The sequence below is a fragment of the Anser anser genome, assembly GCF_964211835.1.
Source record: "Anser anser genome assembly, chromosome: 16".
Classification (NCBI taxonomy): domain Eukaryota; kingdom Metazoa; phylum Chordata; class Aves; order Anseriformes; family Anatidae; genus Anser; species Anser anser.
In genome coordinates, this window is record NC_139737.1 from 8,390,376 (window position 1) to 8,946,725 (window position 556,350).

The 556,350-nt window shown below is 44.8% G+C and overlaps 14 protein-coding genes and 2 long non-coding RNA genes across 55 annotated transcripts in view; 9 read left to right on the forward strand and 7 right to left on the reverse strand.

The window, feature by feature from the left end:
• ADNP (activity dependent neuroprotector homeobox) overlaps positions 1-12,250 on the forward strand; it is a 31,486-nt gene extending 19,236 nt beyond the window's left edge. For 11 of the 12 annotated variants that reach the window (XM_083801395.1, XM_083801396.1, XM_083801386.1 and 8 more), the window contains 3 exons: positions 4,509-4,621; positions 6,044-6,136; positions 8,044-12,250. In XM_083801395.1, the coding sequence (XP_083657521.1) occupies positions 4,509-4,621; positions 6,044-6,136; positions 8,044-11,178 (3,341 nt within the window). In that variant the 3' untranslated portion in view covers positions 11,179-12,250. Of the gene's footprint in view, positions 3,281-4,508; positions 4,622-6,043; positions 6,137-8,043 lie in introns of all 12 variants that reach the window. The other variant, XM_083801389.1, reaches the window with a different exon arrangement.
• Positions 12,251-41,390: 29,140 nt separating this feature from the next.
• LOC310882534 lies at positions 41,391-49,274 on the reverse strand. The gene is made up of 4 exons (XR_014573005.1): positions 49,218-49,274; positions 43,776-43,832; positions 41,983-42,038; positions 41,391-41,525 (listed from the first exon to the last, which is right to left on the reverse strand). It is a non-coding gene; the product is annotated as an uncharacterized lncRNA (long non-coding RNA).
• A 3,431-nt stretch (positions 49,275-52,705) lies between these two features.
• PARD6B (par-6 family cell polarity regulator beta) lies at positions 52,706-80,717 on the reverse strand. 3 transcript variants are annotated; one of them, XM_083801416.1, is made up of 5 exons: positions 80,450-80,717; positions 76,131-76,353; positions 56,625-68,117; positions 56,106-56,167; positions 52,706-53,657 (listed from the first exon to the last, which is right to left on the reverse strand). In XM_083801416.1, exons 1-3 carry the CDS (start codon positions 80,513-80,515, stop codon positions 67,291-67,293), a joined length of 1,116 nt encoding a protein of 371 aa, XP_083657542.1. In that variant the 5' UTR covers positions 80,516-80,717; the 3' UTR covers positions 52,706-53,657; positions 56,106-56,167; positions 56,625-67,290. The 3 variants fall into 3 exon arrangements, with proteins under 3 accessions (XP_083657542.1, XP_083657543.1, XP_083657544.1); XM_083801417.1 differs by having other exon boundaries at positions 55,958-56,167; XM_083801418.1 differs by lacking the exon at positions 56,106-56,167.
• A 103-nt stretch (positions 80,718-80,820) lies between these two features.
• RIPOR3 (RIPOR family member 3) lies at positions 80,821-139,439 on the forward strand. 6 transcript variants are annotated; one of them, XM_083801401.1, is made up of 24 exons: positions 80,821-80,911; positions 87,491-87,590; positions 88,342-88,421; positions 109,972-110,100; positions 114,459-114,605; positions 117,474-117,552; positions 118,294-118,317; positions 118,458-118,511; positions 119,284-119,433; positions 120,046-120,109; positions 120,504-120,547; positions 121,218-121,343; positions 123,516-123,661; positions 130,446-130,575; positions 131,223-131,804; positions 132,419-132,558; positions 132,761-132,893; positions 133,587-133,695; positions 134,286-134,447; positions 134,605-134,763; positions 135,889-136,091; positions 136,355-136,438; positions 137,364-137,454; positions 138,419-139,439. In XM_083801401.1, exons 4-24 carry the CDS (start codon positions 110,000-110,002, stop codon positions 138,517-138,519), a joined length of 2,829 nt encoding a protein of 942 aa, XP_083657527.1. In that variant the 5' UTR covers positions 80,821-80,911; positions 87,491-87,590; positions 88,342-88,421; positions 109,972-109,999; the 3' UTR covers positions 138,520-139,439. The 6 variants fall into 6 exon arrangements, with proteins under 6 accessions (XP_083657527.1, XP_083657526.1, XP_083657528.1 ...); XM_083801400.1 differs by having other exon boundaries at positions 80,878-81,370; XM_083801402.1 differs by lacking the exons at positions 80,821-80,911; positions 87,491-87,590 and adding an exon at positions 88,084-88,128.
• Positions 139,440-140,079: 640 nt separating this feature from the next.
• On the reverse strand, positions 140,080-185,054 carry PTPN1 (protein tyrosine phosphatase non-receptor type 1). 2 transcript variants are annotated; one of them, XM_083801412.1, is made up of 9 exons: positions 184,794-185,054; positions 156,451-156,541; positions 154,595-154,695; positions 152,514-152,612; positions 149,655-149,792; positions 148,136-148,345; positions 147,286-147,447; positions 146,421-146,656; positions 140,080-143,623 (listed from the first exon to the last, which is right to left on the reverse strand). In XM_083801412.1, exons 1-9 carry the CDS (start codon positions 184,854-184,856, stop codon positions 143,416-143,418), a joined length of 1,308 nt encoding a protein of 435 aa, XP_083657538.1. In that variant the 5' UTR covers positions 184,857-185,054; the 3' UTR covers positions 140,080-143,415. The 2 variants fall into 2 exon arrangements, with proteins under 2 accessions (XP_083657538.1, XP_083657539.1); XM_083801413.1 differs by lacking the exon at positions 184,794-185,054 and adding an exon at positions 166,539-168,400.
• On the forward strand, positions 185,042-357,551 carry LOC310882529 (uncharacterized protein; the record flags this gene model as incomplete). Of its 13 annotated transcripts, XM_083801423.1 has the most annotated exons (11): positions 185,042-185,270; positions 185,531-185,686; positions 193,392-193,450; positions 247,728-247,844; positions 287,731-287,796; positions 295,850-295,919; positions 328,641-328,851; positions 333,273-333,443; positions 355,030-355,077; positions 355,591-355,723; positions 356,639-357,547. In XM_083801423.1, exons 3-7 carry the CDS (start codon positions 193,447-193,449, stop codon positions 328,732-328,734), a joined length of 351 nt encoding a protein of 116 aa, XP_083657549.1. In that variant the 5' UTR covers positions 185,042-185,270; positions 185,531-185,686; positions 193,392-193,446. The 13 variants fall into 13 exon arrangements, 12 of the variants coding, with proteins under 12 accessions (XP_083657549.1, XP_083657550.1, XP_083657548.1 ...); XM_083801424.1 differs by lacking the exon at positions 287,731-287,796; XM_083801422.1 differs by lacking the exons at positions 247,728-247,844; positions 287,731-287,796; positions 295,850-295,919 and having other exon boundaries at positions 356,753-357,546.
• CEBPB (CCAAT enhancer binding protein beta) lies at positions 342,258-348,632 on the reverse strand. Its single transcript, XM_083801419.1, has 2 exons — positions 346,414-348,632; positions 342,258-346,311 (listed from the first exon to the last, which is right to left on the reverse strand). Exon 1 carries the CDS (start codon positions 348,340-348,342, stop codon positions 347,359-347,361), a length of 984 nt encoding a protein of 327 aa, XP_083657545.1. The 5' UTR covers positions 348,343-348,632; the 3' UTR covers positions 342,258-346,311; positions 346,414-347,358.
• Positions 357,552-357,828: 277 nt separating the features above from the next.
• LOC310882525 (plasmanylethanolamine desaturase 1-like) lies at positions 357,829-378,679 on the forward strand. Its single transcript, XM_083801415.1, has 6 exons — positions 357,829-358,063; positions 361,067-361,186; positions 372,227-372,318; positions 373,453-373,597; positions 374,231-374,443; positions 377,524-378,679. Exons 1-6 carry the CDS (start codon positions 357,844-357,846, stop codon positions 377,643-377,645), a joined length of 912 nt encoding a protein of 303 aa, XP_083657541.1. The 5' UTR covers positions 357,829-357,843; the 3' UTR covers positions 377,646-378,679.
• A 4,458-nt stretch (positions 378,680-383,137) lies between these two features.
• On the forward strand, positions 383,138-398,931 carry LOC310882531 (ubiquitin-conjugating enzyme E2 variant 1). 2 transcript variants are annotated; one of them, XM_083801434.1, is made up of 5 exons: positions 383,211-383,289; positions 385,871-385,979; positions 393,295-393,443; positions 396,625-396,750; positions 397,132-398,931. In XM_083801434.1, the coding sequence occupies exons 2-5, from the start codon at positions 385,973-385,975 to the stop codon at positions 397,276-397,278; spliced, it is 429 nt and encodes a 142-aa protein (XP_083657560.1). In that variant the 5' UTR covers positions 383,211-383,289; positions 385,871-385,972; the 3' UTR covers positions 397,279-398,931. The 2 variants fall into 2 exon arrangements, with proteins under 2 accessions (XP_083657559.1, XP_083657560.1); XM_083801433.1 differs by lacking the exon at positions 385,871-385,979 and having other exon boundaries at positions 383,138-383,289.
• A 25,453-nt stretch (positions 398,932-424,384) lies between these two features.
• On the forward strand, positions 424,385-428,274 carry LOC310882528 (uncharacterized protein; the record flags this gene model as incomplete). The annotated part of the gene is made up of 2 exons (XM_083801420.1): positions 424,385-425,283; positions 428,189-428,274. 2 exons carry the CDS (start codon positions 424,385-424,387, stop codon positions 428,262-428,264), a joined length of 975 nt encoding a protein of 324 aa, XP_083657546.1. The 3' UTR covers positions 428,265-428,274.
• Positions 428,275-451,866: 23,592 nt separating this feature from the next.
• On the reverse strand, positions 451,867-455,462 carry SNAI1 (snail family transcriptional repressor 1). The gene is made up of 3 exons (XM_083801166.1): positions 455,304-455,462; positions 454,184-454,693; positions 451,867-453,076 (listed from the first exon to the last, which is right to left on the reverse strand). The coding sequence occupies exons 1-3, from the start codon at positions 455,380-455,382 to the stop codon at positions 452,895-452,897; spliced, it is 771 nt and encodes a 256-aa protein (XP_083657292.1). The 5' UTR covers positions 455,383-455,462; the 3' UTR covers positions 451,867-452,894.
• Positions 455,463-458,303: 2,841 nt separating this feature from the next.
• RNF114 (ring finger protein 114) lies at positions 458,304-464,227 on the reverse strand. The gene is made up of 6 exons (XM_083801167.1): positions 464,039-464,227; positions 463,480-463,630; positions 462,320-462,426; positions 461,451-461,565; positions 460,469-460,576; positions 458,304-460,258 (listed from the first exon to the last, which is right to left on the reverse strand). The coding sequence occupies exons 1-6, from the start codon at positions 464,185-464,187 to the stop codon at positions 460,193-460,195; spliced, it is 696 nt and encodes a 231-aa protein (XP_083657293.1). The 5' UTR covers positions 464,188-464,227; the 3' UTR covers positions 458,304-460,192.
• Positions 464,228-464,378: 151 nt separating this feature from the next.
• SPATA2 (spermatogenesis associated 2) lies at positions 464,379-472,733 on the forward strand. 7 transcript variants are annotated; one of them, XM_083801165.1, is made up of 4 exons: positions 464,379-464,677; positions 466,851-466,993; positions 467,120-467,276; positions 469,016-472,733. In XM_083801165.1, exons 2-4 carry the CDS (start codon positions 466,959-466,961, stop codon positions 470,267-470,269), a joined length of 1,446 nt encoding a protein of 481 aa, XP_083657291.1. In that variant the 5' UTR covers positions 464,379-464,677; positions 466,851-466,958; the 3' UTR covers positions 470,270-472,733. The 7 variants fall into 7 exon arrangements, with proteins under 7 accessions (XP_083657291.1, XP_083657288.1, XP_083657286.1 ...); XM_083801162.1 differs by adding an exon at positions 466,634-466,692 and having other exon boundaries at positions 464,381-464,677; positions 466,851-467,276; XM_083801163.1 differs by lacking the exon at positions 464,379-464,677 and adding exons at positions 464,855-464,871; positions 466,634-466,692 and having other exon boundaries at positions 466,851-467,276.
• Positions 472,734-489,822: 17,089 nt separating this feature from the next.
• On the forward strand, positions 489,823-507,328 carry LOC310882641 (opsin-5-like). Its single transcript, XM_083801645.1, has 6 exons — positions 489,823-490,432; positions 497,610-497,697; positions 499,718-499,880; positions 500,220-500,347; positions 502,053-502,381; positions 503,623-507,328. Exons 1-6 carry the CDS (start codon positions 490,376-490,378, stop codon positions 504,193-504,195), a joined length of 1,338 nt encoding a protein of 445 aa, XP_083657771.1. The 5' UTR covers positions 489,823-490,375; the 3' UTR covers positions 504,196-507,328.
• A 4,656-nt stretch (positions 507,329-511,984) lies between these two features.
• SLC9A8 (solute carrier family 9 member A8) lies at positions 511,985-539,946 on the reverse strand. Its single transcript, XM_083801168.1, has 16 exons — positions 539,795-539,946; positions 539,086-539,264; positions 535,044-535,124; positions 530,228-530,286; positions 528,643-528,726; positions 527,582-527,683; positions 526,827-526,861; positions 525,630-525,773; positions 524,215-524,353; positions 522,240-522,345; positions 520,196-520,312; positions 518,547-518,629; positions 516,673-516,784; positions 516,030-516,250; positions 514,816-514,962; positions 511,985-513,534 (listed from the first exon to the last, which is right to left on the reverse strand). The coding sequence occupies exons 1-16, from the start codon at positions 539,920-539,922 to the stop codon at positions 513,427-513,429; spliced, it is 1,845 nt and encodes a 614-aa protein (XP_083657294.1). The 5' UTR covers positions 539,923-539,946; the 3' UTR covers positions 511,985-513,426.
• Positions 530,293-539,264, forward strand: LOC310882425. 2 transcript variants are annotated; one of them, XR_014572955.1, is made up of 3 exons: positions 530,293-530,569; positions 531,133-531,189; positions 537,389-539,264. It is a non-coding gene; the product is annotated as an uncharacterized lncRNA (long non-coding RNA). The 2 variants fall into 2 exon arrangements; XR_014572954.1 differs by having other exon boundaries at positions 530,293-531,189.
• Positions 539,947-556,350: the final 16,404 nt, after the last annotated feature.

Consider the following 556,350-nt stretch of genomic DNA (forward strand, 5'->3'; position numbering starts at 1 on the left):
TTTTTCAAGAATAGTATTTATGCCTAAACAATGACTTGGGAGACTTAATCCCAGCTCTTTAAAGTCTACATTCAGGGATATGCCAGTACCGTGTTGTGTATATTGCAGCTACAACTTGAGGTACTGGTTTGACGAGAATGAATGGAGATGCTAAAAGCTCTTTTTGTAGTCACAAACCATAATCAGGCTGTACCTGGCTCTCCACTAATTATGATTAAATGGTCAAGAAACTTCCTAAATTAAATGAACTACATTAACTTAAGGATGAGGTTACTTCTTTTGTTAAGATTAGGTGAGCTGTATTCAGCTATCAGGCAGAATTTGCAAAGTAAGGTTGTTCTTCAGTTTTCAGATGTGAAGATCTAATTATAACCTGTATTATGATGTGATAGAAAGATTTCGATAATTTCTTGTCCTTAAGACTTGGCTGTGAGGCAGGCGGAAGGCAGAGGCAAGAAGATAGTGCAGATATAACCGAGATTGTTTCTAGGCAGTCCTAAATAATTTGCTTTCTTTATCACTTGGGTTTATATATATCATGGTATGTTTGACATGTCCAGGTGTATTGGGCACAGTAGTTAGGAGAAAACAGTTGTTTGTTTTGGGGAAAAAGTTGTTAGTGGCACGCTCTATTGAAATAAGAGGCTGCTGCTTAATAAACGTTATTTTGAGAATTGTAGCTGACTTTCAAATTTAAAAGTTGTTATTGCCTAAAGACGAACTCTACTGACTCTTGCTTTGTCTCAAGTTAAAAAAAAAGTCAATGAGCAAAATGAGCAGATTTCTTAATGTTTGCACTAATCTTTCTACAGTAGGCATTAAGAACTGGAGATATCCTGGAATAAAATTACTAGGACATTATTTCCAAAAGAATTTCAAATCCAAGGAAATGTTCATTCAAGTCCTGACCGTACCTGGCTATGCTGTTTCATACATTTTTTTGATGAAAACGTTCAGCGTTTGGTTATTTACAAAGAAGCTACTGAAAGCATACTGAAACAGAACAGTCAGAGCAATGCAGATTGGGTTGCCTTTAGAGAAAAATTAATGCAGCCGTGATTAATTTCTTGGCTGCATTCATAGTTTTTCACTCTTGCTCTGTGAACTGCAGCAAGAAGAGCTCTTAATAAATGGATGTTATTGAGTTTAAAAAAATAATAAATGGTTATGCTGTGCTTTGGAAGTGAACCTGTGCTAACTTTATTGTAATTTAATGTTCAGAGCCATGTTTCCCAATTCTGTTTGGGGAGGAAAGTGAATAGAGTATTAAATACCATCTTCTTTCCATCAAGCAGTTGTGTTCAAGGATAATGCATCCAATCTGTGCACTATCTGTTCAGATATGGTGGTGTCATAATGGCATGCCTACCCATACCTTGTTAATACGTGTTATTCTTGGCTTGCTATTAATGTAGCTCTAGTATCACAAAAGTCAGATTTCTTCTCAAGACATGAAAGAAGTGACAGTGGGCTTAGTACTGGAAGGTATTTCATAGTGACTGTCCTAGGAAAAGAAACTGCAGGTTGGAGTTGCAAGTATTACAAATTTGTTTGCAAGGTGAATATCCATTGCTCAAATGGATATGCTCATATTCTCAAATGCTTTTTCACCATTTATGCATTTATTCTTTGTCATAAATGGTATTATTTTACATCATCCAAAAGCAAGCTAAGTGTAGTACCAATAAGAGGATACAGCCTCTGCCCAGAGGTGCTTACGCAGTAAAGCTGATACCACAGCATGGGCAAGGATGGGTAGAAAAGCAGAATAGGACTTTGCATGTTCTGTAATTATTTGTCAAAGCCTAATACACAGTACAGAGGTAGAAAATTTTATGTATGCTAAGCGATTTTCTGTTTGTTTTTTTCTTTAAAAAAAAAAGGCTTTAGTTTGTGCCTCTAAAATGGCTCTTAATGAGAGAGAACAAAGAGGAAAGAGAGACTCAGAATTTGCTCAGAAAATCTGGTAAAAGAGCTGTGAGCTTGAATGCAGATTTGGATAAAATAACTGGTTTGCCTGAGTCAGCTTTCAAAATAACAAGCAGTTGGGAACTCAGATTCAAACCTCATTTCCTAGTCCCTTATGAGGATTAAAAAACTCCCTAGCCAGGAGTGAGTAGCATTCTGAAAGGATGACAGGAATCAGTCTAATTATTTAAATGATCATATTCACCCTTGTAGGAGAATGTCTGAGGCCTCGATATTTTTATAATTGCATATGAGATACTTGATTATAAAGGAGTACAGCTGAGAATGGATACAGCATGAAAAACACCAGTTCGTGATTTTCCATACAGTGTTTTAAAGGCAGTAACTGGGAGCAGCGCGTAGTTTACTGCTGTGACCCATTTAATTCCTGCCTTTTCGGAGATGCCAAGGGTACCTGTAGTAGTGCTCTCCATAGTTTTGTTAGGTTGGTAAATGAATTATCAGGCTTGTGAGTGACTCTACCTATGAAGTGTTTCACCTGAATGATAATTCTTCATATTTGTAGAGTGGTTTGAGTTTCCCTCGAATGGAAGGTGTCAGATAACATACAGAAAGCAGCTACTTTTCATAGAAACTTGAATCTATTTTTTTTTCTAATTCTAGTCTTTTTAATTGAGACTAGAGAGGAGTGCTAGCTGAAACACCTTTGCAGTCACAGAAATTAAGTGTACTTGCATTTAGAGTTGTTGAGGTCAACAAAACAAGCTGTGGCTATACTGAATTCTTTTAACAAATCTCACTTGGAGGAAGTTAATACAGAACATCAAAATATTTGTTTCCCGGCCCATGGTGTTTTTTGTTTTTTTAATTACATACTTGGAGGACTTTGTGTGACAGTGCATGTCGAAGAGTTCTGTCTGATCAGAGACACTTGGTTATTGTAGTCACAACCCATATCCTTTGTACTCTGAGAAAATTTCGTAGTAAGTTCCTTGTAACTTAGGGATTGCCCTTCACCTCATGGCAAAATGGGAGATTTTTTTTTCTAACTAAAATGTTTAATGATTATAAATTTCTACTAATACTGAATTCTAGGCTTCTGCTTGAAAGTGTTTAAAAACAAAACACAAAACGAAAACTTTCAAGCTTCTGTTCAAAAAGCCCATTTTTAGTTCATGTAGGTAGTCTTTGGCCCATATAGTGGATTATTTAGTTAATAAGAATTTGTTGTTCCATCAGACCAACATCTGAACTGGCTCACAGAAATATTAATGATAAAAATGCAGCTTTGTCCTCTGGGGTGACGTTCTTTATGCAACAGGCATTGGAGCATTAAAGCCCAGTGAACGAGGTAACTGACACTTCCTTGCTGTTTAAGAAGCTTCCTCCCTTTCTCTTTGAGGAAAACCCTGCCTCTTTCTTTATTACTGGCTCCACACCTCACCCCCCTACCCACCTTCCAGAAGAACTGTACACGTACAGTGCTCACTGTAAGGGTAGCAACATGCAGACTGAGAACTCCCATAGGTGCAAAATAGAGCTAGTTGTTAGCACTGGGAAGAAATCTTAGTGCTAATGGTTGGATCTGGGAGTCTGTGTATCTTAAAAATTTAGACTTTCTTTTAGTTGGACAGCCTCGGGCAATAACAGACAGTAATAGCAGTTTAATTGGAATTAGCTACCTGTATAAGGAGAACTAAAAGGGAGGGTTGTCTCATAGGCTGAAAATACCCGGCTGCATTCTGAAAGGTGCTAAGCCATCTCTTGTATTTTTTTTTTTCTCCAGTGACTTCTACCTCTGAAGGGCTCTAACCAAGCTTTCAGGTCCCATTTTATTAAGAGCAATGTACAATGAACAGGTTGTCAACCAGCCATTCAGACATTTAAAGCTATAAATACAGGAAATGGAGGAAACTGTTATATTTTTGCCTACCTCAACTTTCCTCAATTCAAGGCATTCTTAAGTAACAGTCCTGCTTTAGCATTCTAAAGGTTTTCCTGTCAAAGTTTGCTCACAGAATATGTTGTTGTGGTATTCGTGGATTCCTAAAATAAAAACCTAGGAAAGCTCTGACTTATTTCATAGGCCAATGTAGAGTACTAAGAATTCATGTGTGACTGCAGTTGAATGCAAGAAGCATCGTGCTCACTGAAGAGATACTCCTACATTCATTACAAGACTGACACAAATCTTAAAGCTCAACTTAGCAGTTTTCAAGTCAGTTCGAACGTATATGCCTAAAAGATAAATTGTGGTTTAAGTACCTCAGCATAGGAGGTAGATTTCATCTAGACACAGACACTTTATAGAAAGTTATTTCCAGATGCAGCTGATTACTCCTATAATAGTTGTTACATCTATTTTTTTTACGTGCTTTTTTAAGTTTGTCAGTATTTAGCTTTATGGCCAGCGTCATTTAAGAACAAACCAGACAAAGTGCGGTAGTTTCCTTAGTTAATGGTACAGCTCTGATGCTGAATTATGGGTAAAATGAGAGAGAAAATAATTAAAAGTGCAACTCTTCATCAAACAGAACGCATTTGACTTAAACCTTTTCTCTTACTTTCTTTTTCAATAGAAACTATGTTCCAACTTCCTGTCAACAACCTTGGCAGTTTAAGAAAGGCCCGGAAAACTGTGAAAAAAATACTTAGTGACATTGGTTTGGAATACTGTAAAGAACATATAGAAGTAAGTATGATACCTCCCTCCCAAGTGCTTTAGAGCTAGAATGCTCAAACACCAGTGGGACTGTGAGGTCTGTGTGTGACTTCTTTGGTTTTGGGCCTGTTTCATGAAATGTTAATTTTTTACTGTAAATTTTGAAGAGTGTTTCTAGAATCCCCTGTATCAGATTCCCATACCTTAATCCTGTGTTTTCATCAGCTTCTGAGAATGGTCCTAGGATTCCTTTTGAGCCTTGTTGGTCAGGCATTGCTACCTCTGTACTACCTTTTTAAAACCTGTACAAAGTGGGATTTAATTAAACTTGAGCTAACACATACTTGTAAACACTTAGTTTAGCAAAGACAAGATACAATTCAGGCTATACATGATTGACTTGATATATCTTCTAGATAGGTTGTCCTTTGTTTATCTTGGATTCCTAAAAATATTTACTAACTGAACACTTAGGAATAAAGCAAGAACTAGGTGTGGTAGAGGATGTTCTTGTTGGACAGAAGATGGTTCTGAGGTTTTCATGGAATGCTTGTTGGTGCTGAACCATAGGTAATCAATTTAAAGAATCACTTGTGTACGTGTTAGTTTCTAGAAAGGAAAGGTATTTGTGCTACTCTGCTGGACAAACTTTGTTCTCTCAAAAAGGCAGCTCTCTCCTGAGCATGACCTTCAGAGTATGGTCAATTCATACACTTGTTTAGAGTACCCAACGAACTGTGACTTGTTTGCTTGTCTTTTCTATTAGCATCTCTTTAAAGAGCATTCAAGTGAGATCCTTTAAGAGAAAGAAATACCTGACTTTCCTATTTGGGAAATTTTGGTGGAGCAAATACGGTTTTTGAGGATATAATTGTGAATAGGGACAATGTTACTTTTAAGCATTAATATTATTGGAAATAATATTTTTAAATCCTTACGTGCTGCTGACTTTTATATGCCAAAGATGAAACATATTTAGATTTCTTTTTTTCTTTTAACAGGAATTGGGCTACTAAAACATCATACACGTAGTCAAACTTTTATCTGAACTCCTGTGTGAAATAAATTTAAACAACAAAACCAACAAAATCACAAATTTTGTGTTACAGGACCTATATGATCTTAAACGCATAGCGTTAGCCAGCTATTACTATCTCAGTGACCGCTTTTGAAAATAGGGCGGGTATGTAATGACAGCCTTGGGCTAATTAGGAGAATGTGTGAGGGAAAAAAATTAGTTCTTCATATGTTTTATATTATTGAGACTATTTACAACTATTTACCTCCAAATAATGCATTTAAATATACAGATTTCCTTGAATTAATGTTCTCTACTATTTGCCAGCAGCACTTGAGAGAGGACTGCATGGATGCTTACAAGAGTTGCTTAAGGGAGCATTTGGTCTTGGGTTTTGATTATCTGTGCTCTCTTCCCATCTTCCCCTTCTCCAGGATTTTAAGCAGTTTGAACCTAATGACTTTTATTTGAAAAACACTACATGGGAAGATGTAGGATTGTGGGACCCATCGCTTACAAAAAATCAGGTTGGTAATGGTTTATGTTGACAAATCCAGTTCTGAAGATGGTTCATATTAAAGGGCATTTTGCAATTATGCCAAGAGTTTTTCCTGTGGTTTTACCCATTGGTCAGTTGCCTTCACTTTAAGGGACAGCAAAACCCTTTTTTTTCTTTTTAGTTTTTTTTAGAAGCAATGATCTCAGTCTTTATTTTAGTAAGTATTGATAGCCAAATATTGAAGAAATGATTGGTGAAGAAATCTTATCCTTTGACAACTGGATGCTAATAGGCCATCTGTGTTCAAGCTTAGTACAAATTCACCTTCCTTCCAGTCAAAAGATCAACAATCTTGTATTTTCTGTTTAATTTTGTTACCTTTTTCTTAAATCTGTTTTCATCATTTCAGAAAAACTTTAAATGAACCTATCTAACAGCATCTCTCTCCACTATTGTTGTAGCTGTTTGCCACATCTGAGGATTCTCATAATCTGACTGAGGTTTGGTTTAGACATACGCAGTTCTACACAGTGAATGAAATGACACTAGAAGTCTTAGTTTTTAGATGCTTGAGTCAGTAATAAAGGAGATCTGAATTGAGCTGGAAGTAGGAGGGAATGATACTATTACAGTTATTTGATTTTCCTGGTTTAACACATAGTGTATTAAGGTATGGATTGCAATAGCCTCTACCAATGGTGCAATATAGAGTAATGCCAGCATTTACAGAACAGTGAGAAGGTGAGAAATCTCTCTAAAATAAGCCCTTTCTTCAGCATCTTGAAGACCGGGTATTGTTTGTTACAGGAAATGGGAAACCATATTATGATGGATTTCTAGTGGTGGTGTTGGTCTAAAAATAGCCATTTATTACTGTGTTCCATAAAATACACTGATGTTGTGCTTTTTTCTACTTAATTCCAGAATAAGAACCTTAATATAAAAGGAGACAGTGTTTTAGTTTTTGTATCTCGTCTCCAGCCTACCAGATGTGAGGCTTCAGAAGGTGGACAGAAGCATATATTCCTACTTACACAAAGGAAGCCTACAGCTCTAGCTACTTTAAATCATCTGTGTGTAACATGTTTGACACACATGACGAATGTTTGTAACTGTGAATTTCATATCTTAACTCATCTGAAATGTCAGATTGCTTGTGGCTATCTCTGAGGCCAGTGCAGTTTTAGTTCCTGTTACAACAGATGACAAGAACTGCATCAGCAACGTGTTAAATATAACAAAGATTGAGGGAGCAGGGAAAGTAGGCAAGTATGGAACTTTCAAATATCCCTTTTTTTCCTTCCCCCCCATCCAAGATTGTTTTAGAGTTCAGGATTGTGCTTTGATCAGAAGGAAAAGGTATGGTTGCTGTAAGGGCTTGTGTGGCCTTAGTACATAACTTAGCTTAACTCTATTTGTACACCAAAAATAAGTTTTGAAGAGAGTGTTTCATCTTACAGTTTGTAATAGATAAAGACACTGAACTAGCTAATGTTTTATATCTCTTACATCTATGAATGTTTAGCAGATTTTGATGGGAAGTAACTCAGGTCTTCTTGATACTGTCTCATTCTACTCCAATAATTGTGCTTTCCTTTTCCCCCCAAAAACCGAGATCGTGGTGAACTTGTTCATGCTCAGCTGCAGGGAATGCAGCTTCTGTTGACTGGAGGAGAAAGATGTTTATCATCTAGCCTTGCATGCTGAGTTTATGGTTAAACTCTTGAGGAACTTTTAAACTGGCACTTACCACCTCATGTATGTTCAGATGATGAACTTGGCCTCATCTCTAGGCCCAAAATTGCAGGGAATAAATCTAAATGTTTGAGGCGATTGCAGTAGGTTGTGAGACTATAGTTGTTTAGAGAAATTCACAGAAATTCTGTTTCTAAAAACTGCTTTTCCATATTCAGTTTCTGCTTTGTTTGTTTTAAGGACTATCGGACAAAGCCCTTTTGCTGCAGTGCATGTCCATTTTCCTCGAAGTTCTTTTCAGCATACAAAAGCCACTTCCGGAATGTTCATAGTGAAGACTTTGAAAATCGGATTCTCCTTAATTGTCCTTACTGTACTTTCAATGCGGACAAAAAGACTTTGGAAACGCACATTAAAATATTTCATGCTCCAAATGCCAATACACCGAGTGGAGGCATCAGCACTTTTAAAGATAAAAACAAACATGATAGCCTTAAACCTAAGCAGGCTGACAGTGTAGAACAAGCTGTTTATTACTGTAAGAAGTGCACTTACCGAGATCCTCTGTATGAAATAGTTAGAAAGCACATTTACAGGGAACATTTTCAGCACGTAGCTGCTCCTTACGTAGCAAAGGGAGGTGAAAAGTCGCTCAATGGTGCAGTTCCATTAAGTTCCAGTACCCGGGAGGAGGGTAGTATTCACTGCAAACGATGCCTTTTTATGCCGAAATCATACGAAGCTTTAGTACAGCACGTTATCGAAGACCACGAACGTATAGGATATCAGGTAACTGCAATGATAGGTCACACTAACGTAGTGGTTCCAAGATCGAAACCTTTGATGCTAATAGCTCCAAAACCACAGGATAAAAAGCCTATGGGACTCCCTCAGAGGATGGGTCCCCTTTCCCCTGGAAGTGTTCGATCTCTGTCATCCCAACAGATGATGAACAGACTCACTATACCAAAGCCTACGTTAAATTCTGCAGGAGTGAATATGATGTCAAATGTTCACCTACAGCAAAACAATTACGGAGTCAAATCAGTACCGCCAAGTTACGTTGGTCAGCCAGGGGGGAGGCTAAACTTAAGTGGTAATGCACCAGTTTCTCTTTCACAGCAGTCTCAAACAATGAAACAGTTTTCAAGTGGCAATGGAAGGCCTTACACTCTTGGAGGGGAACAGAGATCACAGGCCTCAGCAAGATACTCTCTTCAGTCTGCCAATTCATCCTCCCTTTCTTCAGCTCAGTTGAAACAAACATCATTATCTCAGTCACAGGCAGCTTCAAGAGTATTAGGTCAGTCTGGCTCAAAATCTCCTGTAGCTGCTACAGGTCCTTCTACTGTCAATACATCATCCACACAAAAGTGGAAAATCTGTACAATCTGTAATGAGCTGTTTCCTGAAAACGTGTATAGTGTCCACTTTGAAAAGGAGCACAAGGCTGAAAAGGTGCCTGCAGTAGCTAACTATATAATGAAAATACACAATTTCACTAGCAAATGTCTATACTGTAATCGCTATTTACCCACTGATACATTGCTTAATCATATGCTAATACATGGTCTGTCTTGTCCGTATTGCCGGTCGACCTTCAATGATGTTGAAAAGATGGCTGCTCATATGCGAATGGTTCATGTTGATGAAGAAATGGGACCTAAGACTGATTCCACTCTGACATTTGATTTGACACTGCAGCAGGGCAGTCACACAAACATACATCTACTTGTAACCACCTACAACTTGAGAGATGCTCCTGCTGAATCTGTAGCTTACCATGCTCAGAATACTCCCCCTGTTCCTCCCAAACCACAGCCGAAAATCCAGGAGAAGTCTGACATACCTGTAAAAAGTTCCCCACAAGCAGCAGTTCCCTACAAAAAAGATGTAGGGAAAACTCTCTGTCCTCTGTGCTTTTCAATCCTAAAAGGACCCATCTCTGATGCACTTGCACATCATTTACGAGAGAGGCATCAAGTTATTCAGACAGTTCATCCAGTTGAGAAAAAGCTAACCTACAAATGCATCCATTGCCTTGGTGTATATACCAGTAACATGACTGCCTCAACTATAACGCTGCACCTTGTTCACTGCAGAGGTGTTGGGAAGACTCAGAATGGCCAGGACAAAGGTACTTCGTCATCTCGGCTAAGCCAGTCTCCAGCTGTAGCACCTGTAAAACGTACTTACGAACACATGGAATTCTCCCTAATGAAGAGAAGGAAAATGGATGATGACGACTCCCCCTCTGCCTTTGAGGAGAAGCCTGAAGAACCTGTAGTTCTAGCATTGGACCCCAAGGGTCATGAAGATGATTCCTACGAAGCCAGGAAAACATTTCTCACAAAGTATTTTAATAAGCAACCATATCCCACTAGGAGAGAGATTGAAAAGCTGGCTGCCAGTTTGTGGCTCTGGAAGTCTGATATCGCGTCTCACTTTAGCAACAAAAGGAAGAAATGTGTTAGAGATTGTGAAAAATATAAACCTGGTGTGTTGCTTGGTTTCAACATGAAAGAACTAAACAAAGTTAAACATGAAATGGATTTTGATGCTGAATGGCTGTTTGAAAATCACGATGAAAAGAATTCCAGAGTCAATGTTAGTAAGACTGTTGACAAAAAAATAAACATAGAAAAAGACAATGAAAGTTCCTCAGACAGCTATGAGAATATAGAAGAGGAATACAATGAAAGCGGCAGTCCATTTGGTCCGCATATTTCTGACATTGGTGGGAAAGCCTCTTCTGATAGCACAGTGGAGAACCCAGACGACAGCATATCCAAGGAAATCATTGACGAAAATACTTTACAGTCTCCAGAGAAGTCTGATCAAAAACAAGAGGAAAGCTCTAAATACGAAGAAATTTCTGCTGAAGAGCCAACAAAACTGGTGGGTGATGTTTCAGATAGTGAAGGTGATCAGGATGAGCAAGATGATGCTGTTGAATGGAAAGATGGAGCTTCGCAGTCTGAAAGTGGGCCTGGTTCTCAGCAGGTTTCAGATTTTGAAGATAATACATCAGAAGTAAAACCAGAAGCGTGGACAGATGAATCCTCCCAAAGCGAAGACGCTGGTAGCAGTAAACCGACTGTTGAGACAAAAGAGGGTGGCTCTGAAAGTGATGAAGAACAGTCAAAGTGGAAGAATCGTTCCTATGGAAAAGTAGAAGAGTTTTGGTCTAAGGACCAGTCGCAATGGAAAAACGCATCAGAGATTGAGGAGAGCTTGTCAAATCAGCAGATGGAATGGCAGAATAGCACAATTGACAGTGAGGATGGAGATCAGTTTGACAGCGTGACTGACGGGGTAGCAGAACCGATTCACAGCAGCTTAACTGGTGTGGAGCTGAGTAGCCAGCAAGCATAAGCTGCTTGATGCAGAAGTGTCAGTAATAGCCACTCTACAACTGTCTAAACACTTTCATTTCAGTATGACTGCTAAGCGTAAATTCTAACTGGTACTGCCTTTCAAGTGCTAGGTCATGGTGTGTGGTGTTTGAGGCCGCTGTTACTCCAGTGGTTATGTAAGGATGTTGTTGGCTAATCTTGCTTGAGAATACCTGCTGGGACGAGCACAGTAACTTAATGTGAAAACAGATAAGCTGGTGGCTCCAGAATGCACACAGAGAAAAGCAGAGGTTTGTTTTACCTGCATTTTCAACATTTATTTCACTCTTGTACATGTTCAGTTGTATGTCTTTTTAAACATTACCCTTTTTCACATGGTAGTGTAGGGCCAACATACAAACTACCAGTTCAACGTGTATAGTAGACTATGGGGAAATTGATTTTTTTCATGTATCATTCTGAATAGTTGAAATGTATATTTGTACAGTCTTTTAGACCTATTCAAGTGAAGCTTATGAAATTGTTCTTGTGTACCCATCATAGATTTGTTTCTCTTTTTTAGTGTTGCCCTGCTGTGTAATAAATGCTGTATCTAGTTTACCTAGCAAAAGCTTGAAACTGCTATAGTATGAATTTTGACAAACTTAGTTTTTGCACATAACCTTGTACAATCTCAAAAACAGAGGCCAGCAACGTAAAATATATCTGGACTCTATTGTATTATAGAATTTTCTTGTTCTGAATATCCTTGACATTACAACTGATGATAAACGTATTTCAGAGCCATTTTCTGAAATCTTTTAAGCTAAAAAAGAAAAATCACATGCAAGAAACAAGTTTGCAGCTACTAATTTTGACACCTTTTAGATCTGTATAAAAGTGTATTGTGTTGAAGCAGCACACTGAAACAAAAGTGCTGTGTTTTGGATATTTAGTTTTATCTTTAGTTAACACCAACAAGGTGTTGTATTCATTTATACCATCTAATATATGACACACTGTTGTAGTATGTATAATTTTGTGATCTTTATTTCCCTTTGTATTCTTCATTTAAGCATCTAAATAAATTGCTGTATTGTGCTTAATGTAAATATTTGCTTTATTACATGCAAGTGCCACATGCCTGTTTGGTAAATCCCACAGTGCTGCTTTTTTTTTTCCCTCGTCCAAAAAGTGCTCCACAGCTCTGCAGGAGCATGTATGTATAGTATTTTCTTACTGGATAGACTGATCTCTTCAAGGACATTGAAAAATCCCACAAAACTAACTTTGTCTGAATTTGTCTTTAGCATTCTAGAACACTACTTTATAAATAAAGTTGTAGTGGTTGTAATTCTGCATCCTTGAGAAACAGTCTATGAATTACTTGCATTTTTCATCCCTTCATATACTAATGAAGATCACTTTCACATATTAAAAAGTTACCTAGAACCATGTCTCCCTCTGAAGCACTGTGCATTCAGGGTACATGATAGGGAAGGTATTTGAATCCTTACTATTTAAACACAAAGGAACATGCCTTGCAAGCTACAGCCTTTTTTTGTTTGGATTTGAAGAAAAAGTAATTTGAATACTTAAAAACATAAAAATCAGTTAAAGATTTATTATTGGTTTGGTCATTTTGGCATTCTGGCAAGTGTGCAATACAAAACAGCTACATACCCCAAAACTTTACTGAGATAATCAGTTACAGAAGGGAATTTAATTGTGTTGAGAACAAAGCTATTGTTAAGCAGCGCAATGAGCCTGATTTAGGCATATGTCTAATAAAATAACAAAATACTTTCTTAACAATAATTAAGTTTACCTGTGAAATTTTCATGAATGTTATAAAGGTGGAAATAGTTTTGTTCAGCATTTTAAATAGTACAGCTGTTTCACAGAGATTTTTAGAAATGTATACATTCCTATAGCAATTTTGGGTAAGTATAAACTGTACTTTCCACTACTATAACAAACAAGCCACTGTATAAGCCAAATACCAAAATATTTGTATGTTCTCCCGTTCTGCAACTAACTTGTGCTGCTGACATTCTTTGGAAAGAGTATTCCTTTTTTGTTGTTTATGTCTGAAAACAGTTACCTTTAGGTGAAGATGATTTAGCTTTGCTTTTGGATCTTTCTTACCCCTTCACAGAAGGCTTTCATACTGCTTTTTTAACTGAGAGGTGTGGATGTTGGACTGGGTCCTACTGATACACTAAAGTGTTAAGATAAGTTTTAGGAACAATACAGGAAAAATGTTTTTGATGTTTACATCAGCAGATGAGCTCCTGGAGCTTCTCTGCCTTAAGAGAAAACAAGAGCCTCAACTCTCGTTTTGTTAGCAGGCTTTATAATCTATTTTATTGAAAATAACTTTTCAGTAAGTCAAATGAGACTTTACTATTTAACATCTATTCTTTATAGATGTCAGTTAGGTGGTATTTCTTTTCCAGCAACACCACCTCTTTGAAGTCCCAGAAAAGGCTGTTCCCTGATAAGAATACTTGTTTGTGTTCCTGTTTCACAAGGGACTGTCTGAATACATGACATTTCAGAATTTGTTGTGTGTCATTTCACCTAGGCTTTAAGAGGTTAAATAAAACTAAAGAAAACAAACACACAAAAACTCTTAAATGGTAGTACAGCAACCTTTATCTGTTAAGTAAAAATCACTTTATGACTCTGCATCATATTTGTCTCAGTATCCGTCAAAGTTACTTCATATTGGTGAAGTTTACAGTTAAGGCCAAATTTCCAAAGTCTGAGCTCCTGGTTGTAGCCAGTGAATAGTGAGACTGAAATATGAAGTCATTAGAAGTGTTTTATTTGTCAGAAAATGCCATTGATAAGAAATACAATTTTATGTAGTGATGGAAGATCTTGCATAAAAATGGTACTTAGCAGAAGTGTTAAGGATAGGGGTTGTTTCAGTTTTAGATTAGACTTAGAGTATTTCAAACAAGTTACTTTAAAAATCTTAGTATTGGTCTAGGCAAGAATTCCTTTCTAGATTTGAGGCAAACCACACATTTTATTTTTGAGGAAGTCAAAAAGCAGAAGAGGAACAGCCCAATAAAACTAGAGAAACCTTAAATCCAGTTTGTGTAATTTCACATTATGGCACTATTATAGTTGTGTGAGGTGGAAGTTACCCAATGTTTACATACCTTACTAAAGTTCCTTAGCAGAACTCCAGCAACATGCCAGCTGTGCGTGCAGAGTAGCCAGCTCAAGCTGACCCGTTAAGTCTGCTGTCTTCAGCAGAAGACCTTGAAAGCACTAGTCTCTGTCCAGGCTTTGGCCAGCACAATACAGCAGAAAGATCATTAACTTGAGAATTTGCTAAATAATTTGCATCAGCCAGTTTACCTGAATTGAAGCAAAGTTAACTTTGTTTCCATCCTAAACATGTTATCTGAAATCTGAAGGTTTAACTGTGTGAGGAAGCAGGAGGACATTACCATACACATTGTTTCTAGACACAAGACAGCTTTGCACAACAAAATCTCTAAGTGTGGCCTGGTAATTTGACTTTTGACAAATGCCTGAGACAGGTGAGGACAGTCTGAGATCGTTAGGGGTAGCTGCATTTTTATATGACACAATCTATTTCTATGGGTTTGTAATAACAGTAATTCTGGACCATCATTTACTGCACTGACCTGCAGCCGACACGTACTGCTTCAACAAGGACACTTTTCCCAGTTCTTTACTACACTCCTCTGCTTCCATCCCTTCCCCCTACCTCCTTGAAGCATGGTTACAGAACACAAGCTTTCATCCAACCTAAACAGTTATTTTCCAGCAGTGACAGAGAGACAGCTTTGGCTAAACTAGTTTTTCTACCAGCAGCACCATACACTAATGTCACACATGATCTCAGCATTTTCCTTCAGGTACTGTGAATTAACACTTTATCTACACTAGCATTTGTATTCAGTCAAAATCTTTTACATGATGTTCCAGAAATATGTGCATTGAAGTTGTACTTCACAAGCTCTTAATCGTACTGAACAAGTGACATTTAACACTGCCATCCTCTGTCCGGCTGAAACATTTCTGCAAGAACTTGCCAATTAATGCTTGACCCTTTGACAAGACAGAAACCTGAATATTTACCCAGTATTTTTATGCTAACTTTCTATCATTATCACCAAGAAATTAATAATTTCAAATATCCACTAATACAGCAATCCATTTTGTAGTACATGTATTACAAACACTACTAAGATAAAATAAGTTTATTTCAATTTTTCATCAGAACCAAAAAAAAATGTCAGGAGTAAGCTGTCTGTACTGTCTCTTCACTTCTGATAATAAAGCTGCTGCTATTTGGATAAATGGGTTGGTATAATTAGAGTATTTATTTTGTTACCTTCATAATTAATTTTCCTCTCTGTAATACCAGTTCATTTGTAATAATCCATTTCAATAACCTGCATTGCAGGGGCAGAGACATTGACTAGGTCTGTCTATTGCTTTATATTTTAATTCAACTTTATCTTTCATCATCAGTTCCACTAATAAATATGAAAAGGTTGAGTTCATTTATTTCCGCATCAGAAAAGCATTGGTCTCCATGGTTACTCAAAGCCATGTAGCTTTACTTTCACCATAAGGTTTTTTTTTCCCCTTTTTTTTTCCTCTCCTTTTCCAGTATTTACATTGGATCCTCCATTAAAGAGCATTTATTCCTATTTCTCCAAGTTGTACTATATGCAAAGCCAATCATCTAGAATTGTTTATTTTCCAGAAGCAACCTACCATCTCAGCCAATACCCCCTTATTGTTGCCATAGTGAGATTTTCTGTGTATAAGGAAGACGAGTATCTTCTAAACTAAGTATATAACCATCTCTAGTGTTTTCTATTCAGACAAGTGAGTGGGGTATTTTTGGTTGCCCTAGACGTATTTTGCAGTCAAAAAAAAAAAAAAGCTACGGGTGGGATGTTGAACTATTCTCCTTCTGGTGCTGGTTAAATAGAATCTTCATTACAAAATGGCACATCCAAAGGTCCATAATAACTTTGCAGAAAGTTTATTCATACCATTCAACTTACGTTACACAACAGCTTTTAAAACCCTATCCCTCATTTGAAGAAGAGTGGTGGAAGCTCTAGCCATGTGTGATTTATTGAATTTTTAAATTCTGATATTGATTTTATGCTTTCTTGTAAAACCCGAACATTTGTGAAGCTGGCAGTATTAACAAATTGTATTGATACTTTTAGCATGCTATACTAGCACACTCTTCAACCTTCTGATCATTTTAGTTATAAAAATGTGAGGGTAAACAAAGTAAGTTTTTGTGTATTTTCTTTGCTGATTTAGTAAGCTTATAGTGCAAACTACTGTGACCAAATCTTAGAATAAGTGGCTGTATGGCCACAGTACGATTGGAAAGCTTTAACTTCCCATAGAAATACTAAACAAAGATCTGACATGTAATGGTTACTTTGTCATTAGAAAGAAGCATGAGCCATAAGAACAAACCCAGCCTTTCCTAAAAAGCTGTTGGGAGACACAAATTAGTGGTTTGGGTATTTGGTACCTACATAGTTCATAGGAAAATAGTCTTCAGTTCTGTAGAGTTTTGGCAGATCATAGGAGTGTGCCACTGATGGAGGACAACTCTGAAACAAGAACAGGACAGAAATTAATCTTATTGTTAAATAACAGGAAATAATACCTTGAGGGATTCTTCAGAGTAAGTATATGCACTGGAGCTGCATTCTGTGCACCAAATGAAGGAGAAGATGTGGATGATGAAGTGGCTTGATTAAACCTTTAGTAGCTTGCATGAATGTCAATCAAAAGAATGGAGAGCAGGTACCCTGCTGTCAACCGTTACCTCACTGTACAGGTAGGTACAGGTTTTGAAATTGCTTGAATACAAAAATACTACTTAGTGTGCTCTGGCAAAAGACAGGGTAGGCTCCAAATGGAAAATGACTTCATGATGAACCATGTTTGCAATCTCGCAACATCCTTGTCCTTTAGTGTTAAAGCTAATTGTTTAAAGCTGCAATTCAAAAACAAACAAAAAGCCTTCTACTCTGTATTTTGCTTTATTTCACGAAGGATACTATAATTCCCACCATTAGAAAGTTGTGGTTTTGTCTGTTTTTAAAATGAGTTCTCTACTTGCTCTGGCACAAGAATATGCTGGTGATTACTTTGATTTTGCACCCAGCATCCTAGAATGCATATTTAACCACAGACTGTTGTAACTACAATACTTAAATAGTACATTGAAATTTTAGCACTGGGGGAAGTTAAATTCCTCGGAAAGCTAGCTTTATTGTGTTTGTTCCTTTATGCCAAATACTTTTTTGGTTTTTTTTGGGGTGGGGGGGGGGGGGGGGGGGCGGGAAGGAGCAGCTTTCTTTCAAAACATGTTACTCTAAAACAGGTAAGAGCATCAGGAACTGGAATGGTAAAGTTACAAATGTTTTTGTTCATTTTTTGTTCATTTAGTCTCCTGCTTTTGCAATACATATCTTGGGAATCCATAACGCTATGAAAAGATGAGGGACCTCTAGCTAGTAACTTCAAACCAGGTGCATTCCATATGAACAATGGTGAAAATGAATCTTACTCCTAAATACAGGTGACGATATATATATATATATGTGTGTGTGTGTGTGGCTTCTTGATCACCTATATTTGCATGTGTGTTCTTGATCTCTCTTGTACAAGAGAGATGGGGGAAAAAAAAAAAAACCTGCAGCATCTCATAATTAAAGTTATTTTCCAATACAAGAAAACTGGATCTGTAAACAATTCTGAAAATGTAAAGTTGTTTGCTTTCACACCTGATTCTATCGACTTAGCTTAGCAATCACCTTAGCTGGATTAATATTGAACAGTTAAAAATAGAGTAGAACACAGGGGAAATCAGTTTTAAAGCACAGAAAATGCAAATTAGTTAGTAACACTGGAAAAGACTGACTAAAGAAATATAGAGAGGGATTTAGTTTTGCTTGTGGGGTTTTGAAGAATTCAAATAATTGATTAATCCTGTACTGAGGAGGATCAAATAATATTTCTACAGTGCAACTATTCAAACCTCTAGCTAAAATCACAGTCTCAATGGAAAATTAAGAACCTAACCTTCCATAAAGCTAAAGGTCTTCAGGCTCTAAATGTAATGTATACTTCCACAAAACAGTTTACTAGGTAGATGTAATCTTCACATTTATCTGTAATTTTCAGTTATGTGTTCCAAGCTGTTTCAATTCTGTTTACATAAATTTCTTGATATTCCACTGTTAATTCATAGGAACAGATGCTGTCTCTCCACATACATCTAGGCATGATTTAAGAAGGAAATACTCATTTATATAATGACCTAGGAGCCAGGTACCTAAGCTGCATTGCTCTGCTGTCATTTGTCAAAGCAGTCAGGATGACTAGGGTTCTGCTGACAAACTCTCCGTTAACACATCTAGTAGAACACGACCACGTTCTTGGAGGACACTTGCCAGATATTAGAATATAAAAACCTTGCTATGGGAGAGAAACACAGTGCAAACCATCAACAGACGCATGTAGTTTTGCGGTTTTTATGTGGAGACCCAAGCAGAAGGAGATAGGCTCCTTTTAATGGGTAGAATTCTAGAATCTTGAATGTAGAAGGCAATTTTTTTTCCACCTAAGATTTAAAATCAGCAGCCAGTCAAAACCACTGAGTAAGAGAAGATAAAGAATCTGAATCGATCATGTAGTACTACTAGTTACTAGGTTCATGTCTGCAAAACAGAAAGGAGAGGAAAAAACAAGCTGTAACAATCTGCGTTCACAGTGCAGTACTAAGATGCTTTGGACTCTCAATAGTAAATGAGAGGCAAAGATACCAATCCCTACAACCTGACAACACTTTACAAGGAACGGCTCTGAGAAAAGCTTTCCTTCACGATGGTACAAATGCCATACAGGGTTAAAAGACAAGGGCACAGGGAATCTGCGCTGCACATATCACACAGACTGAAGATGAAATAATTCCTTTGTGGTCAGGCTGCTTTGAAGCTTAAAGAAAAAGCAATACAGTTGCTAGCTAAGGAGGGGGAAAGAAAAACGGGAGGAGAGGGGGTGACTTGAAATTCCAAAGCCTATTCAAGTCACAAAAAAATAAAGGCTTAAGTGGCAACAAATGGCTTTTCACCTCCAGATCATTTGATTCGTGTCTGTCACAATCTAATATAGGCCAGATTACGGTTCTTAGAAAGTCGGTGCTCTCATTAGGATGGCATCCATACCATAAAATAAAACCGCTGGTGGCAGTGCCTACAACAGCAGTTTGCTGGAGGCCAGGTGGCCATAAACTGTGTTTATGTCTAATCCAGGCTATAAAGGCCTCAGGACAAGGTGCTGTCATCTCACTGGCCTCTGAACGCCTAAGGCACCTACTGCGTGCTGATACACAAATCCTTGTTTCTCCTCTAACTTGTCTCGGGTCAGGTGTGAGACAGCTGAGCACAACAGTCCAGCAGCTTTGCGCTGCACGTGAATTCCAGCAGCAGTACTGACAGAGAGCTGTAAGCCTTACACCTGTCACTAGCAGTAAGCTCGCTCAACGTTTCAAAACTGAACATTTACAACATCAGGTATTTCAAGCCAATACATGTTTTAGCATCACAGAATGGTATCCAGCACTACTGAACCCCAATGAAGTCCCCTTAGAAAACACAGCCTATAACAACACGAAATACAAAGCACGCATATCTATCTAAATCTAGGCATCATTGCAGCCCAATCTGCAACTGCCTTGGAGTTTCTAACAAGGAAAAGGAAGCTGAGAAGTAGGAAAGTCAGTGAAACACGAGCGGGAAACAGAGCTCTGTTGGGATGCCTCATACCACTGCAAGTTTTCTCCCAAACGTGGAAGCCGTTAACTTAAAGATCCAACAATGAGTGAATAAACTGAGGAAATAAGGAATAAAGAAATTACAGAGGAATTTAGCATTTGGAAGGAAGAATAACAGGTTTAGATGAAGCTAGGTGAAATAGTAGAAATGAAAAGATTAGAGCACTTGAGAGTGCTTTTGAAAAATAAAGTGCACGCAGTAATTCTGCACTTGCAGGCAACTAACTGAAATGGCATGTACAATCATGCCTGAAAGATTAAAACTTCTGGTGGCAGCTCCAGAGACTTCAGCGCGTTACTCTTCGACAGGCAGCTCAGTCATCCAGGGAGACAAGTTGTGTGACATACTATCTAAGGCACTAAAAGCACCCCTTGAGAAAATCAGTTTGAAGCCCCTAAAAGGCAAGCCCCCAGCTGGGAGAGCAAAAGACATGAGAGCAGTATGAAAATGACCCATTTAAGAGCTTTGTGGTTACTCTGACAACTGCAACCTAGCATCAGAACAGCAAAGTTGGGTCAAAAGGTGATCACTTACAGATTATATCACCTCCGGGAAACAGTTTAATTCACAGGCAGATTCCACATTCTGTTGAAGAAAAAATACAAATGCTAGGCTGAATGTGTCGGCTCACTTCGCTTCATTTTCATAGGCAGCCTTCAGTCAGCCTGCCTCAGCTCCTGCACAGCAACCTTACACTGAAGGCAAGAGCTGCAAGAATCCTGATGTGGACACAGAAAATTGTTGCCTTTCCATTTAAGTATCTAAAAGATGTTCCAGTAATCCACTTTGGTAGCGCTTTTCTAAGGCAGATGTAGGGCATCCACCCCTGAGGGGCTGCGAGCCCAGCCCAGCAAGGCAATTCATCCATCTGTCCCTGGCTCTTTCCCTCTGTACCTCCAGACAGAGCAGGAACGGAGCCCATAGTCTGGGAGCCCCTCACCTGGGAGCCCATCACAGAAGCAGTCGGGCAAGCACAGGACGCGGGGTCTTCTTGGGGTGCAGGGGCACTGCCACAGCCAGCAAGGGCACCAGCAGAAAGCTGCGGCATCACTGTGAAGATTTCTGACCCTATTCCAAACAGTATGTTTATCCGGGCTATTGCAGTGTGCCTGATCATTATCAGCTAAAACACTGAGCTATTTTCACAGACAGAAAGTAGCAGATTACCTGAGAAAATGAGGAGGGATATTACTTCCCACAGAAAAAAAGAAGTTAACCTTTCACATGCTGCATTTCTGGAAACTTAGCCAGTAACTTGAACTTCCATTCTTACTTTGAGCTGAGCTCCTGGTCAGTTCTGCCTCTTCAAAGCTATGAAAATAAAATATTATGTCCACACTGCTGGGCCGTGATGCTGACTTTGCCTACAGTGCTATTCATGTCTCCGCAGCTCCTGAAGCCATTTATCGTACACCTGCTGCCCACCACCTGAAGCAGCACTAACACCTTTCCCTTGACACCAATAAACATATTTGCTGCTGTTAGCTTCCAGTGAAGGACCTCTAAAGCTTCCTAGAGCGCAGCTCAAGGAGCACTTCTCTACAGAAACCTGCAGCAGCAATTTAAACTCTGCTATCAAAGATAAGAGTTGATTCTTGCCTGTCTGGCAAAAATTATTTTCCAGATTTGGTCATTCTCAGGGGTATTAAGATCATTATGTAGACTGTAGGAATGATCAAAACCAGGCAAAAACTGAAAGCTGTTTTTTGGTGGCTCCAAAATCAGGCAAACATCCTCATTTTAACTAAAAGGCCAAAATTTTCCAGCAAAATTTCAAAAGTGTTGATTCGGGTCCCTATCAATCTTAAATTTTTGTACAATTTTATAAAACAATGGTAAAATATTTTCAATTTCAACTAAAATAGATTTAAAGTTCAACATCAAAAAATACTTAAGAATAAAAAGCTAGCAATTTTGACTCTCCTAAACAGTCTTGTTTCGATTACTGCCAGTCCGTCTAGTACAGAGGTAGTGGCCCCTTGTGAGATACTTTTGGGAAAATTATGAAATAGTCACAATATTTTTCACACATCAGCTCTGATGCTGAGCACAACAAATGCTCACCTGCACGTTCTTCTCAGAAGGAATCACTCTGAATCGGGGGACTGAGGACGGAACAGTCTGTGAAAGTGGGTCAGAGTTTGAAAAGGCCTCGCATTGCCCAGCCGAACTGTCTGCACCCATCGGAAAGGGCTGTTACCAGCCAGTTATGTAAATGCACTGACATTTGACCTACTATACATCTGATTTTTTCTGAACTAGAAAGTCATTTCATTGCCCAACATTTCCACTGCATTAATCACTTATAGTTTGCTATAATATTGTCCAGATATCTCATACTGCCTGAAAGAAGTTTTCTCTCCTGCAGCTCCTCTTAACAAAAAAGTAAGTCAAGCCACCATCAAAATTGCTTAATGTCTTTGGACTTCTTTTGAACCTTACATCCATACATATTTAAACATGAAATAATCTACAGTTCCGTTCTCAGGCATACTATCATCCGTTAAACACTCGCTATGTACCAAGAAAATAATTTAATAAGGACATTTTTAACAGAGGAGAGGGGGTCTGACGTGCACTGCTGCCACATCAGAGACCTCTTTTGTTTTGGATGGCTTCCATGGTAATTCTTATCTCCCGTTTGTGGGGCTAGTAATCCCACTGTGCCAAGACAAATGAGCTCAGTTCTTCTATAGCGCGTGCTGAGTAAAACGCTCCAGTGAAAATACAACGTCACACGTCATCTACACGAATGTGAAGAAACAAGCAGTGTAAAAACAGTGCTAAGGGTTATCCTTAGCCAACTAACAAAGCTTCTCAGAAGCTTCTTAAAGCTTCTCAAAGTTGCTTAACCAGTGTCAAGGAATCACCTTTTAATTAGCGACTTCAAAATAGATCGAAGATTAATCCTAACAATAGCCTTACAAACTAGTCAAACACTGTTACACCTTGGGAAACCAAGACAGAAAGGCTGGATGACAGACAGACAGCAAGTCATGGCAGAGCCCGGATTTAAATCAGGACTGACAGAGGAATTCTGGCAGATCCTGCAGCACTGGTTTAAAACTTCACTGCCTACAGATGTCCTCCCCATTCCTCTCCCAGAGGTTATTTTTCTCTCAGGCTCAGCAGAAGGAAGTATGTCGCCACACCGCACCCATCCTAGTTCAGTCTGGCACGCTACCTGGAGTCACAGAAGATAGGTGGGTTTGTGATAAGGTGCCAAAACTATTAATTGCAAAAGCTAGATTATGGGTGTAAATTCCCATCTTCTCTTCAAGAGAGCAGCTTCTGAAAGGGAGGCCAACAGCAATGTCAAACCACTCCAATTTTCAGAACACAAGCCTCAGAGCCCACTTTATGCTTATCTCCCCAATTTATACTTATATTCTTTACCCTGTATGACTTGCAAGAATTGGACTTCATTCTCAACTTGACGTGCCCAGCTTCTTTTACTATGTCGGCAAGGTTAGGAAATTTATCTATGATTCTTTAAGCCGAGAACACACCGTGGCTAGGAACATAAATTGCAGAATGCTCTTCCTGAGAAAATACAGAAGTCTATTCTGACTCTGGGACCTGCGCCTGTCGTGAGCTGAAGGCAGCAGAGCTGGACATCTGACCTCACCACAGCACCCACAAAACTTTCCAGTACTGACCTCAGTAAATTCATGCTACAGGATTCTGTTTGAAAGCAATCTTACTTTCTCCTTTTTCCTTCAAGTCCACGGGATTACTGTGAAGGCTTTAAAGCTTTATTAGCTGTCTAAAAAAACAGGACGCAGAGGCTTTTGCTAAGAGAGCGTGAGACAGAGGAGAGATGCAACAGTTCTGAAGAACCTCACAGCAAGTTGTGTTCGAACTGTACAGTCTGAGATCTTGTGCTTAGGCATGTTATCCACCAGTCTTTCTTCCCTTCAGTGATGAATCTAGTCTCTCACTAATATAATCATTTTCCCTATATACTGTTGGCAGAAGGAGCATGTCCTTTAAAAAAAAAAGGAAGTCTGGATTTGTTTTGTTGTTGCGATTTGTGATTGGTCTGACAGTCTGCATCTATAAGACAGTTTGCTCTGGTTTCAGCACTCTCACTCTCTCAATTTATTTCTCAACAAGAAGCGGGGATACATTTGGGGCTGCTCCTCATGTATTAATCTTCAGGAAAGCCAAAAGGGAGCAGGACTGAAAGAAAGAATGAGGCAAACTAAGATAAATAGTAACAATAATACCAAGCATTTCTATCTGCAGGAGCACAAAAGGCAGAAACTGGACATCTGATCTTCACAATGTCCTTCTAACACAAGTACGCTCATTTTACTAATGAGATAACTCAATACATTCTTTGTCGTGGGATTTCATGCCAGGTTTGCCCCCAGAATTCCCAAGTCCCTCTCTAGAGGTACAGTCTAAGGAGGTGTGTAAGACAGGGCAGATCCAAATAGAGACTCTTACATCAAACTGGTAAAAACAACAAGCAAGTGAAAAACCCACAGGTGTACTGGACGAAACAGATGCATTTGAGGATGTGTAAGTTGCTTGTTCACATCACTGTAAGGCTGCTGTCTGTTATCTTAAAGGTCAGGGCAATCAGAGAAGGTTCTTGATGACTGGAAAAAAGCCAAATGCCATCCTCATCTTCAAGAAGGTCAAGGAGGAAGATATGGGTAACTACAGGATGCTTAGCTGTACCTCATTCCCCAAGAAAATATGGAGCAAATCCTTTGGGACTCCACACCCAACACTTCAAACAAAAAGTGATTGAAGAGAGACAGCATAGATCTAATTAGGTCAAATAATTGATACCTAACCCAGTTAACAGCTGGCTAGAAAGCAGCTTTGGAGAAAAAAGTACAGGAGCCCTCACAGGCAACAAGCTGAACCAGAATCAACGGGGTGTTTCGGCAGTGATGAGAACTAATGGCATACTGGTGTCAGTAAAAGCACAACCAACAGACTTAGGGAAGCAATCACTCCGAACTATCTAGTACCTGCGAGACTGAATACAGAGTACTGTGTCTGGTTTTGGACTCCCCAATTCATAAAGGATTTACTGCACTGACATACTTGGACCAAGTCCAGCAGAGGACGATCAAGATGCTTGGGGGCTGGAGCACATATATTTTGATGAGAGGTTAAGACAGCCTGTTTCCTCAGCCTGAGGAAGAGAAGTGCAATACAGCTGATGTCTTCAACTACCTAATAGATGAAGACAGAGTTACTTAAAGAGAAAACAGAGCTGGACTTGACTCAGAAGAACACAGCAAAAAAACTACACACAATTCATATGAGTTGCAGAAAGAGAAATACCAATCAGACATATGCAAAAGATTACTGTTGATGAAGTACTCAAAGACTGGAACAGGTGCCCAGAGAGGTCGTAAAATCTCCATCCTCAGAGATGCTCAAAACTTGACTGGTCAAGACCCTGGCAAGCCTAATCTAACTCCAAAGATGACCTTGCTTTCAGTAGGGAACCAGACCTGATGACCTCTGAAAGTTGTTTCTAACTTCTATTATTCAGTAATTGTAACAGAAGCAATAAATTACTTGAACTCTGTCTGTGGTCTTAATCGTGTTAACCTTGGGCTTTAAACTCAGCATTTCCAGGCTATTTATTCCATTCCCTAACTGCTGAGGAATCCCCATGTGGTATTAGGGTTATATAGGTTTTGGTTAAGTAGGTTTTCTGCCTTCTTGCACAAGTTAAATTATAAATTAAAAGAAAAAAAAAAAAAGCAGAGCTGTACTCATACTATCCAGTGGCACTTCAAACAAAACGTGCAAAGTCCAACAGTACTATCTATGTCTGTTACTCATGTCCAATACTCAACATTAATTTATTCATTACTCACTAATGTATCACTTGCCAACTGTTTCATTCCAGTTCCTAGGGGACTGAAAGTTACATCCACAGATGTTAGATAGCTTTTTCCCCCACAAGTGCTAAAGTAGAGGGCTAGGGATTCTCAAATAAAGTTCCAATCCCATCTCTCAGCCTTTCTGCAGCAGTGGGTTAAGGCATAAACAGCAGACTCCAAAGCTGTCAGTCTGAGACTTATATGAGCACTTTTTTCTTTATTAATACGGTGTCTGAGTCGAGCACATACAATACTAGAATAGTAATAACCTCAAATTATAGGTCCCTTTGCAATCAATTCTAACCAACATAGAAATCATCTAAGACATTTAAACATTTGGAGCCTCTTGCACATGGAACAGCAGCTGAAGTCCCCAAGGAAAAACTCAAATTGCTTTCACTTTCTGGAGTAATATCATAGACAAAAGCAAACAAAAACAATACCATCTATCTGAAGCATGAGGTAGCATTATATCCAGAAGGGAGTCTGTAATTATAATGAGAATCAGATAAAGCTAATAAAAAAATAGATTGACCAAAGAGAGACAACAAAACACAAGGAGTTCACCCTCCTTTCCTTGGTGAATGATTCACTCTGAGTCTGTCGCAGTAGCCAAGTCAAGGAAAGAGCCTGCTTCCCAAGCTGGCTCTCTGTTTCAATATTGCCATAATACAAAATAACCTTTTGACTCCTTGTCTAAGATGATAAAAAAGCAATCAGACATTATGAATGTGCAACATGACTGAGCTCAAGCTCATTCTAGAAAGGCATCTGGATGTAGTCTACATGACTAAATAAGAGCCTTTACTGTTACTGTACTTCTCTTCTATTATCTGTAAAATGGGGGCAACTAATCAGTATGAAACTTTGTATGTAAACTCACCCATTTTATTACAGTAGTTCCAGCAGCATCGAACAAGTTGTCAGAACCCCCCGGTGCAATTTATGACCACTGTCTCCTCTTCACCTGCTATGCACCTCACCAAAGAACTTAGCTTCATCTTCTTAGTAACTTCTTATGCACTGGAAGGCTGCTATTAGGTCCCAGTAAGGTTTCTCTTCTTCAGGCTGAATAAAGTCAGCTGTCTTAGATTCTTTTCACTGACTGGGTGCTCCAGCCTCAGTATCTTTGTGGCCCTCTCCAGAGCTCAGTCAAGTTTATCAACATCTTTCTTATACTGAGGCTTCCAAAACTAAACTTGGTATTCGAGGTGCATTTTAAGAAATGCCAAATAAAGAGAACAATCACTTCCCTCAATCTACTGGTCATGTTCATGTTGATATTGCCCAATAAAGCTGGTTGGCGGTAAACTGCTAACTCATGCTTAGCCTACTGTCTGAAAAGATCCCTGGGTCTTTTTCAGCAAAGCTGCTCTACACCCAGTCAGTCCCTATCTTGTACCACAGCAGGGTGTCAGTCCATCCCAAGTACAGGATATAGTGCTTATCCTTTTTGAATTTCAGGAGATTCAAGCAAAAAAAAAAAATATAAAAGGAGAAGTATTAAAACAGATAGGTCTTGGTCCTACATTTCCTGTGTTTCCATTTAAGGCAATGGGAAATGAAAGCACACAGCACCTTGGGCAATCCAGCAGATACCAAAAACATGGCAAGCATACAGTAGCATTAAATTTAGCCTGACAAAATATACGGTATTCTAATGCTCAATGAGAAGGCATTCAGACAGTGAAACTGATCCACCCACAAGTCATAGCAGATGGAAAATTACACTCAGTTTCCAAGAGTAATACAGAAGGAAACAAAGATCAATGAGGTTTGGCTTGTATGTCAACCTCTAGTCAGCAGCTATGATGCTGTTCTACAGTAGTATAAGAAATCTGTCCACAGACACAGGAATAGCCAGCATGCATACACTGTCAAATCAAAGCTCAGTAACTCATCTCCAGCTGAGACCAACAACTGATGCTTAGGGTATAAAAACAGGGCAAGTATGCTGCATTGCTGCTCTGAATACTCTCCTAACCTACAGGAATTTGCAGCATAGAGGATCTCAGAAACAGAAAGGTAACTTTGCTAAGTGACTTTGTCTGATCAACTTCAACATACGTAAATCTCTCATATACAACAACAACATTGAGTTCCAAACTTCAGCGATATATTACATGAAAAAAAAATAGTTTTCTTGATAATAATTTCTACTTGCTGCCTCATGCAATTTTAGATTTTAAAAAACTCTAATGAATCTTTATGAGCTCTATTATGAACTCTAATGAGTCTTTAGTGTGGAAAAGACTAAAATCCTAGTCTGCTTAGCTGCTTCTCAAAGACAGGTGGTTCCAAACTCCAGTTCCAGGTGCCTTTGCTAGTTTTGCTGCAACAGGACCAGAACTTCAGTCAGTACTGAAGATGAAGCCATAGATTTCCAGTGGTACAAGGTTTTTATTTTCTTTCTTTGCACTTCTCTTAATAATTCCTAACATGCAATTTTCTTTCCCGCTTGCTGCTGACCTGTGACCTGAAGGCTTTCATGAGTCTGTGATGCTTGTTCAGAGACCAACACCATGCAGGGCTCACTCACGTCACCCCCATTTGCATCACCTTGTATTATTGACATTTCGTTTTGGCTACAAGTTTTTCCACCCAGTCTCTCAATGTTGCAGTCTGTCTACACTCTCTGCAGTTGGCGTTCACTTCTGTGATCTCAAAATAACTGTGTCAACAAGCTTTCTCATCTCATTGTATGCCTCATTTTCTAAATCATTTGTGAACAGCATGCTAGAGATACAGCTAGCATCTGAAAAGCTTCTTCAAAATCTTTTTGATCAGGAGCAGATAAATTCTTTGGGATTCCAACAGGATGAAGGAGTCAGCACCGCACACATACACTTTACAGGCCTGTCGTGGAACATATGTGAATAGAGATTTTAGCTTGACATGAGCACAGCCACTGTGCCTAACTGGGAAATGAATCAGCCCAAACTAAAAAAAAAAAAAAACCAAAAAAACCAGTATAGTCCCACCACTGAGGTCCCATTTCTTTTTATATAAAAGAATAGGGTTTTCTAGAAGCTACAACTATTACCAAAAATAATTTCAAGACTGTAAGAATGATCATAGTATTTTGGTTTTACAGTCGCATATGGTCCCAATGCAGGGGGCACTCTGGAAATGCAAGAGTTAAGCAGGAACAGTACAGCGGCTGGAATGGACTAACCAGACTTTTCTGGAAGAGACACAATCAGGAAAGAGCCCTCCATCAATACGGTCAAGTTGTGACAGCTGAAAGTCTGTGTGGGACCAAGCAAAGGCAAAGCGCCCACCAGGGCTGGGCGCGAGGGGGCCTGGGCTGAGCCGTGAGGGTGACGGCAGTGCTGCGGAGCTGAGCCCGGCTGCCAGGGTGGCTCTGCACGTGCTCGATTTCTGCAGATTGTCTTGCATTTTTGTTCTTGGCAAGCCAGAGCAGCTTGGGAAGTATTTGCAGGTCTGGCTGCTTAAGCAGGAGCAGCAACGCGAGGAGCACAGAACAATTGCCCAAGATGGGCTTGCAGCATTACTGCTGCTGGAGGAAGAAAATCGTTTCCACAATAACTGCTTTCCAGCATCCCAGCTACGCTTTCTACAGCATTTCACCACCCAGCTGCATTACAAAAAAAACTAAGAGCTAGCATGTTATTTTCATACCTTTTCTTTTATAAGCCATATTGACACATGGACTCTGCGACAAAATGAATGCTACTGAAGGCCCGAAATATCTGCACTGAATATAAATATATTATGAAATAGCTTTTAAACTCAGCCCTGAAGCACCTCCTGATTGGCTGCCAATGATGTCACACGCCCATAAAGCCCAATAAAAGGCAGGGGTTAACAAGTCTCCCGTCTGTGAATGAACCCCATGCAGCGGGAGAGCAGCTCGCGGGCAGGCAGGGATTAACGACACCATCTCGCAGGTAGCTAAAATCCCGCGACCTCAGGCCTCAGGGTCGAGCAAGCTGCACGCTGCCTGCCAGAAGCGTGCTCCTGCACCGGTCTCAGCAGTGCTTAACTAAGCATTGTTTACTCGAGAGAAAAGCCTTCCTAAAGGACACCGTAAATCACTGTCAGCTTTAAGGTTTTAAAGATGCACTCGTGCATATTCAGAGCAATTACTTTGGTCTTATCTAGTAGTTCGGATCTTCCATTTCACGTCAGAGCTGAAGCAACTATGGTCCCCTTTTCAAACAGGAACTTGGCCTTCCGTCCTATTTGAATAGACTACTATTAGTAGAGGGAGGACCATATTTTTACAAAAGCGTCAACAAAATTAAAATCTAAACTCAAAAACTAATGGCAGGAATATCAACTATGCCTTTAAAACATACTATTTTGGCACTGGTTGCTCAAAACCTGTTAACTCTTGCCATGCACTCATGCTTACAGGTTGCCAGACGGGGAATGCTCATTCGCAGGTTGATGTAGTTTTGACAAACTAAGCAATCCATGCAGAGAGGAATTTGCTGTATATGATCCCATGTGCGCATGATTCTCAATTACCAGCAACCACTATTTGTTTTGTTTCTTACCATGAATACAATTCCTGGACCTGGCCTAGTTTCAAATGTTATTAGGTAGATAGCATGCCGTATTGTAGGAAGGAGTCTTACGCGTGAACTGAAAATATACTGAATTTGATCATCCTATTCTAGGCAGTTTTGCTGCCAACGTGGGCTATATATAGCATATATATAAATATATATATGTATATGTAATAGTTTGCATTCATACTTTGAAAGCAAGAATGCAAGCAGATCATATAGAAATATCAAAGTGTTGTCTGATTTGCTATATAAAACTTTGTTTTTCATATTCTTGCCTGAGATGTAGGACTATTCAATAGAAATAAAATTGCAAGCTACACGATTCAGATATGGAGCTGCTCTAAGGTACTGTATCACTGCACTGCTCAGAGCACCATCACCAATGTAAGAGAAAATGCTGTATGCTGTTGTCTACTATTGCTCCTTCTGCCTCTTTTCAGTTTCCTATTAATGGCAAAAATGCTAAAACCCACAAGCTCAGTGTCTAGAAACCTCATGCTTTCCTCGATTACTCCTAAAGGATCCCTTTACTGCTGAACCTCAGCACATACCATCAAATATTTCAAGTGGAACAAATTCATTAACTTGTAAACACTACTTAACTAACTGAACGCCAGTGACAGAAACCTAGAGCGCTGTTAAATCAACTTCAAGCAGGCACCGCATTTCATGTGTTAATACTTGCCATCTGCTCATGTTGCATTTTTTACCACAAGAAAAAAATGTGACTGCTGAGTAAAGACACTTCAAAAAAAAAAAAAAGAAAGAAAGAAACAGGAGAAACCTGGCCTCACTTAGCCATAAACTATGGGTTCATTTGTTTTTTTATGCACGTATGCACTAAGAACAGAAAAAAAATAAGTAAAATAATCCTTTTAGTTACTGCTGCTTATAATAGCTACACTAGAAAAATTTAAAGATAAAGAAAAAAAGAAAGTGCCTGTGCATGTTTGGTACTCCAGACAGCAAGAAATTTGCCTCGGGGAGAAACAGTTTGTAAAAGAGCTGGGGGAAGGGAAATATGCTTGGAGACAGTGTGCAGAAGGGAACCACCGTATGAGTGTGCGCGCGTGCACATTTGTGTTGAAGGCCCTGGAAAAAAATGCTAGTCACTACGGCTCCTAGAGGCTCCAGCACAGCAAAGCACCTTTCCTGCAACGCATCCATTATGCAGACAGAAGTGCCCGCCAACCACAGAAAATAGCCCAGCCAGAAGGGATGGAAACCTGCAGATGGAAGGTTTCCCCACTTTGTGAAACATGTAATTTTTTCAGCGAGGATTAGAAATCAACTTAAACAAACAAACCTCCTAACTTCTTACCCCCTTGAAAACTAAAGGTGATCAACATTTTACCGTAGAAGTCAGGCCTATGACTTAGAGGATGCTAAGACATGATGGTAAGCTTCGTTTTAGTTTTATAGTACTTCATGTGACACTCAGTGTGTTTCTAGTAATATTCCTAAAGTGCAATCAAGCCTTTCAGTAATGCGAGTGAAAAGAAATTTGCTATGGCACAAGGTCACCAAGGAATAAATATTTCTGAAGCCATGAAGTTCTGATTATCTATCGCCAAGAAAAACAAACAAACAAAAACAAACAACAACAAACAGATGTGCATTTGTGCCTTTTTAAAACTGTCATGCTTTGAATGGGTGCTTATCATGCAAGCAACTGATGGCTACTTTGGGGCATGGCACCTGCCATTAGTATGCCAGATCCACTGAGGAGCAGCAGCAGCAGGGCAGCGGCTGTTGTCCTGATCTAGATGGGTAAATTCCAAAGCAAGTTTCCCTACAGAACCATGTGTGGTGATGGCAATTGAGGTAGAAACTTATTGACTGGAAAAATGAACAAAACCTTTTCACAAAAGTCACTGTGCAGTAACCATGCACGAACACTGGCTCCAATATATGCTCCTAGTTGCAATGATAAAGTTAGTCAGCGCATTAAACTTGAAACTGTGACTTCTGGCTCAGGATCCATCTCATCCGTTCCCTATTACCAGTGCCTAGAACTATTTTACCTTCACAAAACTACAGACTCTTTGGATGTCTCCTTTCTTTGGGTGTATTCCTAACTTTACCTGCCATGATTTGATATTAGCAGAACTTTATTTGGCTGTTGGGCTCCTATTCCTGATGACTGCAAATGATCAAAAAAACAAACAACTTTGGTCATAACCAAAGCAAACAACTATTGGCCTACGTTGCACATGACTGAAAAAGGACGCTAGCAGGATATAATCATGTCACAAATACGTGAACACAAGACATTCTTAATAGTGCAAAAAAACCTATCTGGCCCCAGATCCTTTGTATTTAAAGCTCAAGCCTCTTTACTTCCACACCAGATCAATCTTTCCTCTCCACAAAGGAGACCAGGTGTTTCTTAAATTCACTTAGCATTTCAATCATTCTCACATTAATGAAACCCATATGTGTAAGTATTACCATCTTTAGTTCCTTACTGCCCTTTTCCTGAAATTTGAATTAATTGAGTAGCTTTCTCTGTACTAAAAAAAAAAAAGTTGCACAGATTTTATTAACAGCTTGCATAATTTTAAGACCGCTGCAAAAATGTGTATTTACCTAGGACAGTTTTGATGCTTGAAAACAAGATACGCATCTCCCCTGTAACAACATACAAATTCTCGTTTTCTAAAGTATGTTGGAACAAGATCATCCCTTTTACTGCTACTTCAAGACCGCATATATTAAACTGAAGGCTCAAAGAGAGAAGAGCTTGCACTAAGACAGCAGTAGTGATTTTCAACCCCAGTTGACTTCTGTCTCTTCTCTAGTGTCCCTCCACACTGCATAAGCAGCTGCTAAACTGCCCCAGTTAATAGCCCAGCATATGAAAGAAAAACAAACATTGGTTTCCCTTTACTTCTGCATACCAACAAAAGATCCAGCCGAGTTGTCATGTTCATCAGAAAAACTTGACAGCCACTACACTTACTTGAGTTCAAGTTATTCCAGTCTCACTATTGCCATGTAATACAGGTATTTATTCTAGATGCATTTAACATCTACCCATGCTCCTAGATGACATGCAACTTTTTAAAAATGAAGGTCCCAGCCAAAACTGATGTGAAAGACATACAACCACCAAGAGAATAGCAATCATTCAGGAAAATGAGTCACAGAGGCAGCCGGCAGAATGCAGAAGGAGGCTTCCATATGCAACTGTCTCTTATACAGAAAAAAGAGAGGCACTGAAAACAAGTTGATAAAATATTTTCAGAAGGTGGTGGGCGTCCCAGTTAGAACCGTCTAAGTGGCAGCAAAAGCAGGGGGGGAGAGTTAATTGGACATCTGTGTGAAAGTGAGGGAGGGCAGACAGGAAGGCAATAATAAACTCCATAAGCAGACCACGACACGGGGCGAGAGTAAGACTCACACTGCTCAGAGCAAGGAAGTAGAACCCACGTTTGTCAGACTATGCCTGTGTAAAAATTATAATTTCTTCAAACTGACCTTGCTTACCCAAGACATTTTGGAGAACAGGCAACTTTGTAACAGCACTGTGGTCTTACACTGCATTCGTTAAAACGAAGAAGGAAAAAAAATTGCCAGAGCCTCACTAACTTCACTCCTCACTTCATACACAAATCGTATCAGGTATTTTGGTGAATGCTAAAGTTCAGACTGATTTCACAAACAACAGCATTTTGTGGATCATTTTGCATGTGAGTAGATATCTACACACATACTTATGATTAATTTGATTTGAAAGTATTTATGCAGGATCAAGATTTTCATTTCTCAGATCACCTTCATATTTCATTCACCTTAATCTATAAGTGCACTTCCAGAAAAAAACAGTCATAAAAATAACTTGATTTACAGTGAAGGTCACAGCTGAGTATCACATCAGGATACTGTGAAAATCCACAAGCTACGTGTTCTGCATTATAAAAGACACATCAGAATAGAAATTCCTTTCCAATATTTTCTTGTGCCAACTGCATCCAGATTTTAACATAGAAATTACTCTGTGTGGAATATCTGGAGTGAGGATTTTTCTGCATAAACCCTTTACTACCTCACAGTATCTTCTTGGGTCTTGTACCAGTTTATCCGGTTATAAAATTGATTGTTCATTCACTTCTGAAAAATCATGTATTTCCCTTAATCCTTTAAAAAAAGGACTCGAAGTGGAAAGCTGAAGTGTTATCATAGTTCAGCAAACAAGTTTCTTGGAGACAGTCTTCTACTTAATGTTCTGTGGACACTTCAATATAGTGCCAGGCTGTACTGTAGATTTATAGTACAACTATAGTAAAGTCATTTTTATTTCTGTATGCCTCTAATTCCCATCAGTATGATGGCACACACGTTTCCTTTTGCCCACCGTTTGTCTGGTGTCTTTACACAGCAAGCGGTTTGCGCCTGGAACTACTGTCAGTCGTGTGCTTCAAGATTCACATCCTGATCTCAATTAAGCCATACAGACCCTACCATAAGTTATGAATTGAACTTTTTTTTTTGGTGCAGAAGAATTAAGAATAGGAACAAAATAAAGACAGAAAATTTTGTTTTTGTCACACTGAGACCACAATTTCTACAGACATTCTTCCGATGAGACGCTATTACAAAAGTATATATTACATGGTTACAGAAATAAATGGAGGAGCATACCATGCTGTGGAGACAATAATCCACAGAAATATGGTAAAACAAAGTTCCCAACAAGCTCACCACAACTATGGCTGGCAAGAACATACTTTCTCAGTGGATTACAATACATTTGAGATGTTTAACCCTAACATCGTGTAATCTGCAGTATGTTTCTGCATCTCAGCTAGAGATTAAACTGTAGCTGGTAGAGCATAAACCGAGGAAAACAGTATAACCCATGAAACACAGAAACAGGGAAAATAGTCATCGTTTGTTTAGTAGAAGAGAATATTTTTAATATATTGCAAAACATGGTTAATTTCTCTTAACACTAGAGAGATAAATGGCACACCTGTAACAAAGAAACTGAGATGTGCGAAAAATGCAGGGAAGTAATTCTGCTAAGATATTGACTCAACCACACCTTTCACAACATGCTGCTCGGATGGCCTGAGGGCATTCATGTTAGAGACACAGCGGCCAAGTTTTAGCTTTTCTTGTTTTATTGCTTTTGTTTTTTAAAAGAATCTATAGCAGCACAGCACACGTTTATGAATAGAAAGCCCGAACCACCGGAATCGTGAGCTGTGTATTTTACATGCATTGTTTTGTAACAATGACTGCACACAGTCCTGTTTAACAATGGATATGATGGCACAGAGCCTCACATGGAAGACAGAAATGACAGCACAAACAGAGAATCTGATACAACCCAAGACATCCTGTATTGCCCCAAGAAAACAGGCTGGTGCAGAGCTGCAATGTATAACATGCAAATGCTTAAATCAATAGTGTGAGCAGGAGCCACTGCTTGCTGCATTCCTTACAGTAGCCGCCAAAAGAATGTGAAAAAAAGGGCAGGGTGGAGAGATGTTTACCGCTTATTTCTCTGGCACCAGCTAATATCTTTTCTGTAACTAATTCATTTTAACTCTGCACATGGCACTGTTATGTAAAATGTTTCTGAAGTAAGATTTTTTCCTGCCTTCCAAGAGCAAGCATCAAAGCCTAGTAAACCATGTACTGCAGAATATATTTAAAGCTCAACAACACGAACCAATAGAGCCACAGAAACTGACCTCTGGAGGAGGAGCTCTTTACACGCAGAGGTTGGGTTTCTATTTTCTGGCACAGATCAACCCAGCTTACAGAAAAGCAATATTTTACAAATCTTTACATATGTAGCCAGAAGCTTTTGTCAGTGAGATGCAATTATAGTTTAAAAGCAATTTCGATGACAGAAATGAGATGAGAGCACTAATGTAGGTGGCTTTCTGACAAATCAAGTTTTTCCTGTTTTTTTCATTCATTTGATCTCTACTGGAATTTTGCAACAGGAATTGGCTCAGTCTCTTTCAAAACATGAAGGGCCTAATCCCTTCCCACTGGAGAACAGGAAGTCAGAAGCCATTCTTAGCACTGATTAAAAAGATTCTAGATTGTTATTTTAATTCCATTGTTGAATGTTAGAGATTTTTTTTTGCTAACATTTCAACGTGATGGCTCGATTAAAAGCTGATTTCCTCCATGCGACACCTGTTTAGTACAAGAGACCCTTTACACCAGTCATTCTCTGTAAAGCAGCAATCACACTACAACTTCTCCCCATTGCTGTGTATGTAGCTCAGAACATGAGCTACCCAAGTCCTTATTTACGCACCACTGTACTCTCTTGCTTTGGACAGCTTCTAGTGCAAAGACTTTTCACACCTGCTGTAAGTGCATTCAAACAAAATCATTCAGTTGGGAACACGCAGCATTTCGTATTTTGACTTCCATTCACACACACTTGGAAACTACCTACTGTTGTGCACATGCCTGCTGGGTCCTACAGCCCACGCTCCCCACTTCTCCCGCCCAGCCTCCCCTGATGTGAAGGTCTGTATTTCTACTCCTGTGCGCTGTGTTCAAGCCCCAAGCGCCCTCACCTCCTGTTCCTTCACACCAGTGGCACTGCTCGCTTGCTGTCCAAGCATAGTGTTGCAGCTTCTCTCAAGCTGTCCTAGCACACGCCAGACTCAAACTGTAAAGCAGCTCAGACTCCACTTCAAGAACTGTGCAAGCTCCCTCAGAGAAGCAGGTGAATGAGGGCTAAAGCTGCGGGTAGCTGAAATCTTGACCTCTGGGCCTGCTACATCCCCTCACTTGTATCTTCCTATTTTGAAGCGTTGCCTTTCTCAACACACAACCGTTGCCACCTCTCTGGGGCTCCCAAAGCGGCTAGCGGATCAGTCCGAATCAGAATAGGACAGGATCAACCTCAAGCATAGCTGCAGGTAAAGTAAACTGACAGTACTTCATATCCCATTACCAAGTTCCCAGTTCAATTTGCCAAAATCTAGGTGTCAGGGAAAAAAACCAAACCAAACCAAACCATTAGCGAGCACCTTAGTCCAGACAAAACAGCAAAACCCTCCTCAGATGACCAGCTGCTGTTCTAGAGATTACATTAGTAGAACATTGGGATTGAAAACAAGAAAACAAATAATCTCTTCCCAAGTTCAATAAGAAATTCTGAAAATTCCTAAGATTATCATCAATAATTGACAACAATCTCATAACAATTAAAATTAACATGCCTTTAATATTAAACTTAAAAACTGTTATTGGAAAGAAATACAAAGAGCATTAAGTTATGCTCCAAATAAAAACATGCACTCATTGCTTGGCAGCACAAACCAAAACACTAAGGACACTTTGTGAGTACAATGGAAAGTAAGAAAATTAAAATGGAAACACAACTTTTTATAATCTTAAAAGACATTTTATGTGCTTTCAATATGCCAGGCAATTGCAGGTACAAAACCCACTACCACTACAGTATTAAGGGCTTATGAATAATAATGTAAAAAGATCTACTTACAGTGAATTTCTGACTATCTGCTTCTTTACACTATGCAGCAAAATTCCAGAATGATTTTTCAAATACACCTACCATCCCTTTCTTTTCTGTATGCTTATCAGACTTGGTTTTGAGTATCAGTCCAGTCACTCTCATTATGTTTGAAAAGAACATGAAACAAAAATATCTTGGTTTTCTTATTCGTAAAGTTTCCCAGTTTGGATCACAATCACCTTTGAGGACAGTTATGAACCAATTTTTGCTGGTTTAGATTATGTAAAGAACAGTTTTACAGAATTAAAACTCATTAATTTATGTTTGTCCTTAGTAAGTTATGACTTTTTCTGAGCACTTAATAGCTAATTGTGAATGCCAAGGATCTTTTCCACTTGCATATTTTCTCAGAACCGTGTCTGATCCATCATATATCAACCCCAGTTTTGGCTTGAAGAGGAAAAGGGCAACATTTTGTGAAATATCCCTCACGGTTGTACCATGGTTTAGAATTCATGCAACACTGCGTTGGCAGCCCAGTAACTAATGGAATCACTTGGAGGAGAACATTTGCAGCATTGCCAATCAATGCTATTCGTGAACTATGCTGTTGGTTTGACAATAAAAAGTCTCTGAAAAATCTAAGGAGTACATTTTCTTCATAGCACTGATATGAGATTTTTTGAAGTTATAATTTTACAAGCCTTTCCCTGCAACTATACAAGGGTTAAAAATTATTCTAAAAATAAATCTCTGTTAAGAGTATTATCTAATGACACTGGAAGACATTTTTCGGTTTTAAGAAATGCCAGTTATCACAAAATGCATGAAAAAATGGAAGAATTACTGATGTTCGGTTTTGGTCCATTGGAAAAGATACTAGTGATTTTTTTTTTTTTTTTAAACTCCCCATGCTAAAGTTTTCTAAAATAGGTTTCCTGTCCTTTCTCTACGATTGCTGAACCCCATTCAGCCAGGGCACAGATAAAATCTTTGGACAAAAGATTTGAATTCACAGTTTCTCCCATACAGAGTTCAATCTTTACAGGAGAAAAGCTTTTCTGCTACAGAGCTGCAAACTTCACAGGAGAAAGTTATTTCCTCTGTTCCATTCCCCCAGGAGGTGTTATATTCTTATAACCTGTCAGACTTACACAGTCATATTTGTAATTTATATTTAGTATAAGGTCGTTTCTTTTCAAACCACCTCTGGATATTCCTAACACAAAGCGCGAATTCTGATTATTCAATTTTCTCCCACAGGTTTGACACCTCTCCCAGTGTTACCATGCATTGGAATTCTATATGAAACAACTTGAATGCCCAAACACTGAGTCAAAGATTAAAAAAAAAAAAAAAAAAAGACTGCACCTTGCAATATAATGGCAAAACAATGTGAATGAGATTTTCCTTGCACTTAAATTAGCAAGCGTGTTTTATCAGACAAGGAAAACACTTAGCTGAAATACACATATGTGCACACACTCTTTCTGCTCAAAGATGGCAACTCTCAAATTTTTATACCCAGTCTGATCAAGAAGGCTACAGAGAGAAGATATACAAGTTTGGTACCATCATTTCAGACCAAGTTAAACTCACCTACAAAAATGGTCAGGACTGTCCTAATTTTCAAATGGCAAAGGATGCCTAAGGGGCATCTGTGCCATGATATCCTACAGAACAGAGGAAAGAGGATGGACAACTACAAAGAAACAGATTTGGAGACAGTACAGAAATTTCATTAGTTGGTGGAGATCTTATTAGGTTTCAAGCAACAGCCAAACCAAAAGGAAAGTAGCTGTAGAAAATTCAAACTCCGTTTATATCCTTAAACAATTCAGTGCTTCCTGCACACTGGCATTAGAAATTAGTAATTCCTTACCAACACAGAGCATTGCCAATCAGAAGCAGAATTTACAGTGAGAACCACAGTATAAAAGTCATTAACAAGTAGCTGTACTGCATTATTCAAAGGTCCAGGATAGACCAGATGAAGGGATTGCCTAAAGAAAGGTTTAAAGGGCGAAAATACCAGCTTACTTCCCAGTGTCCAAGAATTCATGGCTGAAGGACTGGTATATGTATATTTAAAATATCAATTTTTGGATTACTTTACATGAATTTGTCTGACCACTTATGGAATACATAACATCCTGTGAACGTGTCATTGCATATCAATACATCATGTAAAGTAAGCACCTCCCTTTTTTTTGCATGAACCCGCTGCTGATAATTTCTTTGGATTACCATAGTTCTTGAATTATGCCAGGGAGTGAATAATCATTCTCTATTCACCTGCTCCACATACAGAATGACTTCACAAATCTCTATCCAGTCCAGTCCTCCCTCAGGCTAAATCTTCTGTTTAGAAATTCCTGTGAAAGAACTTTTCTTATCTGTGCTCATCCTAGTTAGCTCTCTCACCATGCTTTCTAGTTGTACTATATTTGGGGAAAAAGATGAAAGGAAGGGCACAAGATCAATACAGTAGAAAGTTACACCATTCCCTATTTGTTTTTCTCTTTTGTTCACTAATACTATCATTCCAAGATGCTTGCAAGAATGAATACACAATATTTGAGATTTTTCTTTATAAGGACAAAAAAAAATATTAAAAACATTGTACTATCTTTGAGCCCAACTCAAGCCAGCATCTGAGTAACTAGTCTGGCCTTCTCCGTTCTTCTTGGCATCCTGGTTATACAACATTATTTGTATAGGCAGACCAACCTTGCAAAAAAATCCAGCATTGATACTTTTCCCAGACTGGGTATCTGCTGCAGGCTTAACATGTTTGGAAAGTTTTAGGGAACAAAAATAAGCCAATTTAGATAACAAAATTAAGGAAAAGTATGTGTCGTTTAGCCCTTTTGAAAAGCTCCATTGCCTTCATAAGCTACAGCAGAAATTTTAAATTGGCAGAAAACTGCCCTCATATCAGGGACATCTTTTCCCATTGCTATGAAAATATTACCAAATTTGGCCAAGTTACACTTTTTACTGGGGTTTTCTAAAGATTCACTAGAGTTTGACAGCTAAATTATCCAAAGACCAAATCAGCATGCACCATCTTCTTTCCATGCCTCTGCATATTCATTATACTCTTTGAGCAGTTAAGGTTTGTCCTGGACCTGTAGAAATTGAACTTCACTTCTGCAATGGAAGTTTCTAGAGGTTGCTCTGACACCAAACAAAAAATTGAATTGGTTCAGCTGTCCCTACATATTCACTGATACCTGCATATTATTGCCTACCTGGTTTTATGCATATCAGCATAATACTGTACCATCTCTGTGAGGAGAAAAAAAAAGGGGTGGGGGGTGAGGGGGGGATATAGGCACTACTAAATAATTTCATTGAAAGAATCTGTTTAAAAAAAAAAATCCCTTCACAGAAGCAAACCATAGATATCTCTTTTGCACCACTTAAAATTAAAAATCAAATCTCCTGGAAGGCCACATTTGATCTAGAAAAGGTATTTAACATCTTCCCCATCCTCTGAAAGCAACTTTAAAAATACTCACGTTTTTAAAAGATGGGATAGTTGCATACTGAAAAAATTTGCAAACAGCATTAAGAAAAGTGCCATGGCTCTTCTCTGCTTCAAGCACTTGCTCTTCTAGGAAGGAAACATGGTGTGCAACCATTTTAACAAATGCCTATGGAGAGAGGAGAAACACCTTATGAAAATTAAAAGCACCTGATCTGGATTTCAGCATTACCCTAGATAGAGATCAGAAGTCAAAGAAAAAGCTTTAACAAGATATCAAAATGCACTATTGCTAATATAAATATCAAAGGGGCACATGTTCAGAAATAGACTATAGATATTTACAGCCATCAGAAGAACCACTCTTTATGACCTAAGGCTAGTTTTTTTTCTTTTTCTAAGGGCACAGCTTTGCTCCCTCTTCAGCACACAAATTAAGTCTTTCCATAGCGTCTAAAGGGTTGGCAACATTTCAGCAGTGAGGTGAAAAGCTCCTCTGAACCCACAAAGACACTGCAACTTCTGGTGGGAGTGAGAAAGTAGCCACAGTGGTAAGAGGGAGGAGAGAGCAGAGGAAAAGATAATAGCAGGTGCCTTTAGCTAAAAAAAGGTCAGGAATGACTGACCTAAAGCATACATCAGTTCAGTTTCAGCTTAAATTTGAGCCATAAGGGAAAGCCAACTAGAAAAAGAAAAAAAAAAGTATTTGTTAAAATACAAACCTATAAATAATTTTGATACCCACTATTAATGATTAAGCCTTGTTGTTTTTTTTTTTTTTGAGAGAGGTTGAGCACTGCCCATTTTAGGGATAAGGTAAGGTTGAGCAGGTAAATTAATTGCTCCAAACATACCAGTGGCAACATCAAAGTTAAAACCCAGCAGAATTTTATGCTATTTAGCCATTACACAACAGTTCCTCCCTTTTCTACTCTTGGGGGTACAAGTTATTTTCTCCCTTAAAAATCCCAATGGATGCTAAGCTTTAAATTTAAAAGTTCTAATTAAGACATTAACTCCTGCTCAAATTGCCAATTTAATCTTGTGTTCTCAGATTACTGCCATTACAGCTGGTAATGTCAGGGAGAAAAACTGATTTCTAATCAATGAAGGTATTAGCCTAGTCTGATAACACAGAAAGTCTATCAACAAAAGTTTGCTGCATTTTTCAAGGGCAACCTGTAGCCTATCTTGAAGACTGGGGCTGTCTTCATTTTCCAAATTATTATCTTCCTATAGCTGTATTAAGGGAACTGAGTGAGGCGCAGGAAGGGCGTTTTTCCCCTAGCTGTATTGGGGGGAGGAAAAAAAAGGAGCTCTGTTGCTTGCCATGCTTTTGGGACAATTAATTGCTTAGTTTTTATTTTCTTTGTCTGTTCAAAGACCCAGCTTAAGTATACATCCAGGTATAGCCAAATTGTCAAGTGTGCTATTTCTTAGACTAGGGTAACTCAGTTCTGAAAATCAGACAGGTTTCAGTTGACTCCCACTTTTGTTCTAAATTGCCTTGCCTCAGTTCCCTGTGGCAATCTTTCTCCTGGTGCTGTCCATAAAATATGAAGTGTTTTGATAAATCTGTTATCAAATATAGGTGTAAAAAGGCAAACTACAAAAAAAAATTTGCATTTAACCAAACTTGCTGAAAGCAAAGTCAATTGCCCTGTCCCTCCCACAGCTGTATATCTCATCAGAGACTATTACTACTTAGTACAGGGGTAGAGCTTGAAGCTTAAGAACTGTCTATCTGGAATTAATGCCACAAACACTCAGTTTATTTCACTTCTAAGTCAGTTAAAAGTGATTTTAAGCATTACACAATTTATCTCGTCATATTTTAATTATATTCCTCCTAGAGGCAAACTCGCCCTCGGTTGACACAAATTTTAACATACTGCTTACTAAATATGGTGAGGGCATCTTAGTGAGTCATGCTGGCTTCCCTCATTCAAGATACAATAAACACCAAAATACATAGCAGAAGAGGGGGGCTCAAAGATCTCCCCACAACTACATAAAGCTATCATGAACAGCTTGAGTATGTTCAGCACTGGATGCAAGACTTTAATTTTTTTTTAATTTATAAGTGGTTTCACAGACACTCCTTTGAGTCACAAAACAAATTAACATTATTATCATTATCATTAACATCAAAAACATAACTAGTGCTTTTAATCCAGCATTAGGAATTGTAGAATCCACAGCAATAAATTACTCTGTGATGTTCCAAAACCAGAAACAATTGCATGTGCTGAACCACAGGTAAGAATCACATTGATTGAAAAACAAACATGAGTGCTTCATGCAAATACCTAGGCAGTTAACCTATAAAACACACAAAAAGAAGAATGTAAATTTTCCAATGCAATTAACAAACCTCCAATTTATCAATTCTGGCATAGACGTGGTTCATTTCCATCACCTTGTCTTTAATGAGTGGAATGGTCTCTTCCAGGATCTCTGATGTATCGCTTCTAATCTGCATTGAAGAAAAAAATATCACATGAGAATGAGCCTTGAAGATAAACCTTTTTTTTCATGTTAATATTTCAAAGCACTTCTACTCAGAAGCGATATCATAAGGGCCCTTTTGTAAGTATGCTGTTAAGCAGAGATTGGGAGAAAAACATTTTTACAAGTAATCAATGAGACAACAAAACAACCAATAGCAGCTGACAGGGCTCTGGCCTCAAAACCAGCCTTCCTCTTCTCCCCAGATTTCCATGCTACTCCTCCCAAGACACTTCTCACTTTCTATTATGAAATGCTGCAGACATGAGGGGTAATGATGGATTTAAACTGAAAATCAATAGTTTTTGAAAAGGATTTGAGTTAGCCTGTGGCAAATTATCCTCATTCAGGGGTAGCAGGAGGTCACTCTTGGCTATCAACTGGTGCTAAAAGACCATTTACACCTAAATAGTACAATTCAATTTGCAATGCAGTCTGATACTAACACCAAAACAGAGAAAAGGCTTGGTCAGATCTTTGATTACACCACTTGTAGCATCTAGTCTCCAACGGGGGCTCAGGACAGCAGGAATCTTCACGCGAAGTTCTAGTGTAAGCACCTCAGAGAAAGTTTCTGCTCCCCAGCACCTGTCAGTTTCCGCAATTCTAAGTGCCCTAGTGCAGGAATTTTGTTTCTTTGCTAATACAACTAAGGTTGGTTTTGATCTCCATATGACAGCCTGAATTTTATCTGAAATTCTGTTAATTTTTGTGTTAGCAAGAATTACCTGATTCCCTACATAAACAACTGCAAGTGTTTTGTTAGGTGGCCGTAAGATACACCTCCAGTCAGAGGGCTACAGCTAACAGAATTAAAAAAAAAAAAAAAAAAAAAAAAGATAGGCCAAGAGCTGGGCTATGCTTTATAAACTTTAATGAGTACTTAGAAGTTTTATTGATGATACGACTCACTTTTTTTCTTTTTAAAAGAAGTAGTGTTTTTAAAAGCTTAGAATGGATGAAGCTAGATACGTATAAAATGACTCCTAGTAAGATTTTATAGTATTTTTATTACCAGCATGAGTAAATGCAGATCAAGTGCTTAATAGTGCTATAAACATTCTGTGATATGAGATCAAACAGACATATCAAAATAGTAATAGCTTTCTACTGTAAACAAACCAACAGTGTCTCCTGTATTACTGGTCGTAGCACTACATCCACCCGGCAGTGAAACAATGCACACACAGCCACATGCTGTTATCTTTACAGTATGTACTTTATATCCAACAGAAAACAAGCACAGACAGTCAGGCCAGATCCCTGTAAATGGAGTCAAACTGATAATAAAAATACAAAAAGAACAGAAAATGAAGGAGCTAAAGCAGATAAATTCCAGAGCTGTCCTATTGAATTTTGGTGGGGTCAGTAGTAGGTGGGGTCACGCCAACCCCAAATCTTTATAATAAAGCAGAAGTGAAAAACAAATTGGTGATCTGAGGTGAGGTTCACACTCAGGTAAATTACATCAGATTAAAATTTGAGCCTGTAATTCCCAAAGATAAGGTAACAAACTAACAAACTTGTTCACTAATGTTCCTCTCTAAGAACTACAGCAAAGCCACTCTTACAGCTAAATGCTAGATAGCTTCTGTAAATATAATCACAGTTTGGGATACAGCCAGAAAAAGAGAGATGTTGTACAGACCCAGTACAAAAACTATCAACATAACAAGGTCATAGCAGACATGGAACAAATCTAAACCATATTTATTTGAGGGTAAAAGCAAACAACCAATACAAGATAGAGGAGAGTTGTTTTCCAGCAAGCAGCCTGTGATGGAAGGGAATGACATGCAAATATGATTCAAGAAGAGTCATCTTGCAGCAGTCTGCAGAACCACAGTGACAGAGGAGTTCAAGAGGAGCAGCACACGACAAAGGGAAATGATTCTCTTGGTACAGCAACCTCTCACAAGCCAGGGAAAGCAAGGCTGGTCTGAAACCCCACATTATAAAACAAGATTTGTTTCCCCTTGTGCAATTATTTTACTTCATTTACTGAAGACTTAGCTGAGTGCTCAGCACAAGCACTAGAACACAGCAGTCCTTGGGGGAAAACAAGAACAAAACCAAACTCTTCTCCTCTTACTAGATTTTACTATGTTAATTTGAGGAGTGAGTGAAGGGAAGGGAGGTTTGACCGAACTTTGTCTTCTAATAGTTCAAGTCAGCAAGACAAAGCCCAAGGAGGCAGCAAACCAACAGCGCAAAAGTCACTTAGCAGACAGCACAACCAGAGTATGAACAATGAATTAGGACACATACGAGGAACAGCACATTGCATGTAGGGCAGTGAGACCCAATTCCTGCATACACTGTAGTTCAAGCTGTACCAGTTAAACAAGCACGCATCCTTGGTATTTTGTCAAAAAAAAAAAAAAAGTAGCTGGAGCCACAAGTAAAATATAGTGTGCAAATTCTTGTTGTCACAGGGGTTTCTTTGAAAGGCTCTTTATTTTCTTTATATGTTAACACAAAGTAACATCAAAGAACCATCAGCAAAAGTAGCAGTGGTAAACTGAGCAGCCCAGTGGTGAGAAAAGGGAAACCTGAGGTTGGCATGTTCCTAAGAAGTTAGCAAACCCTAGCCACAGCTAACCAAACATAACCTCTTCCCCTCTTTTCCCCAGTGATGAAACCAGGATTCACACCTAGGGTCTCAGGGAGGAGGTTCCCAAACTGTAAGTCCATGAGACAAAGATAAGCAGTTAGCAGCTGGTCTGTGGAACCACAAAAAAGCAAAATTTACATAGGTATCATTTCCCTGGGGTGAGTTCTGCAAGAAGGTTCAATGGTTTGAGAACCACTAACCTGTGGTTTTATAAACTGGTGGGTACACTGGAGAATCAACATATGTATTTAAAAAAAAAAAAAAGCAGAGTATCAAATATAGAGATTTTATATACATCCCCTACATCCTCTTCAAGGATCTGAAGCCAAAGAAATGGAAGTGAATTTGTACCTCAATCAGGTGTGCATCTCTGAATAGCTATCATTTTCAATCATGCTGTAAGATACACAGTCATGCTTTAAGATACACAAAGAGATACAAAAATGACTCTGAAAACAATATGAGAACTGCATGTGTAAGAGTCTGGTTATTACAATGAAGTTTTTTGCCTTTGTGTCACTGGTTCAAACTGTAGCTCAGTTAAAATCACAAGTTGATAATTACACTTAAGGAGCTGTGAAGCCACTTAAAAGACATTGATTAAACTTTGTTGAAGTCCATGCCCTAAGGAAGGCAAAATGTTAAATACCTGGCACTAACATGCTTCTGGCACAATCTTTTCATTGCAAGATGCTCCTTTCATGACAAGTGTGAGGTATAGTGGACTGCATTTACAGTGTCACTGTAACTTACCTACTGTACAGGTGTCCATTTTAAGTGCTGTGCCTAGCCAGGTATAACAGTGTGACTCGAACTAGCACGTTGTCCTCCTAGCACTGAAGATCCCATTTTTCCCCATTCTAATATTCAGACCTATGCATCAAGAGTACTTTTAAATGAAAAGCAGCAGTACATTCAAGGGAGAAAAGCCAAATCCCTTAACGTGAATACTTTACTGAATGCCCAAGTGAAATACGCAAGATTCCCCTTGTCTTTTGTTGGCATAGACAAAAGACCAAATTATTGCTACGCACAGCAGTTGGAATCAATTCAAACACTACATTATATTTATCAGATTCTCAGATACCACTTGATGTGCCGCTGAAAGGAACCTGACATTAGAGGTACTGGATTGAAAGGAACAAAATCAGCACGCTAGCTCTGGTGCTTTGATGTTCCCAGATAAGGTCAATAATCTGCATACTAGATAATTATTCACAGCCTGTAGGTCGTGGAAAAAATGTTTTAATGGGCAAAGCAAAGACAGTGTACTGAAACTAGGTTAGTGTTTTATGTAGAAAAGGTTGGCAAGAGAAGAAGTCTCATACGAGGTTTAAAAGCTCGCTGGATCCATGTCAACAAGCTAACCTTCTCCCATATATTGGAGCCAACAATGTAAGGTGCATGCCTGATTGATGAGAAAAAGCATAAGGTATATCTAAGTCTTAGCCTAAGCTCCCACATGGAAAAAATGAGTGAATGAACTTAATAGTAAATCAGACAGAATACAATCATCAGTGAAGAGCTATTGATTCAAACCTCTTGCTTTGAACAGCTAATGTTACATCACTGAAGTAGTCATCACCTTGCAGAAATGAAGTCAAAAGATTTGGGGCCACTTTCTTGTATTCTACATTCTGCAGAGACTAAATGTGCCACACTAGAGAATCTAAAGCTGACAAATATAAGCCAAGATGTATCAAAAAATAGACTGCATGCTCTGAGGTTCACATGCTCCTTTACAGCTATTTTTGTAAAAGCTGAATGGAAAAAGAAGTGCTTTAAACAGCCACTAATACTCAACCATTCTTTCAAGGCAGCTATTTCTCTTTTTAAGTCTGCTACTAATCATGTGAGACTGATGAGCTAAGCTTTTGTTTCTTTCCACACTATGTCACTTCCTTCTGGAAGCAATGATGCCTCCTTTCCCTAAGCAAAAAACACCATACACCCAATAGAGACGTTGGCTGGTCACTTCTTGCTATTTGAGGTGCATTCAATACTTTATTGCAATTAGCAATTGTTGCAGTTGATGATGACATACAGATACATTATATAAGATGCTTGAAGACAGAGAAGAAAAACATTGTGGTGAGTGATAACACACCTGCATATGGCTTGCATATCAGTGAATTTAGGAGAGAGCCCCTCTAGGTAAACTTGGTCCAAGCTAGCTAAACCAGCATCCTATGAAGCACTCAGGAAGGATTAAAATGCAGCGCCAGTTCCTCCACCTAATTTTATATTTTTTAGCTTACAGAAGAGAAAGAAAAGTTGACTGCAAAAACAACATCCGTTCTTTGCACGTCAACATCAAAACCCGAGCTGCCTTCAGACAGCATCACCTTATGCAGAAAGCCTGACTGAAGCTAAATAGCAAAGCACACCCCTTGCTCTAAAGAGTTTATCACAAGCAATTAGGCACTGCCAATAGCTCACTAAGAGAACTAACTGGTCTGCTGCAAACCTCGCCTCGGCCATCAGCCCCAGCCCCAGCCCCAGCGGCAATGCGGCGGGGAGGGGCGGGGCTTAGGGGAGGGGCGGGGCTCGGCCGGTGGGCGTGGCCTGACAGGAGGGTGGGCGTGGTCTGACGCGAGAGGGGCGTGGCCTGGCGGCCGCGCTTGCCGCAGCGCCACCTGGTGGGCGACAAGATGGCGGCGGCGCTGTCAAGATGGCGGCCCCGCGGGGCCGGCGCCGACATGGCCTCCGGGGAGCGAGGCGCCGCGACACGACACCTACCGCCTCCGTCAGCCCGCAGAAGGCCTCCAGCTGGCCCAGCAGCTCCTCCACGGCCTCCTCCAGCGCTGCCACCTGCGGGGAGAAGAACACAGACGGCCCCGCTCGCGTCAGCAGGGGGGGCCCTGCCAGGGGCCGGCCGCCGGCGGGCTGCCCCGGGGGGTTGCAGCAGGGCTTCGCCACGGGCGTCCCCTGCCCGTTGGGAGGTGGAAAGGTTTATTCTACAGCTCGCATTGGGCGTAAATTTCCAAAGTGATTTATAAAGTCAATGTAAAGTTACGGTCCGACCCCCAGACCGCAGCCCATGTCCAGATACTGTCAAACAAAACGCTGAGGCCCGCCTGTGGCAAGGAGAAGGCAAGGAACCAACCGAGCTGCGCAGGTTCTGCCTAAAGCCAAGGGCCCAAGCATACCCACAGCTGTCGAGGACAAAAGCCAACAGACTTTCTTTCTCTTAGCCAAAAGGGGAACATGCCTTCTATTCTGAGCATACTTCAAAAAACAAGTGAAACTTTCAGAGTTCATGCAAAACGAAATGGAAATCTGGAAAATGAAAATCACTCCAAATCCTGGACTTCCACTGTAATTTAAATCATTTTTAAATATTGAATCTATGCTCTTGTCCTAGTAACATCTCATATTCTACAAAATGAAAATAACCTGAAGAATACTGGATTCAAAACAAAAAGAACACAGGGAAATTATCCCATTTGTTGGAGCTGGTTTGCTTAAGTGGTCATTGTAAAAGTAGAGTGGCAAGAGTTGCCTCAGCAGAGCTCTCTATCATTTCTCTTCTGAGTTGTAATGAATAATCTAGTTCCTAAATAAATTTTATTACCCCTTCATCTGGTAATAAAACTAGGAAACATCAGTGGCCTCTCAGATTGAGATTGCAGTTATCAATCTAACAGTCAAGTGAACTCCCAAGATTTTTTATTGCCACTCCTAGAAATGCCCAAGGACCTTCTAAAATAGGTGAGATCTCCCTTGCATGAAACAATAAGAGAAAGGGAGTTGCTATTGTGTAAAGGCATCAGATAGGAGAAGGGTGTAGGAAAAAGAATAATAAAACAAATGCACTTTGTCAGCAGTGGGTAGAATGGAAAACACCTGACTCCAAATGTATTTTAGTGGTACAGCAACTTGAACTTGATTCAGATGGAAGCAAACGGTAAGACCGATGTATACATAAGATCACCCAAAAGGCTGTGCTTTGCGTAGACTGAAGGTGGTCACTGGCATCCAACTTCTCATTTACCTCATAAAACCCATTCCACATAAATGGAGGAATCGTTCTCTAGAGAGCCTAAGTCATCTTTCCAGCATGAAGGGGGTGTTCTTACGTGTCTGGAGACCTATTTGCAGCCAACTTTTGCAGCAGAAAAGGTTTGAGGGAACAGTTTTGGATGTGAAGGTATCCCAGGAGGTAGTTTCTGCACTGACAGTAAGATGGTGTTAAGGAAGTCAAAAGAGTCTGCAAATCATGCATGCTGGGGCAGGGCTCAACTCCTAAGATCCTTGTGCCTCCAGGAAGGGAGAGCCATGCAATGGTCATAGCCTCAGTAAACAAATGAGATTCCTGATACATTAACTGTGCTCAAATGGGTTTAGCAATAGCCAATTTAATGTAATAAATTCCTGCTTATCTGTGGAATGCCAGTTCATATTTCAGCAGAACAGAAGATAAACATGCAGATGCATAGAGGACTTACAGAATTGAAACAGAATTGAAGTGTGCTGCAAATTTTAAAGTAATTCATGTGAAAGAAGTGAAAATGTAAAACACTCATTGTGATGTATAAAGCAATTTATAACATTCATCATCTTCAATATATATCAAATATTTCTGCCATCATTCTCAGTTTTCTCTACAAAAAGATATTTCCTCATTACCAACTTGAGAATACAGTGACAGTGGGATAGGCTAGAGGCTGGGATGTACACCTCTAGGGTAGCTTTCTTGGTTAGCAGAAGAGAAGATAGCTTGGTTGAAATGCAGGGGCAGTCATATCTATGAACACTGGAGTCACATTCAGGACAGTGATTCAAAAACTAAAAGGACAAATTATGATGTAAAAGGACAAATTATGATGTCACAAAGAGGAAGAGAAAGGTGACAGAAAAGCCTTAAGCACACGGAAAAAAACAGTGCCTGTTTTCATGAGGGCAAACACAGATGTGTATATAAAGGACACGCTGTAGGCTGAGGATATATATCTATTGAGTAGAACACAGGAGCTCTGGCCATGGTCCGAGTAGCAGGAACATGACCCAACTTGGCCCAAAAGCTGTGCAACTATCTTAGACCAGCACTGAGTTAAGCTTGCACGTATCATCTCAGAGAAACTGTTAGAAGCTGTTTTGTGTCCTCTTAGTGACCACACCTGGTGGCCTGTTGAGGTTATTTCCTGAGCTGCCTGTGTCTCACATGAACTCTATGGGAAGTCGCCATGGTGATATAAGCTATCAAATTACATTCACAATGTAATGTCAGTTACACAAGATTTAAAACCTATCCACAAAAGTTTCCCAGCCCTGTTTTGTGTACACATCTGGACAGAAGAAACCTCAAGACACACTACACTCCACAGGTTTATCAGAAGAGATCCATGGATGCTGTAAATCAATGCATAGATTTCAGTAGTGCTAACACGAGTTTACATCTCCCAACAATCTGTTCCATGTCTGTCTGAAGTAAAGATTTCTGTGTGGAAAAGCTGTTTTCCTTCTGCTGCTCCTTTGCATGCTTAAATAAAGGACCAGAATTTCCACATTTAATTTCTCCTCAAAACAGGAAGAGCGCTCTTTCACCCCACTACACACAGGCTAGCTCTGGAAAGATCACTGCTAAACAACAGAAAAATGCATTCTGTTCAAGTAAGAGAGAGTTCTCAGTGACTTTATGTTGCTGAAAGACACAGTTTGTGGAAGAAAATTGGACGCTCTGAGTCTGAAAGTCTGATTTCTTGAAGTCTTCATAAGGCAGAGAAACAAATTGGTAGCTTTTTTAAGTGTATTTTACAGCAGAGCAATCGCAGTGGGTGGTGCGTGTATCAGATGGCCTACAGAACAATTCTATCAAACTCAGACATTTCTTGGCAAGTCTGTGCAGTCAGCTTCACAGGCCTGAAGCCACTCACACAGCCACATGTTCAGGGCTAGCACAAATGGCTTAAAGACATAGTCCAGAGCTGATTCCAGACTTACAGCATTGAAAAGGCTGTCCAATGGTAGCTATCGTGAATTGCATGACTACAAAGCAAGAGGAAATTCCACTAATTTAATAGGGATGCATTAAAGAAACATCCATGTAATGAAGTTGCATTAGCTGTACAGGCTACTGTCCTGCTCTGACTAAACGTGCAGACCCGCTTCAGGTCAGGTAGGTAGCTTGCTGACGTTACTAGCTAAATATGTTACTGCTAAATACCCACCATGAGCACCTTGCGTTCGTAATGTTCATTAAGATTCAAACAGTGGAATAGCATGTGTTTAAGGGCAGAAGCAAAGTTTATTGACACCACCAAGAATAAGATTAAGCTAATTCCAAACAGATTCACAGTCCTTAGTCTTTACTCTAAGAAGTGTTACACAGCCTGAAACATAACAGAAGACAACAATAATACAAAACAATAGAAAATAGATGCAAACAAACCTTAACACTATTTCTTCAAGGCATGCTACTACAAAAGCACAGTAGGCAGGAGTAGGCAGGAAAAAAAAGCCAAAATTATATGTCTAAAAAAAACTTGGCCACAAATAATTAGCAGTTTCTTATCAATTGCAAGAGAGGAAAACAACATTCTTATGGGCTCAGAACATTTACAAAACCTTCAGACATGGTTAAGAGGGACCTGCTGCAAATCACAGCGTAAGCAACACGTTTACAATTGTCTTTAATTAGGTACTTACTAAGCAGACCATACGAGCTCCTTGCAGGTGATTCTAGGAGTTATTGTATATTTATCACTAAGATCTGAAATAAAGCCCATTAAATACATTTCAAAGCTATGATGAAAACATGGGGTGCCAAATCCTCCTTGATTAAGACAGCAATTTCACAATCACTTTAAAATTGTATAAGCTGACATTGAAGATAAAAATAGTCTATCGTCTTCCATCACTCACTTATGCCCCTAAAGTCAACACTTTCCATGCGAGAGGAGAAACGTTCTCAGCAGAATGAATCAGAAACTATTCTGAGTTGAAAATTAACCATTAATTTCTTTGCCAAATCACGTTAGCTCAGATCAGTTTGTCAACTCAATTCATTACACAGCCACACTAAGGCTAGTACTGACAAAGAAAACAGGTAGTGAGGGGAGCAGTGACGTTTGATCTTTCAATAGCAGTGTTAACGTATCCCAAAACCTTAGCCAAAGGCACAACAGCACCACTTCCAGATGGCATTTTAACGTTCCCTTCTATCCACTGTTGATTCTCCTGTTTATTCATGGAAAGAAAACAAAAAATAATTAAAACCATGACTTCTTTTTGTAACTTAGAGGGGAAAAACATGCAGTCTAGCTTTGAGATTAGCTTTTTTTTCAGACTTTCTTTTACGTATTATATACTGTACCCATAGTAAAATCTGTTCCTCACCACTTCCCTTTACACGCCTTTGTTCCTCAACAGCAATCTCTTCCCTCTCTATTCCAAGCCCTAGATAAGATAAACTTACGTAACTCCCCCCACTGCTACTTTCACTTCGCCTCAACCTGAGTATTATGCTCCTGTGCAACCTTGAAACTATTTATTTGCTTTGCCCCTGGATACATGTATTTATTTTTTTATTTCAAGATTGTTCCTTTATGCAAACATTTGGGTCAGGTATTGTGTACCATCAATCCTTCATTCCTGTGATACATGAATATAACATTGTAACTTACTCATTATAGAACATTTAAAAAAAACCAGCATTAAGTCTCTTCTACAAAGTTTTCCAAAAAAGCCTTCCACTTTCAGCAAAAACGTTAAGCTGCCTTTGTCAGAACTTGAAGTGCTCTCCTAGCATGTCATTAAGATGAAAAGGTAGGCACAGAAAACTAAAAATAGCCAAGCCAGAGAATCACACTGCTCTTTATAGCAACAAACTCAACCAGGAAGGTACATTTCACTATTGCTGAAAATTATCAGGTTCTTCAGTACGATGTCCTCCTATGCCAGCTCCAGAATACTGAAAAAACAATCAATGCATAAGAGGAAAACAAGAAGAGCAGAATGGCAAGTGCATTTCAGGAATAAAACTAGAAGTCTTTCATAATAATTTGCAGGATATCTTCATATCAGGCAGGATAATATGCCATGCAGCAGAGTCTTGGAAGCCTTCATTTAGCAAAATCTTCCACTGGACTCCACAAATACCTTATTTTGAATTCCATCATTATCATAGTTTTATTTGCTACAATTGTTACACAAAATTAAAAAATCATAATGAAAATCAGGAATTATATGCTAGAGGTAATTGCTAATTACAAAATAATAATAATAAAAACCTAAACTACGGCAACTCTTTCTGTGAAAAGGAACCGACAGCCTTCATTGTGATTTCAGCAATACTGTTTGTGATACACAACAAAGCTGAGCTAGCAATACAAAGCCCACAGGAAGAGACACTTAAGAACATGCCACGAAAGCTATGATTAATCCCTGCGTAGGAAAATACCTTAATTATATCACTGCTCTGAACAAACTACCAATATGTGCAAGGATCAAGAAAGATCGGCATTAAAACGAGTGCTTAGTAACAGCAGAAAATGCCTGAAGGAAACAGAATGACTTGCAAGTAGCAAAGAGCACAAGTAGTTTCTGTATTCCCTGAACGAACTAACAGGCTTGGCACTCAGTTATAAAAACACACTATCTGCCATACAACCCTATACATGAAGCTTGTTTTTATTAATTGGCAGGTCTTCTTTATTTAACACCAGCTTGAGTGGTACTTGAAAAAAAACCAACAGAATCCAAACAGCTGACATGAACTAATACTTCAGTGAAACTTCTTCCCTACTAAGCAGTTCACTCTGCAATGTCATCTTAACCAAGCTGGGAAATTTGCTTTTGTAATTGTTAATAACATTAGCAGTACTTGTTTCCAGCCTACTATAGATGCCTGGACGACTACTGAAGTGAATCTGAATCCAGATGTAAGACAAAAGCTGTCAGTGGTTTAACCACATGAAAATTATGTGGATATCATAGAGTAAGCATTATATCACCTCCCTGAAAATACTGAACATAAAAAACAGAACAGTGATTCCAAAATTTGTATGTAACTGGTCTGCTTTATTGCAAAGCGCATATAGCCACATTTGGAAAGATGAAACTGATGGAGTGACGATGTAAAGGCAGAGAAATACGGAAAATACTCAGCATAGTGAAACTGAGGAAAAATTTTCCCTTTTTTTTTTTCCTGGAGACGAATATAAAACACACCAACACTTTACTGCCAAAGTGAAGGGAGAAAAAAAGCTGTTTTGAAGACAGTAATTTTAGTGTTTTTTCTCCTTACAAGAGAAAATTGTAAACTAATGTGCCCGAAGAGAATGTTAGTCACCTCACATCATCTCCAGACTCACGTGAGATAGGAGCTACCTGCAGGTCAGAAAGGGAGATACTTGAAAATGCTCTCAATTTTCTGTTTTCATGGATTTCCTCCCTTTTCTAGGGGAACATGACCTACCAAGTGCAATTCAGAACCTCTCTCTTTGCATTCAGGGATCTGAAATGCTCCCTGCCCTTACCAGCACGGTGAGTGCTGTGAGTGATCACCACTGTCACCATCCCGACGGAGCTACGCAGCTAGACTGTGTCCGAGAGGTGACCACACGCAACTAAGCTCCTCAAGCTAAGCATCCTTCCACTCCATCACAGCAGCGCTCTGATCCCGACCTTAGTCGCCAGAGGACTCGGTTTCCACAAAAAACAAACGACAGAGTAGCAGCCACATCCATCTGCATTCAAAAACAAACAAACAAAAAGCATGAAATCACTTATTCTGCTCTTCAGGAGCCCAGCTGCTGCTCAACTTGCCCCAGCACCGCATCCCTGACACAGGAGACCCCTGACGACTAGGCCCTCCTTTAGCAAAGGCTCCCTGTCTCAAAAAAAAACAACAACCAAAACCGCACCAAAACCCTCCAAAGCCCCCAGCCAAACGGAGGAAGGCGCCGGAGCAGCAGCAGCAGCGAGCCGGCAGCCCCTCCGAGGGGAGGTCGGTGCCGATCCCCGCTGCCTGGAGGCGCCGCAGGAGCTCCCTCAGAGGGCAGCTGGGGCCGGACGAGCGGAGGTCGCCGAACCGTGCCCGCGGGGAGCCCCGTGCTGAACCGCCCCGCTCCCCCCTCACCTCAGCCCGGCACCGGGAGCCCCCCCGACCACCACCACCCCCAGCCCCCTCCTCCCCCTTCCTACCTCGCTTTCCTCAGCCCCCGCCTGGGGCTCCGGAGGTGCCCCCGGCCGCAGCATCGCCTCGCCGGGTCCCGGCCGAGCTGCCGGCGGCCCCCGCTCCGCCCCCGGCCGCCGCTCCGCCTCACGGCCCCCGGCGGGGCCTGCCCGCCGCCTCGCCTCCCCTCAGCGGGCCGCGCGCGCCACCCAGCGGCGGCGGGCGGGAGCGCGCAGCGGGGGCGCGCCGAGCGGGCGCGAGACGGGGGGGGGTTGAGCAGCCGCCCACCGCCCCCCCGAGGGCTCTCTGAGGAGAGGGGGCCTCACGGCTGTTTAAAGGGGTTGGTTACAGCCGTGCCGCTTCAGTCACGGAACAGTGCTTCGTCAGACACAGCCATACGGAGCCGCGCAGCTTCCCCCTGCCACGCTTAAAAATCAAGTTTTTTTCTAGTGATTTGCTTCAACAAGCCCGCACTGCAGGCTAGAGGGGAGATCAGATAGTCAGAGATCGGGTGCCAGACTCAGTGCCACGTTTTGACTCACTTGGATATTAAAGGCTGCAGCTAGCAGCGCAGCTTTTAAGTGCTCATAATCGCTCTGTGCCACGCACTTCCCTGCGTGCAAATGAGAATTCAAACAGCCTGCAGCCCAGTTTCTGTGAGGCAGAGCAGAGCCCCGACCCCGACCCCACACCCAAGCTGCCGAAACCTCCTGGCATCCTCCCCACAGACGGAGCTACAGGAGGCGCGCTGTGGAAGCTTCTGCAACCTTCCGGATTTTCCTGCGTTAGGCTCCTTTACAGTCCAATCTTAAACCAAAGCAGCATTTTAGACAAAGACAGATGATCAAGACGGCAGTTCGAACAGAGACAGAAAGGGCCATCTGTTCGTGGTACATTAGCTGTTCTTCCCGCCCTACCTGCTGACTAATGTGCCTCGAGGAGTGGTGCCTGGAGCGGGGAGTCTGCTTGGTCCCAGCTGCAAGGGGTCAGAAACTGCCTGCCCTTGAAAGGTGCTCGGGCCACACAGCCCCTATGGGGCATTTATACTAGGGTCAAGGGGACTCTGTGGCAGCAGCGACAAAGCAGCATGCAGAATTTCACACTGATTGCTTGAGACATCTAATTGGAGTTCCATCTGCAGACAGCCACAGCCCAGGAAGAGGAAAATCTGTTAGACACTGTGGAGAGCAAACCTGAGCAAAGCTAGATAAAACGTCATCCACCTCCCTGAAGAAACTAGAGCACTAACCAGACACCAGAGCATTATTCTCATTGTGAATTACTATTAAAAATACTATATAAATACTAAATACTGTAAGAATACTATATAAAGCTACTTTTTAGTGCTTGCAGAGCCAAGTACTACAACAGGCCTGCACTATCATCCACAGCTTTTCTTGGATTTGGGCAACACCATATTATTGCTGAATAATGGAAGAAATTTAAATTCACTTCAGCATTCATAAAGAAATGCCAAATTTATAGCCTGTGGTTTGCTGTGAAGATCAAAGAAATCAGGCTTAAAGAGGTACAAGAAGAAACAAAAAAGAGCTAACATTGCAGGGTTTCTCCCCAAGATCCTTTTTTTGAGTAGCAACAGCGCTGTTGATCTGAATCTACCCTATGTCATTCCTGACAATAGCACCAGACAGACCCTTTTATGCTTCAGTTGGAACTAAAAAGCGCTTATCTGAAAAATCGTAAGGTATTTGCAAAACCTGATCTTCCACTGACCAGCAGTGCATAGAGAGAAAACACATAGCATCTCTGGGCGTAAGTCTCCAAACACTCTTTGTTTCCTTTGTTTCAGTTGTGAACTCCCCAGGTCTGGGCAGACTTCTTGCTATGTATTTGCACTCCTTAACAACACAGTCCTGTTCTCTGCTCAGCCACTCCTTTACCATTTATGCTGTAGTCCCCAGGGGTCTGTACTGTGTATGTTTGAAAGGTGCACTAGATTAAACTCCAGTGAGATCTGGAAAGCATACTTGGGAAGCTTTAAGAGCAGAATGGAATAGTTCTGACTTCTGTTGTACATCACAGATTAACTGTTACAAAACTAAGTTATCTCAAATAGGAGAAAGCATGTGAAGAGGTATGTTTAGAACCACAGAGTCAGGGGAGTGTCAAGAAAAGACTTAACAAGATCTGCTAGACTAGAAATATTCCCATATTAGAAAAAGCCCACTGCTGCAGTTATGTAATAATACTGAACACGCATTTATAGTAGGAAGCCTTTACAGGTAAAGTTCTGCTATACTGTTAACTGTTTTTACATCAGTTGCTTCCCTTACTGCACTTAGCAGTTCTGGATTTAAGTTTAAACACAGCAAGTCAATATTTATTTTAGATGCTTGGAAAAGCATACCACTAAATTAGATCCCTCCTGATTATTCTGTATAAACTATATCGTCCACATGAGCTTTAGCAGTGTCACTATTTACTGTAGAAGAAACCTCTCAAGAAAACAGTGCTAAAAAGAACAAGATTGACGATGCATTTCGGCTCTTTGACCAAATGGCTTCATGACCTTTGTCTTATCTATAAGATTGGGATAAATATTTTATATTCACTATCCTAACAAGTAATTTATCAGTATAAATACAGTCAAAATACAGGGAAAGACACATGTTGAATTACTGATATTTTTTTCAAGCTACCAACTTTGCATGACAACTCAAAGAATCTTATTTTTTCTACATTATACAGATCCAACTAGTAACCACCTGAAATATTTTTGAAAGACAGTAAATAGCATTTCAATATTTAATAAAATGCCCAGATTGTCGTTTGCAAGTAGTTTTTGCATTTAATTTTATCCCATTTACTTTGAAGTTTGCAAAAAGATACCTACTTTTCTTGTTTTACAGAAAAAGAGTATGAAGGATGTTGTTAGATTTAAGCTCCTATGATTTAAAATTTCTGAACTGAAGTTCCAACTTTTTATGTAACCTCATGTAGCATTCAGAAAGTTACACTAATCTGTTTATATATTCAGTGCTTTCTCCTCAGCATAAAGCTTCCAAATCCTTTGCATCTTCCAACAGAAAGACAGGAACTCCACTTTTTTTTTTTTTTTTAACTGGGTCTGCAATATCCAGAATAATAGCAAAGAAACAAAAGAAAAAATGGAAAAAAATGGAAGTCACTGAAAAATCCAGTGTCTCACAACAGGAATACCCTTCTTGTCCATAGAGGTAATGCTGTTACAGCCATGAGTCTAAAGCAAGAGGCAAGGCTTGCAAGTAAAGATAGTATCTCTTATATTAAGCTGTCAGTCTAATAATAGAAAAAAATTTAGCTATTGCAAAGTTAAGTATTTCTCTCTGCAGTATGTTGGGGCATCTGTATTCTTTATTAGCATCTCTTATTTGCTTTCTGCTGTTTCATCTTCTCTCCATTTTGTCTTGCAGCTGTGAAAAACTAGGCTGCTTATTTTAAGAACTTCTTTAGGCATGCCAGATTATGAGACAGATTCATCTGTTTTAGCCACACCAATAAGATGTTTTTTATTGAAGTACGAATCCCCGGACTGGATGACATCCCTACCCTCGCTAGCTCCTGTCATATCATCTATTCTCATCTGTCCCTCGAACTCTATTCCACATTTCTGAGCACTGCCAACGCATCTGTGACTATAAAAAAAAGGAAAATATTCTTATCAGTAACTGGGTATTACACCAGGTGCTCAAAGAAAGCATTCTGAAAAAACTCATTGCACTACAGAGGAAGAACCATGTTCTCGTCTAGAAAGGAAACGTGGGTGGCAATAAATATGCTCTTAAATACTTTCTTAAATGTAACACAGAGCCCAGCATAAATCTCTCACACTGATGAAATGCAAGGTATTTCCTTATACTTTCAGGTAATAAAGTAGTAGTTCAAGTGGAAAGAAATGTTAATTGGAAGAACAGGAAATTATATCTTATTAGCAACACTTCTAAATGGCTGTAACGAGAAATGCTGGTAAAATAGCAAAGTACTTCCTCAAGTCACTTCATGCTTCATATTTCCAAAGCACTTTTAAAATCAAGAATACTACACTAAGTCCTTGGAGAGGCATTTACCTCCTATTTGACAAGGAAAGTACACAACTGATCTACCATAGCTGCACAAGGAGTCTGAATTCTTAAGTCTTGGCTATGATCTCACCTCTCCAAGAACCAGCTGTAACATTTCTTGCATACTTCTACAGCATCCAAGAACAATACTGTTACCATCCAACGCATATTTTTCTGCATGTTAGTATTGGAAGCTGTTTACGAAGCTACCTTAAAGCTTATGATTCATCTCCAGCATGACCACATACAACAACCACGTTCACCAGAAATAATTCTGTCAAGTCTAAAACTTGAGTTTTAGCCACAGCTAATCTCAAAGTAACAAGAAAACTTCAAAAGGGGTATTATTTAGCACTAATCTCAGTCTTTCTCCTGTATTTATACCATGTGTATCAATTTATTGCTTTTGAAAATCCAAGCAAGTCTATCTGCAACCATACGTTAATTTTGAATTTCATTAAATAACTGAAGTTTTAACACCTCATTAAGAGCTTAACACCTTGAGAAAAGTTAAATGCTGTTGGTATTTAAAGGACAGACTGGGTAGGAAATGATCTTGAGAGTTTAGAACAAAGTATTTCTCCTTTGGCTTGAGAGTTAAGATAAGAACCTCACCTTCTGTATAAGGTAAGAAGATTAACGCCACTTGCAGGTAAAATATTTGCACCAATAAACTCACAAAATAGAGTAAATGTTTGACTGACATAGTGGCTATAACTTGTTTCTTTTACTTTTTGCTTACGTACAACCTGGGTACAAGTGCAGAGATGAAGTCCCAGTTTAAGACCCACTTTGTGACAAATGCTGACACTTTTTCTTGGTTGAATTTTATGGGCGAGTGTGAGGAGACCTGTCTCCAGTTTTGTTTTCTCATATTTAGGGCAGAATGCATTCACATCTCTGATCGTGTACTGAGTGAAGACTTTTTTGGGCAGCTAATGGCTAGATAGACTGACTGCTGTCACGGAAAGCAAACTTGTCATCTTGCAAAGTAGTTTTTCCTCAAATATTGTTCTCACATTTTATTGCATGATATTTTACAGTTACAGTTCTTCCTCAAGGAGGCAGCAGCAGGAAAAGTTAGTCTTCCTTTTACAATTAGTTTATGAAAACAACCTGTAGGGATTGCAGTGATTTGTAGAAATAGCATTGCTCATTTGTACAAGTATACATTTCGTTCTCATTTGTTTTAAGTGTCCCTAATTAGCTTCTGCACTGTGCCTCCCCTACAGATTCAGTCCAGGTCAATATTAACATTAGTCCAGCCTTCTCGTCTAACTTAAAAAGGTCTTATCAAGCTTTATATCCTCATGGATACATACCTCCTATGCATTCCTGCAGACACATCCCTTAGTCTTTGCTGCTGCAATATCCTCATGCCATTGATTCTTGGTGAATTTTACTGAAGACAAATTCTCTCAGACATGGAAGCTTACTGGATGGCACAGAAGCACTAATGGATATTAATGGTCTAGCCATAGAATCTGTACCCTTGCTGGAAAGAGCACTTCCTACCTCTGTAAAAGTAGTACCTGCATTTAACATCAGTTGTGAGCCAAAGAGCATTGTAGGAAGTACATTTGCAGAGAGCGTAAGGCAACACCAGACTTATTCTGTGAAAGCACACCTTATGTTGAGAGTATATGAAACAATTTCATATATTTTTGACCTCTAGGGAGGAAAAAATTCACTATGAATCAAGTAACTCAAAGCTACTAAGATGTGGAAATCGTGTTTCATTGCACTTTTTCAATCTACCTGATGGTATTTTATTTCCTCATACAAAACTATTTACACACAGGTGTATTGCCTTTTGAATTATATCATTTTTCAGGATGACCAGTCCCCTACTACTCAATTCTGTTACACAGAAAGAAAATCCCAAAGTGCAAATACCACACCAGAATTTTCATACAGGATGAATTTTTAAATCTGACACTGTTTCAAGAACATCCTGCTAACTTCAGCATTCCTTTAAGGGGCGAGCTGTCAGGTTCTGTACAAGGAAGTTTCATCCAGACAAAAGGCATTCAAAATCAAATGCACGATAAAGTAACTAGGTTCTTTCAGCAGCATATCACTATTAAGATACAGTAGTATTGTTTGCAGACTCTGTCACCTCCCATGGCTACCTCATAGGCAAGTATGTCCAGTACTCTTCATACAACTGAAGCTACAGTCATGCACGTATAAAGGAAGGTACAGGATAGAAGTCATACGGTTGGGCCTGAGACCAGCAGGCACAAAAGCTTTACACAAAAGGGCTAAAGAAACTCAAGTGTTTTGTCGCTAGGTAAATGTTTACAAGGGCTGCCAATGCATTAGATATGGGAGAAAATATTTGTAAGTGGATTGACTACAAGTTAAAAAACTGTAAAACAGTTATACTTACATTAACAGTGAAAGCCTCCAAATCGCCAGCAGCAAATGGTGAAGGAGGATGAAGAACATTCTCCCAGTTTCACGTCCTAAACGTTACCACAAGCAGTCTTCAGGCAAGTGATACAATGCAAGATCGATTATTTGCAGCTACTGTAGGAATGAGCACATCACAGGTCAGACAACAGGACTGAAGAACAAGTTTCTTGAACTCCTGCATGCTTTCCACATGTACAGATTTGCTTCAGGGGAAGGGAGGAAGGAGCAGAGGAAGCAAACATTTACGACCACTATGAAAACAGAATCCATTTAGCTGCCCAAGAGAAAACTGAAGCCCATCTAGATTCACACTTCAGAATAAGCAAAAGATGCATTCTTCCTCATTTTTACCTGTCTAAAAGTAATTGAGAAAAAAATATTTCATTTCTATATCCGTTTATTATTCCAGTCTGTAAAAATATAAGACTAATATACAACTACTACAGCTAGCTTGATTTCATAAAATCAGTCTTCATTCAGTGAGATACCAATGTACATTATACATTGAAGTTGTAAGAAAAATACTGATATTTGACATTTTAAACAAGTTCATTCATGTAAAAATCACATTGCAAGGAAAATTTAATTAGAAAATACATAATATTCACAAAAATACACATGTTAAAGACAGCTTGTGAGAACATTGTCCTAAATTTAATTCAGCTGTGGTAAAACATATGATTCACAGTTAGGCTCGACTTATCCAGTACCTTAGCAGAACTTCAAAGTAAATGCATCTTAATTCTATGAAGAATTTATTCTTTCCTATTAAGGTGCACTTAAACCTCCCAGTCGCAAGAAAGGAACAACTTCCCCCATGCATGTACACGACATATAACACTACTCAAAGGAATTTTAGTTTTCCACTCCATTTTTGAAATAATTTGGATATTTATAAATTAATTTATAAAATCTGGATTGAAAATACAGTTTACATATATATGATGCAGCAATACACAAAGATTAACATTAATAGCAGCTTAATATTGTCAATCATGCATAGCAACCTCACTATCACTTCTGGATTTCTTTTTTTATATAGCTAAAGATAAAAATCTGTATAAAAACAGTCAAGCCTTTTAGCATTTTCTTCCAAGGAGAAAATTGTAAAGATGTTAAAAATTTAGGAGGTAGTGAATGAAAGGCTAGCGATATCAGCATATTTTCAAAACCCTATACTGAGCCCCAGTACCATTTATATATAAAATTTAGCCATTCATAATCAACCGTTGATCATCCTGAAGTAACAATTTAAAAGTATTTCATCATAGTATATGCATTAGTAAGATATGGAAGAACTTTAGAAGTTTCATGGTCACTGCAGCATTAAGCGATTATATGCTGTGCAGTCTGTCATTGTAACTGTAAATACACTAAAAATTTAAGGTTTAATTTTTAATTTTTTAATCAAGTCCCAAATGCTTAGTTTTACTACATATGTTATAGAATTTCTGTAAAACAGAACATTACTTGTTAAAAAATATATTATCGCATGTATTTAGATCAATCAGTTTGCAGGAAAGGTCCTAAGAGATGAATCCTCATGCAATTCATAGTGGGACCCTAGTTAAATTTCTGCAAGTCCTTAATACTGGCATATATATCCAAAATATTCATGCATCTGTTAAAAGCACAAATTCGGTAACACAAGAGTTTGGTAGCACACTCACTTTGGGTGTTTGTACTTGAGCAATGACTTGCCTTGTAACATTAGCAGTCTCAGACTCAACCCTCCTGTGTAAGCTCACCTTGCACCTAAGCTGCAAAATACTAAAGTACCACAGTAGACCCAGAATATACTTCCACCAAATGAAAACATTACACCTGTATTAAGTGCACTACCAGTTCATCTTCTGTATCTGTGGACCTCATTCATTTCTCATCCACATGCCTTTGTTCCTTCGATAATTCACAATACATTCAAGTAAACAAAAGGCACAGAAGTGCAAACTAGCATAATAAATGAAAGTCACCGTCGGCTGATGATTTCATACAGGAAAGTCTTTTGATAAAGGAAAAAAAGATATCTTAAAGTAAACAATCTTCCTTCAATAAAGGAAGTGTAGAGCAGCACTGACAGAAAATATGCATATATAAAATTTACACATTGCAGAACGATTTATTTTTCTCATTTCACTCTAAGAGGATGTAGTAACTTCATTTTAATAATCAGCAATATAAGTAAAACGCTTAAATTCTTGGTCTTGTGGGAAAACATTCCAGGGCCTCTCCACATGCATACTAAGGAAGCCATAAATCAACCCAACAAAACAACCCTAACCTGCATTTGCAATGCGTGCCATTGTCTGTTATGCCAACTCTCCATAAATCAAAAGAGGCATTAACAAAGCCTTCCTTGACATCTATGAAACTCGAACTCCAATGTTACTGAAGGCTTGAAAATACTTAAGATTATTAATTTAAAATTAAACATCACTAATACCTGTAGCAATTTTGTTTGTATAATTACAAAGAGCTTAAACAAATGGAGTTTTACCCTCTGATGTGCTATGAAGTCTTTTACAGATGCCTTAACATTACTCTCATGTTAGTAGAGTTACCAGAGGTAGATGTTTCCCCAAGATAGACTAGGGAAAAAGAACAGGATTAGTCTCCTTTCCTGCTCATTATGTCTCCCCACAGGGCAGAACATGCTTCCAAAAACCTGAAGTACTGGCTCTGGTAAGCACAGTACAAGAACTGGTCACATCCTACCTCTCTCAGAGGTTGGCCTAGACTGCTGGATCCCTGCTGAGAAGCTCCATGCATCCTTCTCCTCAACCCTATTTGTTCCTATCTCATTTTCCTGTGACAACTTATGTTCCCAACATAGGGTCAGGTAGGGAACAGTGCCAAGTGGTGAAATAGGAGATCCCAAATGGGTAGAAAGTATAATAGAAACCTTTCCTTACAATTGTCCTAGTAAATTTGCAGCTGATTACGTGCATGCTTGCTTGTACATTTGCAGTATCAGGACTTGTCACCAGTATTTTTCTTTACATATAGCAACTTTGTAAGATTCAAAACACCCAATTAGTGGTGCACAGGAAGATCAGTATCTACAGTTAAGTTCATCAGAACAAACAGTTTTCATTACACACAGGTCAAGTTCTATTAAAGCCTCATCCTGACTTCAATCTGCCTTTTTTTTTTTTTAATCCAGGAATTTAAGTCAATTTAAGCTGCTCTGAATCATTTAGGTTTGAAAAAAGTGACTTTTCACATAGATTAGATTCACTACAACAAACTTTTGCTAGTAGAAATCTTTACAGCTTCTACTAGGACTGATTTTTAACATAAATTACATAGTATGTTATTTCCATATGATTTTGTTTACATCTCATTTCTTTAAAACTTACTGGGATTAGCAACTAAATCCAATGATATCCTTAAATATTGCAAACTAAAATGAGAACAGGTCTTTGAGATACAGAAGTATTAAGACTTTCACATTTGAGTTCAAAAATTGTAGTGTCATTAAAAGTAAGTTATCGTGGCCATAAAAGGCAAATTAAGAACAGTAAAGGTGCCTGACTAATGAGCCTGTGGTTGCACATTCACTTACAAAGGGACACAACTTCAGAAGCCCCCACCTCCAAGCCCTGATTGCTGTCAGGGTGCTGACCCCTGTCACCTACCACTATCGCTCAATGAATCAGGGAGTTCGACCAAGCAAGAATCTCTTCCCACCCCACCTCCTGGTTATTTTTCTGTTTCCTTGTACGCAGAGCCACACAAACAGCTCTACCACCGAAACAGCAGACCAGAACAGGAATGAAGTGGCTAAAGCAGCACCACCGTACGTAAGCAGCACTTCAGTTGAACATGAAACCACAGCACATTAGATAATCGACCTCAAACAATAATAGAAGTTTGCTTCTATAGAACCAGTAGTATTTCACATAAAAAAAATAATCAAGTACCTTTAAAAGAAAGCTCACAGCCATCTCTTAGCTATCCTTCATTTTCAGTTTAAATTTTCCTCATCCAATTTCAGTCAGTTATCAACTAACTTTGTGAAGTATTTACATGGAAGTGCAGAATTAACTGAAGTTAGTCAACTTACATCATTTTGAATGTCTCATATTTACTTTTTTTCTCCTTTTAATCTAACTGCAGTGCTCAGTAGATGGAGAGGTATAAAACATATTACATATTAAACCAAATCAAAACATGTATGGCATCCTTGCTAAGTACAAAGTACACCAATGTAATTTCATAGCGTTATTATAGTTCCATCTTCTAATGATTTATGATCTGGATCTTGTACTTCATATTCCATGCTAATGCTGCCTGCTGAATGATTCAAGTTCATCTCGCTGGAAGGAAGGAAGCCGTTTTGTGTTGACTCATGAAGGAGTTCAATTTGCGTCAACGATTCTATGCTTTCGTTAGTAGGCGCAGCTTTTGGAATCTGCTGTGGCTCACCGCTGTCTTCAATAACAATGTCCTCTTCATCGCTTTCTTCTTCTCCTTGCAAGAAATTTGCTAAAATATTTGGTGTGCTACTTGGAAGGCTAGATTCAGTAGACTGACCAGAGCTGCCAGAAGTCCGACTGTTCCTCACAACGTTATTTCTCTGGTTTGCTGGTCTTACTGTAATGATCAAATTACGGCTGTTTGCAATCATCATGTCTGTAACCTGATCAAGGCTTTTTCCTGAAACTTCTATTCCATTCACCTCCAGCACTTCATCATTGACAGCCAGCAAGCCTGTGCTTTGAGCCAGACCTCCAGGGACAAGCCTGGATATGAAAATCCCCGGAACTTTCTCTAATCCATGGGGCGTTACTCTGACACTAGAGCCATCTCGTATATAGAATCCCAGGGGTTTGTCAGTTCCATACTTGTAAAGCCGTACCCTGCGATGGGTTTCTGGAAGAATATCTACGTCTATAATAGAAGACACCGGTCTGAAGTCTTGCGGCATGCTAATGACAATGTGTGGTTTCTTCTTGTGATTATCCGGACGTAACACATTTGATAAGACATTTTTCTTCCTTGTCATAGTATCGGTACCAAAGGCACTGTAGTCTGCATCTTCTGTAAGACATAGCACATGGATGATTAGATCACTTTATATGTGGTCCATATAGCATTGCTATCATGTTTTAGGTTAACAGAATGAAATGCCCAGTCTAGAACGTTTCTGGCGTGCTGCTATAGTAGAAACATCTCTCTATACTTGAAACAAAAGCTTTAACGTTACGGGATTCATCAAGATTTGTAATGGTTTCTGTTTCCTACTACCAAAGGAAAAACAGTACCCAAAAAATTTAAAGCAAGTCAACAGCAGTAGAGACAAAGAATTATATTCTAGCTGCTCGAGGAAGTTTAGAATGGAAAGAATGAGTACATTCCTAGAAACGCTTTAATTTTATTCAGAGTAATTCCACTTGCTAGTTTTTGCTCCTCAAGTTTCAGATCATTGGAAAAGAAAGAATGAAAAAGGGAAAGCAGCCAGTGTGCCTATTATTGCCTAGCTCCTGGAAGCTGGCCAAGTGACCTGGATTCAAACTCCAGAAAGCTTATTCCATTCTGTGCTCCTTTCCCTGCCCCCCTACACAACGTAGGTAAAATGGCTGCGGAGCAGAAACAAAGAGACCTTACACACACGTATTTCAAGCAAGATTGTTCATACAACCAATGCTGCCACGATTTGGTACGCAAGTGTACAAACGGCTTAGATTTTTATTTTTTTAATTTTAAAAACACATGCAAGTCAAATATCTCTAATAGGAAAAAATAGGTTTTGCAGAAATAATTCTGATGTCCAAAATGCCTATGTGCCAAAGGAAGCTTCCATTAAGTATACTCCAAAAATAATGAACTGAACTGCATTCAGATCCAAATTCCCTTGGATCTACACTGGTATTGCTGTGATGTTGCATAGGCTTTTCTGCAGTGGATTAAAATCAAGCAGAAGTAGTTTGCACTAACCCTGGGACTCAGAATGGAAGATTTCTTTGTAACATCACATTATGATGCCATCAGTACAGCCACGGAAATAAAAGAATAGCTTTACATTTTAATCTGTGAATTGAAATAACTATGGGAATGCTATCCTAGTGTGAAATTTCAGGAGAACTGTTCAATTGTTGATGAAGTACAGCACGAGTCTGTAAACCAGAAGACTTTCCCCCCCCCATACTAAGATGAAGATATATGCGCATGTACCAGCTGCACTTGGACTTTCACTTCAGATGGCTTAACCAAAAAAGAACAGAGGAAGTAGTTCCAAAGCAATAATCTAATACTATTCCAACTTGCAATACTAACCCTTTCCTTCCCCCTGACATCAAGGCTACTGAAAATGTTTTTTTTTTTTTTGTTTTGAAAATGTGATTCATCTAAGACAATCGTGGACTTAGAATTCTAAAATACAGAATTCAAAAGAAAAAACAATTTAAGTTATCCCACCAATAAAGTGGTTATAAACTCATTTTGTGTGTACAGAAGAGTAATAGTTCATCAACTGTTTAAAGAATGTCCTGAAGAGGGCCTAAATTATATATATATGAAAATTTTTAGTTTAAGAAACATCTGAATGTTTAGTTTAAGTCACATCTGAATATGCAAAGCTGTCTACTAAAGACTGAACATCTTCTGTATCAAACTAAAGTTTACAGATAAAGTTGTTTAACACAAACAGGAGCAACTGCTGAAGAAGTTTCTGCTCCATTAGTCTCAGGAGTCACTTCTGAGTATATCTCAGCTACTTTCAGATGACACGGATGCCTCACATAGTAATTTTTACTTCTGTTCTTCCTTACATTTGACCATCTTGTCATCCACACCACTGCTTCTGTAAAAAATGCTAAATGAAGAAAGGCAATACTAAGACTGTTCCACATGTTAATTTACTACAGACAGCCCACGATGCTCTTACTTCACACGTACAAGTATATGTTGGCTTCTCTCCCACTTCACACACTCAGCTTCTGTGAAATCTGTTTCCCTGCCTTAGGATCTGCACATGTAATAACAAAGCTAATCAAGAGTCTCACAAGGAAGAATAAGAAGGTAAAAGCAAATAGAAGAATCTACCTGCACCAGCTACACTTGAGCATGTTAAATTAGATGACTGTGAATACAAGAAATAAATTTTAGTTTATTTGGGAACCCAAAAGGTTCTCTCAGGAAAGCATGGAATTACTGCTGTTCTTCAGCAGAATATTTCAGTAGAAAACAAGTATTAAAAAAGACGAAATTAAAATAATAATGGATCTAACACCAAGCAAGAAGACTTTAGGAATAGCTTAAAACTTGTTCTTCATATGCTTGAGAGTGTTAAGTCAGTTTTGTGTTGGAAGAGAGGCTCTGTTTAAAACAACCAAACACACAAAAACAAACTCACAAACCAAAGCATGTAACAGGTGGACTATGTCTGAAGTGTAAAACACTTCTCCAAATGCAAACTTCCCATTTCCTGTGTAAAATGCATTTTGGAAAATCTGACTGAAGGTCAGCCATTAAAAATCCTGCACTCCATAGCTGAAAACTAATACGTTGATTTTCTTCAGACAATGTAGAGCAATTCTTTTAATCTTTGCTTTAAATTTATGATCAAAGTAAGAAGTATGAGTAGAAGCTTTGTCCTTATCTACCGACAACCCATCAAACCAGTTTCAAGTTAGACATCTGCTCATTACATTGTGAGGATTTTTGCAATTCAATGAGTTGCAATAGCTTTACTTTATTTGGAACTACAGCTGCTTACAAAACAAGGGCAATTGTGAAATAACATTAGACAGAAGGGTTTTGCTTTAAAGATCTTTTAGTGTTAAATACAGAGTAATGCACAAGTACAGAAAGGAAGTGATAATACAGGTAAAGATTATCAGACAAACAATAGATAATGGTGACCTGAATATCAGAATTCAGTAACAATGTTAATGAGTGCAAAGGTTAATTTTTAGGTCACGATTTCTCCTTCCCCCACCAGCAGCCTGTATGCATTGTAGTGATTTCAAAAACTATGTAAAAACTTCCGTGCAGTCCATGATTAAGTACTACGATTTTTGATGCTCTAAAGCTCTGGTTTTAATGCTGCACAAGCAGTAGCAAATTCAGCAAGACTAGTGAAAAAATATTCCAAGTACCAGAGAGACATTGCATGGACAAGACACGTTGTTTTGCCTCATTTCAAAAGCTTTGCTTCTTTTTGGTTTGCATTGACACAGATTTCTAAATATCTAGTGCTGCATTACTCCAAAATAACTATTTCTTTTGGAAGTTCTCCATAAAGCCATTGACTAAGTTGGATGCGTTTTGATTGATTAGTTCCATATTGCTCAGACCTTAGGCCATATTTTTTTATTAGAGTAAGCTCATCAAAAAAAGAAAAATTGTACATGCAAAACATTTTGGGTTAGAGCATAAAGTGCTGACGAAAGCAACACTAGTATGTAGGTACCAATTAATAGTGGTACCAGCGAAGCACTAGGTTTCTACTACATCATAGGTATTGATTTTCTTAGAACTCCTCTTCCATATCAAGTCTTGCAACACTAAAAGGTGTTCACTTTCTGTTTTTCCTCCTTCAATTCGAAGTGCACACATTCAGACACTCATCAAAGATTCAAAGTACATGGCGATTTTATACATCAGAAACGGCAGAGCGTGTACCGTATCAAAGTTCCCAGCTTCCCGCAGCGGGCTGGTAAAGCTCCTCCAGCTTCATGGCAGGCCACATACCGTGATCCCCCTCCTGCCGCTGCCAGGCCGACACGGTAGGTTTGGAATGTGCTAGCTGTACAAACACACAGGCATTGCGTGCATCCCAGAAGATTTACTGGCTCTTGCAAGTGATCACAGTCAGTTTCTGTGCTCTACCCAACAGTTAGCTCTAGAACCATTCACACAGCTTTTCACAGCTTCCTTCCCTGGCCAGGACAATTTTGGAGCACATAAAAGTCATCAGCTGGTGTGGCTTTCCATGACTATCAGCTGATAAGGCCTAACATTTTTGTCCAAACCAAGTCTCTCATATTTGAAAATCATGAAGTGTAGCAGCAAAAGGACTAGCTTTGAAAGAAATCTTATGTAAGTATATCTGTAAGAACTAACATCAGAGACTCAAAAGCGCTTTTGAAACTAAGAACAGAAATGTATTTATTGGAAGAGATACGATCTTCTAAAGGCTGTTACGGGACAAACACACTATCAGAAATCTTAACACTGAGCTGGTACTTTTGCTTTGAGACATCCTTCAAGTTAAATGGCACTTTGCTGAAGTGAAATAGCATCCCAAAATTGCAAGCTATGTACATCAAAACATTTAAGAAACTGTAAAGCAGAGGGTTCTTGTTTTTTTTGCATCGCAACTAGACTTAACAGTCTGGTGATTCAAAACTACTACAAACCTTAGGATACACAGTTAAAATTGCATAATTTGGAGGGAGGGCGGGGGGGGGGGGGGGGGGATAGTGAAAGGTTGATGAAGCAAACTCATCTCTCCATATCTCATCCAAACAGCATGACTGTTTAACTTCTCCACTGCTAAACAACTTCTCTAAAGCAATATTCTCAAGTACAAAGGCATCTTTGTTCTGGCACCTAGCTAATCAGTTTAAAGCTGCAGTGAAAACTATTTCGGCATAAAGCCAAAGGACAAGGTGTTAACTACAGATAATGTTAAGAAGAACGTCCACATAGCGTAGGAGTGATTTTTTTGTTAGCTTGAAACTCAAGGTGGCACCAATCTGTATATGCTTACTACATGAAATTTAAAACAACCAGCAAGTGCCAAATCTGGTTTCAATTTAACATAGTTCGAGACATATTTACAGTGTTTTTCTGATCGGCTTGCAAGCCAATGCAAATGTAATTCTTGAGGGGTAACTTTACATAAACCCCAAATCCTTACTACACTGGAGTATGAATGCAGTTTACCATTTTTAAGTAAGGTCTAACAAATCATGTCTGATCTAGTGACAAGTTATAACAAACCAGTATTTTCAGGAAAAGGACACGATACAGCTGGGATCTTCCCCACTGTTCTTTAAAAAGCCAATTTGTCTTTTCACCAAAATAAAGCTTTCTCACAGCAAAAAAGTCTACTTCAAGAAGTAGAAGTGAATTAACTAAAGAACCTACTTTTTACTCTATAAATCAATGTACAGTGAAGAACTGATATTGTAATTTACTATTCTTACAAGTGAGTTTTATGGATGTTAGTGAAATACATAGTCTGAGTTATTGTCTATATTATTTATCTATTCATAATGCAAAATCCCCCAAGTCAAATTGCCCTTTAGTGCCTGTGGGGACTGTCTCCCCTCCATGATTTTATCTCCAGTAAGATTTTTCTCACAGACAGATCGACTCCCATGCATCTGGATTTAATCATGATACATCAGTCTAACATTTAAATTCCAGATGTCAACAGTACCTGTTAATCTCTTAAACTGCTGAATAAAACTCCAGTAGGCAACTATCTTCTGCAAACAGATAGCCATTCTGAACTTGTGCAATATCAAGCTCTAATTTAGACCTAACACTGAAAAATAAGTATTTTACAGGAATATACTTATGGTTAGAAAAACTTGAGAGGGTGAATAATTTCATTAGAGGATCTCCAGGTTTCTTTCCACATTAACTAGCATACACATGCTTAGGACAGACAGCTTTCCAGTTTTCCTAAATTAGGAGTCAGAAGTGATTAGACAAAAGTATGCTTACTCTGACATGACAAAACTTCTAGGTTAGACTTGCATTACCACAATTGTTGCATAGTAGCATTGCAAAAGCACCCTGTTGCTCTCACTTCAACCCCTTAAAGTGTTCTTTGGATGCAGACTAACGCTATTTATCCTGGATTTTATTGTAGTCTGCATGTATCTTACACTAGCTTTCAAAAAATAATGCATTTTTCTAGACCAGTAAAATAATGTAATAAAATTTCGTATCTTAATACAACACAAACTTTCTCCCCCACACTGCTGCCACCTTCCCCAGTGGCTTTTTGCCAAAGACCTTAAATTCCCAACTATTCTTGCTGGGCATACAAAAAGAGGACAGTTTTTCAATAGAAAGCCCATAGGGAACCCTTCAGCTGATTTTATATAGTATATGAAAAACCACGACAAGAAGAAAACAAACTGGAATTGTTTATCGCTGTAGTTTCAGAACAGCACAGATCAGAGCAGCCCCACTAATAGGAAGTGTTTGTTCAAGCATTTGATTCTCAGATTTAGACGTACAGTCAATAAGGAGCCGTGCAGTCAGATGAATTAATCACACCTTAACAGTAAGACTGCTGCACATGTACCTCAAACTCATGCAGTTCAGCATTAGTTACATAACTTATGAGAAATAAAACACTGAACCAAATTATTTCCACATTCTCCATCATATAGACCCCTGTTCTGCAAGACAATGATGTTAAACCTCCATTTAATCAAGAGAAGTGATCAAAGTGGTCACAAATAACTCAGAACAAAGTACAGCGCTGGAAGTACTGGACTCACCAGGTTCTTTATTTCCATAAACTCTACAGCCAGAAGGCTAGTGCCAAAGGGAAGGTGATGACAGCTACTACTTTCTATATAGCTTTTCTTGCCAATCAATTCCTGTCATGATAAACTTATGTGGGTTAATCTTATTTCAAGTTCTGTGCATTATATCAATTCTATTCTCAGTTTCTTGCAGAATTGTAAGAAATAATCCATCATTCTTTAAAGATGCAAAGAATGAAGTGTTAAAGATGCTATCCTAGTAAGAATCGGCATTAAGAGTTTAACACTAGTAACAATTTAAAAACATATGGTGTTAAAATGTAACCTCAATAATCCCAGTCTGACAAAGTAGCTTATCTGTTTTCGTCATATGGCTACTGTAAGAGATTAAATGGAATCATAGACCTCTTCTACATCACCATTCTATTAAAGCAAATAGTTTGTCCCCTTGGCAATTCAGGGATGAAAGCATATAGTCCTTGCTATACTACACTCAACAAGACAAATACATTGTCAGAAACACAGCAGCTGGCAAGCAGCCACACTAGTTTTGAATATTGTTTTTGTGTCAGGCTGCTTGTTGTGGAGCTTGTTCATTTTTTGGAGTGGGAAAGTCAATAAAAGCTTCTGATGGCCTAGTATTTTCCAAGAAAAATAGGTCTGCCAACAAGCAACAGCCAGGAACAGCGCACATCTTTACAGAATAACTAAGGAACAAGTCAGTTGACTTTTATGACAGGAATTGCGCATGCATGTGTTCACATACATACATTTGCACATACATGCATCCACACACACCCCTGTATGCAAGTAGGTACAAAACCAACAAATGCAGAAATTAAGTTTTCTTGGCTTCTCTGGAGTAAAACAATTTCAAGTCGCATCATTAGATTCCCCCCTCTTCTTCAGTTCCTTATACTGGATGTATTCTACTAGACAAGAACAAATACAACTTCAAAATTGATTTCTGCCGCCAGACCAAAATGAAAGCAGACACTGAAAAAGACAAACAGAATTTATACCTAGAAAACATGCTATTTTTAAAAAGCAAGTTGACAAACTAAGTGGCATTTACATTTGTGAAGTTTGCACAATCAATTTGTCATTTTGAAAGCTTCTGATTGTTTTATTCAGAAAGTGTGATAAAAATGGCATATTAAAAGTTAGTCTTTATACTGATACTTAATACTTCATGTAGTAAGACCTTCTAGATTCTTTTCCATGCTGTAATGGCCTCTCCCCTTGTCTGATCAAGGCTGGAATTTTAAATGAAACGCATCCAACATATGGAGCATAAAACCCTAGAAATACTGAGCTGAAAGTTTATTTTCATTTACTTAAATGGAAGCAGAGAGAAGCATTTGCTAGAGATTTAACTTGATTTTATCCAACCAAACTAAATACAAGCAAAAAGCACAAAGCATAAATAGGTTGCCTGAGGAAGAAGCTCTTGCAAGACAGAAGAGTTGTAAATAAATTTCATGATCTATAATTATGGAATTCAACATTGTAGAATAGGGCATTTCCTCCAAACGTCATACTGTTACTGCAGCATGGTACTGCAAACAAATGATTCACCTGCTTCAAGTGTGCTTACCTTTTCTCTGAATGAAAATCCTGAGCAGAGGATTGGCTGTGGAAACTGCTTTATGATAGTTGTCGTCATTATTGATAGGCAGCAGGTCTCCGTGAATGTCTGTATATCCCACTAGGACATCAACATTGGGTATCTTGTGCACGTGCTGCAGTAATCCATAGAACTCCTCAAACTTCCCAGGTTTGGACCTCTCCAGAGAAAACCGTCGAAACTCTGCTCCAAACTACAACAAAATATATCTTTATTCGTACGGAAACCTAACATATACTTGAGCAAAAGTATGTTTTGTAATTAAAAAAGTAAATGAAACTATAACCATTAATTTTGAAGGGGAGTACAAAGGTCCATTAACATTGTTTTTTTCAAAGTTATCATAAGCTGCTTTCACTGCTGTTTATGTGGAAGCATTTGCTAATATGGGAAGTTAGCATTAAGGTGACAAACCAGTGCAAGAATAACAGCAAATTCTCACGTGCTTATGAAACAGCCATGCTCTGGGTAAGGGAGGGAACTGATACCCAGCACTGATGTTTATTGGCGTCTCAAAAACAAGCGTGATTGACTTTCTGTGGTATGTGACTACCTGAAGTTTTTCAAGGAAGTTTCTGAGCACATTAGAATGGCATGCATAGTTTGATATACGGCTCTGGTTAATGCATACAAGGCTTAGTAGTGTTCATATTCCTAGCTGTTCAGACCACAAACAAAAAGCCGCTTTGACCTGACGGATGTAAAGAACGGCTCCTGACTTTCAGCACAAACTATGCGCAGTAAAGCTTTAGTGATATGGTCTTAAGGCAATTCTGCTGTTGCTTGGAAAGAAATCAAGGGGGAATCCAACCACTACCCCCCTTAAAAGCATTCAAAAGATTTGCCTCTGCCATCAAGACTCAAAACTTGATTGCACAGACATTTAAAATGTACCTGTATCCAAGGTTTAAAACAGATGAGGTGCAGACAATACACAAAATCCCACACACTTCATCAGTGGCACTGTACTTTCAGGGGCTGCATGTGCATTTAGTCATTATGACCACCCAACAAAAACACAAACACCCAAAATAACCCAGCTCCCTATTCCACTAAAACTTTACTCCCCTAAGTAAGATATAAGTTTTTAAAAACTAATGCTAACAATGCTTTAAGCTTAATTGTGAACAGAGCACAAGGGCGCATGGAACAAAATACTGACTGAAGTCTGAGCGTCAGCTTCAGGTATGTGCTACCCGCAGCAGATGTGAGGGTGCACAAAGAATACCAGGCCTCCAGACCCAGACCAACCCTACCTCACATTTGATTACAACCTTTAGGAGAATAAAGGCTTAAGAGTTCACACATACAAAGAAATGAAAACAAGGAGATAAAGACCCTGATGTTAGTGGGGTGTTAATGTGCTAACCCCAACACAACACAGCAAAACACCCTGCCCTTCCCAACACCTCACCTTCCTCCAAAAGGTGCAGATAAAGGAATCTATAAGCAGATAAAGGAATCTATTAGCTATAAGCATTCCTCTCCTAGAAACACTCCAATGATAGGAACATTAAGTCAGGAGAATGATTCATGTGTGCTTACCAAAAAGCAAACAGCTGCCTGCAGGAGGCCCTCCCTCCACGTCAGAGGCAGCATGCTCACTTATGACGTCGGTGAAAGAATTTGTCTCATGTTCCTATTTAATCTTGCTTCAGCTATTTGAAGTATGAACACTACAGAAACTCTCCAGGCATTGCACCAAATTCCATTTGCTTGGCTTTGACAAACTATGTAGTTTAAATACAATTAAGTTAAAAAAGCGAACAAACCTCTCAACTTGAAGGAAGTGTTAAGTCCTACTGCAGGAGGCAGACAAAGGACCAGCTTTTCAAACTTGGGATTTTAATTTTCCACGTGATTTTATATGAAGTTGGTGCAAACACTAAGAAACAAATCATCTGGCTATTACTTCCTAACGGGGCTTGCCATATGCTCAACGCTATTAGAAAGCAGGTAAACACAAAAGTAAAACCATGCAATTTCATGGGCAGTTTATTTTATCCCTCTGAATTGTTTTCGTTTCATATCAAATGTTGCACTCAATTCCATTAAAAAAAAAAAAGATGCACTAGCAAAAATTAACAACTTGTAAGAAGTTTAAAGGAGACAAAAGATTCTAAGAGACTAATTTAAGAAAGGAAAGCTTCCTGCTACTGGAGCTGGTTACAAATACCCGCTGTTACGTGGTAACTCATTTGGGAAAACAAGCTATGTCAACTTACTAAAAAGTTACTAGAGGACGTAATAAGAGTAGCTTCTGAGAGGAATCTTTAAGTCCTCTATAACGCAGCATACTGCTGCTATACTATTAGTGGTCTCCAGCAACAGTGACAGAGCAAAACTTAGAGCTACTGTATCCATCTTTGTCTTATCAGTATTAGATTTCATTCTGAAAAAAAGCACTGTTCCAAGTCGTAAGGGGGGGGCAGGACAGGGACCTGAACTTTCTGTCTCAGGATCTAGAAGTTTATCTGGGGGCTTTCATACCATCACCAGAAACTCTAAGAGGGGGTATAAAACTTGTCTATGATTAGAGAAACGGTTAGCCAGAATAAATATACTATGGGGCTTCCCAGGGCTAGCTCAGACCACTTACCCAAACTGAGTAAGCTAGACTACCAAAATAATTTTGCTCATATAACAACAAGTACTGTTGGGCTGTGCTGACATCTGTCAGTAAGGGCACGATTATTGATTTGGAGTACCTAAATAAGGAGCTGTGCATCACAGCCTTCAAAGCCAGGCAGTAATGCTCCCCTCCACCTCCCACAGAACCTTTCTTTTCAGAATTTCTTATTTTCATAGAAGGAAGATGACTACTACACTACATTAAATCAAGGTGATTTTAAATAATGCATTAGCGACAAGTAGTTCGAGGAATGCCTTGAAACCTGCTTTATAATATGCACTTAAGAGACAGTCCCTATTCATTAGAACTTCAGCACTTCTCTATGAATACCAAAGGGTGCATCACAGAGCTGATCGCCAGATACATTTTAAATCAAGCAAAGCACATGATCGGGGGAACATCAAACCTAGTAATTTGGGCTAAGGCAAGAAATATCCCACAGCAACAGCTATATTTAACTAGTATTTGGAAGCGTGGCTGCCAGGTATTCCTGTGTGTTTTGACTTTGTCCACATGAAGGTTAAGTTAACAACACTTTAAAAAAATCATTACCACCAACGCAAGCTAAAGAAGCCAACCACGCATTTTCTAGTAGAAGTTTCAGCGCTTGCCATATTAATCTTAAAAAAAAAAAGAAAAGAAAAAGACACCCAAGTCCTAGCTGCTTCACCCACAGTGCAGCCGCGATACCTGATTTGTAGGAAATGACAGGACACAACACAGGCAAACAGACTGGAGACTAGTTTAGAAAAAAAACAAAGATACAAGAGACGTGTTTTACCAATAGAAGAAAACACATTCCTGTAGAGGTGGGCACAGACAATGGAAAAGGATTTTTAATCTCAAGTTATATATATATTTTTTAATAGCTTGACACCACTTACGATGTCTAGGATCCAATACCTTTACTGCTGTAAATTTTAGTTCACAAGTAACTGCAAAATGATAAATCAAAGAAACATTATCCATACAAACGAGAACAAAGAAAAAATTTTTCAGAACCCTAAAGAAGCCTAAGAACCCCAACAAGACTGTGGCTCAGTAGCACATAAAAGTTAACAATTGGAAGAACGGATGCAGAGATACTGATGAGAGATGATTTACAGAACTGTGCGAAGCTCTGACAGCAAGAAACTGTTGGTATTAGCCGTAAGATAGATATGGGCTCGATAAAGTAACTCCCAGTGTAAAGTCCTCGAGGAGTTTATAAAAGAAGGCAAGTGCTGTGGTAAGGTAACGTAGCCAGGTAGCTACTCTACCGAGTAGGGCGAGCTATAAGAATATGCTCTACTTTAAAAAAAAAACAAAAACAAAAAAAACAACAACAACAACAAAGTATACACATGCAGAATCATTAAGTTAAATAAATAAATAAATAAATAAATATTTCTTTCCTGGTTTGGACGAAGAAGAGGTTTGGGTTTTCCGCCTAAGACCCCTCTTTCCACTCAGACGCCCCCGCATTCTCCCCCTCCACCTCCTTCCCCTCCTGTGCAGCACTGGGGGCCCAACATCCCCCCCGGATCCCCAAGCCCCCTTTTCTCCCCCCGCCGAGGACCACGGACGCCCCCACAGCGCCCCGGGCCCTCAGGGAGCCCTCAGGGAGCCGGATCCAGGTGAGCCCGCAGCGCGCCCGCCCCCCGCCCGCGGCACCCACCTTGCTCTTCACCTCCATCGTGCCCAGGCCCCGGCTGCCCGCGGCCCCGCGGTGAGGCCGGTTCATGCCGCCGGGAGGGGCCGCACCTCAGCCTCGTCCCCTTACTCGGCTCCGGGGGGCCTCCGAGGAGCGCTGGGGAAGGGATCGAGGCGACAAGGGAGGGATCGAGGCGGGGAGCGAGGCCCAAAACCGCCCGCCCCCGGCGCCCTCCGCCCGCCGCCTCCCGCCGCCCTCACAGCGGGGCCGGGGCGGGGCCTGGCGGCCGCCCGCACCTGCCAGCCGCGGGGGGGGCGGGGCCGCGGCGCCGAGCCGCCACTGCGCCTGCGCAGTCGGGCGGGGCCGCGCACCTGCCGCTCGCGGGCATGCGCAGTGAAGGAGGGGGGCGCGGGGGCGCGCACCTGCGGCGGAGCTCGGCGGGATTCCAAGATGGCGGGCGGCGCCCCGCTGAGGGGATGGGGGCAGGTGGGACGCGATAGGGAGGCACGGGAGGGTTTTTTAAAAAAAAAACAAACTCAGGGAGCGGGCGTGGGATGTGACTTGGTAACCTTTGGTCTGGAGGAGCTGGGTCTTGTGTGTAAATACAGGGCTGTGGCGGCTGGAGAGCAGCGCTTCGCCCCCTTCCTCCTCCTCCTCCTCAGCCCCCGTGCTGCGCCCGGCCTGGCCTCAGGCTGTGGAGCGCCCTCTGGAGCAGGAGGTGCCCCTGCCCCTGCTGGGGTATTAATCGTTAATTAATTAATCGCAGAATTTAATGATCTTTAAGGTCCCTTCCAGCCCAAACCACTCTGCGATTCCTTCTGCCTTCTGTGAGGAGCTGCCAGGTCCCGGCCGCCCTGAAGGCAGGGGGCGATGCCTCAGGTGCCCGGCAGCTTGGTGCAGGACGTGCGCCTGAGTTCGAGGATGTGTGCACGGGTTACGTGGAAGGTATTTACAGGTTACATAGAGAGTATCTGGAGGAGTGGGATAGAAGTTTGAACTCTTGCTCTCTGGATGCGTTGAAGTCCATCCTGGCTGCAGGGTTGTTGGAGGAGTTTTTCATTTTAACTACATCTAATATTGTGGGATCTGGTAACATGTCTGAATGGTTGGTTTTGTGGCCTGGTTTATTGGCTTTATACTGTCAGGAAATCATTTTTTTTCATATAAAGGCCTACTTAATTTCCTTGTTAAGGGACTGACAAACCTACATAATGGGGAGACCATTTACGTTTTACAATCTGAAGAAAAAAGATTTTTCATTTACATAATTTTGCGTATACAGGCAGAAAGCATGTAGATTGATCTAGTTATGTCAACAAACCTTTGAAATTATGTTTTTTCCCAGCGCATAAAACTGGTAGAAGGGAATTCAGTGTGAGGCATCCTCTTGTACGCTGTGTGCAGACTGCTTTCAGGAGTTCAAACAGCTCCTTGCGGTTGAGGCAAGGTGTGAGTGTCTAGTCAGTTCTTAAGTCTCAGCTGGTAATCAGTAATATTAAAAAAAATCCAGTACTGAATCACTTTTAAGTCGGTAATGTTTTGTACAGTTGATCTTGTCATGCCAAAGGCAAAGAAATTGCAGCTATCACTCAAGCCAAGTTGTAATTACTACAGAGGATATTGTTAATTCTTAAGTATAGTTTGCTGTCAGACAGTGTCTAGGCTAATTCTGGTCTTCCCATCCTTCATCTAGTATGTTTTGTTTCTACTCTGCAAGATGATGAGAATCTAGCCTGCAAATTTAGATAAAATCTGTGTGTTGTAAACAGAAGGCAATAGATTACAGCTACGTGAGCAGGACTTGGATAAAACCTTCCATTTTGTCACTTTGTAATTACAAAATTGGAAAGAGTTTGGACTACTTTCCATTTCTGTCTTCCACGGTGTGCTTGTCTTAGAGAGTTGTAGGAAAGCACCAAGAACATCTTTTCCAGTTGTGGATTTTTTTTTTTTTAAGCAATTGGTTTGCCATTTTTCTTTGGAGGAAAAGGGGGGAAGAACCTTCTGAAGATGATTTGTGCTTGAAGCCATCATGCAGTTAATTTTATTGCTATAGATTTATGGGGTATCGTCTAAGATAATTTTTTTCTATCTTGCATTCCTCGAATGGTTGGAGTTCCATTCAGTGGGTGTGGTAGCATGCTTAAGGAGTCAGGGCAAATTCATTTCAAGTCACTGAAACCAACCTGGTAAAATGTATTAATCACTGGCTTGCTTTCATCACGAGGAGCTGACGTGTGAGGAAGGAATGCAATAAACAATTTGATTTCAGATAAAGGTAGGGAGAGAGGCATTTTGTGCCAGGAGTAGCACAAGTTTATAGAGCTATTTTAGTCACAATTTCTGTAAAACCTATGACTTGATCACGACTATTCATGGCACCTTTAGTTTCAGCTCCTGTGAAGTTGAAAGACAGGTTGGGTTTCCTAATCTCTGGATAGCTGGGGAAGTTTGTGGGAGGACTCTTTTTTTCCTGTTTGTTTTCATGGGGAAATTAGTTCACTAAGTCCACCGTGGAGTATAATGAGATGCTTCTTTCCCATCTCAGTATTTCCCACTTTTTAATTGGAGTGGCATTCCGTACAGCCCTCCTGGGAGTTGAAAGAATACTTCTAAGAATAAAAAATGTCTACCAGCATATATTGACTGTTATTGATGACCTACCAAATCTTTTACTGTGTAACTCAGAGCTTATGCTCTTTCTACATTTAACTTCAGCTATTTTTTATTTATACAGGACAGTGCTTGCTCATTAGATCAAGCAGGTGGCAATCTGATTAAATACTGGAGTTGATGAGAGGTTTTTTTCTATGGGAAGAGAAGTTTTATTTTAAAATGATAATAAGGTCATATCACAGATTCTACTCCTTTCTTTTCACAAATAGAATTTGTAGGCTTTCTTTTTGATACATTCATCTTGTATAGCAGTTATATTTCCCTGCAAAGAGTGGAGTTCTCAAGAACAGTGTATATGCTTGGATAGCTTTGTTTTCAGAATGCTAGGGATATATGTGACATCAAATTGTTTTTCCTTTTCCCCTGCTAAATACAGGCAAGCCATTCTTGTTGTAGAGGTATCTGATGTTCACAAATGCAAATAATGTTGTAAAGCACTATTTATAGGTACCCACGAAGCCATGGAACATTACGTTCTGTTATTTTCATAATATTCTGTTAACTCTTGTGATCCTGGAGTAGGATCCCTGAATTTACAAATGTTGCATTATATAGAAAGAATTTGTGAAAGGTAGCTTGTTATATTTTATCTCCATGAAATACAATCCGTACCAACAGCACTATACAAACACAAGCACAAAGCTCATCAAGTAAACCCCATTACACAGCAGTTTAGTTAACTTATGAAGAACAGTAATATTTAAATAGTGCATGTGTGACAAGAACTGAGTTCTTATCCTGGAATTGTGACACTTGGTGCCATGTACATTTTAAGGGGGGGAGGGGGGATTTTTGTTTTGCTTTGCTTTTTAGTAACGGATGTATTTGTTTTTTAACTGCATATCTATAAAATGACTTTCAGCACGGAAGTAGTGATATAATAGTATGTAGCTTCTCCTGTATGCAAATCAGCAATACAATACAATCCTACCAACAGTACAGCGGTTGTATAGGTGCAAGTATATAGTTAGAAACCATGCTGCTGCTAGATCTGCGTAGGTCAATAGATAACACTTTGTTTCCTTCCCTAAGGTAGTATATGAACATTAGTTATTTATCTCTCCAGTACTCACTATTTTTGATCTAGAATTTGGAAAAAATATGATGGATCAGAGGAATAATTGCTCAGAATTGTCTTTTAGGCTTCCTGTTGGTAGAGTTTGGAATTTTAGTTTTGTCTTAAAGAGAGAATTAGATAAAAAGCTCCACTTAAACTTTTTGGAGTAAAGACTTTGCTTTTAAGCTTGTCTCGAAAGCATTTCCTGCTACTGGTGGATAAAAATGCCCCCTGCTAGCAGCTGCAGCCTGGAATAAATGCTGCTTTAAGTGCTTTCTGCTGAATAATGCGAACTTAACGCCTTTTACTACAAAGGAATGTTTTTAGACAGAATGGTGTTTGATAGATCTTAAAATTACTTGTGACTACCCATGGTATGCTTAACGGAGCAAATCAGCATGCTTTGCCAGTTAATTACCTATCAAACACGCAGGTAACATTTGAGCTTTAAAGCTGCCAAGCCGCTGTGGGTCCTGACAGTTTCATCTTTTACACATCGGGCTCCTGTTACACAGCTGGGCTGCAGCGTTGTTATACCCCCTCTTCCTGCGGGGTACGAGGTTTAAGCACTCGGCATGGTTTGGCTGCCAGCACTCGGCAGTGTTTGCAAACCTCCCGCGTTTACAGCCGCGGACGTGCTTCCCGAAACGTTGCACTTAGCTCCCGTTTCCTGGGCTCCCGTACTCTGGTCTAGGAGGAGGCTGCTCTCGGAGCTGCCAGAAGCAGATGTCCGGCTGCTTGGCGAGGAGGGGCTGAAGCGGGGCCGGCCGCGTGGCTGCCGGTGACAGCGGTAAGCAGCCGCACGGAGCACAGCGGCACCGCTCGCTGTTCGTTACCGGGCTCCGTGCCGTGGCTCCTCCCGGCTGCTGCTGCGGGCGGCGCGGGGCGGGGCCCGGCACGTGGGCGGGGCTTACAGCAGGCCCCGCCCCCGCCAAGCCCCGCCCCCAACACCAGGCCCCGCCCCCCGGCGGCGCGGCGGGAAGTGCCAGCAGGGGGCGGTGCGGGGCCGCGGGGCCCCGAGCCCCGTTTCGGGGAGCTGGGAGCAAGCGCCGCGTTCGGGCCGTGGAAACGACTGCAGGCTTTTTGTTCGGGGTGTGTTGCGAGCACGCGTGAGCGAGGAGAACCCGGTGCGAAGCTACGGAGTTGAAGCAGGCAGACGTGTATATGCTGACATAATAGGGCTGTCACTGCTTATAACCGAGTAGTACTGATCCACTGGTAGTAAGTGCAAATAGAAAAGGGCAAGCCGGGAAGAGAGGCAAAGCAATTCAGTTTTTCCATGCATGTCACATTTGGAAATACTGCGTCCATGTGAGTTCAGCCACTGTCACAGTCCTGTTCAGCTTTTAGAGCGTATTCTCTGCTTCTGTTGGCCCATCTTCTAGTTTCCCTCCTGAGTTTATAACACCGTGAACTAGAATTTCCAGTGCAGGCAGATGGATGTACAAAGAAGCAAAAACTCAAATGCTTAGAATTCTGGATCCATGTAACTACAGTTTAATCTTATTATAACACGCTCTCAGAAACTCTCGGTAAATATTCTTTATATAGGGATGGTGTGCTTGAACGTCTGAAGTTTGTTGTGTTACAGTAACAAAGGTGCCTAGCCAACGTATTGGTAATCTGTTTCTATGCAGATTACTTCATATTAATTAACATTGAAGTAGCATTTTAAAATGAAAAGAATGCAAAATAAAGAAGGGTGGTATGGAGAGACAAGGAACTGTTAGCATACATATTGCTTGCACCAAGAGCTGCAAGAAGAAGGATTGTTTTCTCCAGGTTAGCCTGGGGTAAAGGACCATATTAAGACTGCTAACTAGGTTATTAGCTGAGCTATTAGCTACTGCTAGTGTAAACAGAGGTATGGCTTACAGGAGCCTTTGTTAAAAGTCAGTTTAGTCTGGATCTTCCTGAGTAGCCTGGTCTACTCAGAGTTTTCTGTCTATAGTTCAGTTGGTTTAGAGACCGAATAAGAATGACTTAAGTCAGTACTTAAACAATAACATTGTTTAAAGTCAATCTGATAATTATTAAAATTGTTTAAAGTGAATCCGATTCTTCCAGAACACTGGTGTGGCTGGAACTGTCAATGTATAATATTTTTTGCAACTGTCCTGAATATTTCATTGCAGAATGATCTGTGTGTATCGTTGGCACGTGACTTGATGGATGTCAAGTGGCTGAATTAATATTTGTGAGGTGCTTTGAGATTACTGGAGAAAACATACTCGCATTTTTAATGGCCCTTTAGGTCTGAAAGACATCAGAATGTGTTTTATTTTTTTCTTCATAAATATTATAATGGTGGCAGCAATTGAGTATTTACTGCTTTTTATATGCGTGAGAATACCAAACATATGTATTTTTAAAGGAAATTCCAGAAGACTGTGAAACTAGCTTGTAACAATAGTTTTTAGGTTTGTGTCCATTGTTTTCAAGAATATGTAAATTGTTACATTATAGAACTCACTTTGAACCCTGCTACATAATTAGCTGCACTAAACATCAGTATTCAATTTGGAAAATCTGTAGCCAAGTGTTTTATTACAATTTCATGGAAAAGGAGAGAATGTGAACAAAACCGTTGAGCAAATAATCTGAAATGCAGTTAAAAATAATGAAAACCAAGCACCAGCCACATAAACACACCAGATGAAGACACAGCAAATGAAGATCATAAAAAATAAACTGGAATAAAAACACATATGACCAATCCTCAGCTGAACTAAATATGGACATCTGCAGAGGGAGCGATGGAACTTCGGTCATTTGCGTTAGCTGAGGGTGTGGTCTGTGCGATTTATTATAAGTCAAGAGGAAATGACAGTAACAGTAAAGGTTTCTTGGTCAACAGCAGTTGTGTAGGGCTCCTGCAGAGATTTGGTGTTCTGACAAACGTCCTCCTGCAAATCCAGTTAAGTTGCTTTAAAATAGCCCCTGCGTGCTCCACCCTGCTGCGTGGCTGGCACACTGAGACACGAGCCCGCGCTGTTATGGCTGCAGTGCACAGCCCAGGTTTTAGCATAGCCCTGTGCTGTGTGAGCTGATCCGATACAGCTCACGCTGCCGGGCCTGAGGAAGGAGCACGCAGCCAGCTCTGCTGACCCCCCTGTAAGACTAGTAACCCCAAGCAGAGGCTGGCCATGTGGCTTGCTCCATTTTAGACTGCTATAGCTGTATTTGCCAGGGGGATGCTTCTTCGAGCAGTGTGATAGATCTTAAAACCCTCAAATACCAGGAAAGGCGAGAGAACAATAAGTAGAGTTACAGTTCTTAGAATATGTAATGTTGTTACATGCACGAGTCCATGTATTTACATCTCCTTGCAGTTTGTCTTGCTAGGAACATCAGTTCTGCAGTTTGTCTTCTCCGTGGTGTATCACTGTTGCCTTTTTCAGCCCTCCAAGCACCTATTGGTTTCAAGATCAGGTATGAAAACCACTTTTACTTGCATTTCAACACTGTTCATTCTAAAGCATATTAAACCGAAAGTGCTTGAGTTATTTGTTCAGCTGACTCCATCAGCCCATCTGTTCTTGTCTCCTATTGCTCTCACCTTCATGTGTGTCTATTCCCTCCTGCATCTTCGTAAAACCATGCTTTTTTCAGTTATGTGAGAGATCTTCCCTTTTCAAGGCTTTCATTTAAGCAACGCCATCAAGTACTGTAAACGAGCAATAACTCTGCCCTGACAGGTTCTTGTGGGGGATCTGTGGTCATCTGGTGCTTTGGGAGCTTTAGCTTGCGTTTTATCCTCCTGAGACAGGATCGTAGGAAAGCCTGCTGTGTGTCCTAGGTCTTGCTGAACGTGGTCAGAAGGGGAGCAAACACGTTTAGTAATAAAGTTATCTTACAAGCACATCCAACTTCCGTACAGTCAGCTCATTTGCTTCGCGGGGAGCGTCGAGCTTCCTGTGCTGTCAGTCAATCAACTTGCTGACTCCACGGGGAAATGGCGAAAAAACAGGTGAAAGTGAAAGAGGGATGAGACACACCGTAATTAATACAAGGTGCTGTGCCCAGGGCAGGAACGCAGTTGTGCGTTGGTGTTTACAAAAGGCCTGGCAAGGCATTGTTCAAAAGAAAAGAGATGCGATTGTGTGGGTTCATATGGTGAGGCAGGGAACCTGGGAGGATCTCGTCCTGCTTTCTACATCACAAATTCACATCTTTTTGCCAGGCTTATGTGGAAGGAGTCCAGAAAACAAGCAGAAGGGAGCTCATTCTGGAGGAGCAGTGCCTGCCTGAGGAAGCAACGAGGTCAGTAGTGGGTGCAGCAGAAAGGGCTTGGGTTAGCAAAGAAGGAAACAGAGCGAACGACACATGTGCGGTAATAGAAAACCTCTGGGAGGACGGGATGGAGAAGGGCAAGAGGCAATAGGAGAAGGAAAGATGCTGCTTAGGGAAAGGCTGATGAGGGCTGTGGGAGGATGGTGAGGAGAGCAGGGGCAGGAGGGATGCCCGGGGGACGGGGGTGGGTGGCCCCGCGTGCGGAGCCCCTTTGCCCCGGCCCTGCGGCGCGGTGGGGCCGGCGCTGAAGCAGCTGGAGCAAGCGAGGGGGCGCTTGGGATGCTCCCTGATTAATAGCAGAGGGTCCGGGCCGTGACCGCAAGCTCGGCATGTGCCGGAGCCTCGCTGCACTTTCCCAGCCCCCCTGCCAGGATGAGGGGGGTCGGAGGGAGGGAGGAAGGGAGGCAGCGAGCGGGACGGGGCGATCGGCAGCCAGCTGCGAGCCAGCAGCGCTCCGGAGCCGCGGCTTCCTGGAAGCGGAGCCCGGCCGGGCGGCAGCCGGCGGCGATAAGCGGCGGCTGGCGGAGCCCTCCCGGCGGCACGGCCTCTGCGAGCCCGCAGGTAAGGCAGCACCTGGCCGCACCACCGGCTCCGCGGGGCTGCGGCTGGCGGCGGGGACAAGCAGGGTCCCGGTGCCTGTCCCGGTCCCGGTGGAGGAACGGGCGGCCGGGAGCCGCGGGGCAACCGGGAGGCACCGGCACCGCAGCGGGGAGAGCTGCGGGAAACCCACAAGGGCTGCCCGGCCCCTCCAGCGGGGGCACCTCCGGAGAGCCGCGAGCCGTGAGCAGGCAGGCGTCGAGCCCTGCTGCGGCAGCGGGGAGGTGCGGTGGTGGTTTAGCCAGGGGTGAGCGCGTTCGTGCCAGGAGACGCCCGGGAACCCCTCGGGAGGTGAATGCCTGGCTGGGGCAGGTGGAAAAGTCAGAGGAGCAGGGTGACGTTTATGCCATCCTGCGGGGGTTGTGTTTTGGAGGTGTCGCTGTACGGGCTGGTAATATTTTTGTAAGCTCTTTTTGACTGTGTAGAGGTTGTATTTTATTTGCTCATAAATATGGATTGAGGTTTTGGATCGTGGCCCGGTTACGTTTTGCTTCAGACAGAGTTTACTTTCCCCTTTCAATAAGTTTTAAATACGTTGGGCCATATGGAAATTGACTTGTTCATCAACCCAAGAAAGCTGAACGAATTTGGAAAATAATGTTACATAATTCTTGAGCGTGCGAGTATCGAACCAGAGTCAGAGCAGCAGTACTCAAAACTCCCGATTCAGTCATTCACTTAGTTGGTAACAAGACTTAATCTGTCTCTACCAGTGTTTTCACAGCTGTAAAATGGGAGCTACACCTTTTAATGAGGGGCATTACATAATCTTTTTGGAAAGACTTTACTGAAAAAGAAAAAGCATAGTAATGATCATTTTAGATTGTGTAAGGGTGGTAAACAACGCAACATACATCTGAGGGAACGTTTTATGTTGAATGGAGAGGTGTCTGAGAAAGATGTGGTGTCTAGTGGAACACGAACATTAGGAACTTCTCTGTAATGTTCATTTCTCATGCAGTTGCTCAGTTACATGCTGCTGCTCTGAATTCTGCAGAGTGGATGACATAAGCACTACACGTAATAGTGCCCAAATGGGAAGGAGGTGTTACCGAGTAGCAGACCAAGCCCACTTCGTGCCCCACGTCTAGAGAGAAACTTATCAGGGATGCAACACGTGCGATATGGTAGTGAACAGCTAGCTTGTTAATTTTTTCTGCCAGTTAGATTCTGAATATTGTTTAGAGGAATGAAAGGGCGTCCGTGAGACAACAGGTTGTGTGTCCTATCCTGTGCTCAATTCTAGAGTCAGTGACTGAAGTGAAGGAGTGGCATTTCTGTTAACAGCACGAAGCCAAGAATGGTGAAATATAGGCCAAACAGTGAGTTATGTAATGCTATTCCCTAAAGGGTAGTATAAAGACGAGATGATTTCCTTATGTCAAGATGAAGAGCAGCAGCAGAGTTGCTCTGCAATTTTCGCTCCAGCCCTGGGTTCCTTAGGATCAATCCAGGCAGGGACCTGAGACCCCGTAAGAGCAGATCAACCAATGTCACTTTATTCCCTTCCACAGCTAATTTCTCTGCAAATACTCCTTTACAATGTGCTTATAAAGAACCTGAGAAGTGGAGTGGGGCCATTATAGCTAAAAAGGAAGTCAGTCTATTGGGAGGGGAAAGTTACAATTGTAATGTGTCTCTCTCGAGGGCTTGAAGAATGATAATGTGGAATTGTAGTGCACCAGGACAAAAGAGAAAGTTATAGAAAGTATAGAAAGTTATGTAAAACAAAGCAAGGGAATGAGACATGTCTCAGACGGGTTGTTAATCATGCCCTTTGGATGAAATAAATAGTGAGGCTACATTGGAAGAGTAAATATTTTATGTAAAATAGTGGGTTTAATATTAGTTTAATATACACACTTGCTCTTAGCCAAAAGACTGAGAAAAAGGGAACAGACAGAGTTGAATTATCCAGGTTGTTATTGACCAGAACTGGATTTTGGAAGGTGACTGGCTGGTGACAATCCAAAATTATACAGACAGCAAGTCTTGCAAAGACCATCAGCAGGCCTTTAATGACTACAGGTGCTCAGGGTCCTGGGTTTAATTCTGATCTTAAGATGACGCCTCCACTAGTCCAAGAGGGACATAAAGGTCTGTTTCTGACTTAACAGTTTTTATCCACTTTCTCCAACTTTTCCGTTTCTGTTGCCAGTTTATTCTCCCTAAGTGCAGATTGCTTTAAACCAATATGTCTTCAAAGACATAGGGCCTGAAACCATAATTTCTATTCAACATTTTAGGAAAAAAAAAAACAAAACTTGGTTTTCAGCCAGTCAGTGCATTTAATCATTACTAATTTAGAGGATCAGAATACCAGACGATCTCGCTTTCTTTGTCACTAATACAGAAAATACTGTAAGTGTAGTTAACAAACCATTTTGTATGTAATTGATCTAGGTTTGAACTTGGCTATTTCTAGTTAAATAATGAAATCTGTTTCATGGGGAACTTAAAATGCGATTATTGCAAAAGTAACTGTGTCAGTGATATTTTCTTATCCATCAGATATGTTCTTTCCATTAATTCATCCCTGATTTGCTTGATGGAGTATCAAAAATCTATTTTCAGTATTATTTTTTTAACTCCTGCTATTTCAGGCTGAAAGTGCAGTAGTCCTTGCAAACTGCTCTGGTTCTTACATCATGGACTGAGATCCACCGTAGTGTTGACATCTTATGGTGTCAATCTCAATTGAACTGTAAAATGCCCCTAATAACTTGCTTTGGAGTATAGTCTTACAGATTATTAGAGATTAAAAAAAAATGTTCATATGCTAATTTACAGCCCCAAGTTCAGTTTGCTAAGTTTTTATTCCTGTTTTTCTTTCCTTTCTCTATAACTAAATTGTTCAGACTACAGATTCTGAGAATGCTGGCAAGCTGAAGCTGGGATCTCTAAAACATAAACAAAGTGTTAATAGGTTCCTATAATTTCAAGTAAGAAAGATCTGTTGGTCCTCAACAGCTTACAGAGCCAAGGACTGCATGCATCAGTATGGGCAACAAGCAGTAGAGGCATTCACATCTAACAGACACTTCAGACATTCTGGCCTTATGTGCTCCTGACGTATCTCATCTGTAAAATGGTGATAGTACAGTAATGTTTACATAGTATTGGAGAGATGATAAGAAATCAATATCAAGCGTTCTGAACGATGTAGGGCAAGTTACGTTTATGATTAAGAATGAACCTTGTTCCTCTTAGCTGAATACTTTCCTCACATTTTTCATGTGGTAGGAGCAGCAGTAACAAAGCACTCATCATTTTATTAAAAAAAAAAAAAAAGCTCATAGAATGTGTGCTCACAACAGTTTTCTCTAACCATTGTAGGAACATTTTAAAACTTGTACTTTTAAGCTATGCATAAGTATTGATAGTTAACAGTATGTGCGCCTATGAAGACGGAAAGGGTTATACGATTACATGTGTTTGCAGATCTCTCTTTGCTTCACATTCTTGCAGACCAGAACAACAACATAACTTTCTTCTTTCAGGATAGTTAATGTTCTGGCCCAGAATTATAGCACCAGATGTGTTGCCACAGAAACAATTTAAAAGGAGAAGGAATCGCAAGCGAGTTGTCTTTCTAATGGAAAATGTAAAAGCAGTATTAATGTTTTAGAGCATGTCATTGGTTTTCTACGTGTGTTATATGTTTGTGCATGAGAGAATAAGGAAGAATTGTACTTTTTTTGTTTTGTCCATCTGTTATTGTTTTAAAAGCTCTATACAGGGTTGAAAATTGAAAAACACTGTATTATGGGCATGTTACATACCTCAGAGACACTTTTTATTAAATCCTGATTCATTTTTAGAAACATTTTCCTTGAAAAGTGTGCAGTGTGCTTGCAGATTTACTTAGCTCCACTTGCGGCATGCTTTGGAAAATATTTCCAGTAACAGTTGTTTCTGTTAAAGTAAGGAAACATATTCAACTATATAAAATTATCCCAGATTTTGATGCTGAGAATTAATAGCACATTCTTACTTACTGTAGTTGACATGCTGATGAAAAGAAAGAATGTATATAGGAAATATTTTGATTTAATCTTGCCTAGGAAGGCTTAAAGCAACCAGAGCCCTGGATTTTAGCTCGCATTTCTTTTACTCTGAATTGTTGCCATAGGGTACTCTATTCAGCATATTGTTTTCTCAACTGTTATGAAAATATTCATCTGGACAAAATGCAACATAAATTGCCTTAATATCTCCTTTTCACTTTGACCACAGAAGGGTATCTTTTTTTCCTACCGTTTTGTACGCTGTTTGGGGGTAGAATAACAAGAAAAACATCCATGAAGGCCAGAACTGCAGCAGAACAGGTTGGCGCCTATAATTGTATTGGAAACTCTGCAGATATGGATACATCTTGTATTTACAAAAGGAGATTTTTCTTGAATTTAGGCTGATTTTATTTAATTTAAGAAAAATGCTGACAGAATTGTATCTGTACTAGGATTTCATTTTACTCAAAGACTTGTCATAAAATACAGTGTCTGTAACTAACATTGGTGGGCATTTCTTTTATGAAAAGACTGAAAAAAAATCTTGTATGACTTTCCCTGAAAAATCAGGGAAAAATTTTTTAAAAAGGCCTTAATCCACACATGGAGACTTGTTTCCACAGTTATTTGTCATATATGCTGTTGGAAATTATTTCTCCTTGCAAATTTTGAAATACAACTGTCTGGGTAGATGAAGAAAACATAATTGCATTTATCTTACCAAAATTCAGGGTGAAGCTCATGTTGTTTTGAAGTGATGGAAAAACATGATTATGTGCATCTTTGTGCATAATGCTAACTGGTGATTTTGGAGGATAATAAGCATAGACTGTTATCCTGAGGAGCCTTTTTTATTATTTATTTATTAATTTATTTATTACTTGCTCTCTGTGAAATACGTATTTTTTAAATCTTATTTTACAGTGTAGCACTGCTTTTTGTATAACCATACTTTTAAATGTGTCTCAGTTTGAAAATACATATCTTATTCCCTTTGTTCCTTATCCTTTATACAACTCTAGCATTTTTACTTTTCCATTGTTGAAAATTACTTATAATAGAAGTATTGGAATATGTCAATGTATACAGGAGTTATGAACAGTTACGTAAGCTTATGAAAAAATGTTCCACCTCTTTATAAGTGTCCTACAGGAGTAATCTTTTGAAACCTATCAGTTTTGGAATTAGAGTGCATACCATGTCACACATTTGAGTTTTGGCAGGTTCACAGGCACGTACATCACCAAACAAGATGTGCCATAAAGATAAGAAATGCATTTCTCTCTTGCATTCCTTTTTCGGGCAGAGCTCCAATTTTGGGTGTGGAAGGAATGCAGAGCTGGGCCTAGCGCTTGTGGCTGCACAGGTTAGGAGTGAACTTTCAGTGTAAAATCTGGATCTGAAAATGCATCCATATTTTGCTAGAAGACCACAGTTATTTAAATCCAGGTTTCTGGTTTGAGTGTTCTTTGGGGCTGAATCAGTCCTTGTTTGCAAGCTGATCCAGACATCCCCGTAATTAGTTCACATCCCTTCTGTTTGATTCCATGAGGAGACAGGTTAGTCTGTCTTTAGGTGGTAGAGATTTCCCAGACAGATATTGTAAACTTGAAATATAGGTACTTGTAATTTTCTTTAAAATGTCCTTTGGGCCTGAAATTTCTTGTGCTTGGTTTCAATCCAGTGTTGAATAAGACTGGAAAGTCTGAATAATGTCAGTTCAGCTGCATTTGAGTTATTCAAGTGCATTTTAAAAATATGTACTTTCCACTTACATTTTTTCCATAATTCTTTGCACTCACGTAACCTCTGTCTTATTATTTAAATTGCCACAGACGTGAAGAGGAAAAAATCATTCTCCAGTACCAGGACTCAACAGATAACCAAATAGGGAGGCAGTTGAAAGACCTCAGTGTACTTTAAAGTCATAATGTTTACTGCTTTATTGTTAGCATGAATAGGTTTACATTTCTAGTAGTGCAGACAAAATACAATATAAATAACTTCCAGTTTTCCTGTGCACTGCATTTCCACAGTGTTTACATTCTGAAACTGAAATTTTGCAAGAAGAGTTTGGGTTTCTCTGGATTGTGAGGAAGGATTTTATTTGATGAGATCCGTAAAGTCAGAGTGGTAGGCCATAGTTTTCCCAAAGATTTGATGCACGTTCCAAATGCATATGTAGCTGATGGAGTGGTTATTACAATGTATTTTCTCATTTGTGTGAAAATGTGGCTAATACTTGATCTATACAGAAAACTCGTAGACTTTTCTCAAGTTGGAAAGATTCATAGCTATTTAGCTGGTACCTGTGTACCTGCTGTGTTTTGTTTGTTTTTATAGTGGAAGATAAAAACATAAATGCAGTTACAATGGATGGATCATGTTCAAAAATGCTTCAGTTTAGTTCCGTCAATAACATAACAGTTTTAACATCACTGTGTTTGTTAACTGAGCATTAGAGTGTGCCTTTTTCATGCTTTTAGTACATTAGTTTATGCATAGACTTCATGAAAATCTGTCCCTATGCTTTTGTTATTCAGCGTCTGAAATGGAAGCCCACAGAGTGATCTTGAAGGTACTGGCACCTTTCAAGGGAGTCCTGTATGTAGAAAGCTGACAGGAAATACTACTTTAATTAACCACAACTCCCACTGAAACAATGGACCTATCCCTTGTGTAACTCTGTTGAAGTCATTGGATCTTATTCCTAATTCCACTGAGGCCGAGTTGTGCCCCTCCCTTTTTCTGAAGTGTTCACATGCCAATGTGTTGTGCAACCAACATAATTTGTTAACAAATGAAGAATTTAAATAACCTTAAAAAATCAGTGCAGGCATCCCAGCAGCCTGTAAACAAACATCAGAAGTACAAAACAAGTAAGTAGTGGTGTGAAGTACCTTAAAATTGTTTGAGCACAGGTTCTTCAAGAACAACACAAGTCTAAGGCATATATGCTCTGAAAGAGAAGGTTTGGAAAAGATCATGTACTGCATCTTCTGGTAAATCCAGACATAGTTTCTGTATCTACACAGCCTAGCTTTTGTCTCCAGAGCTGTAGTAATACATGGTGAATCTTTTCCCACTGTGTGTGTGAATTTACTTGCATCCTAGTTTAATTTAAAGCAATGAGCAAGTATACTATGACCTCTAGTCATAGACCTCTCTCTCAAGTAAACCAAGTCGTATGGAGCAAAACGCCGTTTTGTCTGTTATAACATTGAATGGACTGTGTGTCATTGCTGCTGTAAGCGTGTCTGGATTTAATTCTGGATCTGGATTTGTGTATTGCTGGGATTGCTTGTCAACACGTATATTGTATCTGAATGGCCTTTTCTGAATTTTGAAGAGTACCCAAGTGATTTTCTGCCAGTATGGTCTCCAGGCTGTGCATTCTCAATGATGATTCAGTAGAGGATCACAAATGTGAGTTCGTAAGGTCAATGATCCATGTGCTGATGTTTGGAGGGTCATAGTGCAAGTGTGGGAAAACTGCCAGGGGTTATAAAACATCACAGGGACATACAGTTCTATTGACTGCCTCTTCAGCCAGGCATGGTTCTTCATTAATGGGAAGGCTTATCCCTGTGAAGCTTATAGTGCTGTTCAGCATTCTGGATGCTGCTGCCATCATATCAGGCTCATCTGGCAAGATGTGTGGTATCTGTCTTTCACAAATCATGCCTGTCCGATGCCAGAAAATCAGGTCATTACACACATTGTTTATTATCACTGGAATCATAACAATACTGTTGTATTTAAGTGTTTTGCCTGTGTGCTGTCCTGAACTTTAAAGCTATTTGACAGTGATCTCATCTATCACCAGAACTCCTTAAATTGTCAGTCTAGCAATAGCTACATGAACATCAACTATGCATTTGGCCATCTATTTTTGTGTTAAATCTCTTTGCCCCTCCAACAACTGTAACTGAATACAAACCTGATTGTCATTTTCTTACATACCATGTTTTGAAGGTGACTGTTGTTTGACCTTGTTCTGTTTGGACATTGGAAGCTGATGAATTAAGGATCAGTATGTACAGTGACCCGGTTGACACCTTGCGTCTTTTGCTCATTGGTCTTGGGTGACAGCTCTTCATGCTCTTGAGTCAGTGTGTGCGTTAGCATTCTAATTCACTTCATCCATCTTGAAAGGGAGCTAAGAGAACTTGCTTACAGGGGGATCTGTTTTTTGAAGTGGTGCAATCCTATTCTGCAAGGGTGGTCTGAAGTGTAATTGGCTTGTAGGTAAGTATTAAAGTCTGGGTAACGTAGATGAAGTCAATTTGCATCACAAAAATAGTTACTATTTTATGAGGCATGAAGGATTTACCCACAGATTTTTTTTTATAAACTGAGGATTTTAATTGCTCTATACTTGTCTTGTAGCCATAGTAATCTGTTCTGCGCTTAAATGTAGTACTGCTGTATCTTTGTCTCAGATGAGTTTTTTTAATGGTATAGCCACATGACATTAAAAGCGTTTGCAGCTATATTGATATGGCAGAGTTGTAAGCCAATGCAATTTGTTCCTTTTTCCTGATGTTTTATAGCTGTATATCTGTACTAACAATGTCCTTGCAGCATCTTAAGTGATGCATGTAATAAGCCCTTCTCTCTATCTGTTAAGTCCCTGTCTGTGTTGCAGATTCCTGCCCTCATAGCTAGTTGGGTAAAGATTGTTCGTCAAAGATACCATTTTTCATATGGCTGAATTAGCAAAAGACACAAGTATCGAAGCAGTTATGGTGCACAGTAAACGTGTAGTTCTACTTGTTTTGAGTCTGAAGGATGGTTTTAACTATGCTGCTAGAAAGCACAGCCTTGCTAGATTGCTTCGTTCATTCCAGGAGCACTTCGGTAGTAAATAATACCTATATTCTTGATAGCAGTGAGGTGCTGATAGTGTAAATATAGACAGAAAATGTCCACATTGGAGGATTTTTTTAAATTTACATTATCTTCTACTAATACCTTTCAAAACTATACTAGATGTATTACACACCAAAAGTTTTTTTGTGTAGCTCTATAAAAGATTTGTGCTACAAAGTTTCTGGCATAGCTGTGAGTGCTAAGAGGAATGCTAAAAAATAAAATCCGTGAAGATTTAGCTGTGCGAGCAAAATGCTCACATAAAATACTCCTTTTGCCAGGATTGCCTGTGTCTTTTGGGGACAGAGGTAGATAAAAACTGGCAGAAGAACTCAGTTATCTCTTATGTGGGAATTTGGTTGTTGTACATAGATGCAGAGTAAACCAGTCCAAGGTCTAAGAAAAACTCCTTGTGATGCTGAAAAATATGAAACACTAAACAGATGCGACTGCGTCTGTGAAAGCTTTGAGTCCTAAGGGAACAAAGACTTGGGTTCACAGTCTAAAAAGAAGTTTGAGACAGAGATCCGATAGATTTTTTTTTTTGTGCACAAACCAAACTCATTTTCATGAGTGACTCACTGTCTTTGTTGATGATATTCATAACATTTCAAGGGACCTTAAAATTAGGTTAGCTTTTGGCCTAAGTGTGGTTTGATCTCAACAGATCCTGCTACTGATCAACTATTGCTTAGCACTTCAAGTTATGTCTGCCTTTTTTTTCTAGGGAGTAGCTCTCCTGTGCTTCTGCTAGGTGACTGAGAAGAGCCTGACACTTCCAGGAATTTATTATCTCTAGCAGAAGTCTTGTTAATGTCAGTTATTGATAAGTGAGAAAGTAAACATGTGGCTGATTAGGCACGGCACTTTCAGTGGCTTACCACTAGTCTGTTTTCATTTCTGTTTTTCACAGCACACAGTGGTCCTGCAAAGAAAAGTTCCACTGTTTATTAATTTCTTAAATTATTTTTACTGCATGGCTTTGGTAAACAGTTATCTCCTTTTTGTTCCTTTCTAATGTAAAAGTATTTTTTTCTTGTTTACAGATTTCACTTGCATTAAAGAAGACAATTTCTAGTCTTGCTAGAAATGCTTTCAATTTAAGAAGTGTGTGGCAACTGTATTAACCTCTAATGAATATCAAAAGGGAGCTTTCTCATACCCAAACAGACATTCTCTATTTGCTGACTGTGAAATATTTGTATTAAATAGCAGTAACAAAAACACAGGGCTGAAGAAAGGAAGTTTATGGAGGCCAGGGCAGATGTGAACTCTGCAATCAGTTGTTTTGGTAGAAGGCATCACCACTCTCCTTTAGAGATCTCTTGTCAGAACTGTTTATGTGAGCTCTCCCTACCCAACTTCCAAGAAAATAGATGTTTTAGAATAAACACTTGAAACAGTAGGCTTTGCTAAGCTAACATTTTTAGACTGAAATAGGATTAAAGGGGGTTCCACGGAGTAATGATCATTGTAGATTGTCGTGGTCTTTCGTGGGCAAACTATGTCCAGAAGTCAGTCCATGAGTTTGACTCTCTTGATTTTATGATTTTGAAAATAATATTTTTGTAATTCTGTTTAGGCTTGAAATAATCTAAAGGTATCTTCTAGGCAAAATCAGACTGACAAAGCTTGAATATCTAGTTTAAAATAAATTCAATCTATTTTAGACTGCGTTTTGCTTGACTGCTCATTTTACCATATGTATCCTAATATACATTACTCTTTCAGCTGTCTTCAAAGCCATCTACTTTAGAGTGTTTAATATTTAAGAACCAATTATATCCATTCTGTTTTGTTTGGATAGTTTGCAATTAAGCATTCTTTCAAGTGGGCTTTATTTAGCTAATTCCATCACAAAAATAAGCTCTAGGAGAATGAAGAGAAGTTCAAGCTAGCCAATGTTTATTTTTATTATTAATAATTTATATTATGGTAGTCCCTAGGGGAAGTAGGGCCCCACTAAACCCAGTTTCCTCTGCATGTAATGACAGTGTCTCACATAGCCTTATACAGCAGAAGATTCTTTCTGCTGTGGCTTAGGGATCCGCTTTGTGCTTCAAGGCAGCAGATTGATGAAGAGCATATGAAGACAAATCAAAAATATTTTTTTAAGAAGTTTAAACTAGGAACCAGAGGGAAAACTTGATGCATCTTTTCTATACAAAGCCATCACTAATGCATTTTTCCAGTATGGGAGCCAAATCATGATTACAAAGGTTTGTTCATCCTCTCTCTGAAGTTACGGCAATTCTATCAGTGTCTTTGATGGGAGCAAGACTGGGCAGAGAAGCAATGGTGCTAAAAAAATGTTTCTGAACTAGCAGCATAAGACACTGTATTTCAAGACTATTCTGATAGGAGAAGGTAGTTAAATTTTTTTTGGTTTCATCAAATTTCCATCAGAAGTCAAGGTTTTCACAGCATCTGATCTGGTCTGCTTCCTGTTTTATGGAAGCCTTGAAAAATGTGGTTTAGAGTCATCTTACATTTACTCTATGCAAAAGAGACAGAGGGCCAAATCCTGAACTTCTGTAAATCATAGAATCACTGAGGTTGGAAAAGGCCTTCAAGATTGTCTGGTCCAACCACCCCCTACCACCAATGTCACCCACTAAACCATGTCCCTAAGCACCATGTCCAACCTTTCCTTAAACACCCCCAGGGATGGTGACTCCACCACCTCCCTGGGCAACCTGTCCCAATGCCTGACTGCTCTTTCTGAGAAGAAATGTCTCCTCATTTCCAACCTATAACTCTATTGCTCTCAATAGAGTTACAACAGTTCATATCAACTGAGGATCTGGCCTGCTCTTTATGGGATACTCTCGTGAGCTGAGTGGAGATATTGGGATCAACAAGGCTGTGAAGTGGAAGAGCCCTGAAGTTAGTGCAGCAGTCGAAATTTTCATTGTGCATTTACTGTCCTTCTCCCCTCCCCTTATGTGGAGGCACCAGTCTTTTCTCCGCTGTTTCCATAATTTCAAATTCAAAATCTGACAGAAGTTTTCCCATCCTATCTGTTCCACACTCCTGTCCTCATTAGTTCAGTTTAAAGGGGGTAAAACATCTGTTTCCAAGTACAGCTGTGTGGTTAGTATGTAGGCTTTTTTTCTCCATACAAAATCTCTAAATCTGGCTATTTAAGATTTTATGGGAGCTAGAGTTGGGCTGTGCAAAGTTCACCTCATTAAAAACAAACCCAAACCAAATAAAAGCAGAGAATAACAGCGTAAAAAATGTGGGCCATGAATGTCAGACCATATGTATTAGGAATTGGTAGGAAATGAAGGGGAAAGTACAGATATATAAACATAAATTCAGAGGTTCTTTTTTTTTTTTCCCACCAAGGGAAGCTTGTGGTTATTGAGTGTCTACAGAATGGGAAGATTAGTACAGAGGACAGTGTTGGTGTGGCTATGACAGCTACCCTAATTCATTAGAAAATAAGAGTACAAGCCTGTGTTAGAAGATACTGAGCAAATTCATCCTAGATAAAATGTTCAAATATGCCAAATGATTTTTGAAGATTTTTCTGTTAGCTGGCCAATGAGAGACATTCTCTTTGTCATTGTTTTGTTATCCCCTTCTAAAAAATACACCCTTTTCAATTATCTTAATATACGTACCAAGAGTCAGTAGTGGGAATACTGATTTTGAAAAAAAGTAGGTCTGTGCCTACTCAGCATTAAAGAAAGTGCTTTGCTTTAAAATATAAAACTTTACTCTCTCTCTCCAAATGTCTATTTCCCTGTTATATAACATTTTGTATACTTTTCTAGTGTTCTTTAGGATACTGGTTCTAACTTAGCAACTTCATTATTTTTGTGGTATGAGATTGTCTTGGTAACATTTATGGAAATAAAACATTGTTGCCATAGGAAGTTGACTTAATGGTTTAATTCTTAATAAAGGGACAATCTTCATGATCAGACAGCTACATGACCGATGGTTTCTCCCACTTCTTCCCAGGCGTGCCCCAGGACATGTACCACTATATTGTGATTGACAGACTTCAGTTTTTGAAGATATCAAAAGACATCCCACATACTGTTGAACATCAAATTGCACTGTTACCGGAAGATTGTCATCTGTTTTGGTTAATATACCCTTCCCAGTGTAATAATCAAAACATATCTATCCATCATAAGGGTTTCTATTGAAGCTTAGAACTGGGACTTTACACAACTCTAAGGCTGAGATAAGGAACATTTCTTATTTCATAACTGACCTGGCAGTAGGCTTTTAGGAGGCTCCTGCATTAGCCAGTGGATGAAGACATGATAACTCTGTTAACCCCAGTAACTCTGCATGTATCATATACTAAAACATAGATTGCAGAAAGTGAGGAGAATGAGAAATGTATTACAGAAGAATGTTCCTTGGGGTTTTTAATTAAGGAGGGACCTCTCAAGGACAGAATGTAGGATCCAGTGTCTTGCTGCTAGGCAAATTTTCCTTTGTCAGAAATGGAAGAGCCTGTTCATCACTTGTAAATTGCTCTCTCTCAAAGCCATCTGCTTCTTCTCTTGGTAGGAATTTGTTTTTAAGTATTCATTATAATGTAGCTCACTGCAGACTCAAATTCTGCCAAAGCTGAAAAAGCTGCAAGTCAGGCTAGCGTGTGGAGCCTGCCACATTCCTGAATCTCTGATTCAGACTTGCAAGTTTGTCATCAAGTTTGAAATTGAAACCAGAGGAGCTTACAGCAAGCCCTGTGCTCATAAATCAGCTGATAATGGGTGAATTGTTCTGTGCCTTTCCCTGAAGAGGAAAGCAAAACTCAGTGCAAAAGTACATGCAGCAGCCGAAGAGCTATGATGTCGGCGAACATGGAGAAACTACATGTGGCTATGCGAATATGCTGCGTACTGGCAAAGGAAGTAAACAGGGATTTGGGCTATATGCAACCCCTGATCCTTCTCTTATTACAACATTACAAAACAGTTACAGCGGGATTTACAGCCAACTTTGATTCTGGGTAACAAATTTCCATGAAAGAAACAGACGCAATCCATCAGTGTGCAATCTGTGACAAGGTCTCTATTGTGCCTTATTTGTTTGATATCTGCTGCCACTAGAGGGAGGTACAAAATTGACCACAAAATTTTGCCTTGAAAAATAGTTTCCAGGTCGTTAACTAAATATGGGCCTACTTTGCTGCCGGGATTCTACTGAAAATCTGGAATAAATGACCGATTAATTTCCTCTGGTTGTGCACCAGTGTCACTGAGAATAGAACTTGGATCTGTATACATAGAAGAAAACTAATTAGAAATACAGTAACATATTGAGTTGCAGGCTTGAAAAACAGGTCATCGTGGACCTGAAAGTCGAGTCCTGTATTCAAAGAACTACTCTAGAAACGGTTACATGTGAGTCGCTACCTCCAGCACAGGAGAAGCTGTCTGAGGGGAGTGATTTTGCTATTTAAATTTATTGCTGTATGGCCAACTTGGAGACTCAGAACTTCATTTCCAGAAGCTGGCATAAAGCTGTAGAAGGGACTAATGACTAAAGCAGTAACCTGGATCAAAGCTGTTTATCTGACTTTCTCTTTATGGCTTAAATATGGCTAGGAGGAAAGTATGTCAGATATGTAGCATTTAAATACATACTTAAGAACTGAATCAGCCCAGAAAGAAATAAAAATTTCAAGAGTACCTAAATGAGTAACACACCGAAGCCCCATCTTTCCATATAGTGTGAGTTATTAATGTAATGCTTATTAAAAATCAATGGAACTAGATCCTAAGAGCCTAAATTACTTCTGAGAATGGGATTATATTCCTAAATCATGTAATATTGTGACAGACATAAATTTGGTGCAAAGAAAAGGGACAACCTAACAATCTGATTTAGGCAGATTTAGGCCAGGAAGTTGTGGAATGCATGTGCAGGGATGTAGAGAAACAAACTCTTCCACTTGCAGCAAAATTGCTATGTAATTGCTCACGTTGCTCAGTTTTAAACGTGCAGAAATGTATGGTGAATATGAGTGGAAAAATGACTGCTCATGGATCTTTACAGCTGTAGCTACTGGACTTCACAGCAGTGTAGCTAAACATACCTCTTTGGTAGAAGATGGTTTCCTGCATGGATTGCCTTTTTCAGCAAAGAAGACTGAAGAAATTCATCTGTCTACATTGCTTTATTCTCATCATAGGAACTGGGGGGAGGAAGAGATGACTAGGTGTGAGATGGGAGAGCAGCAAATTGCAAAGGAGAAGCAAAATGTACCTCTTAGTGGTTCAGAGATGGATGATAACAGTAACAAGGGGAAAATATTCAAAAGCTCATCACAGACAGATATTTTTCTTTATTACCATTATCTGTTTTACCATATGAATCTGATAAATAGAATACCAAACATACATTTTCCATTATTTACAATTGCAGTGGCTTTTCCCCTGTATGTGTGGTGGACTATTTAGAGGTTATGTGTATTGGCATGAGACATCAGTTTTAGATAAATGATATCCTGAAATCAGAATTCCTGTGTTACATTGAATTACATATAACCTATTCAGATTGTGCTGTGAATTTCCACGAAAGGATGCATCTGAAGAAAGGATCCCTGTTTATGTGTAATGCTGTGTTAAAATACCTGTATCGAGATGCAGCATCAAGGGCGCTTTCTGTCTCCCTAATTCAACTGTCTGTTAATCTTTAGAAAAATAACCACATTTTTTCTTAGTTCTGCCAATAACAGTATAAATAGAATGTTCATTTAATAATTGAACAAAAATGCTAAAAAGTTAAGGGGCCTTCATCATAAATTTGGAATGTTTATCTAGCAAAGTAGACATTGCTACTGAGGTCAATGGTTTTGCTAAAGAATGCTCGAGAGCAAAGATTAAATATAGTGTGTATTTTCCCAGTGGATTCAACACTGTGCTGTACACAAGATGGTCACTTCATTCTTTGTTCTGTCAGCCTTCATTACATATACCTTTAGAGTAATTAGGGCCGAGTCATGACATTATCACATCTCAGGAGTTTCATTAAATTTAATGGTGTGGATTCTTTAGATCCCCAATGCTGCAAAGTAAGTGCCAAGATCTAGAAATTTCCAGCCTGTTCCAGGCTATATTGAAATCACAGGAAAGTTCAGTGGTTCAGACCAACCAGCCCTAAGACTTTGTTCAGAAAGTCTGACATTATTGTAATACACTGTGGTAATCTGATTTTTTCTTTATCGGTATCATGAGAGACTCAAATGTCATTGTCTGCTGCAAGTGTTTTGAAGTGGATACCACCCATCATAAGCAGCCAGAAATGTTAGCTAAGTACACTGTTTCTGAGTTTTGAAATAAATGATAGGAAGAAAAATAATTATGATTACATCAATATGATGCTAGAAAAAATTTAGATCTTAACTTGGACTTTAAAAATTTTATGATGTTATTATGCCTGGGTTATCTTTTCACTTATTAGGTGCTTGCAGTATGTATTTCCATCAGCTAAAACCCTACTACCAATGCAGTTACAACAGCAAAAAAGATATTGTACTGGAGTTTATAATAAATTCAGGGAAGTGAAATGAGTAACTTACAACATTTGAACAAAGATTTTTTTGAAATATCAGATGATTTGTTGGAATCACAGATCATTCTTAAAGTCCAGAGAATGTCTCTGGAAGAGGATTATGTTGTGGTAATACAAAATGAAATCAACTCTTTGGTTTACACAACTAGAAGATAGAATGGCTCTACCATAATCCCAAGTAAAGCTGATGTAACATTTTCAAATAAAATTATGTATAAAATTTACAAGAATAATCAAGAAGAAAGCATCGAGTGGTATAAGGCAAAATGTCAGGATGCATGATTTGTCCACAATCACAAATGTGATCCTAAAGTCATTTTACTGCCATCGGCATTTAATAGTTTTTGTTTTTTCACTGTGTTTATTTTCTACAGTGACTAATAATTTACTTGATTTCTACCTGGCTTTTATTTTGTGAGCAATATGCAGCTGCTGCTTGCTAAAGCCAGGGAACAGCAGTTACTGACAAACTTGTTGCCCTGGCTATCGACTTGAAGCATGTATCCACAATCAGCTGAAGGAACCAGAAGTCTGGCACAATTTTTGCAGATACACAACTAGGAGCAAGTGTGTGTCTCTTAACCAACAGGTCATTCTCAAATGGGACGCTATAATATTTTAAGAAAGCATGAATATCTTACTCTAGCAATAGTTCATCAAATTCAAGTGAACCTCTTGGAGATATTAAAAGAAAATCATGGCTACTAATTTAAAGTACAAAACACAAGCAGAAATATTTTGCAAGAAGTCAGTGAGTCATATTTTCCTCATAAAATTGTTGAAACCATTGTATCCAGAAACAATTAAGTATGTGACTAGGGTAGGAAAAGTTTAGCCATAAACACAAACAGACACCAACTTCTTGTTTGTAGAAGATGAAGGTCTTTTGGCTCGAGGAATCTCCTGATACTAACAGAGACTAAGTAGAACACGCAGTTTGAGTGTACTTGTTGCTGCAAAAAAATTCAGATGTTTGGTCCTGTATGTCTTTGGTCCTATATGTTATGGATAATTGGTAATTCTGAAGGCTAAATGCTAATAGCTTATTGGTATATGGCAACTCATTGAAATAGAGACAAACAAACATACTCCTTTAATTTGAAAAAAAAATACTCTTTTGATTTATATTAAAAATATATTTTCTAAGACCTGAAATCTCAATCTTATGACACTGCAGGTATTAATGTATTTGAGTATATTAGCATCCAGCAGTTCAGAGGTCTGTTTACGACTCAGAAACATTATGTTTTATTCAAGCTTTTGTTTTTTCCCCAGTAGCTTAGTGTTTCTGTCACCCCTGGCAGTAGACTCCTTCAGTTTGGCCTGATGTTCCTGTGCTCCACACATGCCAGCCCCATGCTAGCTACTGTATCCACAATCTGTGCTTTTTGGGAAGATTAAAAGTGAGGAAGTACCTCTGCTCCCCAGGGTATAATCCTGGCATTTAAGAGATCTGAAGACATTGGCCTACCCAGCAGAGATTACAGGTTGGAAGATAGATTGGAGCTCAGCGTTGCCAGGCTGTGGCGGGGTCCTTATCTGATTTATTTTTAGCTTAAAGGGACAGTTGAAATTGAAGACACGTCCAGATGCTCTTTCTCAGGGCAGTTGTAACATAGCTCAGCACTTTCGTACAGACACTCTGGCTAGCAAACCCTGTGTTTAAACAACTGCATGTATAAATCTTTCTTACTATTAAAATGTTGTCAAGACATCCTTCTTATGGCCTTCTAGTCAGATGTGTGAAACGAGCTGCTAGATTCCTAGGTTACTACCAAAATACATGTGCTGGTGTGTACCATGAGGTATTTGACTTTATCAACATTATTTTAAAATAAGAAAGATAACTCCTTCAACATTGTTTTCCTAACATTATTCAGATTCTCTCATAGGAAGGAACTGTCAAAATGTGCTTGTGAATTGGATGTGAACGTGGCTATACGTTGGAGCTGAACCTGACAGTCAGTGGCCTTGAGGGCTGAGCTTTGTGCAGTTAAAAAACCAAACAACCCATGAGTATTTTTAAATGCTTATGGCAGTGCATAAGTGAGGTCCAATTCATCTCTCATTTCTACTAATTTGCAATATTTTCTTAAAGTCTGAAATTATATTTGATTTATAAATACATATGTGGCAACAGAATCAAGTCTAAGCAGTTTAAGCAATTTATTTCTTTCACCAGCTGAGGTTTGAGGGTCTGTACTTTTTAAACGTAACTCTTCATGCCTAGAGTTCTGTACCACAGACTTTTATTTCAGAAGTCATCTCATCATTTTCCACTTCGCTTTCCCTGTCAAGGGTCTCTCTGTTTTTGTTTTTGTTTGCTTCATATCTATATGCTTGAAAAGCTTCCGTTCTCTTGCTATACAGGCTTTAGGAATCCTATGAAGTCAGAAAAGCTTTTCCTGCATTTCTTTCCTGTCTTTTACTCATGAAATAAGCTTCCTAGGTTAGGGAGCTGAGGAATGGGTCCTGGGAATCTGGCTCAGCCTTCAGGAGGGTTGTGGTCAATAACCGTGAGGCTATTCCTTTTATTTCTTCCTTTAACAGCTTGTTATGCAATGACATTTTTCAGCAAGTTGCATGTTTTTTTTTTAGTCTACTGATCCTTTTGATGGGGTGACTGTTCACAGACATAAGCATCTGAAAGCCAGAGGAAAGAATGGAAAATATTTTGAAACTTCAGCTGTGATGTGGTTCAAGTATGCTTTCTGATTAGGGGTGTTAAGGAGGCATCATTTCAAAGCAACAGAGCATGAGTGCTCTAGAGTATGATTAAAAGGTGATTAAGGTGCACCTAAATTTGTCCATGTAACAGATTTCTGTTGATGCTACTGAAGCTATGGAGTCCTGCGGGCTTCAGTGCACTAGATACAAAACCACTAGCCATACCCAACACTTTTCCTCTATTTAACAGACTAGGTAGCTTGCAAAGCAGGTAGCTATTTGCCTCAAATGTATCATTTTCATATCTTCTTCTAAAATGCTTTGCCTGCTTTTATTTTTTCACAGATGTGTTCATGAGCTTGGCAGATCTTGTAGAAACAGGAGTCTTTTATCTCAGCTCAGGGCACTAACTGAACAGCTTCTAAAGAAACAATCAGTTCTCACTTGCTAACAGGATCTCTGCTTGTGGAAATGCATAACAGCTTTAGTGACTGCCTTGGTAGACAATGATACCTAAAGCATAATCGCTTACAGTAATGACCTGTACTTGTAGACTAGCCCAGAATCAGCAAAATGCTCAAATCTCATCCCTCTTGGGAAGGATAGTTCAATCTTTCAGATCTTTGTATGCAGTCTGGAAGAGCGTTGAGTTAGGTTGCTCTCCAAGTTAGTGGCAGAGCCAGGAAAAGTCTTACCCTGACACTTCATGGCTTCTAGTCTGAGTAATTGCACCCATGCTGGAATAATGTAGGGGGAATAGGGGTTTAGTGCAGATGTTTCTTCCCAGTATCTACACTGATAGATTAGGCAATCTCACTAATCTTCAAAGTGCATTCTATAATGTAGGAAAAATTTCTGCATGGAGCATCTCCATATAGAGGTCTTTGTTCATGTTTGTAAATCTCTATACAAATAGATACCCCAGCTTTTACTTTTAATCAGTTAAAAATTCTCAACAACTTCAAATGGAGTTTTGTGTGAGTCAGGAGTAAGAACTAAGAGAGGAAATTAAGATTTGGCCCTCATTTTGGCCTCATTAAAACAATTAAAGCAAAGCTGCAAGTTGTGGTGTTTATATTAAACCAGCTTTGGGGAAAAGGAAGGGAATGCTGTATATTAATTGTCTGGGTGATTTTCTACAGCTGCTTTGAGAGAGATGTCTGTTACTTATATTGTAACTTGGATTCTATAGACATATGGCAAAGAACACAATTCTCCAGAAAGCAAAAAAGTTTGACTGATGGAAAACAGAAGACAGCAATCCAAAGGAAATCCTGCCAGAGGAGGAGCATGAACCTGAAATTTACTGTTGAAACCAGATTTCTGCCTTGGGCTTAAGTACCACACTCGGCCAATTCTACCATTGACTTCAGTGTGGCTCTGCACAGACGCAAAGAACTATTTTTTTGGACCTGACTAAGTCTGGAGCTTAAGTATTTTTCTGGCATTCAAACTGATTTGGAAATACATGGGCTGGCGTGAACTCCTTAAGCAGTGGGACAATTACAGGGCTTTTTAAAAATCAGAAATGCAGATAGCCTGTGAATAGAGGTTATTCTGGCTTTTACATAGTGAACTTGTAAAATCAATCAGCAATTGCAGAGGGCATGAGGGATTTCATTGCAGACTGTTCAGTACTTTATTAATTGTATTGTGGATGGCAACAGAAGAAACCTGTATAGCAGAGAAGTCTTTTTTTTTCTGTTTAATCTACTGTCTGTTTTTGTTACCTTCCCCTTTCTTGCAGCTCGGCACTTGCAACAGCACAGGTCTAAGCCAGAACTGCCAAGTAGGTTTTGACTCATCTGTTTTTCCTTTTATTTTAGAAGCCAGTAGACTTGCTGATTGGCAGTCATGTCGGTCAAGCTGACATTCGTCTCTGCTGGGGATGGCGGTGGTATCAGCAGGAGTTGTTCCTTCACTGGATTCAGCACTGTGCAAAGCAGAAAATTAGCGTAAGTAGCACCAAAAAAAAGCACCTGATCATCTGGACAATGAATGTTAGGTACTGTGAGTGTATTTTTTAACCAAAGGCATGTATATATAGAAGTTGTTCCTTAATTTTGGTCTTAAAACTATTGAATGTTGTCATGGTTCACTGATAAACAGTTACACTTTACACTATACTATCTTACTGCTATATACACTGTGCTTCAGAGGCAGCTGAACTTCTGCTTTGTGAGAGAGATTATGTATTATCCTCTTAATAGTGTCCATTTCTGTTAGAAAAATGTTGATATGAAAGGTGTTACCTAATACCTATTATAATCACTGACCTCCACTTCTCTCCTGTGTTTCTGCAAGGTGAAAAGCAAATGTGATCACAGAGATGATGGCACTTGCTAGTACTGAAGCTGGTCAGATAGTAAAACCAAAAAGATATGGATAAATAATACCAAAAAAACAGTTTTCTAGTTTCCATAAAGTAATGTTTGGGATCTCAGCATGCTCAAGAATTAGTATTAATGTTCCAGTAGGAGGCATTTTTCCCTAATGTCTGTTCTAGTGACCCTGGTAGTAAAAGATGTGTTCTGACTAATAGCAGCTTTCAGATAAAATGGAAGGCCTTCTGAATAGTTATGGTAATTAAAAATCTCATAGACTTTTAAAAAGATGGTGATATTAATGGTGAATCCTGGCAAAAATGCCATTGATCCCAACTAAAATTCTCCTGGAGTTATTTAAGTGGAGTAGCATTACATGAGAGGAAGGACTGCGTTCTGGCAATGACACAAACTAGAGGAAGGGAGGAAGACCAAGAGGCCAAGAAAGCTACTGCAAATTCACTAGTGTCAGTAACAGGTCAATAGTATAGCCAAGGTTGCAATCCAGCCTTTCAGTTTTCAGTCCAGCATGGTAATTGCTAAACCATCCTGCATCGTTTTTCCCTTTTTGGTTATCACAAATTGTTGTGTAGCCTTGCTTTATGTAGATAACTGTGCAGCTTTTCTGCTATAAGTGTTCTTGTTCTTTTTCTTAATTTAGTTATCCCTGTATAGCGTGGAGTGCTTTCTGAAGATATGATACATAAATAGAAAGTAATATAATCCCTGACAACCAGTGCGTGTTAGAATAATAACAAATCATTTAGAAGTATCATATAGAGATATTGGAAAGTATGCCTCTAAAAGTATTGTATCCCACAAAATCCTATTCTGTATCACTAAAATACTGGAGTCGTTTAATAAAATGTATTTTCAAAGAAGCAAATGATTGTATTATCCTTTTAGGTAAACATAGTGTGGTAAAGTATGAGCAAAAATGAAATTCCAGCATGACTGTGATATGATCAAAAAGTCTTTACATTTGAATAAATTAATTTGTTGTGGAAGCTGGAAAATAACACCACCTAGCAAAGGCTGGGCATCTAAAATCACACCAGTCACCAAGATCTTGAAGAAAACACTGACAATAAATTGTATAAGCAGACTTGAGCTCAAGTGACATAGTGGGAGTTCTAGCAGGGAAAAGATCTACCAGGAAAGGGGCTGAACAGCTGTTTCTCCAACAAAGACACAGTCCAGCGGGGTAAGAATGCTCAAAACAGAAAAGTTTCTGTATCCCTTAAGATTATTCTCTTACTTTTAGCTGCAAAGGTTTTCTAGCCAAATGCCTCTCTTTATGCATTTTTATGATGTTGCTTTTTGTTATTTAAATGTTTAGACAGACAGTTTTGTTCAGGAATCATGACATTAAGAAAGATTTTTGTACTACTCAGTAACAACCTGGTAAACACCCAAGAGCCTTTTCCAGCATAGCGAAGAAATTTTCTAATCACCCTCTCCTAACTTCTGTCTCTCTCAGGCACTGTTGCAAAACACAGCAGGAGATTGCGGGGCCCTGTGCAAGGTCTATCCAAAGGATGACACACAAATCAGGTCCACATGGAGATTCTTAAGCAGATGCTAAATATACTTTTGCATTTGTTTAGCAACTTTCTTTTGAGGCTCTCAGTCAGACACACTATTTCATTTTTCCTCACAATGGAAGTAAATATTAGTAGTGATACCTATAAAATAGGAAATCAGATACCAAAATTACTAGGTTCACAAGGGAAAACGACATAGCATCTAACATTAGGTACTGTCCCTGAGGTTCCAAGTTAGCCCTTCGACTTTTCTATGCAATGCATGGGATTCTAAACATCAGTGCACTGAGTACCTATGGGCTGCATCACTCACTGGCAGATACTGAGGAAAAGGGTGAGTTTTGGCTGCCCATCCCTATGTAGTGCTTAGCTGCTGTACATGAAACTGAAGGGAAATGATTTTCTGAATTTAGGATTTGCAGTCTAAAACTCTGAAGGTAAATATCAAAACTCTTTAATTCCCCAAAAATAAACAAACAAAATCCAGGAGTAATTTGGGCTTCTTAATTTCAAAAAGATAGAATTGCCTTATATGTTCTGTATGGTATCTTGCCATTTGGAGTACTCATCTAAAACATGAAAATGGATACTAATCGTTTCTTTGCGTGAAAGAATTTTAAGTCGTGATCCTTATAAGAGACTCTTTCAGCTGTTGTTATTGGCTGGACTGTTACTTCCAGTGTTATTCCTGTTGAAACCCTCTCATTTTGCATGGAATACTTAAAGATTCATTATCTTAGGGAAACAATCGTGATACAAGTTTCTAATTTAACATTTGTGTTCCTTGTTAGAGGTAACCTGAGTTCCAAATGGTTTGGTTGATTAACACTTTACATTAAGCCATCATAAAAAAATAAGATAATCATTGTGGTGAAGAAACTAAATATCTAGAACTGTTTGGCAACAGAATAGATGTTAAAAAATGAAGTTAAGTGGAAATTTAGCACCAGGATAGCTAAAGTAGTTACTTAAAGGTTTCTAGAGTAGGACTGGGAACAGCTCTCAGGTTTGCTGGGCCTAGAATTTAATCACCAAGCTCAATAATCTCCTTAGGCATTGAGTCACATGCCTAGACCTTAAGGCAGCCAGTGGATAATTATTAAGCCTGTTGGAGTTCATCATTTCCCCAGGTGAGCTGAATTTAGGATGAGGATTATAGAGAAGGTGGAAAGCTCCTTGGAGTGCAACCAGTTGGCTCAGTCTCATGGAACAGGAAACTTCTTTAGCTAATGTTATTTTAGAGCCTTGACTAACAGGGAGTATTAACAAAACTAGATAAAAATAATTAAGACTTAAAAGACTATATTAGCTAGAAGCCAAGCAGGAACCTGACAATCTGAAAGAATCATTTGCAGAGAGTTCATCTTCTGCTTTAAATGTGGTAGATACATAACTAATGGTTAGGGATGTTGTAATTCATCAGGTTAGCACAAGCAACCCTGTATGTGGGACTTCTGTTAGAAACAGTATTTGGTTTTGCAGTTGCTTTTAAAAGTAAGTGAAGTGTTAGTTGCTGAAAAAACACTGTAATAATTATATCTTGTATGTAATCTGGGCTTGGTGGTAGGCTTTTCTAAAATGTGGTAGGGCTTTAAGTGCTACCTTTAGTGAGTACAGGCAAAAAGATAGCTGTTATTAAAGGTTTTCTGTGTTAGCTCTGTCAATCAGAAAGATAATAGCTTATCCAGTCTCTTGGTAATGTTTTAAAGCTAATTGTGTGTGTTTGTCATAGTCTGTGTGCTTCTTGTGTCCAAGCTAGTGCTTAGAAGTGTAAATGGTTTAGCTTATCTCTGGAGATTACTGGTAGCTGGGGAGCAAAAGTCTCTTGAATTCTACTTCCAGTTCACAGTTGTTAGGCCTTGAGCAGATCAAAAACTTGTTGCCTTGTTTTCCTGAATTGCAGGTGAGAGTCAGAATGGCAATGTCCGTGTCTTGCAGCATGACTAGATCTATAGTTGACTCAGCAGCTGATGTGAATGTGTACATAGCATTAGGGCCTCAGCTAGTGGTCCAACAAGTCTGTTAAGACAAATACTAACAGTATGATCCTTTACCTGTTCCAGAAACTAGCTTTTCTTTTCCTTGCTTAATGTCCCCTACTTCCTGAAGAAATGGGGACCTGCACAATTCTTCTGCCTTTAAAAGGAGGCAAAAGAGAACCACTAGGCTTCCTTGAGTCTGCTTCCATCTTGGAGAAGGAACCATTTCTTATTTTTGTTGGAGTCAAAAAAAAAAAAAATGTAGCTTTTCTTCATTGGGTATGTGAGGCTGGGCCTTAACGTTCTAATGTTATCCATTAAAGTGTTTTCAGTGTGTCCAAGAGCTTTACCCCTTTTGGTAAAAATATATGGGATTTGGAAACTGGAAACTCTCTGGGTTAGGCATCTCTCTTCTCCCAGGTGATGTGTTTTGCATCTTTCCCGTATTTCTCTTCTCTTTCTACAGAAAGTCTCTCAACAGAAGTTCAGTGAGATCAAGAATGTCACTGAAGTCCCCCAAGGCATATTCTTCACTGCAGAAAGGGACAGTCGTCTGGGATCCAAAACCACTGCAGGTGAAGAAAATTTTTGAAGCTTTGAAGAAAGGACTTAAGTAAGGACTCTTTTTAAATATTGTAATTTACTGTACCTAGTCATGCTGCTTAACTCTGTGTATGACATTGTTCTCTGTTTCCATTGGCCATTCTTTAAATAGCATGCTACTCTGGAGTTTAAAGATCTTCTTTCATCACTGGGTGGCTTGTTGTAAGAGAAGGGTCTAAGCAGATCCCCCTGAAAAATTTAATTGACTTGAAGTGATGAAACAGATCTGTAGTACAACTCCATCTTTTTATGGCAGTGTAAATAACATTACTAAATGTGTTATTTCTTTTTTCTTGCTTTAAAAGTAGCACTATTTCAGAGTCTTTATTACAGTTGACTGCTGTTGTCTATGGTTGTAGACCGTGTTAAGTTAGTAAAGACTTGACTAAAAAGGCTAAAGGCCCAATTTGTTCATTTTCTCCATCTGGCAGATGTGGGGTGTATGTAGCAGACATAACAGATCAAAGAATGGGCTGGCAACCTGAATTTGGGGTGTTCTGGCTTTGAGGAAGCTGTCAATTACATCACTGAAGCACTTATATTGTTCAATGCTGAAATGCTAGATAAAACATAGATGAGCTTGCTTTCTTGGTGTTATAGACCAGAAGTTGAGAAGTGGTGGTAAATGCTGTTTGTACTTCACATCTTTCTCTCCATTAGTGAGAGGAAACTGATGAAGCTTTAACTGAGTCCTGAAACCTTACTATATAAAATATGAATCATTAGAGTTGATGTTGATGGATGTGGTCTAATATTGCAGGAACTTCATTTACACCCTGAGGCAACTGTTGGAAGATAAAATATCGTCCCTTGGATTTGTAAAACCAGTTACTTTCCTTTTACTGCCGCCATCCCACTAACAGTTGATTCATGTATGTTTTTGCTGGCATCCCACTAATGAAGTTAATTCCTATATATTTCTGCTTTCCTCAGAATTTTGCTACTGTATTATGATAGTTTTTTTTCAAGGAAAGAATATAAAAAGCACTGTAATAACTTATTGCACACTCACATTTTTATTCCGATAAAGGACTATTAAGTTCTAGCCCTAAAAAAGAAGAGGGGGGGAAAAAAAAAACAACGAAACAACAACAACAAAAAACAGTAAATGTCTTATTAGGATTTAGATTTAAAACAAATAATGAAATTAAGTGTTTTTGCAGAGTTTAGAATTTATCAGAGCTTAAAGAGAGAAACCATAAAGTGAATTAGAGTGTTCCCAGTTCTACAGGGAATGCCATATGATCTGAATCATGCCAAAACTGAGTAGCTAACTAATTGACTAAAGTAACCTACAGAAAACAACTGTATCAAATAGCGATAGGAAGTCCAAATTTTAAGTAGATACAGATTAAGTCCATTTGGTGCAGGAGCGACTTGAGTTTTTAGAACAGAATATGTTTTATGTGCCTCCTTCTTTATAGCTATAGCAAATAACTCTTTTCTGTTAACCATCTGGATACCATTCCATGAAGCTCTAACATGCTTAAATCTAAAAGTGACAAAGCTCTCCTAAAAGGAAAGCGAAGTCTTTCTTGCAACCAGCCCTGGCTACTCCTGTACTGAGCAGTTAACAGGCAAAGGTAAAGAGTAGGCTGATGAATGCTGCAGCCATTGAGCATCTTGAAGGATCTGTTTTTGTTAACAGTAAGAAAAATGAAGTGCATCAAAGCAAATGTGAGAAGTACAACTGTCTGACATGAGGTTCTTTTGGCTGCTCAGTGACTGTGTCTTATGTTGTATTTACCAGGTGACTTTTTCTTTCCTTTTTCAACATAAGAGGAAAAAGTTACCTAAGTCTGATCTGTATTAAAAGCAAAATTGGAAGGAGATGTTGTCAGCAGAAATAGTTCAAGGCATTGTGAGAACTCCAAAGGGATAACCCATGCATGTAAGCAACTCTATGGGAGCCAGCTGGCACCAAGTGCTTCACACCTTGCAAAATAGTTCCTGTTCTGGAAAAAGTAACAGTTATGTTAAGAAATTGTCTAGTATGCTAAAAGGTGGTATTCACTTCTGTTTGCTAATACACCGAATGACATCTGCCCTATCTTAAGAGTATTTCTACGAGCTTTGTTCTGTAGCCCAAGTGTTTCATGTTGCAGTTCTTTGACTTTGTAAGATGGAGTTGGTTGAAGACTTACTCCTCGGTGACTGTAAGATAAGACTTGCTGAACAAATGAACTGTTTTTCTACCTAACAGAAAACGTTCCAGAAGGCCAAACAAAAAATAGAGAAAATTTAAAAGGAACTTTGTGTGTTGGGCTGTGTTTTAAAACTTGCTGTTCTCCTCCTACATCCCTCCTTTCTTCTTGCCTTCAGTAATTGTTCCAGCTCTGCTGCTTTTTACCTCACATTTCCAGAATAAAGCTTATCTTTCACTTTAAACTATTTTAAATGAAGGAAAACAACAAAAAAAAAGTCTGAATTCAGTGTGCGTGTGCACTTGTATCTACATTATGCGCCAATGTTAACTTTCTTGAATTGCAGTGTAGCATCCTCCTCCTGGAGCAGTGACAAGGATTCGGGAGATTCTTAATGTACATCATCTTTGAATGTTGGGTAGCAATATTGAACATCTGCAGGCACTCACTTTATACTTAAGTTCCTCTTCTTACAGGTGCTCTTGTACATCTGTCTCCTGATCCTCTATGAGTGTCCTATTATAGGACAAATATTTACCTATGGAAACAATCCTTTCTCATCTGTTGACCCACGTCCATCTATATGGCCATTTGAATCTCTAGAGAGTAAAGCAAGAGAAGTCTCCTCTAGAGATGGAAGTTGCTTTTTAACATGCTACTGAAAAAGTCTTTGAGAATGTGTTATAATAAATGTACCAGAAGAATATAACACTTGAGGTTTTCTTTCTCTCCAGTGAATACTTGGAAGCACATCAGGCTGAGTTGGATTATCTCTCTGGTCGGCACAAAGATACAAAAAGGAACTCCAGATTGGTATGTTGCTCTTAATACCTAAATGACTTTTAAAAGGCTGGCACAAAACTAGATGGTATCTCTCTCACTTCCGGGACTCCCAGGGGTTTTACAGTTAAAACACTGAGGTAAGATCCAGCAAAGCAGCACACTCTAGAATTTACCAAGCAAGTTAGGTCTAGATGTGAGAAATGAAGTTAGAATTTCCCCTTTTCAACATCTGACTATGATGTTTAGATCGTGTTTCTTTTCTTACTCAGGTAGTATCTCCTTGTGTCTGTTCAGTGATCAGTGTTCGTACCTGAGTCTGTATGGTGAGAAGCAGAAAGACCAGGCTTTGTTTCAGTAGTTGGTGAATGTGTCCTAGGAACTTAAATTCTGCAGTGTTCATAATTCCCTAGAACTGTCAGCAACAGTGCTAATGAAAAGACAACTCTCAAATCCAACTTTGCCTTTCATTTGGAAAGTAATAGCTAGACAAAAAAAGTCCCATGCACCATGACCAATGAACATCCAAGTCCTTATTATAGCTGATGATGAAAGAATTTGTCTCATTTCAAGCATCCATTGAGGTGTTGGAAATGCTAAACCAGCCACGTACAGAAAAAGAGACTAATTCTAAAGTTTTTTTTGTATGTCTGCTTGTAGTAAACAATACATCTTAATTTAGTGTCACTAAACGCATAGTGGGTTTTGCAATAAATGTCAAAATATTGTTATTATACATGCTCTCCTGTTCAGCCTGTGCTTTTTTTCTTTCAGGCCTTCTACTATGACCTGGATAAGGTAAGATTTGTGAAGATGAGATGAAATGTTGTAGGTGAAGGGGAAAAAAAAATGTGGTGCTTACTGTGTTACTTAAAGGCATGTTTAGGAAATACTGAAATAACTAACCAAGTCCCCCTTCTCTCTCCCCTCTTCAAAAGCAAATTCGCTCTGTGGAGAGATACATTAGAAAATTGGAGTTCCACATAAGCAAGGTAAGGGGAGTTTATAAGTTGTATATGTAAGGCTTACATTGCTATGTAAGCAAACTCTCTGAATAGAAAATACTTTAACTATAATTTGTCTGAAGGGGAGTAATACTGGGCACTTTCTGAAAGCTGTAACCACTCTGTTACTGAAGGAGGGGATTTTTATTTATTTATTTTCTTGAATGGTTCTATTCAGGCTGAGTGTTTGGCACAGCCCAACCTGAGCTTCCCTGTGAAACCAATTTGCGTACTCTGCCAGTTTGTTTGGAAAATAAATAAATAACTCTGCTTTCGGAAGTTTTACGCATTATCCCCTGCCCCCTTTCCCACAAGGGGCCTAGATGGGCTGTTCTTTATCGTGTGTGTCTGCTATCTGCTTCCAAAGGAAATAAATCTCTCCTCTGATATGGGTAAAGGTGTAGGTGTGTTAATGTATATTGAGGGAATTAGCTTCCTGCTCCCTGAGTAATTTTTCCCCAAACAGAGTGTTACTCTACTCCCTGTCTTCCAATCTAATAATCACAGAGTGAGTTATTTATCGATATCCCCTCCTTCTTTTGCAGAAATATCTACAAACTGTGGCACTCTGATCAGTCTGTAAAATGCAGGAGTTGCACTGTGGTGCAATACCAAGATAATTGGTTTTGATTGTGGGTCGTTTGAGTGTGGTTTTTTTTCTCCACCTCCATTAAAGACTGACAATGTTCCTTCCCAGAACTTATTAAATTATGTCAGGGTAATTCTTGTTAATTCTTTTCCTCACCTCAAAATCTTAAAGGTGGAAGAACTCTATGAAGCTTACTGTATCCAGTGCAGACTACGTGATGGGGCCACTAACATGAAACATGCCTTTGCCTTGTCTCCTTCCACCAAAGCCTCCAGGGAGAGCCTAGTGGAGCTCTACAAGAACTTTCAGGGATGCACAGAGGTAGGGAATACTGCTCATGTGTAGTGATGACCTGACTGTTTCTTAGCAAAAAATGTACCAGAACTTGCTGTTGGCTTTTTATTTTTGGTGGGGGGTTAAAAACAAAACTGAAATACAGGTACATAATGCAAATTGAAGCTTGTGAGATAAATACCTTACAGGTAAAGCTCTTGAGTTCTGCGTGTTTCATTCTTTTTTTTTTTGTCCCCTACTTAACTTGGCTTCTTGCATTTGTGAAGACAACTGAAAAATTCATTTAATTTCTGCTTTAATACTGGAGTGAATTATGGCTTCCACTGCAAGTAATGTGATGAGAATTAAATACACCAAAGTAAGCCATGCTATTTTTGTAGAACAAGCAGTGGAAGGTAACTGAAGGTGAATTGCTTAAGCAGTTCCATTCTACTGTGGAGAGGCATCACAATTTTCTAGCTTAAAAGTGGTATGAATGGTCTTTCCATTGGCCTCTGCTAGTGTAAGTGTTGTAGTCTATCAATTAAAGTATATAAAAAACAGCCAAAGTTCTTTAAAGATAAGAAAATGGTATGTATGGGAAGGGTAGCTATTCTTTGCTGCTTTTCAGTCCTAGTCACTGTTCAGTCTTCCTTCTAGGACATGTGCTTTATAGAAGGGGCATTGGAGGTCCATTTAGGAGAGTTTCACTTGAAGATGAAAGGTATGTTCTTCATATGTTTTCTTCGAGATTTATCAGATGAATAAATAGGTTCTCAATAAATCAGATTTCTACATAGGAAACCCAAAATTAATGTTGGCTGCTTCCACTGTTTTTCTGGATCAGACCCTGAACAGAATTCTGGCAAACTTGTTTGCTTCAGTGCTGTAAAGTAGATCTGCAATGGTATTTTATACTCTAGTACAAAAACTGACAGGTTTTCTTTCTTTGTCTCAATTGAAGTTTTTCTAAAGAGGTTTGGGCTATAAGGATAGCTTCTGCATGGAGCTGAGCACAAAGGGGTGTTTACCAGATCATCTCTTGTTTGTTGTAAGCTGAAGCTTTGTGGGACATTGTAAAACTGTTCAAATACTAGGAGTTTTTCTTTTCTTTTCAGGCTTGGTGGGCTTCGCACGGCTCTGCCCAGGGGACCAATATGAGGTGCAGTATACAGTGATTCATTTTGCCCTTTATTTTACTGCTATGAGTTTGCAGTAGAGGAACCAGAGTGCAAGGGTGCAACATGTAGAAGGCGAACGGGTAAACAGGCTATGATAAAACCAAGCACTGCTCTGATGAGGACAGTGCTCTGGCATGTTCACTGGTTGCTCTGGCCTCTGAGACTTAAGAGAGAAAGATTTAAGTGTTAGGAGAGGTTTTAAAAGATGGCAGTGATTGTCTATAAAAACCAACCTAGCAGGTCTTTATCTTCAAAGTTGCCCTAGAATCAAGTAACAGTTGCTGCCTGTTTCTTGGAAGACTGCCCTTGGCATGATTTGAATGCATCTCAGTATATTATAGGTTTGCTCCCCTACTTGTAGTGATTCCAAATCAATTCCAATGAGCCTTGTATTTCAGTACCTCTGCACCAGATAGACATAGTTTTACAAGTCTTCTGGAATGGATGGGACGTGTAGTTAGATGTTGATTTAAGGTGTTAAATCTGACAGCCTGAACCTTGCCTCTAGCCTTCTACTTTATCCAAGTTCCTAAATGCATAGTGATCAAAGGAACAGCTTTGCTTCCGCAGTACTGGAGCAGAGTGAGGCTTGTGGGCCAAAGAGTGTTCTGGGTTATGTTGACCCACTATCCTTCTCGTTGTGGTTTCCAGGTTTTTGTGCGACTGGGACGCCAAAAATGGCGGTTGAAAGGCAAGATTGAGACTGATGACAGCCAAACATGGGACGAAGAAGAAAAGATTTTTATACCTAATCTCCACGAGCAGTTTGAAATCAAGGTGTGGTGTATAATGGTTGGATTGGAATCAGTGTGTTAACAGGTCTTCTGTCATATTGCTTACTTGTTAGCCTACCATGCATTTGTCAAAACTCTTATGTAGCTTTATTTTCCTAGGCATGTAAAAATAGCAGTTAATCAACGTGCTGTGTATTGAACAGAATTCTACTTCTGTTCTTCCTTACCAGGGCTAGGAGCACGGTGTACTGTAGTGGTGCATTTGCTTTCTGATGTTCTGGAGTCTGGTCTATGTGTTTTTAAAAAAAAAATAAAATAAAATAAAAAATAAATCAATATCCAGGATACTGTAGGGTAAAGTTTAGATGTGGAGATACAAAGATATGTATGTACGTATTACTTGTATTACCCATGTGGAATACTAAGTTCCTGGGGTTCTGCTGTCTATTGAAAAAGAAAAATGGGCATATGGAAAATATATCACTGCACAAATGCATTTTGAATGTGTAGTTCAAACATCCCCATATGTGGGTGTGCTACAGATTCTTCTGTCGTGTTTGCATTAAGTGGTGCTCCATGTCTCCAATAAGCTAATGGCATTTATTTATATGTCAGTACGAAGTGTACTTTAAGTAGTAGTATTGGGTTCCTAAAGACAGATAAAGTACCTCAAAAGAGGCCATATATTTAACAGTAAGGGACCAGTGGTAGTGGTCTGTGATACAAAGGTGATATTATGTGGGTATTCCTTGGAGGAAGCTTGTATTTGTGGACTCTTATGCAGCTGGCACTGGTTCTGGTACGTACCTAGCAGGTGGAGTTAATCCTTAAATAGCAATTCCAGTGTAGTCTGGCATCTTTCATGGGCTGGACTCTGCACTGTGACTCCTGTCAACCTAAAAGGAGCTGAGATCGAAGTCTGTGCTGGACCCTATTCTATTAGGAAACTGTGCCAGTGCATGGTTTTGAGTTCTGGCAGTGATCTTAAAGCAGTCATTGCAATATTCCCCTCCTATCTGGCAGCAAGAAGTGGGTTACATAGGTGGGACTTCTTGGCATCTTGCCAGCACAGCCTTTAGAAATGTGCTTATAACATGTTTTTGGGTGCCACTGTACAATAAAGATCAGGTGAGAGGCTAATTGAGAGGCCTTTTTCCTGTAATAGTTGTAAAAATGTGTATTAATTTCTGTGACAATGAATCACTTTGTTTCATAAGAGCTAATGCAAAGTTTTACTTTTTCTGTCAGCTTATGAAAGTCTACTGACTAATGTTCTCCACACCATTCTTTTTCTAATTTGTACTTAATCTTTACACAGAACAAATTCATAGTAGGTTTAAAAAAATAAAAACTTGAAAAGTGCCAAAGAACTTTCTGAGAGGAGCCTAGGAGCACAGCTTTTGCTAACATTTAAAGGAGATGCAGGCATGGAACTAATTCCTGAAATGGACTTTTGGTACTTGTGCCGGAATTCTGTATTGCCTGATGCTTTATGTACTTGTTTTGGAACAACTTGATGCAGAATAGATGTATGTTTTCAATAGCAAAGATTTATAGCAAATGTATAATTTAGTTTGTTTTATTTAAGTACCTGAATAAACCAAGTGCCAAGCTGAAAAAACTGCAGGCCTGCATCTGCATTGATAATGAACTCGGAGCTGCCTGCAGAGCTAGAAGGAAGAACTGATGCTTATGTTCAGATCTTGCTCCACAGCTTAGCTCAGAACAGTTAGAAGGGTCACAGCAGATGGCGACAGCTGCACTTCTAGATTCTTCCCGCAGCTTAGACCTGAAATATTCCAGTGTAGGTAGCCTAATATACTTGCTTGTGTTATTCAGATATATTTTATGACAGTGTTCTTGTAATAAGATGCCCGCTAGACTCTGTACTATCAATGACTACTAGAGCTAGAATTTCCAAATTTCAGACTAAGTTCATTCTTAATCACAGTCCTTCAAACTGTGTTATTAGAAGTGCTGTACAGCTCTGTCTCTTTCCACCACTCAGGAATCTCCTCTTCTGTGTTAGCAGTCCATGGCATATTCCTTGTGGGATTATTGGCTCACAGCAGTTTAGGATCCAAGACTTGAGTACTGGGGTTTTGAATTTGTTGTGGTCCTCTGAGCAGATCTGAGCCTGGAACATTTGCCTTTCCATATACATGACTCTTAGGATTGTCTGCTAAGATAAAAATGGATATATTTGTCTCCACAGGTGACAGAACTGCGAGGACTGGCCACTATTCTAGTTGGAGTCGTGACATGTGACAGCATAAACTTCTTTACAACCAAGCCTCAGGCAATCATTGTGGATATAACTGAGCTGGGCACTATCAAGTTGCAACTGGAGGTCCTCTGGAAGTAAGTACAGCTTAAAATGAAAAAAAAAAGGGGGGGGTGAGCCAGAAAAAGTGAAATAAATTAAAGATTCTTAAGTATGTCACTTAGCAGCATTCAGCATCATAGTCCTCTTTCTATTTGCAGAGCAGGTGCAGGATAGATAGAAGCCTCGCGCTTCCTTACAGCAACTCCAGCTGCTGGGCCTGATCTCTGAATCTGTGGGACCAGCCCTCTGGAATGGGAGCACAGGGTGGAAGGGGCAGAACCTATTTCTGTGACCCTTCAGTTCTTTCTACTGTCGTTACCACAGCCATGGCTAGCCACAAGAGCTGATTGTAAGCTTTTGCTTAGTTTACAGCTTTTCGAAATGAGCATTCAACTCTAGCTCCAGTCAATGTATGTACATAAACAATAATCTTAAAGATTATGAAATGAAATTACAAATAGCAGCTTCTAGGCACAATGGGGAAAAAAAAATACCTGGAATCTAGGACGATTGCTATTACCAGGCCACAAGTCATTAAAAAAATGAAGCTACCCTGAAGACTTAGCACCTTCATATTTGCACTACGATCACAGCTGTTGATATAAGGCCTGTTTGTGCACAGCAGAGAAGCTTGGTTACAGATGCACGTTTAAAACAGTTGGTTATTTTCATGGTGCCTGTGACTTGTTAAATAGTTTTATACTTGTTTGCACTAGTTATTGTAGTTGATTACTGATGTTATTAAAAACAAATTCTCACTTTTGTGGATGCTGCACTGAAACTTCTTCCTCACTCTAGACATACCACTATAGATTTTTCAGGTTGTACTGTTACTTCTGCTTTGTTTTCTTATTTGGGTGTACCACTGCAGTCTTGCTAGGCTTTATCTTCTGTGCTCACTCTAGTTGGTTATGTCTGAGTAGGTGTATGATGAGCCTAAATTAGTCCTTTCCCAACAGCAGTATCTGATATGTATTAATTTGTAGCTCTGTTGTCTACAGATCATGTGATAACTCTCTGAACTTATTAAGATTTTTTAATAGTAAGAAAATGAGTGACCTGCTTTCCTGAGAATCTCTGAAGAAGTGAGGAAAATGATTTTACAGCTCATTAACTACTGCTTTTTCTTGGGTTTGTGAGGGTTTTATGTGTGTGAATACCCTGATATAACCTTGCCTGTAGGATGGTGTTGTGTTTTCTTTTTTTCCTACCTTCCTAACATGGAAAGCAGCTATATAATTCGGTAAACTTAACAACAGATCAGATTGGTACTGGGGAAAGCTTCTCAGCTTCTTGGGAAGCAAAGGCAGCAGCTTAATGCTTGGGACTGTCAGTGCACATTGAGCATCTTGTCTGTAACAAATCAAAACTACTTAGCTTTTTTCCATCACTACTGTGCAGGGATTAAACTTAGTTGTTTTAGTGAAATGCCTAATTAAATAGTGGGGCATCCTCACTTGTACTTCTGTATGTGGCTTACTGTGGTGCTCAGTTCTTCCCAGCCCACCATGTCAAAGGAGCTTTTAAACATGTCATCAAAAATTGGCCTTTCCATAAGGCCCTTATTATGGATCTAGACTCTCTCCAGGAAAAGCAGAAAACAAGCAATGTTTAGATTAGGAAGGGCACCATGTAATGGCTTGCAGGCCAGACTCACTTATGACTCAGCCTTAAACAGCGCTTCTCTGACCTAGGTGGCTTCTCATTTTCTTAATCACCAAAAATTAAAAATAAAAAGTTTGTATGTGTTTAATGTGTGGTCTGCCAAATAGATCTTACCAAAACAGAAACATTTCCGTGCCCTTAGGATAAAATAACCAAATGTATTTTATAGTCAGGCTTGAAAATCAAGTCTTAATACCCTATTTCTACTTTTAATTACCTTTGGAAGCATAGTTTGACTTGAACCTTGACTTAATTGTTGACATAATTAAACCTTGACATAATTTGACTTAGTCTTTTAAGCTACAAACAGAAAAACTGCCACATGAAGGTTTTCTGTTGCAATTCCTATTCGAGTGCTGAGAAACAGTTTTTGGGTTTTCTTTCTGGGAGAGGGGAAAGAAGAGCTTTATTGATCAGCATACTATTTTCTGCATGCCTTTTGTGTATACTGTGGTTCTTGAAAACCTGTTCTGTTGAACTGCAAATACAATTGGGCTGAAACACAAGGCTTAGCAACAGTATCTGAAATTTGTTTTCAAACACACACACTGCTCCAAGTCAATGAGAAACAAACTCACAGAGTTCTATGTGCACCTGTTGTTTATGGCAACTTTTTTCCTCCTGAGATCTAACATTGGGTATCAGTATATGTTTTGGTGAGGTGCTGCAGCTGCTCTGAGGCTTCTGAAGCCTCTGTTACTTATTTGAGAAGCTGAGCCGCTAATTAGTTGGGTAACAAAGCCTTATTCCAGAAGCTTGCTGTGATCATGCATTGTATGTCCTGTGAAGCTTCTTACTCGTGGCAAAGCACATACATAATCTCATTTGAATCTGAAAGCAGACACGTTCATGTTACAATTACTGAAAAGTGTGTGGAGTGAGGATGTTGCAAGCTGCATGATATCTATTTTTTAATGTAGAAACAGGTTTTAAAATTAAAGACCTTCTAAAGACCAGTTAAACTTTTGGGTTTTGACATTTGCATGTTTTAAAATTGGGGAAGGAAGTAGAGAAAGGGGGTATGGGGTCTATATGGGCTCTTAGATACCCCTAGCAAAGTCAGATGCCTTTATTTATTTGTCACTTCTTCCCACTCACCCCACAACACACACATACACCTCCAAAACTCCCACTGGCTTTAATCTGGATGTAAAAATCATCAAAAGCCCTCTACGCAGCTTTAGGGCAGGAGGGACTACAGGCAGAATACTGTTTGCAGAAGTGCATTTCTTATAAGGGAAGTCTTTTCTCCCTATGATTTCAAGCCTAACATCTCTAGAAGTCTCCTTTGTGGAGTAAAGGCGACATGCTTTAATGAACTCTAGGTATAAAATTTGTTTTTGCCCTTATGGAAAGTGCATGTTGAGTGATGGCACACTTTTGTGATGGAGATTGAGTTCACTTCTCTTTTGTGCTAACCCACATAAATGGCACTCTAACAGGTTTACTTCATACTTGCTTTTGCTGAGTTTACTTGCTTGGCTTGTCACTGTCAATAACTGGCATGAATACATGTGTTACAAATTTTTGTCTCCCAAGAGAACTGTATGGGGAAAAGCCCTTCCCATTCTGGGGTATTGTATGGTTTCTCAGATGATAGCCGAAGTCTCCAAAGCTAGTGGTACTTGTGACTGAATTTTCTAGAAGAGTGTAACTTAAATTATGTTGATACTTGCTTGTTGCAGCAGCATGCTGGTCAGACTGCAGCTTTTGATTGGCAAAGATGGACCCTCCTATGGCACTGGGGATAACCATCACCCAGCTTTTAGAGCTGGCAACAGCTGAGCTGGGAGCAGGACTAGCAGTGATGCACTTTTTTGGTAGTTAATCCCCACTTGGAATTTCTCTGTGTATGAGAAGATTTCAACTGCGTATCTCTGCTGTGTTTCAGTTTTGTGAAAGGTGTCGGGATCCTACCAAGCAGAATCTCCAGAGCACTTCTGCACAGAAGGCAGGCTGGCAGACTCTTCCTCTTTGACAGCCTGTTTGTTTACAGGAATGAGAAGTGGCATGGTGATAATTCAGGGTGTTTCTATTTTCAAAGATAAAGCACTCTAAAACAGCTGCTTTTTCTTTAAGAACAACTAAACAAACCTATCAGCCATGCCCAAATGTCCCTGAAAGGCAAGCTTTCACTACGGACCTGCTTTGTGAGAAATCCAAGTGTAGATCACTCTTCCACTTCTAAATGTATATTTTCTTTAACTAGGCCACTAGTCTTCTGGCCTCTAATAAAAGTTCCTTCAGCTCCTTTATAGATTATGCCATGAGGAGCATGAATGAGCTTGGGCCTGTTGCAGAATTGCTTTGCTGGCCGGTTTGGCAGGAGACTTGGTTTCTTTTGCCAACCTAAACAGCAGTCTGAATTCTCTCTCATGAAGGACAAAAATAAAGCCTGTATTCTCTTCTCAAAACTTCAGTTAGCGCCCTGTTCTGGGATCTAAGGGTACCAGCCAGCCACAACCACTCTTGTAATTTCTGCCTGCTTTGAGCATGAGCTGGCCTGGCTCACAAGGGTTCCTGGAGGAGGACAGAAAACCTGAAGGGAGAATAAAAAAAGGAAAGTCTGTGTTTTTTTTTTTTTTCTTCTGGAGGGAGGGAGCACAAGGGGGATACATCCTTGCTGACAGTCCTCCTATAGACAAAAACTTCTATGAATAGATACTTTCTCACACAGGTGTGTTTAGGCAATAGTCCATTGCTATACTGCTGTGCTTTGGATCCAGATGATGTTTCATAGCTTAGTCCAATAACAAGCTGTGCTAACCTTGACGTTGGTGCTCGTTATGCCACAATGAACAGCAGAAACCAAACTCTGATCACCCTGTTAAAGTTGCATCGATGTTTTCGTGTACATTCATTAGAAAAGGAAAAAAAAAAATCTCATGACTTGTTAATAAGTGAGCCTGCTCCAGCTGACCAGAATTTTTGTTGGGATTAACGCGAGTCTGGATCCACAGGCTTAACGAGGGCATTCAGATATGTATATCCACCACGAGTCCTTTGGCCCTATGGCTATTTAATACAGGGCAGGACTGGACAAAAGGAGGCTGGTTAGGGTGCTGTCCTGCCCGTGGGAGAAAGGAGTTCAGAGCCTCTGGAGCTGAAGACAGAATTGAGTTCAGCTCTTCTATGCTCTGCCCCATTACTTATGTTCCTCTGAGGACATAATCCAGGACGTGTCCTCCTTACACACCCAACAGAAAAATGAAGAAGGGTGAGGAATTGGTAGAAATCTCAAGTATTTCACCCCTCCAAAGGGTGGGGGTTTTGATAAAACATTTCACTGGTATCCACACGGTACTGGCAAGGCTGAGGCACCTCTCAGTGTGTCAAAGTGCACAGCTTCTGATGTCATGGGAGGTTCAATCTAGGAAACACGAGCTCTGATGAGTTGTAAACCCCTTCAAGGTCAGGCTGGGGACGTGTTTTGGATGTGAATGCTGAAGTCCTGCAATGGTGCTAAGGCAAGCTAAAGGAGTGTCATACTCTGCATTAGTATCGGCCTTAATGAAGGCACTGTAATGTCATGCATTTCAGTTAATTAGTCATAAGCAAAGGCCAACATGCGTTTGGCAATATAGAAATAGAGGACAACAAAAATGATCAGAGAGATGGTGTCACTTTCATCACAAGGAGAAACTAAATAGGCTAGAATTTTTCACGCTTGAAAAAGTGTTGATGCGTAGGTGTTTGCTGTGCAGAGTGTGAAAAGGAAATGACTAGCCACAGAGGACACCCCAAGTCAAAGTATTTGTTCCGTGTTTCAAAGTTAAATAATCAAACTTCTGCGTCCTTCTGGCCTACGCAGATTTTGTGTCAGTGATCACAAGAAGTGGCTAGACAAACTAAGGACAAGTTTGTCTGCTAGTGACGATTAATGGCAATACTCTGCTTATAAAGTCTGGCGCGTGACACATCTAAGCAATGGATTGCCTGAAATTTGAGTATACGTCTGGGGAAGGCCTGCCACAGTCGACCTGTCTCCTGTGCATTTCCTTCCTGGCTTCTGTCAATGTCAAGACGTTGGGTGAGATGGACTCTTAGATCTGTCCCAGTGTGATGCTTTGTTTGCTGTACAATGTGGAGCAGCATGACAGATCATACCCAAAGAGCTTAAAAGCAAGAGATAATAGATAGTTTTGAGCAGACTTGATTCTTTCCAGTGTTTGTTCACCCTTCTTTTCACTCTCTCTTCTTGCTATCCTGCAGTAACAGCAACTGCCTGCCTGTGCGGAGGGCAGCTCTATAGCTGTGTTTTGCGAGAGGGTACCAGTAATTGTCAAAAGGGCAAGATGATTTACATTGTTATTCCTGTCTGTTCCCTACCAAGTGTCATTTTGCATTACTGTATTGCTATATTACAAGCTACAAATGAAAAACCTGAGGAATGGATCCCCGTGTCTCTGAAGAAGCACCATGGATGGAAGCAATTTGCTTCCATCAGTAAACATAGCAGGCTTTGGCTACGAGGTTCTTGCTGTCAGAAATCTGATTTATTTTCTACGCAGTGAGACAATACAGATGGTTGTTAATGTGACTGCATGGAACTGGCCTGTTTGATGAACCCCAGCTGGGTGACACTGGTTAATTTAGCCAATTAACCTGTATTAGGCGAGCTCCCATAGCGTTACCTCCATGCTGAGGATGACAGTGGTGAGTTGCACTCAAGGATGCTGTCAATGTGCAACATGAGAAGTTAAGAGGAGGAAAATTAATTACGTTTTTCCTTCATTATATGTTTTGTATTTCCTTTCTGTCTGATACGGTGTGTATCTCACTAGCTGTCCAGTGGCTATCAGCAAGCAACCTGTACTATACTTGCCAGCACTGTTGGCCATGTAGGAAACTACAGCGGGACAGGGAACTTGTCAGACTGCTGGCGTGTTGGTCTCTTCTTCCGAAGACTGTGGCACAGGTCTCTTTCTGAAGGGTGTTGTGAATTCTGTGTAAAATATACACAGTTTTTGCCTAATTCCTTCTTTCTCTGCTGCTGCAACCAAAGGTACTGGTCAGAGAGGCAGTCCATCTTTCCTTTTATTCACTCTGATGTTTACTAAATGTCACAATTCAAATCCTAACTAATCCTGTTGCTAGACATAGCTGTACTTGCTGGTTGTACTGACACTTGCATTTTTGTTTCTTTTGCTACAGACCCTTTGACACAGAGAACCTGTTTTTGTCACCTGGAACCACTGCCAAGTTTTCTGTGGGTAGCAGGAAGAACTCTTTATACAACTGGACCCCACCAAATACCCCCAGCTTCAGAGAGAAATACTATCTGGTGAGTATGCTGAGGAAAACAAATGCGAAGTGCAAACCTAGGATGTGATTTGTGGATTGGATTAGGCTATTGAAGAGCACAGTCAGAAATGTGGGAACATGTAACATTCTAGAACCATTGCAGATTATCTGGGGGCTTCTTTGTATTTTATTCTTATTATTTTTATTTTATTTTTAACCTGTATTAATTTGAGTTTCATTTTAGATTTTGTAGAAGAAATGAAATCCCTGCCAAATGTGCCTCTTGGCAGCCAGAACGGTGGGGATCTGGGCACATTTTTAATACTCTGCAGTGGGAATCAAACTAGGATCCAGCCTCAGTGGTCATGGTGCAGAGCAGTATCTTAGAATTGCTATGTAAAACAAGCCTTCTTCCTCAGCTCCCCTTTTTGCCAAGGGTAGCCCAAGGGAACAGAAAAGCTCTCCATGCATTCAAGAGGGTTTTAATCTAGTGGTTGTTTTATATGATCTCTATTTCTGCAATATGTCTCTAATACTGATAACGTTATATATACATTCCCCTAATAACAAGTCTAAGTCAGATTTGGTGTTGCCTCACCATGCCAGGAAACCACGGTTCTCTATCTTAGGCGGTATCTTATGCTTTTCAGTTATATATGTGCTCACGTATGCCTTTGTTTGCTGCAGTCTGTTTTGCAACAAAGACAGAACCAAGGGGATGTAAGTGAAGAAGCTCAGCCTCCCAGCATACTGAGCTATTTGGCTGCCTGTGATTTTGGTGTGCATGAGAGGAGCAAGCCTCACGATCCTGTAGAGACGAGTGAAGCTGACTCATTCAGCTCTGAGGATCTGAAAGGGACAGAGTCTAGAAATGCAACTCCAGCTGCAGACCACAGGACATTGCCATTGGTGATTATTCAAGAGGCTTGTGCAGAAGAGCAACATCCACTTCCAAATCATGCAACTCTGGACATTCTGAAGAAGACTCCGTGTGCGGATGGATTTCCAATTAACCCATCTACTTTTCTGAGTCGTGGCAAAGGCAGCAGAGCTTCTTTCAACCAGGCTAGAAATCGCCATCTGACAGAACAAGAAAACATTAGCCAGAAAAGCTTGAATGCTGCAAATGATGTAAAACTAGATGGATGTACGAAGTCGATTGATAAAACTCTCCAAGAACTGTTAAATTTGCTGAAATTACACAATGTTAGGCAAGCCCAACTGGAGAAATTGGAAGACCAAGTTTTATCTATGAGGGATAAATTAAAGGTATGGTAGTGTTTTACTCTTGGTAGCTTCCACTGCATGTAGTTTCCACTGTTACTCCTGGAACTGTAAGAATTTCATGACCCTGTAGTGGGTGGGCTTGACATTAGGATGTATCAGTGGCATGTTCCCCAAAAATAAGTTTGGCCACCAGAGGTCAGTCAGTACTCAGAAAAGGCAGCCATGAGAGCTGTCTGCGCAGAAGCACTGTGTTGCATCTCTCAGGGACAGCGTTCAAATACTATTCAGAGGTCAATAATCTGGAAAAAAAAATAAGAAACTGCATGCAGTCAAACTGGAATCTAGTCTGGGTTAAACAGAATCTGAAAAGTTCTTGGATACTACACTGACATGCAGCAGCCTGCTCAGATTGCTACTTCTGGATATGAAACAGGGAATATGACACTAATGGCAGGAGATGCAGAGAAAGTCAGCTCTTGTACCAACCTTCACAGGTGTGGAAATCCAAAAAGCAATACAAAAAGACTAAAATATTGAAGCATGCTGTGAAATTAATTAGCAACCATTTTTTGAAATCAGCAATGTACCAAGAGCTAGTTTTCCTGATGGTTTGATGCCTGCAAATAACTGTATTTGTCCCTCCATTCTATCAACAGCTAAAGACACTTCATCACAAACGTTCATCTATGGAAAGTTTAATGGTGGAGACAGTGCTGGAAAGTTTTGACTTTTTAAACGCTGACTGCAGTGCTGATGAGCTTTCGTTATTTGGAAGCATAAGAACAGCCAGTATCAGGTAGGTACCTGCAGCATTTTATTATAGGGGACAAGGAAAAGGGGAAAGCAAGGCTGATCCCAGGGACACTTACTTACTGATAGACTATGCTTGGCTAGGTACGAATTGCACAGAGCTGCTAATGGTATGAATAACCAGGATAGAAACAATTTTTTAAAAATTATTTTTGAATGCTCTGAGGTTCATTTCATTCATTCAACAGCACATACAATGACAGCACGTTTCAGTCCCTGGGCTGTGACATGAAAACAGAAACAAGAGGTATAACTACTGGTGATGACAACTTAGATGTACTTTTGATAACTCATCTGAAACTGTGCAAAGCTCTCTTGCAGGTAAGAAATAGCCTATGGGTTTCCAGGGCAGTGGTTCAGGATGGCAATCGTGTCCCAGCAATGCAGCGTATACATGTATGTGGGCAGATCACATCATACAAAGGTCATACAAAACCACTGCCTTTTTTCAGCCTCTTGGTTTTTATGAAGCTCTAACAAATGCTTCTGTGTGCAAAGCAGGCTGCCAAAGAAGTAGGATAAATTTTGGTTCCATTGTGTGCCAATAACAGGTGATTATTATTATTATTTTTGATGAATGGAAAAACTGCTGCCTCCAGAAAGAACTGGTAGCACATAGGGAAGAAAGAATTCTTATCTCTCCTTGAGACCTCATTCCCCTGTTGATTTCAGTTAGTGCTCAAGCACATTATTGTCCTCAAAGTATCACCTCTGATTTGGGTGGCCTGTAGAAGACAGTATATCTGTTACTATTGATCTGCTACACGGTTGTCAATAGATGGGGCAGAGAAGAATTTCAAATGCTGGACAGTCTTTTCCAGGAGAACGTGATTTATTTATCCTGTTCTGCTGAGCAGCTTTGTACTCAGAAGTGATGGGAAAAGAGGCCTTTTGAGAGAAGCTGGTGTTCTCTCACAGATTTTAGAAGCTTGATTCTATGAAACAAAAACTCATTCATCTTGAGCTTGATACTGCCTTTGTTTCAGCTACTGAGATGAGCATGTTGCATTTCAGAAACTCAGATCACCAAACATAGCCCAGATTGTCCAGGAGAGCGTTTTGGAAGAAGTGTCAGAGCAGACACAAGTCCTGGGGGATGTCTTGGATACGTCTGTTGAAGAAAGTGAGTAACTGCATATTGTCAAGGCATTCCAGAGATGTGAGTTACAGGTTATGCTGTTTGAGCTTTCCCAGATACATCGGAGTTTCATTCTAGATTCCTTACAAGCATTCATATAACTAAAAAAGTTCTTACAGGTAAATTTTAAATTCTTAGAAAAAACACGTCTCGTTCAGAGGTTTGGAGTTTTCCGCTTGTGAAGGTACATAAGAAAGGATCTCTAAAATGCTTGGAAGTGGCATGCCTCTTGCTGGTAGAAGTGGAAATGGTTAAACTCACAGAAAGTTCTTTTGAAACTCGAATCAGATGACAGGAAAAGTGACTAATGAACTGAGGGGCAGTAGAGCTCTGCTAGGCCTCTCATTCAGGTCTCCTAATGACAGGTAGGTACCACAACCAAAGCTTGCTGAAATCAGTACTTGCAGATGTTTAAAATACTGGCAGCAAATCTCCAGCTTTGAACCAAGCCATCTATATAATGCAAATACAATTGATGCTGACACATCCTTCGATACGCCATGCGGTGCATAATTTCTTATGTAAAATCCAAAATCTGCTAGAGCTCACTGTTTTCCTAAAATGTGATTTTTCAGTTATTCAGAAGACTAAGAAGAAGAAGCACTATCTGAAAATCTGGAGTGATCTCGCAGAGTCTGGCAGTATCTTGTTTGCTTCGGCAGAAAGATTCCATAATGCACTGAAATACACATCGGCGCTCAAAATGAAGGAAAAATACCCTGGTCAATTAGAAGCAGGTACCAGTGCGTTCCTTGAACATGAGGCTGCTTTGGTTTCATTTTGTTGCAAGGATGAAAATTGTCCTTGTGCCTTTAAAGAACATATGTTTTAAGCAGCTTACATCTAACCAACTTTTCCTTTTCTCATTTGTTCTTTTCTGTGTTATCATTTCAGTATTGCGGAGGTTTCTAGAGCAGATTGTCACCTGCGATGGATTGCTCCCCTCTCCATACCACCAAACAGAACCAGTTACTTTATTCCAATTTTATAGCTACCTGGAGAAACATCATATTGCCAGCCTGGACAAACACTTGGGAAAACTTGCTAAAGAAGGTAATGGCAGCACTTGGCTTCTTCACTCAAATCGTCAAGCCCAGGAGCTGCTTCTTCCTCCTCAGGTTTCTGGTGAAGATAAACTTCCAGAGCAGAAAACAGTCCTACCATTGCATTGCCAATTTGTTTTGGTTTTAATTCCCCTTATAACCATGCAAGGATAGTTAGAACAGGACAGGCGTGCTTGACTCTCACATCTGACCAGGTAGAAACAAAACAGAGGTGTGAAGGAAACGTTCATCCCAAGTGTTGTAAAAAAAAAAAAAAAAAAAGGATTCTGTGATGTACTGAAGTTAGAGCAGAAACCAATTTGGCAGCAACCTACACCTAGATTCAAGGACTGAGTAGATGTCTGTAGCTTTGTGTGGCTATATCAGCAGCAATGACACAGTTAATAAAATTTCAGAGGTTAGTAGCACGTGCTTTCTAAGAAGTAGCCAGAGTCTTGCTGAAGCTTAGTCCAATAGCACTTTAAAATTTAGCCTGTACCAGAAAAGAATTATTTTTAAAATGGTCCTGATACTGGATGCATCTTTAGTTTTATTTTTTGATGCAGATGATTTATCAGGTAGGGGACTGAGGATTTGTGCATTATTAGTGAGAAAGACCTGGAATACTCTTCAAATTCAAATTGTCAATTCAGCCTCTGATTATTTTTTTTTGAAAAGATGCAAGGTTTTCTTTTCAACCAATACAGCAGGATTTTTCAAAGCTGTTTAAAAATTATTTTTCTTGATCACTTTTTCCCCTTGTTTTAGGACTATTCTGGTTGTCTTAATATCCAAATGTGCAGGAGTTCTCTTGCATCGTGTGTTGTACTTGATGCACCCAGGTCTTATAAGGACCAGGGCTTTGTTGCATCCTGTGCACTAAAATTATGAAATAATAGTCACTGCTCCGTTTGTCTGACAGTCTGGCATAGGAGGAAATGAAACAATGAAAGGGAAAGAAGACAGGATGGTCAAAGGGGCAGTCATCCTGATGTGCTTCCTGCCGTGCCTAGCTTGCTTATTAGCCATGTGAATAGCTTCATAGGCTGAAGGAGACAGAATTAGAGAGGAGTTTGTCTTGTCTTGAAAATGTCTTCATTTGTCATTTATTGAAGTTAAGTCATTTCACTTGCAGTGATGCTAATTGAGGAGCTGCAGTGCCCTGGACGGCTGAAGACTCTTAAAAAATTGAAAGGAAAGCGATTGAACAAGCTCCAACCTCTACCGCAGACTTTACGGCTGCTTGGGATTTTACAGCTGGATGACAACCACCGCGTCAGCAAAGCAGCCACATCCTGCCTCTCCCGTGCAGCAGCAAACAAGAACTTTAGGGAAAAGGTTAAAACTTACAGTACTTATCAGCTTCTCTAATTAGGTGCTGGAATACACGCAACTTGTTTTATCCTAGAATAGTACTGTTGCACTTCATCAATCTATTCTTGAACCTAAACCACAAAGTGCTCAACTGATTTCTCTGTGTCCTTTATTCAATTTCACATAGGTAAAACAGTGCTAATGTCAGTCTGAATTTGAGTGCTCAATTACGCTTAGGTTATAAAACCTTTCTTCTTATGGTTTTTTTTCTTTTTTTTTTCCTTTAGGCTCTCCTTTTTTACACTGATGTTTTAGCTGATTGTGATGCAAGACTTCAGCAAGCTGCGTGTTTGGCCCTTAAAAACCTCAGAGTAAGTATTTATAGCTCTACTTGTTTTTTGCTGTGTCTGGCAAAAACTGCTGGGTGATGAAGTGTTTATTTTTTTTTTAAGCTTGTAGGGTTACTTTTTCAGCTTCCTTTTATTTGATGAATACTTTGGCTGGCACAGTTCTAAAATACTATTGCTGTTATTTAAAAGGCAGCAGGTAGAGGGAACTGCAGTCGGCTTGGAGTGTCTCGATTTGATAGGCACAGCAAAATGGTAGAAAGGATATTTCCTAACTGCTACAGTATTGTCACAGCAGACAGTATCTGACAGGGAGACATCTAGTGTGTATGAAAATGAGCAGTGGAGTCATTTGTATATGGAGTTGGTTCTTACATTGTAACTGTAGAAATTAGAAGTTAAATCAGTTCATCTTGTTTTAATAATAGGCAATTATAGACAGAAAATAAAAGTAATATTTTTATTGCTATTATAAGAAAATGTCAGAATAGCTTTAAAGCTATCAAACAGCTACAAGCCTGTAATAAATTGTTTGCACACAGGCGATTATTGTGAGTACAGTTTCTACAAACACGTAGTCACAAGACAGGCCCCACAAACCAGTCTTGCTCTCAAATAGTCAGATTTGCAAAGCAGCTGTTGCCATTGCACAACCTATCAGTGAAGGTCCTGATTGCTTTATGGTAATTTAACAATACTGCAGCAGTGAACTGCACGCTAGAGTTTTAACACTTTTTCATGCCTTGAAAAGAGAAAGCAGCAGAAGTGAGATCGTGCTTGTAAAAATTAGGTGCAAGCTTATATGTTAGGGGAGAAAAGAAAGATCACAGTCGAAGTCAGATACAAGAAGAGGTGGGAGTTGGTTTGCAATGTGTTTATCTTGCAAAAAAAGTGTTCATCAAAATGCTTGCTGAAGCTACTGTTGCAATTTTACTTTTTTTTCAAACAGGCTATAGAGAGTATAGAGCAGGTCGCCCATCTGTGCCAATCTGAAATAGAGGAAGTTAGGAATGCTGCCCGGGAAACAACACTGTCCTTTGGTAAGTCTTGCGTACAGCTTTCAAATATAGATTCCGAAGAGTAGCATGAAATAGTGCAAAACCAGACAGGCCTGAAGCTTTACCTATGTGGTTGTACAGCATGAACACATCTGGGACAATGGAAATGTTTCGTGAACAGCTCTTTCATATACCGTTAAGTTACTACCAGTAGTAATCTTCCCCTCCTAGCTTTTGTAAAAATGACATTTGAACCTGGCAGAGTACAGTAATGCTGCTTCTAGCTCTGTGAGATTAGCTAAGATGATTTAAAGATCTTTTATAAAGCAAAACAACAACAGAATATTTCAGCCTGGTAGTCTCATGTAGCCACCTACAAACCAACTAGTTACTTCTGATTTTCCTGTTCCTATTCTCCACACTGCTCCATTCTGAATACTGGAGCCATCATAAGTACAGACAAAATTGTTTTTTACCTGTTACTTCACCTGAATTCTGTAGATACACAGTGGGGTTGACCTGGTAATGAAATGTCAATGTTCTCAAGTTACTACTGTCCAGTATGTGTACTTCTAATAAAGGCAAAGGAGAATTGTCTAGGATAAGTTTATTAAATGCTTAGCAGCTGGGGAGGATGTCCACTTATCGAGGAGATGGTTAATTTCTCTGTTCTTGCTAAAAACGATTAAGATCATGCTTAGTTCTGGGGCTCTCCAGACTTACCTCACAGAAATACTAAGATTCGCATGTATCACAAAACAAGTTTTCCAGTTGTGATGCTCCAAATTAACGTGTTTACAGAAGGCCTGATTTCTTTTTTTCCCCATGGTGTCTTCTAGCATTTTTTTAAAAACTTATTCCTTTAGAGATGTTTTTGTTCAGAGCTTAATAAGAACTCTCAGGAGTGACAAAGTCATGACAGAAATATTTCAATGTAGCACTTTTCTCAGGGTGTTTCTAACGGCTTTCTTTTCCTCAGCATGGGATGTATTTTCTTTCTCCATAGGTGAAAAAGGACGGCAAGCCTTTGAGAAAATGGACAGGATTTGCTGTGAATTAAGAGACACTGTGCAGCAAGAGGCTGAAATTGAAATCACAGTATTTTAGTAGTGGAATATGAGGAGCTAAACCATACTGTCCTCACAGCTGAGTACTGAGGATTTAGTTTGTTCAGTGTCTGGTTTACTACACCCTGCTATGTACATGTTGCGTACTGACAGTACAGTTTTGTTTCCAAAGTGGGCACAGTTTGCAATCTAAACTAAATAGACTGGAATCTGTATTTTCTCACTCTCAGCACATGATGAAATCTCAAATCGAGGTGCTGCTTGAGTTAAATCTCCATCTCACTGGAACTGGCTGCCCCTGCACAAACTAAAAGTCAAAGATGATCTATTTTCACTTAAAATATTTTATTAATTTTTGCATTTCTCTAAGAGGAAGTAAATGATCACTCTCCTACAGTCCATCTATAAACTAGCAGATAACAGCTTACTTACGTCAACTTCCATATAAATTAGAAAAATCTAGCAGCCTTAAGTGGCTACCATTTTTTTTTTTATGCAATTTAGTTGCAGAAGAAAAACTTGTTACTTTAAAAGCCATTTTTGGGGTAATCATTGCAACTTAGGCCAGGCTCGAGCAAGGCTTGGAAAGGGTAAGTACTGAGTGTATAGCCTCAGCAGTTTACAAGGGGAAGTTATTTATCATATTAGCCATGTACAGATCAGCCTGCCATATGGACAGATCTAAGTAAGTTTAAAAAAAAAAATACAAAAAGCATTTTATTTCTTTAGTCATAGACCAAGGTTTTGCATAATCACATACCCATTGTCAGGCTCCTTACTCAACACTTATTTAATGTAGTGGAGGGTAGTCACAAAGAGAAGTCTGGCTTCAGGTAAAATACTTGAAAGGGTTTGGCTTGTGTGTATATATTTTATATATATAGTACTTTTTCTATTCAGTATTTATTTGTTGAATTTCATACTTTTTTTCTAAAATTCTAATAAAACTTTTGAGACAAATTCCTGCAAGTCCTTCATGCTGGTGTTTGTCTAGAATAATGGGAACAGGGCTAAGGCAATCAACCCCTGAAGGCAGGTAAGATACTTTCTTGATACACATCCTAGCTCGATACATGGTACGTTATGTACTTCTAGCTGTGGGAAGTTCAGGCTTGCACAGTCGAAACAGGGTGGGCTGTCAGTTTTTCCCTTGAGGAGGTGCAGCTTGCTGAGATACTTCAACTCCATACTCATGAGCGCTGACTAGCAGGACCATGGTGTCAGGTCATGCTATTCCATAGCAAAGTTTGGTTAAACTTAGACGGGGCTGCTTATCCGTGGTCTAACTCTGCTTTTAATTTACAGATTTATTTAAAAGCAGGGGAACGACATTTTCCTACTTTGGTAAGTTTTCTGCTTCCCCCTAGCCTCATTCACCTAATCTGCCCCTTCACTACACTGCCTTCAGAGAACGTTTTGTATATTGTATGTGTACAGTATACCGCTTCAGTAAAAGACAAGTAAATTCTTACAGTAACATTTGAAACATTTTCCAGGAAGAAAAATAACAAACATGAGGTTAGTCCAGAGTTGCAAGTGGTTCAGAATAGAAGCCAACGGCTCTAGCACTGAGAAGACAGGAAGCGATGAGACACATGTACGTTCTTTAAAAAAAGAATTTTATTGTAACAACTAAAATGAGAACTGAAAACTTGGATGGGAAATTGAAAAACTGTACAATTTTACTCTAACCTCTGAGGTCTTTGCAGTGGCTTACACAAAAGACAAGATACCTGAAAATGTATTATACCAAAACATTTAGCTTTTTTGTTTTTTATTTTTTTTAAAAAAGTTTATTCTATGGCAATCTGTAAAAAAGAAAGACCTGATGAGTAAATATTTGCTTAAGGCATATAGCAGAGCAGCTCACTAACTTTCTAACAAGTTTAACATGGATATTTGTCCATTTTCCAAGAATAGGTTAACCAATACACCCACTTTGAAGTGCTACTGTATATACACACCCAAACTACTACATACATATACAAGACATCAAAACAAAAATGTTTACAGTTCAGTATTATAAGCCTTATACACACCTCACTGGTCTTGTGGGCTACTTCACTGTCTACCCCAGGACAGCGTCAATTCTCCTGGATTTGGAGCAGATGAAAGAAATAGCAAAGTACGTTGGCAGAAAAGGAGGGGGGGGGGTGTTCAAAACGTCCTCTGCAGGAAGCGTCTCTTACTAGAATAATTTGCAGAAACAGTGCAGGTGAATTATTCTGGATTCAAAGGAAGACGCTTTATTTTACTGTCAAGCCTAAAATTTAAAGCTTTCCTTCTTGGGAACAGCATAGCTGGGGGGGGGACCATTTCAAGAGCCTCCATTGCTGCAGCTCAAAGCATACTACTGAGATCTTGCAAAAAAGGTTTTCTTCCTCATCCTCCAGCGCAGCTCTGCAGGCAGCACAGCAAGTCATACCTAGCAATCACTTGCCTCAAGTGACCGGAGGTGAGGTGTGGATACGGCTTACTAAACACTCTGGAATGTCTGTACTATACTTACTCAGCTGAAATGAACCATGCTAAACAACCGGGTTACACTGAGTACGCAGAAATTCAAGAGGAAGTCATGCCAAGTATTAGGCGAGTACATGTTATCTGATAAACACCAAATCAATCTATCGCTGAACGAAGAGACTTTCAGCAACACCCTTTGAACCACAGCCACTTAATGATCAGTTCATGCAAATATAATTTGGGCACATCAGTAAGCAGAAATATAAGTTCTTTCACCTTTCAAGCACGTGGTATTTAATCAGGACACTAGAAGACTTTACATGCATTTTAATACAAATGATGTACAAATGTTGCTTTAGAACAATATTCTACCAGATGATGGAGAGAATAGTGGGGACAAAGCAATCACATACTGTATCTTAAATACACAGATGAGCCGTTATATATTACCATTTTTCTATACTCATTTTTCATGATTCCAATAATATAACTAAATATTGACTGATTACAACATTCCTCCTTTCCAGTACTGGTCTGACCAACAGTCTCACAGGTAAAGTATTGACTCCCAGTACTACCTGAGGATTTATTATTGTACTTGTGAAAAGCCCTTGATGCAAGCTTGACAGAACACAAAATAGAAACAACTCCCACCCCCCAGTTTACCACCTTATTCACTGAAGGAGAAGAGCTACACTACAGACAGTTTTGCAAAAATAAATATGGAGTGGAAAGAGACTTACGTAAGATACTCCATAGTGATGTCTGCACTGAGAATGGTGGTTAAGTGCTATAAATCCAGAAAGCATTTAAAGATAAAAAGAACTGATTATTAACACTGTTGCAAACCAGTTGTCATGGATTAGTTTCATTCACTACACCTTTCAGTAGTGAATTGACTCTCGTCTTCTGCCCCATGACATCAGCAAAGAAGTCTTTGCTGCTGTTGTTTAAGCAATAATAATTTGGTACTAATGCGAGGAACAGCATTGACTAAGACTGTTCAGTGCAACGCAGGCTTCCAGTCACGGTTCCACCAGTGCACCCAAACCCTTATTTACAAGCACTTTACGTTTTCACCAAGCGAAACAATTCAGATGCAGCACGGCACAGGACAAACCCACCCAACTCACGTTAGGACAGTGACAACCCTGTCTGCAGAGGCGCAAGACTTACCCACCAGCACCACCGTGTCCCACAATCACTGAACAGTGCATCTTCGAGCCAAACTAAGCCAGTATTTTAAATCTTTGCTTTAAAGAAGCAGAACACGCAAATGCTTGCATCATAAGCCAGCTGATACATTCTCAGACCAACATGTCTTCTGTTGAGCTTTTTACTTCTTAAGGAAGCTGCCACAGCATTAATTGCTCTGGATTTCTTGAAACGCTTTCCTGTTCATTACCCGCACTGCCTCTGAGCACGTTACCTCTCCAGCCGCTGGAGGAAGCATGCTATTCCTTATGAAGCAGACGTACAGATGTAGAGTGAAACTGCATTTTACATTCCAAATGATGAGGTTTAAGAACTGGTCCTTCTCAATGCCAACTGAACAGCTGCAAAATGCTGGTGGACATGTTTTGGTTGAATTTCGTTTCCCGTTTCTCTCCCTCCCCTCACCTTCTCCTAACCCAGAATATAAAAGTAAAAACAGCTTTACAAAGGATGGTGCAATGTAAATAGACATATGTGCAAGTAGAGTGCAACAAAAGTCAATGAGAAGATACACTTATTTCCAAAAAAAAGAAAAAAAGAAAAAAAGAGCTTGACATGTTGGGATACCCTGAGCAAATGCAGAAGCCTGTTTCTATAAACACATGTAAAACAATAAGCTCTTTAAGAACAGTTATGCCAAGATTAAATATATCAATACCACAGGCACTGCCCACAACTCAGTCTTTAACAGATGAAGCAAGTTACAAAACAAAACTAAAAAAACACCCAACCACAACTGCCCCCCCTCTCCCCCCCCTTCAAAAAGTTTACATTCTTCAGGTATGTGGGTTTATTTTTCTTTTTTTGGGGGAACTCATCAATATAACTCATGTATTTGGTTACAACACTTGGAGAGTACAAGCAAGTTTCACTTGTGCCTAGTTTTTCTGAAACATGAAAGAAAAAGAACTGGCTTTTTAAAAAAGGCTAAAAACAACAATGTGTTGTAATTCTATTATTTAGTTTAAAAAAAAAGAAAAAAAGGAAAACAGACTATTTGGCATTTTCTTTGCTTACTCCTGAATATTTTAAGGCCCTGAGATTAGAATATTATGTTCTTGGGACCACAGGGCTAGATAAAACCCTAGTGCATCAATTCTCTCTTAAGCCCTAACCAAAGTTCCGGCCTTGCAACCTAAGATCTATCTCCACTGAGACAAGGCTCCGATGCCTCAATTAGCTTTCTTTCACAGAAGCTTATTACAAACCGATCAAATCGTTGGTGTTTTCTGCAGGGTCATTCGTGCTGGCATGTCCATCAATGAAAACATACCCTGTAAAAAAGATAAGCCCCTGCTGTGAGGAAGGTGAACATGCATATATTCACTAGAAATGGCTTCCAAGTTGTCATCATGTTCTCGTCATCCTCTTCTAAGTTGTCTGACTTCATCGACTCTTCTTTGTGGGGCGAGAGATGCTGATTTTCACCAACAGTTCTCCTCCGAAGTTCAGTGTCTTGACTAGTGCTTAAGGACAAAGAAATAAATATTCAGTACTGGATTTTGCATTTTGGAGAGAAGCCAGGCAGACTCGACGAGAGCATGGCCTCACCCACTAAACATCACAAAGGTGGAAATCTCTTGCTATCAGGAGCTGCAGCAGATGACACACCAAAGCCTGTCCCTAATGATTACGGTTCAGGCTATTAAATTACAGGTTTAGAAGAGCGTTTGTCATCAAAAGCCACCCAGAAAGAAAGGATAGTAAACATTCAGTCTGTACCAGATGCTCAGATTACTTATGCATTCAATCCCCAGGGAAGCTCTTGCTAGGTAACCATGCTTGGGGAGTATTCTGTGCCCTTTACAGAGCCAGGTGACTTAGCTTTAATCACCACCTACTTCCATTGCTCATCACAGATCTGCCACCTGCACAGCCAGAGACAAGAACCAAACCTGTACAAAGCCACATCCAGCTTAGGGGAACATTACAGTTCTAAACCCACGCACCCGCTCAAAAAGTGAGAAAAAGGTGGAATTGTGAGTTGCTCGTGCAACCGTAACTTATGAAGAGTGGCTACACATGTTGTGATAGCTTTTAGCGATGGAACTGATGATTTCTCCACCTTTTAATGTTATTTCTGGATACTAGGCCTCCATCATGGTGACAGTATCCTGACACCCAAGGAATCTTCTAAACTGAGCAGGAACTTTCAGATCTACAGTACAACTTCTATCTGAATTTAGAAAGCAGAGCACGACCGTGCCGTGACAACCAGCAGGGTGGTAACCAGCAGGGAGATGCTTTGCATGGGGACTTCCTACACATCTGCTGACAGCTCAAGTACAGAAGTCAGCAATCTGCCATCCCAGGCACCATGTACGCGTACCTGGGCAGGAAAAAAAAGCACGCTTAAGACTGCTGCCTCTTCTTTGCTCGCTTCTGCCAGCACGTCTCCATTTCTTCCAGCCTCTCACTGTCTCATCCTTTCACACCAATCTGCCCATTACTCTCTGCTCCTTCCCCCTCCTGCCTGCACATTTCACTTCCCTCACTTCTGAGCTCACTGTCCCAAGCACGAGGACAACAGCAGTCATCAAAAGGAGGCCTCATCTTGCAGCTGCAGCACTAGTGCGGGATGAAAGAGCTCAGGAGCCCTGGCCTTTTCTAACACAAAATAATGTGTACGATAGGATGTAACTTAGCAGGGTAACAGGCAGATGCCCAGTCCAAACCAGCCTCTGCGATTAATGAGGAAGATGAGCAGTTCCAGAGGATGACTCAACTCCAGCCTCAGGCAAGTGTCTGTAATAAAATTAATCTAAGCCTCCGAGCTCTTCAGAACTGGGCATGTCTTGTGTTCATTTAGACTAAGCTGCACCAAGTCTTTCCAGGAAATCATTTATTCGCTGAAAAATCCAGATTTATACAGCAAATGACAAGATAACAGCTTTAAATCCATACTCCCCATTGGGCTCAAAAAGCATTAGCTAACATCTCACATCCCAGCAAATATTCTGGTAACAGCACTGTGTTGTCACTGAGGGAAGAAAGAGGGAGGTGCTTCTATTCTAACGTTTTTGTCTTTTGTAGCTAAGCCTCTATTCGTGCCCTATTCTATTCTATTCTACTCCCAAGTTTTCCTTTCTTTTTAGTAAAGGCGTTTGTAATTTAAGTATTTCACTTCCAGATTCTCCCCTGCTGAATCAAAAAAAATCCTGATCTAAACATTGCATCATGTTAAACGGGGAAAGGAGACACGTCCAATTTATCTCTTTGCCTCCAGCACAATTTGGGGGGAGATAACACGTTCAGCCTCTCTGCTCTGCGGAATTAAGAGGAGGTTTATTTCGAAGGAAGACTACTGGAAACACGTCTCACTAATCTCCCGTTTCCAGAGTCACACACTCCCCCACTGGTCTAGCTAAATAAAATATATCAAGTCTGCCAGCTGCATCTGTTGAAAAGGCCTTAGAGTTCTGTGGAGAATAAAAAAGTTTGATACTTTTATTCCAATATTCCTGTGAGAAGCTGAATGTGTCTTCTTAGGAGACCATCTAGTGGGGGAAAATTAAACTTCCCCTTGATTATCCCTGGTGGGATTTGCCTAGCTGTTTTGTTTTTTAATTATTATTTTTTATATACTTTTAAATGTTTACTCTTTATTCTGTGGGGCATTCAGTTGGTTGTTCTGAATAAAACTAGTTAACATGCAGGATGCCAGCAACACCAAGGCATGCTAACTTCAACCAGCTCCATACCACACCAATAAGGCAGGAGTGACATCTAGTGGTTAAGCTTGTAGGAACCTTGGCTTCTCTGTTGTACATCACAATGACAGGTAGGAAAGTTCTGTGCTCAAGAGCCCCTTCTACTCCTTTCATCAAAAGTAGCTTTGCCTATAATTACTTTCACATTTCTAAGTGCAATGAAACCTAGTCAGCCTTGCTTTCAGCTACATGACTAATACTGCCACTAACTAGTGAATGTGCTCCTCTGTAACTTAACACATACACCGCAAGTAAATTTAGACTAAACCACCCCATTATGCTGTCACTTGTTCATTAACTATAAGCAGGATCCCATAAATAGCCCTAGTTTATGGGTGAAGTTAAAAAGAAAAAGTGTAAGGCCTTCACTGAAAAGGAGCCACCACAGATTTTGTTTCAGAACTGCTATTACACTAACTCAATCAAGGATGTTCTGTTCAGAACCTGCTGTACAAAATGCCATTTACGAGCAAGCTTCTTGTAACTTCTTAAAGCCATAAGGCAACTGGACAGTCTTTTGGGGGCAGTTAAAGTGGGAAACTTAAGGAATTACCTGTCCGTGATCACTGGCACAGACGAACAAGCTCTGCCATCTGGAACCATCTCTTCCACAGTGCTGACTGAGCAACTAATCTCTTCCTCTGCCACTTCATGCTTAGGAAAGAATTCCGCATGTTCATGCATCCTTCCATTGTGCATTTCTGAGGTTCGCTTTGGTGGTCTGGGAGGTGGTGGGGTGTGTTCCGGTGGTGGGTCCAGGTCTTCATTGGAGAGCTCTTTCCACTGTTCCTTCAGGGAAAAAAACGCCATGTGAAGTTTTCCATTATTTCTTTTATGTAAACTACTCTAACAAGGCAGGCTCTTTACAGTCTATTTCATTTATTTTTAGAGTGGCTGTTCATTTGCATCAATAAAAAGGAAAAAAAAAAGACACAAAAAGAACTCCAAACCTAGGCTATATCCAGTACATTGAAGACATCAGCTATGAATGCAAGAAATTTTAATCTATGTCTGGAAACTTTAAATAGCACAAAATAGAACCTAGTTGATGGTTTTGCTTACCATAAAAGAAATATACAAGATTTGATCATAACACTTTTATACTTTTTCTGACATATTAGAAAAGTGTTGTTACCTAAAATGAAAGACAGCTGATGTACCCAGTCTACACCCCAGTAATAGCGCTGAAAAGCATGCACAGGGCTATTACACAACAGGGCTACAGGTAGGTTTTGTTTGTTTGTTTGTTTTTGTTTTTTAGAAGTCAGATAGTAAAGTGTTCTATTAAGAACCCCAGAATATAAAAATTCATTGAAGACAAAGTAAGTTAAAGCTCCTTTCTATTCTGTTCATCCCACTTATCTGCTACAGTTAAAGAGTTGCAGCTCACTACATCTGGCTCTGCAGTCAATACTCACTTGCACTGAAGCATCTCCCATAATGAATTTTGCTCCTTCAATAACAGCTAAGTAGGAGAAACGAAGCTGATCCGCTGTCTGTATAAGTCCCATTCTGTACTTCCTCATTTCTAGGAGAACTTGTTTAACATCCACAGAAGAAGGATCTTTCCGTTTGTCCATCTGAGGGTAAAAAATGGGAAACATGCCTTAATGCTCTGATGAGATTCAATACAATGACTCCTTTTATACTATGGCCATCAGACCATCCTCCATATTACAGAACTAATAAACTAATTAAAAAAACTGGTATCAGCTACTTATTTGGCTTCTGAAAAGAGAGAGATGGGATACCGGTTCCCCAAAATCTTGTTGTATTTTTTCCCTTCTTTTTTTTTTTTCTTTTGTCTTTCTTGTTTTTGAAAATATAATAAATAAAATAATTTTAAAAATGGGTATTCTGACCTAGGCCTGACTTCTGTGTATTAGTTGCTCTCGCACAGTTAAAGAATAAAGCCAAAATCTTCCCCTGCCTCCAGGGTAAGTTGACTCCATTAAAGGAAACACATTAGATGTATTTTACATTGTTTCAGGATAGTTTACAGTATTATTTAGTGAACACCTAGTGTGTTTTTTTTCTTAACCACAAGGGCAAACTCTAGCCTTGCAAATTGTTCTAAGAACTAGAGACTTTTCTTCCCCAGACCCAAAATGGCCAGCATAGTCCAACACAGAATAAGAGTAACATAACGAGAAATAACATGCAAGAATACTCCAGAGAAAACACCACAGCTCTTTGTAGGCTTACAACAAGCCGTTCCTGACTGTGACTCTACTAAATAGCACATGGTCTCGAAGCAGTTATTCTTACCAGCAGAAGACATGTATCAACCAAACAGAAAGTTCCTGATCTTCCGATTCCTGCACTGCAGTGCACCACAACGGGTCCGTACTCAGGGTTAAGTGAGCCAGATTCTCTCACTTTGAAGAGGAAATTGAGGAATGAAGCAGGTGACTCCGGGACTCCAAAGTCAGGCCACGTAGTATAATGAAAGTGCAGAATCTCTCTAGTTTCCTGCGTCTGCAAAAGACAGTACTTTGAAGTCCTTTAGCTGGGACACGCAAGTCAAAGCCATTCAAAGCACAGCTGCCTACAACAATGTTCTAATGAGCAAACAATTCCTCACGTTTATTTTCCTAGCAAATAATCTCTTATATATTTAGACATACAGCTTCAAAATTTTGATGTTTTTATAGCTTCAAATGTCAGCTGTAAGTCAATTTCAGATTTGTGCCTTTGGAAAAATGTTAGCTTCTTCCTTTGGAAGTAACTGGTTTATGTGGCATGGAGCAGTGTGCCAGCTTGACTGTGTGTGAGATTCAGACTACACCGCTACTTCTTGTACAGTGCACCGACACAACAGCTGACAAATTCAAAGTTCCATACTCTGAGGGAGTTTTATAGCTCCATAGCTAATTAACTAATTACAAATAATTATCTCTTGTTGTAAAAGGCCTCTGTTTTGAGCAAATTAAATTGGATAAGTAAATTTACTTACACATAACCTATCTTAGTTTTCTCAGTACAGTTCAAATGCTTGCATCACCACAGGCAGCTGGCACTACCGCAGTCCAATTTCGAATGGCAGAGTACCATTTGAAGAGTTCTCAAAATGAAGTACAACAAACTACAGAAGCCCTTCCCACTTTCTGCAGTCAAAACCCTCACACGATCACAGGCATTCCTTTAAAGCTTCATTCCCCATCTGAAAACGTTCTTCCAGGCCTGCTGTATCACTGCTGTTCACACCCTCTTGGAACACCGAGGTACAACCATCTAAAACACGTCTATGGCAGGTATCATTTTTAATGCACACTGCAAACTACAACAAACAAATCCTTACTCGGGTACAATTTCATTAGTCAAATTAGTATCTGCTTTCTCACTTTTCCCGGCAGAAGGAAGCGTGCAAGATGTGAACAGCTGAGCAAAGGAATATCTGTACCTTCCAGTAGTGAGCAGTATGAGGACTGAACAGAATTCAGGTGAGAATGTCCCAACATACACACCTAGCTCAGCACCATGAGGAACCTCACAGACATTATCTTCACTTTCCTGCATTCAGTGAAAGTTAATGGCATTCCTCCTGAGGCAGTCTCACGCAGGAGCTTTAGCTCAGCTCTCACTGCTCTGCACGATTCTGTTTTTCTCTTCTCTGTTAGAGTAACGCTCTAATACATTGCAATGTTGAAAACAATCTCATGCAGAATCATCAATTCCAGGACAAAACCTGCTATATTACATGACCAGCTTTTTCAAGAGCTTGTTGATGAGGCGAGTCTCATCTCAGAGGTTAAAAAATGTGATTGGTAGTAGTTTAGGTACTTACTGTAAGGTTTTCCAATTCTAGCTGTCGTACTGTGTAATACGATTTTATATCTTCAGATATCAAGGTTAGTTTCAAGTTTGTATCTTCAAAAAACATTTCTTTTTCTTCCTTCCGTGGCCAGTACTGCGCACACTTTACCTAAAAACAATTAGGTGCCATTCATATTTGTGTAAAAGGCAAGAAATAACTATTCTTAAATACACATTTTCTAATGAGACAATTTCTTCATTGCTTCTATTATAAGAAGGACTATTTCCAATGTGAAGAATACCAGTCTCCCTTTATGCTGCAGAACTATGTGTTCAGTAAGTTGTTTTTTTTTTATGAATCAAACTATTTTGACCCTGACTGAACTCACGAAGATACCTAGCGATTGTGTAGGTAAAGCTCTCTTTCTCCTACATGTAAACTGAAAGACTGCTACAGGGCTGCACCACTGTGGAATCTAATCAAGATCACCAAAGTCATTATTTATTTTAGTCTGTGCCAGACCGATCATAAAAACCAAAAAATTTAATAACTTTCTAAATATAAAAGCTGTTGGAACACTCTGCCAAGATCTGAATTTTTGTCTACTTCGCATTTTATGTATTAACCTCATTGAAACATTTCCATTTCAAAAGAAGAGATGTTAACAAGAGCAGAATGTACCATAAAGAAATATTATGAATTCCACAAATAAGCTACATACAGAGAATTGCAACATTACTAATTTGCAAGTATAACATCAGATGAGATTTTGGGTTACTTCATTCATTTACCACAAAAATAAAACCAGCACTGAGATCATTTTAATTTTACATGGCACAATTTAAGAATAAAGGGCCAAACAACTAAAAAAAACACCAGCATTCAACAAACATTCCTATTTCTGACTGAATTTCAATTTCACAGTAAAGTTTTCCTGAGAGCTTAGTTTTGCAAAGACTGCTACATGCTAGAATCTTAAACGAGTCAGTCAAATAGACAAGTAGCACATTTTGTAGTGTGTAGGAAAAAACAGAACCTAAAGAAACTCATCAGTAACAAGAATAAGGAAGTCTGCAACCAAGTTTATGACCATTAAAACTACGGATATTATGCCAGTGAGAACTGGCCTGCTATTTCTGCCATTAAGCACTGCTTCTCTGAAAAGGGATTATGACCACCACTTGTCCATAGCTAAGCTTTCAATGGAAATGGATTGTTGGACATGGTTAATGAATACTTCTTAAGTGCAAATAATAATTTAATGTTGAAGTGCAAAAACACTGATAAGAGAAGAACAGCATTCTCACCCCTAGGACAATTTCTGACAGTATTTTAATGAATAAGAAAACCCTTCAGTATTTTGTTCAGTGGTACACTTAATTCTAGTTTTGCCGAGACAAATTCTAATTTTTATTGAAATTGTATCCTCTGGCTTATCAGTGTATAGAACATGATTAAAATTCTCTGCACTTTTATGGATATTAAAGTTTATGAAACAGCAACTGGCTTTGTGTCTAATTTCTCCACTAAGTGTGTCTGCAAATGATATTTTGTTGTGTTCCACTGTAGGTCTCCCACTGCTGTTTGCTGAGAAGTGTTAGCAGCCTGTCCCAAGGGATCACAGTAATTCGTTTTGTTCAAAACTATTGACACTGCAGAGAATGAGTGGGAATGGCTGGAAAGGAGAGAACTATTGAAAACTATGGTTACTGCATCTCTTGAAGATTAAGTTTCACTTACACTAAAAAAAAAAAAGCAAAACACTTAATATTAAGACTGCATTTCATTAAAACACAACTGATTGCACAAGAATTCTTTCCTGATTATGCAAAACCGTGTACCACCCAGTTATCACTGGTAGATACCCAACATACCCAGCACCCCTACTCTGAAGTGTCTTTATACTGACTGCATTGTGACATTTAACTTCAAATTGTGCATTTCTGTCAGTTTTTAAAACCGCTTCTGTCCCAGATTTGCACAGATACCAAGTCTACTTCAGGACCACAGGATGGCAGCTGTGGAGTTAGCATACGAGCAAAGCTCCGAACCCATGGATGAAAAATTAATTCCATGCTTGATGGTTCCTGTCTTCACCACCACCAGAAGGGCTGAGACATTTCCTCTCAAGACAGCAGCTACTCTGTGCCAGAGGAACCATCCCTTTTTATCTATCAGGTTAATTACTTAAAATAACCCCGATTGTTTGTTCACCTATTGTTCCCCTTCATCATTTGTCTGTCCTGCCTAATGTAAACTTCCTAAAAGGTCTGGACAGACCTAAGCCCTCTGCACTTGTCCTAGCAAGCAAAGCCCTGGCTGAACAACAGGTTCCGTATCTCTGACAACATCACTGCTTAAGACAGACACCAGTACAAGTACTTCTGATTGTAAAACAATGACCCTGGAGGAGAAACAACATACATAGCAGGTATGTTTAGAAATCAGAGCTCTTACTGCGTGAAAGCAGCCTGGAGTCAGAGGCCCTGTAATTACTCTAAAGCTGTTTCATACTGCTTCTGAATGAGCACTTGGTGTAAATAACCTCTGACAGGCACACTGTGTATACAAGGAAGAGTGAGAACTACATTCAGATACCTAGGTTAGCAGTAGAGAGCAAATACTTATTTTTTGTGGAGAATTATGTTGTGTTTGTGTCTTACTTCATCCAAATTCAGAAGAAATTAGGACCTGTAATTACAAACTGAATAGTTTTCTGGATTTATTATTTCACCAAGTACCCAACCCTAAAAACAATTTGTTAGATAAAATTACTTAAAGTCACCTTTTTTCCCCCCTTCTATTACTGTTCTTTGCCTTTTTTTTTTTTAAGTTAATTTAAAACAAAACATGCAATGAACACATAGCTCAAACCAGATAAATACTTACGGATCCCTTTTCCATCACTCTGTTCAACATGACAACACCACGGCTTTTCTGTTCCCAAACCATCTCCCAGAAGTGACCACAAGTATTTGGCAAAGGTCCCTGCAGAGACAGAATCCCCAGAAATAAGTGTTATTCTTTGTTAAAGTCAGAGTAATATTCCTCAGTAAAAGTTACTGCCCTAGGCAATAAATTAAGGCAAGAAGTAGTAACAAGCAACTTCTAATTTCAAACTGTAAAAAAAGAAAAAAGAAAAAAGCAGTGATATAGCTTTAATTTCCAATTTCCCACTATGAATTCACCCATGATTAATCTTCCCCCACACACACTCATAACAGGAAGACAGAAGTAGTGTCATTTGCAAGAAGAGAACTGGGAGTGAAAATTGCTGAGAGAATTTTCTTAGGCAAGTAAGCAAAAGTAATGGGGAAATAAATCCCCATTGACTAAGAGCAGAATTAATGTATAGATTTAACTCTTCTGCAATACATCATTGTTATTCATAACACTTGACAGTTAGTCCACTGAACAGAGAAACATCCGAAAGACAGAAAAATGCCAGATCACTAACAAGTTATATAGTTTTCCAGAATCTTCATGGATGTGCTTTCGGACTGAACAAAATGATAACTCCTGTTAAGTATCTACTTACAAATTAAAATTTCCTTCTAACTTTATGGTTTTGCTTTGTTCCTTTGCTCCTTTGCTCTCCTCTACTCCAAAACCATTGTTCTGAATTCTGGGCAACACAAACAAACCTCTCACATTTGCTGTCCACCACCTTGTCCAAACAGAACTGCAGGACAGTGCCCTCAAAAAGCCAGTCAAATCCATTAAATATTGGATCAGAAAAGGTAACTGCTGCTACTTAGCAGCATATCTGACTATTCCACATACAGGTCTACCTATCAGCCCTATGATCAGCCTTCCCTCTCCTGAATAAGGAAAATAAAAGGTGCACAGAATAATTTTTGTATTGAATACTCCACTGTCTGCTTCTTCATTACAGATTTATCTTTATTCTCTAGAAACAGGAAGGAAGAGCTGCTGAACTTTACTTGAAAATATTAATCCCAGTCTACCTTTATCTAAAATGCGGGAGGAAGGAAAAGAAGAGTCAAGATTAGAAGCCAGGACTATCTCCAGGGAACTGAACACTTAGGACAAACAAGCATTCCGGCACAGTTGCCAGTTCTCAGAATAAGACAACAGTACTTGGGCGTTTTTGAATGTGCTACATAATTAGGTGGGGAAGTCACAGATTCAGTGAAAGACAGCAACTTTCCCCCGGCCATATCCCCATCACTAAAGTCTGCATTCATGGCTTTCCTCTCTCACGTTGTAGATAAAAGCATCAGCACTGCCCAGCTTAGACATTTCCAGGACCATGTCACTAGCAGGTACGCTATTTGTAAATAGCGCACTAACATATTCACACGGACATTTAAGAACAAACAGGCCATAGAGCATACCGCCTATTTTAAAGGGAAGGTCAGGCAGCAGAAAATCCCTAGCATATTTTATGTAACTTCTGCCCCACTCAACCTAACAGATAAATGTGTTATATTTAAGTATGTTTGAACATCTTGAAGTCCATACTTAGAGTTCTTCTGTAAATGCAAAACCCTTCCACTAACTGAAGCTCACTTCTGGTCAGAAAATTTGTCAGACAATTTAAGATTGTAATGGTCTGAAGTCTTTGTGCTGGCCTTCCATGTAGGAGAAATGTGATATATTTCAACCACATCTAAATGTTGCTTCTCATAAGCCAACACATCATAGGCAGATTTCTAGGAGCATGTTGGCTTATGTTCTAGAACAACACCTAGGTGGGTCCAAAGCCAGATATACGAAGGGGTCAAAACGCTCTACAGAAAGTCAGTCAGTGATGACACAAAGGAGGAAAAATATGTAGCATTTCTGTAAAATTGTTCTATGTACACAATATGTTTATATAGACACAGAGATATTTACATACACTTAACTAATTTTAAAATAAAGCAAACAGGCATGAGGCTAAAGAAATCCTACAAGAAACAACCCCAATCACCGTACAATTTTTATGATCCACAGCCAGCAATTACCTGGGTAAGGATGTAGCTCCTTTGGGCCTCTTCCATTTTTATCAAACTAGCATTGATATAGTCATTGTCACCTTGGTTTAGCTTAATTCGACTGTGATCAACTGCAGCATAATTAGAAAAACACTGGTTAATGTATAAGGAACACGGCACAGTCCATGCACAACCTCATCAAATGTTATGATCAAAAAAAGCTGGGTTTTCCTGAATAATCAAAAGAGCTTAATCACAGTGCAGAAATGTTCTCTGGTACTTGTAACTCTAGAAATACAATATAGCTACTACAAGAACAGCACTACACCAGAGCACTGATTGTAAGTCACAGTCCACCTTCTAAGAACACGCTGGAAGAATGAAAGTATTTGCATCTGAAGTGCTCACAATGGCAATGAGCAAAGCAGATCACACTGACCTATTTGTACAGTTATCAAATTACTGTTTTTAAATAAATCTAGTTACACAATTGCTTATCTTTAGAAGCTTAAACATTCAAAATAAGCTTGTTCAAGGCTGTGACAGATTTGCCTAAACATATATTGGACAGAACAGAGACTACTTACTCTTGTAGAGATTTAGCGACTTTTCCTAACCCAACCACACTTTAATATAGAAAGAACGATTAAAAAAAATTACAGTAAATGTAATTTCACTGCTCTTTTGTTAGTTTCAGTTTGCTTTACGTAGAATAAAAAAACCACAAACCCAAGAGTTTCTACATTTTGCAAGAAAGGCAGATTGGAAGCAGTATTATCTAAAGACAAAAAAAAAAAAGAACCATTTGTTACTCACAACCCCAAACATTAGAACTGCTTAGTAAAGCAACCTATGTGCAACCCTATTGTTTCTACACAGTTACCCTGAAGACTTAAGTAACTTTTAACCATTAAGTATAAGAGTTTCCTGGTACACAATGAAACTAGTGTTTTTGAGCAGAATATAGGCATTTGCCCAAATATCCAGGAATTCTATAGGTTGTGTTTAAAACAGGTAGCAGTGCTGCACCCTTGAAGAAGAGGGAATGAGTCCTGGGTGTTGTCGTTTAGCGCAGAGAAGGCAGTTTAGCAAACCAGCTGTGAACTTTCTCTAGTGTCCAAAATATCAAATATTATTCACTGATCATTTGGCTACAGTCCTGTACTCCCCCGCACTCTGTGATTTCATTCCTGCAGTCTCTCTTGCACCTCAGAAGTCAGCATGCCAGGCACAGGCAAGTCTGAACGTTAGTGTCTTTCTACACAGGAACGTGGAAGGAAAGACAGGCTGCGACACTGAACTGAGCTGTCACCAGTGTGCCTGGTACAGAGGACACGTGCTCCAAGATGCACAGCCCACCAGAATTCACCAGAATGCACAATGTGCGGTGATAATCGTTTCAGAAACACGTCTCACACTAATATCACCATCCTTGCAAACTTCCTGTTTTCTCTGTTGCAGATAGCTTAGGATTTATTTCCAGAGGTCATATGCTTTATGCAAGACTTCCCCATCTTCCTATAGCAGCATTTATGCTATATGGACTAGAAGGGTGCTGTAGTAAATATACTGCTATAGAAAGGATACTCGCACTTTTATTAATGCTATTTCAGCCACCATTCTTCCCTAGCATAAGAATTCAACGGTAAAGCAAGTTCCTTTTTTCAGTTTTCTGCTCAAGAACACAGAATTAGTCTGCTGCTACAGTATAATCCTATGGATATAATGGCATCCTGTGACATCCATCTCATAACTAAAAATATTAACAAAATGAATTGACTTGAATGTATACACATCTAACCGAAATCATGTTCTTACATAGTGCGCTTACAAGTCATTAGAGGTCAACTGTCTGTTGCAAACAATGGAAAAGAAAGTGTACTTACAGGGGCTGACATCTCTGTACCTATTTCTGTTTTTGTTTCTGGGATGTTTGGCCACTTTACATGGAAAATCACTGGCTTCATGCCTGATGTCCTGAAACAAAACAAAAAAAGAAGTCTTAGATATGAACCCATCTAATATCATCATACCATTTTAAGCTATTTTCAGACAAACAGGCATTTGACTACACATTTTAACGTGTGAGAGTTTTAGACAGTAAGCACTCCGGGATTCAAGTTAAAAACTGAGTTTAAATTTATCAGGATACAACACTAACATTATTTGTGTGTTAAAATATTATTAACTTCCCCAATAAAGTAGTAAAACATTTACCAGACATTATGCCTTCGCACTCCTGATGGAAAAGGCTCTCTGACCCAAAGCACTTTCACATAAACTGCTCTATGCTATTGTTTCCATTATCAGTGGAACTATCAAGTATTTCTTCTGACTCATCAGGAATTAGAAAATATTTATTATGATACAAAAAAAACACATCAACACACATGGAGTGATGACTTGTCAACAACATGCTACAGTCATGCCTTTCTAGGATCATTTACAACTTGATCTTATCAGCAAGATGTCATAAAGCTGCAAATAGCAAAAATTATTCAATTCACATGCTCAACTAAAACATATGTACCATATAAAGTATATACTTAGGGTTTCTTCTCCCCCCCCCCCCCAATGCATATAATAGCTCAGCTATCTGATACAATTTCAAAAGATATAATTAAAAGAATTCTGCCGTCCTTGGACATTAGTCCCAGTTTTAACACAGACACAACTTCACAGTGTAAATAGATACCGTGGAAGTATGAAATTCTTAAAAATTATAGTACAAGGAGCTTTATAGTGAAGTTGTCAGATTTAATTAAGATTAATGAAAACTGAAGAAGTGGATTTACTGTAGAACTGATATTTTGATAGAATCATTAGGTTTAAGAAATCTTAAGACAGATACATTGTGCGCATACACGGTAAGAAAAAAATAACCTGGCCCAGATACCATTGAAAAATCACCATTAGTAACAAACTACTGAGCTAAATTCACCCCCTTTTGCAGGATGAAATTTACTTTGTAGAACACACTTAACATAAAACTTGGCTTGATTTGGTTAAGTTATCTGTGCAGATACATATGTATTTGAGCATAGTGTTGATCCACACATCTATAACCACTGTGACCAGAACACAGGTTTCAGTGCACATAAATCTAGCACATCTGTAGGGCTGCTTGTGATGTATAGACCACTTGCATAGAAAGGCTGGGCACTCCTCTATTACCAGTTTCACCTTAGCTCGGGCTCCGGTTAAACTGTGGTAGCCTTCCAACATCAGAGCAGGAGGATTTTATACCAGCTCAAAAGCTAATTTCTAAAATGCAGGCCAAACAGGACTGTTTTTCTGATCTTCTCAGTTTTGCATAAAGTATTATTTATAGTGACTCTTTTTTTTTTTTTTTTTTGAGGTGGGCTATCTGTTGCAGCTTATTTCTTGTTCATTTTTCTACCCCATTATTCAGGTATGTACTAATTGATACTTAATTTCACATGTCAAGTAAAGAGCTCTATTTTATATATACCTACTCAAAATTAGTTCAGTATTCTGAAATGGCTCCTCACTGAAATAAGCCCTGACATCAGCTGCTATCTTTTTATAACTTAACACATGGCTGCCAGTATTTCTGCTTATGAAGAATGCAGTCTGGAGAATATGATCTTGACTGCCACAGTCTAATATCTCAAACATGAAGCAGCTAAAATGGCTGTTTTCAGAAATTCGTCTCTGACGTTAGGTTGGTGACTTTGTATTTTGCAGGGGTTTATTTTTCCTATGTACTGACTGAACAGGATTAATAACAGACAAAAATAGGGAACTAAGGAAAAATGGTCTTCTAGATCTCTAACCACATTTCCCACAGAGTCTACATATTTCTTTCTTTAAGTGTAAAACAGCCCCACAAAGTACAAAAAACAACACTTAGGATCCACATTAAATATAGCAAAATGCAAACCAAAACAAAAAAAAACTTCTGTAAATACTGGGTTAAATTAGCAGCAGCACCCATCTACACTGTTTCATTTCATAGCATTAACACATTAGAAAAGAACTGTCTCCTCTGCAAAGAAGGCAACAGATCGAATGCTTCATTACAGAAATGAAACGATGCAAAGGAATTCTAATATAAAATTATTATACCCAGGTATATGCACTCAAACACTACCTCCAGAACACGCTCCCAGCCTCAAAGCTCCCCAGATTCAGATACCAACATCACACATTTAAGGATCTGACATTTTTTTGTTCAAGGAGTAGAGAGTTGGCTATTAACTCACTACCAACTCACTACTAACTCACTACCACTCACTATCAACTACTCACTACTAGTTTGTTTTGGTTTTGTTTTTTAAAAGATGCTACAATGCCTAGAGTTACAGAAAGAATAAAGGAGTTCTACGAGATGCGTAACTCCTGTAGGCCTATAAGAAACAAAAAGAAAGAAGTTACACACGTGCCTTCCAGAAACACAGGCAATTTAAAAAGCATAATATTTTTCTAAAGCATGTTGCAACATATAGAGGAAAAAATGAAAGTGTGGGAGCAAGGGGGAGAAAATGAGGGACCTAGATATGGCACCAGGCAAGCTGCTGTTGTATGAAAATCCAAGTAGCATACAGAAATTCATTCCTGAACGCAATACCAATAAAAACGAAAATCCTAGATGGCATGAATGCCTGGATCTCTGTGGTTAAATCCATGCCTGAAAAGGCTGGGCATACTCTTCTCAGCAACAAGGAATAACAGTGATTTTTTTTCTCTCTTTTTTATTTTGTTTAAAGCTACAGCAGTTGGTACAACATCTACTGGCAAGAAACAAAAGACTGCTTCCAGGACGTTAAGGTGACTTCAGTGGAAATCAGATGGCCTTCAACAGAGTTTACTGGAAGAAACATTCTAGCGACGGGTTCTGTAAAATGGCCACGTTGCAGGCTTTCTTGGATGCTTCTCAGAAGCATCTGTGATTGCGGGAGTCAGCTATCAAATTAGGTAATTACGCAGTGTTCCAGAACACAGCACTAACAGTACCACAGGATCTCCTGCTGGAGAAAGCAGGCTCATTCAAGGCAAGGAAGCACTGTGGTACAAGCAGTCTGAAGCCAGTGACGCTGCAAGAACTCAAGTTAGTTGGGGATGAACACAGGGATTGATAAGGTTACTTATTGCCTTCTTAAATCACAGTCACACTGCAGAGATCCTGCCATTTAAAAAGGAAGCTCGACATTTCATTTAAAAGGTCGTGCAATACAACACTTGATAAAGAGGAAGGGCTAGAACTGAAGTCAGTTTTCCAAAGTCAAATGCCTCTGGTTTTGAGCATGAGTCATTCTCTGCCACTCAGCTCCTGGTTTTAAGTCCCATACTTGGTGCAAATACCCCTAAACATAGCAGGGTGGAAAGAGGAAGCTTGCTGAAGCACTGGTTTTCAAACGGAAAGTTCTCGTTGCTGGTCGTTTGTAGCGGCGACCGGAGCAAGAAGTTCTTCAGTGCTCTTTGGGAGACGGTTGCTCGCAGCTGCACGATGGGTCCCACGAGGCCTGAGAGCATCCCATTGCCTGCCACAAAGCCTGGGCACAACGCGAGGATGGGTGGCCGAGCTGCTCAGACACAAGGGCTCGGTGCGGTGATGGTGTCCTCACGTCCCAGAGACCTTCAGCAGGACGGGGTGGTCGCTTGGCCAGGAGGCCTGCCCCTGCCTCCCTTCCGAAACGTCCTCTTAGGAATCCCCTCCGCAGCCCACAGCCCTCTCTTTCTGTTCCTCCCAACCTTCAAAAAAATTCCCCTTGTTTCAGCCTGTTAACCCCCAACTACCCAGAGTCCCAGGTCTGCCAACTCACACTATTTTCTGCCAGCTTTCTGCTTGTCCTAGCCGCCGCTACTCTGCTGGATTTGCCACATGTAAACTGGAGCACAACTCCACTGCTTGACCATGCTTGTGTCCTCTTGTTCAGACACCAACAGGACGTTATAAAAAGAACAGATCCACCCCAAAATCTTCCAGAAAGCATTAGGTAAGACCCCATGAAGAGGCATTCATGACATCAGTCATTCAAGCACTGCAATTTTGCGCGGATTTGCACGTCGGTATTTCTAGGGGAGCAGCTACGATGCGCAGGCCAAAGGGCCTTTGGATTCAGCGAAAGGCTCCCCAGGAACTCTGCAGCAGGCCTCAGTCCGATGGCACTATTTTATTACCCCATAAATTCTGCAGTAGCTCAGACTAGGCGATAATGATATACTGTCATTTTAACAGTTCTGTTCCTACGGGAAACAGCAATTGCCAAGATCTTATCGTGAGCTACAAAGGCGCCCGGTAATATATCTGCTGAGCCAGTCACACTAAGGAAAGCAATTCACAACAAGTATATAAACACTTAAATAAAAAAGCAATTTTAGCTTAAGAGCTTAAGAAAAAGAAGTTTCCTCTTAAAGCTAGCATTGAAAAAAAATGACTGCTATAAAAGGTAGGAAGGTTTTAAAAAATAAAGTGAAAGCTGCTGTTTTCTGGGATGTCATTAAGGGCTGATTTCAGAATAGAAAACCCCACTACAACTACATGATGTGGCAAAGACCTGTACAGAAGTCCGCAAGGACAACAGGTAATACTGGAGGATCCACAATAAACAGCTACTTTACACAAATGGGAAGACATCTTTACAGTGTAAGGGGGCAAATTTACTCACTGAGAAGCAGGGAACTGAGTCCTTCCTTGCAAAGACATGAAGTGTATGTAGATCAACATTGCATTTAAGTCAGTTTGACAAGTAAAACTGAGCTTCTTATCCCTTTGTATCAGGACAAGATGGGGACAAGAAACAGGGATATAATTTCTAGGTAACACGAAGGTCAACGACATGCATCTAAAGATCAGGTAAAGACCAGACAAGCACATCACGTAACATTTATCTTAACAACGTGGTGCAGAATTTCAGCCAGTTAAGTGAAATAAATGTAGAATTTAATATCCTTTTAAAAAAAATTTTATCTAGTCCCTCAGTTTTGCTTTCAAGAAAAAGATAGTACTATTGATTTGCCTATTAATCTGCCTCAAAAAAAAAAAAAAAAAGCCAGTGGGCTGGTATGCCAAGCTTCTTCCTGAAGCCAAGTAGCATGGAGAGAGAGCGAGAAAGAGACAGGCTTGTTTAAAGTTCAACAACACTATTACGTGAGTTAAAAAATTATATATATATAATCACACACTTGCAACATGGTTTTCCTAGAAAGCCCCTTGCTAATTCAGCACTATGTGGGCAATCTGGAACAGGTTGTAGCAATGCAGCGTAAGCAGGGCTCCTGACACGGCAGTCAGCTACTTGTAGGCACGGAAATAACCCCCCCAGAGAATGTAAACTGGGCATGATCATGTTATTAAATCATATCAACACTTGGGAAAGCGTACTAATTTCTTCTGTGCCCATGTTCACCACAGATTGCTTCTCACCACCGACTAGTTTTGACACGCCTAACTGTAGAAATTTAAGGATCAGGAAAGTAAATCCTGCAGTACTTCACTGCACCCACCTCATCATGGTAGGTAACCAAGCACTAAATGGCCAACTGAACGCTTGAACCCAAACAGTTCCTGAAACTTGGGTACATACTTCCAGAAGCGAGGAAGGACTAACTTGTACAGTTTTCCAACTTTAACAGTACTGTATTTATTTTGTATGTTGTCAGAAGGAAAACATTGCTGTAGAACAAATTGTTGCAATTCTGAAGAACTCAGATGTTGAGATTCTCATACTGCTTCAATGTCGTTATCTGCAATGAGCAAAAACTGATTTTTCAATTGTTTTTTTTTCCTGAAGGTTACAGCACAGATTGGATCACTTGTGCCAAGCATTGTACTAAACTCTAATATTTGGTTAAAGAATTACATGAGGCTTCTCGAATTTCAGTAAGTTCAAAATACAGTTTGTCCTTGAAATTTATGACCCATAACAGAAGAAGTTCAGAGTAGCTGGCAGGAACACTCTACTTCTGCTGTTTTGTAGCCATGTACTCACTGCCAAAACAGGAAACAACTGAACGGAGGGTCAGTATAAAAAAATAACTGAAGTTTCCTTCTTCTCCCTGTCCATCTCTATTTTTCCTCCCAGACATTCAATCTGCTCCAGAAGCGCATCTTAGACATTACTGGAAGGACAGAGACTTTTGAGAAGATGAAATGGCTTTTCTTGACAGCTGTTTTGCAGAAGCAAAGCTTTACTATCTTTATCATCAAACAAAGTTAGTGCCAGGAAATAAACCACAGTCCTATTAAAGTGTCAGGAGGTTCTCAGTCAGTTACTCATCTCCTATAAGAAAAATAAGAGACAAGATCCAAATCTTGACTTACCCAAACACAGAGGTCTCCAGATAACAAATTTTGGTTTAACCTCATCTCAAATAAACCGGTGCATCCAACAGCCTGGACACCTACAGAACTCCTAAAGGAATTTAGTCTGCGTAGCATATCCAGATCTTAGTTTGTTTGCAGTATGGACTCTGTATGAGTTTAAAATGTGTAATTCCAGGTTTCGTAAACTGACAACTGTGGTTATAAACAGAGTCCTCTTTTCCTAGTTACCTAATACTTCATCCCAACATCTCACAAGCCACCTAATGGCATTATAGCTTTTACGGAATACCTACCACAAAAAACAAGGTAAAGACTAAGTGTGTGGACTTTGTAGGCTTCAGGGTGGGTGGAGAGGAAGGAGAGAAAACATAAAAACTGAAAGTACTACAAGCTGAGGAAGGGACGAGAAAAGCTTCTTCTCACACTTTCTTTCTCACACTCTCAACATGCTGCATATTAGACCAGCTGGAAATGACATGTTGCAAACTGGAAACAAACAGAGGCGAGATGCCCTTGGAACCACTGCAGGTAGTTTACAGTTCTCAAAGGGATCTCTGACTTCATGAACTAGGAACTGTGGAATGACTTTATATTTATACTCACTCTGAATCTTCTACAGTCTTTCAGACACTACATACTGTTAACAGCCTCAGTACTAGCTGGGCTAAAAGTATGAAAAAAAGCATGACTTTACTGTGACCCCAAATTCTTGCATCATGTATTATCACCAGCTAATCTTCGAACAAATGAGCTTATTCGATAGAAAAAAATAATGGATAAACAACTTCAAGGTTCTCTTGTTTTTGAGTGTCCCCTTTTCTGCAAGGTATACAAAGAGATGGTGACTTTCAAGACACCTACATCAATATCACTCCTTGCTCACTGCTTGTTCACATTGTTCACTTTTATGGTCATTAGTCATTGATATTTTACTTTTTTTTTTTTTTTTTTAAATCAAGAAACATTTTTTTCCCCTCTATGTCTCCCCCAAAATCATGCAACTATTTTCAAACACTTCCTAGACTTGGAAATACTTAAATTCATATACATGGTTCTCAGAAAGCAGCTCAGATCAATACACCAATTAGAAAAGCTTAATGTATAAATCCAGAAAGCCCAATTCCTTTATAAAGCTCAGTGTTCTGTACAGAAAAAGAAAATGTTGTCTTTTAAAAGGTTTGAGATAGGATAATCTTTTGTTTAAAGCACTTCAAGGATTGTGCTCAAACGAAGATAGAAGACTCAGATGAAAGCCAGATAGTCTGCTTCGCACAGCCAATACCAACGGGAACAGCCAGCATGCAGGTATGGATTTCCAGCATTTTTAAAATTTACCATCTGCCATATAGAAATAATTTTGTGAAATTCTACAATAAAACTAAGATTAAAGCTTCCTAATAGCTATCCAACAGCAGCCAATTGACATTACATCTCTCAGCAACCAGAGTCCTATCTACTACAAGGTAGTGGAAGGCAACACCCTGCTGACATGGTTTAATCTGTTACAGTTTTATCCAAAAGCCCTTTGTTAACAGGATAAACATTTAAGAACTGCAGAATTAAAACTAAGTAAAAAATCAGAAAATGTATTTTCCATTACAAACAGAAAGAACTGAGACAGGAAAAAAAAACATCTTGTTCATATCTAAATTTTAACAGAATAGAGTCAAAAAAGATGGAAGGAATAAACTTAAGTATTATCCTTTAAGTTTTTAACTCTGTTTCAGGAACTATCATCGGGTGGTTCTTTATGTACCATGACTGTGCAGACATATGAATAGATTATTCTTGGAGCCCTGAAAACAGGTCACTCTACCAGGTAGCAGCTAATTTATCTTCAGAAGAACTAGAAAAATTACTGAAATAAAGACAGGAAGGCAGCGAGAATTCTTATTCTCTATAAGCACAAGCCAGTTGTAAACTTCATCACCATTACAGGAATTACCCTGAATCATTCTTATTCAGATTTAAAATTTCACCTTTAGAAAAACTTTAAGAGGAAAAAAAAAAGCTTTATTATTTTAAGTCATTTCAAGTGATATCTAAAATATCGCTCATGCTTTGTTAATATCAGAAGTTTTACTTTGGGCAGAAATCGATATGCAGAAAGTGAATCAGTTCAGCCACACTTCCTGTAAATTGATTTCAGTACACTGAAACAAGTACATTTAAAATTTTGAAGCACGAGAAGGTTCCTGTAAATGAACACAAGCACGTAGTTCCATTTCATAACTTACCGTCCTCGCCCTTTACACAGAACGTGCATGTCATTTGATCTCTATAGGTATATAGCGTGTGCTCTGCTACAGGGACAAAAACTTGCCAGAAATATACTCCCAATTCCTGTCAGCTGTATTGCAACCTTAGTGAGCAATGAAAATCATTACTAGATCCCATCTGAAGATGTCTTTTCCCCACTCCATTCTGACAAACTGCTTCCTCAATTTTGATAAAGACATCAGCAGGTTACCTGTGGGTTTGCGTGCTGCTGGGCTGTTTTTTTTCTAACTGTTTTTAAAGCACGTCTTTCCTAACGAGCCTACAGTTGCTGCCTTCCTCTCATATTTCATACTTACCGTAAGATTTATTCACACATTTAGAAAAATGATATACAGATCCTTAATTGAATTGTCATTTCAGAATTACGCTTGGCCTGGCATCTGAATGACTACAGAGAAATATTTTGGCTCCAACTAGCACACTGCAGGCAGCCCCACTGGAGCACCACCACCACCACCCAAGCGGCAACAGATTCGATGCCTTCTCAGGTAAAAGCTGCACAGGTCTTTCTGATTTTTTTTCCCATATCTCCCCTTTTTGATCCCAATATATGTCTGCTCCAAGACTTTTCATTCTGAACACATCAGAATTGGGCATGTGGGCACACTGCCAACTAAGTAAGTTTTTAGAATATCTGGCATTTTTATTACTACTGTTAACAAGGAATTTGAAAGGCTCCTAGTACAGTACTAGGTATTGTACCAACACAGAAGGACATTACTTCTGCCTAAAGAGAGACCCCAGGCAGTTGTTTAAACTAATATTTGAACTACTGTCACTGTTTAAAACTCCCTAAATCAATTTAAATCTATTAACAAGATCATCTTGTGAACTATAACCAAAGTACTACAATTATTAAAGTACCCAGAGCACCCACACACAGATTGTGCTCTGTGGTCTTGATGAGTAATAGCACACACTTAGCAGGTTGGAAAGCAAGCAGCCCTGCATATCTGAGGAGCTGATGTTTGAGCCTTTCTACTTAGCCTTGTTTAAGTTGTTTTTGTTTTGTTCGGTTTTTGGTTTTGTTGTCATTAAAAAGAGACTTCATTTTATATTAAAACATATTCTTCACGCTCAGTGAATTACAAACGAAACTTGCCTGTGGTATTTGTGTCCTTTCACCTTTTCCTGGAAAGTATGTTGACTAAAAGCCAAACAAACAGCACAGCACTTTAGCAGCTTAATAGACAAACACTGCAGTCATTTTGCTCAGGACAAATATTTTAAAGAAACAGAATGAAATCCCAACTGCTAGATTAAACAAACAAACAAACAAACAAACATGTGCCAACATTTGTGTATTCATCTTATCAGCAGTTTAAACATACACAGTTGCAGAACTACGACGGCACTATTTTTTATCTCTTGGTAGATGACATGAGTTAAACACATCTAGCTTACCAAGCTGTGCTTTAGAAGGTCACATTAACAGAAGACAAGTCAAGTCACGACACGATGGGTTGGAAGGACCTTCAAGGATCACCCAGTCCAACACCCCTGCCATGGGCAGGGACCGTCCCATGCTCCCTCTGCTGCAGCCACATACATTCCTCAGGAACTAACACGACCTTTTAAAACAACAGCTGTCACGGAGAGAAGGACAGGCTATAATTCCCAAGTCATCTTGGGTTTGTCAAAGTCACTTTCAAATTAAGCTATCATATGCGAGATACAAATCTGATCGTGTAGAACACGGCACAGAAGTTGCCAGAGAAAAACAAAGTCAGCATGAGAAGAGCTTTTCAGCAAGCCATCGCTCCGCGTTTGAAAGGACAAGATGCAGTTTCACTGCATGGTGCACTTCAGTAGCATGGCCCATACTGCTGATTTCCTGATGCATTTACAAAATTATCCATGAAAGCATAACGCAAATCAGAACTTCCAAAGCAGTGGGATTTCCCAGACATTTCAACTGGCATGATGCACATCTCATGCTCCCTACCCCAGGGAAAGGCAGCTTTGCTCTGAAACTGAAGTGCAGGAATTGCCAGCATGAAGCACTGGTTTTCCACCAGTGAAAAAGTCTCTTGTGAAAAAAGTCAAGGATTTATACAAGTCTCAAAATACCAACAACAAATAAACTGAACACTGCCTTGCTAACTAATTAGCTTTACCTTTTCTCCTTAATCGAGACTGATCAGGTAGCATCCATGAAGCATGAGGGATTTTAGCTTGCAGCAAGGTGATCAAATGGACTTACGGGACAGATCTACAAAAATCAGGAGACATACAAATGTCTACAAAACAGACAAGATCCTAGCAACACTTGGGATGTGGGTGAGATTGCCATCTACTACTAAGTCGCTACCTCTCAAAGGCATCATTTTGTTTATCCAATAGAAGTAACAAAAAGTATTCACCAAGCTCTTAGGTATTTTATAGTTCTAATCCTGAAGGCAAACCCAACAACCTAGAGAAAGACAACTTGTTTTCTTAAATGGTCTCCTAGTGGGAAAGAGAAGAAATACAGAGCTTTTGCTTTTCAGAGAGTTTGACTTCACATCCATACATTTAGCATTGGAACAATCCCCCTGGATGGAATATGATTCCCTGAATAAGATCACTAGGATTTTTAACCACGGATTCAGTAACTAGAAACATGCTTTTCTGAGTTTTCAGCTCGTTCTGCAGCACTACCTTCTCTTGCAAATGGATGATGAGGTTCAAACAAAAAAAATACACCCTTCTATCTTTTGACTGGTGCCATATCTACATTAAAGTGGTGGTCCAGATACTAGTAATGAAGACCAAAGACATTTTACAAATACTACTTGGAAATAGGAAATAAGATGACTTCAGAAGTTTTGGTGGGTACAAAAATGAATATTAAAAGATAGGTGGAAATAGAGATGGCTACATAAAGATACTTTGATCAAAAGCAAAAATGCACTGTTGTCAGAGAGAAGAAACTAAAGAGCTCTTACAGCACTGGAAGTGCCTGAAAATAGAAAAACTGAGTTTTAAAAAGAGCTCCAGAGTTCTTTTCACATTTACTTATCAACCTCTTTACAAATTCAACAAACTAACTTGGGGCAATAACTCCTAGAAACCATAGTTAATGCCACAAGTAATAGGGACAGCAGGAGACCTCATGTACTCCAACAATCATCACCAATTCATTTTGGTATGCTGTTAGCACAGCGTCGTAATTAGCATGCAAAGGCAAAGTAGGCTGTGTGTAAGAATACACACATGCATAATCCTTTGCAAGTTCATTAAAGACTTAAATCAACAAAATATCCTTTTAGAGTCCTTCTTTTATTTTTACAAAAGAAGGATATCTTACTTTTTTTCACATCACTGCTATTGTTCTTTGGATGCCCTCATGTTGTTTGTTGTTGTTGCTGGCATTGCATTCCAAAAGAAACATTTTTGTCAACTTGGACTGCAAAACATTAAAGGGTTTCAATGAGAAACAGAAAAACCTTTCAGCTAGAGTACTGATTTTGATCCACCTTATCTCTTCCAAATAGCCATTATTGCAGCCACGTCTCCCCTCGGGAACAGTGCAAATAAACCAGTGAAGGAAGTCACCCATTGAAGGCAGCCAGGAGATACTTCTTGGTTGCTATTATGGATGCTGCTTGTGTTCTCCAAGCAGATTAGTTTTCATCTGCAATGCTCTAACTCATTTGGTTTCTAACTTAGGAGTCAATGTTTCTCACTACCATTTTAGGAATCCAGCTACTACACTGTAATGCTCGTCGGTTGACAGCTGTGTTGGAACAACTATATACTTCGCCTTTCAGAAGGGAGGATATTTCTCTGAGCAGTTTTTTTGGCTCTTGTAGGAATGCTTTTGTCTTCCCTGGTCCCGAGAGGCAAGGGAAGAAAGTTTTAGATTAGCTTCCCTCCCCCATCGTTAGCATTGCAGCAACAAATTGTCATTGGAAGTGGACACCATTCAGCGGCATGGGAGCCGGGCCTGGAAATCATGCATTTCCTTCACGTTTTTGGTGAGAAAGTCTTCCGAAATACAAAAGTAGATCTAGGTTGATTGTCAATGGCCTATTTTCCATGATGACACAAAACCAGAAACAAAAGGATTTTTATTTAGGAATCAGAACTATTTTCTGGAGATGCCTAGTTTTTAGTTTCTTGATTTAAGCTGGTCTGGAAGTCTCCTACCATCATGAAAAACAGAAGTGAAAAACATAAAGCTTAGGAAAACAGGATTAATTTGCAACCATCATTTTCTGTATCTAACACTAACTAAACTCAGATCTTATCTGCTATAATTTTGAAGAGATACAGTAGGAAAGCTATTGATGTGAATAGAAGCAAAAAAGAAATAACTTAAAAAAACCTGAATTCTTATCTGAAGTTAAACTAGTTATATATGCCTTCACAAAGTACAGTCAGTTAAAGCAGTTTTAGACACCAGCATGCCATATGTTATATTAAAATTAGACTGACTAAAAAGAAGGATGTAACAAATTTATGCACGAAGTAAGACTATTCACTGTATGTGTATCCTGATGAACGCTTTTGCTTATCTAATAATCTTTGCAGAAAGTTCCAAATAAAGCTTATTAGCAAAAAGACACTGGTTTGCAATCTAATTTTGAAGTTAGTCTTGACACCGTCTCACTGAATGGTAAGCACTTTACACAAAGTAACCTATACCAGTATTGTTTTCCAAACTCTTGGTTTACTGCAGTTTCATAGACTGCAAAAGTATAGTTAGCTGCAGTGGTTTTTAGATCTCTGAATAGAATTTATATATATATATATTTTACAGGATCTATATGTTGATTGTATCTCAAGGATCAAGAGAAAAATATTTTTTAATGCAAAAAATAGCACGCAAGAAATTCTTGTATAATGGAGAAAGGCAACTTTCTCAGAGGGCAAGAAGGGGGGGGGAATAAGTATGCTAGAGAGATTTTATGTAAACAACTTACAGAAAACAACAATTACTTCACTCCAGGGATCATGCCTTTTCCTCTGAGGAAGCTTTCAGTTCAAACTCATGCAAGTCACAGAAAAGATTTCAGTGTACCACAGCCCAGATGCCACCTGAAGTGTTTTCTTTTGTCTGTATATTCACACTGTTTGTCCTGAGCTAAAAAGCAACAGGCTGGTTGCACTATAAATGTTGATTGTACATCATTTAGTGGTGGGATAAATGCACATTAATATGATTTTTAAAGGTAATAACTTGGGTACCATTGAGAACTAGAGACATTATAAACTGGCTAAAAATAGTAATTTGAATTCCAAGCTTAGTCAGCTTGGCAGAAACAGCTGTGTTCACTGTACCCTCTAATTAGTTTGCATATTATAAGAGTTCCAAAGGTTATTTCCCTCTCAGAAACCTACCAAATTAGCCTTCACAGCACAATACTGTTACCATATCAAATGCAACAGCAACGGATTATTCAGACTTCAGAGACTTACCACTACTTTTTCTGTTATGTTTCATTTATATAGGCATATATTCTTATTTAATAAGGTAAAGGCAACCTCTTCTCTATCTGGAACATTCAGAAGAGCCTGTCTTGAAAGGAAAAGGTCCAGTTCATAGCTGCTTGCTTATGAATGTGTACTCCTTGTTTAAAGAGCTCTGAGCTCTAGTTTCAGTAATCAGTGCACTAAAGTGTAGCTCCTAGATCTATTTAGCAGCAATAACATGAAACAGACTTAAACACAGTTCTCAAACAAAGTACACCAGAACTGTCACAAAGTTTTTCTGTGAGCCCTCTGTGTTTTAGAGATAGCGACTGGTATGCTTGTATTTTGGAGCCTTTTTTGTTCAGATGATGGAAGAAATGGTTTAGAAATTAAAGTTATTTTTTAGCCAAACTGTACATGCATTACTGTATCTTAGTGATCCAGCCTCAGTTGCTGCTAGATAATCTTCTGAATACATCGCATCACAAAGGTGAGATTTTCAAAATGCTGAGAGTCCCACCAAAGTCAAAATACCACTGAATTTACTTGGTAAAAGTAGTGGCAGGCCAATGTTGAGCATGCTTCAGATTGTCTAGATGGTTAAATTAATCGCCAGATTGTTAAAGATTTTAAAATTAAAACATAGGTGGCTCTACATGTACAAGATTCTTATTCTGCAGAAATAGGTAGATCACTGATAAAGAATGAGAGATGATGAACAGCATGCAAGTCCAAAATTAGCATTACAAAATAAGCAATATTTAAGCCATCATGTTTGATTTATAGATATTAACTCAGTTATTTTATTAGTACTTTTATAAACAAGAAAGGTAGAAGAATAATAAAATAATTTATATTGGTGAAGGCATATTTTTAAACCTACTCTTTCTAGGGAGAGTTATGAAAAACAATTGTAACAAAAGAAAAGTGTTTAAACTTTAAAAGGACAAACAAAGCAATACCAATAAATGTTTGATATGAAAAAGAAAGGAGTTATTTCTAATTCAAGTAAACCCTGTGCACTGCTTTGAAACACTACATAACTGCAGTCAGAGTTTAAACCAATTTGTTTCCTCTCATGGCCATGAGATGTCACTTTGCATAAATGGTTCCAAAAAAAAAGCACAAGGCAAAAAACTCGAATATAAAAGCTAAGTAACACTTACTAGTATATTTGCAAAAGTTGAGGGAATAAAGTCTCACGATGACTATGATGTGGTAAACATTTAGAGCACAGCAGTATTATTTTTGTGTTTAGGATCCTATGGGACAGGCAATAGCCATATTTCCAACTTTCTAGAAGTTCCATCAAGATTCTCAAAGTTTTGAGCTCGTATGCAGAGGAAGTACTAAAGCACACAAGAAAGGAAGTGGCAGGAATTGTTAAATAGGAAGTTGTGAACTCCACATTACCTATTAAAGATATCTACATCTTATTTAGTGGTAAACTTCACTTCCTTGAAGATGTTTTTATCATACGTTATTTTACTGGCTTTCTTGAGATGCAGTTTTTAAGTTAAAAGTATGAGGGGGATTACTGGATTTATTTAGTATCAAGAAATACTGTTCATTAAAAATGGTGAACCACATGCTATAAAAGGTACTAACTCCATAATCTAAGTGGGTTTCCCTCCTGTATTGTTTCTTCCCTACGAATTAGGGTACAATCCCAGCAAGTTCTACCATATGGCATATGAACACTTCACTGTAAGGGACATCAGTGAGAACACAGCCAATGGAACTATACTCTTTATACTATTAGCAAAAGCTTTGTACCATTTCTAACATACTGAGATTCAAGTTCAAAGAGAATGTACAATTAACAGGATTGCGCAAAGCAAGTTCATGCCTCTGCGTGCAGAGAGAGGCCAAACTCAAGCTTTGCTCCTACAAGAGAACCAGCAAGTAGTCATGCCTTCTAGTACCTAACCTCTTTCAGCATACAATTCCCAAATCTCTTTCTGGGAACTTTAAGTAACTGTAACTGGTTAACGATCATTTGCAGAAAAAAGTTACAAGTATCCCTTTCTTAAATCAATTTCAAGAAAGGCTTTTGAACTGAAATTTGAAGAACTACACTGGATTATAAATCTAGATGAACAGCTTATTTCATTTGAGATCTGCTTAACATTTCTGTTGCTATTATAATCACAGATACCCACTTCACTATACTTATAATATTCAAATTTGGAAAGGAAAATTTCAGTGATGATTAAAAGCCTACTGAAATCACTGAAGGGTGCAACCTACAGGTTGCCAAGCTACTGCAATGCACACAAAAACCTGCTGAGTACAAACAGTACTGCTGAAAACAGATGTTAGATAAAGCAGAATTGGGATACTGCTGTTGTCTCACAAGCTGTCTAATACGTGTTTAGGTAACCCAAAAACAGCTAAACTAGTTTTACTTAGAAAAAAAAAGCTTACAGCTTTCTAAACCTGACACAACTGGTTCACTACCTACAGACTGAATACAATTTTTGGAGTAAGTCGCTGGTGCCATCTCCCCTGCCCAACGAACACAAGTTTACACATTCATTTACCTGACTATAGGGCTGCTGGGTCATGTAAGGGCTGAACATGTCACGTGCCAAATGCACAAGCACGTTGGTTGATGACAGGGACAAACCTGGCTGTGCAGCCTTCACATGGCCCCAGGACAGAATGGCTGGGCACCTCTGTTCTACAGGAAGGTTTAAAAGAAGTTGCACTTAAAGCTCAATGTTTACACAACTATTTTCAGAGTAGTAAACTGTTCTAAGAAAAAAGAAAAATCAATACTTTCTTTTTGAAAGAGAAACTTAACCCTTAAATGCTGACAGCAGAGATGTTAGATTTAGTGAACTCACATTTGGAGAGGATAGTTAGGTCTGAATTAGGTTTCAGAGCACTTTGCTTTACCAGCTGCCCTTCAAACACAAATCAAAACACATATTAAGTCTTCAGTCACGGTGGATATCAATACTGGTTTTTACTTAGAATAAGCATAGCTTCCGATGTGTGTTAGCAATTAATTTGCACGTGGGAAAGGTGAATAAACCCATGTCTCTAGAATAGACAGTATATAAGAAAATCTATGGACAAAAAGCCTGAGAAGTTCCTGTAGAAAGATACAACCCCTCCACTAATCCAATGCAAGCCATACTTTTTATGCTTAAATTCATTCTATACTTTATTATTTCTCCAAGTTACAAAGCAATCCTTTAAGACACCAACAGAACCAATGGTGTTACTAAGGATTGTTTTAACTGTCACTGCAGTGTGAGGGAGCTTTCCCCTTCAGCTGTGCAGGTCAACTTCTCCCCATGTGAAAGCAACTGAGAGCTTAAAAAACAAGAGACTCAGTGTTAAACAGGCACCTCACACAATCAAGAAGAACTTGCACAGACATCCTAATGCAGGAAGGATTAGCACCCCGCACTCCAGTACATGAAAGGCTCTACAAAACTAGACAGGCTAGGCCTTCAAAGCCCTATTTCATCCTCCCCATGCTAATGAAACAGATTTGTCAGTGAAAGTAAGTTGCATGGATCAGACGAGATAAACAACATTTTGCCACTTCATGCATCTACTAATGCTGCGAGTTTAACATAATTCACTGGGAGCACACCAGCTCATTTGGCAAGGCCTAGCACCATCCCCGTGATTAGCGCACCCCCTCAGGAGGCACAGCTCTCCTCACCTCCTGCGCTCCCCCCTCGCTCCCCACACCTCCGGCTCCACCAGGCTCACCGGGCTGCACTTGCTGCAGGCCCCAGCCAGCGACTAGACATGCTGCACCATTTGGTGGTTACCTCAAACCCCCTTTTGCAGTCTTAGCATGCACCTGGAACACTTACAGGAGAGAGGAGGGAAACAAACAAACAAACAAAAAAAGCAGCAACTTCCAAACATCTCAAAAAAAACCATCAACAACTTCACCTCCTCACATCTCTTTCTACCCAAGTCCCAACCAAAAGACTGTTGGACTAAAGTCTTCTGAGCAGTGATCCACAAATAAAGGTTTAGGGTCACACACAAGTGCCTCCAATTACGTAAACAGTGCTGGGGGCACAGCATTTTCACAAGACTCTTGGATTATTTTTCTCTAACCAGTCGAAGACAGACTTTTGTGTGAAGAGATACTTTTATCTGGAAGACATTGTTAGAGAACAGTTTAGTATAAGGAAACCCTAAAGGTCTTTTGCTGGTTTTCTTTCTTCCTTTTCGAGCTCTCATGTATACGTTTATTATTTTCGCATAATAATGTTTGAGTGCTTGCTCCTAACGAGGTAGCACTATTAACTAATTTAGCTACTCTTAAAAAATAAGTACTTAACAGTTTTACCACCCTACAGCTCCATTTCATGTGGTAGAGAACTTATCAGACAAATAATAAGGAATTTCCTGCTGTCAGTCAGTCACAGAGAAGTAGCCTGTACCATAATGCCATCAAGTAGAGCTTAGCATAATGGACTCGGTTCCTAGCTGAGGTTTTGAATGCTAAGCTTTCCACAAATTATGTCTTACTTGTCACTAATTTCTTGTTAGTAAGTTAGTATTTCTTGTTAATAAGTTAGTAATTTCCATAAAATTTTTCTCCTCTGCCTGCTCTTGACAAGCTTTAAAAAGCCTGTTGTAAGATTAGACCTCTCCACCAATGTTCTCGTGTCGGCTAATAAATCCAGTAACTTAGCAGCTGTAAAGATTTTACATATTTTCAACCTCCTGTTCCAATCTTTCATCTCTGCTGAAAACAAGACGAGTTTGAGGGACAGCAAGAACAAGCTCCAGAACCCAGGGGTGCACCCCGAACACCGTCCTGTTGCTGAGCCCGTCCCCAGCGAGGACAAGCGACCGCCCCAGGCCTTGGAACCTCGGCCTGCTCGCAGCCTCACTTCAAACGACTGAGGCAATTGCCCTCTAAAGGGAAATTACTGATGAGCCATCTATGTCATATCACTGACTGGCAAATCAACCACCCCACCCCCCAGCTCAATACGGTATTTCTCAGTACACTACCGATTTAATCACAGCTAATGTAATGCACAAGGATAAAAGGATGGGTTTGTTGGTTCACAACACGTATCGTCCTTCAGATATTTACCAGTTCTGAAACAGTACAAGGGCTGAACTGCTCAGGTCATGGCAAACTTTGGGCCAGTTCTGAGAAGATATCAATACTGGGAATGAAAACATTGTACAAGTTGAAACAAGACTCTCACTCGTCATACTACAGATACTGCTGGGCATTGCACAGTTCCAGGCAGGCAAGTGCAATTTAGTGTGAAAGCACTCCTTCGTCTGAAGTTTAAGAACACAAGCGACAATTGTTGCTTTCCAATTTAATTAAACTGTTACAAATAATACACAAAAATATTTTCTGAAGTTGGGTAGCTGTCCACTCCCTCCTCTCTTGCTGGTTAAAACTCTCAATTTTTCTTTCATTTCTGGAAATATTCAAAAAATTTCTAGAACGTGTGCATATGTATTTTGGCTGTTTAATAAGCCATGTAGTATTTTTCCAGTTCTTGCTCCAATGACCCACCCTCTCCCTCTTTCCAGAAGAAGTTCCTCTTAGTAAATCCTCCTGCTCATGTCAGTTCTGTTTTCCCCAGCAGCCCACATCCCACAATCATTCAGACCTGCACAAAGCAGAACAGGGACGCACAATTTTACACAAGGGGAGCAGAGGTTTAGTCCTACTTCAAGCAGCTGCAGTGACTGTAAAGAAGACATTGGAAAAACAGGCCCTACATAATATAATGGAATCAAGATCTGAACCAGTATGGATTATTTTTCCTGTCAGAAAAAGGAAGTATACTCTTCCTTAGTCAAAGATGCATTTTTTAAATAGATTTCACATTTTACTTCCTGCAATCACACTGAAAGGTCACACTGTTTATGCTACTGTAACCTGTTACTGTGGGATTAGCAATGATATAAACAAGCAATTTGCATTCAGATGTGCACAAGGGAAGAAGGTTATGAGAACATTCCTCTTCATGTGTAGACCACTTGTTCTTGTTCCAAATAAATATAAAGAATCTGAGAAACAGAGTGTCTTTTGTAGAACGGTTCACAGCATCAAGTACTTGATGAATCAAGCACTTCACAGATGAAACATAAAATTCTGGGAACTTGAGATACAAGAAAAAGCACCTGAAAGATCATAAATAGAACAGCTACTTTAAGTTCAAAATACTACTATCTAGTAGCTTTTCCAACAAGCCATTACTTCAGCACAAGAAGTATTGTAAGCTTGCTGAGCAGAGGGCTCAGTTTCCACTCTGCCTCCAGCCAGACCCGCACAGCTCCACACTGTTCACTGGAATAGCAAGGAATTTCTCATGTAATTACATACACAGGCAGAATACAAAATTTGCTTTGTTGTTGCTTTATTTCCTACTTACGTAGAAACTGTTTTAACCTTCTTCTAAGTACAGGAAGAAGGCTGCACCACACAATTCAAATCTGATTAAACAATATCTTAACAGCTGGTGAGAGAAATCAATCTTTCTTGTCATTGATGACTGCTGTCAGTGCTGAAGATGTCTTTATATCCCTTTAACCATGTTACCACAGCATCTGTAACAACCAACGGCTGAGACGATTACAGTTTCAGATGGTGGGACAAGGCACAGACGGTAAAGGCATGCAGCAGACTTCTTGCTGTTCTTTCCATTGGAGTACACTGCAGTGAAAAGAAAAAACTACTACTTCAAGGCCAGGATCCCAACACAGAAGGAAGTAAAATGTCCAACATGCAAAGAAGAAATCCAGTTTCAGACCCTAGGAATGATAAACAGGCCTCCAAAACAGGCTTTTAATGCAGGTATCAAAATGCTACCTAATTAAATCCAAAATGCACCTCCATGAGATTAATGCTGGGTTCAACAAGAAGTTTTTTTAATCTCTCACTTTCTTTCACAAAAGACATGCCCAACTAGAAAGCAGGACTGCCCAAATATTTTTTCACACCAGAGGTTAACAAAACAGAAACTAAGGTACATATTCAGTATCAGTGATACCAAGAAATTCTCCTGCTTAAAAGTACAGTGAGTACACTGTAACTTATCATGCCAACAAAGACAGGCAGGAGACAAGAGAGTGGAAGTTAAAAACAAACGCCACCAGAAAAAAAAAAAAGAAAAAAAGAAAAAAACACTAAACACCATACAATTTGAGAGAAATCACATTTGTCCTAGTATTGATGTTAGTATTTTGAGTTGAAAGATACAGACAGGCTTTAGCTACAATGGTTAAAAAGTCAGACCTCTCAAGTAAGCTGGCTGTACTTATGGTGCTTTTACAAGCAGATGCCCTAGATAACCAGCTCATTACTCTTAACACTACTTATGAATGCAAAAGACAATTACTTATGGAAATAATGTGTTCAACAGTTCATTTTCTAGGACAATGTGTTGGGCAAGGTGAAAGCAGATGGAAATAGAACTAGAACTAGAAATTAGAGAAGAATTTATTTATTTTTTTCAAAAGTCTTATACTATGCTAGCTCAATTTCCTTCCGACCACGGACATCAGATTTTTCATTGCTGTCCCGTGAACTTTTCTCTTAAATGTAGAAAGCACAAACCCAGTTTGAAAGCAGATCAGCTATCACTATTAACAGAATCACATGAATTTCCAAGAATCACTTTTATCACTTTTTCTTGGTACAATATGACAGGCAAGCTGTTGTATCTTTGCTGTGTTTTGCGTGGGTGAGAGAAAAAGCACATCTAAATTCACAAGCCTTGGTAGAAAATGAATTGGCGTTTGTACTACATGATCTACAAAGTGAACACACAAAGGCATTTTGATGCTGTATCATAGTGCCTCTCCCAGCCAAACCAGCAAGGGCATGTCTACTGGCACCAGAAAGATAAACAAAAAATGTTTCTTGTGCAAATCAACATGAGACAAGTTGACCAATGACTAAAAAAAACCATCTCAATGGTTAAATGCCATAAACATCAAAGCTTACAGATTAGATCAAGTTCGTATTATTACTTCTGAATATCGCAGAGAATCTGTTACTACATTTCATTTTCATAAACTTGTTTCTTTTAGGAAAAAATGCACACATTTAGTGCATTAAGGAAGCCCTCCCCTGACAAGTAGTGATGCACCACACACTTTTAGGTGCAGACACAAAAACATAGTCTAATACTTAAAAAAACCAACACAGTTTTAAATTTATATAATTCAGTAAAATGTCTGAACACTGACAACACTTCAAATCAACACTGTGAATATGATATAAAACCATAGGCATGATCCTCTAATGTTAGTCTTAGATCTCAATTTATATTAACCTTTTTCAAAATTGGTATTGCAGAAACTAACAGAATTAAGCAGGGCTTAATATATAAAAATCTACACTCAGGAAAATTCTGATTACCTACTCCTCTGGATAGGTGTGAGTTTTTTTTTTTAAAAAACAAAACAAAAAAAAACTTGTTAGCCTTGTGGCATAATACTCAATTTTCAAATATTTATCCATCTGGTTGCTACTAAGCCTCTGACTGAACTCACATTTTGAAAACTTTACTCTGCAGAGATCGGATCCTTCCCCATGCTGGACAACAGGCCTCTGCTTTCAAAGAGAACACAATTACAAAGGAAGGCTACAGTCATGGGAGAAAATCCACATATGATTCTGAATTGCTGAAGTATTACTGGAGCTTAAGTTGTTGTCACACAGTGCTAACCTAATTTGCAGGTATTGAAAAAAGAAGAAAAAAATACTAGAAAATTACTTCATATATTAACAATAACAGAATGATACTGTATGCACACTTTTGGTTCTTTTCTGTGTAATAAAAGGGATGAAAATATTTTTTTATTAAAAAAAAGCTAACATTTTACTGAATACAGTTCTCATTTTGCATATGGAGAGTCTAAAGTAAAAACTAGTTTATTTGACCATGGTAAAAACAATTCAGTGGCATATCTGGTGACTGATAAAACCTGCCCAATTCTCACATTCATGGCACTACAAACGACAGCAAGACTTCAAACTAACACTGCTATTACAGACTTTTTTCTTTTGCTCAGACTCTCTTTTCTACTCCATTTTCTTTTAATTAAAATATGTCCACTTTGATTCATACATGAATTCTGAATTCTATGGAATCAGTAAGTTTCTCTCACATTTGATGAGGCTAAATTAGCAATCCAAATAGATTATTATGTCATGCTGGTGACAGTGATCTGTTAACAAGAAAGCAGCAGCAATATTTCAGTGTAAACCACAGCCTAGAATGTCCCAGATAAAGAGTGCCCTCGGAGAACATCCATTTGCAAAGCAAGTCTTACGAGAAAAGATTTCATTTTAATGTTTAGTTGCCTATAAAATGAACTGTTAATTGAAACCTACCCAGATTATTTTAAAAGAGTTATTTTAGTTTCAAAAATACTTAGTGTCCCACTCACAAAACACATTTTATTCTCTACTTACAGGGACTATTTCTGTTTGAATTTAACATCACTTGGCACGTGGCAAATACTGCATTCTCCGTAACTGCCAGTTTCCTTCTATGTATATACCCTTACAGCAAACAGAAAGAGGAATAAGTAATGTGGAAGAACACAGTAAAAACACAAAACCCTTTCAGGTATTCAGGAGCAGGTGTAGTACTGTCCACACGTATGACTTCTAGAATTTTGGCAAATGGTAACTGTTTAACAGTAAGCTGTCATAGGGAAATACTGGGCTCCATTTTTAAATACTCTACTTACAGCGATGCTATCAGAGAAGATTTGGATTCAAGTACTTAGATTTTAAACCCTGGAGTCTGAAAAACAAGCAAAACTAAGCTGCTTAGTAGCTCAATTTAATGGGACTTGCACAATCGCATGTTTGCTATCAGTCAACGAAAGAGACTCGACCTGGAAAAGTTACCGGCACAACTAACCAGCGCAGCCGAGTGCCCTGGAACACGCTCAGTGGTACAAAGGATACTAGCACTGGTAATTGAAAGTAAGCTCTGGTTTTCACGGAGAGGATATTGACTTTGCAAGCCGCAGAGACTCAGCTACTTACTCTGTCATCGTTAGTCTCTCCCATGCTTCTATCAAGATTCAGTGGCCGTATAGCACTGAAGACATGGATATCCTTAGCTGTGTTGTAGGAAAATAGAGACTCCCTGCAACTATCAGTTCTAAACTAGCTTTCCATAACCAGAGCCAATTAAATTAAGCCTCGAATGAATCAACATAGCACAAGTTAAGAAGTGGCAAAGCATGCATGCAGAGACCTGCATTTTCAAGTAGCAAGAACTGGCAGAATCGAGCACAAAGATGCATTTGTAATAAGTTGTGCTCATGCTACAGTTTATCTGTTGCAAAGAAGTTTAAAGTTTGTGAGCACCAGAGTAAAAGAGAAACACAAATGCTTGTAGAGTGCAGCAGCATACAGTCTGAACTCTCACTGCAGCTTATAAACCGAAAACGCTGGTAGAACTTCCTGTTCATTTACTTTAAAAATACAACGCAACCACACTATTATAAGTCTACAGGGCCAACCATTTTACAGTTTGTTACCCTCAACTTTAAAATCTATCTACATATTCCATTATAATATTCCACATATTCCATAATATTCCATTAATGTTTTTCGAGAGACAGTGAGCATAAAAAAAAAAAGAGCTTTCCACATCTTTTCTCTTTTAAGAGAGAAATACCCGAAATATACACAACAGCAGTTTTCTGCATCTCCCCCATAATCTGGGTAAAGCTTATTAACTTTCATATCTTGTAGTGTTTTAGTTTAGCTTAAAGAGGTTTTGGGGAAAAAATGTTCACTTTAATACTAGTTTTAAAAGAATTTAAAAGTTAATAAAGAAATTGAGAATAGTTATAATATTCCTCTTCCAGGCCTCAAATCAAACTATAACTATCTATACCTCAGCTTTGCAGAGCGCGCACAGCAGTACAGTTAGTACTGTTTTCAATATTCTCATTTCTGAACATATTTGAAAATCTAGATTATACCCAGTTCTTTCTTATTTTGCAATAGTAACCGTAGAACTCAGAAAACAGTGCAGGATTTTGTATAATTTTGCTACCTTCACATGGAAAACAGCATGAGCTGTCCCCATAGAAGTTTCAGTGAAAGCCAACAGTGTCAAGTCTGCCTCCATCCCCTCTGTATGGGATCCCTAGTTGAATGCTAGATCACTAAATAATTCGCAGGTCTCTTTAATGTTATTAACACATCAAACTTAAAATCATTAACCAACATACTAACATCAACATATCTAGTTTATATAAACACAAGAAGCAACTCTACCTGTATTTGAGGGTTGTGTTTTTAAGATAGTATCTAATTATACCATCATGTGTGAGGAGTTAGAAACCAAAACACCCCCTAAAATTTTGAAAGTCTTCTGAATATAGAATTACCATTAAAATCTGATATTTAATTCACTGGTAGCAAGTGAGGATTCAATATTCCTTTGATATTCTGGTCAAAAATTTCTTCCTGTATCTTGTCTCTCCTCCTCTAACAGAGAGACTAAACTGTACTTTTCTTAGCTTTGGGCTACTGTTTTTTGTTGTGACATCTCCAGAATGAATGCTTTTCATTCCTATTGATACTCCTAAAGGTATTTATGCACTGTGCATATCATTCAACTGCCATTAGGTATTTGTTTTCTAGACTGCACACCTTTACCGCAATACCACATTGCTATCCATTCAAATGAAAGTCCTCTTCCATAAAACACTAAGTTAAAGGAAAATGGTTAGCAGTTTAAATACAAGATTTGCATTCTCACCATTTCTTATGCTTAGATTGGAAGATAATTAATAAAATGAGACCTGAGTGTGCTTCTCTACAACACAAGAGCAGCCCAGTACCAGGCCCTTTTAAAGTACTGGGCCTCTGAACAACCTTTACAAGATCTCATGGCTCACAGTTCTTGTAGTGAGTAAATCTAAATGAAAGTAAAATCTAAATGAAAGTAAAGGAGGATACTGGGTGTTTTTAAAGAAATTCAAAACATTGAGAACTTAATTTGCATTTACCCTGTCTCCCAGAGAACAGTTCCACTAACCGTACAGCGCACAAAGCAGAACTGTCACGAATACCTACAGTAGTTCTTCATTTTGAAATGTTTTTGTCCCCATCTTGTTATAAATTATACCTTTAAAAAAATCTTAAATTTTATTCTTTCAGAACTGTACCATTATCATAGCCAAACATAGCTTCCCCTTGTCCAAAAAAAGAAGCTTGGAAAATTTTAACTCTTCAGTCACGTGGCACCCAGACGTGTCTCCTTGCAGCCATCCTTCCAATTAGCTTCACCTCCCTGTGTATTCGTAATTCCTCCCCTAACTGACAACTGTACCTCTAGATAATAAATTTAGCCAAGAAAGAAGAGGAAGTGACTCCGTTAGTAAACTGTGTTATGCTTCATTCAGAACACTGGTGAACTTCTTTAGATTTTAGGAGTTACAATCGTAACACCTAGGCACTAGAAGCATGTGGTACAATTAACTGTGGTGCAATTAACTTGGAAGACTTTTTAGAAATAGAAGACTGCACCAATGACAAACATTTTTCCACTTACTCCGTTCTTCAGGCAAAGATTGGATTTGTAGGAAAACTGCATTGTTAATGTCAGCCAAGACATCAAAAGCATGGATTACAGTGAAGTACATTGTTCTTCTAGATGTACGTGATCTGCCAAGAAGTCATTTTAAACAGCTGATATTTAAAAGCAGGATGTAGTTAGAAACTGAATTACATGATGTAGATGCACATACTTACTAACCAACCTTAAAATACAAACAGCAAGAAAAAAAAAAAACACAAAAAACCCACCTCTCAGGCTTGTCAACAGTTGGACGCAAATCACTGGAGTCTTTTTTTTTTAGTTAGTCCTCAATCAAACCTCATTCTGCGCCACTGTCTGAGCAGATTGAGTCACATCATTCAAAGAAAGCTGGACAAAAATATCACTGAATGCTACATTGAAAATATGCCACAGGCCCTCATTCTTTATTAATCTTACAGCTCCTTACACATTTCACTTCTGTAACTCAGTTGCACCCGTAGAAGTACACCACCTCCATTACAGAGCTATATTACTCAAAATCATTTCCTGAGCACTGAGCCTGCAAAATACCAAATTGTCAAGAACAGTTTAGCAAAAACATAACGTCATATATGCACATGACTTTCAACTGATAGAGTTAGCAAGTGCTGGAACCCTGCAGGAAATGCAGTCCTCTAACAAAAAATGGACTTTTCTGAAAAACATGCTCAAAATTTCATGCTTATTCTCCAATTGCCAAACAACTGGGATATTCATCCTGCAAGCTACTGCTTTGAAAACTTGCCTACAGTAATTCTGAAACTGAAGCATATTTATTTCATTTTCATAAATCCAGGTTTTTTTTAATGTCTACTGCCAGAGAAATACAGTGAAAGGGATGCAAAGCCCAAGTTTTACATTACAAATATGATCTTAAAACTCATTAGAATATGCAATGTGGAAGCTTAAGCATTCAAATGGATTTTACAGTAATGCTACCCGATCTGACTGAACACATCCACCCAGCCATTAGCGTGCTTCGTCTTCTCTCAGACCTCATTTTGGATAAGTGAGCACAGAACTTGCTAAAGACAAAGGGCCTAACTTCGGATCCTCGTACCTCTGAAGCTGTGCGTGGTTCGCAAATAATCTTACCATCGCAAAAATGTTTGCCACACGGCTTTTTAGGAATGTCACAACCAGGCTAAATAAACAAAGTAATAAAAAGCAGTACCAGATCCCTGCATGAGTATTCCTAACAAGCCATTTTAAGGGATCTCTTCTACTACTAAAGCGACCAAAACCTAGGTGCGTGCAACGCCGCTCACCATCGCGTTTCTGTTTAAAGAAAAAAGCAGACAGTCGGCTTCACTCCCCCGGGGTCAGGAAGCAGCTTTGGAAGGCTGCTGAGCACTTGCGGCCGCGCTCAGCCCACCGAGGAGCCCCCAGGACCGGGCAGTAGCGCCCCGGGGGCTGCCCCGTCCTGCCCGGGGACCCCAGGGGCCGGGGGCCCGGCTCGGCGCGGCTCGGTAAGGCAGAGGGGAGCTTTCCGAGTCGCGCAGCGGAGCCTGCTCTCCTTCTCTTCCCTCAGCGAAAGGGGAAGGAGAGCAGGCATGGGGGAAAGCCGCGAGGGGAGGCGCAGGGCAGAGCCCCCCCGGCCCTCAGCAGCGGATACAGGCAGAGGGACCAGCGCTCCCCCCCAGCACCGCGGGGCAGAGCCGAGCCAGCTGCCCCTCACCTGGTACATGGCGGCCCAGCTGGCGGCCTGGTCGAGCCGGTGGAACTCCTTCTCCATCTCCATGGCGGGGACGCCGCGCACGGCCCGGCCCGGCCCGGCCGCCACCACCCCCCGCGTCCCCACCAGCAGCACCCCGCTGCCTGCCCGGGCTCCGGGCTGCTCCCGAGACCGCCGCCGCCTGGCTCGGCACGCCGCTCCTCCCCGCTCCCCGCCGGAACTACGCCGCCCTCCCCGGCGACGCGATGTCCGGGGCGGCCACAACCGTAGCCGGGGGGCTGGGGGGAGAGAGGGGGCGAGGGTAGACCGGAGCGCCCCGGGGTGGGTCGGGGCGGGCCGCCTCCTCCTTCTCCTCCTCGTTCTTCTCCTCCTCGCCTCAGGGCCACTCTCCCCAGAGCCCCCTTCCTGCCCCCGAGGCGACGAGGAGCCTCTTTGAGGCAAAAAGGGGCGATTTCGGGTGCCTCGGCGCCGCCCCGCCAGGTAGGGCGCTCCCCGCAGGGCTGTGAGGGGAGAGGGCAGCGCCCCGGGGTCGTGTGTGGGAGGGCCTCGGCTGCGGCAGGACGGGCAGGGAGCCCCCCAAAAGTTGTCCCACCCCGGGGAAGGGGCTGTGAGGGGGGCAGCCCCTCCGGGCAGGCGTCCGTGCTGGGGGTGCTGAGCCCCTGTGTGCTCTGACTTCGGGGGTTGGAGGCAGCTCTGAGCGTGTTCAGGAGATGGAGAGGTTATTATTTGCTCTTACACAGGCTGCACGCTGAAACGGGTGCTGTCAGCTGTCCCGTACGCTTTCAGTTGAAGGAATGAGTGCCATGAGAAAATCAGAATGGATTTCGGTCACCTGTCCTCCGTTCTTGTGTTCCTACTCAGAAATGGCCATTACTATCCACATCCTGTCCCAGCAGGTAAACGTTTGCCATCCTACCCCACCCTAAAACACAACATTGAGTAAAGCCTCAGCCTACATGTCTGGTACTAGGGAGCCAACGTGTTCTTCCTGAGGTCAAGACAAGGCGTTCCAAACATATGGACACAGTTATCCCACGCGTAATGCTAGAGCGCGCTTCGTTTCCAAAGTGAGGAATTTTACTTCTCATGTCAGCCAACTTCTGTTTATTAGATTACTATTTCTCAGGCTTTTTGCCCATGTTGCTGCTGAGGGTTGGTGTAGGCTTGGCGTACCTGGTATCTCTGCAGCATCAGCGCTGACCTGAAATGAGATGGTGGGTTTGTGCGATAGGTGTTTCTCAAGTGAATGTGCTTACAAATCCTCTAGGCACAGTATAGATTTAAGACAGTGAGAGTGGCAGGGTTCTCAACAGGCAGGATATATCGATGTCACTGAAGATAGAGGTATTTCGTCCCTTAGCTGCAGCCCTTGCACCACTTGGCTGTACCTTCTAGGGGAAGCTTTTCCGTTGCTTTTCCTAATCATTCGACCAGAGACTTTGGAAGAGGCTGCGTTTCAGTGTTCAGCCCCAAAGTGCCACCCCACTTGAGCCTTGTTTAGTGGGCTACTAAAGGGCAAATGGGTGCTCTCTGGGAAGAGAGGACTAGTCAGAGATGTGAGCTCAGGGGCCCAGAATCTGGGGAGAGGGTTAATGGGAATGCCAACAGTTAAGGCAAGCTGCAGAAAGCAGCCTAATTGGATAAATGGTTTAATCTAGGTAAACAATGAAACATTATTCTCTAATCATGTGCTGAATGTAGTATGGAGGCATTAGCAGGTGGTATTAAGATTTTTTTTTTCCTTTCTTACTGCTTTCTCTTGAACTGATTTTTGGAACTAGACAGATGCAGTGTTAGCCCTGTGAATGAAACTGTTTCCACTTGTTGAAATCAATTTTCCTGGTACTAAAAGCACTGGATAGGGGACTGCATCTTCTCCTAATCTCCTAATCTGGCTGCTGTGAGGCAGTTTCCTTATCTTGAGAATGGATGGTGAATTTTTAACCTGCTGGACCTGGGGACATAAAGACAAATTTAGCAACTTTGCTGCTTTCCCTTTTCCCTGTGATTTCAAGGTTAAGAATTATGAACATATGTGGGGAGTCTTGCTGTGTTTCAGTGACTCCATACAGAAAGATAAGTCTTTATAATGTCACCAGAGAGCAATTCCTGTGGATGGCCATCTTTCATGCAGGCGTAAACCTGATCGTGCCCAGAACAGGTCGGAGCTTGTGATGCTATAGCTACGTGCAACTGAATTACTGCAATGTGTAAACATTTTATAAAGGAAGATAGCACAGAGTCTTTTATGCTTATGTCACCTGAATGGGTGTAATAAATATAAGCAGGGAAGGTTCTTCAGTCAGTCAGCAGTATGTTCTGCTAAATGTGTACTGTTGTCACAGCAGTAATTGCCTTGAATGACAAAAACTCATATATTACCCTGAACAAATTCATATTTTGCTGTAGATTTCACAGAGTAACCCAGAAAAGAAGAGATTATAAAAGTTGGTAGTGTATTTTACATTTTTACATAAATGCTCAGTCTATCACAGTTGCAGTAAGTGTGACCAATAACCCTTTACGATGTGTCAGTCAGGTTCAGTGAATGTTCTTATTACACAACTGGAAATTTTGGAGGGGATAGACCACATAGTCAACATTTGCTTTTCCCTATACATGCCCATACAAAGGAGGTAAAGAACAATTTGTAGCAGTGATATACATTAAGTCATATTTCAGAAAAGCACGGATAACTGGGTCGTATGCCATTGAATTCTTTTGGCTTTATTTTTACGTACAATTGCATGCGATGACATCCACAGCAAACACCCTTACACCCCAAACTGGGACACTTACCGTATACAGTTGGATACTAGTTTATATTAACCAATAAGCTTCAAATCTTTGACATTTTGTACTGCTACAGCAATGTAAAGGGCATATAGGGCCACCTTATGAAAACATCAAGTGCATTCCGTCTGTAGAAGATTCTGGAAGGTTCTAGAATTCCTCCTGGTGAATCGGAGAGACTGCCCTGCCTTTTTTTTTTTTTTAACAGTTGTAGGGATTAATAGTAATTTTTATATGGTCCCTAATATACGCTAGGCACTAGCTACCCACAAAATAATGTGAAGCAGCCTGGGCTTGCGTTTAAAATGAACATTAACAGAACAATGAAACTAACTCTATTATTTTTATTTCATTTGAAGCCCATAAAATGACATACTCAGCTTAATCACGTTAAAGTCTTTAATTTGCATTTCTGTTAACAATATTCAGCATTTTGAGATGGCCTAGTTTAAAATGCCCAATGTCATAAATCCCAATTAAAATGTCTGCAAATATGATACATTTTGTTTCTTCACTGTTTGATTTTTGAATACAGCTTTATAGTTGTATTAAGCCAGTTCTAGCAGGCTGTATCTCCAGTGTACAACTGGGGACTTCTTATTCACATTCAACACGCTTTATGCAGTTGCCTGTACATATTTGTTCCATTATTCTATGTTAACATCTCCTTTTATTTAGCAGAAACATAACCTCATGTTAAACAGAGCTCAGACTTTCATCCTCTAATGCGTCCTTTTGGTATTACATCTTGGGCATTCTTTTTGTTTCCTCTTTTGTTTCAGTTAAGCATTCGGGATTGTTATTGTGGAAAGTTCATTTCTGCATTGATTTTGCTCTCGCTAATATTACAACATCACTCAAGGCTCTAATGATTCACATAATACCCCTTGGTTACTTTGAAGAACCTGCAGGTTCACAAACAAAATCCAGTGCGACGGGACGTTGTCACGTGGTATAGACTGTTTTGCTTCTGATTTTGTTCTGATGTTAGCACCAGCTTTACAGTGATAAAATCATTCTTGATTTACGTAACTGTATGCAAGATCAGGATCAAGTCTGGTATCTTCTATCTCTGTGTGTCTTCTGTGGTAAAAGCTTGCAATTTTTTTAATACTAAGCTTATGTACAGAACTTAATGTTCAGGCTCAGCTACCTTTAAAGCTCCCTGAAGAGGTAAGTGGTTAAGAATTGAACTCAATAAAAATAGTATGGTTAGTGGAGACTCAGGATGAAAGGCTACACTAGGAAGCAGTAGAAACTATTAAATATTCTGTAGTGATGTGCAAAAGCCAGATCACTTTTTCCTGTAGAAAGAGAGAAGTTACAATCAACATGGGTTAAGGAGAAAATTACTTTAGTCCGGGTGTTAGGAAGCTCACCAAAAAGGAGGCTCAGCTTCTAGTCCTGCTGGTTGTGGGTCTTTAATCTGTGCAAAACAATTTAAGATAAGGAAGGAAGGCTAATGGATCTCACCAGACTACAGGAAATCATGGTTAGGACACTGCTGTGAAAGATGCATTTCCCCAGGCAGAGGCAAGAGCTGAATGCAGGTCTGCCACATCCCAGTATTGCAGGAGATCTAACTGCTGAGGGGTTTGTTGAAAGGCGATTCCCATCCGCAGCTCCTGTCTGTGTGTTCTGAATATGCACTGCTGATGCTTTGAGTATGTTTTCAGGACCAGATACCTCAAGGAATGTAAGTAAAAAAAAACTACTTTTGAGTTGAGGGCTTAGACTAAAGAGAAATTCTGCTTTATGTAATTCTGTCAAAAGTTGGGGGATTTTGTGCATGCAAAGAGGTCAGGTAGAGAATTTTATACTCAAGGTTTTAGGCTGATTACTTAAGAGACCTTATAATCTAGCAGAGAATCTGCTGGGGAGAATGCTTGGCATCTTTTTGATGAGTACAGCTTCTTTCTGAAACCCATTAGAAGCAGTGGCATTGCTTCACTGCAGAGCAAGCCCTCCTGTGAGTTCTAATCCATGTGAAGTGGACCACTTGACCTTGCCTCCTAATGAGAACAGATAATACCCTAGAGGCTGGAGTTTGTGCTGAAGAGGAGATAAACAGAAGATAGTGGGAGGACAAGAGTGTGAGCAAGCAAATCACAGCTCATCAGCGTGCAGCAGAAAATTTCATTTGATACACAAATGCCAAAAATCTTTGCTCCAGTGCACTTGAGGACTGTGATCATGGGAGATGGCGTTAAGCCCTAAGTGCTACAGAACCACTGCGTTCCCATTGCAGCGAGGCATCTTTAGGCAACGGAGGCGGTGCTGCAAACTGAAGGTCTTGGTAGAAGGAGAGCTACAGAGCAGAGAGGCACACGGGTTCTACAACCTCCAGGTACCCTGTCCTATGGAGAGAATCAGCTCCTCCGTGAACGACAGGGGAAGGGGTCAGCATGGAAGTGGTGTGTGTTGCTAGACTCGTGGCTGCCTAATCAGCTAGAGAGCGGTTGTGGCTCTCGGGGTTGGCTCCACGTGGGTTTGTGCGTGGACATGGCCTCGGATGGAGCACTACTGGAACGTGGGCACCTTTACACAGCAGCTTGGGCCAAAGGGACCTAGGAGCTGGGTTGGATCAGGAGCAAAGGAAGCCGCAGACTGGAAAACGAGCATGGATAACAGCGGTGAAAAGGAGATATACATGAAAAAAAAAATCTGATGGCAAATTAAAAATCAAAATGATTTAAAAGCAACACGGGTTTTCTGACGCGTGGTTCATGTTCTCATACAGCTCACTGGGTGACAGCACAGCCATGTTAATATTTTGGAAGGTGCCATCCACTGGCTAAAACGCTTTACATGCTCCAGCACAGACCTCTGGTTTCAGAGCTGGGGAAGGTCACCGTGTTTAGATCTCATCTGTCATATGGTGGTGGTAGATTTGTCACCAACGTGTCTGTACATGTGTAACCAGGGATCAGCTGAGCTAATCTTGAGTTTCAGAGGGATGACTTCAAAATGTCGTGATGTGATTCACACATTGACACAGAGCTTGGTGCCCTCCTGCCTTAACCTAACTCGTTGCATGGCTCTTACCAGTTCTCAAACCTTAGTGATTCAACCTGGCCCTAAAATGATTTCTGTTAAAGAGGATTATGAGAGAGAAAAATACTTGTAGCATTAAGAAACACATGTACTAGTCAAAGAAACCGCTTGGTGTCACTCTTTTCCATGGTTAATACTGTATAAAGCTAAGGAAATAGCTAATTGTTCTCTTAGTTGGTGTCTCCTTTTGGAAACATTGCTGTGGACAACTGGGTAGGAGCAGAGCTGGTCGTGTAAGGAAACAAATGTTTTCCTCTTTGAAATGAACTGCTTTCTGTAATGATAATTATATCAATACCCTATATTACTCATTACGATGCCTCTGATTCTAAATTTCAGCCTTGTCCTTGGAGAATCTGAATAGTTGTAGCTTATAAACTGTGGGCAAACAGGAAGGAAGGGAAGATGGGTAGGGTGGAAGGGAAAGAGCAAGATGCAGAGGAGGCTGCAGCACAGCAGCATGTCATAACTGGTCGTTTTTCTGCTCCAAAACAAGTAGTGGAACAATTGTTGTAGTCTTTTGTAAGGTAACTATGGCCATGTTTTTTCATTTTATGAAAAATATGAAACATAGTTCAAAATTATTGTTGCACCAGTGCCGTAGGGTCTCATGCATAGACTGTCCCCTTTTAAATTAGGCTCTGCATGAAAGCAGGATGAAAAGACCACCATTGAGCCATTTTATCAAGTAATAAGTAAAGTTCTGTTTTTGTTTTTTCCCTTTGTTTTAGGGTCTTAAGGCTGTTAGTGTATTCTTTGAAAACTGCTTTAAGAGTTGATGGAAGATTATTAAGAATTGTGTGACTTAACTTTCTACATTGTTCCCTTCCATTCTTCATTGTGAATATGCACTTTTCCTAGTGGCAAAATATTTTGGTCTAAACTGCATCTACATGGAAAATCAACCTTTGCATAACTTGGTTCATTCTGTAGGATTTTTGTCAGTGAATTCTGAATTATTTCCTTCTCAAGAGGAAGCAGTAACTTTTTTTTTCTTTTTTGAAAATATGGCACTATCTAATGATAATTGGGATAGAGTAGAATAGGTAATAGGAATGACTGGTTGGGAGATCTATTGAGAAAGTCTGTTTTCATGACATTTCCAGTTTTAGCTTGCAGTGTAATGAGGATAAATTAATCTCTGGTTTATGGATTTATATTTTCAGTTGAAGCCAAAGGGTACAACATGTATTAACTAATGCTGAATTTGACTCCACAGGCTCCATGCTTTTGGATGCCTTTCTCAGTAGAATCGAAGGTCTTAAATATATTCCAGTCAAGAATATGGGCTGAAAAGGGCCACTTGGATCAGAGATCTGACCCCTACAAATGTGTGCAATCATTTAATAGATATTTAGTCCTCAAATGACACTCTCCACATACATCCACAGCAGCAAAATATTTCCTAACAGCATATATGAAATTTAAGATCCACCTTGCAAAATACTAGAAGTTGCAAAATCTGCAGAGCATTGCAGGAAAATGGCAGGGGAGATAAAAAAAAAAAACAACACATTGCTAGATCCTTGTAATAACGGAGGATTAAGTAACTGAAAATGTTCTGTGATCTCAGGACAGAACTCTTTTTGCACTTTAGAGACGAAGGCCTATTCCCAAAATAATACTTCGCAAAATCCCCAAATAATTCCAACATGTATAGCCTAGGACACATTGCATTCTCACCCCAATATATTTTGCTTCAGATTTTAGCTGGTAAACTGTCCATTAGAACCTGACAGTGGAAAAGAAAAAGAAAGGGTTGGATCTCGCTACTTGCTCTGCTGCAAAAAAAAGGAAGATGCTTGTCCTCAAACATACATCCTTCCTTCGTTCTGCATGGTTCAAAGAAATTTAATGAGTTAAGTAGCAAATATGCAAAATGTGTTATGTGGAGCGTGGCAATATAGGTGATTCCTCACAACTAGCTGCTAGGTTAGCTATCAGGCTTATTCTTTACTATTTGGAAAGAGAAGTCCTGTACGATTGGATAACCTGAATGCTGCCAGCAGGACCAGGATAATAAAAGCTGTGCTCACTGCCTCTATTAAAAGAGAGTGAGAACAACCTTTTCAAAGCACATCAGTTTGCACTAAACTAGCTTTAAGAAATGTGTGTAAAGGAAAGAAGGAATATCTACGTGCTATCTATATATTGAAGTTCCAGCCGTGCACATTTTGCTGCTCCTGATATTTTTCAGCCTTTGTGGGTTTTGCAGAATGTGTTTAGGGCTAATATACTACATGGCAGCAGCGAGTAGAAGTAGAAATTTGTGAGCTTCCAAAGACCATTTTACCACTGGATGGCACTGTAGTCCTTAGTGCTCACAGTAATCACAGCCCTAAATAATTTTTTTACAATTAAGAATTTTAGGTCAAGCAACAGCTAATAGGGAAATAGTTGCTGGAAAGACTTTTTATGGATAATGTGATGTTAATAAAATAAAATTGCATTGCAGAGCTGGCTTTAATTTCATAGCATTAGATACCAGGAAATCTGTGTTCAAATTGTGCCAGGTTGCTTAGTTTTCTAAATAAAAATTTCAAAATGCAATTCATGCTGCTACAGGGTATTCAGGTACTGTGTGCTCTTTACTAGAATGGAAGATGTTATTGTTATGGTTTCTGATTATAGGATATGTTATCCCAAGGCTTTTACTTGCTGTTTTATGCTTTATGCAGTGTTTTATATTAATGAAAGAATAATGTTTTCAGCAAGCTTTCTTTAAATAATCCCTTTTCTTTTTCTTTACAACAGGGATGGCATATCTGAATTTGGAATCACCTTCACCTGAATATCCTAGGGCTACAGAATGGGTGAGTGTTTAAGTCTGGCCTTATTGCGGAGATCTTGCAAGCATGAATATGTTTCAAGTTGAAGACAAGTGTTTAAGGAAGTGTCTGTAGTCATTCAAAGTTGTGGCTGCTCTTTGTACATATGCAAGGAGGCATTAACTTAAATTTGGTTTATTGGTACACCGTTGGTTTAATACTGAGACCATTATGTCACTGTTATCACTACGACCATGGCATGGCATTCAGTGCAAGCAGGCCAGCTGCAAATTTACCTAAGTTTGCCATGGCATTTTGCAGTCTGCTCTGATTTTATTCCTGCCAGTACACGCAGTCCGAAGCTATGAGAATTATATACATGAACTGCGGACTAGACTTGAAGCTGTATACCCAAAAGCCAAGTCTGTGGCAGCAATGTGGACCTAACCTCACCTCCTGTGCCACCTGTTGCTGGTTTCTGTGGCGTACCACCCCCTCAATTGTGCCAGCCCAACTATTTATGCAGCTGCACTTGGAAATGGATCTGGGAACTCATCTACTTGAAAAAAGATCCTAGGTTTTCTTCTGGCTAAGTTTTAAGTCAGAGCAGGCCTCCAGTATAGGGAACCATGTGGCTACACAAAGCATGTTTTCTAGAAAAACAGAGTGCAGTAATGCTGGGGCAGGAAGATTACAGGAGACAAATATCAACACCTCAAGCCACTATTGCCACTAAATTCTTCATCTTGAGACACCACAACTAAATCTATGATTTCAGTGATTCACAGAAAATTGTGATTTAAGTTAAGGTCATATTTTAAATGATTCTCTCTGGACCTACTTCCATATACCATCTCCTGATGGCCATGGATATAGTATAGGCCATGACAAGCATAGATAAACAATTAGAAGCACAGCTCAATGTGGAGCTGAATATTTATTACAAAAAAAAAAAAAAAAAAGCCATAAACAAGATCACTGTAGCAGCAGAAAATGCCTTGTGTGGAAGGAGTGTTTGTAATTCTTTTTATCTAAGAAGAGAATGAGAGCTTCCAGTTTCCTATCAACCTCTATTGGAGGAAAGTAGTGATATGAAAATAAGAGTATGTCCATTTTAACAAGTATTGTGAAGCAAGGGTGGCTGTTTTTGTCCTGTCCTGTCCTCTAAAGACCAATTGTTTCTGGAGGCATATTTTACTTCTTTTATAGTATGTGATTTCTAGCATTCTTAATATATTTCCCATAAAGGAAAAGGAGCTCAGATCAGCTCCTTTTTTACTTAGTCCAAGAAAGACTCAATATAGCTGCTTTAAAAACCAACACCACATTTGGGATGGCAGTAGGTGGATTTACACATTGTATTCCCCCAGCACTGTAGATAAACAAGTATCTTTCAGCTGAAATATTTTTTCCAAGTCAGATGTAATAAAAATTCCAAACGTGGCCTAGTTCGATAAGCAGGCAAGCCAGAAAAATACTGCTGCAAGGGAAAGAAACCTCAGTGCATGGTTGGCCTTGGTCACTACCTGCCAGGAGAAAAGGGACCTATGAAACTTTCTTCTAACGTATTATCTGACTCTTATCTACACAAACACTTCAGAGTTCAGGAAGAGCAGCCAAAGTCAATTTTTGCTTAGTGTGTTTAAAACAAAAAATAAACAGAAGGGAGAAGTGCGTGTGCAGGAGGAGGTGTTGGGGTGGAGAATGGATGGGGTGGTGGGATTGGGGAGGGAATGTTTTAACCTGCATTGACTCTTCTGAAATCTCTTGGAAGTATACACGGTTTTTTGAAATGACAATGACATTGCGCAATGCATAATTGGGGCGGTGGAGAGCTGCTGGCTTGCGTCTAGGGGCCAGTGTTCTGTCTGACCTTAACAGGTAGGTGAGACAATGGTATAAATTAGAGAACAGATTTGTCATTACTGTATGCCAGTTAACTCACTCCACAATGCCTGAAAAATGCCTTCTGAAATGCATAAAACACAAACGGAGTTTTCAGGTATTAGTGTGTTAATATTTTAAAATACTAGAATAATAAAATATTTGCTGATCCTGCAGTACTCCAGAGTGCCTGAAATCTTGTGGGCTCTCACAGTGTGCACTGTCCAGACACAACAAAATCCTTAGAATTTCAGGAACACTTTGTGAACTTACCTGCCTTGCCAGCTGAAAAGAGGCACCTTAATGTTACTTCTGTCTGGATCTGTCTGGTGATTGAGAGATTAGCTATTCTCTCTTCCCACCCTTAACTGAAACGATATTCTCAGACCACCTGTCAAGTCAGCTTAGCACTGTATTTAAATTGATATGGCAATATTTCATCTGTAAAATTCTCCTTCAGTTTACTGACACCTTATTTATTGAATGTAATGGCTTATAAAAACTACAGGGGCTAATGCTCTTGGAATAGCTTGCTGTTTGGTGGCCAATCAGCACTGTTTTTCAGAGTTGCTCTGATCCAAAGGAAGCTCCAAGAATGATTGTGCCTCAAGAGATGTATTTCCTTCCAATTCTGTAATATCGATGCAAAGTATAAATGGTTTGGCATCATCTTTTATGATGCAGCCTTGGCCCTTTTGTTATGTGCAATCTGCTCTGATATTAAGGAAAAAGGGCAAGTTGCAAGTCCCTTGTTTACTACTTCTTCTCGTTGTGTGAATTAAATAGGGTGATGTACAGAAATTCGTTTCCATGAACAGGATTTCATTAGATTGAGTGGGAATTCAAGAAGGAATTCTAATCTGATATTGTTGAAGGTTGCCCATGTTCTGCTTCTTCATGGATTGTATGAAAACTAGGGTTGGGGCAAAACTTGCAGCTTGTGAATTTTCCAATTTGTACCATACACACCAGCTGGAAAAGTTGGTCTTTATATTTAATGAAAGAAAGGAATGATATTAACGTTTGGTTGGAAGAGATCTCAAGAGGTAATATTAGGGATCAGCTAGAAGGATATTTTTTCCAAATGTCTGTCTGTGGATTCCCAAGCAGAGAGCTACAGAATATATTGGGAGTGGAAGGGAGGAGAGTATATTGCCAGAGCTGCTGTGATCAGAGTGCAGGGTATATCAAGGAGTTGGAGGTGAAGATGAGGCTAAGCAAAGCATTTCCATGCTTTTGCCTATTGCCTTCTCTCAGGCGCATCTTCTGTTAGCTCAGCAGCTTGCAGCATTGACCTTCCATGAAAACATCTATGTGGATATCCCTTTCTTATGATTAATGTAAGAAACACTGAGAAATCATCTGAGGAGAGGAATACTAAGAGCACAAAATGTGTTGGAGCAGGGAGGATAAGCGGTCAGATGGACTTGAATGGACAGTAAATGGGTGAAGATTCTCTAATACCCTCAGACATTGTATTCCAGTGCTCCAGTACCATCATTATTAGACATTTTCTTCTTTTTTTTTTCTTCTTTTTTTCCAGTGCTAAAAGAGGGAAAGGATTAGCCTGGATGTCTTGAAGGAGTATATAATTTATGTACCAGTAATGATAAGTGATATTCCAGTAGAATTTTCATGTGCTGATTTTACATATTAAACTGTTTAGAGCAGATATTTTGGGCATCCAAATGCATATGTAAATGTCCATGAGAATGGTTTGCAAACCAATAAGGAAGCTGAATGTGCATGTGGCTGATTACACTGGTAAGCACCTGTAGGAGATGTGGGATGTGAGCACGGTTCTACCAACTGCATGTGTAGTCAGAATAATGAAAAAACAGTTTTATAAGCATTTTGAACTTACATTTGCATGTTTAGCATCTTTAAAAACCAGTTACTTTGTGCCATCAGTCAGCAAGCATACCACATGTGAATCTTTTTTGAGTACTCTGGCTAAAGGATTAAATCATAACCTTTGCTTATTTATCATGAAGGCAGCCCTTCCAGCACGAACGAATGCCTATTTTGTAGCTGATAAATTAGGAGGAAATTTAACCAAACCAATTTATTCTGTTTTCTATGAAAAATCTTGTCTGTGAAAACAGAAAAGCACTTACAAAATGTCAACATTTCGCTCCTATCTGCATGCAGATCGATACGAGTGGGTCACAGCAACCTCTCAGAGAGCAGGTCTGCGTGACAACCAAAACTAATATGTATCTACCGGTCTCCGAAAAACACACACACAGACCACCTTTATGCATGGAGTGTCTGCTCCCTACGAGCTGATTTACATCAGAGAGGTCTGAATGATCTTGTTTCAAGATGGCTTCTTCTAACTTTTCACTGTAGCAGGAATTTCATCAATACAGACAGGCATGTTTAATCTTTAAGCAGGTATTCTGCATTGCTTGGTGTTTCACTTTGCTTCTTTGTCAGATGTCTATCTTATATTTAAACATTTTTAAAAGGCACAAATGTGGGAAAAGTTCTCTAATTGCATGTGTAATGACCACCACAGTATGCAGTAAGCAGCATACGTCTGTGGCTTGGGACAGCATTTGCAAAAGCTATTACCTAAGAAGCTTAAAAGACATTTCTGTGGTACGAATGGTCGAGATGCTAAACTGACACAGGAACATGGTGCACACTGCTGCAGATATATTACTTAGCATTACCCTAAACTGAGGTGTAGCAAAACTCCTTTCTGCCCCACTTCTGGTTGCCTCACATCTCATGATTTAGCAAACCTGTTTCTGATTTGGGTGCTAGTGTTCTGTCATTGTGCATAGATTTGGAAGTGCATGTACACTGTGTGATGTGAAAATACCAGCAATCTGTTTGGAAATTAAAGATTCAGGTACTTCAGTTTTGTAACTGCTTTTGAAAATCACAGAATAACTGTGTACAATGTCCTGTATGGTGTACAGAGTCCGAATTCAGCTGAGAAATAAATGGTAAAACTTTTTTTTTTTTTTTTTAAAAAAAAAAAAACACAACAAAAACACCCTAAAAATAGTGTCTGATCTTGGTGTCATGAAAATAATTCTTCTTACCTAGACGCATAGTCCAGTAATACTGGTCGGATTTAGTGTACACTGTGGTCTGTGTTTAGCACCCCTATAATTTAATAAGGAGCCAGGAAAATGTTGATGGATTGAAGGTAGCTTTAATTTTAAAATCTTCAATGAAACAGCAAAGTCAGAAGATAAATATAAATACTAGGGATTTAAATTTAGCTCCTACTCTTTGGCAAGTTAATTGAAAACTGAAATACAAAGAAGTCAAATATGAAGTACATTGCAAAGACCTGACTTTCTGTTTTTAAGTTGTTTTCTACTAAAGGCTTTTCATTTACTACCGATTTCATATGTGAGGTCAGATTCAGCAAAACATTTTAACTGTATGGTGGACGTTCATACTTAAGAATGTCCCTAAGAGGTCTGCTGAATTAGTCAAAGTTCTGAAAATTAAATTGTCTATTTAAAAGGTAATACAGAATACATATCCAAATTTTCCCTTATCTGTCATGTTCTTCTATTACTTATTAAGATACTGTTAAACATCACATCTAAATATAATATTTAATAAATAAGAAACGAGATGGAAAGATGAATGTGTTCTCCTCTACCCAAAGGACGAAGCAGTTAAAACTATAACCAGATTCCTCTGTGTCTGATCTTTTGGTGATGAACACTAGCTCAGTAAAACCCTGAAGTATGTGGGACAAAAATCTGGCACAAATATAAATCTGAATCATTGTAAGCAGTTCTTGTAAACATTTCTCATCCAACAAACCCCAAATTCCTAAACACTTGATAATGAATCTTTCTTACAGCTCTTTGTAACATCTGTTTTTAGTTCAGGTGCAGCAAAGGCACGCAGCGTAGTGTCACAGTTAAGATGTGGCCACATCACCCAGAGAAGTCAAGAATCACCAGGCCTCATAAATCACTGTCTGTCTGCTGAGCTGTAGTCACTGACCATGAAGTCATTTTTAGCCTGTGCCAATTCTGTAGTAAAATGTGTTAGATTAAATCATCGTGAAGGTTAAAGGTAGGGCCTAGCATTACATTTTGGAGGTTGTATCTAGTCCATTTTAGTTATCGTGATTGCGTTCTTGTAGACTGGAGGAGACTTTAACAGGAAGTTAAATGGCAGGACCCCTTAAGGACCTTACAAAAGGCAATGCAAAGTGGCAGTCCACATGCACTTCTAAACTACTTAGGTTATTTAAGTGAAGGAAGCGAGTGGGAATGGTCATTAATGTGCAGCTAAAAGGGTTATTTTAGTTGCGTTATTTGCAGACCTGACAACTGAGACAGCAACTCCACAGGAACACGGGTTATTGTCTTCTCTTTTGACATTTGAAATGCACATTAGACAATCCAGGATTAACCAAAACTGTGATAGTTTAAAGTCATAAAGGTTTTGGTATGTGTGCACAGGCATCATTTTTGCTACCTACCATCTGGAAATCTCAGTTATTGTTGCAGAGCTACAAGTGTCTGGTTTACATTTTGTGGGGTTTGTGTAGAGTAGAGTATATTTTACAAGATGTTTGTTGGCCAGTTTCAATTCTTTCTCCAAAGCTTTATGCACAGGAAGGGAGGGAGCTGGGAGAACTGATGCTGTTCCGCTTGGTGATGGGGATGGAGATGCAGACTCCTACCTGTGTAGCAGATACCAAGCATCCAGTAGCGTTACTCCTGATTTAAATATGTCATAAAAATTAGGCTATTAAAGAAAACAGCGAGAAAAGAAAAAATCTCTTTTCCCAAAGGAAGAAAATGAAAGGGTGAAGGGGAAACAATGCTTAATTAGGTCCGCTGAATGCGTGCTTTGCTACAGAAATGTGGGCTCATGTGGATTGCATCAAGGAAACAGTCTGCCCATGGGAAGAACCAAATGGTACTGTTGGGTCGTGCTAGCTGGCCACTTGCTGACCAAAATAAAGAACGAAAACCTCCTTTGTCACCTTAGCATTTGACTGACGTAGCACCCATCTCAAGTTGTCCAAGGATGATTTATTGACAGATTGAAAATCAGGTGGTGTAGTGAAGAAATTTTATTATATGAATTGTTTTGATCACTTTGTAGAAATTCATTGGTGCAAGTTTAAATCTGGTGAAGATTTGGCTGTCAGTGTTATATATATATATATGTGCTCTCTGTGTATATATATGCACACATATAATATGTAATTTATATTTTAAATATATTTGCAAATGTATTTATTTTTTCTTGTATAAAAAAATCACAAAAACCAAGAATACCTCATAAAGTAGAGGCCGTGATAATTTCTCAGTACAATGAAAAATTGTTTCTAAAATACAAGTATTCAGTATTAACTCTCTGTGAAGGACTTTGTTCACATGATTGCGTATAAATATTATTTTTATAACAATATTTTTAGTACTTAATAATGAAGGCAAGTAGTTCCTCTATTTTTTTTTATCAGTCTGTGCTTTTACATGACAGAATTGAGTAACATTCATATTCCCTAATTGTAGGCACACTTTAGCTATATACTCAGCTTTTAATTACCTCTACAGTATAGAAAGAGGTGGTGAGTTAGAGCCAGGTGCATTGAATTGCGGTTCAAGGATACTGCTGCTCTGTATTGACAGTGGATTAAGTGAGGACAATGAACTTCCCATTTCGGTATCTAGTTTATTGTGTACAAGTCAGTAGTATGAATTCCATCTCTCTTAATAATAAATTTGAAATTACTGATTCTTTTTCCCCATAATGTACCATTTCTGGCAGTTTGCTGCTGATTTTGATGAAAATGAAACTGAGCTCTTATTGCAGGTCAGGAGACTTTAACAGTTATTTCCATACAACAGTAATTAATTTAATTAAATAAAAGTGGCAAGAAGTCCAGGAGGGAAGCAAACAAACAAAATTCCTTTCGGAAGGTCTTTGTGTGACAGTGCATGGCTTTCAGAGGCAGCAAAATCAGATCAAATACTACTTTTTTAAATAAAATGAGGCACGATTTTACAGTTGGTTTCAGGGCCATTTCAGCTTTTTTCTTTTCTTTTTTCTTTTTCTTTTTTGTAAGGGACTTTTAAAATGGAACAAGGGACTTCACTTTTGTTACAGCAAAGCATTCTCTAGTATTAGAACATCATATTTTATGAGGTGAAGAATCTCGCTTGCCAGAGTGTAGTTTTAAGTGCTGGAAAAGGCAGTGTCTTCACAAAAAAATGGATTATTTTTGAGTGAAGAAACATGTAGATCTACAAAATACATTCCAGCATGCAATATTTCAGTGAATCACAAAAATCTGTGGCTCAAGGTTTTGTATTCCTTACCTGTGTATTTCTATTTAAGATAAGCTTGTAAAATGAATGAGTACTGGTCGAGAGTTTTTTAGGAAAACATTGTTTCTCTAAAAATGCTGCTTGGTTAGAAGAGAAAAAAAGTCTTGTGGACATGTAGTTTTACAGAAAGCTTCTAAGATCCAGAATGGAATTTCTAGTCAAAAGAAAAGAGTACGGAAGAGACTCCAATTTTGGAAAATCAAGAAGCCGTTAGCACTCATAACAGGAACTAACTTTTGTCTCCTCTGTCTCAGAGAAGTGCCTTAAACAAATGGCTCTTTGAAATTTGGCCGCCTGTACATGGGTTATGCACTCGTGTTCTGCTCTTGGAAAAGAAAACAACTGGAAGGTCTTCTGTCTGTTCCAGTGCAGAATGCAGCTAAATGCTGAAACTTTGGTACTTTTCTCAGATATTTTTCCCTGTCCAGCCATAAGTGGTATAAATAGTAGCTTAAACCCAACAGCTTTTAGCCTTTATATTATCTTACCGTGCATCTTCGTTTCACTCTGCCTTCTTTGGGACATGTACGTATCATGTTTGTCTTACATCTGTTACCCAGATGAACAATGCCATGGGATGCGTGACCCACCTAATGGCTTGAAATTCTGGCACCGTGTCATTGGTTACAATAGGTGGGGCTGTGTACACCCAAAACCAAAAATGTGTGTTTGGACAATAAGATGTTTGGGGCTTGTTTGTCTGTGTTTAGGTTTGCACAGTGTGCACATAAGCTATTGATCCCAAGTAAATAATGAAAGAGAGAAGATCCATTAAATAAGTTATTAAAAATACCATAAAACTTGTCAAATAAATAATTTCACAGGCAGTAGAGCAGTTTCTTAGGGATTGGAGAAAATCCAGACTGTTCTCAAGCAAAATCCAGTTGAGGTGAGATCAGAATTTTGCATTGGAACTTCACAGTCCAAGGGATTGTGGAAAATGCTGAACTGAGTAAGTTTTGTGAATTATTATTTTTCACTCCCGTAAAGCCATGTGTGGAAGAAGTACATATATGTAAGACAGTACTATTGCCCAAACAATGGTAGATGCTCAATAGAAAAATCCTGTCAAAAAAAAATGGCCTAATGTCTCCGTAAATACAAGGCGAGGCATGTTCAGTGGTCTCAGATCCCAAAACAGTGATTTGTGCTACCCAGTCAGTAGCATCTCCCTGTTGCTCTGAGCCACCATCCTCTTTTCCCCTTCACATGCCATATCCCATGATTTTCTGAAATAATATCACCTGACCCAACGTCCATTTGCTGTGCATACAGCAGTGCTGTGGCAACAGTGCGGTGCTGCATGAAAGAAGATCCTTGTAGAAACTCCTCCACATCTGGGGAATGGGTTACTTCTTTTGGAGTATTATTCCCCACAGGGCACACTTTCAGAAAGGGATTTTCTCCTCAACCTATGCCTTCAAGGTAGCAAACTCAGTCTTTCACCCCTGTGAAAGCAGTTCTGATAGTCTACCGATGCACATAAATCTATGGTTTGTGAAGCGAAGCTAGCAGGATATCTGGTACAAATTAAGAAATAAATCTGCGGCTACTTTGAAAATAGTCTTTAATGCTCAAACTGAGAGCAGTCAGTAAGAATAATTTACAAAGGAAATGGGAAAGAATGTTACGATTATGGTTTATGTTGGGAGATTAGGAAGATTGTGTTTCACAGCTATAACTTTGTCTTTCTGAGATAATGTAAAATTGATAGAAAACATTTTTTTTCTACGTGAGGCAATGCAAGCTCTGGTAAGTAGGGAGAGAACACGAATGGTGCAGAGCATTGCGATGCTGAGTGCTGCAGTTGAGCAAGTCGAAGAACTGCTGGATGAACCCCTGGGTATCTTCGCCTATGGTCAGAAGAGGCTCAAATCTAGCTCCCATGAGGGACTGCGCTGTGACCGGGCAGGATGGCATTCTAACAGTACTGAATTTTATCGCTGAGAATTGGCACCGTTAAATATGCCTATATTGCTACTGCTAATTAGCAGGCTCCAGTGATGATGAGAAAACTAAGATATATGAGGGATTTATTAGCCACTGGCACTCTGGTTGAAACTCTCCATGGAACAGATAACTGCACTTTGGGCAGGGCATTTTTTCCATGCAGAGTGGGTATGCTATTGTCCATATTTGTCCAATTTCAGCCTAAGTAGTTCCAGATTTCAATAAAACACAATGTTTGTGAACTTTTTCCTCTACATATGTCTCTAATGACTGGGTATATTCAGCCGAACACGGATTTGAATTCTCCACTTACTAATGCTGTGAGTCTGATGGTCATGACCCAGGCCAAAAGAAAATGGTGAAACTGGCTTCTGGAATGTATGTGCAGTGCAATGCGCATGATTCTAGTTTAGCTTCAAACCGCTGAAGGATGTACATAGCTCATTCCCAGGATGTCCATCCTGTTTTGAATTGAACAAGAATATGGTCCTTAAAGAGCCACTGAAATACAGAGAGCTGCCTGGTGGTGTTTGCTGAGCAACCTCAAATTCCACCGCCTTTAATTGAAATTCAGCATTTCTGTGAAGAGCTTGAGAACACCAACAAACAAGAAAGTGATGGAGAAGTTTAGAAGCAGGTTTTGTTTGAGGGATAACTACAGTATTAAATTTCAAAGGAAAACAATCTAGCGCTACAACAAGCACCAACGATAATTGTAGTTCTTGTGCAGAAGTTTTAGCAGTAGTCTTTGAAGTGCTTAGTAAGGGAAATCAGTACCCCTAATCCCATTTTTTAGATATAATCTGAACTGCGGAGGGGTGAAGGGACTTCCCCAGAATCTGAGTGCCTGCCAATGACAATCCAGAAATGGGGTGTAAGTGGTGGGCATCTCACTCCAGTGCACTGCCCATGGGATGAGAGCCTGCCAAAGGAGCCTCGGAAGGGCACGTCGGTCTGTCTGTCCACCTCCAGAGCCAGTTTAGGGCTGACCTCCTCGAGTGCCATGCTTGGGACCCCGTGCTTCTGCCCACTACGTGTGGCTGGGGGCTGTCAGCCTGGCATTCTGAACCCACGTCAGCAACAAGAATTTGAGTTCTCGCTATGCAAATATTTCTTAGTATTTTCTAGATTTTATTATCTTCTTATTTTTGCATGCTTAGCAGTATTTCAGAAACTTGTTGGCCTTATTTTTTTCCCCAGAGCCTTAATTGTGGCTATGAAGAGAGTGGAAAGATTGTTTTTCTGTCCTTAAACTGCTTTTTGGATTTTGATTTTTTAACACTGCAAACTTTTCAGTCTCTACTTGACCTGTTTAATATTTAACTCAAATAAACACAACTGAGGGTTTTTCATACAAAACTAACTATTGCAGGCCAAAAATCTTTGGATTATTTTGTTTCAAACAATTTGAAGTAAGAAACATGAAATAATAGACTTTTTGTCATGCTTCAGCAAGTGCTACAACAACTAGAAGGGAAATTAATAAGTATTTAAAGACACCTTTATCTGTGTGTGCCGTTTCTGTTAGTATGACCTGTTGGGTGCTGTGAAAAAAGGCAAAAGCAAAATATTAGGCCTGTCCATATAATTTTCTGCTGCTTGTTCTCCATCTCCTCCTCTTAACTGGTTCTACTGTGATAAGTTCCTGCTTGTTGCTGCTTTTTTTTTTCTTTTTTTTTTTTTCCATAGTAAAACTTTTGTCCCGGCGCCAGTACATCATGTTCCTGGTTAGAGCGTGACGTCAAATGGTATCTGGCTCCAGGCCAGGGAATGCTGCTGGGAAGCAGTGAATGAATGAATGGATTTTCAATTCACATTGTAGTTGCCTCGTTCCGAGCCAGGAATCTTCATGTAATATTCAGTCAACTGGCTAATGTAAATTTATCGGTGTTCCTTACTAGAAGTAGAAGGAACTTCAGAGAGGATTCAGAACTGGTGACGATCACTATAACCATAATGGAAGAAAGATGTGATTCAATGCATGGTGCCTGCTAAATATAGTAAGAAAAAGAACCCTGTGCCTGCAATAGTTACTATCTAGTGTTCAGAAACCGAAAGGGAGGACAAATTCCAAATTTTAAAAATCTCTGTGAGCTCATGTAGTATGTGTTCCTATCAGAAATAATACATCCTTAACTCTGCATGACCATACACTTCTTTGATCTGTACATTTGCAAAGCTGAGGGATCACAGTTACAATTCAAATTGGAATTTACCCCTGGAAAATTCAGAAATTCCAAAGTGCTGATAAAATTTTGTCCGGCAAGTGGTTCGGGACATTGCGTATGTCAGCATGTGAAAGAGGCACATGAGCAGTAGCAGTGGTTTCCAGCCTCCTCTGAAGGAACCAGCAAGAAACACAGCAAAGCTATTTTGTATATCCTCTTTGATGCTAGTCAGTGAAAAACTGCCAATTTATATGACCTGTGACAAACACAGCTGTGATGTGTGGATACTGTGTGCCCTTAAACAGTGCTTGGGATGTCAGCCGATCAGCAGCCACGTGTCTCCGGACAACTACAGCTACAAGCTCTGAGCTGCTGAGGTCGGGATCCATAGGGGAGACTGCAGCACTTCTGTCTGTTAGGACCTCTTTCATTTTTGGAGAGGTTTGACACTGTAGCCTGAGGCTCTTTTTACAGCTGGTTGTGAGAGGACGGGGATGCAGCGAGCTGGTATCGTGTCGGACCCAGCCTGCACAGATGGACTGCGGAGCAGGGAATGTTCCAGGGGCTCTGTTTGCTGAGATAGCTGGCTTAGAAGCAGTAAGATGAAACTTAGCCTCCGGTGAGAGACCTTCACTGGGATGAAATACTTGTGAGTGGTAGAGCCAAAGGTGCCTCTGGCATGTCTGTAACAGCACGGGCACTTCGTGCTAACGTGGTGCAAGGAAAAGTTGTATAATGTAGCTGTCCTTGGAGAGAAAAACGGCTCACACCAGCAAAGTGCCATTTTCCTGATTTCTCTGTTTCTACCTTATGGGTTTCTCCTAGCACATCTTATGCACCTCTCACCTACGTAGCATGTGCCTCCAGGGGTCTGTAGTGTAGACCTAGCCTGAGGCTTTAAGGCTCCAGTGCTCTTTTTCTTAGAAATTGCAACAGCTCCTTTTTTTCCCACAGAAGTAAAGGGAACAGCAGTGGGTGTGGTAACTTAGTGATGGGTGGACCTCAAAACTTCACATTTTATTTGGGTTAATTCCCCAAAATTTCCATGCTGCTCGCCCAACCAATTCAAACTGTTTTGATCAGCAGAATTAAGCACAGTATAATAGGACTGGCTTATATGGTGGCACTTCTGAATCCAGACAGTGTCACCACACATAAGTACAAAGAGGTAAATAATGACAAGAAATTAACTGGACTTCCTTGAACCTCCCCAGAAATATTCTGTTGTATTCACAGCAAAGGTTCAGAGCGGCTCATGTTTTAATTGAACCACTTCACTCATCCCTAAATGAAAACAGTTGCAAATAGTGTCCAATGTACATAGCCCCAGGCACTGTAAAACAATCAAATGAAAAGACTTTTCTTTGTTTTATTTATTTACTTGAAGCTAAAGAAAAATGCCAAAATTCTGTCCTTGAACAAATCACCACTTTTCACATACTTTACCCCAGGCAGAAGTTCCATTTTTTTCCTAACTTATGAGTTGTTTTTGTTTGTATTTGTGTTTGTATATTCTTGTATATCTTATTTGTTTACTTTTCCTGCTTCTTAAAATTGTCTCTTCTCTTTAGAAGTGGGAGAGAAGGAAAGAAATCGAGGTGAAACCACAATATGTTTTCATTTTCATGTAACAAACATCTTTTTTTCACAAGCTTCTGCAGGCACTAAATACCAAATATGGTTTGAGACAATAAATTATAACGTCCTTTAGAGAATGAGGAGCTGGGAAGAGAACAAATGCAAGTGTTTGCAACATGTGTTAAGAGAGAAAAAGAGAGATAGCTAATTGAGATTTCTTTGTTAACTCTACATTGTCTCATAATTTATATTTGTAAAAGATAATAATGGTAATTATCCTTGTTCTGATCACTTTCAGTTTGTCTTTACACATATGAATAAGTATCATTATTTCTGTTTTTCAAATTTTTGTGGTGTAAAAGTAGCAAAATCCCCATGGCAGTTAAAGCTGACATTTTTGAAAGATTGAGAGTCTTGCATTAGTCTTCATTGGTGGTATCCTGTGTCGAAGTGTGTTACCAAACTGAATCTTAAGTAGAGCAACAGGTAGGCTAACCAGTATTAGAGAAAACACCTGGAGGGAACGAGATAAAACTTCACTTGCCACTGATTTCAAAGACAACTGAATTACCTATAATGATTGTCCAGGAAGATTTCCTTTTATGTGTCAATGCAGGTTAAAGAGAAGCCATTCATTTATATTAGTCCAAGGTAAATTTCTACAGTAATGGAATTATGTAGGGGGGCCATAGTATAGTGGGAACAGAACTCTTGTTTTGTTAGGTTTGATATGTTATTCTGTATGTGCCTTTTTTCAGAATCGTCTCGTTAGGCACCTTCAAGTAAAGGTTAGATATTATTTTGTAGGGTCTCCCAGGGTCACTGGAATTTTAAAGCAGTACGGTCACATGAGCTGGATCCCAGTGACTTCTCCTTTTGCTAGAACCCAGCTAGAGTCCAAGGAGTGCAGCATCAGAAGCAATTTAGTTTCTCTGCCCTGAATTCTGCCACTGTGTCCTTGTTTCACCTTCTCCCACCCAAACGTACTAGAATTCTTTCCTTCCTTGTTCATTCAGCATACTGTTCATGTCTTATCACCAGACGAACCCCACATACTTAAGTGTTCAAACAAACCATACAAAAATTAACGAGGCAGGTCCTGTGAAAAGCTGTAACATTTTATTATCTATGTCCTGCTTTAACCATCTCTACTGAAAAATGTAAATTAGATGGATAATGAGACAATAAATGAGTTAAGGAACAATTCCTACCTTCGAGACCAGTGTGTCTTACATCTGCTGCCGCTGACATTGAGCAGAAGTCAAAGGTAAACTCTGCATTGTAAGACTTGCCCTTAGAAAGCTGAACATTGAAAAAGAAATACGAGATAAATAGGCTTCATCAGGGACTGCCCTGATTCTTTTAAGTAAGGAGGAAAAAAACAGCCTTCTGATTTTGCAACTCTGTGTATATAGGTAAATTATAAGGAATGTTTAGAAAGTCATGTGAGTTCATAGGTTAGCCCTTATATTTTTTGTTTTATAAACAGATATGTGTTTGTAAGTAGCTTTTGGATGCAATTAAGCATGTATTAGTTTAAAAAATTATGCCAGAAAAATGCCCTTTTTGGGTAAAGATTAAGTGCATTTGAAGGAACAGTGAGAATCAGCAAGACTCAAGTGGACGAGGACAATGCCCAATTACATTATAGCAAAAATCTGCCCGTGGCCACTGTCTTTGGAAAAGCCAGGTTTGGTTGAAGGGATAGCTACCAGAAAATCCATAATCTACATAAACATAAATCTTTTGTTTTCAGGACATCATGCGTATCCTCATACTGGAAAAGCATATGCATTTGTTTAATATTTGGGATTTCCCAATCATCTGCACATTTTTAGTAAATAAAAATATTGCTGTAAAATCAGCATAATTTGCTTAGACAGGAGTTTGGGATTTTTTTGTGAAGAAATTGTAGAATCATAAAATGTTTGTGTCTGGGAGGGACCTCTGGAGGTAGTCTAGTCCGAGTCCCCAGCGTACAGCAGGACCAACAAACACAGAGCAAGCTACTCAGGATCACGGCCAGTTTAGTTTTGAATAGTTCCTACAATAGAGGCTCCACAGGCTCCTCTCAGGGCAAGCTGTTCCAGTGTTTGATCACCCTCACAGTAAAAAACCTTTTTCTTATGTTTATGTCTTTCTGTTTCCTGGGTTTCATAATGTGCCCATTTCCTCTTGTCCTGTCACTGAGAGCTACTGACTGTGGTATCTTCTCTCCCATCAGGTATTTATGCACATGGGTAAGGTCACCCTGAGCCTTCTGTACTTGAGGCTAAACAGTCGCAGCCCTCTCAGCACCTCCTTGTGTGTCAGATGCTCGAAGCCTTTACTTGTCTTAGTGGCCCTTTTGTGTTCTGTAGAGCCAAGGATTGGACAGAGCACTTCACAGGTGGTCTCACCAATGCTGAGCAGAGGGAAAATACCCCCTTCCCTGACCTGCTAGCCAGGGTGCTGTTGGCCTTCTGTCCTGCAAGGGTGCATTGCTGGCTCAAGTTTAAGTTGCTCACCAGGGCCCCCAGGCCCTTTTCTGTAAAGGTGTTTTCCAGTGGTAGGTCCCCAGCCTGTGCTGTTTTGTAGGGGTATTCCTCCCCAGCTGCAGGAGTTTGTATTTGCCTCTTGTGAACTTCCCGAGGGTCCTGTCTACCCATTTCTCCAGCCTGTCAGGGTCCCTCTCTATGTCTGGTGCAAATGTCTATACTTCATTCAGATGAAGAGTCAGTAGAGGAAAGGCTTAAGTACAAGGAAGTATTAAGCATGCATTTTAAAAATACACACTCAAGAAAGTTTGAGCTGAATTCCTCAAATCTGGAGCTTTCAACACACAAAGAAACCAAAATCTGCATTCGTGAATTGTCTTAAAAGCCTAAATGACTTATTCTTTCCAGTAAAAATAACACTTAAAATAAATGACAGTTACTAAAAAGTAAAAATTATTGAATTTTGCTATTTCTGCTAACCTTTAATGGAAGACATAGTATACAATTACCTTCAATGCAAATGATATTCAGATCTGTAATATGCTATTTGGATTCCGATTCAGCAAAATGTTTAAACAGTCTACTTGAATAGAATTTTAACCTATCCAATGTCGAGCATGCTGTTGACTAGAACTTTAATTTTCTCATCTATAAAATAAGCTTCTAATACAATAACCCTTACAACATCAGTAGATATATGAGGCTGTTGCAGGTGTTGAAACATAAATCCTTCTATATAAGAGCAGGCATTGATCTCAGATGATGCTGGGTTATACTCTTGTGAACTCTTAGAAATAGTTTTTAGTTTAGCAAAAACCCCAAAGTTCCTGATATGGGAAATATATTTCTGATGTAAAGTCACTTTTATAATGATTTTAGAGTTGCAAATGTGCTTGACTGAAAAGTGACTTGTGTGAACAGGAACTTTGCGTGTTCCAGTGGAGGAAGACCTGAGCCTCAGCTAAGAAGGGCACAAGATTTCCCATGGCCCCAGAAAAAAAAAAAAAGAGAGCATTGTGATGTCAGAGAGAATTATATTTTTCTCTTCTCTCCTTGCCCTGTTGTCTCTGATGATCTATTATTTTATGTCACAGCTTGGTATTTTAACTGTGGAACTAACCTTCTCATAAGCAGAGGAAAAGGTGATGAATGTTATGCTTCTTTTTGAAAGCACTGTTAGTGATCTTTTGGGTTTGTCCTTGTCTGTGTAGTGTAAAATGATGTTTGGATGATAGTGTTTTGCTTGGCTTCTTTCCAGACTTTTTGTACTTGCTTTCCCACTTCTCTGTATGTGAAATATCCGATCGGTGATACTACAAAGAGGTCTGCCACCCTGTCCCAGGAAACAGGTATCGGCAGCTGTAATGTCTTTCCCTCTGTTCATAGGGGAACAAAAGTGGTCTCAATGTGTATGATTTGTGGTTGAGTAAGTTTGTAGAGGTATTGCCTGAAAAAGGATGAGACTTGGAAGCTCAGGCAAACCGTTTCCCCTGGAATACGTAGTGGCATTGCTACCTTTTCAGTTCCAATTTCTGCTGTATTATGAAGGTCTGTCATCTCCAGTGACTGGGCATGGGACGTGGTATGTAGCGTGTACTGAGGACAGCAGTAAGATGTGCCAAGCACATTCTGAAGAGCCCTGTTGGTTACCAGCATCTGCGGAAATCCTGAATCTTACCCAGTCCGTTTGTACGAGAAACAATCTAGTGACGGAGGTTTTCTCAAGATCTTGAGGACTTTCCAAAATTGTCATGGAGCTCGTACATACAGTGGAAATGTTACATGGGTAACAGTATAGATTTAATGGATTATATCTGGGCTTTCTTGTTGAGTCATTTTAGAGTCCTTACTCATATATTTCCCATTGTAAAAATGGAACAGAATTTGATCCATTACATTTAATGAAAAAGATTTCAGAAACTTACCAGCAGAAAGGTCCTTGAAATTCTTCAAGTCTTCATCTTAGTACAACAGATCCCTCCCATCTTGGTATCACGGTTTGAATAAAAGAGGATGTAAACGGAGTACCCAAATTTGCATGGTAATCTGGTACTTTGATGACAGCTTAGGTTTATATCAATATACTATTCTTTCCTTGGCTATAGTACACAGAAGGGTTTAGGTAATAACATTATGATCATAAATTTAAAAATCTCCAAAGACAGGAACTTCAGAATTCAGATTAATATTTAGATTTCTATCTTGAGTAGATATATTTTTTGTCACCAGCGTGTGATATGAAAATTTTCAATTTTATTCCTGACTGCCTTTGAATTCATGAGTGATTTTGGATGAACTGTTTCTGCCTTACATTTCTTTTAACAGCTTTTGGCATATCTTTTCAACATTAATATTAATTACTCCTACCTTCTATATTGAAAGCTTGGGAAAATCAAAGAGAAAAATGGCATCTTGTAGACTTCATGTCTGTTTGACTCTGCCACCCAATGGCGTACTTTATTATTACTCTTTCCATTTCTTAGGACCTGTTCCATTATGATTTTATTTCTTTAAATGCAGACTTGTGTCCAGCGATACCAAGTTCACATCAATGGATTAACATTGTCCAAAGATAGGACTTGTAATAGAAAAATGTCACATGGATTTATTTATTTTTTAAACTAGATTATGATATCTGTGGTGCTGAATACCATACTCAAACTGCTTACATATTGCTTTTGGAAGTTTCCGATTCCTTTGAGGTCAAAGTTTCTTTGATGTAGCACTGCAAAGGCCTAAGACAAAAGAGAGGACAGAAAAGAAGGGATTGCAATTAAACCTGCTACCTTTTCATATCAGTTTTGTCAGAGAAACACAAAATGTCTGCCCCTGAAGTGGTTAAAAATGTGAGATCATAGCATATATAAATGAGAACTTTTAATAGAACTTTAAACCATAAGTCTGAATTGTTGTACAACCTCTCGACCCCTCTGATGACAGGTAGAGCTTTAAGATGAAAAGCTTTGCTCTGTGTTACACCAGAAAATGTGCCAAAGACATCCAAGCAAAGTATGTACGCACTGCAAAAAGCTGAGTGGGGTGTCAGGATTACTGCTAGACCGGTCATTCCTCTCAGGTGCTTGTTAATGGAACATGGAGTTTTTGAGGAAATGTACAAACTCATTCGTCCTTATCAGCACGTGGCCAAAAGAAGTGCCGTCAACTGTCAAACCTGGCAAGCGCTGCACATACTGTACCCTGAGAGTTCGGTCACGATGCTATGGGGTTGTTTACTTTGCTGTTCTATCTTAAGAGTTGTACAGGTGTGTACCTTCTGGGAAGATAAAAAAAGGTGGGGGCTGAGAGGGAGGGAATGTTTAAGAAGTAGGGTGATAAGAAACAGAGTGCTATGTTGGGAAAATCTGGTCGAGCACAGAAAAGGTCTTCAATGCAGGGAAGAACAAATGGACACTTTGAGGTTTGGTGCAAGTGTAAGCTTATCCCACTGACAGTGTTCAAATACCAACATTTATAATGATGGTAATCTGTGTAATATTTACAGGACTTGCAACCCAGCTAGCCTTGAAATAGTAAAAAATGCAGAACCATCTCAAAGCAGATGGGAGCTGGCAATATTATATGCTACGTGGTTTTAGATTGCATTCAGGCTTTACTGAAGGCAGGCTGCATGCCTATTTCCCACCCCATTTTATTTTGGCATACTAACACATGAAGGTTTGGTGTTATTGACATCTGAATATTTGATTTTGTCTTGATTTCAGGATGTCAATCTTGTCTTTATTTAAGAGAATAGCGGAGGTGCTGGTTGGACAGGACCTTTATTGATAAGCTTCTTCGACCTCTTGCTTGAAGCAGGACCAGTGAGTTCAGTGCACTGTGTAAGTCAGAGCTTTAGGATGTCAGAGTACTGCTGAAAATGCTGAGCTGTTTGATAGGGATTGGTGAAAGCAATGGTAGTAGTGATAGATAAACACAATAAAGTGAGTCTTCATAGCTTGAGCTAATCAGAATACTGCCTAAGCTGGGAGGTACTTACAGTTGCTTTGGAGTGCCAAGATTTCAATAGGAAAAGAAGCCTGAACTCCAACACCCATAGCGTTTTGTAATCCTGCTGCAATCGTGGGGCTCACCTCACACCTGGGAAAGCTCTGTGAGGAGTATTTTTATTTTTTGCTGTTGTGGCAAACAGCAGGCACATGGGCTTCACTGCAAAGCCCCAAAGTGGGGTGGCCGGCTGGGTTGGGTGGGCAGCCCGCCAGCATCTAGTGACAGAGATTATGGGGAATGTAGTTCGCTTCTTTCAGCAGCCTCCACAAGGAGCGGCAAGTCACTCATTCCCCAAGGCACTTCAGATAAATCTGCTTTGCTCAGAATATATCAGAGTACTTTGGCTGCCTGCTTTATCATGCACCAACGGACAATTGCAAAGCCAAAGTGTTGTTTGAGGAATACTGAACATACTAATGTACTTTCACCACCATATGTGTTAAAAATATATTTCTCCATCAAATAAAACAGAAGAAGAGCTGGTGTGTTCTAATATTGTATGTTGAACATATGTTTCTAACCCTAAAAGCAAGTGAAGTGGCTTTGTAAAGATACGATTCACGGCTTTCTTTTGAAAACAACACTGGGTTGAAGTGAACAGTCCCACTATTTGGCATGGTAGTGGTAATTTGTGTAACATTTTGGATAACAGCTTTTTTCATAACAGATTATTTTTATAAGATTGTAGAACTGTATTGAGATGTTAACTCTGGTTTCCTAATGTTTGCGTGTTACTGTTACGCTGCATTTATTTAACTAAAAATAATGGCACAAAAAAGTAATGACTGTGTATATGCACTGTGCTGTCAGGGCATAGGATGACTTAGGTAAGTGATAAGTTTATTTATTTCAGTTTGTCGTGCCCGTTAGCTACTCGATGAAAAAAGATTAAATTTCTTGGGGCCTGGAACTAACATTACCTATACCAAGTTTTTTTGCCAGTCAGTACTCTCATTTTCAAGGTATCAGGGACAGTTGTAGTCTCTGTAAATTAGTGAAGGATGAGGAAAATTTATTAGTTTTCCTTCTGTCATGTTAGGACTTCATTGACAGTGCTCAGCAGATCTCTTTGTGTTTTCCTCTACAATTTTCCTTCAGTTGATTTTGTGTTAAGGGCTAAGTCTTATCTGGCCTGAATTTTTTTGAGGAGATGCTCAAATATTCTGTAAAGATATCTCAGGGCTAATAAATTATCTCCTTCCTGTCATCCAAAACTTCTTGTTGTGAACCAAGCTGAGATTTATTTTAAAGGGAAAACCAGCTTCAAAGCCTAGCTCCTCAGAAATATGTATCCTCCCACAGCCTGAAAGCCAGTGATAGTTAGCTACCAGTGCATATGCAAATGTGATTCATTTATTAATGGCTTATGTGCTTTGATGAACCTTACAGGCCTGTACTGTAACTTGGAAGCAGTACTGAGAATTAGTGATTTACAAAATACTGGGTACTAAATTCTCGGGCCTTGTTCGTGGAGCTAGCACTGCGTCTGCATTGTGGGACTGCATCCCTGCATCCAGGCGGTGCTGTGGCTGAAGACCGGGGGTTTTTAGCAAAATGTAATTCAGATGAAGAGCGATTCATAGTGGACTGTTGCCAGATTAAGAGCAAAATATTTCAGGGAAGAGGGGAAGTTTGGCTGCACAAGGGAGATAAGCAGAGTGATGCCTCTTGGAAAACTGCAGCATTCTGTCACCTTTTCTCATGTCCCGCTGGGAGGGCAGATTTCTGCCCTCCTTCTCTGGAAGGATGGTGAGGGAAACTGCCCCAGTACCCCTTTGTATGTATGGACTCAGCTAATCCTAATTTCCCCCGGGCTATTTGTGCCCTGCCTGCATTGATCATCTAAATTCAGGCCAGAGCAGAATCTGATATTTAGTCTCCATTTTCTTCTGTCTTACTTTTCTTCACATTCACAGTCCTTACTGGATGAGTAATCTGTACTGTAGAAGGCATCTGTCCTGAACACACAAGGTAAGGAGCCTATTCAACTTTACAGTCATTTGAAAAAGAAGTTGGCTTATACAGGGCTCTGCAAAACCTCTTCTACTTCACTGTGTAAGAAGATCAACATCTGTTGGATGCCTAATGTACAGTGCGGTGTCTCTTTTAGTGTACATTTTGCTATCTTTCTCAGTGCAATTAAATCGCAGACTTGGGTGGTTTCTGATTCCAGACTCACCAGAGTACAGTTTTAAGCTACACGAACAGCAAAGCCATTCTGACTGATAAAATTCCTTGTAAAAAAGCACCATTTCCGCGTTGCTTTAAGTCATGGTGGAAGTACATTAGTGCTTCTGTTACTTGAGACAAAGGTCTTAGCTTCAAACTATGGATATTAAAAATTCCTCAGTTTACAAGCAGTTAAAAAATGCAAATGCCTACTGTCCATTCACTAATACTGGATATCTACACGTATAGCTTGAATCACTACTTTGAAGCCACCCTAATATAAATGAGAGGAGAAATGGGCCGTTTCATGAAATGTTAAGATTGTTTACGGAAACATTCGACGTCTAAAAGCAGAGCTGATTCTGCAATAAACATCAAAAAAATGAAAGGAAAAATAGTGCTGAAAAGCTGTGAATTCAATTTTACTTTTCAACTAAATTCAAGCAAAATTAACTTTACTTTCCTTGGTCACTACGGCAAATGCATTAGGTATCCTAGTGTGGCGGTAAGTAGGCCATCATGCAATTGAGCACATGTCGAATGATGAAATTCCCATTTGTATTCTATACTGTGGATATTTGCATTTGTGACATAATTTTTGCTGGCGCGGATAAACCAGCATTGAAAACATTATTTTTCAATTCTGGGAGAGTGTTTTTTTTCAGTTCATAAATGCATGCAGTGGAAATAATGTTTCTGAATAAAATCAAAGTGCTTAATGAACTGTTCAGTCATCTGAATGTTTCCATTTGGAATGCTGAATAAAGACTCCTATTTCTAATCCAAGACGGTTTTTATTAGTACTCAGTGCATTTAGCACAAGCACAGACCAGTTCTGAAATCAGCCAGAGTACAGCTTGAATAATTGGGAAACTATTTTCTGCATAAACACTAGATTTATTAAGGCCTATTTTTTCTGTCTCATGAAAGACTAGTTGCAACTTGCTTGAGGAAGCCATCAGAACAATTTATACATTCCCAGGATCTTTAAGCAAAAGAAGGTAGCTTTACTGTACAAACAATGCTGCATTTAGAAACCTATTGCATCTCCTAGAGAATGCCAAAAAGTATTGGTACAGCAGTAACCTGCTCTGTGACTTCTTCAGAATTTATCTGAAACTGGAATCGTACCATACTCAAAGTCCAGGTGAGTAATTCAAATGAAAGATGGACAAATTATCAGCTTTCTAAAATGCGAGTTGTTTTTATTTTACCCTCCACCTTGTCACTTTGTTGGCTCACATTACCGTGTGTTCCACTTCTGCTGCTCATCTTCCAGCTGTACCTTGGTACCTGACAATTTATGTACAGTGCCCAAGAAGGTGCAGTTAATCTGTGGATAGGTACGCACTGGTAAGAACCACCATCTCATAGAAAATAAGTATTGCCAAGAATATATGAAAAACAGCAGCCACAATTCATATTAATTTTTATTTTAACTAATTCTGTTGTGCACATGTGTGCGACTTTCTTCCAAAGTTTCCCTGTCCCCACATGTGGTACGTGATCAGTTGCCTTACTTCCAGGTCCTAGATAGCTGTGTTCTTCATATTGCCTAAATATCCTTTGTGCTGGAAAATTAAAAGGATGCATCTGCATTGGTCTTGGGGGCAAGACGAGGCATCTGCTTTTAAAGCCAGTCTCCCAGCTGATGCCATTAGCCATCAGGCTGGTGTTTTGGTGTGGTCTTACAGTACACAAACAGGGTTTCTTTCAGATGGACTGGAGCCGAAGATGTACTTCAGGAGCACACTGGGCAACTCCTGACTGCAAATAGGAATTTTGTTCATGAGACATGCTAGAGTTAGTGCTGAGTAAACTTCTGCACAAGTGCAATGTGACTGCTGGGTCCTTCATACCAATTGGTTTTGGCTTGGCTGGTTTCCTTTTTGCTATGTCTTGCCAGTATAGACATGGCCAGAGAGAGATGAGTGACCTGTCCAACTCCCATTAATCTTCAGGCTTTTTGGAATCTTTTCTTCTTTAAGTATCTAGCTACCAGAGTAAGTCAATAAATAAATTAGTTCTTGCATAGTTAGACTGTCTTTAATGCAGCAGTGACCAAGTGGTGCTCTGAGTGTTGGTGAATTCCCGTCCTACTTGTGTAACCTGGCACTAACAATCTGCATTGGACCATGCAGTGGAGAGTCTGTGCAGGTGAGTGAGAAAATGATCAAGCCACTCCAATAAAAAACAAATTTTCAGTAGATCTCTCTCCAAGTGCCTGTTCAATATTTCACACAGCAGAGGAAAACTGCAATGTAAGGACCTAGTGCAGTGCCAGTATATATGGTCTTGTGGTTAAGATATAGTTTTGAGAGGGTAAACTCTGCTTTCTCCAGGAGTTTAGGCAGCTTCGTACAGTTGGATGTCTTCATTATGTTTACTTTCATCAAAAGCACTTGAAGTAAAACACAGTTTTCTGCTGTTCTATCAGGAAAACAAAGCAAAACAAAAATCTTATTTAGATTCCAACAATTTTTCTTGACTTTTTATTTGCTGTAGCAAAGCAATAAAATACTTGCATACATTTTTCTCAGCACTTAGGAATCAATTTACTTTGGTCATTTTACGTCTTTTCAGTTGGTCATTTTATGCTAATTCACTGGGGGTTCCTGACACACTTTTCTACAGCATATTACCAGTCCAGATCCATTTTTAAATTGAATATGAAGTTTATTCTCTCAGGGTTAAACTTGCAGGCCACAGTACATGTGTTTAACTTTGTAGGGGTAATCCCACTGACAGCCATTGTTTATGGCATGTCATATATGCTTAAGTCTGGCCAGCTGCTGGATTTTGGAAGAGGAATTCATTTTTTATTGAGTTTTAAATGGCTATGTAGTTTATAAATCTTTGTATACGCAGGCACATCTATATGCCTCTGTGTATGGTCACCAGCAGGGCTTGCATACTAGGGAAAAGCAGGAAAAATTACTTTGCTGTAAATATACCATTAGCTAAATTTCAGTCTTTTTAAAACTATTAAGCTGAAACGGTGCCAGAGTGAGCTGTTGTATTGCTGGAACTAAGTAAATGCATATTGCAAAGTATGAGATGAAAATGTGTAAGGAATGTTGCCTGTTTGCAACTGCATTAATTTAATGCAACTGTAGGCAGTATTCAGTGTCAGGACTGGATGCGAAGAAAAACAAAATCTCGCCTGATGAAAACATCTGGATTCAAGTTTTGGTGCCAGTAAGTTCTTCCCCCACTGGTAAAAAAGATTGTAAAACCACATTCTTTTCGGGTTATGTGATTCATAGGAATGTTCTTCAGTGTGCTCCAGCTCTTCTTCTAAATACAGAGCTCAGGGTCATTGGCTGGCAGCGGCGGCGTTCTGGGACCAAATCACAGGGAGGTCAAGGGGCTGTATCCACACTTCTGCTGAGTTTGCAGCTGGCAGGTAGGGGAGGATTGAGCTCCATTTCAATTCCCTGAAACTGGTGGAGTCCAGACCAGTCCTGGAGGTAACTTGGGAGCTAGCTAGAGAGCTCTGCAGTGACTGTGTTGAATAGCGTTTGCTGCAGGGAACGGCTCCGTGCTTCGGCCTGCCTCTGGCCCTGCTGGTGGTGCTCTGGCACCTTTGGGGATAATCAAGAACTTCGCGATGCAAAGTCAACAGTGCTGCTTGTTGTACAGAGTTCCTTCTGTAATAGTTATGATCTCCAGCTGCTCCTGGAAGGTCATCTCAAGTTGGTTTTTGCTCTCCTATTGGTATGGAGAAACAGTGAACGTGAGCAACATTTTGGTAGCTCCATTAGCTTCAGGTCCTCCACCCCTGTCCCCTTCCCTGGTCACTTGTTCCCAGCCTTCTGATGGCCCCAGCCACTGCTAAAGCCACTTGAGGAGTGGTGCCACCTGCTCGGTAACTGCTTCCTTCTGGGTGATGTTTCTGCCTGTTCAGTCTCTGCTTCCTTCAGAGCTGGGCCAGCACCAGATGGGGCAGCACAAAGGTGGAAACCAGCAGCTGGCAGCAAGCAGCAAGGGGCGGCGGATGCTTAAGCAGCATTGCTGCCAAAGGTCTGACCGTGACCTAGACTAGGGTAGCTGGTGCAAAACCTGAACTTATCCTACATTTTCTGGCTGTGAATATGGTATGGATGTGGTTTCATGAGATGAAGTCTTAGCTAGAAGTTTTGGTTATTTGCCTTCAGCCCGACTCTTCCCCTTGTCCCTGCCCAGTGTAGATCAACATCAGCACCGTCACAGATGCACAAGAAGCAGGGTCTTAGCGTAGAGAAATGAGAAACTCTAAGGATAAAGAAAGGTGCATTTTTTGGCCCTGTGAAAATTATAGAATGTGACACAAAAAGTTAGGAAGTTAGTGCCTCTGTGCTTAACTGGTGCTTTTCATGCTGTATTTTCTTTCTTCCTTTAAACTGGTTTGGCTTTTCTCCTTGGTTATTTGCCAAAAATTCCTGCCCCTCTTCAAACAGGGTATGTATTTGAAGTTTGCTGTCTCCAGACCAAGTTTGAAGAGCGTCCATTCTTCATTGATTGGTGTACAGTCTTAACGTGGAGCATAGCCAAACCCTCATACTCTGCATTTTCTTCTCTACTGGAGGCTGCCACTGTAGAGGGAGAATTGCTTTGCATGTTGCAGGAAAGCTGAACGTGTGCCATGGCTCGTGAAGGCATCGTAAATGACAGAGTTAATGAGCTGTACATGGCAGGACTAGTGAGTGTTCTTCCACTGAATTATGAGCAAAAAGGGAAGGATGTGGTGGTGATGTACTTTTGAAATTTTATTTTGAAAAGGAGAAAATGCATAGTAATCTGGTGCCAAATATATTGCCTGCAGATATTTCTAGGAAAAAAAAAAAAAAGCAGTCAGTTTGTCCGCATTGAGACAGTGGTTCTTATGCAAAGTGAACTCCCACTGTAGCCATTCATCTCTAGCAGTGGTTTGAACCTGCCTGGTTGAAGCCTGCCTACCCTAGTCTGTGCTCAGGCCACATCGCAATTTGCTTTAGCTGTCACTAAGTCCAACATGCTCTGTTCCTGGACCCGAACTGTATAAGCAGGTAGAGTTGTTTCAGGATAAGTGCAGCAATTCAAGCTACGATTTTAGGTCACGTCTACACTAGGTGCGTGGACTTTACTCAGCTATAATGATGACTGAGATCCTATTTCAAACAAGCCCTAAGGGTATGTCTGTGCTAAATCACAGGTATGAATGCAACATGTACAGGCATGGCTAAGCTGCTTTTAAACAATAACAATAATGGAATGGCAGCACAAACTTTACAACAGATTGTCTAAACCCATTGGGAACTCGGTAGATGTATGTAAATAACTAGTTGTATTGAATTTCATGCCTCTACTTTCCCATTGCTATTGCTAACGCATGTTGTAATTGTATTTTCTATTGCAGTGTGTAGAAATTCTATGAAGCTGTTCAGTTGCCTTGTTATAGAAAATAGGGCATTGATTGGAAAAAACAAATAGTGTAAAGGCAACATGTCTTTGAATGTGAAACTCAAAACCACAAGAAGCATTCACATAGTGTTTCCTGTTCAGGAGGGGGGACATAGCTGACGTCCTTTCAAGTCAGAAACTAGGTACAAGCTCTCATAATGACCTCAGTGGAGGAGCTACATATCAGGTGGGTTTTTTTATGTTGCTCTGGTTTGAAATTAGAACAACGGAAGGAAACACTAGATTGCTCTTTCTAGTGAAATGCTTATCTGTCATAAGAGGCATGTGGCTTTACAGTTGTCTCTCCTGTCTGTCTCTGATGCAAAGAGTGTGTCCTGGATTTGAAGTTCAACCATTTTCTTTTTTTAATTAAAGGCAATGTTACGGTCTGCTTGCAGACGTGTCTCTTCCAATTTCAGTTGTTTCAGTTTGTAAGTAAGAATTTTCCAAAGCGAATTTTAGGAAGAAAAAAATCTTCACAGAATAAATGTAAAATGGCTCCTGGAGAGGAGCTGGCTCAGTAATCCTGACAATGGACTAGGCAGCTTTTTTGTATGTAGTTTATAAGTCCTAGTCCAATAGGTAGTCATTAACTAAATAGTTGTCTTTATGGAAGAGCTATTTTGTAGCCTACAGAACTGAAACAGTAGGTCTCAATTCTGTTCCTGGAGGTTAAAGGGATCCTTATTATAAAAGTAACATTCTTATTCTAAGTATAGAAATATAGATTGGAGAAAAAAAAAGAGAGAATTCAGAAAGAGCTAAGACTAGGGTGTCAGAAAACGTAGTTTTTAAGGAGAAATCCAAAGGGCTTTATTTATTTCACATACACCAAACCAGTTCACTATAAGGCATAATAAATAATATGAATCAGTATCTGGATCTGAAGTCAAACAAATTCAGATGAGCAATAAGAAACATTTTAAATGGTTCAAAAAATTACTGAGCATTTTATTAGATTTTTCACCTGCATGGTTCTAGAAATATTTTTCTAAAATATGTGTATTCAACCTCAGTTAGAGTTATTGAGAGAGGAATTAACTCAAAGGAGTCAAATAACTTATTTTATGTAGGGGATGAGGTTAAATGACTGCAGCATGCCCTTTTGACCTGCTCCTGTGCTCAGACACATCTAGAAGAGGTTCCTTTAACTGCAGTCTAGTCGTGTGGACTGATGTAATGCACTATGTCTTATCCTGTGCCAAGAATGAGTAGAGGGCTCCAATCTTCCTAGCACCTTTTTCAAGTCCTACAGCAAGACTGAAAAATAAATCTGAAGTTAGAACAAAGCACAAAGAGAAGCTTGACGAGGAAACCAAACTCTCGTTTTCTGTTTGTGTGTATTAATCCGTATCAATGCACAATGAAGCAGGCTTTAGTCACTTGATTCATTTGGCAGCTACACTGAATTGATGGTTTATTTCTAGATCCTGAAGGAACCTTTCATCCTGTAATGTGTGTGACCTTCCAGATTTGAGTGAGACTCAGCTGTTTCAGTTTTAAGAGGCCAAGAATACTATATCTACAGTGTACACCACATGTACAGACTCTGTGATAAATCATCCTGGGAAATCAGTCTTCCCAATAGTTAGTCTGTTTTCATGGTTAGTCTTCATCCTGTTAGTGATAAAATGATAACCATCAAAAAGGTCTCAGTGGATGTGTTTTTCTGCTTTAGAAGTTGACCAGGGGTAGGGAATTCTGCTTGTATTAGATCCAGTAATCACAGAACAAGACATGCAGAAAACAGGCAAAGCAAGCCATGATACCTGATCAATAAAGACAAATCAATTCAAAAAGGTTCAGAAATGAGTATCCTTGGTTTTGGAGATTCAATAGCAAAAGCATATTTGCAAATACTTCACAATCAGCCAGAATCTCCTAGTATCATTTAAGATGAGTATGTTTGACTTAAGAAACAAATTTCCAAATTAACGAATTAATTTTAACAAATTAAAATAGTCTACAAATAATTTGGGGATGGAACCAAAAATGTCAAAGCAAGGGAAAACAAGATAAAACTGACTCTACATGGAAAGGCGAACAACTTAATTGCATGCTATTCCTGTCAAATGGAAAGCTTTTAGCTATCCTTTGCCCTTCATGGATGGGTTTTTTGTTTGTTTGCTTTGTTCCTGTTGGTAGGTTGGCTAACTGACTTTGGAAAGTGTTTATTTCATTAGGCAAGACAGATTGAAATATGAGATATACAGATAAATTGGGCTGGCTTTTCAAGACTGCTTATATGTGTTTACAAATATTTCTGTTTACTTAATTTGTGAGAGCTAATACTGTCTTCCAGCTGTTTATCTGGCTGGGTTTTCAGATACTGGGGTTAAGGATTCGTTATGGAAACCTGAGGAGTAAAACAACATGGTGCAAAAAGATCATTTAAAACTAATAGGGAAACCCTTCAAATTTGCGTTGTTACTGTTGTAAATCTTGAAGCTACATCTATTCAGAAGCCATATGTTTACGTGAGATAAAATCTGGAATGATCAATATCAGCACAGCAACCTTGTACTGGAGAGGGGCAGTGGAGGCTTGACTAGGAGCCAGCTTCCACCAAAAATAACAACAAACACATAGTTTTAGCTTATTAGTTTCAATCTAAATGTCCTTGATTAAGCGCTTAGTGAAGAAGGAGGTTTTAAACCTTATATAGATCTGAGTTCAAGTAAAACATCACTGGAACTTGTGACTATCTTGATCTGAGGCTTAGATTCAGATTCGCCTTATGTTTGGCTTCAGGCCAGTTGCAAAGGTCCTTAACATTAGTTTAATCAGGATAATCAGAGTAAGAGCTAAGTGAAATTTGTTTAAAAACCATGACACTTTCGATAATGATTTGAAAGCAAAACATTAATTTTTATTTAGTTTGGCAAATGAGATTTAGTAATTGGATTGACCACAGTAGAATGAAGTGCACTTCCTAGGCCACTGCTGAAGGGCCACGAAGGTTAGCAGGACGCCAGAGAACAGGGCCAAGACTTACAGCTTGTCCCTGGGGGCTGTCACCGATGGGGCAGTTGATGACAAAAGCTAAAAAACATTGAAGCTGATCTCTCTAATTCTCCAAATCCTGCAAAAATCTGACATTTGCATGGCGTTTTTTAGATCTTTAGATAAGATTTTCAGTGACATGGTCATGTGTATTTAGTGTAAATCATTAACACTTGAAAACGTGTGATATTGTTCTCTGTCAAAAGGAGGAAAACGGGAGGGAGAGGGGGTGTGTGCGAAGCAAAGAGAAACATCTGCCAGAGAATACTGTGGTGTAGGAATGGTAAATGATCAGGCACCTCAGCAGCTGGAATGAGCTTGGTTTTTTGCAACCTTTCTCAATATGATGGTAAACAGGAAAGCAGCCCCGTTTTAGCAGGGGACTAGATGATTTTTTGAACCTTCTTCTAATCTTGGCTTCCAGCGTTTCTGATTAACCTAGACCTTGCTGTGCGTGGCAGAGCTTTTCCACGTAGTCTGCGTGACAGCAGTGCCTGGCTGTGATTTTCCCAAACAACAGACACTGCACTTTCCGAGTGCTTCCTCGCTAGAAAGCAACCAGAATGCTCCAGCACAGCCAGGGGTTTACGAGTGTTTGTATGAACTCCTTGCTTCCATGCTAATCTCACTCCTGCTCTGTCTTCTCTGCCATGCAACTCTTCTCAACTGATAATTAAGGAAAAGGAACAAATCTGTTCTCCTGGAGTGTTTGCTGCTTTTCTTGTATCCCTGTGGGATGAATACAGTTTTGCACATTCAGTGGAAGAGATTATTTGGAACAGCCAAAGGTACAAAGTTGGAAAGTACTGGATGCCTGAAAGTGGTGTTTGTGTCAGAGGTGCTTGCTTATGAAATACTCAGCTTGAGGCAGGAGTGCAGGAAACAGTAACCTTTTCGTTTTCACTGCAAACTACTGAAACAGCCCTATAGCACGATGTGATTATGTAAGTGCAATGCAATGAAATATTACAATGCCGAATAACGCAAATCATGTCACTGTCTTTGGATAGTTACATTGCTGCTGGGTACCATGGCTTAGGGGCAGAGCTGTCTACAGATGACCCCGAAGCTGCTTTCCCTGAGTTTCAGGGAGCCCTGGCACAGTGCGTTGGAGTCAGGCCCTTCCCTGATCTCTGTGGCCTGCTCTTCAGACCAGTGCAGAGGTTAATTATGGTTTTACAGCTCTTCTGAAAGCCTCAAAGCGACATTTTCATAGGAGAGGGAAGCACAAAGTACATCTTGCGGACACCCTCTTTTGCTGATCATCCCTCATGGTCCTACCAGGCAGGGGAATGTTGTATCGCTTGCTTGCCGCAGTTGGAGGGTCAACACACATGACAGTTTGGGGAATGGAATAATGTTGGTAGCCAGCATTCATAAGACTTCTGCTGATTAAAAGCAGAACTACCATACAATGGATAATTGTCCACTGCTCTGCTGACTAGTAGCTACAGCGCTTGCTCCGTTGTCAAAAGGCTTTTTTTTTTTTAAAGTAAGGTCATGGGTAGAAATACTCAGTTCTGTACCCTTTTACTCATATAATGATGGCCTTGGCTTGTCCTCGCTGGTAATTTGCAATGTGGCCTTGTGGCTTAAAACACAACAGAACTTTCTGAAACGAACACTTGCTCTGCACTTCTCTCCCACACTTGATGCACTAGTCTAGATTTTGAACTCTCTGTGGCACTATGTCTGGGTGGTAATGCCCAGCTACAAGCCCTATAGTGACCCACAGTGCAGCCACTACATGCAGTTATTACTGGATATAGTATAGCTGTTACATTATGATGAGAAACTGATGGAGTATTTCCTTAAAAGAAGTCGTCTCCCTCTTGGAGTCACCAGCCCCATATCCATTGCTCTTCAATCAGTTTTATCTGTGATCCCACTCTAAGGAGGAATCAGTTCTCTGAGTCTGAGTGGGCAACAAAGGAATAATATACACATATTATACACAGTGCTTGCAACCTCTATAGTGTCATTTTGCCTGTTACCCCAAAATAGCATGCAGTCAGCACAGTGGGAGCAGAACCTGGGTAAAGTGAAGTAACCCTGCACAACAGCTGCAAGAGGCTCATGGAGAAAATCGAGCATGGCTTTATAGATCCAAATTGCTCTTTGGAAAACCAGATCTAATGCAGGGTGTGCAAGGGAAAGGATCAGATAAATACAGTGGGGAAAGTGAATTTTCCATTTTGGATTTGTGTATTGTACTGTAAGCTGAGACTTGAATTTCTCTCATGTAGTTTGAAGAGGAATTCCTGCAAACATCACTACAACCCGGTTGTTCTCAGAATTAATAACACATTCACTTTTCCCAAATAGTAGTTGAATCAACATGGATTATATTTTAGACTTAATCTGTATTAAAGAATTGTAGCAAGTTATTTTGTGCTGAGTAGTAGTGAATTGCTTCACATATATAGGATAAAAACAGGTCAACAACTAGCTTCCTTGTTCAGTACATCAGTGCCGGGGGGGAGATATACATCTATTTGACAAATTCACGTCTGTGACTATGAAAACAGCATGGTTCTGTGATGTGCTGGGAAAAGTATTTTCAGCGGACATAAGCATAAATTAAAACTATTGTAAAATGGATTAATAAAATCGTGTATTGAATGCCTGCTATGCTTCTGGTTTCCCATGCATTGAGGCAGATGAAGTGCAAAGGAAGGATGAGCTGGGGATCAGAGCACCTAAATTACAAAGGAGTGTCTGGAAAAGTCTTTTGTTCAGCAAAATTGAGGTTGGGGGCAGATGATCATTGTCTTCTGTAAATGCCTCAGGGAACAAAGATTAGAAAAGGAGAAAGAAAAACTGGCCTAAGAACAATCAATATAGTTTGGCTAGACATAAATTTAGATTAGACATTGAAGCAAGCATGTAACTATCTGCCAAAATAAGAACTACTTTTTGTGAAAGCAGGGAAAGCAAAGGGCTTCAGCAATTTTCAGATGGAGTTTGGTAAATACATGAACAGAGTTAGACGGCATGCTTGCCTCCAGTGGCAGGGAATTGGCCTAAGAGGCATGGAAGTCCTTCTGGTCCTTACGGCCATCATAATGCAAACACTGCCACCTTCTTAAGGCTGTGGTGGCATTCTGTGGCTTTTACCTGCCTGTCCTCACTGCCGGTGCACTACAACAATTCCTAAATTCTGCATTCACCTTCCTTCCCTCAGACTTTACACCCTCAAGGCCACCACAATTTATTCCCAGCCACCTGTGGGGTTTTATTGTGCACCCTGCCTCCAGTAGACGGGTGATAGTCACCTGCACGGTAACGTCCTGCTTCCTACAGAAGGAGCTGACTGCTCACTCCTATAATATGAATACAGTTTGTGTGCACTACAGCTGTGTGCTCAGCAGATCCTACGGTGTTACGAAGCATCTTGCTCCTACTTGGTGTGAGCAGAGATTTTGTGACTGGCTGTCAGGAAATTCCCACTCGTGGCGGCGTTACCTGGCATTGAACATGCTGTACTCTCTCCAGTTCTTCTCACTGTTTTTTGTTTGGTTTTTTTTTTTTTTTTCCAAATTCCATTTCACAATAATGTGCTTCTGCCAACACTACCAAAGGCATGTCATCGGTGGCTCAAATTGTAATTTTCTTGTCTTTTTCTGTTGCTTAATTATTTATGTTACTAATTAGAAATATGGATAATTTAACATAATCTGTGGCTCAGGGTAGAGGAAACAATATTCTGCATGTATTTTAAGGGGAAAAAATAGATATAAAGAATATAAAGAATGTGAAAATCACCTAGCATACAGCATCGGGCGTTTGATAGTGTTAATTTCTTCTGCTAGGCAGGTCCTGTTGTTTGCTCCCTTACTTTCACATTTCTGCAAAAAGGATTGAGAGAAATAGTTAGATCCAGCCTTTGTATTTAGCATAGTAAATCATGTAGCTCAGTGTCTTTGCCATCATTATTTCTCTGGACCGAATTTATCCCTGATACATGTCCACTGATTCAAACCAGGAATTAATTTAGCCCTTTTTTAAAACAACAAAAAAAAAAAAGAAAAGAAAAGAAAAAATGCTCAAGTTGGGTGGAACTGCAACTGTAATTAGAATCAGAGTCTGAAACAAAAAAACATTAAAGGACAAACTCTCTTTGGAGGACCTGACCTTAGACATCTCCTATCCACATTATAAAAATGAAAGAAAAAAAGTCATGGTCTGTTGTCTCTGAGGACTGGAATATATGATGTCAGTGTAAAACTGCAGAGTAATGCCCGGTGAATAAACATCACCAAAGAACTCTATTTGTATGATTAAGAATTGTTTCATAACTGAAAATTATTGTGATTCAGGTGATGTAGAAAACCTTAGAGGATCGTGTAGCAGTTACAACTGTGATGCATTTAAGAGTATTTATTCTCTAAGGGCTATATTTTTAAAAAGTGCTTCTGTTGGCACATCAGATGTCATCTAAATAACTGATCTCTGTGTGTCCCTCTGCTATTTTTCCACAAACCTTAAACATTTACACGGATATTTCATTAATCACACCAGTAAAGTTTCTGTTTCCACTGCTTTCTGGCTTATCTGTATTTATGCAGGGGCAGCGTTTTGTACAAGAGCTGTAACTACAGTCATGGTGAGCATTCAGGCAAAGGGCATGCGGTGTACAACCAGCTGGAACAGACCCGATGGTGTGGGGACTGCCCTGCTCCCCAGTGCTGCTTGTGATATTCAACATGAGGGCTGATACCCAAAAGCTGGCTGGCACAGGTGTGTGCCTACCTCTGTTGCTTTGTAAGTGTTGTTCCCATGGATTGCGGATACGGTACAACAGAAATGCCTCTGGGAATGGAATACAGCATTTACTTCTGGTATCCACATTTGAAACGTTCATATTCTAAGAACGTTTTAGACAACTGCTCCAGAAATTACTTTTGGATCCAAAAAGGCCAAGGAGTGAATGGTTTGCCAGTTTACTGCATATAATTGTGGGGGGAGCAGACTTGAGTAAGTAGGAGAATTTTTAAGATGGATTAAAGCATAACAAGAACTCAGAAGAAGATGAAATCAGACATTGAGCTGTAAAAGGGACATCTATTTTTGGCAGTGACTACAGAACCATTGGAACTCTCAGTCCAACACTGTCACTCCATGACTTGTCTTCCAAGGAATACTGGATTCCCTTCTGAAGGACTTGCTGTAGCCAAGCACCATTACTGGTCTCGTTAAAATGGTCACAGGGGTAATATCCAATGAGCCGTGATATATAACCAGTCAGACTACAATCAGGCTAGCCCTTTCTGTCTTTAAGTCTTGTGAATGTAAACTAATAAAACTTCAGGTTGGAATTTATAGCAAAACTACTAAATGGTGCAAGTAATGCATAATGCAAAAAGTTTCGTTAAGGAGAGGATGAACCATATCTGAGGAAATTATAGTTAAGAGAGTTACAGTGAGGGAAATCCTAACAAGGTGAAAGAGAAAAACCTATTTAGCGAACATCTGACTTTAAATTGCTGTGTCAACCAGCTTTTGATACAGATCTAATGATATGTCTCACAAGCCACCTTCAAATTCCCATAGGCGTAGCATTAGCATTTCTGGTATGGATTGAATCTAACCCAAGTTCTGCTGAGGATAGAGGGAGGCAGCTATAACAAGGAGGAAGAGGAACAGGGAAAATCCCAGGCACCTTCCCATAAGCCACCTGAAGAACTTGTCCCACAAGCCTCAACTGTTTGTTTCCATCAATACCACCCTTTGTACACAAAAAAACAATCCATGCCTGGACCTGCTGGCGGCAGAGCTGAGATGTGTGTCAAGACTTGTTCCCGCACCGCGAGCAGTATAGCCAAGTATTGGGATTAAACAGAGTGAGCCGACCTCTTCTCCATTTGGAAGGGCCTGGCTCGTGGTGTTTTGTTTGGAATCAAAATCTTCAGATATTTTAATGATAGCAATATTGAATCTTACCTTCTGTATTGGAGTCTTTAAGATTGACTTAAAGTGTGACACTTCATTCATGAAGACTAGATTTGTTAAGTGAAAGGGGTTCTGTTGATAGCTCCTACATTCATACGACAGAAGAGGCCAAGCTGTAGTTCACTAGCTGTATGGCTTACAAAGAAGTTTAATAGGGTTTGTGAGAATGGCTGAAGGAAGGCAAAAATATACATCATCTTGGCAGAAGCAAATGTGTTCCTGCTGGGTATCTCACATATTGAACAGATCTCATGCAGGACTGCATCCATGTTTGAATCTGATTTGTAAACATAGCTTATGGCCAAGACAGGGCTGGAAATTTCTGGTGCATCATGTTTAGAAAAACACTAAGATATTGCCAAACTGAGGACAAAATTATGAGTTAGCTCACCGAGGCATCTTACGAGAGCTGGGTGAATACTACTGGCAAGTATTCATTTGACTAATTTGTTTCCATCAGCTTCAAGTAATATGTGTACTATGTTTCATTCTTCATCTGGTCGGATTCCGTGATAAATTAAGTGTGTTTTTTGTCAGCACAGAATGTGTTGCATATTATTTTTAGCATGGATTGTTTAATTTTTGTTCTTGTAAGTGTTACATATTTACACGGGTAGAAATAGTGATACTGGAATCTCTGAAGTTGCTTTGTGTGTTCAGTGTCTGGACTAGAAATGATAGTTTGAGATTCTAGGTCAATGCAATTTATGATCTAAAGGCTTCTCGTACAGGGAGTGACAGCACTGCTGTAAATGCTCGTGATTTACGGAGTGAGTGGCAGGATTTGGCTGGACAGAGTCTGAGCTTGCCATATTAGAAGCTTGTGCCGCCTGGGTATTAGGACCTATTTGGGGTTAAGTTGAGCATTGCAACATCTGCTGGGGAGAGGAGTTGTGGAACCAAACAAAAGAAAGTGTTGCAGGAATAGGCTGCATGGAATGGGGTACAGCAGAACTGGTGTTCTGGAAAAATGAGGGTGTAGGATTGATTTGGGCATGCAGAAGTGGACAGAAGTGTGAATAAGCACCTGCAGAATAATGTTGTCCTCCTGTGTACTTCTTGTGGGGCTGACAACATGAAATATGATGCAACTTGGAAGGGTAAGGGGGCAGAATTTAAAAATCAGAAGTAGATAGATCAAAGCTACAAGCTGAATTAAATTATTTCCTGGCTTTTGCATCATTCTTATAATTGCCTGCAATCTGAGGCTCTTCTTTACCTTTTTGGCAATTGCTGCAATAATTTCTGTCACTCCTGAAAATTCACTCATAATAATAGAGAGAATATATTTAGACCATACTGATGAAATGTGTGAATTTTTGATTTACTGACTTTGGGATGGTAGCAAAAGCCATCCCAAGCAACAGAGATTGAGCATCTGAGAACAGATTAATTCTGTTCTCGATTGCCTGTATTTCAGTATGACCTGCTCTTTGTGCTGTTGTAACTAGGAGCAGACCTTACAGCAATATAGAAGTATAAAATACGGCTTAGGTTTCTGAAATGTTGTCAGACGTGTTCAAATATATATGGTATATATACAGATATACACAGAGATTTCTGCAGATATATGCAGATATCTATACGCACATAGTACCCAGCACTCTAAAGCCCTGATCTCTGCTATGGCTTCCTTATTATACACGTGGGTTCATAAGGTTTAGATTTATTTAATTTAACATGTACTTTACATACACGCAAATTAGATTTAATTTATCTTTAATTACTGACAGGTGATTTCCTTGCAGCTGTATAGTTCCTTTTCTGTATTCCATAATGGAATACCTTCTGGTTAGCCTGTCTAAAAGCCTTTTAGGTGAAATCCTGGTTTGTGGGAAATCACACTGAAGCCGCAGCAACACAGCAACTAGCAATTAAAAATAAGCTGATGCAAACAACAAGAACAGCACGTGTAATCAAAAGACAGACCAGACGCACTGCATTCTATGAATTTTTTTCTCATTCTGTTGTGACCTGTTGGGTTTGCCATAGCCTTTTCTTGATGCTTTCTATTGCTCTCATGAATTACAATTTGTGCCTATAAATTGCTGTTGGAAAAAGCCTGTTCACTTTTGTCTTGTTTCCCCTCCTCCCCCTCACCTTTCTCTCCTCCCCTCCCTGGGAAATGCTCTAATTGTTTACCTAGACAAGGATAAATTGGTGCTTGTGATTGTGGTACAAGACATCTCATTTAATTTTACTTGCAATCATAACTTATTTAATTTAGATGATTAGGGTTGAGCCCCTTCTTATTGGAGAAAGACAGGATGGAGCAATGCTGAGCAAATGGCATGGCATCCAGTCAGGGCTGGGTAAGGGCACTGGTACCGAAGGAGGAGTCAAACTAAGACGAAATGTAAGCTAGAGGAAAAATACCTGTGCTCCCCAACTCCTGCCATGATGGCTTCACAGAGTAAGTGTTCACACTTCTGTTGCTGTGATTCAGCTGATGAAAGATGGCTTACACTATAATTCAGGATTTTTCAGTCCCAGGCCAATGTCCAGCATTCTGTGGCTGTTCCCCAGCAGTCAAATTCAGTTTATTTACATGCCCAAGTTTGAGCTTCTCGGCCTTCCCAGGTTCAAAGTGTTCTGCTTCAGACTCCTGCTCTGTTCTTCTGTCTTCCTGTATGATTGCAGTCAAATCCTTAGACATTTAGATAAAGATCTCTCAACTTCATGTGTAAGATTTGGTCTGAATGAATCTTACTGCAGTCTGCATTTGGCCTCCTACTGTAACCATGCTTGTATTTTTATACTCTTTATATACTTTATATATTATTCTTTATATTTATTATATTCTTTATATATTATTCTTTTATATTTATATACTTTATATATTATTCTTTATATTTATATACTCTTTTTGAAGCTCTGGACCTGATAAAGACTTCATCCTATGGCTTCATGCTCTCATGCCGTTTAAGTTTCAACACTTTGTAAGGCTGATTTGTCAATGTTTAATAAGGAGGGTTGTGTTACACGGAGATGGCCTGTCAGAGGCCCAGAGACATGCTGGCTTCCTTGTGGGTCACCTGGAATTTCCAATGGAAGCCAGAAGGAAGGTGTTGCAGAGGAGCGGTGACCTCAGTGTGCATGGGGATGACTGGGCTGCTATCTGCAGCTACAGCGGCGCTTGAGGCTTTGAAGCAGCTGGGTTAGTAACACTGCAGATAGCTTTTAACACATCTGGAAGTAGTTCTCTGTAAAGAGTCTCTTTGACAGAGTCCAGGGTGGAAATCCCCAGCCAGAACAAATGAACTGAACTGCTGGTGGTGGTGTCATTTTAGCAACAAAGAAGTTAGGTGGGTCAGGAGAGACTCACAGGGCATGTGGTTTGAGTTCAGTAACAATTGACTAAGTTGGGGCAGAGAAAGGAGCTTTGGAATAGCGATAGAAAATGTGTGGTTTGGTGAACTAGCCCTGGCTCAGAGAGTAGGTACGTTAGTAAGCCGAAACTCTCATTCACAAATGAGAAAGAATTCTTTCACTGGAAAGAATTCTGCTCTGAATCCTAAAGAGCTGATGCAAGGAAGTGCCTACAGATTTCTCTCGGTTTGCATATTTCTCACCTTAAGTACTACAAGTATATTGTTCACAGTTCTTTGCAGAGGGTTATACATGCTAAATGTTGCTTCTGTCTGCATGCTGAATATTGTGGAGGATGATATGCTTCATCTTCCAAGTGATTAGCACTGACCCTGGTACTGTTGGCTTATGGGATCCCATCTCAGTGAGTGGGTAGGTAGGTAGGCTTTTCCTTGGAATAAAAGCCTAAGGAAGAAAAAGAGATATAGTTCCTTTGGGTCAAGAGTAGTGTAGGAGTGCAAGTCTGCTGGAATAGGATCAGACTAGATTGATCAGCAGGCAGAGCTATGCTGGCAGTGCAGGGATGATACAAGAGTTCTAGAAAGAGTAGACACAAGGAAATTACTACTTCGACACATTTTGCAAGACAGATAAACAGTAAACTTAAATGATCGAGTAACAGTTGACAAAATGTTGTGCCTGGACCATAGGAGATGAAGTTCTGGACCACATCAAGTCACTGCAGCACTTCTCATCCGTATTAATAGGATCAAGGATGTTGACTGAAAATGCATCCATTATGGTGAATAGCTATAGAAAATAGCTTAGAAGGTGGAAACATTAACGTCTGTTTCATCATCAGCAATGCAGAATGTATAGGAAATTGTCGTGTTATGTCATATTATATCCCAGTGCCACAGCAGCCTCACCTGAAATAAAGCAGCAGCAGGAGCAATGACCTAGAATCCAGGAACTTCCCATGAAGAAACCACTGTCTGCAACGTGGTTTTACCAAATTCAAGGTCTTGCCAGTGAACACAAAATTCAAAAGGAGGTTGCTGCTGGTACTCCTACGTTTGTGGCTATGCTCTTTCATCAGTGAGCAGTGTGATTCTAGCTAAGCTGTAGAGCCAGCTGCAATGCAATCCCAGCAGCACAATAAACATCACTAGACTGAAGAAATGTGACCAGCTGCTGGGGTGTACAATAAAGCTACTTTGAGGTCAATAGACAAATACATTACGTTGATAAGAAACCTGTGAAAATAAACAGATATTATCACCTGTAGTTTATAGTTGTTGACATACATATCTGTTGCCTTTGACTGAGCAAACAATAAATTTGGTTGCAATGCAACATTAGAAAAGTCTCGGCATGAAATCAGAGCGAACAGTTATTGGGAGCTCTTGCCAGCATTCGAGAAGAGGAAAGGAGTTTTTAAAGGAGGAAAATAGCTAGAGGGAAAGCCTGAATTTAGAAACAGGTCTCAGTGTTCCATAAGAGAAATATAATACACTGAGTCAACAGTAAATATATCCAAGAGATTACTGATGAAAGTAGAGCAGACAAGAAGGAATCCTTTTATCACAATACAGGAGCACTGGGAGTGGAAGGAGCCGTTAGGACAGAAGTTCTGGTTGCTGGAGAGCCAGATGTTTCTCATGCAGGGCAGTCTGCTAAGTGGTAGCAGGCACAAAGCCCACATAGGTATGATCAGAGAGAACTTGGAAAGGTTTTCTACAAACACCACACCTTTTTGTAAAGGTCATACAAACAACTAGCAGGAGAGGACCAGGAGGACCACACATAACAGGATAGAGGTAGTAATAACAGTAATAACACATGCTGAGTCAATAACAGAAACAGGAACAGGGAGGAGGAGGCTGATTTGAAGAGCATCATCCTTCTAAGACACAACCCTATGTCACGATAGGAAACATTTTGAGAGATGGTGTACTTCTAATCTGTGCTTTTTTAACAAGTCAGTGCTTAAACAAAAACCTGAATAATGTAATTTCTTAAAGGGGAAGATGTAGCAACTGACACGAATTTGGAGGGCAGAGCATGTGTTGTAGGGAAGACTTTGCATTACAGCCCAGGAGCTCAGCCAGTTGGCACTGGCAGAACTGCCACAGGATGAGGGCAGAACCCCTGGGAGCTGTTCTCTCCACGTAATGAACCAGCGAGGTTTGCAAGCAAGGAGTCATGTTGTTACATAGAATGCAGTACAGAAAGTAGTGGCTTTCTTCAGAATTTCACTTGGGGGCAAGTAGTTCAGGTGCAAGCACATCTTTGATCCCAAGTATATTGCTGGTCCTCTGAGTTTTAGCTGTTGCATTTGGTGCTTTCTAAGAATGCTTTCAGTGGCCCCGGATGTAAGATTTGTGAGTACCACTGTGAAGTCAAACAGCAGCAAAATTCTGATCGGTTTTTCCCCACCCCCAGGTTTGATATGAGTCTTATCAACATTTTCTTTGCTTTTTAACCGTTTTTTTAACCATTTTGTCTGGTAGGAGGTTTTCAGTTTCACGCTGTTTTTGTGTTTGTTTGGCTCTGTTGTCTCATTGCCAGGCTCCATTTTGCATTATATTCTGTTCTTATCTTGTTCAGGTGATTACAGTTAGTTACAGCTAAACCCCAACCTCAAGAACTGCGTATAAGAATTTACTCTCTAAAGAATTTCTCACCCATTATAATAATGGTCCAAAAAATACTTGGAAAACAATCTTTAAGCAAATAACTCAAAGGGGTAGGCTGGATAGTAACAGCACTGATTTCTGTAACATTTAGAGCCTGATATTGTAATCAGTGCAGTGCTTTATCACTTAAATTTATGAAATATGTAGAATATTTCTCATCACAAGCTAAAAGTACACTCGTTTAACGTATTACTTGGACGTGGATAAAGGCAAAAAGAGAGTCTTTTGTTTCAAAAATATTTTGGAGCAGTTTTCCTGTGAAACAATCAGAGCAAGGCCACTTTCCAAGACTGATGGATCTGGCTAGAACCCCAGCATTATCAGAGTTCACTCTTCTGCACAGACCCCTTCTTATGAATGTGCTAAGATGCACAATTTTCTTTCAAATCTTTAGTTTCTGGCATCATGGAAGCAAAAAAGTTATGTTCTTGGAGTATTTCAGCAAAATTTACAGAGTAGAATTGCAGTAACGGCAAGTCAGTGTTCTTCACCTAGTTCTTTTGATAGTATATTGCTTTCATGCACTGAAGCTAAACCTTTATAGTTTTCCTTAGCATTTGACTGACTTGCGCATATAAAAAGTTATATATAAATGTATATGGGTAAGGTAGCAGCAGCACTTCATGAAATGAAGGCAATGAAAGTGAAGGTCAGAGATCATAAAGTCTGTTCCACCTCCACAGCCTGCACGTTTGATTTTGCAAATGGATTCTTAAATATTGGTGTGTTGATATCTATTAAAAAAGGTAATGGTCACAGTCCTCTTGTAGCTTTCATAGAAAAAAAACTTCTTATGGTTGGATTGTAGCTTTGCTGTGGCCAGATTTTTCACTGGTAAACCAAAATAGCTCTATGAACTTTAACAAAGCAATGTTTTCTTGTTCTAGCTGAGGATCTGCTTTAGTGATTTCTCCTTTTGATGTAAAATATTTCCAAAATGAAAGGCATGCTCCTGATCTGTTACAAAAATGTAATCAGGAATACTTACTAGCATAAATCTTGTTGGATCAGACTCTTAAAATGTGTATTTATTTTATGACATGCTGACTGAAGCATTTCATGGAAGATTTAGTTGATGGAGAGTGAGGCAAGAGGGGAGTGTTTGCTTTTGCGTGTTTATCTTCTCTTGTAGTGTACAATCCATTCATTACGTTTCCCAGTTGGGATGTGTAAAATACAGCTGCGAGTACCTGCTGCTTTACTTGACACTGAGCAAAGTGTTTTACCGAGCACAGAAAACTGAAGTGCTAGCTCATTCCCCTCCCTGATGCCATCATAATTATGCGATTGCGTAGGATGCTCTTGTACATTCTCACTGCTCTTTTATAACCCTTACATGGCCCCCTTCTCCCACATTTTGGCTGTGTATGCATCCCTTACAATTGAAGAAATGAGATTTCATCTCTAAATGGACGTTTTGAATGAAATATTTTGAAAAAAAAATATTTTGCAAAAAATAAACCCCCTGAGATTCGGGGGGTTTCTTATGTAGAGCAAAAATGAAGTGTTTTTTTCCAAAGTCTCAGCTACTGTAGAACTGATGGTTACACCTTTGCTGTCACAGTCCTCTGTGTAATCAGAATGTTCCCTTACCTGTTACCATACTTGTAGATCTTGTGTTTGTTTTCCCCTGTTTTGGTATCTCCCTAATCTAAAATAGAGAGCAGTACGACTGAAGAGTTTGGTGCAGAGGAGCCCAGAGAATGTCTGTTAAACTGCAGAGAAACCCAAATACTTTGTTAGGAGTGTGAACCAGGTAACAATAGGCTGCGTTCAGAGGAAAATAATGTCACTTGCAATTAAAATCATTTTATCTGCACTTGTGAAGCTTCCTAGAGTGCTTCATAGTTAACAGTAAAATTTAGCTTTTATGCGAGGAAGAAACTAAAGAGTTAATGATTAAGTAGAAAGCTGTAGCCATCAGGATCCTGACAGCTTAATTACTGTGCTGACAGCATTTGCTGTTTCAGTGCTCTGATGGTATTTTCATCTGTAAAGCCTGTACCGACTCACAGCAGCGGCTGGGACTCAGACACACCTTTTTAATGCACCTGCTGGCAGAGAGGATGTGTGTAGGTGGCTCGCTCAGGCAAAGCAGGCAGGCGGTGAGGAGCAGCAGGGTAAAGTACCTGTCAGACAGTCTGCCCCTGCCCCTGCGGGAGAGGGGATCGAGAAGGTGCTGGAGAGAAGAGAACAGAATAATTGGTAGTTGGTTTAGTTTTATCTGATGTTTATTTTGCAGTTAATCTAGAGCATCAGATGAGCTAATATCATAATAGCCTTTCTTCTAAGCATAAAGTGAACTTTGTGTTAGTTTAATTGTTAATATGTATGAATAAAACAGACTGCCAGTGTCTGATACCATCGCACACGGCCACCTTGTGCAGTTAAAAGGGATGCTCTTTTGTGAACGGGCTGCGGATGTTAAGACTTATCTTTTCCTTTCTGTGGTCTTTGGTGGCTCTTTGTCAGCAGTCAGTGTGCAACTTTGATGTATAAAAGGAGAGAGCAGGAAATAAAGGTGTGAGGGTATTTATAGTAGCCTGCCTGTAAGACTGCTGTCACACTTTTTGTTAAGAATGCAGCAGTGCTTTTCAGTGAGTGTAGCTGCAAGAAAGAAACGCTTTCACGGCTTTCCTAATCTCTCAGGCTCTGTCTAGTTTACCAAATACTTCAGACTGGCTGTCAGAAAGAACTAACAGCCCCTATTGTGGTTTCATTCACTAGCTTTCGTTGGCACAGTGAGAGCTAGTCGTTATTCACACCCCTTTGCAGGATCATTGTATCTGACTGAGGGTCTTCTATGTTTGCTGGGGAGTACTTCTGCTTGACTTTGAAATCCTAGTGGGTCTGTCTTCTGCTCAGGGTTTCCTAGCTCGGTAAATTACGGTCGGTCAGGATGTTGCATTTCAAGCTGTTAGGGGCAGAACACGTTGAAGTGGAGATGCCTGTAACACACAAGCTACCGACAGCCTCAGACTCACCCTACTGTTTTTGGCTCTGTTTGAGTGCCAGACGATGGGCTGAATGTATGATGTGGAAAGGATACGCTGTCTCCCTGGGTCGGAAACTGGATATGATTAGAAAATGCTGTGTTATCAAAGCTGTAATTTCCCACAAATAATTTTAACAAATGAAAGTGTCCTTCTGTAACTAAGCCTGAGTTAGCCCTAATTAGATTATAACTGCTGGTCATCCTTTACAATGCAGACCACATGTGTACCTAGGGGCAATATGTCATGCCCGTCACATGTTAATCCCGCAAAACACATGTTTTATTTCATCACTGTGTTCATATTTTGAAGTATACTAGTTGTTTGTATAAAGGGCAGAAAAGACAGTAAGACAGCATCCCTTAGCTTGCCACCAGAACTATTCATGTTGCCTATGCTGACGTTAATTAATGCATGATCGTTACGTAAAAATGCTACTATAAAAATCTGCCTTTAACCCCTGCCAGCTTTCCATCTCTCCAGGTACGGTCTTTTAGCTAAGCTTAATCAATACTCTAAGTCTGTCAATTTGTAATAGAAAATGGAAATTAATGTGTGGCAGATACCACTAAGAATAATAGCAATTGCAGCCCTGTATATCACAGCAAAATATTGCACGTGAATAAAGAATCCATTTGACTGAAGGCTCTGCATTTAGCAAAGCTGAATCTGTTGTAAAAAAATGCAAAGGGTATGTCACTTTTTGCAGATACGGTGCTTTAATTGCCCATCAGGAGTAATCTGACTTCTAGAAAATAAAGCAATTATTCTTTGTAGTGAAGGAATTGAATTGCTTTTGCTCAAGTGTGACCCAAGCAATGAAAGACCACAAATATTTTGAAGAGGTAAGAAGAAAAAACACATCCACATTCAGTAGTGCTAGGTGTATCTTACCTGAGTACAGACACAGTCAAGCCATTACCATTTGCTTTGGCTGTATTTAATGCACAGTGATTCAACTGTGTGGGAAAAATGAGTTAATGGCCATTCAGGAATACATCCATGCATTATAAACCTAATAAACACAGTATAGTGCACTTTATGTTCTAGATCCATTATTTTAAAATAGAAAATACAGGACCCCTGTAGGAAAGACAGGACTAATATCACTTCAGAGATCAAAAAAGAAAGTGTTGATGAGCTACATGTTAGAATAAACAGGAAAGAAGAGTTAAGGACAGCCTCCTGATACTTGGCAGGATTTGCTGCATTTCCATGTTTTAACCCAAGGAAAAGGTGCTTTTATTGTGCTGTGGGCTGTAGTGTACATTTGGCTTTAGGAATACTTTTGATGCTATCTCTCTCAGCATTCTTGTCAGAGACGGAGAAGGTTTGGGCTGGGTGAGTGGCTGTAAATGGACTGAAGGGCTGCACCGCAGGGCTCGAAGGATAACGACACTTCGTGGCTCAACACAGCTGGTGGGCAGCGAGGAGTGGAGGACCCCAGGGGCTGATACCGGGGACAGCATTATTTGAGAATTAGAAGTTCAGTACTTAGAAGAGCTAAATTCAGCTGCAGGGATAGGGTGACCTCATGCTGAAAATCAGCTGGATGAGTAGCTGCCCAGCTGAAAAGGAGCTGGGGATTATGGCGATGTCAAGCTGAATATGAACTAACAGAGCAAACAAGAGAAAACAAACCACATACTCGGCTCCTCTCAAAAGAGAGCAGACAGCAGATGGAGGGAAGTTACCACATCTCCCTGTGCAGTGCTGGTGAGGCTGTACCTCAAATGCAGCTCCTGTTTCGTGTCCCCCTCTTCCTGCCAGCTCTAAAGGGGTGTGCAGAAACTGGCCGTGGTCTGTCAGAAGGCTACTGACCTTGTGGGTCTGGCAGCGAGGAGGGTAGGGAGAGGGATCTCAAAGCTGTTTGAAACTGTTTGAAAGGGGATTACATAGATGGTAGAGGCAAACTGTCCTGTACAGGGAGACAATATAGCAAGACAAAGTGATCACAGAGTGTAGCTTGGGAGGTTCACGTTGGAGATGGAAAAGCCTCTTCATTGAGGCTGTCCTCAGGAGCAGATTAGCTAGAGAGGCTGTGGAATCTCTATCCTTGGAGGTTGTCAAGACTCAGTTAAACAAACCCCAGCCACCCTGATCTTGCGTTGATGATAGTACCGCTTTTAGCAGGAGATTGGAGTACATAACCCCCCGAGGTCCTTTGCAATTTGTTTATTTAGAAATATTACGTAGCCTAACTGTCCATCTACCACAGTTAAGAATTTCTTCCACTTCTAGTTCAGTGTACAATTATTACACGTAGAAAGAGTCAGATAACCAAACATTCATGCTCTTTGTAAGAAAATTCCCTTGTAAAATTGAGTAAATTTAGGTTTTATTGTGCACACAGAATGACAGCAGTAAGCAGTTCATCCTCAGACTACAACTGAGAGCTGTGTGAAGAAGACAGCCTAAATAACTGTTTAAGCACCAACAGAAAATACAGCAGTCCAGTCAGCCACAAAGCTCAGCATCCGTTAATCAGTGAAGGATACTGACTTGCTGGTATAATTGGCTGAAAATCTGAGTCAGTACAAGATTTAGGATTTTGCAATCCTTTCCTGCTGAAAACCAGGATTTTCCAACATTGTATATTAATACGTCATTTATAGCACTCCCCCCCCGCCAAACACTAAGGGATTAACATAATCTTTATTGCCATGTGGCATTTTTGGGCCTTACATCATTTTTCCTGAAAACAACCTAATGATGGTTCAACATGCATGATTTAGTAACTGACCTGGTACATCGCCCAGACTGGAAGATGTCAAGTGTCTGCTCAGCTACCCCGAGTTTTTGGCGAGCGTTCTCTCAGCGGTGCATAATAGCTGATGCAGTATTGCCATCCGCATCTTGAGCTCCCGCATGTAATTGCTCAGACAAACAGGAAAAAGGCCATTATCTGCATGGATACACCAGTCCAAAATCTATATCAGTTACTGGGGCAAACATGGCCTGGTCTTATTGTAAATGTATAGTAAGTGGTAACTGCACTGAATTAGGAGTGACTCAAGATCAAGAATATTATTAAGATAGAGGGCTCGATTAGGCTCAGTCGGTGAGGACAGAACAAGATCCAGTGAAATCTAAAATTGAAAAGGAAATAGGTACAGATGTCTCTGTATTAAAGGAAAACGTGGCAGTAAAAATGGAAGTTCCAGTGTGATCTCTGTGATGTCTGTGGCACTACATAAAGGATAACTTGTGTGGTTATTTAAGCTACAGATCCCACTCCCATTAAAATTGGGCTTGTAACTTCAGAAGAAGTGGGAGGCAGTCACATGTGAGTAAATTAAACATGAAGGAGGAAGTGGGGATAGTTAAGGGTTTGGTAGTTCCAGATGAAGTCCGTGCAAGTAAACTATTTGGGTATCTTCCAATCCTAGTATTGAAGCAGTAAGTTCTCGTAAATTGGATTAAATAGAATAAAAGCAAAACCAGTTACAGGAGTGGAGAAAAAACACTAGCTTAATTTTGTATGATACTTAGCATAACATTAATGACCTTAACCGTAGAGTTACCAACAGATGAATATGAACAAGGATAAAGATCTTAATAAGCACAGATTATAAACTGAGGATTAACTACTCTAAGAAAGCTGTGGCAGATCTCTCTGTACAGTAACATAGAACTAGTTAAGAAAAAGCGTTCCGGGAATTACATGAGGAATAATCCATAGAGACATCAGGAGATTAACTGTGATCTAACACAGCAGTTGCCAAACAAGAGGCGAATCATCACATCCCCCCACCCGGACACTCCTGGTGCCTGCAGCCCACGCTGCTGCCTGCCTGCTTGTGTCCGCTGTGCTCGGGACAGAGGTGGGATGGTGGCAGAGCCTGGGGGGGAGAGGTGGTAGAAGCACAGCCCAACTTCTCACCTCTCTGTCCGAAAGGAGAAGTGTCTCTGTCTCTCCAACAATTCCCAAGACCCCAGGCGTCTTTCTTCCACTCTCATCTTTCCTTCTCCTGGTGATTTTCAGGTGAGAGAGCATTAGGCCACTGCTGTCACATTCTCCACCCCACCAGGTGCCCTCTACTCCCTCCAAGCAAGTGCATGTGGATGGTCCCCATCTGAGGGCTGCCCCGGCGCTGGCCCAGGAGCACTCGGTAGCACATCCCCAACCTGGATGCGTGCCGTGGCTCTGGGGCAGAGGCACACACTTGTACGGGCTGGGGCTGGGCTTGTGCGGGATGTGGAGACAGACAGATGCAGCCCAAGAAGTTTGCAGTCTGCTTTCCTTCCACCAATGTTTTTCTGTAATTAACAAAACCTCTGAGAGACGATGTGCTTTTAGCTTCACTCCTACTTCTGTCTTTTATTAGATAATTTGAGGGAGCCAAATTTATTCTCTAAGTCTACCTGCCACTTGGTGTATGTCAAGATCCTGACAAAGCCATAACACAGCAGTGTCTCGTGGTGACAGTAGTGTTGTGTATGTCCAAATCTTCACCTTATCTTTAAGCTTTGCTAATTCCTGCGACATGAAGTATCCGTGGCACACAGCTTCCCATGGTGATTTAAAAGGACATCAAACAAAACATTCGGTGTTCCAAAAGAACTTAACAATGAAGCTAGTTCAATTCTGGATCAACAAAAGTTCTCAGTACAAAATTAACCTGGTAAAGTCTGATTCTTGCAGTATATGGCAAGATTCCACCCTAATCAGGGCAGCGCCAAAACAAATAAACAATCATACGTGGTGCATAAAGTGAATATAGTTGAAGTGTTTTACTATGAAAGATTATTTGCCCAGGTGTTCTAAGTGTTACACATTGGTTTTCATAACTGCTGACAGATATGTCAGTGGGGAAGGTTCAGTTATCTGTACGTGCCTTGTTAGGAATCAGTTAATGAAAGAGAAAATCCCACAGACTGTGGCCCTGATTCAGGAAAGTAATGAAGTGTGTACTTAGCTGCTTGGGACAGCAGTACATCATGTGCTTAATTTTAAGAATGCAGTTATATATAATTCATTTCAGTGAGATTTAAGCACATAGTAAATACTTACATGCTGTCTTAAACCTTTGAGTTAACCCCAAATTAGAAATTATCTTTGTCCATGTTGAATCCATTTCAATTTTCTTTTCATAAACTCTTAGGCAAACAAAATAGGTTCCTTTGGGGCAAGTGAATGTCAGGAATGCCTTTTATCACAACGGGATTTTTATTTTTTAGTAAAATCGTGTTTGTTTTGTGTTAGAGTTCTGGGATAAGAAAGCTGTAGCAGCTAGAATGATGTTATAGCTGGGGAAAGAAGAAGAAGCAATTCGGTGAAATTAAGTATCTAATAAAAGAGGTTGACCATCAGTCCTAACAGAGCTCCTGCCATATAATGTACTATCTTTGGATAGGCAAGATACAGTTTTTGTTTGTTTGTTTTGTTTGTTTTAAATATTTCATATAGCAGTGACTTTTTGGCATTGGCATCAGTAATGCCAACATGTCAGATTGTCTTTTTATTATTACAAACCACCTTTATGCTTCAGGTTACATCCTTATATGTAAACTGCTGTGACTGTTTTGTATTCCAACATTATATGCTTCAAATTTTTTTAGCGAGCATGTCTGATTTCATGCGTTCGGAAAAGTTTTCCTTCTAGCCTATGTTCTTTCACCTGAAATGTCTAAGTTTAGACTTCACTTCATGTGGGCACTTAAATGTGAATTCGTGCTTGGAATCAAAGCTAGCTTACATATGCAGATTTAGTTGATTTTCAAGTGCTTTTTAGCATCAGCTGTAGAACTCATTTTCAATAATTTATTTTTTATTTGCATTGGTACAGTACAAAATTATGGTAGGTCTTTTAATGGTGTGTCTTCTGTCACAGAGAAGGAAAAAAAAATTAGCCATACCTGGATGCTCTGGGCCATTTTAGTGGAAGTCTACCGGTCAGCTTCAAGAGCAAAGGAAAAGGAAAAGCATGACAGAAAGCTGTAAAAAGCCCGCACGGCCTCGTGGCCTGTCTTCCACTCAGCTCCGTCAGAAACCTGCTGCAGTTTCTGCATCGTCTTTGAAACCAGCAGCAGTAATCAGCAGTTGTAAAGAAAAGAAATCAAATCTGAGGACTCTGATCGTGATGCAAAGTCCTGGTGTCGGTAATGAACAGAACGGAGAGTTTGTGCCCTGCCAGGGGGCAGAGGAGCCAGGCTCTTCCACCTGCAGCCCCCAGCCACCACAGGCCCCGTGAGGGCCCCGCGACTTACCCTGGCATTGCGGCCGCGCTTTGAGCTTGCTGCCAAGTGGCCCAGAGCTAGCTAGAACAAAAGAAATCCCCAAAGGCCACGTTATGTTAGAATAGGAATTAACATCCTTAACCTTTTAAATGAAGAGAACTCCAAATAATTCGTTGAGACAGAACAGAAAGAAAAAGAGCTTGTAAACAAGTCCCCCCGACCAGTGGCTGGGCACGGCCCCTCCGGGCTCTTCCCAGCGCGCCGAGGCCTGGTCCTTGCTCAATCGCCTCGCTCTGCGCCGCTGTCACGTTGAGCCGCGGGCTCCTTGCTCCTCGCTGGGGCTGTCTCGCTCCCATTTGTCTGTCGTGGTCTTTCTTCTGGTCTGGAGGCTTCTTTCCCAGGGCAGATTGCTGTTCAAGGGAAGAAGCAATTTCTCACTCCCTCCGCAGGATTTCTTCAGACCCGAGCCTTGCTTTTTTAAAGGAAAAGAACACACGAACGGGAACAAATCAAGCAGATACTGGCTGTCAGAGCAGTCCGTAACAAACTAAAACAAAATGGCATTTAAATGATTTCTCCAAAGTCACACTGAGTGTTTATGGCATAAACAGGATTAAACCCCATATCCCTTGACTTTTTTATGTGTATGCTTCCTCTCTGAATAATGCCTCACTCTTGCCCGGAGTGCTGGGGGGTGAAAAGATTCTTTTCACATTCTGTTTTCATATGGGAACTCTGTAGGAATTATTCATGGGGTTGTCTGTGACACTCCACAGTGCGCATGGTGTGTCATAAAGGAGAATATAATATAAATGAAGGAAAATGTAGCACTTCAATACTTTCCTAATTGCCTTGACATTATTCTGTACAAAACGAAAACATTCACGGTACAAACACCTTGCTTTGGTGAGAGTGGCAAACCTTGGGAAGTGTGAGCTTGTTTTTATTGGGCAAGAGAAAGGGAAGCTTATGTGTGTTGGACTGCAAAATGCTGTTTGGGATAAACTCTGTCCAATGCCTGTTGCTGTAGGGAGAGCAGCTCTTCTGCTGGGCTACCAGAGGTGCAGAAAAGCAAAATCTTTTTAGCATTAAGATTACCAAGTTGTGCTCTGATGCCAGTGAGTCCCTAGTTGATTTAGGGAGGATCTGTCCTCAGCAGGTTCGTTGTTGTTCAGAACTGAGTAGGAGACAATTTGCTTTATATCCAAAGTACTGGGAGAGGAAACAGGGCTGGAGAGGTGAAGAGACTCGTCCACTTGTGCTCAGTGGTACAAGCAAGCATAAGCCTACATATCTTCCAACTTCCACACTGGTATGCAATCTGCTACAATGCATCACTTTTTCCTAAACCAGTATTGTTTATAGTAAAAATATGAAACCTAAGAAGCTTGAAATGCCAAGAGCTAGGATACTGTGGTTAACTCTAACCTTCTACCTCTGTCTGTGGCCCACATTTCAAAGTCCTGTTGTAAAAGTGCTCAAGCTCCCAAGTAAATTGTCAAAACTGAAACTACTGAAGTATTCCCTTCTCATTTCAGGACAGACATCCCCTCCTGTGACTTCCTAGACAAAGGCAATCTAGGCTGATCCACTTCTTTTACATAGCCCAGAGGCCTGATGAGGGGTAATGAAGTGTAACACCTTCCTTGGTTATAGCAATGTGTTGGGTAGGGTGGTAGCTCCTAAGTAACTCCATTTTTAACAACAAACTGTCTTGAGTGGTCAGATTCTGTATTAGGTAACTCAGGCTATTAGACTTTTGCTAACGTAAGTAAATACACAACTAATCACTTTTTAAACACAATTAATACACAATCCCTTTCATTTCCTCTTCTAGTTTTTCTCAGAAAATAAAAAAAGAATGCCTAGTCCTGTTGTCTGTAATCCTGATAATGTGTGTAAACTCTTGCCATGATGCCATGAGCAATGTACGAGCTATCTCATCACTTCCCGTTTCCTATTGCTTTTACTCACCCAGTAGGAGCAGAAGCAACTGTATCAGTGGGAACAGCTTGCAATTCCATTGCCATTTTTTATCCAGGACACTTTTATTTTGCCTCAGTAAAGTACCTACTGCATTTAAATCTATATTTAGTTTCTTAGAAAGAGAAACATAGTCACACAAATGCCATATGTGGTAGATGCCGAAATGCATATTCTAAACCAGTGATTGGTTTGTAAGTTGGTTTTTTTTTTTTGTAGTCAGCAGAAGCAAAGCTGCATTATCCTACTGTGATTATCCTGGTGAAGCTATGGACATCATGGGATCACATGATGCCATGTGGCCAAAAATTACAGGAACTGTAATTCATCATCAAGGTGAGGACAGCTTTCAGGGAGATACCACAACATCCTGTCGCTTTGGAAATTCTAGCTACATAGCTGGGAAGCTACAACTTGCTTAACTTGTGTTTTTAATTTTGTCTCCCAGATGTGTGGTTCCAGATGTAGAGGGCTAGCACGCAAATCTCAGCTTTAGTCCCATAGTAACTCAGGAAATTTTGATTTTGATGTATGTAATATCAACCTGTGACCTTGCATGTTAGAAACACGGAGCATTTTCCATTTGTGGTGAAATAACTTTATTTCTGAATATAAAGGAGAATTTTAGAAAAAGGAGAATTTCATTTTAATAGCACATGAGATGTAATGTTTCCTTTTACGATATGATACATAAAAAACAATTTGAGAAAAAATGCACTGTAGTTTTTCAATGCGCTGGTAAAAAATACACCACCAGCAATGTCAGAGTGAATGGTTGTTTTACGTGACAGGTTATAGTTATCCAGTGTATTAGTTCTGTAATCAAATCTAATCCCAGTGGATCAGAGCCAAGTAACAACCAAGCTACTAAAATAAGACTCGTAAGAAGCACAGACCAAATGAATCATGGTCTGTACTAGTAGAGTGGTGGATCGTGTTCAATGACAGAAAAGAAGATAGTCACAAAAAGTTTCATAACTACATAATAATAATTTCAAAATGGAACTATCTTCACTGAAATGAATGTTACACATAAAATATGACAACTAGAATACAAAATTCTCGGGATATATTGTGCTTAATAAATAACCTCAGAACAATGACATTGGAGCATAATAAACACCCTCCTGGGCCAGTCCAATGGTTTGGAGAAGGAGATGATTTTTAGAGGAAGCCATGAGCCTGGCCACTTTCTGATTCCATTTCCCATTTCTTCATTCTGAAGTCCATTTCCTTGATTTTTCCAGGGCATCTAGAACTGCTGTTTTAGCGAGGGTAGAGAGAACATCTCTGTTTAGTGTCTGTTAATGGTCCTGCTGTCCCTGAATTTGTCTAACCCTTTCTCATGCCTGCTGATACTGTCTAGTTCTGCAATTTCTTTTGGCATTGAGTTCCAGAAATTCACTACCTGCTGTACGAAGAAGTAGTTTTTTAATTGACCTGTTTTAATTTTCAAGCGTCTCTCAGCTCTTTTATTTTGAGATTTGGTGAAAAATAGCTATATATTGAGCTTTTCCACCATGTAACTGATTTTGTAATCAGTAATTTGTAATCAAGGGTTAGCATATCCCCCCTCAGTCTTCTCTAAACTGAAGGATTTCAACTTTTTTAGACTATCGTCAAAGGATAAACAAGTTCGTCTAACTCGTAAGCAGATGGACAGTTTGACATACACATGGATTAAATGTTAGTCCAAAGTTAAACAACAGAGGTGGAACGGGGGTAAGTTCTTGGCACAAGTGAAATGTGTGAGAACTTCAACATTTGACCTGGGATCAGGATTCTGCCTTAGTAGTCGTATGGCTTAGGATGTTCTCTATCCAATAAGTAACATATCCTGTGATGATATATTTCATCTGAATCTTCTGAACAGGTGAAACTAACTTTGCATTGAAACTATCTTTACATTATTTGAAGTAAGGCCACTGTTCTGCTTTGAAAACTGACATACGGCACTGCTTAGTGAATTAGCCAGCAGCAAAGTTATCAGAATGTACAAGTTTATTCTTTACTGTTGATTTTGAGTGATGTAAGCAACCCTTTTATATCCCATTTCTTGGATGGGAAGATCTTTATAAAGACCCTTGGGCAAAAGATGCCAAATAAGCATTCATATATACACACACAAACATGATGTATTTCATTACTGACGTTGATCAAAACTCTTTTGGCTTTCATTATATACATCAAGAGTTGTGTATGTGTTAAGAGGAAAAATGAACTACGCCTTCATTCAGCATCTGGATGTTGTCTTGTTGGATAGTATAAATGAACTCTAAATTACAATGATATGTAAAGAAATTATTGGGTAGTCTGGGTAACAAAAGGATAGTCAGGATAACATAAATGTCAACTGAGTACTGCTGCACAGAGAGAATTATCCACAGGCTTATCTATTTCTACAGCAAAATTGCCCATCTCCTTACGAGAGCTTGATTTTTAATTGGTCTGGTTCCCTCTCTCTCCTGGAGTTTATAGTTTTGAAAAGCTACTGAACTATTTTTTCGAAGGAATATTTTGTTTGGGTTTTTGTTTGTGTCTTGGAAAGAAAACAAAGTGTAGGAATCTTGTAAGAGACAAAGACAATGGTCAACAGTGTCCCAGTGCAAACAATTGTGCCTCCTGGACCAGATTCAGAAGGCAGTTTGTATTCAAAATATCCATCCAGTAGGAGACCTGCACATTAGACAGCCATAGATCAAGACCATTTATCAGCATGGCAAATGAGCTGTCACTGTTTGGAGCAAAGAACTCAGCTCTTGTGAAGGTGAATACCAAAAATTGCCTTTTGTAGCCATAGGTTTTGCAGCCAAGTCCATGCCATTTACATGAAGATAATCCTGGCGATGCAAGTTCAGCACTGTCCACAGACTTGAGCTTAACTTAAATCTTGCCTTAGAAACCCTGAAATACTTTGACAGCGCTCAGCTTCTTCATGGCTGCTCAGATAAATAGGTAGTCTTTACCTTGTACTCTGATTGCAGTGTGAAAGCTGGTGCTCGGATTCTAAAGATTGTTCCTTTTAATTTTCTAAGTCTTAATGAGGGAGGCAGGATGTAGAGTGAGACAGGCATTGTCATCTATCCTGAAGACAACGATGAGTCAACTATGTGATGAAGAGCTCGGGAAGCAGGAGAAATTTCTAACTGCCCCATTTACATTTTCATTTGTTCTTTGTACACATATTGGCTATATAAGGTGCCAGAAACTCCTCTGGAGAAGACCACACTAGAAATGATTGGGTGTTGCATGCTTCTGGGTGATGGGCATCATCAAAATTTGTCACTGACTCTCTGGTCAGTTATCCAGAGTTATCATTATCACAAGACAGCTGTGGCATACAAAGAGTAAGTCAGTTAAAAAAAAAAAAAAAAAGAAAAAAAAGCCTTTCCATCTTACTAGTGCTCATGTTCTGAATGTAGAAGCACCTGCCCCTCCTTTTTCCTAGCACAATATAATTGGACTTTGTTTATGGATGAATAAAGGGCTTCATTGTAAAGATTGATAGGCTCTAATTGGGAAAAATTTGGCAAAGATTATTTGTCAGTTTTATGGAATAACACTACTTGTCATGCTTTTACCTCCAGGAACTGGAGGGAAGCCAAGGGAGATTGTTCTTGTTCTAACTTTTCATGAAGAGCCTCTTTTCATAACACACAAAAAAAGAGTCAGAGGAAAAAAAATAGAAAGAAACTCCCTCAAACAACATAATTTAAACACACAGGATCAGGAAATGAGTGGCCAAAGAGCCAGGCTGTCACCTTAAGTAACACAGTTGTGTATGGACTTACAAAGCTCTTAGTCCACCCCAGAAAAATCAAAATTATTCTGTGTTAATAATACTGTTATTTAAACACAGTGTCTAGTTCTGGTGGTCTTACTCAAAACAGTATGCAAAAATCCTGAAGGGAAATTGAAAAGACAAAAACAGTCCAGCAATTGGTAAACAAGTTTTGGTTCAATTCATTTCGAAGAAAGGATTTTAGAAATTACTTGACTACCCTGTGTAGATACCTGCAGATGAAAGACATTCAATAATTAGGACATTTCAGTCATGCAGACAAAAACATAACGATATTCTGTGCTAGAAACAAAAGTTAAAAAAAAAAAAAGTATCTCTCAAATTAGTAATATAGAACTTGCTAGCAGTGAAAGTAATTAAATGATGTAATTGTTTATCAGGGGCAGCAGTGTCTTCACCAGTTATTGAATGTTTAATACGAGATTAGATATCTTTCAAGAATATGTGCTTTGGTTTAGGCTTAAGAAGAATTACAGCCTCTGTATTGAGGTCAAATTAGGGGATCATAATATCCCCTTCTGGCTCTTACAACCTTTGAACCTATAAATCTACTTCAGAGAAACTTCTGTTGGGCTGGAGGCTGACGTGCTGGATGGCTGGGAGTTCCAGCATATCCTCTGAATCTGATCACCTCTGATGCTTCTGTACCTGAAGGAGAATTTGATACTGTGATGTGGACACTTGATAGGATAGACTACATGCCAACCTGAGGAATTTGTCTACCTTCTGATGTCGTAGTGGTGTTTATAGCAAGCTAGTGACTTCATTGTCTCTCGGTGCAAGAATTAAGCAGGGGGAAAATCAGCTTAGCTGATTCTGTATTTAAAATGCTATCTTTTTCCATAGCCATAGGTTTTTACCTCAGTATGTAAACAGCTAAATAGCCACACACGGAGTGCAAGATCTGAGATGTGATGGAGGTGTTACAAGATACAGATATCAGGTAAAAGTGAGATAAGTCACAAAGTCACGAAGAATTATATCTAAAATCACTGTTCTCTTCCCTTCTCATGTATCACCTAGTGATGTAAAAACGATTTGTTAATCTCCAGAAACAGGCAGCTCTTTAGGATTGTATCATATGACTCTATCTTCGTCTGAGAATATTCACATAGTGGTCCACTTCAAATTATAGTTTTCCTTTAAAATGGCACAGAATATCACACTGCCTTTGAGATGGACTTTCATACAGTTGTGATTCAACCAAACCTGGATGACAAGGTTCCCCTAAGGAAACGGGAAAGTTTTCCATTCCTTGTTCTCTGACTTAAAACCCATTCTGAATCCATAAAAGAGAGAATAGTTTGACCCAGTATGGCGGTGATGTATTCTGCACCCAGATGTGTGGACTTCATGTCCAGATGCCATCTGTAGTGTTCTGAATCCTTCTCATTCCCAGAATCATGGATAGGAAAGTAGCCTTCCTCTCCTGTCTGTTTGTATATTGAGCTTTCGTGTTAATGTTCTGAGAAATGGTCTCTCAACATTTTTCTTCCGTATAAACTCCTGCTTATGAAATTGAGAATCAACATAAATAGCTTATTGTTGCTTAAATGCACTCGTACTTTTCAGGTGAGATGACTTCATGGGATGTTCAGAATACGTCTTGACCTCCAGTTGGCCTAGCGTGAAGTAACATTTGCATGATGATGTCCAGCCTTTCGCAGGCAGAAGGAACATATCTTTACATACATTCTTCACATCCATATCTTTTGTTTTATCGGTCAATGTCATAGCAGTGGAATGTGGGAAATCTGCTATTTCTCAACCATTTTGGAGGAGGCTAGACTAAAATGCTAAGTGTCTCCTTTTATGAAGGACAAAATGAGGCTCTGGTTATATTATGCTTGATTAATATTTTCCTAATTATTCCCATTAGCCTTTCTCTGTGTAATAACAACTCTGCAACGAAGTTATGAGTCTGAGACTTGTGTACTCGTAGAACAGCCATTGGGCAGGCATAGCATATGCTCTGTGTTACATGTGTGCTGTTCTGTGCTTAGTTTTACTTGGGATTCCCTGATTTTGTTTAGCTGAGATACTTTGTCCATGCATGAAGTCAGAATTAGCTGTTTGTCTGCTTACTTGGGTCTGTGATCACTGCCTATATTCTTGCACGTTTGTTGAACTCTGATTTTGTAGCACATTCAGCCTGTGTTTTTTCAGACTTTGTGCTATCAGTCTCTCTTGCTGCAGATTTCATAACAATAAATTTCTCAGCAAAACTAATCAGCAGAGACCCAGATCTTCAAGGATCAGTGGGAAAGGGGGTGCTATCCCAAACTTGTCTTCACCCTTAGAATGCTCTTCTTGCTCCCGAAAATACATAGCCTTGCCCATATTTCTTCCATGGTCTAGTAAAGAGATCTTCGGAAGTAGATACTGGTCTGAAATACCAGAAAAACAACAACCTAATGCTGCCTATTTTATATCATTTAACTTATTTTAACATTAGTGAGAAGTGAGAGCTGGAAAGCCAAGCAGATTGTGCTGTAGTCAGAGGAGTGGATGTTATATTGGTAGTCAGTGCCCCTGGCAAGATCTCTTGTGCTGGGTGCTGAACAACCAAATGCAGAAAAGAGACAATCTGTGCCATGAGGGCTTCTAAATACAGCAAAGAAGAGGGCACAAAAAATTCCTAGGTGCTCTTCTGTGTTACATCTATAAGAAAACTGTAGGTCTTGAGTTAACCAAAAGATAGGAAAAGAAGGAATGAAAACAGAAGACAAGGAAAGAACAGGAGAGGGCAGTGGTGGCATTTTCCCTAACAGGAGGAGATCCTGAGATCAAGCTGGAGTCAAATGCTGTACCCAAACTGGCAAATCAGTGCTTGCAGTGTTGATGAGAAGCTATTCTGAAGAATTATCCCTGATGTTATAAGACCTGTGAGTAGTGATGTTTTCTAGTGTTCACCTCCCACTGTCCCAAACGATTCCATGTTTCATACTTGCTAAGCAAACCACCCGTACTTCTAAAATTATAGATGATTAATAATAGTAATTGCTAACAATATGAGATATCTTGACATCTTAGTAGTGCACAGAAAAAAATGAGTCTTTAGCTTCTCATTCCTTGAACTGGAAGAAAGATCAGAAGGGAAGAAAATTGCAAAGAAAAGGAAGACCAGGAAGTGTTACTGCTGAGGAATAGAAGGCACAATGAAACGGGGCTAGAAGAGCTGATGTTCTGTGGAATCCCTGTTCTGGAGTTAGGGCACTGCGCTGGGGTGGTGTCTGTTTTGCTCTCTGGGGACACTTCGGTTGTATTCCAGAAACTGACGTTCTTTATAGTTTTGAACCCACATTTTAAGAGAGGCTTTAATCAATCACTTGTGAGGAGGTCATGTGAACTATTGTTTGTAAATAACTGAAACACGAAAAAATGTGACTGTGTGCTGCATTGGGAAGCGTATCCTTGCCCACCAGTGAGAACGGAGAGAGAAGGGCACAGTCAGGAGAGCTCCATCCGCCACAAAGCTCCTGAGACACCTCTACTGGGTTGGACTGGATTGTGGTCTTTTCTGATCGGGTTCTTGCTGCCAGGAGTTGAGTCTATTTCCAGTTGTGAAGAAGCACAGGAGCAAACACTGCATGACTGGGAATTGCTGTTTGCAGTCCAGGAAGGGAGGCAGGCTCTAATGAAGATGGTCATGCCGGCGCTGGGCAAATACTGCTTGAAAAGAAGCCCCTGTCTCAAGAGCTTACATTTCAAACGAAAAGGAACAAACACATGTTAGAACAAATATATGCTAGCTTTCCAAACAAGATGACACAAGTGAGATTCTAAAAACAGGCAAAAGATTTTGTTCTCTGAAAAAGCAGAAGGAAAACTGGCTAGCTAATCCCAGCAGAGGGAGACTGCAGAGGGGGGACGGAGGGAATGGAGAACATTCCAGCCCATTTGTTGATGACTAACATACTTTAAAACAACAGGCTGCTTTTTAAACTTAGAAGGTGACTTGCTGAGTGGTTATTCACTGTTCACTCCCTGGTCTTGATAAGAGCTCCCACAGGACATTCAGTTCTTTCCAGCTTCTCCCGCATGGGTTTATCTGTGAACATCAGTACAAAGCAAAGGGGAAAGAGGCCAAGCAGGTTTGTTTAATCTCTGCTGTGACTAATAATGGTGTGCAGGGCTGGCTGCTCTTTAATGCAGCTTGATATAACTAATCTGACCGGCCTTTTGAGCATCTTCCTATGGGGTGCCATGTTGATAATTACCGTAGGACAACCAATGATTTTAAGAGCAAGACTCAAATTAAATTCATTTCCACATAGCTGGGAAACCCAGAGGTCTGGGAGAACATCGCCAGGCATATCACAGAAACTTTGGCTCTGGATTTGCTGAGGCCATGCAGAACTCTACTTTCTTTGGCAATGGTAGAATTTAAAAAGACCGATTCTGGCATGATTTCCTTGTTCAAGGTCTGTTCTATTGAGTTTGATTCAAGCTGGCCTGCTACAAATGAGGGGTTGGAGCAGATGACCTCCTGAGGTCTCTTCCAACCTAAATTATTGTATAATTCTATAATTCATATTTGTATGCTATTTGCATTATATTTCATGAAATTAATAATTGTTTACTATTAGTGCCATATGTGTGCATCTTTAAGCCCTATAGAGATCATTTAACCTGTATTAATGGTGTCACTTTTCTGGGATTCAAAGGTCCCACAGACCTTTTGAAAACTAATAAGGCAGCTTCATCACACTGATCAGGATCAAATTCTTTTGACTTGTGTTTACTCCCAATATTTGCTTGTTAAATATACCTAGTAATAAACATTTTGGAGGATGGGCATTGTATTCCATATGAAATGTAGTGTTGGGCTCTACAGCACTACTACAGTACAAATAATAAGGATGTGTGTACATTTTTAACTCTTACCTGGTGTAAACTGAGTAAAAATGAGTGAAAGCGGGATGATCAAGGATCAGGCCAGAAGCTAGAGACTGAGGAGCTGGGAACAGAAGCCAAACTGGCTGACCATTTCATGTCTCGGCCCCTGAACTGCAACGCAACCTCTCCTCTTCCTCTTTGGTCTCAGAAATGAAAACATTACTGCAAGTGGAATGAAAGCAAAATGCTTGACTGCTATGCTAGAGCAGCTAAGGAGAAACTTTCAGACATACAGGCTTACCATGGACAGCTTGGGATGTTGACTCAAGCGCCTTCTCCGAAGTGCCATGTTATGAGATTGTTCTTGTTGCCTTAACAGCTTTGTTCTATAGTTGGGGTTTTTGTCTGCTGCTCCCATGTTCGACAGCCATAGGATCAGACTGCACAAGTGGCTGTCAGCCTTCTAATTTTCAGCCTTCATTTACTAGTAGTCAGTTGATGTCTGTTTGCTCTTGCACCAGCAGTAATGTTTAGCTTAAACTGCTCACTATCTTCATTTCCTGTTTTCCCCTTGATGTATTTATAGAAATCTTATACTTTTTCACTCTTCGTTTTGCTAAGCTCACTGACCTTCTTTCTCGTATCACTCTCTTCTCACTGAGGGACAATTCACCTTTATTATTTCTGAAGGGGACCTGAGGGACTGGAAGTACACTACTTGAGCTTGTGGTAAATAATACATCCATGCAGTAACGCACGGAGAAACCAAATGTTCTACAGAGTAAGGCCTAACGATTCGTGTCATACAAATGGGCGACTGCGTAGCATTTTATGATTGGAACAGGAACACATGGAGTATGCCTTAAGTGCATTGCAGCCTGCTGAAGGACGGGGAGTGGGTGGCAGAGGCACTCTGCAGGGCTCCAGAAAGGCAGTCTTTGTGCTCTGTGTCCGCAGACGTTGTTCTGTGACACACTGCTGCTGGCCGCGAGGCCCGTTTCGCGAATGGGGATCTGGCCACGGGTGCGGTGGCCTAACCACATGCTGAGGAAGATGAGGTCGCAGGATCGACTTCTGCACATTTCGTGTTATTGTTTTTTTAAGGTTGAACTCTCCCAGCCACATGAAGAACTAGCAATTTTCACCTTAGGAGAGAAAATATTGAACACATAAGCCATAAAAACTCAAAACTGGAGAGGCAGTGAAAGGACTCCAGCATTTTCCCTGGTTGTGCTCCCAGCTGGTTACCCAGGGGGGCAGGCACAGGTGAGCCTGGCTGCCCGGATGGTGCCCTGCGGTGCTGACGGGACAACCTGTCCTTCGGTGCATCACGCTGCGGTGGGGCATGGAGAGACTGTCTCAAGGAGGAGAGTGGTGCTTATTGATTGGGAATCACTGACCCACATTCCTTGTTGGATAAGTTACCCAGAACGTATCAAGGCCTAGTTTGACAGCAGCAGCAGCTTGCACTTATCAGGCTAGAAACGGAATTGAGCTCTTACAGAGCTACTTAAATTTTTAGGTTTTGGAGAAGTGTATCCCCTTCCTGTTGAAAAATGTAATAATGATATTTTTAACTTGCCCTGATGTTATATGTGTTTGTCCTTTCACTACTTTGATGCACAGCAAAAACACATTTTAAAGTACCACGTACGTTGTGCTTGCCAGCTGACGAGGTTTGTTGGGATGTTGCAGTCCGAGTTACATTTTTCATTGGCTCTCTATTCTTTCAGTCAGTACCCAGAGAGAAGAGCAGTGGGACCTGCCCTTGCAACTTAAATTCAATTTGATTAATAGTGATTAATAATTAAGATGTTTGGTTATTTTGGTCTGGCTTGAATTCAGATTCTTGGTCACTCCCAGCAGTGGGAGGGCTACCTCAGCCAAAAAAAATCCATGCCTAGATTTTTACTTTCGGGAAGTTCAGGGTTTTGAGATCCAAAATTAGGTTTTCAGTTTGTGCCAAGAGAGAATCAGGCACTAGATTAAGAATTTGGATGCTTTCCCTCACAAAAATTTCTGGGAGTTGTGTGTCAGGTCCAGGGTTTCAGATGTATTCCCACTGTAACTTCAGAGCTGGAGTCATGTCTTATCTTCTATTGCAGAGATATGATGAAAAAAATGGGCTCGAAGGGGCAGGGAAAAAAAGGGGAAAAAAATAAGAAGGGAAAAATAAGATCCTGGAAAAATGGAAAAAGTGGCAAGTCCCATGGGTAAATGGGGAATTGAACTCAAGGCCACCACGATGCAGTTGAGGGATCAGATAAGAAACATCGCTTTGTGTAAAAGTGTATCATTTTCATTGTTCTCAATGGCTCTCCCAGACAGTTCGGGTCAAGGGGTTATTTTTAAACTAACCATTGATTCATACAAGATGCTCGATTATGAAATGTTGGAATCTTCTACCAGCAAGGGAAAAACCTCCCCGGTGAGTGACTGTCTGGAAACCCACAAGAGGGAAGGGGTTAATGGTTGTTCAGTTTACAGCTGGGAATTGCTGGTATCCAGGAAACAACGCAGAATGCACAAACCATGAGACCAGCTGGAGCCTGCTGGAATCCCATTCATTTTGGCAGAGGTGTCTGTGGTCTCTGAATTCTGACATCACTGCCTTTTGCGTCACAGAGGAATGCCTTAACCACTTCTCCCTTTCTATTTTTTCCCGTCTCTCTTGTTTGTGTGCCTGACTCAGATTTGCAAAGCAATGGGAAGAGGCAGCTCACAGACTCCCAAAGTCAATGCAGCTTATAAGTGACTCCATCAAAGAAGATAGATGATAAGATGCAGGAAAAGCGGCACTAAGGAAGTATGGGTTGGGTGTGACATTTTTCTGTTTCCAGGCTTACGTAGCACATTGCTGTAACGGCAAGCAGGGTGTCTGACTGGGCCCCGAAGATCAATACTGTCTCGTGGTACAGACACTTCAGAGTGTATCAGAAGAGCTGGAAACCCACTCTGGTCACAGACTTCCTTGGTTACCCGCTTGGTGTGCTGTGTCTTTCCTTCCCATATGAGAAAAACAATTTGAAGACACTACAAGTCCACGCTCTGGTTCCTCTCTGTAAATAGCTCTTCTGAAACCTCAACCCCTGTGAGCACAACTGAAAACTCGTAGGCTGTTCAAAGACACAATATCCTGTTCCTGTATACTTAACTCTCAGTGCTTCATTCTCCTTAGCTATAACCTGAGGATAACAATCCATGAGCTTTCCTGCCTTTTTCTGCTAGCATGTCCTTTTACATGGTGAGCAAAGCCACCTGGATTTCCTTATTACTGCCTGTGTGCGTGGATTGTCATTTTGTGGTCCCCGGTCTTTCTGCAGATCTTGCTGGCATAGAAATAATAGTAATAAATAATTTTTCCTCTTTAATATATTCATGCCAAAAAATTCCAGCGTTACTTTTTTAGTGTAATTTACTGACCAGTAACTAACGTAGTGTATCTGAAAAGCAGGGAGCTGCTTAGTGGAGTGATTTGCCCAGAAGGTGCATTGTCAGCCACGTGGCACTGCTGAGGTTGGCTGGTGGCAGTGAGAACCCCAGTGCCTAGTGAAAACCTGTGCCCCATCCCCACTTCCCTCTGGAAAGGCCTGACCTAGATATAGAGCACATTCTGTGGGAAGATGTTTCGTTTCAGAAAAGAGTGCAACCTCAGAGGACTATGCTAAGGGAAATATATTGTGTTTAAGCATTTTAGGACTCTGGTCTTTTGAAGCCCATTGGTGTCTGGTGTTTGTCCTCAGCTGCTGATATGCAGTGGCTGATTGTTCTGTTACTCTTGCTTGCACGATTAGCATTCTGAGTCTCAACTTGCAGCCTTGATGTGAAGTGCAGAATAGAACCATCCTCGAGAAGGAGTCACTGTTGTAATCCTGAGAAAACACATATGTGTGACTGGCTCACCAGGGAAAGGGAAAAAAGAAAGAAAAAAATGTTCTTGCAAAATTTGGGAGTAGGCAGACAGTTAAAAGACTAATTTGGATCTCTGTTCTAGAAGATAAGTTCTAAGAAGTCAATCCAGAACGTTCATATGAAAGTATTTCACTATTTAATCTCACTTGTTCAGAATGTATTCTAATTCACTGAAGGATTTGCCTTCCCTTTTTTTTTTGCGTTTACACATGCATCAGCAAATATTTGTCTTGTTATAAATAGATCTCCACCCACCCTTACCCAGGTTTTCAGACCCTGGAGGAATTTCTATACCTGAAAGATTCTGAGTTGTGTATAACCGTAACGATGTACTGTCAGTATGAGACGATTTCACACTTGAGGTCTACATGATGGGGGTCTGTGGTCTGTGCAGGGCTCCGTGTTAGTGGAACTTGGTAATTACCACATCCCTGATTAAAAGTAGTGCCCATAACTTTTCTTTGTGAGGGATGAGGAGCACCAGTTGAGGCAGTGCACGCTGCCTGTTCAGCAACCCACCTGCTTTCTGATCAGGTGTGGGCTAAGCCATCGCCTTGGTGTGTGCAAGGTAGGTAAGAGGAAGACATCCCTCCTCCTCCCCACGGAGCTGCACCACCCGTTTGCAGACATTGGAACAATCCAGGCCAGTCTGCGTTTTGCTTCCACAGGGCTATTACTGATCCTACTGAGAGATTGCAAGGCTGGGAAAGAGAACAGGACAGAACATGCAAACACCAGCCTTGCCACGGGTACAGCAATGAGGCTAGCGTGAGTACCATGGCGTACAGATTTCACAGACTTCCTATCGAGCTGTTATGAAACTGCCTCTTGAAGTCTTCAGCACATTGATTTTGCTAGATCCATTGGCAGTATAGAATTTAGATGTGGTATGAATCTATTCATAATTTAGAACTCCTAAAATTAAGGGCCTAACACAAAAAAGATTCCAGTATTCACAAAATCTGATGTTTAACACTTGCCATTACCTTTTTTGGGCTCTGTTGAGTGTTCAGGACAGCAGCATGACCTCTTGTTTAGGTACACAGCATCAGAAAATGTTGACTTTCACTTTCAAAGTAAGCAGTGCATTTGTATGGCATTCTTCTTAAGAAAGACTTCTCTCTTAAGAGGTTATGATTCTTTTTTTTGCTGTGGTCTCAGGAACTGGGCTCAGAAGCTCACGGTTTAGCTTGTTAGGGGGTTTCAGCTTTGCTGAATGCTTTGACAGCTTTGCTCAGTGACTGCCTCAGATCCAACAGTTCTGCTGTATTTAAGGCAGCAGACCTTCACCACTTTTGATTTTTGGTCCTTATTTTCATTGGCAGAAAGTAAGGCTTTTCATGGCAGACAGAACAAAAGCAACAGGGGTAAATAACCCTTCCATGGAAAGTGCAACGCTTTTGTTTCATGGCTGTCACAGACAATCCCAATCTGTTAATGGGGCTTCTAGGCAACACAAATAAACACCACAATTGACAATACTATGTTGGGCATGGATCCACACTCACAGATGTTGCTGTCTTCCACTGCTTAAGAGGCAATATCATAGAGATGAGTACAATCATTTTAGTAGCTGGAAGTGGATTAAAAACGGATAGCAGATGCAGTCTTAAGAGCTGAGTTGTAGGTTCATTGCTGGGTAGTGCAGGCTGAGCTTTGACGATGCTAGACTCGTTAAGGCAACCAGAGCAAACACCTGGCATCATTTAAAAACTTGACTAAAAAATATGTTTTTTTCACGTTAATACTCAGGAGGAATTTGCCTCTGACCCCTCCTGGGTGTGGTATGAGGAAAGCCACAGCCATTGGAAGAATGTCATTAACGTCAATCAGGCAAGGATCAAAACCCAGCCCCACCCACCCTGCTATGGTGTGAATGTGTCACACAGACACTAACTATTAACAGCAAGCAACACATGGAATTTCTGTATCAGTCTTCTTTCAGCCCTATATGTTTATTTTTTCCTTCCGTGTTCTTTTCCTGTTTACCACCCTTTTTCTAATCAAATCACCCATCTTGGATTGCTCAGGCTAGGGTCAGTCAAGCACTAGGAGTCATTGGTAGAGCCTTTGTGCTTTCCAGTCTCTTCTTCCTGTCTTCCCATTTCTGTTATTACAGGTCCTCTCTTCATGATGAGTGGCTTTTCAGTCTCAAAGCTGCATTTTGAAAGATAGCTTGAATTTAAACCAACAGTATGATCTGGATATCTTACAGATACTAAGCAACATGTGTAGCTCTCACTGTGTATAGACCATTGAGTAGGAGACTGGGCATCCAAAGAACTGTCTGTGCATGACCCTAAGTCTAATGATGGTAAGCAGTAGTTAAGTCTTTAGTACAGTATATGAAATCTTGTACCAATTAGGATGTAATACTGCCACCATTATGTGAACTCAGCACTCACCGGTGTCAATGGTAAGAGTGCTGTCTTAATCTCTGATTGTTTTTAATGATTGTCCACCGTAAAGCTGAAGTTTGGTCTTGCACTTTTCTACTTGGAGTGACAGTGCATGAAGTTACCTAGCAAACCAAACAAGCTAATCATACAAAACGGGGTGCAAAAGAAGGCATATGTATAAAATTAGTCTGATTTTGTACCAAGGCTGGGTGCAGATGCCATCTGAAAATTGGTTGTGTTGTATTACCTTCACTCTCCATGTATGGTGCTCATGTTGCCTCTTTTCCTTTTCTTGTCATCACTGTTCATACTTTTATTTATGATTAGAAAGAAGGGGAACTAAATGTCTGAAAGAATATCAAAGGATAAAAAACAACACACACAAGTCACTTGCCCAAAGTCATGTGGCAGGTCAGTGGTTGTTCTTAAATCCATTTAAAAGTATCCATTGTATTACACCGGCACCAAAATAACGTAAAATATCATCCCAGCGTAAGCACAGCAGCAACAGTACAGGATACGTCACAGAGCTTGCGTGCAGGAGCTGCTGATGGGTTTTGTGTGATCGTATATTACAAAGTTAGTCCTAAGGGAATATTTTGCAGTCAAATGATGGCTGAGAGCTCTGGCCCACCACAGCTTCCTGTCTGCTTCCTCAAGGGCAAGAATCAGTGTCTGTCACATCTGCAAAGTCACACTGGATTTGGATTATTCTCTACATTTTTCTTTAATTATTTTTCCTTTTCTGCTTCTTAAGAGACTCTTAAAATTTTCAAATATAATACGAAATAATAATAACCAATTAAAAAGCTGTGGGTATTAAGTGGGAAATAACAGACCCAAACAAAAGTCAAGGATTATCCTGGGAAATAACGCTTACGGATGGATCCTGAGCATTCAGTCCTGTGAGGCAATCTGAAGTTTTGGCTGTGCTTAAAATGAGACAGCATGCAAGGTGAAGTTATGACAGAAATCACTGAAGTAGATTTACTGTAGGATTCAACGTGGAGGTAAAGAAGCTGCTCTGTCTCCGTTCCCCTCATTAGCACTCCTTACTGTATTACTTGTGCTCTGACTCATGTTGGACCCCATTCATATCAAGGCTGTATCATTCTCTGTGTTGACCAAAATAATTCTGTGGGCAGCAGCCAGGGTGTAGACATACAAGCAAAAAAATAAAAACAAAAAAATCCCCATATACTGTGTTTCCCTTATGAAGTTAATACAAACCATATGAGCAGAAGCATTCTTTTTTGTGTGCTGTGACTCCACCAGGACAATCAATTATTATTTATGTACCAGTTAATATACACTGAAGAAAAGGGCTAACAATATTCGTACGAAAAACTTTCTCAGGCATAAAAAAAAACACGTTGAGCCGAGTCTGTAATTAGTAGCATTCAAGGGATTTTGACATGCACCACGCTCTCCAGCTATATGTAGATAAGTGAGGTGTCTCAATAGATAGCTGCCCAGTCAAGGAGTTATGGTTGGACACTGTGTTTATATGGAGAGTAATGTCTAGAAATATTTAAAATGTTTTCAGATGGTATTTGCTATGAAAATGCATACAGCCTATGTGGAGAAGCTGCAAAGCCCAGATGTTGCTTTGCTTCTTTTATGGGTGAATGCTGGGGTTTAAAGAAATCTCCTTCAAACATAATTAGTTATGTCTTCCAAAATGGCCAAAAAAGGTAATATACATACTACTAAAAACATCCTGGCCCACAAAAACAGCATGTGAAAGCGTTGGTCTTACTTATTTTACCTACACTACAGTTCAAACACCTTAACTTTCTGTAATGAAGACAACACGTTTGGGTATAACCGGACCTGAGGCCGTAACCTGAACTGTATACATATAGCGTGTACTGAAGTCTGTACTAAATGGTTCCTGAATTACATTCTGACAACACTAGATAAAATAAAGGTGGAAGAAAAACAGTTTAGCATCTCTGCAAACAGAAGCAGTTCTGCAGGAGTGTAGGACCAAAGGATTTATCCTTATCAATTTCTGTGATCATCAAATATTACGTGAAGTTCAGGATAGCGAGCAATTGGCCTAAATTGGCTTCCTTGGCGTATTTGGATTACTTACCTATGAAAGGATCGGATAAAATCTCAGCAAGGATTTCTGGATTTGCTCTTTTTGCGTGTAGGCTTTCTCATGTGAAATCAGGCTTTCAGGATCACGATCAAGGCCCTCATCCAACGGCTGCTAAAGTCAATGGAAAAACTCTCATTGTCTTTAGTGGGCTTTGGATCAGGCCCCAAGAGTTGAGTCATACTTTGAATGGAACATTGTTTGAAGCAAAACAGGCTCAAGGCTTCATTCACGTAGGGGATTTAACTGTTAAGTGAACTTTCCCGAGCACTTCCTGCTGTCTTCTCTCCTGGGGACACAAATGGGCAGGGAGGTGATTGCGAGCCTGACCCTGGTGGTCTTCAGCCCCATCTCTGCTACCTTTTCTCTGTCTAATGGTGGGAGATGTCTCTGTCAATGATCAAAATGCAGATGTCCCTCCTGTCTGGTAATGTAACAGTAATGCTCTGAGTAGGTTGTGCCCACAATATATCCCGTATTGTGACAGCATCCACATGCTAATGTAACAAGGAGGCAGTTCCCTTTCAGTCGTCTGAAAACATGACCAGCCTCCTGCGCCTGAAGGACCAAAGCTGACTGTCCTCAAGTGCTTTCGTTAGGAACCACTGGCACCAAGAGACTGGGCATCGCTAATCTAATCCATCTCTTTCATATCCAAACTGAATACATACCTAGCACCTTCCCCCCAGAATGTGGAGGCGAGTGTCTTTACTTATTTTAAATTCAGTCCTAACATCATTATCTAGCCAGTTAGTATTTGTTTGACGTAGAGTTTTAGTTTCAATTCCCACATGCATTTGTGTGACTCCAAGTAAGCTATGAGAGCTTGTTGCTTCTGGGCCAGGAGTATGTGGACAGGACTCCTTTCTGGTAAGCAAAGGTGGCAGACAGACTCTTCTGTTCAGTAGAGTTTCAGAACAGGGGAATAGTAGTTATACCTCATCTTTGCTGTTTTATTGCTTATTTCACACCATCAGGGCAGGGAAACTGGGTGGAAGGATGTGTTTGTACTTACTTCTGCATGTGACATTTAAGAGGCAAAAGGAAATGTGAGGATTTTCTCCAGATATGTTTTTGGTAGATATCCAGAAATACAAAGTATTTTTTGGTGCCCTTACATAAAGGCACTTCATATTGACTAATTTCCATTTATTAGGAAGTGCCAAAATTGACTATCTAACAAAGATGTCGCTCCTGCCAATTGATCAAATGTCTTTAATTCTTACTGCCAAGTTCTATGTGTCGAAGTCATAAGAGCCCTAGAAAAGTAAGGAGCCAAAGGAAGAAGCCCAGCCCATCTATTCAATCTAAATTACAGTTAACTAAATATGACTTTATGTCAAGGTGGTATCACATGCATAAGATGCATCCTCTTAAACCATCTATGTACAAAGGAACACGAAGCACATAACCCACACTGCAAAACATACACATGTCAAACCACACAGTCCCCAAATACCTGGCCATGTAATCCGCATACTGGGTCTGCAGACAAACATGGGGCATATACACATCTTCAAACCTGGCAAACATAAACATGCAAAACAAGTCACTGCCTATGAAGCAGTCTTTCAGTCCAGTTACAATTTTCAAGCTCTTGAAACATTTTCTTCTCTACCCTGGGTTAAAATGTTCACCTTCCCCAAATTGTAATGAGGAATATGCAAGCGTTACCCGAAAGTAATTACTAGCCCAGTAGCTCGGACAATTAGCTGGGTTGTGAGAGATTTCATAAGTCAAACCCAGAAGTGGAACCCATGCCCCAAGTCTAATGTGAAGGTATTAATCACCAGCCCGGTGCTTGCTTTAGGGCGCTCCTGTTGTGCTGTTCTGTTTTGATTAAAAATTGAGCAAACCACTGGACCTAAATAAAGAAATCATTTTGAGTCCCAATGGTCAGAGCACTTCTGTGGGATGTTGGAGACTAAGTTCAATACATATTTAATATTTATACAAAATAGGACAGCTCCAGTGCTTGTTCCCATGAAGATTCAGGTTCAACATAGTGTCGTTTTCCTTTAAAGAAAATCAGAGAAACACTTCGTCGGAAAATTCCCAAGTAGCTTTTCCTCTTGAACTACCTATGGAGTTTGCCAAAGTAGTTGACGTACAATGAGATTTTTGCCCTCTGTAATTTAAATCCCTGCTTTTTTTCTGAGGGTGATTCATTTTACAAAAACACACAACAAATAAACAAACACATAACTGGAGTTAAGGAGCATGTGTTATGGATTAGGAAGAAGAGCACCCCTCGAAAGCTCAGCTGGTCCTGCTCATTACGAAGATAGTTGTGGTTTTTTTTCCATTTCATTGTGTTCCTCTTTGTCTGTTCTTCTTTTCTCACAGTGTCTCTCTTCATTTTTTCTCTCTGGTACAGTCTTTACTCCATGTGTGATTTGTTTGCTTTCCTTGCTTCTAGGCTTTGTCTAGACCAGGATGTGGAATGTGTTAGCTAACACCCGTTAGCTGTGCAGAGTAAATGACCAGTTAACAGCCTAGAGTAGATGACTAGGCAGTGAGCCTTTAACTTGTTGGGTATAATGCAAATCTCGTGGTCTAGAGCCCTGTATTTCTCTAAATGCTGGATTTTTTCTAGAGTAGTGTCAACAGCAGTCCGATCACCATACTTTCTGAACACCTCCCAGCCTCGCATAAAGCAACACTGCTGCAAGCACTTTGTTCTCTCATTCTCTGCCCAGAGGAAGGACTGGGGTTGGAGGCAAATGTTTTTTTCTTTCCATGTGCTTGTTTTTGTTTAAAATGACATATCTGTGCTGTGTTTGTATTTGAGAAGGTCGGTCAAGGCTTGCCTGACGCTTGGAGTAGTGGACTGAGGTGCTGGAGATTTTATTCCAGGGGCTCAGGGCCATCTCTCTTTTCTTAACAAATGAACTTTAACTGAACTGAGCATGCCGAGCAGTGGTGTTTGCAAACTTGTGTTGCAGATAGAATGGAAAGAGACAGGGAGAAATAAGTACAGGAAGCTTAGGGCACAAACAGGAAGGAAAATAAAACCATAATTTGATTTAATGTATTATTTTCCATCTAGTTTGAGATTTCAATTTTCTCTCCTTCCTATTCCCTCCCCATTGAAGTTCCTACAGCAAGTTCTGAGCCACTCCAGTAAAATCACAGTGAGTGGCAACGCAAGGAACTTGATAGAAAGTAACCTCCTTTTCCCCATAGGTCCGTACAACTTTTTGGTTTATAGGAGACGCATGTGTATAACTAAATCCAAATCTGGCAAAGATACGACTTCTGAATCAATTCACAATGAGCCTTATTCATTCCCCTGTAGCTCAAGTGCAGCATCTCACACTGGAACGTGATCAGCTCCTCCGTACAGCAGTATTCCTGCCTTTTCTTCTTTTAGGCATGTAAGTGGGGAGGCAGATCGTACCTGGAATGTATCTTGCCACAGCAGACACAACAGCTTTGCCCTTTGGAAACTGACACTCAAAATTTCTTAACCACAGCCCGGCTGTCACAAGAAGAGATGATTAAGTAGCCATGGGGCTGGGGCGGGCCGGGGGGGCTGCTAGGGGTTGGGAACTGGCAAGGAAACAGCTGAACAGATTCTGCGAACACTAATGCAGGCCAAAAGCTGGAGAACCGCTGGAGAGATCTCTAGTTTGAAAGCCAAAGATTTCCAGGCAAAAGCCAGAAGGGCTCTATAAACGTAAATGAGTGGGTGGACAGAACAGATCAGCCATGTATTCAGAGGTCTTTGGATTCACTGACCCTCTTTAGCACCAGCCGCTGCCTTTAATGCACAGCTGGCCGCTGGAGGAGCCCGTCCGTGTAAACAGAGGGGGAGATCAATCCAGGATGGAGCCCGGAGCTGTTTGCCCAGCTCCGTGCTGCCCGAACGCTGGGATCTTTTTGATCATGTCCCGCACGTTGTACAGTACTCGGATGAATCACTTCCTGCCCCTGCCCTTTCTGCTCGCCGCTGCATCACGGCCACGCTGCGCTGGGGCTGGCTCCCGCAGCCGGGGCTGAGCTGTTTGTGCTCTCCGCGCTGTCCTGGCGCCTGCTGGAAGGCAGAAAAGGCTGCTGTGCGTCTAAAGTGCTGTGTCATACTTGGTTATTAATGACTGAGAGCCACATGACACCAAGTTCTGGGAAGCTCAGGCAGATTCCAGGAAGGGGTCAAGGAGTTCAATAAACAGTTTTATTAGAACTTGAATTGCAACCAAAAGGCTACACATTTACTTTTTTTTTTTTTATATATAAAAATTTAGTGAGTGTTACTTGACTTCAGAAATCCTGTGAATGGCAGAAAAAGCCCAGAGGTTATCTTTTGATTTTTATGTCACTGCTAGTTCATCGCAGTCCTTGGTAAGGGAACCTGAATGCTCTTTTCGTTTACATTTTGTCATTTACCTCTCCAGTTCGTTGGCAAACTGGGAGGTCAACTGAACCTCAGTCCTGGAAGAAGTGCATTATGATCGGAAAGCCAGATACATGCCTCAGTTATACTGATGGAAATTCAGAAATTAATGGAGCAATGCGAGATTTACACCAGTACGTCTCACCCTAAAGTCTAGTGTAGGCACGTCACACATCACGGTTGAAAAAAGAAATACAGATTGTAGATTAGTTAACTAAGTTAGCAGTGTGCTGGGGTGTCACCCAGGATGAAAGATGCCGTACCAGTGCATATTGCTGAGCACAGGTTAGAAATGGCATTCACACAGACCCAGAGGAACCACAAGGTGTCCGTGAAATGATGCGGGGTGCGTCTCAGCAGGCAGGTGGCCACATCTCGGTGTCCCCATAGTCAGTGGCACTAATTGGCTCTTGCTTGGCAGCAAGCCCATGAACTGAATAAGTTAGTGCTCAGTAAAAACAATTTTTCAGTAAATTGCCTCTGCTAAAGTAATTGCTTTTACATTATCTCAATTGCACGCTCGTTAAGACCAAGCCACAGTTGTGTCTCACTGAGCATGCTTTTAATTAGGGTTGCCGGCTTTACTTCTGCATTTTCCTTTACTGCTACCAAGCACTAAGAGCTGTCTAGCACTGAGCATGGTATAAATTGATTGATTTGTTCATCCATCAATTTCTATGTGTTAAAAGAAATGGGAAATACATTTCCCTTTGAAGGTGACCAAAAATCATTCATTATAGCAAATATTAAATATTTGCTGGATGAGCGTTGCTGTTCCACTTTTCCTAGTGGGTGTCGAGGCACAGAGATTAAGGGTCCAAGCCAACTTGTTCCAAAGTAAAATTGAGGTGGTTTTGACCTTTCTAGAAGGTAAATGAACATGACAAAGTTGCTTGGGGAGATAACTAGTAGAGCTAAAATTAGAGGTTAGGCCTCCTGCTTCATACTCGATCTGTCCATGGGACAAAATCTTCCTACTGCTAACTTTTGTTGGCTACTTGCTACAGACCATAGCACTGTATGATAAGTTTAGCAGTTCTGCATTCGAATAGAGAGAACAAATTTTTTTTCCCCCACAAATAGTATTGAGGGTACCAAAGCTCTCGGTGGGTCAGTCACTGGGCATTGTAGCTGCATTCGGGGTAAAACACAGCATGTACTCAACAAAACATACAAAGCTACTTGGCAGTCTTTAATGGAGGAAGTGAAAAAATATTGCATCTGTTTGAAATAAAAGGGGAATTTTAGAGAGGCAGAATGGAATTACCCAAGCTGGAATCTGACTTCAGTTAGCTGGTGTTAACTCTTGCAAAAGCAGCCACAGACTTTTTAATGATCACACTGGTCAGAAGTTCAATTTGACCTCTTGTCCTGTGGGTGGCATTTCAGACGTCCTGGTACCTCCTTCTGCGAGGAGGTAGGCCAGCCTGTTGCTGACTCAGAGAAAATCACTATATTTTTAATCTCTAAGGCCTCTTCCCCGGCACCTGGAGTTTATCAAAGCCTGAGCCTAAAATTCACCACCACTTGCCATGGCCACTCCAAGGTTCCCCTTCTCAAGGCATGGCATACCCAATCTGTTCAATGCTGCAGGGCAGTGGCTAATAGCTGTGGCTTTTCTGTGGCATCTCTATCAATAATCTATGGTCTAATGGAGATTATTTGCAGAGGCAGTTGAAATTCTGTGGTTCACACTGCTTCAGAATACTCCATAAACTTCATTTCATGTAAAAGCTGCAGATAGATATGCAAAAGAGATGTATTTTTTGGAAGTCTTTTAAGTCTCCTAGTCCCCTGGGTACACATAAGAGTTTTAAAGCTGCAGGTCACCTGAAACAAAACCATTAAAGAACTTATTTGCTCTAAAATACAAACCTTTTCTAATCAAACATGGTGCACACTTATAGTCAGTCTGTCTTACAGTTTGCTAGGATTTCTAGCCTCATAGGAAATAAAATACAAAGAGTGGCAAATGTAATGAATCTTGGTTTTCTGTGCCCTTCTGTCCAGCAGTGTGTTCTCCTGGGTGTGAACCCCAAGGGAATATTTTCCCATAGGCGGGCGTTCACTGTTCCCTCTCATCTGCTTTCCGTGAATACAAAGTCACTTCAGCTGAAGCTTTTCCCTTCGTAGATGCGTTAATAAAATCTCTGACTACTACAATGAAACAGAAAATCTTAATATAATTGAGACCTCTGTCTTTATATCAGATTTAGTGAAAAATTGCCAGTTGCTTCAAAATTATAAAAGACTGATGGATAAATAGAGACATGTGAATGTAACCTATGCAAGCATGGCACAACCACAAAAATCCCCTTCCCTTAGGAAACCAGGTTGAAGAGAAGAAATCTAGCAAGAAAAAGTCAATGCAGGAGATGGGGGAGATGGCAAAGGAAGATTTAACATTTCTCTGGATAACTATTTCCCCCAAATATTCAATTAAAACACTGTTTTTTGGCAAAATTTATTTGCTGCTAAAAAAAAAAGATATAAAATTAAACTTGATTTTCTATCACTAAAATTTCCATGGAAAAATTTACATCAGCCATGAAAGGAAAGCCGAAGAAAGCTTCCAGAAAACATCCAAACAAGACAGGCAGACCTTTTAGTTGGAAGATGTAAGGATCAACAGAAACATGACATGGGAAAATATATATGGGCTGAAGTGAAAGTTCCTAGGAAGTGAGGACCATTCAGTAACTTACTTTAAATTTGGGCAACAGTGAAAAAAATTACCCTCAGAAGTTGTCCAAGCAACAGTGTCCTGTTTATATCTTGTGGTCTTATGAGTAACTGAGTGGAAAAAAACAAGAATGAAAAGATAACAATTACAATAAAATTAAGTTAAATAAGCTAGTGACTCATTACAGAGCAGTAAAAACAAAAACAAGATCATTTAGGACTCAATAACAACAGAAAAATTAAAAGGAAACACAAAAATGGCTAGATTGTTTTCCTTATATATACTGTGATCCACTCTGAGGTAGTAAAAGAGGAGGACTGATCATACAGTTATTCAGTGGGAGGCAGAAAATATGAATTACAATAATACAGTACTTTGGCAACGACATTAATTTAAGTAGAACAAAGTGGTTTTTTTTCCTCAAGTGCCATAGAGGAACATAACTTCACATACATCCAACCAAGATAGAGCAGTGGAACTGACAACAGCATTTGTCTTATTACTCAGTCTTTCTCCATAAATGCATTTAAGCTATGGATTATTATTACCATACATTTATTTGGAACCTGAATCATAACTCTTTCATGTTGTTAGGCTTTAAAGAAGTGTTCTCAGTGAAGACCCATATGTCATCTGCCTCACAATTTTGATAGAGGCCCAGGGCTAATCCCAGAGCAAGGGCAGTCCAAGAAACTCACGAAACATTTCAGCAAACCGGAGCTCAATTTCATGTGACTCCGCTGGGACAGCTTGTGAAGTTACTGTGCTTCCAAAGCATGGTGCTGCTGTGCACGGCACGCTCCCACCTTGGTGCTTCTCGCAGAAATGTGCCGTGCAGGGCAGGAGGTCTGACTGAGCCCTGCACAGCCGTAGTGCTCTGATTCAGAAAAGCTCAAAAAAATTTATTCTAAAGAGGAAAGTGTATTGTATATAGGAATGCCTTGACCCTTCAATGGCATTAATTGCCAATGCCAGTAACAAGATGAAAAAAAAAATCTCCCAAGTTTGTGGTCATTGGCTCACTTCTGAACAAATATGCTCTTTCTCTCTCTTTTGTCAACTGTTTCTAATGCTCTCTTTGCCATGATCTCTAATAGATCACTTCTTTAGAATACTCAGTATGAAAGAGAGGTGAGCACAGGTTTTGAGTCTTTTGTGATATGCTCTACAGACCCTTTGCTGCCGTGGAAAGGTTGACCTGCTATTCCTGAAGCTTTAAAAATTCTGTGGAAATACATCTTGTTCCGTTCTGCTTTACCATTGCAATCCAAAGAACAAAAAGCACTTTATACACACAAACAATTGGTGTTCATACCACTAATTAGGTAAAGTAGTACGTTGGAGTAAAGAAAACAAGACACAGCAAAGTGATTTCCCCTTATTTGCTCTGGGAGTCACTCGGAGAGCAATAAATAGAATCCAAATCTCCTGACTGCTCGTCCTGTGCTTCAGCCACGAGACTGGGCTTCATCTGACAGACACTGATTTCTGGGGTGTGCATTGTTTTTCTGCACAGATGGTAAATCCTCCTGCAGAGTAAACAGCCTGAAAAGGGAACAGCTGCAGATGCCGTTTTGACAAGCACCTCGCCTGATGCTGGCCATGTGAAGATTTGTACCCGTCAGATACATTACACTGTCCTCAGAGTCAGTTCTGCTGTGGTGTTTACAGCCCGGTTCCCTGGAAGTCAATAGAGCTTTTCACAGCTAGTCCTTAATTCCTGAAAAGACATGAGTCAAGTACTTTTAACTGTTTCACACCAAGGCTTCTACGTTTGTTGCTGTCCTTTGCCCAAGCTCCTTCTGTCCCTTGGTGTGCTGTAACTGAGCAGGAATGTTCTTCTTAGTGCTCCTGGCACTAGGAGCTGCAGCCGTGAGGTTAACGTAGGGCTGAAGAGATTTCATGCTCGCTTACATTCACCAGTCCGTACATTTCAAAGCTTGTAAGGCTGAACAAACACCTCCCTCATAAGCAGTTGAGTTCTTTCCCTACCATGAATGATTCTTCTAACTGATACCACATAAGGCAAGGCCCCCGTCTCTGAATTGCACACATTTTATTTATTTGTTTATTTATTTATTTATTTATTTATTTATTTAGGGAAGAAGTTGTCTCTTTGGTCAAGAAAGCCAGTATGAAACATTTTCTTGCCCCAAGCCTCCCCGGTGCTGGTTACCGAAGGCATGACACACAACTCTCATGTTGCATGTTTGTGTTCACTGTACAAATGTTTACTGCCGACATCAAGTTCCAATTTGCTGGATGCATGCTCTGGTTTTGATGAAAGTGTGCTGAATTTATACATCTGCTCTAAAATAGTAACTTACCAACTGGGTTTAGTATTTTAAAATGTCACTGCCATTGCTGTAACAGATGCTAGCAATACGTTGGCAGCCCGTTTTTTCCACTGAGGAGTCATTCATGGATGCTGCCTTTGTAGCAGGATCTGTCAGTTCTCCAACTCATGACTCAAAGGTAACGCCACTTCGCTCTACTTGAAATGCTGAGGATTGTGTCCCAGGTGATTATAAATACTCAGTGCTATTCAACCCTGGAAGTGTACTCGGTTTGTTACTAGACAAGGATAGTAGAAGTTGTTCCCTCTTTGGAGGTATTACAAAATAGAAGGTGATAATAGAGGGAAAAAAAGTGAGGCGCTTAGAGCTAGGAATAACGCAGAATTGTTTTCTGAGAGGTTGTTGGAAATTCACTGGAAACCACCAAACTATAAAGCTGAGTGAGGCCAGAGCACAGGGTGAGTTCACATCGACATGTAGTCCGCTCAGCATAAACTAAGAGGGATGAACTGAGTCAGCCTCCCTTCCACCTGCTCCTAAACCTTCGCTGGCCATGTAGACAAAAAGCACCACGCAGACTTGGCGTGCTGCCGGGCCACGTAAACAGGAAGCAGAGAGGAGGTGTCCTGGCAAGAGTCCTCCCCTCTGCTTTCTGTGGCCCTGGGAAAACCGAGCTCTACCACTTCGGGCAGGGTCAGCCCCTGCGTTGGGAACAGGGCTGCAGGAAGAAATGCAAAGGTCACCCGTGATGGGACAGCATGGCTGAAATCAGAAGCCTAAAGGAGTGCTTAGATTTAGGAAAACAGGAGAGGACAGTAGTCCTGGTGAATTGACAGAGGGTGTCCTCAGACAGATGAAGGAACAGGGTAACAGCAGCCGTTTTGGTCTATACAGACAGTTAGGCCTGAGCTTAAAGTTATCACAGCCCTTGTATCAGTCAGCACCGTTACACTGCAGAGCTCAGAGGTCAGCTTTTGATGGCGATAGAGCTCAGACCTGGAATATCCGCTGAGGTTAACCCAGCCTGATTCCCAGCTTGGCCTAAGCCTGTCCTTAACCCTGGTGTATTTTGAAACTTATTTAGGAACACAGGTGTCAGGTCAGAACGTGGCAGCCCTACGATTCTGGTCCTTCCATGTTGCACTTGCTTTCTCTTAGTCCGTAAATAGAGACAGTCAAGGAAGTAAAAAGTAGTTATCCCAAGAGCAATTCCTGCTCAGGTGCCATTCTGCAGATAGGAAACTCACCGTGAATGTGAGAGACAAGCTACAAGGCATAGTAAACACGGCCAACTTTTTTTTAAATATCAGTATAAGCCAGGACTTACTTTATGACAGAATGGTCCAGCACGATGTTGTAGTATCTCTGTCCATGTAATACTAGCTCTGCTGAATGAATGGCAGAGAAAATTAATTTAACTACCAGAGATTAAGAAAATGTTATACTTTGCAGATATCAAACCTGTTGTTGTGATTATCTCCCCTGAAATCTGTAACAGGCTTATTCCAACAAAAAATGTTACAAGCAGTAAAATTTGTCATCAGTTGAGTTTTGCTAAGCGAATGACATTCTACTTGCAAAGTGTCTTTATGACAGTGTATCTGTGTTTACTAGACCTCGTACTAACACAGGAATGTGACAAAAACAAAACTTATAACTGGCATTTGTACTCCAGCAAATGTTTTAGCACAGTGTTGGTCTTAGAGCCAGGGCAGATATTGCCATCCACGTCTGAATGCTGGGGTGTGACACAGATGCCCGATAGGCTGCAGCCCATGGGGAGCTGGGGTCCTTTACAACAGAACCAGGTTTTGTTTCCTGCAAGGCACACAGTGAGGGGAGGGGGAGAAAGCTGCAGGCACACATCAAGTGGTCTTGAAGCAGCTAGCCCTGCCAGAGGAAGATAAGGAGACATGAATTAGCTGCTCTGGAGCCAACTCCACTTCTTCTTGAATAACGTCAGCTTCGTGCTTAGTCAAAGCATGTCCTCGCTTTGAACGCCTTGTTTCCATTCCATGTCAATTCTCTAGTGCTAAACTAATTTGTGGAGGCTCTGCCAATGTCTCTGCCAGAGGAGCTTCCATCACTGTTATATTTATTTACTCAGAAACATCACAACAGTATATTTTCGCCCTCTCTTCCTTTCAAATTATTTTCAGCATCATTCCCCATCTATCCCAGAAGCTGCTTCCTGCTCAGTGATACATCTTATCAAGAGGACAAGGAAAATCCAGCAGTAATGTCCTGGGCACGTGTTGCATGCTGAAGGTTAACAGAAGGCTGACTGGCTGGTAACCCTAACAAAGTTCCTCAAGTTCTGCCAGCCAGCAGGCTGCAATGCCACCAGCATGCCAAAGAAGCACAGACTCGTGTAGGTATCTGCAACCTGCCATATAATGTTTGCTCCAGTGAGGAACCTGCTCTGCTGGAGCCAGGGTGACTTGTCTGAGCTGTGAGCCGCAGTGACGGTGGCTCCTTCCTCTTACTGAGCTTCACGGGTCGCGAAAGGGAGTGGATGTGCTGCTGGGCTGCTCAGCATCAGTCCCTTCTTTGCTTCTTCCAAAATTCTTTTGAGGAATCTTGGAAGGACCATGGCTGCCCCATTGCTCGCTGAGCCATCTTAGGCTTTGAAAACTGGTAAGACAGATGACCCTGACTGCAGCTACATGACTGTTTATGTCTCATTTAAGATAAATTTCCATATCCTCCGGGGGCATGGGTTCAGTCCATGCTAATACCTAGCTCTTGTAATGATGTGCTCCCTCAAGACTACTCCATCATTCTTGGCATTCATCATTTGTACTCTAGTAGTGCCTGCAGGCCTCGTTCAGAATTGAGACCAGTAATGCTGGTGTGTGTACATGGTGGGAGCCAAGCCCTGCTGCAACTTCTCTGCAGCCTGAAGAGTGATCCTCATTTACTCGCTGCTGAAAATACCGATCACTTTAAGATGGATCTAGAAAAGAATCTTTAAACCTATTTAGAGAACCAGGGCTGATTGCTGTTCTTGTTGTTTTTAGCAAGTAACTGCATCAAGAAACAGGGATATACCATACGTGCTGGACTAATGTCATGCACGGTCTGTGGTCCCAGCACCACAAACTTAACTTGCAGCATCTGAACCTAGCAGCTCCACGTAGTTCTTTAAAGCGTTTAGGTCAGGGGAGCAACTACTGATCTGTAACTAAAATCTGCCCTTATGTTTGCCCGTTCTGCCTGCGCCTGCTCCTTCTCCTTGAAGCCTGGCCCGTCGTTGCGCCCCGACGGCTGGGTGGCTGCACGCAGAGCGTCCAGGGGCTGGGGAGGTTACCGGCGGGCAGAAGGCCAATCCCTCCCTCTCTCTGAGGGCCGGATGAGGAGCCTCCCTAGGATGATGCAGGCTGATCCTGTTCCCCAGAGCTAACCCTGATGCTTCCCTGACAGGCAAACGGGCCCTCCCAGGAGCTGAGCACAATGCCTTTCATGAGGACGCTCCCTCCCCAGGCAGAGTGCCTCCAGCAGGATAAAGCCCGGGACACTCCCTCTCTCCTGGAAGCTGAAGATACAACAAGAAAGCTGTTTCCTACCTTCAGGAACTCAGCCATTTGATCCTTTTTACCCTCTTTTCCTCACCTGCTTTTTTGTGATACTTACTGGGACCAGATTTAATGGCGCACTGTTCAGAACATACCAAGGATAAAGCCTTTCTGGTTTATTTTCTCCGTGGAATAAAGCTCAGGATTAGATTGATTAGAGGTTGTCTTCAGTTTCCTGTTACATCTTTTTTAATTATACATCTTTTTTAATCAAGATCTCTTGGCTGCTGTTAAAAGGGAACGCAGGAGATTTTGGCTTTGGAACCGAAGCTAATGACTTTCCAGTAGCTTCAGAACAACAAGGTGCCAGTGCCACCTCTTGTTAGTGAAATCCGATAGCAGCAAGCCAGTGACTAATAGTCCGGGACTAGCCTTTCTCTCTTTCACTGCTGTCACGTAAAGTCACTTCCGAGCTTAGCTTATAGGACTCTTGTGGATGCTGGACAAAAAGTATTTAAGTCTGAGTGCATTTGCAACGTTGACAAATTTTGAAAGGCTCGGATCTGCTGTTTGTGATGGCAGACAGAAGCACAGGAGTGAGCTGGCTTCGCCATGAACAATGATACAGGTTGTCAGCAGGAGTCCTGAACTCCAGCCTTTCTGCTCAGAGAGCTGGTACAGAGCCCAAGCACCTCATCACCTGCTCCTCTCTTTAGGTGCACAGGTCTGTAGGAAAAAAAAAAAAAAAAAAAAAAAAAAAGGAAAAAAAAAAAGCAAAAACAAAGCTCTTTTTACTTGCTTTTTTCAATTGGCAGGAAGTGCATGTATGCTAAGGAACAGGAGTATCACATTTGAATTACTGCTTATTTCTACTACAGTCGTGCCCAAAATCCCGGAGTAAGTCTGGACTCTGTTGCTATGTACTGTGCAAAACATGTCAAGAGAAACTACAGCATAAATGAATGAAACAGAGAAACTGCGAAGAGAAACAAAACCCGAAGGAGGGGAAATAATTTCAATAGGATGTCAGAGTTGGTGATAGAGCTTGGTCAGGAAAAACCAAGTACTGAGCCCACATCTCCTCTCTAGTTAATCATACACTTACTTTACCATGCCCACTTCCTTTTTTGTGTTAAGAAAAATGCATGTATCCGAAGGTATGGCAAATTACAAATTTCGGTTATGATTTGTCCTTTGCCCAATGCCGAGGTCCATTCCACGGAGTTAGGAGGAGAGCTGCAGTATGCTGCCCCACCACGGAGCTGCTCAGCTCCTTCCTTCTGCCCTGCTGGGATCAGGCAGCTAGTCCCACCTGCACCTGGGGACAAACCCTGGGTGCCTATTCACACCTTGCCCTGCGTATGCACACACCACCCAAGAAAATGAAGGTGCACTTGTAGCAAGTGCAAAAATATCAGTGCTAGCTTAATCTAATCAGCATAAATACTAACAACCACAGAGGTGCAGCTGAGAGGTGTTTAACGTGCTAGTAACCAGAGTACAAACTTCGAAGGACTCTGGCTGCATCCTCTGGCTGTTAAACCCATGTTGCCACATTTTTGCTCCTGTTGTTACCTAGCTGTGTTAGACTAGCACAGGTAAACGAGCATATGCTGCAATTAGTCCTTTCCCCGTTTGTGATGCAGGGCACGTTTAAAGGCACAATACTTTACAGAAACCAGCTACACCTGCACTTAAGGCTTTAAAGAATGCTCTATTCAGATAGCCAGCGTGCTTTTGTATGGCAGATTGTTACCCTGTCTGATAGAACTGAATACCATGAACTTTTTTTTGATGTTATTCATTCGGTATTTCATGCCTTGCTACCAACCAGCCTGGCACGTGTATTGTGTTCTTTGCAGCGTTCATACAGATCTCATCTCCCTGAAGAGAGGTGAGTTGAGAGAGCAGAAGGGAGGGCTGGAGTTTACCTCGTGAGCAGTTGATTGATCCATGTAGTACCTTATACAAAAGACGACATAGCTTGCCAAGCCGTCAGGCTAGGAGGGGCAAATTCTAAGAATGTGATTTCCTGAAGGCAGCGGCAGTGAAGTTCCACTGTTACAGCCAGGAACAGGCGCTGGGGCAGCACCCTGCCAGAGGTGGCTGTGGATGGCACTGCCTCCAGCACAGTCAGAGCAGGAGCACACGCTTGTGCAACCCCCCGGTAGTGTGGCCATAAGAGCAGAGAATTTCCTCCCCAGGTCAGCTCAGTCATGCTCTCTTCCTGCAATAGCTTCCTCTACTGGGAAAGTCCAGTCCTGTTAACGTTGACTTTCCCTTATCCAATGCACTTGTCAGCTCTCCTCTCGAAGTCTGGCAAGAGCCTGTTTTTCAGTAGACTTTCTCCAAGAAACCTGGATATATGAAGTAAAGTATTTTTATGTCTTTTTTTCCTCCTTTGTTTTTTTTTTTGTTGGTAAAATCAGTTATTGAAGTGTTTTAATGACAACGGTGACACAGGTGATCTGGTCTGTATTCTCAGCAGCCACCTGGTGTGTGGCCCCAGGTAGCTAGCTGAAGTTAACTTCATGGCTCCGCTCCCATCTTTCCCTTTATGTTTTTGCTGTAGGATCAGGAGCTCAGTATTTGCCTGGTACTTAGGGCACTGAGCCCCTCTGACGGGGGCTTCTATATGCTGTATGCTACCAGCATATTGAAGAAAATACCTGTTCCAGCACACTTTTGGTATGGATGCAGATGTTAATACAAGCTTTTATGCTACAAACTGGCAACAGCTTCTCTAGTTTTATCAATGGATGTAATTACACTGAAATTAGTTAGTCCCACCTTCAGGGTTAAGCATACACTCACTGCTCTTTTAGAATCAATAATATGTATTAGTACGTTTTTCTAACTAATAATTAAGACCTTGATTTTTCAAAATTTGACCTAATTTTGACAGCAATCTCCTTGGCATAAATGTATTAAAATTTAGCTAAAGTGCTGCTAGCTTTTGCCAAATCAGGGCACCAGACCATGCATGCTTGGGAGCAAGGTCCTGCCTGTATTTAGCTGTTTCATTCATGATACCAGGAGCCCTCATCCTTGACTAGGACTAGAGATGCTGCTGTAATACAAATAATTATTAAAAAGGAAGCTGCTCTGTAGTTCAGTGAAGAATTTTTTTGCCGTTGGCCTGAAAGCCTGCGTCTCAATTCTCCTGCCAAGCCTTGGAGCTCACACCCCATGGACAGACGCAAATGGGTTTTTCCCATCAGTTTCATCAGAATAAAACTGTTCTGTGGTTTCTTGTTATAAACTCTTTACAGAAGCTAATTACTGCTGGCACAGAGTTAACCACCAGTTGTATAAGTGAAATTCTGCTCAGCTTTGAATCCTGTGCTGCATTCACAATACGTAAGAAGAATGTGCTGCCCAGCTCTGTGTGCTGTCCTGCAGATGCTCTAATGCAAGATCGATCCATCTGCCCATCAGGTAGAAGTTAAAACTCCTCTTTTACTTTTTAAATAAACAAGGAGGAAATCCCAGTGTTCTTGTCAACATTTCCCCTCTAAACACACTAGATTCTGATGTTCAAGGCTACAAGCAGACTGCAGCACAGCCTGCAAACGCGTTGACATGTTTACCTGAGTATTTCATGCACTTTGTTTCAGTGACATACATGTAGTATGGAAAACTCTGTATAAAGATCCACTTTGGGGCTATTTTACCATCTAAGTGCTGAGCAGGTGTTTTTATATCGTTTTGAATAGTTGCTTTAGCTGTGCAAATGAAGGAAAAAAATCTGTCCCATGGAGACCAATGAAATTTGCGAGGTTTGCACTTTATTTATGGAAAATTAATTCAGCAGGGTCAAGGGAGCATCAGTTTACAGGATGCCCTAGCTCCCACTGATGAGTAATCTGCTAATTAATAGCCTTGGAAATCCTGCCAGAATCCTGCCAGGGTGATTGCAACACACCAACAGACCTAGCTCAACTCATCAAGAGACGTTCACATAAGCAACTGGAGCTGCTGGGCAGAACAAGATGACTTCTCACTATTTCTTCCGGTCTTTTTTCAGGCAAAAAGATGTTAGGTCTTGTATCTGTCCTCAAACACACATCTTGCTTTTCATATTCTTGACAGCATTAGTCTCAGTTGCTGAAAGTGAGACCTAGCTTCTGTTTTAGCAAGGTCTCAGTGTTTTCAAAAGCAGTAATAAAATGCAAATAATCTGACAGCTTCTTCTTTGACCAACAGGAATTTAACAAATATATCTCTGCAATCTATCTTTACATCTAAGAAGCCTTTACACTGAAGATGAGGTAAAATAGCTACCTTTTTTTTTGGAGATAAGGGGTTTATACATTAGGGTCTTGCTTGTTTTGTTGTTCTGTGATTGTAAAGTAAAGGCTATACAAATTCAAACTGAATCTGTCAGTGAGGCATACGAACTTGAAGGATTAGTTTTATCAGATTCCAAGTTACATTGCCAACCGCTGTCTCTTCAGAGTCTTGAATACTGGGAAAATCTGTTCTAAATCTAAAACAATAATTCAAAAACCCACAAAATCCGCAGACCCCTGTGTAGTATCCTTATTAGCCGACTGATCCTGCCTCTTTGTAGACCTTAAGCTCTCTGTGTTTAGAGCTGTGTTATTTGGTGAAGCAAAGTGATAGCTGTTAGGGTAACCCATGTCTCAGATGTGTGAGAGGCCAGTGCAAGAGGTCAGAATCCCAGTCCGTATCAGATACAACATCTATATTGATTTCAATGGAGTGAATCTGATTTCTGTCAGCCAAGGATTTGGCCCCCAATAGGCACAGTGTGTTCTGTTCTTCTGTCTGTTTGGGGTTAGGAAGATGAAGGTGTCTCATATCCAAAAAAACACATGCCAAAGAAAAATAACAAGCAGCTGCTTTGAGATGTGTCTGGCTCGTAGGGGTACTTCATATTCACTCCTGTTGGTAAGACTTATTTTATTCTGCTGGGGCTTTGGCTTCTATACAATGCACTATTCCCAAGATTGCTAATGAAAACCATTATAAGACTCTAAATTCTTAAGTTTGGGAAGACGTTCATGATGAATAAGCGCGAGGAACCAAAAGCTGTGTGCTTTTTAATGCTTCCCTTTTCTAACTAGAGCTGCTGGCAGCCAAGGGGCTATTATATAGCTGCGATTACTACTCTCAGTCTTGCGAAGAGGTGCCTTCAGTGTTTCTGCTTCCGTAGCCCCCTGAGAGTAGAGATGTACTTGCCCTTTCCTCAGAGCCCACTGAGGATGCTGGCCCACAGAATGAGCCCCGTTCCGGTGTGCTGTCACATCTGTTCGGAATTCACCCCCTTTTTTTTTGTTTGTTTTGAAAGCTGTTTTCTTGCCAGACCTAGCTTCCTTTAAAAAAAAAAGAAAATTTGGGAAGATTTCATGTGGGGAGTGCACATACATTGGTATGGATTATCTGTTGTCAAGGTCTTTGCAGGAGAGGGTTAGCCACTTGATGCCAGGGCTGATAGCACTCATTTTCCTCCGTGTGTGTACACACGGAAATGGGCTGTTCGATTTCTTGTTTACTGTTGCTGTCTCAGAGGAGCTAACTCGTCCTTCAAATCATTATGCTAGTCAGTGGGGCACTTGGTTCATGTGTCTCCAGAGGAAGAATTAAATGCTTGTGTTCTCAGTGGGTGTGTGCCTCATGCACCTAATCTTCCCCTGAGTGCCAGTGCATTTCTGTGAAATGTTGCACTGGAAAAACTTGTAAAAATAGTTTTCCTCTAAATGTAATGTGGAAACATACGTTGTCAGAATGGGTTTTTCTTTTTCTTTCACTAAGACACAAAGTTAAAATAAAGTCACCACAAGAGAGCATACTCTGCACCATCTCTGTGGGAATCTGTTACACTGAGCAAAAAATGGCATTCTTGATGTGGGGACAGCTGAGCCATTAAAGCTGGAAAACTGAAGCAAATGAAACAGACAGCCACAGCAGAACTTCATGGAGTCTGTTCCTTCCATCCTCTCTCTAAACATACTTCTCTCTAGCTTCTCAATGCTGTTTCCGAGGGCTCGCTTTCTTGATATTAAAAAGGTAAGGAAATTAAAAAAGGTCAAATGGGAAACAGAAAATCTGAAAAGAGCAGCAGAGAGTTCCAAGAGATTCCAGTTAGGACTTTGGAGATTTTGTTTCCTCTTCCAAACCTTCCCAAGAAAGTTCATGCTGCTGCTTTCTGAAGTGTAAATGTTTGTCTTCATACTTCCCCCCTCTCTTAATGAAATTCATTTGACAAATGAGAAGTATGATTTTGGTGGGACGAGGAGTGGAATACAGGTTCGCAAATTAATCCTTCATCTGGGAAATATGTTTGGCATTTTGAATGTCACATAGATCATAGGCAACATCCACTTTGACCTCCAGTGTTTTTGTCACGTAGGAAAGTCCTGAAACTTCCTAGTCTAGTACCACTAGATCAGGAAGATCTGTATCTGTACATAGCACTTTTATGGACTAACAACATACTGCAAGTTGAAGCACTTTTGGAAAGTTTTAATCTCCCTTCAGGACCACAAAGAATGTCAGCTGTTTACTGTTCCTTAATAACCTAATAGCACATCAGTGATAAGAAACAGACTACCGAGCCTATGCTCAGTAGGGTTTTTGTGGATAAAATTACCTATCTCATAGTTGTCTGATACTCTGCGTCTTGAGCTGAATGTCCAAAAATGGAAACGAACACAAATGGCTAGGCACTTTTGGCAAAAAATGGCATCATTTTATTGTTTGCTTGTTAATTTCTAGTGAGTTCAGGAAGGCAGGCAGATAAGAGGAGGGATACATCCTGTGACAGGGCTGAACCTCTGAAAACCTCAAGCTAGTTCTTCTGAGTCCAGTTTGCGTTCACTAGAACCTAGTCGACCACTTCTCTCATCAGTGGACAGGTCAAAGCCCCTTTGATAAACTGAAGCTTTCATTTTTATCATCGAAGTGCTATCTTTTCCTTGCTTCTGTCACCTTCAGGAAAGCTGTTACCCAATTCTGGGTGCCATTTGAGGAAGCAATGATTAAGTAATAAGCAGCAACAGGCTTTGTATGACGCTGCACCGAGAAACTTCATCTCTGATTAACAGCAGGTTCCGTAAATGTTACCCGTAGCGGAGGGACCACTGGATGCTTCCCTGTCCGAAGTTCCTTTCTGGACGCTTTCCCCATTCACTCAGTGTTCGTTCTTCTGCAACAGCAAGGAAATGAAGAAGAGGAAGGAAAGGAGGCAGTGAGCAAACAGCTAATGAGGAAGGGGGCAGATTAAGGTACCAGAGGTACCCTTAGAGCTTATGCAACTGGCCTGTGCTCAGCAATCAGTGTCCAAACAAGGCGTAAAAGCAACTTTCCTGTTAGACAACAGCCGTGAGAAGGAAAGCAGAAGTGCAGCCCTTTTGGTTACAGGAAATCAGCGCGGACCAACCACCGCCCTGTCCGTGCGGCACAGGCCCTGCCCTTTCCCCTCACCTCCCATATCCCATGTCTTCATCAGTCAGAGAGCAGTCCGGGGTGTTGTTCAGCATCAGCTAATGACGGGTATCTTTGTCCCAGGTGAAGCAATCCCAAGACCCATTCCTCTTGTGTGACTTACCAGAGGCCTGAGGGCAATTCCAGAGACCAGTTTTTCAGCTTATTCAGACTGTTATTTTTGTTATGTGAGAGTCTAATAAGGCAGTAACTTCACTTCAGACAAAAAGATAGGAAGGGGCAGACTCCCTTCTGCACACAGACGTTGGCCAAGTGTAGTAGAAAAGTCCTGCATACCTAGGGGAGCTGGCGGCCACACAGCACGTCTGATAGCCAGCTGCCCACTGTCAGTGAGCGCCTTATCCCCGATCAGGAGGAATCTCTTACGTACGAGAAAACACGTCACCTGATTGCCTTGCAAACTGCATTTGGACCTGAGGATCTTCTCGCATATTAATCACCTCCTCATATGGACCCCAAGCAAGAAAAACCTTTCCTCAAGCTGTATATTCTTGGTTTGTGGTAAATGCTGCGGCCATTTTTTTGAATGACTAATCAGATATTGCATTTTTGCCTGAAATTACATTATTTCTATACACTCTTATTTTGGCCAACTGTTTGAGCTTTCTAAGTGCCATGAATATCAGATCCAAACTAAACATTTTTTTTTCCGTTGTATGTGTCACCGGGAAGGTTCAAATGGAGCTGGGAGCAGACCTGGAGAACCACTGTCAAGACAAATGATGTCAAAGCTTCTTGTGTTCTCATTGGCTTCTTAGATGCTTTCTTTATTTAATTCCATTGAATACAGTAATTCTTTGAAATTTTTGCTGTATTTAATTGCCAGTGACATAGCTGGTGTTTTAGTTTCTGGGCCTGAAGAACAATCCCAGTTTTTTACAGAGAATGGAGTATTATGTTTTGCTCGAGCTCCCTGCTCTGTATGAGGGAATCTGTTGAAAGGCTGTGGTTTGAAATAAACTCATTTTCAGTTTAGAGTTTCAAAAAATATATATTATTATTCTTGCATGCTGCTAGAACACAAGCTGTCCTTATCTCCCAGTAAAATCCATAGGGCTAAGCTTCATATTGGGAGCACTCAGCATCTTACAGAGTTAAATTATCGTATATGATTGTACGCTGAGACTGGAAAATAGCCCCCAATACACCTAGGCATGCGTTTAAATTATTTGTATGTATTATAATGGTGTTTAAGAGTCCCAGCTGTTCAACAGCACTCTGTAGTGGTGTAAGCGTGTTGGTTCTAGAAGCGTGTGCTTTGTTTTTGCACTGGAGAGATAAATGGGGTTTCTTGAATGTGTCAACCCCAACACTGCCATTCAACTGAGTCAAAGGTACCAGCGGAGTGGGTGGATTTTTACAGAAGGCCTGGCTAATTTTTAGACCATTAGTAACATGTAGTTGAGGAAGATAAGATAATGAACAGCATGATCCAGTCTCATGCTGCAGAGTGCAGAGAGTTCAGCTGCTAGAGTTAAGAAAGAATTATTTTCCTCATCTAACCATTGCACAATAGCAGAGGTGCTTGAGTGAGGGGATGTCTGAGCTGCGGGGTGTGGGTTTACAGCAGGAGGCAGGGGATTGGTCTTGTGGTTTATGGCCGACCGGTATCGAAAAGACATTTTTCTTACATTTCAGAAGTAGGAGCTATATACCTGGTTCTGGGATGGCAGCCTTGCCCTTCAGTTCCTGAGCAGCCTACAAAGGGCACTAGGAAGGAAGCTGGGACCTGGGAACTGGAGTATTGGTGGGAGTCTGTTCCCACCTCTGTGCTGAGCATGGGCTAACAACGTTGTGCATGATGACTTTGTGGTTATGAAACACCTTTAATGTTTGTGAGCACTTCAGATGAGAAGGACAAAAGATTATCATAAAGAAAGTGATTGTTTAATATTTGGATGCGCGAGTAGCAACTGCAGGGCTTAACATAAGGGAGTGTTTCCTCAGTGTGGTTTATGTGGATCAGTGTCATCCCTTGAAGTAAGTGATCTTCTAATTTCAGACTTACCAAGCATAACATCAAGAGTTACTGGGCTTTTATATAATTGTGAAGCTGTTATGGACTCACAGAAAGTACAGAAATGCCCTTTGTTTTCTGTACAAACCTCACTAATTCTCTTCGTAGTGTGTGTGAGTATGATTGGAGGCAGGAATTGTCATGCAGAATTTGAGAGAGGTTTTCCCAGCAAAGAAAAATGGTGTTCTCTACTTCAGCTCTAATTTCACCGGGTACATAAAAAAAATGTTGGGTGCTAATTTAATTTCTGTACACAACATTATGCAGACCTTAGAATTCCTTACTGATTTTGCATACACTGAATACATTAGCTAATATTCATATTTACAAGGAGTATATACATAAGTATTTAGACACCTATATACTGTTATAGCACAACTTTTCTTGAAGTTAGATTATAGCATAGTGCAGGTAATTAAACTGTGATCTCTATACAAATTAAAAGGGCTGGCACATCCTTTTAATATGGAAGTACAATTACAGTAGTTTTATGTGCATACCGGCTGCATAAAAGCACACCTACAGTTCTGAGAACCCGGGCCTGTGTTTTGTACGTGCTAGTGCTGTTTGCACATGCAAATATGAGGCTTACTCACATAGGGAGGCTGCCTTTGAAGCCCTACCGCTGCAGAATTGCTATGTAAATATGCCTACACTCTAAGAGACAGTAGATTTTCAAATGGTTTGGGAAACACTACGTAAAAATGAAGCCTCTTCTTCCCATTTCCTGTTAGCACTGCCAGATCCGAACAATACACAGCTGAACAGATGCGTTTCCTTTTTCTCCCCAGATTGTGCTGGAGTTTCGCTGGAATGCCGCAGCGCTCCGAGCAATGGCAGTTACAGACTGTCACCAGGCAAGCTGCTTGTTCAATTTATTTCTGACTTGTTTACTATTCATTATAATTTAAACATTGTGCAGACTCGAGGTAAACCGACTGTATGAACAGCTGAGTCCCCGTACTCCTGTGCACATCTGAGACTCAGTAGATGAGAAGTGTGCAAATAATCCATTCATGTTGCGTCTGAGCAGATTTTGGCTTACCTCATCCTGCTTTGCTTGTGATAATGTGGATGCTTGCAAGCACAACCGCAGTATTTTTATTTTTTATATTGTGATCAGGCTGCAAGCCAGAACTGATGTCAGGGACCGGTGTAATGAGAGCAGCAGGTTTCTGTAAAAGGGGCTGAGTGAGTAACGGCACGCAGGCGGCATCGGCAGGGACACCGCAAGTATTAAGACACTGTTTTGTTTTTGAAAGTCTGGACTCAGAATCAGCTGGGAAAGCCACGCAATTCCAAGTGCCTGCTTACAATGTAGGTCAGCTGAATGCAAAAGCGAAAGCACATGTACCAGCAGCGTCTGCAGGGGGAAGGGATGTCAGCCTGCAAGCGCAGAAAGCCCCACGCCGCCTGTGTCACCCGCGTGTCCCGGGGGGCGACAACGCGGGCTGCCCTGCCACGGGCCGGGGCCCCTCGGTCCCTCGCTCCCGCACCCGGCCGGGCCCTCCCGGGCGCGGCTGGAGCTCCCAGCAGCCCGGATGGCGGTGGCACACGTCCGGCTCGCCCCCCACCGTCACGCGTCCCGGCTTCCAAGAAGCCGAGAGCGGGCTCGGGCCGGGGAAATCCCCGGCGGCCGCCCGGGCTGCGCCGCCCCGGGGCCGGGCGGAGCGGGGCGGGCGGCGGGGGCTGAGGGGACGGCCGAGGGGACGGCTCAGGGCAGGGCTGAGGGGATGGCTGAGGGGATGGCTCAGGGCTGGGCTGAGGGGATGGCTGAGGGGACGGCTCAGGGCTGGGCTGAGGGGATGGCTGAGGGGATGGCTCAGGGCTGGGCTGAGGGGATGGCTGAGGGGATGGCTCATGGGATGGCTCATGGGATGGCTGAGGGGACGGCTGAGGGCAGGGCTGAGGGGAACGCTGAGGGGACGGCTGAGAGGCGGGCCGCCGCCGAGCGCTTCGGAGGTCGTCGTCGGGCCCCTCCGGGTCGAGGCTCCCCGTGAAGGTGCTTCGGGAAGCGGGTGTTTTCCTTCCCCGTGGCTGAATAAAAGCGCTGTGCCCGCACAGAGTCATTCACTTGCATGAAACCTACGCATTTTAAGCGGATCGCCGTTCCGCGGCGGTGTGGATGCTGTTCCGGGATGCAAGCGGTGTAATGCAAATTAATTGAACTCCCAAAGTGGATTCCAAATTAGCATCCACACAGGAAATTAATTAGGAGGAGCTTTTGCCTTTACAAAAAAAAAAAAAAAAAGTCTTGAGCACCACACTGCTTTGGGCGTTGCAAATGCTGCAGCAGGATGGGGCTGAGGTGTTTAAAAAGTACCCTAACCCAGCTGTCACTGTTTTCAGAAAGTCCCAACACACCGAGTGCTTTCTGTAGACTAAACCTGAAAAGTAGGTCACCATATTCTAAACTTCTAAACAGTATAATGTATTATTAACAATTCCTAAGGGGGTATTAAATATAATTATTTCTAAGGATACAGCAAATTGAATATGTTACTGTGGGGCAAGGTAAGGTGTGAACTTGCTGCATATCATCCATGCTGCGGTTTGCCCTGTGTGCTTACTTTTACCCTGTGGTAAACATAAAGCTACCCCCGCATGAAAGAGGAAGTCTCTCTCCAACCTGAGACATCTCAGTGAGCACCCTAGTAGAAGAGTAATATTTTTATTTCTCCTTAATGGCGTGAGGATGTTTCTAATGCTCACACATACACCTAATGTGCAAGTTATGTCAAATTCTGGCTATGGTAGTATCCCCTGGCATAGTGTTCCTCCAGTTAACCAAAAAGAGCTGCCAAGGCAGGTGATGAATGAAGAGCTCGAACTTCAGTGCCGAGGGAGGCCAGTCTGTGAGTAATGGTCTGTCACTGCCCTCAGATCATGAGCTGTTTGCGTAACTCTGGCTCAGGACAAACCCAAGCCGAAGATGACGGATGATGCCATACAAGCTTTCCCTCCTGCTCCAGTTGGCTCATTCCAGTCTGATCTAGATCAGCTGGCCCCAAAGTCATTAGCACTCTACAGCCATTTATTGGCAAGGGTGACAGAGTTTGTGGCCTCCCTCCCACTGTTCTGCAGGATGACAAAATGGAAGGTAAACACGTAGAGGAGTTATCTCCTGCTCATGGCCTACTCCGAAGCTTCAGCAGCAGTGAGGAAAAGAGATGAGACCATGGCAGGTAGCCTAGGCTAGTGTTGCTCCTCCGCAGCAGCCACCGCCCAGCTGATGTCCCTGGTGTGCATGGCTGCTGTATGCACGAACCAAACAGTATCATTCTATCCTCAGGATTCAGCCACTTCCTAAATCTGTGGTTTGGTCAGCAGAATAATATTTAGTGTTTGATGGCCTCAGAAAGTGACTAAAATTAGAAATGAGGCTGAATGTGATTTCCAACTTTTTTGGACCGACTTTCATGGCTGGCATTTCCTCCTTGTCCCTCCTCCTTCCCTCGCAAGTTAGCTGCTTCTTACTCATGTTGGGGGCTCAAAGGAAAGCCAGTGGTGTCATTGAACACTGACTGACTTCTTATGAGTATGTAGGAAGAATATATATATAGGACTGAAGTGCAGTTGGACATACAGGACTAGTCAGAAGCTAGCTAGCTCATGCTGTGCCTGCCCGTAATAGCAGGAGCCTGACTCGGTAACACAGGAGTACTTTCCAGTCCGGTGTTCTTTGTGCTCAAATCCATTCTGCTGGGCATAGCACTAGCAGCTTTGACAAACACACTTTGCTGTTTCCCCCATCCTTCTTATATATCTGAAGCAACTAGAGGCAGTAGCATGCCTGCTTCTATTAAGTGGGTTTAGAAACTCCTCCAGGTAAGCTGTTTTCTTCATCCTTAAGAGAATTCTTCCTGCTCCTGCTCTAAGCAGAACCCTTTCCCTTGACAGATGGCAGCACGCTGCAGTACATCTCCTCTCCTCTTCCCTTCCCTATCCCTTTCCTTGGGTTTGAGATTAAAACCAGTATGGACACTGAAGTCGCAAAGACTTTTTCGTCAGTAATCCCCCCTCACTGTTGCCTGGCATTCTCTGTATGCCTTCCCAAACAACCAGATGGGAGAATCATGGTCATGGGGGAAATGGCTGAGCCGCACAGAGGGATTTGATAATGTAGCCACCCCTTTACCCCGTGGTCAGGCTTGGGCTACTCCTCTCCTCTATATTTTCACTAGAGAAAAATAAAAGGAAACCGTTAGGTCAGCAACTCAAAAAAATCAGGGAAGGAAAAGGCTTCTCAGCAAAGGCAGGCGCCTCCAGCAAATGAAAAGGAGAAGGAAGAACTGTACACAGCCTGTGACTTGGTGAATGCTGCCACACATGATCTGGGCTTCTTGGCTGAAACCACGTTACAGTGGGTGGGGAAAGTTCAGAGTGGGGAAGGCACCCTGCTGTTTGTCCACACTCTGCCGTTGGTAAGGGTCTTCTGAATAATCTTTTCCTCATACTCATATCCGATCCTTTGGGCACAGCACTGATTTTTAGGACAGCTATGGCCTCCCTCTTTTTTCCTCTTTCCTCTTCATTCATACATCTAAAAGCAGAGATGTGGCAACACTGATTTGAGTGTAATCTGCTGCTAATACTAAGGTCAAGGACCTGTTACAGTTCTCTTGGCATCTCCTATGGCATTACTGCCCTTCAGGAATTTGGGCAAAATCACAGTGACACTCGTTTGAGGAACCTGCTCCTTCCTCCAAGGACACTTGGTGTTCTTGGAACTGAAGACTGTCTCGTCGCTGCTCTGCAGTGAGTCCTTCTCCAAAGTGCCTAACTTCAACACTGAACGATACCTGAGGGGAGATATTTTCGTCTCCATCCTTGTCCTAGGAGGGTTTCATTGTCCATCTGAATTTAATCCCTCCATTCTTCCCTTGGCTCTCCACCATCCCTTTTGTGTTGAAGGTCCCAGTAAATCCAGGACTGCAGTTCTGCTCACTTTTGTTTAGTTGGATGTTTCTGATGGGCCCTCTCAGATCCTTTCGAGAATTTCAGTCAGACTGTCCAAATCTCTGAAACTTGAGCTCATGTCAGGACCCAGAAGGAAGCACGTTTCTCATGGATGGGGACTTTGCTGAAAGAATGTAACCCATCTCTTACCTCAGTGACTTCATATTTGTGGGAAAACAGCAAAACAGCAAGCAGCAGCAAAAAAACTAAATAAATTTTGCCCACATCTGCCATGCTGTTAGTGTTTTGTGTGAAAGGATAGCTGAGCAGGGGGGCTGACTTTTCCTTGTTCCTTTTTCTTTCCTTTTTTTTTTTTTTCTCGTTTAACTTCAAAATATGTTGTTGTCATTTTCACGAGGCATGACCCAGCCTGAGGCCTTTTTCACTTCTTTGTTTGTTCTGAAGTGGGGCCATGGTTTCCCCCCTTTCAGGCAGTCTTGGCTTCAGGCACCTCAGCAGAGTGGGGAGTTGCTGGCCCAATTTATCTGTGCAGCTTCTTCTTCCCAGCCAGTTCTGCTTCTGGGGCACCAGTACAAGTCTCCCCCTTCTCCTCCCTGCTGCCTTATCAGAAACCCAGCCTAAGACCCATACGGGCCAGTTGCCAACACATAACTCTGCTCAAACATGGAAACTCTTGGTACTGCCTTTTAAACTTGTTTTTCAGGTAGTTCCTACCCTTTGAACACTGATATTTTTCAGGCTGTCATTCAAATAGTTCATCAGGTCTCGACTCCAGGCTCAGAGCTTAACAAATTAATGTGCCTGATTTTTGTGGGCTAGGGTAAAACAGAACAAGACTTTACGAAGTACCTAAGGCATTCTATCCTAGTGAATTCCCCTAGGAACTCCTACCTGTGTACAAAACCTCGCTTCCAGAGTTTGGGCACAAAAACATTATACTTTCCCCATGAGCATTTAAGCTTGGGTCTCCATGTGACAAGAGCTGTGAGTTGCAAAAGCATGTTGGCACATGTGTCCTAAGTTGGGCCAGGTTTATCTATTAATGCCAACAGATAGTTTTTGCAAAGGATATAAAATCGTATGTTTTCCAGTTTGAAATCAACTTGTAGGAAGTTGGAAAAGAGTTTCATGTGAAAGATGCTATCTGCCCGTGATGAGAGGAATCACGTCAGCCCTTAGAGTGCCGTGCGACACACCGTGATTGGCATGTGCCTTTCTGCAAAGAATGAAATGAAGCCCTGCTCCGGGAAATTAGCAGGCTTGTCCTTGCCAGCCTCCATCTTCAGCCTTGTATCCACAGTTCTGTGGCGGCTTGAATGCTTGCTGGATCTTGAGCTGGTGGAGCACATCCCTTCATGAAATTGTTGCAGAATGGCAATTCCTTGGTTCATCCCAGACAGGGAGGTGAGAGCACGGAGGCATGAATCACTGCTATTGTGATCTTATGCCCAGTGATAATGCTAGTTTCAGTTCTGCTTGTAGAAACCTTGAAGTGTCTACCCGGTAGTTCTTTGGTTTCCTCCCAGAAAAATGATATTGCTTGTTTGTTCGCAAGTGATCACTTTGCGAATAATGCACAGTAGAAAGAAAAGAAGGTGTCCCGTTGCTTGGAAAATTGAGTCTTTCAGTGAAGTGAAAAATAATCCCACAGAAATGTCCACGTATGTGGAAGACTTCTGAACAACCAGATAAAGCAAAGCAGTGAGACCCTGGAACTCTCTTGTGATCAAAGAGAATAAACTCCATCATTTAAGCTGCTTTTGTAATTGTAGTACTTTATCAACAAACAGATATTGCTGGAAGGGCTGGCTGACTGGCTTGGGCAGATGTGTAACATCTGTGCACATTTGGCCTCTGGAGAGTGTCCTAGTGATCGTTCATTCCAAAAATTTTATTGGTTTTCTAGCTTTTCTCTTGAAAAGCTTTTCTCCGGCTAAAGGAAGAATGCTTTTTCCAAGGTCATTTTTGGTGAGGCTGTTTTCTGGTTTGCATCCAGCAGACCAGGGGAGGCGGACCACAACAGCAGAATCAGAGCTCAGTTTTCCATACTAAAGCAGCCCCCCAAAGCCCTATCAAGGGCATGCCATTGATGACAGCCCACCCTGGGCACATAGTTGTGGGCACTGCTGGATAACATGCAGTGCAGAGGGGACAGAACTCCCGACCTACTGTTTCACTGTAATCTTTTCTAGCGTGTAAAGAAGTCAGGAGCCTTGGTCCCGAAATGAATACTGCTCAGAGATGAGCACTGTGATACATTTTGAGCGGCACCGGTGAAGGTTAGGCTTCTATCCCAGCGTGCACAGCTGGCTACTACAAGTGTACGGGATCAGAATGAGAAGGCAACAGCATCAGTGCATCCCCATCCCCATCAGAGCTGCACGTAGAAAAGGGCAGCAGACCTTGCTAGGCATATCTGGCAACGCAGGGGACATGAAGGTGATGTCTCCCCACTGTCACAACACCGATGTGTGGCTGTGTGACACGGTCCCTTTAGGACAAGATTTATGTTAAGACAATTTCTCAGCTCTGCTCAGAAACGTGGAGCCAGCTTCTGCAGATGGGAGGATATTTCACTTTTGTTACTATTTGAGGATCCATGGTATCCACGAGGCACCCTGTGTAAATGGCTATGCCTGCTTTCCCTCTGAGTGTAGATTTTTCCCTTGTGTAAGCAGAAGAGGTCAGATACCAGCTTCTGTAAGAAAACCCTGCCTAATCTTTCTTCCTGGCTACACTGTGATCCCAGTATGTTGACTTTCAGAACCAAATGCATGGTTACATTTTTGCCAGAGTTTCACCAGTGCAGACCAACTGTTTAAAACATGCATTTGTCCAGGTACCTGCAGGGGAGGAGAAGGGACAGTGCAAAAACCAAAGGCTTTTCTGTTCATGTTGTTCATGCTTTGTGGTTTCTAATTTCCTTCCATGTGCTAAGACAATGGGAGGGTCCCTCTGGAGAAACGTCTTACTCTTCTGCCATCAGCATCTAGGTTTGGGTGGGTGTCTTGCTTGCAGCCCCAAAGGGACACTGCCTGTGACCGGCCACTTCCCAGCTACAGAATTCAGGGAGTCCTGAACTTTGTACAGGGGAGGGAAAACTTATTCTCCAGCATCTTCTTCCCTGACAGACTCTGATATCCCTCTCCCAACCAGCTGTAGGCTGAGCGATCTTTTGTGAAATACAGACTTCACGTGTAACTTGGTTATTCGCTGTTCAAAATGACAATTTTTCTGAATGTTCCTCTATGACCCGGGGTGGGGAGAAAATAGTAACATACAGGCCAGCTTAACGAATGATTTAATATGAGTAACGGTGTTTTAAACTTACATACTTGATTTATACTTCATCCAAACAGAGGTAAGTTCTTTATAAAAGGTGGTTTCATGGAAGGAGAAACTAAGGCACAGTTCTGCTGGATTATTTGTCCAGTGTCATTTGCTTCTGGGAATAGGAACCAGAGTTCAATCTCACATGAGAATTGGTAGATAACATTTACCCAAAGGAAATATATTCCTTTCTGGAATACTACTAAATTTTGAGATCTTAGGAAGAGGTAAAAGGATTTTTTAGGTTGGGCAAGAAAGTTCCTTCTAGCTCCTTCTTTTCATCCCTCTCCAGTTTGTAAAGTCTAGTTTAAGTGCAGCAAGAATATTAACTGGAACCTAACTCTGTCTTCCTTTTCCACCTTTCTTCTTCTTCTTCAAAATCCCTAGATTTGGCCTTACTTGCATGAACCAATGCTGTGCGCTTGAAGCATTTATCAGCTGCCCCAGCCTTCTTGGTTCTTGTTAGCTTTATTCTCAGCATGCTGATTTCTTGTAACTCGTCTCCCTGCACTTTCGTTTGCAGTACGTGGCTCAAGCGCGGGGCCTTGTGGGAGCGGGCAGCCTGCGATCCCGGGAAGGGGGTGTAAGCTCAGCACCTCCTGAACAGCCCCCGCCTCCTTGCTGTGTCAGCCCATAAACTCTGTGGTTTCTTTGTTTCAGCCTGGCGAAATTCCACCACCCTGAAATCAGCTCAGCCCTGCGAGCTGGCAGATGACATGGATGGTCTAAGGTTGGCCTTAGCTTTTGCTTATTTATTTTGTTTGCTGATGGGTGAGCACTTTGTCCTCTTTGAAAAACTGACCAATTCAAAATCCAGCCACTCTCCAGTACCTGATTGCACCACGAGTCCTGGAAAGACCACTGACATTAACACGCATCTTGAAGGAATGTTTCCAGATGTAATTTTGAGCTGGACTGGTTTTTTACCATCTCTTGCAATTCAGGAGTGCGTACCAGTAAATATGACTCCAGAGACATCCTGACTGTGTCACCATGTTTGCACAGTACATAGCTTTCACAGTGCGTTTCTAGACGTGCTCGTCACCACTACTGCACTACAACTGTTAAATAATAATTGCAATCATAACTGCACCATCGAGTAAGCTACAGCTTGTATTGGTTTGGACAGTCTGATTTTGGTTTTTGGATGTTTTGGTGTTTTTTTTCTAAATTAAAATGGTTCTTCACCTTTCTATATGTAATATCCCTCCCCTTTAGCTGTCTTCCAGCCAAGACCTCTTCCCACTGTAGGCGAAGCCGACCAGCTGCTGGGATGACCGCGCGCTGCTCTTGCTACGGAGAGTATACCCGTCTCTCCCTCTGAAAGCAGGACTTTATCATACAAATGTATGGCACAAGATCCCATTTTAAATGCCAAATGAGATTCTGGGAATCCTCTCCATGGTCCCAGAATACTTTTAGAACTGTTTATCTAAGCTCTCTAGTGGTATGCCAAACCACCAGGTGTTCCTGTACGCCTGGGGCTCTGCTTGTTCTGGAAGGCTTCCTTGTTTTCTGTTTGTACAGTTATCATGGTCTGGATAGTGGGATCAGTGCACCTCTCCCAGTGCTGTACGCGTGTTCCCGTTGACTTAAGGGGATCTTTTCATGCTTCTCCAAGACCACCAATGTTAAGATTATTATGGTCCCATTTCAGGGTCCACTTCCGAGGAGTGCAGTGGGCGTTGGACAGGACTCTGTGCTGGCTCTAAGCTGGGTCTGCCTTGATCATCGTAAATACCACCTGTGGGCATTGCTTGCTTCGGTACAGCCCCATTCCTTCTCAGGCAGGTGGGACCTTAGCTGTGCGTTCATAAACATGTTTTGTTTAATCTTATGCAGCAGCCACCGTGTTGCTGCTGTGTGAAAATGAGCTTACTGCAGTGAAAACTGGGTGAAATTCCATAGCCTTGTGTTGTGCAGAAGGTCAGGCTGGATGTCCATCACATAGCATCATAGAACGGCTTGGGTTGGAAGGGACCTTCAAGGTCACTTGGTCACTTCCCTCATCAAATACATGCTCAAAGTGGAAGGTGGTCATTTCTCCCTGTGAGGCCTCCCATTAATCCCATATTCTCCGGTCTGCCTGTTCAAATGCAGCCACCCGTAGTTGTGTTTAATCAAAATTACTGTTTCTGACCTGATTTTTCAGGAGTGCTGAATTGCTATAAACTTCAGAGAGGTGTGTTTCGTAGTAAGCACTTCCCAATAACTGCTCCCAGCCTTATCTGGGATGTGAGTGAGGCAGGCAGGAGGATTTGGCATGCAAGACACCGGGAGGTTAATGTGAATTGCAGTGCGGATTCTGATTCAAGCAACCTCTCTGTAGGTACCTGGCAAAGTGACAGAAGAAGAAACTGGTCGTGAATAACAAATCCTTCCTACTTCACTGGGGTGAAGGAGACCTTCACTGGGTTACTCGTAACTGCTTTGCATGGTGACAGCCAGTGTGAAATTCTTACTGAGGGATTGCTTGGTTCAGGCAACTAAATCTAAGTGCCAGTGAAATGTTGTGTGGGGCCTGATACTTCCACGAGGCCTGCGCTTTCGAGGTTGTTTGCTTGCAAATATTATAGATATTGTATAGATAAACACCAGTACAAATAGGCTTAAGAACTAAGCCCCCAGATTTCTGCATGCTCAGTGATGGCTAAATGATGCAAATAGACATTCAAAGCAGTGTACAAGTGTTATTTAAATGGAAGTATTCAGAGGTGGAGGTGCAGAATTGGTTTCAGTGAACGTCTTGTCTTGGAAAAAAATAATTAAGAAAATGTTTTTTTAAAGAAAATTTTTAATTGATCCATCCCATTTTTTTTTCTTCTCAATTTTCAGTTTGTGAAAGTCAAAATTTTTTTCAAGTAGGTACCAGGGAAGTTTTGGAAGCCTCAAAAATATTCACAGGAAAGGAGAAGCAATTCTTGCTGATCTCTGCTTGGGTCCTTGGGGGAGTATGACATTTTCTACAAAATTGACAGAAAACAGGTAGGATTTTCACTGCCTGCCAGGCAGGTTTGAAAACCTGCTTGATTTCCTTCCAGCTCACCCGCCCAGCTCCTCAGGAGCCTGCTGACAGATGGACTGAAAGCTGAGAGCCAGAAACCCATCTCTGCAGCTCTTCCAACCTCTGGGCTGCCACCAGCCCTCTGCTGAAGGTCTAGTGGGGTGACTGCCGTAGCTCTGTGCAGCCCATCACTGGACTATTTCAGGCCAGGTCTTCCAGACTAATGGGTCTCCCACAGCCTGCTGGGGTCTTCAGGATCTCTGGCTCCTGGGCAGCTTGGGCTCTTTAGCAATATTAACTGGTGGGTGCCCTGGCCCCTCGGCAGTTCTCCAGGCAGGCTGCTGCGGGACCAGCTCTCCCCGAGGGCTGGGAGCTAAGGATTGCTGGTTTCCACCGGTTGTCTCCTCTGAGGGTCAGGCAGCCATTCCCCTAGAGGGCAGGTATGCAGACTCTCCAGCTGCTCCGTGAAAAATTATTCAGCCTTTTTGATATGGTTTGGTTTTATTCCACTACAGAAAATAGCAAGCTAAAATCCAGAATTTCTTTCCTGACAAGAAAACCAATCCATCCAGTTCAGCTTTGATTCCAAGTAACGTAATTTTTTGAAGAATGTGAATTTGTCTAGTAATTCATGGTGATTTCATGGAAGTAGCTTTTATTGAAATTACGCCAATTGAGGAATATTCTCTAGGGTATAACTAGGAGTGTTTTGTGAGAAATATTAATCCTTTTGGAAGTTGTAGAAGAAGTGAATCCTGGACCACCCTGGGAACAGACCCTTCCCATCTTTGAACACCTTCTGCCCTAAGCAACAGCGTTGAGTCAAGCCTGATGTGGATCAGGCTCACATTATTCAGACCATGTTTGCTGGTTCATGTGTAACACAGCATCATCAGGAAAAAATGTTCTGATAGAGAAACCTGGTCCTAGGGCAGTATAAATCCTTGATTTCAGACATATAAAATTTTAAATTGGGGAAGGTTATCTGATGGAGAGCCCGGTAGGTCAGGGTTTCTTCCTGTCTTTGTTACGTCTTCTTTTGGCCCACAAAATTCCACAGTACATTGTCATCAGGCTCGTCAGCTTTCCGCGTGCTGAAGCTCCCTCTTTGGATGTCAGAGAAGGCCAGCTTGTGACATCTCCGCTGAGCATGCAAGTTTTGGCAGAGGCTTTGCCACATGCTCAGGATTGTGTCCGGGACCACGCTAGCTCACTTTGTCCGAACAGTTTTCATTAGCTACTGAAATGGGCTGGGGTGAAAGGTGAAGCCTGGAGATAAAATTTCCATGGAACCCTACCAGTGAATCACCGAGAGCCTATGGAATATGGCTTGTAGGCAAAAGGCTGACAACATTTAGCGTCACAGAGCTCTCAGGGACTGGAACCTGAGTGCTTTAGCCTTTACTAAACAAATACTTTTAATGATTTGAGCCTTAACAGGAAAGTCCAGTGGGGGCTGTTGAACTCTGGAATTCGCTGCAGGGGGGCACAGGAGAGATTAGAGGCCACGGCTAATCAAAGAAAATCTGCTTTACATTGTACTGCTGCTTGCACAGCCCCCAGTTCATATCTGTGACTCCCTTCTGCCTTAGAGGGAGCTGCTGCGTGTGTAGCCTGACCCTTTCTTTGCTGCTGAGACCTGCCAGGGCTACCTCTGTTTCTCAGCTTTTTCATGTCAGCTTTTTCAGTGACCACTTCTCTCCCCTCAGCTGATCGTCCCCGTTCTCGCAGCGCTCCTGTTTTGAATCAGCACACCTTTTTCCATGGTTGTGGGGTAAACTGAACTGTCAGCTGAAAGGAATTTTTCAGCTGTTCTGGTCCACTGCACAGCTGCAAAAACAGCTGTGCCAGCAGAGTGGTGAGCGTGGAGAGTGGGGGTTGTCCGTGCCACTGAGTGTGAAACCACAGCCTCTATGATTACAACTGAAAAATGCTGTGATGCTAACAAACCACCAACGGCACAGGCATTGGCTAGTTCTTCATTTTCCTTGCAGGTAGTGGAAGATAAAGCTGTGCCTTCAGGTTCCGCACAGCCAGTAGCTCTTCAAACCAGTACATCCAGATATTTAAAGTAAAAAGCCTCCAAACTGAAGCGTAGGTGACCAGTTGGTTTGTTTCAAGGTTCATTCCAACCCAGCTCTCACTAGAGGGTCTCGTACTTTTAGATGTTTGTGATAGTTGGAAGCAACCTGGGTGACTTTGTACTGAAGCAGATAAGACATAAGCACACTGTTCTGCTAACTCATCTTCCCTTCAAGCACTGTGGAGCAATAGCTTTCAGAAACAACATGGTAAGATGCAGCCAGAGTGAAGTAATATCTCAAATAGCTTCCTCTGTTTCTGCAGTGTTTCTCTAACCGTGTTCATAAACAGCTTTGAAAATGCTTAACCTTGTGCTGTGCACCCACGGTGATCCTCCTTAGCTCCTCGCTGGTCCTGTGTAATATTTAGATGGATGGGCCTAAGCACCAGAGCACCGCTCTGCATCACACAATCTTTTGGCCGCTTTCACATCCCAGTTGGAACATGTCTCTTAAAAGGCAGCTTTTTGCAGTTTCATACTTCAACTACCAACTAAACTCCTTATCAGTGTGATTCTATCAACAGGAAACTGGTAAGAAAAAAAGAAGTACCCAACCCCTACACCATGATGTTATCTAATCTCTATCCAATCTGCTTTCTGCTTGGGGACACATTCAACAGACTGCAGTAACTGTATGTCAGAAGGTCAAAGAATCCAGGCCGGGGACAACAGTACAAATAACCAGTAGGGACTAAAAGAATCCAAAGTTAAAGCAGATTTTTAAAGCTGCTTAGTAATCAAAATATCTCACTGTGCAAATCAGCCTGTTTCTTGTGGTTATAGCTCCTCGCTTTCTTACTCGTTGGAATGTTTGCCACTGTATCAAAGATGTGACGAAAGAAAAGAAAGATGCACAGAAAGATGGACATAGGGTTTTTTCTTAAATTGTGTGCCTGTACTTTGCACATATGGAAAAAGGTGATTTCTTCTGTAAAATAGACTTTTTCAGAGTGCTAAAGTCAGTGTTCCTGAGGGGTTCAGTTATTACAGTTGTATGGTGATACAAGACCTAGCTAAAAGCTCTAAAAGAGAGAGAAAATGATGTGGAGGTTTACAGTGCTGAATTGTTAATGTTTGTAATTACAGTTAGACAGCTGTCAGCACCTGGAAAACGCTATGGAACTATTTTGATTAGAAAAGATTCAGACTACCTCTGGTGCTTCTTTTTAGGTGGGATTGTGCTCACCAGAGACTGAACACCAGCTGAAACAGCTGAAACGTGGCCCTTACATCATATGCAGCCCTGGCAAAAGGGAAAACTCATAGAGCAGATCATCTCCCTCACCTGCCCTCCAGAAAGAGGTGCAATAAGAGCAAAAGAATACCACACACCTCCTGACCAGCTGAAACAGATGGCCTAACAATCTTGTCATCCCTTCCCATGACCCCTGTGTTGCCTAAAACCTCTGCGATCCGATTACTGCTTTTAATCTGACTGTATTATTGCACTAAGCGTATTATTTAAGGACTCTGCAGGTATGGTTAGCTGGAATATGCGTGAGGCTTGCAAATTAGACGGTTTAATGAAAGTGGACATGGGTACATGTCAACAATCTGCTTAGGAGGAGAGTGAGGAGCAGGCAAAGTGGGAAGATCGAGAAAGAGAGTTTAGAATCAACATATTTGTAGCACTTTCTCTTATAGATTATGGACTTAACTCATTCCTGGTTCCAGGACCCTTTTCTTGGAATTGGTAGGGATATCCTCTTAACAGAAGAGGCTAAAGCCCTATGTGACTCAGTTTGGCCATGTGCAGAATCCTGCTGCGCTTACGGTATGAGTAACAAAAATGGGAGTAGGTTTTAAGGGTATAAACTACCGGGTAGCTTTATTCAGGAAAAGTAATAATTGGAAAAATGTCCTTAATTGGGCTAGGAGTTTAGCAGACTTCACTATGAAAATCTGTAATTGTGAAAGCAGCAATCACACACGCTGAAGAACTTTAACTCCCCTTTCTCTCTTCTGCATGGAAAAACTGATTTAAAAAAAAAAAAAACACAACTGATTTTTAAAAAAAAATTCTGATTGAGGCACTTTTTAGTATGATATTTGTAAGGAGTAAAATATGTCATCGATACCTGTTTTAGACAAAGGAGAGATGTTAAACCTTAAGGATTGGTCTGGTGCAGAGATTAGAAGATGCTGCACTCGCCATCACTGTGGTGCTGCTGCTTTCAACTCTGCCAATACCACAGTCACAGCGTGAATACACAGTGGAAATCACTTCTTGTTTAGTTTGTCTACCGTTCTCAGTGAAGATCTGTACACAGAGAATTGGTGCCTTTTATTCTTAGGTGAAGTCTATCAGCTGAACTCACCTGATGATGGACTTTAAGCAGTCCTTGTATTATTTGGATAGGAGACCATCTGGGAATCTTGGGTATAGCAGACACCAGCCAGGGAACTGTGGTTGAATACTTGGCTGTATTAGATCATGAATGGAATTCCAGCTTGTTGCTGAGTCGGGGAATAAAAATGAAATGTGTTGTATCTTACAAGATGCAGCAAGGAAATGTGCTGCTATTCCATATGCAGTGAATGGAGCTGACACTTGAGGGGTTTCAAGAGGCATTCCTGCTGCTTGATCACTGCTGTTTGAACTTGAACAAAGCATTCTGATTATTATTTTTTTTTTGCATCCTGGTTTCTGACTGCAAATGTAGATGATGAATCTTTGAGAAGTTCTCTAACCTCTGCAGTTAAAAGAGTATAGACATTCGGCATGTGTGTGTGTGTGTGATGTATATAATCCCAGAATGGATATTGGAACAGTGCTTATTGAATAAAAAGGCTAACTTTTTGCTTGAAATATATGTGTCTTTCTAGAATTTTGGACTTTTGGTCTTACCATTTCTTGAATATTTTTTTTCCCATTTCTCTTCTTTTCTCTTTTTAAATCAAAACGTCCACAGGCTGGTTGCAGAAATGCCCCGAGTCTATGCTAGATAGATTTAGATTTTGCAGCCACTGAAACCTATGAAAATTGTCTTCTTTGCCTATTGCTGTTCTGACAGGCAACATTCAACCTGTGTTACTGGTGTCATCTCCTTGGTCTGGCGAGCTGTGTACTCACTTCCCTTCAAGTGGTTAGGTTAGTGGTTGTTTTGTGTCTATAATTTGGTTATGGGAAACAGATCTTCCTAGCAGTGTGGTACTAGAAAAATCCCTAGAACTATTTCTTGTTTTTTTCTTCCCACTTGGTATTGCAAAACATTCACGATAAATTACGGAATGCAAGCAAATCCTGTGCTGTGATCGTGGCTGCACTGCAATGACGATCTATGCTTCCTATAGCAGGTAGGTCTGCAACAGGGGCGGGTAAGAGCTGCCTGCTGTGGGTGACACAGGTGGCAGTCAGCTCTGGCACCATGCTCTGGTGCATTTACTGCTCGTTTCTGTTTGTTCAGCCGCTACTTTAGCTAAAGCAACACCTCGAAGACTTGAAGAAAGAGGAAGGGAATTCAAAACCTTGTTTTGTATCATCTTAAAGTTTCACAGCTAAAGCAAGAATAACTCACTGCGTTTGTGCAAAGGTGCCTTTACCAGTGCAGCTCACAAGTTAATCAGGCCTGGTCCTTGCAGAGCACCTGCTCTCATTCAGCAGGGTTTATGGGTTTGGATACAGGTCTTCACGTGGAGATAGCTGTACAGGTGTGAAAGTGCACAGTGAAATGGCTGTGCTGAAATAACTCCTGACTAATGGTGTCAGGAGCAGCGTTTTGGAATGAGGGGTAGGGTGATGTACATACTTAAGAGGAGGAAGAGAAGAGGAAAGGGGTAATTACTACTGGGGTTAGCTGAAGCATTTCAACTTCTTTGTGTAAATAAAGCCTTTCTGACGAATGCAGTAGGCTGTGTGTAACACATCCTTGCTTATTCTTACTTTTTGCTCCTTACAGCTTGGATACACTCCCTCCAGTCAGAACAGGCAGTTTCACAGAAACTGTCTGCTGGTCCCGAGCATCAACAGAGGCAGAGCTGGTCCTGGGAAGCTTCCATTTCCTAACGCAGCCACTGGGGCTCAGGGCCAGCTGAGGTGAAGAGAAAGTGGAGAGAAAATTAGGTGCTAAACTGTCACATACCAGCTTTAAGTAGGTCTTTCTGAAGTTAGCTCAGCCTGAGGTTGGGTCCTTTTCCAGAAACTCTACAAGCTCTGCTGTTACCCAGTCCATGTTGTAGGCAAATTAGAAGCGTGGACCTCCTCAAAAGAGCCTCCTGGAGAGAGGTGTGTTGGGGTGGTTTGAACCTCAGCAAAAAGCAGTGGTTATATAAACAAAGCATCCTGCCCCCTGCATTTGAAAGAGAGTATATATGAAAAGAATGCTCCAAAAACCCACAAGAGGTGAAGGGACATGTAGAGCCGCCTACACCCTCCATCCTCCGTACACGCTCAGTCACTGCAAAAACAAACAAACAAGACGGGACTGGCTTTGCCGAGATGGCTAGGGAGGCTCATTCAGAGCAGCCCGCTGTCCTGGCTGTAAAAAGTGAACGTGTATTCTTTGGAAAATGAAACATTGATATGAAGAGCGGTGTGCAAATAAAGGATTAAGAGGAGGGAGGAGTGGCGGCAGGGCAGGCACATATTGCTGCTGAAAGGTGCACGGTGGGGTAAGTGAGTCTGTGTGCGTGGCGGTGCTTACTGTATGTGTGTTTAACCGAGCGTGACTGCCCGCACGCAGATACCCACCCTTCTGAAGGGAAGGACGGGAGGACGGGCCTTGCCATTGCAGCCTTGGGGACAGCTCCCGGCCTTGTAAATTTATTTCTTTTGGCTCTGCCATAAGCTCATGGTGCTGCCTTGAGCAAGTCATGGGTGTGTGCTTGTATCCATGTGAGCACATACATGTGCGTACCCATGTGCATATCTGAGCACGTTGCGTGTCTGCACTTGCATGCAGCTGTATCTGTGCGGGCGCGTGCATTAACACGTGTGATGCATGTGTTTGTGTGCTGCACTCTGCATAAATATGGCTGTATCTCTGCATTTCTGCCTGACTTTGTAGGTTAGCGTTTGATGGAAGCTGTACATGATACGTGTGAGTGTGCAGGAAGCTGGTTTTGTGTCTGTGTTTCCCATGTGCTTAGCCATCTGAGGATGGGGCTTTTCCATCTTCCCAAAAGCATAGGCAAATCTGAGCGACTGATTGGAGCAGGATAGCTACTGGGTATCTAATACAACAGTGAGGTTTTGCCTCGCTTATTTTGTAGAAGCCTTACCTGTATTTACATCCAACTCTTTGCAGAAGTGGAAGGTGTCAGTTTTGATTCCACCCACATTAGGATTCTTTAATCTGCTCTATGAACATCATGTCCTTTGGATACAGTTATACCTCAGAAGTTAAGATAAGGCCCTACCTTTTCTGTCTGCATCAGTATGATCAGTTTATTAATTTATTTTGGCTTAAACATAGAGGTCCAGTAGCAGCTGAAAGCAACTGGGAGCTCACTGCCACTGGGCAAGAGGACATTTGGTTGGATTGCCTCTTGACCTAGTTGGTGACAAATGGGATGTGTATATGGAAAGTTCCCAGACTCCATAGGCAGTTACACGACATGATCGGGCTCTGAAGGGGGTGGGTAGGGACATCAGAAGTGGATTTTAAACAGGCCAGTAATTCACCTAGCCCATCTTAGGGATAGAACTGGCTGCCTGAGATGCTTAATTTATTTCCACCTCTTGCTGTAGACAACATTTCCCTGTATCCTCTTATTTTAACATCTCTAATAATCTTATATTACAATATATTTTTTTTAAAGAAAAACACTTCTCTGTGCCTACCAAAGCTGTTTTTCCCTTCAGACAATACTCTGTATTTATTTATGAAATAATACTCTGATATTATCTGCACTGTGCTGTGAATCGCAGTAGCCGGTTTTTATGTCCTGGCCACATCTAATAGGTGCTGTACTCAGCAGAGCTGCGTTTTGTGGGGTTGGTTGCTCTTGTAGGATGACATTGCCTTGTTGTGGGTACTCGGTGGTATCTTCTGTTCACAGATGCGGTGCCATGGTGTATTGTTTCCTGGCAGTGTTTGCTTTTAGCAGTGGTACCATCTAGAGCCAGTACAGGTAACAGTGTACACAGTTTGCAATGTTTAGCCCAGCTGCTTTGTAGTTAAGCTTGTGACATTGGTTTATGGAATATTATATGTTGAGAGTCTGGGTTTGCCATGTAATGATATCCTGTGTAGTCTTTCAGTTTCTTATGAGAGCTGGGAATTCTTCTGTTTGAGAAATTCAGCACTGAACTTCATTTTGGTCTGCTGAGTTTGTCTGTATTGTGCTAGACTGTCCACGAGTATCCAGTGCCACTTCGTATCTGAGTGTAGATCCTTTATGGTTTTGGACTTTCCGTGAAATAGCTGTGATTTCTCTGTCAGAAGGGTTTTTTTTCATTGGTTTCCCCAACTATAAGATTAAATGAATCTTCAAAAATAGCAAGTTCATTGCCAAGGACTGTGTAGTGACTATGATCAGTGTTTAATTGGCTTTAGATTCCAGCAAATGTGTAACAAATTAGCTTCAGTCTAAGGAATTCATCTTTCTGCAGGCAAATTAAAAACTGCAAACAGATCCTAATGGCACAGCAGTGATGTGGTGTGTCTCTCCTTTGCGCTATTGAAGTGCATAGTATTGTGGTTCACATGTGACTTGGTTAGTAAAGCAAGTCAAAATAACGTTTGATAATTTTAGCTATTTTACTTGAGTATTTGCTCAAACAGCACCTGATTCTAGGGAAAAAAAAAAAAGCAATTTAAAAGCATGACCATGTGTACAAAATGCATATGTAGCTTACTGCACAATTTGCACGCACAATTACCCTTGTGGCAAATGCAATTACACATGATGTTTCTACAGTTGCATGCACAAATTGGCAAGTGCTATTCAATTTGGGATTTTGACGTAGCCTCGTGAATTTATTTGGCATGAGAAGACTTCTTGAACAAAGTGTCAATCTGTGAACGCAACATGCATACCTTTCTGTAGGATATGCCTCTGTCCTAGCTTCCTCCAGAAGTGGGAGTTGAATTCAGTCTCCATTGCCTGGTCAGACATTAACCTTTTCCCTGGAAAGCACTGAAGATTTCTGAACTTCATGATATGTTCATCTGTCCCTATGGAGCAAACAGCATCTCAGTCTAAGTGATCTGATTACCTGTGATAGTATTTGAGTTCTCTGCTGATGGCTGTGCCCTCCACCAGCAGAAATGACCAGTATCTGTTCTGATCTTTGGTATATGCCCTGGGAGTGTTATTTAAGATGTTTGCATGGTTCACTAGCTCAGGGCGTGTTTGTTTGTTTGTTTGTTTGTTTGTTTTCCACGGCCCTTCTTTGTTGGTTTTTTCCTCTGGCGTAGTCAGGACATTTTTCCTTCGACCAAAAAGCCTCCAACAGACTGTCAACAATCCATAGCTCTTGCCCAGCTGACAGGCGTAGTTAAGTACCCATACTCCACACATTAAAACAGGCCAGATCCATGTTTCCAGTGTTCAGCACTTGCAAGTAAAGACCATATTTTCAAAGCAGCCCACATCTCATTCCAAAACTTCTGTAATTGTAACTGAGTGTCAGAATGGCCAGTGCCTCTCAGGTCTTTCTGGGATGCTGCAGTTTTCAAAGGATGTGGCAACTTCCTGGAAAGGTCATCACTTGTAAATTCCTCAAAATATTTGAATGCATGCTACTTTTATTCCAGAAGGTAAAGACACTGTTTTCCTTACCGAGCACAGCAAGACAATGGCAATAATTACTTAGTGTATATTCCTGCACTGTGCAGGATCCACAGACTGTGGAGTATCTCCTGTCTAGACAGATTCCATTAGTTCTTTCAGGCTTTCACCTCAGGAAAATGCCTCTTTCATTGTTTATTCCGTCTGTCCACGGGTTTACATAGCTCATTATCATCCTTGGAGATTTTTCCTTTTATTTTTCAAGAATAAGATGTTTTGCAATATACCAGTGGGTGCCTGTGTCTCACTAACACTGAAGACAAGATGGATTTTCAGACATTCTTTTCTCCTTCCCATGGATTCATTAAGACTTATAGTGGCTTTTAGTGGTCACTTCTCTGCTTCCTTGACCCCAGGTAAACCTTAGTCTGGTGCTGGCTGCTAGGAATTAAATCCAGGGCCCAAACTCCTGTAATCACTGAACATCACCCTAACATGGATTTCCAGACATTTTAGACTCAGTGGTGAAATGACAGCTCAGGTAAACTTTCTGCCTACTTAAAATTCCATCTGCAGTTTCAGTTTGGCACAAGAGAAAGTTTATTTTCCTATTTCTGTTTTCCTTGTCTATATGTTTGTGTTACTAATACTGCTATTTGTGCTAATACTGATATGCACAGATAAAGCCAGCTGCAGCTGACACTGCTCCTGCAACCCAAAATGATTCTATAATCAAGAATGGAAGCCACTATTATCTTATCTCAATTTCAGGCTGAATCTGCATCTTGAATCAAAATTATACAGATCTCTGAGTCCAGCAGGCAACACGGCAGATCAGCATGAGTGTCCACAAAACTATTTATTAAATCTCCCTGGCACAAGCGAGCAGGGAGCAGACCGGGTTATGAATGGAGCTGCAGATTTCCTGCACCCCGTAGGTCAAACCAAAGATCCGTAGCAAATCAGTAACCTGAAGGGAATTCCTGTGGAAACTGCTTTTATCCCTGCAGCATTTTGAAGGAGATGAGGCGAGGAGGATTCATTGTTACTGACTCCCCATCTCTTGCCGAGGTGAACTCACCGACTGCTGGTGACTGATCTCAAAGGGAAGCCATCTGTGTAAGTAATGAGTGAGTAAGGAAGCTTGCAGAGGGTTGGAAGTTTGCTATGGGTTAAACTGTGTGTCTTCATTTGCTGCTGTGGCTGGAAGGAGCTAGAGGGGAGCCAGAAAGTTATTTTGCTCCATGGGAGATCACTGAAATTATTTTTCTGGCTTACACAAGGGACCTGATTCTCCTGTCACGTAGGGAAGCTTTGTAGACAAGTACCCTTAGCTGAGCTGCTTAGCTTACTTCAGTGCAAGTGAAAAGAGAAATCAATATATCGCTTCTATAGAACTGGGCAAACAGGAGCAATATGCATTTGTCTCCCTGTTGGCCTTGTTCCTTTCACTAAGATCTATTGTTAAGCTGTTACTTCTTGGGCATCTTCTATCAGTGAATAATTATCTTCTATTTGTGAAAATAACATGATTGGAATGATTCTTCGCACAGGGATATGGTGGGAAGCAAGTCTTCCCATGTGTGAAACGACATTAGGCGGTCAGGCCTAGTGATGGACTTCTTAAGGGAAAGAGGAAGGAAATTATGAGGCCGTAGCCCCCCTCCCACGTTAGACCTCAGTTCCCATGTGGTGGAAGAGCATCTGGTTGATTATGCAACCCTCCCTACCAGAGCACAATTGTATATACCCTGCTGAGACCTTTTCTGTGTGATTATGGCCAGGGTCTTACTGTTTACACCATACTTTGTCATACTTACCACCTCAGGTCGCTGCAGGGGAGCAGTGCGAGACTCAGGGCCCAAATCCAGCAGACGCAGGTGTGCTGGGGGGGTGACACCGTCTCTGTCCCAGGGGGAAGGTTTGTCGTTTGCTGCTCTGCGTGGTGAGTCACAGAGCAGCACTGCAGCTGATGGCAGCAGAGGAAGCCAACAGGGTGAGAACATGAGAACAGAAAAAGTTGTTTAAAAGAGGCACACAGTGGGCAACCTTACCTTAGCTGCACGGCCTCTGGCCAGGAATGTATGGGGGAAAAAAAAGACAGTTCTTAAATGCTCTCCCTGCTCAGCATTATAGATCGGACACTGGTTTGATTTAGTGGTAGCACAAGCAGAAAAATGTTGTTCTCCTGTTGCTGTCCTGAGGAATCCTCTCTGAGACCTAAATGTCAAGGTCTGTATTTTGTTTCTTGCGTGAAACCCGCACTTATTCCCAGGTCTGAATGGGAAGTCTTTTGTCATCCTAACAAACTTCTCAGACTTTCCAGAACGCTGCTGTGTTCACACTGTGTTGGAACAAACATCTTTTAACGCTTTCTGCACAAAACCCAGGGTCGACGCCGGCGCCAGTGTAAGTGGCAGCCTGGTGGTTCTGGCAGCCATTTGGGATAAGGAGGTGCCAGGTGCTGGTCTCAGCTCTCCCCTAGCCTGCAGGAATGCAGGCTATTCACAGGCTGCTCTTCCTAATCCAGTTGGGATCTGTGGAGGCTTTCTTAACAAAAACTTTCCTAACAAATACGTACAAAACTGTAGCTTGATAGAGATCTCTTTCTTCTGTTCAAAAACCCTTTGCATTGAAAATTCCCAAGCAGCTGCAGATGACAAAGCTGTAGATAAAGCAGGCACCAGGTGAAAGCTTTCCTGGGTCATTCTCAACAGGTTTTTGGCTTTGCACGAATAGCCAGGAGCAGAAGGGCAGGAGCTACAACGAGGTCGGTAGCTCTGGCTGGGAGTACCCACAGGGGACAGATTGCTGGGTGGAACAGGTCCATTTTTCTCACCTCTATGTTAATTCTATATAATTCTAATGCTGTAGTTTTTTTGGTCAAGTGTGTGAAGAGTTGTAACTCTGACAAAGACATCTATGCTGCCAGGAGTCCCCAGTACAAATGCAGTCCAGCTGGGACAGAAGCTGAATTCATGCTGGGCATGTTGCTGGCGTGGTAGATTGACTTAGCTGTAGTAGTGAAGTAACAGACCCAGTTACTGAGTGTCTGAATCATACACGGTGCACTTGTTTACCGTATAAACAACGAGGTGGCTTTGCTTGTCCTTTTAGCCAAAGAAGAGGTACTATGTAAATGGAATGATTTAACAATATTTGACTATATATCAGTTTCTCACCTTCAAAGGCTGTCCAAGTGGTTTATTTACCATAAATCTAACCTTGGACTAAAGCTGAGATGCTTAGATACCACAGTGATAGGCACCTTAGAAATGCTAAGGCAGAGATAAAGGGAGTACCATCAGATTGGGTGAAATGAGAAGAACTGTCTGGCCCCTTCACAAATACCAAGGATAAACAATAGCGATCTTTGTACTTGGGCTGTAGGCGTGTTGTCAAGGTAAATGAGACCTGGCAGAGGGCCCTATTGTCTCCTTTCCCACAACTCATTAAGATTTACTTGTTTTATCATCAATGAGTATAATAACCAGCGCTCTGATTATGCCACAAGGACATCCCAATGCCAATGATTCATGGAACAGAGATTGCGTTAATCATCAGAAGGGTCCTCTCAAAGCTTTCCTCCTCGTCCTGTGGGAGGTGGGAATGTTTTTAGAGTGGACTGCTCAGCAGGGAGCACTGGGCTGATATTGCACACTTGTGCGAAGTCCCTCGCACCCTTTATCCAGCTTCACCCCCTTAAGATTATCCACCAGCGACACCCTTCCCTAATGTGCAGCATCAACACCCACACACAGAGGATGAGTTGCAATAGGGCTGGAGGCTACTTCGCTTCAGAGTCTTTGCCAGCAAGGATTGCAGCACATAATGAATCAGCTGGATTATGCTTACCTTGAACAGGTCTGCCAAAAACTCTGACCTGATTTCCTCTCCCCCCACTCTCATATCATTGTGAGGAGCCAAATGGGCCCTGGATGCAATACAGTGCCACTAGCTAAGTTGCCAACCCACAAAATTTTGCAATAATACACCTTTGTCTTTCAGTAGCATCTATTATCAAACAGTTCATAGTTATTGTTACAGACCTCAGTGCTTCAGTGGAGCAGATAAGTGTTATTCCCCAGAGAGAAGGACCAAAGGAGATACTGAAAGATGAACAAGATCTCAGAGCAATTCAGTAGCAAAAGCAAGACCACGCTGGGCTGCTCTGGTGTTTATGAACATGCACCTGGTAATTTCCAGGGGCAGGCACAGTACATGAGATCTCAACACTCCAGTTCCTTGTGCTACTCCACAACTCACTTCTTAAGGAGACGATAAAAGCTCAGCGATGCAGGTAGAGTGGTACAGGGGGGATGTCCCTCAGCAGAGGGAAGCTCGAGTATGGCTGTCCCAGCATCTTGAGCTCAGCTCAGGGGGACGATTACTGCTGGCCGTACCAAGCCCTCCACAAAACACTTTATAGATGCTAGTTTAGAGTACGTTCTTGGACATATATATCCTATAATACTGGAAAACTGCCTTTAAGCATTACTTTTTATGTGGAAGGGTAATAGACGTGTGAAGACTTTAGTCTGTTAGGCCGTGTCTGTGTTCCTGGCAGTTGCTTTGCTGGAGATAATGCTGCAGAACAGAAAATACAACGTGCTTATCTCTCCTGCTCGTTTCTAGCTGAACTAATGGATGTACCCTAGCTATCGGAGAGTTAATTGCCTAAGCAGTGTGACTAGTGTGCCTTGTAGGGATTTGTTCTCACTCCCTTCTAATAGGGAAAGCTGCGTGAAGCAGTGTCTTGTTTTCGGGTTTGTTTTTAATACACATGCAATACATAATAACATTGGTGTACGAGGCAGCAACATCAAAGTGGAGGAGAATGGAACATAGTGAGAATTGTGAGGATTTTTAGTTCCCGGGGAGATTTTTCCACAGCCTTGGACTGGACCACAAAACCCAGCACTTCAGGGTCTCTCCGATCCTTTGGTCCCACTCCAGATACGGGGGCTGGAGGGAGCCCGTGGCACCGTGCAGGGCGAGAAGCATGGGATCCTCCTGGCTGCAGAGCGGTGCCTGAGGCCTGTGCCTGTCACACAGCACAATGCGGAGCTTGCCCCCATCATCTTGTGGTGTGGGGACAGGGCTCGGCCCATTCCACTGAGACCTGGGATGCAACCACCCCTAGCTGAATTCTTCAGCTTTAAACCCCGGGCAGCCCTCTGCATGCCTGACCTTGGGTCACGGGCTCACAGAGAAGAGGGAGCAGGGCTGGTATTCCTCTGAACAGCATTGCAGACAAAGAAGGGCAGGTCCAACTTGTGCAAGCAAATGCATAAACCCGTGTTCTAATATGAAAACATTTTTGTGATATTATTTCAGCATGGAGGAGCTATGGAAGTAGCTCTTAGAGACTGAGAAATGAGTGTGGGATTTCCTCGGATCCTTTGGTGTTTCTTTATTCAGAGGAGATATTTAATAGGATGCATTGCATACATCTAGCTCATGTACTGAAATAACGTGTGTGTTAGGTATAAAGACTTCTTTCAAGGATTAACTGTCTCCCAAAAATCTTTATGGTCATGTAATCATAAGTGAATTCTTTTCTCTAATAAGATCAATGACTTAATGCACATATTTGAAATTTTACAAACAAGCAAGTTTGTTAAGCCAATCCTGCACAGCTTTTCCAAAGGAAAAAAAAAAAAAGACTGATCCAAACACCTTTTTGGTAAGTGAATTTTCATGTCAGTTATGTCAGCAGAAGTGAAGTAACTAGCTGAAATAACCAGGCTGCCCCATGCAGAATTGTACTTCCTGTAAGCCAAGCATTTGACGGTTTCATTGCAAGCACATATTGCATTTCACCTTGTCAAAATTAGTTCAGAAAGTGTGTGAGTTTGTTATCCATGCAAATCTTAGCAAGACAGAGATTTTAAAAATAAACTTCATCAAGACTATTTTCAATAAAATCGTACGACATTTTTCTCGATGTGCATTCTAAAGCATTTTTACCAGGAAGACTCTAACAATGATTTATTTTTTTTTCTGGTCAGTTGGAAAGCATATTTGTAATAACACACAAACTGTAAGTAGGCAACATCTTACACAATGCAGTGTGCAATGCACTGACCACCGTAGCTCCCAGGATGTCCAAAAGGCACCATTAAACGATGCAAATGTTTCAGGCACATTTGCAGGACAAAATTTTAGGTAAAGATTTTTTTCGTCTTGGGATACAACAGAATTCTTCCTGGTTTTCTGTGGAAAGGGATGTCCTTGTGACCAAGCCGTCTGCTAAAAGCTCTAATTCTGGTGAAATACAGCAATCAATCTTAAATGTGATAGTTTTAGCACCTGGGTGAGCTACATCTTTGTATAATACTCCTCAATGAATGATGAATATGAATATGTTTCTGCCTATGGATCACTTTCAAAATATTTGCCCCAGCATAATTAGTGGTGTAATTAACACCAGTCACCGAATGCATTGCCTTGTGAGTGGGGAATTCCTAAGAAACTTCGGGGTGGCTGCCCAAGTCTAGCTAACAGAATACACCTCTGCAGGAGCTTTAATAAGACGGGCCGTTTCTGTGCATAGCTCGAGTCTCGGATGTTTTGCAAACTTAAGACTTGTTCAAATCAAAAAAGGAATAGTGGGGATTGGAGACCTGTTCTGTGGGGGCCTTTCCAGTCTTCCTCGGGGTTTTGCAACCTCCGTGATGCATCCTGTACTCTTTTCACTGTCGTCTTGTCCACAGAGTGTGTTTGTGCGTGAAAACAGAGGAAGAGTTCTGTACTGAGTCATGCTGCAATCTGCTAGGTATGTCGGGCTGGTATACCAGGGTGGTTAAGTTGTTCTCTTGATAAGGGTAACAACAGAAAAATAGATAGCCAGAAAAACAAGGGAAGGGGGGTGGGGGAGTGAGCGTCAGGCTCGTGAGTGGTGCAAGACTGATGGCCCGGCTGGCCATCAAGATGAAGATAGCCTGGGTTGGACTTGAACTGTGACAGTCTGTCCCAGGCCGTCTCAGCACATCACCTGAATCACTGTGAACCCCTGCGAGGTTTAACAGGGTTTCATTCGAGCCGCACAAGTCGGCTCCGTGAGTGCAGTGAGATAAAACAGGACTGACATCGCCACGTGGCAGGGCAGGGAGGCGACGGAAAGAAGGGGAAGGCAGGGGAAGGCTGGGCCAGGCACGCTGACCTGAACGGCAGCAGGGCTCGTGTGCTGGCATGTGCCTGGCCACACGGCTCTTTCTGACACTGCAGCCTACCAAGAGCCTTCTCACAGGGCTGGGCCACGTGCCTCAGATTTGTCCCCTTTATTCTCTCCCAGATGTAATTTGAATTAATATCCTGAAGTAAAGGAAACTAACAGTAAAATCCCAGTCACTTCTCTGAAGAGGGGCACCGTCCTGGTTGGCATAGTGAGACAGAACTCCGTTGATGCTAGGAGCTGCACTTGCTAATGCCAGCAGTGTCGTTTGTTTTATTAGTCTGCATGGGCTTGATCTAACTCTTGCTAAAGTCGAGGAGTGAATGGAAAGCCTGTCCTGACAGCCAGCCTTATCACCATCCAGAGAGATGGGGCTCCTAGCATGTTGCGTCTGCTGCCAGGAATTAATTGTGTTCAAGTTAATGCCTGAGTTAAGACGAAGCTGTGCCTGACTGACAACTCTTGCTACGGCAGGAAACGTGAACCAAGAGGAGCTAGCCTATAAATTAGCCATTGTGTCTGGAGCACCTTCCTTGTGCGCTGCAGACGGGAGAAGCCAAGCGCTTCACCGTCCTGCTGGCTCCTAACGGGGTGTGCAGCGGCACTGAGACCAGATGTCCGCCTCGCAGAGGGGCTGTCACGGCTGGCAGCAAGAGGCTGCTGGGGCTGAGGGGTCGGCAGTGGGGGACGTGAGCCCTTACACTGGGCGTCCAGTGAGGTGTCCCCATTGCCTGCTGGGTTCTGCGATGGGAATCGCTCCAGTTCAATAACAGCAATCAGAACATGAACATCGCATCCCTGAATAATACCAGAGGTGTGCCCCGATTCCTCCTGTTTTCTTGGGTTTATGCCAGGACTAGGATCGGTCAGATTAAGCAGTCAAAAACTTCAGCAGTGTCTGCTCAGTGTCTTTGTGACCGAATGGTGAGAGAACATCGGAATATTGGGGCACGGAGCACTGGAGGGAACGTCAATAGCAGCACTTCTGAGTAATGCTTCCTTCATTGTAAATAGATTTTGGTTTTGTTTTGTTCGTTGTTTTTTGTTGTTGTTGTTGTTGTTATTTTTGTCTGGCTTTGTTTGTTTGTTTTTATGAGTTATGTATATAGTTACAAGGACAATTTCTGGATTAGAGTCTTCAGTTGGTAAAAACTGGCCAAGGATCCCTCCCTTGTGCCTAGACACAAAAAGGACATAAAATGCTCCTCGTCTCTGTTTTGTTTTGGTGCAGTTGTTGTTGAAAATGATGCTAGGTGTACACAGGGCGTGTTGGTGCTGGGCCTTGTGGGTGAGTCTGTCCAGAGGCTGAATAAGCCTGCCTGACGCCCTAGTACTACCTAAAGTGTCTATATTGGAATAAGCAGGGATTTTTTGTTTTCATTAGAGATTATTATTAATTACAACTATTACTATTTCATTTCAAAGTACAGCTTGGGAATTGCAACATTTTCCACTTCTCTCTTGGCTCAATATCTCAAGGCATTTCAGATTAGACTGGGAAACGCTGTCACAAGGGAACAGAAGGGACCTCGGAGGCAAGAAAAGGCTTCGGTCTCAGTCAGAAGAGCATTTACCAGCCACAGATCCCCCAGCAGTCGGCTGTACAAAGGCATCGCCACTCGATGAATTTCCATGCTCCCATTTTCTTTCGATCTTACAGTTCCACCACCCCGGTTTAGTTGAGTGGTGCGTTTGAAGCAGCGCCTGTGGGAATGGCTGTGCCGTGCAGGAGCAGGATGGAGCAGCCCCGGCTGCATTTCTGCGGGTGCTCACGCACCGCCCGGCCCCGCCAGGCAGCATTGCTGATGGGCTGCGTGCCAGCAGCTCCCTGATGGCCCCCCGAGAGCTGCGGGACCCGGGAGCTGCCACCCCACCAGGACACTGGCTGGGTGTTGCTTTCCAAGTAGCAGGTACCAGCTTCAAACCACAGCTCATTTCAGAAGCACGCCAGCAATGCCACCCCGTACCCCCAAATCCCCTGCTTGCATATGTGGCTACCAGCTTGCACACGTGGCTACCAGCTCAAACTCCCTCACCCAGGGCCTAGCAGAACACGGGTTGTCCCACTGCTGGAGGAGCACGCTGTGTGGCTGATGCTGCCTGCTCAGCGGCTTGTTGCCGTGTCCCGAGTCCTTTCACAGCGTCCAGACACACTTGAAAGGAATTGAGAAGGGAAATTGCTCTGAAAGCGCTGCACCTCCTCTGTCTCTCCTGAGGGATCCAGTTCACAACGTCCAGCCTGTTGAAAGGCTGAGCTCTCCGGGCGAGGAACGTGTATTATCTAGTTTGTGTTTTATGGCAGTATATGAATGTTTTGTTATAATAACAACAACAACAATAATAATTAGGGCTGTGAGAGCCCTGGAGGGCTGGAAAGGAACCAAGCCCTGCAGGTTCTCTCAGATGTTCAAGTTTGACGAGCTCGAACCATCCAGGTTTAACCCCCAGCACCGGTGCCCTCTCTCACCCTACCGGCTACCATTAGGAGCAGGAAGTCTGCCTCTGCCCTCCGCGTGTCAGCTGGGAACCGGGATACCCTGGGGCTTCTCAGGGGAGGAACCCGCAGTCGCTGAGGAGGATGTGAGTGAAACTCACTGAACTTTCGTGGATGTGGGCTGAGGGTCGTGAATCATCAGATCTTCAGCCCAGGCCAAGCCCGAGTGGGTCTGACAGTCTGCGCAGAGCCGTGCTGGTTTGGGATTGCAACACTGGCCTTTGGCCTCCGAGATCTCTGGGTGAAAGTCCCCCTTTCGTGTAATTATAAGAACACCGTGAAGGCACTAAAACCGAGTCTTTGGTAGTAGACTCGGTGCTGTAGATGTAGTGATGTAGATACTGAAAGAAGAAAAAGAAATTTTTTCCCAGCTCTCCACGCTTAATGGACCTGGAAGGAGAAGAGGTTGCTGGTGCACCAAAGGGGCTGCACTGACGACATCCAAGTCACTGTGCAGAGCTGAGGCACTGCTCTCCTTTCCCAGCGAGGCCGCCCAGCGATGGGAGCGTGGGATGGGGGTCCCAGCCCCGCCGAGCTCTCCTCAGCTCTAATCCCAATTCCCACAGTGTTGCCTCAGCTAATCGCTGCCTCAGTTTTCCTCACTTGTAAAATGTGGGGGTAATAACTGTGCATACCTCACAGAGGGCTGTGAGGATTCATTAATTAAACGATGTTCGGGAAGTGCTTTGAAGATGAAAAGCCCTATATAAATGCTGGGTGTTACTAGTGCTTAGTGAGTACCTTCACAGCCACAAGCAGGGCGTGCCTGCAGGAAGCAGAGCACTAGGCTGAGACTGATGGCTAAGTGCCTTTAAAAATAAATACGATCAGTAAATGCACTGGAGGTCAGCTTCCCTCTCCTCCCCCTTGGGGTAAGCTCCCACCTCAAAGGAGCTCGGGTTTTTCTTTGCCTCCTCCACTTCTGCAAAACACAAAGGAGCTTTGGGAGTGATGAGGAGAGGATTGTGCCCGTGGTAGTGATGCTAGGAGACATCACAAGCAACCGGTTCACTCTAAACCAAACAGGTACAAAAATCTGTGTGTTCAACGAGCAGTGTTGTCCTGACAGGTCCCAGAACGTGGTCTGAGCAGAGCAGCAGCTCCCCCAAGCCCAGTTTACCAGGAAAATGGGTGTTTCTGTGTGCTTAAATGCCAGGATTGCATGCACGAGCGCTGTCACTGTTAAGACAACCGCCCCACTGACATGCAGGTGGATGACATGTACAAAGTCCCATGACTACCTGTGCAGTCATACTAATTACATGCATACTTTAGGTATACGAAGGCAAATCTGTACTTGCTTCTTCATACACACGTTTGAATGAAAACACAGATGCCGATTTCCTCTTCTTCCCAGCGCCCCTGGAAAATCTAGTATTTAATATTCACCTGACTAGGCAGAAATAAGAGAAAAGGGATTTTTGATTAGTTTAATTGTTTTTAATGACAGCCTGCCACATTTGACAGATCCTTCCTGCGAAGCTTCAAGACAAGCAGACTTCTTTCAGGGTTACTGTGCATGTTTCTGTCTTTAGTAAGATGCACTGAAGTTCCATTTTCTGAATTGGGCAGGAAGGTCACTTCTTTCACAATTCTCCCCAGGTTTGTCAGGGAATAACATACCTAAGCAATAATGTATGACCTGGTGCAGATGTCCAGATGGAACTAATGGCAGAAACTGATAAGGTAAAAGCTGTGTTTACTAGCTTAAGCAAGACTTGATTAAAGAAAATCAACAGCTTAAGACCAAACTTTGAAACAGATTCAAATGTTTCTCTATAAGAGATTGAGGCAAAACCTGCAAATTCTTCTGAGATAGATCTGTAAAGTGCTTCAAAAGCGAATGCTGGTTATTCGGTGGTGATTTATAACACTGAAATTCATCAGACATTTCATTGGTCTTTATATTCTAAAATTATCTAGAAAAGAAGATATAAATACCTGAGTCATAGCTGAGCAGAGCTTATCTGTTATGCCTGGAATAATGTTGGACTGCTGAAGGGAACATGCAAGGAGATCAACATAAATGTCTTGTAGATGTTAAGGGGAGGACAAACGTCTTGGCTTTGGGGACATGGAGACCTGTGGGGAGCAGCCAGCGATGAACAAGCTCTGCTCTGTGCAGGGAGCTTTCTTTCATTCACTCTGGAGTGCCCTTTTGGCTCGTTCCTTCTTATCATAAAGCTTATCAGGCAGCTTGGCCACGCTCTGTAACACACAGAGCACCAGGCTGGGACACAAGAAGTAAAGAGTACTGCCACTGGCAGGTTGTGATACTTTGTGCCTCAGTTTACCCATTGATTGAGGTGATAACCTTCCCAGAGTGCTGTGGTGATTAATTATTAATGTTAGTAAAGCATTTTGAAGACGAAGAGTGCTACATGCTGGCTAAAGATATTAATTACCTCAGACTCATGATGAAATTGTTATATTTACATAATGAACCAGGCACGGAAGAGGTGCAGAGATGGTCTGTCCTGGTGAACAAATTCTTCTAATTCAACTATCTCTGCCATCTTCATTATCTAAATCAAATCAAATCCTTTTTTCCACGGGGAATCTGCTCGTGGAGCAGGCAGAGCCCACATGCTCCATGTGATGCTCCCCAGATGGCAAGCAGCCATAGCACCTTTGCTAATTTCAGTCCCTGCCCAGCCCATGAAACTCACCTCACCCAGAACTTGTTTCAACTTCTCCAGCTGTTCTTGGCATGTGTTGAGATTTCATAAAGCTGATGCCATCAACTCCCACACACATGGCAAGAGAGAGTGAGAGAGAAAACCCACACACGGTAACTAATATATAGGGAGAAGAGATATTTGCATGGGAGAGCACAAACATGAGGCTTTTCTAGCTGGCTCCAATGGCTTCTGACTGTTAATGCTCAGATGCAAAGGGATATGCAAACGAGGAGGGTGACTCAGGGAGTCCTTCCCAATGCACAGCTCCAGGAAGACGCACACTGCTTCGAGCAGGGCCGCTCGATTAGTTTTTATGGAGGTCAGCTGGGTGATTCTTCCTGCAGTCCCACAGCAGCGCAAAGCAGTGTCATCGCTTGGACTCTGCCAGCCTAGGCAGGCAGCAGGTGGTGGCTTGCCAGTGGGAACTGCTTCCCGGCAGACTGGTGAGGGATGGAGAAGGTGACACGTCTCGGCCACCAGAGAGATCTGGAGAAATCTTACTCATGGTGGTCCAGATGCAGAATGCATCTGCAGAATGCAGAACTTTTTTTTTTTTTTTTGGAGGCAAGTGCATGATTTTCCAGGCTTTTCAGCCTCTCAGACTTGTCAGTCCATAATTCAGTATCAAGATGATGCCAAGGTATTCGATAGATCGTTTTAATGTAATAATCTCACATCAGTTTCAGTGTGAAAAATCTTGCAGCTGCACACAAGGGAGGGTTTGAACACAAACACGAATGCAGGCAATGACACACTTTTCCATACTCACATTTAGATCTGGGCGAATTTCCAGGGGAATCCACATTTGTCTCCTACAGCCAGGACTTCAGAAGGAGCAATGGTTTGTTCAGCAGCGAGCAGCCAGACAACAGTCCTGCTTAGGGTTTGATCTACCTAGTACAGGACAGCCAGCTATTGTACTTGGGATAAGACAACAGAAATAATACCAAGACTCAGTGCAAAACATGGATTCTTACACTGAAGTCAATTCCTCAGCCGAGAACAGAGTCGCTTCCTTTGCTCTTTATGCCCACCTTGCGGTCCAGCACTGCTTATCTGCTCTGCTCTGCCTTGTTTAGTGCTGGATCCAGTCGGTAGGCTGCAGCTGCTTCATTAGTCACTAACCTGCTGCACACTTAGGAAGTACTTAAATGTGTTTTATAATGATTGAAAGGCTACAAGGACAGTTTGCTGACTGCTTTATTGCATACTCAGTAAGCCCTGCAAAAGCTTGGCCAAATTGTGGGGTTTAATGGACGCTAAGCATCAGGCCTTACATTTCCTCTTCTATGTTCTCTGTTTTAATGAAAACCACAAATCTTTCCGGGAGAATTGTTTCTTAAGTGAATTTAGAACAGTTAACACTTGCATTTATTAATTTTGTAGAAAAACAGGTATTACTAGTTGCTTAGGACTCCCAAGTGCTATCTCAGAGTTCATTGGATGCCAGCTGCAAAATCTTGGTACTAAGCCTTTGTTGATGATTAAGCCAGTGATGTTATTTTCAGTGCCATGGAGCACCTCCAGCTTTGGCTCCACAATGACCCGAGGACGACTCAGCACCTCGGACAACACCTCTGCAATTCGCCTGCAAAGTGAAAAAAAATGCCAAAAAAAAATAATGTTTAGGACCAGATTTTCACAACTGTGTGTGCAGAAAGGTAACTGTTTGTATAACCACAGCACGCATCTGCTGAGATTTCTGATACCTCTGCGGTGACGGCACATTTGAATTATTCTTATGAATTGCATGCTTAAGCAATAAATGAGAGCCAAGTCCTAAAGCTACTCATGTCCCAATGCATGAATATGAACTGATTGTATTTTTAATATGAATGTTTGGGTTTCTGAGATCAGGCACTGAATTTTGATATGCCCTTATCTGAGGAAGTATCTGTGGTGCCTTCTCCCCAAGGTAGCACTCCCAGATCCCACTGTGCCCTGGAGTTTTGTTCCACGTTTCCTTGATTGCATGATCAGAAATGCTCTTTCAGTAATTTCCCCTCATTTCTTTTCACTAATGACAGATCTTTTCTCTCTGCAAAAGCGCCTTCAAATTCTTGATTTCTTTTACTGGGTCACTGTTAGCTTTTCTGTGCTGGAGATTTTTTGCAGATAGGCTTTATGCCAGTCTCCTGCATAAAGCTGAATTACATCTTGAGCAGGTATGAACTTGGAACAATTCCTACCTCCCAGGTAAAATAACTCATCGGATGCATAGGCTTACTGTGAATCCTGCACAGACTGAAGAGCCTGGGAAGCTGAAAGGAAATTTTTCTAACTCGCAGTTGAATTTCTCTTGGTGAAGGATATGTACAACCAACTGCAAGAAAACAAATGATTGTTCTGATTTATTTTCCACTGTAGGAATAATTGGTAACATTGTTCTTCTTGGCAAAGATGAATAGTTGGAACCAGACTATTTCAGAGACAAAATATCCACAGGGAGAGATTTTTGAGGCAGTCATAGGATGCACCCTACAGAGTGTGATTCTCATGACATTAAAGCAGTGCTAATGGCACTGTGATTAACTTCTAATGAAGAAAGAAATGAACCTGATAAACACAGCATAAATGTTCTACGGCAAGGACAATAAAAATGTTAAATTTTAGGCAAGGTCTGGCTCTCACTGAAGCCAAATCAGAGAAGCTTACTGAACTTAGCCATAACAGGCAAAAGAATTTATGACTGTGGAGGACGAAGAAATACTGCCGTGAGTCTGAGCTGCTGAATAACTCTATACCACAGAAGAGATCCCCCAGAGTTTTGCAATAGTAACTGTTGTGCTACTTTGTGGAATTCTCTGACCCTTTGATAATGTTTCCTCCTTTTAACAGCACAATCCACACTGCTTCTTGAAAGCTTTTAGAATATTTTCCCTTATGCTTTTATCCTAGAGGAGAAGGCAGGACTGCACTTGGTATTTAGGACAGGGAGCTGGCAATCTGGATTCTTTTCAGCTTTGTCACTAAACCGTGGTATGACTTTGGTCTACGCATTGTAAAGCGCCACAGCTTAGGGAAGCTATGGGGAGTCTCTGTGCCTTGCGGAAAGGATCCTGTGTGTGCCTACTAAAGCGATCGCCTTCCCAAGCCTGGCACTTGGCAGTCCCAGCTCCTTCACTGCTTCTTTGCTGCCTGGCAGAAAGTACTCCCACTTGTACCATGCCGAGGTTCATGTTCTCGGGGTACCCACACATGCTTCTTTGACACAGTCTGTGATCTCCATGGAATCGTAACGCCGGAGCTTTGCTCATTTACCTTATCCCCAACATCAGATAAGCCTCGTAGTAAAACAGGAGTTTATTTAGTAACAATTAAAATTGAACATTTAGATATTAAACTGTGAGGAATAATGAAGTAAAATGAAAATGATTTCAATTCTAGCTGAAATTTTGCAACCAGAGGCCAGTGTTTTAGGCTCTCCTCCCCAGAATCTCAAAGAATGTCCACGTACTCAGGCACTGGGATCCATTAGCCCCAGTCCCGAATATACATCATGCTCCATCCTTCTTGGAGCAACTCTTTGAAGTTCTCCACACTTCTGTTCCCTAGAAATTAAGTTTTATAATATAAATGCATCTCTAATTGGCTTTTACCAAAGCCAGCAGCAATGGATATTTTACCAGTGGTTCCTCTGGGTTTAGACCTAATTGACCAGAAGGTGTGTGACCTCTATAAATACACCTGCTGGCCCTTCCTGGGAGCGAGGTGCCTTATTATTTCTCCTTTCCTCCTATCCAGCCTGCTGGCTACTGCTTCCCACCCACTCTGAGCTGCTCCCTTGGTTTCCTTATACAGAGTTATTAGTGTTATTCAAACACTGGTTATACACAGATTCTATTAAGCTTATGATTTGCGTTAGTGGTTTCCTATAGAGATCTATACATGTGACATTATGCATATAGGTTAGTTATTGATAACAAGTTGCTCGGGGGGACCTGTCTATGAGAACAGGAACTTCTCAGCTTTATGCTCTGACACTGTCACTTAGGCTATAATTTTCAAAACCCTCCAACAGTAACATGCTTCATTTTTAATATCTACCTTTAGGTGAGTCACTGAGCACCTCGAGCTTCTGTTAACTTCATTTGGATTTGAGGTGCTTGAAATGAGGCCACTGGCATTGGGCACCTCCAGCTTCCCCTGACTTTGGCTTTTGGGTGCTTGTTCTGGGGGGCGTACACACTAGAAACAAGCTAAACAAAAACATGGGGTTTTTTTTGAAGAGCCTTCAACATTAAAATGGGACTTACAGTTTCTAAAGGCTGACAGGGAATTAGTTTTGAGTCAGTCTTTGTGTGGTCATTTTTACTCTGCAATGAGAGTATTCTTGCACAGAATTACACTAAAAAAATTGTCAAGACACATTGTCTTTTGTATCCATGAGTTTGCAAATATTCCCAAGCAAATGTGATGTAAACCAGCAAGACGCAGCTTTTATCCTCCCAAATAAAAGACCTTCCTGAACAACATAGACCCTCAGCTAACTTTGAGCTCCAGGGGCTGCCAGGGGGAGCGCGCTGCTGATCTCACGCTGCCAGCAGCCATGAGGCCCAAGCCTTTTGCTATGGCACCGACACGGTGCTGGGACAGCCTCTGCCTGAGCAGGTGTGCATTGCTGTGTGCCCAAAGCAACCAGGCACAGCACTGCTGTAACGGTAGCTAGAAGATTATAAAATGTACGTGGCAAAACAATTCCTGTCTAAGTGCACCAGGAGTTCCTCCCCATGTGAACAAACTCTTGGTCACTTTTGAAAGTTGGACTTTGCTTCTTAAATTATTTATGTCTTGTAAATTTAAGGTACCCTGAAAAAATGGAGCAGAAAATGGACATTCAGGCACTTGGCACCATTTTACAAAATTTCTGTCTGCATTCATAGCGGCCTAAGCAGACACATATATTATGAATCCGGCTTTTGATGCTCCAGGCTACTGCAAAAAGTTAAAAGCAGACATACACTGAGGTCACTGTTGCGTCTTGCTGCGAGTGTAATGTAGACATCTGGAGCACTGCTAGGTTGGCTCTCCCAAGCAATGGCAGCTGGCTGTGCGGCGGTGTCCTTCTGCCCAGGCAGAACGACGCAGCTCGTGCGAGCTCAGTGCTGCTACAGCCAGGCTACCGCAGAGACATGGACAAGGTAAGTTATAGCTGCTGCAGGGGGGGCTCCATATAATACTGGCATGACATCACGTTTTGATGAGACTTTAATAAAACTAAGTTTCCCAAATTCCTGTGATGAAGGACATTATGTGTGTTCAGTCTGTTTCATTGCCTAATTATGAACAGCAACTAAGACTTCACACACATAGTTTGTAATTATCTGCATTTTGCAAAATTCCCTTGCCTTGACTTCTCTATTAGTAGTAGTAGTATGTCTACTAGCAAGGCATACTGCACATTTTATTATTTATCCAAGTGCCATAGACCAAGCCACGTCATCAGCCTGACATCTTCAGCTGACAGCAAAATGGCCCAGACCTGAGGCAGCTGGCTTGATTCTGCTGTGATTGTGGCTCACATGTACCTTGACAGAGACTCCACACACCTTAGTAAACTGAATTAAACTGGTAGTACACAGGCATGCAGCACATACCACCGAGGCTGATTCTGCAGATCGTCAGACCATGAGTGAGCTTGCCCACAGGAGCAGTCCAACCTGAGGACTCCCAATGATTGCAACACTGCAGTGAGATTATTTGCATACATGAATTTGTGCGTGTGGATAAGTTCTTGTATTTATCAGTCCCGTAGTTCCTAGGTACCATCAACTTCCAGTGACCTTTCTGGGAGTTGGCAGCGTTTAGGACTGCATCGTATCCCATGCATCTGTCCTAATTCAGCGACTCACTTAACTGCGCCAGTAAGACTCATACATATCTTCGTGCGATTTACGGAATGGGGAACATGTTGAGTACCTTTATGCACCTCTAATCAGCGATTTAATTGTACTTTCAAAACACTGCTTTGAAAACTGCGCTCTCAGTGAAGAATAAAGCCAATGCTAATGTTTTTTTCCTCATGCTATTAGGTTGGGTCAGATCGGGAAATGCGTGTGCCCGTCAGTGAGTGGGCAGGCAGAGGCCGCCAGGCCGGCCGGCTTCGGGGCCTAGCTGGCGAGAGCTCGCTGGGGCCTGGGCACCGATGTCCCACACAAAGGCAGCAGTTCCTCAGGGAGATACCTTGAAGCCAAAGTAACCGAGCAGGGGTTCTGCGTTATGTTGTTTCTTTTCTCGTTGGTGTCTGTACACTGCAGTCACGGTGGTAGGCAAACCACAGCGTGGCCTGATTGTTTGGGCAGACGGACGGAACAATGCCAGCCCCTTCTTCACAGACTGCGTCTCCTGAAAAATGCTCGCTTTCTGACTCGGCTGTGGGGTTTTGCAACAGTATGTAGTGAATATGTACAAATGGGAAAGTCTCCAAATGGTGACTGGGACATTAGTACGAAGTATTAATAAATGAATTGACTTTGTTTTTATTAGCTAAATAAATAAGCCTAGTCTCATATTGTTGGAGTGAAACTAAAACTGGGAGAGAGAACATTAAGAACACAACTAGAATAAAAACTGCCACACAGTAAATCAAAGAAAAAGAAAAGTACATGGCTATTAACGTTTTACTATAACATTCCTCACAAGCTCTCTGCAGTGTGGAGAACTGCAAGCCAACATTTTTCAACAGTCCCAAAGAATGTGAAATGTAAATGTTTAGAAGTGTGTTTTTCTTGCCAAGCTAAGAGCAATCATAAACATCAGCTTCTACTAGAAACATTTTAAAAAGATGCACTCCTTGCTGCCAGCTTTTGAGAGCAACACCATTTAAATTAGATTGGAGTCTCCTTGGATTCTTGACACTCCATTGCTGCCTTTTATTTGCCAAAAATTGTTGGATTGATGCTGTTTGAATTTAAAGTATGAACTGCAACTGTATTAAATGTGTTGCTTAAATGTTATGTGGATAAGCAATCAATTAACCTGCCTAGGATTCATTTTGAGGAAGACACAAGTCAAAAGAAAACGTTGAGGGAAAAGAACCGTTGTTTTAATTATTATGCTTATTTTCTGTGGCATTACAAATGTGCATGGTGTTTTCCTGTCAAGTGGCGCTCACAGATTTGTTGAGATGTAGTATTGCTGTAGCTAATAATATACTACAAGCTAACCATGGCTTACTCCTTACTGTACCCACTCTGCCTTTCAGCTGAGAGGCCTGTAAATATCATTAATAAAATTACCCAGTAAACTGCCATTGTAGATCTGTATTAGGTAATACTAAACTGCTGATTCTGACAGCACATTATTTCTTCACAATAACATCCTCCCATAAATTGTCATCTGATAATCTTAGCCAAAATGTTAAAATACGGGAAAATTGAAATGCTTTGCAAACTAAAGCCAGTTTCAACTGATAGTTTTAGTTATATCACCCTCAGATTCCAAACAAATCAAATTATATAATTTTAGCATTTTCTAAAAAATAAAACATTTTAGCTTTGGGATTCAAAGTTTCCAGTTTAGTTTAGTGCCTAATTATATTTTTGGAAACCCTTAAAGCAAAATTAAATATTTGAATCAAACCATTTCCGTACGAACCAAAACATCTTTTTTGTCAGTGCTGCTAGTGAATCAAATTTAATATGTTTTTAGAAGGAAGAGCCATCTCTGATCACAACCCAAAGCATCTCCTTATATAATCAGTGTTCAGTTCACCTCCCTTATTTTGCACCATGAGAGCAGATGGACTTGGGTTCACCTGGTTATTTGTGGATCATGGTTATTCATCTTTGCACTTTTCATTTTGATAAAAGACTTTGAAATAATCTAGGAAAAATCTGTTCTTAGAGAAACTTTCCTGGTGTTATGTATAGCATGCTACTTGTTTGGAACAACTTTGTAAATTTGAAAGAGGATTTTCAAAGGCATAGAGAGCATTTTGGGGTACCAGTCTCAGATAAACAGATTCTTAAAGAAGGATGACAAAGCTAGTGCTGCTTTGAAAGCTCTGTAGTACTGAAATAGTAATGCTATGTGGTGAAATCATGAGATTTCATTTTCAGAAACAGTAATATATTTTTAGTTCTTTTTTTTCTTCCTTTTTTAATTTGTATTTTGGGATGATCACATGCTACTTTTACAGGGTACTTCTGCAAGTGTGGCTGCTGGGACTGTCCAGCTGCCCTGTTCTCCTCCAGTAGTCCCGTCTGAGAACAGCTGAACTTGTGGGGCATATGATGAAAAGCAAGGAGAAAACACTTCGTTATTATAAGCAGAAGATGTTTTGAATGGATGCAGAAGACTGAATTAATTTCCTCTTTTTCTGTTTTTGTTGCTACAGAAACAGTGATCTTTGGAGTTTACAACTGTTACCTGTGTCAAAGAAATGGAGACTAAAAATGAGTGCAAGAGCAGAGAGTACCTGCAGGCATTGAAGGGTGTAAGGACATGAAAAAGACCCAACAGCAGCGAATAAGATGTGAGCTATGCTATGCTCACAGTGGAATCATTAGGAATTTTGCCATGAGAGCAGAACTGAGTTGTTCTTCCAGGTATGAAATGTACTGCAAATTACAAATATAGAGCTCACATTAAGAGGTTAAGACAGGAAGCTGTTTTCTTTCTAGGATGAGCCAAGAAGCTGCAATAGCTGGGTCTCTAAACTTGTGTATTCTAGCCAAGCCTTGGCAGAAGTCTTGCTTCCAGCATCCCTTGAGGGTGTTTTTACTTCTCAGTAATATATATCATAGTTCTCCCATCCCTTCCTTAAGTTCTAGTGTCCTTCTGTCTCTTTTCCATCTGATCAAGAGCCTACACAGTAATCCAAAATACGCTGGAGTCGGTAGATGTCTTTGCACTGTCTTTAATAGGCTCTGAATCAGAACAGAGAGGTCATAGTTATTAGGTTTGTAATTTGTTTTGCAGATAAATTGGAACATTTTGCTATTGTTTTGATTTGAACCTCAGATAGTCCTAGAAATAGCAGAAATAGCACATACATAAAACAAGGTTCATGCCAATGGAACAATCAGAAGAGTTTATGTATGCCGTCCCAAGAGAAATGGGATCTTAGTGGCGGAACCAGGAAAGCAGCCTCAGAGTCCTCACTTCCCTCCTTGTGCTCTCACCATTCGGTCACGCAAACTCCCCCAGATTATCATAAAATTGTGCAAAGAGCAACATCCAGTAGAGACCAGCTCTGCCTGGCTCCTATGAGCCTGCCAATGCTGTTGGGATAGCGAGGGAAGAGACACACAATTCATTTTAAGAAGGTTTTCCTCCCCTATTTTGTCGTTGTCTTTGTGGTGGTTTGTGAAATGCTGGGAAGGAACATTACAATGAACAGAAAATGTTCCAAGGAAACCAGCCTTCTCCATGCCGTTGCCCAACAAGCACCCAGCGTACCAACCGCAGAACTTAGCATAGGAGTGTATCACACGACACACATGGGGAGTATGATTTCTGCTGGGGTAAGGTCTGTCTGAATTCACAGCGCAGAGAAAGGGCAGAGAATTAGAGCCTGTCCCTGCCTGGTCAGGCTCTCCCTCACCTCCAATACAAATGCAGGTGCAAAATTATCAAGACCGTATTTTTTTGCATAATTTAAAGCCATAAAATGGAAGCTGCCTTTGAGCATTTGGCTCTTCCTCTCTTGCAAGTTAGGGCCAGATGCAAAAGAAGACTTAAGCACCTACAACTCAGTAGGTTCCTCCCTGCTCAGGATAACATTTCTTCCAGTACCAGCAACTTTATGTCTAGACATGCCCAGAACTGCTGTGATCTGAGCAGCTTAGTACATAGTTCACACCTAAAACCCATTGGGATCCTGAAAGAAGTAAAGGAGCCTCCATTTTCTCAGGCCAGCCAAATCAAATGGAATGTTCTGAACAAGCCTCATACACACCAGCAGGACCAGTCCCCTTGCATGGTACAGTCATAACTACTTTCTTTTAAATTTGACCAGAGGGGAGTGGTGCTATCTGGCTGAACAGTGCTTTTGACTGACAAATACAAGCAAAGTGAGAGACGTTCTTAGCCATTTCATGTAAGGGTCCAGGCCTGCCCCGGTCTCGTGGGGATTGTCTAGGAGAATAAACATTCCCTTTGGGAATGAGATTGGAAATCTGAAAGTTTCCAACACAAAGAAGAAAGGAAAAAAAAACCACACACACACACACACAAGCCCCTTTCAAGGAAAACATAAATGTAGAGAATTAAAAATAATAATAATAACAAAAAAAAACTGGAGAAACCACAGTTATTTTGCTGGCTAATATCATGAAGACATGATAGTACTTGCAGCTTCCTGCTTGGACCTGGCTTGCTCCAAAGTTATTTTGTGTGTTAATCATGTGGTTTAGATGATGAAGATTAGGTCTGAGTAAGCTGTTTCAGATAAAAGGGGAAAAAGCAGCAACCAAACCTTCACCCAAAACTCCGACCTAAACTTTTCTAAGCTTTGAAAAAAAAGAAAGTATTAACTTTTCTTTATTATTATTTTGTTTTGCAATTAAGATTTTATTTAAAGGTACTATTATTAGCTACAGTTATTCATTCAAAGTTTTAAAAGTGCAGAATGTTGTAAGAAGGACTACTGTTATCAGTACAAACATAAAAGTACATTTCTTTCCCTTTTCCTGAACTGAGCTTTTTAATAGCATTTTTTTTTTATTATTCTTTTTACTGTTTCCAGTATAACCAACAGCATACTGTGTAAGTTTCTACACAGTTTTTTGTTTTCTATGCATCTTGGCCTGGAATGTTCAGTTACAGATTTCCTGATAAAGTCTCCAGCTGACAGCTAGCAATTTGGCCAATGTTTCTCAAAAAAATAGGTATATAAAATCACGTTCCAAAACCTAAACGGAAGTGTGTAAGGGGTCTGATTCTCAAAAAACAAGAATTGCTTGTTGCTCAGCAATTTTGAAAATTAAACTATGTTCTTTTTTCTACTGTGTAATACTTTTAGATACCTATTTTTAAGTATTTGCCTCAATGGGTGGGATACTTTTGTGCTTGATTTGCGCACATTTGGCATGTGGTGTGCAAAGGAAATACATACCTTCTCCATTTATGCACTGGCTGGGCTACTCTTTGCATATGCATAACAAGTCCAATATTTGCTTATGCAGACATTATATAAGTACAATTGTAACTGCTGGCCCAATCCTCCATTGCTTTTAAATTATGCAAACTGGGAGCCTGGCACTTCCAGATGTGCTAGACAGGGTTTTACACACCCTGTGGACTTGCTCTGAGTCCCATGGGTTTGGACACAGCTGTAAGGCGGTGGGGAATCGGGCTCCAGGATATTGTATGAGAACACTTTTATTTAGAAAATCAACTTTCTAGAAAATCAAGTCTCCTGCATTTCAGTCCACTATAATGCACCAGTGTGCAGCAGAGCTGACTTGAAACGACCCGTAATAGACTAGCCATGGGGCAGGGTACCGGTCAGGAGATACCGTAACATCAGGCATTTCACAACAGAGCTGGACCTTGATCCTTCCAAAGTGCAGGCAAATAAATGAGATGCTCAAATTAGGAGTCTAGCTCCTTCACTGCAGTCACTGTCAAGAGACATATACCTTTAAAAAGAGATTGAGTTTCTCAGACATTATGGAAACAGGGATTTTAACAGTTAAGCATGATTAATCCAAGCCTTAGAGCCAAGAACATGCAAAAGTGAACTGTCACTGAAGGACATAAGACTGTGGCAAGCGCTGTCTGGAGACTGCTATTCAGTCGTTTGATTTTTCTGCACATCTGTAATTACTGATTTCAAGTGGGATTGTTGGAGGGGATCTACTTTTCGTGACAGCTGCTGTTTGTGCAGCAGTTCAAACCCAACTGCAGTCAGGATATATTAAAAATGGAATGAGTAAGCTGCTCTAGAGAGTGACTTCCATCATTATAAACTAAAGAGGCTTGGATTAGCATTTGAACTTTTTGAATGCTTATTCTAATTAAACCACAGAATCTTCTGAGAGCTTCATCCATCACTAATTAAGACATGCAACCATTTATCTGTGGTTCATCCGTGCACTTAGCAGTTTGTGCTTTAGTGGGACTTAGTAGTGCAAAGTGTCTGCACTGGGGTAAATGCCACTCAGAGAAACACATGGACTAATGAACTCTGCACTTTTATATTAACCGTCTTACCCCTTCCGTACCCGGGAATACTAGTGTGGCTTCAGATGTGGAGCTAAAACAAATAACACACTTCAAAAATAAACTGCCCTAGGAAGTGTCTTTGAGCTTTTTAATGCTGAATTAAAAATAAAAATAAAAACACGTGAATGCAAATAAGTTTTCCTGCAAAGAATGCAGCACAAACTTCCGAGTGTTTTGGTAGTATCTAAGAGCCGGAATATAAAACTGCCTGTAAACAACAGTGAATCTGACAGGTCTGTTTTATTTTTCTCCCTTCTCCATCTTCCCCAGTATAAATTAATAAATATTGATGAGAAAGAGGAGCAATAAGACTTATCTATTAATTTCTCTCCTTTTATTTTCTGGACATGCTTAATTTAAAAGTGTGTTGGGGTTACCTTTAGTCATATATATGGCTGTTTGAGCCTTTTATTAGCCATGATTCATTCTGCATATCAGCACAAGGTGGTGATCATGCTTTCAGTCTATATCTGTTCCATGATGCTCAGTTATCTGTCTGCCCTTGAGCTATTGGTAGGTATGGATTTGCATGTACACTGTTGTCCTATGACAATAGTATGCCAGGAATGACCGGTCTGGTATTACCTGGTCAGGTGAGGTTCCATTCAAATAATGTACATGCCACCAAAACAATTCAGATCAAAGGTCTGTCTTTCAACAGAATTAAAATGTACGGACTTCTAAAGCAATTTTAGCAGTTGGCTTTACAAATGAACTTATGTCAGCTGCTCTGTATGATGACTGACTAAATTACTTATATATCTAATCTTATCTAGCTATCTGTCTGTCTGTTTTTCAGCATTTCAGTACCCATCACCATATTATCTAGGCGCCACCATAAGATTAAGAAGCTCTGTAGTGACATTCTCAACATGATCTGTTCAGAGGTCATTAGCAGAGCCTTTCATACTGGAAGACCGGAGGAGAGCAAGGAAGTGCGCAGCAGAAGGAGAGAAAAGGAAAAGAGGCGGTAAGCAGTTGGAGCCATTTTAGTTGTGCTCATCCTGTGTGGCTTGCTTAGCTAGTACTGAAATGCAAGAACCTCATGTCAGCTGTCTTTATTTTGATATGAGGACTGTAGTACTTGTTGTTACACTACTGTTACATCAGAAAATTATCTCACACGGCCTCCAGATTGCTGTCCCTGTGCTTTCTTCAGATGCTGTTTACCTGCTTGGTCTTTATGATTTCTGTATATTACTGCCTCAGAGCGGGATATTTCTCTCAAAATTTCCTAGCAGAGAGCAAGCACTGCATCTCAGAGAACCACCTTCTCCAAACTAATACATTAGCTAAGGTTTTATTTTTAGCTTAGCATGTGAATCCTACGAACACCTTGAGCTTGAAGAAGGAAGAAAGGTGGTTTTTAATGTACACAAAGTTACACAGGACCCATGGAGTCAGGAGAGATAATTTTGTCCCATGAGACCCAGTCTTGCTTCCACTGAAGTCACCTGCTGTAGGCTCTCTGATTGCCATGGGCGCATGCTGAGGACAGACAGGGGCACTTGCATTCTGGAAAGGTGACACTGCCTCTGCTGTGTTCACTGATGCAGTTTTTTTGCTACCATTTCAAGAAATACACTGGTAAGTGAAAAAATGGCCAAAGCTCTTTATTTCACTGCTGCAACTAGGAAGCTGGTTCAGTCCTGAGGAGGCCAATAGCAGTATGCTGACGCACTCAAACAAACCCTCTGGGGGTCTTTTGTACCCCTTTTGGTACAAAAACATGGGGATTTACACTAGGGGATAAATAGGTGGTTCCAAAGCAAGAAGGAAAGAGCCAAAGTTGGAAGCTAACCACAATACGTGGGTGTAAGCGATTACCAAAGGCTTCCAGTAACTCTGCTATCATCAGAGACTGGCTTTATGGGTATGGCCTCAAGAAGTTTCCCTCCACTTAATTAAAGAGGCAGATAAGTATCTAGGTGGAGTGTGCAGATAGGTTCTGAATGAGTTATCCACTAAGGCTGGTTCGCTGCACCTATTGTTAAAGCCAAAATATAATATCAGATTAATGCATTATATTTGCCTATTATAGCACTATGTCATCATTATATGACATGTTATAATTAAAGCCCTGCGTTAGAAACAAAACTATTTGGCTTGGGATAAGTTGCCTTTATGACTTCTGTGGTTATGATTTCCTCCTTTTCTTAACCCCTTAAAACTGCATAATATAGCTATTTGTAACTGTATAAAGAAAGTTTCTAGTTTCAGATTCTAATCTCAGGTAATTCAATGTAAATAAAGTCAAAATCTGGCAGATAGGCTTTTCCTGTGTCTGAGTATTTGCTAATAGAGGGAAATGCCACGCTGCCCGGGTTGAAGGAGTCACAAAGATGGGCATTAGATTAAATGCGAGCACGCACAACTCGCCATCTAGCCCTTTTAGTCTGGCCACATCAGTTCCTGATTATGTACAATTTCCCATTACTTTTTAGGAGAAGAAGCCACTCAGCATGCTTTCACTCTTCTTTTTCCTCCCTGGAACTACAGGAGGAAAAATTGGTTATTAGACTGGTTTCTGGACCTAGCTCTCAGGAAACCATGCTCACAAATGCAAATCTGCAGAATGGGTGTGTGATTGCATGCCTAACTTGGAGATACGATTTAAGATTACAGTTTGGGTAACTGACTATGCTAATGTGTTTAATTAGTGATTTGCATATGCAAGCTTTTAAATTTCAGTAGTTGGTGATTCATGCAGTTAAGTGCCAACCTTAGCCTTGCTGTCAGGTTTAGGTAGACAGTGTGCCAGCAGTACCCCCTATCTCCCACATCAAATGCACAGGGCAAGTATTGTCACCACTCAAAAGGTAATTTCCTGAAAATAGTCAGGCTTTGTCTATTTGAGAAGCAAACGTGCTGTGGGGTTATGAATTTTCCTGCTGTTGTTTGGTAGCAGCTTTTATTATTCAATATTTTGCAATACCCTTATATAAATCTAATTGATGTCTTTTATATTAGTAACCAAACTTTGCATTTGTTTAGTTTGGAGATGACCACCTTAATAAAGGTTAATTATGAGAAGACGGTTGCCAATAGCTAGGGGTGATATCCCACTGTCTTAGTCAATCGGTGAGAGTTTATTCTGTTGCTGCAATGCTGTTAACTCAATAGTTTGCTTCCTAATTCGTGGGTGACCTTTCGCCTAGACTTGGACAGAGCTGGGTTTGGCCTTGGTAAGTTGCTTGTGCAGTTTTAGTCTTTGAGCACGCCAAGCGCTATTTTGTTATTTCTGTTTCACATACATCTTGGAAATGTGTGTTCGCTTCACGGGCACTCTTTCTCCCGTGCAGGAAGGCCCCAGGTATAAGTGCCAGATTTCTCAGGTCATCAGTCTGGGATATATGCAGAATTCGAATTTATAAAGCTTGCTGGAGACACATATTTAGCATTTCATCTAAAATAAGAACATTCCTAAAGTGAAAAGTAAATAATGTAAAAATAATAATATGCAACAAGGTGATTTTTTTTGCACAGAAAAGTTATTTCATCAGCTTTTGCTGTTGGTAGCCTGGCCCCAGCTCAAGATGGGCCCGGCTTCCCTGCACAGCTGCTTGCTCACACGGGTAAGTCACTAAACTTGATCCCACTGTGACTGCTCCTGTTTGCACAGAAAGGAAGCTGCGAAGGGATGACTCAGAGGGCAAAATGGGATGTAATGGGCCACACATGGGCATTCCAGAGGAGTGTGTTCTCATCAGTGCTAATTAATTTTCTGCTCTGCAAAATACTTAACAATACAAAACACTGGTAATTTCTTCGTTCTTTAAACATTTCCATCAGTCTCTTAAAGGTGTTTTTATGAAGTCCATTCTGGCCTTTTCCATGTTGATTGATGAGTCAGACCTAATTACATCGACAATTTATTATCATGACATGTTGTCCCTGAGTAGCATGTTATTACATACTTAATAAAACTGCAGCCGTACCCACCAGTATCAGGAATTACATACTGTCAAAGGGAAGGGAGTTTGAAAGGAAAATGCTGAGGAGTCAGAGAAATTCTGTGAACACAGAGCTCAGATTCCAGGAGAGGAAAAGGAAGATAGTATCCAACTGTAAGATCATTTCAAATACCTTAAAAAGTATGAGGCATGATAAAAATACAGCCCCTGCAGAGGATTTCATCATGAGGGTTAGGCTTCTGTACTCACCGAGTCAGAAAAATTACTTTCTAATAGCATCTGCCTATTTTACATACATAATGAGCCAAATTCTGTGTGGTCATGCTACTGCCTGGGGAGAGTTTAGAGTGAGGGACAATTGTGCTTCTAGTCATTTTCACCAGAAGACTGTCCTAAAGAGTGCACGCTACAAAAATAACTGAAGGCTTTCCCTGGTGAACTCATTTTTATTTTTAGCGTTTAATACAAACTTTAAGCAATTAAACATGGCATTATCGATGTCTCTTATCTCATATTTCACACTTCTTTAAACAAATAGCACCTGAAACACCCGCCTCTATTCTCCCACATCCAGGAAGTGTCTTTCTGCGGAAAAAAGAAGTGGAGCTTTGAAGGGTGCAGTAACTTGTCCAAAAACCAAGTTTGAAACAATGCCAGAGACAGGACTATACTTTCTTTTTTCCAGACTCAGTAGGTCATCATTCCTGCCTAGTTATATGGGGCAGAGTAGCAGAGGCTGAAAAGCAGCTATCTGGGTGTAACATGAAGCACAGGACCGGTGCAGGGTGCCCCTGTACCACGGCAGGGCCCCCCAGCTTGCTTCGCTGTGTAGGGAGACCAAAGCCCTCCGGAGATCCTGAGCTAATGTCAGTCCCTGCGGGGAGGCTGGACGAGGACTCAAATTATCTCAGAGAGTAAGTTCTGTGAAGTGCTTATTTGGAGGTCACTTTTACCCTTCTCTTCCCCTCAAGACATTGCAGTAGTTGTCAGAAGGAAGAACCTCACACTGCATTTATAAAGCTTACAGCAATGGGCTTTTCTGTCCTAAATTCGTGCACAAGTGATTTGGTTACAAACAACTGTGGATGTTGACGAGCAGCGCATGCAGGAGGCTGAGTCAGTCAGAGTTACCAGGACATGAGAGTAAAAGGCAGCATTCCTCACAGGCGAGTTTTATGCAATATTAAAAGTATTTGACGTGGATAATTAATTTTCCCATTTGTCCTCTTTACTTCCTACCCAAGTGCCAATGAGAAACCCTTCTCAGCATAAAGCCTGTTTTGAAGCAAGGGATGCAAATGCCTGAAATGCTGGTGTCTGAAATGCTTGTTTTACACCAGCAGAGCTTAAATGCTAAATGGTGAGAATAGGGAATGAATATGGGGCTGTTGGGAGGTGCTCCTCACCCTCCTCTTCTCTGACTGCAGATGAGGATGAAGCCAGCTTCTGCCATGTGTTCACAGGCAGAGGCACTTGCTGCAAAGATAAGTTTTCCTTGAGGAAGAAAACCAACCCTATAATTTCCGGACATTGGAGTAAGCAAAATAACCCTCAAAATGGGAGCAGCATGCAAAGAACAGAACAGTGACTGCCTCAGTGTACAGAAACCAAGAAGTAATAGACCCAAGAGGTCTGTATTGCCATCTTCCTTATAGGAATCTGTAGATCAGGAGATTAGGAAGGCACTACCCTGAGAGCGCAGCTACTACCTTGATTAGCAGTTTCATAGTCTCGTAAAAGACACCTCGTTTTGCTCTCCCATGTAGGTGGAGCTTTGTTGGCAGGTGGAGCATAGGAAAGGATTGCCAGTATTTTTTTTTCCACATCTAATCCTGCACTGAATGCTTAAGAGGAGCTGTTGCAGAGGAGGGGTGCTGCCGAGGGCTGCCGGCTGCATCCTCCAGCTCCATGGGCTCCCTACCACGCAGTCGCTGCTGGAGGAGGGGACGCAGACACGTGAGGGGGTGTTTGTCCCTGAGCTGCCCTGTGCTGGAGAATGCTGCCCTGCTCCTGCCTGTCTGGGTACGGCTGGGTACCAACCTGCTGCTGCCCTCTGCTACCCCTGGTTAAAGCAGGATTTTGCCTCTTTTTTTTTTTTTCTTTTTTAAGAGAAACCTTGTAGTTTTACCTGTCATAGTAAACTGACTCTAATGCCAGTAAAGCATGCCTAATTGGCAGGATTTAGAGACTGATCATTTCAATTTATGCCCAGAACAGGTAGGGCAGCAAAGAAAGCCTCTCCCACCCAACCCCACCCCTTCTCACCACTGTGCCTCAACCCTGCCCTGAAGGGACCACCTGGAGGGCTGAGAAGGGAGTTCCCTCCCTGTGCGCAATAAAAAGGCACAGTCCTACCGTAAATACCAGGGTAAGCTTATGGCTGTTTAATAGTTAGTGTACCTCTGGTAATAAAGCTCTTGCAGGGCTCGTGCAGAAGAGCACCTGCTAGTGAATTAATGCAAAAGCAGGAACCATTGGATAAGGTTTTGCCTTTAAAAACTTGGCAAAACCCACCAGAGGAGAATTTTCACTTCGTGTTACCGTGAGGTCAGTGAGAAAATAGTTCAGTGCCCCTAGCGTGTCTGTTGGAAACAGTTCCCATCACTGCCACAGTTTGCAATAGCCTTCCCAGAACCATGCACTGGTTGGTCTCACTTCCTTCTTTTAAAGCCTCTTTGCCCCATGGAGATCTGCCTTGTAGTCCTTTTTGCCAAACCCTTTCTAATCTGCCAGCCTCACTTGTGAACTGTATCCCCTGCAACCAGGCACAGGATTGTATTGCAACAGGTTTGTTTGCATCATTCTCACCCATTCCGGGTGCCTCATCCTCCGCAAGCCAAAATCCACAGGAGCTAATTCTGGAGAAAGGCACAGCTGACCCATATTTGGTACAGACAGAGGAAGAAAAGTACCAAGGAGTAGTGGTTTTCCCCTGTAAAGTGGGAGTATCTGTTCATCTAAATAAAATGCTCTGCAAAAAAAACAAACAAAAAAGGCCCTGTGCAAACACCATGTCACTCTGAGCCTTCAGCAGACCCGTCTTATGCAATTGCAGAACTAAAATAAAAATAACATTTTCCAGTAGCCATTAGTGGCACTCAGATTGCCCAACGCAGGCATCATTGCTTTTCTCAGCGTCTGCTTTATCAGTTGCCTTCCAGCCCGGAGAAGTCCATGGTTCTTGGCAGCGGCTCCTGCTGATGTGGAGTGGGTTGTTGCCTAAGAGTGCTTTGATCACCAGCCAGGTACTAACACCATGCGTTGGAGCAGTGGCTTGCCAGCCCCGGCCAGCATACGCACTGAATGGGCTCCTTCAGCACAGGAGGAGGAAATTAGGATTCGTTTTGGCCCATCTGGGTGCATCTCATTCACCATCTTTTGAACGTTCAGATTTTCTGCCATGTTTTCTTTCCCAGGATTTATGCCAGTGGCACAGCTGCATCACAGCAGTAATCCAGAGGCCAGGTAGCTATCTATGCCTGGGACTGGAATGGTGTGTTTCAGCAGAGCGCTTGGCACATCCAAAACTTGAAAGCTGGTGTTCAGCATTGTTTTGGTTCTGCTCAGGTATAACACATGCTCAAGTGCTAGTGCTTTGTTACCCTGGGACCCGATGGTAGCTGTTAGAGCATAGGCAGTGTCCCACTAGACAGATTTTCCTTCTGTCCTGAGGAGTGCGAAAATGCTGAAGCCACCATCATCACCTTTTGTACAGGAAGGGACACCCACATCAGCCCACGTGCCTGGGTAACTCTGTAGAAATTGAATATATGATATGAAAGTGCTCAAAATTTCCTAGGGCATGTGGTATAAAACAGAGGAAGGCACAAAAATCTTCCCAGAGACACAGTGATCTCAGATCCATGTATATACAGATCCATGTAAATGCATCCATGTAAATACAGATCTGTGCATTTATCATTACTCATGGGAGTAATAATAGTTCCACTGAAATCACTGCAGCTACATGTATAAAATGAAGCACATATGTAAGATCAGGATCTAAATATATAATAGGCAAATATACCTGCGGCTATGGCAACTGCACTTACAACTAGAGATGCACATATGTGCACACAGTTCCTATTACATTTAGGGGCTAACTAACGATCTAAAGATATATGATAAACTGGCGAAAGAACCAGGACCAGAAACTGTGTCCTTCCATTCTCATGCTTTTGCTAAAACCCAGTATTTATGCCTTGCTGCTTAAGTTTTGTCAGAGTTCTGCATTCATTAACTCTGCAGCTATATAATTTGCTTTGAAAGTGTTTAAGGATACTGCGAACCCCATAGCTAAAGTCCTGCATAAACGCCTTCTGCCTCCTCCCCTCATCCTTCAGATCTGGGGACTCAACGCAGCAGTCAGAGTTGTTCTTAACTTGGAGCAGAACAGTATTTTCTGCCACCATGAGTGGTCATCAGGAACACATCAGCAAAACCACAGTGCTGCTTGGAAGTTATGTCTTGACTGAGCTGGTGTAAAAGCTAGCTTGCATGCAGAAGTTAGGCATAAGTGGCTATGGTCCAGCTTGCATTCCTGTAAGCAATCAAACTCCTTGATAATTACTCCTTTTTTTTTGTAATTCTACTCATCTCATTGTGCCAAGTTGTCCCGCAGATTTTGTTCTGCTCCTTGTACATTTAAATGTTAGACACACTTAAGTATCTCGAAGAATTACATTCTAGGTTCCCTTTCTGTCCTTTTATATTTCAAAAAACAACAGAGGCAGAATCTGTGTCTTCCTGTTCCCTATAAGGCACCTAGACTCGGAGAAATGCAGCGAATCGCAGTCAGAAACATCCACCCCCGAGTTATTGTCTAGATGACAGAGGCTGGGGAAATTAGCAAAACAATGTTTCTGCTAGCTAGCCACCAGTGCTCTCTCCTTCTGCTTCTCAAACCGGCTCCAGGCACTTTCTCTTGTTCTTGTGATTCCCTTCCTGAATTACTTCAGCCAAGTAATTGTTTCATCATGTTGCACAGAAATATTTTCCCATCGTGTCACCGTGACATTCATTTCTAAAAGCAAAGCCTCTCTGCTCACTTACACAAAATATAAATCAAGCTCACAAAACTTTTGTGGACCTGGATCACAGGTGAGCTAATGTAGGAGGGGAACACAGTCAGTGGATGAGGCATTAGAGGGATTTTTGCATTGTTTGAAGGAGACTGATTCCTGTTACTGTAATTTCTAGACAACATCAATGAGCTACCTACCACAGGCTTAATGAAATGCTGTTGCAATGGACTAGCAAATGCAAGGTATTTATAGGAAACAAACCAGCTGTTGCGCTTCTTTTATGTGGGGATAGGGACCATAAGCTTTCGTAGCCTCTATCAAAAACTCAGCTCCTTACTCTGCCTGGCATGATGTTCAAGCCGATCAAAACGAGGTCTGCTGACAAAGCCAGCACTTCTGTAGTGTGCTGTAGGGAGGGAATGCGTGAGTTCTGAGATGATTTATTATTCTGCAAATTGTATGAAATTGTGAGCCCTAACTAAAGCCTCTGATTTAAATACCCTGGACTCTGAGAGAGTGCTTTGAAAGCTATGTAATGTGTGATACAGAGGTAGGAGCAGATGGGACAGGGCAAGGCAAAAAACTGATGTAGATCAAAGCCTTCCTTAGACTGTAATTAGCTAGAAAATATTATTGGAACTAAATAGCCCAAATTTGTGATGGCTTAAAAACAAATAATTTGGCTCTGCTCTGTGAAACTGTGACAACCAGTCAGAAGGCTTGGAACCAAATGTGTCCCTCTTGTAAACACAAATCAATTAGTTTCAGCAACTATTAACCCATTTATCCGAGTTGGGAATTCCAACCCTGTTGTTTTTCACACTCATCCAGATCTAACCACCAACATTTGTAGGAGGGGAAGAAAGCCCTTTATTCAAAACAAAACAGTCAAACAATTTAGCAGGTGAGAAAATGATCACAAAAGGATTTTAGATCCCAGTTGATAGAACTACCCAAATCGGAATCAGAGCTGCGCTGAACTTGAGAGCTCTTTACTGAGGCTCAGGACTCAAATCCCACAGCGGTTGTGCTCCTGGCTGCTGAGCTGCAGGGTCTAGTATCCCTGCAAAGAGGAACTGTCTTGGGATTTCACGTAGTTTTGCATCAGGATTACACTGCATCATGTGTCTCACATGGTCCTGATGTCAATGCACGGCCATTTCCAGGTGTTATATTCTGCATGGATTGGGCTGCTCAGCTGCCCAGGCTGGGTCAAAGCAGGTCTCAATTCACATGATAGAGTCAGAAACCTCTGAAAATCGCGGGATATTATCCAAGTTTACAGTTTGTACAAAGTTTAGCTTTCTGTTGAAAAGATTAAACTCTCAGAATATGTTTTGGGTCCCAGCAAATAGTTAAGTAGAACTTCACTCTTTTAATAATTTCACTAGTCTGTTCAGGGTGCATCGCCCAAAAGAAGAGCCAGTTCCCTCACATATTTAATGTATAGATTTTGCCACATGGTTCTACTTTTACTTTACTGAGTAATTAAAAACGGTAGTCAGAATTGGAACAGAATTGTTTCCTTGGGAGTAGTTAATTATATTCCTAGTTTTGTTTAGATTTCTTGATTGTATTAGGACCCTTGCAACATACATGCATAGGTTTACATTTTACTTCACACTTCACATTAACGTATGAGTTTTGCCCTAAAATTCTGACTACTAAGCATGTGCACAGAGTTAAACACACAAAAAATAGGCTAACCCGCAGGAGAGTAGTGCAATTTTTTTGCATTAGTTCTTAGTAGGAAAAAGAGTCAGAAGCAGATTCATCATTACCCCGTCCACCACATGATCATCTCTAACCAGAACAAACCGAATGCAAAACCCTGCCGTTCTAGTTCGGTGGTGGTTTAGTTTGTGTTGCTCTGAATAACAGGAAAATGCAAGACAATACTTATTGTATCTTAAGTGATACCATTATAAATGACAAAAGAAGATGTGTAATTTGGCCTCATATACATTTTTGTCTTTATTAAAGCAGATACTAAGTTGCATTGACTTTTATTCTTGTCACAGCTAAGGAAACATTGCTTGAAAACTACCTAGTATGAGAGTAACTTCATATTTTCATACACATCCACATCAATAACAGTTGGTCTAGCAAGGAAATTGTAAAGGTGAACACTTCACAAAGCTTTTTTTTTTTCTTCAGGTTGTAATTTTGTTATAAGAAGGTTATTGCAAGAATGAGCAAAACCTATACTGTTACCAAATGTGATCGAGTCTCCCAGCCCAATAACCCTTTGGTGCAATTTGGGTGATTTTATTTGATAGAAGATAAACAATTAGTATAGAAACAAGTGTAAATTTTCCTGCATCTTCCAAGAGTCAATAAGGGAAGGCAGCAGGCAAAGTGTCAAAGCAACACCACACAATGTCAGAGCGGTATGGGGCTATACATGCTTTGGACAGATAAGCAGAGGCTAGCAATTGCTATTAATAGACAGAAGACCCGTTAACAAAATCATACTTGTGTTTTTGAATATTTTGGTTTAAAATGATACATATGATTTCTTTTGCAGAACTAAGCACAACTGAATTTAAACATTAGCAAATGATGAAACGGTGCTAGATGCTTTGGAAATGGGACGCCAGTGCTAGGGATGTGGTCTTACAGACTTATGTCTAAATAGGAAGAAACTCTGTTATTTTGGTAGTAACAAGAAAGATCTGTACGAATCAGTCAGTGTAGCATACAATTTGAAAGGGGAAAAACAACCCTGAACCAAATGACGTTTATAAACTTCCATAAAATTTGAAACAGACTCGTGGAGTAAAGGCCGTAACTCCTCTGCGTGGTTTACCTGCAAATAGCCTGCAAAGTCCTACCGCAAATTGCACTGAGTCACTTTAGGAAGAGAAGCTAAAGAAACCTTGTAAGAAGACAACTGAGACGCACCACGTACTGCTTTCAGTCAACCGAATCTTGCTTGTAATGGGAAGCTATATCAATATTTGGAGCCGAGCCCCTGTTCGGACAGGGATTTTCCAATTCCCCCCCCCCCCGCCCCCTTGATTACAAAAAGTATGTGGACTCTTTTGTCTGCTTTAGTACTAGAATTAGTGCTCAGATTCCTTTCCAAACTACTTTTTCCCAAAGTGTTTCCAAACTTTTTTTTTTTTTTTCTCTAGGAAATGTTTTAATTTCAGGGGCTTTTTCATATGCTTGTTTATAAAGCAGGGTATTTCATGACCTCTATGCATTTAATCATGCTAGAAAGCTCCTAAAATGTAAGTTCTGTAGCTAGCAGAAGATTAAGAATTAAAGATTCAGGAATTCTCTTTCTGACTCTTTCAGGTTCCTTCTGAGACTAGTGTAAAATTAGTGCATTTGTGTTCTCGGTTTTCCTGTCTGTAACTGCGTCCTTTTGACAAAAACTCATCACTGCACAAGTTTCCTCCTGAATGAGAAATCTTTAATCCAAATGAAGAGATACATGGCAATACAGCAGGAATTTAAACATTCTTTAAATTGCAGCAGCGCTGCCCTGACTCTCCTGGAGCAGGCAAAGTTTAAGGACAGGGATTAGCTCATTCGTGCCTGACAGAGCTCTGTCTCCAAAACTGGACTATTATTTAAACAAATATAAATACCTTTAGTACATCTTATCTTTCAATCTACCCTGCCTCCCAGCCCTCATAAACTGAACTTTTGTTGGAAGCTTTGTCATTTCTAAAGAAAGAAAGAAATGTATCTGAGGACATCTTCAGTCCCGCAGCAATTCTGCCCTCAGCAGCACTCAGCTCCGACTGGGAACGCAGCTTGTGAGTTTGGGTAACATTACATGGCCTACAGCACAACAAGAAAATAGGATCTAATGATGTGGATAAGTTTCGTAACTAGAAGAATAGTAGAATAAACAGCCACAGGAGGCTGGAGAAATCAGCGTCACGAGGGACAGTCAAGACAAGATCTAACGTCTATCTTGCCTGCAAGAACTTGAGTCAAGCCGGTGCAGGAGCTAGCTCACCCGAGAAAATCTATTCTTAGGGTCTCATAAAACCAACTTAACTGTACAAATTAAAAAGCAAACAGCAGAAATCTGTAGCAGGTCTAACACTTTGTGCTTACCAGTGCCCAGCTCCTAGCAGGAGCTACGGAGGCACTGCGGGAGCAGGGAACGCACAACAAATTTCAGGAAGAGCTCCGGGAGTTTGCCCCACCAGAGGAAGATATGATCTTAAGTGTCAAAAATGCAGAACAGTTCTTTCAGTAGAAAACACGCTTTGCTTAGAGAAACATTTGAAATAAACAACAAATTCGATATTTGTCCTGAAATCCGCTGCTTTTTGTATTGGAATGTATAGCAGCCAATCCAAATGCATTGGCTTGATCCAGAAAAGCCCTTCTGTACTCAGCTGTCCAACAGCACAGACAGTTAAGGAGTTTCTGTTCGGAGGCACTCGACTTAAAAACTTACTGCTTAAATTTGGCCTAACAGGAAAATGGAAAATGCTGAGTAAGAGCCGATCATTTTCTCAACTCCCTGCGCGTAACCAGCTCGAGATTGTTAGCTGCTCGCAGAGCTGCGTGCGGCAGCGAGCAGCGGGGGCTCGGGAAGAAACGCGGCTGGGGAGCCGTGCCGAGCCTGGCTCCTTCCATTGGAGGCAGAGGCCCAGCTCCCCTGGGAACAGAGGTGTAGCCCAGAACCAGCTTCTTCCTTCTCTGCCCCCTCAGCTTGTCTGCCACTGTCCCCAAACACAGAAGCACAGAAACAAACACCTCTCCACAGAGAAACTCCATCTACAGGTTTTTAGGAAAATGTCTCGAGAGAAAGGATAAGGGAGTTGTTCGTGTGCCTCTCACCTGGCCGGCTGCAGGAGAGCTTCCTGAGCAGTGACCGAGTTACCGGCATCCAACAGAAATGCTACTTTCTGGTGTTTGTTCCTGTAAACTACAAACATAAGAAACGCTGAATCACAACTTAGAGAATAGAAAGCCCTTAGAGAAAAAAAAATATATATATATATAAATAAATTAAAGCTTCCTCCCTTACTTCTTCTTCTTCCCTCCCACTTCAGACTCGGAGTTACTTTGCCAAGGACCGGTCCCGGTTTGGACAGCACACCTCGCTCTACACGTTGAGAACAGCAAGAAGTGCAAAAACCGAAAACGCCAAACAACCACCTCCTCCCCAAACAATACCCAAGCGGCAGCTAAAGCAAGTGATTAGAGGAAATAAAATGAGGCAACGAGAACTGGCTGAAGCTTCCAGCCCTGCTCTCTGCTGGCTTTCTCTTGGGGTTTTTGTTTTTGTTTTTCTCTGAGTCACAGAGAAAGTGAAAAGACCAACAGAAATCCTGCTCCCTGATCACAGCACCGAGCCAGATGCAGCTAGAGTTTCAGCTCTGCCTTTAAGCTAGCTTCAAACGTGCCTTCCAAATAAAACAAGCTACTTTTTTTAACCTAGTCATAAAGTTTATTAAAATTGTTCATTAATGCTTCAAACGTAGCAAGAATGCATAGATCCCAAAATATACATATGTATTTTCTTATAGAAATAGATTATTCTTTATAATAAAAAAAAAAAAGTAGGAACATCTTTAACAGATTACTCAATCCATGACTGACAGTTACACGAGATTGCATCATGTACGCAGCATTCCCAGCCATGCTTCAAGGATTGCATCACTTCGCCCTGCTCTCCTCTCGCTGTGTTAAATACCCCCAGCGCCCAGCAGCCCGCAGAGCCCCGCGGCCGCCGGCCCCCGACCCCCGACCCCCGGCGCGCCCCCGCGCCCTGGCGGCCTCGCCGGGCCCCTCCGCCGACGCGTAAATAAAGAGCAAACCGAGCAGAAAGCCCCGCCGAGCCCGGGGGGAGCCCCGGGGGCGCGCTGCGGGCCCCCGGCCCCGGGCTCCCCCGGCGCGGGGGGGGGGGGGGGGGGCGCAGCGGGGAGCCGGCCACCGGCGCTCCCCTCCGGCCGGCCCCGGGGAAAGGGGGTCAGCAGCGCGGCGAGGAGGCGAGCAGGGGCTCGGGCAGCTGTTTGAACAAGTTCCTGAGGGTGCTGAGCTCCCGGGAGAGCTGCTCCACCTTCTTCTGCAGCCGCTCGTTCTCGGCCGTCAGTTCCAAGACTTTGTGCTGCGTCTCCAGGTTGCGCATTTTGGCTTTGTCGCGGCTCTTGCGCACCGCGATGTTGTTCCTCTCCCGGCGCAGCTTGTACTCGTCGCTGTGCTTGTCCACGCACTTCTTGGGCTTGTTCTTGCCCGCGGGGGGGGCCGAGTAGCCCCCGCCGGCCGCGGCCGACTTGGAGGACTCGGAGGGGTTGGGGGTGCCGGGGGGGCTGGAGGAGGACGAGGTGGACAGGTTCCCGCTGCTGCCGCTCGGTACCGACTGGTAGCCCAGGTAGGAGCGCACGGTGCTGCCGTAGGGCGAGGACATGCCCCCCGGTCCCGGCCCGGCCCCCCCTTCTTCCTTACGGGGCCCTTTGCAAGAGTCCAGGGTCTCGAAGACCGGCTCGGCTTTGGTCTCCACGATCTGCGGCGGGAAGCAGCCCGGCAGCCCCCCCGGCTTGTGGCTCTGGCTGCCGCACGGGTGGCCGTGCCGGCCGAGGCTGATGTAGGTGTAGTCGGGCTTCTTGCCGCCGCTGCCTTTATAGTCCTCGGCGAAGAGATCGGAAAGGAAATCTTGGCCGCCGCCGCTGCTGCACGGAGGCTCAAAGTTGCCCCCTGCTGCTGCTGCGGGAGGAGGCGGCTGCGCCGGCTGCTGGGATGCTAAGGGGTCCAGGTAGGGGCTGAAGTCGATGGCTCGCTCGTGGTCCCCTACGGTCAGCTCGGTCATGGAGCGGCCCCCGGCCGCCCGCGGGTGCAGCTTGTTGAGAGCAGCCAGACAGTCCGCCTCGTAATAGAAATTCGCCACTTCCATGGATTTAAAGGCGGGCGGCTGGATGGGGAGGCATGCTGCGTCCCAGGCCACCAGGCGTTGCATGAAAGCAAAGGGGGATGCGGGGAGGAGAAGACGGCGCAGGGGGCCCCCCCGGCAGAGGATCGAGCTGCCGCCGTCGGGGTGGGGGGCTCCAGACCCTGCCTCGGGCTCTGGCGCTGGGCACCGCGGCTGCTGCGCTGCCCCCCCCTGCGCCGGCTCAGTCCCTGCGGCTCGGCGGGGCTCTGCCGCTCCGGGTGCTGCGGCTGGAGCTGGCGTTTCTCCTGCGGACCATCTGGTTGCGGGGCCCGCGTCCTAAAAGCCTCTGCCTTAGGAAAGTTCCTCCGCTCGGTTATTTATAGGGGCGGCCGATCCCATAGCAACAGGCGCGTCACCGCCTGGCCGCCTGCCACGCCGAGCTGCCGCCGGCCCCGGCCCGCGGGTGCGGAGCGGGTGCGGAGCGGCTGCGGGGGCCGGCACCGCCGCCGGGGCCGCCCGGGACGGGGCCGGGGCCGCAGGTGCCCCTCGCTCCCCGCCCGGCCCCGGGGAGGGGGCAGCGATCGGCCCCCGGGGGTGCGGAGCAGCCCCGCGCCCTGCCGGGTGCGCGCGGTTTGGGGCCGCAGGGGTGCAGCGCTCCCCCCCCCCCGCCGGGCCCGTTTAGCCCCCGGGGGAACGGAGGCGGCGGGGGGTTATTTATTTGTTCGGTTCGTCTTTTTCCAAGCTCTTCTGCCAAGGCAGGGTGAGCGCTGCGACCGGAGGGCAGACCGCGATGTTCGCCGTGCGGCGCTCCGGGAGGAAAACCGGCGGCCGCCAGCGCTGCCCCGCGCAGGGGAGCGCAGCGGCGGCGTCCAAGGGCCAGCAGGGAGCGGGGGGAAGCGGCTCCAGGCTCCCTGCTCGCCCCTGGAGCACTCACAGCAAAGCCACGGCTCCCCTCCCCGTCCCTTCGTGCCGGGATGATGGCCTTAAAGTTTGTCTTGGCGTATTTGCTTTGCGTGATGTGGTGCAACTGTCAGGGTACACAAGCGATAGGGGATCCGTGCCCTGAACCCGAAGGGGACCGGCTCTCGGGCGGCTCTGAACCGGTGAGGTACGTGCACGGCAACGTGGGAGCCCAGAGCCTGCAGAAAGGCAGGGTAAGTTTGGGAAGGAAGACTGAATCTTGATGTCCGTTTTAATTAAAGACACCCACCTTGGGAATCAAACTTATATTTTCACTCTCTTACTCCCACATTTACCTGTCTACAAGCTGGTGATTCATCGCCAGAATAAAGGACATTAATTTAAAACAAAACATATAATTAAAGGAAGTAGGAGTGTCCTTCGCCTCAGTAAAGAAGACCTAGCACTGCAGGGAAAATGACACTGCCTCTTAGAATAATGTGAAGCAATCCTGCGGTGTGGGAAATATTGTAACGTTAAGCCAGAGGAACAGGTATTGCATTATACGATTCAAACAGTCAACTGTTCATAATGTTCAAACCTCAGAACTGCGAAAAGAGGAAGAATTCAGAAATCAGTCAGTGGACCATCACACTTTTTCTTTCTTGCATTTTTTAGCTTTCTTTGCTTTTTCTTCTCGCGTTCTAAAGGGATTTTTCTTTCCATAACAAAAGTACCCTAACAGGTTTCAGGCTTCAAATATTTCTAGTTCCATCTTTATCTACCAAGTTAATCTTTGGTGAATGCACCAGAGATTAAATTGGAGCTGGGCCTGGCCAGAGATCTGGGTCTGGAGGTTGTAGCTGGAGCCCATACCTTCATAAATACAAACATCTGTATTGGGTGCAAATACTGGCAAGTCGTAGGGAGCCGGGGCTTGTTCTCCTGGCTGTTTACCCTCTCGTTCTGTGTCTTTATCCTGCGTTCTGATCTGGCAGTTACCTCCAGCGGCTGCCCTAACTGGCCCTTGCAACTGAACTCTTGAAAATCGGTCTCATGCGCTTCCTACCTCCAAAACAGCTCGGGAACCCACAAGCAGAAGGTCTCCTGCTGAAATGCGTGTTTGGTTTTTCTTGGCATTACCCCGACGGGTTGCCACGGCTGCCACGGCCGCTGGCTAAAATCGAATGCTCAAACCGATCGGTAAGTTTCGTGAGCGTTTTTTCAAGACAGTCTTGGAGATCTGAATTTGCCCTCTTCAAATTTCTGCCCTGTTCCCTGCAGCTCAGCAGCAGAAAGCCGTACGCCTGCCCAGGCTGATCTTCCCTAACAAAATAAAACGTCTGTGCAACTGTCATGTGAAATAGATTATATCAGGGATGGTGTGGCCCACACCTCCTTTTCCAGGCCAGTGCTGAGTAATCCCATAGTCACTGAGATCACACGTCAGCCGGAGTGGTAATTGAGGTTGGATGCCCAGCTTGTCCCCTCCTTCCCTTCTCCCCCCTCACCTCCCTGCTGCACCAGGATCTCTTTAAACTTCCTCCAGCTCACCTCAGATCCCAACATCCACTCTCACGGAGCCAACGTCCATTCTCAGCTTCTCATGGGAACCTTGTTGGCGGGACTAACCACTCATCCAAAACCCTAACGTTCGGCAAGCAGGTTTTGAGCTAACTCCGGTCTCTTTTAAATTGTTTCTGCACTTGTCATAACAAATGCATGGCCAGAAATGGGGTTTTTGAAATGGGAACAGGTGTAGGGCGAAGCTCGCGCCGCAGAGGATTGGGTGGAGGTCTTGGCACACCGAGCTCCGTTCCTGCAAATGCCACGGCTTGGCCTGGCCAGGTGTGCAGAGGCTGCTAATGGTCCTGGAAAGCCTTCTCCCCACAGAGGTGCCTGGGTAGGAAGAGAGATGCAGACCTTCCTGGTGGAGGGATCTGGGCACTGGCCTCACTCTCCGTAGCGGGTCTTCTGACAGAGCAGATTGCAGCAGAAAGGCAGCATTTCTATGAAAAGCACCTTCTTTTTACTGATTTCGTGATACAGTTTTTTCAGAACTAGTCAGTTGGGGAAGGAGATGGCATTAGTCACAAATTACTTAGTGAGAACATCAACATTTTTGAGCAGCAAAAGATGTTTTTCTGATGCAATAAAATCCAGATTCCTCTTTATTCGCGTGTGAAACAATATAGATACTGGAAGGGTAAGACAAGGATATGAAAAGGAGCAAAGTGGAGGAAAGAATTTCATTGTCACTGCTCAGTGCTGTCATGAATTAAATTCTGCTTTCCAGTTTCCCTTTTGTGCTGTAGAAGCCACACGTTTCCAGCTGCAGGCTCAGGCCTACAATAAAGCATTGCAGAGACTCTTTTTTTTTTTTTTTTTTCCTGGAAATTGTCTCCTTTTCTAGGATTTCTTGCAAATTTTCCAGTTCCCACACTCCAGGTCTATAGCAGCTGTCCCTAGAAGGACACTAGCTTTGGGGAGGTGTCATTAGTTTAATGGTCACAGGTCAAACACTGAAGCATTTCTAAGAAGGTCTGTTGGCTGGGGCTCGTACTCTACATAAAGGCTGTCTATAATTTCTGACGCTTCTTGCTGTAGACCCGTCTCACGTATTATTTGCCTTGCAGTAGCTCATAGCAGATCAATAAGATCAAGGCTCCATCATGCTAATAAAAACCCTGTGTGAGCACAGCTGCTCACCCACAGACCTGCAGTCTGAAATGCGATGTGGAGGGGCAGAAGAAGGGCAAAGAGGCAAGAAGTTAATGCTAGAAGCTGACATCAGTGAACAAGGTGCTGTAGGTGGTATGTTGGAGGTGAGCAGAGAGGAGAACGTGAGGGGTTTCAGAGCAGACTGGTGTCCCCGCGTGTGGGCACACTGGGGGAGAGCACAGGGGTGGTGTGGGAAGGTCTCAGGGGGTAGGAAGTGACCTTCCCTGAAAGCCCAGCTTGAGCAATGTTGCAATAAAAGCTGCAAAATAGAGAAGTAAGATTGAAATTTATTTCTGAGCATGTTGTGTGCTCTGTTTTTAACTTCTTCCTAGCCCCAGGTCCCTCTTTATACAGCCGCATACCTTCTGCCAGCTACGACTCATAAGTTGTACCTGGCAGAGGCCAGATTTCAATCTATTGCTTTCAACTTGCTCTTCTCCACTGTTAAAAAATAAACAAATAAACAAACAAAAAACCCAGCATTTGTGAAATGCTGGGACAATGTCTCAACTCAGAGGAGAGGTTGGCAGGGACAATGTCTCAACTCAGAGAGAGGTTGGCTCTCCTTCCATCTCCCCCAGCTCTTAGACCAGGCTTGAGACTTTGCCTCATTTTAACATAAAAAACTATTGCCACATGCTTTCCTCTCTTCTTAAACCGCAGCTGTGGTACTCTGCGTTGCAGTCTCCAGTGGCAGGGAGCTCCCCAGGCGAGTTGCAGGCTGTGTCTCCTGGCCTCCTTCGGTTCTTTTGTTACAGACCAGAGTCCTCCCCCTCCCCGAGGGCTCCCTCACCCCTCGTTCCCATGTGACTTGGGGATGCTCGGGTATTTGTTGGTCTTCTGCTGATTTTCTGCTCACCTCTGACCTAGCATGCTTGGCCTTTGCAGTGCTGGGTTGCTCAATCCCCGCTTTATCTCCGTGTTGCTCTTTGCCCTACCGAGTGCTGCAGAGACAACACCTGGAGATTGGCACCACTGCCTCCAGCCAGTGGGACAACATGAGCAAAATACCTTCCCCTACCAGACTCTGAAAAATTTCCAGAGCAAATTGGAGGTCAGAGCACCCACTCTGTGGCTCTGTGAAGGAAAGAAAAGGAGGGAGCATCCGAGTGCACACAAATGCCCATGGAAGGGAACAGCGACAAAGCAGAAGCCATAGGCACCAGTGCTGTATTGCAAAGTCTGTACTGAAGTCATTTGGCTGGCAAGAGGTGGGTTTTCTTTCTGAGAAGGGACAGCAAGAGGTGACTTTGTGTATTACGAGTAGCCTGTCTCCTTGCACGCTCACCACCCTCTGCTCCACTCCAAATAAAAAAAAAAAAAAGGTAGACAAGTTGCTGTCCACTAACTTTCCAGAAGTTCTCCATGGTTATCTTGCATTTCCTAGGTAATCAAAATCTCCTAGTCTGGTGACTTTGTTACAGAGCATGCAATAATACTTTTTTTTCAGTACTCAGGCTTTCAAAAAATTTGTCAAGGAAACAGGAATCTAACCCTTTTAGGGGACCCTAGCAAGTGTCAGGAGTAGATATTGTTAATTCATTCAGGAAATTTTTAAAAGAAAAGAACTCTTCAGGGGACCTGAGGCTGGGGCCAGGTAACTGGAACCTCAGGGTGTGTATTGGCAGGGGTAAGGTAAACCGAAGGAAGTCTTAGGTTGACAGAAGAGTGTGCCTCAGTGAAGAATTATCAGATTTTTTTATTAAAAGCATTAAAGGTCCGCTCCCCAGACTTCACGATTACTTTTTATTCAGCTGCTCTCATCTGGTGTCGAGCACCATGGGGAAAGTGGGGCTGCCAGGGGATCAGTTGGGACTTGGTGGTGGTGAGCGCTGGCGTAGAAGAGCAGCCCCTGGGCTGATCTGTGTCATCTGGCAGCTGGCCTCGATGGCCTGGGCACCAGGTGGGGATAGCTGCCGTGTTCTGTCCCCCACGCACTTCGTTACTGGGTCCCAGTCATCTCCCTATCTTTGCATTTATGGCTTTGGAAGGGAGCCGTAGGAGTGGCTATTCCAGCTCTCCCACCCACTGACACTTTCCCATGCCAGAGAGTCCAGCAAGGGAGCTGCAGCCAGTTTCTGCTCCCTTCGTGCCTCATGGATTAGGAAGAATTGCGTAAGTGAGGGTAAGAGGCAAGAGAAATGAGTCTCTGAACTCTGGCTGCTGTGCGCTGTGGCAAGCCCTGGTCAGTGCTGCGCGAGCAGGGGTCTGTGTTCAAAAATGGCTTCCAGATCTTTGTGGCGGGCAGCTCTCGGGTACAGATGGGTAAGGGGGAAATACAGAAAAGAGGCGAGGTGGCTGCTGTGAATTCACAGGGTGACACAGCAGTCAGGACCTCTGGTGCCCTATAAATTGAAATCATTGCCGCCACTCACCCTCAGTTGTGAGGGCTGCACTCTGCTCCTCTCCAGCACGCTGTTGAGTCTGCAGCTGGCGATAACAGGAGGCAGCTAAAAGACCAGATAATTATTTTCACAAAGACTGTGCGACACCTTGTTGAGGTGACGTCTGTCATAGCCAAATTGGCAGACAGGCACGGAAGCTGGAAGGGGACATCTGCCCCGTGCTCCCCTTTGGCTCTGAGGAAGACCCGTCACCGGGGCGGGGCTGTTCTGCGTGGGTTTTATTTTTTATTTTTTGGGAAGCTCCGTTGCTTTTCCAGACAGGGGAAGCCTGGAACCGAGGGCTGCCGGACCAGGCCTCACCTGTACCCGGGAAGCCAGCGGCCCGGCCCGGTCGCTAGGTGGCGGTAAGAGCACGGGCACAGCCCAAAGCCCAAGGCCCAAGGCCCGGGCTCGTACCGCCACCTAGCGACCGGGCCGGGCCGGGCCGGGCACAGCGGGGCCACATCGCCCCTCAGGCCGGCCGGGGCCGTGTCCTTGGTCGGACAGAGGGGCTGCCATGGCAGCCTGAGAGGAAGGAAGCCGGCAGGATGCCTGGCGAGGCCGGGGTGCTGGCCCCTCACGACGGTGGTCAGAAAGTCCCTCCAAGCCTTCTCACGGCTTGTTGCAGTGAGAGGCGATCCATCATGACGTGGTTCGTGTCTGTGTTGCTGGTCTCCTTTCAAAAAAAACACAACACAATACAACCCTTTAAGTCTCTATTCTTTCAGAGAGGGCCAAAACCACCCTTTAAGTCTCTTTATTCTTTCAGATATGGCCACTTCTTCACTGGACTCCCTGCACATGGTTTGTCAGCATGGTGAGTTGAATCCCCTGGGTTTCGAGCCCTGCCATAGCTGGGCACACACTGCTTTTTGTTGTCTGGAGCTGTGTCTTGACAGACTTTTCAAAGCTGGGGAGAACTTGTCCCTGCTGCCTGTTCCCTGTGTGTCCCCAGTACCGCCAGGACCTGGCAGGTCGCTCTTGTTCAGGATACCTGCGCACAGCAGGGGCCTTTCACAGTATGGAGCAGGGAGCTGAATACAAACAGCACTGCAGGGGCTTGGCTATAGGCTACCCTTAAATAAACCAGCCCGGGATTTAGCTCTTTCATAGGCCTCTTTATGGTAATATGGTCTATGATGTGCTGCCAATACAGTCTTCATCTTCTCCAAATAGCGTCAAGATTTTACTGCATAATTACCTTCTTAATACAGATTTCTGTTCAGAGTCTCAACAATATTGTCCTAACTATACTGGTACTGCACCATGTCACCAATATGCTGTCTGATGCATCACTTTAATTCGCTTTATTTTTCTGTATTTCAAAAAGGCATTGGACTCATGCAATGCTGAATCCTCATGGCTTCCCCCCCTTTCGTGGGACACAGTCATAATAACTGTACCAAGTCTGGGAGGTTCACCTGAGTCTATGAACTTACCTACCATTTCTCCCACCTCCTCAGGTAATGTTAGAGGAAAGAATGTTCTTCAAATGTGTCCCAAGCATTGGTCTGTCGCTAAGAAAGAACCAAACCCGTTCCCCAATTGTCTTCTGCCTTGTCACAATGAACTGAGATTAAAATGGGCTGCAACAGCACCTATTTTCTGATGCTAGGTTTCACTCTGAGAAGTTACACTGACATTATTATGCAGCTTTACTCTGGCAGATACCAAGACAAAACTAAAAACTATTTTCCAGGAGAACATTATTACACATTCAAAGCCAAAGCTTGCTAGCAATTTGCTGCTTTTTTCATACTGACAGTCCTATTGCCTTGACAAAACAAGATGATTAACAAATATTGAAGGTATCTTGGCAAACCCTCCCAAGAACCGCACCTCATATAAAACTGTTTATATCTTACATCTAGCTTACACGTTTGTAGTGGAGGCATATGGTTACATATCTCAAAACACATTTAAAGGTGCCATATCCTACTGAATCAACATTAATTCTTTCACATTTATACCACTTCCACACTAACATTATCGAGGTCACTGTGACCCTAGCAGTATTGTAGAAAGATCCTTAGCATCAGAGCAGCCTAACCTCGTAAATGTCTAATGAAAACATCAGTATCCCTTGATGCCAGACTGTTCCCATCACTCAGTCTAAACACAGCCCAGTCCAACAAATTGAGGCACCCGAAGCTAATGCCTTTTAATTGGTTTATTACGCAATTAATAGAAAGCACAGAGAAATCCTCCCTCAGACAAATACCTTTTTTTGTCAGCAGCAAACCATCACTTATAGTTTCCAGAACTTTTGATACAGTAAAAGGATTCATTGAATTCCTGAGCCATCTTTTCATTAAGAACTGATAATTTGAGCATATGTTTCCACCTAATTATTAATCAACTTGTGATCCTTCAAACAGCATGGCAAAGTCTGGGAGGCTCTTAACCTGCTCCGGAAACAGTAATTCTGGCGCACTGCTAAGTGACAATGTGGAGCAGTTCCTTGATGGTCACGTTTGTTGGGTTTTGTGAAGTTCCAGGACAGAACAGCCTGGTCACAAGCAGCGTTTCTCTCCTGCTGCCTGGAGGGGAGCCCACATGCCGCCCCCGAGGGAACAGGAGCCACATTTCCCCTGGTGGGTGTGATTTGCTGTTGGGCAGCCGTCAGCGTGGGACACAAGCCCCAGGCCCAGCCAGCACCAGCCCAGGTTGTGCTTTCCCACCACGTGTGCCTTGCTGTCAAAGTGTGGAGAAGTGTCTCATCCCTCATGGTGCATCGTCTGCAGACACATAACCTTTGAGTTAGACAGACGTCTGGCTCAGCATTTTGCCCTCTGTAAATGAATCTGTTCTTAATTGTTTAAATAGTCTGCATAATTATTTGAAACACTTCTATTTTTAAAGCCATTTTATTTGATCATCAAATAAATATGTTTTAAAAAATTAACAGGCATGCTGCAGTACTTAAACATCGCTTGGGGCTTGTTTATCTGTCTTCTTGTGCCATGCTGGAATGTGTTTGTTGGGGCCCAGCGAGTACCTCCGTGAGTGTCTGTTATGGCACACAGGCCAGATTACCAAATAAAAGGACCGAAATTAATGTTATTGGCAGGAAAAGAACATTATTGGCACGACCGCAGTCTGGGCGCCCCAAGGAGCAGAAGGACTTCCAGGGAAGCAATCAGGGCTGCACCCGCTGACGGCCACACGCCTCCCCGCCCCGCCTGGCGCTGGGTGGCGGCACCTCGGCGGGCAGCACCGGGCCCCGGCGCCGCCAGGGGGCGGGAGGGCCTGTGGGGACCGGGGACAAGGGGACGGGGGACAGGGGGACAAAGGGACGGGGGGACAGAGGGACAAGCGGCCGAGGGACATGGGGACAGACGGACAGGGGTCACGGACCAGCGCCCCGCCCTGCCGCCCTCCCGCCGCCCTCCCTCCTCCAGCCGCTCCCTCAGGGCAGCCCCTCCCCTGCCGCCACCCCATTGGCTGCCCCGCTCCGTGCCGCGCTCCCCATTGGCTCTCAGCTCGCGCGGCGGCGCCGCCGATAGGCGGGAGGCAGCGGCGGGGCGGGGCCGCCCCTTCCCCCCTCCCCTCCCCTCCCTCCACCTCCCGGCCCCATTTCCCGATGCTGCCGCCGGGCGCCTCGGCGGGGCCTGGCCGCCCCTCGCCGCCCGCCGCCCCCGGGGAGCGGCCCCGCGGCCGGGACATGGCGGGCGGCCCCGGAACGGCCCCGCAGCGCCTCCCGCCCGGGGAGCACGAGCAGGAGGCCGAGCCCGAGGGCGGCAGCCGGCGGTGGGGAGCGCAGCACGCCGGGGCCCGCGAGCTGGCCGAGCTCTACTCGCCGGGTGAGGGCCGGGGGCTGGGGCTGGGGAGGCGGCGGGGCTGGGGGGGTTGCGAGGGGGTTTGGGGGCGGCGGGGCTGGGGGGTGCCGGTGTGGAGCTGAGGTGGGTGCCCGGGGTGCTGGCCCTGCTGGGAGGCGCCTCACGGGAAGGGCCCGCATGGACCTGGGAGGGGTGTGCTGGCTGCGAGCCGCTGGGGGTTCGAGCCGGGATCTGTCCGTCATGTTCTTGGTATCGTTATTATTGCTATTACTATCTAATTATTATTATTGCTATAAAGGTAGGCTTTCTGTCCAAAGGTAGGTGAAGGGGGTTGGTCGCAAAGCAAGGGAACAACCGAAGCTTCCCCTTCAGAATGTGCCATGAGGGGCTCCGGGGTGCCCGCTGCAGGCCCTCAGGAGGGACGCTGGGGTTCTGGGTCGGGTCCTGCCCTGGGGCAGCCCGTCGTTTGACAGAGCCCAGCAGAGTGACAGCGGCTGGCGAGTAATTCTCTCAGCCCATAGCTCGAGAGATGCAGGGTGTTCGCCGTGAGCTCCTTCGCATGTGCAGGCTCAGAAGCGGGGAGAAGCGTCACAGCGCTCGGTGCTGCGTACCTGCAGTTCCCAGCTGGACGGCCTAGCTCGCACATTCAGAGCGGGAAGCAGGAGTTTTTACTTGCACAGAGCCAAGTAACGATAAGAAAACACACATTCGTTAACTTGTCAGTTCTCTAGACTGTTCAGGGCAAGTCTGTGCCCATTCCAGCTTGTTTTGGTTACATCATCCGTGCCTTGAGAGAAGGCGCTGGGTGACCTTTTTCAGCCGTTGGTGGTGATCACTTCTCTGTAAAGGCCAGGAATCGGTCACCAATGTAACCTGTTCACTCTGCTCCTGCTCATAAGAAGATTTCCCTCCCCAAGCAACCTGCTATCCTTCGTTTACCTGCAGATGGAAGTTTCTGGGAAGTCTGTGGAGTAGTGAGTGTGTGTGTGTAGGGATATCTAGCAGAAGAGACTTGTGGTAATGTTTTAGATGTGCAAATTTCTCCTGTCATTACATAAATAAGTTATGTAAACAGTGTCAGGACACGTTATGGCAGAAGCATGTGATGGTAAACTACTGAATTCTTAATAGCGCAGATTACATACAACTGTGCCGAGTGAATATGGCTGTGGAGTATTTCCACGACTTCTTTGAGCGTGTACTTCCTGGGTTTGGCACCTTATGCCTTCCTGTGGGCCGTATGTTTAAATTTGAGTACTTTTTAAACACAAGTTACTGGTTTTCTGGCCTTCTGTCCTTTGACTGCTTCGTCTCCCAGTCTGTCCAGAGCTGGAGCTGTGTTTCTGGACTCAGGTGTCTTTGGACGGGTGGTCTTGGGATCCCCACGTTCAGAGTACGGGCGGTGTTTGCACAGACTGAGCTCGTGGGACTTGCTGGTAAGGAGCCCGGTGCTTCCTTGCAGTTAGCTAATTGTTCCGTGAGGACCTACCCATTTAACTCCTCTAATCAGGGTGTGGTTTTCTTAGGCTGGAAGTGAGTGTTAATTAATTCTTCCTTTCATTACCCCAGGGATCTCCTTATAGAATCTTGCACAGTGTGACCTGATGCTGTATTGAAATACGCTTGTTCTTCGTGTGCCTTAGTGTTAGGATTCTCTCCTCTGCTACTCCAGAGGACACTAGATTCTGTATTTGTGGCCTTTCTAGAACAGATCTCCGAACAGTAGGAGTCTTTGTTCAGGCTTCTTTAAAAGCTGCTGTTGTAGGCACAGTGGGGATGATACCGGTCCTCTTGGATGTTCCCAGTCTCCTTTTTGTTCCACGGTGCAGCTGAGAGCTGCTTTAGCGTTTGGAAGGAGAGCTGCGAGCAGGCAGTAGGTCAGCATAGCAGAGTAATGGGTAGGGAGCTCTGCTCCTGAACACAGAGGTGCGGCTGTGCCAGGGCGTGCTCAGCCCGTGCCGACTGCTCGCCTCACGCCCAAGTGGCGCACAGCGTGCGGCGTGGCTGCGGGCTGCGGGAGCTGCTGCGCTGGCCAGCCGCGGGCAAGAGGCGGCTGCGCTGGCTGGCCCCGGCAGAAGGCAAAGTCTGACCCGGCTGGGCCAAGGTGGCAGCCGAGATCTCACCCTGGGATTTAGCTATGCACGTTCTGTTTCTGGTGCCTTAATCCACACGGGTCTCACATTGAGCATTCTCTTACTCTCAGCATCAGTGCCTTGTGAGGATCTAGCGGTGATTGGCAGCAGAAAGCTGCCTCTCCGTCTGAGTATTCAAAACACTACCACATCCTGGTGTCTGTTCTTTTTTAATCGGCACTAAATTAGGTTATTGTAGAGGTGCTAAGTAGTATGGGTGAATCCATGCCAGTTATTTCTCTTTGCATATTCAGTCTCTTGTTGTAACAGGATGGCTGAGAGGTTGTATTTCTCTGTCTGAGAGCAGGAAGGCAAAGGCAGGACCGCAGGAGTTGGGGGGTTAAGTAAGCTCCAGAAGTGTACCTACAATGTTAGGAAAGCAATTCTAGGGCCACCAGGATGCAGGATGATGCTTTTTCCTGTTAGTACAACAGCTTTGTTTACAAGGTCTGAGGTTTTGAACATCGTGGCTTGTAAGGTGATTTAACTACAGGGCTTCTGAGGCCAGAAGCTTGTTCCCAGATTCAGCCGTACCAGCAGCACTGAATATTGAATATTGAGCGCCATGCGAATTTGAAAAAAGATGTGATGCAGAGGAGCTTTATGCCAGCAACCGCAGGGAAAGAAAACTAGGACAATATGAGTTGATGTCTGGTTTTTCACTGTTATTTTGGGCAAGGGCAGAGGGGAAGGGGTTAGCAGTGGCTCAGGGAAGGGGAAAGTCATTTGACAAACTACTCACACCTCTAATGAATAATAAGCCTCTGTTTCACTTCCCTGTCAGACAAATGGAGCAGGTCATCCAGGCAGTAGCATAGTCTGTATTATTTCAAACTTCAAAGTGTCCTCACAGATAAAAGTAAAACATGTTGTTATTTTCCTTCTTTTCCAACAGGAAAGAGACTACAAGAATGGATCTCTGTCATCTTATGCTTCTCTCTGATCTGTTTCAATTTTTACAATCTTCTCTTCTACTTGCGACTGGAACACACGCCCTCCATTATTGTTGGGATATGTAAGTAAAAAGTGCTCGCTTTTGTCAACAAGGCAATATTCTCTCTTGTTATGCTGGAAACAAAAGTCTCATCTCTTATGCTTCACTTCCTACTGGAAAAGGAGAAAGGCAGTTGTGCACATGCAGTAGTTACTGCAAGTGTAAGGACTCTTCAGAGGGAAAATAGCTGTCAAGACTGTCAGAGTTAGAAACAACAACCTGATCCACAAAATTACAGAACTTCTTGGAATGCAAAAGTTCAAGAGAAATCTTACGAAAGGTGTTTCAGGCATCAAACAGGCTTGATTTCTGGGGACTGATGACTAAAAATAGGTATCTTGTAGCATTATGTTTTCACGTCAGGATGTGAATTTTGGCCTTTATCCTGAATGCTGACTTCTTTCCAGCTGTGTAGCTGGAAATTCCAGGTGCAGCTTTCGTGTAATAAATGTGACTCTTGGGGTCTCATTACTTTGATTGGAAGTGGAGCCAAGCAAGCTCAGTCTCATATCTTGCCTCAGATGTGTGGAGGTATTTAAATCGGCTGGATCTCAGCAGTACAGAGCTGGTTCTTGAATGACCCTTCCAAGTGTAGTGTAAGTTGCAAATGCTGTGCTGCTTCCTTGCAGCGACAGAGGGTATGTCTTCGAGCGGGATGACAGAAACATGGCTGTTCTTTGGCTCTTGGCTCGTAGATCTGTGATTGCTTTTCTTTGAACTTGGAGTTTAGAAACCAGGTTGGTCTTACCAGGACTGATGTTTTGATTTAAGCAACTTCCCTCTTTCTGGGTATTGGTTGGGGTGGGGAAGGGGAAGGAAGAACTTGTTTCTGCATCCAACCATGGACGAAAGAGGTTATTAGGAATGCAGTATTGGCTTTTCTGCCTTACCAAAGGAAAAGCTTATCTTAGAATTAGGTGGCTATTAAAAGGGTCTCCACAACATTCATTACATCATCCGAAGTCTAAACACGTGCAGAACTTGAATGTTGTCTAACACTTGGAGCAAAAAGTACTGGTGCTTCTATGAGCTTGCTGTAATTAGCATAGTAATGAAATGCTTTTGCACAGAAACTTCCTGGGGAGTGAGCAGAAGAGAGGGCAGGGGAACGGGCTGAGCTGCAGCTGTGGTCATCTGTGGCTGACTCGGTCTGTTGGGGATGTCCGGCCAGTTCCTGGTAGCTGGGTTAGCCTCCTTTAGGTGAGAATGCTCTTAGTACACAGCTGTCGCTGTCCGTGCCATGTGTATTTATTTTTTTAAGTACTGGAAGGCTTTAGAGATTTCCTTGGAAAAGTTAAAGGGAGATAAACCGCGAGAGAAGCTCTGCAAACAGTGTCTGTTGGCTACATATGTATGGGAGGGAACATAAGAAAAGAAGAATTAAGTTCTAAAAACTGGAAGTCAGCTCTGCAGCACCTACCTTCTGTTATTTTCTGGTTTGGTATGAGGGAAAGAAGAGAACAGTAACTTAGCACTTCACTGGACTTCTCGTATACTTGTGGTGTGTACTGATGGCTGTATTAACGTCTGGCTTTGGATGAATGCTGGTTAGGAGAATAAATCCATTAGGGCACCATATAAACTGCCTGCAGGTGTTCAGCTTCTGTGCTTTACAATGAAAGCAATTTTTCCACGGACTGTGTGAGGTGTTGCATGTTTCAGAAGTGATAGTTGTTCGTCATCGCTGTTGTATATTACTAATGATTAAAAAACCAGCAGATCCAAATAGTGATAGGCGCTATGAATTTTTGTCAAAGCTGAGGATTGCTAACACCTAGTGTCTGCTGAAGGTGACTGGCTTTTTCTCGGGCTAAGGAGGAGCAGTGTCCTCCCACTATGAATTACACCAGCTCGCTTGCTTAGTGTAGTCTTGCCTGCTCTTAGCTGATCAGGTGGAGGTTCTGAAGGGAACGGGGATGAGCATGGCATGAGAACTGCTCTGTGGTGATGGGGGAGAATCAGTAATGATTGCCAACCTGGAGTGCGTGCAATCTGTTTGCAACTGGCTTTCATGTCAAAATTAATATTGATAAAAGCTTAAGTTCTCTGATACCCTGTTTACCGGTGTAACTGATAAAGCAGCCAATTCGCTGATAATGGTATTTAAGTAGTAGTGAATGATTAAAGCCGCAGAATCTGGATTCTGTGTAAATAAAGCAGTGTGGAAATAACTGATAATATGCACAAAAATGAGTGCAATAAAATAGGGACTGCACACTGTTGGTTTTGCTGTCAATGTATTACTTCATCAGGCAAAGCACGGCTGATGTCTCATTCACAGCGATGATTAGCTTTTAAGTTTTGTGAGACTCCTCTGCCTATGTGTGCCGCTTCCTCACTACTCTGTGCCATGGGTAAAATAAAGGAATATTGTCACGGACACTGTCAGGTGGGTTTCTGCTGAAAGCTTTCCTGATGCTTACGTTAGAATATTGACCTTCGAGTTGGGATCACAGACTAAACCTCCTGCTAATAAAGGAGTTTGAACCAGCTCTGTCTGGAGTCCGCATCAGGTCTTTGTCTTTGGAAATTACAGTAATGTGAGAAATCCCTAAGTGATCCGTGATCTGAGGCTGGGTCTGATCTGCTGCCCTGGCCATTAGGATGGATTGTTGGATGCCCGTGTGCTCTGGTGTAAGTGCTCCCTTGTTTTTTTAAGAAACAGGGAGCAGTTTGAATGTCCTGCACCACTTGACCTAGCTCGAGTCCTGTATCCGTAACTCGAGGCTGTTATCCTTGGTTTCAATGCCTTTAGAAGCACACAGCTGTAACACGGTTAGGCTGTAACTAACTTAATCTGGAAATTCCTGGGACAAAGGTGGTCTGATCCTCCTGCTGGCGGTCTGCAAGCACCTACTTCCTCGTCCGCTCAGCACGGCTCACGTGGCGCGCTGCGACTCGCTGTGCTGGGCCAGCTGCAGGTGCCCGGGCAGGGTTAGCAGGCAGGCGCCAGCGCTGGGGTGTTGCAGCCCAGCTCTGGAACCAGGCCGTCTGCGCTGACAAAAGCTCGTCGTGCGGGAGAGGAAGAGGAACCCATGTGGTTCTCTCCTCTCCCCGCCGCTTTAGCAGGCGGGAGGCAATTCCTTTCCCTCCGCGTGGTCAAAAAGGTGTAGGCAGAGGGTGGATGGCTTTCCTCGTCTGTGTTAAATGCAGGCCTGCCCTATTCTGAATGCCTCCAGCTGCTGAGGAGCAGTGAAAATTCCCCTCTGTGTGCGAGCTGACGGCTGTGCAGACGTGGACCTGGTGCTCGGGTTGTGCACACGTGCACAGCTAACCCTGGGGTGGGCCTGGCTGGTAAGGCTGGCTGTGGTGGATGCTAAACCCCCCATTTTCAGCTGTAACTGAACTGTTCCTGCAGCAGGACATCATCCTAGCGGTGCAGCCGAACCGCGGCAGCCTCAGCCGCTTTGTTAGAAGCTCAGTAGTGCCAGGGAGCAAGGCTGGTGTAGGTGGCATTTGTGTGTAAGCACCAAAACAAATGAGATTACTCTTGAAAGCTCTTACACCTCCAGGCACGTTTGTGGTGTCGAGCATATTACTCAGAATACACGAGGTACGTGATATGTGCTGTACTAATAGCAGCTAGATAAAGGTGGCAAGTTGCAGCATGGATTCTCTTCCCTTTTTTTTCTCATCCTCGTGACTTCCTGTAGGGTTTTAAAGCCTTTTTTTTTTTTTTGCCACATTGGTTGACTTGCACTTTATCCGCAGACATCTTATGTTCTTAATGGATCTTGTTTAATTGCGACCTTATGAAAATTAGTTCTTAGGTTTGTGTTACCTGTTCATATGCATAAAAGTCCCGCACGTATGCTGATATATTTAGGGACATCCTGTGACACAGCACAAGGTAAAATGAGTCATTGCTGACTTGAGTGATAGTGAACTAATTCCTGTAAGCCTTTTATCACATTTCATTATTGCAGAAGTTGTGGGCTGGCCAGAGGGCGCATGCAGAAAGCAATCACTTGTTTCGTTTTCAAAATAGAAACCTTTGTTTTAAGCTTGAGTAGCTCTGCTGCAAAGCTGTACCTTGGTCAGCTGCATTGCAGAGCCAAATGAGGAGGGTGTAATGTATGAAAGCTCTGGCACACGTTGGAGTAAAAGCACTCCTAGCTACCACAGGCACTTCATGAAGTGGGCTGCTTTGCATGAGTATCAGCTGCTTTGATTCCTGCTGCCTTACAGCAAGAGGCAGAACCTTCTGGCACAATCGTGATGACATCGCTTGGTTTTGGATTTGCTTTGTATGTTAAGATGAGTTTCCATTTGAAACTTTGATTTAAAAGATCTTTGAAATTACAGCTGGGAAACCTCAGTTAACGAAGGAAAATTCTCCGTTGCGTGTTGGCCTGAGCAAGATAAGTTTCTTGTCACCTGCTGTCTTGTCCCCTCTGCAGTAACTGTAGGTAACTGTGTTTTACATCCTAAACTGTACCATCTTTTGAAGACAGAGACTCCACAACTTGTCATTGAAGAGGTAAAACTTTGATTCAACCACTTGTTGCACTTCCCCTGCACTAATACAGCCTGTTTGTGTCTCACCACCTCCCGTTAACGCACACGACTGCTGCTTGGAATGGAGGAACTTAGGAGCTCCCGGGCCTTCCTGCTCCGAAGGATCCTGGGGGCTGTCAGTCTCAGAAGCGGGATTACAGGGCGTGCTTGGGCGGATGATTTGGCCACTAGCTATCTGTTCTCCGTGTAGCTTGGTGAGGGGATGGACTCCTCCTTCGTGCCAGCAGCTGTTCGCGGCAGGACGGATGGAGGAGATAACCTCAGGGAAGGGGTGAGCCGTTCCCCTGCTGGGTGCTGCTCACGCTGGTGGCAGAGGGAAGCTGGGGACGTGGCCCCGTCTGTGCTTCTCTGCTTGTGTGCACAGCGGACGTGCTACTGCTCTTTCTGTCGGCAACGGGGGCTGAGAGACAAAGGAAGCTCTGTTTGCTCGCTGTGTTGTCAGGGGCTCTCTTAAAGTTGCAGGAACTTTGGCTGGAGGATTTAACAGGTCTCAGCGGCCCTGGTTTGCTCCGAATGGTGCCTCTTTCAGCTCAAAACACCGGCAGCGCTGGAGGGCTGCCCTCATGAAGGAGTGGGCTGTAGGGAATGTTGCCAGAAGTGGCCAACTCAGCGAGAGCGCAGACCTTGAACAGAAGCAGTGTTATCGCTGCTCACGTCCCGAGCCAGGCAAACGTGTAGGTGTTGGGTCTCCTGCGGTGCAGACTTGGGTACACAAAGCTGCCCGGTGCTCCTGAGCGCACCCGGGTGGTTCCTGGGAGAGTTTTAAGTGGGGGAAAGCAGAGAATTAGCTCGATCATTCATACTAGTGAAAGTATTGTTTGGGGTTTTTTAGTGAGAGGAAATTTTGCTCTTGATTTTCCTTTAGTAGCCATTATTCTCTGTTCTCTTCGTTTTCTTCTGGAATGGCTTAATTGCTTTTTGTTTTGTTTTTTTTTTCTGAGCACGTGTTACCAGGAGTACCCACAATGGCAGTACTTGTTTAAGAACCTCATGCTCAGGTAAAGTTGGCAGGATTTTGTCTAAATGTGCCAGCTATTTTACAAACTCTCCATCAGCTGGAGAAATAGTGAGAATAGCTTGCTTAGCACTAAGCTAAGGTTAAAGACAAAAATAAAATTGGGCAATTCCTGCTATTAAGTTTATTGGATAGTGACTCTTAGCCAAGCCGTGCCTTTGGTAGATGAGTATGTGCTCTAGGATCTGCTGATGCTTGCCTTCAGGACAGACAGTACCCTGATTCCTCGGGGATCTCTGGTAGCTTCTGGCAGCACCGCACGCTGTGTGGTTCCTGCCCTTGAGGCTCACGTTCGGGTCCCTCTCGGCTGGAGGCGAGGCGAGGGATGTGCCTGTGCTCCTGGTGGTGATGCTGGGGGCAGTGGGCTTGCTGAGCAGGGAGCACCTGGGAGAAGAAGAAATGTCTTCTGTGTTAACATCCTTGCAAAGCAAGGTTGTGTTGCAGGCTGGGCTTTTTCTAGTCCCTGCAGCATGTGTATCACAGACATGTTTTATTTGAAAATCCAGCTATAATGTAACATGGCTATTATTTATCGGTAGGTCTGTACACCCTTCCTTTATCTCGTAGTTCAGCTGTTCTCTGCTCCCTCGCACTGATAGCTGTACTTCTGACTGAACGTTTCTCCTTATGACTTAACCAAAGCGATTACCTCTTCTCTTCTGAACTGCTGTGCTCTGCGCTTGCCCACGTGCTCAGGGATTATTGTCTTAGTGCCCTTACTTGCCACAGGATCAGTCCCCTGCCTGCTCTGTGATATGAGTGTCTCTGCGCTGCAGTAAAGCACTGACTGTGGGTGCAGGTGACAGGTATTTTATTTTTATGAGCATATAGGTGTCAAGCGATTGATACTTTAGCACATCGGTTTCTAGAAATCACAAGATTTCTCTGTGGAGTTGGCCACTCTGCCCTGACTCTCAAGCGCTGTTCTGTTCAACTAGTTCCTAGTCGCTGATTCAAAATGACTGTATGACATGGTGTTATACAGTAGGATCAAGTAAACCTCCTTGTTGCAAGCGTACAAAATAGCTTATCTGTTGACATGTGTCTGAAACATGCAGCTCTCTCTGGGCTTCCTGCCCTGTGAGCAGCCGGGCTGCGGGAAGCGGGACGTGAGCTGCTCCAAAGGGACGCCCCTGTTGAGGTGGAAGCTCTAAGCCCTTAGGTTGGTGCTCCAGGAAGAGGAGGAGTAGGAGCTTTTCTGTGACGTGAGCTCCTGCGTGTTACGTGGCTTCCAAACAAACCGCAAGCAGCAGCGAAAACTCCTGGTCTCCTGCACCTGGGCCAGCTGCGCTTCAGCCCTGCGGTGCTGTGCCCAGCAGGTGCCGGGGCTGCTGCCTGAGTGCTGCCGTGGCCTCTGGCAGGTCCCCGCGGCGGCTCAGGTGGGGGGCTTGGATCCTCGGCAGCGCCCCGGGGGTGCTGCTGTGCCTGTGCCAAGGGTCACAGGTACCGGACGGCTGGAGGGGAGCGGCTGTCCCAGTAACTGTGTGCATCAGTCCTGAAACGTCAGCAGCTGACACAAGCTCACCTGTACGCCTTTGCTCTGTGTCAGTGCTAGGCCTCTTTCTCTTCTCCTGATTCAGCAGTCTGCTTGCACAGCCAAGAAATCCTGGTGTTCTCAGCATGTTCTGCAGCTCGCTTAAGTGCAGTGCCTTCTCTCCCCGTGTTTTCAGCATACTTGCTTCCTCAGCTAGAAACCAGAGCTGGGCTGCTCCTCCATCCCCCTGCCCAGCAGGTGGGAGTAAAGGAAGCGGTGTGCACAGAGCGGTAGTTCTGTTACAGATCCTGCTTCCAGTACTGTGCAAGTCCACTGGTTGCAGTTCATATACGTACACTGTCAATAGCCTCTCTTTCCTGACCTTATGATTAATCTTATAACTCGTGTTCAGGGTTGTCAGGCTATTGTACCTCACCCTCCCAAACCTGATGACAGAGCATCAAGATCCGTACCACACTAGAGAAGTAACTGGACACCCGTACCTTGATTCTTTTTTTCCCCTCTTTTAACTGGGGACAATGCTAGGTGTATGAGAATATTGAGATTAATTCCTTGCTGTGCCTGCTGAGCCTGCAGACAGGATGCAGTGTTACAGTGCTTGTCACGTATAAGCTATGGTACAGTCTTTGCTCTCTTCGTACATCTCTTCACGCATGACTACTGAAGGATCAGCAAGCCCTTCTGCAGTACAGCTGAAATATGGCTTCTGGTGGTTAGCTTTTCCAGGCTGCCATAGTGTAATTCGCTGCTGCAGGCACCCTTCATTCTTTCCTCTTAGCTTTTACCAGTTTACAACAAAGTAACATGAAATGTCTATTGAGCTGTCAGTATTTTGTCTCTACTCTTGTTGTTCTTCCTGCTGTTATTGCAGACTCGGATGATAACGTGTGCTGGAGGCGCTGTGGGTTAATCGGGTGATTAGCTCAGCAAGAATGGTATTTGAGTTGTTGCAAAGTGGAGTGCTGTTCAGATATCTTCCCTCTGAATCAAGGCTATTTGCTCTTTCAGCTGCTAGATGCAGATCCAAAAGCGCTCGTGCTCCACCCTGTCTCGCTGTAGCCTACACGCGTGGTCTGAAATAAAACAAGCATACAGAATTTACTGGCTATAACACCTAAGCTGTATGCACCGCAGTAAGGTGATACAGAAAGATATCTTCTATATACAGAAAGTGTCTTCTACTGTATTTAAGAGTTTGGGCCGACTGGATTGAATCCAAATGGATTCAGCAGTGAGGATCTATTTTTATTGTGGAAAGAAATCATTTGGGTGTAGTAGGTGCCACAACAGTTGATCCTGATTTTTTTTATTTTTTTTAAACGATGGGGGGGTGACAAAAGGCATGTAGAAATGAGGAATTAGCTAAGCAAAAGGTAACCACCAGGAGGGGTATATCTGTTCTGCATGCACTGTAGGAGACTGCTGTGTCCTGAAGCTTAAGAGCACTTGATCAATAGTAACAGAACAACCTGGTCCTCATCTGTGCTCTGAAAAAATGCCTGCTCTTTAGCAATCCTGCTAGTGTTAAAAGAACCTCATCAACCTGGGCTCTGGAGGCAGCTGGCCTCAGTGTCCTGATTGGAGCAGGAGGATCAGGTGAAGTCCAGACCATGGCCAGTGTAAATAAGCTGTGGGGCTTAGGGGGAAAGATGCACACTGGTGTGTGTTTTTTTTTTTTTCTGGACATAACTCAGATTGAGTTTGTGAGAGGGGGAGGAGTAACAGGATGCCCTGCAGTCAAAGCAAGGTGAACCGGTATGCCAGCTGTAACTCTTGATTGGGATTACAAGTGCTCTGCCTAATTGCTTAGCAGGCAGAGGTGTACCTGCCCATCACAGAAAGCCTCAGTACTGTAATTGAGGAGCTGTGCTTGGAAAAGTCTTCAGACACAGAGAACCAAATGCTGCCTGGTGGAGGAGAAAGCCAGGAGCTCTGCTTGCTTCACAGCCCTCTGAAGAAGAGTTGGTAAGGCAGTCGGAGCAAAATAAACCTCCTGCATCGCATCTGGTCTTGCAGCTCCCTGCTGCTTCTGGTGCAAAGACTGCTACAATGGGTGACCTCCGTAAACAACCTGACTTTTGTAAACATCACTGGGGGGAACTGAAGAACTACATTCCAGCCACTCCGAGGTGGCCCTGTCACTGCTTTGGGTTACGTGGATGGCTGTGGGCAGTTAACAGGCTTCTGGGAAGTGAGCTACCAGGCGTGCCGACTGTAAGTGACTGTGCCTTGTGCTCTGTGTCAAATGGGAGTAGGGCATTGCTAACTAAGCTGCTTTGAACACACCATCATTGTAGTTCTGTTGCTGTGACTCATTTAACAAGACTGCAAGTTCTGTATATAGCACTTGAATTGGCCTGAAGTTTGTTTGATATCTGAGGAATCTGCATTGAGATCAGACAGAATCAATTCCCAGGTGTATGTATAAAGGATTTGATTTCTAACCAGTAGCTGTGCTGAAATCTGGGTAGTGCTTCTGCTGTTCTTGTGTGTTTTTTTTTTTAATCAGAGCTGCAGGTAAGAGGTGTGTGCTGCCTCTCCCTTTGAGAGCATTAGTGCTGGCCCCACAGAGAATCACCAGGTATGCTTGTGTTCACCAGGTGGGCAGTCTGAGACTAACTGAACAGCCGGGTCCTGCTGTTCATGTACTAACCTGAAAGGACAGCACTGCAGTGAAAAAGGATCCTGATTCGTAATCTGGTTATTCTTCAGATATAGGCCCCATTCAGGCGGTTAATCTCTATCAAAACCTTCTCGGAGCGAGACGTGCAAGCTGGCAGTGCTACCTCTGGATGCCTGCGTTCCTTAGAGGGCAGCGTCTGACCATCTTCAGTCCCTCAGGTGTAGAGGTCCCAAGGCAGCATCGCCCTCTGCGCTGTGTTGCCACAGCCGTATGGCGATGCTCTATGCTGTGTTCCCCCAGCCTCCCCATTAAAAGTAAGGGCATCTTCTCTGAATATTCTTCCTCAAAAGCGTAGTAAGCCTGGCAGTAGGGCTTACGCAGGAGGGCTTCTTAAACTGTGCTGGAGGCTTCGTAGCTCTAGGTCTTGGGAACCTGGCAGTAGGATTTCTTCTACAGATAAAGAATGATAGGGTGCCTGTTAAACACCGTCCAATAGATCGGTGACTGACCGAGAAATGTACTGCTGTTCTGATCAAGTAATATTCTTATCCTTGCTCCTAAATGTCAGTATTACCCAGAAACTTGGGTAAGTAAGAGATTATCCAGAACAGGAAGGCAGAAGTGTGACTTTGTGTGCAAGAATTGAAAATCACCTTTACTTGACCACAGTTTTAAAGTTCTCGTGGTTGACATCGAGAAAAATCTTGTTGCAGAAACCTCTGTTTAATGGTGTATCTAAGTTTGTGTGGACGTATCACAAGTGCAGGCTGTCCCTTGCAGAGAATCGCCAGTTTGGTTTCCAGGGCCTCTGCCTGTAGCATTGCAGATGATATAATCACAAAGTTGTTTGACATTCCAGTCTTATTTAGTCAACAGCCTTGCTGTACCAAGGAGTGGTTTCTTAATTGGTGCTTACGTAGAGTCATTGGAGTTCAGTGCTCCTTGCTTACAGATGTAAGGGACCATGGGAGACGAAGAAGGGTCTGCAGATAGCAGTATCTCTTGGGGTAGCTTTAACAGATGCTCCGTAGCCAAGTAATCTGTTAAACACCACGAAAGAAGAAGACGGGCAGGTCCAGGGAGAAGGTGCATCTAAAATAAGATCTAAGTGACTCAATTTATGTTATTAGTATTTTCTGTACCAGCAATTGCAAAGATTTTCGAGCTGTTCTGTAGAGGACTGGTCAAATACAAAGTCTTGGTGTAGCTATAGTGAAGACTGTCCAAACAGTGTCTCGTTAACCATTATTGCTAGCTGGCTGACCCTATTCACGTAAAGGTTTACAGCCACGTGAAATCTACCCAAAGTTAGAGGTAGATAAGCAAATAAACTTGTAAGACAAATAGAAAATGTGAATGTTAGTGAAAAATGCTTTTGTGTATCTAACTGTATGTGTCTCTTCATTCAAGTTGCAGGAGTTATTACAGCTGACTTTCTATCAGGATTATTTCACTGGGGAGCAGACACCTGGGGATCTGTGGAGCTACCAATAGTCGGAAAGGTTTGAGATTCTTATTCTTAAGCTTGAAAAAATTAATTACATGCTTTTCTGAAACCCTTCTAGTATTCTTAGATGTTAGACAGGTACTTTTCTTGTAGTTTTGCCAGTGTAACCAGCTCTTCCACCCAGTACCCTCCTCTAAATGGCACGAGGCGCTGTTGGTACAGTGCTCCCAGGGCTGTGTTTACACTTGGCCTAGGTGACATGTGCAAGGTGACACTGTTCCGTTTTATCACCCTGATTAGGGTTTGCACACAGTTTTGCAATACCAGTGTTCGCAGACCTTGCCGAGGGACGGAGGGCATGGCCTGTTACACACCAGTGTAGAAACTTCACTAGAGACGAGGCTTGTGTAGAGCTTCCAAAAGGCTAATAAATGCGAAGAAGTGCAGAATTTACCTGGCCTGCTTCAACAAGAGTCTATTCCTGGAGCTAAGTTCTCTAAAACCTCTATTGAAGAAAGTACAAAGAAGCTTTAGCAAGAAACTTTCTAGTTCTGTGTGCACCTGCACCTCATTGTAAATGTAATAGTGTTAGAATGGTGATGACTGAATATTGAGATTTGAGGTGTATTATACATCTGTGGCTACAAATGCCGGATGCTTAGACGAAATTGCACTGACTTCTATAATAAGCTGTAATCTGTTTTTTTAATAAACTTCTTTTTAGCTACCATTAATTTCTCCTCACAGTGCAATATTAGGAGGATCTCTGTTTTCAAAAAATATATGGGATATTCCTTGTAATTATCCAGAAACAAGTGAACCAGATCAACAAAATTAAGTCTGTTGGCTTTAGTTTTATTTTTGTTTACTATCAATAGATTTGGTAGACCTTGAATGCCTGTATCTGTGGACCGTAGTTCAAGGGGAAAAAAAAAAGCACTACAGGAAGCTATGCACTAAATAAACAACAGAGTTCAGACTGCTCAGGATACCGTTGCATAGACTGTACCTGATGTATGTGTTGAAGGCAAATAACTACAAATGTTTTACTGTCCCTTGCCTACTTAATAGATTTGCTGTTTCCTCTCTGAGATTGTATAATTCAGGTGCTATTTCTACTTTTTCTTTTTTTTCTTGTCCATGATAACTCTTGAGTTACGGTGTCATGTTTATCAATTTGTTTTCTTAGGCTTTCATTAGACCCTTTAGAGAACATCATATCGACCCTACAGCAATTACCAGGCATGATTTCATAGAGACCAACGGAGACAACTGCTTTATGACACTAGTCCCACTGGCAAACATGGCATACAAATTTGTTTCTTTTTCCCCAGGTAAGCTGTTACTGATAACTTCTGTGGATTTAGCATTTTTGTTGCTATGTAAATGAGCAGTTGTTAATATGAGGATAAAAGAAGCCAATGTATGGGAAATGACTAGTAATAGCTCTTGGAAGTGTGATGCTCCCTGGAGGAGGGAAGGGAAACTTTTTCTTGAAAGGGAAGCAAACTGTTTCCTCTAGCCCAGCAGTGAAGCTGGCTGAGGAATCTTGTAAGGAAGCATTAGAAGTAAATGTTCTTTCTGCAAGAGGAATCAAACTGTGCGCACACAAGGAAATTCATTGTTCTAAACCTTATAAAAATGCTTCATCTGTTTATAAATAAATTCATTTGCAAACTAGAAGGGCAAGAATTAAAGGGTGAATTTAAATTTATGGATAAAAAAATCAGACTTTAGCTTCCTGTTTATGGTGAGTTGACAGAAGTTGGCGCATACTGGTCTGTCTGGTGACATTCTGAAATTGCTTATGGCGCACTGCTCTTGTGACACTAGTGCTAAAGCAACTTTGAGGCCCTTGTTAGCTCCTGCAGCACCAGCCAGGTCTGGCTTGGCAAGACAATGTTTTTTTTTAGTGGAAATTCATATTTTTGTAAAAAGTACTTAAAGGTATAAGTCTTGTTTTGCAGAAGCATTATATGAAACATGTCCTTGGGAGTGTTATGTCTTTGCCCTCATCATCTTCATCACCATGACGAACCAGATTCACAAGTGGTCTCACACGTACTTCGGTCTTCCACGCTGGGTCATATTTCTACAGGACTGGCATATTATCCTGCCACGGAAACACCACAGGATCCACCATGTGTCGCCACATGAGACGTACTTCTGCATTACAACTGGTACTGTCATCTGGTTCATAGCTCTTTTTAATAGTCTAGTACAATTCACCGGGCAAGATGTAATTCAGCGACAGTCTATTAAATACAGAAAGACATTGTGAAGCTAACTGTACTCTTAGTTTTGCTGAAGTTATGTAAAGCTGTATTTGTTGCATTAAAAATGTGTGAGGAAGATTCATGATTAGCCACAGGGTAACTTTCAGTGGGGTAGGCAGTGGTACTGAGGTCTAATTGCTTGGTATCTTGGAAATCTTACACTAGCGATGCATTTTGCTCATTAAAGTGTTAAAGCAGGTGGTGGGCCTTCCTACACAAGGAGCATCATAGCACCTGCAAGTGCAGCTTATTTTGAATTTGTGCTTCTAAGGCAAAGCTTCTGGACTTTTAGCATTCATTCATTGTGATTTGGGGCAGAGAGGACAGACTTGGAGAAAACTGGCTTTAGATTCTTCTTATGTCTATGCTCGATTTGATGCCCACTGTACAGGCTGGGGTACTCAGTCACCAGCGTTGCACAATCCTGAATAAGTTATCAAGTTACTCAAATGACTCGATATAAACTGCTCTGGTTCTTGATTCTGTCATTGGCTTTGACAAACAGTTTGTCAGTTCTGAAATCTCTACGAAGAAACAAATCTAGTTGTTATAGCCAGAATGTCATGTAAAAGCACTGTACAACTCTGTCTGACTTGACAGATCATGGCAAAAATCTTGTCACTGTAAGAGCTCTTTTTTAGTTCTGCTGTGTCCTGTGTCTGTGGTCCAGGTAGAACACTGCAAGTTGACGCTTGACCATTTAGTGTTAGTCTTAAGTCAGTTGCTTTTGTGTTCTTACCTACAAAAACAAAGTTCTCCTGTTCAGTCAGTGCTTTCTGTGAGTGTTCATACCATGCTAATCTGCCGTAAGATGGCACAATGGATTTATGCTCGCAGTCTTCCAGTGGAGCAGTGTTTCTGCAGCCCTGCTTCTAGGGCAGAAGTGAGGGGGAGGACAAATATGCAAGCACGTGCTATTTAAAATGGATCTTCATAAAATATGGTCATTAACTGTAATGCACCTGTTAGTGACTAAGTGCAGAGCACATTTAAGAGAAGACGGCCAAGCCCAAAGAGTGTACTTGGTTTCAGAGCTGACCTGTGCACATAAAGGTCTGTCACTGTACCACTGCCAGGGAAGGGGTCAGGTAACAGAACTTTCTGGTGATTCCACTGCTAAAGCCTTTGGACTGCCTGCCGTTTTTAGACACTGGGAAGGAGGAGTCCACTCCTTGAGGGTCAATGGCTGTGCTAATAAGAATTACATGGAATGACTTCCTAAAAGGCATCAGTATAGAGTGAGGTGAGCGGGGCTGCAGTAACACACGTGCACAAGCAAAAGTCACGTCCAGCTACAGAAGCTGGCTGAAAACAGCACCCATTCTGATAGATCGTTAAGGCTATAATTACGTCTGGTTGGGAAGGATCTAGCTGTATAGAAATAGGATACTTTTCAGCAGTGAATATCCTGAATGTTCTTTCATTTTAGTGTTTGTCAGATAAGCGCATAGTCCAAGGCTTCACCAGCAAGACATTCGCATTCCTTCTGCTGCCCGTGTCACTGCTGCGCGAGTGCTGCTTGGGTCTGGCAGAGCTGGTTCTGCAGCAGCTTTTCTGTGTTCCGGGCTTGCTCATAGTATCCTGCACTTGAGCTATCTCCTTCCTCTAGCGTGAACTGCCACTGCTAGCTCACTGTTTCCATTGTGGTAACAACGGCTCCTTCATTCCTGCCTTTCCTTTGCTTTTGTTTTCTTTTTCTTTTTTCTTTTTCCAGGAAAGTACATGAAATAAAGTATAATGTGTATATTTACTGAGCAGTTCTGTAAGTGTGGGATAACAGAACCCTATGTATATCCATTTCTTCCTGGTTGTAGAAAAACAGCTACAGGAGAATAATACTTCCCAGTGCTGATTTTTTTTGTAGCTATTGCAATATTTAATGAGAGGCCTAAAGTTACTATAATAATACATTGTAATAAAACCCTGTGAAGTTGCTTCTTTGTGCACTCTGAAGCCAATTATTTGTGGTTAGGTTGGCTTCAAAATACAGTATCAGAAAAGCGAGCTAGCTAATGTACTAATTAATATCCCAAAAGTGAGATGTAAAGCCCTTCTGAATTCAGCGTGAGGCCTATTAAGCCTGTATGACTTCCGTATAACAAAACACTTCTACAAAGCATTCAAAATAGGCTAAACTTGTAGGCTAGGAAAGGTGCATTTAAACTCTTGCTGCATGCAAAGGAAGATGGCGTTTACTGCCACTTTTCGATAAAATAATAGAAACCTGTCCCATATCAACTGTTAACAGAAAGGCTGTTACAGGGAAGCAGAAGTGGTAGCTGAGCTGCGCGCTTTCAGGCATGTGCTGCTAGCAGTGCTGCCCTTTTAATCCTGGAAACGTCTACCTTCAGTGTCATTAAGTGCAGCGTGGTACTACAGCAAGACCTTCCCATCACAGGCTTCGTGAGCAATCACTTAAGCAAATTTAAAAGTATTGTGCCCTCCCTTGGTAAAATTAAAAGTATGAAAAATTTAAAATAGAAAGTTGATATTGGAACTACCAAAACTTGAGGTTTTATTTAAAGAAGAACTTTGTTTACTTTGAGCCTTAGTGTTGTTTAGGTCCCAAACTGTAACCTCAGTTTTTCTAGGAAGCGTAGCATTGATAATGTATTTCAGAACCATGTTGTGTGCATGTATTTTCCTGCTGTACTAACTACCTAATGAGAAACACAGGGAAAAGCCAGGCTGGCTTCGGTGATGGGGGGGGGGGGGGGGGGGATAGATAAAATTATTGGGTTGGTTTTTTGTTTAAATTTCAACACTAGATATAAGGTGCTACTAATATAACTGTCTTGCTTGTAACACAAATCCCTTCAACTTGGTCTCTTTTCTGACAGCTGTGCAATAGCTGTAGAGTAGTCCCCTTAACTCTTTACATTTACCTTGTGTTTAAATCAAGGAATTTTATTTAATATTTCAATATATTGAACTTTGGTTGCTATGACAAACTAATGCTTTTTTTTTCCTTTGATATCATTTAGGTTGGCTGAACTATCCGTTAGAGAAGATAGGATTCTGGAGGTGTTTGGAGAACATTATCCAAGGACTTACAGGGGAGAAGCCAAGAGCAGATGACATGAAATGGGCTCAGAAAATTAAATAACTTTTGCCAGCCTTCTGCAGTCCTTATCTTCGTTGCCAATGTTTCTTTTTTTTAAAAAAGCCATCAGCCAAACTCAAGACCTGCAAAGAAATAAGACTCTAAAGCACAAACTAAAAAGTGCTAACAGACTGTAATTAAAAGAACTAATTCTTAAAACAATACTTGAAATGAAGATGATTACTCTTACTGAGCACCTTTGTTTAGCCATGTCGCTTACATCTTAGAAAATACTTCATCACTGTATTTCATAAAGCTGTCAGGCAAGCCAGAAGGCAGGACACTCACTCCATTGGTACGTGGTGGCATTGTAAACGTGTTGTATCAACATTATTTAACACTTCAGAAATAGCTTGTTGCCTAAGACCTGTGGGGGAATGGTGACAACAGTCTGTCACTTCATGTTTGAGTCCAAATACACTGCATGAAAACAGTGTGTCAGTACTGGAAGCCTATAAAACCATCACTGTTCAATGCACTTAGTGTTTGGTAACCTTATAGTTCCAGCTTCACTAGTAAGTAAAACCGATGTAATGTGGAACAGACTTTGAGAATCCCACTCCACCAGTGGGCCACGAATCCTCAAGTGTCTTCAGTTTCCCGTAATGTAAAATTATTCTACTCTCTACATGGAACTGAGCAAACCATTTCTGCATAAGCCTTCAACTGTACCTTAACAAGCCTCTGCGGAGGGGGAGGGCACCCAGTACAACACATGCTCGCATTTGTTCGTGTGGAGTGCTCACTGATGAGCTTTCTATTAAGTGTTTCCTACCCCGACAGTAAATGTTTAAAATAGTTATAGCATTGGGCACATTGCAAATAGCTGTATTCAAGAGCTCAAGGTATCAAACTTATAATGTTAGAAGGGAAATGTCAATGACTGGTGTTTTGTTCTGTTTTTTTTTAAGGTGCTTGCTTGTTTCTGTAAATAATATAAAGCCTTAATCTCTTCTGGTGTAATGGAATAATATTTTAATGTGATGTTTGAATGTATATAATATATTTATAACAAAGCAGTTGGATAATACTAATCATGTTTGTGTCTTGTCGCTCTTCGTTCATATATTGTCAGTGTTTTAATATAAAATCTTGATCCTGTTCCAGGCACCTAAATATTTTTCAGCCTGTTAGGTCTTGTTTAGGTTGAAGTGGTTATTTCTTCAACTTAGTAGGACCTTGACCCTGTGTTACACCAGACTTTAGCACCTTTCCAGAAGTGCAACTAACTGCAACAGCATTGGATGCTAAGGAAGAGCTCTGCTGGACTGGGGGGAAAACGTTCCCTTAGTAAATTCTAAGTGTATGCATCCAACAGACACCTAAATGCATGTGATTTGCATCTTGTTTCCCTTCTAAAGCTTAATGAAGGTCAAACCTAAGACTGTCTTCCCTAGTTGCAAACTATTAAATTCAAACTGTGATTTCCTGAAGTGCATAGTATAGGAGGGTTTAAGTCCTAGGTTCAGAATAACCTTGTTCTCAGTTTTTAAATATCAACTTCCAATGATAGACCACCTTTTAAAGGGTTGGGACCTGGCACCTCTCCTTCAATTGAGTCTGCTCAATGCTGATGGGCCTGAGCTGGCTTCTACAACTTTAAAGTTGCAGTTGGCACCATGGTTACAAGGTGTTTAATATGTTTAAATGATTCAGACCCTTAGGGAGAACTTTTTACCATTACGTGAAACTGTCTCCAGTTACCATAGTCAATATTGTTTATCCACGTGGATTTGACAGTAAAGAATGCTTCTACTTCAGTAAGCATTTAGTTGTAAGTGGGGAAGAGGAAGGAGTACTCTTTAAATGCTGCTATTGGGGTAAACAGCTGTATAATTTTATATTGCCTTTGTTGAAAAGGGGAGGTCTCCCCAGGCCCTCCATCACAAGCCTTAGTGAAGAAGGCTGTGCATTCATGAGTCGCTGGGGAGAGCAGGCAGGTGTCTGCAAGCTTGGTTAGGGAACGTTGTTGCAGGCTCGCAAGTTCTTTGTAGATTATCACCTACTTCTCCCAGATACAGATATTTAAGACGTTTGATTCTGTGCCAAATTTGTGGAGTTCAAAGTAGATCCTACTAGTAGTTCTATCACTACTTGTTCTAGTTTCCAGGCACTGACTGTTATGTATTACAACCTGAGATGTGAATATTTAGGTGAGAAAAAGGGTAACGTCCCCTACTGTGCAAGTCACTGCAGTGATTTTTACTCCAAATCAGTTAAGTTAGATCTAGTAGTATTCACAATTTGTGGCTGAAACTTGTTTTAAATTTCTTTGGTATAACAGGTGTTGAATTAAAAAGATGCTGAATGCTGCTGCAGTGGGATGCAAACTATTGAGTCCAGAGCAAAAAATTCTACTCCCTCTTCTCCCCTTCCAGTGTGCGAGTGTCCTGCAGTTTTAGAGGTGTAGAGTACAAAGCTGTGAGTACAAAGATCTGCAGTAGTTATTTTTTACCTCTTGACCAAAATTTTAAATTCATGCCCACTTCTGCCCCGAGACTCGTGGACTCCTGTAATCCGTATTCTAACAGGTTTGTAGTCCTTGTTTTTCTCCCACCTGCCCTTCTCATCCCTTTTTCCCCCCCCTCCCTCCTGCTCAGCCCCAGTTGGAGTTAAGTAAACCAGTGTCAAAACCCAGTACAGAACCTGAAGGATGCTCAGGTGTAATGCAGCCTTGGCCACCAAGTCAGCTAAGGCTTACCTCTTATTGGGAACTTAAACGCCACATCAAAAGCAATACTGCACTGTATATAACAAATGGTCTGAAACACACAAGTTACTGGAATTTGTACTTAAAGGGTGTAGTAAAAGAACTGCTTGTTGACCAAACTTCTCTCAGCTACTTTTACAGCAGTCTTGCTGCAAACAAATCTGAGCTGCTCATACTGGTGGCTGCTGTGCCTATCTACCTGCTAATCTTGTTCAATTGTAAGAAACTGGGGCAGCAGTTAATCTCTGGATGCTGTTTTACGTGCTCTGGGTGACACTGTCACACTTTAATGCGGCACTCGACCCCGTGGCAGCTCAAAGTGTCTCCCTGGGTCTGTGTTAATGCCGCTGTTTGTCAGGCTGGGGCAAGGCACGCACCCTGTGAGCACGTCCTGGTTTTGTAACCCTTGAGCTTTCCCTCTGCCGTGAGTGGAGGTGAATCCTAGAGCTTTCTGCTCCTAAGGGGAGGATTAATGAACACCTCTGTGTTGGCTTATTTTTTGGTAACCAGTTTGTTTCCACAAACTTCCACCTATTTAAAGTAGTGGATGCTTCTGTAAAATCAGTAGGGCAGTGCTGGAGCAAAGGGCTACGTGGATCCTTCTCAGCAGATGTAAATCTGGCTTAAGATGAATTTGTCTTAAGTTGATTAGGAACAGATTAGAGCTAAAGCAGAATAAGCCACACCTTTTAAACTCCAGAGACGGCCTGCGTTTCGGTTGGACTCATCGCTTTCAGAGGGTGTTTGATCTCAGTCTCTGCCACGCCTGCAGCCGGGCACGGTCAGCCTCCTGGTCAGCCTCTGGCTCCCCGCAGCTCCGGGAGGAGGCCGAACGTGCTGCCCACTGCCAGCCCCGCAGTCACCTCTAACATGCTGGCTGCTCATGGCAGCGTAAGGGCCGAGCAGGAGCAGCTGTGGCTTTTCAGATCTGTGGGCCCTGCTGCAGGGTGATCCCACCGCTGTTTTGGGCCTCGTCTGCAGGGGCAGCATTGCAGCGAGGTTACCTGGTGAACATCACCGCGCAGTGCCGGGCCCGGCCGCTCTGCCTTAACCAGCAGCGAGTGCTGCTTCACACTGCACGCGGATGCCTTTCAAACTGCTCAGCCTGCTGATGTCTCTCGACTTCTGCAATAAAGTTTCATTTTGCTGCTGGATCCCTTACTGGGTTCTCCCTGCTGGTGTGCAGCCTCTCGTGGAACACCGCTGACGGACGAGGGGCCCCTTCTTCGCCACAGCGGTCGCTGGAATAAACCCGGAGCAGTCACACCAGACGAGGAACTGGGACTCTAAGCCAGCCTAGAGACCACAAGTGTGCTGTCAGAAGCACGTCTTTCTAGCATGTCTTTGTTCCTAAACTATAAAAAAAATAAAAGCCCAAGGCCTGCTTCGGCCCACAGCCATTTGCACGAGCAGGGCCACCGGCTGCAGGCTCGCCAAATGCTGCCTTTGGTCCCTGTGCAGAGCAGGGCCAAAGCGGGAGGTTTGGGCTGACGTGTGGTGCCTGTATGTATGTATGCGTGTCGTCCTCCTGGAACTCGGCTAGCAGCCAGCCCGGAGAGGGGAAGGGGAGCTCTTGGGGGGAGGAGGCTGCATCACCACCCGCCTTGCACCCCAAAACCTCACAGTCCTGCTGGGGCAAGAGAAGTGGCTGCCCGAGCCCCAGCACTGGTGTCGTGGTGCTCAGCAGCTGCCTCACCGAAGGCTTCAGCTCCTCTGCGCCAGCTCCCCACCTCCTGGCCAGGTTCGCTGAGCTCTCATGCCACCTAGCTTCTCGCTGCTTTCTTCCTCTCTCACCACGCTCAGCCTTGTCTATGCTGCAGCAGGAGAATTAAATGAAATAAATCCAACCAGCGACACCAACACTGCTATTTTTCAAGTAGTTTCAAAGAAAAATTGACAGCAGCAGTACCTCGGCCCCGTTTGCTGCTAAGAGCGGCGTGCTTTGGAGTTGACTTAACGGGGTGAAGGGCTCGAATCAGAGAGCAATGCGTCACCGAAACATTTACCTTCATAATGATTTCTGCAAAATTTCCATATAATGTCTAGGGGCGATATTTTTGGAATATGCATTGAAGACGAAGCAGAATTCATTTCCTTTCACTTTTTTTCCCCCTATTGCTGTATTAGCTGTAGGGAGGCACGGGAAGGTGCACCGTAGGTAAAGCACAGCACCGCAGGTCTGATGATGTTCTTTGTCCTACTGGCTACAGCTTTTCCCCATTCGTATCTGCCTGAAACTGTTCCATTGCCACACGCTGGACAGCAGCAGCCGCCTGGAGCTCCGGGAGAAGTAGGTGGCTGTACTTCGTGTCCTCCGTGCCGGAGGGAGGCTGCCCTGGAGGCGCTCAGCCTGCGGTGCCGCCAGCCAGCGAGTTACTGCACGGCTGTGAGCGTCGTAGGGCAGCAACCAAAGGGCAGCTCGTTGAAGTCCTCTGCGACGTGACGTACCCTGTTCTGATATTCTCCTTAGCTGAGAACATAGGAGGGTGTTTGGGAGCAATAAACAAGCTCAGACTGTCACAGCGTGAACGTTTTTAACACATCAGGAGCGCTGCATGCTGCTGGCGCTCTGGCCGTAATGAACCCATTTTACCAATTATTCATATTAATTGCCACTGGACGTTAAAAGCTCGAAAGCGGGCGGGTGTCGGGCACACGGGGGGTGCCCGAGGTCTGTGCTCCCCGTGCCCGAGGCGCAGGCCGCCCCGTGCACCCACGGCTAGACGCAAAACCCGCGCAGCTCCCGCGCGCCCGCCCGCGCGACGCAGCCTCGCAGCCCCCTTCCGCGCTCCACAGAAACCTCTCCTCCTCCTCCCCTCGGCCCTTAGCGCGCCCGCCCGCGCCGCGCCGCCGCCGCCTTCCCGCGTCGCGCCGCCGCGGGGCAGGGGGCGGGGCTCCGGCGGCAGCGGCGCAAGATGGCGGCCACCACGGCGGCGGGTGAGCGGGCGGCGGGCGCCGGGCCGGGGGGCGGCGGGGGCGGCGGGCGGGCCGGGGGGGGGCCGGCGGGGGCCGGGGGGCGGCGGAGCCCGGCCGCGATCCCTCGCGGGGCTCCCCCGGGGGCGCGGGGGCGGCGCGGGGCCCGCCCCGGCCCTGTCGGGGGAAGGCCGGGCGCTGACAGCCCCCCCCCCCCCCCTCCCCGGGCGCGGAGCCGTCGGTGCCCTCGGGGGGCCGCGGGGGTGGGCGCCCTGCGGGGGGGGGCCGCGGGAGCGGCGCGGGGGGCCGGGCCGCGGCTTCCCGCGGGGAGGCTGCTCCCGCCTGCCCGGGCCGCGGGAAGGGGCCCGGCAGCGGGCACCGGGGGCTCGGCGCCGCGGGAGCCCGGGGGCTTCCCTTCCCGCTGGCGCCTTGCGGGTCGGCGGGCCGGTTCCGCTTCTGCCTAGGGGCCTGCGGCGGGCCCGGGCCGGGTGCGAGGTGCCCCTGCAGCGCCCGGTGTGCCTGGGCTGGGAGGGCGGCGAGCGGCTGCGCCTCAGGGCGCGACAGGAACGGCGCTGGAGCTCTTCTGGTGGATAGGCCTCTATCGACGGCTGCTGCCAGCTCTTAAACGTTCAGATGCAGACAATTCGTAGCTATCAAGCTTATAAAAAGAATCTGCGTCTGGCAGTACGTGATTGCGAGGTGTGGGAACGCTTGGTTAAAATACACGGAAAATGTGGTGGAGCCTTCCCGTCCCCTTATGTCACGTTATTCCAGCTACTGTACTTTCCCAATAATCCGTTCAAGCTGCTGACTTCTCGTTTTGGGTTTGGCTGGAAGAGCAAGGCAAGTGTTTTCCTTTTAAAGCCGGTGCAGCCTCATGAATTAATGGTCTGGGTGGTCGTGGAGGGAAGGAGGCTTGGACTGCGATGGTGGAGACCAAAGCCAGTCCTGCTGCACAGCTTCCCTTTTGCTCTAAACTGCCTTTGTGATAAGCCATAGTTAAGTTAACCATCATCTGCTAGCCACATTGTGTCTTTTGGATTGCTTCCTGTTATTTCACATACTTCTGAAAGCTGCCTCGTGTCTTCGGCGTTGGAAGCAGAAAGCAGGACGGAGCCAGGTAGATGTGAGTAAGTCCTCAGTCTGTTGCCTCTAAAATGGGGGCATCAGGCAAGCACTGTACTTCAGCTACCCGTGAGGTCCTGTTTGGTTAACTGCTGCTGCCAAGAAGAAAAAAAATACTGAAAAACAGTGTGTGGCTTGAAAAAAACATGTCGCAGTAATGCTGAACTTCTGCAGCGAGCCCTAAGTTTGGTATTGAGGAGCCTTCGCACACAGACCAGTGACATGCGTTGATGTAAGCCTTAGGGCTCCGTCCAGCTGTAAACCACGGGCTGCCCTTCCAGCGACGGCCTGCTGTTTGCTGTTGCTCTAGTGAGGTAGGATGGAGATTGTCCTTTTCTGCTAAAGAGAACAATGTAGTGTCCAGTTACTGGTGCTGGTGGTGCACTGCAGTGCAGCTCGTGTGGTTCCCTCCTGACGCTGCTGAAGGCATTGTCTAACGCGTACGAACGGAGCCAGGAAGTGACACCTTTTTGTTCTCCACCACTGACTGATTCGCTGTGGGGCTCTGGGCGAGCAGCTCAGTACCTTTGCGCCTTTGTAAAACAGGTTTGGCTAACACTTGCTTCGTGGCATCTCAATGTATTCATATTTATTTTTAAAACACTTTAATGTGTTTGTGTCCTGGTTCCAGTTAGGACAGAGTTAATTTTCCTCCTAGTAGCTGGTAGGATGCTAGGTTTTGGATTAGGATGAGAAGAGCGCCGATAACATGCTGATGTTTTAATTGTTGCAGAGCAGTGCTTACACCAAGCCAAGGACTTTTCGGCTTCTCGCTCTGTCCTGCCAGCGAGCAGGCTGGGGGTGCAGCAGGAGCTGGGAGGGGACAGACCCAGGACAGCTCACCCAAACTGGCCAAAGGGGTATTCCGTACCATCTGACGGCATGCTAAACAATATATAGGGGTGGGGGGCCAGCTGCTCGGGGACAGGCTGGGCATCGGTCAGCGGGTGGTGAGCACTTGCATTGTGCATCACTTGTTTGTAAACATTATTATTAGTAGTACTATTACCATTATTATTTGTCTGTCTTAATAAACTGTCTTTATCTCAACTCACCGGCTTTACTTTCCCGTTTCTCACCCCCATCCCAGAGAGGGAGGGAGGAGGGTGAGTGAACGGCTGTGTCGTGCTTAGCTGCCGGCCGGGTTAAACCACAACAGTTTGATACCCTAAGTTTGTGGTGGTTCAGTAAAGGAGCTTAAATAGAGGTGGAATGTGAAAATTATTTATTCATTCTTTGAAAGCAGCTACTAACTCAGAGGAAGAAATGGCAACAAATGTCCATATAACTTTAAAAAAAAAAAAGTCAGGGCTGATGCTGGAAATGAGACAAGTATTGTCTAATACTACACAAACCTTGTATTTAAGAAACTCACAGAAATACTTAGAAGGAAAAATGTTATGATACCAGGTCCACTAGTATCCTTTGTCTAAAGGAGAATTCCCTGTTGCCAATGATGGATTTTCTTCTTTCCTCCCAGTTCGTATATGAACAAAGAGCTGCCTTTAAGCATCCCGATAAGGCTCTTCCTAGGAGGCTGCAGACACCCAAGCCGCGACGCCTGCCCGTCCTTCAGGCTGGGATGGCAGGTAGGACACCCAGCTGGCTGCGGTGCCAGGGCTTCCTCGGGGCCCCGGGGCTCAGCGGGCGCTCCGTGCCCCCGCTGGGCTCGTGGGGCCCGCTCCCGCTTCGCTGTCCTGCGTTGCTGTGCCCCAGCCGTGGTGGAAAGGCAGAGTAATTACAGCGGGTCAAAAACTGGCCACGTTGGCCTGTGGCATCCTGTTTTTCCAACTTTCATCACGGGAAAAGTTAATGCCCTGATTTAACCTGCTGTTCTCCTGTAGGTTTGTTTAGGGGGTCTGTTGCAGGGCGGTGGCAGACGCTGCGTTTACCAACAGCCTGCAGGAACAGAGCAGAGAAATGATTTGCCCAGGTTTAAGTTATTCAAAGTCAGAGGATTGTAGAGAGCCTCAGAAGGACAAGTCATTAGGGGAATGGGCATGATGGTGACAATGTGTGTGGTTTAATATGGCTAACGGAGAGGAAAGCACAGACTGGTTTTAGTACAGCGTATTAAAAACATGTATTTGTAATTGCTGGAGGACCCGTAATGTCACTGTAAACTCAGATACCCTTGTGAAAAGCAAACCAGCCACTGCAGTGCAGAAGAACCTGCTTGTGGAAGGATATGGAAGGAGTACCCTGCCTTTGTAAACGGGTCGTGATGTCTCCTTTTGAGTGTACGGCACACAGTATTCATTGTTATCTCAAAATAAATATTGCCAGCCACCAAGTGCTTTCTCAGGCTGTATGTAAAATACCTGAGGGTAGGAAAAAGAAACTGAAGAGAAGCTGGAGAGATAAATTATGCATTCTTAAATGAGATGGAATATAGGAGCACGCGAAGTAGCAGGTGCTGAAAAAGTTGATTGCGGAGCCTCTTTGTGTCTTATAATGCTGCAAGGATGGAGTAGGGAAAAAGGCAAATAGTTCCAAAATCATACCAGAAGATAATCTATATCATTACAGATGAAGAGATTTAACTATGTAATGTATTTGAAGAGTGACGTTCTGGTGGAGAACTTACAATGATTCATTGGGATATTAAACGTGTACACGGGTTAGGATCGTAGAGGGTGGACCACTGACAGATGTTGTGAGGTGTGTTAAGGTTTGGATTTTCAGGTTGTCAGGGTGCTTTTAACAGCCACGCATCCAGACGAAATGACTTTGTTCCCACCTGCTGAGGGGTTTGGGCACTCCCCCTGAAGCCCGGGGGCGAGGTGCGGGATGGGGTGCGCCTTGCCTGGCCCCCCGTAGCTTGTACCGTTTTGGGTGTTAAACTGCTGGGATGCTCCGTAGCTAGCATCCTCTGTGGCACAGGTAACGTCGCCTCAGTCTGTCAGCGCAGCGTCTTGCTTTTCAAAGCCCATCTTAAAATCCGGGAGTCTCCTTGCGCGCTCTGCTTTTGGCGGTTGGTATGAATTCGATGCTTTGTGGGTAGAAGACGCAGCTGGGAGGGGAGCGCTCGGCTCGTGGGCACTGACAATGGTTTCTTTTCACAACGTAAAGAGGAAGTGGTGCTTTTTCCTGGTGGGATTTAGTGTGCGGATTTTGTCCAGGACACGAGTTCGGGATGACTTCTCCAGAGTAAATTTCAGCTGAGCTGGTAGCGTTGTGCTTTTCAGCTGATACAAGTGACCGAGCACATCTGACTCTAACTCCCCTGCTGCTGGAAAGCTTTATTTGGCTTCAGACCTCAGCGATAATGCCAGTCTGCCTCAGGCATTTTAAAGTCATCTCTTTACAAGTAATGTGCTTAAAGCACTGAAAGACAGGCGCGGCGCTCTAGCTTACACTCGGCAGAGAACACTAAATTGCTCCAAGTGCTCCAGAAGTTATTGTGAATCTGCAAAACATCTCAGGGCCTGTCTGCATTATCAGAGTGGAAACAGTGACTGTAAAGAAGATGCAGGAAATCTAAAGTTCCCGTCTCCTGAAAGTTTTTGTGACGGTTCCTGAAAGCCTTTTATTGTTTTAAATATTACATCACTTCGAAAGCTTTATGTACCATTTTGACAAGGAATGCTTTATTTATTTTTTACAATCGCAGTGCTGTAAGGATAAGCTAGCAGATTTCTAGATAGTGGCAGTCTCTGCAGGGAGATGAGAAATGAGAGATGAGAAATGAGATGAGAAGATGAAATGAAGAGAGATGAGAAATATCTTGGAAAAGGTGTGTTAAAGGCAGAATAGCGAAGTAAGCAACAGAAGGGGCTTTAACACATTTACCAACGGAGGTGTTTAAAGTTAATGGACTTTGGTTCTCTTGAATTAGTGTAAATCAGGAACTAGTACAGCAAGCAGAGTTAAAATTGGCCTCATTTTGGGATTGCTTCCACTATATAGCCGGGGAAAATTAAAAGATTATTATAGTCAGTAAACGTTGTTTTTAACTTGTTGAAAACATGCTTTGTGTCTCACAAGAGTGTGGGTAAATATAAGACAGAAAATCTCAGACTGGTAGGATCATTTTTAAAACTATCGCAAGACAGATTAAGCTGTGGATCTGCGGATCTTTGTTGGTGCTGTGATACAAAATGAGTCTGAGAGTGCTTTAAGGTCCTTAAAGCCCAAGCTGTCATTTAAGTGTGTTGCAGGAATAACTCTGTTTTCCCTAGTGCGGAACATCACGTAAGGAGATGCCAGCAGGCGCAGTCACACTCCTCTCGCCCCGTGTCAGCTTGCTGTCTGGCAGCCTCGCAGCTCCTTGCTTAGGAAGCAGCCCAGTGGTGAGATGTGGGGAAGGAATTCGCAGGTGGCTTTGCGCCGTTTCACACGTCCCTGAATTAGAGATAATGAGGAAATAAGCGATAGAAACAAAAACTTGAGCAAGGTCGAGATAAATAACTTGGCTGCAGTGTTAAAGATGAGCTTTGGGCAGTGGCCAGTTGCTGGCTGGCTCGAGGCGCGTGTCTGAGGGTCTCTAACCAGTTGTGTGACAGATTCGGGCGTGTGGACAGCGCGGGGGGTTCGGGGAAAGTATATGTAGTGGTGAAAAATGGCAATAAAGGTCTTCTGTTCAAGAGCCATCAGGAGTCCGTGTCTCATTCCCTTCAGTGAGGTGCCTGGCTAAGGAATGCTCATCAGTTCTGCTCCCTGCAGCGGGGCTGGTGTTTGGTGGAATCTTTGAAAAGGAAAATAAAAGGCTCCAAGTCTGTCTGAGGCTGAAGAGGATGCCACCTGCAGCCTAGCAGCTCCTGAACTGCAACGTCAAATTCTGTAAATTCACGTCTTGACCTTCCAGAACGCTTGGCCCGTGATTGGGTTTTATTCTCTAGTTCTCCATAGTAATATTTGATGAACCTCTTGTAACCGGTGAATTAGTGTCCAGGTGAGGCTTCGTGTCTGCAAATTTACTGAAAGGAGAACTTTATCTGCAGAGCCTGGACAAACCTGGGTAGTTGGAGACCTTACCTGGGCAGTACCCTTATAACTGAGCTTTCCTAGGTTTGCTCTTGTGATGGAAAGTAAGTATCCCCTTTTGCTCTGAAATGTTTCTTCAGTTGTGTTTCTGTATAGTTCTGTGAGGTCAGGCTAGCTGTGTGCTTGTATTGTAGATGAAGTCACCCTCTGAGAGCCTTCCCAAGCCGCAGCAAAGGCTAAATTAAATCCGTAAGCGGAAGTATTTTTGACAACCTGATTACTTTTTAATCACCTCTTACTTTACTTAGGTTTTCTCGTGTTAAAGGAATGACCGTCAGACAAGCAGGTTGGTTTGGGTAGTGCCTTGGAGGTCTCCAGAGCTGTGCTGCAGAGGTCGCTGCGAGGGGCCGGGACACGACGCGCTGCTCGGCTCGGCTGGCGCAGGGCATCTGTCGTGGGGACTGCCCTGGGATAGCCACGGGCGTAGTTTGGCAAGTGGTGTGGGTGCATGGAGCAGATCAGATCCCTTTCTAGGAATTCTGGTGGACAGCAGACATGATGATGATATGTTTGCACGCAGCCACAAATGATAAATTTTGCTTGGCTTCGGCCGTTGAGGCCCCAGCGGGACGTGGTGGCTGACCCGTGCGCGTGGGGAGCCTGGCTTGGCCTGGCGGCTTCGTGCAGCCTGCCAGGCTGACCGGGGCGGGCATCTGGCCTGTTCCTCTGCCTGGCGTGGGCGCAGGTTAGTTAGAAATGACTTAAAGCATTTGTGATCATATGGTCGTAATCTGTTATGTATGTACGAGTCTGTTTTTCTCCCTGTCGAGTCTCCCGGGAACGTGTTGAGGAGGGAGCTGACCTACAGCTCTGTGCCCGTGGACGGGCCGTGCGTGGTGCTGAGGTGCTGCTCTTCCACTCACGCCTCGCTGCTTGGGCACGGACATAAAACTTCTTGAGAAAGCAAGAGTGCTGTCGCACGGCGTGACGTGCTATGAAGTGACCAACTGTCTCCTGTGATTTTTTTTTTCTGCGAGGAGCATAAAGTTACAGATACACGTTCTTCGCTTTTCCCACCTCTCTTTGCCGCGAGTGGTCCTGCAGTGCTCACAGGTAGGCAGGTGCTGTGGAATTACCAAAGGCTTACCTTAACGACTGCCGTGCGATGACAGCCAGAGTACGATGGGACTAGCTCTCTGCAGGCTTCTGAGCTATCAGAGACCTTGAAATTCCTGTGTGAGTGTTTTAGGGCTCTGATTCACGCTGAGTCTGATTCATGCTGAATCAGAGCAGCCGTGCCTTGGGAGAGCTCTGAAACCAAGTTGCCTTCTCCTCCCATAACTTTGCCAACCCAAGCCTAGCTCTGGTTAGCAAGTGTCAGAATTCAGGCTGCCTTTTGGTCCGGTTGCGGCCTCACTGAACGTGTACATGACGGTGTAATTTTTAATTACACGTCACATCATTTTCTTTGCTCAGGATTCCTGCCTTATGCAGTGAACATGATGCTCAGAGGTGGGGTAGGTAGTTGATATTTCTGGTTTTCTTCTTCAGTGTGTGCCCTGTGTGCTTTCTGTAAGGCAGGCAGTGCTTCCACCGTGGTGTTGAGCCCTCCTGGGCTATTTTCTTGGTCTAAGAAATCTCAGTAAGTTACCTTGGTGTTACCGAGCTCCAAAGTGTAGAGAGACTCGGATCACACTTGTTGAGCATCGTGATGTTGTGGTCCAGAAGAGGGTTTTTTTGGTAACCCCACAAATTCAAGGCAGCTCTCCTGCTCGCTCCAGCTGACTGCTTCTGTAAGCGGGGAGTTTCGCCCTGGGTTTCTAATAATAGCACCCACGGCTTCCTTTGTGGTGCAACCTGCATTGTCTGAGCGTTTCTGTGACGGGCGAGGGTGGGGTTCCTCCCTCCAGAAGGACGTTGGGCCGTCCCCACCGGCTGTCTGCGCTGGCGGCTCCATTCACAGCGTGCCAGCAGGCAGGGCCGCCCGGGCAGCCGCTTGGCCCGTGGCGGGGCCCTGAGTCACCGCGGGCAGCAGCTGCAGGAAGCGCTGCGAAACCCGTGCCGTGTGTAACCGGCACCTTCAGCACCGGGCTGACTCCAGCACGCGCCGCGTCTGCTTCGCTCGGCCTCCGCGCTGCAGTCAGGCTGCACTCTTCTCTGCTTCCCTTCACCGCACCGTGGGGAACGTGGTCAAAGCGGGCTGGCTAGTCTGGTGTAATTCGGGTACTTGCGCCTGTCTGTGCCCAAGGTGTGCCAAATCCACGATAAGCTGAAGACTTGAGGGGTGGGTGCTGGAGTTGTCGTGCCCGTGGTCTCCAGGAGGTCCTGTTCCTGCTCGGGGCTGGGGCCGGGTTCACCTGGTGGTGATGGCTTCACCAGCCCCAGCTGACTCATTTCCTTTCCCAGCCAAAGACTTGCGTTACTCAGCAGCCATGGAAACAGCGCAGCCTCACCGGTAGTTAAAGATGTGGATTTGGTGTTGGGATTGTGCTCAGCTGCCCCTAATTCGTTTGGTGTGGTGCAGCTGGTGCAGGTCTGGTGGGGCCATCTGATGCCTCTCGTCTGGGCCTGGGTTCCTCCCCATACCCTCGCTACAGCTGTGTAATTGCATTGTTTTCTCCCAGCATATTCTGGAACATGAGTATTTCAGATGTGGTATCAAACTGGCCAACAAACTAATTCCATCAGTAATTTACTTTTTAAATTTCTTTTGTGCTTGCTTTGTAGTGAATGTAATGTTGGCAACTCTGATCACGCAGCAAAATCAACGTCGACATTTAGTTTCTTTAGGTCATTCGGGTCAACCTTAAAGGGGATTGCAAAGACACCAGAGAAGTGTCTTCTAGACTTGAAGCACTGCTACATTTCACAAAGCCTTACATCCTCTATTTTCCATGCTTTCAGTCAGCTCCAGAGATGACTTTCAAAGCTCTTGCTTGGTCTCTGCCTCATGTCCTGTTACGCTTGCGGTATGCCGTGGATGCTGGAAGAGCTGACTTCTTACGGAGGAGTCCACGGGGTTCACTTCGTGTGCTTCAGGGCTAATTACCCATTCTTCTGCTGTACTAAATCAGCAACGATAAATAAGGGGATTCATTATGATTTTCTGCTACCGCGTGCTGGTGAATAGTTAATCTTGGACTATTGAGGGAAAAAGAAATCCAAACCCCAAATTCAACCTTTTTCTTTTTGTATGTCAGGTGAAAATAACTGCATTAAAAATATCCTGGCAATAATTTTGTTTCTTTTGTGAAGAAGCGTGCTTTGCACAGGTACTTTGAAGGAGAAGTGGTGGCCTAGAGCACGCGCATGTTTTGTGGTGGCTGAGGTATGGACATCTGGAAGAAGAATGAATAATGGAGTGCCATGTGGCCTGAGCTCCTTCAGCACAGCCGTAGTGTGTGACCTTGGGTATCTCACTTAAGCTCTCTGTGCCGTTGTTTCCCATTAATGTAATGGGGATAAAAAAAATTTCCATTATTTTGCTGTGTGTTTTGGAGATAAATGTGCTAGCAATTAAGTGCTGAAATTCTTTGGTGATAGAGGCCATAAGCACAAAGGACAATATTGCTACCGACAGAGCCCACTTAAATTAACTTCACATTAACCTACTAATGTTATGAAAGAGTTTCATTTGGTTTGAGTGGTGTTTTTAAAAGCTCTGAGAGACGACACCATGGGAGGCTTGACATCACGCATTTTATAGAGTCTTGCAAATTCTTGTACTATAGATCTTATAGACAAGTGCTAATTAGAGCTCCATAGAACTGTTTGTATCTCTGAATGGTTAGAGACATTTCCTTCCATTTTACTGCCTGCTCTAATATCTGGCATATCATGCTCCTAGCATATTTGGTACTGCTTGAAAAATCCAAGCTAAATACGGGGATATCTTCTTCAGACTGTTGAAGTATTACCATTCAAAAACAGTGGCAATTTTATGTGTTTTACTCAAAATACTTCTGTGATTATTTTTAGGAGTAAAAGTTCCGCGTAATTTTCGTCTGTTGGAAGAACTTGAAGAAGGTCAAAAAGGAGTAGGTGATGGAACAGTTAGCTGGGGCCTTGAAGACGATGAAGATATGACACTCACAAGATGGACAGGAATGATTATTGGACCTCCAAGAGTAAGCATCCACTTAAAATACTAGTGTTACTTCTTTTTTTCGTACCCTTTTCCTTCCCTTAATCTAACCACTGAAGTAGAAAACAAGTGAAACACAAATAAAGTGACAAAATGCTTCAGCAAGTGACTTACGTTGAAGGATCGGCTTGCATATAATAATGGGTTTATGTATCTGTATGTCTTTCTGCTTATGATCTGGAATATTTTTAGTACCTTTCTCTGGTTAGTTCTGTTACATGTCTGCTTTATATTTACAGATTCATTAAGACATAACTTTTGAGATTCCAGGATTCTAGTAGCCTGTACTCTTGAATACAGCAAGGTTTAAAATCCTTCGGCTAGTGAGATTACATATGGAGCTACTGTAGGTAAAACCTGGATGTTTTGTTCAGTACTGCTAGTCTTTCTGCTGTTCCTTGTTGAATTTACGGAGTTTGTTTTCACTGCAGCAGTACTGACTTGCTCTTTTACAGTTTCAGCTAACTCAGGAAACTTGAATTTTAATGAATTCAGTTACTTTTCTGAATGGTCTCTCCCAAAGTAGTGTCTCATAATGCTACCATGGTCTTTGTGATAGCATCGCTGCATATTCTCTCCACCCCACGCCCAATGCCAAACCCTTACTAAACTGTGGGTCTCTACTCCATGGCAGTGAACGTTAGGGCTAAATCATACGTATGCATGTATTCTAAAAACCGAACGTCCCTCGTCTCCAGTTTTACTGTGTATCCCTGTTCTGTTTCCTTATTATCCTTGCCATGAAGTGCAAGTAGCTATTTCTCCTTCCTGCAGTAGTGTATGTTGTCCTTTGTATCTGGCCTCACATTCGCTTCTCAAAAATTCCAGTGTTATCAATATGGAAATGTTTACACGCCTTTAATCACTCTGCTGCCCGATGTGCTTCCACTCTATCAGTTGCCTTTTCTGACTCAAGATGAGCTTGTGCAAAAATTAATATTATAACAGCATTATGTGTGCAGTATTTTGTACCGCATTCAGAAGTGTTCTTTGCTTTTTGTCTGCTATTGTTAACATCTCCCCAGTTGTGATCATTTCATTTGGTTGTGATATGCCCAAATTTTTTCCCAGAATGGCATTTGATTTTAGAACATTACGAGAGCTTTAATGAGCTTACATTAGGATTGTAAAGAACAGGCACTGTGTTCATACACGTTAAGCAAAATTTAAGCAACCTTGAAATCTAATTTAGAAATTTAAATAGGAACAGAAATGAGCAAATAAGCAGATGTTGACTTGTCAGCAGTGACAGAAATCTGTAGTTCATGTCATACTCCCAGCCAAGGCCAGAGGACTATCACAGAAGATTATTCAGCTGTGCCTCCTTTATCTTTCTGACACATTTATAAATACTTTTTTTTCCCCAAAAGTGTCTGGACTTCTAGAATTCAGCTAATTGCTCAAAAGCCGCAGGCTGTATTGAGAGAAATTCTGGGAACTTTCAGACATTCTTGTTTTCTAGGAGCTTCTTCTGGTTTTAGAACTGTTCACACGCAGTTCTATTAGTACCATTTTTTCTTAATAGGATGTGGGCAATACTGGCTCTGGAAAAAGAAATCAAAACTCCTGGTTTCCTCTGGGTAGAAAAAATCACACTTGCAGCAGGTGGAAGAGTCTGATGTTGGGCATCCTGGAGGGAAAAGCGAGCTGTAGTGCAGAGCTGGATGCGTGCTGCTGCTCGGAGTGTCCCTGCTACCATACATGGAAGCATGCGTCTCCTTCCCAGACTGCGGATGGTTTCGCAGCCAGTGATTCATCTTGTTTGTACGAGCTATTTAAAAACAGTGGCACTGTCAAAACTTCAGCTTTGTCTGTGCCTATTTTATATTGGCTATAGACATGTGCATGGTCAAGGATTTTCATTCACTAGTCTTAATGTGACGTGGCCGTTTGCAAAGACCCTAAAGCACTCCCCGAACCTCTGTGCTGTTAACTCTGCGCACAAAGCACAATCAGGGGCTCCACTGGGAGACAGAGGAAGTCCAAGCTGAGCTGGCAGGTGACTTTTTTCCCCCCAGACTTTGTGACAGCATTTGGTTTGCCACCATCCTGGCCAGGCATATGAAAGCCTGGCTGGCCAAGGCGCTGGAGGGGCCGCTCTGAAGGGGTGCTGCTGCCGCGGTGGGTGGCTGCAGGCTGGGTTAGGCCACTTGATTTCCACGGATGTGGAGCAGCTGAATCAGGAAGTCAGATGCTGGTGGGGGTTTTTGGTAACGGCTTGCATCAAAACGCTCATTAGTATCAAGAGAAATATTAAGTTGGGCATAACAAGTCCTTGAAAAGGATCGCACTGAATTCTGTATCAAGGAGAAGATTTTGTGTGCCGGGCAGCTGTTTTCAAGACCCCAGTGGAGGCATGATGCTGTGCTGCAGCAGGTGAGGCGGGAACCGGTACCTGGTTCTGGGCTTCTGCGCTCACGTGGTAGCCTGGAATTTTTGCTCTTGGTCAGTGCCTTGTGAGTTTAGTGTTCACTGCAATGTTGAAGATGGAGGAAATGTGTAAGAAACTCTAGATCTGGACAGCTTGCCTGCCTAAACTTCCCCGTGATGATCCTGTTCCTGTTAAAAGCTTCTGTTCCCTGCTTTGCCTGGCTCAGCTGGAGCTCGGTGCCAGGCTGCACCATACCGGCACATCAGAAATATCCTGTGTTCCCAGACTGCAGAATAACTGTTGTTGTTTCTTTTAATTACTTTTAAATATTGAAGAATCAGTGTACCCTTGTTACATTTGTCTCTTTTCTACACACATCTATTAGCTAGTTAAAAAATCAGGACTCCTTTTAGTAGCTGTTAAAGTATTTAACTGCTCCTGCTGTGGAGACAAAGTGCTGCTGCTGCTTGGGATCAGGCTGTCCTTTGAAACTTAGTGAATCTTGGAGCATTCCCTTTCTGAGAACTGTCGCATTGGGTTATGACCAAAGAACACTTTTAAGTGTAGTTCTAGGACAGGCCAACTGTAGATAGCTGTCTAAGCTAATTCCTGAAGAGCAACATTTAATACTCTGAATATTGTAAAAATGAACCCAAAACAGAGGTAGCCTGCACAGTGTGTAAGTGGCTGCCCTTCTGTTTGGCGGTTTGTGTCCCTGAAATAACCACTGCTTTAACCAAATGATTGTTGAACTGCCTGATGTAACTGTTCCCCCCCTTTCTTTTCCCCTCAGACAATTTATGAAAACAGAATATACAGCCTTAAAATAGAATGTGGGCCTAAGTATCCAGAAGCACCTCCATTTGTAAGATTTGTAACAAAAATTAATATGAATGGAGTAAATAGTTCTAATGGAGTGGTAAGTTTTTTGGTTTTTATTCATTTTACATGGTTTTCATGTGCAGCTTCAAATTAATGCTTTACACTTGCAACTTGCTTAAATACTTGTTACTTGCTGGTACCATTTTCTTTGAGTAGAAGGAAAGGGGGGGTAGGAGGGAAGTACACAAGCCAAGTATATTCTGGATTCAAAATGTGGAATTTCCCTGTCCATTTGCAACTCGCAAATAGTTTTGTCCTGTGTGGATTTATTACTCTTTCAGAAAAAAAATGCTTGCTTTTGCTTTCTTTGGTTTCTCTCACAGACTTCTTAAAGGATCTTTAAGTGGAGGGTGCGTGGGGGAGTTAAGTGTATCAAAATTATTGATTCTGACGGGAATGGTGTTTTTGTCTATTTTAGGTGGACCCCAGAGCCATATCAGTCCTAGCAAAATGGCAGAATTCTTATAGTATCAAAGTTGTTCTGCAAGAGCTTCGGCGTCTAATGATGTCTAAAGAAAATATGAAACTTCCTCAGCCACCTGAAGGACAATGTTACAGCAATTAATTAAAAAAAAAAAAATCATGCCCCCTTTATTCAATTTAAGCTGTCTTCATTTTCCACAGTAGTAAATTTTCTAGATGCATCTTGTAGACCTCAAAATACTGGAAAGGAAGTTCCCATTCAAAGGAGGTTTTTCTTGAGATACTGTAAATGATACTAATTTTTTCATTTGAAATATAAGTTGTGCTATAACAAATAATCCTGTCGTGTAACCACTGTCCACATAGCTGAACTTCTGGTATCAGGAAAAGTCTATTTAAATTTATTACTGTCAAGACCAGTGTGGCACATCTAACTTAACTGTGAAAGCATACATCCCACAATCACCTTGCTGTGTGTCTGGCCTGGGTTGTTTTTTCTTTTTTTTCTTTTTTTTTTTTCTTTTTCTGTCTTTTGCAATAGAGTCGAAGCTCAGGGCTGTTTATTAGAGTAGACACAAAGGTTTTTGCTTCCAGTTCTACACTGGGCTATACGGACTACTAACGGGGATGTGTGCTAACCTCAGTCATCCCTCCCTTTGTGCTATCTCTAGTAAAGGCTGAATGTGACTGTGGTCATTTTTGTTTTTGTATTTTTTTAAATGCCCTGATAATCTGGGGCAAGCTTTCCTTCTTCCCTTTTGCCAAGGCATAGATTGTATTTCTCTTCCTGGTCCCCCTCACCAGTAACGTGGGCATTGGGTGAGGGATTCAGGGTTCTTTTAATCTCTTCCCTCTTCCCCTCTTTTTAGTGGGGGTGCTGCTTTCTTTTTGCCCCTCTTTGTGACTCTTCTCACCCCTGGACAGCAGGGGTAAGCGTTGGGGCAATAACTTGACCTGTTCCCTCCTGCTTATTGTTCTGGTTTTGCAACAAGTTTAGTCTTCACCAGCCTGGGAAACAAGAGTATCTATTCTGCTTGCAAACTGGGATTTTCCCTGCCCCTCTGGCACTGCTGCCACACCGCCAAGCTGGCCACGGCTGATGTGAATAGACAGGCTTTTGGTGAAAAGAGCAGTCATTTACCAGGATTGCCCAAATCTTCTGCTGCCAGACTTTAATGGGGAAGCTCTGCACGTCCAGACTAAACACACACTCCAACTCGAATAGTTGTATTTTGGTGCTTTGGATTGACCCCAGAATGTTAATTAACTAAAACACGGCACTTATGTTTGGCCCTTTTAAAGATCTGACAGACAAATCAAGTCAGTGTAGACTTCAGTAGGATTCTGTTAAGTCTTGGAGGTGAAAACCCCTCAGTGAAGATGCTGGGGAAGTGGTGCGTACAGCAGATTAAGGACCTTTACTGGCTTTGCATCCTGGCAAATCACTGCCTTTTCTGTTTTACTGTTTTGGACCACTAACTGCTGAAATGTGGATGCAAGCTTACATACAAACAACCTAGTGTGTCCGAAGTTTTATGAAAAAATTTAGTGTTTGTGTAAAAAAAAAAAAAAAGAAAAGAAAAAAAAGAAAAAAAAAAGAAAAATAAACACATTTGAAAGCAGCAGCTATCAAGTCAATGAACAATTGATGTTTCCATTAACTCTTTTGAGGAAAATATTAGTTGTAAGGATTTAACATCCTCTGTAATTAAAGTTTAACAGTATTCCATAAGCAGCCTTTTTATTGTATCAGACCATTGCCTGATTTTAATATAATAAAACGTGTGCATTAATATTAGAAGGCTTTAATTGTATTTATGTTTAGAACTTTGATCCCTTATGGAATTTTGGATTTGTTGGAAGTATCTTCCTACAGATCACACGTAGCTAACAGTATGTAAACTGGTGGTGAAAGGCAATTGTCTTTATCTTGCTGCTGCTGCTGTGCCAAGGAGAACCTTTATTTTTAGTTGAAACCTCAGACAGACTTGCATAGACTTGGCAGTTGGTAATGTTATGTGATAATAAGGAACCGCAGGAACGACTTTCTAGACATGTACTATCTGAAGGTGCTCTGTTACTGCGATGACCTTTGTGTGCTGTAGTCCCGAGGAAATCAAATCCACGTACAGTTGCATGCTACACTGTCAAGTTAAAGAAGAACTTCACAACCTGAAATTTTACCTGTTTTTCCTCAAATAGTGAACTGTAAAAAGCAGACCTCCTCTGTAAATCTCGATTAAAACGGGGCTGCAGGATTTTGCCCTTTTCGGGTGTAAAGCGTCTCCACTAAAGAAGATTGCCAGAAGGTACTGGTTGTGCGTTCACTTCGATGTTGTGGTGAAGCCTGCTTCTTTCTGGGTGTAGGAATGACAAGGGAACGAGCTGTATATGTGAAACTTGCTGCTGTCTTCTAGCCTGGAATACTAACCAGTCGTGTGGTAGCTCAGAGGGTATCCGTGAAGACAATGAGACTAATATTTGTCAGCATCGTGTGCGTGTGTTTCTTTGAAATAGCTTGGTATCGAAAGATGCTAAATGGGAACTGGAACAATGCTCGATCATTACAGTGTGGTTACTGGGTGTCCCTGTTGTACAGAGCTGTTGTAAGAACAGCCCTGTCCTGTTCAGGAGGACATGGTTGGTGCATGTTGGGTGCTTCCCCAACCTTTATATTTCAAGTAATGGTTCTAAAGCCTTGAAACCATCTGATTTGCTTTGCAGGCTGTGAGTTTGACCTGAACCACACTTCTCTGGGATCTGTGCTAGTAAGAGTCCTGTGTTAACACAATTTGTCATACAAACTTGAGCTGTACTTTTTTTTAAAAAAAAAAAAAAAATGGTTCTCTGTACATTTTCTTACCTAGGAACTGTACTCTTTGAACACGCCGGTACTCCAGTGCACTGATATTCCACTCTAAGTAGGGACAGTTTGGAAAAAAACACACTAAGAGTCAGCTGCCATCGAGGCCACATGTTGTAGCTTTGTCAGTGTGTGTGACCTACAGATTGCATGGTGGAAGGGACCAGTCATGCTGCGGTCACTGTGGGATTCCGGGTGCTGGCTCATGCTTCAGAAACGAAGGCGGGGAATGAACCCACCTCTTCTCTGTATTTATTCCACCTCTGGCAGTGTAAAGACAGGTTCTTAGCTGATCCTTGCTGATCCTCGGTTTATGTCCTGAACTGGTGTGTCTGAAGGAAAAGATACAAAGAGGTAATAAGTGAGTGCATCGGCCGTAAAATAGATGCTGTTCCCTGGAGCCGGTACTGCTGGAAGTGACTGAAGCGTTGCTCAGGGAAGAGGCTGTGGTTTGAGCAGGACCTTGCCACCGGACTGCTCCTGCTGCTGCCTCGGAGGGGCTGCACAAGGCGTCGTGGTGGCAAACGCCCCGGCCGCGTCCATAAAACCTCACCCGCGGTGCTGGCGGCGGTCGGGAGGGTGTTTGAGCCGGCTGCTGGCGTGGGGACGGTAGAGGGAGCCAGCAGGCTGTGCAACGCTTTGGGCCAAGCAAGGTGCAAGGGCTGCCTCATTTAAATGTTAACTCCTCTTGTGGGAACCGCTTTTCATACTTATCCTGAATCGATTTGAGTTTTAAAAGCCTGTTTAACGTGACTTTCTTACTGCACAGGCATTAGGGGAAGACCAGCGGTGCAGTGAGGTTTTACTTGTTAATAAAGACTGACTGTTGCTTGCTTCTTGCTTTGCTGCAATTAAACTCTTTGTGTTTTTTGGGAGCGTGTGCTTAAATATGCCTTTTCTGAACTCTTAGCCCTGTAGTGTTTTGTACTTAAATTTTAGGTTTCTTTCATCATCATTTAGAGTAACAACTTTTAAGCCAAAAAGTGTCAGCAGCTGCTCTGTGCCATGCCAGTGCTGTCTGAGTTTCAACCTGGGGAATTCATACAGGGACGAACAGCAGCACAGCAGGAAAAGCAGCCAGTGCATGCAGAGCTGAGTGTAGTCGTGCCCCTAATTCTTGGGCAAACAGCCTGACCAAAGAACAGGCTAGCCTGAATGCTTTATCTTAGCTGTACTTAAGAGCTGCGATACCAGAGCTCCCTCTGGAAGTACCAGGCAGATGCAGCGTTAAGTTATGCCAATTTTAGCAAGGGAAACAGAAGCCAGAGACTTTTTCAAGAGTCCTTGACAGTGTAAGAAGCGTTGAGATGTGCTCTCACTCCCTTTCCAAATATCAGTCTTTGTAGTGTCTTGCCTGGAGTTGTAGGTGCTGTTTGTGGCTTACCGTGCTGTTTGCAGTAATTGGCCGTTAGGCGTTTGAGGTTGGTGCTTAACCTCCAGGACAGTGTTTCCTACACCAAGGAACAACACAGGGAATTCAGTTTGTTTTTTTTTTAAGCTGGCATTTGCTTGCACTGAAACAAGGGAGTTCCAGTTCTGCACGTACCTGTAAATATGTGCCTGCTTCAAGCTCTACCTACCTCAAGCTCAAAGACGGTGAAGAAATCTGATGATATTCTTAATATCTTTTTTTTTTTTAACTTACTAATTTAAATTTAAGAAGTTTTCTCTGATGGCTTAGAGTTTTCCTAAGTCAGTGGAAATTGCCATCTTGCATTAATCTCTGGCTCGGATGCTGTCCAACAGCCCGTTAACTTTGCTGTTGACTAAGAGTCAGGTCCCTTAACAGCTTCTCGTTTTCTCTGGTCCTGCTGCAGCAGATTGCAGGGGAAGGTGCTTAACTTTTAAGCCTGCGAAGGGCCCAAGTGAAGTCAAATAGAAGTTAGGCACATGCTTAAGTGCTTTGTTGGAGCAGAGCCAGCATGCTCAGCCTCTGCTAGGAAAGAGACTTTTTTAGCCTTTATTGAGTGTCTTCTCCCTAGCCATCCTTTCTGGGTGCTACGTCCCCTGCGTTCGTGCCTTTGCATTTTGCCCATGTCTCCCCCATTTGTTGCAACAAAAAAGCAAAGAGCAGAAGACAACCTGGAAGATAAGGAGATAAGGTAGATTCTCATCACTTTATATCTGTCAAGCATCTTGTCGCCTTTTTCAGCCTTATCTCCTTTTAAATAAAGCCTACAAAGGGTTTTCAGAAATGTGGGTCCTGTCCTAATTTTCTACCTCTCAAGCTAGGTTGTTGGCGGCTTTGCCCTGACTTGTCTAGAAAGCCTTGCGGTACAGTGATGGGTAATGAGAGGGGAGAATAAATGTCAGATTCTGTCTAAAAGTCCCTTTCTCTCTCAGTTGCTCAATGTTTTTATGTTGTCTTATTTCATTAGCTCTCCACTCATCAAAGAAAGCGTCGGGATAGCCAAAGACAAAATTTCTTGGGGTGGGGAGGAACAGCCAAGAGTTCTGGAAAGCGAAGGGAAGCAGACTTGTGAGCTGTCTTTCTCAGAAATGAGTCCATTTTCCCTTCTCTTTTTACACGTCTGCTTTAAACCCCCTTGCCCAGAATTTGCCTGGTAACACACTGCAGAGAACAGGGGAGTTGTGTGCCTTGTGCTGCAGGCCGCGGGGCAGATAGGCGCTGATTTGTGGGGTGTGTGAGTGCTGGCAGATTTCGTGCGGGATGGGGCTGAGGCAGAGGGGCTGGCGGCGCGGGTCCTGAGCGCGCTGGGGCTGGGGCAGGGTGTCGGGGCGAGCAGGGGGGCTGTGAATCGACAACCAGCTGCTTTCTCTTCCCTTGGAGCAGGGGGGAGCACGTGTCAGCAGGACGCACACACAGGCCCACACCTTCAGGAGTATTCCTGGAAATTGGGGGTAATGCTTAATTACAGCTTTTTGTAATCGCTGGGGCTCGGCCGCTGTGCAAATGTAAATAGGGTCGTGATAAAGAGCCCCTGTGTGTGTGACGCTGGGGCAGTGGCTGGGCTTGGGAAACAACTGAGCAGAACAGAGATCGCAGTAAGATATTTGCCAAACTTCTTTCCCTCCAAAGAGACCTCTTAAATCCCTGGGCTACCAGATTAAATGTTGTCCAAGGTTAGCGGCCAGATGTTTCTCAGCTGCTTGGACTGCTTTCCAGCTGAGAGCGAGCGAGTGGCTATCCAACATGCAAGCATTAATATAAACATTTTAGAGGCCTTGCCTTGAGCAAGCCATTAAAAACTTCCCACGATACTGAGAGTGCTGCTGGCTTCCTCAGAGAGCATCAGCGTTTTGTAGATCACACTCGAGCACCCCGCGCGGGTCAGACGCGGGCTGCCACCTGCTAACGCAGCGCTGGGGCCGCGCCTCCCCCTCGCTTCGGTGGCGCCAGAGCAGTGTGGTCCCTGGAATTTGATTATTTGTGTTAGCAGATAATTTAGGCCAGAAGGCTTAGAGTGTTCCCTTCCTTCTCTGGATGTCGTCATGCTTCCCAGCAAAACACAATCCCGGGTCCTGTGTCCCTTCCCTTCCCCTCACCCCGCCAGTACAACGAAACCGCTTTCAGCTTGCCTCCTTCGCAGGGTCACTGTCCACTAGGTTTAAGCTCATCCGTGCCTTGCGTAGGCCTGCCGGGAGGGGAGGATTTGATCAAATCCAGCATGTACGGTCATGTTTTTAATTACTGCATATATTAAAAAAATGAGTTTTTAATGTGTGGTTCTTCTCCTGAAATATTCCCGATTCCACTTGTGAACTCCTGTCGGTGTGAAAGGAACATCCCTCGCAGGTCACTGCTGCTTCTGTCGGGTCTCAGTGCCTTTTCTCCAGCACCTGGACCGCTCTAGTCCTAAAGCGAGGAGCATTTTGATCCAAACCCGGGTCCCGCCGGAGCTGAGGGCTGCGTGGCTGTACAGGCAGCCTCTGCTCCTCTCGCTGGGGAGTGCATCGCAGGCTGGAGCTGGGGGTGAGTTTGTGCCTCGGGCTCTGTTTCTGCAGCGTGTATGACAGTTCCCCGCGGTCTCCTGGCTTCTTGCCTTGAAGCTGCTCTGTGCCCAGGTGGCAGACGCCCCGTGCCTGCCCGAGGTGCTGGGCAGTCGCCGTGATCTGGGGCTGCTGCCGGAGCTCCTCGCCGTGGGCTGCGGTGGGAGCTCAGATCCCCGCTGGAGGTGGCTTCTCTTACACAAGGTTTGAAAGTCACTGGTGGTACGGGCGTGTGTGAGGAGGGAGGTTTAACAGAAATGACTTGGATACTTACACCGGAACGGTTCACGCTAGGCTTCTTGTGCAGCTTCGCTGGGGGAAGACATCTGACAGAGACAACTACTCGCTGAGCTCATGAACCCCAGAGCACTTCGTGTGTCTGTAACTGGGTTGTGGAACCCATGGGAGATGTTTGCTGTGCTGGGCACCGAGCAGGAGCCCCTGAGGTTGGGGCAAACAGAAAAGCAGAAAAAAAACCAACACGTCAACAAACCCAACCTGAGGAGGCCAAGCCTCTGCTCTCGAGTTGTTCAAACCCCGCTCTGCTGTCCCGTCATGGCGGCGCGCTGTGCAGAGCAGCAGGGAGAGGGATTCCTACCGAAGGCGGCGTGTCCCCAGGCAGGCCGCGCTGCCGGTCAGCTTCTCTGTGACGTGGTCTCTGCTTTCTTCATCCCCTGCTCGGGCAGGAGGTGTAACTCCGCGTGTTCCAACAGGGTCTGGCGTTGTTTACATAGGCTGTGCCTGGCCCGCAGGTTGAATCCATCAGTTTGATAGCCCCTGACACTCTTACATGGGGCGAACGCTTCCTGTTTAATTACCTGTAATAATAATAATAGAAAAAAAGGGTTGGGAATAGAAGTTTTAAACAAGTTTCTCAGAGTACGGTTGCATCCAATCAGTTCGCATGCTGCGGGTTAATCGGTTATCTCTGTGAGCAGTGGAATTGTGTAGGGCAGAAATGTGCTACCGCCACCTTCCCCGCTGGGCAGGCGCTGCTGCCAGAGGTGCAGAGGGGCCCTGTGCTGCGGGGTCGTTTGGCCCCTGCCTCCCCAGGCACCAAAGCTCTGCGGCTCCGTCCTGCTGCCCTTCCCTGGTCTTCCATCGAGGTCTGAGCGAGCGGGGCTGCGTGCGCGAGGGGCTCCAGGCACTCGGTACTGCGGGCCTCATTTCCACAGAGCAGGGCCTCTGGTGGCACTCGGGTGACTCGGTGAGCCTGTCACCGCTCCCTGAGTGGCAGGAGACGTGCGCAGACGGGGACAAGGAGAGCTCTGGAGCTGCAGACCGCCACAGCACGATTTCTTTCGCCATCCCCTTTCTGAGCATATCTTGCAGGACGGCTTCGCTGCACGGCTGTGCTGGTTCGGTGCGGTGCGGCTCTGGCAGTTGGGTGGGCCAGCTGGAACGGGAACAGAGTGAGGGACCGGGGAGCCGTGTATTGGAGGAAACTTGCAAAATTATGAGATTAACCCGCACAAAGCAACGATTCCTGCTGTTGCCTAGGTGAAAACGGAGGTTTCTCCTACATCCTGAGAAGCAGCGACCCTGAGGTGGGTTTTAACACCTACTTTCCATTAACAAGTATTCAGCTAACACCAAAGCGTGGATTTATCCCTTGCAAAGAACATCCCCGTTTTCATCACGGAGACCACCTGCAGGACATACGGCCCGGACAAATCGACCTGCTGCTCCTCAGCACATCCTCAGCTGGCTTCGTGGGGCTGAGGTCCTGCTGAGCACACGGTGCCGTGCATGCCCCGCACTGCTGCCGGGAGGTTCGGCTGCCGCACCCTGCTCCTAACGCCCCCGAACGTCGTGGGCTTGAGAACCACCAAGCTTGACCCGGGCTCCACGGCACGGACTGGGGGCCGGTGTCGGTCTGGGAAGAGGAGGCGGCTGGGGGAGTTCGTTAATAAGGGCTGAAGCCGGCTGTTGCAGGGGGTGTGAACTGACATGGATTTATGGCGGGGAGAAATTGCCGAGCCGAGTTTTTAATGAGATTACCGGCTCAGCTGGTGAGACCAGCGGTGCTGATACAGTGTGCCGCCACGCGTGCAGCTTCTTGCCCGTGCCAGCAGGCAGCTTGACACCTGGCTCAGGGGCAGCCCCAGCCCCTCCTAGCGGGGGAGGCTTTGGTTTGGGGGTTCCTGGCGGTTCCTCTGCCCTCTGGTGCATTGATGGTCTTGTCAAAGAAGTGGAAGGAGCGGATGACGTGCCGATTAACTGCTCAAAGCTGTTTCAGTGTTCCTGCTTTAGGAAGGGTGAAGTCGGAGGGGGCTTTGGCGAAGGGCTGGGGCCTGGGGGCAGCAGGAGCCAGCCTGGGGGCAGCATCCACGTGCTGCTGTGGGGGCACGAGGGTGAGGATGGCGTGAGGCTCAGCGTGCAGTGTGGGGAGCAGGGGCTGCTCCTATGGACCCCACGCACCCTGTGAGCAGGGGAAGGCGCACACGGGTGTGCTGGCTGACTGCAGGCACTGCTGGCGGTGGAGCCAAGTGCTCCATCCTTGCAGATATGGCTTCCTCTCCTTTAACGAGAAGGAAAGCTTTTCTCCAGAGTGGTGCTGTCTTTTCTGTAGGAGATGTGGGGGGAAGGCTGGCAGCTTGTCCCCGTCGTTCGCTTTCAGCCTGGGGACAGCATTGTCCCTGGGTGCCCCGTTTGACCCAGCGCTGCCGGCAGCCCCTGAGTGCCTGGCAGCCCTTAGGCTGCAGGAGGCACCGAGGGGGCTCCAAAAACCTGACAGTACTGAAAAACGATTTTCAAACATATTTACCAGCTTGTGTAAAACATCATGAGAGGCCTTGTGGCTCTGTCTGGCACACCTGGGTCAGTCCAGGTGGGATTCCTCCCTTGAGATCGGGTGATGGACTTGTCCCAGAGGCACGGGCAGCGCAGCTGAGTGGGATGGGGCACTCCCGGCCCGGCTGCTGCTCCATGCCCAGGGCCCCTCGGTAGCAGCAACGTGCCCTGCTCCTCTCCGGGCTTCAGGTTCTGCTCCCCGGCCGCTTTTCCGTCTCACCTCCTTGCACAGCAAACTCTTCAAGGACGTTTTTTTGCCTGTACTTACAGTGCTGACCTTGGTAGGGGCGAGGAGAGGAGGAGCCTGCCAAGATCAGACCAATAAATCCCAGAGGGACCGCTCTTAATGTGCGGGAGAAAAACCGACCCTTGCGAGGTCCATGCTGTGCTGCCGGCGCCTGTTCCAAAGTAATGTCAGCTCTCTGTCCCCATGTTGGCTGCATTCACAGTGCTTACCCGTGTGCCCACCCACACGCGCAGGCAAACCCGAATTTATCAGCATGCCTCACTGTAACGCACACTTTCACGTCTTCTCGTGGAGTAGTCAGCCATGCTTTTGGGTTTAATTCTAACTTTTAACTTCACTGGAACAATTTTTAGCTTTTCTGTAGAATAACACCTGTGTCTTTGATGTGTCCTGGTGTGAATGAGACCAGAAGGTAGCTTCTCTGGCTGTTTTCTTGTTTTGTTTTTCTAAGATTTTTAGGAATGTCGAGTAATTGAGATGCTCTTAACAGAGGGATGTGAGGAAGCAGCTCGTTCCCAACCATTTAACTCCCAAGTGTGTGCTGCTGGCTCCCCACTAATTGACAGTCGTAACTGGGGTTTTGGGCTTCATTCTTGAAAGCCCTTCCCCACGCCCCCGGTAATCCCACAGCCCCGTGCTGTTGGCCGCTGTGCGCCCCGGCTCTGCCTCCTGCCGGGAGGAAAAGCAAAACCCGAGCCCTGGAGCCTGCTCCTGGGGCTGCTCCTAATCCCCGATGCCGCAGCCCCGTGGTGCCGGTAACCCTTTGAAGGACGGCCGTGGGGTCTGTACGCAGCTTTTGTTGCTCGGCCTAATTCCCACCATGGGGCTTTGGTGCAGGAGGCACTCCCCAGCCTCTGGTGAGGTCTGGTTTGGGATTTTAGAGCAGGAGGGAGGTGAGTGAAGGCAAACATCTGCGGTGGAGCTGCTGCTGGGGCCTAGGCAGTGCCTGGGGGACACAGCGCTCAGCGCCCTCTCCCCTGGGGGAGAAGAGCTGCCCCCGAGCTTGTCAGCAAAGCTGCCTGCTGCTGGGGTTAGGTGCAGTGCTCCGAGACCCCTCGAACCCTTCTGTGACAGTCAGGCATCTCGCATGAAATGTGTTGGCTTTTGGTTGGTGTCTGTCGGACCAACTTGTAACTGGCAATGTCCATGTGGAAAATCCTGGAAGATCCCGTTCCTCTGGCGGGAGCGAGTGCCTGCAGGCACGGACCTGCTCAGCCCCGGGCTGGGACGTGGCCTCCCGTCTGTTTCCATTCCCTGCGGCCCCGGGTGGAGGAGGATGCAGTGTGGCTGAGAAGAAAACGGAGAATTTTTTTCCCCTCTGTCTAGCAAGGAAGGCATTGCTCCAAGAGTGAGCTTTCTGCCCGGGATGCTGAGATGGGTGTTTTCAATCATTCAGTTTCCTTGTACTTCTCACTCAGTTTTTACCCATTCCAATTTATTTTTAATGGCCCTGACACCATTGTTTGTAATAATAAACAGCAAACGTGTGGACACAATGAAACCGTTTCAGGTTGGAGTGTTTTTAATAACCTTGCAGCAAGAAATAGACCCAAGCCTAAATCTGAAGAAACACGATGAAGACTCTCTCCTGCCACAGTGAAATATGATTTCAGAGTCGCTGCTGTGCAAACAGCCCAAGATAGCTATCGTTTCACTGCTTTGACTCCCAGCCAGCCGTTTCAGACAAGACTCCCCTTTGTGTCACTCCGAGCTGACTTCCACGCAGTGCTTTTGTCTTCCAGACATAACCCGATTTAAGCGAAGAAAAGCCAAGGTGGCAGGTAAAGATATTTTATTAATATGCTAGGTTTAGATCAGAGAAAAGCCAAAAAATCTGGAAACGGCGGAGAGCAAGCAGAGATGGAAGCTTCAGAGGGCTGAAGGTAGGTGAGAAGCTCTAGGCTGCGGCTCTGCTGACCTTTTCAATGGGAAATGCCTGCGCCACAAGTGGCACAGCTGGTGCTTCGTCGGCTTTGCGGGTGGGGACACACAGAACTGCGGCCGACGTAACACGGGGGGCCACGGCTTTGTGCTCGCAGCCCTCACGAGCACACACGATCCCGACCGGGGGATACGTAATTCCCATCAGGGATGCTGCAGCGATACAATGCAAGGGAAAAAGTGACGGTCTACATTGTTAGGCCTCACACTGTTTAATTAAGTAAAATGTTATTAGCTGTTTTCAATGGTGTAACAACTTGGAGGGAGTCATTGCTTGCCAAGAAAAATAATCCTGCGGGTCTCCCGGCATCCTAAGCAGGCTCGTGGCTGCAGTTCAAGGCAGGAATCCAGGGCCGGCTGTTAGAAAAATGTTACCCTGCGCCTGACGCCGTGGGTCTGTCTGTCAGGAAAACAAGTATTTGTTGCCTGCTTCTGCACCAGCTCAGCCCTCGCCGCCTTGCAGGGCTCCGTCCCCGCTTGTGGCGGCCCTGTGAGGGGGCTCATGGCGGGTGGTGGCCGCGGCCACGCCGCCACAGGACGGGGCTCGGCCTGAGGGAGGCCGCGGGGCCTGGAGGGCTCAGGCTCCCCTCCAGCACTGCCGGGCAGGGTTGGAGCAGCGTGTGGGGTGTCAGAGATGGGGAGGGACACGCAGGGCCCTGTGTATACCCAGGGAGCGCCGTCCTTGGTGCAGGCACCCGGCTTTGTGCACCCAGGGCCGCGGGTAGGCCGCGTGGCCGCGCACGGCCGCCTGTCTCTGCGGGGCCTTCTGCCGGGTTTATCTTCCCACAGCGGCGTGCCCCCCTCTCCCCGCTCCTTGCAACGCCCCCGAAAAATAATAAACGGCGGCAGGCTCTGTAAACACAGCCTATCTCCAAAGCTGCTTGAGATGTAGACAGGCTCAAGTGAATTAGTTGAGCGAGGGCTTAATTGCCGTCCTGTCTGTCAGCGTGCGGCGCTGAGGGTTAGCAGGGGAGCGCTGGGGCGCGGGAGATGGATGAGGTCCGGGCTGGGGTGGCAGCCGGGGTCACCGCTCCTCGAACCAAGTCCCCGGGTGACCCCTGCGGAGATAAGTGCTCCCTGCTGCCAGGAGGGCCCGTGGTTCGCCCCGACCGCAGGACAGTGCGCCCTCCTGCACCGGCATGGCCCCGTCGGGGCTCAGGGCTGCGGGTCCCCATGGTGGCCTGGTGTTGGGGACCGTCCCGGACGGGTTGGCACCACAGGGGTTTCTCTGCCAGGCCGGAGATGCTGCAGGCAGGAGAAATTCCTTCAGTCATATTTGGGAGGAACAAAATATGAATCCCCCCTTCCTTTCCCGAACGCACGGAGAACTGTATCATTTGTGTATTACGGAATAATCCCGCAAATCCCAGGTAATCCCAGGCAGATGAATGGCCCTGCGAGGACCAGATGCGTCGCTTTGGGATGCTGGGGAAGTCGGCACAGCTGGAGTGCCGCGGCACCGGGCCGAGCTGGGAAAAAAACAACCAGAGGCCTGCTCGGACCTGTCACAGCGCGGGGGTGTTTTTGGGGCAGGAATGAGAGGGGTCCCAGCAAGGGCATGAGGGTCCTTCACCAGAATGAGGGCGTTGTGGGGCTGGGGGGCCGGGGCATCACCCTCAGGGATGGGCATTGCTGAGGCAGCCCCCAGCAGGGGTCTGGCCAGGCTCTGCCCCACGCACCCCCATGTGAAGCCGCAGCCCCCGGTGCCTGTGGAAAAGGAAGGAGGGAAAGAAAAAAAGATCAGCAAGCCCCAGTCCTTAGATTACTGTTTACCCCCTCGAGGAGCACAGAAGTATATTGTCCGTTTAATAGAAGCCTATAAATCACTGAAAAACATTTATAAAATAATTGAAGGTAATGGGAACCATTTGTTTAAATAACATCACGTTCATGCCCCAGAGGTGCAATAAAAGTTAGATTAATTGATAGGATTTTATATCTCACTGTGAAAAACCAAGTCACATTCTAGACACCGACAGTTTGGGAAAGTTGCAAATTCATCAGGCACCCAGCTACTATCAAAATAGTCTCTTCCATGCAAAGAGGCACATTTATATGACCCTGAAGGGTTTTGGGATGAGAACTATTTACTTAAACTGTGAAGTGAACTAGCCAGTGTGAGATCCTGACCCAGATTGGATTTTTTTTTTCTTCCTCTCCTATCTGCTGTTTCATTTTTTTCCCATTATGATAAAAGGCAAATAAATATCTCTAAACCAAAGGCTCATTCCTAATCCAGGGCTAAAGTTTCCTGTGTCCATCTGTGCCCATGAGAACAGCCCTGCGAAGGCAGCGGCACGGGCTGGGGGTCCCCGTGGGGGCAGCTCCCGGCCCCCTGCCCGGTAGCACCCTGCCGGGGCTGCGCACGCAGAAATTTGCTGGGTGCCTCCCAGGCGCTGCTTCCCCGTAACCGTGCTTTGTGGTTTATTCGGGTAAAGGGCATAAAAGTGGAACAGAGTGTGGTTTCTAGCAAAAGGGCAGCTCGTGGGACGATGTCGGCCGCCTGCAAGCAGGGGCTCCCCGGCCCTGCCGCCTCCCTGCCTGCCCCGGCACCCGTGCTCAGCCCCAGCCGTGCCCTATTTTTCCCCAATCGCACTCCGGGTTTGATTCTCTCCCCACATTTTTATTGACTCTCTTGCAAGCTGGAACCAGGCCAGCAGTGTGCGAGTGAGCCCAGCTCCATGAGGCATCACAGCGGCGTGTGGAGCTGTCACCTCGCTCACCCCATCATCCAGGGCACCTGGACGTTTCCAGGTTTCAACACCACTGGTGTTTCAGGTTTGATTTTTTCTCAGCAACCTTCACTGCTCTTCCTTGCAAAGTCTCCAGTCTCCGTCGTCCCAGCCCGGGATGCAGATGCCTGGGGCTTGCAGAGGTGGGGGGACCCCACACCACCCCACACCACCCCACACCGCGCAGAGCTGGTGCTGAGCTGTAGGGCAGGACCTGCAGCGAGCCGCGGCTGTGAGCAAGCCACGCCGCAGCCCGAGCACGCCGCGCAGCCCAGCTTCGCATGAGCTTTTGATAAAGGCACCCTGTCAAACAAGGACTGAATAAATCATGATGTGTTACCAAGACGCATTACAGCTTTTAAAACAACCACCATGGCATTCTACCCCACGGACTGATGAGTCTGGGGATGCCAGATCCCTGGCGCTCCGCAGCCTTGCTGGAGCCAGCTCACATCTGGAGTGCAGTAAACGTACCCAGAAGCAAGAAAGCAGCTCTGTAAGGGTCAGGAGTACAGAGAGCGGCTGCTGACTCCAGGCGCCACCCCAAAACCCACATGCATTTCCTTGTGTAAACACATGTGGCCAAAAGGCAGCCATGGTCACCTTTCTCCAACGTGAGCCCTATAAAACCGCCAGCAAAGTGAGGAACAATGTCACTATTATTGTTTTAGAGGAATTCCTCCGAAGCAGAAAAGCATAGCCGGGCTGCCTACAAGGGTGTCTTTAAAAGCAGGGCTGACAATTGACTCCAGAGCCGAAAGGAGGAAAAAAAAAAAAAAATCCCCCCGGGGTTGATCGTTTGCAGTTGTCGGGAGCTTCCCGAGCCCGTTAACCTGCTGGGCCCCCGTGCTGCGTGGGGCAGCGGGGTGGGCGCGGAGCCCCTACGCTCCCCGTGCCGGGGAGCCCGGGCTGGGGCTGGGGGCGCTAGGGCAGCTGGGGGGGCTGGGGCAGGGAGAACCCAGCGCAGAGCCGGGGCTGGCAGCTGCTGTGTGTAGGTGCTGCTGGAAAGCATCCCTGAAGCCCCTCCTGTCCTAGCCGTGCCCAAGGAATAGACCCCGGTGCAGCTGGTGTAGCCAGAGGTGCCAGTGTGGGCACCGCTCGGGGTTAGGTCCTCACATGCCTGGAAAAAGGGAACCACCGGTGCCTTTGAGGGGGGCAAGCAGTGCCCGTGTGGGATTTGGAGTTGCTTTGGGTCCCTGCAAGCAGCTGGAGGATGTCCTGCCGCTGCTGCTTCTTGCTGCATGCATTGCCCAGGGGCGAGGCCGGGTGCAGGTGGGCAGAAATGTCAGGAGCTGAAACTAGGGCCGGATCCTGCCCGTGGTAGCACAGGTGTAAGTTGGGACTCGCTGGCAGGAACTCCTGGGGATGGCAGCGGAGCGGCAGCCAGACCCATCCCTGTCCCCTCCCGCCCTTCCCGGCACTAATCCTTGCCTTGCTGCCGCTGGGGGCCATGGGGGGGGGGGCTGGCCACCTGCAGGGATTTAACACTCGTCCGGCCCGAGCTGAGCACGGCATCCAGCACCACTGATACTGGGCGAGGGGCTCTAACTGGAAACATACGGGAGAGGGGAAGCGGCACTAATTACGTAAGAGGCTTTTCGGATTGCATCTTCCACGGGCGAAGCACCGGGGGTCTCCTGCAGCAGAGCCGTGAAACCCTGGCTCCGTGCACCGAGCCCCGGGCTGAGCCCTGTGCCGGGGGCTGCGGCACCGGGACCCCCCCGGGCTGGGGACGCTGGTGGTGGCTCGGGCTGGGCGAGGAGCCTGCCGCCGGGCTGGGCTCGCTGCTTCTTCCCCCGAGCCGGGGGAGCCGGGGGCTTGGGGCAGGACCAAGGGTGGCTGTGAATATGCAGCGAGGCCGAAGGCGTGGAGATAGGGAGATTCTCCACGCTTAGCACCTGATTGGGATGACCTTGCTCCTAGATAAGGGGCTGTCCTCCAATGGGACGAGAAGGGCGGACGCTTGAATTTCAGCGATAAGCCCATCAAATAGTTAAGTGTGTTACAGGCGGTATGGCTGCCCCACAGAAGAAGTTTCTCCAGTGAGTCAGGGTCCCAAAAACCTTTCTTCAGGGAGCTTATCTTATCAGGCAGGGAATAGAGCGCTTGGCGAGGAAACAGGGCCAGCTCAGCCTGAATAATGGCCTGCGCAAAGGCATTGCAAAACTAAAGGTACGTTTTGGAAAGTCTTGACATGGCAGACAGAGGGGCGAGGAGAGGGGAAGAAGAGGCTTAGTCACGCTGGCCATCACCCAAAGACGTGGTGCTTCCACAGGCGAGATCTTTAGTGTCCTTCCTAGGACAAAGCTTTACGTTTGCCTCCCCCCTTCTCCTGGGAGAGCAACCTGGGGCTGTTCCCAGCCAGATCCGCTCTCTAATTCCCTCCATCAGGGGCTGGGGCCAGCAAGAGGGATGGTGTGGGCAGTGCAGGGAGCCAGGAAGCCCCCTTCCCCTGGGCCACCAAGCGAGGGGAGCTGCTGAGAAGCTGCCGCCCACCCTTTTGGGGGGGAAGCCTCCAGCAAACCCACCGACAGGTCCCCGGGCTGCGTGCTGGGGCCGTGGCTGGGCTGCAGCCCCACGGCCCCAAAAAGCTTCCCCGTTCCTCTGGGTGCCTTTATCCTCATGAGCCAGGCAGTATGAGAATGCAAAAGTCGGTGTGAATAACGTGAGTGCTGGCCAAAGTGTTGAGAACAGCTGAAGTTCCTGGGAAGGAAGAGTGTCAGCATTTGGGGAATAAATACCTGAAACCATCCCCGAAAGGAGGAACATTAACGTAGGAGCCTGCTCCCCGCTCCTCGTTTCTCCCTGTGCTGACTGCGATCACAAATCTCTGCCCACTTGGGAAACTCTTCCCAGCGTAGTTACCAACATTAAATTGAAACCTCCTCGGAGCCTTCTTAAAAGCCGCCGTGTTCCGGCAAACATCGGCGAGTGCCCGCGTGCCGGCAGGCGCCGTGTACGGTCCCTGTAAGCAAGTGCTTGAAAAATTCCTCCGGGCTGACACGAGGGGAAGCGACTGATTCGCGAGAAGCCTTTGGTTTCTGCCTGCCGTTTGCGTCACCCCGAGGACACCCACCCGCCACGTGGGCTTCTCCTGCTGGTGTCTTCTGGGGGGGGGAGACGAGGAGGAGAGCGGTGCCTGAAGGCGCTCAGGTGGCACGGCGTCGAGGGCCGCAGGAACTGTGCCGCCACCGCCGGGGCAGCGTGACCATGCTCGTATCGGGGCAGGAGGACGGGTCCCACCGCCAGGACGTGTCCCCAGCGCTGAGCAGAGCCTCAGCCCCTGACAGTGCCGGGGGTCCTGAGGTGGCCACGCAAGCGTCAGGCCGTTTGCACCCATGGGGGCTTCGCAGGCAGCAGCCAAAGGACGCACATCACCATTTTTGTTTTTCGGGGGGGGGGGTTCACCAAGTGGCTGCCCTCAGAAAGGGCTTTAGAAGAGGTTGTGGGTGCTGCTGGGTCCCCATGAGGATGGAATAAAGGTCATTTTTAATGTGGATTTTACATGGTTCAACAGCCAGACAGGACCCACAGTCGCAGGGGAAGGAGGTGTCACAGATACCTGTGATGTTCCAGGCTCCTTCTTGAGACATGGGCAAAACCAGCGGGTAGAAAATGTTTGGGGCCGGCTCTGCCGTCTGCCTGCTGCCCTCTGGGGCCTGGGGCTGCCCTGGGGTTTTGGGGAGCTCCATCCTCATCCCCGAGCAGCCTGCGAGGTTCCCCCAGCTGCCGCACGGTGCTTCGCTCAGCAAGGAGCCCGCACAGACACGGGAAACGAGCACTGAGGAGGCAGGAGACGTCTTCTGGGGCCTCCGTCCAGGTCTGCAGGACCGGGCTGTTCCCAGGGCACGGCCCCGCTGCGTCAGACCCCGCGCCGCGCACCGCCAGCGTCCCTGGCAGCCTCCCTTTGTAGTGCTATTTTTAAAACACCAAAGGAGAGCTCCCCTCGGTCTGCTAGAAATATGTCTCTGTCCCCTCCCGGTATCTGCAGCAGCCAAGAGCCCTGCTCAATTTCAAACCAGCCGGAGTTAGCTTTAGATATTAAACAAAACAAGCAAACTGAGAGGGGCTTGTTGTGTAAAAAAGTTCCTCCGAATTAGCCGTATCTGGCTCGTGATCCCTTTTTGATTGAATGCTTAATAGCAGCCAGGTGCAGCCAATAAGGGACGCTCGCCCGCGCCTCTGGAAGCAGCATGGGAACGCTGCGTGGTGGGATCGTCCGAGAGGCGGCTCGGTGTGTGGGCTGCTCGCGCCCTTCCTCTGCTCCTGCTTTCATCTGCAGCGCCCGCAGCCTTTGTTTCCTCCCCTCCGCGCTCGGCGAGAGCGAGGGGAGCGCCTGCGCGCCGCTGCGTGCCCGCGTGGACCCGGCCGCACGGCAGCTTGTGCTGGGGTGCGTGTGAATAAACGGGCACGTGCGCGTGTCGTGACACACGTAGGGGATGGGGCGTGTAACGGGCAGGTTCTGCGCACGCAGGTGCAGGGATCGCCGAGCGCCCCGCAGCCGGACGAGCCTGCCCTCCCCACGGCGCCGCAGGTTCAGCAGCTCTCCCAGCGCACGCACGGCTGCGGGCACGTGGCACTCAGACATGTTTCCGTCCTCGCGCTTCCAACTGTGTCTGCTGGTGCTTAAGCCCATTTCCATCCCCAGTATGTGTACGTGGAGCTTTATGGCATTTTTAGAAACATGCCGCCTTCGTAGATGATGATAAAAAATTGATGCCAGGGAGGGAGAGTGTCCAGAAGCAAGCTGAAGACGTGGCTCACCTGGAGCATGCGCTGTGCCTGCAGCATCAGCAAAGCACGGAGCATGGGCTCGACTTCTCCTGAAGCCAGAAAGCTAACCACATGGGCCCAATTCTGAGCCAGGACGCAGCAAGAGGCTCGGTGGTCCTCCTTCACCATCCTCACACCAGTGCCCGGAGCAGCACTGCTGGTCGGTGCCAGCTGGAGTTGCCGGAGCTGTGCTCTGCCCACGCGCCTGTCCCACCCTGGTGTCACCTCCGGGTGACGAGCTCAGTCCCTGGACTCCCCAAAAGCAGAGAACGTGGGTCAAACACCAGCATCTCCTTAGGGGATCCAAGCTGGGCCTGAGCCCCTCGGTCCCACGGGTAGCTGGGCTCTAGCCCCCAGGAACAGGACTTACCGGCACGTCAGCGGCGATGGAGCACCTCCTCTTGTTGAGCTCCATGTCCAGCGGCGTCCCTCCGAGCACCCAAGGGTGAGTGGCTCCTTTGGGGGCTCCCGCAGCCCTCCGGCCTCGCAGGCACACCATATCCTGCTCAGGGATATCACATCCTTGCTGCTGGGCACGGAGGCCAGGTGCCCATCCAAGGAGTTCAGGGGGATTTAACTGCGTGGTTCGGCAGGGCCGGCGGTGCTGTGCTGCTGGCTTTGGTCCGTGCTTCCAGCCACCCGCGAGCGTGCACGTGGAGGGGTGCTGGGGGCACCTCCCATAGAAATGTGGTTAGGCTTTAGGTCCTTTTCTATCCAATATCCCCATAAAAATTCACGTTTTGTGTCTGTCCATTTCTTTTCTCCAAGTGAAGCGATTTCCACCCAGCACTGTTCTGGAGGAAGATCTGCGGCGTGTCGCTGCTGATACTCGTCCGTGTAGCGTTGGCTGCAGCCCGCGGGGTTACGTGATTTATCAATCTCCCGAACCCTCCACAGGAGCTCCGTGATTTTACAGGAACAATTCCTTAATGCCTGAAAGCAGAACGCGTGCCAGAGCGTTTTCGGTGTGTTAAGATCCAGAGAGTTGTTGGTGAGAGTTGTTAGAGCGTCGTTAGTGCCAACAGGAGAAGAAATCCTTACGGGCTCCTGCAACCCGGGGCAGGTGCTGCGTGCGCCTCGGGGTGCGCGCCGAACCCCAGCCCGTGCCTCCTTCCACCACGAGCCTGGGGTTTGCTCTGAGGGCCAGTCCCGGCCCCACTGCTGCTACGGAAGCTCTGGCACCGCCTGCCTCGGCCAAGCCCTAACCCCGCTGTGGCACAGACAGAGGAGACGTGAGCTGGCAATGCGCCGGCCGGCCAAAATGAACCTGTCAAAACCCGTGGGGTGTACACGCTGCGGCAGAACGCGTTCGCACGGGATCAGCACTTTGCATCGTGTGGTGACAGCGCTTCAGAAGCACTGGAACCAGATTTCCTCTAGCACTGAACCATAACTCAGCTATTCCACCTGTGAGCTAGGGACGATAATACTTCCAAGCTATAAAAGGGTGATAAGATTCAGGGCGAAAAGGCGCTGTACCGGAGCCAAGCCATTCTCTATTATCGGGAGGTTTCAGGTGTGCGCGCAGCGCCGCACAGAAAAATAAGTTAAAGGCCTGTTCCTTTTCCTGGAGAGGAAGTGTTTGTAGGATTAGGGCATATTTAGACATGGCACAAATGGGATTCCTAAACAAAGGGCCGGGGGAAGGAGCGGCTCGGCGCAGCACACGCCGTTTCCCAGACCTGAGAGCGTTTCCAGATTTGCTCTCCTACCTGCCTGTGCGGGTAAAGCTGTCCAGACCCCGGCGCCCAGGATTCACAATTTCCATTTTAGGAGGTTGTGCAAAGAGGGGCAGGCGCTGCGGCTCCCCGCTCCCCTCTCGCAGGCAAGGTGGGCTCGGGGGCTGCGCGCCTGCTGCTGGCCAGGAGCTGCTGCTCGCCCTGGACCCGCCTGTGGCCGGCACGGTGCTGTGCGTGGTGCTGGGCACGGGGCGTGGTGCACTGCTGGGCACGGTGCTGGGCACGGTGCTGGGCACGGGGCGTGGTGCGCTGCTGGGCACGGTGCTGGGCACGGTGCTGTGCGTGGCGTGGCCAGCCTGCACAGCCTTCCAGGACAGGGGCTCCTTGCCTGCCAGTGCCTTTTGTTGGTCACAGGGGGAAGGCCCTTTCCCATTAATCGACACAAAATAAATTGGACTTAAATGCTAAATTGCAGCATTGCGAGCAATTTCTACAAATTACAGGCAGGGACAGAGATATATTTGCCTCGGGATTGTGTAATTAACAGCGGGGGACGTGCAATTCTCTGAAAGTCAGCATGCTCGGAGCACGAGGGGCCGTTTCCTACGGAGGAAATCGGTGCGGGCTGAAGAAAGACGGTAGTGTTTGGGCTGGGAACCGCGGCGTGTCTGGGCTAATTAAGCTTTGGCCCAAGTTTAGGAAACAAAGAAGTGTGATGCTAGCTTGCCCCTACGGAGCGAGGAAGGGATGCTGCGGGGGATTTTGGATGTGGGACTCCTGGGGGGGCTGAGACCAGGGGGCTGTGCCAGGGCAGGAGGCGGTGGTGCTGCCACCACCACGGCTTGGGGGGGCCTTATGTCCCCACCGTCCCCTGGTACTTCTGTACCCATCCACCTCCCTTGGTCCTTGGAGGCCTCCCTCTGAGGTCCTTGGAGGCCCCCTGGCCTCTGCTCGTGCCACCAAATGTCCAGAGCCACCTGGAGCAGGCGGCCCCATGCGGGGCACCCCGGTGTCACCACGAGGGCGAGCCCTGGCGCAAGCAGGACACGGGGCTGAGGTGTATGAGCAGTGCTGGGCAAGCTCGTGTTTCTTTTCTCCCCTTTTTTTCTTTTTGCTCCTTGCACCAGTCCTGGTGCATGCGCACTGACGCAGGCCCTCGCTGGGCGAATTGCTCTCTCTGCGCGGCGCGGGATGAGCAGATGCATGGAGCAACATGTGCTGCCCTTGGCTTGTAGCAACGCTAAATATGCAATTTTTTATTTACACCCACAATCAGTTTATAATCTCTGGCCAAGACTTCATCTCCTGGATGTGAAGATTTGGCCCGCAGAGGGATTTCGACTCGAAGGCGAATGGGAAATATGAAAGGGCCCTCTATGTGGGAAGCAATTCAGCTCGCCTCCGGCACAGCGCTGTGGTTTTTCCGTCCCCCTGGGTCTCTGCTGGGAGACGTCCCCGAGCCGCCAGCTCTGCCTGCGGCCGGAGGCTGTGGTGGGACCGGCGCTGCTCCGACCCGGCAGCACGGAGCCCTGCTGCTGCCGCACAGCGAGGTTGGACCCGGCCCCATCCCCGTCCCCATCCCCGTCCGCATCCCCATCCCCGTCCGCATCCCCGTCCCCATCCCCATTCCCATCCCCATCCCTGTCCCCGTCCCCAGCCCCATCCCCATCCCCGTCCCCGTCCTGCCTGACGGGGTTTGCTCCTCTTCCATGGCCAGGTACCCGAGGCTCCTTCCCAGTTCCACTGGGGCACCGTGGAAGCACGGAGGAGCCAGGGCTGTGTCCTGGGGCCCGAGCAAGGCTGGGATTGTGCCGTTTGGCTGTGGGGTTGTGGTCAGCCCGGCTCCACCTGGGGAAGGCAGCAGGAGCAAGCAGCAGCCCCAGGCACAGCCCGGCCACCCGGGGGGCCCGGCCGTGCCGCTGGGTGCCCTCAGCCGTGGAAGGGAGCGGGGCCGGCGGCGTGCTGCCGGGTGGGCACCGCGTCTCCCTGCGAGTTACTGCTAAGGGTAAGGGGCTGGTCCCTGCACGGCTCGGAGGAACGAAACAGGGGGACAATAAAATGAGCCAGCGGGGTGCAGCTGGCATAGTGCCCCGGCTGTGTGGCCGGAGGACGGCTGCTCGCGTGGCAGCGCGCTGGGTGCAGAGACAGCAGCTGGGTGCTGGTGCCTGCAGAGGGGGGATTAGCGAGAGGGAGCCGGGTCCTGCTCCCCAGCCCCGCTCCAGGCTCTGGATCCTCGGCAGGAGCCGCAGAGCCCGTTGGAGAGCAGGGTGCGGGCCCATCGCAGCGTGCCGCGGCGGATGCCGCTCTGCTGCGTGCGGTGAAGGTGTGGGGCCTCAGCCCGCAGCCCTGCGGCTGCACCCTCCCCTGCCCCGGCAGAAGTTAATTGTTTTCTGCGAAGGAAAAAAAAAAATCATTTGGGGAATAGATGGAAAAAGGAGATAGCGTCAGGCAGTCATGGCCTGTTCTCCACCTGTTGTTATTTTGGTCTGGCCCAATCAACCTGCTAGCCAGGCTGGAGCCAGAGACCATCTGGAAAAACTGCCGTGTTTATAAAACTGACATGGAGCAGCACCCCAGGGCCCTGACCTCCCACACAAATCTGGAAATGATTAAAATGGCCCTGGCTGTCTTCGCTGCTGAGCGCTGCCTGCAGAGAGCAGCCCACCGAAGACATTTGGAGTTCTCATTAGTGGGCTGGAAAGGCAGCGCCGGCCTCCCGGGCGCCCCTGCCCTCCCCGGGCAGCACGCAGAGCCCGCGGAAAAGCGGAGCCGAGAGCAGAAATGGCATCGGGCAGTGCTGGGGGAGCCCTTCTGGAGCAGGGCTGGTGCTGGGAGATGTGGGAGGATGTCGGAGGGGAGCAGCGTGCGGGCTCTGAGCTGGGTCCGGCTGGCAAAGCGTGCGCTTTGGGTGCGTGTCCCCCGGAGCTGCCTCGCTGCCTGCCCCGCTCACCGGGAGCCCAAAGCCCCGGTGCCTGCACCCCATGCAGGAAAGCCCCGGCACACCCAGCGGGTCCCTCCCTGCCCCTAAAAATCCACCGCTTCGTAGACAGCAAGCCTCTGGTTTTATAGCTAGCTGGAGCTAAAAAGCGAAATAAAACCGGTGAGTCTGATTTCAGTGGGAATTAGAAACTGAGCCCTGGCGCCAAAGGCAGAGTGCTAACCACCGAAAAGCTGGCTGCAAGCGCGGGTGAGCTCCTCCTGCGAGTGTATATTTAGATGAATGCACTGCGAGGCTCCAAGTCGCTGCTGTGGGATCGGGGGAGCGTCCAGCCTTTCCCTGGGAGCAGAAAGGCTCTGACAGCGCCTTGGACTGGGCCCCGGCTTTGGAAAAACCCTCCCTGAGCAGCTACCCTTCCCCACGGCACAGCGACCTGGCGTCATCCACGCATGAGCTGTCGCTTATCACAGCACCTCTGTGCCCTGGCAGGGGGCGAGCGATGCCTGTCCAAAACCCAGGCCAAAATCCCGGCCGCGTCACCTCGCCAACCCGCACCAACCAGGGGACATTTGGCCAGTTCCAGCCCTGCCCAGCCTGCTGGGCAGCGGTTTAATTAGAGAGGTGTGAATAATGAATTATCCGCGACTCCGAGCCATCTATGGAAAATTCAAATCAACCTGCTTTTCGTTTACGAGACGTCAGCGAGCTGTCTGCCAAGGGGAAGGGGGGACGGAAAGGAGCCAGGCTACGCCATGGTGGGGACCGAGCAGCGCTCCCGCGGCGGTGCTGTGGCCGGAGGGATGGTGCTGTGGCCGGAGGGATGGTGCTGTGGCCGGAGGGATGCTGCATGGTGCAGCCCCGACCTTGCTGGGTGCACAGGAGTTCCCTCAGTGTGGTCACTGGGGCTGGAGCTGCCACGCGTGAGCCCCGGCACGGCTTCGGTGCTGGGAGGGAGCTGGCAGGGCCGTGGGAGCCTTGGATGCGCTCCCCGCCCCTGGCTCGGGCCATTTCTAGTAATTTTTTTTTTGGCACGAAGAAGGGGCTGGGTATTTCCCCCACGATTTGTGGATGCTCAGGGGGTGCAGCCCCCATGGCCGGGAGCTGCCGGCGGTGCTGGCACCCCGAGGCACGGCCCCGTGGTGCGTGTGGGGTGGGCGCAAACCCTTTTGCAAGCGAGGCTGCCGGGATTTATAGCCGCGGCTTGGGTAAACACTTGCTTCACTCAGCACAAGGGGCCTTAATCCTTGAAAGGGCCCTGGCCTTGGGCCGGGAGGAGCCGTCTTTGCTGTGTTTGTCTTCTTCGCTGCTCTGCTTTACCTGCCCAGCAGCACTGAGCTCTGGCCCTGGGTTCGCTGTCGCCGCTATTGTTCCCTGTGTTATCGGGGGAGGATGAGCAGATGACAAGGACAGGGACAGGGAGCTGGAGGGGACGGCTGGGCTGCCAGGAGCCTGGCTGGGACAACGGGGAGCTTGAACTTGACGTGGGTGTCCCCAGGCAGAGCTGGCCCGGGACGCTCAGGGCAAGGCTCTGGCTTTCACCGCCAGCTTTTCATCCCTGCCTGGGGCGATGCGCAGGGGCTGTGCCCTCTGCTCGCTGGAAGGACAGGGGGAAGGTGGCTTTCATCCTGCCCTGCAGTCCTGCCTCTGGCCATCCTGCCCTGGCCTTGAGCTTGTCCTACTCTGGTACCCACAAAATCTCAACCAGAGACTCAGGGACCCATCCCTGGAGCTGCCACTGTCCCCTCCGTGGGGAGGACCTGCGAGGGAAGGGCATGCTAAAACTTTCAGCCTGAATTTCAGATGCTTTAATCTGCTGCTGATAAGGAGGGGGAGCCCTGCGCTGCTGCCGGGGCTGAAGGCTTTGAAAGGGGCAGAAAATAGAGCTGTCACATCTTTTGTCCGGGGCCAGCTCTGCTCATTGATCTCTCTATCAGATGAGCAAACCAATACATATTAACCCAGAGCCAAAGCAAACACAGAGCGAGTGCTGAAGAAGTCCAGAGAAGTCTTTTTCTCCCTCTTGGGAAGCCGAAGCAAAAGCCCTGGGCAGGGGCCAAAGCGGTCCCTGGCTGATTTTGGCCCTGCAGGCAGCAGCACGCTGCTCCCCAGCCCCGGGGGGCACGGGACCCCCGCCGTGGGCACAGCCACGCTTGTGCCGCTGCGTGCCGAGGGCGCGAGGAAGGCGCCACGCCGCTGTCGGCACGCTCGGCCAGATTATTAAATTAGAAACCCCGCCGTTTGCCAAGGGAAGGGCCGCCCAGGCTGATAAACCCTGGGTGATAAGAGCAGGTAGCGCCAGGTAAACGCTCCTGCTGCAGGTTGGGAACGGGCGCTCGCGGGGGCTGCAGCGTCCCCGCGAGGGGTGATGAGCTCCTGTATGACGAGCCCCGTGCTAGATTACAACCTGCCGATTGTTATTTTAAATGTATATTATTGTCAGAACTTGTTATAAAGATGGCTGATGAAAGAAAATGGCGCTTAGTGGCAGCTAAATGCTCGGAGACGTTGACAATACCTGTGGGTGATTGAGTTACTGCCGATGGACAATGAGCAGCTCGGCCCCGGCAGCAGAGCGAGGTGCGGGAGGTGTCAGCAGCCGGGCTGCAGGCATTGCCTATGGGCACCCAACTCTGACCCCAAACCTCACCCCAAATCGGCTCTGAACATGCTGGGGGCGTCGCAATGGCCTTGCCCTCGGTGCTCATCCCTGCTGTGGGGAAAAATCCCTCTCGGCGTGCCCCCGGCTGGCTTCCCTGCAGCCCTCTCCTTTGGCTGGTGCTGCAGGTGCCGCTGGGGAGCCGCTTGCCCAGCACGGTCAGAACAAAACCCTTGGCTGGGACACGAGCACTTTGGTGCTTTTTTCCCTGGGAGAAAGTCTGCGTGGCTCACGGAGGTGGGGGCTTTTTGCTGTGATGATGCCCACGTCTGATTTTTTTAACAAGTTTTAAAAGTTTCATTTCCACATGGTTGTCTCGGATAATTTTGGTTCAGTTTTCGTGTCAATCACTGTGCTGGATACTTTTGCATCAACTTTTGTATTAAATAGTGTGCTAAATACTCTGTGAATGCAATATATTGTATGGAGATGTCCATTCAGGTGGTGCAGAATTTGTTTTTACATACGAAGCAGTACAGGAATAAGGAGTAAAGAATATAACCTGAAATGATGAAACCCCAAGAAGATGACGGCATCTCCTGACATCAAAATGTCCCCGTGGCCGTGGCTTGAGCATTGCCCTGTGCTCACGGGATGCTGCACCCCATTCCCAGAGGATGCTGAGCCCCATGCCCAACTGCACCTGGTGCCTGGGGGAGAGCTCCCAACAAGCCCATGGGGAGCCTTGCATGGCTCACAGGTGGCTGGGGGCAGGGCTGGGGACAGGACCACAACATTCCCCGCCGCCCCCAGCCCCATGCCCTGTCCTCCCCGGCCCAGGCCCCTGTTGGCTCCAGCAAGCCGTGTCTGTGCCACACGAGCCTCCGTCCCGTGGTGCCACGAGACCTCCTTCCTTCCACCTCTGCTCGCGGCTGCTCCCCAGCATCCGGCCCTGCTGAAGGAAACGAAGGTGGTGGCGGTGATTCAGCGCTGACAGAAAGGGGCTTGAAGGAAAGCGGCTCCGGCTGTGTCAGCGCCGTGCTGCCTGCGGGCGGCAGGAGGGAAGCCATTCACGTCCGGGCCCCGCAAGGCCGGCGGTGCCGCGCTCGCCCCGTCCCACTGCTCCCGCTTCCTGCGGGATTATCTCCGCTTGCCGGCCGCCAGGAACTCGCTTCCAGCCGGGCCGAAGCCTCAGGACAGGATATAAACAGGAAAAGCCGTCCGCGTGACGCCAGGGGTGCCGGGCAGCGCGCCTTCCTGAGCAGGCTGCGCGCCCCCCGGGGCAGCCCCTGCTCCCTGCTCCCTGCCCCCAGAGCTGGCGCAGACCAAGGTGACCGCACGGGGACACGTCGGTGGCACGGAGGAGCTGCTGGCTGGGCTGTGCCCATTCCCCAGGCGGGCAAACAGAGGCAGGGTGCGCCGGGCTCTGGGCAGCAGGGTGCCACAGGGCAGGCAGCTTTGGGAAGGCACTGCCCACATCAGCCTGGGATTTCTGGGGTGTCCTCCTCTCTCCGGAGCAGGGAAGGAGCACATCGTCGTGGCTGGCCTTCTGCTAAGCAGACAGGACCAAGGCGCCTATCAGCCAAGCCACGTTTCGGCGAGGGAAGCCGAAAGCTGCGGCGCGAGGGGAGCAGGTGAACACCGGGGTTTGGTTTGCACCTTGCGAAGGCTGGACAGGAACCGGAGGAAACCGCGGCTGCTGATAAGCGGTGGCTGGGAGCGGGGAAGGAAGCCGGGGCAGCCCCAGCCCCTTGGCTCGACCTTTCCTCCCCGGGGAATGCGCTGCCTCAGCAGGAAGCGTGCCCTGCGCCCGGGGCTCTGCCGGGAGCCGCCGCTGGCTGCCCCCTGTGTGCTGGGGGTGTCATCTGTGATCCCCTTGGTGGGACACGGCCACCCACCCAGGGGTAGCCCTGGTGCCGTGGCACGTGTGGATGTCTGGCACGTGGGGTAAGAGAAAAGGGATCTGAACTGAATCTGAGTGTGAAATAACCCTCCCTGCAGGCCGGGCTGGCTTTCACATCCCGCAGAAGGCTCTTCAGGCTTGAGGCCCCATTGGGGAACATTCAGCCTCCTGCAGGGGGTGAGGGAGCTCCTTGGGAAACCGAGGCAAAAGCTGGGAAAGGCTGACCCGGTGCAGGCAGGTGGGCAGGCCGAGCCCTACAGTGCTGGGGCTGACGTCCTCTGCCACGGGGCTGGGGACACCACGGCACCTACAGGGCCCTTTGCAGCCACCAGACGGGCAGGGACAGCTCCTGGCTCAACCTGCAGGGACGGGGATGGGAAGCGAGCGGTAAATCCCGCCTGGCCCCCGCAGCTACGGCACAGGAGGCTTGTTCCAGGGGCAGTGCTCGCCTGAAACGCGGCCCAGCTGAGTCCGTAATGGGGTGCAGGCCTCCTCTGAGCCTTTCTGGGGGCTGCAGCACCCCCAGAGGGATTTGAGGCTCCAGAGCACCACGGACACCACAGGGCCGTGCTCGTCTCGCTTGGCTCAGGCCCTTCTCAGGGCTCAGTGACCAAGGGTCGATGCCTCGTGGAGGCAGCTCGGGGTCTGGCAGGGGTGGGGGCAGACCAAAGCCCGTGAGCAGAGTGTGAGCGGCTTTTACTTCCCCGGCACACAGGCACAGGCTGTGCTGGAGCCCACACCTTGCCCTTCCCTTAAAACCGGCCGGACACCGCAGCAGATACAAAGCCTTTAGCAGGCCGTGGGTGGAAGCACGGCAGAGAGAAACAGGGGCACTGCGAACCCGCTGCAGGCCGCAGGTCTGTGCGGAAAGGAGCTGGTTCCTGCTGCTTCCCGTGCCCTGCTGCCGGCGACCCGCCGAGCCCTCGGGGCTGAGCCGCCCCAGGCAGGAAACAGGTGCGGTAAATATTTGTGCAAAACGGCCAAATTTCCCTCGCAGAAGGCGCCGTGTGTTTCCCCGGCGGTGGTGAGGGATGGGAAGGTGCTGTGCAGAGCCCGGCAGGTGCTGCGGGGCGCCATGGGACCCGCTCCTCCTCCATCCTGGAGCAGCCCCAGCCACGGGGCGAGCGCGGTGCCAGCACCCCCCCAGCACCAGCTCGGGGGCGCTGGGTGCCAGGAAGCAGGTGCCAGCACCGCGGGGCCACACGCTGCCTATTTCCTGCCAGGGGAGCTCCGTGCGGAGGCTGGCGGCAGCCAGGGCACGGGGCTGGTGCCCCCCGAGGCGGTGGGGGGAAGGATGAGCCCCTGGGGCTGGGAGGTCGCACACCAGGGGGGTTTGGTTGCAGAAAGGTGGTCAGGATTTGGCCTGCTGGTGTCAATAGGAGCATGGTGCGGATGCAGCCTGCAGCTGTGACACCCGTTTCTGGTGGCGGGTGGGTGGGCTCAGAGAGCGAGCTTTGGTTAGAACTGAGCCTGAACAAACCCGGGACGCCGAAGAGCTTCCTCTGAGTCATTTCACAGCCACGCAGTGGGAGAGAAATGGGAATTTTCTATCTGAAGCAGCAGGGCGAGCGGAGCCGGGGAGGCACAGGATACAGGCATTGCTGAGCTCACACGCACCCTTTACAACCCTGACATCTGCTCTCTGACCTCCTGAGCTCCGATTGCCGGCAAACCTGCTGCGACCGCCTTCCCCGTTGGGATTTCCTCCTCCTCCTCCTCCTCCTGCCCCCGGAGCCCTGGGGCAGGCAGGAGCCGTGGGGCCATGGGGCCTGCCCCAGCTGGGCCGCTGGGATTTGGGGCTGGAGGCTGGGGATGGCCTCTGCGAACCTGCGGGGCTTCCACAACGTTTGCTTAAGGGCTGCCCAACGCTGCTGTGCTCCATAGCCCCAGGAGAAGCCCTGGCAGTGCTGCTGGGGGGGCTGGGGCCCCATATCCCACTGGGACCCCCAGCCCGTCTGCTCCTACTGTGGCCTGGAGCCCCGCAGCATCCCTCCGGGCCGCCTCTCGCCCGGCCGCTGCAAGCCCCGACGCTCGTTTCTCTCTCCCCCCTTTTCTTCTCCCTCTCTTTCCCCCCTTCCCCCCGAAGCTCTTTGTCTCTCGGCTCCGCGGAGGAAACAGACCTTCTGAAAATAAACTCCCCCTGCTTTGATCTGGTTTATGGGCACGCACTGTTTATAGCTCCGTGCGTACGACTTGACACCTTCCCACCTGCGGCCCCAGCAACTGCTTCTTATCACAGCCACTTTGGATATTAAGGGGCCGGCGGGGAGGGTGCCGGGGAGGTCCCCACAGTCCCGTCCCCCCCCCCGTGACACCGCATCAGGTGTGAGGGAGACGGGCCGGTGTCCCCCCCCGTGTGCTAATTGCATCAGCCCGTGCTTATTGGGATGTTTATTTAGGCCAGCGGTGACGGGGGGGTGCTGAGAGGCCGGATCCGGCCGCTGCCCGCAGGAGTGAGCTCCTTCTGACCCGTGGCTCCGGCACAGCCCGGCCCTGACACCGCCGGTGGGGGGGGGACCAGGACCCAGCCCCTTCTCCTGGTCTCGCACGGAGGAGCTGCTGGGCGGCTCTGCTGCACGAGAGGCGGCCTACGTGCTTTGCCTTTGGAAAGCTGAGACGTTTCATTTGTTTTCCAGCACACCAGGCACCGGCGGAGGGGAAGGCTGCGGTGCTGGGGGTGCAGGAGGGATGCTGAGCCCCCTGGGGACGTGAGCCAGCTGCGAGCAGCGGGTTGTCCCCTTCACACCATGAGCCTGGCACGGCTCCGGCTCCAGCGGTGTCACCTCTGGGTGCCGGGCGCCTGCAGCCACGATCTCCCTGGGGGTTCTGGCACCTCCTTTCCCCCCGAGGACAGCCAAGCGATGCACAAGGTTGTGCCAGGAACAGCTGCTTGCTGTCCTGCACCACCCACGGGTGCCCACCCTCGGGTGCCAGCTTTCCCAGCACCAGAGGGTTTGTCCAGGCTCAGTCCCATGCAGTTTTCCATGCCTGGACAGGGCCCAAGATGTCGCAATAAAGCGGGTCTGTTAATAAACAACACCGAGTCCACGCTGTGCTTACAGACATCTTTTACCCAGGCCTGCCCTCCAAGCCCCGCCAACCAGGCTTCCCTCCGGTGACACGAGAGCCACCGCTGTGTACCCAGAGCAGTCACACAGGCTGCCCCACGGGGCCCCCGCAGCCCCCCTGCCTCCCTCTGCCCCTGCTGAGGTGGCGCTGGGTGCCAGGTTTGGGTGCTGGCCCCAAAAACTCTGCCCCCAAGGCAGGGTGGGAAGATGTGGCATTTCTATTCCCAACAGAAAGCCTTGAGTTAGAGCGGCCTCAGACGCTTCTTCTGTCACTTCTGAAACATTTCGTTTTCACTTTGATCACAAAAAATATTTTTAATTGCACTTAACCGGTTTACTTTTCATGGGAAAAAAATCATTTGGGATTGGAAAAATGGGATCTTTAACAAAGCTGCAGTGTTGGGGGCATATTTTCAAAACTATCCCAAATCAGCCCTTTTCCCCAGCAGTGACTGCAGCTCATTGATAACTTCCACTCAAAGGCATTTCTTTAAAATATTCTGGCAGCAACACTCGCCTCATATCTCTCATCGCACGGAAGGAGACAGTCGGTAACACCTGAAATTCGGATTTAAAGCAGCACACACAGAAGTGGCGGGGCTCCCGGCCACGAGCCCCTCCTGAGGCCAGGACTGAAGCGGGGTGAAGGAGGCAGGGGACGACCACCAGCCCCCGGGAGCCTCCGCACTGTGCTGGGGCTGTGCCACTGCAGGAAAGCTCTGGCACCTGCTCGAGGGGCTGGGGACAGGGCTGGGGACAGGGCTGGGGACAGGGCTGAGGGCAGGGCTGCCCAGCCAAGCGGCGTCTTGAGCAAACGGGCGTGCTTCGGAGCTGAGCAGCGAGGGACTGCAGTGGTCTTGTGGGGCTTTCAGGTGCTCTGGGCTGCAGCACGGCATCTCCGAGGCTGGAGGTGGGTGGGGAAAGACCCAGCGATGCGCCAGGGCTTGGCCAGGCAGTGAAGGGAGGCTCGCCCTGGGTGAGCCCCTCTTGAGCCTCCTGCTGGCATTGCCTGTCGCCCCCCCGAGCACATTGCTGTGTTTCAGCGGCGGTGGCAGAGGCAGCGCTGCCAGCAGCCGGGCTGCCACTGAGCAGGATCCACGTGGGGATAACCCTGGGAAACCTCCCGGGGATGGCCCGGCCCTGCCCCGCACCAGGTCTCGTGCAAGCGTTGCACCACGCTCGTCTCGCCCTTTGCTTCCCGCCCCGCCTGGACGCCACCCGAGCCACGGGGCAAGGTCCGCGGCCCCGGCGGTGCTCCCGGGGCACCCAGAGCCTTTACCACAGCGTCCCCAGGAGAGGCAGCCCCCCGGCAGGAGACACCTCGGCAGGAGGCACCCCTGCAGTGCTCCAGCCCCACGTCCTGACGGCTGTCCTTCGGCACTCCGTGTTCAGGGCGGCCCCGGAGGAGCCCCGTGCCAGGAGCTCCGGGGACTCACCCAGAGCTGCTCCTACAGGACGGGCTCTGGCACGATCCGAGCCGCTGGCACGTGTCGCCTCGCTGCGTTATTAATTTTATCAGGGCAAACTGCACTCTCTGGTTGTGGCTGCAGCGTGACGGCACGCTAAGGCTAAGGAACCAGTGCCTGGTTCTCTGCCAGGGCACGTGCGCGCAGCCTGCCTGCCTCCCAGCGCCACGCGGCGAGCTGCAGCCCGCTGCCTTCCCCCGCCCAGGGATGCTCCCGGAGCCTTTCTTCCCCATCCCTGCCCCGCTGTGCCAGGCACGTGGCCCGGCCGGCCCTCTCGCCCCGGGGTGGCCGCGTCCCTGCCACGAGATCGCAGGCGCTGTGCTGCCAGGACACGCCGCAGGGCTCTGCTGTAGGATGTCTGGCCATTTGGGGAGAATTGTCCTATGTGCAGGGAAGCTGCACACCAAAATGAGATCAAAATGGAGCTCCAGGGAGCTGCTGTGACGGTCACAGAGCCAAGTGCCCCCTCTGTGCCCAGGCATGGTTCGGGGCTGTGGGCAGAGCCCCCCAGCTCACTGGGGCCGTGCTTGCTCCTTCCTTCCCCCCAGCACCGTGGCCAGCCCTGTGCCCCTGCTCAGATGCAGCCACCGCTGGGGGTTCCCCGGTTCAACTGTAGGAGAAGGCAGGGCTTTAGCTTCCAGACCACAACTACAAACTCCTAATGACTGCAGCAGCAGAGGAAAATACAGCAACAGAGCCTCCCGAGGGCACACTGACAGAGCTAAGGGAGGAGTGCTGATGCCTGAGGTTTTTGGGGCCATGCAGCGTGTGACCCCGCTTGGCAGCGGCGGGTGCCCTGGGGAGACTCAGCCCTGCTTCCCCCTGTCACTGTGCACAGGAGGAGAGAGCTGAGGAGCCCTCTGAGCACCATGAGCACCCTCTGAGCACCACGAGCCCAGCCCCGCAGCGTGCCGGGGGGCTCAGCCGTACCCCAGAGCCCCCGTCCCCGCTGCGCTGCCGCCATTGGGGTCGTGGCAGCCAGGGATGCCCGGCCGGGAGTTATCCACACGTTATCCATCACCCCTGGGCTGCGCAGTGCCTCCCCGCACGGAGACCTTCTTGAAAGGAACTCGGCATTTTCAACACCTACTTAAGGCCCTTCAGGCCGCTCCCGGCAGACGTGAGCTCATGCTGACTCGCGGGCATGTGCCGCCCCGTTCCAACCCTTACGCCCGCAGCAAAACATCTCCTGCAGCTCCCCTGCAGCACGGCGGGCGCCGTCCCAAGGAGAGGCAGAAGTTGGGTGGGAGGCACCCCAGGGGAGGCTTGATGGAGGCTCCCAGCCCTGCGGTGATGCCAGGTCCCTAGCAGGAGCCAGCGCGGGTCCCCCGGCACCCCATGTGCGATGTGGGGCGAGGAGGAGCGGGCGGCTCGCCTGGTTTGTTGTCAGTCCTGGGCTACCACAAGCGTTTTCTTCTGGCTAACCACAGCCCCGGCGTGTGCAAAGGGCTCAGGCCACGGGCATGAGAACCTGCGGGGATTTCCTGCTGCAGCTGTGCAGGCTGGATGCCGTGCTGGATGCTGAGGGCACGGCAGCGATGCTTACAGCTGGGGCTCAAAGCAGCCGGGGATGTCCCAGGGCCACTGCCCCGCTCCTCTGAGCTCTGGATCAGAGGGCTGGGAGGAGGAGGGGCACAGGAAAGGTCCCAGGAAGAAAAAATCTTTGCACCCAGGCTCAGCATCCTTAGGGAATAAGGGCCATTAGGTCTTCTGTGGGGGATCTGGTGGCTTGACAGCATGGGGACCAGCCCGGTGGACGTGGCTGCACTGAGCATTCCCCAGCCTCCTGTTCCTCAGGCTCAGCGTGCCCTGATTTTTGCAAACTGTGTGCTTTTCCACGGGGTTCTCCCCACCCAGTGGGAGCAGACATCTGGGCATCCTCACCGGCTTCAAACCCAGCCCTGCCCCGGGCTCCGGGCCCCTGAGAGCAGCCTGGTGGGTCCCGGCCAAGGCACGTTTGGGTAGGAAACTTCGTGGGAAGCAGAAGTGTCTGATACCGAACACAGCTGGGGTGTGGGGGGGTAGGTCCCCCAGGGGTACACCCTACAGAGGCACCACGTGCCCCGAAGGAAGGGCAGGAGCTGGTGGGGCTGCTCGGGACTGAGGGAAAACCGAGGCTACGCGGGGATACAGGGGTTAAAAATCCTGGAAAAAAAAGCTGCAAATGGATTTCACAGCTGGCCCTGTCGCCACGACTGCCTGCGAGCCTCTGCAGGTTGCACGCTCGGCTTGTGGGAGTCCCCGAAGGCTGGGGCGGGGGGCTCGGGGCTCGGGGACCCCCCCCTGCGGTGCCCGCGTGGAGCACAGGGCAGGGGCTGGGGGTGGTGGTGTGCCCCTGGCTTCATCGGGAGGCAGGGAAAAAAGAAAGATGAGGTCACTGCAAAGCGGCGGTGTAGGATGTGATAGCGGGGCGAGGGGGAACAAGGAGCCATTGTAACCCCGCAAGGCCAGCTGTGGGGCCTGGCAGGTCCCCGCCTGCTCACACCTCCCGGGACAAGCCGCAGGTGTTGGAGGGGAGCGGGGAAGAGGAGCAGGGAGGGATGCGGGGCCCCTCAGGACCGGGGCCTGGGGGATTGGGGTGAGCTGGAGCCTCTGAAGAGCGGGCAGGGGCACGGCACGGCACGGCACGGCTTTCCGTATGGGCACAGCCTGCTCAGGTGAAGAGAAACAGCTGGAAAACACCTGGTGCAGCTCGGGGCGTGTCTTTGTGCCACGGGGGCTGCGTTGTGCCTGGCCCTGGGCGCAGACACCAAGCAGGGGGCTGTCGGGGACCCAGGGGGCTGTCGGGGACCAGGACCAGGGGCGAGCAATGGGACTTGGTCAGCCCTCGGCGTTTGGAGGCGCAGGATGCGGCCACGCTCTGGCCCGTGGGTCTGGCCGCAGTGTGACACCGCTCCGTCCTGCTGCCCAGCACGGCCACTTGGCCGACATCCCAGCACCTCCACGCAGCAGCACGAGGGATCGGGGCACAGAAACCTTTCCCACACCCCTGTCCCCCCTCCGCCACCGCAGCAGCAGGGAGGTGGCACCCCAGGGTGCACCCCCACCCCTGGGCCCTGCTCTGGCTGCACGGCTCAGCAGGGCGCATCTCCCCCGGCCCCCCCAGCCCCATTTGCCTCCCCCAGCCCCCCGGACCCCGCGTTTCCCCCCCCAAACCCCGCAGCCCCCCAGCACCCGGGCGGCGGGCAGGCGGCGGCGGTGGCACGGCGGTGCTGCAGACTTTCTGTCTGCACGGGGACTTCCTGTCCCCGCGCCGCGCCGCGCCGAGGAACCAAAGGCGGGCTTGTTTGGCTGCCGGGGCCGCTCCACGCTGACTGCCCTGCTCTGTTCCTGCGAGGAGCAATATACCGAGGGCTCTGAGCTCAAATTGAGTTTCCCAGAGCCAGGCCGGTGGGGAGACTTTAATGGGAAGGAAAATAAACTGTGTACTCGGCGGCGTTCGGGGAGAGGCGTGGTGCCGGCGGAGGGGCGCGGGGAAAAAGCTCCTCTTGATGCCTTTTTTTTTTTTTTTTGGACTTGTTTGCTGAGGGAGCACACGTATGCATGCCCTCATGTATAATTTGTTTGCTTCGCAGGATGCCAAGGAAAAGAGAGGCATTTTAAAGTAGCTGTTGGAGAGCTCTGGGGCCTCTCACCTGCCAAAGCGTACCGGAGCCCAGCCCCGACCCGCGCCTGGGTTCACCCCAGCACAGACCTGGGCGCCCTTCATCCCGGTGCTGTGGGGGCTTGGGGAGGATGTCGTGGTGCTGGCCCCACTCGCCGACACACGGAGGGGATGTTGCCGTGCCCAGGACGGCCGCTGCACGTTGATAACTTCTCAGCACAATGCTCCAATTCAGGAACTCCAGCACGGCTCCATGAGTCACGCTGCGAATTTCCCCCGACGAGTCAGAACTGTAAAACACACTTGCATGTGCTAAGCCACGCTAAAAATTCCTCTTGCTTGGGAACAATCCCCGCTGCCTCTCTCCGGGCTCTCGCAGGGGCTCCAGCTCTGCCCCGGGGCCGTGGCACCCTCCAGCCGTGCGGGATCGGGCTGCCCCTGGGGGACGGTGCAGCCCAGGGGCTCCCTACAAAGTTCGGGGTGAACCGGAGCAGGGTCTGGATGAAGAAAAGCCCCTGTACCTTACCTCTTGCCCACTGCGGGCACGTGCAGAGGGGACCAGCACCGCCGTGGGTCTGCAGCCCCAAAGCATCCCCTGGACCACCCGCAGCGGGGCCCGTGCCCACCCAGCAGCCCCCCACCCACACGCGGCCCCAAGTTCCCCGCAGCACCAGCAGCTCCCTTGACTCAGCCCAGTGCTTCATCTATTTCTGTTTGCGGAGCTTTTGAAGTCCTCAGGGAGAGGAGCAGGGCCTGAGGATGTGCCTGTGACTCAGGAAAATCCCCCCAGGAGCAGCTATCCCCCCCCCAGGAGGCAGCGGGTGGCAGCAGCCCCGCGTGGCTGGGAGCAGTGGGCTTCCCCGCCACAGACCTGCGAAAAGCCCGTGGGTTTGGGAAATACTGCCTGTCTTGGACAATTTTCTCCATGTCAGCCTTTGTAAGACATCGGGGGTACAAATGGGAAGTGAAATCACGCATTTATAAAAACACTCGCCCTGACCTGTAGGGAGGCTTTTTAAGGGAATCGCTGTTACTGAAGGCTTTGCGGCGCTGCCCCGCTCCTCCCCGCTCCCCTCCCCTCGCCCCCCAGCTTCTCCAAACGCCGACACACAAAATCCCTGCCACGTCTGCTCGGTTCGGTGCAGAATCCCTTATCTTTGCTGTGCGGGGGGTGGCCGGGGGGTGCTGCCTGCCCGGGGCTGTTCCCACCCGGCTTCCTCCGAGCGGAGAGGTCCCGGAGCGCGGCCGCGGCGCCGGTTCCTCGTCTGTGCCATATCCTGCTGAGTAACGCCGCGCACATCCATACATGGGGAAGAGCTGGGCGAGAGGCTTGCTCCCCTGTCAGACCTCTCCCTCGCTCAGTAAATAACATTCCTGCTAACGCTGGTATGTAGGAAACTTTCCAGGGCTCTGACTAATGCCCGAGTCAGGTCTGTGGGGCCGCGGGCTGCCCCCGGGGCGAGGGTTGGGGCACACGGCTGCACCCGACAGGGGATGGGGACGCTGCTCCCATCCCAGACTGAATGAGCCGTGTTTTATTTGGGGGGAGATGCAAATCTGGCGGTTTTGTGAGGTTCCCTGGGCACCCGTGGGGTGTGACGAGGGGATGCCCATGAAGCACTTACGCTATCCAAGTAATTAATGCCAGAAAGCCCTGGCTTGCTCCAAGCCCCGTCTGTGAAGCCCCTGACCTGGCTCCCAGGGCACGGCCAGCCCCAGCAGGGGGGACGGCAGTGCCCTGCTGCTGCTGGCCCTGCCACGGCCTTGCAGAGGGGCTTGCAGAGGGGCCGGCCCCTCGGGCAGCCCGGACATCACCGAGGGCTTCCCGCACCCCAGCAGGGTCACTCGGGAGGGTGCCAGCCGCTTTGCCAGCACGTACCCAAACCTGCAGGCTGAGCCCTGCTCCCACAGCTCCAGGGGCGCGTTACAGTGATGTTGTGGCAGGAGAGGAGGCTGCTTCCCACGGGCACCCAGCGCCTCCCTGCCCAGCACCGCCTTGGCGCGGCCCTCGGCTGACTCACGAGCGGTTCCGTCCCGCTGCCAAGCCTGAGCTCGGGCTCATTCACAAATCGCTCCCTTTGTGCCAGCGCGAGCAGCGGCTGGGTGGCAGCCGGGGGAGGTGGCGGGGGCACTGCTGTGACACCCCCGGAGCCTGGTGCCCGCAGGGACGCGGTGCAGGGGAAGCACTGCCGCCCTGTCTGGGCGCACGGCACCGGGGGGGCTCTGCCGGAGCTCCCCAACGTCACCAGCACTGCGCTGACACTTTGCCTTCGCTGCTCTGTGCCTCCAGGGCTGCGGCAAGCGAAGTCCGTCCAGCACAGGGAGGTGGACGGGCTTGGCAGGGCTGCAGCTCTCACCCGTGCCTGAGCCCGGCGATGCAGGTAGGGATGCCCAGGCTGGTGGCAGTGGCCAAGGTGGCCTTTGCAGGCAGGACTGGGCTGCAAGGCCCGCACAGAGACTCCTCCCCGGGCATTCTCCAAGTTCTGGTTTTCAGGCCTGGGCTTACCCCTGCCCGTGACACAGCCAGCTGTGAAAGCAGAGCTTTGGGCCGTCTCCAGCCAGCCTGGCACTGAGCAGCCGGGGGAGGCAGAGGGGATTTTCTGGACTTGCTCCTCCCCAGATGTGACTTCCCCTCCGAGGCATGGCGTGCTGCACGCCTGGGGACATGTGCTGCCCCGTGCAGCCAGAGCCACTCCCCGCCTGCGCTGTGCAGTGCCCATCGCTCTGCCCTTCCCGTCCCCAGCATTTTCTTTGCCTTTTTCCCGCTGAAGCACCCAGCCAGCCTTACGGACCCGTGGGCAGACAGCAGCCTGCCCCACGGCTCTCGGTGCCGAGCAGGAAGGAGCAAGACGTGGGACGAGGGCTTGCAGCCCCCAGCTGAGCACGCAGGCACCCACCAGCAAAGCGCCGCCACCTCGCGCTGATGCAATCCGGCTCCCAGCTCGCTTTATGGCTGCAAAGGAAACGTCAGGCTACAAAGGGCTGCGGGGATGAGCCCACAGGAGGTTGCATCACAGCCCTGCGTCCTTGGAAGGGGGGGGGGAGGGTCCGCCTGGGTGCTCCTGCTTTGCAGACCCAGGGGGGCTGAAAGGGGTGCTGGCAGCACCGGGAGCTGCGTGCTTCGCCCCGCACCACCCGCAAAGGCAAACGTGGCCCCGAGCAGGGGCAGAGGGATGGAGCGAGGACAGCAGCCCCCCCATCCACCCTGGCCCAGCAGAGGAAATCTGTGCTGAGGGCTGCTGGGGGTGGGTTATTTCCTCCCCTGGCCTTTTCCTTCTCTTTTTTTTGCCTTGTTTTGTCCTCCCAGAGCCGCTGGTGGAAATGCTTGGCCGTGTGGTGCCAGCAGGCAGCACGGGGTGGCTGGGGGGGTCCAACCCATCCATCCCCAGCCACCAGCACCGACGCAGGGGCCACGCAGAGCCCGAGATCCTTCAGGTCACGCTGCCCCTTTCCATCTCCCTCGGGTGTGAGGTGCCGCGGTGCCTCCCTGCAGCATCCCCGCACCGAGCCCCCAGGCTCCGCGCTCGGCCCTGGCGCTGCGCTCCCCGCCGGGATGGGGCCGGATCCTGGCGCGGCGGCGGGGCTGAGCTCCCCCCGCCGTGCCTGTGCGCAGCCAGCAGGGTTTCACCAGCGGGGAGCCTGGCCCTCTCCGCACGCCTCTCTGCCAGGTTCTCCATGAGTAATGACATAAACGTGCCTCCCGGCCTGTCCCCGCGCTGCGCCGCTAACCGTGCCGCTCTCGGGCTCTCCTCCTGCTCCCCCGTCTCTGCTTTACATCACAGCAATCCCGTCCATCTGTTTGGCTCCTCCGCTCCCCCCGATGCTTCTTCCAGACGGTGCGAGTGCCCAGAAGGAGAAGCGGGCGGTGCTGGAGCAGACGTGGGGGCAGGCAGCCCGGTGTCCCATGTCCCCGTGTCCCCGCCGCGGGGACAAGCAGGACAAGTGGCGGTCGGGGTGTGCTGAGACCCGGTCCTGTCCCCCCCCAGTGCCAGGCCCCCCTGTCGGTCCCTGCTTTAACATCTGCAGCCATCACTGAGCCAGGATCCAGCAGCCAGGATGCGATGTGTCCCTGTCACAAGCTGGGACAGGGGTGGCTGTCCCCATGGCTGTGGGTTTGGGCAGGATCCTGCCCGCTGCCGGGCTGTCCTTCAGCAGCGGTGCCGCAGCCGGGCCCCAGGCAGGCAGCAGGCAGGGACGCTCCAGCGGGGCTCTGCGGGGAAGGGACGCCCTTTGGTGAGCAGCGGGGGCTTCTCCAGAGCCTGCAACAAAATGAAAGCGTCGTGGCTGAGTGGCAAAACCGCGTGGGGCTGGAGCCGCCGTTATGGGAAACAGGGATGGGTGCCCTGTAAAATGTGTGCGACTGGGGGAAGTGCTGCAGCACGGGAAAAGTGTGATCCCCGGCACTGGGGACGGGGCTGGGCACTGCCCTGCCTGGGCACACCGCAGGCCGAGGGCAGCTGGGAAGTGGCTTTGTGTCAGTCTGCAGTTAAGAATATGGGAAACGAAAATAAAAGTGCGGTATTTCCAACCGGCTCCTAATGTGGCTGAGAACCTGGTGGGATGGCTGCCGTGGCCAGCATGCCCACGGAGCCTGCCTGCTCTGAGCTCAGCCCGGACAGGGAGAGGGGTGGTAATGGCACGGGGATGGAGCGGGGCAGGGCGAGAGGCACGAGGAGAGCTCAGGTACTGGGACGCAGGGGATGCTCCCCACGCACCACGAGGTTTCCCAGCCAGCTGCACCATCGCTTCACCCAGGCACTGAGCCCTGCAAGGAATGGGGCTGCTGAAGGGCTGACACACGCCGGGGCTCCTACCGGACCAAATTGGGGCGACGATGAGCATCCGACCTGGGATGCTCTGCTCCAGCCAGCAGAGCAGGGGGTGCCAGTTGGAGCAACGCTTTGCTGGGAACTGGGGCAGATGTGGAAGAGGAGCCGCCAGTATTTGGCTTGCTGAGGGGTGTCGGAGTGCCAGCAGACACATCTGTTGTGCAAGATGCACGTTAATAAAGTGCTTTTTGTAGCTGGATGGCAATGCTAACAGCCCTGGAAGATCCAGGGAGCCGTGCGCTTTGGACAACAACCTGGATGGGAACGCTGTTTGGGACCGTGTTGTTTCCCCTGACAGCCGGCAGGAACCTGGGGAAATCAGACGGAAAGCAGAGAGCAGGGCCCCTGCGTGCACCTTGGGGTGCGAGGGAGCTGGGGCGGCCACCTGGGTGCTCTCCCCAGACCTGCACTTTGCCCAGCTGTCTTCGTCCCCATCCCCGTCCCCATGCCTTACAGCCCTCCCTCCAAGAAACACCCAAACCTTCCCAGCAGAAGGGGAGATGCTGGGCAGGAGCTTGCGGGAGGGGACGGCCGATGGCACCGGCTGGGGCAGGGACACGGGACACGGGACACAAGGACCCTTCCTTCCCACAGCCCCCTAGGGATGGGGGGACGGCTGAAGATGCTCGCTGGCATCGCCCCCCTCCTGGCAGCCCAGGAAGGCGTTTTTGCTGACATTTTTTTTGGCAGCTCTGGGAGAGGCCGGGGGGTGCCCATGCCAAGCCCCATGGCAGGAGCAGCCCCAGCCCCGCTCGCCTGCAGGGCAGCAGAGCTGAGCTCAGCACCCGGCCGTGTGTCCCAGGACCCAGATCAGGCTACATTTCAAAAATGCTCTCAAGTGCTGCTGCAGCCCGGTTAGCGGGCCGAGGAATGAAGGGGAAGATGTGGCTGAGGCCTGGCCGCGATCCCTCCAGGAGCCCAGGGATGCCAGCAAGATAATGAGAGGGGATGTTAAACATTACTGCCTTCACAGGGATATTTATCTGACACAAACAGAGGCAGCCAGGAATCCTCCAGGGTGTGGAGCTCAACTTAGACCCCATTAAAGTTCCTTTTATTCCCTGCGTTTTGGCTGACGTTAAAACAGCGACTGAATTGCTCCTGCGGGAGCCGGCTTCCCCGCCTGGCGTCAGGTCCGCTGCTCGCTGCAGGGCTGGTGCCGGGGCTGAGCTGCCCCCGCTTCGCCCACCCCCTGCGCCCCCAGGTCCCCCCCAGGCCACCCCCGTCCCGCTTTGGAGGTGCGGGGATGGGGACCCAGAGCCCCACGGGGGTGAGCATCCTGCCGCGAAGCTGGAGGGGATGAAGCGCACGGAGGTTGAGCTGTGCCCCATGTCTGAATCAAGAGGAAGCATTTGCAGGGGCAGGCACCTGCCCGGGCTTCCAATTTTATTTCTTTATTTATTTTTTCTATTCTGAAATAGAAGAAAATTTGAAAAAACCTGCACGGATTGTGTGCTGCGCTACCCGATCTGTGCAACTCCGGGCAGGAATATTGCAGGCTGAGCAAAACTTCCCGATTTCATCACTCCGAAACATTTCCTTTCGACGTCGCTTAGCTTTCCAGGCTCTGAAGAACCTACATTTCTAAGGAAAAGACTGCTGTGAACCAGCAACATGTTTAGTTTGGGGGCGAACGTGCCAGAATGAGACAATTGTGAGACATTCCAAGCTTTTTTTCCCCAACCCGTGCGGCGGTGGAGCCTCGCGGGCTGGGAACGGCGGCTTTCCCAGCAGTGCTGGAGCAAAACCCCCGAGCACAGCTCCCTGCCACAGCCCCACGGCTACAAAACGCAGCGACAGGGGGTGGCAGCGACCGGGGGACACTTGGGTGGCCATGGCGGGGACCCAGAGCAAAGCCATGGAGATGCCCAGCAAGGTGCCTCCTGATGCCGTCACCCAGCCCGAATTTGGGAAAGCTGTGCCAAAAACAATGAAAAGCATGGGGGAGCAGGTCCCCGAGGTGGGACGAGGCAGGGGATGAGGCAGGGGACAGCGGGGCGGGCGGTGCAGAAGGGGAACAGACAATTTACAAGCCGCCGGTGCGCGGCGATGAGCCGGGGCCGCTTCAAAAGGAACCAGCTTTAAATGGATCAAGCCCCGAGCCAAAAGCATAAACACTAGGAGGAAGTTTGGCTAAAGTTAAATCATGTTTTATTTAAAAATCTCCCTCTCCCTTTTGTAAGATGGAAACTCTCCATCCGAAAAGTGAAACTAAGATTGGAAACAGTCCGCAGTCATTAAGTTTATGCTGCCTTTTTCTTTTTTTTTTCTCTCCGGCTTCTCAAGTAAAATATCAACTGGCTCCACTGTCAGGGACAGGAAACATTAGTAATAAGTTCATAGATTTACATTTTCCCCAGGGAAATACAGGAATATCAGAGATCAAAAGTTGGAGAAAGGAGTTATTTTTATACAGAGTGATTTGCAACCAGCATTCATTGGGGGGAGTAAATAAATTACAGGCCCTTCACTTTGGGGTTGTTTAAGTTCTTTTTCCTTAATGCCATTCCTTTCAACTACTGTAGAGAGTCTGTCAGGACTTACACAGACCAGGAGAGACTTCCCCGCCCACGAAAAGGGCCTTTTTCCAGCAAAAAATTGCTGTCATCTGCAAATGTCAGAGGCAGCTGAAGGTTGCTGAGCCTGCGGGTCGGTGGGGTCCTGGCTGGCGGGGGTGGGACGGGGACACGGGGCACACACAGGACATGGGATTTGGGACACACACAGGACATGGGATTTGGGACACACACAGGACATGGGATGTGGGACACACACAGGACATGGGACATATGACACAGGACCTGGGATATGGGATGTGACCCTGCAGAGCCATCTCAGCATGTGGTGCGATGCAGGAAAATGGCCCTAAAAAATCTAGGTTTGGGGCTGCTATCTCCAGCAAGACGCCCCCAGATGCTCCCCTGCTTTGGGTGGCGGCGTGCTGCAGCTGCAGGACGCTCTCACCCCTGGCGTGACATTGCACGGTGGGTGAGAGCCCCTCGGATACAACCAGAGCACGACGACTGCCACCAGCAGCCCCGTCCCGGCCAGGCGGGGACAGCCCTGATGTCCCCAGGCCTTGCTGCCACCGGACAGCCCGGCTGGCCTGTCCCCGCCACGGCCCCGGGCGCTGTCACCTCCAGCGGTGGCCTCGTGCCGGTGGCGGGGAGCCAGGCCCCGGCGGGGCAGGGACGCTGGAAACTCTGAGCAGGCCTCGTCTGGTGTCGTCAGTTAGAGGCGAGGCACTCGCTGCGGGCAGGATAACGGATGGTAGTTGTAAGTATCACTGGAAAAACAATAAAACGGCCTGTTAGGGTGACACGGCTGCGAACGGCGGACATTAAACAAGCGAGCGGAGCTGCCGCAGCGGCGCTCGGCCCGGCCTGTGATTGATTCCCGGCTGGAGCACGCCTCACAGAGCGCCTCTCCGTCCAGCCCCGCCACCGAGGGCTGGGAACTTCGCTCTCCCTCTCCAGCTTAAAAGTACATCCACATAAACTGAGCTTTAAGAATCCCTTAAGGTTCATTAATGTCACAAGCAGGGGAGGAGAGAAGAGCTGGAAGGCCTTGAAGTGCATGTCGGAAACACTCCAGAGAAAACTGTAAATGCTGCTGGGATGAACTGCAGGCTCTGGAGGATCAGTCGTGCTGGAAGACTATTTATTTTCCAGTCTATTTTAAACACTGGACTGTTTCAGATAAGAGCTGCCTGTGGTGGCAGACAGGATCGTGGGACTGGTGTGCAGGAACTCATGCCAGATTCATTTCTGGGGAGTATTTCCTCTCTGCCTTGATAAATCTGACTTGTCTGCTGTACCAGGTTACTTCCTTTGGAGTTCTCTCTCCTTATTATTACTTATTAAAATTGCCTGCAAATAGCACTCGGGCTTCATGCAACATCCTGTACTAACAATTCATCCTTCTCGTTATCTCAAAGCTGACAATTCCCACCAGGGCCAGAGCGGGTGGGTGGAAAAACGTCTTGAGAAGAAACAGAAATGGCCATCCCTTATTGTGAAGCCGAAGAAACCACATTTGTGGGACTGGAGGGGGCAGGAGATAAGTGGGGACTTCCCCCCTTCAAAGGCAAAACCATGAAAGGGAAGAAAAGGAGAAGAGGAGAAGGCAGCGAGCATCTCCCCTCGCCCAGCTGGCGCTGGGGTCCTGTGCTGGGGCTCGGGGGGCAGCAGCCCGGCCCCACACACTTGCATCTGTGTCTGGCCAGGGTGATCACTTTTGGGTTTTTCTGCTGCTCAGCAGGGGCTTTGAGCTGCCCAGCCCCCGGGGTTTGGGACGTGGCAGCACCCATATCAGCAGGGAGGTGGTGGAGGGCTGCGCGGTGTCCCCGTGGGCATGTGGAGGGGGAGGTTTGGGGGTGGGAGATGCTGCGGGGGCTGCGTGCTTCTCCCTCTCGGTGGGCTGGGAAGGGCGTTTGTGCTGGGAGCATGGTCTGCAAGGGGAAACTCTCCCTGCACCCTGCTGTACGCCAGGGCTTGGTCCCATCAGGATGTGGCTCCCAGTCCATTTCACCTGGACCTGTCCGTGCACCTTCCTCTTGGCCTGGTGGAGCCTGAAAGCTCATCTTGGCTCCCCGAGCACAGGGCACCGCTGTGCACTTGCAGATAAAACCGTTCTCACCTGAACACCACTCACAGACACACAGGGGGACAGAGGCAGCTCCATCCTCTCCTGCCCAGGGCCACATCCAGCACCTCCACCCACCCCAACCCCGCTGAAACATCCCTGTCCCTGGCTGGGAGGACAGTGCTGCCATCACACGTGGGCTCAGTCAGAGAGCATCTGCTTCCCGCTGCAGCCCCCAGGGCTGGGCTCCTCCCGCCGCCCCCTGCCAGGCTGCTAATTTTATATACCTGGGCTGCCCGCTGCGCCCACAGGGCTGCGGGGCTGGAGGCTCTCCGGGCAGGCACAGCGGGGCGAGGGCATTGAAGGCAGCGAAGAGGGCGGATGAGGCAGGGAGCGAGGCTCCTCTCCCCCCGAGGCACTGTGTGAGCAGCTGGAAGCACGTCCCAAAGCTGTCTGGCGCGGGCAGGCAGCGTGGATGGGTGCCAGGGGCTATTTTCAGACTCGTGGTAATATCCCGAGGCTGGAGAAGTGCAGACCCCTCGCTGGTGACACAGGCACGCAGCCCCTCGGGGCTCAGCCACCGGCGCTCGCTTGGCAGCCCCAGCACACTTCTTAAATAGCAGTTCCCGTCCTTGGTCTGATGGCAAACAATTCTGGTGCCGAACTGCAGACACCTCCTTGGGATGGGGCTGTGGGGGACGCAGACAGGCTTTTCAGAGAAACCTCTGGCAAGCAGCTTCTTCGAGGGACCTCAGTTTTGGCTTTCTAATTGGAGCCTCCCCACATCACTTCTGGGAGCATTAACCATGATTATTTCCCTTCTCTTTCTAATCACAGCATTCACTTTCCCTCCACGCTTACTGACAGCAGCACCGAGCACCTCGTGCTGCCCCCCCAGCTCTCCCCAACACCCCAGAGCAGAAAGTTTTGCTTTGTGCCCAGACGGGAGGACAGCACCGCGGGTTTCTCCCCGTGGGGCTGGTGGCTGACGAGCAGGGAAGCAGCTCCCCTGGCTTAGAGTTTCTTACCCACGTCCGACCCGCCCAGGAGCTGCTGTGTGAAGCAGCCCCATCCTGCTGCCCCCAGGTGTGGGGGACACAGAGGCACCGGGGCAGCCACCATGGGGGCTCTGCAAGCAGCTCTGGGGACACCGTGGTGTGCCTGAGCCCCATGCCCATCCCCTGGGTTTTACCTCCCATCCTGCTGGCTCCAGAGAGGGGCGAGCAGGAACCTGCTGCCTGTCCTGCTCCTGTAGGGCTCAGGACCCATCCGAATGTCTCCCCGCATCCCTCAGGAGATAAGGAGGTGGCTGTGATGTGGAGGGGATAACCCCGTGCACGGCACGAGGGGGCCGCTGACAGCAGCACGTCGCCGGCCGGGAGCACTCGGGGCTGTGGGGAAACCTCCGAGCACTTTGATCTTGATGGAAAGCAGGTACCGGGCAGAGGGGGGTGGGATGAGGCCTTCGGCTGCCCCCCTGCTGGAGGGGTGAGGCAAGGCCCCCTGCCCCAGCAGTGCCCAGCACCGGAGGGGACTGAGGGGGGACCAGAAATGTATGTGCCTTTCCCGTATCACTCATATGAGTGGGGCCGGGTGCTTGAGGGAGAGCAAAAGCAACCAAGCCTGCCAGAGCTAAGAAAGCTTGAGTCCCTGTCTTGGCTAAGTGACCCCATTTTGGCTGAACCCCGTGCAATGTAACAGCAGATGGGAACCCTGCAAAAAGTCCTTACTGCACTGGGAAATTCTCCCCGCAGCCCTGCACCTGGCTGAGATAGCTGGCGTGGCAGGCCATAAAGTCACAGGATCACTAAGGTTGGAAAAGCCCTTCAAGATCATCTGGCCCAACCATCCCCTCCCACCAATATCACCCACTAAACCGTGTCCCTAAGCACCACGTCCAACCCTTAGGTCCATGGGTTTGCTTTCCTCCACCAAAAGCCAGCTAAACCCTTCGTGACAAGGCACCCAGTGGGTGGGCGTGCAAAAAGGAGGCTGTGAAGGTGGTGGGGTCCCGGCACTGCCAACTGCACGTGGTGAAGGTGTTCCCACCATAAAACCCTGCCGGGGATAGCTCGGGGGGGGTTCTATCGGCGCAGCTCAGGCGGCAGCACTTGGGCTGAGAGCGTCTTCGTGCAGCTCTCGTGGTGCATATGGTCCCTATTTACTGGGCTTCTCTGCCGCTGGATCCCTTTCCGAATAGTTTTCTGCAATTACTTTGAGTTTCCTCAGCGCAGATCGGGAGTGAAGCTTGTGCTCTGGGAGATGAACTGCAGAGCATTTGGCATAAAGGGAAGCTGTTAATTTGCCAGCAGCAGAGACAGAGGGAAAATGAAAATGAAGAGAGATAATTCATCTCCATCGCAGTGGGGTTTGGAGACGAGTAGAGCTGGTTATTGCAGGCTCTGCACTGAGGGCAGCAGAGAAATGTGCGGCTGGTGCAGCCCTGACCTGTGGGAATGTGGGGACAACCCGGGCAGAGGGGACACCGCAGGTCCCCCATCCCCAGCCTGTCCTCTGGGCATCTTCTCGCCTGCCACCAGGCTGCGTTGGTTAGACTGCGTTGTGCAGTATTTTATCCCCAGTGTGCACGGCAAAGGGTAAAGGTGGAGGTGATGTGAGTGCCTGGGGATACAGCGGGGGGCAGAGCCGGGATGCAATACCCACACCTGTGCCTGAGCTGTCCCTACGAGGCTGAGCTGCCCTTGTTCGTGCTCCAGGTGGGTTCACCTCTGCGTGTGGCCATGGAGAGCACATCCCTGCCGCACGTGCACGCCGTGGCCCCTCGCCGCTTCTTCCTGCTGGAGCATGTCGGGAAAACGCCCTGCATCTGCGTTCCCAGCTCCCCGCCGCTCCCGCCCCACCTGCCTGTATTTATGGGACAGTTATTTCCTTCCAGAGAGCGGCAGCCAGCGTTGTGAAATGGCTAAAGGGGTTGGAGGAACACCCGGCCTTTCCTTAGCCTCTTCCTTAGGGAGATCTGGACTTTCCCGGGGTGAGCAGAGCAGGGAGAGGACGTGCCGTGGGCTCTGGGACGGGGTTGGGGCACTTTCAGGATGCTGTTGTTTGCCCTGGTGCCGCTTGAAACCTGGCCCATGCTGTCACACGTGCCAATAACCAGTATTTTCCCAGCAAATGGAAGCCCCGTGTTGCTGCCCTGCAGTCCTGTGGATGAGGAGGTGGAAAGCTATTGCTGTAACGCGAGCTCTTTTTGGAAATTTTGGAAGTTACCAACCACAGACAGCAGCCGCCAGAACCAGGGCGGTCAGATTTTCTCTCCAGGTACTTTTCTTGACCTAAAACAACTGTGTCCACGGGGCTCAGGACCCCGCTGGCTATGAGGGCGAGGGAGGCAGGCCGTGGGGTGCTCCCCCAGCCCCGGGGCCGCTGCAGCAGCCGAGAGCTCTGCGCCCCCGCGCTGGCTCCGTGACCAGCACGAATCAAAGCAGACGCCTCTCTTTATAGACGGCGGAGGCTCCGCTTCGCTTCCTGCCTCTAATCTGAGGATCGGTGCGAGGCGAGGGGAGGGGAGGGGAGCTCCCGCGGGGTGCTCGCCCCTCGGCCCCGCCGCCCAGCGCTGACACCCTTTCCTGACACACATTGGTTTCCTGCGCACCGCTCTCACCCCGCCTCCTACCCCTGCGTTAATTTCTACAGTGCGGTTTGTTTGGGGGGTAAAAAGTAAAAATAAAGAGAAAGAAAGCAGGTTTTTCTTTAAGGTCACTCTGGCAGCTGGCAGCTCCCAGGGATGCCCAGGCACCACGGTGAGGGGCACTGCCGCTGGCGGGGACCCTTGGGAACATCGTGGGGCAAGGCAGGGTGGCTGCAGCCCCTCTGCATGCATCCCTGGGGGCTGATGACATCCTAGGCACTGCTTTACCTCTAGCTTCGATTCAGCCGAGGCGGTGTCACCTCCCCAGCTGCGGTTGCCTCTGGTTTGACACCGAAGTGCCGCGGCCTGCAGGGCGACGGCCTGATTTGGGACAGCAGCAGGTGCTCTGCTCCCCTGCAGGCCGAGCTGCTGGGGGGGTTCAGAGGGTCCCAGGGCTGCCCCCCCTGTGTCAGCATTGCTGCGGCACAGGGCGCTTCCACGGGGACGCTTCCAAAAACCCCTTTCTGCCCCTCCAGGAAAGCGGGAAAAGTGCTCAATGGCCGCAGCCCGTCTTTAGAAAGTGGATTAGGGCTGGTGAATAGGGCCCGTCTCTCTAATGAAGTGCTGTTACCGCCAGGCTAATTGAGTAATGACATAATGCAGGCCCGCCGAGCTCTTTGTACGGGCCGTGACTCCGGGCCGCCGCGCACCACCACTTCCTCGCCGTGCCCCGTTGGGCCTCCGGCGCATTGTCGGCGGGCGAGGCTAATGTGCAACACCGTGGGCTTTATGGGGGCAACAGACAACGTGTCGCCAGCATAACCCTGCGTGGAAAATGCGGAGGTGGAGGGGAACCCGTATTAATTAGCTCGGGAGACGCCAATCTCTTCGCATGTGAAACGTGAGCCTTTTTATTGGGAAAAGTAAAACAGGCCTCACATTGCTCTCAGCGAGCCCAGTAAAACAGAAGGTGATCCATAAATATGTATGTTATGCCGGGTTTAAAATACTTTCTGATGATTTTCTAGGCAGATCTCCAATAAGTTACAGCACAGCATCGCTATTGTAAAGCCGCGGTCCCAGGCTGGTAGAGCCTGCGCTTACCCTCGCAGGAGGATGAGGGGTTTGTTGTGCGCGCTTTTCTCCCTCGTGCTGAGCTGTTAATCCTCGGATGGAGAAATTAAACATAACCTAACGGGGCTCGTTTTTAACCGGCCGCTGCTGCAGGGAGGATTTACAGACAGATCGCCCCTCACCCGCACGCACAGGGCATGGAGCTGGTGCCCACAAAGAGACAAGCACAGCCTGTGGCCAAGCCATGGTGGTGCCGCAGCGCAGACTGCCCGCGCTCACGAGGATAAATCCATTTTCTTCCAGTCCTTCAGCCTCGCTCCCCTTTTCCAGGTCTCTCCCGCTCCCTTTCTTCGCGTTTGCCCTGCTCTTTGTTTCCCCGGGAAGACCCGCACCTCCCCAGCCCCGCGTTATCAGTTTATCATCCGATTAAAGATTAATTTGAGATTATTGCTCGTGTCAATAGCCCAGAGCCAGAAAAACAATAGCTACACCTGCAGCTTGTTTGTGAACCCGACTCCTTATGGCGAGCTGTTAATGGATGGAGGCTTTTACTGGGCCCGCGTGTTGACACGGGCTGGCTGAGCCCCAGCCTGGCCCTGCACCTGCTGCCCTTCCTGCAGCCCGGGGATGAACACACAAATCCCCCAAAGCCCCCAGGAATCTACAGGTATCTCGGCTGGGAAACCCATGGGCCGTGTTTGCTGTTGCTCGCCCCTTGTTCTGCCTCGGCTTCTTCTGCAAAACTCCTGTTGTTCCCTTCCCCAACTCAAAGCCGGTCTCCCAGCGATCGATTTTAATAGCGGGTCTTTCCCTGGCTCCTGCCCCGTCTCTGTTTATTCAGCATCGTGCACGTCCCTGAGCTGGGAACAGAAAGGGCTGAAAGGTGGTTTTGGTAACGGCATCCCCCGAGCCGATGAAGCCTGGCCTTTGCAGAGGTCACCGCAGCCCCCTGCCCTTCTTGTCCTGCCTGTCCCCTGCACGAGAGTGCCCTGGGTCGCTCCGGCTGCTCAGAGAGCCGGGAATATTTCAAACAGTGAAACAGTGGCATGGGAAGGCTGAAGCTCTGGTCAGCCCAGTATCTCCACTGGGTCTGCCCCAGCTCTCCGGACCTTGCTGCCCTCCCTTCCCCAACCCCTCAACTCAGCATCAGGTCAGATTGGGGGGGGGGGGGGGGGGGTGAAATAAAAATCCCATCCTCTCTGGGAAGAGAACGAACGTTGCGGTTTCCCCTTGAACCTTTGAATGGGCTCCAGCAGCCGGGGGGCCGTACGTGCTCGCTTAAAGGTCCTGCGGAGGCCCGTGGAAATGAAAAGGAGGAGTTCAAAGCTCGACGTCGGCAGCGTGCCGCCCCGCCGGGCGCGCGGAGCCAGCACAGCCCGCGCCCCGCGCCGCGCCCCGCCGGCAGGGCCCCCCCGGTACCTGGGGGAGGCTGATTGAATCCCGGCTTTTATGAGCGCTGACACCGTAATCTGTTACAGATGGTCACACAAGGTGGCCACCAAATGGTTCCTCCCGCTATGAGCAGGCTTCTCCCCCCACCCCCCCCCCCGACCCCAGCTCCCCGCCACCAAAACTGCAGCGGATCTACCTGGATGAAACGCCCAGGCTCCGGGCAGCAGCTTTACGGGGTGTTTATTTCCTGTGGCATTAAAATAGAAGGGGAAATAACAGGGAAAAACTGCTGGGGCTTTGCCATGAACCCTCTGGCTTCGCCATGCGGCACCAGGCAGGGACAGAGGGCAAGGGACAAGGGGACAAGGGCAGGGGACCATGCCGCAGCTGCTTCTGTGCCCCCTTGCAGCCAGGGCTGCCACTCTGGGGATTTTCACATGAAAATGAAATGGGAAAACCACTGCAACTCCTCGTAACACCAGCTCCTGGGTGCAATCCTTCACCAGCCCGATGGCGTGCAGGTAGCAGAGCGCGGTTAGCCTGGTTTTGTGGGAAGGGCAGAGGGGACTTGTCCACGTCTGCAGGGTTTAGGATGGAGCTGAGCGCATCCTCGTCACGGTCCCAGCCCTGTGCTCCCCATGCACCCCAACACACCTCAGTGCAGAGCTCAGAAACATCTCTGCAGTAGAAAAAGGAGCAGCTGGTCGGGAGAGGAGGGGCTCAGAGCCACGACCGTCACCCTGTCGGTGCCGCAGCCCGTCCAGACCCGGGCACACCCGGGAGCCACTGGGGGTCCCCAGGGCGCGGGGGCCAGGCTGCCGCCCGGGCAGGGCGAATGGAGCAGATGCAGCAGCAGCACAAGTGCCAGTGGGCTGCTCCTTTGTGATTCAGAGCAGGCAGCATTTCTTTTTTCCCCATGTTTTAAGGCTGCATTTGTGTTTGAAAGCCAGCGGGATTTGTCAGTGGGAGCCTCGGCTGTCCTCCACCCATTTTGTACCTTCTCTCTGAAAGCCTTGCGGCCCAGCCAGCCTCTGGACAAAGCCAGGAGCACAACTGGGAGCAGCAAAGCTTGCTAAAAAAAAAAAAAAAGTTTTTTTCACAACTCTCATTGCCTGCCAGACCAATATTAATCGAACCCCATTGAAACGGAGCTGGCAGGATTCCCCGGGTCAGCGCCAGCGTGAGGAAGATGCAGCAGCCTGAACAGGGAGCATCTGAGCAGGGCCACAGCATCCCACAAGGTGCTGCCCTGCCCAAATCCCTTCTCCGAGTCAGTGGCAGCAGTGAAGGAGGGGAAAGGAGGGTGGCACAGCCCGTGCATGTGGCTAGGTGCACGCTGTGGGTCCTCGATGCCCAAAGGCAGCAACCCAGGGCTCCCGCCTGCTGAGAGAGGCGCAAAGCCAACAGCGCTGTGATCCCAGCCCGGTGCCCGCACCGCTTCCCCGGCAGGAAGGGCTCCGCAGGCTTTGCTCCCTGGTTATCAGCCCCCTGACCCTCCTTCCCAGCTCCCGCAGGTGGTCCTTACTCAAAATTGGGCTTTTTTTTTTTTTTTTTAACTGTTTAGCTGCTTTTGCGAAGCCAGGATTTTATGGATGGAAAGCTGAAAGTAATTAGTGCCCTTCCCCCGCTTCCTGTTGGGAAAAGGAAGAAAAAAGCACACACGAGAACAAAACCCAAAACTTCCTGTCCTGCTTAATAATAAAGTAATGAATCGAACGTGGCTGGGAAAGTCAGTTTATACCGGGAGAGCTCTTAATTAAAGAAGGGCCAAGCAGCAGCTCTGCTCCGTTTTACAGCCACACACATCTTCCTGCTCCCTAACAGCCCCTGGGAGACGTGGGGAGCCGGACGCGAGCGCCCGGGCCAGGCCTCCAGCGCGCAGAGCTGGGGGGACGAGAGCTGGGGGTGGCTCCTTTATCCTGCTGGAACACAACGCCCCGGGGATGGCACCGAGGAAGCGCAGGGCGAAAGGACAAACTTGCAGCCCTGCGGGGAGGCAGGAGGAACGAGCGGCCGCGCTGCGCCACGTGCCCCAGATCCAGCCGTCGCTGGGCGGGTGCAAGGTTTGGAGCGGTGGCACGGCTTTGTTAAGTGAAAATCCCACAGACAGGCTCCTGGGGTGGCCTTGGAGCACCTGTCCCCCACGGCTGCGGGCAGTGCAGGGGGACAGCCCCACAGTGCGCGCCGACGGGCTCTGCGGTGACAACAGGATGCGCCACCTCCGCCGCCACACCGCCCACACCGGCTCACCGCGGCGCCTCGTGCCCTGCTCGTCCCCACGGCGGCGGCGTTGGGGAGCGCCAAGGGACAGCAGGTACCCACCCGGCCACCCGCGTGCCGTCCCACGTGGAGCCTACGGGACGCGTCACAGCCCCCCCCTTGCCTCCCCCTCCGTCAGCCCATGTCTCGGCACAGCTGCCCCCTTCCCCCAGCCCCGGCACATTTGGCAGGAACTGACTCAGCCTACCTTTTCCTTCCCCAGGAGGCAACCGCTCTGCAGACCCCGCCGTGCAAACAGCGTTGTGGTTCACCTGCAGCCGGCGGCAGGAGCGCGGTGTGGGAGCAGGAGGGCTGCCAGCACCCCGCTGGAGCTCAGCACCCCGCTCCCCAAAATGCGACCCCGGCCCGGGATGGAGCTGGAGCAATCCCCCCTTGCACCCTGCTCAGCTCCAGCCATGCGTCCACCCAAAACACCCACGAAAACGAGATTATAAATTAACCGTTTTATTGAATATCAATAAACTGTATATAATTATATAAAAAGTTTCATCAGTACAAAATCGTGGCACAAAAATATAAATACCAGTGTACCTTTGAAATGTAAACATCCTCTTTGTTATGATTCGGTGAAAACAAGGTCCAAAGAAAGATGCATTCAGGAGGCACCTGTCAATAACCATAAATAGCACTTTTGGCACACACCTGTCGATGGGCAGCCTCTGGACAGGCCACCATTGTATCAGCTGACAAGTGCCTGCTATTAGTCACAGTTCTCTTGAAAAGCAGTTGTTAAGAGTCATATTAACAGGTGCTTGAGTGCATAGCTGCTCTGTAAACAGGATTCTTGTTTGAAATGGCTACCAATGCCTTTTATGGACACCGTTAATCTTGTAGGCATTGCAAATTGTCATTGTGCTGGGGAGAAGCAGCTGCTTCACAACTAATGTGATACTGTATTATTGCATAGTTACACCTTCTATAGGCGGCATATATACAATCGGGGCGGGGGGGGGGCTGCGTTAACGCTCCTTGTCCTTCGTTACAAAAATATCGGGTCTTAAAAGTTACCGAGTGGTTATGGTAAAAAAACAAAACAAAAACAAAACAAACAAAAAAAACCAACACAAAACCAAGCCAACCCCCAAGGCTTCCCAGTCGCAATGCTCCACACCGGTGGCACGGCCAGGGCTGGGGGCTGGCCCTGCACGGTGCTGAGCGCCTGCAGCACCGGGCACCCAGCGGCATCGCCCACACCGGGGGCTGCGGCTGCGCGAGGCTTCGGGCTCTCGTTTGCCACCCAAGCACGAGTCCGGTCCCGTGCCCTCGGACGTCCAAGGTGGGAGAAGGATCAGGCCTTAGGATTGCACAGGAGGCACCAGCGGAGGAGCGCGAGTCCCTTAGGGCCCGGCGGGGCTGCGCGCGGCCCGAGGCGGCGGGCAATGGCGACAGGAGGCAACTAACTCCTACAGACACTAGTTACAAGATACGAGTTGTGTGTTGGCAGGGCGCCGGGGCCTCAGCGCGTCCCAGAGCAGCCCGTCTCCTCGTGCTTGTGCAGCAGTGACATACGGGAGAAAGTCCGGGAGCAGGTTTTGCACTGGTACTTCTTTACATCTGAATGGGTCTGCAGGTGGGCGCGCAGATTAGAGCGGTCAGCGAAGGCCCGGTTGCAGTGTGTACAGGAAAAGGGCTTTTCACCTGTGAGACAAAGAGAAACGTTCCCAATTAACCAGTGCATCAACACATGGAGAATATCAAAGACCAGGGCATTCATTAGCCAAAGTTTGCGAGGAGCGGCGTGAAAAGGAATGCAGGCTGTTATTATTCGCCCGAGAGCCAGCGCTGCCCGGCCTGCATTCACTCAGAGGAAAGCCTCGGACTTGGGAATTTCCTGCTCACAGAAAAACCTCTGGTCGCAACCCCAGAAAAACGACGCCAGGAACATCTGCGAGCGGCGAGGCAGTTCGGCTTACAAATGCAGCCACGACATTGAGCTCCGGCCCTGAGCTAAGGGAGCCGTCTGCGGGGCGGCAGGGAAGCGGAGCTCTGTTAATTATATCATAGCGGCTGAAAGCCGCCGGCTCCAGGGTGAGTGCAGCTATTTCCTCCGCGCCCGCGCTCCCCCTTCTCCTTCCCGGCTCGCATTGAAAAGCCCGGCCAGGGTGAATTCCCCTCAAAGGCTCTTTTGGAGGAAACAAACGCCTATGCTCAATTTGGAAAGCACAATCGAGTCTTCCCGGCTTCCTTCAGCCGTCATCTTTAGTACGCTGAGAGGGTGTGAAATCAGTGCCAAGCGACAATTAAACTGTCCCGGTAGCGCCACAAAGGATGCTCGGGAGATGCATTGTAGGCGCGGGGCGGGCTGCAGCTGCGGCCCCGCACAACAGGTGCAGGGGGCGGCCGCCGGCACCTGCCCCACGCACCTCGCGCCCCGCAAACCTCCTGGTGCCCCGGGGAGCGCACGGAGCCCACGGTGGCGGGCTGGGTGTGCAGGCGGGGATGCTGCTGGCACGGTGGGGAGCACCCCAGTGGTGCGTCACAGCCCCGGTTCGTGAAATTCAGGGTGAGCACGTGCCGTCAGCTCAGGGCTGGCTGGCGCGGCACGGATTTACGGGCCGAGCCTTGACCCCACGCTCGGTTCCAGCCGGGAGGATATTTAAAGGACGTTTTAGAGATGTGCCGAGGGGGTTTGGGAAGCCCTTATCTTCCGAGATAACACCCCAACCGCTGATTCGCTTCGGGCTGCGGAGCGGGGAAGCCGGGGGCGATAAGGGAGGGAGGGAGAGGGGCGAGAGCCAGCATTACCGGTGTGCGTCCGGATGTGGCCCTGCAGCAGCCAGGGCCGGGAGAAGGCCTTGCCGCACATCTTGCAGACGCAGGGCAGCGTGTGGCTCCGGATGTGCATCTTGAGAGCCCCCAGGCTCACGTACTCCTTCTCGCAGTACTTGCAGCTGAAGGATTTCCTGGTCTGGGCGTCGCAGTGCAATTGTTTGTGCTTGGAGAGCCCGGCGAAGGTGGAGTAGGCCTTGGCGCACTGGGCGCAGCGGAACCGCTCGGCGGCAGCGGGGGCCGAGGCTGGGCTGGGCGGCCCCGAGCTCTTGCCCTCGTCCTCCTCGCTGGAGAGCGCCGTCAGGTCCAGGGCAGGCGCCGCGCCGCCCGCTGCCTCCGCCTCGGTGCCCGGGCCGGCCGGGAAGAGGCTGGAGAGCAGCCCCGCGTCCCACACCAGCGGCGGGTAGTAGGCACCGGGGCCGAGCACCTCGGGCGGGGGGATGACGGACAGCGGGCACGTCTCGTACAGCAGCGGGGCGGCCAGCACTGTGGGGACAGGCAGCGCTCAGCGGGGTGCCCAGCCCCTGAGCGGGGCGAGGGGACCCCAACCCACCCCACGGGGGGCTCCGCACCCAGCAGAACGTGGTGCCTGAGCCTTGCTACGGGGCTGTGCAACCCCCCCTGGGGCAACGGGACCCAACCACATCCCACGGGCACCCCCACGCCCCAACCACCCCAAAGCCAAAGGAACCAGAGGGCCCCCAACCCACGCGGCGGGGCACAGCAGCCCACCCTGGGGAACACAGACCCACCCCACGGGAGCTCAGCACCCCATGGCAAGGGAGGTGGCAGAAGGGTCCCTGCCCATCCCGCCCCACATCGCGGGGACCTCACCGCACCCACCCCACGGGGGGAGCCCCCGGGGTCGGGTCCCCGCTCCCCCACCCACCCCGCGGGGGGACTCCCCTGGGGCAAGAAGCACGGGAGACCCCGGAGCCCATCCCACCCGTGGCAATTAGCAAATTAACCCCCCCCAGAGGGGGGCAAAAAGCCTCCCGGCCGCTCCCCCCCGGGGACAGGAGGCGCCCCAGCGCCGTGCTGCAGCCCGAAGCCCTCGGGGGCGGCTCGGCACGGCTCGGCTCGGCTCGGCACGCACCGGTCTGGCTCTCCAGCTCGCTGTAGTTGGGCTTCTTGCTGGCCGAGAAGTGCTTCTTCACCAGGAAGGAGCGCGGCATCTTGCAGCCCCCGGTGCCGCCGCCCGCCGCGGGGCCGCCGCGCCCGTTAATATGGGATCGGGGCCGGGGGGCGGTGCGGGGCCGGGGAGGGCGGTGCGGGGCCGCCCCCGGCTCCCGGAGCCAATGGGGCGGGCGGGGAGGGAGCCCGGCAGGTGTCGGCCCCAGCCCCGGGGCCGGGCCGGGGGGAGCGGAGGGGCCGCGGGCGCCGGGGAGCCGGGACCGGGATCGGGGACCGGGGTCGGGGACCTGGGACACGCCGCTGGTGCCCGCGGGGAGGGGGTTTTGGGGTCCTCCGTGCGGGCTGCTGTGCCCCGCCGCGTGGGCTGGGGGCCCTCTGGTTCCTTTGGCTTTGGGGTGGTTGGGGCGCAGGGGTGCCCGTGGGATGTGGTTGGGTCCAGCCCAGGATCCCTGGGGATGCTCCCCGGGGAAGCCGGGCATCAGACCTCTGTGTCCCGCCCTGTCCCTTCCCTGCTCTCCCCTTCTCTTCTTCCCTTCCAATCCTTTCCCTTCTGCCCTTCCCTTTTTCCCCTTTTCCCTTCCCATCCCTTCCCTTCTTCCTTTCCCCTTTTCCCTTCCCATCCCTTCCCTTTTTCCCCTCCCCACTGCCCAGCCCCAGCTCTGCCCCCCCGGGGCCCGGCACCTGCTGGGCGCTGTTTGGCCGCAACCCGCCCCAAATGCAGAAGTGGAAGCGAAGCTGGGGGGGGGGGGGCACACACAGCTGCAGCCCCCCGCCCCATTGCTTGGAGCCGCATCCCTCCCTCCTCTGCTGCAGGACTGCCCTCGGCTTCCCGCGGGTGTTTCCCCCTGGGATTTGCCCCCGGAGGATCAATAGGGGGGGTCCGGGGCCCCCCCGTGGGTGCGGCGATGGGGCTGGGGCCACTCCAAGACGTGGGGGTTTTCTCTGTGGGAAACCCCTTCGTCCCGCAGGGTGGCGGATGGATGGTGGGAGCCCTCCCCAGGGCTGCACGTGGGGGAAAAAAAAGAAGGAAAAAAAAAAAAAGGAAAAGAAAAAGGAAAAAAAAGGAAAAAAAAAGGAAAAAAAAAAAGGAAAAAAACCCACCAAAGCCAGACAAACAAACAAACAAACAAAAACACTTTTACCGGAGGGAAAATCCGGATCCCGGAGGACGAGCGGCAGCCGCCCCTTGCGCCCCCCCGGCCGAGGGGGAGCGGCCCCGGGAGCGGGGTCCCGGCGGCGCGCCCGGGGCTCCCCCTGCTGGCGGCGCGCCCCCGCCGGGGCCCTGGAGAAAAGCCCCCGGGGCGCAGCGCTTCGGCAGGCCGCCAGCCTCGCCGGGCCGGGGGCAGCTGGCAAAGCCACGCCTGAGTTTAGCAGTCCTGACCGAGCGAGGCTAATCCCTCCCGTGCCGGTCTCAGCGGTGGCCGCGTGCCTCTGTCAGGTTGGCTGTGCCTTTGTCACACGGGCACCGGGACCCAGGCCACGCTGTTAGCGCCTGACCACGGGCAGGGGCCTTTACAAGAGGCTGTTCCCCAGGGCAAGGAGCCCAGAGGGATTTAGTGCGGGTATTCCAGATGAAGTGATGCTGATCCTGTTAGGCAATTAATACCGGCATCAAAATTTATCAGCAGCTTAAGGCCACCGTTTGACCAGAGACAGATTCATAAAAAAAAAAATAGCCTAAATGCATGCTCGTCTCCTCCCCTCTTGTCCCTCTCCCTATGTGCTAATTTTGCTGGCTCCCTGTGCCAGACGCTGGGCATTTCACAGGCCAAGGCAGCCCGATTGCATTACCGCCAACAATGGGCCTTTGGGACTCAGCGCGGCCACAAGATCAGCTGCTGACGAGGTGAAAGCAGCTCCTCTGGCAGAGCACTTGGCTCTCCTGCAGTCATACTTCACGGGATTTAGGAGCCCAAACCAGCCCCTTCTGCAATAAGGCCTTTAAAATTGAGTTCCTGCACGCCAAAGAGATGAATCAAGGTGGAACAACACACATGCCTCTCACCAGAATGGCTTTTAAAAAAATCAATCAGCAAATACCACTAAGAGATATCCCTGCGTGTAAACAAGTTTGTATTTGTTAGGCTGATGAAGTCAGCAGCACAGACACAAAGCTCCTCAGCAGTTAAGTGGAGATCTACAGCTCGCTTTCCCTGAGTGGTTGTATGAATGACGCTCATCACAGCAGAAAAAGCAGCGCTATAAATTCCGCTGCTATCAAGCTAGGAGGTGCCAAAACATCGCTCCTCATTCGCACACAAATTTAATCAAAGTAGAATTACTGTGCATTTTCCAGCCAATCGTTTTGGTTTGTACCATGTGAAATAATTTCCAAGCAGTGAGGTGAAGGAAATCAAACCCGAGCTGTGTAGTCGGTAACAGCTCTGTACAGACAGGGCACCACCACTCTGCCTGAGCAACTAGATGGATCTCACCCAGCGGTGCTGCAAGCCAATTCTCACCTCCTCGTCACAACACAAGGATATGAACATCACAAACCTGACAGGCAGAGGAGTTAAAGCCATAGGAGTTGGAAAGATTTCCGCTAAAAAGCAAAACCCTCCCGGACAGCCGACCTTTCCCGACTCACCAAGGCAATCCAGGGGTTTGTTGCTCTGGCTTACAGGAACGTTAGCCTACCAGACCCCACCTGCAGTGTTCTGCCCAGCTCCAGCAGCGCTTGCTCTCAGCCAGATGAGAATCGCGTGAGCTCATTTTCAGATGGGTTCCTGGTTTTCATAACCCATCTGCTCCATTGTTTGGAAGATTACGGAAGAAGCTGCTACTAACAATGAACCCGTACAAAACGGCCCGTTGAGATAAAGGTGAAGTCTCTGCAACGTTTCCCAGTTCCTAGCGTGCTCTGTGCAGCTTTACACAGCCATCAGAAACTGCTTTTAGGGAGGTGCTAAAATGAAGTCTATGGACCAGGAGGAAGAAATGGCAAAAGCTGACATGAAGGTAGGGTTTTATAAGTTAAATGAACTTTATTTATAACTTGTCTTCAAAAGTCAAAAACATGACAAAAGTAATTGCTCAGAAGCTTCAAACTGCTCCTTAAACATTTTGTCAGAATTGCGTGGAAGTGCACTTAGAACAGTAGCAGAAATCTAGACTCGGGCCAATCTTTATCACAAAACTTTGTTTTAGCCAGAACCCAGAAATCCCTACCCAACCACTAGCACATTGTAATCTCTTCACAGACCAAGCATTAGAAATAACCAGCCCCAAAACACAGTACTTTTCCCACACTGATGTATTTTTTTCCTAAGACTAAGATTCCAGTCACCAAGCGGATACCTCAGTGTGAGTCTATACCAGCCTTACCACGTTGGGAAAAACACACCTAAACCGAGCTAAATATATTAGAAGACACAAACTTGCTGGACACAAAGTTTAATCAAGATGTTTTAGCTGGGGTGCGTTTCATTTCTTAAGGGTAAGGCTATGCTGCAGTCTGCAGTGTGTGAAGATATTAAGTGTATCGGTCAAATAAATTAATTAGTACTCAGCTCTGTGGCGATGCAGGCCCACTGCTCCAATCAGGCATGCCAAGTTAAATTAGACCAGACATCTCAACACTACGACTCCGATTTGCAAGTTCCGTTCAGGTCTCTCACATTGCTCGATCTCAGCATCTTGATCGTGCAATTAGTGTTAAACTAAAAAGGAAGCTCTACAGTAAAAGTGTGTAACTGAGTATCAAGTATCCATTTTCTATGAATTCGAACTTTTGTTTATATTTTACTTTTTCTTCGAAAGCTATACCTCCATACTCTCTCTATGGAAAACAATCTAAGTACAGCTTCAGCCACCTTAGCGACATTTAAATGAAAACAGGAATTCAAAATACTCGTTAGAATCTGTAACGCAGAAGGCAGTGCTGTGCAAGTGCTACGGATTATAAGTTTTGCTACCAGCTTGCCTTGAGGGATGGAACAACTAGGAATATATAGATATATATGAAATTCTTAGTTTAAATAGAAGACGGATATTGAGAAAGCTTCTGAATTCCCCTATAAGCGTAAGGCTTAAGATTCCTAGAAAACCAATTTTTTTAAACACTGATTTAATAATAGGGCCAACAAATATGATTAATATTTGCTGTACCAGTTGAAAGTTATGCATTTTAGCTAACACCAAAGCTCTATTTTCCAGGCTAGAAATTATGATCAAAGTATGGAACAAAATCATAATCAGGTGTAGAACTAAAATGTTTTGAACTAGTTTCTTACACAGCTGCAAACAGTTTTGCTAAGGAAGGTTGTAGTTTGAAAACGCATACTGAAGACATGTTTTCCATATAACCGAGAGGCTGCCTGTAAGAATTCAAACACTGGTAAACATGAAATCACAGGCCACTTTAAATGGGAACTGATCTGATGATGAGTTAGCACCTAGGGGTCTCACTAAAGGAAAACAGCCACAAATACACCTCTTATACTATCATTTAAGAAATGTAAACAAGATCAGGGAAGAAGAGATTTACCAGCTAGTTTATGCCAGTCAGTTTGCAGTATTTCTGGCTTTAGTCAAATGAACACAACTGGAAAAAAGCAATCAGAAGACAGGCAGATGTGAATGAAAACAGACCTGTCTCCTCCACGCTGACCTACAATTAAGTTTTGTGTGAAGCAAATAAGAAAATTAGCCTTACGTGGTTGAACAGCAGAGTCATGTTACTAAAAAACCAAGAATGATACAGAAAGATCAAATGGGGATTCAAAACTAAGATTAAAGTCTTCCATATTTCTGGATGCCTGAGTTCATCTTGGCATGGACAGGGAGAAGTGCAAGGATGCTGGCCATTTCCCTCTCTTGGAAGCTTGGTTTGACAATTAGCCTTCTTTTTTATTTATCCCGCAAAGAACGCATCAAAACCTGTGCCATCATATCATCTTCATCAGCATCGTAATCCTATGAACAAAGGGTACAGAAAGTCTTTTACTGCAAGAGCCATATTGGTTAACACGACACAAGAACAGCTGTCTCCTCTGACTTGCCAGCAATCCAACTTCTCTCATGATACCATCTGCATGGATTACATTTTACAGTAGTGGCTACATAAAAAAGCTGGGTTTTAAGAGTCATCAGGCTCACGTATTCCAAGGGTGAGGAAACACGTACCACAAAAGTATCATATGAAAACCGGTGTCGTCTCTGAAGGTGCTCCATGAAGTTAGCGCTCCTGTAATTTGGATCTCCCCACGGCATTGAGGCACAAATTGGGCAAACCTTCGAGAAATAAATAAAAAAAGCCAATTAAGCCCCAACAGTTAAGTGCTTCAACATTTATACTAGAAAGGGTAGGACAAAGACAGTGTGGAAAACCGAAGAGTGAGATTCATAACTATCACTATTCTGAACGCAAAGTGACATCAGTTACTTTGCTGGGTTATTCACAAAAGCCTCTGGTAACCCTGAATTATTTAAATTCAGGTCTTAGACCTCTGAACAGGAACAGTTTAGTCTTCTCTCCACATATTGGAAATTAGAATCGATCACAGCTGTTTGCTTTAGAAGATTTCAGGCTTCATTTCTCAGTGACAGAGAAGTTTCCTTGGTCACCTTTGCAAAGATCACCTCTCTCCAATCATTTTTTTCCCTAAATAAATTTGGAATTTCAAAGAACTTTGAAGACAAATGAAAGCTTCTAATTCAATTCCACGTTTTGCAACTACTTTTATAGGAGATACAGTATCCCCAGATATAGACTACTAGAATATTTTTTTCAATCATTTTTTCCACAGTAGTTTTTAATACCTTATTACTGAAGACAGCAGAGAAAATTTTTTAATTACACTGTATTAATTGTATGTTTGTTATTGCACCTAGTTTACTTTGAAAGCCTACCATTTTCCAAATACGAGACGAATATGTAAAGTAGATGCAATAAGAATTGAGACTAGTCACCTTCAGAGAATGTACCGAAAAGCAAGATTAAAATTATGTAGAACTGAAAATGCATGAACAGCATCCCCACATTTGACTTTAACAGAAGCAATTATAAACATGTACTTAACTTCAAGCAGTAAGTCTCTAATTCATTGTTTCAAAGGGATTTAAGACTAGACTTCATTGCAATTCCTGCACCAAGACTTTTTATTACCACTTGTTTTGCATCCATGCTGTGCAATGTTTTGCAGTGTTCAACTAGTCCTTCTTGATCAAAGTTTTTCTCGCTGCAATACGGACAAGGAAAGGTAAAGCGATTGGGGAAGTTCCTATTTGAGGAAGAAAAAAAAAAAAGTGATCTATTATTTCCATGGAGTTCAATGTACAAAACAATCTATCATTTTAGCAAAGTTGAAAGATTTGGGATTCACTACTCTGAAGTTACCTTACTAGCAACTAAAAATAAAAATTATTCTATGCAATTAAGACAAGCAAATTTCAAGAATCAGCCTTTTAATCCCTAATGATACCTTAAGGAACTCTTAATATCATACATTTTTACATAAAAATATTCCTTCTGCAAAGCCTACAAGCGACACATATCACCTTCTTTTATTTTTTACTTTTTAAATGCACGGGGTACCACCCAGCATGCTAAAACAGAGATAAGCAAACTGCAGTCAGCTCCAGATTCCCTCCATTATAAGTTACTAGCGTTAAGAGACAGAAAGACAGTTATTATTAAAGAAACGTTTCTACCAGGTACCCTGATCTTGTCTTGTGCATAGACTACATAGAAAAGGCGAAGAGTTTGCTTAGGCACAGTCAGTCACAGGATTAACTTTTTTTTTGCGAAAGGATTAACAATTAACGAACGAACTGTGTGAAGAGGTAAAGTCTGCTTTTACTGCAAAACTCTACAGTTTGCATGAAAGACCGTAACGCAGTTTAAAACAAAACAAAAAAAGCTAAAAGGCCTCTTCTCAGAAGAGGGATCAAGTTTGAGACTTTTTAACGATTTTTCAGCAACAGCCCTCTTTTTGTGATCTTAAGGGCGAGCGCTTCCAGAGAAGAGCAGGTTACCTGGTGTTGTGGAGTGGTTCTTTAGTCACAGCTTTCACACCCTCCATGATATAGTTCTGGTACTTTGAACAAGAAGCTGCATGGCTGCGCATCTTTGAGAGATACATCTGTGGAGGTAACAATCACACAGCAGCGTTAATTTAAATTACTTGCACTTACTTCTGCAATCCTAAGCAAAAGTAAAAAACGCATAAAGCAGCTTTCTGCAGACAGTGCTAAAGCAGGAAAAAAAAAAAAAAGACATTTCAGCTGATAAGGTGGAAAGCTTTAAGATTACAGATTAGTTAACCTGTAACTTTGCTGCCTGTAATAGTCTACAAATACAGTACTGTTTATGACAGCTTACTTGACTTAACCCACGCTATAACATGAGAAAATGTACTTTATAAAAAGCCTGCTTACCTCATTGCTGAGGAGAAGAGACAATAAATGAAAAATAATTTGGCTTTTAGTACAGATTGTAGCACAGATTCAATTACAGGTTGAACAACTGGTAATCAACACACCACAGTTTTCTATTGGCTGCAACGATGAAAAGAACACTGCCCAGAAATTAAAAGTGAAATCAACCAAACAGTGCTGCTCTCACTTTGGTGTCTAGTTATCCTTTTCTTGTTGTTTTGCCATCAGTTAAAATGCTCTGTTCTAGACTTAGTTAGTGCTAAGTAGCCTAACTTTAGAAAGAGGAAGGAACCAACAGGAAGATGCCGTGCACGTATTTGACATGCAGGACACCAACAGCACCCCTACAGAACATAACTGCCCAAATAAGTGAAGTTGGTCTCTCAACTGTTTTAAACGAAACAAATAAGCTTCTGTTTAAGAGCTTAAGTGATCACTATCTAAAATCATATCCACTATTTCACTGTGATGGTCCTCCCACAAGCTCACAGTATCAACTTCAGAAGCAGTACTTTACTATTATTTTTATATCAACATCTCTCACTTGAAATCCACTTCCTCGGCAGGTAATACTGAACATAAAAAACTGTTGCAAGAACATCAACATTTGGGTGCTGCCAATATAAAATACCAGCAGCACTTCGCAAAACAAACAATTTGACCCAATTCCATAGAAAGCAGAAAGCGATTCACCTCCCTGGACACAGCAGTGCTGCACAGGCACACCACACACACCTCATTCTGAAGTCCTCCCGTACCTTTTTGTTGCAGCCATTACAAGTGGTTTCCGTCGCTTCGATCTGCTTTTCCAAGTCCAGAGCCCTGCTGCCAGGCGCCAGGGTGCTGCGGCAGACGCCACAGACCGGCTTTTTGGGCTTGAGGCACTCCTGCAGGCACGGCGTGCAGAACCTAGGGTGGGCAAAGGGAAAGAGAAACCAAGATGAGAAGCGGCAGGAGGAATGCTCCTGGCAGCCCAGTCCCTGCTGGCACCCAGCCCCAGGGAGGGGCAGCACCACGGCCGGTTACACTCAGCCTCCGCATCCTCCAGTAGAGGAAACTACGGAAAAGATTAAATAACAGTAGATTTTGGTGGTGTTGTCTCTCACGGAGGCCTTACTGCAGCCACAGGTGGGGTGAGCTGGGGATGAGCGAGCCACGCCTGCCTCAACCCCCACGGCCCCCCAGGCCGAGGCGAGGCGCTGAGGGCCCAGCCGGGAGGGCCCCAACCGACCCCGGGCCTGGGCCCGGCCCCCGACCCCTATCCCCTAGGCCTCAGCCCGGCCGCAGCCCCCCCCGGTCCCGCCCCCGGCCGCTCACACGTGTCCGCAGGGGACGCGCACGGGGCTCTCGAACACCTCGAGGCACACGGGGCAGGTGAGCCGTGCCAGCGGGTCGGGCCGCTCGGGGCCGCGGGCGGAGGGCGCGCAGGACGCCGAGGAGCCACCGCCGCCCCCCGCCACCGCCATCTTGCCGGCGGCCGCGGCACGGCCACGCCCCTTCCGCCCTCCCGAGGCCACGCCCACTCGGGGCGGGGCCGAGACAGGAGGGGTTAGGCGAGGAGGGGGTCGGTTGCTAGGGGGCGTGGTCTGTCACTAGGGGCGTGGCCTAACCCCTATGGGCGCGGACAGTTGCTAGGGATGAGGTCGGTTGCTACGGGTGCGGCCTGTTGCTAGGGGCGGGTCCCGTTGCTAGGGGCCTACCCCGCCTCCCGCCTCCCCGGCCGCCCCGCCGCATGACGTCACCCGCCGGAAGTCCCCTCACAGCGGGAGGCGGGGCTTCCCTCCCCCACCATCCACTTCCGGGGCGCTCCCCCGCCGTGGGCCGGGCCGGGCCGTGCCTGGGCCGCCCCAGCTGCCGCCTGCAGCCGCACGGCGCCGGAAGCCGCCGGGGGCGGCCCCGCGTCTGCTTCCGGGTCACGGCGCGCTTCTGGCAGAGCGGCGGCGGCGGAGCGGAGCGGTGAGGGACGGGCCCGCCGCGGCGCGGCGCGTGAGGGGGCGGCGGGGGCGGGCCTGGCCCTGAGGGGGCCGCGCTGAGGGGCGGGGGCGGCGTCCTGGGGCTGCGGGCGGCCGGGGCTGCGGGCCGGGGGTGCTGGGGCCCCGCTGTGCCGCCCGGCGCCGCGTTGGGTCTGAGCGGCTGGCCCTTGGGTCCCGGTGAGCCGAATTCTCAATTAACCGTTTGGCGAAGGCCCGGTGCTCGCGGGTCTATCGGGGCGCGGGGGACAAGGGCCTGCCCCGCGCCCCCTCCCGCACGCGGGGCTGAGCCGTGCGGGGCCGCGCAGCCCGGGCCCCGTCGCCGCTCCTCTCGGCGGGGCTCCGACCCGGCAGCGCCGCAGCCCCGTTGCGCCCCTCGCAGGCCTCGGGCAGATCGCTGCTCGCGCCTTTCCGCAGGATTCCGAAGCTTTCCGTTGGTAATCCGCAACAAAGCCCCCGTTGCTTCACCCGCTCCGCCAGCCGCTGCGTTCGTAGCGCCGTACTGATCCCCGCCGGCCCCGTCACCGCGGCGGGTGGCCGCGTGCGGGCTGCCCCGGTGAGCGCGGTGTGCTCCCGTACGGGCAGAGGAGCAGCCCTGCGGGGGCTCCCTGCCTTGGCTATGGTGCCTCGCCTCTCGGCCGCGTGAGCTCTGGCATGTGTGCAGCGAGCAGGGCTGGGGCTGGCAGCGCTGCTGAATGTCACAGTTCACGGGGTCTCGCTAAGTCCCTTCCTTTCCTGCGGGGACTTTCCTCGCCCTGAGGTCTCGTACACACAAGCAAGCTCTGTCGCTGAGTAGTTATTAACGTTGGTGACGGCAGAATTGTAGCATTTAATCCAACTCCTTGCCAGCACGAGATCCCTGCTTACCCTCAGGGCGTGTTAGCAATGTGCCAAACGAGGATTGTTCTCTGAAGCTCTCTCGTAGAGCTCTTCTTGCTAAGTAGCAGAAATGTGGTTGGTTTTGTCCACAGACTTCATCTTGTACAATCTCAGGAGGAGAGAGCTAGGGGAGAGAGACAGAACTGCTCATGGAGGGGGCTGAACTAACTTCAACTTCTGTGCTCTCCCTCTTGGTTCACGGTTGGGAAGTGCTAGGTTGGGCTTATTTAACAATGAAAGCCTGTGGTCTGCTTTTTAATCTCAGGGTTTTCGGGTAGTTGAGAGTCTGTTGGCCTGCTGCTTACCTGCCTTTGGGACGGCAGTGCGGAGAGGCTTGTTTGGGCACCAGCTTCTTCTGTGTAGTACAGGAGCTCAGTAAGGTGAAGAAGCAATTGGACCTGCAAACAGAAGCCTGTGCGGTGTTGAAGCAGGAGTGGCTTTGCTGTGTTGTGATAAAACAGCTGAAAACGGCAGTTGTAGTTGTCTTTGTTGGAAAGACTGCAATCTTTGCACCTGCTAGCGCTCAGCTGAAGCTTCAGCTGCACTTCAGTGCTCGGGGCAGCGCGTTCTGTAGGGTGGCCACAAAGCACTTGGCACAGGGATGGCCCGGGCGTGCCATCAGGTGGATGAGCAGCAGTCAAAAGCCTAGAAAATGGTAGAAATAAAAAGGTGAAGTGCATTAATCTGCTCGGTCTGTGGGCTGTCCTGTGCTACTAGGGGAAAAAAAAAAAACAACACAGATGCTTTCCCAATATGAGCAAAATGAAACTTTGTGGGATTTTTTAATCTCTGTATTGCTGTGCAGGGCAAAAAAAAAAAAAAGAAAGAAAAACTGATTAAAATCATGTTTGCGTAAGTTGTTTGAACTGAAAGGGTGAGGTCAAACGAGAGAAGTCCTAAAACAAATGAACCAACAACAAACCCTCATTTTTTCCTCTCAGTCCTTTGCTGTGAGTTACTTTTGCCTTGTCTCCCTAGCCCAAGGAATCTTCAAGCTGGACACGCGCCTACACGGACTTCCTTTCATCAGACGTTGATTTAGGTTTATTGTGCTCTGTTTTAGGTGGATGACTGGAAAAAGCAGTAGCGAATGCCAGGGAGAAGCAGGACACCAGCCTTCCTGTAGGTGCCTGCGCTTTTTCAGAGACCTGGAGAGGCTGTTCAGGGAGCTCCTGCTCTGCGAACCATTTTATAGAATCCTGTGAAGCAAATAGATGCTGGGGACATCTGGGATTTATGCAACGGTGATGACTTGTCTTTGTTTTCAATTTCTGTTCCAGAGGAGTTGCTGTTACTGAGGATTCTTAATGCCAGATAACCAGCCCACTGCCGAACAACCATGAGAGAGGCGAGGTAGCTTCCCAGGCGTGAGACAAAAACTGATTTCAATGGATACAAAATATAAAGACGATTTATTTAGGAAGTATGTACAGTTCCATGAGTGCAAACTGAGTGTCTCTGACAACAAGCAGCGTCCTATTAATGATGAGTATTTGCGAGTGGCAGCGTCCGCCTTATTTTGCCTTCCCAAAATTGATCCCTTTTATAGATTCCGGTTGATAAAATTTTATGAGATGGCTGAAAACTCACTGAGAGCTCTGAAATCCTCAAGTTTACATTCTCTCCATAATGCATTCAGCATGCTCGAGACAGTTGGAATCAATCTCTTTCTTTATCCCTGGAAAAAGGAGTTCAAAAATATTAAGGTAAGACATCTTTTGTGTGACAGTAGTGAGAACGTGATTTATTTTTCTTTTTTAAGACATTCCATGCGTTTCCCTTAAGATGACTCTTTTTCCTGCACGTTAGGCTGATGTATGTGTGTGACTGTGTGTAGAGCTGGTAAACAGAAGCTGTAAGAAAGGTAAAAGGCAAAGTTTGTACTGGTGAGGCTGTCCCGACAGCAAAGTACAAGCTCTGTCTGCATTTCTAAAGTAATTATAAAATAGAAGAAGAGCTTATTTTAAGGTTTTTGCTCACCTGTCCTGTTACTGTCCCTAACATCTACTCAGAGATGCTTTTACTAGGGTGAGTGATTAAGTTGTGTTTAAGCTCACCCATAGTTTTGGTTTGATGTTGCAACAGCTATTAATGCAGCATGAGCACTAACAGTCAGTGCAGGCTTTCAAGCTGACGCTTTGCTGGGGTTCCTGTGTGTAGCTTGTCAGTTCTCAATTAATGAAATTTTGATTTTAATGCACTTTTAAATCCTTCATGCCGGGACCTCACAGTGAGGTGTAGGAACTCGTGCATTGCTTGGCTTGACTGCTGGAAGTCAGCTACGAGTTCTCTGCTGACGATTTTCTGTTTTATCTGTGGCCTGTCCTTACGTTCTTACTCAAAGCTGCTGCAGCGTTTCCATAATGGATGCTGCAGGTGACTTGAACGTTTGAGGCTTGCAAGTTGGATAAAAACATTTTTGGTTTATTTTAGTCTTTTGCAGGTTGTGTGCGCCAGTGATGGGTATTTTTGCTTTTTTCTTAAGACGCTTTTGCAGTTTAGCAGAGAATTTGAACGTTAATGGTGCATTTCATAGATCCATAGAATGGTTTGGGTTGGAAGGGACCTTACAGATTCTCTAGTTCCAACCCCCCTGCAGTGGGCAGGGACGTTTGAGAGTCTTCTCTCTCCTAAGAGAAGGCTGTGCCTTTCTTCGCTGTATCTGTATCACTGTGCTTAAGTTCTGGCCTTTTTGGTGCTGGCTGATCCAGCCAGGGTATGTCTTGACGCGCTGCTGCTACTGGCTTCGGTTGTGCTTTATGGATCCGGTAGCAGTTCTTTACAAAGACATGACGGGCAGGCTATTCCTCCCTGTGACCCCGACCAACTCCAGCTGTTAACAGCGTACCTCAGGTATGGCAGGTGCGAAGGGAACTTCGGCTCGTGCAAACTCCTCTCCGTTTTTGGGCTTTTTTAGTGGAAACTCTTGACCTGATACTAGATTAAAGAAAACAGGCACTGGAGTTGCATAGTAATTATACACCCGCAGACACCCCCACACAGAAGAGTGCATCTGAGTATATTTAAACCTGGATAGAAGAGGGCTGCGGTGCTCTTGCAGGAATGCCGAGCTCTTGTTATCTTCAGCTGTCGCATGTCCAGGGGGAATACATTAAATCTCTGCCTTTTGGCTTTTATGCTAGACTTCTAAACAGAGACATTGCTGGTACGTATAAGAGTTAATGTACAGGATAGTGAATTAAATCGGCAAGGAGGACATTATGCTAATCAGGCTTTCAGCTTGAACGAAAGTTCTCCTACTCTGAATTTGCCTCATGCAGAATTTCCATCTGCTGAACAGGAGGGATGCAGAAATGGGAGATGCATGTGTTCTCTGTCGTCGTTCTGTTTAATTCTGTAGTATCTGTCACTGAACTATCTGAACATCTCGTCCGCTGAATTTGTAACCTAGTTTTCCTTTTATTCTCCCCCCCCACCTCCTTAGACCTACACTGGACCCTTCGTTTATTATGTGAAGTCTGCTCTAACTGAAGATGATGTAAGGCAGATTCTGAACTACATGGGCTATGTCCAAGAACTGGGAACAACGTATAAGCTCAAAGAGCAGGTTGATGCCATTCAGGTGAAAATGGTTTCATTTGAGCTCTTTTTGGCCAAAGTGGAATGTGAGCAGCTTCTTGAGATTCATTTGCAAGTGAAGGATAAAGGCTACTCGGAGATCGATGTCATAAACGAACGGAAAAACAGCAATGAAGATGTTAGAGGCTGCTCAGAAGCCATGAAGCGGCGTGCAGAGTGCAAGGAAAACTTGAACACCTCCATGGCACGCATGGTGCTTCAGAAGTCAGCAAGCGAACGGGCCTCTAAAGATTACTTCAAGCCGAAGGTGAGCAAGCCTTCTAAATCAGTAGACACATACGATAATTACTGGGAAAATAAGAAACCGCCTTTGATGAGCTCTTTGAGTCTCAGGAAAGAACCAATTCTAGTCGATGCGGAAGATGACATTAAGGACGAAATCATCCGTCCGTCACCCTCTCTCCTGACAATGTCAAGCTCCCCACATGCATGTTCTGATGAATTCTTGCCAACTTCATCTCATCACAACGGCATGTTAAGAACAAATGTCCCTTACAGCTCCTATTTTTCTGCTCAAGAGGACTTAGATTTATATACTGACCCCGATTCGAGAAGTATGTTAAATTTTAAAAGACAAGAAGCTATTAAACCTGATGTCTGGCTGCTAAGAAACGATGCCAACCCTGTTTACCACAAACGCGCCCATCTAGCCAAAGAGACAGCTTCCATCAAGTGCCAAAACTGTGGTGTACCTTGTGGCACTTCTGTTTGCCAAAAGTGTGACAATCTGTTCAACTCTAGGCAGGATTATCCAGTGGTGAAACAGAGCACCTACTCCATCAAACCGGTTCCAAACGACGGCTTGTCTCCTGCATCTGCTTTAAGAGAGAAATCTCAGTACACGTCACAGACTCAGAGTCAGGAGAGGGCTTCTCAGTTCAGTTCGAAATCCAAATCTTCAGGCACCTCACGCTGTGGCTTTTGTAACCGATCCGGAGCTGCAAACACTTGCACGTTTTGTTCAAAAGTCTCATGTGACACTTGCCTCAGTGCTTACTATTACGATCCCTGCTGTAGAAAAAGCGAGCTTCACAGATTCATGCCTAACAATCAGTTAAACTATAAGTCGGCCCAGCTGTCCCACGTAGTTTATAGATAGACTCGATCGGTCTGATTTGCAGGGGAAGGAAAAGGGGAGGGGAAAGGGCTATCACAACTCACGTTCTGACTCCACTGATGAGAAAAAAGCACTGACCTCTTACGGAAATGACATGCCCAAATATTTGGAACCATGGTTCAGTGATCGGGTGCCAGTTCTTGATTTTTGTGGCTTACCAAATGCTGCAGATACATTAGATTTCATGCTGCTATAATTTAGGTAACTCCTAAATAAATCATCGTTCCTTCTCAATTGAAATGGGGGAGAAGAGCACATTTTTCTTTAAAACTTGGCAGCTGTTGCATTTTAGAAAAGTGACATCACACCTTTCACACCATTTTAGTCATCTTGCCCAAAGGAAACCATGCGAGGCTCTAAGAAATAAGATTCTCATTTTCTGGGGGTGATGGAACTACTGCCGGTTTTTGGTAAAGTATGACTTTAAAATGTGCAAGAAATATGTGAATGGCTTGTTTTGCCAACAAGGACTATTTTTCAAAGTGTGTCTGCATTTCTTGATCTCCGAAATGCAAACACCACAGCATCTCTTCTTTTCATCTTCATGTTTCTTCCTTCTCCCCTTATGTCCCGGTTGTTTATCTCAAGCTTATATAATCCGAACAATATGTGCTTTATTTTCTAGTGTTGCCAATATCATCCTGGTTTTTACTGTATGGTATTTTAAAAAAGGTGAACCTGTGTTCATGTCACTTAAATTATGCCTAGAGTGTCGTCCTTCCAGATGAGTACCGATTTTCTTCACTTTCTGTTGCACATGTATTAAGTACTGTTCTTTGTACTGTAAATAGGTAATTTGGAAACAGTTTATTTTTAATAAATATTTAATATGTTGAGTTTTTAAAAGTGGTAAAATCATTATAACTATGAAGTCTCTCTGGGTTATTTGTTCAGGTGGCGTTTTGTTTTTACTTGTACTGTATTTCACAGCTTGTTATGGTCACTGTGGCAGACTGATGTTATTGGCTCTTATCAATTTCTTTTAATCTAACATTTTTTTTTCCTTCTGATAAGGTTGCCACTAAATTAGATGGAGTCTTGTCTAAGAACTGCAAGATTTTGGTTCTCAGTGCACGCTTTTTCTTTGTGGTTATGGGAATTGTAAGTATTGATGTTATGCTTGTGTCCAAATTCACTGCAAAGTCTGTAGTGTAGTCCAGCAAGTAAAGCACTGGCCTGGTTAAAAATCAGAGCTCATTTGTGAATCCTGTTAAAGTAAACCTAACAACTATGGATGTGAATCAGATAATAGTATTTATCTGTATTATTGTAGCACATAGGAACCGTAGCTGAGAACCAGGACTCCATTGTACTAGACTCTGTACAGTTTGACCCCCCCAAACAACACCCAGTTATGAATAGGCTTTAGTTTTTTTCTTTACAGAAAATCCACAAGAATCCTTCTAACTTCTTTTATTCAAACTAGCTAGTTAGAACAAACTATCAGGCAACCTAATCTGATGTGCAGAATTAAATGTGTTTAAAGTATCTGTATAAAAAAAAAAACAAACTCTAGCTGAATTGTAAACTATGTAGTCCACTTTGCACTAAAATAATTCACTTAGGGTTTTTTTTAAACACTGTTAGAGTCTAGGCTTCTAAACTTTAAATGTTCATTGATCCCTGTGTGACAGAGACATGCATGAATGGTCTTTTTTTCTTGATTTTTGGGGGTGGGGGGAGGGCTTGAGGTAGGTTTAGGGGGAACTATATAGGCTAATGTTGTAAAATAGCTAAAATAATTTTAGCCATAAATGGGTCTCAGAAGTATTATGGAAAATGAGGTGAAACCTGAGTCTTACAGGGGGCTAAGAACAATAAGTCACTGTACAGTTTGCACTAAGAAACAAAGCGAATGGTGTGTGTTTAGCAATCAGGGAAATTTCTGAATCAAGCGACTGCAGCTGAACATAATGTTCTAGGCAAGCATTGCCTTGCTGACCCTGAAGGTTGGGGGTAAATATTGTTTAGGTGAATGATTTTAAGGTTTTCAAATTCTTGTATGTTTTTTTTATAAATATATATATATATAAATATAACACAAATGTAGATACATTGTGTATATAATGAGGAATTTAAGAACAATTTTACTATTAAAATTCAGTCTAGGGGTGGTTTTCATTTCAGTGGTTATTTTTTGTTCATCTTCTGAAGTGTCATGCCCGTATGGCTGTTCTGCAGTGTATCTTCTAGTTCACTAGTTCAGTTTCCATATGGCTACTCACACTACAGTGAATAACTAAAACTGTGATGCCACGTAATTTTTACAGTGACTATAGCAGGGACTAGACTTGCTTTGGAAAAGAAAAGTCCTGTGTATATATGTCATGGAATACTGTATTACAAAACTGTGTTGAATTGAAGTGATACCATGCTCTATTTTTGTGTATCTTACTGTATGAGGTTGCTGTGATTGATACAGTAAAATATATATGCTAATTGAAAATGCAGGTGTTTTGCATCTGATTTGTTAAAACTAATTTATGTTTTGAAGGAATTTAAAAATAAAGAGGCCTTTAAGAAAAGGCTTAACTTTTCTTAAAGTTGAGTGCATGTAGCTGTCTGTTTCGCAACTGTGTTCTGCATGCGGAAGTGAGGTGGTGCACAGAGGTAATCTCGGGGGCCAAATGGGCAAGTGTGTCTGTATTGTGAGCCTCAGCTGTGTGAAATGAGATGGACTGCCTGCAGAACGCAAAGCTTTTTTAAAAAAGGTTTATTTTTAAGCCTTAGCAGCATGCCTCTTGTTCCCTAAGAGCACGTAAGCCAGTGTCAGCAATCTGCAGCAGTCAGACTAATGTGGGGCAGCGAGCAGGTTTCACATGCCATGTGAAGCTAACCTACATTGATTTCCAGCCTTGACTCTCGATGTCACATGCAAGGTTTCTAACTAGCTTCCTGACGCAAGCTGTACCTCGCAGAAGATGCGATACTGCTGCTGTACTTTTTGGCACTTGAGCTAGACCTCCTGCCTCCTCTTTCATCCTGCTACCTCCGGAGCAGGATAATTTCTCAAGTTCCGAGCTAGATTACTTTGTCTTTTGTTCCTTGTGTTAAAAGCATGTCAGCTGAATGTCAGGTGAATGCTTAAGACGCCTCGAGCTCCATTTACACAAGTCTGCTAATCTTGCAATCTGTTGAGGTTACTGGCAGTATCAGATGTTTATAAAATCAGGCTCCAGATAACTGCAGCATTACTGCAGGAAGTCTTACTCCTCTGTGCTTCTTGCGGTAATGCACTGCTGGTGCATATAAAACAAGATGATGCTGACATGGTCTGACATTTCCAATGACAGACCTGGGTGTCTGCTCTGTCTTTTGCTCCGAACAGAAGTTTAAAGGTTCTGTACGTTGTCAAGTAGCTTAAACTTGACGGTTTGAGCCAGCAGCTCTTTAAACTTTTCTTTTTCTGGACAGCGACTTTGGATTCCAAGCATTTAGTATGTGTTTCTAATTATGCTGCAGCAGCTTTTTAGGGAAGTAGATTCTCCTTTCTAGCATTTGTTTAGAAAGGGGAGATAACCTGAGTACTGTGTTAATTGCAATGACTGAGAGAAAAGCAGGAGGTGACTACAAATTAAGATGCTGATGTACCTGGTTTGGGCTCTAATTGAGTTAGTACTTCTTTGAAGTCAGTGGGAGTTAATTAGGTCTCTTAGCACAGCCATTGCTATCTAAGCAGCGAGTGCAGCTACAAATGTTCCCGGTTGTTATTTGTGAAGGAGATTCCATGCTCCCTTCTGAAAACAATGGGATGTGGTCATATTAGTCTAAAGAGTCTGTAAGCATGTAAACGTCTTAGATCTCTTGTATAAAATTAAGTAAAATTGGGCATTGTGGTTACTTTTCATTACTTTTTTTCTCCAGTTGATAATATTCCTCTAGAAAATATTTTCTATGACTTGTCTTGCCAGTCTGAAAGTGAACGGGCTAGGAATCAGTAATTAAAGAAGCTTTCTGTACTCCTACACCCCTGCTGCAAATACCACGGAGGGCAACCTTCTGCATCGAGCTACCGCGTCGAACGAGCAGACTTAGGGCATCAGACCTTCTGCAGCGCCGAGGAAGGCAAAAGGTTAAAATGTGCGATATGGCAGCAGCTCTCTCAGCTCTACAATCCTGCAGACCTGCCGCACAATTGAAGCTCTTCCATCTGAGGAGAGGTGTAGGAGAGCCAGAGAGCAGCTGCTTTGTTTGACAGGCTTGCTGCACAGATTTCAATGTGCTAATGTGTGGAAAGCCAGGCTGTTCCTCCCAGCACCCAAAGCTCTGCGCGCTGAAAATATCTTCGCATATTTTGTGCTGTGTAATGGGCCCCTGGTTCAGAGAGGGATCTAGAGCCCTGCTACAGCAGCACCTGCGCGGCGGGCGGGGATGTCGGCGCTGGTGGGCAGCTACTGAAGCCACAGACGGGGCTGGAGTCCCAAAAGACAATTGCAGCACCCAGCTGCCAGGTGAGCAGCAGGAGCAGTTGACCTGTAACCAGGCATTTAGAGCACATAGCAGTGCCCAAAGTAGAGCGATCCTTTATTTTCTTTATTTTTACCCCTCTGGCTCTGCCCTGCTGCTCTCACAGTGTGAGATAACCTGTGGGAGCTCTGGCTGTGTGGTGTTGGTTGTTTGGGGAACAGCAGCCTTGCTGCCCTGACCTCTGCAAAGGAAGGTGATCCACGGGAGTCCCTGCAAGCAGGGGAGATGCTGCCTTGCTGAGAGAGAATGGGGTGCTGCCACTTGGTTTCTGCTTTCCCACCACAGTAGTGGAGGCAGAGGGGCTCTGACAGTCCTCCTGCCACTAAGCAGCTCCCGAAGTTGCCTGCGCTTAAAGCCAGGCATGGACTTGTACTGAACTCGGGAAGGCTTGGTGCAGAAAGAGGTGGGCAGGTGGAAATGTTCCAGAAAAAAATGAAGCACCCTGCTCTGATTTTTTTTTTTTCCCCCCTCAGTATCAAGAAGAAATTTCTCTTCCAACTTGCAGAATCTGGGAAGCACTGAAGTAATTTTGCAGGGAACTTGAGATGAGGTTAGAGGTGGTTTTAGTTACTAATATTTCTTTTTGGTGGGATCCTTTCTTAATGCTGCAGATCCGGAACGCGGGTGGCGATGGTTGTGGTGCTTCGCTTCATAGTGGTTCACGCTTTGAGACGAGGATGTGAACTGCTTTCTGACCTGGGTAAATACCACCCGTGTGTTTTTCTTCTCTTACACAGGGCTTTTAGTTAATTCCACGCTGAGCAATTCCCTGCCTTGAAGACAATGTCAAAGCTCCAAGCAATGCAGGATCAGACCTGCAGCAGTGTGTGGCTGACAACTTGCCTGTGGCAGCTGCTTGTGCTGTTGTGGGTGTGGGGCTGTCATGCTTCCTGCTTTAGAAATCATTCTCATGATAGTCATACTGCTCTGAGATTTTTCATCATCAACCTGCTTTAAAAAAAGAAAAAGAAAAACCAACCCACAACTGCTCATCAACTCCTTAGCGAAAAATACTGCTTTCCCCCAGAGCGCGTAGAATCTGCTTTGTAGCTTTATGTGCAACACGCTCTAATTAAACCGCCTTACCCAAAATTTTCGGAGACCAGCAATTTATCTCTAAAACCTAGCCCGTGCTGGTGAGCTGCTGTCACCTAGGCAGTGCTTGTTGCATGTCTCCCCATCGCTGCACGCGTGGAAATCCTGCCCTGCTGTTTGCCTTCCAATTAGGCAAGGCTGAGCTGCTGTAGTGACCTCGTTGTGGATCCCTGCCAGCAGCCTGTGCAAACCCCAAACCCTGATAAATTAACTGGTAATCAGAACAGATGCTACCAACCAGCAAGTCTAAAAAGGAGCAGCCTGTTTGCATGCCTTGGTGCGGTTGTACAAATCGGTGTATTCGTGGTGAGCCTGCCCACGAGGCGGCTCTGTGATGGAGGGGGGAGGCCCCTTCTGCTCCTGTGCGGCTGTCCCCAGCACCCTGAGAGCTGGGGGCGTGTGGTCCCGGAGCGGGGCCGCAGGAGCGCGTAGGGACTTAGTGACGATGCGAATCTGTGTGGTCCCTTAAAGGGTAGAGGGGAAACCTGCTGGGCACCCACATCAGGGCTCCTCTGCTTTCCTCGGTGGAGCGTAGCTGGGTGGGGATGCTGAGTGCAACCCTTGGAGAAAGCTGTGTAACTATTCCTCAGCACTTCCTGACGCCAGCAGCCCCCTGACAGTGCTTTGCCCGCGTGGCTGCGATGTGTAGGCTGGGTTGTCTACCTCTGAAGCACGGGGTGTTTGTTTGGCTGGGGGTTTTGGACGAGTATTTGGTTGTGCAGCGCTGTCTGTTGCAATTACATGGGGAGGGTGTGTTGTGACCCCGAAGAGTGCTGGAGGGAATCTGCAGAGAGCTGCTGGCCGCTCTCTGTGCCTGGCACGCCGAAGCAGGAGGGTGGCTGTACAGGCTCACTGGCCACGGCTTGATTCGGCGGCAGAAGCAGAAGGGGACAGGGATGCCATCTGCCGCGTCACCTGTCCAAACCCCGTCTCCTCAGGCTGTGTTGCTGGGGTTGGCCGCAGCCCTTTCTGTCCTGAGCAGGCAGCTCGGCTCTGCTGCGAAACACCTCCCGGAGAGCTCGGGCTCCGTGGGGAAAAGCCGCTGGAGGTGGCTGGTTCCCCGGCCCTGGGGCATGCAATGAGGGCAGAACACCATACCCAGCACTTTGCTGTGTGCGTGGTTCCTGGGCCTGAAATACAGACCTGTTCTGGCATCTTTTCGCACAGTGTTAGATGAGAAGATACATCCTTCTGTCTGTTACAAGCCTGGCTTACGAGCTGGCTTTGGGCCACCTCAGCAGAAAGCAGTGGGCTGCCTGCATATGCTCTGCCTCTGCTATTCGGGGGGGAGCGGGGAGAGGGGCTTTGTTCCCCGCGCTGCGCCTCCCATCCAGGAGAAACCAAGTCCCTCTTAGGCCAGCTACCGTTACGTCTTTCATGTGATTAATTCTCTTACCCTCCAGACCTTACTCACAGAAGACTCTCGGAGAGGTGTTCCTGGTGCCAGGAGGGGAAGCGCGCGCGCGTGCCTGCTCAGTGCTCCGCTCTGCTGCCAGGCAGCGAGGAGCAGCCGTAGGTGGCACTCCGGGACCGGGGACGGACGGTGCCCGGCCCTGCTGCCACCGAGGGCATCGCACCGCCGGGCCTGACCCAGGGGAGCAGAGCCCATTTGTGTGTGCAATGGCTTCTGCAACGCATGCACCCTGAGCAGCAGGCGAGGGCAGAAACGAAGCTCAATGTCACAGGAATTCTGTTCTCTGCTACACAAGCTTTTACAGCCAGTGCTTCAGCGTGGATGGTTTGTGTTGATTAGGTTTTAAGGAAACTGTTCATGCCTCCTTCCAGGGGATGTTTTACTTGCTGCCTGCCAAGGCTTTCCAGGCCCTAAGGACAGGTACTGGGAGCACGGTGCCCTCCGGTGCCCACGGTACAGCCTGTAGCTGCAGAGATGCAAAATCAGGACTTCGCCACCAGGAACTCTCTCTGCTAGGAACGATCAGACCAAGCGTTTCTTGTTTTAGTACAGCTGCAGGGTATGATTACTGTATTTTGGTCCTTGCCTCTTCCTCAGTTTGTAGTCTCAGGGCAGGATATGGGCAGTTTTCGGTGCTTGACTTAAAAATCCTCTTTTTCTTTTCATTGTACTTCATGCTGCTTTTCAACAGGCCCAAAGCCTCTTGGCAAAATGACTTGCTGAGCTCAAGTAGGTGAAGCTGCTTACATTTTGGGAGCGAATGCTGGTTTGATGCTGATTTGATCCTGTTTTTCCTGCCTGCAGCTTATCACTCAAACTCTCCAGTGAAGGACTTTATTTCTTCAGTCAAATATTTTCCATATGACTAGGTAAGAGCTAGAGGCAGTGATTTTTTTCTGTCACTGCTTGGCACTGTGGATTTTCTCTTCAGAAATTGTATGGCCATCTGAAAAGTAGTCTTAAAAACAAGCACTGCATTTGTTCAGTGACAGGAGAAAATGAAGGTACAGGGTATTTTTATTTCCACAGCACTTAAAATTTGTCTTTTTTTTTTCCCCACAACAAAGCTCAGAGTCAGAGAGAGGTTCATTCATCATCAGCAGACACCTTCCCTGTCACTGGAAGTCATGTCCCAGTTTCTCTGTTCGTACTCTGTGGAACGTGGTGCTTCTGCAAAGCACCAGCCTCGCTGCCGGGGGTGGCCAGATTGCATCCGCCTCCCCCAGGGGCTGCAGCCGAAAAGCTTCTCCTGCCGCACCAACGTCGTGACACCCGGCAGCTCTGCCCCAGAAGAGGCTTCAGGAAGGGGAGACATGCTTCCAGGTCTGTGCAGACTACGTCTCCCATCCTCAGCAGGCAAAGCACTTTGAGTGGTTTTGTGATTAGGGAAAGTTGTTGGCTAGAAACCGAACTGAGACACCAAACTGGCTTATGCACTCATCGCCGAGGCACTATATTTACTATATTTTAATCACGGCGGAAAAGGTTTTATATTGAAAACAAAACCAGCACCAGAATCTTTGCGCTGGTTTTATGCTAGTGGAGCACCTTTAACTGCAATGTGTTTAAACCTGATTTGCCCAACAGGGGTAGGAAATGAGGGTACGGAATTAATACTAGATAAAAACCCAGGTGTGAAAGGCTCATTAAAACCTATCAACCCGTAGTGTAAGGAAACGTGGGAAAGAAAGAACGCCAAAGTCAAAGAGCTGTAGGAATAGTGAGATAAGGGGAGAAAGTTATTGCCCTGGCAGTCCTTTAGAGAGAAGCAGAAAAAATTGGTTTAAAAACTGAACTAGATAACAAAGTGGTGTCTAATGGCTCCACGTGCAAAAGTGACTTTTCCTTTGAAATAATACAGTTTCAGATTCTAATGCAGAAGGCAAGGTAATAACAAAGGCTGTTGATAGATTTCAAGGGGAATATTAATTAGGAACAATTCGAAAGTCTGGCCAAAGATCTATTTAAATTGAAGCATTTCTGCTGGAAATTCATCTGTCATGTGTTTTCCTAAAATAAAATAACTTGATAAAGCGCTAAGTTTGGGTGTGTTCAAAGTAGCCTTTGAACATCAGAAAAAAAAATAATCAAAGGAACTCAACTCCAGAGCATGAGATGTCCAGGCTGCGCCGCTGCCCGGCCTTTGTGGCCCTCAAAGGAGAGGGGAGAAGGTGTTGGGGGTATCCGTGTGTGATATGTGGCTGGGAAGGAGGAAGACAACAATAACCATTTTTCTGGTTACGTGTCTGCCTCATGCTTGGATTTTGTGTTATGTAGCAGCTTTTGTCAGCTGCTATTTGTTGTTCCTCCAGTGTCACTTAGAGCTCTGTTTGATTTATGCCAGCTGAGAGTATTTACCACCTCATTGCCACTACAGAGGTCGTGTTTCTTCCCAGGTCATTTCACGCATGTAGACTCTCTTACAAACCCACGGAACATGGATCTCCACGTGCTTCCATTTGCATGTGGTGCTGTTTGCTTGATTTGTCAAGTGGCCATGAGGTGCTAGCAAACCGGAGCACGATATCCAGCACCCCGGTGCAACTGAGACCCACGTCCCCCTGGTGACCTCTGGAGGAGCTAAAATATTGAGAAAATGAGCCTTTGGAGTTGCTAATGAAACAGGGAGCCTTACAGAATCGTTTGGTGAAGTGACAGGCCGAAGAGGATTTTTAAATACTACGCTTTTCCTTTCCTGGACCCAAAGCAAATTCCTAAAGCCTTACAGTGTGCTGATCTCTGCTGTTCTGTGAGGAAAAGCAGGCAGGTGCGTGGCGTAAAGGAGGCGCCACGAAGACCACAAGGAATCGCTGAGCTAGGAAGTACTCTTTGATCGCAGCACGTCTATTCCCTTTGAGATCACATCATGAAACACAGACCCTTCACGCCACCCCCACAGCTCAGCCCTTACGGAATATGGTATGAAATGCTGTGCTGTGAGCTGGAGGAGTTTCCTCAGTTACGTTTAAAGGCTGTCAGCTATCCCCATTGTGACTGGGCTAGCTGCAGCCTCCTGGGCGCGTGTATCTTGGGTCCTGAGCTGCTCTGAGCACTGCCTGCTTAGCTGCGAGTTTGTGCCCTTTGCTTTCCAGGCTGCTATCTGATCCTAGGAAGGTCGCCCCAAGGCACGTGCTGACCCTTGGCTCCGTGTCAGAGTCTCCTCCAGGACCTTCAGCACGCTCCTCCACACGTGTCTGCGCCGCTCCCCTCTACCTCAGCCTCTCCACTGACGTTTAACTGCTGAGAACCTCAGTGGCAGGGGTGAGATGAGCTCTTCGAGGCCAGGGAAAGCGGGCAGGGAGGGAGCCCCCTGGTTACTGCACCGGCTGCTTCCCCTGGCGGGGTTGGCAGTGGGTAGGATCCAGCCCCCCGTGCACTGGGGACACCGTGGCATCCTGCCCGTGCTGGGGGGCTGAGTGGGGCTGATCTGGGGAGAGGGGCTTGGAAGCTGGGGGTTAAACCCTGGGCAGCTGCACATTAAGTAGCAGGCAGCATTCGAAGCACAGCGGCCAAGTGGGATGTGAGAAGCCAGAACACGCAGGCACCAGGAGTTGTGGGTGGCACCAAAGAGCCGAATACAAGAACAGAAGCATATTTTAATATATATTTCCATTACAGGCACAAGCACAATTTGTGAGGGGGGCAAATGCATCTCAAGAGCAACATATGTGTTATCGCATGCCTCCAGCTAAGTATACAAGCAGGGATTAACGTCTATTTAACATAAAGCTAAAAGCTTGCTGTGCAGATGGTGGGAAGTTGGGCAACAGCGTGTGCAGCTCATAGCACGGATCTATCTTAAATAAATGCCATCACCTAGCGTTGTTTCTTACACGATGTTACCCACCGAATCCATCCGTAACCCACTCGCAGAGCTGCCGAGCTGCCCGTTCAGCGCGGGCGGGCTGGGGAGGTGACAGGGCAGCGAGCCCGACCTCGGCGCGTCTCGGTGAGGTTGCAGTGACAGTAATGAGAGACGAGGACGCAAAGCAACAGGAGGAATGAGATTGCTCTGACAAGATTTAGCCGTGCTGGCTGACTTCTACCCGATGTCGCAGGACTCTCCCCCCCCCTTGTGACGGTGCTGCGAGGAGGGGCACGCAGGCAGCGGTGACACAGGCAGCTGCAGGACACCAGGCACAGCACTGATGGGTGGGATCAGCAGGTACACAGCGTGCCTGGGAGATACCAAGGGAAAAGTGTGACTGGCATGCTGAGAAGCTCATTGTGTGAAGATTTCAGAGCCGTGCACGGACAGGTAACAAGCGGACTCCTGTGCCACACTGCCTGCATAATAAATACTATTAATGCCATTTGCAGGCAGGGAAACGGGCCCAGTGAGATGACGATTTAACAAAGGTGAGAGCACTGAAACTGGAAGTGCATCCTTCCAGGTTCATTTCAATAGTATGACGTACTGTAGCTGTTTTGCGGCATCCCTGCTCTAGCCAAATAACAAAGCTAAAACTTTCTGCCTGCCACTTGCTTGCCACTTCTTTAAAATTACCAGTGGCAGACCTGAGTGAAATGTCCCTGTGCTGGTGGCTTTAGGGTTTCATGTTCCTGGAGCACTCTGCAGGCAAGTCCTGTTGCTGTTACCCATGTTTTTGGGTACTTACCAGTAAATGGGTTTAATTGCAGGGTTTGCACAAGGGGCTAACGGCCACCTCTGACAATTAAAGGTTTTATCTCTAGGACAAGGAAGCACAGTGAGGACTTGTACTGATCTAACTCTTCATCTGAGTAATGGCCGGCAAAGCTTCCTATCACCCCGTGAGCTGGAAAAGAAGCACTATCACTGCTGCACACTGGAGGTAACAAGACAGACTTTCAGTCGCTTGCCTGAAGTTACAAAACAATTTAGTAGCAGAGCTTGGAGTTCACAGACCTCCTGTTCCTGTGCTTGTGTTTGATGAGATCTGTAGCTTGCTGTACAATGGGCAGGACAATACAGAAAGCAGCTGGGAGAGAGGTCTCTGTCAAGGAAAAAGAGTTCCCAATACAGGACGAAGAATGCTGGAAAAAGCGTTTGTCTAATAGTTCTGTGAAGGTGGCAAATGTTAGAGGGAATTGGAGTGCAACTTGTAGCTCTGGAATTATGAGGGAAATCAATGTCAAGGCAATGATTTTATGTTTGTGTAGCTTCATAAATGAGAACTCCACCTTGGCTTCAGCTGGTCTAATCTCTGTGGGCTTCTGTCCCTCAAAAAGCAAATGACTTCTTACTGCCCTTTGAGACAGGCTGCTTTAAGGATGCAATTCATCCAGAGACTGGAAGAGACACCCAGGAGCTGGGACTTCGGGTGGTCTAAAGCCACCCTCTCCCACTGGCTATCTCACTAGCCCATTGCCAGCTGTTTTCTTCATGTTTGGTCAATGAGGGCATTTACTTTGTTTGTTTGCACCTCAGGAACAGTATGTGAGTAGGTAAGTGATTATTTAGAGTGGTATATTTAGTCTCACGTGGCCTTTTTGCACATATGATGTGCTGACAAAGGAGCAAGTCCTCCCAAGAATCGCTATTTCGTCTGCTGCCACCTAAAGCTTCTCCCCATTAGCTCAAACAGATTTGGGTGACGGTGAGGAGAGTTGTGCTGATGGCTGCGTACAAAGAACATGAAACAAGGGCAAAAGTGAGTCGTTAGCAGAGACATTTTGCAAGGTTCGCCCTTTGGTTGTGATGCTGCGCAGTGTTGTGCTGTGTACATTATTGGCAGCACAGGTAAGCGTGCCTATCTGCACATCGAAGCCCTTCTGCCCCACCCGTGGCTGTTCCTCATGCTCAAAATAGAGCTGTCTCTTAGGGAACTCCCCTTCTTGCAGCCGCCAGTGCTGGCCTGCGAGCTGGAGATAGTGTTTGCATCTGGTACTGAGCCTTTTGCTGCTCGCAGATATCCTCGGTATCAGACACAGCTGTTTGGACAGTTCTCTGAGTCATTAATCCAGGCAAACGTTGAGATAGTTTCCTCACAATTGTCTCCGTGCTGCCTTGTCCCATGAATACACCCACTGGCTAATTTTTCACCCGGCTGCAGGACGAGGCTGCTTTCAGCTCCCTGGTGATGCAAGACGTGTAGCATTCGGCCTGGGCAGCGCAACAGGCTGGCTCGTGCTCCTCGTGACCGCCCGTGTCCTGGCCGTGAGACATTTCCGAGAGGCTGTGCTATTTCTGGTCGCCCTCAGATTTGCAGCTGTCTCCCCTTTCGCACAGAGGTTGAATTTCCACCTCCTGGGAGGTGCTGCAGTGGCCTCTCCGTGCTGCCAGCTCCGGCACATTCGCCCTGTCCCAGGCTCCTGCCCCACAGGCGGGCGGCTGCAGGATGACGCCTCCGAGCACTCCTTTCCCTGTCCCGCTGCAAACTGGATGTACAAGAGAGAAAAGTATTTCCATCCTCTTTGTATGAGGTTGAGCAACGTGCTTCCAAATCTCTGCACACGTGTTGTCATTGATCCGTGTTTCTGAGGACAGCTCTGCCATTTGCCTGCAAACAACTGAGGGTCTTCCAGGCTTCGCTGCCCCCTAGGTTGCAGCTGGGCTCCATGTTCATGCTGTGGAACATGCTCCCAGCCTGTATCTGTCACTGTTAGCTAATGAAAAAGCTAAACGTCGCTTCTCTTGCAGGCTCCTCTAACGGTGCAATTTTAATTTGCACGTTACTGACTGATTTTCTGTGTAGGCTATGATAAATAAAAATTAAATATTCAGAACAGCTCCCCAGGCAGCGAACCCAACACGTTTTGCCAATTTAAACTTTGTCTCAGAACACCCTCTTTCTCCTGGGAGAGAAGCTGAAGCAACTAGAGGTGACCAAGGAAGCAGAGTCCCAATGCTGGGAGCAAATCTGCTGCATCTCTCTCTGCTGCCAGCACAGCGGCACTGGGCTTCGTCCCCTGTGGTCCAGGTAACACCTGAGTGTGCCAGGGGCTGGTCTGAGTTACCAAGGGCATTGATCAAAATCTCTGGAAAATCTAGCTGCAGTGCTTGAAGGCAAAATCATCCACAGCTGCCTGCTCAGCACGTCTGCCAGGCTTGAACGTCGCTGCAATGGAGACTGCCGAAAGCAGCACGCTCCTGTGTGTCGGCCCCTCCAGGGCAGAGCCTCACGCTTGGTTGTAAACTTGTTAGCTGAAACACCCAACCTTGCGGTGGGATGGTTCGAGTGTGGTAGAAGTTCTTCTCTCTTGGCTTTGTGGTGAGTGGCTTCTCATTTGAGAGTTTTCTGTAAGACTTGGCACCTAAAAGTCATTGGAATGAAAATGGAATGTTTCACTGAGTACTTAGATGTGCCCCTGCTGCTGGGGTACGTGCAAATGGTGCTTACACACTGTTATCGACTCCCGACATCACATCAGTGCTCAGTGCATTAAAAGATGTTAACGTGTAACTCAATTTTATGCTGAAGGGGAACGATTTTGCTGCTCAACACCTTATTTGATTTGCTGCTCAATCCCTCAGTTTCTGACATTCCTGGATGCACATGTTGCTCTTAAATAAGGAGAGGTGAAGCAAGCAGAGGCATCGAGTGTTGGACACCTCCAATGGATAGCTGATCCATGCAAAGGCAATGCTTCCATTTTGGGGGATAACTGCTGGGTTATTCTTCCAGAGACCAATGCCACAGAAACAAGTACATGGAGGCATGACTGCAGCCCCCCCAGCAAGGTACAGAGGTGGTCTGTGCCGGGTGGTTGGTGGGGGCTGCAGTGACCCTGCAGGCTGCTACATCTGCCAGAGCAATAAACCCTCAGCACCCAGCTCTGGGGCCAAGGAGATTATTAGGGATGAATTAAATGCCATTATTAATCAGTAACAGGACTCAAAAAATTCTGTAGTCCCTGGAAGTCTGTGGATTTCAAGATAATTTCGGTCTAATGATTGACTGCAACGACATACAGTCCTTCCTGCTTCTTAGCCAGCCAGTGCCTGAACAATGACAAGCACTCACAGAGGAGTACTGGATAACCTCACCGAATTATGGAATAAAACATTTGTACCACCAAAGCACTGAAATCCAAATAAATTCACAAATTGCTTCCCAGCCACAGTGCTGTAAAAATCCTAAATGGAAATCTGAACTCGGTCACCCCTTTGCTTCTTAAAAACAGGATAGATAAATACATGGGAAGAACCAGTAACAGTTTGGCAGTGTAGGAGGTCTGTGCAATGAACCTGGCACTTGGTGCTTCAGAGATGGATCAGTAACACGGAGAAGCCTAATAGCATTTTTATATAGCTGAAGCAGCTTGCGGATGCGTGTAGCACTTCCACAGAGCTTTCTGTTCAAAAGGCAGAAGCCAAAATCCCAGCCTTGGCCATCAAAGCAACCATCACGGACTGGATGGGCTGCTTAATTCGTTCTCTGAGCAGCACGGCCCATAAAGGATCCTGCCTGGCTGTGGTCAACCCAGCCACCAGCTGCCAGCCCGACATGTCATGGGTTGCAGGCTGGGCTCTCCGCCGCCAAACGATGGGTGCTCGCACTCTCCCAAGGGCTATCTTGAGCCTCTGCTGAATTCCCCACTGAGTCTATTTCCAAATTTTCAAGAATTATTCTGTGTTTCGTACTTAAAATAGCACGCAGGTGCAGCTGGCCTGGGGGGAAGCCACCAAGTGAGGAGTGGGTGCGGGCGGTGTCCCTGCGGGGCCAGCACGGGGCCTGAGGCCTAGCAGCGCCCTACAAGTGGGTGCCTCCTGCACTGCAACAGGGGGCTGTGTTCTGGCCCTGTATAGTCACGACAACTCCATTTTACTCCATTTTACCATTTGTCCGTGGCTTTTGATGGACAAAGAGCAAGCTGTGAGGAAGGGGATAGAAATTTGAGCTTTAGGGGCAAGGTGCACAGTTTGTGCTGTCGTCTTAGGGATGCTGGTTTAGTTAGACCTGTCTGTGGTCATGCAGGTGGGACGGACTTTTGTGTTGCTGAGGAAATTAATGGTTTATTAAAAATTCTTATTTAATTTAATACCAGATGTTTCACAAAGCACTGTTACAAACATCTCTGTGCGACCGCTTAGCAAAATCCAGTCTGATAGTGCAGAGTCCTTCCATTCTTCAGTTTGAGAATACATGCTTAGTGAAGTCTGGATTTTGGACCAACTTTATGTAACCATTTAAATATTTATCATATTAATAGCACCTTGCAATAACTCCAGAAGCACTTTTGTACTTCCTGTGTACAAACAGTGTCTTTTTACACACAGCAGCAGTCTGGGAAGATGGATGGCAGCTCCCGGTTTGATTGTCAGTTAGATGTTTGTGCTCTGTTTGACAGATAGTATTTTCATGGTGATTTACTCTTCCTCATAATTAGATATAACAATTAGAATATCTTATATATTGCACTGGAATTTTCTTCTAATGATTCTGAAGCTGGATGGTTTCTCAGACACCTGTTCCAGGCAGAGCAAGAAAGGAATTAACCCTCCACCACACCAATCCGATTCTTTATTCTTTTTCTTTTCCTTTTTTCCCTTAAACCATTTGAGTCTGCTGGCACTGGGAAACCTCCACTGTTTCCCCAGCATATTCCCTATCCCCAGTCAATGTTTGTCATCTTATCTTTCAATGTCCTTGCAGATCCGAGCAGCTGGCTTGGTATCTTTTGCTGGGTGGCAGAATCCCAGCTCCTTTGTCTCTGAAAATAGATGCTCTGCCATGTCCCTTCGATACCCCAAGGAATGTTTTTTTCAATAAATGTGAACACCATCAATGCAAATAATGGCCAGAGATGGGAGAAACACACAGAGGACTGAGCACCTGACAGCACTGGCTGTGTATCCTCTTGTCCTTGGCTCCTTAAAAACAGCTTCCCCAGCTCACTGTGGCGAAGCACATGCTGCGGTACAGGTACGAGTTCCCAGTCAGGGACTGCCACTAGGGCAGTGCTGAGAGTCAGGGTTGATATGTGGAAGGGAGGCATGGCTGCGTGTCTGTTTTCTGCATATGGTGATTACACAAGTAAATTAGCTGTAAACACACATCTCCATAATGAATATTTGTGTGTCAATAGTCACAGTTTGCATGGAAAAGGTTGCAGTATTTGCACATACAAATGAGGTGCAGAATTATATAGTTTAAATGACTAAACACCCTGGTATGCTTACAAATTCTTGCAGTCAGTGTCTTTCAACATAGGGATGAAACCACAATGAAAGAAGTCCGACCGCAGACAGACTGGTGGTTCCTGAAGTCTTATCTTCTTATCTCCAACACTATCAGTGTTGTGCAGCCAGCATTCTGATGCGGTGCTCCCAGGGAAGGGTCCTGTATCTGGTGGTGAGCTGGCAGTTAAAAGAGGGATATGAGCTTCAGGTTGCTTCCCATCTGGACTTCAGAAATGCGAAGCTGAGGGGGGCAAGGACACAGCACTCTGAAACCTCTGATGGGAACAGCTGGGCTGCACCAGCACTTCTTTACGTGGTGCAAAGGTGATACCCATGTCCTCGCTGTGCCAGCTGGGGAGCAGGAGAGCCGGGTGCATGCGGGGAGCAGCAGCCTGCCCAGAGGAGGCTGCCTGAGCAAGCAGCAGTCAGTATAACGTTTCAGTGGTGCAGCTGCAGCACAAGGCAACTTTCATAAACTTTGTCACTCAGACAGAGCTGGCTGAAAGCTTTAGGAGGTGAGCCATGTTGTATGTTGGCTGCAACACAGCTTATTGGCTTCCTCTGGGCAGGAAAATGTGGTACGTGCACACACCTGGGTGTTCAAGTGCATAGGTGTTTTCTTCCTCCACCAGTCTTCCTTGGCTGAAGGTGAGTGCAGATTTTGAAGAGCCGTGGTAATTTGATATCTGTTGTTTGTTTCCCTTTTCAAGTTCTTTACAAGGAAAAGGACTCACAAGGATTATTTGTTTGAAAAGTGAAATTAGCAGTGCTTGCTGCTCGGTCTGGAGGCCGATGGTGTTACAGAAGAGATCCTGCCTGCCCTGCAACCTCTGTCTGGCTCAGCAGTGAGCCCTGTGCTCACTCTCATTGCCCTGAGCTTTCTACAATTATGCTGCATTCTGTGTTCGTATGCTTAAAAGCATAAATGTTTAATTACTCGAAGAGGGTTGTTTGTTTTGATTAGCACAGGCTTACAAAAGAACGTAGAGGAAGTATCTTCCAGCAGGAAAGCTGTTTGCTCTTCATAGAAGGGGGGGGATTAAGCAGGCATTTAGTGAGTTAAACCCTGGTCTCTTTTTGAAGTGTAGCTGGAACCAAGACCCTAAATTAGTGGGATCAGCTGTGCAAAGCCTTCTCAGCTGGTGCAAATGGGCTCCGATGGATTAGGAGCAAAACTAAGGCTTGAGTACCTACAGCCTCAAGACTCAACACAAGGTAGTTCTCTTTGGGATATGACAGAAGAGTACTAAAAAACCCTTCTCTTTAGCCTTAGTCTGTGCCAAATGGGACAGAGAAGGAGAGACAGAGAAAAATGAAACAGGATTACAGTTCCAGCTCTATGATTAATGTGGGTGTTGAGAGGGGAACGGGACTCCGAACTATGTGCCTAATCGCAGGCTGTGACCTGCCTGGCCAGTCCTCTCCACTTCAAACGCTCCTTGTTGGCAGCCAAGGATATCAGTTCTGGGACAGGTGACACTGTGTAGGTTTGACATAGCTCGTCTCCTGTTGGCTTTGTAATGCTTCCAGCATCTCTGGTAACTTTCTGTCAGTTGGGCTCCTGTTCCTTTGGAGGGCTGATAGCTCAAATATTCTTCTTTTCCCTTTCTCTTTGCTTTTCCTTTTCCCTTTTCTTTTTCCAGGGGAGAAGAGGAAGAGGGAGCTTAAAAACCAAAATTGGATGCTTGAGATAACAATGGTTATACTGAAGTCTCTAGGATTCGCGGCAAATAACAGGCTTTTAGTCAATCTTGATTTCTAGGAATCAACCTGTCGGTTAAATCCCAGATCAAAAGTACTCAAGACTTGCTCTGTGCCTTGACTGTTGCTGCACAAAAAGAGCTTTGAAACAGTGTGCTGGGGCTGGGTTTGAGCACAGCTCACCACATGCTTCAGTTTTACAAAAAAACAAACAAAAAAAACAAACCTGTTCTGTGTACAGCCAGAATCAAAGTCCAGTTTCCTGCAGGTCTCATTTTGTCTCATCAGCTCTGTAACCCCCATCTCTCTGAGGAATCTCTTCCAGACAAGAAGGGAGGCAGGGAGCCAGGAGGGTCTGTGGGTGCTGCTGGATCGGCTGCTTGCTGTGTGGCATCTCAGCTGAGCCCTCATCCCTCTTCCAAGCAACTTCTGGGCCTTCCCCCCTGCACAAGACCAGCAGGAACTAAATTATGTCAGAGATTTCAGTCTCTCTTCCAAATCTGGGTGAGAACGGCTGATGGAATGAAATGTTTGGGGAAGGAGAGGCGCTGCTGAGAAAAGACAGAGCGAGATGTAGGTCTGTTTCCCAAGGAAACTGAGCTAAAAGAGTAGTGCAACTCTGGAGACCGACCCACAAAGTTTAGTAACGTTTGCAGTCCCCGCACACAGCATGGAGTGGGAAGTGCTTCTGCCTGTGTCTGAGCTTTTGACTGAGTCCTGTGCCTCGGGTCCATCCCGGGTAAGAGCGGGAAGGTGAGGCACGTCCCCTGGGGATGTCAGGCTCCTTGGGTTAACCGTGGCCACGCAGAGCAGTCTGCGTGATGGGGCCTCAGACTTGGCCGAGGCCTTTGCGTGTCTGGAACACAAACAACAAATAAGTTTTAGTTTATATTAATCTCAGTACATATCTGTTTACATAGCTGTTCGGTCCATAGATGTTTCTCATGAAGGCTCTTGCCAAAGCAAGTAGAGCACATATGGCAATGCTGTGCATTTCTCCAGCTTTGGGGTTCCTTTCTGCAGCGAGTTTAGGCACCAGCTCCAAGCTGACCGGCAGCCCTGACGACACTTGGAGCTCTAACAATGAGCAGTAGGCTTTTTGAAACCGTTCCCATTTATCCCTGGCAGCCAAGGGGAAGCTCTTGATGTGGAGAGAATGAACAAAGCGTGCGGCTAAGTGACGGCCGTGACTCGTCTTCTGCCGAGCAGAGACAGGTCGAGTGGTTCAGGTGGAAAACAAACCCCAGCTCCGACCGGCAAGGGGCTCGGCGCAGCGCTCCCCACCTCCTCCCCTGTCGCTCCGAGGATGTCCTTGGAGCACCTCGAGGCGCAGCATGGGGCCGGGCTGGACCCGCGGGGAGAGGTGAGGGCACCGCCGGGCACCGGGGGGACGGTCCCTGCTGGGGCTGGGGGGGAAAAGGGGGAGGCTGGGCATGCCGAGCCCACGGGGGGTGGGGGTGGGGGGGTTGAGCTGCGCTCCCCGTGCCTCAGTTTCCCTCTGAAAGCAGCTCCGGGGCCAGCCGGTGGGGGTGCCTGGATGGGGAGGAGGGGATGGGGCTGGGGGGGTCCCAGCCCTGCGGGGTGGGAGCTGGGCAGGGCGGCTCGGGGCGGCTCGGGAAGGAGCTGTCCGCAGCCCCGGTGCTGAGCCGCGGGCACGGAACCCGCCCCCCCCCCGGGACAGGGGGTCCCGCTGCCCCCAGCACCCCCCGGCAGGACACGGAGCCCCCCCAGCACCCCCTGCCCTGGGTTCGGGGCGGGGGTCGCGGTCCCCATCGGATGGGGTCCGGCAGCCTCGGGGGCTTGGGGGTGTGTAAGTGACACAGCTTTCTGAGAGCCCCCGGGGGGGCGTGGGGCTGCCCCTCTCAGTGGGCTAGCAGAAGCCCTGGATGGCTAGCGGAGGGAGGCAGAAAGCGGGCTGGTTTGTGTGTGACCCAGGGGAAGGGCAGCCCGGGCACAGGTCAACTTTGCGATCTACGAAGCGGTTTGGGGGGGGGGGGCCGAGGGCTGCCTTTCCTGTAAAATCTTTGCAGTCTGTCTTTCAGATATGAGCAGTCACTCAGCTGTGCTTTTTTGCTTTTCTGTGAGTTTTTATGCGCTGTATTTGCTAGGCAGGGAGCGGCGTCTGAGCTTCCCCTGCGCTAGGAATGGCACTGATCGATTCCTGCCACTCACTATTGAAAGAGGCTGGAGGTCAGCTGAGGTTTCAGGCTCATCAGGTTTCCTCCTCCTCTCCAAGAAAGGCTCTGACTTGTGGCACGTTGGCTGAAAAAAAGCAACTGTTGAAGGCTGGAGAGGGAAAGGGCGAAACCAACAATCACACAAAATACACTGTAGGGTTTTTCAGGCAGACAGCAGGAGTGCATGTGCTCAGGAGAGCCCAGCCGTGTCAGAGTCCTCCCGTGTGCCCAGATACCCGATGTGGACCTGGGATGTAGGCTTAGGCTCGGTTCTTCCTCTGAACACAAGAATAGGGTCTGGATGCAGAATATGAGGGCTTCCTGCTAAGGTACCTGCGGCAGCAGCTGTTTGGAGAACTTCACCTCATTTTGAAGTCTGATTAAATTGAGGGGAAAGGAGCTTTCACAGTCTGTCTCTTCTTAGAACAGAGCCTGAGCAATGGAGCTTAAATCAAATTCAGCAACAGCTTTGTATGCTCAAAGACTACGTGGCCAGGCAGTTTGATTTTAAAGGGCTGCGTCGTGCCTGCTGGGGAGCCCACGAAGAGACACTCTCGACTGAAGGCCCTCCCGGAGGAGGTAAAGATGTAGTCTTGATTGAGCAGAGTCTTGTTTTCTTGAACCTCTTTGAGCTGTAACAAACCTCCAGCAGCTGTTTCTGTCAGAAATGAGCGTGAAAGTGTTTAGTCCGTGCGCTGATGGCTGTGCAGCTTGTGATTCTCCCCGCTAACCGTGACAGCGCAGGCAGCGGCTCTGCAAGCTGCCCTCTGTCACACGCTCACCTGAGGGAGGGCAGAGCAAGGGACGGCTCTGTGCAGGCTGCCAGCAGGCAAGCTGGGCCAGCACAGGATTGTAACGTCGGCAGGGGGGCAGGTCGCACACTGTCTTGCTTCAGAAGGGTAAAGGCACAGGTAAGCAGCAACTAGGGCCGGGTGCCAGCGTCCCGCACACGTGGGCTCAGACAGTGCACCACCACCACCTTCATCTGCGGAGGAAAGGCGTTACAAGCCCCAAATGAAACAGCATGGGGAAGTCTGAGATTTGTGCAGTAGCTTTTGTGCTGGCCCTAGCGCCACTTGTGCGTGCACTGCACATAGCTAAGGTAAGTGTACAGGGGCTGGCTGGTGATTTACTTTCAGACACAAAATGACAATTTATTTCTGTAAAACTGATTTGTAGTCCCCGTGTCAATGACATCAGCACGTCTGTCAGTACTACCAGTACAAGAGATGCTGTTTGATCATTTTCTGCATTACAACAAGCGACGTGTGTTTTGCAAATAGCTCAAGTACAACCATAAAAAATAAAGCCTGTCCCAAGTCATATACCAGAAACAGAAGTTCATCTCCCCTGGATTTTATTTACTTTTTACCAGCCTGTTCTCACGGGACACCCGCAGCTCCCTGCTGTACCGCGGGATGGAGACCTGCCAGGGCTCTGAAGGAAATGAAGTCCTGCAGGCTTTGCCAGTTCTCTCCTGCCTTTGCCACACGTGTGAGGAGCAGGAACAATTCCTTCCAGACTGTGCTGGGCCTTGCCCTGTCTCGTCAGCGGTGCAGCTGTGTGACCACAGGCCCTCCTTCCTCCCCGCATTCCTGATGTACGCTTTGCTGAAGGGTCGCAGGCAGGCGGTGTGCATGCGCTGTGTTCAGCGTGTCTGCTCCCACAGGCTGCTGGGGAAGCATGAAGTATGGCCTAGAGGAGAACTGTGCATTATGAGAGTTTCAGGAGTGACTTGCTCGGCCCCAAATAAAGGTTGTTTGCAATTAGGTTAATAAAGGATATCATTCTCATGGCCAGAGCCACTCAGTCTGGAACAGGGAGGCATAAATCACGCGTCCCCGTACCACGGGCACTCTTTATTCTCTAAAGTGCACAGGAGGGCAAGGGAGTGAGCGCTGTGAAGCGCTGAGCGTCCAGGGTGCAGACGGGGAGATGAGCCCAGCCGGCCCCTTTCACCACAGCCGTTAAGTCCTCGTGTGTCCCCCCCCGGGCAAGGGGACCACCAGCACCCAGCACCTCCGCGACCCCCTCCACTGCACTCCCTCCCCCCGCACCAGCTCTGCTCCAGGGGGGTCATTCCTGGCCCCGTTCCCAGGTGCCCCTCGGCAGCCTGGGGCCGGTACGGGGTGCCTACAGGGACGGTGGGAACAACCGGCGGCGCTGAAGGCACTGGTGTGAACACGTGCTGTAACCCCGTGCCCCAGACAGGGGGGCACCCACCCCCAGCACGGTGTGCAGTTATCCCAAAGGCTCCCGTCTCAGCGGGCACGTCCAAAATGTGACCAGGAGCTCTGTCCGTTTTCTGTGTGTTTACAGTTAAGGGGAAAGTAACAGTCACTTCAAGAAATTCTGAAGTGAAATGTGAAAGGTGAGGAATATGTAGCAAGGCCTCCTCCTTCCTTCCCTTTCCACATTCACGGTGCGGGTCCAATAACCTGGTGGTTTTCTAATAAATTTAACCTTAGCAGCAATTAAAACGCTTTGGCATGCAAGGAAGGGAGAGGTGGGCTCTGTAGGACATTCATCACAGAAAGCACTTTGAGACTGGATTTCTGTTAGCTGTGATATTAAATACTCTGAAGCAGCTTTTTCTCCCTGGCAATTACCAACACGTGGCAGGGGGATGTTCTCTCCCTGTCCTGCTTGCTCCTGCGTGTGTAGATGAGGAGCAATTCCCATTTCCTCACAAACCTCTTAGGAAGTGGCCTGAAAAAGGGAGAAGCTGGGCGCCAGTCTTTTCTACTTCCTTGTGATGGAGAAGCCTTGTCGGAGAACTTTTCTGATTGTCCTTCTGGACATAAAAAGCTTTAATTGCAGAGACCGAAACATCAGGAACTGGCAAACCAGCACTGCAAGAACGAGGAGGGATGGACGAGGAGCTGCTGAGGAGGGAGGGCTTGTAAGGGGGGTGAGGGCTCAGAGCACTCAGATTTTTCTGCGTTTTTAACAATTTCTGCAGCATCCTGTTAATTCCACCTGCTCCCTTCAGTTTAAATCTTAGATCCTCTCCTTGCCTTTCTTGCCGCCAGCTGTCTTCCACTGAAGCCCAGATTTGCCATTGCTGCTTTTTCCTAAGATAAAATGACTCACAAGGTTTTAAACAAAACCTGAGCACAAGCCCCACTGATTTTGGTATCCTTTATGAGTCACGGCACCATACAGCAAGGAGTTGAGGCCAGGGACAAGTCTTGCACCAAGCAGGTGAAGAAAGGTTGGGAAATGTTTGCAATTTTCCTGCAAGGGGTTTCCAGCACCTGTGCCCAGCAAATCAGGAATGCCAGTGAAAATCTCCAGGGAGAGCCTAAGTCTGCACTGAGCAGGCGATAAAGGGAGGGATTCGGCCTGAATGCTGGGTGTGAAAGCACACGGAGTGCATGCAGGGGGCTCACCTCGGGGTCCTGCTGCCAGGAACCCAGCGATGGTTGAGCTCTGCAAGGAGACACAGCAAGCATCTCCCCGCCGAGGCCCCTGTGCTCCCCCCGGGTGGTTTTGTTGCCTCCCCAAAAGCAAGCAGTGCCTTCTCGATGCCCAGCCTGGCATGCCCTGCAGTGTAACCCCCGGGAGAGCAGCGTTCAGGCAGGTTTTCCTGCAGGCTGCCCGTGCAGAGGGAGCACGCTGAAGCCGCAGGGTCCTGGGGCTGAGGACACAGGAGGGGACGGTCGCCTTCAGCCTAACCCCTCGGGTTGAATCCGAGGAGCAGGTTAGGAGCTGAGCAAGCTGAAGTACTCAGCGGTGCCTTTAGTGGGGTGCAAGTGTAAAAAGACCAGGTAAGGAACTGCCTCCCTGGGTATCCAGCTCCGGCTGAGGACCGGCGTGCAGCTTCCCACCTTAACGTCAGCTGGGACGTCGCCCTGCCTGAACCCTTTGTTGTCAGCGTGGCTGACGTCTGCCTGCGCAGTCGCACCGACGGGTGCTTGGGCCTCCAACCCCACGGGCCAGCAGCCTCGTCCGAGCTGGCAGGTGAGAGCCAGGGTCTCGTTCCTCCATACAGCACACGCTGCTGTTACCTGAATGCTTTGCTGCACACAGAGGAAGATTGGAAAGATCCCAGGTGTGGCTGTTATTTCACCAAAGTGAAAGGTTGTGGCAGGAAGCAGTTTTGCATTGGGAAACCCAAAGAGAAGTGGTCAGACCTCCTGGCTGTGCACGCTTGTCTTCACAATGTCCGTCCAGCACCATGGGGCAGCCTTCCAGAGCCAGGCAGGAGGATGGAGCGTTTGAAGTAGGGCAGTATCTCCTTCTCATCACCCAAATCCAATAAGTGAGCCGAGGAAGGAGACAAGCGTGCCACACAGCCTCCTGAGAGCCTCTCAGAGCTTAGCAGGCTGATGTAAGAGGAGCTTAATTTAAAATCACGTTTGCATCGAGCTGTCAATCCAGTAACCTGGGCAAAGCACGTCTCAAGGGTGTGGGAGTCTGCCAGCAGCACGAGGGCTTTGGCCACGTCTACACGAGAGAGCGAGCCCAAATCCAGCCTGCTGTTGCTCCTTCTGCCTGCAGGGCCCCACAGCTCCCTGCGCAGCACACCCTCACCAGGACAGTTTTGCACAGACCAGCTCCTGGCTTCCCAATGTCTCTGCTCACTGGGGGAGCAGGAACCACCCGGAGAGGCTGGGAGTTCATCCGAGCAGACTGAGAACCACCGAGGACGTTTGCAGCTCCCATTGACTGAATTATCCAGCATCCTGTAGAGCATGTAGGCACTGGTCCAGCAGGAGAGATCCAGTCATAAAAATGTTTGATTGCTCAGCACCAGAGGCCTGAGATGGTCCCACCTGCTGCCCCTCAGTGAGCCCACGTGAGCTGTACACATCCCGTGGGCTGTGTGCCCCCCTGGCCCCCCAAAACCATGAAGCAGGCCAGAGGAGCCATGGTCTGTTGGCATTTGGCAGCGCAGGGCAGTAATACACAGAGCAAGGAACTACTGGCAGGATCTCCTGGCAGTTTAACACCAATTAGTGCCCTAAAATTTACAACATTTACACTCCATGCTAATTTACTCGTTACTTCAGGTAATTACCTCCATCTGTCTGAATGCAGCCTGGGATGTGGGGTGGGCACTTCTACCTGGGTGCAGGTAACAATTGTAGTTACATGTGAGCTCCACGGCAGTGGTACCGATGGAAAGAAATGCTCCATCTCCTGGGAACGTAGCTCCCAAGTAGGATTGTGGCTGGATGGAGCTGCGGCAGGTAAGGCAGGGAGGGATGGTGCTGCCTGTGCCCTTGTGCTGCAGCCCAAGTGGGACCTGGGGCTGCAGGGACTCGTGCTTGAAGCCCCTCTTCCAGTTTGGGGTAGCCTCCGTCTGGGTCTACCGTGCCGTTTGTCCCCGCTGGCTGCAGCGTGGCACCTCCCTCTTTTCTTCCTCCAGCGGGGTGCTTTCGGAGCCTGGGCCAACAGCGCTCTCCTCTCCCAGCCCTATTTCCCCCGCCCTGCTCTCAGGATGCAAACCCCCAGGCACCAACCCCCAGTGAAGGGGCAGCACCTTCGCAAGCACCATCCACGTGTGGTCCCTGAGCTGTGCCGGGACATTAACCGGGGAGCTGCGCTGGGTGTATGACCTTTGTTCATCCCCTTCCCACGAGGCCAGACCAGCTCCCTGCTCCAGCACGCCAGGATACGGGGCAGGAATGAGTGTCCCGTGGGCACTGCCACTTGTCAGCACGAAGCCGAGCCCGGGCTGGCCCCAGCTGCCTCCCTCTCCCAGACCCGCGGTCTCCCGGCAGGGCAGCGTCCTCGGTTCTCACCCAGCCTCGGGGGGAGAGGCAGGCCTAACGCGTGCCTTAAACATCCCAGACAGCAAGCTAACAGCTATCGAAACACATAATTACATCCTTATTTTCTCTCCCCCCTCCTTTTTCCTCCACCTGAAGGAAATACTTTTCCATTTATTTGTTATCAGTGAAGGGAGTGAATAAGTTGAAACGCATCTGCTGCTCCGCTCCACTCCCCCCTGTTAACTTCCTGAGCGCTCGGGAGCCTTTGGCTCAGCTGCACGAAATAGCAGGGAAAGCAATTAGGCTGATAAACCGCCGGGATTCGGTCAGGCACCCCAAGAAAGGGACTGGCTTTTTGCTTCCTTTTTTTTTGGTATTACATTTGTTCACCTTCAAGTTCTGAGCTGCTAGCAGTGGGGCTCGGGTTATAATTATAATACAGATTATCGGTATAATCTGTAATTAAAGAAACAGTAATCAAGTGGGATTAGCAGCCCGATCTTGTTGCCTGCCCCCCAGTTGTCTCGGTGCGGTGCCCAGCATCGCAGCAGCCTCCAGCAGCCAGCCCCGGGGCACCCCGGGGTGCTGGGTGCTGCCGAGCTCCCCAAAACGCTCTCACCCCCGCCTGTACCTTGCTTTGCAGATGGGAAATGCGTCCAACGCCTCCGTGTTCACCTCCACCCTGTCGGAGAGAGAAGACCTGATTTTCGGCACACTCTACTTAGTCTTCGGTAAGGAAAGGCAGCCTGTTGCACCTCTCCCCCTGTTGCCGGCAGCGCAGGGGTGTCACAAATAGGTTTTTACCCGACTTCCCTTTAGGATTTATTTTACACTCTTAAAGTAAATCACAAGATCAGGTTGTATGATTAGCAATACTTAATCATCAGCCAGTTTGACATAACAATTCAGTGGACTTTACTACAATCAGAACAGCGACATCGTTCAAGATTCAAGAATGCACGTGAGACACCCTGCAGGGTATTATGGGGTTTCTAAACTCAGGTGCACTTACGAGATTTTCCCTGTTCTGGTGAATTGCTCACCCTTCTCCCTCGTTGGTGTTCGCCCATGGGCGAGCCGTGGTCCTTGAGGGGTCACCCTGAGAGGCCCCTCAGGGAGACTGAGGCCGCAGCCCGCTGCGATCGCTGGAGAGCTCGAGGGGCTCTTTGCTTAGGACCGCTATTTACAGGACCGCGAGGTGACTGACTGTCAGTCAGTACTTTTCCATGCTGGCTGTGGTTCCCACAGGGCAATTTTTGGTCTCTTCCACCAACCACGACATTCCGGTACCTTTCAGGACGTGCAGCTCTGGTGCTTCCCGGCCTGGGCTACCACCCAGGGGTGATCGGGGAGCACCCGTTTGTGCCCACCCCCATGCCTGTTGCCCAGGACCAACAGAGGGTGGCGTGACATCAGTTTTCAGTTCCGCCAACAAGGGGCAGAAAGGTCCCCAGGACCCCTGTCCCCTGGTGCCCATGCTGTCCGTGCCCCCCACGGCCAGGCATCGCAGCCCGCAGGGGGCAAAGCCGCCACCCCTCGCCGGGCAGCCCCAGCACGTGGGGCAGGCGGCAGAGCCTGCGAGCCCTGAGGACACCCCGCATGGGCTGGGTCGGGTCACCCACGCTGCGGGCACGGGGAGCCCATGGGATGCTCCTGGAGCCACTGGGGCACCAGCGGTGCCCCACGTGCTAATGCTCCCTGGAGTAAATCTGGCCAGCTGTGCTCAGTGCAGGCGCGAGCAGGGAACAAGAGCAGCTCTGCGGGGAAAAACGCCTCGTGAGGCTGGGAACAAGGGCATCTCGCTTCCCTCCTGGGACTCCAAAGCCTGGGATTTGGCCAGGTCCTGTTTCAGAAAGGAACTTTGGTGTTGGCCGCTCAGCAGCTTTGGAAGCCGGCTGTAACCACAATATTTAATTTACAGCCGAATCCATTAGGGAGAAACTCCAGTCCTACCCGAGAGCAGCAAAGATTCCCCTTCAGAGGAGACAGAAATTCTTCTCAATGAAAGCACCATTACACAGTATAAAAAAAAAAAAAGAGGGAGAGAAAGCCCTTGTTATGAAAAATTAATTGCCACTGTTGTTTTAACCACATTAATAGCAAACAAAGAGCTTCTTTTATTTAGTCTGGATTTTCCTTGATCTTTGCAATGCCTTTCTTCTTGTTTATTTTGTTACCGTGATACTGGACAGCGCAGACCCACACTAGTGACACTGCCAGGAAGAAATTAATAAGGCGAGTGGGCCTGGGTCCTTGGCCTCACATCAGAAGAGCGATGACACAAAGCTCCCGTTATTTGTCTAGCTGGAAGGAAGTGCCCCCCGCTCCTTCCAGCTGGAAGGCCTAAATCTGGCCAGGTCCTGCACCATCATTGCCTCTGCAGGATCTCAGGAAGGGGAAAGGATCAAATTCGATGGAAAGCAGCTCCAGATGTGCTCACAGAGCTCTGCAGGTCCCACGAGCTCCCCTCCTCATCCTGCTCCGGAGGGGAAGCCCAGAGCCCTCTCCCCCCGTGGTGGATATCTCCGGGGTTTGCTTCCAAACCCCTCCAGGAGGTCCCGGCTCCTGCCCTGCCTCTGGAGGTTTGTCCCCTGGGACGAACAGGCAGGCAGGCTGGGGAAGACGAAGATGCCCGGCTGCCTGCCTGTGCCCACTCCCCTGGGACCCAGGGCCACCTCCTGCCCCGCGGTGCCGGGGAGGGGACGCCCCTTGCCCCGCACGCGCGGCACCGTTTGCCTGCCCCTTTTGCAGGCCTCGTGTCTCTCTCGGGGAACTCGCTGCTCCTGCTGGTGGCCTACCGCAAGCGGTCCACGCTGAAGCCCGCCGAGTTCTTCATCGTCAACCTGGCCGTCAGCGACCTGAGCATGACTGTGACGCTCTTCCCCTTGGCCACCCCATCCTTCTTCGCACACAGGTAGCTCGTGGACGTGGCTCTGCGCTGGCTGATGGAGCCGGGAGGGGTTTCCAAACCTTGTCTGAAACGGGGATTGCCAGGGCTCAGTCTGGGACCCCAGGAAGGCTGCTGGGCGGCAGCGGGGTGCCGCAGCTCCCCAGGTGTTCGTCCCACACCAGGCTGCTTTGCTGGTCCTCATCCCACACGGTGTGGACACTGCTTGTGCTCCCAGCCCCTGTGGTGAGGACATTTGGGGACCAAACTAGGGGTGAGGTGGTGCACGTGTGTTTTTGGGGATGTCACGCAGCTGCCCCAGGCCCAGGGGAAGGGCTGGGCATAGCTGGAGGCCTTCCCTTGCAGGTGGCTGTTCAACCAGGCGATGTGCACCATCTACGCCTTCTGCGGGGTGCTGTTTGGGCTGTGCAGCCTCACCAGCCTGACGGTGCTCAGCGCGGTGTGCTGCCTGAAGGTCTGCTACCCGGCATACGGTAGGTGCTGGATGCACCAGCTGTGCCCACACCCCTCTCGGTTACCGGAACCCTTTTTCTGCCTCCTCTTATCGCTCAGATCCACCTCTCCTGGGAAAGCTCTGCCCCAGGGCAACCTGTCGATACGCTGGGTCTCCAGGGGCTTTTATCACTTGAGTGTTAACCCCTCCGTCTGCGGGGAGGTTCAGAGCCCCAGCACCCTGCTCCCTCTGCATGCATCCGGCAGTCCCTGCACCCAAAGCCTGCTTCATGGCAGGGCTCCAGTGCAACACCCCAAAAGGTACCAAGGGTCTGTCCTTCCCATGGAGAAAAGTCCCAGCCGCTGCATCACAGGGGGTGTGCAGGCAGTGCGAGGCAGGTCGTGGGGCTTCGGACAGATGTGGGCTTGGAGCAGAGCAAAGTGCAGCATCTGGGAAGCCACACGGAAGTCTCCACATCACAAGCTCTGTCAGTGCAAGGAAATGCCGCTTCCCCTTGTCCCTGGTGGTAGAGCCATAAGCAGATGCGTTTAACTCACTGAAACAATTAATGCAGGAGGGCTGGGTTTGCGGTGCTGTAGCTCACTTTTGCAGCCCTGTTCTCACCTGGACCTCCTCTGCAGAGCTAAGGGGAGTGCAGCTCTAAGCTCAGCCCCAGCCCTTGGCTCAGGACAAGCAATGCAGAGGGTAGCCGAGAGAAGTGAGGGGACCCAGAACCCCCCTGTCCGCTCACAGCTCCTGTTTGGAGTCACTTCTTCATTCCCTCACTTCAGCTGCGAATCCTCCACCTACCACGCGTCTTCAGCATCAACTTGGGATTAAAGACCGAGGATAGAAATAAAATTGGAAATGAAATCAAATAGCGCGATTTGCAGACCAGCACCCAAGGTGCACCCTGCCCTCCCTCTCTCCTGGTCCCTGCCCCGAACCTGCTCCTGGCCGGGGGCTGCTGCCGGCTGCAACGTGCTGTGTGCCCGGCGCCTGCCACTGCCTCGGGGCGATGCTGGAGCAGAGTCACCTTGGTTATGTGCCAGCACGTCTCAGGAGATCACTAAAAGGTGGAAGGAAAGATAAAGATTAAAGGGGGCCGTTAGAAGGCAGCCAGGTACCAGCACCCTTTCCCTGCGCAGGTTCTGCTCCCGAGCTCGGCACCGAGGCGTGTTGAGCTTATCTCCCCTCGCGTGTGTATCGTGAGGAAATGCCTAATCTCAACGTATTTTTAATTGCTTGGTTTCAAAGGAAAACATTATTCCTACAGGTGGCTGAAGATTTAGCACTTTACGCTGAGCTCTGAGGGGATCAGAGGGTTTTAGGTTTGAAGGGGGATGGGACAAAAAGGAACCGAGTTGCCTCCTCCAGGCTGTAGGAGGGGAGAAGCCCTTGGAAGGACAGTGCCTGGGGCTCTTTGGGGCAGCCCCGGAGCCAGCTCCCCCTGCCCCAGGGCAGGCTGTGCCACCCTCCCATCCTTGTCCTGCCTGTGGGTGCAGCGCCCCTCCACGTGCCACCAGCGGCCACCCGACCTTCCAGCGATGCCTCTCGATGCTGAGGGGCATCTCAGCACTCACTGCACAGCTTGGGGGAGACCCCCGCGGTTCTCCCGCCTCCTCGCTCCTCTGCCCCTGTCCCCGAGCCCAGGGGTGCGGGTGGCTGCAGGTGGCAGCCCCATGCCTGCTCCCCCTCGCCTCCCTGCCCCTCGGGACGCCCCCTTCTCGCACGCCCCTCCGCAGGTAACAAGTTCTCCCCCTCCCACGCCGGCGTGCTGCTGCTGTGTGTCTGGGCGTACGCCCTGCTCTTCGCCACGGCCCCCCTGGCCGAGTGGGGCAGCTACGGCCCCGAGCCCTACGGGACCGCCTGCTGCATCGCCTGGGAAGCCTCCAGCCGAGAGGCCACGCTCTACATCCTCGCCCTCTTCGTCTTCTGCTACCTTCTCCCCTGCCTCCTCATCCTCGCCTCCTACTCGCTGATCCTGTGGACGGTGCAGGTGTCCCGCCGAGCCGTGCGGCAGCACGTGTCCCCCCAGCGCAGAGCCGGCGGCGTGCACGGCCCCATGGTGAAGGTAGGGTGCTGCGGGGAGCCCAGCGCCGGGGGGGGCCTCGCTCGGAGCTGCTGGGCAGGGTGGGGGCTCCCAAAGCTGGGACCCAAACACCTGAGCACATTGTCTTGAATGCTGGAATCAGCTTGTGCTTTATAAACGGCAGCAAAGGCAGCCCCGTGCTCCTGCACCCCACAGCAGGAGGGAGCAGCACGCACCGCGCAAATCCTGGTGTGTGACCGGGAGCACTAAACAGGAGAGGCTGCTGCTGCTGCCACCCAGCACGGGGACACAAACAGAACCCCCAGGATCAGGCACATCGATGATTTTCCCGTTAGATGTGCAACAAACAACCCGCGTGTGGCTGCTGCCCGTCCCCCCCCCGGGCCCCAAACGCGGATGCAGGAAGGAAAGAGAAGAGCAGGCTGAGCTGTTGGTGGGACTGGCTGCACGCAGCAGCGACCAGCTGCTCCGCATGGCCCCGTGCTGGATGTCCCGCGCTGGCACCGCGCTGTCCTTGCGGGGTGGAAGGGGCTGCAGCAGCACCGTGGGGCTCTGCTGCTCCCCGTGAGTTCTCCTGGTGTTTGCATCCGTGGACAATAACAGATTTCTCCTCGTTTAAAGCCATCAGGTGGAGGAGTTTTCCTTTTAAATCACATTGGAAAAGATCATAAAAGGAGCTTGCATGAGTCATTGTTCCCCAGACTATGAGCTAATACTATAATTTACCAGGGATATGTCAAAAAAGTGGATACCCTTTAAAAAAAAAAAAAAAAAAAGCTTGCAAGCCTGACCCTGAAGGAAATGTTTGTGCCTCCTTAGAGGAGGGGGTCTGAGCATGACCCATGTCTGGAGCCTTTTGGTCGGTCAGCACAGGTTACAGAAGGGATTTTGGGTGCTACCAGAGGCTGCTGGAGTCTGATGCTGGCCTGATCCCAGAGGCTGTTCGCAGCCAGGTCTGTGCCACGAGGGGCTGAGGCTATGCCTGCATTCCCAGGTGGGCAGGGGTGTAACCCGCCTGAAACACAGGTTTGTGTGTTCGTGCTGGGACGTGCAGGCTTGGGGCTGTGCCGTCTGACACCCTGCTGTGCAGCACGACAGCCCCAGAGAGCCAAGGAGCTTTTCCAGGGGTGCGACCAACAGCTCGGGTCCCATCGCACACAGCAGCTGTGGTCGGCCTTGGGCTGGGTTTTGGGGAGGGTCGGCACCTCAGGCATGCTCAGGCATGTGGAGTCTCACAGCACCTCCACCTCCTCCTCTTGCAGCTGAGCATCGCTGTGTGCTTGGGCTTCCTGGCTGCCTGGACCCCTTACGCCGTCGTCGCCCTGTGGGCAGTCTGTGGAGGCGCCGGCCAGGTGCCAGCGCTCGCCTTCGTGCTGTCGGCCGTCTTTGCCAAGTCCTCGACGCTCTACAACCCGCTGGTGTACCTGCTCTTCAAGCCCAACTTCCACAAGATCCTCTCCAAAGACATCGTGCTGCTCCAGGCCATCCGCGCCGTCCTCTGCTGCGGCTGCCCGGGCACCGCGCTCCAGCCCTTCCCTCCCGGAGACACCAGGACCCGCTTCTCCCCGGGCTTCAGCCGCCACCGCGGGGCCTGCAGGAGCTGCAGCGACACTTTTGAATGCTTCAGCAACTACCCCAGGTGCTACAAACTGCCCCAGGGCCCCGGCCCCTCGCCTGCTCCCCTGGCCATCCTGGCCGACGGGGCCGCTGGCCAGCCGGGGCTAAAGAGCGCCGTGCAGGTCATGGTGCTGGTGACACGGAGGAGGTCAGGGCTGGGCGCTGCCAGCGTGGCAGGGGAGGTGCTGCCGTCGGGGGTCGTGAAGGATCTCCTCTGAGAGCTCAGAGCCCAGCGGTGCCCGGGCATCCCGGCCCCGGCTGCGCCCGAGCCCCTCGTTGGAAGAAAAACCCAAATGTGGAAAAACCCAAACGTGACATTTCTCTCATCTCTGTATCCGACGGGTCCCCAGCATGTTCTGCAGATGACGTGACACCAACCTTGCCTCCCCTTCTGGTGTGGCTCTCGTGACTTTGAGCCTAGCATTTGCACTTGCAAAATATATATATGATAATAATAACAGACCCCCCAGTGCCTGGAATCTGGCCAGGGTGCAACCCCAGGCTGCAGCTTTACTGCTGTTTGCTCTCTGGGCCCTGGGCCTTAGTTTCTCCATCCTGGTGCTCTGATGACCAAGCAGGGACTTGGTTGTCTTAACAAACTGTGCCTGGCCCAGCAGGAGGGGGCTGGGGGGTTGTGAGGTGCCCCCAGCCCCAGCTCCTGCAGCCGCAGCCGACCACGTCCTCTCCTGCCAGGGTGCGGGGAGCGCCCTTCAGCTACCTCACTCGGGGCTCGGAAATATCTTCATATACCTCTCAGAGACTGCTCTCTGCACGGGCTGGGTGACCCCATCCCTCAGCTGCAATGCAAGCCTACCACCATCCGGTTAATCTCAATGGGAGCTTGCCTTTAGGGTAAGAATTTGGGGTTCAAATAATCCCAGCGTGAATAATACCGGTCCCAGGTAGTGCTCCCCAGGCAGGGAATGGCGAATCTGTGGCTGAGCAACCCCTGGAGATGGGGCTGGGGCTGGAGGTGCCGCTGGGAAGCCAGGGCTTCGCACACCATCGGCACCACTGGCTGGGGAATGGCAAGCTGCCAGCCCGTGGTTGTAATTCAGAGAGCAGCGTGTGGGCAGTTCACCCCCAAGGGAAGAGGCAGGGCCAAAAAGGACCGAGAAGCTGTGAAAGGGCGCGATGCAAAGCCATTCACCGCCGCAGGAGAATCTCCCCGTGGGCTGCCCCGCGCACGGAGCTGCAGCACGTGCCCCTGGCTGGGGTGCTGGGTGCTGGTGCTGCCTTACAGGGGCTGCAACAGGCAGCGAAGGAAGGACGTGCTCACGGTGACGGGCAGAGTCAGCAGCAGAGGAGGGAAAGGTGTTGTCCCAGGCGTGCTGCCCTCCTGCAACCAGCTAGCCAGTTACTTGTGGGGGAGCTTTACGGGGTCACTGGTCAATGAAAAGAACACTCTATAACCCATTGCCAGAGCTGCAGCGTTAAATCGTGTTGGGCAAAATGGGGACAGCGAGCCATTCGCTGCACAAACGCCGGGAAACTGCTGCTGGCCATGGCTCTGCCTTCCAGCCGCCAGGCCTGGCACCGCACGCTGGGCTCGCCCTCCTGCCTGCAGATACAGAAATTGCTGGTTTAGAGGTCGCTCCCCGAGCCGCACCACACCACTGCCTTTTCTTAGCGGCGATGCAGCAACCTCCTCCGTTGCGAGGGCCCAGAGCACTTCACAAAAGAGCCGCTGGCTGCCAGGGAGTGCAGGTGTGCAGAGGGGTGCGCTCCCGGGGGAGCAGAGGGCAGACACCCATCGCATTCAAGCTGCAAACTTGGTACTGCTGAACCCAGCCATTAGAAATAGGAGCTAGGCTTTTTGACCTCAGTGTTATGGCCAAGTCCCAGTGCAGGCCGTGCTTTCCGTAGGTAGCCCCATCCACGGGCAGCGTCCGCTGTGCGCGGTGCCCTCGCCATGCTCTCCTCCAGCTGCGAGCGCTGATCCCAGCCCCGGGGCTGGTACAAGCTCAGAGCCGTGTGCTGAGAGGCTCACAGCACAGCAGCAACGGGCACGAGCGGGCCCGCCCCTGCTTTCTGTGTGTGCTATCATTATCGGATCCCGCAGCATGGCTCTAACTAGTGTACGGTAGCGTGAGTCGTGGCACTCGCTTTTGTCCTTTGGTCGTTCCCACGCAGCCACTTTCCCTTAGCAGTTTCCCTGTTTCAGGAGTGGGCCTGTGCAAGAGGGGTCTGTGATATCTCGAGGTGTGCTCACATCCTTCCCGGTGCTGGGAAATCCTTGCACGTGCGTGATGCCTGCAGGTGCACATGGTTTGGGGCAGGTGCAGGTGGTTTGGGGCAGGAGCCAAGGACTAACAGGAAGGCCGTGCTGGGACCAACACACCAAAAAGCATGGCTTTGCTTCCTACTCGTGCTATGCAAAAAAACCTAGCTGACCGAAAGTTGTGCAACGTTTGAAAAAGCTGCAAACAAAAAAAGAAATATCGGGGCAGCCAGTGAAAAGAGGGTGAAGCTTCAGACCCGTGTGTGCACCTCTAGGAGGGAGCTGCCACATCCAGCCCCACCTGCCCTGTGCAGAGCTGGGCACCAGCACCCCCATGCCACCGCTGCCCACCTCGGGCCCGGGCCACCCTGTCACGCCAGGAGCTCCTGAGCTCTCTGTGTCTCTGTTACCTATTCATTGCATTCCTGAGCTTGTGCATTTTTAAAATAAATTCACTCGTGCAAAACTTGAGTTTGACTTGATTCAATTACACCTTAGTAGCCGTGCTCTGGAATGAATGGAAATTTCATTGGTGCATGTGCCACTGTGGTCCTACAGGGTGGTGGTCACAGCACACAGAGCTCTCCCTTCTGTGCTCCCACCAGAGGACACGAACACGAGGGGCTGCTGCCATCTCCTGGGGGCTCTCAGCCTCTGGGCACAGCTGCTGTGGGGCAGGGATGAGGCCGTGTCCCCATGGCCAGGACTGGTGCTCAGGGCTGGGACGAGCACAGGGTGCGAGCAGTGGTGGGTCCCTGCTGTGCTCAGCAGCCACGGTCCTGCCGCCCTTTCCTCTGCCAGTTTAAAAATGCTACAGTCTAGAAATCACCTCAAGGAGGTAGGAAAAAAAGGTTCTGCAAGTCCCCCAGGTCCTTTATTGCTGTGGGAGAACCCCAGATCACCACTTCCACCTTTAGCTTAGTGCAAGAATGCGTAATATTGCAAGCCCATGATAGCAAGTGTGTTTAAAGCTACACTCACACAAGACACTCCTACCTCTGGAGATGTCCAGGTAGTGGCACAGAATAAAATCACTGTAATTACAAGCATGCACCGCAGCCAGACCAAACAGCAGGTCCCCTTCCCCTGCGGGGCCAGGGGCTGCCGCTACCTGGGTGCTGCCACCTGCAGGGACGGGCCCTGGGCATCACACAGCTGGGGCCCATCTGGATTTAGTCCATGGCCCCAGCTGGGGTGCTGCAGCAGCTGCTGCCATTATTTAAGGACCGGTGCTCCCCACCCTCTGTAACAGCAGCTCCTGGGATGGCTCTGGTGGGGCTGATGGCCCCAGCACCTCTGGGGATTGAGGTAGGGACTGTGTTTGCTGCTGTGGTGGGGCATGGTTTGGGAGGTGGTTGCTGGTTATGGGAAATGATTTCTTAACTCACAGGGCAGCTGAGGGCTAGTCTGTGGTTCTGGGATGGGTGGGAACTGGGGGTCTCACTGGAGACCCAGCTCCAGAGTTGGGGGGGGTTTGGGGTGCAGGGGACTGCCTTGCTGCTCGGTGGAAGCCTGGTGCTGGTGCAGAGTGTGAGCCCTGTGCTGCTTGGTGGGGTAGAAGCTGCTGAGGCAAGTGCGGCATCTTCCTTTGCTGCCTTTCCTTGAAAGCTGTGTGAGGATGATGGGCTCCTGCTGTTTCTACACCTCTCGTGGCAGAGCTGCAGCCCGCAGTGGTTCAGGTTTGAAAGAGGGTGTCAGGGAGATGGCAAGCAGCTGGTGTGCGTCTGCGAAGCCCCCACGCTGTGGTGTCATGCTGCCTTCCCGCTCATCCCAGGGGTACATGTGCTCCTCGAGCCAGCGCCATGTCCCACCAACCTCTGCCACGTGCAGGCCCGGACCTGGCACCACGCAGCATCCAGCGGCCTGGCTGAGGCAGGAGGTGTGCGGCTTGATCCTGCCCTAGCTTCTAAAATGGCTTCCTTGGTCTGAGCCTTCAGGCTCTCACTTCCTGCATGTCTGGGCCCTGCCCAGGCTGGGTCCCCAGCGCCACAGCCTCGATGGGTGCGTTCCTCAGCGCCAAGGGACAACAGGCTGGGGTTTTTGTGTAAACGGAGCTGAGAACAAATGTTGTTCTGTCACCAATCCTGCTGCTCTTCAGACAGTGAGGCTTCTAAGGGAAGCTGCAGCCGGATTGTGTAAAAATCTGAACAAATCTGCCCTTTGAGTCAGGTTTCTCCTAGCACTGCTTCTGTACTTTGGCTCTCAAGGAGAGCTTCACCTCCAGAGGAGGTGGATGGTGCCTGCTGTGCTGCCTTCAAAGCCTCTCTGAGTGAAATGACCGCAGAGCTTTGCTCAGGTGCTCTGCTTATTTTTCATTTTGCCACTGACACAAACACTGAGCCCCTGGGGATGCCCCATAGCCAGCGCACATCAGCCCAGGCGCCTGCAGGCCTCAGTAAGCTGTGTGGTGTTTTCCCAAAATATGGGATTGCTGGGTGCAAGGGCATAACACGCTCAGCTCCAAGGCTGTGTGGGAAACGTATGTACCCTGATGTGCCCTCAAAACTGACGTGTCTGCTCACTTATAGCTGCTGTCAGCAGCTGCTTGGGCAGGCCCCAGCCTCCCTGACAGGCCGCTGCTCCCACTTCTCCTCAGCAGCTGCTGGGTGCTCGCCTCAGGTGCCTCGTGTGTCCTGGTTCCCCTGAGGGAAGGCAAACGGGGAATCTGGTGACTGCTGGGGAAAGCCAGCAGGATTCACAATGAATGTGAAAATGAATCAGTGCCATAATGATGAAACTTCTTCCATTGGTTCCAAAAAATGGAAGGTAGTGCGGCGTTTGAGCAGTAAGACCTGCCTTTCTCTCACCGAAACTGGGAGCTGTGTGCTGTAAGTGCAGCTGCTGTTGAAGTAAACCCATGCAAACTTTCCTCCTGTGTAACTGCATCACAGTGATGTCCCCGGTTGTGGCAGGGAGCCAGGCGTGAAGCCAGGGCAGCTGGTGGCTCTGGGTGGAGATGTGGTATACGTTGGGGTGTTCTGCATTTTCGGGTGCTGTGGGGGGACAGGGAAGCTGCAGCTGCTGGCAGCGTGGTGCCCTGCTGGTCTTGCACCTCCTGCTTCCTGAGACTTTTTTTGTTGTATCTTTTCTGTGACAAATTACAGCATCTTGGCCTGTGGAGGCCTCCTGTTTGGGGTGGGGGATCTCCCTCACAAACTGTGCAATTGCTTAGGAGAGGTTAAGGGCGTTTAACAAGCATAGCTCAGAGCCCAGTTCTTTTTTTCTTTCCAAAGGTTAAGCTCCTGAACTGCAGATAATTACTATTGCTCTCTTCCCTTTTATGGCATCTTCTAGATGAGGCTGGAGAAACAGCCTGCAGGTGCTTTCAAGTTTAAAATAACCACACCAAGAGATGCTCATCTGAGTTAAAAATAGCATCATCATGATTAAACCACGGCAGGGAAAGCTGGAGGTGTTGCTCGCACTCGGCTGGTGACTCACTGCCAGGGCTGGGGTCTGGCACAAAGGTGGCGCAGGCTGTACATGGTGTGTAAGCCAGGTCATCAGTGATGGTGGTGCCATCTGTGACTGTCACCCAGCTGCCAAGGACAGCTCACTGCTCAGAGGACAGGCGTGGTGGCAGGTCTGCAGGACAGCCCCATGTTCCAGCCTGTGGTTGGTATCGACTGTGGTGATCTTCACCCACCTGTTTCCCTCAGGGTGGATGAAAAGGGTCCCCTGCCTCCCTCAGCAATGCTGAGCCTTTTCCCATGACAGCCTCATTTCCCTGGCAGCAGGGCAAATGGAGTCCTGTTGTGTGCTCCGTGTCTCATGGGTGAGGCCAGGGAGCTTTCCCTGGCTACAGATGGGCTGGTTGCAGTGTGGTAACATGGAGCGGGTGGCAGAGTGCCATCCCAAACCCCAACAGCACACTCGTACTCAGTGCTGCTGTCCTGATGGGGAGACGAAGGGACAGGTAGGGCATCCCCTTTCTGCCTGCCTCACTGGCTTGCTGTACCAGTGGAGTTAGACCTGGCGAAGACCCAGGCTGGCCTGGAGGAGAGCCTCTGCAGTGGGTTGTGCCTTGCCCTGAGGGCACAGCAGCACCAGCAGATGCCCTGGCTCTTGGATCATCTGGGCACAACTGCTGTCCTCATGTGGATAATGGATTTTGGCATCAGCAGCTAAAGCATCTCATCGTAGGCTAACACAGGACTCTGAATTGGGCTGGAAGAGGTTGAGAAATAACTTCTGGGAGGCTCTGGGTTCCCTCTGCACAACTCCTTAGCTGTCAGGAGAAACAGCCACTGGGGCTATGGCCTGGCACAACTTCAGGGTCTCCATAATTAGTAACATCTGTATTTTACTTCCCGATCATTCTGTATTTAAGAAAGCAGAAACAGTACGCGCACAAATCTGCAGATGGCACCAAGTTATGGTGGGGTTAGTAGCACTTGTGGAAATAAGACTAGAGTTTCCTATTCTTCTGATAAAATAGGAAATGATCTAAAATAACTGCAAGGCAACTTAGCAAGGAGGAAGCAATGTGTTTTAGAGTGTGACAGTCATTTCCCAGTTTGGATTTCTTCACTTCAAAGTCAATGTATTGATGATAAATATGAAAATCAGACACTGAAATAATGGCAAAAACTTATTGTATCTGCTCCAAAATATGAAATTTAGTGTGTATTTTGTTGAGAGAAAACAAAGCTGTCTTAATTCCAAGTTTTGACAAATGTCATAGTTTAAGTTTTAGCACAAGTTTTTTTAGTTGCTTTTAAATGAAACCACCCAAAATTTTCTTCAGCTTAATTGCTTCAAAGTGATTTCATTAGTTCTAGCTGTATCAGTTAATTGCTTCAACTTAATGTGTAAAATTACTCAGAAAATGATTCTTATTAGATGTCAAGGTATTCTCACTTCCTGCCAGCAGAGGGCAGGAAACGCTCAGTTTACCTTGATGGAAGTTAACCAAAGGGCTAATCCATTGGTGCAGACCTCATTCCTTCTACAGGTGACCAATTTCAGAATAACAATACAGATTAAAGCCTATTTTGCATATCAGCAGGAATATGGCATAACGCTGTGCCCAACATCGTGGCATCTAGACCATTTAACCAATGTACTTCTCCTGGCAACAAGAGAAGCTCCTGGCATCCTTCCAACCAGCTTCTGGACTGGACAGGAGTAAGGATCTACACAGGTCAGTCTGGTCCCACTGGCAGCACAGCCTTAACAGCTTCCCCATTCTGGCTTGCACATGTGTAAGTTCTTAGCTGGTACAAGACAAAGAAGGACAAGATAAATAATGCATGCTCGTCCCTTGCAAGACAAACAGCATAAACGCTACAGAAAGTCTCAAAAGTCAGCAGCCTTAGTCTGTTGGCTTTGGCAGCACAGATGAATTCTCATTAAGTGAAATTTAGCCTAGTAAATAAACAGCCTTCTTTGCACTGAATAAACATTATAATGCAGAATCTGAACACATGTTCACACCCTTCATAGCACAGTGAAATGGGTTTGTGCACCTTACTAGGTTTCTCAGTTTGAACACTTAAGACCGACGGGTAACTGAAATGTAATTACATCTGCTGTTGTCTAGAGGGTGAGGAAACTCATCTTTAAAAAACAAACAACAAAAAAACACCAACTGCAGAGTCCCCTAAAGAGAAAAACAAGCATTGACCAGAAACAAATCAATACCAGAAGATGAGTTTGTGCCTCATTCAGACTTTAACCAGTGCATGTTTCAGTTTTGGGATTAAGAGATAAATTCTTTGAACTAACAGGGAGAAAAAAGAAGCAAATCATGTAATGTGTTAGTCTGAAAAACTGCTCAGCACAGGTTTAGGATTCCAAATACGATCTTGAACTTTTATTCCTCCCAGCTGGTAAGCAGTTGATTAAAAAACCCCAGTAACAAAACCAGACCGAAAATAAATCTTGCTTTGAGAAACATGTCCACTTGCATGTCTGACTTACAAGCAGAACTTCAGTTTTACATTTCAACAATGAATATGCAAATAACTGATGAGGAGTTTGCATCAGTCATGATAGCAAACTCCTGTATGTGTAATCATGGCAAACGCAACGAACGCTGTCTGTTTAGATGTATGCAAATGGAGCAAATGAACTATGCCATGTAGAAAAAGTGAAATACTGATTAATTTGAAACAGCATAAGAGGAAGAATTATACTACCAAGACAATCTAATGGACACTGTTTGGCACTTCCCAACTGAGGATGATTTCATAATGTCATAAGCCTTCTATACCTGGATTTTATTTTTATAAACTCTCCTTCCCCATGTATGCATTTAGTTCATCAAACTACCGATGTGGAAAATGCTGCTTCTGCTTCAACCAGAATTCAGAAATTCCACTGGTGAATTCTGGAGCGTTAGGGGCACTTCATGAATTTGGTAAAACAAAAGCTGCTGCTCTCTAAGATTTGAAGCCACTGTGCTAACACAGAGCAACAACTAACTACAGACAAACTGAACTGTGCGGTTCCTTAAGTGAAGGAAAAAAAAAGTTAAAACTACAATTTCAAATGCAGTTCTGTACAATCGTATAATCCCCCATCCCTGCAAGTCATGCCATAATCAGTACATAATCAGATTAGACACCTCAGAATAGTTTAAAAAAATAAAACCATAAAATTGAAACCGAGAAATTTTTAAATGACAAAAATACCAGTTTTAATAGGTGCTTCCTTAAGTGTGCAGCATCTGCTTTTTGTCAAGGTACTTATCTTCTCTGGTTTCATAATGTGCAAATCCCATAAGCTATAGATTTATTCCAGCCAACTTCCCTTACTAGTGCTGAAACAAATTCACAGTATAAACTGTCAAGACTCTCCATGTGAATGAGTGTGTGTATATATACATCTATATATTTAAAAAAGTGCAACTCATCCTATTTTGCAGAGTCATACAGTGGCTTTGTACTTCACACATATACAGCAGATTTCATAATAGGAAGAAGACCTCGCATTAAACATAATGACATAGTAATGTCATTATTTCATAGCAGATGTTTCTGCTTTTTAAGAGGCTGTGTGGAGTCTGCTATGCTATAGAATCTGAAAAGTTCTTTATTCAGCCCAGTGTCTGACACTTAAGGGGTTCAGTCACTGACTAGCGATATCTAAATATGCAGAACAAGATATGCCCCAAATCGGAAAGTTCATTATTAATTTTCCAGCTATTGTGCAGTCAGACTCTTGATACTTAAATCCACTTTTTGAAGATCAAATGATAAACTCATTGCACTCCTTCCCTGGTCTGCTATAGCAGCTCTTGCTCATCATCTTCAGATCCTGAGGGTCCTTGTCGTACTTCTTCATACCATTTGTTTGTGAGGGTTTTCATCTGTATGCGCCCATGATGCAAGTCCTAAGGCACAAAAAACCCAGAACAGTTGTTATTGAGCTGCAACACTACTTGTGTGTCTGAGAGAGCGAAAGAGAAAGCCTAGTTTAGCACATTCCTCAGGAAATAATCTGTTTGTGGTCTCTAAGTGTACAAAGCCGTTCTGTTTCCTACCAGAACACATCAAGTGCTCAATCAATTAGTAATTATTTCCAGGGGTGATATTTTTGAGAGATGTTTTTTACCTGTTTTTCTAGACAGTTGTGCTTTGTGGATTTTAACAGTCAGAGTCATCTAGATGGCCTTTCTTTGAATCTCACTCTCCTCTACGTGTTCCCAGGGACAGGGGAAAGCTTGTGGCTTGCTTTGGTGATTCACGTACTTATTTTTCTAGCCTTTGGTTGCCATCTGGATGGTTGCCTGCATTTTTGGCTACCAACTACAAATCAGATGCTTGCCCTTGTTTCTTGATTCATTTCTGGTTTTACTAAAACCAAAAAAAACTCCTCTGGCTCTTGCAGGAAAGTGCTGAAAGCATTCTTTTGAAAATAAAGGTACAAAATAAGAAAAATTATATGTTTGAGCAGGCTAGGAAGATGGTACACTGTACAGAAAATGTTTAATTGCACAGCAAAAATGCTTAATTCTATGGCAAATTAGAAAAAAAGTGATATGGCCGAGAAATCTCAGGATTCTAAGGCCCGGAGTGAAAATGGCACAGTATTTACACCTCTCAGAGCCACTCAGCGTTAAATTACTTGTTCAGGTCAGGTGCCACTTTGCATTTACAGCTCCACAGTCTTCACCTCCCAGTGAAGGAGTCTAAAAAAAAAAAAACCACGAAGGCTGCAATCCTTATTCATAGTTCCAGGAGAAAAGCTGCACTCTGCAGAAAAATCACAGCTCAAAAATTCATAGGACCATGTACAGTAAGGGGCAGCAACTTTGTGTGATAGCACTTTAAAAGCTCTGCAAAGGTGGCAGTAGTTTTTCCTAGAATCAGTAGTAATTCCTGATACCCTTCATGGTAATCTGCAAGCTTAAAGGCAAGTTCAATAAATCCATGCAGCTTTTTAACTTTAATTGTGGTAGTCCTCAGGGGTGCTCACTTAATCCAACCGGCAATTTTACAGTGCAGCTTTTCATTATAGCTGTTCTGCATATGCACAAGGAAGATATTACATGGCTCTCTTTTCCTAGTGTAGAAGTTGCATGGCTGCACTTGAGTCTTGAATGGTGCAGAGTGAAATGACAACCAACTCTACCACAGAGTTTCTTTTTTTCAAGAAAACAAGAAAGACTTACTTCTTGTGTGAGTCGTCTGGTGAAGAAAGGATTCAAATACTTAGCATCAAGCCACATAAACCCTTTGAGGTCCTGGCGTTTTATGTACTGGGCTTCATATTCCTCCTCTGTGAGCTCTGACAAATGTTCGGATTCTATGGTATTTCCCTAGAAATATCACAAATTGCAATAACCTGAGAAATATTGCAGTTCTTTCTTCCAGCTTGCTTTATCCGCCCCCACTCTGCTCTGTTCCTTCTCACAACCAATTCCTATGCCGGAACAAAATGGAAATTATCACCTCAGCCTACCAGGACTTATGGCTGTATGAATCTGTCCAGCTGTTGACTCCCAGAGTCACTTGGCTTCCCTTTTCATGCTGAAAGGTGAAAGGCTTCAAATATTCCATAATTCTGTACTATTGCTACGGATGGATTTCTAGCGTGCAGGTATTCCTCTTGTGAGCTGAATGATGAGTTTATATAGCAAGCAACACTTTAATGTCAACATCTCACTGAAAACAAGCCCTGTTTCAGAACATGCCATATCCCTGAGCTCTTTCTATAGACATCTACCTTTGTAAACAGAATAAACTAATTCTGAAGGCTGCAAACTTTCTTAAAGCCTTATGCCAAGAGAAGCGGTTCTTCAGACCCCACAGAATAATACCCTGTGTGTATCAATTTGATGGTTTGGGACAAAACAGGAAAATGCTCCCAGGATACTTCATATACTCCTGTCTTTAGCAGATGAGTTTTGAGCCTGGCTGTTCGTTTTCTTCAATGCTTCTGTTTAACCAGAAACGACTTTAAAATAAAACCCAGTCGCAGAGGTGCTGTTGTTACCACGTTCTCATGGCCTTTGCTTTGACTTTTTCAAAATAATTTCCATCTGCCTTTTATGATTAATTTATGACTCATAATACCCTAGCTACTTTCTGTCTGTATATGACTCTATCCTGTCTCATCTGTCTTATGCTTTAAGGTTACTTTAATTTGTATGGATCAATTTATGATTAGATTGAGTTAAGATAAATTACTTTCAGGTCTTTGTCCAGTTATTTGTGTAAACACTAACCAAGCTCTGTTTTTGGGATATTTTAAAATGATACTGCTTGGCTTTTTCATACCATACGCCCATTACTTCCATCTTACTTTTTAGTAAATAGTAAAATACTAGTTTTTTCCTTGAAAATGAAAAAAAAAAATCCTCTGAATAAGACAACAACAACAAACCATCTTCTCTGTCTTGCTAAGGTTAATGTCCTTCTTGTTCCTCTTGCGTGCTTTGGAGTCCTCAATATCAATCAGTCTGATGAGGGGCATGGTTCCTCCTCCCAGCAGCAAAATTGTGAACAGCACAATGATGATTGTTGTTGTCCCAATGAGCTGTCGCTTCTCGATTGGTTCCAAGCCCAAATGAAGGCTGAGGGCATAGGGAATTGCACCACGTAGACCTTCAGAGAGAAGAGTAAATCGATGAAGAATGAATCAACACCATTGTTAGTCCTTAGCACCCCGATAACTCAACAGGAATCCTCCACCTTTAAAAGATTTTTACAATCCTATGCCGCACCCAGTTATCTATCATTTGGTTACCATCCTAAAATGAATAAGAGGCCTTCAGGTATTGTCTTTCAGACTGAAGCAGCTAGGTTTTTAGGAAAGTAGATTCTTGCAGAAAAGTTTTATTTGGTATCTATACTGCCCGGTCCCGTAGCACAAAGGGGAAAGAACATATCTATTGCACTTGGGTTTGAGAACAGTGCAAACATTAAGTTTTCCACAGATGGAAAACCAGTTCCTCTCAGAGTAGCCCACAAAGTGAAAGAGATTAAACATTCTTTTCCAGTCCTCCATACTTTCAGCTTTCACTTACCACTAAACCACATGATGAACATCATTTTGGGGGTGATTTTATGATCACGGAAAAAGTTGAGTAGGTAGGAAAGTGGAAAAATATTCACTGCTCTACCAAACAGAACAAGTACCTGAAAAACAAAAATCAAAGCAAAAGACTGACTGATGTGTTACAGTCACCCAGGCCTGAATTGCGTTGCATTTAGCTTGTACCAGCTAAGGTGAATAAACCCTTATCACCCACAAGTCTTATAAACAGGCGTGTTGCTAAACCAGCATAAAAATATCTCTCAGCATCAGTCAATGTGGAATTTAACATTTAAACGTTTTGCCTGCTTAACTGAAATTAAACCAGACTTGTCACTGACAGAGACCAGACACTACTTTACTTATAATAAATAAATGAAACCCAGGAGGCATTCCAGAGAGACCAAGAATTACTTTGGGTAAAAGTTTTCCTCAGTTCAGCTCCTTTAATCATTCCCTTGGCACAGCAGCTAAGAGGCTAAGATATTTCTATTGTCTCCCCATGGACCAGTTCCTCAGAGAAAAAGGCCAGAAGCCGAACAAATGGCATGTAATTCAGTTCCTCAACACTTGCCTGGGTACGGTTATAAAATACACCAAACATCCAAGCAACATTGTGAGGGGAAAAAAAAAAGTACCATTGCTTTATTGACAGACAATCAATGAATACAATGAAAACTCTAACTCAGAAAAGCCGTTTTTCACAAGAGCATTGCTTTGTAAGCTCCACCACAAACAGACCTTACAAAGGTAAATATCCTAGAATTAGTCAGCAGGATCCTTGAAGGACTGTGCTGTTTACTTTTATGAATCACCCTAAAATTATTCAATTTGCATTATGGCTGTGAGGGCAATGCTACAGAGAAGGAAGTTTCACACCTTAGATATATATTAGATAAGGAAGTTAGGTATGTATGTGCAATGCAGCAAGAGCAGTTCCCTGTGCTGATATCATAATCTATAACCTGTAGAGAACAATTCTTCCTTTTAGCCGTGGACTAAAATGTACTAGTATGCATTGAGGCATGTGACGGGAAATGGATTCCCATTTTCCTCTTTTCACTCTGCAAAGAGAATGTACGTTTCATGTTTCACTTAATTATAACAGCAAAAGATGTAGGGAAATCCCATGTGAAACATAATCCAAAGTATTACTACAAAAAACTACACTGAAATACAGAAAGAAAGAAAAAGAATTAAGAAAGAAGTGAAAGAGTGAATAGACATTAGAGAAGTTCTGAGTAAGGGCTATTTCTAAAGAAGGCAAGCTCAGAGTGAAGATGTGATGTGTGGACTAAATTGGTTTAATATAAACAAACTGCAAATATCTATGACAGTAAGACACAAAAGCTGTAGTCCTGGAGTGACAAAATGTAGCCGAGTTTATATTAGTTTGCATTGCTGTTTCTACAAACTGCCCCCTCACACAAATTCTTCATATGAAGCTAAAGGTACGTAACTCAGGATTGTTTTCCAGGGAAATGAATTCTGGAATAAACTGGCATTTATAATAACCTTGAAATCTTTTGAGATTTATTTTAATAAATCTAGCAGGGTTCAAAACAAGTAGGGTTCTTATCCTTCTTAGTAAAAATCTGGTATGCTGAGGTTCCAAAATAACAGTAAACTGGAATTCCTTAAAGAAGGCTGATGCATACGTACACCACAGTGCTGAGAACAAAACTAATAATTTCATGCTATTAGTGAGAATTAACTTTGTGCAATATATAAAAATACAAAAATATTTTTACAAACACCGATAAAACCCAACAAATAGTCTAAAATATTGTAAGTGTAAGGGTTTATTTTTCCCCACAAGTACCATAAAAAAGTACCTAAACAAGGTTGAAAAAAGTAAATACTTACTATGCACCAGATGACAAAGGATGTTTCAAACTTGTGAGGAAAACTAAAAATTGACAGGCCAAGAAATGCAAAAACACACGTTTCTGAAAAAGAGAAACCACATTTGAAATAAAGAATTCTGTAAAACCTTCTCTATTCCTATTACACATTATTACATATGGTACATAAAATTCATATTCATTTCCTGACCTTTGAATGCTCAAAATAAGCATGAATGCCATTATGCAAAAAAGCCAGATACTCACTGTTGCTGGACTGCACTTTAGTCTGTGTGCAGCAGGCTTTTTTCAGCTGTAAATTACTAATAATTATGAGCTAGCAAAACCTTGTGCTAAAAATTTTTCTTTATTCTAAAGACTGAGGAATTTTTTTACTTAAAGAATACAGGACAAGCTGTAGAACACAAGCTTAAAGGAGCAACCACTAACAACTTCTGCAGCTTTAAATCAGATTCTCTATAAAACTGATATGTCAGACACAGTCCCATATATCGCATGTTGAGCACTATTATAAAGTGTCCAATGTATAAATACTTTCAGTTCTTGTAAACTGTAGGAGTTCACAACTTTCGCTGTAATAAAATACTGCATTGTATGATCTACCAACCTTTGCATATTCTAGTAACCTCTAGAAGTGATGTTTGGAAATCTGAAATAGTACCGCCAACGCGCAATGACTACTTCCATCCAAACATTTCACTTCCAAAGTACCAACTTCTTAGCATTACAGAATCTCACAGTGAGACTGTTTCCTAAGTCTACTATTCTGGTAGGTGTCCTAGCAAGGTAGATCTCTTATCATAGAGGCTGTTACAAACAGGAAGGTTTTAAACAGACAGTAGCGATAACTGAGTTATTGTAGCATAATGCATTATTGCTCATGCTTTGGATACTGGCTACTTCCATTTGCATAGCCAAAACTTGCTGTAAATGTGTAGGAAATTATCAGTAGCGTAAATTAACTCCTTTGGTGACTTGAATGAATGCATGGTTTTTAGCACTCGTAATAGATTAAGACAAAACCTGATGAGCTACTGGTGCTCAGGTAGTGAGTGGTTAAGTCTGCAGCAATGTCACTCCCCGACCATGTTCCAAATGCATCTTTCTGCAAACAATATAGAACATGTTCATGCCATCCCCTAAAAATAGGGAATATAATACCGAATCAAGTCATTTCTTCAAAAGTTTTCCTTTGATAAACCAACGGAAAGGCTACAGGACACTGCGCTGCCTGTATGACCGCTCCCAAAACCAACTTTTCAATCTGGGAAGGTATTGTTTTTGCAAGCAGCTTTTTATATCCAAAATAATTTACAGAAAAATACTGCTAAGAATCCATCTCCTGTGACTAAAAGTGGACCAGAGGAGTCAGAGATCTCTACTTGGTTATCAATCTTGTTGCAAATCTTAGCAGGAGCCTGCAGGATGGGAGAAGGAGAAGATTTACTGTATGTTTTATCCAGGATGGCAGGAAAGGTGACTTTTGACTGCCTCCCAGCCTGCACTATTAGGAAGTCTCTTAAAGGTATGTACCACTGACATATGAATATCTAGAGGAAAATTCACATCTCTCCTGCTCCCATTGGAATCATCATTTCATGCAAATCAATTTTTAAACTGTATTAGTCATATACCAAAGGTAGCACCTACCACACATGAAAGCAACAGTTCTCAGTGTCTGCTGCATTAATATCTGAGTAACCGGGGAGAGGTTATGGTGTGTATAGTGGGACATGACGATGCCAGAGAAGAGGATTGCCATGATACCTGTAGAGAAAATGCAACAGTCAACAGAAGAATAGTTTGCATGCTGAAAATACTGTTTGTATTTACACCCCATATTAACGCAAAAGCTTATGAAGCAATGACTGGGGTTTCCATTGCCACTGCTATTCATGCTGTTTTCATTACACTGGTCATATTAAATGCTAGGAGGTCCAATATAGGTCAGCTGCAACCTAGAATAAATCCCTGTTATGTCATGCTTTCCCATAAAAGTAAGGGAAATAATAAACTGATTCTTGACTGCTTTTCCTGCCTTTCACTCTCCTTAACACATAGATTAGATCAAAAAGTAATAAAAACAATTTGAGAGTAGTGAGGCAAGAGAACTGTATGATTTAGCTCTCCTAGAAAAGTGTGTCATTCTTTCCTACATGCTCATCAGCCAATCAATCGCTCCACCAGAAGCGGAATGAGACCAACAGGGCATGGGTGTGAATCCACTCCCGTAAGGTGTACCAAATGATAAAAATTAAGGAAGACTGCCTACCTACAATTTGCTATCAATCTGAGAACGAGAAAGCTAGCGAGGCTTGAGAATTCAGGGCAAAAATAACCTTTGTGGGATGATAGAGCCCACTGTGTAGGGCCTGTAAGGAATGTCACTGTGCAGAACGTGCCTTGTCTCCAGCATACAGGTCACTACACCAGCTACTACAGGTAATTTTAGAAATTAACAATAGCCACTTAATTTACCATTATAGAGTTCAATTCCCCTAATGACATGCACAGCTTGGATGGAGGTACAGCAGCTGATATCGTAGGCCAGAACAGATGTCTCAGATTTCACTGTATTCTTGCATCTTTGGGATTTTTCCATCTACCTTGCTTAACGGCTCTTGGTTATTTATGGGAAAGAAGAATCTGAATTTCAACCTATTTCTCTAACTGCTCAAGACATATCACAGGAGCTGTCAGTTGTTCACTGTTCATAGGGAGCTAGATATCTTAAAGGAAGTTTTAAGCATTTCCACAGCTGCTGCATAGACTTACACCAGAGGAGGATGTCATTTGAGATGATGGCTAGGACTGTGGAAGAATTTAGTAGCACACTTCAAGAACGACTACTGTATTCCTTGTGACAAAACTGACCAAAATTGACAACATAACCCAGAAGAAATCAGTTGCAACATGGTGGCTTTCTATGATGGAGTTACAGCATTGGTGGATATGGGAAGAGCAACTGACATCATCTACCTTACATTCTTATCATATACACCAAGATCTTAATGAAATTAAAAATAGAACAATACCAAAAAAAAAAAAGAACCAAGCAGATTCCCTAGATGTATGAATTAAACTGTTGCATCTCTTTCCACTTTCCTTTGAGAAAGAGACAGGAAGCTGATTGCCTTTAAAAACCACTTAAATCAGCAGAGGTCAGGGATGTTGGGTATCCAGGTATCCAGCAGAACTGGACCCCGGTCTTTGTACTCGATTCTGCAGGACGATGGAAAAAGTTCACCTGCAAGCCTCTTCTCCTGGCCCTCAGAAGAACTGCTACCTGGTGTCCAGAGATACATAAAATATTCATTGGTCTCAGCTAACTTCACTGAAGGACGTGCAAAAAAAACAGCTACTGGGTAGTAGGACAGCCATTACCTGAGTTAGCTAACACAGCTAAGCTCTACAGCATGCAGCTGAAATCCTACCTCTGTGTTAGGCAGAGGTAACCGGGAGAATACTGTTTGCATTGGCTAGCTAATGCTTATGAAAACTGTGATTATCTTTTCTATACCTTTATAACATTTAGTAGAGAATAAGTGTTCCCCTAAAGTAAGGCAAGGTCAGAAGTAAGAGCACAGGTTAAATGAGAAAACACGTAAAACAAAAACAGGGGCCCTCTTAGACACGCAAAAATACCTACTCAAATTTATCAAAGAAACTTGCACATACTCATTTTGCTACTCACCTGAGAGTGAGATACCTTCTGCAAGTCCGTAAGGAAGGTAAGCAAAGATAATCATCATCCCAAACTCTAAGGAGGGTGTCTTCCTTAAATCAATGTGCTTTAGCACGTACACACGAAAACGTTATGGAAAAGGTAAGTCAAAAAAAATCCAAAGAAAAATTTAAATTGTTACCATTCCGTTACAAAACAATGATTATGCTTAATCTTAATCAGTACATACTTACTGGATAGCTAATAAAGTCTTTAAATTGTCCCATGACTCAAGTGTAGAAAGATTAGTAATTTCTTATGAGGAGTGTTTCTTATAGAACCTACCACTGGTAGAACCCTGTCAGAATGGACAGACTTAGAGACAGGAAAGTTCTGCTGATGTACCTACACAATACTGACAACAGCATGCTAAATTGTTTGTATCTACAAGGGCCATCTCCCTATACACTCAGTCTTTGAAATTTCTTCTCCAAAACTACTGTAAATAAGCCACAACAAATTGTTAAATAGTAAAGGCTTTCCTAAAAACAGGAGAGAGTTACGAAACAGCAAAGTAAAAAATAAAAGTTTTCAGTTCTCTTTTAACAAAAATAATGTATTTTTGTCTTAAATATTTAAGATACTTAAAACTTACTTCACATTTGTAAGTCAAAAGTGTGGGCATTTGTCAAGGGCTGCAAATTCAGCTTTGCATCTCATGTGTGGTTCTGCAGCACAGCTGCTAAATACAAGAAGTAGATTTTGCCTCAGATTTTGTTTAGTTATTTGCCACACTAAGCATGCAAATAAACTTTTCTGGTCAGTCACTAGACTTCTAGTTACTTTCAAATGGATGTGACAGATCTGCAGTAATATTAACAGTGAGGAGACATGTTCATTTATTCCTTGAATCATATCCTTGTCTCAACTCTGAACTTACCATCTCTGATAAAATTCAGAGGATAAAAGGCCCGTCACATGGAAGTTCACATTCCTCTTGAGTCAGGAAACAGCAGCAACCTTCAATCATACTTATCTGCTGGAAACTATTAAGAAATTTCCTTTGCTACACTGAAATTTTGCATGTTTGGGGGAAATCTAACTCTGAGGCACAAATAACTGTAATTGGGCAACTAAGCAGCTTTTCTCTTGGTATCATTTAGGTATCAGTCAAAGAAACGTTAAACATCTGTCTCCCTCTTTTATTGTGATGTATGGAATAATTTAAAAGTTCATGGAATCAGGCTAATGAACCAAAAGAGAAAACATGTCAGTATTTAATCAATCTGTTCTTGTTATTTACAAACAAAATACTTCACAGTACGTCCCAGATGACATGAATAACTGTTACATGAGCCTAGAACAAAAAAGCTACCTACGGTGAATTCAATGTTAACATTAAAGCAAGCTCTCAACAAAGGTACCTGACTTAAACAAACATCCTTCCTTATCTCAGCAGAGAAGCTTCTGGGTTGTTTAGCAACCAATGCATGCAAGTGGAAAAGGCAAAATATAACTCCACGTAAAAACAAATAGAACAGTATCTGCATTCAGCTGGCTGATTACACAGGGGCAGACGAGGTGGTCTGACTCAAAAGCCCTTGGGAAAAGGAGCTTTTTTTTCTTTTAAATTAACTGTTTTATATATGTAGAAAATGAGCTGTGTTTTTGTAAAAACGGATCAGTATTGAAATGGAATTAATGCATTTTGAATTTACAAAACAATTACCGTATTTTATAACACTCCAGTGCACATAATATAAGCTACTATACAGCATTTCAGACCTTAATTATGTTCATAAAAATTTGATGCAACTTTTTCATATACACCCATGCACACTAATACAAAAACAAAATAAGCATGAGAAAATCCTCAGCCAACAAAATGATCTCTGTTAAGAAACATCCCCTAAGGAATGCTGAAGAATATGGGAGAGGAAATACTATTAGAGTGTTGAAGTTCACCAATTTCTATCTGTGTATCACCAAAATTAAAAAAGGATATTAATGCAGAAATAAGGCCGGTAAGTGTGCCAAGTGCTGCAGAGCCAAAAAACATCTTAAGAAAGTATCCCAGTGCCTGTAGAAAGGTTTGCCATCCACTTACATCTGACATATTTTCTCTTGTCAAACCTTCCGCAGTGCTGGATAAATAAAAAATAATAATAAAAAAAGAAACAGTTACAAATTCTAAGCCTGAATCCAAAAAAGACAGCTTTTGAGAACAACAACAAAAAAGACTTGTATTTCTTTGTTGCTAGTACTTTTAAAAGGCTTTTACTGTGATATATATAACAAGAGGAATGTAAAAAGATGTTAAATCAAGTCTTAGTGTAATCCCCAAAGGGAAACCTAATTCTGCCAAAAATTTGGAAATCCAGCATTGGTCTTCTGAAGCTTCTCAGAATGGTGTAAATAGGCTATGATAATGCCCAATATTACAAAACAATTTTCAAACTTTGAAAGGAAAACACATTTTGCTGTGGTAAAAACTCTGGGCATGAAAGAGAAAAGTCAGATCACGTGATCCTCTGAGAAAAACAAACGAACAAGGACACGTCTCATCAAATATTTAGGTGTGAATGAGAGACAAGAAGGTCACTGGAGAAAAACAAAGACATTCTTAAGAGGAAAGAGAATAAATCTCTTTGAATTTCAGGAATATCTTTCACAGAATTCCATGCAAAAAGGTATGGATTCTAACTAATTTTCTATCTGAATACTCTTAGTCTTCACGGTCTTCCATAAAGGGACCATGACTGTATTAAAAAGCTATTAGTTCACAGGAAAATTACTCTAACTTCTCTACCTTCTTAGCTGATCTACTACTCGTATGCATGCACAGTGATATCTATTGATTTTAGCAGTAATATGAAAATACGGCTATATATCTCTATTTTTTACTCTTTCAGCCACAAAGAACTATCATGGATAAATGATAAAGACATTGGATGCTCTCGTTCCTTGTGATAGCCCCAAAATAAGTTCCTATTGCATAGATGTTAATGTATCCCCCCCAGACTGAAATGTGATTCCAGGTATAAGCCAATGATACAGGAGATACAGCTGCAAAATTGGCAAGATAAATATTTTTGTGCAAGCCTGAAAGGATGCATGTTGGTTTGCAGTTGCCAGGACCCTAAGATGGAAAGAGATCTGATAAACTTGCAGACTTACATAACAACCTGGGGTCAATTTGATGAGGCACTAAGGGAGCTGCAAAAAGACAACCATTTAATGTCTCCTGCCTATGCAGTTTATGCTCTGAATTGCTTTTAATAGTACAAAATTCAGCATTGTACCAGAAATACATGATTTGTTCCAAAAGCAGATTGAAGAATTCCTGTATATCTGAACAACCTATCAACAGAAAAAAACGTGGCTGCTGTTTCCTTATATGTATTGTTCAAATGCACTTACTTGGTCAAGACGATAGAGACTGCATCATTGAGAATGCTTTCTCCAAAAACCAACATGTTAAGTACAGGATCCACATTGAGGGCATTGAAAATGGCAATAGTAGCCACAGGGTCAACTGCAGATATTAAAGAGCCGAATGCAAAACTGGGAGAGCACAAAACAAAAAAAAAAAGAGAACTAGATGAAAGAAAAATATGTACCTATTAAACTTATATTAAAAACTAGTAACAAAGATGTTATGTCTTACAGTGTTTATACATAGTAAAATGTTATGCTCTCTTCCCATTAACAAGAACTTGAAGTGACAAAAGGGATGGTTTTGTTTTTCAAAGAGAAAAGTTGTTGTGTAGCTGGAAGAGAAATTTGAGAAATACATAGCTCCCAGCTCTCAACAACAGTACCGACGTCTCACTCCAACTAAGTAAGAAAAAAACAAACAATTTTACAGATACTGCCTAAACCATGTGTCATATATGCATAGTGTTACCTGTTTAGGAGCACTAAAAAGCAACATCTAAAAGGAACAGCTAAAATTTCATTACATCCAAAGATGGACAATACAGAGGCAATGAGACTGCTCAGCTGCGTAAAATCAAACACAGTAACAAATAAGGAAGATTTTTGCTGTTCATGCTTGTTTTACTTGTTATGTTTCCTGCTTGCCACTTGACTTATTTATAGATTTTAACAGAAAACTGCTGTATTTTGCTATACAATGAACAAGCAAAGAAAATCCAAAAATAATGCAAAAATGAACTCTGGGCTGGTGTCCTCCTAAGAACCTGATTAGATTCTTTGCCAAGTTCTTGAAAAATCTACATTACTGATACTGAAAAGCTCATTATGTCTTTTAAGACACTATTTGGACGAGGAAGCTATGCCTTTTTCATATATATTAATCATGTCAACTAATCAAAGTTTACATATTTTAACTTAAAAGGTTGTTTAAAGAAAACAAACATCAGTGTGTTTCCTGGCTGGCAAAACAACTGAGCACAGGATACTATTTGGAAATACGAGCATCGTAATAGGGTTTAGAAGCATTAGATCAATTTCTTGGTGTAATACACAATATTGAATCTAAGCAATCCAAAGAGTAACCAGAAAAGCTTGCCAACTACAGTGCATTTCCCATATACAGTGTTATCTTGACGAGTGCTCCATTTCACGTACTACTCCATTTCCCCAAGAGCTTACCTGTCTGTCATGTTGAGTTTATAAATTACATCAGCCTGAAATAGGCAAAACATAAAAGAATCACAATCGATCATATTTTCCTGCTATTTTTACAAATAAAAGCATTAATCAAATCTTAAGCTCATTATCATGAAAAAACACACCATAATAATATCAGAAATGATAATAATAAAAAACATAGTAATGATATTACCCAACCTAACATTACCCTGCTACAACTCTGGTCACCCCAAAGCAGGAAAGACCAGACCAGACTGGAACAGATACAAGTAAGTAAAGTAACCAAGGCAGTCAAAGGAACGGAAATGTGTGAGGCAAAGACAAAAAGCATCAACTGTTTGGCCTAACAGAATGAAGTCTCAAAGAAGACATAATCATCTACGTCTATGTATTGGGTTAACTGATCTAAGAGGAAACACCAAAGCAGAAAAGTGAAAGAAAGCTGTCAACTGAAGGACAAGTAAATTTAACACTGGAAATAAGAAGATGGCTCTTATAGAAGGCAGGTTTTGGAACAATCTTCCAGTGGGAAGATCAAGTAAGCAAAAGAAAATAAAACTCAGCTCAAGTCTTAATTGCTTTTAACATGAAGCATGTACGGGATAATATTGCATTGCCTCTGAGGAAGCATGATAGCAGAGAACTGGACTTTGTGACCCAGGAATTCACTTTCACTATGTTTGCCTGTTCTTGAAAAATGGACTTTCAAAGAGCAAGCGGCATAAATGTAAGTGCTTCAAAGTAGTTATTCTTACCTGGCCCAGGAAATAAATTCCTCCACCTACAATGAAAGCTGATATTGCTGTGCCAAATACAGAAAATAGCGTGATGGAGCCTATGTTCTGAAAAAAATTGCCCTGGAACACAATAACACATTAAGTAAATCAGTGAAAATGGACAGAGGGAAAAGCCATGGTTCAGGTTTGCATCTAAATTAAATTCTGATTCACAGCTGTGTTCCAGAAATAATAAGGCTTCATTAGTTTTATTCCAGGTATCCTAGGACATATATCCACACAATCTGCCTGAGGAGCTTGCTCTCTTGAGGACAACAGCAAAACCCTGTGATATCCAGGACGGGATGTCAGTTTGGTACTATAACAACAAACTAATCCTCAGATGAGCAATTTAATTTTCAGAAGCACTTGGACCAACCTGATGAAACTGTAAATGAATCCATCTGTTGTAGAAAGGGCATGTGAAAAAGACTTGTAAACAACCCAGCTGCTAGTCCATTTCTTTAGGTTGCAATTTTGAATAGAAAAGTCTTCAGCGATGGTACCACTCACAGTATTACTATCTCCCACTGCTCTCTCTCTTCCGTGGTACAGTTTAAACAGAAAGGCAGCACACAGGGTGGATGAGAACTGCTTCTGCCAGAACTAGCACTGTGAGAAATGTCCATGGGAACACAGCCTCTCAGGCAAACAGTGAAAACCCTTGCAATCTTTTTTGCCCTTCCCCTTCTTTACATAAGGAGCAACCCCACCTTTCCCACTTCTGTTCCTACTCCTTCCCATTTTGCCTCCTTCACATCAGCCCTTGTAGGGCTCCAATGAGGTAAGAAACCTCTTCAACCAAGGAAAATGACGTCTGTGCTGCACCTACCACCTTGCCAACATTCAGTTAACAATAACAAACTAAATTCCTTGCATTCTAGGTTGAAGGAGCTTATTATTTTTGCACTCTCAGTTGCCTGAGAATGAATATGGTGGAATTTAGTGCAATTATTCTAGATTTCACTACAATAACTTAAAGCAGAATCTACTCCAAACAAAACCTCAGCATTTAAAATGAGTGTCTGACATTGGCTAACCTTATGCAATGAATATCCAGATTCAAATATAATAGGTGGAAGCAAAAGCAGAAAAAACATATTTGGGCGAAACATTTCTTCTTCCTGCAAAACAAAAATGAAGCATAATTTGAAGGATATCATGATTATTGAAATAACACTGAACCTTCCCAAAGGAAATTATTAAAAAATAACAATGAAAAAATGGGAGTACCACATTTCATTTAAAAAGCTACATCTGACTGAAAATCTATACATTTTAATGTATTTCAACTGAGCAGAAAGAAAGTTTTCCTTTAGGAAAATAACTGCCAAGAAATACTAAGCCTCAAGCTAGGATTAAAATTCACTACTCAGATCGAGATTTTTCACTTTAGTAATATAAATCCTGTTTAAAACTGGCGATTCAATTCACTGTGATTTCAATCAGTTCACTGATCTAATCTGAATAAACTGTTTGATCCTATTAAACAAAATCACAATTTAAATACTGCATTAATTATTATTGCAGGAATAACGAAGAGTCCATTGCTTTGATTATGTGGATAAACTGCAGGAGGCAAAACCCTTGCTTCACTGTAGACTTCACCTCTTGGGGACACTTCTGCCAGGATTCTCCCTCCCTGGCAAAGTCTCTGTAGCTCCATGAAGAAACACGTAAGATCTCATGGCATCACACATTAATTCAGGTTGGAAGGGACCTCTGGAGGTCTCTGATCCAACCCCCTACTTTAAGCAAGGCCAACTCAGAGCAACTTAGGTTGCCCCAGGCTTTATCTAGCCAAGCGTTGAATATTGTTGTGGATGGAGATTCCCACAGCCTCTCTAGTCACATGTGTTTGGTTATCATCTCTGTTAACATTTACTTCCTCGCATAAAGTAAATCACGGAGTTCCAGGACAAGGACATCCTTCTGCACAGCAGCTTTGCTTACATTTTCTGCTGGAAGTAAAGCTCAAATCACATTTCCATTGTCTCAGTGTAAGAAATCCTGCTGCCTCAAGCACACTGGTGTTTGCAGTCTTTCCCTAAGAAGCTCTGGAGTACCAAGAAACATGCCATGCTGAATGGATTCTCTGTGAAGTGTCTGTTCTCAACCTCATAATATGTTACAGTTTTAAGTATATGCAAATAAAATACGTAAATAACTTAATTTTTAGCACAGCTATTCTGGAGAGGTGCTCCTTTCTTCCTCTGTGAAATCTACATTAGAATCTCCAGGTAAAACATGTAACTTTGCAGTGTATCAAAACACTTTTTTAAACACCTACAAAATTAACTCTAAAAAGAAGAAAAGGACTAAATCTAGCCAATAACTATATAAGAGAAATAATTGAATTGCTGTACTTTTAACTGTAACTGGTCCCACAGTGCAAGATGCATAGTACCCTCTTTTTGGGGATAAATATTGTGTAGAAAATGAATAGCAGGATCATGACATCAAATATTTGGTGTTATTATTACTAAAAAAAAAATAAAATATTTGGCATAGAGTATAAAATACTAAATTATTGGAAATTACCTCTAAAGAAAACAATATTACTAAGTCTTATTTCAAACATTTAGAGCTTGTTCTGTAATTAAAAATTAATTGCTTGAAATATACCTTCCAGTTGGCCAGCTTTTGAGCCTCTATGATTTTTATAAAAGCTCCCATAAGGATACCTAGGAGACAATGAGATAATATTATTAAAAATTCACAAAACACACCACTGTTTCCATTAACTGTTATAGACTGTCAGTCAACAAAGTTTTAAAAGTATAAACAAGGCAAAACATAAAGCAGCAGGTCTTTCATTCCTAAATCACAAAAAATGTTGGGGTCTGATATAAGATAGCTTCCGATACGTTACATAATTACATAGCTTCCGTACACAAAAGATTGTTGCTTAGGATATCTAAATAGTGAGCACGCACATTGGCAGTACTGTGTTCGCTGTTCCTAAAGGTAAGTGGTTTAACTGCTCAGAAAGGCTTTTCATCTAAAATGCATTCAAATGAAATTTGTCCTGTCTTCCTAAAGAATCAGGAAGCTGTTAGTTAGATAACTGTGCAACAGCACAAAACAGCCATGTCATTTCAATGCTATTTGCAGCATTAACACAGCTTAAGTGAAATCAAAGACTTCTCCACAGAGGTGAATTTTGTCTCAATGAAATCATAGCACTTACTGGCAACGGAGTAGACAACAAATTCTGATCAGGGTGGGGATACTGTCACAACTATTTCCCAAATGGATTACATGGATTTTAAGTCATGCAGAAATACTAATTTAGGTATAAAAGAATTTTATCAAGGGTGCTGCAAACTCATTGGTTAGAGATTTTTGTGCTCTTTCCTCCCACACATTTTCAAACAGATAAGTCAGAAGACTCCAAATTAACAAGATTTTGTTTGGCCGTTTAGATAATTCTTAGCCTGTCATTACTTGCATCCAAGGAGTTAAGAGGAATTTGTCTTTGGTCAGATTCCAGATCTGTGTTTCTGTATATTTCTTTTTATTATTCACAGAATGAAGGCTTAATAATCAAACGCTGAGATGCAGAAGTGAAATACACTGAATAAAAGGTAAGAAGTGGCTAAGAAGTGTTAAGTGTGCTTTCCTGTAACCCATGTGTTTTTCATTCCCTCATACCATAGCTATCAAAAGAGTATTACAAATAGCATCACATGGATTACTGCTGATGGATGTGTCATACGCAGAAAGCCATGAGGCTTAAGCCTTCTTTCATACAAAAATATGTGAAGGCATTGGTTCCAGAGGATAGAAATACTTGTTCCATTAAATGCTTTATATGGAAAAGAAGAGCAAAACGTTAATGAAGGAACATCAAAGGTCTGGTGTCCTTTGAAGGAGGGTAGAACGCAGATACAGCCACTCACATGCCAGATAAACACAGGTTTCAGTACTAACAGTCAGGCTTTCTATTCTGGGATGGAAACGATGTCAGAAGTCAAGGACTATAACGTTTCTGATTTTTGCAGAGTAGCAACACTGTCTTCAACTGGCACAGACAGCACTTGTATCACTTAACAAGTTTATGTGGAAAAAAACCCAAACAAACCAACAACCAGACCCTATACATCTGAGGACACAGACTCCAAGAAGCGCACTTTCCAAGAAACTGTCAGTATTTTATGAATTAGCATTGATAAACCTTGCATAAAACTGTGTTTTGAGGGGATTTAACGGAAATGAGAATCCCTTAAATCACTTCTGCAGAAGTGAAAGGGCTCCAGCACAACTGTGAGAAATGGGACCACTGGGAGAAGGCAAAACCGGTCTGCAGGCTCTGGGCTGGGCATCGGTATCCTGTGAGCTCAAGATGCTCAAGTAAATGGCCAGTCCCAATCTGTTTTGGAAGAAGAGCTAATCATAAGCTGATCCTAACAACAGTGTCACAAAAAGATAAGATCCTTTCATGATATCAAAAAGTTAAATGACCAGCAATGTAAGTGCAAGGCAAGAGCAGAGGTTAAGGGAAAAGGACGAGCCGGGACTACACAACTTACATCTTTCTGTAAGACAGGCTAGTTCTGGCTGCCTATTATGCACACCTGTACTATTAAACTAAGATTACACTAAGCAAAGTCATGGAAGAGGGCTGCACAAAATAACGCATCACCACGATGGCTTAAGAGCAGCAGAATGAAACTTTGATAATGGTTTGTACAACCTGTCCCACACATTACAAATTACTTCTCTGTTATCACTAGATGGATGAAAGCAGTCTTCTTTCAGATGGTTCCATTTATTACATCAGCAAGATCAGTTCAGTGTTTTTGCCAGGGGGCTAATTGGACAGTTAAGTCCATAAAAGTTAACCTCATTCCTTAGATAACATGACACAAAGTTTCTTAGTACAAACAACTTCAGGAACAAATCTGAGAGAAAAAAATTTCTGGCAATTATTTTTACCAACAAAATTCCAGTACCTTTTAAGGATGAAGATCAAAATCTACCCTTAGAGAATGCACTCCAGCCCTGTTCACCAGGAGACTAATATGCACTAGAAATGGTAGAACAATCTTCTGAGCAGCTTAGACAATGGCAGGATAAACAGTTGTGAAAACCTTACTTATCTGTTCAGCTGCCATATTTTTTAGCCCTCAATAACTGCCCAAGAACATTTGTTTAATTTACAAGTTAAAATAGGACACACCTCACTTCTGGCACTGCTAGCAAAACTGGATACTTGAAACTCAAACTGTGCTCTTGCAGCTGTGGAGATCATTACCAGTAACAGAGGTTCACTGACCAGCAATTAGCTGGCAATTCCAATGATTATACAGATGCCATGGCCTGTCAGCAGAGCTCACAGTAGTTTAAATATGACTGAGTCAATAAACTAAATAAATAAGGCTTAAGTGACACCGGACATCTGTTAGCCTGGTTGCTACTGGGTATAACATTCTCCTGACTTAGTGGGATTGCATTTGCTGCTATCATCTAGTCTGCTTTGGGAGGCAGCCTACAGCTACGCAATGGTTTGCACACTGAAAACTGAACTGTGCGAGTTTCTTATGCGGCTTCTGTGTGAAAACACGATGCACTGATACTCCTTACTGATCTTGAGTAATAGTGACAGCCATAGCAGGAAAACTCAGCAGTTTCATGAACAGGCTTTTGTTGGCAGTGACGGGAGCACAGAACGTATCAGCACAGCTAAAGTCCCTGCCCTGCTGCTCAGATGCCAAGAACAAGAAACGGAAAGAGAAGAATGTCTGTGCCTCTGCTGCTCCCTGCAACCCTCAGCAGGAGCAGTGACACAAACGTGCCTAACACCTCAGTGCTGCCCAATAGTTGGCCTGGGGCAGAATAATGGCAATGATAGCAAAGAAAATCCAAAACTACGCCAGCAAGAGCGAGCAGTATATTGCTGCACTTTAAATGGGGGAATTCTGTACAAAGACAAAAGATAGTGAAGAGAGTAAAGTCCTTCTGAAACCTTTCAAGACACTGGAAGACATACCAAACAAATCATCTCACCTGTCAATAGCAATGTGTAAGAAGGAGAGGAAAGAGAAGTGTGTTAATAGGGAATCAAGACTTGGTTTCCATGAGGATGAAGAAGTCAGGATGATCTACAGCAGCTCCGCTCTTTCCATGTAGATAGAAGCCTAACCACACAAGAAGTCTGGTGGGTGAGGGGTGCTGCTACTATAAAGATGAGGTGTGCATGCAATACACAGGAAATCCACACCATCACCATGACAAATTTCTTAGAGGTCTATCTGTTTTTCAGCTGCACGGAAATGTCAAAATTCAAATATGACCTTGTAAGACAATCTCTCTTTGAATTTCAACACCTTCTACTATGCTGGTAATGTGATGTGGCATGCATCAAATAGAGATAACTAAAAATTCAGGGTGTTACGCCTTGGGGAAAATATGTTTTTCTTCTAAGTAACAGCTCTAAGATTTTCTCAATCTAGCACCAAAAAGATGCCAGAAGATTCCTGTTTTCCAGAAAGTGCTGGGTGCTGACAAGGACCAGAAAGCTTATTTCCTCCCATTGTGAAATGGTGTGAAAATACAGCGAAGAGGTACGACAGAAGAAGGTACCAGAAATTACAGCAGGCAAAGCCCAGGAGAAAGACAAAAATCTACCCGCCCACCACGTATTACATTCCTCCACGCTGTGTTAGGATTACCGTTAAGCATCTTTCTCTTTGTGCTGTAGTTTTAGAATGGCTGTCAGTGAAAGTGTCACTCCTAGTAGAAGCAAAAGTATCACACAGATGCTGGTAAGCAAGTTTCAGAGACAGGTGGAAAACTGTTTCCTGGGGTTAGTTAAACCAGGTTCTTTAAACATTGTTAGACATTACGTACAAAAAATAATAAATGTATTTGGCCTGATTTCCTTCTCATTTACACATTTATAAATCAGAGGCAACAGCATACAAATAAGTGAAACTATCATAACGTAAAACTGTAGGCTTAGGAATACTCCAGATTTGGTTCAAATTAGGTAAGGACGTGATTATCATTAAGAGTGGCGTTCTTTTACCTCAGGTCGTAGGAATGGCTCTTGTCATGGTACTACAGGGAAAGTAGGTATCTAGCACAGTGATAACTAAGTATCTGAAAGTCCAGGGCAAGTTTTCAAGATACAATTATATCCACAGCTTGACTAAATCCAAGTCTGGATTCAAGAATGGAGGTTTGTTGCCAAAGTACCCAGGTAGCAACATCCCTACAGTGCCCATGTGTCATTTTGCTGGGCCACTCTCTGTACATATGCTTATTTCTTGAATTTTTTCATCAATTTAATTCTTTGAATTAGTTGTTTTGTTCACTGCATCCACTTTGCCACACCTTTCTAGTGATGGCTAGCACACAAAAGCACAGAATTTCAAGCACAGACTACTGAGTCCCTGAATTAACACAAATCCAGTATAAAAAAGCCATGGTTACTCACCTAAAGAAACAACAGCTACACTCTCTGGTAAAAAATGAAGTCGGTATTTTATCAGTAAATGCACCAATATGATGCAGATAGCTGTAAAGAAAAAAAAATAGTAGAAAACTTAGAAGTGTTGGCAGGGAATAAAATACGCTTTTAAGTAGTATTTCTAAAATGCATGCAGGAAATCTTTTCCTAAGGATTTAGTAGAATACCACTAATGAAAATAACCAAATTTTAGGCTCCTAATTCTCAATGAAATACTTAAATTAATCTACAAATGACAGAAAATAACTAAGGCAAATTTTAGCACTTAAAATTATCTTCTAAAAATACTAATATTACTGCCTTTAGAGGCTGATTCAGCTTACAAGAAAATTTTCTCTGAACACCAGCTGTGAAAAATGACAGTCATACAGAACACACTATTTTAATGTCTTTTTTTTTTAACATTTCCATATCTTTGAAGTAAAACCTGTAAGTACACATACACATAGCCTCAATTAAAATTTCAGTGCTACACTCTTTCACACCTGACTCTCTTTGAGGAGATGGGCTTTAAGTAAACGGATAATCACAGAACCAGAAAAGTTTACACTGGAAGTGATCTCTTGATGTCATCTAGTCCAACCTCCTACTCAAAGCAGGGATAACTTTGAAGTCAAAGAAGTTGTCCATGGCCTTATCCAGTCAAGTTTGGAAATCTTCAAAAGCGAAGATATCACAACCCCTCCAAAACCTAGTTCCAGTAACAGTCTCATGGCTGCTTCCTTCTTGTTTTGGGAACCTGACAAGAGTCTACTACTCACATTTAGTGTTGCTATGAGGCTGCAGGATGGATAACTGCTTAAATATCTTGATTCACATAAACCTAGATTATTAAATTCCTACCAATTTTTATTTGAGCATTCTGCATGTTGCAACTGCAATTCTTCTCCCATGTTAATCTAGCTCAGCAAAGAGTCAGACAAAGAAACAACATCTGGCTTGCATTTCTGCAACACATGCATTTCACTCTATTCACTACAGAATCTTTCAGCAATGGCCTAGGATATAAACTATTACTGCTCGCATTTTGTCAGAAAGCAACTGAAGCTCAAGCAGAGTCAACAGCGTTTCATAGGTGGAATCAAACTGTGGCTTGCTAAACGCAGCAGAGCCTCTTTCAAACTGTGCAGTTTACAAACCTAGCCGTAACTGCAGTGACCTAGCTTCTGTGAACCGCTCTTAGGGATTCAGTTGAACCGCTCCTTCTAGTTAACAACAACAAAAAAACGCTGCAGCTGGTTCAGAACACTGCTTTAAATTGACAGGCTGAAAGGTGCGACATGTTCCACAAGAAACTCAGAGCACTGGCGTGGCTTGCTGGCTCACACCACCTATGTGCTACTGGCATCTCCATCATGATCTGCATTCACTGTGCAGCATCACAAAGTACAAAGCTCATAAATGTCACTTTTCTTTGTCCTCCTCTCCTGTGCTAGGGAATTGGAATCACACTGATGCCTGCATTCTCCCCCTTGTTATCTCATACGCCCTGCTCATATACAAGCGTAGCATTTTATTTATGTGCATAGGAATGGATGGAAGGATGGGCTTACAAACTGAGCAAGGTCTCAAGAAATACACCATAATATTTGCTCAGTTACTGGCATGCAAATTGTTTGTGGCCAAAACTGTGGGTTCTGAATGACAAGCAGGGACAGCTCCATTCAGGAAGACCGGCAGGACTCATTTCCCTACATTTACTCCACTTCCACACCACCAATCTTTACAATATTGATCCGTAAGTTTTCAAACACTGGTGTTTACAGCACAATACTTTAATGCAGACTGAAACTGCTTACTTTAGGTGCTGTACTAGGAACTGCAGCAGTTCAGGAGCTAACAAGCAACTCAGACATTTGACTACCAGCTGCCAAACTGTTGGAGCAGTAACCTCATCACGTATCCCAAGCAGTTTTTGTACACTTGTCCACCAGTACTACTGAGTTTTGTATCAATTTCCTGTCCATTAAGCACAAATAATACGTGTCCAACAAAGACATTTAGGATTACTGTTAAAAGCATTCCACACTGCTACTGCCTGGGACAGATCCATAAAGTATCTGTACCCTACAGATTTCCAGCAAACTCCAATGCAAGCACAAATATGCTTTCCATTTAGCAGATCTAAGTGCCAGCTTCTTTCTACTTTTTACTTTGCTTTGACAATAAAATAAAAAGCAACCATGGCCTAAGAAGTGACTCCCACCACCAGAAATACTGTGCGGCAGCCCGGTAGATTCCTTAGCTGCTTGTCACCTATTCCTTGTGTAAGACTGCTCAGTTTGTATTTGGCAGCATGTCATCTCCTCCAGGCGCTTGCACGTATCAGGCGTAAAACGATCAGGCAAAAGGCTGGAAGAAGCACTGCTCTGGACAGGCTGTAAGAATATTCGAGTGTCCCCCTAGGGAAGAGCACCCAATATGTCGGAAGGACATATTCCCGGATCCCATGGATGCAGCAGAACAGACAGGTAAGACTTTTTGGCTCAATGGGCTATTGAAAATGAAGTAGTGTTTGAACAGATGAACAAGCCATGGGAAATTTGGGATTGGAAACTAACTCACAGTACTTCAGGGATGTTACATCTGGGGCTTGAATTTGACACAGGCAGCTCAGGACAGATCTGCTTCTGAGTCTGTCCCAGTTTAGAACATTTTAAAGGCCATTTTACAGCGCCTAACATCCAGATTTAAGAGTACTGTAGGCACATTTATGTTTGTCCTTACTACACTCTTAAATGAGATTACTATGAATGGGAATAACTACAAAGAGTAAGCTTTTATACTAGTTTCACTTTGTTCATGGAACTCCTCTGTCCTGAGGGTGATGCTCTCAAGATGCATTAAGCTATCGTACTGGCATAAACAGGCTGGAACACGGTCAAAAAATCATAGCTCTGTTCTTAATGTTCTTCTGACCTTTTAAAATCCACGAGACACGCATATTCAGAAATTTTACTTTAATCTTACAAGTTTTCTGAACGACTGCATTTCGCTTCGGTCTTTCGTTTCTGTTCAAATTCTACTATGCCACTGACCACTGGGAAAACATCAGCCCTCTTTGAAGACAAATTGGTACTGTAGAAATAAGTAAATTTTTTTTTCTCTTTTTAAATCCAACTGATTTGCAGAAGTTTCTGCACTGCTGTCAACTCCATAGCTATTATTTCCTCCATTTGCTACAGGAGTGGCTACTTAGAAGACTGGCTGACCCGTCTGGCAGAGAAAAGGCTCTTTCAGCATAGCTTGCTTTGGAGAAACCAAGCACACACACGCACAAAAGAAAACAGACAAGCAATCCTCTGTGAAAGTTTTGTTATTGTTACAGTTTTGACTACAGCATTGCTCTAAGCAGATGGTGGGAGACAGCTATATTCTACTAAAGGAAAGATGACAGCCTAGGCTGCAGAAAATTGGGTGTGCATCTGCCATTCAAAATGCCTGTGTATGTGTAACAACGTTAACATAACTATGGCAATCTGCATGTAGCTCTCGCACTGGTAAGAATGTTAGAAACCTGACAGACAAATAGATACTGTACTTTAGTACTTGGGCAGGTAAATCCAACCCTCTGGTATCACCCTACATAACAAAGTTTCTTGAGTGATGTCTGGAAGTGCTAGAACCAATCAAAATTGAAATCTACCCAGTATGCTCCACTCAGAGAGAGATCCAAGCACCGCAGGGCATTCTGACAACATCTCTCTCATACATGCACACATGCCATGTGCTTGATTAGGAACGTGAAGCCAATTGAACATGTTGTTTGCACTTTGAGATCAATGTGAAAAGGTCTGCAATGGGCCTCAGTTTCCATGGGTCTGGGGGAGGTCAGGTAATTAATTTTGTGTGTGTACACTCAACTATTCTAAACCCTTGTGCCTGTACAACCCTCCACAGACAGAAAACCAGAGGAGACATAAAACAGCATGATTCTGAAAGTCAGCCCACATCCTCACATGCAGAGTATGCTTAAGAGCGATTAAGAGACTTTCAGTTCATCATTCACCTAATACAAGAAGACTAAAAAAAATTGTCATGCCACTAGATTGCTCCTCTTGCTGTGCTTGGACTCCAGTCTGAACTGGAAGGATGGGTTTAGCAGGTGTAGGTACCACCAGCTTGGTGGTAGCAGCCAGCGTGGTGCGGAGGGTGACATTGATGGCTTCATGGGTGACATTTGCAAACCTGTCAGGACGATACAACATGTGGTTACACCAGCCGGGAGCAGCACGATAAAGAATTAGCCGAGAAACCCCACACCACACCGATTTGTGCCAACGACCAGGACATCCCGGTTGCTTCCAGAAGCGCTCTCTGACCCCGGACAGACAGCGGGGCTTCGCATTCACTGAGGTTTTTACTGCCCAGTGTCTTCGTGTGGTGCTGGCACCAAACACCCTGCACTGCAGCGAGGGGGGGCAGCGAGGGCCTGACGCAGCGACACCCAGCCTGACAGCGACCCGGGCCCACGGCCACCGGGGGCCACCTGGGGCCACTCAGGGACCACCCTCGGCCACTCAGGGCCACCCAAGGGCCCGGCCTCCCCCCGGGCTGCTCCTCGCAGCTCCCCACACCGCCCCGCAGCCCCCCGCCGCAGAGCCCAGCCCCGAGGCCCGGCAGCCGCCCGGGCCGCCCCAAGGGCCCGAGCCGGGCGCGGGGAGGCTCCCGCTGAGGGGAACGGCCCCCGCCCCCCCGCGGGCCGCCGCCGCACTCACTCCGCCATCTTGCCGCCCGCCGGCTCAAACCGTGCCACTTCCGGGAGCGGCGTGGCCGCTCTAGCCGGAGCCTCCGCCAACTCTATGGTGGGAAAAGAGCGGGGGCTGCGGGGTGGGAGGGCGCGCATGCGTGTAGGAGCGGGGAGGGAGGGGGCGTTGTCGCGCGAGAGCTGTGGGTCCGTCGCGCAGCAACGGGGTGACGTCACGGCCCGGAGCTGTGGCGTGACGTCATCGTGCCCCCCCCCCCCCAGCAGTCGCCGCCATTTTCCCCCCGCGCCTCGTCCTCCCCTCACCGCCTCCCTCAGCCGCCAGCGGGGCCCACTGCGGCCCGCCGGCAGCAAGCACAGCGCCAGGCTGGCGTCAAAACACGAGTTAAAATATCCCGTGAATTAAAATATCCTGTGAATTAAAATGCCATGTGAATAAAAGGTCATGTGGTGGTTGTGAATTGAAATATCGTGAATTACAATGTCATGTGGTCGTGAATTACAACGTCATGTGGTGAATTAATATATCACGTGGTGGTGAATTAAAATATATTTAGTAAAACGTATTAAACCTGTGGTTGTCAGCCTTGCTCGGCCTAAGTTTGGGCTGCTCTCCCCCGCGGACGGCGGCCCCGAGGCAGGCGTCCCTGGGAGCCGTCCCGCTGTGGTCCCTGCCCGGCAGCGCAGCACCACACGGCCCCCCGCAGAGGGATGGGGAGAGGATCAGGAAACAGATAAAGCTTGTGGGTTAAGATAAAGGCAGTTTAACGGGACAGAAAAGGGAAGGAAAATAGTGATGAAAGAGCAAGTGATGCAGGTTACAGCTGCTCACCACCTGCCGACTGATGTCCCTGAGCAGCAGCAGCCCCCCCGGTGTTACGCTCAGCACGATGCCGTGTGCTGTGGGACATCCCCTGGGGCCAGGGTCCTGGTTCTGTCCCCCCCCAGCTCCTGCACACCCCCAGCCTCCTTGCTGGCAGGGCCATGTGAGAAGCTGGAAGATCCTCGGCTTAGCGAAAGCGCTGCTCTGCAACCGCTGCAACACTGGTGTGTTATCAGCGTTATTCTCACCCTAAATCCTAAACGCAGCACCAGCAGGAGAAAAAACAAGTTTATCCCAGCTGAAAGCAGGCCACCTGCACATCCTTTCCTACATGGATGCCTAGATAGCTAGGCCTATGAACACTGCCCAGCTTACAGAGCCAGTTGTGAACATCTATCTAGTCAGTGAACGTTGGGGATGCTGGGGTGACAGGCACAGTGCAAGCAAACAGTATGGTAGCATCGTGTGCATTTCTGTGCATTTTTGGTTTGACATTCTCAAGGAAAGCGTCGGGTTTGTACAAATAGGCACACTGGTTTGTAAACCTCGGGTCATTTTGAAGGCCCTTTAGAACTCCCGCCACACACTTCACTCGAAATGAAATTGTAGTTTCGTTTCACAGACAGGCTGATACTCACGTGATCTGCGTATGTGAAAGTGAATGCCTTCAAAGAAGTATGAGCATGAGTGAGCTTAAAAAAAAACACAAAACACTAAGGTTTTGGTTACAGCTGTTTGTCTCAGGTGGGGCAGAGGTGGAGAATATCTGTTTTACTGTGGTGAGACTAAACCCACACCTCTATCTTCATGTGTAAGGCATCTTGTAATGTAGTTTTCTGGTGACCTACTTAGATATTCTTACCAGAGTTACAACCAAAACCTTTTTTTTTTTTTTTTCCTTACACTGGCTAATTACCTACAATTTGCAGTTTGCTGAACGCCACTGGCTTTAACTCACTCTCTCCATTGAGTGTGTTTGGGACAGTCTGGTGTGCCTGACTTTAGCGTAGGGATATGTGGTGTGGAGCACATAAAGCCCGCTGATGCCAGTGAAAAAGGAGGATGCCACTTTGCAAGTTGGTGCAAGCTGATTTCCAGAGGTGATGTGCACGTCCCACTCCATTTCGAAACTGGAGGTCTGTGGGCCTTAAGCACATCAGGAGCTGGGATGCTTCCTCTTTTTGATCTCAGTTTTTACAGTGCTTTGGAGTGGACCGTGGACATCAGGAAAAATGTTTCATCCATAAATAATGACGCTTGATCCAGAATGAATTACACTTAAGCTGATGACACACAGGAAATTTCCTGGTGAATATTGTCTTCCTTTTTTACACAAGAGTTAAAATTCAAAATTTGCCAGTATTAGTGAAGTGCTCCAAATGTGCTGTGTCGAAACACCAGAGGGGTATGGATTGTTTCATCAGTGCAAGTCACTCTAGGTGGCTGACAGTAGGTGTTTACTGAAAGGTGAATTGTCTTTATTTCCCTTTATTTCCTGTCCTCTTCTCCCAGTCCTTGTCAGCAAATCAGCGAATGGTGGAAGATGTGGCATCATCACAGCAGTGTAAACGAGGGCATGGCTTGAGTCCCGTGTAATCTTCACCTGTTGAAATGGCCTCTTGCAGTTGTCACCAGAGTGATATTCAACTCTGTACAAGGCTGGAGCAGAACAGAGAAAAACTTAAAACTATCTTTACTAGTCACTCACTTGAGTTTTGCTTGGCGTGGAGAGTAGGTCATCTGGCCTAAGAATGAAGGCCAGAAATTATAGCTCTGTTTTGCTTTCTCTCTTTTTCTTTTTTTTTTTTTTTGGTTGTTTTTGTTCCTTAAATCTCTCAACTGGCATAGCCAGGAAACTCCACACTTGTTTTGTTTTACTGGCCTTGTAGCTGTCGTGTGCTTTGAATCATGAGAGATTGATGTAGGAAAGGGATGACTGCAGACGTAACTCTTCAGGATGTGAACTGACCTCTTCACTTTGCCTGCTGGCCTAGGCCAAAGGTGGACCACAGATGAGTGCCGGGGGCCATGTGAAGGATTCAGGAAGGGACGTGGAAGGAAGGAGTCAGGGCAATAGAGGCCTGGGAGCCTACAGAGACACACACATGGGGCTGAGCCTCACAAAAGCCAGGATCTGAAGGGGGGGGGGGGGGGGAGAGGAAAAAGATGAAAGGAGGACAAAGATCCCAGGAACACCTGCAGAAGGGACCATCAGGGTGGCTGGGGGCATCAAGGGCTGCTTGGGACTGTATGGGAGCAGGGAGCCCAAGGTCCCCGGAGGCACCATCACTCAGCTTCTGACAACTCTTCCATCTCCATGGAAAGTAAGTGTCACCGCTCAGAGCAGCACACTATGGGTGAAATAACCATAGCTGATACCAAATTATAATATATAAAATGTTCTGTATTCAGAGATGGTGATTTTCGTGTCTTCTTGCTGACTCGTCCGCAGGAAATACCACCGCTTGCTTGTCCTGTTGTGGCTTCTGAAAAGGGGTCAGTGAGACTCCCTGTGACGGAGATAACTGCTGAACCAAACGCTGCACTGGCATTGTTGTGCAGATAGCTTCCCATGGGCTGAGAGCGTGGTCACAACAGAAAGCAATCATTTTGGCAGGAGGCCTTTCAGCCTGCTCCTCACTTGTGGTGTTCCGATGCACGGCTATGGAGCATCTGTTGATTAATGCGTGCGCTGAATGTTTCTTTTAATAGATCCCAGGAATTTCACAGTTGTTTAAGCTCATCTAAGATGATGTGGCTGTAGGTAACACAGTGTTTAGTTTTAATTCTTAAATTATACAGAGTAGCCTAAATAGATAGCTACGTGGAACACTGAGGGCGGACACAGATGAGGAAGTGACCAGCTGTAACCTCGTGCTGGGAACGTAGGGGAAGGCTCTAATTTACAAGCACAGGACTCTATTTACGGGCACAGGACTTTGTTCTCTCTTGTGCTGTGGTACATGGAGGTTGTCAGCAATAAAGAACGGGGATATGACAGATTTACATTAGGGAGTTGCTTTAGCAGTTGAGGTAGTCTTTGTCCTTGGAGAGATCTGGGTTTGCCTTTTAGATTATCGGCAAACAATGTGCTCCCAGGCAGGTCAGTCACCTTTAATTCAGCCCCTTTCCCTGAAACAGAGAGCGCTGAGCTTCCTCCTGCCGCGCTGAGGCTGCACAGCGAGGGACTGCCAGGTGCCGGAGGGGAAGTAGCAGTGCTTTACCCAGCTTTACTATAGCACTACTCCACAAATACCTGTATGTGCCATTGCCTTTATAGCTTGGCTTTAGAGTAAAAATAAAATACCAGGAAGTAGAGAGGGGTTCAGCTCTAAGTTCACCTGAAGCCAGGTTCTGATTGTGGCGTGGAACGTGGTATAGGCCAAACACCGAGAGGAGCCTGGGGTTTCAGGGACATCAGACAAAATCAGCAATGCCAACACCAAAAAAGGCAGAAGCCTTAAATTGTCAGTGTCTGTAGCTTACACGTGAGGAAATGCCTATGGCCACAGTACCAGTGCCAACAGGGCACTTACTGCTTACGAAAGACCTGCTTTTGGCGGCTTCATCATCATCCCCCAGGATCAGTCTCATCGCAGCTCCTGAAGGTATTGGCAGGCTGATGCCAGCAGATGCGAACACTGGTGAGATGTGGCCTAAACACAACCCCTGTGCGAAAAGATCATCTCCTCCCTCTTCCTTCTCTTTGTTTTCCTGCACTCTGGTATGAGATTGAGAAAGTAAGAAAAGATAGTGCTTTAAAAGGCATGATAACCGTTGTTATCAAACCCAGGACATCTATTTAATATACAGGCAAAGCATGCCACTGAGCAGGTAGGAAAAGAGTCAGCCATTTAATGTATTTGTTTTATTGCTTTTGGGCAGGTGGGAAAGAATCTCTTAAGCTGACTGATGAAATGTTGATTTTTTTTTAAACCCTTCACTATATAGATTTTTTGTGTCTTCTTGATGTGTCTTAGCATACAAGGTGTCTTACTCTTTTGTTCTCTAGGTATACACAGTAAGCGTATGCATGCGTGAATACATGCGTATATACACTTACACATTTAAATATCAGTAACTATACACCTAGGCAAATTCCAGCCAGGAGTTTGCAGCAGGTAATGTCTTTCCTGTTGCTTTGGTATTTGTTGTCTGAAACTATTGAATGCTTGAGCCCAGTGCTTTGTTTGCTTTTCATTTCATGTCTTTTCTGTTTTTGACGTGATAAATCCTGAATTTACCCAGGAGGAAGCAGTGACAGAGGGAAGTACGTTGTGTGTCCTGGTGGTAGTCAGCACCCAGCAAGAAGTGTTGTCATAGCTGATGGCCAGAGGTTGAGATCAGCCTGAAATATGAACAAGTGGGATCAACCCTTGGAAAGAGGGCCCCAGAGGGGCTTCAGGGGGGAATATTCCTAAGGACCCTGTCTTACCAGCTGCTGGCGACGCTAGTCAAGTGGGCCAGGGAGGCTGAGCTCCTCCCTCGCTTGGACAGGGAGGTAGGGTGGGGAGATGGGCTGGGGACCACCTTATCAAGAGGTGGCAGCTGACTTCTCCAGCCCTGCTTGCCCTCCAGGGCAATGCAGCCCACCTGTCCCCAGCCTCGCTTCCCTACTCCGACTGCAGCACCGGCTGCTCGCTCAGGCTGGCTTGCACCCTGTGGGCACCACCAACCTCTCTGCTCAGAGACAGGACACAGAGGGACTGTCCTCACTCGGTTTTGCTCTTAAGCAGTGAATATTTCCGCGTCGAGCTCTCGGGCACTCTGTGCGTTCCGGAGCTGGTGCTGTGCTCGTGTGCTGTGACTCACGCGGGCCGCCCTAGCAGCAGCTAGATGGGCTGTCGGTCTCAGGACGTGACTCTCACAACACAGACGGGTTATGCTTAGTGACAGGCTTCGGCAGGAGGCAGTTCCTATTTTCCAGATGGCTAAACTGAGGCTCAGAGAGGCTGGAGAAACGCCCCTGAAACACATAGCGAGCACATGGGTGAGCTGGGAGGAAAATCTTGCGCTGGCCGAGAGGGACCTACCCTCTGAAGCGCACTTTGTCTGGAGACCTGCAACTTCAGCCAAGGACTGGGGATAGCTTGTGCTCCCACCTATTCACCCTAGGCTCCCAGTACACGTTTCTGTTTGGCTGCTGGCACAGACAGCTCTCACTGACACCACTTTGTTATCCAAACTTTCTGGCCACGTGGGCTGGAGCCCCATGTGGTGCAATCCCACAGCCGTGTCATCTGCCAGGCCCGGGGACACAGCCACACTGTGTCGGGCCGGCGAGTCCTGCAGGCCACCTCTCTTCTTCCCAGCGGAGGCCTCCGAGTGCTTCTGCATGCTCAGAAAATGAGGCAACAGAAGGCAGTGGTGACAAAATACTGTCCTCTTCCATTTTTTCCTGAATGTCTTCCTCAAGGCATTCTAGTTTCTTCCGCAGAGGACTGTTCACTGCTTGGTTTTATATAAGCCTTGTGAGTTCAAACCAACAGAGGCCTTCAGCAGACATCCTGAGAGACACAGAGCAGGGTGAGCCCATGCAGTCCCGCTCCCAGGCAGCCTCTCCAGAACTGCTCGGCACACAAATCGTGGAAGCTTTCAGTACCTGCAGCTTCACCCCCGGCCGTGCACAGAGCCACCCCCTGCTCTCTGCTCTGGACCCGGCTGCTGTTGGAAACCCATCGTGTGCTCAGAGAGACCACAGGTGATGTGTCCGAATTCACCCCGGTGCCAGGCAGCAACTGTTCCCCGTACAGGGGCCATTCATCACCCGTGAGGTGAAACCCCAACGCCAGCTGCAGGAAGCCTGGCCTGGCCCGGCCCTGCTTTTCTCCCTCCTGCAGCAGTCTGCCTCTGCCTGCCACTCCGGGGGGGGGTTGCTTTTACTCCTAAATGCTTTTCTGTTGTTGAGGACAGTGCGTAGGTATTTTGTGGGTTGCATTCTTCCTGGCACCTAAGTTAAAAGTTCTTCCTCCTTCCTGATTACAGAGTAACCTGAAAGGCCTCCTGTCAATGGGAATTAACAAATCTTTGTGACAGCCCTGTGACAGGCAGAGTGTTTTGTTAGCTGGATTACAGTTACGGGTACCAGCCCCTGATGAGTCCAAGTATCCGTTGTACTGGTGGGAAGCATCTGCTGTGGCATGTCTACAAACAAATGGCAATGGGAAGGGAGAACAACTGTACAAACAACTGCATTTCTCGCTCACGGATGTAGCCTGGAGCTGCTGGGCACTCCCAGGACCTGTCGCCTCATGCTCTCATGCTCTCGAGCTGCCTCCAAAACCTGCCAGCCCTTGAAGAAGGTGATGGCAGGGCCTCTGCAAGAAGGATGCCGGTTTTGGCTGCAGCAGTGCGGTGGCACACAAAGGCAGCCGGGACACGGCGAGGCACCAGGGGTAGGCACTCCTTAGTGCGATCTAGAGGTGATGTGCACGCAGGCCTCCTACCAGCTGGGACCCTTGCAGGCTCTCTGGTGACAAGCCAGCCCCATTCCCCAGCCTACTCCTGCTCCTGGTGCTGCCAGGAAGGAGGAGGCCTTTGCCCACAGACCTTTGGGGTCTGTAGGACGTGGATTTGGGGGTACACCCCATTACCCTCCCCACGGCACCTCTGCTGGGGGAGAGAAGTTTCACAGCTGAGATGAAGTAGGTATCCAGTTCAGTACCCAGCAAAGTACACAGCAGAAAGACAAATACTAATTTAAATGTGCTGACTCCTGCTCTGACTGCTAGACCACACTTTCTCTCATAGCTCCTCTCCCTCGGAGGCAGCTGGTGGTGGTTTTGTAGGCATTCCTCTGAAGCGTCTCCATAGAAGAGCTCTGCTGCTTCTGTTATCTCTGTAATCCGTCATCAGGACGGCAATTGCCCTGTTGATAAAACACAGCTCCTGTCCACACCTTCTCCACAAATCACTTTTGACACACAGCACCCAGGCCCCACTTTGCAGAGGGGCATCCCCTCCCGCAGCCGCCACCTCGATGGAGCAGCGCTGCTCCTGCGGCCGGCAGCGCCGTAAGGGGAGAGGCATGGAGCTAAGAGAGGAAAAGTGAAGAAGCAACAATAATAATGATGTGGCATTACGCGAACAGTAACCACCTCATAGGACGGAGGGGATATGTAACAAAAAAGCAGCATATAAACCCCCCAGCTGTGGTGGGTTGACCCCTGCTGGCCCCCCAGCTGCTTGCTCACTCCCCTCCAGTGGGACGGGAGAGAATCAGGAGGGCAAAAGTGAGAAGCAGTTTGTGGGTTGAGATGAATACAGATCGATGAGGGAAGCAAAGCCTCATGCACAAGCGAAGCAAAATAGAGAATTCGTTCACTTCCCACCAGGAGCTCAGCCATCCGCAGGGAAGCAGGGCCCAACACGCACAGTGGATATTTGGGAAGACAAATGCCACAACCCTGAATGCTCCCCTTCCTCCTGCATTCCCCAGGCATTCCCCTTCCCCTTTCACAGCCGAGCACGAGGTCCTGTGGCAAGGACTGTCCCCTGGGCCAGCCGGGGTCCGCTGTCCTGGCTGTGCCCCCCACCAGCCTGCTCATGGGGGCAGAGTGGGAGAAGGAGCGGCTCGTTGCTGTGCAGGCACTGCTAAGCAGCAGCTAAAACACTGCCGTGTTATCAGCTCTGTTTTAGGCACAAACCTAGAACACGGCATGAAGAAAACTCACGCCGTGCCAGCCAGACCCATCCCAAGAGCGAAGTGCTCGAGCTGACAGCGCTCAGGGAGAGGCTGGTTAGGAGAGCAAGAGCCAAGGGCAAGGGGATTAGTTCTTTACTTGGCAAGGCCGTGCTCCTTGGATCTTCCCCTCCTTCCAAGAAGAACTCAGCTCTGGTAGCCTCCTTGCACCTCAGGGATGACTCTCCCAGCAGACCCAGCCGCTCCTTTTCCCTGTCACATCCAGCAAGCCGAGCACACCAAGGGACACAAAAAGCAAGGGGTGCTTTGGCCGTTCATCGTGCTGGTGTCCCGGTTCCTCCCAGCTCTGGGTGGAGACGAGGCTGTACCCAGCGGCTGCCCTGCCCCGAGAGATGAGGGAAGCCTGAGGGTCAGCCCTTTAGCTTGTAGTGGCTCCAGATAATCTCAGGGACACTGCCAGGAAAGTGGCTGCAGAGTCTCGGGGTTTAGGAAGTGATTACAATGTCCCTTCCCTCTGTTCTCAAAAGGTGCTGGCATAAAGTGATCGGAGCTGCTCTAAACCCAGAAATCTGCAGTGCTGGTGAGAATGTAAACAAAAAGCTGTTTGTTTAAAATACCCTTATAAACTAAACAGCTTAAATCCAGGTTGTGTACAATGAACAGCACACTACGGTAATTTTCTAAGTTTATCAGAGGGAAATATGCCCGTGGCAGAGCGAGGCCGGGTTTGTTGCTGTAACCAGGCACCGCTCCTGGCCAGCCTGCCTCTTAGCTGCGCTCAGCTGCTGCGGTAACTGCTGGGGGTTGCATAAGATCAGGAACTCTGCGAACCTGACTGAAACAGGCTGCGGTGCTCGTAACGCAGAGAGTGCATCTCTCCCCTCTGAATCATGAGGTGGTGGCTGTTTGGGGACAAAGGGCAGCTGGGCCAGCGGAGCCCGTGAGGTCATCGAAGCTGGCCGCTTGTGTGTCACGGGCCACAGAGAGCTGTCTGTAAAACCTGGTGTTGAACCCAGAGCCCGTGCTTCAGAAGGGTGGGTGCGTGGCTGACACATAACCCCCAGAAAACTCTACTGCTTTAGCTGGGTGACATCAAGAGATAAAGAATTTGTCACTTCCACGCTTGCTATTACAAAATTCAGCCTGATTTCTAACTGGAGAGTATTTCTGGCTACAGCTATGTCATGTAGTCACCCTGGTTGTTCGTAAGTAGCAAATACGAGCCCTGGCATCTTGTTTGGATTCCACTTTGGATGACTGTATGGTGCTTTACTACAGTTTCCGCTGGCTCCGGGGGAGCTGGTGACACTCAGCCTCTCCTGCCCTGCCTCGCACCACGAGCCGCGGCCCTGCGCTGGGGCTGAGCTCCCGAGCTGCTGAGTGCAGGTGTCAGAGCGGGCTCAGCCTGGTCAGGGACCGAGCCCCTTGCTTTGTGTGACCCAAAAAGCACCCCGAGCCCTGCCTTGACCCCTGGGTGTGTTGGCACCACAGTCAGTGCCACAGTGCACTATCCCAACAGGCAGAAGGGTCGGGGGGTTGCAAAAACAACCCCACTCCCACCAGAAACGTGGTCTCCAGCAGGAAACGCTCTGCCTGACACGACTGCTGTCCTTCCCCGTGGGCGAGCAGGACCACTGCCACACGCTGTGGGGACCAGGACTGGTGCCTTTCTCTGTGGTTTTCCTGGGCAGATGGTTTGTACACGCTCAGCAAATCCCCTGCGCTTGAAAGGTGCTGATCCATCACACGCACATATGCAACTGCTCAGCACCTCCACAACAAATCTGATGCTTCCAGAAGGCCTTGGTCCTGCAGCACGTTCGCTGCGTGACGGGCAGAAAACCACTGTGCTTTTTCCTCCCGATGCTTGCTGTGCAGGGCGGCGGGGCTGGGGCTGCCGTGCCACCCAGCCTGCTGTGTGCCTGCCGCAAATCACCCTTCTCTTCTCCCCAGGTAAAGCAGCCAGGCAGAAAAAGCACAAGTCTCTGGGGAAATGCAGAGTAAACTCACGTAGACGGGTGGCCGCGGCTCCAAAATAAGTCACTTAGAGGTGCTTTAGGATCCCCTTGCACTGAGAGACATTAAATCAATACACTGGTATAGGCAGGGTCCTGCTTATGTCAATGTCTGATGCTTCAAAGCGTTAAATAATCACAAAAATGAACTTCCCTCTAGAGTGAGTTACGTGCCGGAGTAAGGAGCTGTTTAGACCAGATAGTTGTGGCTGATGCTGGGGAAATATCCAAGGCCACTCAAGAGATACTCTCCCCTTGAAGCCTGTGGAGGAAGCAGGAAAAGGGATTTGTGCACGGCCTTGCATGAAGGGCGCTGCAGTGATAACCCTGGGAGCGTGCTCCGGGAGCAGCACCGAGCCGGCGGCGTGTGAGCGGTGGTGCTGCGAGGAGCAGGTGTGTGCCCTGCCTTTGGCAGCGGGTCAGCTTTTTGACATCAGCCCCATATTGCTGAAATCTCTCCTTTGCTTTCCTGTACGCAGCAAGCCGTGCCAGCAGCTGGGGACCCTTTCTTCCTTTCTTCCCCCTGGGCTTCTGCGAGGCTGCAAGCAGTGCTGGGGCTGGGGTTGCCTGTGCCTGTGGCTTGCAACCTCGTATTCAGCGCCCTGCCGCTTTATCTGCTACAGATAACCCCGCACTTGAGCCAGCCAGCCCTGAGTTTTGCTTTCTGCTCTGTGCTGGGGAATTTCTGGTTGCTAATTTTTCAGAGGCATTCAGCACAGCTGACTAATGCAGCGAAGCAGCCTCAGACTGCCTGAGCTTGGAGGAAGTTACACATTTGGTGTTCTAGAAAATGTATGCAAATAGCTTTTCCAAGGCGTTCTCATCACCATCCACGGTAAAAGCAATTAAACCTTCCTCAGAGTGACACTTCCACGCAAAAAACATCATACAGCACGTCGCCAAACCCAAGCACAGCCAAATAAATCATTGGAGGCAACAATTCCAGGCTCTGGACTGTTGTTCTCCAGATGAGGTATAAATCATTTGCAGCAGCCGCGGCAGTAGCTGTTTTTAGCACTGGTAAAGGCCTCTTTAGCTTGGCTTCACCTTCCCTGCTCTCAGTCATGCTCGCTCCTGCAAAGACTTGAGGATGGGATATTTATAGAACGACAGCAGGAGTCCCACTGCAAGCAGGAAAAAAATCGAGCACAGAAGTAAATCATTACGGTTTCCTCAGAATAAAATGAATGTAGTAAAGGTGCAAACGCTCCTTTTGGGAAAAATAAAAGCACGCAACACAAACGGCGTCAGGGCCAGAAGCAGGCGGTGATTAAGCCTGGAGGAGAGAGAACCCAAATGGGCAGCGTTGGTGGTTCTGGCAGCTTGCTCTGGTGGGTGCGCGGCTCCTAACCCTTGATTCAGCACATGCCTAAGGCCCGCCGAAGGCAGCGGGCAGCCTTCAGCTCTTCAGCAGCTCTCTAAGCGCTCTGTCCAGCCGCAGGGAAAGGGGACGCCGCTGGAACAGGTGGCTGTCACCCGCTGCTGCCACCCAGCCCGTGTCGGTGCAGCAGCCGTGCTCTGCGCAGGAAGGAGACGCTCAGAGCGCCATCCCACCCAGTGCCACTGCCGCGGGCCACAGCCGCGCTGCGCTGGCAGCCCCGCAGCCAGGAGCTGGTCCCAGCTGATCCCAGCACACGTGTGGCCAGGTGGTCACGAGCGCTGCTCGGGGGCTGCTGCAGGAGCCAGCAGCCTGCAAGGATGCGTGCATGGCGCTGCACGGGGCATGCGTGCCCGCAGCTGTGCCTCTGCGTGTGGGAAGATGCTTGAAAAACACCTAATAAAACGGACCCAACGTAAATGTTCCGCACTTCAATAGCCGTGCTTTACTGAGTTTACTCAGAGTAAGCAGAGAGTGGGGCCCACCCCTAGAGTGACGAGAAACACAACCAAAACGGGGCAGTGAAACCCAGCCTGCGGCTCAGCAAAAGCCGCCCACAGCCCCGTGCCGAGAGGGGCCGTTCGTCTGCAGAGGTCACGGCGCTGCTGGGGCCCGGCTGCTGCCCGGTCCTGCTCCCTGCCCCGGCCAGCGTCAGGCCAAGAGGAGCAGGAATTCCCTTTGGGCAGCTCCCCCACCATGCTGAAAACCCAAAGCAGAGCCAAACCTTGCTAAGGTGTTAAGAGAAACGAAAGTCTGCACATGTTCAAGAAACTCCTGCAAGCACTTTCCTTGTACATCAAAAGGTGGTGACTGCAGAGGTGATGCCTGGCTGCTCAAGAGGTTCAGCTATTCGCCTTCCTAACTAAATACTTACTCCAATTAATCAAAATCCAAGCTGAGAGGAAGACTAAGACTGCAGGAGGTGTTGATATTTTACTCCAGCAAAATATCTGAATATATTCACAAAATTAATTAGAATGTGGCTGTGTGGAAAGGAGTAAATGGAGGCTTCCAGAACTGAGCGGTTTCTGTAGGGTCCCCTGGTTAGTGTTTGGTGCTGATGGGTGGTTGAGAATAAGTGTTCAAAACCCCCTCGGTTCAGCTGTTGAAGGTGAGGGGTAAGTTCTGCCACACAGCAGAGGAATTTATGTTCTGTACTTGAAACACCCGATTCAGTGGAGCTGGGGAAGATTCTCATTCACCATACAAATGTCTTCCCCGCTTGGGAATCCAATTAAGCAGTTGGCCTTCACGAGTTAATTTTGCGTTATGTAATTATGAGTTAATAGAAAGCAATTTCCTCTGAAATGCTCTTTTGTTCCTGGTTGTCCTTGTCCCCAGGTTTCAGGAGGCAGTCACATTTCTGCACGGTGAAAATCCCGGAGTCTTTTCCACCGGTGGCTTCAGCGGAGGCAGAATTTCATCCCACCTTCTTGCCTACACTGTTCGTTTTGAGACACAGCGATGTGTCTGAACAGTCCAAATGTTTGTTTCCTTCCCATCCATGTCATCTCCCAGGAGCTAGAGGCTGGATCTCACCCGTACCTGCGCTGCTCTCATGTCTGGCTTTGCAGACGTCCGTGCAGACCCTCCTGGACCAGGGAGAGAGCAGCGCTCTTCCACAGCATCCCCCCAAAAAACTGTCTCCCATGGAGAATTTCCTGGCATCCCAGTCCTAGCCCCACGGTGCTCTGATATGTCCTGTTTATTTGCTGACCCTCAGACAGTTTGGGCTGTTTGGTGGTATTTTAGCTCAACTATTGTCATAGCTTTTTTGCCAAACACTCTGTCAAGTGATATTTTAAAATCTGGATAAGTTCACTCACGCTAAATTATGCAATACTTTTACTGTTGTCCACTAAGGTTTCCTTCCTTGGGAAATTTTGGAAAGTACAGCCTGGTGTATTCCCCAGCCAAAATATTAAATTTCAAAGGCATTTTATGTGTCTTTGGGTAAGTCCACGTTGATAGGGAGAGATCATCAGCATTCAGAGATGAGCTGACTCGGGGGTAATGAAATCGGTTGGACCTCTGAAAAGTGCAATGACAAGCTTAATATTTTAGGCTATGATCCTGATGATAGCGACCTTCCAAGTGAACACGGAGCTCTGCAAAACCATTTCTGTTGGTGTTGCCTCCTTTTGGGAGGTATGACACATCTGTTGACTTTGGTAGAATGAGACATCCCTATGGTTAAGCATGTGCACGAGTGCTAGTAAGATCAGAGCCCTAATAGCCTTGTTAGAAAGTTTAGTGGGTGGCATAATCCGGGAGCTGGGTCTACAGCACTCCTGCTTGCCAGGAGCACCTTGCAGCATTCGGTGGAGTTCTCCCATTTTAATAAACAAATATCTGCCTTCAGTTTCCTTTCTGTTACTGCCAACACACCGATGCTAGATAAAATAGCAACACACGTGGGTGGCAGTGGTCTGATGCCTAGCCTAAAGAGCCAGGGCCACTTAGGTGTGCTCTCATTACCAAATTAAGTACACACCCTGTTGTGTCTTTTGGAAAAGCTGCTGCATCAATAATTATGTCAATGATCTGGCAAACGGCAAAAGATTCTGGATGAATATTTATTGCATACACGGAGTCTGTGGGTGTGCATTCCTACTGTGCCTGCATCCTCTTGGTCTTGTGCCTGCTCACAGCCAGCGATGGCCCCGTGTTGGCTTTAAGTGGAGCTGCAGCAAGCCGGGTGTTGCAAGCAGACTTTTAGTAAAAGTAGAGGGAAGACACTTCTGTCACCCCAGGCGTGCAGATCTGAGAGCTGGTCAGCACCCAGCGCACCCAGCATCTCGGTCAGCCTGAGTGGCACGGCTCAGGATCCCCCTTCACTCACAGACTGACTGGCTGCAGAAACTCCAGGGAAAATCCCAGGCAGACTGAGCGTTGCCGCGCAGCTGGACGTTATAAATGGAGACACTTTCCTAACTGCAGGATTGAGTTTTTATTCTGGAAAGTCTCTACCATTTGGGCTGAAGGAGCCAGAAGCTACAGCGACGGTGACAAAGCCTGCTAAACACGAGGAGAGCTGCGACGCCCCTGCTGCAATCTATCCCGTGCAGAAGACGCAGAGCGAAGATTATTGCCCAGATCAGTTATTCTCTACACCAGAAGTTGGCAGCTGACGAGAATGGATGTGCTGTCAGGGCGGAGCAGCCCTTTATTGAGCATTTCTAACCCCAAAATGAGGCAGAGGCTACCTGCCTGGTCACCAGTGGCCCTTGGGACTGGGTGGCACTGCGGGGCCGAGGCTTTGAGGTGCTTCCTTGTCGGGGATTGCTAACAGCAAGGCACGGGGCAGCCCCTGCTGCTGCCTCCCACGGCCACCTCGGTTCCCCCGTGTCTGTGTGCAGGATCTGGCCTGCCAGACGCCCAGCCCGGCCACGCCAGCGTTTATCACGAGCTGGCAGATAGCTGCCAGATCGGTCTCCCACACACAGCACTTGTGCAACGTGCTGGTGCTGCTGTGCAAGCGCGGCCCGAACCCTTCCAGACGGCGCCTGGTGCGCCCATGCCCGTGCCCTCCCTCCGAGCACCGCGCTCGCCCCCCCGAGCCGTGGAAGGAGAGCCCCCCTCGGGTGGTGCGAAGGCCTTTGCGTGGAGATGTGCACCCAGGGTGCCCCTACACCTTAGCACGGGTCTGGGTGCTGGCAGGACCTGTCCCTCCGGTCCTGCTGATGGCCGCGCACCAGCAGACAGCCCCTGCCCGCCAGAGGATAAGCGGGGTTACGTGGGGCACTGCTGGCTGCTCCCGGCCGGCCCCCCTTCCACCACATAGCTCCTTCCCCAGCCCTGGCTTGGTCCTGGGCTGTCCCCGTGGGACAATCCAGGTTAAAAACCCTCCGCCTCTTCCGTTTGGTCCTGTTGGCAGTGGGGATAAGGTGGGGAGAATGGCGTTGGCTGGTTGGAACCACAGAGCTGGCACTTAGCAGAGGGGGCTTAACCGGAGAGGAAGGGACAAGAGAGGAGGGTAAAAAAGGGGGAAAGTGGGGTGGGTGGGCTGGGGTGGGCTGGGCCCTGGCAGGCTGCGAGAGGGGAGCGAGGCAGAGCCCGGGCAGGGCTGCGGGGCTCTGCTGCCCTCGCCCCTCCGTGCCAGTCCCTGTTGTGGCAGCTGGGCCTGGGAGCCAGTTTCTGGGTGGCTCCTCCGGCGGTGTCATTGCTAATTAAATACGCTCTAAAGGTTAGATTATCGGTTGTGGTGATGTCTCACCTTTGACCACGTCTGCATCAGACAAATCAAAAGCCAGCCAAGGAATCTTTTTGGGTTTCCTTGCCCAAGGCATGCTGTTAGGTGTTGGATAGGAGCTGTGTTAACAGCAGATCCAGCCAGCAGCACGCGGTTCTGCTGCAATATTTTGGGCTGCTACAAATTAACAGGGCTCGGGGTTTAATTTCCCTGAGTGAAGGTGGCGGTGCAGTGGAACACAAAGAGTGCAAGTTTCCCTGTTCCTGAAGTTATCGCAGCTCACGCAGCCTCTCTAGGGAAATCCCTGCTCACCTCCTCAGGCTCCCTTCTCTGGAGGATCCTTCGTCCTCGAGATCCTTCTGGGCCTTGTCGTGTTATGAAAACGACTGCCTCACCTTTTAAAGAGATTTCCACTTTTCTGCTAATCCCAGCTCATTTTTTCTTTATTTTCCTTTTTATCTCATCCCTCCTCAGTGAATCCATGTATCCAACACAGCAGTATTTCTCTCACAGTTGTCT

Bases quoted from the DNA above. Each gene is read 5' to 3' on its own strand.
- PARD6B (XM_083801418.1), bottom strand. From the start codon at position 80,515: ATGAACCGGCCTCACCGCGGGGCCGCGGGCAGCCGGGGCCTGGGCACG. The intron at 76,354-80,449 runs GTGGGTGCCGCG...ATTTTGTTGTAG, and splicing joins CGATGGAGGTGAAGAGCAAG to TTTGGAGCAGAGTTTCGACG. The intron at 68,118-76,130 runs GTAAGCACACTT...TATGTCTTACAG, and splicing joins GATTTTCATTCAGAGAAAAG to AAGATGCAGACTACAGTGCC.
- RIPOR3 (XM_083801401.1), top strand. From the start codon at position 110,000: ATGTCGGTCAAGCTGACATTCGTCTCTGCTGGGGATGGCGGTGGTATC. The intron at 136,092-136,354 runs GTTAAAACTTAC...TTTTTCCTTTAG, and splicing joins ACAAGAACTTTAGGGAAAAG to GCTCTCCTTTTTTACACTGA. The intron at 136,439-137,363 runs GTAAGTATTTAT...TTTTTCAAACAG, and splicing joins TGGCCCTTAAAAACCTCAGA to GCTATAGAGAGTATAGAGCA.
- PTPN1 (XM_083801412.1), bottom strand. From the start codon at position 184,856: ATGGAGATGGAGAAGGAGTTCCACCGGCTCGACCAGGCCGCCAGCTGG. The intron at 156,542-184,793 runs GTGAGGGGCAGC...GTTTTGTTTCAG, and splicing joins GCTGGGCCGCCATGTACCAG to GACATCAGGCATGAAGCCAG. The intron at 154,696-156,450 runs GTAAGTACACTT...ATTATGCTGCAG, and splicing joins GTACAGAGATGTCAGCCCCT to TTGATCACAGTCGAATTAAG.
- CEBPB (XM_083801419.1), bottom strand. From the start codon at position 348,342: ATGCAACGCCTGGTGGCCTGGGACGCAGCATGCCTCCCCATCCAGCCG.
- LOC310882525 (XM_083801415.1), top strand. From the start codon at position 357,844: ATGCTGCCGCCGGGCGCCTCGGCGGGGCCTGGCCGCCCCTCGCCGCCC. The intron at 358,064-361,066 runs GTGAGGGCCGGG...CTTTTCCAACAG, and splicing joins GGCCGAGCTCTACTCGCCGG to GAAAGAGACTACAAGAATGG. The intron at 373,598-374,230 runs GTAAGCTGTTAC...CTTGTTTTGCAG, and splicing joins ATTTGTTTCTTTTTCCCCAG to AAGCATTATATGAAACATGT.
- LOC310882531 (XM_083801433.1), top strand. From the start codon at position 383,268: ATGGCGGCCACCACGGCGGCGG. The intron at 383,290-393,294 runs GTGAGCGGGCGG...GATTATTTTTAG, and splicing joins GGCGGCCACCACGGCGGCGG to GAGTAAAAGTTCCGCGTAAT. The intron at 393,444-396,624 runs GTAAGCATCCAC...TTTTCCCCTCAG, and splicing joins TGATTATTGGACCTCCAAGA to ACAATTTATGAAAACAGAAT.
- SNAI1 (XM_083801166.1), bottom strand. From the start codon at position 455,382: ATGCCGCGCTCCTTCCTGGTGAAGAAGCACTTCTCGGCCAGCAAGAAG. The intron at 454,694-455,303 runs GTGCGTGCCGAG...CTGTCCCCACAG, and splicing joins CGAGCTGGAGAGCCAGACCG to TGCTGGCCGCCCCGCTGCTG. The intron at 453,077-454,183 runs GTAATGCTGGCT...TTTGTCTCACAG, and splicing joins CCACATCCGGACGCACACCG to GTGAAAAGCCCTTTTCCTGT.
- RNF114 (XM_083801167.1), bottom strand. From the start codon at position 464,187: ATGGCGGTGGCGGGGGGCGGCGGTGGCTCCTCGGCGTCCTGCGCGCCC. The intron at 462,427-463,479 runs GTACGGGAGGAC...TTACCTCCACAG, and splicing joins GTAATGGCTGCAACAAAAAG to ATGTATCTCTCAAAGATGCG. The intron at 460,259-460,468 runs GTACGTGTTTCC...CTTTGTTCATAG, and splicing joins TTTCATATGATACTTTTGTG to GATTACGATGCTGATGAAGA.
- SPATA2 (XM_083801160.1), top strand. From the start codon at position 466,959: ATGGATACAAAATATAAAGACGATTTATTTAGGAAGTATGTACAGTTC. The intron at 467,277-469,015 runs GTAAGACATCTT...CCACCTCCTTAG, and splicing joins AGGAGTTCAAAAATATTAAG to ACCTACACTGGACCCTTCGT.
- LOC310882641 (XM_083801645.1), top strand. From the start codon at position 490,376: ATGTCCTTGGAGCACCTCGAGGCGCAGCATGGGGCCGGGCTGGACCCG. The intron at 499,881-500,219 runs GTAGCTCGTGGA...CTTCCCTTGCAG, and splicing joins CCATCCTTCTTCGCACACAG to GTGGCTGTTCAACCAGGCGA. The intron at 500,348-502,052 runs GTAGGTGCTGGA...GCCCCTCCGCAG, and splicing joins GGTCTGCTACCCGGCATACG to GTAACAAGTTCTCCCCCTCC.
- SLC9A8 (XM_083801168.1), bottom strand. From the start codon at position 539,922: ATGCGCGCCCTCCCACCCCGCAGCCCCCGCTCTTTTCCCACCATAGAG. The intron at 528,727-530,227 runs GTATATTTCAAG...TTTGTTTTGCAG, and splicing joins AAAAGCTGGCCAACTGGAAG to GAAGAAGAAATGTTTCGCCC. The intron at 520,313-522,239 runs GTGAGTAGCAAA...TTTTCTCTACAG, and splicing joins AGAAGGTATCTCACTCTCAG to GTATCATGGCAATCCTCTTC.